Here is a 576,716-nt window from a genome sequence, read left to right as displayed (position 1 = left end):
ACACACACACACTTGCCTTGAAATTTCTATACTTAGAAAATTTTCATCAAAAAAAAAAAGAGTTGCAAGAGAGTAAAACTCTCTGCCTTTTGTATGGGAGAGGCAATCAAATAGTTTTGTGCAACATAGAATATTCTCTATGATTCCTTGTTTTTGTTTTTAAATTTGAAATTAATAATCAATAAAAAATATTATGCATAACTAAATAAACACTATACAATATCCTAAAATATCTATTGCTACCTATAAAACTTTAATACATCAATGCTTTTCCTTCTTTGGTGGACGTCAGTTTGGAGAGAGGATTAAAAAAATGTTTTAAATCTTTGCAAAGTCTTTGGTCATCACATGGATGACGCCACCCTCTGTCCTCTCCATCAATGTTGACTAACCATGAAAAGATTAAAGTTTGTTTAAAACCTTTGCATGATGGTCACCCTCCGTTTCAATTGTTGGCCTGCGCATGTATTAAGGCCCTAGGTTTGCGCTTGACCCCGCCCTTGGGCAGAGCACTGTACTTGTTGCAGTGCTTGGTATTGCACAGGGGTTTGGGGGTTTGGGAGACCGATGTGACCGGTGGGAGGGGGGGGAGATGGAGTGGGAGTTTGGGGTTAGAGTAGGGTTTAGATGTTAGTGTAGGTTAGTTTAGTTGTTATTTATTGTTTTATTAATGTTTTTATTTAGTTAGAATGTTAAGGGGTTAATATAGGTTAGTTAGATTAGTTTAGTTTAAGTAAAGTTTAGTATATGTTAGTTAGTTTATGGTTACTTTTAGTTAATTGTAGTTAGTATGTTTTTTAATAAGTTAATGATAGATGTTAGTTTAGATTAAGTTAGGTAGTTTGTTTTATTTTATGTATTTAAATTTGTGTCATATTAAATGATTTAGTATAGTTTTATTTATTTATTTTGTCAATGCAATTTGGTTAGTTTAATATTAATGGTCAATTTAGATGTTCATTTGTTTCTTTTTAAAATATATACATATATAGTTGGGTTAAAGCTTTTAATTCAGTTAAATCTTAAAGATTTGTTTTGTTAATTATTAAATAAATTTAACTATATTTTTGTTAATTCATTTTTGAATAATATTTAATTAATTTAAAGATTAGATTACGTTAGATGTAGTTAGTTTAGTTTTACAATTAATTTAGTCGTTAATCAACTTAGAAAGCCATAACATAATGATTAGTTAAAAGATTAGTTAATTTTAAGATTAATATTAAATTAGTCTTCGAATATATATATTTTGAATATAGTTTAGTTGCTATTATAGTTTTAATTTTGTGACAATTGAATTTGGTATTTGATTTACGATTGTATTAAAATTAGAATGATAAGTGTAGTTTGGTTATGACTTAGTATCATGTTAAATTAATATTAATTTATAGGATCTACCATGATTTAAATTAGTGTAATGTTAGTGCTATACTAATATGATTTTAACTAGTTTAAATGTATTTTTTATTTATATTTAGTTAGTTTTTATATCATTAAATTTAAATTTAGTAAGATTTTGACGGTTTATTAATATGTTAAAAATAGTTGAAATGTTTAAAGTTAATAAATTTGATATACATATATTCAGTTTTAATTCTAGTTAAATTGTTTTTCCTTAAAGTGACTTTTTAATATCGATTAATTTGTAAATTGATAATTGTCTAAGAGTTTTATAGTTGATTTTGATTATATACTTTCAATGAATCTAAACTCGAATACATTTACATTGTCATTTAAATAATTGTTTCTTATTGTTGAAAGTTAATGTAAGAACATAAGTTTATCGATATCAATCTTATAACAAAAGTTTCAAATCTTAATAATGTATCGTCCTCATGCTTTTAATCTTAAGACGTAATATAGAGAACCTGTACTAAAACTATTATCAATCATTTCAACTTGAGCATGTTTAATTATTAATTATTATTCAAAAAAAAAAATTGTGTCTTTTTGCCCTCGTAGTTTGGGCATGACAGTAATAGAGACACTATAAAAAATATTGGATGGAAGGCATGATTGAGAAAAAAATTGTGAACATTTGTAATAACATTCATGAATCCAATCATGCACTAAAAGATTTAATTGAATCAAATAACAATGAAGACTACATGAATACGAGTGCCCTTCCTTTGTTATTAACAGAGAAACAAAGTAATGCATTAAAAGAAGTCATAAAAATAAAAATAAAAATTTCTATAAGATTTGCTACAAATATAAGAAGTCATGTATCAAAGAAAAGTGATTTTGGGCTAGGGTTGAAAATGCATGATTAGCATACCTTCGTTAAGGTAAGTCATGTTCTCTATTTATAATATATTTGTAAAATTGCATGTATTACCTATTGTATTATTTCAAAATATATTGAAATGATCCTTTTTTAATGATTGCAGTACATCCTACCTCTATCCCTCCCACACCAATTTGACAACAATATTAAACAAGTTATATATGATCTTGGAAAATACATGAGGTTAGAAGTGTTATTTCTTAGATTTGTTGCACATATATTATATTTATGACTTTCTTTACTTTTTATGTAATCTATTGTATATTTTTATTTGAAATCTCATTTATATATTCTTGCATGTTGAATCTCTTTTAGGTGGTTATCATCTAAATGAATTGATAAAAAAGATATAAAATATTGGAAGAGAAAAATTCTATAGTTTATGTGTGAAATGTAAAAGTGTCTAACTTCAACTTTTTTCAATGCTCAAGAACACTACCTCATACATCAAGTTGAGAAGATTTAATTGTGTAGACCTGTATAAACTAGGTCAATGTGGATGGTTGAGAGCCATTTGAAATTGATGAAGGGCTTGGTTCGACAAAGAGCACATCTTGAGGGTTCTATGGTAAAGGGATATCTGGTATACTAGACCATGGTGTACATTAGTGAATTTTTTCCCAAATTTGCATCAAAGCTCCATGTAGATCACATTTGAGATCCCAACCCTATTAATAGATTTGAAGGGGAGTACTTGATGGGGAAAGGTAGACTAAAGAAAGTGAGAGATAATTATAAGATGTTATTGTAGTTAATTAATTCTTATCCATCATCAATATAAGTTTTTTATAACTGGTCTAGTTATTTTCTTATTAGTTGGTAGTGAGTGGGATGCACTACATTTGTATATTGCAAATAACCTTGTTAGATGACAATATGTATTCAACAGTCTTAAGAAAATGGTCACTCATTAACATGGGATGGTGTTGCATCATTGGTCGAAGAAGCTCATAGTTGTAGACACCTAAATCTGATTACATCAATATGTAGTCATATTTAGTCTTCTTCTAGGACATTATTGATTAAATATTTTCTATTTAATTAATTAATCATCATCCCCTAGTTTATTTATTTAATTAATTAACTATAGTCCAATTGATAAAATCAAATGATCAACTAAAATCAATTTATCAATTAAATCCTTATTCCTCTATTAAATTGAATAAATCCTCAAAATCTATTCAATTTAATTTCATACTCCCATTTTATTGAATAAATCATTTAATAAAATATCTAAAAATCTCAAAAACCATTCTAAACCCTATCCTAACCCCTAATCCAACCCATTCACCCATACTAACCTCACTTAGCCACCTCACTAACCCATCTCATCAAAGCTAAACCACTTACCCTCTTAACCCCCTTTCTAAGCTGATCCTAATCCCCCTCCTAAGCATATGCACAACTTTAAGCAAGGGTTAAGACTTGCTAACCCAAGCCAAAGTCAACAAACTCAACCACACCTCTTACATCCTCAAAATATCTCTTACACCTCCCTTAATGACTCTTGCATCCCTCTTACATACTCAACCTCCCTCATTACTCCTTTGACCAACCCATATCCTATCCTCTCACACTCATCCTTCTTGTGACAAGTGTCACCTCCCTATTGGTGCTAAACAAGCACAATCCATGTGCTCTCTTCTTCTTGCATCCTAGCCCTCCTTCACCTTTTTTCCATCCTTGCATCCTAGCCATCCATCTCTCTACCCATTGGCCTATAAATGAAACCCTCTCCCTTCCCAAAGATCATCCACCTTTCATGCAATGTTATAATGCTATTTTGAGAGCTTTAAAACTACCAAAATAACATTATAATACTGAAATACCTCCATGACTCCATTATTAAAACCACCCTTCATGCACACCATCCATCCACTTGAAGCTTGAGCATAATTGTAAGCACACATATCTACCTATCAGGGACAAATCCATTTCATTATGTGTTATACCATTAGGAGCCTACCATTCTTGATTTTTTTTCTTTTGTGGTGATAACAATCGGTCCTATCATAACCATTTTCCATTTTTAGTAGTAAGCATTCTTTTAATAGATTAGTTTTCAATTTGCAATACTAGAAAATAGCTGATACAATAGTAATGAAGATCCCAATGTTATGCCAATGGTACTTGATCTAGTATATGGGTTAAGAGATAAAATGGTATGTAGAAGATTACTACTCATGACCCATAAGTTTAATATCAACTCACAAATTGATAAAAATAATATTGACATGTTTGAATAATTACATATCAAATACCACAAAGCTATGTAATACCATGGCCATAAATTTTGCATAAAGTTAGACAAAACGAAGAAAACTTGTGATTATGGGATAAGTGTAGTCTTTGAGTTCACCAAAATTTCATGTAGAAATGAATTGCATCCTCAACAATCTAAAAATTGATACTATGGAATTTTGGATGATATACTTAAGTGTAAGTTTAAGTCATTCAAATTAGTTGTATTTTTTGTCAAATGGTATAGGCTATGACTGAATTGAAATAATCCTGATAAGATTGTTATTGAACATGATAGTGGATTTACAATGATTAATACAAGGTTATTTGAGTTAGTTGGAGATGAGCCCTATGTTCTTCTAAGCCAATGTGGACAAGTGTTTTACTTTGGCATTCGACAAAAACTAGGTTGGTCATTTGTTGTTAGACATGATCCAAGAGGAAGGCCAATAAAGTATAATGTGATCGAAGAAGAAGATGCTAAAGAATCATAAGATGAAGTAATAATGATCACAAATGACTATTAGACAATCATGAAGAAGAAGAAGATGATGATTCTAGTGATGCTAAGGATGATGGTGGTGATGATCATGATGATCATGATCATGCTGATGAAGACAGTGATGATCAAGGTGATGATGGTCATGATAATGGTAATGAAGATGATGATGATGGCAATGAAGATGGTGGTGATGATGATGATGATCAAAGTGACAAGTATGATGATGATGACATGGATGAAGATGATGATCAATAAAATGTATGTCAACATATGATCAATGTCAAGTATGATGGGGTCATGATTTATTTATAGAAATTTGTTTGACTTGTATATTTTTTATATGTGTTGAACTCTACTATCATGGAGCATATACAATGATATTACATAGCTACCACAGATAAAGTAGAGGTAAGGAATTGAAAAATATATAATGATTTTGATGAATGCATCATATAATTTTTGTCTTCTACATAATTTGTAGTATATAGAGCATTGTAAGAGGACAACTTTTCATTGATTATAATATGGGTGAATTTGATGAGCAAGGTGACCACATTTTTATTTCAAAACCATATGTGCATATATAAACATAAGTACATGTCCAATATTTTTTTAGATATACACATTAATTAGACCAAATTTTTGGTTAACTTAAGATAAATGATTTACATATGTAGGATATTCAATGCCTTTGACTAGGATCTTACACAGTCACATAGATTGATAAGTATAATTCAAAAGACCCTATAGATGCAATTTTTTATTTGTATATATTCTCTTTACCATTAACATCATTTTTAGTCCTAGTATGTCTCTCATTTTATGGATTGTAGGTATAACCAAATAGGCATTTGTCTGATCTGTCTTCCTCGAGTGAGGAAAATGTGGGAATAGAAGACAAAAGTGATAATGATAATAAGAGCGAAGGTGATAGGAAGGTTCCCTTAAGGTACACACATCTTCAAAAGGAATGGGTACCCAAGGAACTACCTCTAGTTAACACTGATTTTTCTTTTAACAGAAGGATATATCACATAGCTCCATCTTCACTACATGGTTTGGGCTAGTTTTCCATGGATGGCATAAAGGTCAATTACAATAATTACAATTACAACAACTGGATGCACATTGTGCAATATAAAATAAGTATGCATAGGTATGAATTGTCACCAAATTATATGCAATACAAATAAAATGATTAAGTAAAAGACTCGCTATATATATTGATGGAAAGCCAAAAGCCACAGGGAATATTGCAAGATTTATAAATAGTTTTTTATCTGTGTCAACTAATAAGTGGTTGAATTGTATATTTGAGGCATGCAAGGGAAATCATGTTTTTGTATGTGCGATAAAATCAATAAGTGTAGGGGAAGAGCTTATAATAGATTACAATTTGAATCATGTAGATACAAAAAAATTCCCTATCATGGGACTAGTAAGTATAACATTTAAACCAAGTGCCTCCAATTAATATTGACCCCAATATACAATCTATTATTCTATTAATAATTTTTTGGGTAAGTCTATTACTTTTATTTAATTGCTGACTGCTAAGAATTACTAATCTTTTTTATAGGATGACATGGATACACCACAACTCACGGGTCAGGATGTACCACCTCACACACCTTCTTCAGTGAAGGTAAACCTTAATTATTGTAATTGTAAAAATTATATAGAAACAAATGTCATATTATTATGTTTTTTTAATTATGGATTTGAAGTTATTTTGATGGGATTTTACTGATATTGATATCACAACTTGATACTTATTGATAGGGACAAGAGAAAATGACAAAAGATCAAATGTGATCTGAAACACATGCATCATTTATAGATGACATCACCTATAGTGCTAACCCTATATTCATGGTCCACTAACTCATACAAAGATATAGTGATGAAATTATTAACATTATCCCCAAGAGAAACATAACTAAGGAGATAAAGGCATTGAAAGAAGAATTGATACTTAGAGTCAATTCTTTGAAGGTAAGAAGTATTTAATCTTAAGAAATAATAGAAGTTCAATAGATGTTTATATTTTATTGTATCTTATGGATCATGATCTAAAATACTATGTGTTCTTCTAAAAGATTTTGTGATGCCTATGAGACCATGTAGTCAACATGGTGAGGGTTGTAGTGTACAACCTTCTTGTAAGTAACACTTTCTCTTTACAACATTACTGAAAATTAAAATATTATTACACCATTGAGTTTATTTAAGGAAGATTTAGTTATGACTAAGTGCTATTCCATACTTGGGTCTCTATTTGAACTAGTTTAGGTTGTGTTTGATGATGAAAGGTGAGAGTGTCATGACGACCAAATTCAACTAAAAACTTATTTACTATTAACAGATCCATTTTTAAGTTGTAGATCATATCTTGCTAATAAGAATTTGCAAAACAAATATAATATAATATACTGGTTGGAAGATAAGTAGGATGTTTTAGAACCATAAATATTTTCCAAAATTTAAATAGTATATACTTTAATTAGTAGTCAGGGCTCTGTCAAGAATTATTTCCTAAAAGCGTGTTAATGCAAGATTCTATGAATGCACAATATAGGAGCATGTATGCATGGTATGATATTCCCTGTATGTGTCAATATGCATGGAACATTGTATCATGTATGAAAGTATTCAGAGAACAAGGATATGAATGATCTGGTAATGTATGTGACAAACTATGAAGCATGTATGCATCTATGTGAATATATAGAATATGATGGTGATATACTAGTTTATTTGAAATGAATCTAACTATTATGCAATTGTAGGGAATGTGTGTAGTAGTAAAGGTATATTTACTTTTCCTAGCCACTATTTACATGTTTGTTATTTTGATTAAAATAATAGGTTATCACATTATACTAGGTATATAATATAATACAAATCAAATAAAAAGTATCATAATGTACAATGGAAAAATAATGGCATACAAAAGGAGCTAAACAAAAATAAAGCTTGTAAATAAAGAATTTTGGTGCAATGATAAATAGAAGTAAAAATGAAAGATTAAAATGACTATAGAACTTGATCATTTTTAATGTCAACTATCACTAACATAACCTACATAAAAAGGAGTTAATATTGAATAACAAAAATGTAACTATATATGTCTTGGTATTTTTAAACATATTCCATATTTTGATGCAAAGAGATATCTAATAATAACAAATTATAAGAAAAACTCGTACCCTTGTCAAATAACACAAGCACTAGATCTGAAAAGTTGAACTCGGGTTTTTCAATCTCAACTTTGGATAGAAAAAGAGTTGTCTGAGGTTGAGCAACCTATCATTCAAGTTACAAAAATATTATGCTCACAAACATAAATGCTTATTAAAATATTTAAAATATCCAACTTCTATACATAACTATGGATAATGATACATATTATAATTAAAAAGATATTCCAAGAAAATGACAATAATGATGATAAAAAGCTTCAACTTGATTGACAATATTTAAGATCACCAAGTCCAATTCAAAAAACTTAAAACTCAATGTAGTAAAGTGATTTTGAAAATATTTAATGAAGGTTAACATACTCACATTTATAGAAATTTTTTTATGGTAATATCTTACAATGCAAGTGATTGCATATCCCAAATTACACTACCTTTGACATTGGATAAATAACCAAATCAAATCTTGGAGGCCTCCTTGCATTAGATGATGTAGAATGCAAGATCACTGCCCAACTGCAAGATCAAAATATGGTTCAAAGTTATACTAAAGAAACATATAATGTAGTAGTCAAGTGAAAAATAATATAGCTTACTAAAAAGTACATCAAAATCCAATTTCTATAGTAAAAACATTAAAGAAAATCTTATGGTCAATAAAACATCTTTATCTTTATGCATGCATGTTGTCTCCAGATCCATGTTTGAAATAGAGAGCATTACACATTAAAAAATGTATATATTTTGATTTCCAAAAGAGCTGTAAAAAAAATTGTTAAGAAAGACAAGGTGTCTAATGTTATTTTTCCTATTAGTAAGACCCTTCACTTTTACTTACACTTTCCTTGACACCTACTGATGAGCTATTGTTTTCGAGAAGCCTCGTACAGGTAATTTTTGAATCATACTAGAAAAGAGAGAAATCCTTCCCTATTATTAATTTACAAATCTAAGAACATTTACTAAATATATAAAAATCAAATGATACAAATTTAATTCATGACAAAATATTTCTACAAAAAAATTTTAAATAGATCAAAGGAAAACATTAACAACAAAATTACACTGCAGGTTGAGCTACAATGTATTGCTTATTTGTGTTAACCTATTTTCCATTCTCCATCCTATTTAAATAAATGATTAATTCTATGCCTACTATATTTAAATGAAATATGATTGTTAAATGTGAATCTTATAATATTGGGTAATTACTAATTTATCATTCGCTTAAGCATTTGTTATGTACTAAGAAAATACAAGAAATATTTAAATTGAACGTGTAAGAAATTTACAACCATTTCACAAATGAAAGGTATGTAGAGAAGAATGACATGGATTTCACTTGGCCATCTTACCTAACTTGGTCCTTGTGTTTGTGGTAGTAACCTTATGACTATTATGGGTATATTTGTTTGTGTTGAAACATGACATTTGATGTTGAAAGTGAAATTGGTGAAACCAATATATATATGAGTCACAACAACTAAAGGAGAAAGGAAATTGATTGGCAGAAAGAATATAGAAGTTGTACACATTGTGAAACAATATGAGAAATAATAGAAGATTGTGGCCCTACTAATGCAACATTGTTTGTTTTTATCAACATTATAACACTTAATTTTCATTTTTGAATGCTTCTAGCTAGTATCCCATTTGATCTTTATCCATTGAAAATTTCCTTGCTAACAATATATTCTTCAGCTCATAATGAAGTGCAAACGCCTCCTTTGGTCATCATTCCAATATTGTCGACTGCATTGTCAGCAACAAAGAGCTTGCAAACATCTTTAACTATGCCAAGTACAACTGGTAAAACCTTGTTTTGCTATATTTTGTAATGTGCTAATCATGCATTAAATTTTTTGTTGGGTGGATTTTATACTCATAGACCTATTTTTTGCACTAACAGATAGACCTTTAGTTGATAGAGAAATAGAGACCCGTACTACTAAAGCTGAACCATTTCCTAGAGTAGCCTGTGTGACTAGTACTAGTTCATTTGTGGGGACATTGTTACTGAACAAGAAAACTATATTTCTATTAAAAATATAAATGCTTCTAGGTGCTTTAAAATTGTTATTATGTACAATGTAATTTTAGTTTACTTATACATAACTCTTTTTGGACTGATAATCCCATGATGTTTCTGTAGGAAATAATGTTTTCTTTGATCATCTTTTGAAATGACATTGAAGCTATTTTGACCCACCATACGTAAAAGGTATGTAGTTTCATATCATTGCTACAATATTTTTCTTTTCTTCCATTATTGTACTATATTAAAGTTATTGATTGAGCTATTTTATTTTTAAAAAGGTGGAATGAACAGGGCCCTAAATTTAAAAATCAGCCCATTACATCTTTTGAGGACCTTTTTGGAAATAAACATTTTTGACATTGCCCTACTTCTCAAAAGAGCATCCAAACATATAAAGACTGTAAGGGACCAGTATAGAAGGGATCAAAAGGATAACCCAAAGTATGATTGTCCTCCTATAATTCCACCCATGGAGTGGAATGAAATAATAGAAGATGCAAAAGAGAAAAGGCTATGTGGCTCTGCAAATGAACTAGAAAAGAGTAAAAGAAGGTATGTCATGATAGTATTAAGTAGAATGTAATCATGCACTAATTAAGGATCTTTGTAAATATATAATCTAACATGTTTCAAACTATTCATAGACTGTAAGACACTTTAATGGCTACAAAAGTGAGACTAGAAAAGGTTGGCCAACACAAACTTGGTGCTAGTGGCTATATGAATCTTCAGTCTCTACTTGTAAGTAGAAACAATGGAATATCATATTAAAAAAATTATATAATGTTGCAAAAAAATTTTTTTAATCAAATTGTAAATGAAAAATTGGTGACATTAAGCAAAAAATATAGGGTTCAGAATTCAATGTAGAGCCCATAGATGAAGATAAAAAAATTGCCTCGAAGGAAGGCTATAAAGTTGTGGTTGCATGCCTACGCCAAGAATCTAAAAGACATACCCAAGAATCTAGTGCACCAATTGAGACATAGGTAAATTAGTCAAATGAAAAGTAAATCAAATTGAATAAGTGAGAAATTTCTTTTTTGGTATTAGTTTCCAACATAAATTGACTACATAACAATGCGCATAACATTTCAATGTAGCCTAAAAATCCTATCATAGAACCTACGCGTGATGAAGGCCATGATGTGCATCATAGTGGTGGAGGTATTAATTTTCTATTGGAAATTAATTATGAAATTATGAATACAATTTAACATCTTCAATTGCAATTTGACATGTAACCTTTTTTGAATATTTTAGAGCGTGTTAAACATCATGGTGAAGGAATGGAGCATGTTCTAGGTGTTCAACATGTTGAGGTGATGACAGATCAAAATTTTATTGTATATGATTTGGCATTGTTAGGTAAGAAAAATGCATGTTATGTTCTACTAGTTAATTAAATACTTGTAATAGTTAGAAAAAGAAAAAGAGTGTGCCAATTTAACCCATTTACTTATTATTGCAAAAGAGACCCCTTTAGTGCAACAACCTTGTGCTCCTCAAAATAGGAGAAGGAATCATAATTTGACATTACATGTGCCACAAGAGGAGGAGAATGAGGAAGATAGCTCCTATCAACATTTACCTTAAGAAAGCTAAGAAAAACAAAAAGAAGAAATAATTTTTTAAAAATGCTCTTTGATAAACCTAGTTTGATCAACTTTGTTGGATAATAAAAGAATATTGTTTTAAGTAATTATCTATGAATGTTGCATATTAATATTTATTTTTATGTCATGTTAATTAATATTTGTATATGTTAATGAAGTCTTGATTAGTATTGCGTATTAATGAATTTTATATCATATTAATAATTGTTATGTGATTGTATTGATTAAATGTTATAGTTCATAAATGGATGAATGAATGAAGTATGCAATTAGATGATAATGGGGAATTTATATTTATGTTAGGAGGAGGGGGTTGAGGCTAGATGAGCTTCCACCTTCATGTGGTTGGCCTTGTTAAGTAGAGAATATTAAAGTATTCTTGAAACCAAGTGAAACTCAAACTAACATACCTTCATTAATTAATCAATTTCTTGCATATTGTTGTTGTTAACCTAATCATTAAAATCAATTGTTATTGAAATTCTTTGGTCATTCTCCACTATTTTCTATAGGTTTCATTATAGTATTGAATTCACCACCTATAATACAAATCTAATCTAGTATACTTTGTAGACACTACTTTATTACTTTCCACATGGATCTGTTGTCTTTGTTTTGTATGGCCCATATAAGCATCAATATAAATTGCATATTAATCCTTGTACTTATGAACAATCCAAATATCCAATCTCTATGGCCAATTTCTCTAGTGAAAGTAACTAATTTGGAGTCCTAGATTATTGTTAGGTCACTAGAGGCTCCAATAGTCAGAGTGCCATCCATCTCCATAATCCCTAAATTCTTTCTCATAACTATGATATCCTCCTGGTTTGGTTTCTTGTATGTTTTTTATATAAAATTTTGTGGTTGAGATGCAATGTTTAGGGATCTGCTACTTTTTAGGGACATTCAAGCTCCTACCATTCCATGTAGTGATTTTTATTGTTAAGGGGGAATGACCTTTGCCTTCCCAACCCCAGAAAAAGTTGTAATCTTGATCTGATCTTTTGCAAACCTATCCTTTAACCTAAGTTTTGAAAGGGACTTCCTTACCCTTTTCTTGCTACTCTTTGCACAATCAAGAGTTGCCTTTCTTAATTCAGTTTGGTTTCTCTATACCCAAGATTCTCCAATTCAACAATTGTCTCTTCATCCCTTACTTGAGTCATTTCTTCCTCTTCAAGTTATATAATTTGTGCAATGAGAAATTTTTTATCTAAAGCCACCTATTCCTCACTCAACAACCCTTTTTCAAACCTTTCAAGTAGATCACTCAACACTTCATTGCAAAGACATCCAATAGATGGATTAATATTTTTATTTGTAGCTCCCTCAATATTGGTTTTTATCTTTTCCTCCTCAGCTATCCCCATGTCTTTACAATTAGTAACTTCTAGATTAGATTGTGTGCTTATTTTAACATCAATGTTTTGAATCACACCCAGTGATCCATCATTAGGATGCATGTAAGCAAGGCTGATTAGATTATGTGTGGATCTCCATGTCATTAGGGATTACTTCTAGCTCAACAAAATTTGTCTTAATCCCATTTTCTACAATCTCTCCATCATCTACTTCCATGATTCTTGGTTCCTCTGTGTTCTAATGAGCCTTAGATGGATTCCTAAAAATATTACTATTCATTTTTCCAAGATCATCCACTTGATCCTAAAGGAAAATATTTTTAGTTAGAGATTGCAACACAATTTTTTTCACTTTTGCTAATGCTTATTGGACTACAGATGTCATTTCTTGTTCTTAGATGAGTATGATCACTTAGAGTTCTTGATTTATTAGGAGATTAATAGGTAATTTATCTAATCTCTTATTACTAATAATATCATATTTATCTATTTCACCATGCTAAAATGAGGGTTTAATAGTCTAGGTTCTCCTACCACTACAATTTGTAATGGTTCTAAGCTTCTATTTTATGGTCAATGTGAAGGCATACATCTACTTTTTTGAGATGTCATTATGCAAAATCCCTTTGCAATTTAATAAGGCTCCCCAATTTGACCCAATCTCATTGTTGTATTGAACTAATAGCCAATCTAGAGTTACCCATCTAGAAAAAACATTTGGTTTATATGTGAAAGGGTTAAAGTATGTTGACCAATTGATAAAATGAAAATGATAGCCTCTAAGGAATCTAATACCACCATATATAATATCTTGTTTGATTTCCTTATTTTTCATAGAATAACCAAAAAAATTGTTGCCCAAGAGAGAGATACTTACTTGATTAAGAAATTTCTTTTCATACCACTTTTTCATATATGAGAATTCAGATTTTTGCCACTCTAAATTGGTTCTAGTAACAAATGTAGAAGTTGATGAAAGCCAACTTCACAGCTCACCAAGATCACCTGCATGCAAATAACCTATTGAAGGGAAATCAAAGAAGGAAGAGGTGGAGCTTGGAAAAACTAAACGAACTAAGAGAGAAGATATTGCAAAAAAAGAAAAATGTATTGCTATACAATATGCCTTGAAAAATGAGTTGAGAAATACAATGAGAGAGCCAAAATATAAAGGCCTCAAGGAGACTTCTAGAACAAGCTAGAAGATGCTAGGAGATAAGAATGAAAACTAAGCATACGCCCACAAAAGGTGGAATGTCCTCAATCAAGGTGAGGAGATAAGTATGACTTAGATAAGAACAAACTCCAATGTTGTCAACAACTCCTAAACTACAAATATTAAATAAATGCATTTAACCTAAGTAAACTTAAGTAAAAGCATAAATAATAATTATTTACTCTAACACCCCCCCTTAAGTGCAACTTAGGGGAATGCATTTAAGCTCAAAATAGCTAAGATGAAATGCAGAATGGGTCCTGGCAACTAGGCCATGTTAGGTATGCATGTATAATGAAAAGAAATGCAACCTCTAAAAATGGGGAAAGAGGGAAAACCTCATGGGAAAAACCCTCCCCCAAAAAGAGGTAAGAAAACCTAGTGAAAGATTGAAGAAGCCTCCAACTAGAGGAATGTCTTAGAAAGTAGGAACAAGAGAAGATTGTGAAGAGAATCATTGAAGCATGAAGAAGCCACAAAATTTTTTAGAAAGAAACTATTGATCTAAAGAACCTCCACAAAAATAGAAGGCATGAACCAAGAGTGTCTATATGGTAGATGATCCATCTCACTAAAATGCATAGGTAGCCAGCCACTGCAATCGCCTAGTATATAGGATCAAATACTAAATACATAGCTCACACTATCAAACCATCAAACTAAGGAAGCATTAGAACAATAGAATAACCCCCCCTTAATGCAGATGAGGTGAGGTGATTGTCAACTCAAAAAGTGGGCCAAAATCCTCTGCAAAAAGAACCAAGAATAGTGAGAGAGAGGTACAAACACTTATAAAGGCATGTGTCACCAACACACTCATGAGGCTAATGTCATGGAAGGGACACTCACTTTACAAAGGAAGAGGGCACAAAAATGGCAATAGCTAACCCTCCCCATGGTGCTTTATAACATAGTGTTAGTACAACTATCTCAAAACAATGTTCATGAACCCAAAATGCAAGAGTGGCACTTTATCAAGTAGTGTGTTTGCATAAATATTCTTACAAATGATATCAATAATGATCAAAAAGGGAAAAAAAAGATGACACAAAAGATAGTACAGCCCAAAACAGAAGATCCCATGCCATGAAAATGATCCTCGGACCTGGAACACCCAAGATATCCACCATAGAGAAAAAATGCCAAAAACATTATAGAAAGAGCATGGGGTAGAATCTAAAGGAAATGATAGAATTTTTGAAAAGATGACAAAACCAACTTTCCAAAAATATAACATTTTCAAAAAATAGAGATAGGACGCAAAAGATATGCTTGCCAGAGTGAAAAAAAGAATTTTGGACTTTGATTACAAAAATGAGCCAAAAAATTGAATCAAAACCACAAAACACCTGCACCAATTCTTCATCTTGGAACCAACTTTCTAGCACTTCTTTTGGATTGGAAAAATACCTATGTATGCTCATGTTATGGCCAAAAGACCATGAGTAGGTCAAAAAGGGACCTGGAGTGCTTGTAGGAAGGTTGATGATGTAGTGATGATGTCATGATGATGTCAAAAAATCACCTAACTATAATTAATGTCTAGGGGACCATCACAACAAAAAAAAGTGCCATGTGGTAGTGCCACGTGGCAGTACGACTCAGAGTCAGCTGATGTGGCAGGGGCCATATGGAAGATACCAATATGGCACCTATGCCACATGGTAGCTATAGAATCTACCAACTATCCACTACTAGTGAGTGGTGTAGGGGCCACAGGTGGGTAATGGCGAAGGAAGAACCACCACTTGGAGGGTGGAGGGCTAGCAGTGCAGCGGTGGCCGTGGAGCAGCGACTGCAAATGGGTGGCGTTGTGGTGGCTTTGTGATGCTACTACTAGTGAAGGTAGTGCCTAGGAAGTGCATGGGTGGGGCCATGGTGGTGTAGTAGTAGCTATCGAGTGGCTCTGCAAAAAATGATTTTAAAAAAAAAAATCATCTGCACAGTCCGTATCGTTGCCTAGACAAAAAAATTTGCCTCCCGGATCAACTGTGTCCAAAATGGACAAATTTTATATGGATCCTAACTATAACGGGCCTTCTGAACTCAATGGAAACATTTGTTTAGGCCCAAAGTACTCCAAAAAAATGCTCTTTCCCTAGATTAAAGAAAAAAATTGTAAACAAACTAGGGTTTGTGTCTTCGAATCGCAGCTTCAAAAATCCTTCAGCCAAGAAGTAGCAGGGAGGCTCTAAAACTATGTAGTAGTTGATGAAAGACAACTTTATAGCTCACCAATATCACTTACATGTAAATAGCCTTTTGAAGGGAAACCAAAGAAGGAAGAGGTGGAGCTTGGAAAAACTAAACAGATTGAGAGAGAAGATATTGCAAACAAAGAAAAATGTATTACTATACAATATGCCTTGAAAAATGAGTTGAGAAATAAAATGAGAGTGCCCAAATATAAAGGCTTCAAGGAGACTTCTAGAACAAGCTAGAAGATGCTAGGAGATAAGACTGACAACTAAGCATACATCCACAAAAGGTGGAATGTCCTTGATCAAGGTGAGGAGATAAGTATGACTTAGATAGGAATAAACTCATGTGTTGTCAACAACTCCTAGACTAAAACTATTAAATAAATGCATTCAACCTAAGTAAACTTAATTAAAAGCATAAATAATAATTATTTACTCTAACAACAAAGTCAACATGATTCATCTTTTTAAGCCCATCAATATGACTCTCTAAGCCCCAACTGCCCCATCTAGCTATTTTTATCTTTGGCTCAAGGATATTATACTCATTAAGACATGTGGGATACTAATACCTTATTGAAAAAAGTTGATATATTACATGTTTGTACCTTATCTTCTTTTTTTTAAATAGTCACATTATTGATATTATTTGTCTTTGCAGGTTCTAAGGCATCAAAAGAACAAGCTTATGGTGTTGCTAATTGATGCCTTGAACTAGCATCATCAAGTTGCTTAGTGCAATATCCAAATTGGTTAAAAGAAGTAACATCTATGATTTTTCCTTATATTCTTATTCTTCCAAAGGTTTCTAAGATTAACTTGTTCTAAATACACAACTATATGATATCATCACGTGGCCTACATTGTGATATTTCCTTGTTGTCTATGAAAATGGTATTAGATTAATATGTTCATTTTATCTTTTTTTAGCTTTTGAAGATCTCTTTACTATTGCTTCTTTTTATTAATTAAATATTGTAGACATGGAAACTAAACCAAAAGGCTCTACAAATTACTACTAGAATATCATGGCCATTTTTCAATCATCTTTCCATTACTTTGGATCTAACCAAAGGTGCTAATAGTAAGGTGTGCATTATATCTCAGGTGTACATCAAAATTGTCTTAATGTTTTGAGCTTTGAATTTGTATAGAAAATTATCAAATGTAATTCCAAATCTATTTTGGTGTTATTACTGACAATTATCTTGGTATCTACTTATAATTAAAAGTTTGTACATTAATAAAAATATCCAAATGAATGCATATTTCTTATTAGACTTAATTGGAATGAATGCCAACACTTGTATCTTTTGGGCCAATGTAACATAGAAAATTTCCCAAAAATGTCCTTTGACGTTGATGGCTTCATGAATTGATGGCTCGTTAAGGGATTCCCTACCACCACCATTGTGAAGGAAAATAAAGTAATGCCATCCCTATCTTTGAAGATTCTTACAATACTACATGGGCATAGAAATTCTAAAAAATAACATCCTCACACTTAAGGATGAGTGAAGATGATGATTTTGACCCTAACGACAACAATCAACCAAGGTAGATGCAAGCTGTAACTAAAGTAAGCCATAGAATCTTTTTCACCTTTTGTATTTCTCCTAATAATATGGCTAAATATCCTTCTCTTTCAAAACATTGAAGTTAGCAACAAATTTTCACTTTGCAACATGTAGGGAATCAAGTAAGGGTGGTATGATGGTGGAAGTATAGCTTTTGTTATTCTTGTAATTTTTATCACAGGTAAGATTTCATTCTACATATTCTACCTTTTTCTTTTGTCAAAAATATTTGGAATGCTCTCTATTCATCTATGTGCTTGCTACTTTGTCCACCTACAATGGGGTGATGGAGTGAAAAGATCACAACCTATACTTTGAATTCATGCAAGTATTTACATATTTACCAAAGAAAAAGACTAATTACATCTTCATGTTTTGTACATTCAAGAATAGAGGGTGATAAATATTTATAATTATTGTAGAAAACTAATAGAGGTGAAGATAATGCTTCTTTCATTACTATTTTTAGTTGTTCTTAACCCCAAAATTCTCATTGTCTCTGTAAATCTCAGATTTTTAATCATTTCAACAATAAATTGGGATCTTCCACTTTGGATTAAATTTTCACAATAGTTATTCCAAATCTTTTGAACATTTCTCCTACAATTTCTTTCTGACATTTTATCATGCATTGGCTTCAAAATACTTCCATCAATGTCAATTAGAAACTTTTGTTTTCTACAAATTATTCTAGGATATGTTGATGTGCGTGCATGCTCTATATTTTTATTACTTAAATTATGTGTATTCATCATTTCAACTTGAGATGTTGCATTAGGGGCATTAGGTGACATAAGTGTATTTGTCATAATCATTTCAATTGGGTTATATTGAACATTTTCTTCTATCAAATTAGGTGTTTTTGTGACATCAATATCAATAGGTAGATTTTCATCACTTACATTGGAGGCATTTGATGACGTACCTTCACATAATCCCCTCATACACTCCCTTATTTTTGCCTTTGTTACCTCTCATTTTTTCAACCATTTCTCTTGTTCTTTTCCATGATTGTAATGCAAATTACCCAACAAACAATAACATGAATAAAATACATGATAAAATACAAAAATAAAGAAATTCTCATGATTATTTTATGCTCAATCACAAGATACTAACATAAAATAAGAGATTGGCACATTAAAAATATCAAATTTAGCATTTCCAAGCACACAAAACCTTATACTTGCATACTTGGTATAGAAATACATGTGAAATAGGAGTGGAATCTAGTGGACCACACTAAAACAACATAAGAACTATTGACATTTTGTTTTATTTATAGTTTTCAATAACCCAATCAGGTTATTGAGTTCTAACTTCATTATCCATATGGACTAATTACCCAATAACCCAATCAAAAATTTAAAAACTCGATTGGGTTATGTATTACTATTACACAAAGGTAGATTGAAGGAGGGAGGGAGTGATGGAGAGAATGAGAGAGAGGGAGAGAGAGAGGGTGGGAATAGGATAAAGAGATAGAAGGGGATACAAAGAGGGAGAGGGAATGAGAGAGAGAGAGAGAGAGAGAGAGAGAGAGAGAGAGGATAGGATAAAGAGGGAGAGGGGATATAATAAAGAGAGAATGATAGAGAGAGAGAGAGAGAGAGAGAGAGAGAGAGGATGGGATAGAGAGAAGGATTAGAGGATATAATAAAAAGAGTGAGAGAGAAGGAGATAGGAGAAAGAGAGAGGGAGAAAGGATAAAGAGAGAGAATGTGTATGTGTGTGTGTGTGTGTGAGAGAGAGAGAGAGAGAGATTTAGGGGATATAATGTAAAGAGTGTGAGAGAGAGGGGGGGATAGGATAAAGAGAGAGAGAATGAGAAAGAGAAATTAGGAGATATGATAAAGAGTGAGAATGAGAGAGAGGGAGTGATGGAGAGAGAGAGGATGGGAGAGCAAGAATGATTAAGGGATATGATAGACACTTGTGTAGTATAATACATAGCCCACTCTCTCTCTCTCTCTCAATCTACCCTTATGTAGTAGTTATACTACAAAATCTGATTGAGTTCTACAAAACCTAATTAGGTTATTTGAATCCAAAAAAACTCGATCAAGTTGTGGCTTGGTGATAGCCTAGGGAAATGACCCAAAGGCTTGGGAGACTATTTTCCTTTAGATGTTTTTTCATCTTCTAAGATGAGTTCTCATCTTTGTCTTCATCAGGCATGTTAATGATGGAGCAGATATCTCTAAAATCACCATCATAATCTTACACGTCTTCTTAGCTTTCTAACCATATAATTTTTTCTATTTTTGGACAAAATTAACATTGTAAACTTTAATTACTTTTACCAATGCCTTGACATTCCTCACAAACATATGTCTACCATTTTTTTAATAACTTTTGATATACTTAACCAAATTCAAAACAAATTACATATTATTGTTTTACATTTGATTATATATACTTCTTTTTTTAAGTTTCCATTTTCAATTTATTTTGATGCAAGTTATGCTCAGCACACAAATAGGTACTAAAATTTCAGGATATAGTCTATTAATAATTCATAGCAAAAAAATTACTCATCATAAAATTACAAAAAAATACACAACTTCTAGATATGACTTTAACTATCATCCTATCAAAGGGATATGCAAAATACTAAATATTACTATCTTTTCTGATGCACACAAAAACAACTAAATTATGTTTTCTAAAAAAATTAGGAACTATTTTTTGTGTGTGCAAGGTTTGACCCACCTAATTTTATCCATTTTGTAAAAACTCTAGTAGTTTAGAAAGTATATTTAGAGTAATACAATTTATATGTTTTACACATCTTGTCATTTTTAGTGGATGACCCTCAAATGTCTCGTCCAAGTTCAGGTTTACCTGATTTCATATAAAAGGTGTCCACTTATACCCCCTTTTTATACACCATCTTGGTGCAGTCATCCATCAGTTTGGTTGGTCTTGTTTGACTTTTCTTCTTCCTTACTATCATATTCTCTTGATTCTTCCTTGTTAAAATTGTATTTCTCCCCCTCATGTATCATTTCTCTATAACTACTCCCTCTATAGTCCATATTGTTCATCAATCGATATTATAATTAGTCATGTGTGGATTATTAATTGATAATCTCCCTAGTTTATTTATTTTAGGCTTGATAAGGGTAAAATTCCTAGCTTTCCTCTTAGATACTCAAGTGTATCCTTCTAAAGAGGTTTTATGAATATATGAACTAATTTCTCTTTGATAGGTACATATTCTAACCTTGCCTCTTTCTTTTGCACTTTCTCTTTGAGGAAATGGTACTTTATGGATATGTGCTTGGTCTTGGGGTGGATGATTGGGTTCTTTGATATGTTTATGGTGCTTTTGTTATCACAGTTGCTAACTAGTTGTTCCTCCATCTTTTCTTGAATACCTTCAAGTACTTGTTTGATCCAAACATATGAGTGTAGTTCACTACTACAACTATGTACTCAACTAATGTTGTTGATTGAGATATGTAGTTTTTATTCTTATGAGACCATGTGAGTAGTCTTCCTCCAAGAAAGAATGCACCATTAGTCGTGCTCTCTCTATCATCTATGTCCCCTACCCATTCATCACTAGTGAAGATACTAAGCTCAAATTTTCCTTTCTAAGGATACCATAATTTTTTGCTCACCCATTAGTTTGATTAGTCTTGTTTGACTTTTTTTCTTGCTTACTATCGTCTTCTCTTGATTCTTCCTTGTTAAACTTGTATTTCTCTCCCTCATGTATCATTTCTCTATAACTACTCCCCCTATAGTCCATGTTGTTCATCAATTGATATTATAATTAGTCATTTGTGGATTATTAATTGATAATTTCCGTAGTTTATTTATTTTAGGCTTGACAAAGGTAACATTCTTAGCTTTCCTCTTAGATACTCAAATGTATCCTTCTAAAGAGGTTTTATGAATATATCAACTATTTTCTCTTTGATAGGTACATATTCTAACCTTGCCTCTTTCTCTTGCACTTTCCCTTTGAGAAAATGGTACTTTATGGATATGTGCTTGGTCTTGGAGTGGATGATTGGGTTCTTTGATATGTTTATGGTGCTTGTGTTATCACAGTTGATAACTAATTGTTCCTCCATATTTTCCTAAAATACCTTCAAGTACTTGTTTGATCCAAAAATGAGTGTATTTCATTGCTACAAATATGTACTCAACTTATGTTGTTGATTGAGATATGTAGTTCTTATTCTTACAAGACCATGTGAGTAGTCTTCCTCCAAGAAAGAATGCATCATTAGTCATTCTCTTTCTATCATCTATGTCCCCTACCCATTCATCACTAGTGAAGATACTAAGCTCAAAGTTTCCTTTCTGAGGATACCATAATTTTTATTTTTCAATAACCTTTAGATATATGAATATCTTCTTCATAGTAACCATGTTTGATTTATTTGGATTGGCTAAGAATCTAGCCACTATCCCAACAAATTGTGTAATGTCCAATCTACTTTGCACTATATATTACAATTTACCAATCATAGATTGATAAAGTGTTTCATTCACTTTAGGGCTCTCATGCTCCTAAATGACAATGTACAACTCGTCACCATTTGACTTAACCCCTTCCATATTGAATGTCTTCAAAATATCCCTCACATAATCTTTTTCCTTATAAATACTCCTCCCTTTATCTAAGACACTTAAAGTCCAATGAAAAACTCGATATATATGCTAGAGCCTCATAGAACTCTCATATACTCTTAGGAAGCATCATTGTTGATGAGGTCACCATGGATATTTTATGTATGAAAATCATAACATGTATCATAGCTATAGGGTCCAGGATTTCTAAGAAATTTTAAGTTAGTAAGATTTATGTTTATTTCTTAAAATACATGTAATGTATACTGATGAATTCACCTATCTTAATTGTTTTGTATATAGAAATAATTTAGTTTTACAAAATTGATGAATGCAGTGAATTATTTGATGTTTAGGAGTGAGAATAGGTAACACTTTCATACTCACTTTTGATTACATTATTGTTTGTTTAAAAACTCTTAGAAATCCTGGACTATAAGACTATGATACATTTTAGGATTTTCATAGATGAAATATTCATAGCAACCTCATTAAACACACATATACATACACACACACATACATACATACATACTACATGCATGCATGCATACATACATACATACATACATAGACATATACATACATGCATACATACATACATAGATGTGTGTGTACGCACGTGCACTAGAGCCTCAGATAACTCTCATGTACTCTTAGGAGGTATCATTGTTGATGAGGTTGCAATGAACATTTCATGTATGAAAATTATAACATGTATCATAGTTATAGAGTCCAAGATTTCTAAGAGATTTTGCACAAACAATAATGCAATCAAAACTAAATACAAAAGTCTTACGTATTCCCACTCCTAAACATTGACTTCAGTGCATTCATTAATTATGTGTGTTTGTATAACTCTCATGCACTCTTAGGAGGCATCATCATTCATGAGGTCACTATGAAAATTTCATGCATGAAGATCATAACATGTATCGCAGTTATAGAGTCTAAGAATTTTGAACAGGCAATAATGCAATCAAAAGTGAATGCAAAAGTATTACCTCTTTCCACTCCTAAAAATCAATGAGTTTGGTGCATTCATTAATTTTGTAAAACTAAAATGTTTCTATATATAGAAAAAATATGGTAAGTGCATTCATCTGCATAGATGTACATATATTTTAAGAAATAAACTTAATTTTCACTTAATTACCTTTTATAATGTGGATGTTGTCAAGAACATTTTTTTCACCCCTATGTGTTGGAGCCATGTAGGGAACCCTAGTGAAAAAAAATTGAACATAAGAGAAATAAATATGATTACATGTGGGTTTAATTAAAATTATAAATAAGAGGTGTGAAAAATACGATACTGCAAATATTTGTAGGCCAAATTCAATGACAAAAAGTGCTACATCATTAACTTCAGACATTTGAACCCTTGACAAGCCCTATAAACACCAAATAGATATACATATTAAGGAAAAAATCTTGACATGAATAAATTATTCTATTTTTATGAATATTTAAAAATTGTACCTTAGGTGTCCAAGCTACCTATACACCTCTAGTCAAACAAACACTCTATGGTGCGCATGTAGTTACTTGTTACAACCTACAATGCATATCATTCATATGTCAATTTAATGAGTAATATAAATAAAATTTTATTTACTTTTATAAGATTTAGGTGATTAATTATTAACAAGTCAAAACACAAATAAACATACTCACATCTACCTCCTAGAGAACACCATCATCAATAAGATATCTATGAGAGTCGCATCCTTAGAAGTGAATGCCTATAACCTACTCCCACAATGTGTATACAGATGGAATGTTAAACCATCCTCATCAATGTTGGAATCTACCCTAAAACATATACCCTAATAGATGGGGCACATATGCTTAATGGATTGGATTGAGCCAAATGGAGCATCCAATGATGATGGAGGTGGTGGAGGTGCTAATCCACACTTGATCTTGACTTACTATGTGTCATGTTCAATAATGACATTAGTCAATGATGTAGCTTCTTGAAGGGACTATAAAGCCATATAATCCTTCACTACTACCAAGACCATATAATAAACTCTCTTTTTTTAGCTATATGCCTCATTGTTGCAACTCTATAACCATATGGCCCCAACTCTATCCTGTATAGAGTCTCTCTCTCTACCCTAGAACTATTAGATGTCAAAGTAATTTGGCTTTTCACCGATGATAAATTTGCAATATAGCTTTCTCAAAAATTATAAAGGAACCTCCCAATTATTACATGGTATTTGGTCAAAGACCATATGCCACCTATCCAAAAATCCATCTCTCACCCTATTATGAATACACCAATGTATGGAAAACTAATTTGTAGTTACTTCTAGGAGTTAATACTAACATAATCAGTGAAAAGAGCATATATGTCATCTTTATGTACCCTATTTTTTTCACTTGATCATATGATAGCCCATTGAATAGAATACACAACATCTATCCCTCCATGAACCCCATGTCATAACCTCCCTAGACACATCATTTGCAGTATTGATCATTTTTTCTACTGTAGTGGTGAGATATGACTGTTTCCCAAGACTAGAGGACCTCAACCTATAAACCAATATGGAAATTTGAATAGTTTTTTGTTCAAAGTGGTTCATAATCTCCTCTTTTTTGGCATCAATACAAGCTACTAGAGGACATAGATGGTTTGGATCTAGGTTTCACAATGGACTTGGGTTTTATTGTGGATTTTCTTGTTGTGGGGATACATTTTGAGGGTTCTCTTATTTCTTATTACACCTTTATCAATATTTTCCTGTGTTGGAAGAGGTATTTTCTATCTCTTTTTTGGTTAGGAATTATTTTAAAATTTGACATCAAATTAATTGTAAAAAATTTAAAACTCTTCAACAAACCCTACTCAATTGAAATTCAAACAAAAGATAATAATAAAAGAAAATTCTTCCTTGGTCAATGGTGTGGCATGCTTGCACATTAATGAAATGACTATAAAATCCAAAAATAAAAATAATATCATAGGTTTAGGGTTTTCTCTTCCTCCTCTCTCCCTCAAACCTTTTTTTTGGCATGGAAAATGACATGATCAAGATGTAGGTTTGTAAAAAATGTTGTGACAGTCAAACATGATCAAATTTTCCAAAACTTAAGTACCTTTTAGTATGTTTTGTGGCTTGGTAAAGGCTTGACTTTTTCCATCCTAGTTTCTTCAATTTTTGAATAATGCAAGCACGTTATGAAAAGTTTTTTAGGAGGCAGTCACTTTTTTGCACACCATCTTGGTGCATTTACCCAAATAAAATCTACAATAATCTTATATTCCACAAGTAGAGTCATATAAAATAGTAGTATCAATAATCATTTTGTGACAATATGAAATGCATATTCTAAAGCATTAATTTATATTTATAACCCAACAAAAAATTAGATAGAGAAAATAAGGAAATGCAAGAAATGAGATCATATAAAAGATCACCATCTACATAAACCACCCCATGATGAATGTCTATCATACTTTCCACTTAAAGAAAATGGGTTGTAGTTTAGTATTCTCTTTAGATTAGATAGAAGGATTTTATTTACACCTATTTTGATTTCCTTTTCAATGTCTATAATGATTGATTGATGGACAAATCATAGTCATGAGAGGATGGATAAGGAGACATGAATTAGGAGCATAGTGATGAGAATCTCACTAGGTAGGCCATCCCATTATGTATGTAAAAAATGCTCAACACTCGAAGCTAAAGGGTAATAAAGTTGTCTCTTAGGTTTAGATAGGAGGCTACATCCATCCTTTACTATTATATGGGCATAGGGTGTATAACCGTGTACTGTGGTTTTGGCTAACTATTAGAGGGTTGGACATGAGAGAGTCTCAAGAAGGTATCATTGGTATCCTCTATTTTTCATTTATTGGCATACTTATATGGAAGAAAACAAATGTATGAGGTATATGCTTGAAAGGATCAAGTGGCATAAAAGTTATTATTGATGTAGGATGAACTAGGATTTACAATGTGAACTTAGTTGTGTTTCTGTTCTTTGAAATGATGTTGCATAATTTACATGAGAATAAAGGTAATTAATAAAATTAAATCATTGATATGAAATGTTATGTGGCTTCATTCATGGGTGACATATTAGACCATATGGATTTCATGATCTTCCCTAGGGTGATAAGTTAGGTTGGTGCTGATATAAATGAATCTATAGACCCTCCCACCCATTCTTGACTCTACATTATGTTTCCCTTTACAACCTCTCAAATGGTTAATTATTGGAGAAATCATAGTCATAAGAGGGTGAATGAGGAGACATGAAAATGGACACAAAATATTATCATCACACTAAGTAGATCACAACATGATGGATGTCTAATATCCATGCCAAAAGAGGCCAATAAGGTAATCCACTCTTAATCTTAGTACAACATGAGGATTTCTTTGGGTTGTCATATAATTTTCCTATAGTTATATAGAGCCCAACCAAAATTGAAGGTTAAATTTTTTTCGAACTGTTATCGATATTTTCTTGCTAAATTATTGAAAAGTGGTTTGAGGACAACACCCCAAAGATAGGTTCAAGGGTTAACACCCCTTGTGAGGCCCTAAAATGGCTAAGGTTTAGGGTTCTCACATGAGAAATTAGTAGCATTTTGTAGAGGTATTGGGTTAGGGATTGCAAATGATAATCAATTCAATTTATGAGATAATAATATTGGACTTTCCATTTTGTGGATATAACTCTAGATTGGGTGAACCATGTTGAATGTTTGTGCCTTCTTGTTTCATTTTTGTGAATGTTTTTTTTAATTTCTTTATTTTATTAGTCAAATATACATTTAAATGTTGGATATTTATTCTATCATTAGCATCTTCCTTATTCAAAACCTATTATGAATTAATACTAAAAATGAATGTAGATGTCCCATGATTTGTTTAATTAATTAAGTATTGTACCCATATGTGTGACAAGAGATTGTGAATTGTAATAAATTTGATTTAGTAGATAATAATATTGTAGTCTCTCTATGGTGGATGTAGCCTAACTCAAGTGAACTACATTAAATATTTATGTCTTCTTGTTCCATTAGTAAAACCTAGGTTTAAATGATATTTTTTTTCTTCTATCTCACTCATTCAAAACCTATTATGAATGAAAACTAAAAATGATAATAGATGTCATGTAACCTATTTGATTATTAAAATGATTATACACATTTTCACTCATATGTATGATTACTAACCCTAATAGGAATATTAAATTTATTAAAAGTGTTTCATGTATGAAATACACCCCTTTATTTCTATGATAAATGGCTCAACTAGACAGAAGGGTTGCAAGATGATCAAATTAATCATGATCATATATTTTGGTTACCAAAATAATTTACTATGAATGTGTTATTTTGTGGTCATTTTCTTGCTACATAGTGTACATTGAGTACAAAATATAACTAGCACTTGCATGCTTTTGTGCTTGCAATGATTAGCCGATAGGTGCTCGATAATAAAATTATTTTTAAAAATATAATATTATGTAAATAAATTAGATTATTAATAATTTTCAATTTGAATAATATAATATTTACTAGAATCTTTAAACAGATTAATAAATATTATTTATTTAAATTTAATTTATCAAATATGGAAAAAATATATATTTTAAAAAGCCCCATCAAAAAATCTATTACGAAAAATTAATAAGATAAATACAAAAAAAAAAAATGAAAAATTAGCAACCTCTCTAACAAATATTCTATTGACTAAATAAATTATAGAAACTAAAAAGTAACATTTAAAGAAAAAATAAACTAATATACCAAAAAAATTAAAATAATTGAAAAACTAAAGTCTAAATCAATTTTAAAAATCAAAAGTTAAATAAATAGAGATCACAACATGAGCTAATGTGGAGATCAAAGTGAGGTAACAACTAATAAATATTGAAACAAGAGTTAAAAGTGGAGTGAGATAAAAACTGGTTGGTAAATAATTAACTAGAAGGATTTACAAAGACAACTTTTTAGTTTAAAAAATAATTTTTGAAAACAAAGTTCCCACAAATAGCGTATTGGTTAAATATACCTCCTTTGACTGAGTTCTATGGCATTTTACATGTTGATTAAGTGCATGCTCAAGTTCTTTCTAAGATCTTGACGATGAATTCATATGTACACAATACCTAAAGCGCTATAGCCTAAATTGACATATGATGATTTGCTAAAGGGGATAAGTCTCCCATTCTTTCATCTCATCTAGTCTCTACCTTCCTCACTAGATAAATATAAAGTAAAAAATTATATTATCTCATGGGACTCAAACTAGGAATGGCTCTATTATTGAATCAATTGTTTATGTGACATCCCAATGATCTGAACATGTTGTGAGAACATGAACATAATTATTCATTTTTTTAATTGATCTCATGTATGTATAGATGACAACATTATGTGTTCTTATTCAATGTTTTTAGGGGAAGTATACTTTAAGGTTTGTTTTTGTTATTGTTTGATTTGTTATAACAACTCAACAACATCCTCTAGAGAATGCAAGGTGATGTGGACAATTAAAGAGGAACTAGATCAAACAACTATGTTAAAGGAGTAGATTTCAATGTTCGTAAATGATGCATAGAAGGTAGAAGGTCAACTTAAAACAAGAATTAACAATATTAGATTTCTACAATCTATTCAATTTTTTAGTATGTGATTAGTTTTTAGATTCAATTGTGTCTATTTTTTTAGCATCAACATTTCAAATCACACCTTGTGATCTATCATCACAATGAAAGAGAAGGATATAAATGAAAGAAATATGACAAAGTGTGATCAGAAATGTTGATGTTGAAATATAGACACAATCAAATCCAGAAACTAATCACATACAAAACACAGATGCCAAGTGGCATTAGATATTTATGGATATACTCTTTTTGGTAACTCCGCATCATCTTTTCTTTTTTCTTTTTTCTTTTTCATATAGTAGGTTTTCTATATAGTACTTGGTTCCTTCTATCATTTCTAGATCATGTAATTTAATCATTCTAGATAGATGAATTTCTAGGGATATAATGTACGCATATTATTACTTTCTTATAGATTGATTCAATTCATTAATACTAAACTAGTTTACAAATGATGATTAAAAAGACAAACTCTCAAAGTAATGGAATGAATGAAGCCTTAGTGAGAGCGCTCCCTAATGTAACACACCTTTTAGATATTGGAAAAAATAGAACAACCTTTACAATTTTGATATTTAGTGTCTATTTAACACTTTTAGCCTAGGAGTCTATCCTTGGTGTGTGATATTTAAGCCAAGGTTGCACGTTCCTTAAATTTCTTTTAAATTCAATACCTTATGCTCCTCTTCCACATATCTTTGGCATACCCATTGCACAAAACAAACATATTATTGTTCAGTATGATTGAAAGACTTAAATCAAAATTTATAAGTGTTAAGAGACATATAATTGGTTAAGTTACATCTTTATCTAACTTAAATTTCTTATTTTAATAAAAAATTAGGTGAGACTTAAGGCAATGCCAAAACATTATATTATTTTTTCATAACACCAAAAAATCTCATTTTATAGATTTTTCTCTCAAATAAAAAATTTAGAAATATCAAACAACATAAACGAAATAACAAATTATTAAATAAATCGTACATGATGCATTTAATTATACTTATATGTGCACTCTTAAATAAAATATAACAAATTATAAAATTATAAAACATTTATGGACTAATATTTATAACAATCTAAATTTTCAATACAATCGTCTATAAATTTAAAATTTAAAAAAATTTAACAGTTAAATCATAAAATTATATGAATTTTGACTTTAATCTTAGTGTTGGGTTAAAAAGCACAACCTGATATGAACACTATGAGAAAAAACTTAAAAAACCCACCATTGAGAAAAAAAAAAACTTGAAACGAAATAACCCTACCGTTGATTAAAAAAACTTCTCCTACCATTGAGAAAAGATGAAGGCCACTCTAGAAATATGATCATAGATGGAAGAATGGGAATTGTATTCAGATCAATCATAATTGTATAGTAAAGAGCCCTCGAGCATTTTCTAATATTATGGGAATTGCTTTTGGAGAGGGCATGAAGGGTTTCAACGAAGCTTCCTCAGCGCTTCAAGGCATATTCTGGGAAAGAGTGCTGAAATTGATTTCATTGTTTTTTTGGGGGCTTCCACAGCATTTTGAAATTGGTTGTGAAGAGGCCATGAAGGGTTTCATTGCAGCACTGGATTGTGTATGGGTTTCATTGCAGGTATTTATTGTTTTTTTATGGGGTTGCAATGTGCTTGGATTTATGATAAATTGGATTTTTTTTGTGGGAATTGTATGGTAAAAGAGCCCCATCAACAAAGCCTCTTCAATGTTTTGTAATAGATAGAATTGATTCTGAAGAGGGTTTCAATGAAGCCTCTTCAAAAATTTTACATTAGAGTGTTGAAATTGATTGTGAATTGAGCGAGATAAGATGGCTATATTTGTTTCTGTTGGTGGTCATGTCGCCATTGTGCTTCTGGAGAGGATGATTCTTTTGACTGAATTAAGGGTGGGGTTTGTAATGTTCTTGGGTTTCTGACAAACTAGGTTGCTTTTGGATTAAATTCTATGAACTACATTTTCTTTATGATTAAATTAAAGATTAAGTTTACAATGTGATTGGATTGGGTATATGATCTTTGATTTTTGAATTCATGCTTTAGATTACATTCTGTCAATCGGTAAGAGGGGAGTGAAAAACTTAATATCAAAAGCAATTTAGATATTAGTTGGTGATTTTATTACTAGTATTGGTTTATAGATCTGTTCAAATGGTGCTCAATTTTTGTTGTTTTATTAGGTATAGAGATTTTTTAATCATTTTTCTTGTAAGAAATGTTTTTGAACAAATGCCTTTTGTTTGGAGTTCAATTTTAGACGAGATTTATAGTTTGAGGTGGGTATCTAATTATTGGGTGTATGATTGTTTATGATTTGAAGTTTTTTGTGGTCAAATTGGGATTATATTTATAGTTTGCGGTGGATATCTTGTGGTGGGGTGTTTGATTATTTTTTGTTTGAATTGTATAGAAGGCATGAAGGGTGTCAGTGCAACACCATGGAGAGTGGAGGGGATGGAAACAACACTGGAAAACTTATATCTCATGTATGGAGAGACATACAGGTGTGCATCTAAGTCTAACAATAAGTTCATTAATTCACACTTCATGTATTTTGTCAATACTTTTTAATAAGCATAGTATATGATACATATTTTCTTTTGCAACTTACATGATATTTTATAAGTTAGTTTCACATTTGAATTTTAATGTCTTGATTTGTTTAATTTTGTTTGATTAATTTAGAGCATTATTCCCCCATTCTTTGTTACTTGTATTTCAACTATTGTATATCCTCTCCTTTTTTGGTAAGGTTTTGGAGTGAGGCAATTGTCTAACATAGTCACTTTCGATATTAGCCTCAGGCTTTTTCTACTTTTTGCTACTTTTTTTTTTCATTTTTTTACTATTGTAGTATTGATGTGTTTAGCTGAAATTTCAAATAAATAGTAATTACTCTTTTCTTTTTTCTAAAGAACTTGATAAGTTTCTTATTAATCACATGTTAAGACAACACTTTCAAATTACTGCAGGGGTGCGCTTATAGTTTCTTTAGGCAAATGTTGTAGGAATCTAGGAAGAAAATTTGAAGAAATATATTAAAAATTATATAAGAATACATAGCATAAAAGTAGAAAGTAAATAATCCTAATATTTTATCTACTTAGGATAACATAAAAATACTATAGTGTATTCCCTAGTTGCTAATGTTTAGATGCTAATAGTATTTTATATTCCTAGTGCACTGCCTTACCTAGGCATCCATGAGAAGTGACATGGAGATAATTGAATCCTCTAAAAGGTGTAAGAGATTTCATAATACTAGTTGCTTCCACTTGTTTGATTAGATACATATTTCTCCCATGTTTTCAATATATCCTATTCATCTGATTCTTGATTATTTCTATGTGAAGTTCAATGTATTATTAGGTGTGTTTGTTATATCTATCTTGTAAACATTAACAATTCTCGGTGAGAAGTTCAGTTGTTATTGTAGCTCCTCACTATTATATAGTGCATGCTCTTTTTATATTCACGATGTGATGGTTATGCCTCTATGATACATTTTTTTCATTTATCTCCTAATATTTTGGGCTTATATCAGTGTTTGGTCTTTAATATATTATCATACTCTATCTATACCATAAAAAAATTAGTGTTATCCACTCTTGCCAACAATCCATAGAACTTAAAGATAGAACTCAAAGAAGACATTGTTGTGCTACTTTATCTGCGAAGAGTATTTGTCTTTATGATGATTAGGTCTCTAAACTAACACTATATTTCTAAGGTTGAACATAAATTAAATTAAATATACAAATAACTTAATTTGGAAGAACAAAAAACAAATAATACTAAAAATGCATAGAAACTTCTAACATCCCAATAGATTTTCATAATTTAGTAGAAAATCAATTAATTTATACTTAATCATTTGAATGGATTCTCATAACACAGCTATATCTACATCAAGTTTTTTCCCAATGAACTTTAGTAGGATTTCCCTATCCAACCACAAAAAGTAAAAGGAAAAAGAACATCCCTACATCATCTGGTGTTCTTTTTGTAGGTGTCACAGACTTCATTTGACAATTTTACTTTCATTCTACTATTTGGAAATTTTACTATATATTCTTTAATTATTTTTCATGTAAGTAAAGATATGCTTACTCTATATCTGGTATGCATTTTCATCTCTATTATCATTTATTGTATTCATTTCATGAGATAGAGAATCCATTCACTTTGAAATAGTAATTGTGATGATCCCATTTGAAAGGGTTGTCATACCACATGGCATTCTAACACGGATATAACACCTTGTAGTTGTTCTTTACTTTTCTTTGCTTTTATAAAGAGCATGAAGTAGTTTCCTTTATTATGTCACAAGCATTCAAAGTGGATATTGGGTTGGAAGAAATTAAGTTCGATGCTGGTTGTATTATCAACTTCATAGGTTCAATTAATATAAATCATCATTGTAATGTTAAGATCCAGTGTGTTTTCTAAATAAATATGCTTCACTTTTTCTAAAATATTTCAAATATCTATAAGGTTTATATTGCACATCTATTAAAAATAATCTCATGTTTCAAACATTCATAACATCATCCTTATTGAAGATTATGGACAAAGATAATGTCTATCAATTAAATTATTGAACATATTCCTGTTTCTATGACAGATCTTGTTGTAGTTGTAGTGGCATGTGAATTTTCTTCAATGGAAATGATTTTTCCTAATATGGGGCTTATACAAACAGGTATTGTTTTTCTTCTTCTTGATATTACATGTTGTTATTCTTACAATTAGACCATTATACAGATAAGCAGAGTGATCTTTGTTACCATTGTAAAGTTGGGCCTTACTAAAAATCTAATATGCAGGGTAGATGTTGCTTTTTTTTGTTTAAAATGTTTCATGTCCTTTTTTCAACATTCTAAATAAAGATATATGAAGCTATATTGATAAAGGTATGTCATTTTTCATTTCACATATTTTCTTAAAGCTAATATGAGGTTGTATTCTTAAATCTAATATTATAATATAAACAAATCTAGATATTATTTTTCCTTCTTTAATTATGTTTTATATTCTTGAAGAATATTATTTTGATTTCCTGCAAAATTATTGGGGGCAGTATATTTTATTCCATGTTTCTATTAAATTTCATATAACAATTTTGAGATATGTTTGTATTTATTTCATATATTAGATGTCAAATGGAATGAAGTACTTTTGATTAGTAAAGTACCATTTGATTATTTTGAGGTTAATAATGCTCATCACTGTTGGTGTGATAAGGTTCATTTGGTTTATAAAAAATGGTACTAAAATAAATGTCATGAGCACTATCATTTAAAAGATATTTGTATCTTCTTGTAAATAGATTTGTGTTTGAAATGATTGGACTATCGTGAGCATTGTCATAAGCACTGTCATGAACACTATCATGAGCACTATCATAAAGTGGGAGCACATATGTTGGAAATGATTGTACCAGGTATTTTTTTCATTTAATAGTCATCCAAATTAATTTATAAACACCACATCAAAATGTCCATAATAATTATGTTTTGTTTATATCCATTCAACTAGGTAAGTACCAAGTGAAAGATATGAATATCTATATTGATCCCCTTATTGATGGGTAGTTGGAGTTATGGAATGGGGTCACTATGTATGAGATTTCTAGAACAATAGGAAAAATACAATTTCAATTCCATGCAATGCTTCTATGGAAAATATATGATGCCTTTGGGATAATACATATTTGTGGTATGTAGAATTGCTAACCCATATTTTTGGTATATAATAGTGCTAATGCATTTTCATTGTATGTTTAAGTCGCTCATGGTAATTATCAATATTAACATATGTCATTCAATTATACACGATCTTGTAGGTCTTCAGACAAAGGAAAACTTTGCATGTCCAACTTGTGGTCCAAAGATGAAATCTCGTCATTCAAAAGGTTTAGGAAAGTAAGTGTTCGATGAGCATAGACATTTTCTTCACAAAAATCATAAGTATCAAATTAACAAAAAAGATGTTTTCAATGGGAAAGGAGAGACAACATCAAATCCACCAATAATGATACCTTGACTATAGAAGTTGGAATACCATAGAATGAATCATCGAGGTAATGTCATTCCATCTAATGGTTTTTGTAATATATTTGGATATTGTCTTTTGTTTAGTAATGATGTAATTGATGTTCATGAAAGTCATCAAAGCATTGATGAGAAACTTCCAAAATGACTAAAAACCTATCCTCGACAATTTAGTAGGTTGTCGTACTACAAGCACCTCCCAATTGTGCATTTGTTTGATGTTATACACATTGGAAAGAATGTAATAGAGATAATAAAGAAATTATTGTATAGAAGGCATGACAAAGAAAAATGGTCAAAGTTTGTAATGACATTCCTGAACCCAATCATGCATTAAAATTTTTCATTAAGTCAAATAACAATGGAAACCAAATTAATACGAGTACCCTTCCTTGGTTATTAATGCAGTAGAAAACTGATGCCATAAACTAAAAAGGCTTTGGAGTCTCTCAAGAAAATGAAGCTAGTTGGTGTGAATTCAAATTTCATTCCACTAGTCTTCTTCCAGCCATAATAGAAATGGAGGCTTAGAAATAGGGTGTAAAAATTCCCAAATCACATATTCAATGTTCATCTCTCTTTCCAAACACAAATCTTGATGTAATGATCTTCATATCTTCTACTATTTTCTTCAAAAAAAATTGAGCATTCATAGTCATTTTGGAACTTTACTCTTGGAAGAGAACAACCAACAAGACCTCCCATTGATGTGATTCTCGGTGACCCTCCTGATGATCAGAATGTTTCGTGAAAGGCTGGCATCCAAGAGTAATTTTGGAACCTAATATATTTAATGTTTCAGTATTCATGTTTTTCAACCTAATATATTTAATGTTTCCATTTGAATTTCATTTGGTCTAGCGGTAAAAGACAATATGCAAAAGTATTCAATTCAAATTCCTTAGTATTCATTTTGTTGAACCTAAAACATTTAATGTTATGGTTGGAATTTCACTCGGTTCAATGATAAAAGAGATTATACAAAGGGATTCAATTTAATTATTCCAAAAATTTGAATTAGTTCTACTCATGTTATACTTTAAATTTTAGTTCACTGATAAAGATGGTAATTATTGTGTATACAACTTCAAAGGTTGTAGATCTTGTAATGAGCAAGGTCACACACCCATTGAGGAGTTTCTCAATAAATCTATGTTTTACTAAACAAACATTTTTCTAGCCCATTCTACATGGGATGAGATGAATTAAACTTGAAATTGCATCTAGAATATCAAAAGTATAACACACCAAGAATTACTTATCTTGAAATCCCTTAACTGGCATGCTTTCTTTCTTCAATAATTAATATAGGTTATGGTTGTTTATAGTCAAGATTTGTGATTAATAATAGTGCATCATCTTTTTTAATGTTTGATTTAGGAATGCTTTCAAAGTACTCAAGGAATGAAGTCATAATTGCTTTGGAGCATAGGTTCAATTCAAAGGAGATCTCTAAGTTTGTTAAAGTACCATCCATGACCCAATGTTCCAATACTTATGGAAACAAGGTGGACATGTTTTGGAAACTAGGAGATGAATAAGTTATGATGTTTTTGTATCATCTCCTTAGCCCTCCAAGTACACACATGTAAACTAAAAACCTTGTTCTATTTTGGAAATTCAATGTATTGGTAATTTCTTAGAAAAAAAAAATTAATAACTCTCACACTTTATATTATAGGATTTTGGGTATAGAGAATAAGATAAATCTTGCTAAATTGCAAGGATTGGATAATGCTAAATACAAAAGACTTGTATGGAATCATGAATAGGATGTGACTGGGCTTCAATGGTCTTTCAAAAACTATATATCTAGTAAGGATATAATAATAACAGTATGTGTGTTGTGTGCTTACAGTTTAGTGGGACAAAATCTTGTAACTAACACTTATATCTAGGAGAACTTATTTGCATTATTGGTTTGGTATTATTTGCACATTTGGTTGGAAATATGTACATAAAACTTCTTTAAATATTTGTACAAGTTTACATGTTTGAACATATAAAGAGGTTCTTAGAAAATATGATTCTCAAGGAAGAATTTATTTTATGTGTAAATACATTATTCATGATCACCATTGACTCTATAAATCATGTTTAACTATGCTTTTGTTATATGTTATTGCTAAACATTTACCATAAAATTATCTTTAACATTAAATTTTCTACAATATTGATCCAACACAAGTTTTGGAATATGAAATATTTCTAAGTGATAGAAGGTAGTATCTTGATCAGATTGAGCATACACATGTGATACATGTTGTTACCGTACCAAAATTGGATATTCTTCTAAGCCCAAGAATTAATGATGTTCAATATAACACTTTTTAGTGTTAAGAAGGGAGTTTATATTATCTGTGATAAAACTGAATTGAGAATTATTTCATATAAATGTATTTTCACTTTCTTAATTGTATGCCAAGAAATGTGGTTTTACTATAGGCTTATTATGATGGAGGGAAGTGGAAAAAAATCGTAGGTTAGAATAGTTATAGTCTTTCTTTATTTTTCCTTAAATATAATACAATTTTCTTTAAAGATGGAACCATAATGGTCTTTGGATATTTTCTATTGTCTAATTTATGTTCTTTTACTAGTTGCTTCAGATCCTGCCATATCATCTTCTCTTTGTTAGAAGTTTATGATTTTAATTTTGATATGGAAACGTGATTTTTATTATGATACATCTAATTGACTTATGTTACTCATTTAAATGCCCCACTATGCTTCTTCCTATAGAGCTTCTTACAATCTCTAATAGTTAGGCTTGAAGAGCATAGAGTCAAAAGAAGGGATCCAAAGGAATGGATGAGGCATCGTAAACTACCTTAAGATATCTGTGAGTGTGTTCGTTACTATATTGAGTAAAAATGGGTTGCTACTCGAGAGGTTGATGAAGAGGTACTTTTACATTGCTTACCCATAGACCTTCGTTGTGATATACAATGTCACTTGCATTTGAACCTCATATAATGGGTATGTTATGAGAAGTGGATTACTTTTGTACTATCTAATTTTATTCTTACACGAGTTCAAATTACGTGTATGAAATTAACAATAGGATAATAAGCTTATAAAAATATTTCATTTATAAAAAACCTAAACTCTAGATAGATGTCATGTTAGAATATGCAACAATTGCAAGAATATAGGGAAATTAAGAATTATCTAAAAAATAATACTTTCACAAGTGAAGCCAAAATACTATAGCCTTTCTAGATAGACTTTCTACCTTTGCCAAAATTATAGTTTTGGAACTTAAACTAGAATAGGTGCAGAAGTTTGGTGGATTCTTATCCATTTTTCTACCACATGTAAGAATGAAATAATATTTCATGGAAAAAGAATCTTTTAGCATATAAAAAGTTAATGAACAACTCCCCAAATCAATCATTTCATAGAATTAACAACATATCAGTGGCTTTGCATAGGTTAATTATTACCAATTTAGCATCATGTGTGTGGGAAACTTTCTTTAGTCCAACTCATTTGGATATCTACAAATTCCATCAGAATTCTTAGATTGTTTCTCCATCTATAAGATGTTAGAAATGTTTAGAATAACTGAGAGGGAGGTGAATCAATTAGTTAGGGTCTATATGTACCACTTGAAAAATTAAACATTAAACACTTCCCTATTGTTGCTCGATCTCTACTGTAAAATTGTAAATAAGATTTTGATGAAGGGTCCTCCCCTTAATACCACAAACACATGATAGAAACAAATAAATAACAAAAATTTGTGAGAAAAAAATATGGGCATCTTATTAATGCAGCAAATGCAAAATTACAGAATTTTGAAGTACAATATGCAAACCCACATGGGTGCCTTCCTTATAATAATTTTCAACATAGAGTTGTGAACTATCACCTAGAGTTGTCCTAGACAATGTATGGGCAATCCTTAAATAGGCATTTTTACACTACCAAGGAATTTTCTAGACATCAAACCCTAGCCCTTGAGACTGACTAACTCTAAAATTACATATAGAGTTATCTTGATACAGCTTTGACTCTTATTTTGTAAATTTTGGTCAGCCCAACTTCAAAAGGCCATAACTTTCGAACCATTTCTCTAATTGGCTATTATCACCACTTTCAAAATCCTTAGCTTTTGATTTACAAGGCTTAACTGGAGTAAGCTTCAATCGACCCCATTTTGGGGCCCATCTAGGACCTCTAAGGTCTCCTTCAGTGAGCCTGGAGTTTTTATACCAAAATTGCATACCAAAAATCTACAATAAATCCATGAATACTCATGATATGACACTGAGCCTTACCTAGAAGGCTGATATATCTAAGATCAACATCCACATTTGAAATTAGGACATTCTAAGCTAATATGACTAACTTACTAAGTAGCAATCCTCTAGAAACAACATTTATGCACTAAGACAACCCTTATTCAAGAAACAAAAAGGAAATATTTTTGGGTGATGAACGATTGTTCTTATAGCCAAGATGCTCTTGCATCAAATTCTCATTGATCCTAAACAAATTATCTTATTGAAGAGTTTCTATGGTGGATGAAGATAGGATCCAAAAAAGATTCATCCCTCTCTCCTTCAAACATTAAGAAATATTGAAGCAAGAGATGGAGGAGAGAACTAATTCTTTTTTTATGGCCATTTGACTAAATCAACAATCACCAACAATGATGATGTCACTTCTACTACAACTTCTCTTCAAGAAAATAAAGATCTAGATGATCCAAGAAAGTTAAATTTTGAAAATCTTTTATGGTAATGGGAGACTTGATCCTACAAAATTACACTTGTGATTCCGTCAAAAATTGCAAAAGATTGAACAAGAAGATGGAATGGAAATCATTTTATTGCTTATGGAACATCTTGTGAGCTATTCCTATAATCATTCATAAAAAGGTGAATTTATAAAAGAAAATGAATTCATATCTTCTCATAAGAGTGTATGGGAAGAAGAAGATCAAGAATAAGTGAGTGAAATTGAAAAAAGAATTTGTATTGTGCCTTGTCACAAGCATTACAAAGATCTCAAAAAAGGATTCATGCATCAATCTAAAAAGGAGTTTGATGAAGAGACACCAAAGTCTTTCCATACATTATTTCAGCCAAAATTTTAAGAGAATGGTGAAGAAAGGGTATTAGAAGATGAACCTTATTTGGTTTTTATTCCAACTTGGTGTTTGGATTCTTTAGATGATGACTTTATTTGTTGAGAAGATCTTCCTATAAATTCTTCATCCATAACTAAAGAGGGAAGTTTTAATGATGATACAAAAGCTTCAGTGGCTATTAGACAAGAATTTTCTACTATGACACATAGTGGTGGAGATACAATTATGTTGGAAACCTTGTAGATACAAACAACTTTGTCAAAGGTTTGAACCTTTAGTTGTGAAAATGTTAGTGAAGCTCTCATGAATGATGCAATTGATTTTGATAAAATCCTTAAGGATCAACTCTAAGAGGAAGCAGGTCGATTGTGTGATAATATTTTTCAATCTACCATAAGACCAGAATACAAAACTATAAAATACTACGAATTCAATTAAGGGAGAAATAAAGAAATATGCAATCCAATGAATTGGATTGGTATAATTACTAATCATTCATTGTCTCATATTCTTATAGTTGAGGTCGTTATTTGAAAATTTTAAAAAATGAATTCTACTATGCTCAAGGTGTCTACATTGATTATTTAGTTGGAGACAAGCGCATCCTTACAGACCATTCCCAAGTTGATATTAAAGATCATGATTAAACATTTTTCCAAATTCAAGTTTCTTTGTGTCATTATTTATATAAAGGTTTTCCAATTTTTTGGTCGATGTCCGTCACTCCAAACTAAAAGAAATATCTTCAAAAAATAGAGTTCTAAATGCTTGAAGAGTTGCCAAATGTTTTAACCAATATTATGCAAGATGACACCAATGTTATTGAAGAGAATTTATAAATCTATGATGAGATATGATTGTTTGGTACAATGATTAAAAAAAATACATATCTCATATGTGACTATCTAGTAAACCTCTTAAGTGTATATGTGTTGGACAATCATTCACTTCTTTTTTGCAAAGGTACCTACTTCTGCCAACTAGTAAATGGATTTGTATGATCATTGTAAAGTCTCATGCCTTGTACATAATGTGAATACTTGTTTTTTATTTTTGTGACCCTTTTTTGGTGTGTGTCAATTTTTCTCCAGTTAGTCTCTTTTGTTGACTCCTATTTGTGTCACTCTATTGCTCATGTTGGATAATGCACTGATCCTTGATCCCATGAAAGACATCTTTCAGCAAGTCATTGTAGAGTTTTAACTATACTTACTAAATTTACTTGTAGGATTTTTCTCACAAAATGGGTTTCCAACATAAACATAATGTTAAGGTGATGTTCTTGAAATAGTTTCTTTCCATTTAATTTTCTAAGTTATCATCTCATGATATACCTCTATTCCATTTCGAACACTATGTCAAGTAAAGAAATGTATAAAGATGATTTTATAATAACAACAATATTTTATAAGACTTACAAATAAATATGCAATCTTATTTTAAAAATTACAATATCATTGGTTGAATATTTGAGTAACTAGATTTCTCATTTCACAGTATAAGAGAATGACATAATCAAAAGAAATTATTGTGGAAAATGTTAATTTGTAGTGTTTGAAAATTATATTTTCAAGTGATAAAGTTACATACCTTTTATTTTGGGTACTCAAACAATGGATGCAAACAATTGATTGACTAGGATAGTGCAAATGTTGAAGCCAAAAAGATTGCAACTTTTCCATCCATACAAAAGATCAATTTTGTTAAAAGATAAACCAAGAAAGTACATAATGCATAATAAAGAGATGTAAAAAATATTAGTAATGAGGAGAGAAAAATACATTAAATTCATAAGGTTCCATGTCAAATGATCTATCAAAATGAAGAGCGGGTAAGAAGATATACAAAATCAAGTTTGGACTAATTTTCCACCCTATCAATCAAGATTACATAATCATTTTTAAATGGAACATTCTCAACCTAACATCTAACATTAATTCATTCTTTAACATTCATTAATAGTAGCACACAAACACATAACATTCAATAACATGTGTAATAAGCTATTTAAACATACCTCATGTAATTATAATCTATTTTGGATCAGCTACCTTATTAGTTTGGAATTTTGTTCTTGCCAGAAATCATAAAATGTAATAACAATTAAGCCAAAGAGAACACAAAAAGATGGTGATCGTGTACCAATGATACTAATGTTGAAAATAATTATTCAATTGTATATTGTCATTGATGTTACACAAATGTTATACTCTAACCAATCGCTACTAGTTGGAACCAAGTTCAAAAGACTCGAGTATTCAATGAGCAAAATTTGAGAAGAAGAGAAGTTCAGGAATTCCTGTATAAATCGAGTCAGGTCAGTTACCAAAGGAGTTTAGTTTAAACCAAGTTAGGTTAGTTATCAAAGAACTCAGTGGTAACAGAGTGACCCAGTTTTAGCCAACCTCTAGCATATTAGTTTTATCCATTTGTAGGTTTATGCAAGCCAACTTAGTGGATGTTATTTTTTTATTTGAAAGGGTATTCAAGCTGACTTGATATTGGGTTTCATATATATTAAAGGTCAAAATTTGGTTTGATGTATGAGAAAGTGGAGAATAAGATAAGATGCAAATAAAGAAGGATATCATATTTAGAGCAGAGTATCTAAGGAGCTACGAAGAATATTCTAATCAAGGAGGATCTAAAGGATAAGCCAAAATAGTGATCTGAATCTACAATTTAGTTCCTTCATCAATCAGGTTAATCATTGTTACTCTCTAACAATTGTAGTAGTGAAGAAATCACTTAATAGAGTTGACTTAACAGTCATTTTGTAATTCCATTAACTTGTTGGCATTTCTAGATTGAAGTGTCTTAAGACCTCAAACAAGGCCACTCCTAATAGGGTGATTTAAGTCCTTTAATAGGGTCACACCTAATAGTCTATTTTGTAATCTTTAACAGGGTTGGCTCCTAACAGGGCTCACTTCAGAAGAGTGAAAAGTTGTGATGCAAGGAGGGTAAGAAGAACTAGGGCCAAAGGTACACCCAACAATCCAAACCACCTTGCAAAAGTGAACACAACGGAAGCAAAAAACAAAGAGAATAACACCATAGAGAGAGAGACAGAGAGAGAGAGAGAGAGAGAGAGACACACACACTTTTAATGATTCATCAAGTAATCAGCATACATGTGCAGCTGTAAGGCCTTCTAGGTTATGACTAGAAATAAAATACATTCAAGATCCAAGATCCAGCTTCAAATTCACACTTTCGGACACATATGCTTCAAACTTTCTAAGTTCTCCCAAATATACCCTAACTCTAAGCCTAAACACCCTATTTATACTTACCAAAATGGCTTACAAAAGATTCTAGAGCATTACATAAAAAAAAAGGCTAACCTAAAAATAGTCTGGACAGATTCCAAGACAAGATCATATCATTAAAGTGGTGATCAGAATTGAATATGCAAGTCGGCTCCCAAAATAAAGACAACTTGGCAAAAGAAGGAACAAAATGCTAGTGCTCAGCATCAACAAGACCACTTGGTACATGAAGGATCACTCAGCATGCACTAGAGAGTCAAAGGGGATAACACACTAACTGAAGGTTAACATGACATGGGATAACTACAACTCAGTGGATACTACAAAATTACTGGCACTCAGAAATTGTTGCAACTCAATAATGACTACAACTCGTCAACAACTGCTAGAATGAACACAAATGAGCAAGATAACATGTAAAACCAGGATGCTCCTACATCAAGTTGTAACTAGTTGTATTGGCGGTTTTCCCAAATTGGGTTTCCATGTTAAATCTTGGTTTCTCATGTGTTCATGTTATTTTCTTATTTCATTATCTTTCTGCAACTAAGTTACTAAAGGTTAATACACATTAATATATCAGATTGTTTTGTTAACCGAGTTGTAGTGCATATCTAGTTCTAACCAAGCTGTGAGTTTAAAAGAAGTTCGTATTGACATCTAAGGGATTTGAAATTATTTTAGTGGTAACTGATTCACCCCTCCCCTCTCAGTTAATCCTCTTATATTTCTAACAATTGGTATTAGAGTTATTGATGCTTGCAGAAAAGGTTTCATGGACCTAAGCTAAAGATCAAGATGTCTTATAGAAGAGAGATTCCTAACTTGAACAAAGATAACTTCAAAGCATGGAAAGATCTCGTGAAGCTACATTTGGAACTATTGGAGATACAGGCCTAAAATTCCTAGACAAAAAGTATGTGTCACCTCCCAATCCTTTGACTTTGAATCAGATGGTACAAAAGAAGAATCACAACACAATGATGATTGACATTGCTTCTACTTTCAATTATGTTGAATTTGATAAAGTCAAAGATTATCCTATTACACATGAAATGTGGAACAAGTTGTAAAAGATCTATGGAGGAGATTAAAATGTGAGGAGAGCCAAAGTAGAAAGTTTAAGAGTTCAATTTGATCAGATGAAGATGAGAGAAGATGAAAACATTATGAAATATAGTGAGAGAATCAAAGCAAGTATGAGTGTAATAAGAGCCTTGGGAGAAAAAATTGAAGATGCAACAATAGTTAGAAAGGTATTAAAAAATCTTCATCCTATTTATGTAATTAGATTTTTAGCTATTCAAGAGATGAGATGTGATCCAAAAAATAATACAACTTTGGATGCACTAGTGGGAAGGTTAACAGCTTTTGAGTTGGATAAATTTGATAACTATCTTCTTAGATCTTGCAACATAGAATCGACATTCAAAGAAAAACTAACCCTTGGTAGAAAGGGGGGAAACTCAAAAGGCAATCATTCTAATAGTGAAGAAGATGAAGAATCTGATGATGATCTTGAAGACAGTGAAGCCCTACTTGCAAGGAGGTTACCAAAAGGAAAAGATAAATATGAAGGCAAAATCCTATTGATTTTTTTTCGTTGTGAAGAAGTTGGTCACATTGCTGCAAGGTGTCCAAACAAGGAAAGTAAAGATGACAGAAAATCCAACAAGTTTAAAGGCAAGAAAGATTTGAAAAGCTACAAGGACAAAGGTAAGAAATCTTTTTATATTGCTAAAGATCTAACATTGATAATGAAGATGAAATTGTATATATCACTATTAAAGATTAATTAGAAGATTGCACTTATGTCTCATGTAAGAATGACCCATGGATAATAGATAGTGGCTATTCTCATCACATGACTGGTGATAAAACTAAATTTGAACACTTGGAGCACTACGATGGTGTAAGTGTAAAATTTAGAAATAATGAACCATGTTATGTGAAGGGAAAAGGTTGCATTGCATTGACTAATAGAATCGGATGTGATAATGCCTATTGGGTTGAAGGACTAAGACATAATCTTCTAAATGTGGCACAACTAAATAACATTGGATTTTGTTGGATACAATTGTTAATTGTGTATTATCTTTGATGCTACACAAATGTCATATCAGCCATCAGACAAAGTCTACCGAGCTCAGATGGTTAGCAAAGCAATTTATAGTGACTACCGAGCATTCCTGAACACTACACAGTAAGTCAGCCCTTACCGAGCTCACTCGGGCATCAAAGGATTTTGTAGCAAAAATTTAATGTTAACCGAGCTCCCAAGGTTAACAAAGGGAAAGTCAATGTCTACCAAGTTCACTCGGTCATCGAAGAGAAAGTTAGCTTTTACTGAGCTCACTTGGTAAGTGAAGGAAGGTCAGTGTTTATCGAGTTAACTCGGTCTCCGAAGGAAGTTGCAAGGTTTGCAATGTTTACCGAGCTTCACTTGATTAACACTGGGGAAACCATTCTATAGCACTGGTCACCGAGCTGGGTCAGGCAGCGAAGAATTTTATTATTCTAAAGAATTAAGTTTAATTGTTTTTTGCAATGTTTGCAGCCGACTGATTTAATATTTTTCAGTTGTTGTAACTTGTAATTGAGCCAACTTGATAATCTGTAAGGTATATGTGAAAGGTCAAGCTGTGAATTCATGAATATGTAAGAGTGTGGATGCATAAGAGTGTGAATGTATGGATGTAAATGGAATGAGGAAATATTGAATATATGAGTGAATGTTGTGGAAGGATTAGATATCCTTATGGAGTTGCAAAGTTGTATTCGATCAGTGAGGATCTAGTGAAGCGGAATAGAGATATGTATTCAGCAAAGATAAGTTGCATATATTTTAGATCACTTCATTGTTGCTTTCTAATCATTTTAACAGTGATTCAAAATCTCTTAACAGATTTGGTTTAATAGCCATTTTGTAAATCCTCTAACAAGGTGACAATTCAGTTGAATTGTTCTTAAGACCTCCAACCAGGCCACTCCTTACAGGGTGATTAAATCCTCTAACAGGGTCACACCTAACAATGTGTTTTGTAACCTTTAACAGGGTTGGCTCCTAACAGGGCTCACTTCAGAAGAGTGAAAATTAGTGACTAGTTACTTGGTGGTTTTTTCCATATTGGCTTTCCACATTAAATCTGGTGTCTCTTGTGTTCATATTATTTCCTTTATGCATGCATGTTAATCACTTTAAATGCTTAATAAGTTAATAGAACATCTATCAAGTTTCAGCATTTATTTGTGTGGTTATCGAGTGTCAACAGCAACTATATTTTAAAGACATATAAGGATCTGTGGATTTATTTTTGTGGTAACTGATTCACCCCTCCCCTCTTAGTTACTCCATCTCTATTTCCAACAATTAGTATCAGAGCTTTTGGTTCTTGTAGGATAAGATTTCAAGGATCTAAACCAAAGATCAGGATGTCTTATAAAAGGGAAACTCCAAGACTTAACAGGAACAACTTCTCAGCATGGCAAGGATTGATGAGACTTCATCTAGCTTCTGTTGGAGACACAGGACTAAAATACCTCGATAAAAAATATGCAGAACTAGCTGGTACACTATCTGTCAATGATATTGCTGAAAAGAAGACCCACAACATTATGATGATAGATATAGCATCTGCTCTGAGTTATGAAGAATTTGATGATATCAAGGACTGCAAATCTGCTTTTGAAATGTGGGAAAAGCTGAAAGAGATCTATGGAGGAGATGATAATGTTAGAAGATCCAAAGCAAAAAGTCTGAGAGGACAATTTGATCAAATGAGAATGAGAGAGGATGAAAACATTGCAAAATATGTTGAAAGAGTCAAAACATGTGTCAATGCAATCACAACATCTAGAGGAGATATCAAGGAAGAGATAGTTATAAGTAAAGTTCTCATAACTCTACTTCCCATTTATGCAATTAGAGTTTCTGCAATTCAAGAAAGAAGATGTGAAGCAAATCATAAGATAAACCTAGAGGCCATAGTTGGAAGATTAACTGCATTTGAACTAGACAACTTTGACAACTATGTTCCAGCTTTTAGGAACATTGAATCAGCATTTGAAGCCAAGCTTTCACTCAAGGAGAAAGGAAAAAAGAAAAAGGAATCTTAGTCAGAAAGTTAAGATGAATCAGACCAAAGTTCAGACAGTGATCTTGAAGTAATAGAAGCCCTTCTAGCAAGGAAATATTCTAAAGGCAGAGGAAAATTCAAAGGTAAAGTACCTCTAATCTATTTTTTATGTGAAGAAGTTGGTCATATTGCTACTAGGTGTCCAAAAAAGCAGAATAAAGATGAGAAGAAAGGATACAAGTTCAATGGCAAGAAAGACTTTAGATCATTCAAGGATAAAGGTAAGAAAACATGTTTTATGGCTAAAGATTCTAATGATGAAGAAGAAGATGAAATTGTCTACATTGCTGTGAAAGATGAGTTTGATAATGATGAGGAAATGGCACTCATTTCTCATATGAGAAAAAATGATACATGGATCATAGATAGTGGTTGTTCTCATCACATGACTGGCGACAAAACTAAGTTTGAATACTTTGAAGACTACGATGGTGGCAGTGTAAGATTTGGTAACAATGAACCTTGTTGTATAAAAGGAAGAGGGAGAATCTCTCTAACCAAAGAACTTATATGTGATAATGCCTATTGGGTAGAAAGACTAAAGCATAATTTGTTAAGTGTAGCACAGCTACTCAATAATGGATTCAAAGTAGAATTCATGCATGGTAAAGCAAGACTGCTGGATGGCAAAGGAAAGCTGATTGGATCAGGTACTCAAACTAAAGGTAACTTGTTCTATCATGAACTAGGTGAATGTTCATGTTTCATTGCTCAAGTTGAAGAAAGTTGGTTATGGCATAAAAGGTTGTGTCATGTAAATTTTGATAATTTGGTAAAGATAAGAAAATTCAAGAAAGTAAGAGGCATTCCTAACATAAAGAAACTTGAGGTCAGTCTATGCAAAAATTGTCAGATTGGTAAAATGGGAAAGACTAGTTTTAAAAGTAAAAACTATCAGTCTGAAGATATATTAGAAATTGTGCATACTGATTTATGTGGACCCATTGGAATTGAAAGCTATACTGGAGAAAAGTTCTTCATTCTTTTTGTTGATGATTACTCAAGAATGATGATAGTCATGTATCTAAGAAACAAATCAGAAGCATTTGAAAAGTTCAAATGGTATTTGGCCAGAGTAGAAAAGGAAACAGGGAAAAGATTAAAATGCTTGAGGTCAGACAAAGGTGGAGAATTCATTTCACATGAGTTTAATAACTTTTGCATTGAAAGAGGAATCAAAAGATAGGTATCAGCCCCTGGAACACCCCAGCAAAATGGAATAGCTGAAAGAAGGAATAGATCCGTCATGGATTGTGCAAGAACTTTAATGATTGAAAATAGCATTGCTATCAAATACTAGAAGGAAGCTATCAACATTGCAGTTCATACCCTGAACTGAGTACAGCTAAAGAAAGACTCATTCAAAACCCCCTATGAGTTATGGTATGGCTATAAACCTAATGTAAGTTACCTTAAAGTATTTGGAAGTAAATGTTACATTTTGAAAGAATCTAGAAAAGGAAAATTTGATGTGAAAGGTGATGAAGGTATATTCTTTGGATACTCATGCAAAAGTAAGGCATATAGATGTTTGAACTTGTCTACTCACAAAGTCATAGAAAGTGCACATGTGAAAGTTGATGAGTTTGCAGAAAGGATTGAAGAAGAAAGCAAAAGGGAACCAGAAGATTATAAAAGGTTTGTCTTCATTGAACCTAATATAGTACCAGTTACATCAGAGAATCAGGAATCTTCTACTCCTGAGTCATCTGTAACTGAGTTACAGGAAGTTCAAACCGAGCCAAAACAAACTGAGTCTGAAGGACCCGAGCCAACATCTACCGAGCAAATATCTACCGAGCCAGAACAGACAGAACCTAAAGTTGAAATGCAAGAAGATAATAATGAAACTCATTCAAAAGGCAAGGAACCTATATTAGCTAAGTATATCAGGAGACATCATTCAGTAGATCAGATCATTAGAGATAAATCTAAAGGAACCATGACAAGAAATAAGTTGAAAGGTACTTGTTTACTAGCTGATTTTGAACCTAGAAATATCAAAGATGCATTGGGAAATGATAGTTGGATTGAAGCTATGAATGAAGAGATAGAAAAGATAGAAGAAAAAAAGGACATGGACTTTTGTACCTAGACCTAAAGACAAAAATGTGATTGGAACTAAGTGGGTATTCAAAAACAAGTTGGATGAAGATGGTAAGGTATCAAGAAACAAAGCTAGACTAGTATGCAAAGGATATGCTCAAGAAGAAGGAATAGACTATGGAGAAAATTTTGCTCCTATTGCAAGATTGGAAGGAGTCAAAACCCTACTAGCATATGTTGCTCACAAAGGATTCAAAGTTTATCAGATGGATGTCAAGTCAGCATTCCTCGATGGTATACTGGATGAAGAAGTTTACATTGAACAACCTAAAGGTTTTGTTGATCTAGATAAGAAGAACATGGTCTACAAATTACACAAGGCATTGTATGGTCTGAAACAAGCCCCTAGAGCATGGTATGAAAGATTGCATAACTATCTTATTCATATTGGTTTTCAAAGAACTAATGATAACAGTAGCTTGTATATAAAGGAAGGATCAGATGATAAGATTGTTTTAGCAGAGATATTTGTAGATGACATTGTGTTCACAGGAAATGATGATCTTTGCAAAGAATTCTAAAAAAAAATGAACAAGGAATTTGAAATGTCTATGTTTGGTGAAATCAAATTCTTTGTTGGTCTTCAAATTCAACAAAATAAAAATGGTATCTACATCACTCAATCAAAATACATCAAACAGATATTGAAAAAGTTTGGAATGGAAGATTGTAAACCAGTTGGGACTCCTATGTGTACTGGATTAAAACTTACCAAGGAAGATGAATCAAAAGAAGTAGATCAAACATTGTATAGATCTATGATTGGAAAGTTGCAGTATGTAGTTCATACTAGGCCAGATATTGCCCTTGCAGTTGGTATTGTAGCAAGATTTTCAGCAAAACCAAGAGAAAATCACATAATGGCAATCAAAAGAATAATGAGATATTTGAAAGGAACTGAGGATTATGGTTTATGGTACAAATTTGGAGGTAATCTGGATTTGAAAGTATTTACTGATGCTAATTGGGCAGGAAACCTTGATGACAGAAAAATTACAAGTGGAGGTGCATTCTTTCTTGGAAAGAGGTTGGTTTCTTGGACAAGCAAAAAGCAGAATCGTACATCCCAATCTACAGCAGAGGTAGAGTATGTTGTTGCAGCAGTAAATTGTTTTAATATTGTTTGGTTTAAATAGTTGTTGGAAGGCATGAAGGTGGAAATCAAAGAACCAGTTGTTATGTTCTGTGATAATACAAGTGCAATCAACATATCTAAGAATCCAATGATGCACTCCAAAACCAAGCACATTGCAATAAAATATCATTTTGTCAGAGAATTGGTGCAAGATAAGGAGATCAAATTGGAATATGTTCATACAAAGGAACAAATTGCTGACATATTCACAAAACTATTACCTAAGGATGCATTCTTGTATCTAAGAGGTAAGTTAGGGGTCACTCCCCTATCTAAAGTTCACTAAAATGAAGTTTTAGTGATGCATCGACCCATACCAGGTTGAAGATCTATCAGTTGATGCAGCATAATCAGGAAATATTGCATATGAATTAGTACTAAAGGTACACTGAAATTCATTTGAGTTGAGTTGTCTTTGGCATGTGTTGTCAAAGAGGGAGAGTTTTACTGTCATATCTATCTAAAATTTGTTTAAGATAAAGAGTTTGCTATGTAATTCCTTCACAGAGGGAGATTACTATAAGAGGGAGAGTTTTCTATCTTAGAGGGAGAATTGTTATGTTGACATGTTGTGTTGCCATATAAGAGAAAAGACTTGTTTTCAAATTTCATTCTGCTATGACATGTTGTGTTGCCATCAATGCCAAAGAGGGAGATTGTTGGATACAATTGTTAATTGTATATTGTCTTTGATGCTACACAAATGTCATATCAGCCATCAGACAGAGTCTACCGAGCTCAGATGGTTAGCAAAGAAATTTATAGTGACTACCAAGAATTCCTGAACATTACACAGTAAGTTAGCTTTTACCAAGCTCACTCGGGCATAAAAGGATTTTGTAGCAAAAAGTTAATGTTAATCGAGCTCCCAAGGTTAACAAAGGGAAAGTCAATGTCTACCAAGTTCACTCAGTCATCGAAGAGAAAGTTAGCTTTTACCGAGCTCACTCAGTAAGTGAAGGAAGTTCAGTGTTTACTGAGTTAACTCGATCTCTGAAGGAAGTTGCAAGGTTTGCAGTATTTACCGAGCTTCACTTGGTTAACACTAGGGAAACCATTCTGGAGCAGTGGTCACCGAGCTGGGTCAGGCAGTGAAGAATTTTATTATTCTAAAGAATTAAGTTTAATTTTTTTGTGCAATGTTTGCAGCCGACTGATTTAATGTTTTTCAGTTGTTGTAACTTTTAATTGAGCCAACTTGACAATTTGTAAGGTATATATGAAAGGTCAAGTTGTGAATTCATGAATATGTAAGAGTGTGGATGCATAAGGGTGCGAATGTATGGATGTAAATGGAATGAGCGAATATTGAATATATGAGTGAATGTTGTGGAAGGATTAGATATCCTTATGGAGCTACAAAGTTGTATTCAATCAGTGAGGATCTAGTGAAGCAGAAAAGAGATCTGTATTCAACAAAGATAAGTTGCATATATTTCAGATCACTTCATTGTTGCTTTCTAATCATTGTAACAGTGATTCAAAATCTCTTTAAAAAGTTGGTTTAACAGCCATTTTGTAAATCCTCTAACAAGGTGACAATTGAGTTGAATTGTTCTTAAGACCTCTAGCCAGGCCACTCCTTACAGGGTGATTAAATCCTCTAATAGGGTCACACCTAACAGCGTGTTTTGTAACCTTTAACAGGGTTGGCTCCTAACAGGGATCACTTCAGAAGAGTGAAAATTGGTGACTAGTTACTTCATGGTTTTTCCCATATTGGGTTTCCACGTTAAATCTGGTGTCTCTTTTGTTCATATTATTTCCTTTATGCATGCATGTTAATCACTTTAAATGCTTAATAATTTAACAAAACATCCATCAAGTTTTAGCATTTATTTGTGCGATTACCGAGTTTTAGCAACAACTATATTTTAAAGACATCTAAGGATCTGTGGATTTATTTTTGTGGTAACTGATTCACCCCTCCCCTCTTAGTTACTCCATCTCTATTTCCAACAGGATTTAAGGTAGAATTTGTGAATGGGAAGGCCAAGCTTCTAGATGGTAAATGAAAGCCAGTTGGAATTGGCAATCAGATAATAGGTGATTTATTTTACCTAGACTTCACTAGCACTACATGTTTGCTAGCTCAAATAGAGGAACCCGAGCTATAGCCAGTTCAACCCTAGTTGCAGCCAATGCAACTCGAGTTGGAAATAGTTCAAATCGAGTCTCACATGGAGGAACACAAGTCATAGACTATGGGAATTGAGTCTCAAAAAAAGGAAGCAGAGTTGCAGATAGAGGAGCTATTAAAGACCTTTGGAATGGAAGATTCCAAGCTAGTTGGAACACCTATGTCTACTAGACATAAGCTATCCAAGAATGATGATTCAAAAGAAGTAAATCAAACTACCTATAGATCTATGATTTAAAAAATTTAGTATGTTGTTCATACAAGACTTGATTACATTAGTAGTTGATATAGTTGTAAGATTCTCTGCAAATCCTAGAGAAAATCATATGATGACAATCAAAAGAATAATGAGATATCTAAAAGGTAATCAAGACTATGGTCTATGGTACAAGAAAGGAGGGAACTTCGAGCTGAAATCATTTACTGATGTTGATTGGGATGGAAATATTGATGAGAGGAAGAGCACAAGTGGAGGAGAATTATTTCTTGGAAAGAGGTTAGTATCTTGGACAAGTAAGAAGCAAAATTGCATCTCTTAGTCTATAATAGAAGCAGAATATGTTGCTGCAGTAGTTAATTGCTCCAACGTAATGTGGCTCAAGCAACTATTATCACAAATGAAGGAAGAAATCAAGGATCTAATGGTTATCTATTGTGATAACACAAGTGCAATCAATATATCTAAAAATATAGTGATGCACACCAAGACAAAACACATTACAATCAAGTATAATTTTCTGAGAGAATTAGTTCAAGATAAAGAGGTTAAATTGGAATATATTAATACAAAGAAGCAAGTTACTGACATATTTATCAAACCATTACCTAAGGATGAATTTTTGTATCTAAGAGGAAAGTTAGGGGTAATTCCCCTATCTGATGCTCACAAGAGTACAGATTAGTGATGCATCAACCAAACTACTTTGAAGATCTATCAAGTTGATGCAAAGAAGTCAAAGCTTATTACATATGAATTAGTACATCAGGTACAATGTAAAATCACTATGTCAAGTCTTTGGAATTTAATGTCAATGAGGGAGAGAATAATGTCATTAAGAGAAATTAGTGTAATTAGAGAAGAATAATAGGTAGTAATCTGCAAGAGGGAGAACTTGATCTGATGGAGTCTGAAGATAAGATGGCAGAGGGAAAACCTCAGAGGGAGTTATCATGGATGGATAGAGAATTAGAATGAAACCAAGGATATTATAAAATCTTATAAATCATTTGATTGCTCTAAGTTTTCTTTACTTAATGACATGTTGTGTTGCCATCAATGCCAAAGAGGGTTATTTTTTATAGCAATTATTCAATTGTATATTTTCATTGATGTTACACAAATGTTACACTCTAACAAAGTACTGCTAGTTAGAACTAAGTTTAGAAGACTCCAGTATTCACCAAGAAAAAGTTCAAAAGAAGATAAGTTCAAGAATTCCTATGTAAACTAAGTTAAATTGGTTACCAAAGGAGTTCAATGTAAACCAAGTTAGGTTGGTTACCAAGGAACTGAGTGGTGACCGAATGCCCTAGTTTTAGCCAACCTCCAGCTAATTAGTTTTATCCATTTTTTGGTTTATGAAAGCTGACTCAATGGATTTTATTTATTTATTTGAAAGGGTATTCAAGCTGACTCAACATTAGGTTTCATATATATGAAAGTTCAAAATGTGATTTGATTTATGAGAAAGTGGAGAAGAAGGTAAGATGTGAATAAAGAAGGGTATCTGATTTAGAGAAAAGTATCCAATGAGTTGCAAAGAATATTATGATCAAGGAGGATCTAGAGGATAAGCAAGACTAGTGATTTAAATCTACAATTTAGTTTCTTCATCAATCAGGTCAAACATTGTTAATCTCTAATAATTGTAGCACTAAATAAATCTCTTAACAGAGTTGACCTAACAATCATTTTGTAAATCATTTAACCAGGTGGAATTTCTAGATTGAAGTGTCTTAAGATCTCTAACAAAGTCACTCCTAATAGGGTGATTTAAATCCTTTAATAGGGTCACACCTAATATAGTGTTTTGTAACCTTTAACAGGGTTGGCTCCTAACAGGGCTTACTGTAGAAGAGTGAAAAGTTGTAACTAGTTGCATTGGTGGTTTTCGAGTTTCCATGTTAAATCTTGGTGTCTCATGTGTTCATGTTATTTTCTTATTTCTTTATCTTTCTGCAACTAATTTACTAAAGGTTAATACACACTAATATATAAGATTTATTTGTTAACCAAGTTATGGTGCATATCTAGTTCTAACCGAGTTGTGAGTATAAAGGAAGTTTTTATTGACATGTAAGGGATTTGGAATTGTTTTAGTGGTAACTAATTTACCCCTCCCCTCTTAATTAATCCTCTTATATTCCAACAACTATTATATTCCAACAACTAACTAATGTTTTTTATGCTCTTTTGGCACAATTATTCCTACAATTTTTTGGTTTGATACCAACTGGTTAGCGTTTGTTTTGAAAAATTATTGGTGGACTATGAGCGAGACAAAAGATAAATATCAAACTTGAAAAATATGTACATAAATGAAATTAATTTTTGAAATTCAATTTCTAACTTACAAAGGGAACCACAAAATCAAAATAAATTATTATGGCCCTTAAACACATTGTTAATACCTTCAAATCGATTTAGATCAATTGGGGAAGTTGGCTAACATGATTTTGAAGGAAGAATAGGAAAATAAATTCTTATTTGGTTGAAGAATCCTATAATTGGAGACATTTTAACACTTTTTCCAAAGTGGAAAGGTTTGGGGAGAACAATCGATAGGGGCTTCTTTGTAAATGCACCCTATTTTGGGCTTTAAAACTAGTACAGTAGCCTAGTTAAGGGGTTTTGTCCAAAAAATTAAGGGGAGATCTTTTAGTATGTCATAGAGAAGCCAAATGAGTATTTGGATCTACAATTTATTTTGAGATTCCTTTGGAAGAAAGTTGAGAAAATAATTAATTACACTTGTTGGAGGCCCAATGAGGGCTTTTAGATCTAATAGGCAGGGTTATTTAGTTTTTCCTTGGGAATAGGAACTGGAGACTTGGTTGATTGACTATTTGTATTGATTTGGTGGATTCAAGACCCTTGAAGTCATAATAGGTTGCTAGAAAGATTAGGCACTTGATTTTGGTCACTTAAACCTTGAGTTTGTATAGGAAAACTTGTAGGAAAGTGCATCATTTTGAGAATTTTGACATTAAAACTTGGGAAGCCCTATATTGCTCTACATAAAGTGATATCAAATCATAGGAGAAGACTTTGGGAGAAGGAGAGGTTATATATTTCAAAAGTTGAAAAGCTGATCAAATTCATTAAATCAAAGGATTACAAAGGGAAGATTGAAGGTAAGTGATATGTGGAGAGTATTGGATCCTAAAGTGGAGTTTAACCATTGATAGGGCTATTGAATATGAAGGATTTTTTTGGTACAATCATATGATATGTTTATTGTGTATCAATATTCTCTTTGTTTAAAGAATAGTTATTATTCTCTACTTAACAAGGCCCATTATGTAGAGGTGATAGCTCAATCGCCCCCTTCCCCCCCACCCCCTCAAAAACATAACTCTAAATTCCTTGTTAACATGTAACATTCAATCCTATATATTCAATGGAAAAAAAAGTGGGGAACTGAACATGGGCATCAATTAGACCACTTGAAATACCCTGATCAAGGTGGCAAGGCTTGTGATTATGCAAAAACAATTGTAAAAATAACACATCCATATTTTAGTTAATGACATAAAAGAGTAAAATATATATATTGTTGAAATTTTTAATAATTAAATATTTTATTACTATGTACAGGTTCAATAGATTTTGTGATAACAGCATCATAATCCTCCTCATCAAATCTCTGCTCAAGGAGTGGCACAAATTTCTTTCCTTTTTCCTGACCATCTATCTGTAACAAACATATTATTAACACTATTAAACTTAGTCCAATAAATTGGAGAATAGAAATTAATAAAATAACATTTTTGTTCTATCTAATTTGAAAAATTAAAGTGAGGTATAGCTTCTAGGAAGAAGATCCACAAGTATAAATTAAGGATTTAAATTTGTAGAAGAAACCAAAAAGTGAAGAAGATACCTGCATAATAGAAGATCTTCAAAGATCATCAAGGTTTTGTAGTTCAATTCTAAGACAAATAATCTTAGTTGTATTAGGCTAACAATTAGAATAGTTCATAACAATATTGCAATGTATGAACTGAAGTATGATTAGAACAATTCATAATAAAGATCAGCCCAATTACATTAGGTCTATAAAAGTTCATAAAAAAGTTTTCCTATGAACTATTAGTTCATAATTGGAATAGTTAAAGGTTTGCAATCATACTTCAGTTCATATATTAAAAAAAATTTATGAACTATTAGTTCATAATTAGAATATTTTAAGGCTAAAAATCATACGTAGAATATTTCAATTATTATGAGTTATTGTAATCATACAAGTCCAGCTCAAGTTTGTTACGAACTAATAAAAGTTCAAACTAATGTATAATTTAGATGATATGGTAGTTCAAACCACATAAACTTCAAGGAATACACTTCCTTACCGAAGTAGTGTTGATGATATGTGGGCTTGTAGCTTAGTGACTCACAAGGAAATTTGGTTCTCAAACCTCACGGTGGTCGAAGTGTGCCTTCTGCTCATGGTCAACTATGAAAATAATTGTTTCTTTGCCTTTTTTATAGTTCAACCATTATGAACTATTCTAATTATACAAGTTCAGCCCAATTTTGTTATGAACTGATAAAAAATCAACCTAATGTATAATTTATATTATTGTGAACTATTCTCTAGTTCAATGTATTAACTAAAGTATGATTCCAATCTTCCACCATTTGATAGGAAAAAAATGTAATATAATTTATTAATGTCCACCCTTATGTTCAAACTTGTAAACAAATGGAATTGGTGATGATAGTTGTCAGGAATGATAGGATTCTACTGGTTAGAGAGGAAGACTTCCACCATTAACCACTATTCTTTGCTTGATGTCCATACCATGTTCCCAAGCTCCCATTTTAGCACAGGGAAGAAGCATGCTAAAAAAGTTGTGAAATGTTTCCTAACATCTACCATCAACAATTCCTTTTGTTTACAACTTTGAACAACCTATACCATTTACTGCATACCTCACAATTATGGATTTACATGAGATGAAATCTCTTTAAATAATTCTATGAAAGAATAGTTGAGCACCAATTTGGATCATCAAATGATTTATTGATATCCAATATTGCAGCATGCTTTTAGAGTTATCTTTAAGAAGTTATATTATATTTGTTTCCTATCAAATAGTGGAAGTCTTCCTCTCTAGCACTAAGTTTTAGTACAAACGCAACCCCCTGGCCCATCTATATAACATGTCCATTCCATGGAAGGGATGGTATGTCTTTAGGATATGTAGTAAATGGATATATTAAATATAGGTTGTTCAAACTTGTAAACAAATTCAACTATCCATTTCTTTACAAGTTCGAACAACCTATATTTAATATATCAATTTATTGCATATACCAAAATTATGGATTCCCGTGAGATGAAATATCTTTAAAGCATTATCTAAAAGAGTAATGTGCCTTTTCTTAAATATAATAGAGTTCTACACTTAAATACATATAATAGATCTACTTAAATATAATAGAGTTTCAATGATTAAATACATACACTCGACTCAAGGTTTTAATTAAATCAATTAAAGGCTCAATTAATGTTGCTTCCAGATTAGATCATGTCTTAGTTTCTTCATTAATAATTCTAATCACTTTCCATGATCTAACATTAGAGTTTAGAAATCTATCTTAGTTTTTAATCAATGTTTCATCTATTATTTTGATAATTGATCACATTTAGTTTGATTTGAAACTTGGATTAATATATTAAGATGCAATCTAATATAGAAATAACATGAAATTTATTTATATTTTGAATTAAGAAATCTCATATCATTAAACTTAGATAAACTATGTTATAGACAAAAATCTATAACCAAGCAAACATATATGTGAATGGCATTATTATATTTCTAGAAACATGATTAGCACCAAACAAGTCGTTTAATGTGTTTATGATTATCATGTTATTTGATGTATTTTTCTTTGGACTCAATAAGGTCAGGTGGACTAAGAGTCAAGTCAATGAGTCAATTTTGGTCAAAGGCCCTAAGATCCTTAATAACTTCCATCAACATTTGGAACTACTCCTTTACTAATCATCATTTAGCATTTCAACTTAATAGGTCCAAATAATTATCATTCTTAACATTTGGAATGACTCCTGTACAATAATCATCATTTAACAATTATGAGATGATCAAACTATTGGAAATATAGGATAGGATAATTTACTAAGAGGGGAGGGGTGAATCAGAAACCAATAAAACTTATTCTTATTTCACCAATTAATCCTCCATATATATTTTGATCTAATTACATGCATGAAAAAACTCAAAGTATTAAAACATTCATAACTCTTTGACATAAGATATGGTGACCTAGATACATTCCAAATAGAAAGTAAAACTAGGGTGGGGATGATACCCACAAGCTTTAGTACTGCAGTATAAAGTTGGTTGGTTAAGGCTTACAATTGATCATTTCTGATGATCTGCCCTATTAGGAGCAATAAGGACTGCTAGGTCCACCTTACTAAAGGATTTACAAATATACAATGAAGTGTGCACTCAGTAAAGAGATTTGAAAAAGACTATTAAGTCTACCTTGTGAAAGGATTTAATTGTTCCGCCTGTTAGGATGAACCATGGCTAATCCTTGATCTACAATTCTAATTTATTGGTTGAGATTCCTTTGAAGTGTAATGATCACCTTATTATGATAGATAAATCTGTTTTGCTCCTTATACTGCTTGCAACCTTCTTGATTCATGCTTATGCTCTTATTATTTCTCACACGTATATTTCTTATTTTGGATGTGATATAACACATTTCATATATACCAATTCAAATTACAATTCATCAAAGTTGGCTACAATACAAGTATCACCAAAATACACAAATTTGGCTCAACTATTGGTACTCGAGTTTTGAAGACAATCTTGGTGAGGTTATGATACTCAACAACCATTATCAACACGCAGCATTGTCATGCTCTCAATAGATGTAGAAGCTCAGTTTATACTAATCACTTCCAAGTAGTTTGTACTCGGTTAGCACTGGTGACTTGATGAATACTATGAAACTTGGCATATAAACTGAATCACTTAGTTGACACTGCACAGCTCGGTCAGCACTAACACTATGAGCTTGGTCTAAACTAAATCACTTGGTTGACACTCCCTGACTCAATCAACTTTGGATTCACATCACTGATATTGCAAACTTGGTAAACATTGGAAACCATGATGACATTGTGCAACTCGGTTAATACTATGAAGCTCAGTTTGCACTGTTACTTATCAACTTGGTAGATACTGCTCGGTATGAACTCAATACTGATTCTAGAACTCGATAGCAACTGTAGAGCTCAGTAGAACTTGGATTACCAGGTTAACACTATAAACTACAAGATAAGCTCAGTAGTTGCTAACCATTTGACTAAGTGTGAGTCACTAATAAACAAACTTAACCATAATGTCAACACAAACAAGAGGAAATGGTTGAGATGTTAGATTGACATAATTTTTAGATGATCATACATTGTGTACAAATGAATGTATGAATGGATAATTTTGGAGTACTTGGTATAGACACTTAGCATTTGTTATGTACATATCATCATTTGAGATCAAATGGGTGTGTGGGATTATATACATAGTGAACCATAAAGGAGGGAATTTAACATAGTAGGAAGGTCCCAAGGACCACACTTGTTGAGGTCCACTTCAGCAATGGATTTTCTAGTGAAACTACTATCTAAAACCTTTCTCATTAGATAATGTGTAATGAGCTCTTCATCAATGGGATGGAACCTAAATCAAGAAGGTAATTATCCAACACCCTTATCATGGCTATTGTTTTGATTTCTTATATGGTTGTTAGGAAAAATGGGAGAAAATAGGATGGGAATATGGGATGTGTGGAGAGTCACAGATCAAAAATGAATGTGGATGAATCCTATTGCTAGTCTAAAATGGAAACCATCAGCCTTGACATGTGTAAGAAAAGCATTACCATAGATAGGTTTTCTTGGTGTTGAAATATTATGTGTATATATTATGATTATTAAAGGAGTTCGAGTGGGATGTGTTGATAGAATAAACAATTCATACAACATCAAACAAGAGTTGAAGTATGTTATATACACATAATATATGTGACAATATAAAATGAAATGGGTTGGTTGAGGTTATGTACACAATTTGTATATCAAATTAGGGTTATACTATAGTATATAATATAAATATATAGACACAATTCATATGATAGTATAAGAAGAATGTGTGGGTAAGACTGTAGATACAATTTGTTCATCCAACAAGGGTTCTATTATATGTCTCTCTGTGTGTGTGTGTGTGTGTGATAAGAAATGGGTGTCTAAGATTACACTAACACAATTTGTGTATCAAATAATGGTAGAAGGTATTGTATACACATAATATATATAATATTGTGAGAAGAAATGGGTGTTTAGGATTATCCAGGCATAATTTTTCCATAAGGATATGTGGGTATGAGCCATCATAGACAAGTTTTGAGATGATCAAATAAGAGAACATAGTTGAGACCTTAGATTGACATAATTTTTAGAGATCGTGTGAAATGAAATGGGATTATAAGTAGAAAGAAATGTTGAAGGTATGAAATGGAAGGAGTTGTAGTACTCAATACAAACACTTGGTATTTAGTATATTTCACATACCATCATTTGGGATCAAATGGGTGTGTGGGATTATACACACAAGGAAGATCAAACGATGGAATTGAAAATACTAGGGAGGTCCCAAGGATCACAATTGTTGAGGTCACCTTCAGTAATGGCCCTTCCTATGAAACTATTGTCCAAACCCTATCTCATGAGATAATGTGTAATGAGCACTTCATCAATTGATGGAACTTGAATCCAAGAGGTAGTTGTACATCACCTTTATCATGATTATAAAAAAAATTTAATCATCTTTATTATATCCTAGCATCTATACATTTTGTAAATTTGTTCAAAGATGAGCATGTCTCTTAACTAATTGAGTGATCCTTGTCTAAGATATTCATGTTTGAAATAGGAGAATATACATAACAAAATAGATCCATATTTGAAAGGATGTACCTCATAATTTACTTAGATCTTCATTACATTAATCATCAGTTGTTCATACTATAATCACCAAAAAATGGTCATCTAGACTATGAGCCCCCTTTCTAGCACTTTTGCATAATTTATTAATCACTCATCTTTGATCAAATCCTCAAAAAAAAATTTATTTGATTATAAGCTATGGTTTGACCACCTTATCCTAAGTCTTTTATTTAATTGGTAGAACTTTCTCCCTTTTAATTAAATAAAGTTCCAAAAATTCTTTTATCCTGAGTATGCACATAAAAAGCATTATTACTATTTTAAAAATCAAATAAAAATGTATTTTTGTCTACACATGAATGCATAACTTTCTATGTGAGAGGAAACTTTATTTTCAAAATAGCTTTAATTTTCCTCCACACATCTTTTTCCTCTTAAAGTCAACCATTGATCTTTCTTAGGTGAGATTCTTGTGCACATGGATCCCTGAAGGTGCATTCTCCACCCTTGATTATGTCTCTTTTTCCTTTTGATCTCAACTATCCATTCTTATTTTAAAAGAATGGTTCTCTCCTCATTCTATAATCTTATGTTTTCATACAAACATTGTGCTTCAATATTTCTAGGTGACTTTGGGGCTTTTTAAGACTTGGACCATTCTTTCATTCTAGTTTAGCTTTCATTTTACTTGCATCATAGTTTCATGGCATCCTTAGTTTAGCTTTCCTTTATTCTCTATATTAGCTCACATAGTTTAAGTAGGAAGGCTTTGTAATACTCTCATTTTACTAGCTTATCTTGCATTACATTTGCATATTTATTCTTAGATACTAGCATTCATTCTCCTATCTTTAAATCTCTCGATCTATTGTGCACCTTGCAAGGGTTGCATAGCTTGGATCATTTCAGAGCACCACATTAGTAGTGTGCACTTTTGTATGTCATAGATACAGAGCTATAAGTCATCTCTCAATTCTCCCTCTTCATGGGATTATTTGGGGATAAGTTTTTATAGAAGTATGTCCACATTTCTTACATACATTTTTTGGTGCCCACCATGGGGCTTGAACAAAGTTTCTAGCTCCATTTTCTTGGATTCTTTTGGGTTTAGAAGTTAAATTTGTTTGTATTTTTTGTTGCACTTCTCATTTCTAGTTTTTATAGCAACTTATTAGATCTAATAAGTGGTTTTGCATGGTTCTCACTTTGGGTTTTAAGGCTAACCCTTGTGCTGGTTGAGTTGAAGGTCAAAACCCTACATTTTGAAAGATTTGATCATATCTTCCAAATGACTTGTTATTTGGATCTAAAACCTTTTTTTCAAGTTGGTGATAGATAAGAGATGACTCATTCCAAAATTCAAATTTGGTTCGTTTTCTGAGTTATATATTTTTTTCTTTTTTGGCTCATTTTGGGTCACAAATTAGCATATTTTTTGGAAACCTTTATATTTTTGGAAAGGTCTCAAAATTCTATAGTGGGTTAGTTTTATGTGTTTTCAAATTAGATGTCATATTAGGGATCAATAACTCAATTTGAAAAAACTAGTCTATTTTTGGGAAATGGTGTTGGAAATACAATAGGAAAAGTAAACTTTGAGAGGGGGGGTGGTGAATCAGCACTTCAAAACTTCAACCATAAAATCACTCACCACACATCCATCTCATAATTTACATGTAAACTAAAATACCAAATTAAGCATATACATCCATAGCATGAAAACACCCAAAAATCCTCCAATGAGAAGGTAAAACTGGGGTGAGGATAATGCCCACAAATCTTCACTACTACAGTTGTAAAGTATATCCAATGAAGGTTACAATGTTTGATCATGAAACATGATTTACCTTGTGAAAGGTCTACCATGTTGAAGGGTTACAAGATTGTTCGATCTTATGCTGTTAAAGGATTTCAACACCCTATTAGAAGTGTGTCTGATTAAAGGACTTCAACTTACAATAAAGTAAGCACCCTATTAAAGGATTTTTATCAAACTGTTAAGACTACTCTATTAAGAGATTTAACTGATTCACCTATTAGAATGTTTCAGCAATGCTCCTTCAATTAACACTCTATTGCTAGATAATAGATCACCTCTTTATTGATGTGTACTTGATTCTCTCTGATCAAATGTATCACTTCTATCCTCTAACTCCTTTTCTCTGTTCTCCTCTAACTAATATTCTGCAATGTATCTTAGTTCACAACTCCTTAGCCACCATGAATGCTCTATTTGTGCATGCAAACTTCTCTATTCTTACATTCCACATTCATACAATGTTTAGGGTTTACCTTCCTTAAAATGATCTAGTGACTAGGGTTAGGTATGAATCAACAATTCTAATTCATCCATCTAGCTGCTCAATTCATCCCTTTAACTAATTGGATGCATTAACTCCATAGGGATTCTCAATTAAGATTTGTTCTTATCATCTAGGATCACAAAACAATCCTTTAAGTCAGCTCCAAAATAGTGTACATAATAGTTTGTGCCATTACAAAAAACTATATCAAAACTATTTTACTCAACATCTAAAGTCCCTGATTCTTGGCATCAACTACAACTTCAATGTTGTCACTCAACATCTTAATGACTCAACTCATACTAACTGCTTGGAACTTGAGTGACTCAGCACTGACTGTTTACTCAACACTTACTGTTTACTTGGTACTCACTATCTGACATGTTATGCTCGACATGCTTTACTTGTTCAACATGAACTAAGTTCTAACTTGTAAATGACTTAAGTGTATAAAATCTCATATGTCAAAACCAATCCAAGATCAACAATCTCCCCCTTTGACATAAGTGGCAAAAACACTTTTTCATGCATGAATGATTCTTAACTTATGAGCATAACTTAGATACTCACTATCTCTATTCGACATATGGACAAAATTTTACAAAACTTGACTTAACAGTCATACCTCAATATCTTATAACTCCCCCTGAGTTGATTGTATTAGTCTGAATCTGAGCCAATACTCCTACTTAGTAAATATGCATATGTTGATGTTATACTCTTTTTCTATCTGTGACTCCCCCTTTGTTTGGTCTCCCCCAAAACTGTATTCATTATGTCCTTGGAGTCATTGTCTCTCTCAAAAAAACTTATTTCCCCCCCTTACTTATTTCTTCCCCTTTTTTACATTGATGTCAAAGGGTTATACACATATAGCGTGTTTTTCCAAGAAATTTTTATGGACCTCAAGTGTTATCTTTAGTGTTGCATCCCAATTATCACATGCTATCTCCAATTATTTGATTTGGATAGTTAAATCAACAACAAGGTGAACTAAGCCTTCATGTGTAGAAAGATCTAGATCTTTCTTCATCACTGTTTCTATAAAGGCTAGTTCCTTATGAAGTATCTCCATGTGTGGGGTCAACATGGATGAGTTATTGGTCAGTGTAGCCCAAATGTTTGCATCTTGAGCATGCAGGGCTACTAATTGACCTTGGGAGTTCATCAAATTCCTGAAGTGCTTTTGACCTTGAGCTGGAGAATTGGGTAGAGTAGTACTTGTTATCTTCATATCTCCTTCCAAATTATCAATATGTCACTATACTTCTTGTGTGAATAGAGTTGCATCACACAACTTGTTGTAAAGAGAGAAAATATTCTCTAATACGTTCTTTACACTTTCAATCTTGGTTGCTAATTCAACCTGACTAAGTGCAATAGCACTTGATATCATTTCATTGACTTTGGTTTCAAATTTCCTTTCTAACCATTCAAGTAGTTTAACATTTGAATCCAAGTTTGTATCATTTATCTTCTCCACTATATTTTCCAACTGCTCCATGATAGGCTTGTCTTCTTCAAGTGCAGGTAGGCTGAATGCATCAAGAAAGGTGTCCTTGATATCTTGCAATGCTTGCTTCTACCTATGCTCCCTTTTGAGTAGTTCTTGGTGCTTTTTCCATGCAAGAGCATCTTGAAGTATGCTCATTTTTTCAATAGTGATTGTTGCAAGATCAAAATTTGGCAATGTAATCACTTCATCTAAGTTAACATCACCAAATGATGTAACTTCATCTACCTTGGATGTGCTAGGACTAGGCCTTGATGACTGTAATGGTGTAGCTTCTAAACTTGACCTATGAAGATCTTGACTTGGAGGAGTAGTAATTTCTAGAAAAGTAACCAGTGCTTGTATTGCTAATTGCTCCTCAGGCTTAGTAGTCAATATTGACTCTTTAGTCCTATCTTGTTCTTTCTTTTTAATCTTAGTTGCACCTTGAGTTTGTATTGTAGGTACGGGATTATCTTCTTGACCTATTTGGACTTGTGTCCCTTCTTGTGCTTCTATAGAAACTTCTTGTACTGACACATTTTGCACCATTGTGCTAATATTTGTCTCCTTCCTTTGGTACACTACAATGGGTAATGTAGGTTTTACCACTATGAATTGAGGGGTTTGAGTTATATCTTGTTTTTCCTCATCTTATAGGATGACTGCATAGTTGTGCCTTGGTGGTGGTGTCTAGTAATATCTTCTTCATATCTTCCTCTGTTAGGGGATTGATGTTTTGAGCTACAGTATCAGAAACATCCTTGAAGTTTATTGTATCTGTGGCTATATTTTTCACATGTTGTGGATTGACACTTAGCATTTGTATATCTGGTATACTTTGTTCTATTTTTTGCTCAACTTTAGTTGTTGCTTATGTATCTATATTCTTCTCAATGCCTTCCACATGTGCATCTTTTTCAATTTCATCTTTAGTAACCTTAGTTACTTCTTTTTTCACCTTTGTCTTCACCTACCTCAAAAAGTGTCTACTCAATTTCCTTAGGTGTTGTCAATCTATATATTACTTTCCATATCTAAGGGGACTTCTGAATAGCATCCTCAATGTTATTTTGTGAAATGTTGAATGCTCTATATTTAGGAGAAAATCTCCCTGTGTAATTCTTAATGGCCTTTGTCATTGTGGCCTTATCCAATTTTGGCATCACACTTGCTAGTTTAGTCTCTCTGATTTTCCTTTCTATATTGAGAATAAATTGCCATTTTTTTCTTAACTTTTTCATATAGACTCTTGGGTATAGACTTGGCAAGCCCAATTGGAGTCTTCTTGAATGTTTTCATCATTGCATATATAGACTCTTCTACTTGGTTCATCTCAATCTTTCCAAGTTTATCAAACTTAACATGTGTGAATCCAGATAAGTCAGCATTATTCTTTATATTCTCATACAAGTTGTCCAAATTAGAAGAAAGAGTGTGACTTACCACTTTGAATTGGTTGTTGTCATCAGATTCTATCCTTTCCTCATCTAATTTGGTTGGAGCAATGTACTTTCTCCTTTGTCTCTTCTTAGACACATCTTCTTGTGTAGTTGTCCTGGTTCTCTTTCCTTTTGGCTTTTCCACTTCTTGAGCCTTCTTAGTAGTAGCTCTTGTGTTGGCCCTGGTAGTAGGAACTACAGGCTTACATTGTGCAGGTTTTACAACCTTCTTTGGTTTGCTTATTGCTAGAGTTTTAGCTTTCCTCTTCTTCTTCTCTGTGGCTACTAGTGCTTCATTGGCTTCTCCCTTGGCACCTTCTTCAATTTCTACTTCCTCTCCAAATTAGTCTTCTCCTTGAACTTGAATTATGGCCAGTGGTGCTTGGGTAGGTACACCTTCACCTTCTTCATCGTCATCTTCATTGTCTTCTTCTTCTTCATCTTCATCTGCTCCTACACCAAATTTTTCTTTGAGCTTCTTACTAATTTTGTTCTTCTTCCTTATTACAGAGGTTTTCTTCAAGTCCATGGTTATCTTATACTTGGCTACATCATAATTACCAAAGTTTGTAGCCTTCTTATCTACTTCTTTTGTCAACAAAGTAGTAATTGTTGCAGATTCCTCATCCACATTTGTCTCATAATCTAGAGGCCTTAGCCATCTCACCCTTGGAAAAATAGACTAAACATATGTGAAGTCAGTATCAACTAGAAAGAAAACATCATTAAAATGCTTCTCAATTAGTGACACTAGTATCCTCATTCTTTGTTTCACTAACTTCTTGAAGTCTTCAAAGTATCTAGTCATTGTAGACTCAAAATTTTCTCCAAGTTACTCAATGTATTCAACTTTTTACACTGTAATAGATCTATTTGTCTTCCATGAAAATTTACCAAAAGAATGAAATGTGTTCTGTACATAGAAAAATATACAAATGAGTATTGAACCAAACTTGCATTGTGCACTCTTGGTTTTCCTTATGGCTCCCAATTTTATTGATAACTATTGTAACTATAACTCGGCAAGGTCATAAGAATGATCCTTCTTGACTATCTTGTAGCCTACATCAACAACAATGCAAGGTACATTATTCAATCTACTGGATTGAAAGAATTTGTGAGCAATTATCCTTATTGCAAAAGCAATTAGGGGATATGTGATGTTTTCAATTGTCATTCCTCTCTTATTCCATGTTGCACCTTTATTTTTCTCAATAACCTCTTTTGCATCACTTCTTATGGTCTTAGGTCTATCTATAGTTGGATACCTTATTACCCTCTGCACAATCCTCTTGGTAATATGGATAGGTCCATCCTCCAACCACACATGGTTGTCATGAATCCTGCTCAAAAAAATCTTTATCCACTCTATTTTGAAAACATTGGGGAAATCTAGAGCACAAGTTAATCCTTTTCTTTCTACAATCTTGTATTCCTCCTTCAATATTTCATTTTCACATAATTTTCCATATAGGTCTCTAATCTCCATGTCACTTATGCTACCCACCTTACATCTTGAATCATTAAAACTTGTGGTGGTATCATCGATAGCACAACAAACAAGTCTTTCTTATATGTAATGTTAGGAATTGCTCTAAAGTTTGGTTGTTTGATGTCATTATTGATTAATTGAACATTTAAAATTTCCTTTCCCTCTTTAACCTTGGTAGCAAAAGAACTAGATGTCATCTTAACTACCTAGAGTTCGCAAAAATTTTAACAGTGTGGCTCGACACATGATAAATGTCTTTACAAATATGTTGAATGGTTTTGAACAATGGTTGAATCCAGTCTACAAATTCTTGGAATAATCTCTTCAATTCACCTTAATCTCTATGTGTTCTCTCCAAATTTGAATATTGTCAAATGAGTCAAAATTTGATCATATACCCCTTAAAACTTCATAATTAATGCTCAGTGCTTACACAGTTGTAAGCTCGACTTCAATAGTAATTCCAACTCACTCAACTTCCATTTCATTCTCTTTACACTCGGTAACCACTATGAGCTCGGCCAACACTATCACCTACGATAGCTTGGCATCAACTATATTTCACTTAGCAACTTAAGTGAAACTTTTCGTGCTCAACAGCAACATGAAAACTGACAAAACTTAAAGATTTCTTCCAAATTTTAAACAACACTTTTCATCTTTCTTCATGCATATATAATCTTTTCAGAACTAAATCCTTGGAATTGATGTATGGTATATCATTTAAATATCAATCTCATCCATACCTCTTGATTGTTTAATTGAGGGTGATGTGATCACCTAACCCATTAGGTGAAGTGATCCCATTTGAACTTGATGTGTTGCAATCTTCCTTCTTCTTCTATGTTTTGTTCATCTGCACTTTTACTTCTTCAGCATCTACCTTTCCTTTGCTTTTGTTGAACTCACTACGAGGTTCTCTTGACCTTGTTGGACAATTTTTGCTTATGTGACTAGTCTTCAAATGACTAAAGCATGTAGTTTGACTCAACCATCTACTATAGTCTCTTTTGAAATATGTTCTAATGCAATTTTTAGCAACAAGTTCATACTCTTGACAATAGTGACAACTATACCTTGTATTTTAATTCCAATTGTAGGATCTATTAGTATGGTTTACCTTGGCTTGTTTGTTTAATGACCAGTTAGGCTTGGATCTGCACTCATATGCTCTATGTCCATACTTCTTATAGTTGTAGTAGTATCCTTCAAATATTTGTGTGCTCATGGTCTTGGTTATGCATTCATGTGCTTGATGTCCTTGCTTGTTGCACTTGTGGCAGTGACCCATGAACTTCTACTTAGGATTCTAATTTGCAGTCTTGCTCCTGCAAAAATTAGTAATATGTCCTAATTTTCCATAATTATGACAAGTAGTTTTGGAGTTCTTACCTTTTTTATTCCTTTGTTCACCACTTTTGGATGATTCTCCTTCTTCAGTACTGGTGTAACCCAATCTAGTAGTATCATTGTTAGATCTAGGAGATCTCATCAATTACTCAAAATACTTGATGACTTCACTAGGTCTATTGAAACTTTCAACAAACTCCTTTTCCCTTCTTATATCATTACTCAATTGTTCATTTTGTAATTTCAACGTTGTGATCACAATGTCTTTACTATTCAATTCATGATTAGCAATTATCATTTGATTTGATGTCTCTAATTACATGCTAGCAATCCTTTGCACTTCTAATGCCTTTTCTTCCAATCTGTTGGTCAGTATCCTTTTGTCATCTTCAATCATGACTTTTTCTTCTATAGCTTTATTTTTTTGTTCTATCACCTCACACAATAATACTTATTGGACTTCTTGTTCTATCTTTAGATTTCTAACCTCTTCAGCTAGGGTTCCATTCTTTTCCATCAGATCTACAACTGTTGTATCAAATTCACTTGTGTTTCTATCTACAAATAATTCAGTAGTGTCAATTTCTTTGTATTGTGTGTCATTCTCTTCAATAGTTATCTCTTTCATTCTCTTCAATGAGCACTTCAACTCATCTCTTTCTTCATTCAACTAATGTAGGGCAAGATGGATTTCAATCTTCTAATTCTCAATATTCTTTCCTAACTTGTAGACTTCCATCTTCAAGATCTTTCCTCAAAGTTGCAAAGCTTTCCTTTCTAGAGAACCAATGCTCTAATACCAATTTTTGGAAATACAGTAGGAAAAGTAAACTCTGAAAGGGGGGGTGGTGAATTAGCACTTCAAAACTTCAACCATAAAATCATTCACCACACATCCATATCACAATTTCCATGTAAACTGAAATACCAAATTAAGAAAATATGTCCATAACATGAAAACAAATAAACTTTCACACATATGACACAATGACACCCACAAATCTTCACTACTATAGTTGTAAAGTGTATCCAATAAAGGTTACAATGTTTGATCATGAAACATGATCTGCCTAGTAAAAGGTCTACCCTGTTAAAGGCTTACAAAATTGTTAGATCTTACCATGTTAAAAGATTTCAACACCCTGTTAGAAGTGTGCTTGATTAAAGGACTTTAACTTACAATGAATTAAGCACCCTATTAAAGGATTTATAATAGCCTGTTAAGACTACTAGGTTAAGAGATTTAACTGATTCACTTGTTAGAATGTTTCAGCAATGATCCTTCAGTTAGCACTACGTTGCTAGATAACATATCACCTCTTTATTGATGTGTACTTAATCCTCTCTGATCAGATGTATCACTTCTATCCTCTAACTCCTTCTATGTTCTCCTCTAACTAACATTCTACAGTGTATCTCAATTCACAACTCCTTAGCCACCATGAATGCTCTATTTGTGTATGCAAACTTCTCTATTCTCACATTCTACATTCATAAAAATTTTAGGGTTTACCTTCCTTAAAAATATCTCAGTGACTAGGGTTAGACCTATGAATCAATGATTTTAATTCATCCATCTAGTCACTCAATTCATCCCTTTAACCGATTGGTTGTATATACTGCATAGGGATTCTCAATTAAGATTCATTCTTATCATCTAGGATTGCAAAACAAGCTTAAGTCAGCTCCAAAATAGTTTGCATAGAATTTTGTGTCATTACAAACAACTATGTCAAAGCAGTTTTACTTAGCATCTGAAGTCCCTAATGCTTGACATCAACTGCAACTTCAATGTTGTCACTCGACATCTAAATGACTCAGCTCATACTAACTACTCAGCACTTGAGTGACTCACCAATAACTATTTACTCAGTACTCACTATTTGACATCTTATACTTTGCATGTTTTACTTGTTCAAGATGAACTAAGTTCTAACTTGTAAATGACTTAAGTGTATAAACACTCATATGTCAAAACCAATCGGAGATCAACAAATGGTTCCCTAGGGCACAAATTAAAATATTTTCCTAAAATTCCCTCATTTTTTTAAAGATCTCTAGTTTTTTGTATGGGTCTCTTCTTTATATTTTCATTTTTTGGGGACTAACTCATAGCATATAAATCTAATCTTGTTGACTAGGTCAAAAAGCAAAAAAAAAATTTTAAGTATTTTGGTGATTGGCTTCCACTTTATTTGCACAAATTTCAATGCATTATATGAGTTGTGACTTGATTTGGAATCAACTAGTTCAATGTATTATAGTTAAATTTTCCTATTTCTTCATTATGTCATGCACTTGATTGAAGTTTGTGAAGGCAACTTGGAGGTCTAAAGAGCAAAAAAATGAAAAAAAAATTAGAAAGCGTAAAATCAAGCTACATATGTTCCAAACATTCTTATTTTCATTTTAAATATTGATCATTGTCTTCTTTTTCATTGTAAAATAATTTCTTTCTTTTGGTCAACTTGTTTGGTGTGTCTTCCTAACATTGAAGAAAGGGCTTAAAATAAATCATTCACATTTAGATTTGAGCTTAAGATAAACCTCCTTGTCTTTTAATCCCCAAGATTTTATTATTTATGTTTTTTTCTTACATCCTTTTTAAGGATTTTGAAGGGAACATAAATAAGGGATCTTGCATTTTTATTTTAGGGTGCCTTCCTATAGAAATGATCACTCTAGGGGATGACCTCAACTCTTGTGTTCCAATGGAGTATGAATAGTGGGGCTTGAATCTAAAGATAGACCTCTTAGAAGTAGAAATATTTTCAATCTTGGCTAAGCCCCAAAGAACTTTATACCTTTTGGAAGTGAAGGTGGATATTGGGTAATTATTTCCTCTCGATTGTTTGGTAGTATTCTCTTTCATCCACCAATTTGGGCATCACGTACCTTACATATATTGAGGACATCCCCTAGTTGATCTTGTGCATCCTTGTAGAAATCTAAATAAGGTGTTGGTCTGTTTTATGTGCTTGAATGCTTAAAACCTTCCCTACTTAGAACAAAAAGGGGATACATCCATCAAATTTTTCCTTGGGAATTTTTACTTTTGCATGCTTTCATTATGTATTTTTATTTTGAAAAATCCAAAACATTGTCCTCCAAGTGAAAACATCAACTCTAAACATTTTTCTTGTGTTTCTTGCTAGAGGGAGTTTCATCATTTGAATTTTCTTTTTTATGTATCTAGTGTTTGAACTTGCTTAAAATAGCTCTTTGGTCATACCACTCTTGGTCTTTTCTACCTTCTTGGTCTATGTCAGCATACTAGGACCCTCTTTTGCTAAAAGTTTACCTTTATCTCTTGGCTACAGTCTTTGATTGGGAAGGTTATTCACTTGTCATGTTAGTTTCTCTATCTACTTGTCTATTTGGCTTCTTGCCTAGCTCTCGACTCTAGTCGTTGGTGTCATAAATTACTTGGACATTTTTCTTGACAAGTCACTTTAATCTCTCTCTACTATCACAAAAAGTGAACATGTTACCTCTCTAGTTTGGACATCAAGTTATCTTTTGTCACCTTACTATCTTCCTCTAGTCTCCTTCATGCTTGAATTTCTATCTACCACTATTGGTTTTGAGTCTTTTTTCTTCTAAACCTCAACTAAGTCTAGATGATCATGATCTTCTCCATACCACCAAAGAGTTTCAATAGCTATATTCTAAATACAAAGAGCTAGAAAAGACAGATGATCTTTCTTACCTTCATCTCAGTAGGCACATAATAGAAATGAAGTCTAAACCTTAGAGAAGGTTAGATGAAAGAACCACATCCTCACATGAATCTCCCTTAATGCATTTATATGAACATGGGTCATGCTCTTCTCTTATGTCTACATATTATACTCCAAGATATCAATTATCTTCATCTTCTAGATCTAAAGACCTCTTTAGAGAGCAAGCTAGTAATATCTCCTTTGAGCCTATGCCAAGATTTCATGATGGACCTATCTTTGAACAAGATGAGGATGAATAAATTGATCCTAGACATAGTTTTAAGAGAAATTTTACTCCTTTGAGAGATTCATATGATATGGTGCTTAAGATATTAGTTGCAAACAAGATCATCACTTTGCCAAACCCTAGACTTTATGAACCCAAGATCAAACCTTGATGGTGGAGAGATGATAACTATTGTGGATACCATAGAAATGAAGGTCATAAAGCTAAAGATTTAATTGAGTTGAAATATAAAATTCAAGATCTTATTGATGATGGGACTGTTAAGGTTGGAACCCTTGATGACTCCTGTGATGGGGATATTTCTCTCGAGAAAGATCATGTTGATGAACCTATGTCTAGTAGTGGTTCCCTTGACACCTCCACTTCTTCTAACTTGCATGAATTTCCTAAAAATTAAAATCTTTCCAAAATTCCTTGATCAAAAAATGAACCTAATTCCTTCCACACTAGCTATGCGTACCCTCAAGGTCTACCTTTAAAATAAACTCAAGCTAATCTTCACTTGCCCACAAATATTTCTATGCTACTAAGCATAAAGATCCTCAAATTTCATGTGATGATATGCTTTCTATTCCTACTCCAACTACTCATTTGGTACCTCTTCAAGATCTTATAATGCAAACCTCACATTCTCCCTTGTCTTTAGAAGTGGCTCGATGTCAAGAGGACTCTCAAAAAGCTAAAGATATACATGTCAAGAAAGATCAATATCAAGCACCCATTCATCTCCTTCAAGATGTCACCTTTCCCAATTCTATGTCTTATCCATCTCCCAAATATGATGATAATACCACTTCCACTACTTCCATTGAGCTTACTATATATTTTGAGAAAATCATTATGTATATGCTATTTAAAGAAACTTATCAAGATCAAAGTATCCCCTCTTATTCTACTTCTCCATATCCATTTCAAAACTATGCTCAAGCTTCAAATTATCTTATCAAATATAATCATTAGTTTATTGATGGCCTTGGTCATGTTGCTCACTCTAAAGACTTTGATATCCCTATCCACTATCCATTTGCATCTCCTAAGTCTATCCTTGGTTCTTGTCCATCAAAGCTAAAACCTTCAAACCTTCCTTCCATATTGGGACCTTATGTTCCTTCATCTCCTACTTCTACTCCTATCTCTCTTATCATAACTCAAGATTGATAAAAGCACTCACCCCTGATGAATATTTATACAATTTTCCATCTAAACTAGTCATATCATCATTATTCATCCATACATCCCAAGTCTTTTGGAATAAATTTGGATGTTCAACATAAGAAAAAAAAAATCTATTGAAAAATGAAGATTAGTATGTCTCATCTAATCAACATGTGAATATGTGTGTGTGTGTGTGTGTGTGTGTGTGTGTGTGTGTGTGTGTGTGTGTGTATATATGTATATGTATATATATATGTGTGCATGTATATGTATATATGTATATATATATATATATATATATATATATGTATATATATGTATATGTATATATATGTATATATATGTATATATATGTATATATATGTACATATATATACATATATATACATATACATATATATACGTATGTATATGTATATATATGTATATATATATACATATGTATACATATGTATATATATATACATATATATATATATATATGTATATATATATATATATGTATATATATATATATGTATATATATGTATATATATATATGTATATATATATGTATATATATATATGTATATATATATGTATATATATATATATATATGTATATGTATATATATATGTATATATGTATATATATATGTATATATATATGTATATACATGTATATATATATGTATATATATATGTATATATATATGTATATACATATATATATATATGTATATACATATATATATACATATGTATATACATATATATATACATATACATATATATATACATGTATATACATATATATATACATATATATATATATATATAAATGTATATACATATATATATACATATATATATATATATATATGTATATATATGTATATATATATATATATATATATATATATATATATATATGTATGTATGTATATCAACAAAGACCACAAAGGTCTACAAAAGTGAAATCAAAGAAAATATAGGTAACTAAATCCATTATTGAATAAATGTGTTCTAAAGCTTCCAAAGGAAAAGAAATATCAAAAGCTATATGTATTCCCAAGTCTCTTTTGAAAGACTTGAATATTGAAAACAAATCAAGGTTTACATTCAAGCTTCCAAAGGATTCCACTCCATCTTCTTCTAGAAATCTTCCTCAAAATCTTTTGAAGCCTTCATCTTCCTCCAAAATTATTCTACCACCTCATACACCTAAACCTTAAGCTATTTTCTCCATGATTTTTTCATCATTCCACCACCCTTCAAGGTGTGTTGCAATTTTTTTCTTTCTCACTTTATCACCTATACTTATGCAATTCTTTCAAGCCTACACTTAGCTACTATCCATACTCCTTCTAGCCTTCCAAGGAATGAACTGTTATCCTCCATATACCTTTTCTACAATCTCCTTTCCAACACCATATCAACATCTTTGAGCATATCTTTCTATGGCTTTGGGTTATCATGCCTTATCCTTCACATAGGAGAACTATCTAACTTGAAAAATATTGACCTATTTCTAAAATTCAAAAAATAAAACTTAAAAGAAAAAGAACAAAAAAAGGAAAAAAGGTTCCTTGGTGAAGACCTAGTAAACAAGTGCCTTGATAGAAAAACTAAAGAGAAATAAACTTGTCCTATTGTCTTGCATAAGTACCATGATGAAAACCTAGAAAATCGATGTCATGTGTAATTCTTCCATAATCCATACATTCCATATCCCTTCTTTGATCTTAACAAATTTGATCTATCCTTGAGATTGGTTATCTTATCATTTTCTACCCTATCATGATCTTGCTTATCCTAAATCATTCACTTATATCCTCTATAATGAACTTTATCTTTGCTTTTATATCCTATAATTGTCCTACTTAGCCTCATATTTGACCCCTTGGTCTGGATCATACAAAAAATAACATGGTTCTCATAGGCCTCTTGACATGTCTACTCTTTTAGATTATATTCTTTCATGTTATCTCTCTTATTGGCTTCCACTACTTATCCTATATCTTATTTCACTTATTAGATTCCATTGCTTATCCTATATGATGCCTTTCTTATTGGCTTCCACTGCTTATCCTATATGCTATCTCACTTATTAGCTTCCACTACTTATCCCATATGTTATCTCACTAATAGGCTTCCACTACTTATCATATATGCTATCTTGCATAATGGCTTCCACTACTCATCTTATATTATATCTTGCTTATTGGCTTCCATTATTTATCCTATATTCTATCTCACTTATTGGCTTTAACTACTTATCCTACATTTTATAGGTTTTATTTGTTTTCTTGTCTTGTCTAAAACCTGCTTTGTATGGATACTTTTCCCTAGGTTGGGTGCTCTTTGTTGGAATTCTTTTAGAATAACTGAGATGGGGGGGGGAATTAGTTATTCAAGGTCCAAATGTACAAAATAAAACTCTTCACAATTTAGTGAGCCCATATATCATTCTTAACCATGCATGCATTCATTGTGTGTTAAACAAAACTGATATGTTATTGTAACATTAACATGTAGAAGTATAAAGCATAAAACAAAACATATCCATTGGCACACTTGACACAATGATTTAACATGGAAACCCAATTTGGGAAAAACCACTAGTAACATGCTACTCCTTTTTCACTCTTCTGGAGTGATGCCCTGTTAAAGGTCAACCCTGTTAAAGGTTACAACACACACTGTTAAATGTGACCCAATTAAGGGATTTCAATCACCCTGTTAAAAGTGAGCCATGTTAGAGGACTTTAGGCCATTCACTCGGAATGCCACCCTGTTAAAGGATTTTCCAATGATTGTTAAGTCAAACTTTCTCCAAAGGATTTACCCTAATCTAATACAATTGTTAGAAAGTAATAATAGAGCTTTGATCTAATACAACGTATAAACTTACTTGCAGATTATAGGTCACTATTCAAACCTCAACTTTTCTTGGCTTCCAATCTTTGTAGCTTTGACAACTTGTTCACCCTTCAATCATTCAGCCTCTTTAAGCATTCTTACTTAGTTTGCCATTGCAGACTTCTTCTCTTGGGTCACTTGATGAATCAAACCCTCTTCCTTCACCTTGTTATATTTTCACATCCAAAACTCTCTAACCTCTTTGCTTCATGACCAAACATCCCTACATATAGGAAATTAGAACTCTTTTTCCCACTCATTATCCATCACAAAAATTAGGATTTTCAATGGATTAGGTAGGATAAAATGTATCTACCATGTATATCTTGTCTTCTCTAGAAGCTTATCCTAAAATCCATTTGAATTTGCCTCCAAAATAGTTTACATAAGATTTTGTTCCTCCATCTCATCAATCTTATCTTTCTCCTGATTCACAAGTTCCAATTTTATTTGGTGAATCTTTGATCTTTTTCGTAATGCAATAGCTCGGCATTATCAATTTACTAATGTAAAATCACTCGGCATCAACTATATTTTATTGGTGCTCAGCATCTACTAACTTGCTTGGCACCTATTAGTATACTTGACATCCACTAGAAATTGCTTTCACTTGGCTCCAACTGACTTTTTGCTCGGCTTGCACTAATTTTTCTTGGCTCCTTCTATAAACTTGGTCAAGCTTAGCAAATGAACTTTGTCCAACCTTATTCTTCTAAACTCTCTAAGTGTAGCCAATAATTTTGTAACCTCAAGTAGATCATCATCAATACATTATGTTATCACTATCTTAACTGATTCTTACACTTCAATACATAATCATAACTCAACCTTTCCTCTAGGTACTTTTGTTACATCTTTTTGATCAAATTTTCCTCATTAATCAACTAAGTTGTAATGCTTGAAACATATAAGCAAATGTCTTACCAACATGTAGTAGGTTTGACATCAGTGAAAAAATAATGATTGAAAACACATAGTCTTCTTTCAATAATCTTTCTACTCAAATGATCTTTTCAATCATATATCAACACTCTTGAGGAATTAGCCCTTGAGGATCAAATTAATCCAACACCAACATTCTTGCCTATCCATCTTATTCACCAGCTTGCTACTCCATCATCCCTACATCTTGCTTGATATTGGGACTAAATGATGCGATATTTCTTAAGAGCTAGTAAATACTACTAAGTAGTGAAAACTTGGAAATGGGGACTACTTGAGACCTGTGCACTTATGTCTATCAATAATTCTCTTTGTGCTCACCACCCATACATCTTCTTTTTCTTTTTCTTGCCTATCTTGGAGTTAACTCTCATCTAGGTCTAGGGGGCATGACCTATGTAGCTTATTAGGGTCTCCTTGTTGTGTTGGTGTTTCCTTGATAGCTCTTAAATAGTTCTTTTCAACACTCTCCCCTGACATTGAGTGATTCTCAACACTTATCGGATACTTTAATTACATTCTAGGATGTTGTGATACTTATCATTGATAGACTTGAGTCCTAACCACACAACCATGTGACATAAATGAACACACTTAAACACTAAAACTAGTTGAGATTTATTGGCTTTATTTTTATTTATAGTTTTCTATGATAATTTTGTTGTTAAGTATTCTCTCCCCAATAGTCTCTTGAGGATGTCATTGACTAGAGGACTGGGGGCATAGGGCATGCTTTCCTTTAATTTATGTCTGCTTGTGTGGTTTGTTAGATCTTAGGTGTCTTGAGTGTCTTTCTTGTCCCACTTAACACTTCGGATCTTCAATGTATCATCCTTCTCTATTTTTCTACAAGACCATACTTATGGCCATCTTGACATTTTGTGTCTTGATGCAAGCATAATCTTGTTATACTAAACCTAGGGAATCTAAATGCACTATCATCGTGACCTTTATGTCTTTGATGCATAGGTTGGGTTCCTACATTCTAATCTAATATAGATCATATTCATATCCTCATAGTTTATGCTAATGACCATTGTATGATCTTCTGATGTCCCTAAATAAGGCTCAGTGATTTTTTTTTAAAAAGGATCTACTTATATAACCCTTGCAATTGCACCTTTTCATACCAGCTTAAATTTTAGGGTTCATTATAGCTTAGTATTGCATTTGAACCTTGAGAGAGTCTTCTTTATCTTTCATGGACGTGTCAGCTAAATACATTCATCTTCTCTCATCTCTTCTTGATCATATCTTTTCATCTCCTTTTTGGCTTTCTCTTACCTCTTCTCTATCATGTCATCTCCTTTTTGGCTTTCTCTCACCTCTTTTCTATCATGCCATCACAAGGGGTTAATCTCACATTCAAATCTGATATATTCAAGTGCTAAGTTTTCAAATCATGAGTATATCTCATCATATAGAGCTAAACATATGAGAGAGAGAGAGAGAAAGAGACAACATCAATATATCTATGAGAATATCAACATAAGATGAGCATGCATATCAACATAACATGGAAACATAAACATAAGTATTGAAACGTAGAGATGCATCCATCACATAAGCATATAAATGAGACAAGTACATAATGCTAATTCAAAATCTCATATATATAAATGGTGGAATATCAAGTATACATCCAACATGAGTACAAAATCTAGATAACTGTATCTCAAAATGATACATCAAAATTGTCATAATGACCTGAAGCCTATGCTATAATCCTAAGATTGCCTCCCTCCCTCCCTCCTGAGTTGGAGGTGGCTAGGGAGGTGGTGCTTGTATCCAATATGGTGCTTGTATCGCTCCCTCTGATCTCGCTTCTCTCTCCAAGTAGAGAGGCACCCAGTGATCTAAAAACTACTAGTATATAAAACCCATGGTAGTATGTTTTCCTTGTCCCATACAACCCTACCTCTCATCAAATCTCCACTATGTCCTCTTGTAGAACTCGCTCTCATAATTGTTCCTCTACTCTAGCATCAATCAGTTGTTGATCCCTCACAGCTATCATGGTATGTGTAAAAGCCACCTACAAGAACTATAGGTGGCTTATGCCTTTGCTCCTATATTTTTTGTCTCTTCACTTGAGACCATCTAATCAACCTCTCATCCTCTACTGGGTCTTCCTCCTCCTCATCCTCTTCCTGAGCTTTGCTCCCTGACCTCATGTGACTACTAGATGGACCTCTAGAGCCATTGGTCTATCTCTCCCTCTCCCACCTCTCCCCTCATCTCTTTTGGCCCCTCCATCCTTGTCATCCCTTCCCCTACCATCATCTCCTGAAAGAGAATCAAGGACCTTAAACTTTGGGAATGATCATCTCCTCATCTCTATAGAATAATATAGGGGGATGCATACATCTATCACCACTAGGAGATAATCCCACACTTCATGTTGTAACCCCTATATCTCATACACATTCATTATGTGGCTCAATATTGATAGCTGACCCATGTCCTCCTCTCACTACTTCACATATTTATTTATCCTTGTCAAGACCTATTCCCTCCACCCAAACAATTTCCATACCTAGCTAATAACAAATTTCTCCACTATCTATGTGAGCCTCCCTAACAAAGGCCTACTACAAAACATATATCCTAGATCATTCGATGTCTCCTTGTTAGGATCAACTATAGACAAAAATAGCAATAACATGTAAAGATAGCCAATATCAAAAATAACAAATCACACTAAAGAGAACACAAAACACAAGGATTTAGTGTGGTTCACTCAATCCCTAGGCTACGTCCACCAACAACAAGTCCAATATTATTATTATCCATTGATAACAATCCATAATCCCTTATAGCTCAATATGACCACAAGAAGCTATAATCTCATCATACCTTATGAAATCCCTAACCCTAAGCCATTTTATACAAGCTTTTACCACTTAAAAAATTTGGGCTAGAATAAGTCATCCAATAGAAAATAGCAGTTGACGCATATTACAACAGTGAGTCAATTTTTTTCTTCGAGGGAATTTCCCATAAAAAACCCCGTAGGGGTGTTTCCCCTTGACCCCACCTTATACTGTGATAGGGATCACCCCTAGGGCACTACTCTAGGACCTCACAAGGGGCACTATCCCTTGACCCTATCTTGGGGGTGTTGCCACCAAACCCCCATAGAAATAATCTTAGGGGAAATCACGTCGAAGAAACCTCTGAGTCTAATTAGGCTCCGTGTCACAACACTCCTTCCAACCCTCACAACCAACATATGACCTCCATTCAAAGGAGGATATCTCATCCAAAATCCACCTATAGCAGGTGACATCCCTTTTGTGCAAATATGCTATAAACCCTGAGCATCTATAGATAAAGAGATATCCCCACTCTCATGACTATACCTTGGGCTATATCACTACAATGTGGTCTCATGCCCACGTCTATTCCAAAATGGCTCCATATCCTTAGCTTCTCTCCTCCTTATACATGATCTTGTGGAGCTCCTAGTACATATCCACTAATATGGAAGGACCCCATGTCATTTGTTTGGGCTTCCCCATCAAGTCCATCACCAGTCTCCCCCATCCACATGGGAACCCTCTATAGCTCATATCTATGATCAACACATGTGTAATGAAGGAGAATACAATGCATGCCACTAGAAACCAGTCTCCATATTGTTCTATCATTAGATCCTTGCCTTTGTATATGTCTAGGATGGTGACATCTTTGAACAACTCTCATAATGTTTCTCTCCCATCCACTAGGGATTGATCAAAGTACACCTATGACGCACATGATTTACACTAAGCATAGATATCAATATGAAAAAGTAAACATGACAAAAATGAATTCTCAACAAAGTCACCAAGTCTCTATGATATGGAACTCATAGGATGCAATACACATCCTCCAATGTAATGGTGGCCTCTCCTATGGGAAGATGAAAGATGATATGCTCGCTATGCTATCTCTTGGCCAATTTTGTCAATAGTCCATGATTCGCCCACATATGGGACAAATACAATAAACCTCCAAAACCCATGAATGTCAATATGGCTCTCTTGGCATTATCTAGATGGAGCACAAGCTTTAATCCCACCACCCTAGGTGCCCTAATCAATAGAGATGGAAACACCTCCTACATAGAAAAATACAAAAACATGTCACTATCTATTAGATGAGAATCAAAATGAAACTAGAAATGTCACAACTTAGCTACACAAGCAAGCAACTTAATCCTAAACTCAACCAATGATGCAAATTTTACAAAAAATTCATTAAGTGGTTTAACAAGTATCCTATGATACTTTATTTTATACCCATATGATATGTTCTTCTGATATGATACTTAATCGAATATTGTATGATAAATGGGTAGGTCCAATATGATAATGTTGATAGCTACAATACAATACAATTTAGGTGCCATAAATATCATAAAATGGTTTTCCTAATGGTGATATGATACTTTCTAAAGTATCATCTAATATTTTTTGGAAACCTATTAAAACCCTGGAAAAACATTATAAACTACACAAAATCACTCAAAAAATGCTCAGAAGTCGAATACGTACTACTGGACCATACTCTCATTTTTCTAGTTTAGCTTGCATTTGCATCTTTCATTTATCTTGCATTGCATTTGCATATTGATTCTTGGATACTAGAATTCTTGCTCTTATCTTTGAATCTCTCATTTTATGGTGCACATTGCAAGGGTTGCATAGCTTGGTTTATTTGAGAGCTATCACATTACTATTTTGCACATTTGCACATCATAGATGGAGAGTTATAAGCCACCTCTCAAGTCTCCCGCTTAACAAGATTCTTTGGGAATACAGATTTATAAAAGTGTCTTAAGATTTTTGACGTACTCATACAACCATCCTCTCAGGTCAAGTGAGGAATTGTTGTGGATAATTTTTTATGCTCTATATGCTACTTTATTGGGTACATTGTTCTTCTTTCTAGAATAATATATTTAGTATGCAATTACCATGGAAGCAAACCTCATCTCTGGGTCTAGTATATCATTGGTGGCAATTGGTTGTCCTTCCTTCCTTTCTCCAATAACTTTGGAAATTTCATTAAGTGTGACCTTTCTAGTATTCAATTTCATTCCAATGCCATTAAACCTTATTACCCTTTAGATGACTTGATTTTTTATTCTATAAGGCCTTTCTAGCCACATGTATTCATCGTGTACTCTTCTTAGTAAAAGTCTTACCCATTCCTCCTAAAAGAAATTAGGGATGTATATTGCATGATGCAATTTTGTATTCAATAGATCGGTATTTTTTTCTTGATGAATATAAAAAATACTTCATATATCTTGTATCCTCCTAGATCAATATTTTTTCTTTAAATATGTATTCGCATCTTTAGTGAGTAGTACATCTGTAAGCAATGAGTATAGTGTTGATGTCTAGTTCCCTATGTCTCTTCTTAGTGAGGTAATGATATTGTCAACTTCATCAGATTCCTTGTTGCTAACCAAATCAATCTTGTGCATACTTTAGGCCATGATGCCTTTTGTTATTTTTGAAACTAATTGCCTCTTCTCACTTTCATCTTTGCACCCTTAGGATAGAAATTTCTTCATGGATAGCATGGAGTACAATAACTCAAATAGGTTTTTTGTAAATTTTGCATAGCTCAAGAATTCAAGTTTGAAAAGTTAATATGTAATGGTAAAGAAAATGCTTACCTATTGATCATTTCACAATTAATGCTAATGGCCCATATAGCAAGGGTCATAATCCTTACACACTCATGTTTTTTCATAGGTTCTTTGTCCTTCAACAATTTATTATTTATGTCACCGCTATATCCTTTTTATAGATTTTGAATAGGGGATCAATGTATGATTATTTTCTTTTGCATACAACCCCTTCTAAGCTTGTATTAGCTTATTTTAGAAGTCTTGCCCTCAACCAGTGAGCTTCTAGCTTCTTCAAACTTGGCCACTTCACTCTCATCGACCTTGTTTTCCCATATTTTGTTGAAGTTTTTTATAACTTCTTCTTTATCCACAATCTTTCCCTTTCCTCTATTATCCAAGTTTTGCACTTGGACTCCTCTTATTGATTGACAGTCTTTAGCAAGATGACTTATCTTATCGAAGTAGATGCATGTCATGCATGTTCTTCTCCATGTTCCTAAATAGTTCATTTGACTAGTTCTTAGTTTGTAGTATTATGTCATATGTCATATATTCTCATAGGTTAAACATATTAGTGCAATGAACTTTTTCTTCTAGTTAGGACTAGAAATTCTCTAAGACTATTGGATTGACCTTTCTCTTGATCTATAGACCTCAACTTTGTATCTATACTTGTTACTTAAATAATAGTACTCATCAAATATTCTCTCATTTGAATGCAATCTACACTCTTGAGAAGACCATACTAATGACATGTATTGCAATACCCATAGAAGGTATTTTTTGTTATGGGTGCAACCTTTCTATGCCAACATACATTCAAAGTGTGACCAATTTTACCTCAATAATGAAGGTTAGTTTCTTAGGCTTCTTTTCTTTAGATCGTGTTTTCCCTTGTCCTTATTGGTTCTAGATCTTTCTCCTAGATGGCCCACCTATTTTAGTCATATTGTCACCTTCATAGCCAAGACCACTTGTACGCTTGATCTTCCTTTGAGCCTTGAGTTGCTTGTCTATTTTCTTAGGTCTATTAGTGAACTTTTTTAGCTTGTCATTTCTTTTATTGGTGATCCTTAATTCCTCAGTCAACTTTTGAATTTGTTCATCCTTTTTTCTGGCATTGTCAATAGTTCTCTTGGCTTCTAATTCTTCCCTTATAGTGAATTTTAAGATTTTTTCTCTAGTTCCTACATCATGTTATCTTCTCTTTTTGTGCTTGAATTAGCATTTTTTTTGTTGAAAAAATATTGATATAAGTATGATAAATGTGTTTCAAACATTGTTTTGTCACTGATGTCAAACCTACTACTTGCTGGTAAGACAATTGCTTATATGATTTAAGTACTATCATTTATTTGATTGATGAAGAGGATTTGATCAAATGAAGTAGCAATAGCACCTTGAGGAAAAGTTGAGTTATGATATGAAAAGGAGTACAAGAATAGTGATATTATAGTGCATTGATAATCTACTTAAGGTTGAAAAGGTGTCAAAAGACAAACATTTTCTCCTAGAACCCCTCCATAAAATGGAATTGTTGAAAGGAGGAAGAAATCTGTAATTGATAGTGCTAGGACACTCATGATGGAGAAAAATGTTGCTTTGAAATATTGGAGAGAAGTTGTAAGTACAACTGTCTATACCTTGAATAGTGTACAAGTCAAGAAAGGTTCTTATTCAACACCTTTTGAACTATGGTATAGATACTCACCCAATGTAAAATATTTTTAAGGTATTTGGAAGCAAATGCTATATTCTCAAAGATTTCAGGAATGGTAAACTAGATGCAAAAATTGAAGAAGGTATATTTATTGGTTATTCCACAAGAAGTAAAGCTTATAAGTGTTTAAATACTAACACTAACAAAGTTGTGGAAAGTGAAAATGTGAAATTTGATGAATATACAGAAGTATATGAGGCTGAACCTTTAAAGGAACCAAAAGAATACAAGTCATTTGTATACTTTTATGAAAGTATACCTACTGAAGAAGATAATGTAAATCATGTTGCTAACCAACAGCAAGTTTCGATGACTATTGAGTCACATACTATGAATGTCGAGTTGCATTCAGGAACTGAGCTACATTCAAGTGTTGAGTTACAGAATGAAGTTGAGGTACATATTCTGAGGCTAATGCACATGAAAGAGATGTTGAACTACCTGATAAAGAGGCACATAGTGATTTAGAAGTTGAGAGACCAAATGTAGAAGCTAGAGCCAAACTAATAAGATTGTTGAAGTATGTGAAAAGACATCATCCTGCTACACAAATCATTGGAGATAAAGATGCTAGACCAATGACAAAGAAAAAGTTGAGAAATGATACATGTTTTTTTAGCATGCAAGAATAAAAAATAGTGAAAGATGCCTCAGAAGATGTGGACTAGAGTAAAGCCATGGAAGAAGAGATTGAACAAATTGAGAAAAATAAGACATGGACTCTAGTTCCTAGACCAAAAGACAAAAATGTGATTGGTACCAAGTGGGTACATAGAAACAAGTTAGATGAAAATGGTGAAGTCACAAGGAACAAGGCAAGATTTGTTTGTAAAGGATATGGACAAGAAGAAGGGATAGACTATAGAGAGACCTTCACTCCTATTGCAAGATTGGAAGGAGTAAGAACTATGTTTGCTTACTCTATATACAAAGGTTTCAAAGTTTATCAAATGCATGTTAAGTGTGCATTTCTGAATGGTATATTGGAGGAAGAGGTTTATATAGAACAACTAGAAGGATTTTTTGATGCTAACAACAAAAACATGGTATGTAGACTACATAAAGCTTTATATGGTTTAAAGCAAGCACCAAGAGCATGGTATGAGAGACTACATAATTATCTAGTGAAGATTGGATTTGAGAGGACTGATGATAACAACAATCTGTACTTGAAAACAAAGAAAAGCAAATGTATTTTGTTATCCTTTTTTTTTTTTAATGATATTATATTTGGAGGTCAAGATACTTTATGTAAGGCTTTTGCAAATGAAATGAAGTAAGAATTTGAGATGTCTATGTTTGGAGAGATCAAGTTATTTATGGGTTTGCAAGTACATCAGATGAAATATGGTATATACATCACTTAGTCAAAGTATATAAAGGAGATACTAAAAACTTTGAATTGGAAGATTCCAAGATAGTAAGTACACCTGTGGTGACAGGACATAAATTGTCAAAGAATGATAATTCAACTGAGGTGAATCAAATATTATACAAGTCTATGATTGGAAAATTATAGTATGTAGTACACAACAAACCTGATATTGCATTATCAGTAGGGATAATTGTGACATTATTTGCTAATCCCAAGGAGAATCACTTGATGATAGTAAAGAGAATAATGAGATATCTGAAAGGAACAAAGGACTATGGTCTATACTACAAGAAAAATGAGAAATTTGAATTGAGAGCCTATACTAATGTTGACTGGGCTGGAAATATTGATGACAAAAAGAGCACCAGTGGAGGAGCATTTTTCTTAGGCAAAAGGATGGTTACATGGACTAGCAAGAAACAAAACTGCATTTCTCAATCTATTGCTAAAACTGAATATGTTGTTGCTGCAGTAAATTGTACAAACATTGTATGGATCAAATAGCTACTCAAAGGTATGAAGTAGGAAATCACTAAACCTATGATACTTTATTGTGATAATACAAGTTCTATAAATATATCAAAGAACCCTATGATGCATAAAAAGACTAAGCACATTGCAATCAACTATCATTACTTGAGAGAATTAGTTCAAGATAAAGAGGTGAAGGTGGAATATGTTAACACAAAAGAGCAAATAGTTGATATCTTCACAAAAGAATTACCTCAAGATGCTCATGACTATCTAAGAGGTAAACTATGGGTGATACCCCTATCAAAGGCGATCTAAAAAATCATGGGGAGTGCCCTGCATCAAACAAGTTGATTGACATATGTTACACATTGATGTAGTGGATCTTACTTTAGGAGTTGCTTGAAGTAATCAAAGAGTTGGAGCTATAAATCAATCACAAGCAAGGTGACAAAGGGAGAAACTAAAAAACATTCATATTTGCATATGAAGATGACATGTCTTTGGTATTATTGTCAAAGAGGGAGAAAATTTTGTCAAGAAATGTGTATTGAGTTTAGGAAATCACAGCGAGAGAAATTTAGATATAGAAGATACATAACTATGTAATATCTACTTAGAGGGACAAAGTGTAAAAGTGTACCTCTTGAATACATTTACCTAGTAAGATGGAGATAATGTTAAGAGAGATATAAAAAGTGATCAAGAGGGAGTCATAAGTATACAATAAAAAGAGTGTGCTTCCCTAAACCCTTCTATCCAAGGTTTTCCATTGATTGGAAAGCTTGAATGTCGGCTTAGAGCTCCCTAGTCATGGAGTGCAAGAGGCATACAAATGAGCATAAGGAAAGCTCTCAACTGAGCCTTAGAAACATAGCCCTTGTTAGTAAACCATGAGATGGGAGCTTCTTTGAGCAAGAGCAAGAATGCTACTGTCAAAGAACTCTTGAGCAGGCAATGCAAGAATGAAACTATGCTAAGATGAGATACACAATGCAAGCTATGCTAAACAAGATTAGAATGTTACAATCCAACTATTAGACTATGTGACTTAAACTATTGCAAGAATGAAAGCTAAGCTACATGCAACATGATTTAATCTACATGTAAAAATGAAAGCTAAGCTAAGCTAGAATGCCATGGATGAGAGAATTTAGACAAGAAAGAGAAGTTCTCCTCAAAGCTCCAAGATACCTGTCAGAAAAATTACAACATAAGAATACTCAAAAGATGTATATCTTTTGAGGGGGAAATCTCTTTCCCTTTTAAAGTCATACAGATGGTAGAGATCAAAATTAAGATAGTGGATGATCAATGGTTGAATTCAAAAATGGGAGGGATCTGTGTGCACACACAAGTCAACCAATAGAAAATGAGTTGACTTGTCATATAAGACAAAAGTCTCACAAGCTTTTTCTTTTAATTACAAAATAGAAAAAGAACTTTATGTGTGCACTTTAAGTGGGTTAGAAGAATGGGGTCTTTTATTTAATTAAAAGGGGACATGTTCTTTTAATCAAATAATGAACTTAGGATAGCATAGTCAAACCATAGGTTATAATCAAATTAATTGATTATTAGCAATTTTGTCTAGGCAAATGTTTAATTAAATTAGCCAAAATGCTGAGAAGAGGGCTAATTGTCTAGATCACCAGTTTTAGGTGATTACATTTTCCCCTCTTTGACTAATATGTGATCAATTTGAGAACACATTATGTCAAAGAAAATAGAAGCTGAGTAGGCAGCAATAGATATAGATATATGATTCCAAAGAACAAAATGCAGAAAGGGATAACGGATCCTAAATGTATAGCCTGATAGCGGTAGTACTAAACACTAGGAAAAGAAAGAGGATGTTAGAATCCAAGAAGGATGCTAACACCTAGCAAAGTAGATAGACCAAGAGCAAGTGAAAAGATCAATCATATGCTCCTAAGAAATAGACAGCTGAGCAAGCGATGATAGAGTATGTTTGCCCCCTCGGGATCGAAATCAAAATGAGGTAAGGGGGATGCAAAAATGAGCTAGATATGAATAAATCAAGATATGGCAATGTCCAAGATGATAGATAAATGATTAGAACCAAAAGGTGACTATTAAGAAGTGATAGAATGCCCCAGTTTGACTAGAGTTGACCACAAAGGATAAAACATAAAAATTAGGTCAAATCGAGTAGAAAAGTGATTTTAAGCATAAAAAGTTGAATAGAAGGAGATATGAAGTGTAGAAAGGTGAAGACATGAAGAAATGAAGATGCCTCAATGATGATTCAAAGATTAGACCTCAGAAGGTCAGCTAACTACTTAGAAGAAGGTAGAATTTTAAAATATGATTTTGACTATCAAGATGAACTCGGATTTTGATTTTGATCCCAAAAAGTGGATCCAGGATGTCAAAATTATGCAAGAGGTCAAAAGGTTATATATGTGACGATAGGATAGCAAAGAATAGAGATGTAGCAAAAGATCAAGAAGGTGAAAAGACATGATAAAGAAGAAAGCAAAGAAAGATATGAAAGTAGTTAGCCGATATGTCCAAAAAAAAGATGAAGAGAGAGCTCTCCCTATATGCAAGAATGTAAGACTAAAATAAAAAAAGAACCTATAATGCAAGCTAATATGAAAAGTGGTTTACCGACAAGGGACACATAACATTTAGACTCTAATTTCATCATTGAGCACTTATTAGCGACATCATGAGATCATACAACCATCACTAGTATAACTATGAGGATATGAAAATGATCGATATTAGATAGGTATGTGGAAATCCAATCTAAGTATCAAAGACATATAAGTCAAGATAACTATGTGATTAGATTCCCTAAGTTTAGTATAGCAAGTTTACACCTATATCAAGGCATAAGTGTCGGGATAACCCCCAAGTGTTGTCTTGCAAAAAATAGTCAAGGATGATACGTTTATAAGTCAAAGTGTCAAATAGGACAAGCATGAATGCTTAAAAGACTATAGATAGATAAAGTATACCCACAAGCAAAAATTAAGAAAATGTGTGCCATGCCTCCAATTTTCTAGTCAATGACATCCTCGAAAGACTATTAGGGAGGGAACACATAGCAAAGAAATCATCATAGATAGCACACAAAGTAGATAAAGATCATCATAGCTCAATCATTTTAAGTGTTTAAGTGTATGTGTGTAAGTCACTTGGCCATTTCTTTAAGACTTGGATCTGATAGTGAGAAATATCACAACATTAGAGACTGTAGGTAAACTATGTGAAAAGTGTTGAGAAACACTTGATGTCAAATTGGGGGTAGTGTTGAGAAACACTATTTTGCGAGTTGCCACACAAACCCTAATGCACATGGAGACCTTAAATAGGCTAAGCAGTTGTGCCCCCCCAAGACGAGGACAAGAAACAATTCCAAGCTAGGAAATGTGTTGCAGAGTGTGTGATTAAGACTGATAGACATAGGTGCAAGGGTCTTAAGTAGCACCTATTTCCAGGTTTTCACCACTTGGAAAATTTTGTCAGGACTTTTTTCATTTATTTTTTGTTTTTTGATTTTTTTGATTTTTTTGGTTATACAACAAAGTGCCTATTGTTAGGTTTTTACTAAGATGATCATTTTTTCAGGACATTTTCTGATTTTTAAGATTTTTTCAGCATCATATATGATTTTTTTTAGTATTTTTAGAATGACTTGGAGATTACTAGTTCTCAAGCAAGATCACATCATTTTCTCCCAATGTCTAGCAACGTGTAGAATATGATGGAGTAGAAAGTTGGTGGATAAGCATAGATGGATACAAAAGGAATATGAAATGAGTGAAAGTGATCCTCAAGAGCGCACTCCTCAAGTGTACCCAAGCTAGGGAAAGATAGCCATATGAAGCAGGCTTTGGATAAGCCAAGAAACCCATGAAATGAGATAGCATGTAGGATAAGCAGTGGAAGCCAATATGTGAGATAGCATATAGGATAAGCGATGGAAGCCAACGAGAAAGATAGCATGAAAGCATGCAATCCAAGAGAGTAGACATGTCGAGAGGCCTATGAAAACCATGTTTTATTTATTGTGATCAAGACCAAGGGATCAACTAGATAGGATAGTGATGGGATAGAGCAATAAGAATAAAGCTCAAGATGGAGGCTATGAGTGAATGAGAGAGCACAATAGAAAATCTCGTGGACAAGATAGCCAATATGCAAAGATAGCTCAACATTGTCAAGATCAAAGAGAGAAGAGGCGATAGATGGATGATGGAAGAATTACACATGATGCCTTTTTACCAAGTTTTCATCATGGTACTTAACCAAGGTGCCACAAGAAGTAGTTTTCACCATAGGATGAATTTTATTTCTCTTTTCTTTTGCTACCAAGGTGCCACAAGAAGTGGTTTTCACTAGGCACATTTTCATTTATATATTTTTTTGCTTTTTTTTTTCTATTTTTTTTGGAATTTTTAGAAATAGGTCAAGCTCTTTTTTTTTCAATTTAGATAATGCTCTTATAGGAAGGATAAGTCATGATAAGATAAGACCATAGATAAGTATGCTCAAAGATGTTGATAGGGTGATGGAAGGGCGATGATAATAGGAGTACATGAAGGATAAGGGTTCATGTCTTGGAAGAATTGAATGAACATGGATAGCAAGTAAGTGTAATTTTTACAGGATTTCATGAGGGTAGGTGAAAAAGTGGGCAAGATCAACATTGACACACACCTTGAAGGGTGATGTAATAATGGAGGATTTATGGATGAAATAGATTGAGGTTTAGATGTATGAGGTGGTAGAAGAATTTTAGAAGAAGATGGAGTGGAAATTTTTGAAAGCATTTGAGGAAGACATTTAGAAGAAGATGGAGTGGAAGCCTTTGGAAGCTTGAATGTCAACTTTGATTTATTTTCAATATTCGGGTCCTTCAAAAGAGACTTGGGAATCCATATAGCTTTAGATTTTCCTTTGGATACCTTAGAGCATATTTCTTCAATAATGGGATTAGGAACCCATATTTTCTTTGATTTAGCTCTCTTAATAGTGTACCTTTGCAGTCTCTTTTGTGCATTTTCCTTCTTAGCCTTCACATGTCGTTTAGATGGGACATAGTGATCTTCATTTTTCAAAGGATTCTTATGTTTATTCTCACTTCCAAAGGACTTGGGATTTTTGGATGAATAAGGCTAATATAACTGGTTTAGATGGATAGATGGGTGAAATTCATAAAGGATGAGTGTCTTTGTTGACCTTGAGGTATGATGGGAGAGCTAGGAGTGTAAAATGTAGGAGATGAAGGAACATAAGGTCCCAATATAGATGGAAGGTTTGAAGACTTTAACTTTGATGGATGAGGACCAAGGATAGACTGAGGAGATGCAAATGGATAGTGAAAAGGGATATCAACATCTTTAGAGTGAGCAACATAGTCAAAGCCATCAATAGACTCATGAGTAGCTTTGATAGGAACAAAATTTTTAATAGGAGCAATTGAACCTTGAGCACACTTTTGAAGTGGATATGGAGAAGTAGAACATGAGGAGACACTTTGATCTTGACAAGTAGCTTTGGATAGCATAGGAAGAGAACTGTTCTCATAATTTTCAATAAGCTCAAGGGAGATAATAGAAGTGGTGTTTTCATCATATTTAGGAGGTGGATAAGATATAGGATATGGAGGGGAAAAATCTTGAAAGAGATGAAAGTGTACTTGATCTTGATCTTTCTTGACATTTATAGCTTTTTCTTTTTGAGAGTCCTCTTGACATGGAGCCACTTCTAAGGACAAGGGAGAATAAAGAGTGAATGGAGTAGTGTTTGGAGTAGGCATAGTAGTATGGAAAAGGTTTGCATCCATGTGAAGGTTAGCTTGAGTTTCTTTTAGAGGTAGCCCTTGAGGATAGGCATAGTGTACATGAAAAGCATTAGGTTCTTTATTTGATAGAGGCATAATGGAAAAATTTGAAGTATTGGGAGGTGTATGAGTGTTGGAAGAAGTGGAGGTATCAAGGAATCCATCACTAGACATAGGTTCATCAATATATCTTTCTCAAGAAAAGTATCCTCATCAAATGAGTCATTAGAGGTATCAATAATCCCATTATCAATAAGATCTTGGATTTTATGTTTCAGCTCAATGCAATCTGAAGTACTATGCTCATTATGTTGATGATAAGCACAATAGATATCCAAGAATGGGTTTTTGTATGAGCTAGACTTAGGTAACATGATGAGCTTGGTGCCAAGAAGTGTTTGCAAAGTGTCATCATAATAATCTTCCAAGGGAGAAAAAGTTCTATCAAAAGTATGTCTAGAGTCCTTTTGTTGTTTCTTAAGTGAATGGTATGCATTCATGTCTTCATCATTGTTTTGGTCAAAGGTAGGTCCATCATGATATCTTGGAATAGGCTCAAAGAAGGTATCACTTTCTTTCTCTCTAAGGAGGTCTTTAGATCTAGAAGATGAAGACATTTGATGTCTTGAAGTAGAGCATGTAGACCTAGAAGAAGAGGATGACCTCAAAGAAGGTGACTCACATGCATGTAAAGACCTTAAGGAAGATTCATGTAATGATGCAATCTTCTCCTCTAACCTTTTCTCAAGTTTAAACTTCATTTCTATCATGCACTTAGAGAGATGAAGGTAATAAAGATCATTTGTCTCTTCTAATTCATTGTATTGAGCATATAGATCTTGAAACTCTTTAATGGCATGGAGGATATCATGATCATCTAGATTTGGTTGAGGTTTGATAGCACAAGCTTTGAATTCCATAGTGGTAGATAGATAATCAAGCATGAAGGAGACTAGAGGAAGCTAAAAAGGTGACACAAGATAACTTGATGTCCAAACTAGAGAGGTAGAGCATTCACTTGCCAAAATAGTAAAGATAGAGTAAAGTGACTTTTCAAGAAAGTGTCCAAGAAACTTACAATGCTAGTGACTAAAGTCAAGATCTAGGCAAGAAGCCAAATAGCCAAGTAGATAGAGCAAGCAGGGTGACAAGTGAACAACTTTCCCAACATAAGATTGTAGTCAAGAAATTAAGTTAACCATTTCAGCAATAAGGTAACTAGCAAGCGGACATAGACCATGAAGATAGAAAGACCAAGAGCACTAAGACCAAAGAGTCACTTTAAGCATGTTCAAGCACTAGAGACATAGAAAAGAAAAATCAAATGATGAGACTCCCCTTAGCAAGCAACACAAGAAAATGTGTGAACTTGATGTTTTGACTTGGTTGACAAAGTTTGACAATAGTTGATAGCGTAGCAAGTTTGATGTTCAAAAGCAATTTCTTTCCAAGCAAGATAGTGACACATGGAGTAATCTTCAAACAATCAAGCAAGGGACAAAGCATCCTTGCATAATACAAGCATATGTGAAGTCTTAAAAGAAAGCCCTAGAACTATTCATCATGTGTATGTTCAAAAGATTTCTACAGGTCTAGCACATTTGAGAACAAATCAAGCAATATCTACCTAAAAGTCACAGTTCATTACTCAACAACTTGGTCCACACTTGATGCTCCTTCACCTCACACTAAGTGGTTGCCCATAAGAGATATTGGCTTTGTCATGGAAGTGTCATAAGCACAACCAAGGGAACACATATAGTGAGTGTAAATCTTGGGGTGATCTGGGTAGTCCACTAGGATCAATCCTTGCACCAAGAAGTTGAGTGGAAAAATAGGGTAGATGCTAACCTAGGGTGTCTAGAAAGTGTTTTCGTTCATAGCACTCCTCTTTCTCTTGATTTAGGACACCTCACCTTGCGATGAGTAACCAGTCTTGCAACCATAAGAGTACCTGAAGCATTCCTCCCTAGTGATCTCCTCATGGTCGTGATCCCACAAGCAATCACACTAGGTAAGACAAGTGCTATGTCTACCAAGGTTTTGTGTCCTTGATAGCCTTGAGATTATAGTGGGTTGGAATAGCCAGGTAATTTTCTTGTCCCCACTTGGGTCATTCCTCTTAGGTTATCCAAGAACAAGCCCTCTAAAGGATCCTAAGTACCACAAAATGGATCCACTCTCAAGAGTCAAGATTTCTGATTCACCTTAAGGGTGAAGAGCATACTCTCCTATCTTGATTGCTTCCCCCAAACATGCAAAGAAGCTTCAATTATCCACTTGCTTTCGAAATCCAAAGGTGGGTCAAGATTTGTGATTCACCGCAAGGGTGAAGAACATACTCTCCTATCACCAAGGAATCCCAATTGCAAGTTTAATGTGCCTAGGAAATGAAACAACTAGTAGATGTTGCATATGGAATAAAAGAAAAAAGCAAGAAATTTTTGTTTTTATGCATTGGGTAGCCCTGCAACAAAGCATTAGTAGCCCTTGTGCATTTGAAGCTTTAACATGCATTCTTTTTTGCTAGGTTTTTTTTTTTGCCTTTGACATGCATTCCCTACAAAAATCACAAGTTAGAGTGCATGAAAATAAATAACAAACATGAGAGCTTGACTATGGGGAAAAAAAATTAACTTTTTCTATCATTTTTTATACATGTAAAACAACTTAGAAAAGGCCAAATCCTATAGAACCATCAAAAGTCAAATTTCGTTTAATACTTTAAAAAATAAAAATTGAGTATACCACAAGTTAGTCCCAAAATAGCAGCAAATTTTTTTTTTAAAGAAACCTCTATCAGATATTCACAGACCTGTAAAAACCAATAAGCAGTAAGTAGCAAATAAAAAATTGAAAGAATCACCCAAATAACTAGCAAATTCAAGCTAGGCAATAGTTTATGTTGGAAGATTGTTGTATGATACTTCTCAGTATACTTGTGCGACAATTTTTCTTTGTGTGATATTTTTGCCTAAGCTAGGTGACAGAATTTACTATACCAAGGCAAATTTTTTTAGTATATTCATGTGACACTATTTCCAAAAAAAGTATCACCCAATAGTTATAAGAACTATTGTACGAAACTAGAAAAATGTTGCCTAAAAATTGCGACTAAAAAAAGAAACTTGCAAACAAAATGCAAAAAAAGCAAAAAAATGCAGCTAAAAGTAGAGCAAAACTAATATGATCTACCCCATGGTGGGTGCCAAAAATGTACACTAAAAAGAGTGCACTTCCCTAAACCCTTCTATCCAAGGTTTTCCATTGATTGGAAAGCTTGAATGTCAGGTTAGAGCTCCCTAGTCATGGAGTACAAGAGGCATACAAACGAGCATAAGGAAAGCTCCCAGCTAAGCCTTAGAAACACAGTCCTTGCTAGTAAACCATGAGATGGGAGATTCTTTGAGCAAGAGCAAGAATTCTAGTGTCACAGAACTCTTGAGCATGCAATGCAAGAATGAAACTATGCTAAGATGAGAATGTTACAATCCAACTATTAGACTATGTAACTTAAACCATTGCAAGAATGAAAGCTAAGCTACATGCAACATGATTTAATCTACATGTAAAAATGAAAGCTAAGCTAAGCTAGAATGCCATGGATGAGAGAATGTAGACAAGAAAGAGAAGTTCTCCTCAAAGCTCCAAGAAACTTGTTAGAAAACTTGCAACATAACAATACTAAAAAGATGTATATCCTTTGAGGGAAAAGCTCTCTCCATTTTAAAGTCGTATGGATGATAGAGATCAAGATTAAGATAGTGGATGATCAACGATTGAATTCAAAAATGGGAGGGATCTATGTGCACACACAAGTCAGCCAATAGAAAATGAGTTGACTTGTCATATAAGACAAAAGTCTCACAAGCCTTTTCTTTTAATTACAAAATAGAAAAAGAACTTTATGTGTGCACTTTAAGTGGGTTAGAAGAATGGGGTCTTCTATTTAATTAAAAGGAGACATGTTCTTTTAATCAAATAATGAACTTAGGATAGCATAGTCAAACCATAGGTTATAATCAAATAAATTGATTATTAGCAATTTGGTCTGGGTGAATGATTAATTAAATTAGCCAAAATGTTGAGAAGGGGGCTAATAGTCTAGATGACCATTTTTAGGTAATTACAATAAGGATGAGTTGATTGTTTGTTGATCAGGATAGAACTTTTGTAACCTATTCAGATGATGAAAGTTGTTGATAAAGAGAGAGATTTCAATACAAGGAATTATTTTTGTTTCGGTATTTTGTTGGTCTTACTGATTAAGTCTGGCCAATTTGGTTTGACGTCAATGCCAAAGAGGGAGATTTTTGAAAACAGATTAATATAATTATGATAAATGTGTTTTAATCATTGTTTTGTCACTGATGTCAAACATGTTACTTGTTGGTAAGACAATTGCTTATATGACTTAAGTACTATCATTTATTTGATTGATGAAGAAGATTTGATCAAATGAGGTAACAATAACACCTAGAGGAAAGGTTAAGTTATGATATGAGGAGTACAAGAATCAGTTAAGATAGTGATATTATAGTGCATTGATAATCTACTTAAGGTTGCAAAGGTTGGGTACACTAAGTAAGTTTAGAAGAACAAGTTAAATGAAGTTTGTCTACCAAGCTTGACCGAGTGGACAGTAGGTGCTAAGAAAAGTCAGTGCAAGCCAAGCAGAAAATCAGTTGGAGCCAAGAAAAGTCAATTTTAGTATAAGCTGAGTGAAATAATGTAAGCTAAGTAAAGTTTAGTTGATGTTGAGCACAAGTAAATTTTAGTTTGTGTCAAGTGTTTTGACAATGGATGTTGAGCAATGCAGTATGTGTTGAGCATCAGAAGCTAGTTAATTTTGAGTGTCATCATTATAAGAAAAATCAAGAATTCAATTAATCTAAGCTGACAAGTTTGATTTCTTGGATTATGTGAATCGTGTAGAAGATAAGGATGATGAGCTAGTGGCACATAATTTATAATGAATCGTTTTAAGGTTGAATTCAAAGAGAATTGAAGGAGAAGTTTCTAGAAGGGAATGAAATGAAATGATGGGTAGATTCATTGAATCCTATATAATCTGACCTAACCTAAAATTGGAAGATGGAGGATGAATGGAAAAAGATCTTAATTCTCTATTTATAGAGATGGCTGGTCAGAAGAAAGGGTTGTTATGTATGAGAACCTAAAGAAGACAAGGATTCTAGGATATTTCTTCATTCAGTAACCTAAGAGAAGAAACTGCATTGGCAAACAAAGCAAGAAGGCTTAAGGGTATGGACGCTTGAAGGGTGAACAAGCTATTAGAGCTGAAGAGTGTGAAAGCCAAGAAGAATGGATGACTAAAACAAAGATCTGTAATCTACAAATGGAGTTGTAAGTTGTTATCAAATCAAGCCTTACTGTTACTCTCTAATCATTGTATCAATCTAGGCTAAATCCTTTGGATTAAGATTAACCTAACAGTCATTTGTAAATTCTTTAACCAAGTGACATTCCAAGTGAATGATCTAAAGTTCTCTAACAAGGCTCACTCATAACAAGGTGATTGAAATCCTTTAACTAGGTCACATTTAATAGTGTGTATTTTAACCTTTAACAAGGTTAGCATTTCATGGGGCATCACTTCAGAAGAGTGAGAATGAGTAACATGTTACTGTTGGTTTTTCCCAAATTGGGTTTCCACGTTAAATCATTGTGTCAAATATGTTTTTGAATCTGTTATGTTTTATGTTTACATTTCTGCAAATTTATTTGATAGTAACCTACAAGTTTGAGTGATTGCATAATCTAATGGATGCATGCATGATGAAAATGTTTTATGGATATGGGTTCACTAAGCTATGAAAAGTATTATTTGTACATCTTTACCTTGGATAATTGATTCACCCCCCTCTTAGTTATTCTAAAGAATTTAAACATTATTTATGTCTCTTATGATTCTTTTTGTACTTGTGTGACATAATTTCTCAACTTCTTGTTGTCAATCATGAGGTTAGAGATTGTCTCCTTAGATCCATCTATATCATTGTTCTCTTCTATTTTCTCAATGATCTCATGGCTCTCACAAAGTTTCTTCATGAGTTTCTTTCTCTTTTCTAGTGATTCTCTCAACCTCTCTTTTAGATCATCAATAGTATCTAGATATTCCTCATATTAGTTCTTATACTTCATAGATACTACCTTATCTTCCCTCAAGTTGTTAGGCTTGTTGTTGATAGGATTTGAACTCTAATTCCAATTATTGGTCCCAACTGGTACTAAGAGGAGGGTGAATTAGTACTAACTCTAAATTTAGTTATTCTTTTAACCATTCCATATATACCAAACAATGGCTACTTAACTAACAAAACAATGATAAATATAGTGAAATAGAAGTATGTAATCTCACACATGAAAGAATGAATCAATGGACACATTAATTTGTACATAGAATTCCTTGATGACAAGATCAAAATGACAGTGGGTATAATATATCCAATAGCCATTTACTACAAATAAAGGGTTGCCCAAATAACAACATTATAAAAATGAATTAAAGACTTCAAGAGGTCACCCTCTTTATGTTAAAAGTAATGCACAACTTAATGACTACTCTCTAATTTCTACAAGAAAAAGTGAACAAAGGAAGAGTCAACAATGAGGACAACATCAAAGATTTCTTAAAGTTCTTAACTTAAGATTGGGTTCAAATTCTTCTATCCAAGCCTAGAAACCAAAAGAAGAATTGAAATGTTAGTATTTGGATACCAAAAGAAGAATTGAAATGCTAGTATTTTGTTTTTGATTTTTTTATAATTGGTGGCCTCAATGGCCTATGTTTGATGAAGACTATTGAGAATTTTAAGTTTTTTTAAAGATTTTTTTTGGTATATCATGTATGGGTTACTTTAAATACATTAATTTATGTCTATGATGGTATAGTTAGAATAGTTTATATTGTTTCTTATACTATTATAGTTAGAATTTGGTTAGTTTATTAGAGTGGGAAGACATGGTGAATGTTCTTTATTTTTTTGCTAATATGGAAATAATGGTTATCTATTGGCATTACCCTCTAGGCTATCTATCATGAGACATCACCCTTGTTTATGCTACTTCTAATGTCAAAAACATATAATTGACACATCTTTAGAATAAGTATATTTTGATAATCAATTTATTTTAATTCATAGGTTGCATATGTCATTTAAACCTTAAACAAATAAACCATTCCTTTGTCATGAGACTTAGAGAGTTTTCCACATGAGGATGTTTTTAATTTGTAGATATTATTATTTGTGAAGTATTATATTTATTAATATAATATAATTAAAATATCATGTTGTACTATTTTACTATCATAATTTATATGTTAAATTAATTTTCTTACTATTAAGTATATGACATGACATGCATTTCATATCTCATCCATGGACAGGGTTTTCTAACACTACAATTAGGCTTAGAGGTAAAGTGTGATGAGGATTTATGTTGATCCTAACTATGTGCTTTATTATAATGAGTCATAAGGTACACAAGCTTTACCACTTACCATTTTATGTTATGTCAACAAGTTTTGAAGGAAACACACTAAAGAAAAGCTCGGTGAGGAAGGAAGTGATGCCTATTATGTTGTGCCCAGGGGTGGTCATCACACATATCATACTACATATTTAAAGATCTTGGATGTGGCTCCTAATATTTTCCTTGCAAGGATTTTCTATGTTTGAGGATGCATATAGGGGATTACAAAGGAATTAAAAAGGGTGTGTTGATTTCTAATTTGACATATTTGAAAATACCAAAATCAAAAAATAAAAGATGCCTAGGGGTGAGCTACTTCCCATGTTGAGTGCATTCTATTTGAGCTTGGACCAACTAACAAAGAAAATATGCATCCTACACTTTAGGCTCTACTATGCCAAGGCAGGTTAACCTAAGGACTTGACAAATTATATAGGCAATTCTCTATAGTACAAATCCTCCTATAGCATATTTGTCCTTGAAAGTTGTTGAAGGTGCAAAATAACGACAAATTAATTACATCCAATAATATGCTTGACAAATTTACACAACAAGTGATGATCAACTTTACATTCTATCATGACAATAATTTTTGAATGATTTTGACTATAAAATATGGTCATGCTAAGACAAGATTGATATTGCTTGATTTTTTCAACCTAAAGACCAGTGCTTTAATCCATTATCAAAATAGAGTCATCTCAATTATCACCTAGATCTATTTAATTGACTTAAAATTAAATAGATCAATTGTTAATCTTCAAATCCTATACTTATCATATCCCTTTCATACCCTAAATGATCATATCATTCCATGGAAGCATTTACTTAATTCTTTGAATCAAAAGAAACTCTGAAATGATATAAAACTCATTAAATTGCATTTGAATAAAATGAAGCTTGTCCATTCATTCTCAAAATCACAAAATCATGAAAATGGAGATAGAATTGTGAGACACAGATACCCTGCAATGTTGTATATGACTAAAACCAACTTTTATTAATGTCAAACTTCTACAAAAAAAAATCTAGATACATCAAAACTTAGCAAAATTTTAGACCAACTCAAAATGATATGTATTATCACAAAATAATAATTCAGACCCTTTTTCCTAGCCTTGGGAATCCTTTTATAGCAGAAGGATTAAAGCAAGCTTTAGGCTAGAAAGGGTTTACACATGTCAAAATACAACTTATGACAATGTTGTTTCATATCAAACACAATAGTAGAAAGAGAGAAATCTAGAGATACTCAAAATTTGGATAGTTGTCATTGTAGTTGTTCAAGATCAACTTCTTTGTTTGCAACGTGAGAATACCCACAACAGGTGAACCACAAAGATAAGACATATCATTGAAGTAGCTGTTCGTCCTCTATTTGCTAGTGAAACTTCATTCAATCATTCAATCACTATCTCAAGATGGCAACGCCTTGATATCAACTATAACTTCCCATATAGTAATGTCGGTCTCTATATCTGGCTAGGTGGCTCCTATAATAGTGTTCATCTCACTCAAACATTTGTTCCATTTTGAATTTGTTATAGCTCTAACCTCTACAACTATTTTATTCATGTCCATTTCAATTTTGTACAGGATGTTAACCATGTCATATATTGTTTCCATGTTAGTTTCATAACTACAGTAAGCACAAAACCTCTCATGCTTCAAAATACCCTCAAAAGAGGTGGACCACTCGTACCATTCTTTCAAGTTGCATTCATCATCATCAATTTTTGGCACAAAGCCAAGTGTGCCTTCAACAATGGATTTCATCTTATTTTGGATTATTTGCACTTTTTCCAAGAAGAAACCATCTAACTCCTTAACCTTATTTAGAAAATTTCTAGTTGGAATAATAACTTCTTTCAGCAATTCTTTCTTCTGTGTGAACACTGGAACAAGTTTATCAAAGAATGGCATATAGGGGCCCCATTTAGTAAACAGAGGGGAAAGCAAAGGTAGGGCCTCTAAACACTAGTATTTAGCACCTTGCAGTGAGATGTAACTATTATGGATATTATGTGAGATTTGTTTAAGGACACTTATCATCTACGCAAGCATATTTTCTATTGTTCTTATCTCTATTTTCTTATATGTTTCTTCTTCATCTATATCCACATCCATTGGTTGATTTTCCATTACACCATGTCTGAAATATCTCTTTTTGTTTGGGTCTCTTTATCATTTACCTTTGTAATGTGTCTGGTAATAGCTTTCAGTGTTTTTACCCCATTTTCTAGAGTGACATTTCTCTATTCCAACACATATGTCTTCTTCATTTCCTCTTCATATTATTTTCTACTTTCCATGTATCTTCCATCGGCCTAATATAATTGTTCTTCCAAAAAATCCATTTTACTCTTCCCCATAAGTGATATTGTATTCATCATATTAAAAATCTTATCTCCAAAAGTGGAACTAACATTCTAGAAAGTAACATTCTCTTGTGGAGAATTTCTAACTTCCATCAATGTTGGTTTGTCATATTTTGAAGCAATACTCCATATTGTCATTGCTTGGGCATCAATGTTAAAACCAGATCCCTTTAACTTTCTAGTTATATGTCTAACATCTTCAAAAGACATAGATCTTTCTTGTCTCCTTATCTGGTCAAGCATGAAAGATGAAATCATTTCCCAGCCAGGGAACAATATCATTCCACTTCTTCTTACTAGCTCCCTGGCTTCTTCTATAGTGAGAGTTTCACTGTTAGGATCATATTCTTGTAGCTTTCCTACTAGTTCAACCACCTTTTCATCTAAATCTCATGGCTATAATTGTAAATTCAATTCATTTTTCTTTAATTAAAAAATAAAGCTTTTGAATTCTTCAGTTGTGATGAAATCGTCATCATTCATAAGTTCTTGAACTTATATGATTCTATCATCAATCATCTTAGCCTCAAGCTCAATCTTGTTAGGGATTTTCTCATTTTTAGTGTCTTGCCTCATCAAAAATCTATGTCTTAAATCATCAAAGTAGTGGCTCATTCTTGGAATGATTTGGAGAGCCTTTTACCTAACCTTATTTGGTGTCTCAATCAATTTTTGCTTCTTCTTGCCTCCTCAAGCCCAGATTAAGCTTTCTGGTTGCTCCTCTTCCTCATCAACTTTTAACACAATGTCATGTTCAAGAGACTCAAGCTCCAATCTATACCTCACTTCTAAATACACTTGGGATATTATTTCTTGGAAATTATGAATGCATTTATTATATTTATCCAAATATCTTTCCTCATGATAAAATCCCTTAAATGAAGGATCAATCCTCTTCATCTCTTCTTTGATGGCCATTATTTAACTCCATCTTATAGTGTTGTCTCTACAAACTTCTATTTCCAAACAATCAGTGATTACATCCTCCCACCATATCTATTTTCTTAGAGGTGAGTTGAATCACCTCATTTGTCTCAAGGTAGTCCTGACAACATCATTGGGATCATATATTCTTGTAGGCCTAGATGGCAACTTGAACTCCCTAATGAATGCATCAAGCTCTTCTATTGAATCTTTGCCTATCTTAAAATCTCCTACCTTGAAATTTATACAAACAAAGGTCCCCTTTCAGATAGTGGGCCCTAAATATTCCTTATTCATCAAAATTAGTTGCTAGAAAAAGTCAATAATCCCCAATATTTCAAGGATATATTTGGGCAGAAGATGAGATGGCTATGGGAATCCATAAACCCTTATTATAGAATAATTTTCAAATAAAAAAATACTTCCCCAATAATGTCCTAGTTTCCTATCCTCTTCATAACACCTAGATGGTTTAAGCAATTTCCTTACAGCCCTTGGGACCATCTTAGTTACATCACCTAGTGTGTTCAAAATAGGATACATGAAATCATTGTAAAAATCAAGATAATTTGCACAAGGGTAAAAAAATTTCCATACCCTTGTCCAACGTTGCATAGATATATTTTTTCCCATCTCCTTTGTTTCTTTAATAAAACTTGGGTTTATATACCCCACATTCTTGTACAAGATTATATGCATCAACAATGAATACTGGTGAAACTTTAAATTCTTCAAGTCTGCCTTATGTGCAACAACAATCTCATTGTGGATGACATTTATTATATGGGTGACAAATTCATATCCAACATTTTTATGTTGGTCCTTTATATCCAATGTCATTATTGTTAAGTTGTCATTTTGCACTACACTTAATGGCATGAATCCTTTCAAACTCCTCTCTTGAAAAGTTGATCTGGGATCAACTCCAAGGTTTCGAGTGATCTTGCGACCTACTTGAATCCGCTTAGTTGAAGATAAATGTATTTGTTCACAGGGAGGCCTTTTCTAGTTTGAATCAATTTCGAATAAGATGATCAATCTGCTTGTTGTTTCAAAATTAACCATAAAAAGAGATATGTTTTTGGTATTTTCTATTTTTAAATGAATGCAATCTAACAACAAAACTATATGAATTCCTAATTTACCAAGGGTTAGGAAAGAAAATAACGAAGATAAGGTAACGAGAGATGAAAGAAAATATCATGAAAGGGAAATTTCTAATGGATATAAACCATGGTAACAACATGTCTGTGAGTTAAATCATTGAAAAGATCAGGTAGGAAACCAATGAAAGTAGGAGTAGTGCTTCCTCAAATTCGTTGATGAAATCAATGGAGACTCAGTAAAATTGAAAGATGTTTCACTCCTTATCAAATTGCAAGGCCACAAAAAGTACACTCATGCAAGACAAGAAGCTATGTAGGAACAATAGAGTGATCTCTTCTCCAACTCAATACGTTAATGGAATTCATCAACACACTGCAAACACCAAAACTAAAATATTGCACAATCAAATTTTAAAAAAAAAAACTATTGGCTCCATTATTATCATGAAAAATAATCCACAAAAATAACACACTCTAGCAAGAATAACTACATTCAAAATGAGAGCACCAAAAGAATATATTATTGCATCAAAATAACAGCCTAGAATACATGTTACATTCCTGAATTTATAAGAAATCATCTCCTCAATTTGTGTTGAAAGTGAGAGATCTCTTAGTGCAAACATATGCTTCTAAACTAATAAAACAAATCTAATTATATACAAACAGACTCTCTAAATGGTGCTAAGTAGGACTTCGCCCTTGTTTATATCAATTAATGGGTGCACAAGCCTTTACATGACTTAAAAACAAAGAAAGAATACGAAGATAAGAAGTAGGAAGTTGTAAGAGGATCTAAGAGTCACTAGAAGCTCTAACTCTAAGCATTTGTAGGAGTTAAATTGCCATCAGAATGTATTTTCGGTGCATGGAAAACTCTAAATCAACAACTGGTAGTTAACTGTCAACGCAATGTCACTTCTTCAAAATTGTCGGCACACCTTTGTGAAAAGTGCACCTACACACCTTGATGTAATTTGTGCAACATGCTTAATTCACCAAAAAAATTAAATCAAAGTTCTCAGTTTTGAAAATGGTTTCTGGGTTTTTCTCAAACAAGGTCTGGGAGCACTCTAGTGTACATATTTTTCCCTTTTTGATGATTTCTACCCTCTTTATAGCCAAACATTTTCATAAATTTAAACTCCTTCTATCTAAAATCCCAAGGCACCTATGTTGAATCTTGTCATTAATAGTTGCATAAGATGAGGAACATGTTCTGGTTCATGTGTCCAACCTCTATATCTCTGATCTTTAGTGAAAATTCATGAATCAAAACTTACACGTGACTCCTTTGAAGGTGAAGGTTACCAACTTAGGTGAGATCTCTATTGTTGTTGATAATGAAGATGCTATGATAATCTATGCACATGTGCATTATGCACCACACCTTTGTGTTTATGCACATCTTCATGCACTGTGAAGTCTATTCCTTGATTTTTTCTTCTCTCTGACTGCCTGATCCATCCCGGTCAGAGACAAGGTGATCTAGATTATCCAAAATGATCAAATGTTTGAAACTTTTTCATATCTTTTTTAACAAGCTTTTTTAGGCATTTTAATTGGCTTTTTTGGAGGTCTTTTGCTCAAAATTTCAAGTTGAAACTTTCATCAATCTCTAAAATTGGGAAGCCAAAGGCTCGCTATTTTAGAGACTAAAATTAGATTTTTAGTTCTACTTTCCAACAGTGTAAATGGTTTTGAATTTCAAGCTCCAGGTCAAAATTTATGACCTCGACAAGTTAATGATGTCTTTTTATCTGTACAAAGAAGCAAACATTTGTTATCTTATGTTGGAAAACCCTAAAACAAACCCAAACTGACAAAAAACCTAGCCCAAAATACTCAAAAACAATCAAAATAGTCAATCCCCCCCACAAAGCCTTGGAATGCGTAATAGTGCATCTAGCACACCTTGACATGTGTGCTAAGTGCATTGAATGGTCATTTTAAGGCCATTTTAGCACAGTTGTGCATGTGCACACATCCGCACCTAGGTGAGGTGCACACGTGCATGTGGAAAGTGCAAATGGGGAGGGGACTTAAGTCCATGCTTTGTTTAAAAAGGGTGTGCACATGCATACCTTGATGGAGTGCACATGTGCACACCCTTAACATTACCTTAAGGTTTTTGAAAGGTGCATGTGCCCACCTTGAGGAGGTGTGTGCATGTGCACCTTTCCTTAGGTATTTTAGTTTTGGACCTAGTGCACACCCTTTGGAGGTGCGCACCTATGCATGTACACAGATGCGCATCTCCAAAGGGAGATAAGTGCACACTTGTGCATTTAACATACCTGCACACCTTGGATAGGTGCACATGTGTGCTAGTCTACAAGTGCACATTTATGCACTAAAACACTTAAAATATTCCAATAGACTACAAATTTATTGTGAAACCAAAATAATTATATACAGTGAATCGGGTGCAATCATGGTCCCATCCAATCCCATTACTTTGTCCAAACCAAAGACAGTGTACTGGAAATATCTTTTGAAGTATTCAAGGGGCATGATATCTCCTACCTTCTTTGGAATCTCACCATTCTCCTTCTTGGACATAAGGATATGTTTCCTCATGACCCTTCTAGTGAGAAAACTCTTCTGATTCTTGAAAGTTGCTTCGAGTTTCTCCAACTCAATAATACAAGTCATAGGTCCTCCTAAATCAAAAACCTCTATGAAAGTCTCCCTGTCCAATGTACACAATATACTTCTATCTTTCTTATGAAATGTGTGGCTAACTGGATTATATGCTTTAATTAACGCCTTTAGCGTGTCTACATCAACAAAAACCTCAGGCACAATTAGCTTAGCCAAATTCCTATTCTAAGGATTTGAAATTGGAGGTTTGCACATACTATTATTGTAGAAGAACTAGAATAATTCATTCCCATTCATTTCTGGCACTGTTGCATCTCTGTAAAAATTGTATGGATCCTTCAAGACATGAGAATTTGTAGACTAGGAATACGAGGAACCCAACAAGAAATACACCCATTAATCCACAAATAGACTAGGGCCTTTTGTTTTTCCTTGCACGTCACTGGCCAGGATTTCTTCAAAGTCTACTTAAGAAATCATATTTCCCTCTTCTTGTGCCATTTTTTTACAATTCAAATATTTTGTCAAACTTTCTGCAACTCAAACACTCTAACAAGCTCTTTGCACAATTCTCTCTTCTACAATATCAACTTCATTAAGATTGGTGACAAGAACATTGTTACATCAACTCTTTAATGGTTGTTGTGAGCTAAGAGTGGCATTAATGGATTTTAAGATGACATGCATGAAATATTTCAAATTTTTATAGAAGAACTTGCATTTATACTTTATGACACTCGTACTACCAGACATCATATTGTCATCACCTAAAAAACTACCCTTTTTCATAAAGTATCGACGCTTTTAAGAGTAGCGATGTAGCAGCAGCTAATTTTCCTCCCTATCTCTACTTCTTGTTAGTTATCAGCAACTTAACAACTCAAGTCGTGATGGTGTGAAGAATTAGCAACCTTAGTGTTTTGCAACATTGTGAGCCTTTTATGCCAACATATTTTTCTCGTTGCGATATTGCGTGAATACCTTATCTCTACCTTGTGACTCATATTTTCCATCCAACCTTTGGCCCCACAAAAAATCGATAGTCATGTTATATCTTCATCGCTAAGTTGCAACAATTATACAAGATGGAAATCATTTAAGCAAAGATCTAGGGGCAATGTCCATCTTTACAATTGATTGCCACATTGCAACTCTATTTCTTTATGCCTTTAGAACAATTGGCAAAGTGGCGAACATTGTTATATTACCCTTTTTGCTACCTCGCAACCCTTTGGTTACTTTATGCCCTTGACCATGAGATTGAGCATGAATAAGAGTCTTTGCATGATATAACCTCCTTGCTACATCATATCTATCAACTCAAATCACGTTCTCAACCCCACAAAGTCACAAAACTAATTAATCTCCCCATCTCTACTCAAACTTAACTCGTGAAGGAGCATTGCAGTTAAATTTTCCATTAATCGTTGCTTCTCCACCTTGAAACTTGTTATGTCTCAATGCTTTTCCAAATCATTCCATATGGCATTTTTTTGAGCTTTCATAACTATGGAGTCTCACATCAAGAAGTCTTTCATAGCATCGTTGGCCAAGCTGATCGAGCCTTACTAACCACAAAGACTTTTCAAAAACCCTCTAGTAGACCATGCCACACCATTGTGAGTTTAAAATAGCTAAGTATCATATGACGAGAGACATAGCGCCTAAGAAGGAATCACGACATTGCTACTTGTAAATAACATTAACCTTCTTCAAACATGAAAAAGTGCAAATAAAAGATTGACCTAAGGGTTTAAACCACATAATGAAAAAGATAAAAAGAAAAAGCATTACAAGGGAAAACCTAAGGTTTCTTTAGAAAAAAACTCTACAACTAAGACATGTACCTTAATTTCACATATTTAACCTGAATTTTCATAGTATACTTTCTAAATTTTAGAATAGTGAGAATATAGGCCATTAGGATGAAGAACCATCTTCATTTGGGAGTAGTCTCAATCCATGTATTGAAGTTAATTGAACAAAATTAAATCTTTTGGGACCTAAAATAGGGCTAATGATAGTTTAAGGAATGAAAAGATGTCTTGTATAAGAGGGGTAGGGCTAATGATATTTTAAGGAATGAAAAGATGTCTTGTATAAGAGGGGATGTGCTAAAAAGGAAAGAGGTAGTATTCAAAGATGATAAAACAAGAATTTTTTTTACTATGGGATAGGCACTAAATGTTTTGAGTCCCTTGAATAAAGACTAATGGTATTTTTGGATGAAGATGTTGGAGACAAATTAGCAAAGAGTTCAAAGTCCCTTTTCTTTACCAATTGGCATTTGTCCAATTCACCACAATAAGCTAAGTCGATCAGCAAATAAACTTATCGACCTTTTCTTAATCTATGCTTCAAACAGCTTGCAGAGCATTCTCTCCCTTTGGCTCTGATACAAGTTAAAAAACCCACTTATGAGCTTTGTTGAGGACAGGCCTTTACCATTCAATTTATAGAATATTGTACTTAAATTCTACATAAGTCACAGACTACAGTTTCTTGCTACATTAATGAAGAATAGATGAAATAGTGCATATGAAAAGCATGATCAAACTGGTAGTTGGGTCAGTGATGGATAATTAATTTACCTATAGAACACTTTTAACACCATAATTATTTGCATATGCATATCACTTAAAACAATAACTAATGACTCGTTATTATTAAATTCGGGAGATTTATGGTAGAATGTATTTATAATCCCCTTCGATCACGCTTCCATCCATAGTTTGAGTGATTGTGATCTCAGACTTCTTCTTGCAAATACTAAAAGTCATCGCAGGTAACAGAGCCATTCATACAATAGTGAGCTCGGGTTGGACCATCAATCAAATATTTAATACTTCGTTGGTTAATATTTTCAACATCGTGTCCTAACATTGCATTAAGCAACATTGGCGTGATATATGCTTGCAAGCTGGAGATAAAGGATCGATACCCATTGGAAACTTCAAACCTTCGAGTACCTTGAACCTTATTTCTTGGGCGAGGTGCGATGAGCAAGTGTATTGGTCTTCCTTGAACAATGTCGAATTGGTCTTCCTTGAACAATGTCTTGGCTTTTCACCTTCAAACCATCTATCCCATCCTTTCATGTCTGATATGCATTTTTCCATCTTGCACTCGCCTTTGATATGATCCAGCTTTCAATTCTTATCCTTTACCAAGCAGACAAAGGGGTTGATAGTCCTATCCAAAACACCTATTTGGAACTTTTTTAAATTTTGGATAGAAAACATTTTTGGAGAGTTGTATAATAGGGGATATTTAAGGGTTCTTTGAACATTCTTGGAGAGTTGTATAAATAGATTTTAGGAGTGTGGGATGCCTATTTTGGATGGAAATGTTTGGATGTCTATAGTGAATCCTTTGACATGATTTCAATATGGGAAAGGCCTTAAAATATATCACTTTATTTTTTTCTAGTTCTTGTTTTGATACCTTTAGTGGACACATTATTCCACCTTATCTAGGTGATATGTTATATCTTGATTATTATGTAATGAGACAAAAAGACTTGGAATTGTCTCATTCACTCCTTTTTACTCACATTAGTTATATAACCAAGGAGTCTTCTATATAATATTCATGTCATATATTTTAACGTACTCTTGATAGAGATAAAAAAAATTATTATCATGTTATTTAGATCTCTTGTTATCATTCTTGTTATTGCCTCTACATCTTGGGTGGCTACCTTCTTAGCTAAATATTGCACCTATTAATAGGTCTTATTTTGTATTTTGGAATGTTGACCTTTATGTGTAACCATCCCTAGTTTTGGTTAGGCTCAAACTTAATTTAAGAATTAATAAAATATATTGCACCCTACACTGATTAAAAAATAAATCTTGCTATTGACATGGATATTCAAATAAAAATTATATTAAAAATTATTATTTTTAGGCTCTACATTTTTCACAACTTTTAGGGTTTCACAAGCTTAATCAAAATTTATTGTAATTTTCATTGCTATCTTATTCCTAACTATATTTGGTTATGGATAAGGCAACGATTTCCCAAAGATGGTGTATATTTACACATGGGTGGTATAGGTGATTGAGTCCAATAATGTGAGTGTCTATATTTTATAAAGATTATCTCTACAACTCAAGAAAGTGTAAAAATTCCATGAGCACATAAAATGTCTCAATTATGCAACATTTCATGATATATAAAAATCTAAACATAAAGTAGGATCATACAACTATAGAATCAAGCATATTTGAATAAATTGACATGTGCACGAAAATTATCCTAAAATTGTTTGACAATATGAATTCAAAAGAAAAATACATGTGATTAATACACCTCTTCTTCTAGAATAAGAAGATGTACAAGAGTTGCTTCTTTTTCTAAACCTAGAAGAAAAAGGAGTGGAGTAGAATTATTAGGTACAACTGTAAAGAAGTCTAAATATGTAAGTATTGATGATAATTGAGTAGAGGAGGTAAAAGAGAAGGTTTCCAGAACATGTTTGAAATGGAAAGGGAAATCAAATTCGTGTCTAAAAAAACAAATAATATTTCCTTTGAGTGTGAAGATGATGAAATCTCTTGTAAAATTAAATAATATCTTCAATACCATAATTAAATAGGTTAATCTACATAGATTTGTTAAGGCATGCCCAAATTTTCCCTCATATGAACAAGAATCATTGAACAATAAATAATAATGTTACACATCGAGGCATAACTTCTCTCTTGATCAATTCATGGGAGATAATGCAAAAAACTTGCAGAAGTAATGAGTAATAAAAAAGTTGAAATTGTTGTGCTTGAAGAAATTTTTAAGACAAAATTTATTAATGAATATGAAATCTTATTATCCAAAGAATAAGATGCTAAAATTATCTTAGAAATTAAAAATTAATCACAAAATAAATACTCTCAAATAGGAAACTAGAGAAGAAAGAGAGTAGTGATCAATAAGAATGAATAATCTACTACACAAACCCTTAAGGAAAACAAGGAAGGATCTATTAATGTTTCTTCTCCTCTAGATAAGTTTGGAAAAACCAATATTATATATCTGACATATGTTAACAAAGAAAATATCATAAAAGAAAAATAAATACATGACATGTATGAATAGAAATAGGAAGCTTCTCCTAGTGGATTAGATTATCTAAAGGACTTATCAAGCTCTTAAATGTAGTTCATGACTATTGTTACTTTCTCCATTATTGGAAGATAATTGAGGAAATTTGATATAAATGATGATGTAGTGAATTTCTAAAACATGATATTTTACTAGAGGTCCACAAAGATGCGCCCCTTACCTTTACAATAGTACAATGTATTGATTGAATCTTTCAAAGATCAATTTGAGTACTCAAAGGAGAATTAAAAACAAGAGGACAAACAAAAGATGAATGATAAGAGGAAATGTGATATTATTATAATGTACATTAATTCCTATGTAAGACTACAAGAAAGTTAAAAGAAAGTGTTTTTTTTGTGTAAATAATGCTACTAGTCTAATTAAGTACAATCTAAAATGGTTAGAGTCAACCAAATGGATCAAAACCTAAATGGATTTAATGGAGTCTTAGATTCACCATGTAAATAAAATCTATGATTTGGATGAAAATATCAATGGCTCTATTTGATTACAAATCAATCAAATTCACTCTCATTTCGTTTTATTATAGGAAAAAATGAATCACATAAAAGAAGAAAAAGAATAATGTTGAGCCTACATAAGATGTCTTTGTGTTGGTTGAATGTTAAAACATGACTTTGTCTGCAACCATTTCCTCTTGGGAATCTAATTCCACTCTTGTCAAGAAACAATTAAAAGGCATATTACCCAAGGTGTAGACTCCCCTATCTAGTGCAAAGATATTTTTTACTTTTATAGACATTCATGCCAATAGTTAGATATTGTAGTCTTTAGTTTTTAATAATATTTTCTTTTGATCCATTCTCTAAGGAGAGTCATTAGAGTTAGGGGGAGTTGCTATTTTTGTGCATAAAAGAGATGTGTTTTGTGGAGATAGATATATGTGTAGCACCTCTCCCATTTGATCCCTATAAGTCATCTTGATAAATGCAACCTTGTCATTACTTATGTCTGAGTGATCTTGTTATGACCTATGAGTGCTCTACACCCTTGGGGTGATGTGATTATGTTATTGTATTAGTAGGATTAATTATGCTTATATCTGGTTTATGAGATTATGATGTATTTGATGGTTTTACTAAGGTTTGTGCCAGTGGTTACCTGGATCAATATGGTATAATGATATTGTTCTTTGATTATCCTAAGATTTGAATAGTGGTTACATTGTGTATTATTTGTCTTGTTACACTTGACTAGGTTCCTGCAACAATGTTTACTTGTGTATTTTACCATGTTGACTTTTATGTTTACAGTGTCATTTACAATGTTGAGTGATTATTATTATTTTCATTAGTAAATGTTTAAATAATTAAAAAATGAGTTATCCATGTGGATTCATTGATTTACGTGCTATGACTATTTATCTTCTCTCTTTCAGTAAATTTATACAAATGAATTAATTAATGATTATTTAGATGCTTCAATTACACGATTTCACATAATTATTTATTTGGCTATTATATATTGTGCATCTACACTTGATTGCATTTTTTTATGTTGACCTTATGGTCAAATCATTTGTTAATTAGTGCCAAAATACTTGATCATTTGGTTGGTCACATTGCTACCAAACTTCATAGTGTTAATCGAGCTATTGCAGTGTTAACCAAGCCACACAGTGTAAACTGAGTTGTTGTGGTATCAACCAAGCATGAAGTAAGTGTTAACCGAGTAGAACAAAAAGAAAATGTCAACTAAGCTCTACACTGTCAATCAAATTCTACAGTGTTTGCCAAATCATTAGTATTAACTGAGTTCATGTCTACTCTGAGTGATCAATGTGGATTGAGCACCAGTGTCAAGTGAGTGCTAGAGTTTGCCAAGTTTACTATGTTTTTGAGTGTTAAAATTTCACCTAAGTGGTCTTCAAAACCCAAGTATCAACAGTGAGCCGACTTGGTGAAGATTGTTGAAATTGGTATTGTAGCTGACTTCTGAATGTAATTATTTGGATTGGTATATATGAGAGGTATCTTGTCATATCCAAATAAGAGTATGTAACATGTATGAATGTGAATTGAAGAGTAAAGGCTACAAGAAGTATAAGGAAAATCAGAGTCTCATCTATCACAACAAGGTGATCATTTTACATCAAAGGAGTCTCTTTCAACAAACCGAGTTCTAGAGTAGAGATTAGCTACTGGTTCATCCTAACAGGTGCATTAGTCAAATCCTCTAACAAGGTGAACTGAACAGTCTTATGCAAAATCTCCTAACCGAGTGCATACTTCATGTATTATATAAATCCTTTCACAAGGTGGACCTAATAGTCTTTATTGCTCCTAATAGGATAGATCACAAGAAGTGATCAATTGTAAGCCTTAATAAGAAAACTTTATACTGTAGTACTAAAGCTTATGGGTATCATCCCCACCCTAGTTTTACTTTCTATTTTGGAAGGTTTCTGAGTTACCAAATATTGTGCCAACTATTATGAATGTTTTGTTGCTTTCAATATTTCATGCATGCAATTAGATCATATTAGTTTATAAAGAGTTAATTGGTGAATTCTGTAAGATTTGAGCAAATATACAAATCAAATCCACGAAGCCCAAGAATACTTGCATGTAGAAAACCTATCACAAAGAAGAAAAAGACAAGAAGAGGCAAGGGTTTGATTTGAAAACACAAAAAATTGTATATTCAAAAGAAGAATAGATTGAAGAGATTATTATTACAAAGAGACCAATCCTTATAAAAGGAGATTGAAGCTTGAAAAGGGTAACCCAAAGGTGAAAGCTATTTATAAAATAATTATTAAATAGAGAAAGCTAAAAAATGCATAAAGTGAAATCTTAAGAAGGGAGAAAAGGTAATTTAATAAATGAAATTAAATTGTCCTTTTTCTCTAACACCCCCATTAAGATGAGGTACAATGCAGCTACAAACAAGGCTAAAAGAAAACTTGGGTCCCAGAAACAAGGCTTGATGAGGTACCCAATCACAACAAAATCTCTATAAAATGAAGAAATAGAGAAAACCTAGTGGGAAAAACTCTACTCCAAAAAGAGATAGTAGAAAATCTAATGAAGAACTGCAGAAGCCTCCAACTAAAGGAATGTTCCAAAAAATAGGAACAAAGAGTGATCATGAAGAAAACCACTAAAGCATGAAGAAGCCACAAACTCTATCAAAAAGAAATTGTTGATCTGTAGAACCTCCTCTGAAAACAAAAAGAAGAGTGTTTATATGGTAGATGATCCATCTCACCAAAATGCATAGGTATCTAGCCACTACAATCGCCTAGTACATAGGATCAAGTATTGAATACATAGCTCACTCCAACGAATCAAGGAAGCATTAGGAACAATAGAAGAACCCCCCCTTAATACATACCAGGGTGAGGTGATAGGTAACTGAGAAAGTGGGCCAAAAATCTCCTGCAAAACAGAAAGAACCAAGAACATCGAGAGTGAGAAAGAGGTACAGACACCTATAAAGGCATGTGTCACTAACACATCATGGGGCTAATGTCATGGAAGGGACACTCACTTGACAAAGGAAGAGGGCCTAAACAACAACAACTATCCCTCTCCCTTGCCCCCCTCCCCCCCCCCCCCCCCCCCATGGAACTTTATAATATAGTGTGAGTAAAATAAATCACAATGATGAAAAAGATCCTAAAAAGCAAGGAGTGGCACTTTATCTCCGTACGTTTGGATAAAAATGCTTACAAATGATATTAACAATGACCAGAAAAGGAAAAATACTAATACAACAGATAATACAACCCAAAAGAAAAGATCACATGCCATGAAAATGATCCCTAGACCTGAAACAACCAAGATATCTAGCATAGAGCAAAAAATCCAAAAACATGATAGAAAGAGCATGGAGAAAAATATAGAAGAAATTACATCATTTTTGAAAAGTAGACAGAACCAACTTTCCCAAAAATATAATGTTTTCAAAAAACAGAGATGGGACACTCAAGATATGTCCTCCAGAGTGAAAAATTGAACATCTAGCTTTGACTGCCAAAATAGGCAACAAACTACATCAAAACCAAAAAAACCTGCACCAATGTCTATATCTCAAAACCAGCTTTCTGGCGCATTTTTCGGATTGAAAAAATACATATGTATGCTCAAGTTACAAAGAAAAAACCAATAGAGCCCCTAGATATGCGTAAAACAAAATAATAATAATAATAAACCACCGCCACTGCCAGAGCAGTGTCCAAGTGGCAGCTAGGTGGAGGGAGGTAGGCTGGTGGTCCACTTGGGTGGAGCCGTCATGGAGCCGCTAGCGGAGTTGTTGAGCGGGCTGCCAGTGGCGACCACTACGGCAACTGTTGTAGAGCTGCTAGTGGTTTTCTAATTGTGGCAACATAAAACTGCTGAATTTTTAATTTTTTTCCTTTTTTTTTGCAAAAATCTGCCTCCTAACGCATATCAGAGGCTGTGCGACCCTGTCGAGCAAAAAAAATTTGCCTCCTCGATCAACGTTGTCCAAAACGCACAAACTTTATATGGAAATGGGGGTTTTGATGCCTTCTAGATCCATTCGTGAAGTTAGTTTGGCTCAAACTACTCTAAAAATTGGTGACCCCCTTATTTTCTTAGGAAATACTCGAAAAACACCATATCTGATCCGCCAAACCCATGTTCTCCCTTTTTCTCCAAATACTGAACAAGCTACAACAGATTTGGCTCTGATACCATCTAGGATTTGAGAAAATATGCAAATCAAATCCACGAAGCCCAAGAATACCTACATGCAGAAAACTTGTCATGGAGACGAAAAAGACAAGAAGAGGCAAGAGTTTGATCTGAAAATACAAAATAATGTATATTAAGAAGAATAATAGATTGAACAGATTATTATTACAAAGAGATCAATCCTTATAAAAGGAGATCGAAACCTGAAAAAGGTAACCTAATAAGTTACGAACGGTAACCTAAAGGTGAAAGCTATTTAATAATTATAAAACAACTATTAAATAGAGAAAGCTAAAAAATGCATAAAGCGAAATCTTAAGAAGGGAGAAAAGGTAATTTAATAAATTAAATTAAATTATCCTTTTTCTCTAACAAATTGAAGTTAAAGTTTTATTGGTTCATGATTCACTCCCCCGCCTCCCCCCTCCCCCCCGCCCCCTCAGTCACCTAGCCCACCATACATTTCCAACAGTTTATTTTATATGACATATATCCTGGATATTGGCACATGGAATGGGTTATCAAGCCTTTCATGTTGAGCCAATATCATCCCTGTATGGGCAATGTATCTTTATATTGTTATATTAACCATGTGATAACTAGTAAATCTGGACTCATTATGCATATGCGTCTAGACCCATGAGTGTGTCTATGCATTTAGGAATCCACAATGATCATTAAAAATATTAATTAAATGTTAATTTGATGGGTTATAGGGATTTTAAAATTTTGATTAAATTTGTTTTATTTTTTGACTAATGTGTTGTAGTTGAATTCCAATTTAATTAGAATTACCTAATTTAATTTTGAAAAGGGGTCGATTGGCTATTAAGTTATCTTAATAACCTAATTCATAAGTCTCTTTGGAAAAGAGCTTATATTGACAAAAATAAACTTTATTATTCACTTTTCATTTTGTTAATTCACGTTTTGGAGAGAAAATTGCCAAACCCTCTTCTTGGCATTTTCTTGATTTGTCCATTGGGTGAGATTAGCTAACCAGATCATTGCAAGGTTGGTCTTGTTAGATTTGTAAAGGGAAAATATTATTATGTCAAGTATTTCATTGAATTTTGTGACCTCATTATTTTGTAGTTGTAATTCTCATTTTGCTCTTTTGGTTGTGAGGTAGAGCTTTCTTTCTTTTTATAATTTTTATTCATTTAAGCTCTAGTTTTTTATGGTTAAATGTTATGGAGTGGAGAACTAATATTCCCCTCTATTTTTACGCAATTCTATCACCTCTTTGGATGGGTGTGATCTTTAAACTGTTTAAGCATGTGAGTTTATGAGGTTTCCCATTGTTATTGTTGGAAACTATAATTGGAACAATTGTTATGTTGTCATTGATGTCAAACATATTGGTGAGATAGTTTTCTATCTAATCTGAGTGTCACAACTATTTTATTGATGAAAATGATTTGAGAATTTGTTCATAACAAAAGTATCTAGAAGAAAGGTTGAGTTATGAAGAGGAAACTATAAATAAACACTGGATTAGTTGGACTGCGACAAGATAAAGTGATTGTTTAAATCATGTTGCAAGTGGAAAAGATAGTAATGTTAAATCCTTGAAGATGTGATGAAAGATAGATCAAATGCATAGGCTTGATCGATCAATAGAGAAAAAGATTAAGGAATGTGAACTATATGTTGAGTGATGATAGTGTCAATCGAGGGCCAGAGCAAGCCAAGAAGAATTAGAGTTGATCAAGCATCACTATCAACCAAGTGATAGTTTATGTGCTGAGAAATAAATTTAGTAGCAATCAAGTAACCCAGTGATGCCAAGTGTCAGAACATAGTGTTGGTTGAGGAACAATATTTTAATAGTTTATGAGAAATCGTAATTTTCAGTAGACTAAGTTGATTTCTTGAAATATAGAAAGCGTGTTGAAGATAAGGATCAATGAGTTAGATCATTTAATGGGAAGAGAGGATTAGGTAAATGGCCTAAGTTATCAATTCCAAGAGAATTTTCTAGAAAAGAAGAGGATAAACATGATGGCGATTAGATTCACTGTATGTGGTGGATCTAATCATAATCCCTAAGATCTACAATGATGTTTAAGTGGAAAAAGATCAGGATTACCTATTTAAGGGGGTACAACGGCCTAACTTACAGATTGTTTATGAGAAATTTCCAGAGTGTTGTTAGAGTAGTTGTTGATGTTGTCAACTAATGAATCTAAGAAGAAGGCTTAGAAGAGTTGAAGAAGAGATTGATTTCTTGAAGGGTTGCTAAGCGAATCAAAGACTGAGATGACAATGGAGGCCAGCCAGTGATTCAACTTATGATCTAAATTGAGATTTGTACATGCAAAGTGAGTTGTACTTGACAAATCAAAACCTAATGTTACTTTTTAACCATTGTAAATAGTATTTGAAATCATTTAATCAAGGTTGACCTAATAGTCATATGTAAATCCTTTAATAGGGTGACATTATGAGAGAATGTTCTAAAGTCCTCTAAAAAGGCCACTCATAAGAGGGTGATTGAATCCTTTGACAAGGTCACATTTAGTAGTGTTTTTTGTAATCTTTAATAGGGTTGGCTCCTAATAGAGCTCACTTCAGAAGAGTGAAAAAATGGTGACATGTTGCTAGTGGTTTTTCCCAAATTAGGTTTCCACATTAAATCCTAGTGTCAAACTTGTGTGAATTTTATTTATGTTTTTTACTTATTAATGTTTACATTTTGCAAGTTTTTTATATTAAGGAAAATGGAGAGTTAGTTGATGTTACTAAAAGTTGATTGTAGAGATTGAGCTATGGAATGATAAGATCTAAAGTTGTGATACTGCTATCAAGATTTAACTATGTGATTTTGAGTCAAACTCATTGACCCATGTTTCATGAGTAGTGATTCAACATGAATCCATCTCTCATGAGAATACATGGAACACTTAGCATGCATTGGATCTAGGTGATGCTCATAGGGGTGAAGCACCAGGACTTCCCAGGAGGTCAACCGTCCTAGTACTACTCCAACCTAAGCGCGCTTAACTATGGAGTTTCCTCCATGGCTAAACCCAAAGCTTGTAACCCCATATGCAAAACCTTCACCAAGTGTTGTGCCTTATGAACAATTCATTAGAAAGCCCCTTAAGCTCATCAATTGTTAAGTAGGAGATAATTTCCATGGCAAGTCAAATTGTGATATTGCTATCAAAATTTAGCTGTGTGATTTTGACTTAAACTCATTGACCCATGTTGCATGAGTAGAGAAAAAGATTAAGGAATGTGAATTATATGTCGAGTGATGATAGTGTCAACCGAGTGCTAGAGCAAGCCAAGAAGAATTAGTCTTGACCGGGTGTCACTATCAACCGAGTGATAGTTTATGTGCTGAGAAATAAATTTAGTAGCAATCAAGTAACCCAGTGATGCCAAGTGTCAAAACATAGTGTTGGTTGAGGAACAATATTTAATAGTTTATGAGAAATCATAATTTCTAGCTGATTAAGTTGATTTCTTGAAATATAGAAAGGGTGTTGAAGATAAGGATCAATGAGTTGGATCATTTAATGCGAAGAGAGGATTAGGTAAATGGCTTAAGTTATCGATTCCAAGAGAATTTTCTAGAAAAGAAGAGGATAAACAAGATGGCGATCAGATTCATTGTATGTGGTGGATCTAATTGTAAACCCTAAGATCTACGGTGATGTTTAAGTGGAAAAAGATTAGAATTACCTATTTAAGGGGGTACAAGGGCCTAGCCTACAGATTGTTTATGAGAAATTTCCAGAGTGGTGTTAGAGTAGTTGTTGATGTTGTTGACTGATGAATCGAAGAAGAAGGCTGAGAAGAGTTGAAGAAGAGATTGATTTCTTGAAGGGTTGCTAAGCAAATCAAAGACTGAGATGACAATGGAGGCTAGCCAGTGATTCAACTTATGATATGAACTAAGATTTGTACATGCAAAGTGAGTTGTACTTGACATATCAAAACCTAATGTTACTTTTTAACCATTGTAAACAATATTTGAAATCCTTTGATCAAGGTTGACCTAATAATCATATGTAAATCCTTTAACAGGGTGGCATTCTAAGGGAATGTTCTAAAGTCCTCTAATAAGGCCACTCATAAGAGGGTGATTGAATCCTTTGACAAGGTCACATTTAACAATGTTTTTTGTAATCTTTAACAGGGTTGGCTCCTAACAGAGCTCACTTCAGAAGAGTGAAAAATTGGTGACATGTTGCTGGTGGTTTTTCCATTTTTTGCTTATTAATGTTTACATTCTGCAAGTTTTTTATATTAAGGACAATGGAATAGTTAGTTGATGTTACTAAAAGTTGATTGTAGAGATTGAGCTATGGAATGATAAGATCTAAAGTTGTGATACTACTATCAGGATTTAACTATGTGATTTTGAGTCAAACTCATTGACCCATGTTTCATGTGTAGTGATTCAACATGAATCAATCTCTCATGAGAATAAATGGAACACTTAGCACTCATTGGATCTAGGTGATGCTCAAAGGGGTGAAGCATTAGGACTTCCCAAGAGGTCACCCATCCCAGTACTACTCTAGCCTGAGCACACTTAACTACAAAGTTTCCTCTATGGTTAAATCCAAAGCTTGAAACCCCATTTGCCAAACCTTCTCCAAGTGTTGTGCCTTCTGAACCATTCATTAGATTTAATTTAATTTATTTTTAACTATTTTTTCATAGTTGACTTCTGATTTAACTATCTTTTTCACTGTAACAATTCTTGTTTCCTTATCATGGTATTATAATTTTGTGATTACATTTAAGGTTGACTTGGATTAACCTTGCTAGTAGGGGTTTATATATGTCATTCAGTTTAGTTTGCATTTTTTTTAATCTCATCATTTCGTTAATTTGTTGACATATAATTAACATTTTCATTAAAATAATTCCACTCTTATGATAACATTACTCTTTATATTATTCTTTTCTTATAAACATTTATCTCTCTCATTTTTTTTTAGCCTCCTATCCCACCATTCTATTTATTTAATAGGAAATAATTGTAATATATCTCATGTCTCTTCCTTCTCCTCCTCCTCCTCCTTTTCCTTTTCCTTCTCCTTCTTCTCATTCTTCTTCTCCCCCTATTTCTCCTTCTGACTCTTCTCCATCACCTTATTCTCCTCCTCATTCTTCTTCTCCTTATCCTCCTACTACTCTTCCTCCTCCTCCTCCTCCTCATTCTTCGTAGGGTCCCCACTTCCTGGATTGGAAAATAAACTCACAACCTTTAACAATTTGTTTGTACATAATGCAATATATACAAAGGCATAAAATTAATTATATATAACCTACAACAAGTGTTAAATGATCTTAAATTAAATAACTATCAAATTAATTATTTACAAACCCAATTTTAACCCGTCTTAGTCCTTAGAGAATACTTTTCTCAAACTTACCTAATCCTTTAGTGAGAATTATTCTCGATTAGGCAACCATCGTATTGGGAGTGTTCTTCTAAGGCCTCTGGGATCTCTATTAATGAAAATAGTCATTAACAATAATTACTTGGTAGAGATCCCACCTTTGACCAAGCCTCTAATCTCTAACGTATGCATATGATTAACCACTACACTATATATTATCTCTAGAGATTCATAAAAAATATCTCCTTGGATTCCAATTTCAAACCTTGACATCCATATAGAATGCCCTCTAATATCTAAATTCTCCTTTAGATAAACTCAGCATATAAAATTCAATGTTCCCTACCTAGCCAAGATAAAGTTGGTCTTTGTAATAATTATAAGTTTCTCATTCTCCTAAATAATAAATAATATAATTGAGAATTTGTCAATGTTAGTACTCAATGGAGTCTATGATAACTTATCTCTATTTTGGCTCTTGTCTTCTCTTGGCAGAGGTTACTTTAATTAAATGACCATTTCACTATTCTATTAGGGCTTGTTCAGTTGTAGGCATATGAATTGAGAATAGGAATGCATATTAAGAATAGGAATGGCTATTCCAATAACAACTATTTTTTGGAATGGACATAAGCTCATTTTAGGGGCAAAACGAGAATATGCATTCCTATTCCCTATTCCAATTGGCTCATCAAACAGAAAATAGAAAATATATTCCTAATTTCCTATTCCTATTCCTATTCCAACAACCAAACGTGCCCTTATATCTCTACTATCAACCACACATGTAGTTTTGTCTCGATGTATCATTTTTTAACCAAATTAGACTATTCTTATTGTACTCTTTACCATGGGATTCTTGGAAGATGTTTAGTTTACTTTTAAATCTTTAATAAATATTTGAAATCTTTATTTACCATTAGATGTTAGTACCACCGCTAGTCACTTATGGTCTACAAGTTTGAGTCTTGTTATGGTGTCATGCAATTGGTTTTAATGTTTTCTTCTAATCATCTTAGCTTCTTCCATAGCCAACTCTCTCAATATTCTTGTTGTTTCCTGTGGTAGTTATTTGAGTATCTTTGTTTATATTTTCTACTTTATTGAATGCTTAAAGTGGCAATATTGTTCCTGGCTTATTCGATCCTCCACTATCTTTATCTAATATTAAATCCTTATTTGTTTCTATTATCCACACTACTATTTCCCCAACATGTTGTAGTTTCCTTTGTTGTCTATTCTTCCATGGTATTGGTTGTTCTCTATCAACTTGGGAATGATGTCATGTTTCAAGATTTTTGATGAATAGTCCCTTCTCTATTAATTAAATATTAAAGTTACCTATTCACAAAAAAGGTTGCGGAATCACCCTACGAGAGTTTACATGACAAAATTGGAAATCAAACAACTATTTATAAAAAATAGATTTTTATTTCCTTTGCTTTTATTTTTTTGGTCTTTCCTTACTAGTGGTCACCCTTCTTTTCATTCTTTCACCTATATCCCCTCCTATTTTGATCTTTGACTTATTTATATCTTTTATGTATGAGATTCTTACAAAAGGCCACTCTTTTGAAATCATACCTCTTGATTTAAGTATGCAAATAAAATATTTAATTAATGCTATTTATAAATGAATTCAATATTATTAATCTAAGGTGAATGACATAATTTGTACATAACCTGATCGTTATTAGTTCTATATCATTTTGAAGAATATGGAGAGTTTATTGCCAATGATTATAATAAGTATAATGAGAATTGTCTTTGATTAATATCAAATAATTTTGTACTCTAAATATTTCTTGCTAAAAAATTCAATATGAATTTGATTGAGATTAGTTTCTTTTTCTAAATATGACATCTAATTTATGTATGAATCGATTATCTTTTAATTGGTCTATGACCATACTGATATATATATTTCCCTTTGATATAAGAACTGTATCAAGTATGTTTTCTTGTTCCCTTCAATTAATAAGTGATCTCTCCATAATGCAATTCATCCTTAATTATTATTATTTTTGTGTTTCGTATAGTTCATGAGTGATACTACTAACTTTTTGTTTAACTGAAATTATATTTTATTATCACTTATTTATATTTAGAAACAATAACATAGTACTATCTCTAATTAGCAATAATTAAAACATATTATTGATTACGTTTTATTATTTATCTACTTGTGTTAATATGTATTAGCATTATTAGTTAATACCAATATCTTGTACTCATTAAATAATTGACTATTGTTTAAGGAATTAATTATATATTTATATTTAAGGAAAATATATGTACCTTAAAAAATATATTTTATATCATTCATATGATATTTTTGGGTTATGACATTCTTCTTCTTCTTCTCTTTCTTCTTCACCTCCATCTCCTTCTCCTTCTCATCCTTATGCTCATCCTCATCCTCATAATCCTTGTCCTCCTCCTCATCCTCATAATCCTTGTCCTCTTCCTCATCCTCCTTCTTCTTCTCATTCTTCTTTTTATCATCCTCTTTCTCCTTTTCCTTTTCCTTCTCCCTCTATTCCTCGTTCTTCATCTTTTCCTTAATCTTCTCATTCTTTTCCTTCTTATTATTCTTATCCTATTCCTTCTTCTTCTCATTATCTCTCATCTCCTCCTTCTCCTTTCCCTCCTTGTCCTCATCCTCTCCCCCTCCCCGCCCCCCTCTCCCTCATCCTTGTCCTCATCCTCACCCTCCTTATTTTGCCCCATCTTTTGCCCCTCCATTTTCTCCTCTTTTTCTTCCTTCTACTTATTCTCCTCCTCCTCCTCCTCCCCCTCTTCTCCTTCTCCTCCTCCCCCACCCTTCTCCTTCTCCTTTTTATCCTCCTCCTCCATCTTCATCATTGTTATCGTCATCCTCCTTCTCGACGATGTTGAATTACATCAAGTAACTTGAAACATTGATAGTAAAAGTTATTATAGAGTTACACTAAGAAACACTCAATCTTTAACATAGACATTGCGAATGTTATAACTCTTATTAATAATATAAGTTGGTTGAATGGAGATATATAAAAGCAATAATGGATGCAACATGGATCCTTAGTCTAATCCTCAATAGTAAGAATATTAATAATCCTATGGCAATGATATGTATAATAGAAAATTTGGTCTTGACTTGCTACAATTTGAGGCTAAAAAGATTCTATAGTAAAAGAGTGGTTGAGGCACTATTAACTTTGACATGTCTTATTGCATGCAAAAAATTTTCTAGTGTTGTCGTTGGCAACAATGGAACAACTCAAATTGAGGTGCAATTTTTTTTTTTCTTTTAACTTCAGAGATAACAAATAAATAATTTCTAAGTTAGCTTAAACTAGTGCCCATAACTCCATTAGATAAAACTATTTATTGGAACACTATTTATACTAACAATAGATACTTTTGAAAATTTATCTCAATTAAATCTTACGATTAATTGATTTCTTTAGTAGATGTTTAGTAATAGTATTTTTGTAAGAAAAAAAGACAAAAAGATTAACACATATAAGAAAAATATTTGAATATAATAAGATATCTTATAATACACTATAAAAAATACAATACATTTACAATCTTACCAATTAAAAAATCCATCCTGAAAATATATAAAAAAAAAAAAAAAAAAAAAATTCCTTCTCCACATGTAAAATGATAAGAACAAATTCTTAATAGCGTTCTATTTAAAATATGAATCTAGAATTTCGAATTTTTTTCTTTTCTCTCTCTCAATCTAAAAGGTACTAATTAAAAAATCACCACCACTTTCTGAATTTAAAACACTCGAAAATGTTTCAATTGCTAAAAAGTGCACTCAATCGAAAAAGCAGCACTATTTTTAAACCAAGAAAGACGTTTGAGGTCAGCAATCCGTTGTAAGTTACACCCAGTGCAGAGTATTTATCCTCCAAACGAAACATTTCACAATTTGAAAATCGTCTCTTGGGGGTTTTCTCTCTTCACGAGACTGAAGTTAATTGGGATACAGGGGACAAGGGCAATACGAGGATCTTCATGGAGCCCAGGAACTTAATTGCAGGGTTATTTGCGTGTCTGGCAGTCGTGATTACATTCTTTGTTGCACCACGCTTGCCTTATGGAAATTGTAATGCAACCCAATTCTCTACTTTCTTTCGCTGCTTTATTTGCTTTTAGTTATTGTTTTGTATGAAATGCCACTGGAATTTACTCTTAACTATGCTGTTGACATGTTAGGGAGAGGGATACAGAGTGCAGAATTAGTTATAAAAAATGCTGTCATTTATACCTGTGATCCATTGTTTCCGTGGGCAGAATGTATTGCTGTTCGCAATGGCCGTATTTTCGCGGTTGGAGACCTGCCTTCTATTGAGGTGGCTACCTAACTGTTTGACAGATTTATTCATTCGTTTTTGTTTTATTTTCCGAGGTTTTCTTTCCTTTCGTTCTTGGCTTAACTATGTGATTGCTTCTGGGTTTTATGCTAGTTTGTTGTTTATTTCTTTTTCGATATTCAGTAAATTCCTTTTTGGGTAACGGTATGCTTAGATGCCATGATAGATTGACATGTCTTTTTAACATTTACATGAAACTTGCTCCTGGTCTCATCCACTGGACACGTCACACCTAGTGAGTTGGATGTGTTATTTTAGCTTCCATCTTTTATGTGATTTTAACCCTGGGCCCTGCCTTGGAAGTCCCCATGCTTTTAACAATTGGACTCATTCCATTCCATTATTCTTGTGCTGTGCGAGATGTGTCATTTAGCTTCTAATTGTTCAACTATGTCAGCACAATGCTATCTGTGTGGACCTGAACGGAAGCTTTGTGTTAGGTTAATGAAAAATATAATCTCACATATTGGAAAAGGCCTTAGATTAATATATGCGATCACGCACTAAATATAGTGCATGAATTTTTGTGCGTGCAGGGGCTAATTGGACGACAGACTCGCATTCTAGATCTTAAAGGGAAAGTTGTGGTTCCCGGTTTCATTGATTCCCACGTGCATTTTATATCTGGTGGTCTCCAGGTACTTATCAACTTTTAATTTGTATGCTAGGTCTTAAAACATAAACTTATAACAGCGATTAGATGTTTTAGGACCTCTACACAAAGCCATAAATATTCAAACACTTTTAAGTTAACACAGGAACTGATAATAAGATTTTCAGCTCTCATTTAATAGCTGCAAGCCATGTTATGGACCAGAGTTCGTAATTTCTATACATTCTTCATGCTTGGATGCATCTTTTGTGAAAATCTCTATTAATCATTCCCTTTATAGGAGGACTTGCATGTAATCAGTTCCTCTAGGGAGAAACATGGTTCATGGAAATACCAATAGATGGATGAGAGCCAAATACCTTACAGTTAAATGTATTGAGGAGGAAGATGTAGCTGTTTCTGGAGAAAATCATTTTTACAGGAACTAATCTTGATTAAGACCTCATGATTAGAAGACGAGGTTAGGTTTCTTCAGCAAAGAGCCTTAAGGTGTTGATAAAGTTAATCTGATAGATGCACTGCTGAAATTTTATACCGTGTTTTAGTTGGACTGTATTATTACAAAATAAATGAATTCTAATTGTGTGCCTGAACCAAGCAAAGAAAGTAGACATTAACCTTTGTTGAAATTTTGATTAGCTTTATTCAACATAACAAACTGCATATGATTAATCTCACAAAAGAAGGCATAATGTCATGTTTTATTGCATATAAAGGATTCTTCAGTGCTCTAAATAATTGTAGAATTTCATAGGAAGTCTATTGGCAATCAATTTTCTGTTGTACTAATTAATTGAATTAAGATAGGATAACAATCTGTGCCCCTTCCCATTTCTCTATCATATCTTTTAACAAAGTCTAATACAGATAGCCATTACCATTCAAGATATGTTTTTTAGTGGAAATGTCGATACATGTTTTAGGTTCACTTAGTTTTACCTTTGACCCATAGGAGAGACTGATGTATTAATGTGACAGATGGCACGAGTGGATCTTCATGCAGTGACAAGCAAATCTGAATTTATAAGTAAAGTTGAGCATGCTGTGCACGGTATGGATTGAATATAAAGTGATTCATTTCATTGACATGTTCATTCATGAATTTTTTTACTTGCTTCCAAATTTGTCAACTTTATATTCACGCTCTAAATAAAAGCAATATCCTTGAGGAAATATTATGACTTTTTAAAATTTAGTGCTAAAAACTAGAGACAGCCTATCTATTTTGATTCTTTGCATAATTTTATGGTTGTTTTGCAGCTGCTCATATTCTTGTCTTCTACTGTATGAAATAGAGATTTTACTTCATTGTTTTGAGTGGCTTTAGTTATGTGCTGTGAATTTTGAATCATTTGTTTGATCAATTAACAAAATAGTAATATTTTAAGCTTACCAAGTTTTCTTTGCCATGTAGGATAACAGTCTTCCTTATAGAAGGGAATTGCATTTCCTAATTAGATTATGTATTAACTTTGTGGTGTTTAAGAAAAGGTCATTTCAAATAATTTTCTTAGAAATTTTGAATTCCGTCTTGGTTATTTTCATTCACACTTTTTAAATTGGTGCACGCTTTTAATTTTAGTACTGTTTTTGCCCTGTCACCAATATTTTGGGCAGACAGAAAGTACTCGACCTTGACCAATTGATTTGGGTGTAAAAAACGTAACACCATGAAGGGAATACCCACTAGAGCTCCCTTCTAGTAAAGAGAAGGGCAGGTATGTATTGAAGAAGTGCATTTTCTTAATATTATTAAATTTTATCAAACAAACAAATTAAATCAAAACTAAACATTGGGAATGCAGAGAAGAATATGCAATTGCCATAGGATAGTGCTGTAATTTGAATTTAAGTACAAAATGTCCGTTCTTTTCTAGAAATTACAGGAGTGTTTGAAACATCCAGGTTCATCAACATATGGGGCTCTGTTCAAATGACAGTTATCAAAGACCCCACTACTGACTTGGGAATGAGAGTAGGAAAAGAAAGTGTCATAGTGTGCCTATTAAACACCGACAATATCATCTTCACTTACTCTAAATGCTTACCATTCGGCTAGAAACTTTCAGACAATAATGATCATATTAGAACATTCGAATAATATAATAAATAAAGCAATTTGTTGGTACGACTGAAGTTTCTATGGCAGCAATAATTTCTATTAATGGTGTTTACACTTCAAAAATGTTATTCCACTAAGGAAGTTACTTTGGTAATAATCAATTTGTAGTGTTACTAAGGCAAGTTCATTGTAGGTCAGGGATAAGTTATTCAAATAAAGTAATGAGGAATAAGTCGATAAAGAGAAAAAATACGATGATTGGGAGTTTGAAAATTAAGTACCATTGTTTATTTTAATTGATATTGACCTGTCAATAAAATTCAAAGAAATAACAACAATTGACTATAAGGTAGTAGTTCTGAGTTATTCATTAAAGAATAACATGCAGAGATAACATATGTGAGGGAAATAATTAAAGACAACTATTAATTAAGATTTAATATAAATCCTTAGTCTTGAAGAAGACTCAACCAATGTATTATGAAGAGGTGCAAATGGAAAGAAGAGACATGTCTCTCAAATTGTACAAGATATAAGATGGAGATCAATCACTCATAATTCTGAGAAAAATAGATAGAAACCATCTCTTTTTGGTATCCATATTTGGTTCTTCTTAGTCGAGCAGTTGCCTTTATCATTGGAAAGGAAATAGATAGGAAGAATAGTGATCAGAATTAGGATATCTGATTGAGAGTAACAAAGGATAATAATAGCAGTAGCAGATAGAATACAGCAAAAATATATTATTAAACAAAAGTCCTCATTGTGGAATGAAAATTAATCATAAAGGATAAGTTTAATACATAAAAAGGCGTGATTAGCAGAGAGTATAATCTGAACCCTATTGAGAGAGGTTGTGACTACCATCATTAAGGAGATATAAAGACTGAATGGAAGAAAATGAATAGAATAGAAAGAGCACCTGACTACATGAAGGACGTGATATCTTTCAGCAGATCAATTCCTTAATATCAAGAAGAGGATTATTCAGCCCTGAACCTAAATTATCAATATAATTCTTGGTAATGCAGAAATGGCAATTAATATACTTATGTGATTTTATAATGCAAGCTTTGTTTTTTAATGAATATTAAAGATATTAATTAAACTTGTTAATATATTATCACTGCAAATGTAATAGCACTGCCTGTGATTTTTGTGTGTTCCAAAGGCAGTGATTTCTCTTGAATTTATATTGTGGACAAGACAAGGAGAGACATGTCCCTTCATGAGACATGTCTATTTATTAACACATACTGTTTCATTGTTTATGATTAGTATATATATATATATGTATGTATGTATGTATACATACATATGTACATCTGTATGTATGTATGTATATAAGATATATGTATGCATGTATGTATACATACATATATGTATGTATGTATATATTAATTATCTAATGATTACTAATTAGACTGATTAACCGGTAATCATAATAATGTATCTCATGCTTAAATCAATCTGATTGAAGCTACAATATTAACATTCCCTCTTAGCTAGGGAGGATTGTTATATAATTAACACACCTTGCCCTCAAGCAATGTAGAGAGATATCATCTTAATATGGTATTCTTAGAAATGGCATATTTAAGGATATCAATATATACCTACCAAATTAGATGTTATCTTTCGATATCAACAAAAGTATGATTCAACAAGGAATATCAACCATATGATATTCATCATACTTATATTTTCTTGTTATGCACACTGACATCAGGTCCCATGATGCCTACCAAGAGAATATTTGCACATGGTGTCTCCAATATTATGTCTCATAGTATACACCATGCCATATACTAGTACGACAACTTAAAAAGTTATTTGTGAGATATGCACTATCAGATTATATGGTATTTCCATGGATATATTGATTTGGAGATATCCACCATAATGACATCATCTTATAATATTAGGAGTAATGGCCTACAAATAATAAGTCTCATGATATTTACCAAGTACTTAGAGTAATGGCCTACAAATATCGAGTCTCATGATATTCACCAAGTACTCAATATGTCCATAAGGTATGTGCACTGGCATCACCCATGTGACACTTACCATAGGGGCATCAGAATCATGGCTTGTCCACAGATATTAAATCCTCCATGATATCTATACAATATAGCTCATAGATATCTATGTGGCGACATGTATCTCTCAGTTGATATTTATTTACAAGGTATAATCTATCATGATTACTTAGATATCAATCATATGACATCCATCATAACAAAACGTTAGACTTGTAAGATCGTCACCTTCCATGATGCTTCCACAAAGTCATGTAATAACTCACATGACATCCACCATGAACATTTCTAGAGGGTGGAACAAAGGCTTTCACCTCAAACTCCCCTCTCACAAAGAAGGATGCATTATAGTACATCTCAGGTAATCACTGATGTTGAGGTTCCCTCTCTCTAAAGGCTTCGATCCATTGCTTCAAGCTTGTCTTCAATGATATACAAACTTTAGTTTGGTAGAAGGCTTCGAGAAAATATTGGTTGTCAGATCTTCAGTGATACTGTACTCTGAATGAATATTATTCTTAGTATCCATCTATGGTTTAGGCATTCACATAAAGACCTTTTAATCTAGACATATGGAACTTCATCTCATGAATTGTATTCCTTTGACTGCTACAGTTTCTTGGTCACAGGAGAATCCATCTCGACATGGTCTACTCCCTCTCAATAAATATGATCAAGATCCTCAAAAGTCAACTAAAACATATCTTTTGCTCTCTTTGTCACAAAAGCATACTTTGATTCATGGTAACATGAGTGAATGTACTAAACTGTTGGTTTATCCTAAGTTTGGTTGCATTAGATATTCATGCTAATGTGGCCCTCTTCTGAAGCTCCAAGTTCATGCACCAACCTACTAACTTCCAAGTTTACCTTTGACGGATGTGTCAACTCCCTCTTGTTATAGAAGGATATTCATAACTCTGATCATAGAAGATATCTTGATCCAATAGGTCACTTTATCTAGCATGAACATCAAATGACTAATGGATCCTAGATCAAAACTTCTTTGGACCTATTGTCGTAAGATTGAGTCTTGCACAATATTTGGTAGCATGCCTAATGTATCATTCTTCTTTTCCTGCAAGAACATCCTTAGAGACAAAGGAGAAGATCAAGGCAAATAGCTCTTATAGTACGTATAGAAATACAAATAAGAGAGAGACTATAGTGAGTAGATAAAAGGATAATAAATACTTAAATATGTACATCAGCATCCTTGATACAAGTTGCTCCAATGAAAGTCCATATGCTTCAAGTATGAAAATGCCTCCATATAAGCATTTGTTAAATAATAGGAATGGAACATTGGTTATTATTTTCCCCCACAATGTAAAATTCCCACTCATTCCATTTTATAGAGTTTTTAGTTATTATCACGTCCAATAAGAGACAATTATGCATGAATGATATCAACCTCTAACTCTGTTAGTCATATATCCTTTCAATTGTAGTTTCCTTAATAGGTGATAGCAATAGAAACCTCCAAAGTCAATCGACTTGACTCCATGCTTTCCTCCTTATATTAGTATAATCAAATCCTATTTGTATATAAGTGATCTACATGGAGAACAGTCTCTCCCCCATAGCTTGTAAACTGCAGTTTTGATCTCCAACGCGTGTGGTTTTGATCAATGATCAAGCTCTAAAACATCTTACTACCCACATATCTTTATCTTGAATCCTACCTTGACCTTGGAATTTTGCACGTTTATCGATGAACTTTTTTACTACAGTACTATGCGATAATCATATTTTCATTTCCATCTGCTTTAATATTTAATTTCCTCAATTCATTGGCATAAACTCCCATACCAATGTGTTAGTATTTTTAATAAGGCTAAATCTCTTCGTTATGTTATTAACACTAATTGAAGCATTTATGTTTCTTGATTTTCAACAACAATGCATTGAGAACTACAACATTGCCAACCTTAGCCGCCGATACTTGGAGATTAACCTCACCGAAAGCTTCAAGAGTGATTGGATTAGTGATTTGAAGAGGACGACATTTTGGTTGAAGACAATTTCTATCCAGTCTGTTGCAATGATCTTCGATATATTATAAGAAATTGTCCTATGAAAATAGTGTTATTAACAATAAACAACACTTCTTATTGAAGAACAATTCGTATTATATCATCAACCTGGAAACAATGATATCCGCTTTTTGAGATCCTTATTATCGTTCATGAGGGAACCCCATAAAATGTCTTGTTCACATAGAAGTGTACCATTGTGGTGAATGCAGACCATCAATTATATGTTGTAGCCATCAATTTCTACTTAATTCGATAACTACTCGAATCTTAGCTTATTTTTCTAGGTGATAATAAGGGTTGCAAGACTTATGCATTCTTCTCCTCTATATACGGATAATCCTCACTACTTAATTGCAGCCTTTCCTCTATACCCCCAATGACTTCCATCAAGCAAGTTGAGTGAACTACAATTTTGTCTTCTTTAGTCGATCACATATATTAACAATTTCATCATACTCTGTAATGCGAACAAGGTGACATGTTTTCTTTATTTCAGAAGAGTTTCAATATGTATCTCACATTTACACTATGGTAGTTTATACCCGATCATAGGCAATTTCTATATTGCTATGTGACTTGGAGGACTCTTTGTGAATAGTTGGTTGGTCGTAATGATGCTCATTTTCATTTGTTGGCAGTCCAAAGTATAATTTTCTTGAAACATACCTCCTTTATGCTATCGACTCTTTCGCTAGACGTAAGTGGCAACATTCTCTTACATCAATGGTGGCATTGTTAATGTGACTTCATGTGGTGTTTGTTGTCTATGTGATCCTTGGTAGTGTTAATCTCAATGATCACCATTCGTGCAATGACCAAACAATTTCTTGGGCAAGAGATTTTGTTAATTGATTTCGTTGATATCATTGTGGATGTTTTTATGATCTCTGTGTGAAGTAACTATTTTGGATGATTTCCTGCTAACTATAGTCGCACAGTTTTTTTTTCTTTTGAGGAGTTTGCACATTTCTCATTGAATAATAACTCTTATGCGACTCTTACTTGCAATCACCATAATTTTCAAATTGACGTCGTTCGAAAATGATTTCTTCCTCCCTTCCACGATCCCTGTACATTGAGGACAAGCCGAGTCTAGCGAATCATTCACAGTGCATCAACTTCTTCTTCAATGACTTGAGTTGAAAGATTGACCTTGCAAGAGCAACAAGATTTGTGAGAACAGTCAACTCAATTAATATTGTTACTTGAGTAGGTTAATTTGAGTTTGAGTTTAATCATCACTTCACAATTGTGACTATTGTGGAGTGCGAGCAGAGTGAGGGCTTCTCCTTCCTTGCTTACCAATTGCCTTGTCTCCTTATCCTCATTAGTATTATTTTTTTAATGAAAAATACATAGAAGATTGCTCAAAACTTTGCTAGTGCTTTCGATGCTTTCTCTACCTTCTTCCAAGGCTAGGCTGGTGAGCATCTCTATTGCAAGTGTTTGGAGCTGCAAATGATTAGAGCTTTGATTGGTGTGCACAATAAACTTAAGGGGAAAGATGTCTAACTCAAATTGCGAGCCGTCATATAATTGCAAATGGATTTTCCTTTCAATTCTTTATTTGTATATTTAACATTGTCAATATTTCAATTCTCTACATCCATCTATAATCAACCTAAACAATAGAGCCCCCAGGCCTTTGACCAAGACGAATGCTTCAACTTCTGAATTGTTATTTGTAGAAAACATCCAATTTTCTCAGTAACTCATGTTTGATACATAATATTTGTCTGTAGCATAGCTAGGTTAAACATCACTATCACCCCGCTGTGCTTTTCAGTCAAACAACATTGACATTTTTCTAGGGCTGGAAATTCTTCTTCATCTACCCATTTATAGGGAATGAGAAATCTCCTTGTAGGCTTTGCTTTGATACTATGTTAAGATATTATTGCTACAAATGTTATAGCATTGCTTGTGTGTTCCAAAGGCAACGATCTCTCTTGAATTTATATTGTGGATGAAACAAGGAGAGACATGTCCCTTCAGGAGACATGTCTATTCATTAACACATTATATTTCATTATTTATGATTAGTAATTATTAGACAATTATTAATTATATATGATTATATATATAAAATGTATGTATATATTAATTGTCTAATGATTATTAATCAAAATGATTAACTAGTAATCATAACAATGTATCTTATGGTTAAATCAATCCGATAGAAGCTACAACATTAACATAACTGACAATAATTTGTCACAAGAAATGGGAGGAAGTCTGTGGCTGAGGGAGAACTGGTAGAGGCACCCAATTGTTGTAGTAATTGAGAGAGAATTGCTAAGGCTTCCCTATTGCAGTGGCAGTTAAGGGAGAACAACATTGAAGGCACCCTGCTACACTATAATTGAGGGAGAACTGCTAAGGGCACCCCACTGAAGTGGCAGTTAAGGGAAAACAACTATACAGGTTCCTTGTTACACTATAATTGAGAGAGAAATGCTAAGGGCACCGCATTGGATTGGTAATTAAGGGAGAATGACTAGGAGGGCACCCTACCACGTTGTGATTAAGGGAGAATTGCTAAGGGCATTGTATTGCAAGTACCTTCCCAACTTACTCGTTGAGAGGCTAGCGGCGAATCGTAGTTAAATCCAACCTTGGAAGAATGGAGGAGGACGTATGGAGGGACAATCATCGACTTAAGGCACCCTAACATGCCTCCTTACTTTGTATCGTCTAAAATTGGAATTCACATACAACTAAGTACTACATAATGATATAGCTTATTTGATTTTTATATTATGATCTAATGCTAATATTTATATACATATATGTATCTATTCATATGTTGGCATTTGCGTTCGTGTGATGAATGTGATAATCAAGTTATGGATTTCATACTTAAAGAAACCTTATATTATTTAATGTTTACATTATGATTTGATCTAATCCTAATATTAATTAAAGAAACCTTATGTTAGTTAATGTTTATATTATGATCTAATCCTAATATTAATATACATATGGGTATCTATTTATATGTTGGCATTTGTTTTCAAGTGGCGATTGTAGGAATCAAGTTATGGACTATATAATTAAAGAAACCTTATATGCGGTAAGCCCTAATCCTGATTTGTGGCAATTGTTTTTATTAAAGCAAATTCTAGGGAAAATTGGAAAGGGGACATTACAATACCATATTGGGAGGTAAAAATAACTCAAATGTGACATCCAGGTGTCTAGGTGTGCTCTAAGAAGGTCTAATGTAATGTTTTGTCTTAGAAGATAAAGTGCTTGTACTTTTCAATGTCAACAACAAATTGGATATCTTAACTCGCACAAAAGGGAATTGTTCACTTGAGGGCAAGTGTCAATGAAGAAATAAAATGAATTGGTGATTTTTTTGACACTTTAGTGGCTAGGTGTAGCCAAGATCAATTTAGTGTCAATGGTTGATTCAAAATTTTGGAGGGAAAATTGATATTACACCATTTGTTTTCATTCCGAGGCACTTATGTATCAAAACAAGAATGCAAAAGCATGAAGAAGCACTCAAGTAAAATATGATGCCCTAAATCACCAAAGGGTAAAAGGATAGTTAAAGTAGATCAAAATGTGCTCTCATGCTTTCTAGAATGAATTTACCTCAAATTGTCACTTGTGAAGTAGAAGGAAAAACATTTTTAGTTGTCTTGGTGCACCCAAGAAGGTCTGCATGTCAAGACGTCAACTTGCTGATAGGAGAAAAATGCATCCCATTTTTCTATTGTGCCCTTGGATACTTTGGTGGTCAATTTGAAAGAAAAGGTAAAATGGCTCGAACTCTCTTAGCTGTGTCCTCAAAGAGTCCGAGTTTAAAAATCAACTTAAAGAAAACATAAGGGTGGAAGAAAAATAAATTATGCCCTAGTCGGGAGGAGGTAAAAGAGGATTCAAAAATAGAAAAGAACCCCTCAAAACTTATTAAGTATTTCTTTCCTCTTACTCAAATTGTCAAGGTGCATAGTCAAGAGGAGTACACGTTTGGAGAGCATAAGGAGTAGATTGGAGCACTAAAACTGATAGTTTCTTCAAGTTTTCCCCCACCACAATGGAGCACTTATCTGTCCTTAAATCTTTGTTGACAGGCTCTCTCCTTGTTCTCTCTGGTTCTGAATGTTTGATTGCAGTTTTTGTAATGACCCTTACCAAGATGTCCCAAAGACATCTTGCAAACTAGGAAACTTTCAGCTCACAGGTATTTTATCAGACTCTTGGTAGCTTTCTTCAATTCTATTTCTGTATTGTGCAAAAATTTAAACTGAATTCTAGAAATAGGTTATGAATGAAATGCCCAAGAGTACTTTTGGATTCTCTGACTGCAATAAACTGTTAGGAAATGTGCTAATGCAAATGAATATTCAAAACTTTATTTCTGCTGTCTTATCAAGCAACGCATTCAATAGTTTGTACAAATGTAATAAATTCCACTCCTACTTTGAATATTACAACAGAAAAATGATCTGATGGTACTATTAAATGTTGCTAAGCTCTATTGTTTAGTATATATGTACGTATATACACTGTACACATGCACACACACACACATACATATATACATTCACACACACACACACACATATGTATGTGTAGACACACATACACATACATATCTGGTGCAATAGAGGAAGAATTGTATATGCTATTCCAGATTCCTGAGACCTAAATATTGTTGTTTTCTGAAGCGTGTAAGAGTCGGGTTACATAACCCTAGTAAGTGCAGAAACTCCTAAATAGAGGCTACTAATATTCAACAACCAAAGAATGGCGTGGTGATTACTAGTGTTGATTGTCAGGTTAATAGCCTCCAAAGGCTTTGAATTCATGAATTGACCCCTTTAGTATTTCTATGCCCCTTCCTCCACATTATATGAGAGGAATGAACATTAAATCAGCACCTTGAAAGTTGTGCTACTCTTCATAGAGGTTGCGTCAGATTTAGTTGGACCCCCTAAAGGCTATGTAGGGGACTGAATGTTGGCAATTTGGCTAAGGGTAGTTGATAGGGCTGTCATTTATGGCAATATGTCACTCCTTTTGATATGGCAGAAGTTTTGATTAAGTCTGAAGAAAGAACACTTAGAAAAATGAAAGTATAAAGTAGGAATACAGGCTACAAGCAACTTAGCTTGTTCAGTGAGCTTCACTGGAAGCACATGAGGTTATGCACTTATAGGAAGGTAGTATGAACACCTAAGAACACGTGTGCGAGACCACTAAAAGAGATGTTAAATTTTGGATGAGTTATGTGCAGTTTGCCAGAGACATGTTTTGTGAAGAGGAACTACAAGGACTGCTCAGATATTGAAGATATCTGCAAGCAGTCAAAAGTTTTTGTATCTATCTCTATAGATAGCTTTGTACAGTTGTATATGCATGTTTGGGCAGTAGGCTCATCATGCACTTTGTAATGTAATCACAAGTGCTAACAGGGTTGAGGCTTCTAACAAGGCCTCCTTTAACAAGGATGGATATACTATGTAGATGTAATAGACTCCTCACAGGGTCATTATCTTTCACAAATAATGGTGTTGAGTTTCATTGTGTTATGCTTATGTTCACTTTTCAGCTTGATTATCTATGCAACTTTAAAGATTGTTAATGTTATTTATAGTTGGACAAAAGTTTGTAGAACATTGATTAACACCCTCCCTCAATATTCCCTATTTCTAACAATGGTATCAGGGCAGAATTACTTAGGGAAGGCCAAACAACTTGAGTAAGAACACTATGGATTTGGAACAATTGCAGAAGAATGTTGAAGAAGCATTTGAGGAACTTATACAATCACAAATGAAAGAAAAACTGAAGATCAAGCTTATAGATGCACAAGATTTCATTTTGAAACTGAAAGAACAGATTGAAAGCACTAAAGTGAAAAAGGAGTCACATGATCAGATCAAGGATTGTGAATCAGCTTCAAGGCTTAAGAGGGAGAATGAGATTCTGAAACATGAGCTTGGAATTACAAATTTGAAGATGATTATGATGGTAGATAAGAAGAGAAGTCAATTATATTCGAGATCCGAGAATGCAGATCTAAAATCTCAACTTACTAAGGTACATCTGAACTCGAGACTACAAAGTTATGGTTTGCAGAACATGAGAAGTACAATATTATTGTTCAAGGAGAACTTACACAAATCAAGCAACAACTTGAGTAGTTATATTCTAGCAATGTAAAACTTGATGAGAAAATTATGGCATAAAGACCTGTTGGAGACATGGCAGGGATTGGATATGTTGAAGGAGAATCATCTAAAGGATTTGAAGTTACTGAAGAACAAGATCTTGTTAACCAACAACTTGATCATCAAGAAAATCTTAACAAAGAAGTTCCTAACCAACCAGAACAACCTAAAGATACAAGGAGACAATTCAATGGAAGATGTTTTGCATGTAATGAACTTAGACACACGAAGGAGTGCATAGGTAAGTATTCTAAATTCTTTTTTGATTATTGTTATAAATGCTTTATTTATGGTCATAGATCTATTGAATGTTGGAAACCTAGATTTGATAATGGTATGCATGAAAGGACTAACCCTACAGCTAGTAAACCACTGGGAGCAACAAATATTATCAGAAATGGAGTTATGTGTTATAAGTGCAACAACTTTGGACATATTGCTAGAGATTGCAGATTACAGACTAATCAATTTCGGCCTCGATATGGAAATAGAGTTATAGCATGTTAGATTTGCAACAACTTAGGACATACACCAAGATTTTGTAGATTGAATAGTTTCAACAACATGAGAACACCTAACATGAGATCACAAAACATGAGAACTCCTAACATGAGAACACCTAACATGAGATCACAGAATATGAGAACACCTTATCTTAGAAGAAACATAAACAACAATGCAAGAAGGAACGAAAATGTGAAAGGAAAGCAAGTAGAAAGTCTTGATAAAACATTTGTTAAAGAAGGAACATCTACAAATGCTAAAGTATGGGTTGAAAAGAGAAAAGATATATCTGAGAATAAAACGTGAACAATACCAAGTACTTTACCCCTACTTCAACTTGAACAATCACTTTACAAGCTTAAAACAAGGGATACTGCACCAGATAATCATTAGACTTATGAGATCTGTATATCATCTTTTTTGAGTATACGTCTTTGTTCCCCGGGGATGTGTCCACCCCAAAAAAGCCAACATTTCGAGGATGGGGATGTCCTCATTCCGGGGACTTCATTGGGGACTTGCATCCGTCCCCAATTTTTTTACACAAAAAATTAAAAAACTCAAAAAAAATGTAACTTTTGCCACCCCCCCATCCCCCAAATTGGCAAAAATTTTTGCCATCCCGGAAACTTGTCTTGCTGTCCCCTACTGTCCCTACCCTAGAAACTCGGGGGAACATAGGTATACGTACTTGCGCAATTAATGAAGATCCAATTTTGTGAGGATTTAAGGGTTGAAATTGAGTCATTTGATCACCATATGATCGACAAAAGAGTGCATAGACTTAGTAGAGCGAATTCAAAGGAGATTTGAAGTGATTTTTCGTAGAAGCCCTAAATTGCAAATTAAGAGGTATTTAATTGTTTCGCAAGGTTATTATTTGCTTTGAATTTGAAATTGAATTGTAGCAATGACATCTCCAGTTGTGTGTGATGTCAGAGAAAGACCTAGGTATACCTTCAAAAAGCATCCTTTCGTGTCTTTGGGAGATGATTCGATAGGAGCATTCTCTTAAATCTCGGATAGGGTTTTGCATGTAGAAGATGCCTGTGTATATATTCACTGTAAGTTTGAATCAATTGGGGATGATGAAATACATGAGGACATGAGCAAGGTTTACAACAATGATCTGTCATTCAAATTGGGGTATGAACATTTGAGTCAGTTGAACATAACAAAGTACATGTTTTATGAGGAATTTGAACAACCTGATTGGACTAGGGTTACTCTTAGTAGCATTCATGACCACATGTTTTGGGTAGGAGATATGCTAGTAATGATCATTGATAACCTAATGCATAAGGTGATTGTCTTGAGCAATGAGGGCAGTATACCTATCAATGAAAAGAAAGCTGAGAACTTGGTTGTAATGAATACTAAAGCAACTTGGGATGGTAGAGGAATGAGGTTAGACCAGATTAAATAGGCAGATGTGAGATTGATTAGCAAAATCACTGGGTATAAGATGAACTATAGTTCTAGGCATAATTTTGTATCAGTTGGATTTATCCATGCTACTTATAAGATGACTGTTGAGAAAGAGAGTTAATATATGTGAAATTATGAGACAACAACTAATTGATACTCTCGAGAGGATAAAGAAGAGCACATATACACCTTTTAGGTTTGTGTCATTGATAATTCATCTATTCTTTCAGGTCATAGGAAGATTCCTAGGTATGCCAAACTTTGAGTGGAATTATGATAAATGCACAATGGAATTAATTACACATTATTTCATAATGCAACCCACTGAGAGAATAATAGACGACATTACCAAAATGATGAAATTTTTTCAGTCAAAGATAAAGAAGAGAGTAAGAATACCTGCATCAGTTGTAGAAAAATATAAGGATGAAATTTGTCTCATGGTTGAGACAAACTTTACATGTATGGAGGCAATAGAATCTATAGTACAGTACATTGATCCTATTGGCTATGAGGTTACAAAACAGATGGTTGAAGGATATGCAAAATTAATTCTTGAATTGGTTAGAGATGAAGAGTGCCCTAGATGGGGAACTTATGAAGAGAAATAAATGAGGGAAGAGATCAGTTATATAGCAATGAAGTCAAGAAGAGAGTGGACAAAAAAATAGATCAGATGCTTAAAGACTCTAGAATGACTAGAGAAGAATTTGATGAAGCTAAGAAGACAACATTTTAGATGAGAGCCAATGGTCAATCAAAGATTCTTTTTGTTAAACCATCCTAGCATCCCTGCAATACCAATAACACCCACAGTAATAGTAGAGCAATCACCACCTGAGAACAAAGTAAAAATAACACATATACAGTCAACACTATCAACACCTACAAGGTGGTCTATAAGGACTTCTTGTGCAGAGAAGCCACCGGTGGTATTGAGAACAAAGATAAAGAAAGAGATAGAAGAACCTAAAAGATCTAAGAGGGTGAAAGAAATGACAGCTGGACCAGGGCCTAAGAAGAAACCAAAGATTGAAGTTGTCTATAAAGGAAGGAAGAGTCAGAGTGAGGAAAATGATGCTTTAGCAGGGATACCAAAGATGAGAGGGCAAATATCCATGCCCCAAGATCAACCAAAACAAAACTAGCCTGAGTGAAGCAGTAGTGGAAAGAAGAATAGGAATTGAAAGACTGAGGTTAGAAAGATTAATGATATGATCATGAGAGATAGTAATCTAGAAAAATTGAAGAAAATTTATGACAACTATGATCCTAATCAAAAGAGGAATCTAGATATACCTGTTATAAAATATATGATAAAGTTTAGGACTCGTATTAGTCTTCATGGCACTTCACCAGAAGAAATGTATGAAAGATTAAATAACTCAAGATGTAGAGGAGTGGAAGATGAAAAGAAACTTAGAGAGTCATCCGTAAATGTTGTATCATGAGAAGTGATGAACAATTAGAGAGAATTAAGCAGAAATTGTACCCACTCCTGAGAGATAAATTGAGAGCTACCAGATTAATGGGAGGGCTTTATGAAGAAGTCAAAATTGAGACAAAAGAGCCAGTTTACCAAGTACCGAGTGAACCTAGTATCTTGCAAACCACAAAAAAAAAAGGACAAATAGATGATGATACTACTGTGTTGTCTACAGAGGTTAACACTATTCCCCCAGATCAAATGGATAATACTTCTATGCTTATAGACGTATTTCAAAATACGATTGATGCCGCTGAAGATCCATTCAAAGATCAATCAGAATTTTTTGTTGGCAATTTGGTTAGTGGAAATGTAAAAGATTATTCTAGTGATTAGGAAAAAGAAAACGATAATAAAGGATACAAAAAGGAGAAGGATAGAGTAGGTCATCAGGACCTAAGCATTCAATAAAGTGAGGAGACTCCTAAGGGACTATTTTTTACTTTGTCCCATCCAAGTTTGTCAATATTAGCACATAGTATTGAGAGCACAAACATTAGTTTGCAAAGACAAGAACAAGAGGTAACTGATTAATCAGTGCAACCAGAGGCATAGGTAGAGTAGAAGTCAGAAAAGGAAGAAGAGAAGAAAGAAGAGAGAGAAAAATAAAAGGAACAGGAAGAGAACGATAAGATGGATGAGCAACCATCTCAAACCATGGCTGAGCAAAGTCAGAGGACAGAGTATTCAGATCAGAGAACGGTGGAAACCAACAAAGATACATAGATCACATCATTGGAGACACCTTCCAAGAAAACTGGTAAGAATTGAGGCAGTACATCAAAATCATCATTTGAAGCACTAATTTCATACTTGCCAGAAGAAATTTCCAATATGTTTACTGGAAACATGGACATTCAAAAGTACATTCAATTATTAGCTTTTTCTATTGGGAAAATAGTAGAGGAATAAGGTAAAATGTACAAGAATGCACAACGATTGCTAGAATTGAATATTGAGAAATTACAAAGCACTTTACCTTTTTTTGTACAATTGGCTGAGCAAAATATTGAGAAGAGGGAAGAGAAGATAATAGAAGAATTTGAAAACTATTATTCTATGCTTGAAGAGGTAGTGAAGATCAAAGTGCAAATAGATCACAATTCCAAACTTTTTACTACAACGTGTGACAACATTAAGGGTGATATGATAGTATTGGACACCTGTATTAAAGAGATGACAAGATATATTTCAGAAGGAAAGAACTTGTATGTTGGTTGTGCCTTAGCACATAAGCACACATTGTCACCACCAATACCATCAAAGATAAAGAACAAGAAATTGAAAAGATGATTGAAGAAGTAAAGAGTAATGATACGAGGCTCACTGAGTTGGGTCAGAAGATTGACAAAGCAAGTGATGAACTCAAAATGTTGGAGCATGATAAGGAAAGAGTACTGAAAAGATTCAATCTACTCAGAGATTACTTGACACCTAAGCTAGATTTGGTACAAAGGCAGTTGGATACACTTTTTGAAGCTAAATCTTCTTATAAGAAGTTTGCTTATACTAATCTTGAAGCAGCTGAATTTGCAGCCTATGGATTACGCAGAGCCATCAACATTGCAAAGGTAGTTAAGACTTCATGGGAAGAGGAATTCAAGCAATTGAAGGCAAACTTTTTTGACTGCATGAGTCTTTTGGGAAATCAATCAGCTTGAGAACAAAAGAAGAAGGTTCCAGCATTTTGTCATGTACATTATCTTTCTAACTCACCTTTGTCATTGATGTCAAAGGGGGAGTGATGGGTAAAGAAAATTTTGTAAGTATACTATATATATGCATAATATTGTAAGGGGGAGCCATAAGTTAGATAGAGTATAATCTAAGGGGAGCTTAGATATGAAAGCATGTATATATAGGGAGCACAGTATATGTATAAATGATGGTATAAATTCTTGAATGATTCACAAGTTTTGAAAATTTGGTAAAAGCCACAAGGTTTTAAAAATTTAGAAGACTTTAGCCAAATTTTCCCACCTAATGTCATCAATGTCAAAGGGGGAGATTGTTGACAATTTGGCTAAGAGTAGTTGATAGGGTTGTCATTTATGGGAACATATCGCTCATTTCGATATGACAGAAATTTTGGTTAAGTCTAAAGAAAGAATACTTAGAAGATTGACTAAGCATAAAGCAGGAATACATGCTACAAGTAAATTATTTTGTTTGGCAAGCTTCACTGGAAGTGCTTGAGGTTACACAGACGTAGAGGAAGGTAGTACAAACACCTAAGAGCACGTGGGCAAGACCGCTAAAAGAAATGTAAAATTTTGGATGAGTTATGGGCAGTTTACTAGAGACAGATTTGACGAGACAAAATAGGGTAAACAACAGAGTAATGGTATTTTAGTTAAGAAATTATTTTTGTCTAGCAAACTAATTACTTAATAAGGTTGGGATGACATCCTAGATGTTACCCACTCATGGAAAATCCTAAATAGAAGATTTGGTAGTTTACAAGACAGCACAAGGCCGACTAGATTAAAGATTTTGGTATAAAGCGGTTATCTTTTGTTAGCGAAGTGAGGCATTGTATTGTAATGATATAATGTTTATATGCTTACATTATGTGACTAGTATAGATGTGAATTCGATGGTCAGATCAAGTAGAGCAGTTGTATGTTTCTTTTGTGAAGAGGGACTCCAAGGACTGATCAAATATTGAAGATATCAGCAAGCAATCAAGGGTGTTTGTATCCATCTCTATAGATAGCTACGTACAGTTGTATATGCATGTTTGGTTAGTCAACTCATCTTGCACTTTGTATTGTAATCACAACTCCTAACAAGGTTGAGGCTTCGAACAAGGCCTGGTCCACTAACAAGTACAAATACACTGTATAGATGTATAGACTCCTCATAGGGTCAATATCTTTCACAAAATACTTTTAATTGGTGGCTCATTTTGTGGGTACCATCCCTATTGGGGTTTTACCATGGCTTGGGTTTTCCTAATTAACAAATAACGGTGTTGTGAGTTTCATTGTGTTATGCTTATGTTTACTTTTCAGTTTGATCATCTATGCAAGATTAAAGATTGTTAACGATATCCATAGTTGGGCAAAAGTTTGTGGAATATTGATTCAGCCTCCCTTAGTGTTCCCTATTTCTAACACTGAAAAGTCTTCATACCTCAAGAGAAACACAATCATCCTTTCCAAAGAAGCTTCAATATGGAACAAGTCATAGACATTGATGAATTTGGTATTTCCCACTAGCACCAACAACAATATTTTTGATATTCACCTTTGCACACACCACAATTTTTTTAATTATTGTTCACAAATCTCAAAATGAATTTAAGTATGCAACTTGGAAAGATAAATTGATTCTCTCCCAAAATGCTTATCATGAAGATTCAACACAAAGTACTCCCGTATGAAATTGCTTAATTAAATTTTGGTATTTTCGTCCTCAAATCCCAATTTTTTCAGCTCACTGTTGATTCTCTAGATGGAACTACACTACCTCGTGGGCTTTCATTTGTTAGGAAAATTGTTGTACTTTTGTCTCCTTGGTCAAAGTTTGGCCACAAGTACAAATCTCGCAAAGAGAAATGTCAGCGTTTAGAATGAATCCTTCCTTCACCTTAGCTTCCTTTTACAACACTAATCAAACTTTTAAGATTTTAATTGAAAATATTATTTCTTTTTTTCTCATAAAGTGACTTTATAGTTTATACTATTGTATTTTGGCACTAGGCTAAGTCAATTAAATTAAAATATTAAACCTATAAATATAGTTGATTATATACAAGATTCCTAAAAACATTAATTTAGAAACACTCACCAAAAATTGCCAAATTTGTGAGTACTCTATAGTCAAAATGTTGTCTAACAAATTGGATAGTTAGACGGTTATCGATGTGGACACGGTTGTGTCATTCCATTGGCATCGTATCGAATATTATAGATGTGGTGAACATTTGATAAATGAATAGTATTTTGCATTGTTAAGATATATGTTTCTTTCCTATTCATCCACGGGCTGAACATTTGGCGCCATTGCCAGTTTGAATTCGGAAGTAGCAAATGGAAGGCCGAGGATAGATAGGAATACTCGTAGCAGACAACTGGAAAACAAATGAGGACAACGAAACAAAACTCCTCGAAGGTGAACACGAGGCAACCCAGAAATTCCACATCCTCTACTGTGTAAGCCTTGAAACTTTCGTACAGAGAGAAGCCGTGGAGAATGACATTTCACAGAACATGGTGTGGAATGCCATGCACGCGAGTCCAACAACAAATAGATTCCTAGATCAACTCCCTTGTCTAATTGCACAATCATACCTGTCACAAAAGAGAAGCAAGGAAGAAGTGGAACAAGAGGAATGTCGGCAAAACACCCTCAAGAATTTCTATGAGGCGAGAGATGCAAGGCGTCGCAAAACAGAACCATGAGCTTTTGAGCAATGGTACCAAGAGCACTCAAGAATCTGTAATTGTCACAGGAGTCAACAACCTAATGTATACAGATTAAATAAATAAAAGAGTGTTTTGTTTTGTTTTCTAAATAATGGTATATGTCAAATGCCGAATCTTTTAAATAAAAATAGGAATTTAAGGGAAGAAATTGATGAATTACAATTTGTGCGTGGGGAAGCCAAACAAAGGCAGAGACTAAGACAACTTGCCGAAGAATGGACTATGGGGCAGTTAGAGGAATCACCTAGTGTGGTGGTAGTAGGCAACTGGGTGGGGGGCACAAAAACCATCGAAGGGTGCCATAGTTCGCCAGAACAGTGAGGATAGAGCAACAAGAAGTTGCTCAAGGAAACACAATATAGATTAACTGTTCTTGAGGAGACAAGGGAACAATTTCTACATTCATCCTGTACACCACTACGAGAGGAAACCCCATAAACAAGTAGGAAAGGAGGCGAGGCCAACAGAAGACACCGGGGCACAAGAAGGTGTCCGAGGGACATTGCACAGTGGTTAGAGTAACCTGCTAGAACCAATTCCTAATAGTTCTGGGACACAATTGAGTGGTCATTAAAGGATGAGAAACACAATGTCTCAAAAACAAAAATTCGCAAAGGTCATAGGCGATAGGAAGGAAGACCCCGTACAACATTGCCGTACATGTGAAACCATATGGACCGCCAACTCGGTCATTAACATGGACAAGTGGTTAAACCGGTTTCTAGCCAACCTACGAGGAGTGGCGGTGGATTGGTTCTCTAATATGGACAAAGCAAAGATCACCACATGCAATGATCTAAAGAAAGAATTTCAAGCAAAATTTTGACTACTTCGGGATGACAAAGAGGTCGTCACCAAGATCTACAATTGCAAACAAGAGAAAAAGGAAACTGTACGAGCCTACACTCGAAGGCTCAAGGATCTTCTCAGTAGGATGGGTACTCAACCTGCAGATGTATTAAAGAAATGGTTGTTTGTGGAAGTACTATGTGGGCCACTAAGAAGAAAGATAAAGATAGTCCCTCCCACATCCTATACAGATGCCTATGACTATGCCATGAAATTGGAAAGTGAGGGCAAGACGACAAAGAAAAAGAAGAAGAGTAAATCCTCATCCTCGTTTGAGAGTCATGGGTCCTCTGAAGAGGAAAGTAGTGCCGACAGCAACAAAGAACCCAAGAAAAAGGTACAGACCCTCCAAAAGGACATGGAGTAGATGAGGAAGGAGTTCAAATCCATGAAGGGAACCACTAGCCATATAGAGGAGGGAGAAATATGGTGTACCGATTGTAAAGTGAAAGGACACACAAAAGGAGCATGTCCTAAGAAGGCGATGTGTGATATTTGTCAAGTTTTGGGCCATTCTACAAAGGAGTGCCCCTACAACATGAAGACACGAAGCCAACAAATACTCTTGACTCAGGAACAACCATCCACCTCTGGCATTAATAACAAGACACAGGGAAACAACAATGCCACATCCGATGCCTACAAAAACAACCGTCGAGGGGGACAGGGTGGAAATGACAAAAAGAATCAGATACAATATGATTCCAAGGGAAGGCTTATAATCCAATGTCGGGCATGTAGCCAATGGGGCCACTTTGTGAGAGATTGCCTGAAGGGTGACACTCCCCAAAAATTGTGTTGATGGTGTGGTCTAGGGGACTACGAAGACACAACCGCCCAAAACAAGTGAACCTCCTTAACATTGACAAGGAGAAAGTTCTTGTTCTCACTTGCAATCAGGCCAAGAAGGCAATGTATCCAGAGCCTTGCATCGAGAAATAGAGATTGTAGGAGGCACGGGAAGAAGTAGAAAGGGCAATGAAGGATGCAAAAGATATCAAAGGTACTACTCCTGGATGAATGGAGGGGGAGAACAACCTGGTGAACCAAATGTTGCAAATGGAGGTGCCCATCAAGCGTTAAGACTTACTACAAATAGTACCGGAATTAAGGATGACATTATTAAACACTTACACAAGCCCGTCAACGAGATGTGAGACGCATGAACAACCTACGTAACTAGGAGGATCGGCCATAGACCCCATGTTGTTGATAGTAGGCAATGGCCGTCACCTGACGGTGGTCGAGATGGGAATCCTCAGAACCATCCTGATAGACACCATTGTGGATGGTGGGTCTAGGGTGAACGTCCTTCTGGAGGAGACATGGAAGAAACTCGACAAGCTTATCTTATGGCCGAATGCATTCAACCTGCTCGGTGCAAACCAACAGGGAATAAAGTCGTTGGGGACCTTGATGGCTCAGCAGGTAACCATTGGGACACAACCCTTTATGCTTGATTTCATTGTGCTTCCCTTGAAGAAAAAGAGATACAACGCCATTCTTGGAAGAGGATGTTTGATGGTAGCCAAGGTGAATCACAATTGGAAAAAGAATATTTTGTCGATGGAAAGCGGAGGGCGGAACTTCTCCATTGATCTTCAAACACAGATAGTAAGTGAAGAAATGGCGTCGTCGTCGAAGTCTGAGTGAAAGGGGGAACATTGGATGGATGAGGGAAGACCTCGCATGGATCTGAACGACAAAGGAGTTTTGGAATTGGAGGAGTGTTTAGGAGATGAGACTAGTTCAATGAATGGTCTTTTCCATTGGCAGATGGAAGACTATGAGCTTTTCCATTCTTACATGCTTGGCATCAAGGAACCTGAAGATGAGAAGGAGGTATTCCCACTAGAGTTTGTGGAATACAAAGAAGGCAACATGGAGATCAATGAGAGTCCCACCCATCACTTTGAAGGGAAAGCCATTAGATACGAAGAGCTACGAGTGGAGGCTACCAATCTTGGCGATGCGGAAAACCCGAGGAACATAGTTGTCGGAGTCAACTGGAACTCTGTACAAAAGGCTGCAACATTTAAAATCTTTATGGAGTATAAAGATATATTTTCCTAGACTTATAAGGATTTAAAAGGGGTCACCAATCATGATATCCATGAAGAAAGACAAGATCCAAATCCGGATATGTGTGGACTTCCGATGCTTGAACTCAGTTATGATAAAAGATACCTTCCCCATCCCGTTCACGGACACAATTCTAGAAGAAGTGGCAGGACACGAGATGTACTCCTTCATGGATGGATTCTTTGGCTATAACCAGATCTCCATTGCTGAAGAAGATAAACTGAAAACTACCTTTGTGGTGGAGGATGGAGTATATGGTTATAATCGGATGCCCTTTGGATTGTGTAACGCACCTGTTACATTTCAGAAAATCATTTCACATATTTGACAAAATGTCAGAAGGCAACTTTCGAGCATTTTTGGATGATTGGTCCTTCTTTAGTGGACAAGACAACCACTTGAAGGCACTCTAGGAATGTATGGAGATGTGTCGGCAGGCAAGGTTGGCACTGTACTCTAAAAAGTGTCGGTTCATCGTTCCTTAATGCAAATTACTTGGGCACATTGTATGCAAGTCAGGGTTGAAGACCGACCTAGACAAAGTGCGAGTGATTGCTGAAATGGAAGCCCCGACAGAGGTAATCGGAGTGAAATCTCTTCTCGGGAACATTGGATACTACAGACGGTTCATAAAGAACTACGCTCAAATTGCTCTTCCCCTTGACAAGTTGACACGGAAGGGAGAACTGTACGTTTGGAGCTTTGAGTAGGAGAGTGCCTTCATAGAGTTGAAGAATAGATTGCTGGGGGCACCCATCTTGGCATACCCAAACTGGGACAAGGAGTTCCATGTCCATATGGATGCTTCCAACTCCACCATAGGTGCAATGTTGGCACAAACTAGCGACCATGGCCTTGATCACCTTGTATATTTCGCAAGTTGGCTACTTTCAAAAGTCGAGAAGAATTATAACACCATTGAAAGGGTGGCCCTTGGGATGGTGTATGCGGTACAAAAATTTCATCATTACCTTTTGGCTACACCATTCACCTTTTACATAGACTACTAAGCGCTGATGTACTTGGTGAATAACCCAATCATCCAAGGAAGGATTAGTAGATGGTTGCTACTGCTGTAGGAGTTCACCTTCACCATTATTGTGTGATTTGAGAAAAGTCTTGTTATCACTGACCAACTCTCCCGAATCAAGTCAGGAGAGCCACCAGAAGGGGTCAATGATGATTTTCTGGATGTACACTTATTCAGAATCGCCATTCTTCCAAGAGGGTACAAGTCAATTGGGGAATATCTATCCACATGCCAATTTCTGAGGGAGATGCTACCAGGCGAACAACGGAAGCTAGTGTTAAGGAGCCAGACTTTCCAACTGATAAATGGTCTCCTATATAAGATGGGCCCAAACCAAGTACTAAGGCAATGCGTAATGGAAGAGGAAATACAAAGTGTTTTGAGGGAGGCACATGAGGGTTTGGCAGGCGGCCACATTGGACGTGACACAACAGCAGGAAAGGTCTTGCTTGTTGGATTATGGTGGCCCACACTTTACAACGACGCACGAGAGTGGGTGTTAAGTTGTGATAAATGCGTTGACAAACCAATCAAGAGGGATTTCATGCCATTAAACCCGTCTCACGCCCGGGAGGGGTTTGAACGTTGGGGACTGGATTTCGTAGGTTTGCTGAAGGCATGTAGGGCTCGACGTTGCTGATACATGGTGGTTGCCATTGAGTATTTAACAAAATGGGTAGAGGCACAGGCACTACCCGACAACTCTACAATAAGTACCGCAAAGTTTTTGTATGAGCAGATAATCACAGGGTACAACATACCCATCCAGTTGACAAGTGACAGAGGAGGTCACTTTGTGAATCATGTGATCAAATTGTTGACAACTGAATTAAAGATTTTCATTTGTTGTCAAGTTCGTATTACCCACGAGCTAATGGCTAGGCAGAATCAACAAACAAAATCCTTGTGGCTATCATATATAAATCATGCAGAGTAGAACATACAGATTGGGAGGAGAAATTGCCCTTGGTGCTGAGGGCCTACTGTACAATGTTCAAAGTCACAACTAGACAAACACCATTCCAGTTAATGTTTGGGAAAGAAGCCGTGATACTAGCTGAATTCATGGTACTAAGCCTCCGAATTGCAATTGAGAATAGACTCGGAGATATGGAAAGTTTATGAGAGCGCCTATATCAACTCAACAAATTGGATGAACGAAGATTAACGACGCAATGGGCGACGGGGGTGGCGCAAACCCATCGAAAGGCATGGCACGATAAACATTTGAACAGGACAAGATTCTAGCTAGGCTTATTGGTGCTTTGATACAATGGTTGCAACGAGATAAAATTAGGAACTTCAAGGTCAAATGGCTTGGACCATATAAAATCATAGAAGTTGGCGACAACGGTTCTATAAAATTATGGACCTTGGATAGGCGAGAAATTCCTGTTGCCATTAATGGATCAAAGCTGAAAATTTATCATGAATGACAAGAAGGCGAGGCTAGGGGTGATAGTAGCTAAAATTTAGACTTTGAAAAACAAAATAAAGGTTAGAAAAAAAATCAAACAAGCCACACAAAAATGCCTTGCGGACACTAACTCTCATGGACACTAAGTCCCACGGATGTAGTGTGGCCACTGACACCATGCATCCCGCGGACATATTGGGTCCCGTAGTTCGTTTTGGCCACGAACAACTTGTACCCTATGCACATAATATATCGGTGAACTCCGCTGAGACATATAGTGGAAACATGAACCCTCGTGGAGACTTGTTGTAAGGAGAGTTTGTGGAGTGGGAAAAGGTTCGCGTGAAGGGAAAAGGAAGGAAGATAGCTATGAGCATTCAGTGTAAAGGGGTAAACGTAAGAAGAATATTCACAGGGAAGTAAAAGACACAACAAAAGCATTCAACATGGGAGTAATAGAAAATAATTCGAGGGTGGAAAAGTAGAGTCAAAGGGGACCATTGCCATCTAGACAAGCTGAGGAATAATAGAAGGAAGCATTCCGCAAGAGCTGGAAATAACACGAGGGGCTAAAGCAAGCCACAAAGAAGTGAAAAGGAGAAGCAAATCCTAACCATTCTTATTTTGTTACAATAAAAGACAAAACAAGAGAACGTTAGTATGTAGTTTGTAGGGAAAAGAAGATAGTGGAAGGATCAGTTGAAGGGAAATAGTGCCGAGATGGACAAGAATGTGCTTGTTGGCCTCAGGAGTCCGGGTAGCAAGGCCGGGAGCATCCAATAGCAAGAAGTAGAAGGTGAAGACTGACCTTTCTCATCTCATAGATCAGTTTGAAGGGCTGAATGGCAATGTGTGTCAAAGATGGTGGCAAGAAACGACTGACATACACCTAATCAAGCAAATTTTGATCGTGCCCAAGTACATTGGGCAATACAACTCCTGGTGTTCTCCATTCAACAGTTTGAGACTATCTTAAGAACTATGATAGAAACTTACAACAGGCACATCAAAATAAGTACGTTTATGTACAAGAAGTATTGTATGACAGTTTCCTTCAAAGCTTGAGATTTTAGTAGGGTTCTTGGCATTCTTGGCCTAGGAGGTCGCAAAGTGGTGACCACAAACCACAAACCACTGCAAGAACGCAAGGAGTACTAGGTAAAGTTGGTGGGGCACGATCTCACACCAGAGGAATTTGAGTTCGTGGTAAGCTGTACGAAGAGTCGAGGACTGCGATAGGACTTCATTTGGCAAGGCCATTGGAGATGTATAATGGATGTGATAAAGAACAGGTTAATCGGAGCGAGTAGGGCCTCAAATATTGCTCTGCCTCATATTACCTTCATGAATGACATCATTAATGGTATGGTGTATGATTGGGCTACCATCCTTGCGGATAGGATGGAGGAATTCATGACATTGTAGCACTGGACATTTCATATGCTGCATCATGCTATCAATTTGTTTTTGGAAGCAACCCTCCATTAGGTTCCAGTGGACGATTTTGAAGTCCCACCAAGAGGAAAATTGGCACCAAGAGAACCCACAGTATTATACTGGAGGCATTTGGACATGGGTGGCACAGTGGCCGGTTAGAAGAGGGTATTGCAGGGCTTAGATGCGTACGGTGACACTGACAACAGATGGGAGGATACCATGGAGAGTAGTGCGACCGATTAAGAGGAAGATAGTAACTCAGCTAGGAACGAGGCAGTTGGCGGGTCCACACTTTTTACTCCTTAGTTGCCCACTTTGGCACACTGGACAGCTACTCCCATGCCCCTTATTCCTCCTTTTGGCTAGAGGCATGCGACTGTTGTCATGACTCCACCTACAGCCATGACGGAAACCACAGATGTTATGACTCTAGTCGGAAATGTTCTAGCAGATCCAGTTGCACTAGATCCAGTAGCAGCAACGGCAGGATTACTGGAGATGCAGGTACCAGAGCCCGAGCCTCAAGTTCGACTAGACATGATTGGCTCAGAAGCTATTGTCACCATAGCTTCATCCATATTGGCCGAACCCATGAGTATGGCTAAACTAGTACAACCAACACAACTAGAGGAAGAAGATGTTGAGGTGATGGACTGAGTGAGTGTGTTCTTGAGAAAGCAGTTCGGCAAATGTTAGTTCAGCAGATGTTAGTTCCTCCATTTAGTCCCCAAGGCGAGGAGAGGTATTAGTTCCTCCATTTATTCCCCAAGGCGAGGAGAGGTATTCATAGGAATAGCTACCATTCTAGAGCCACAGGAGTTGAGAGTATCACAGTCCGAGAATGCACCCAGAGTTGAGGAGGCCGCACCAGAGGAGGAAGTGGTTGCTACGGAAGGGGCAGAGATGGATACAAAGATGGAGCAGGATGTTGATACTGAGGACAGATTGGATTATGGTCGGATGAGGAGAGATCCACGACATACATTCAAGCCATGGAGGTTGTGTTGGAGAGAGGCCGAATTATTGGGCAGCATGCTTTGACCCATAAAAGGGAGTTGCAGTTGGTATGAGCCTATATCTAGAGGGTTTACTCGAAGCATTTTCGTTCGTGCTTTGAGGCTAGAGGATGGCCAGTTGTGGAAACACTAGAGATGATGGTTGATTGGACTACAAAGCCCAAATTCAGACCGTGCAATACTGCTACGGAAAAGCTTGCACATGAGATAGCAGGGGTGTATAAAGGCATCTACTATGCTCATTGGCGTGTAGAGACAGATAGGGAAGTATAGAGGGTTGCAGTCGAGAGGTCCAGGGTAGTCGAGGTAGAAGCTTGAGAGAAGCTAGCGGTTGAATTGGTTGGTCAGTAGGCATCATGGGCAGCTGAGCGAGCAACGCTCTTGCAAGCTAAGGACAAGGCTGAAAAAGGATTACAGGTAGCCCAAACATAGGCCATGGAGGCGACACTTCTCTTGAAGGAGGCGGTGGAAGTAAACACACGGACGCAGAAGGACTTACGCATCCGCACTGATCAGGTCTACGAGTTGCGCTAGCAGCTAAACACTTTAGGGATGCAACCTCCTCCCTAGTCTATGTTGTATGTTGTCTCCTAATTTTGTCAGTTTTTGAGTCGCCAGGAGATGACTTTTTCTTTTTTGGGGGGATGATGTTGTCCGACAAACTGGGTAGTTAGACGGTTATTAGTGCGGACACAGTTGTGTCATTTCATTGGCACTGTATTGGATATTATAAATGTGGTGAACACTTATGTATTTGACATCATTGTATGGAACATTATTGTTGTGTATGTAGAGCATTTGATAAATGAATAGTATTTTGCATTATTAAGTTATATGTTTCTTTCTTGTTCACCCATGGGCTGAACACAAAATGCCTTGCAAGTTACTTGCCCAAAAAGTCCCTAATGTGTTTTTGAAAAACTCATGATGATTTTTTCATATAAAACTCACGAGTAAATGCAAAAATGCAAGTTTTGTATAATTTTTTTCCCAGATTCATATAGTTTAGTTTTTCTTGCTTGTGGTTAAAAATGATGCGATTTTTGTTAGTGGTGAAGGTTTCAAAGGCCTAAGAGGGTTTATCATCTCTTCACATATAGTTTTTCATTGTCACTATCATTGTCTCGTATCACACTATAATAATTGTGAGAATCCTTTTAGTTTTATAATGGCTTCGTCTAGTCTCAGTCCTATAGTTCGTGCTAGCTTTGGTTGCTGGCAATAATGGCTACTCCAAACAAAGGGCCCAAAAAATTTGTGCTCAAGGTTTTCCACAAGGTATTCCTACTGATAAACTTGTGGATGTAGTTCTATACATTCAAGATTTTGATAAAGCATGTCAATGATAAGAGCAACATGTCCCTATAGGATATTTTATTGGGAGGGTTCTGTTGGTTAAATATTTTGCAACTTAACAACTTGTAAAATTTTGGTTTTGGACAACGTGTACTTGAGAAAATCTCTCGGCTCAACAATAGGGGAGTCACCTTCTTATCAGTTCCTCTTTTTTCAGCATTGATACACAACTTTAATAAATTCCTTATACAAAACTTTTCACTAAAAGGCACCTACTGCAGTGATAATGCCAATAGTCTGTTGATAGATGTAAGAACAATCAGAAGCATAGTAGTACTTCTATTCTAAAAAGAGAGTTAGAGAAACCCAAAATCTTCTGCACTTTTCCAAACTGATTAAATGATAACATGTAACCTAAAACAACTCAAAGATTTTTGAAGTGACACTCTCTTGAACTAGTTCAAATTTTTGGAATCAAAGCACACAGTCTCTCAATTTCTTCCTATTTTATTGATTAACTCTATTTGAATCCACAAAGCCATAACACTAAGTTTATTAACAAAATGAGATTGAATGCCTTCTACAATAATGCAAATAGGATATGCACCTTCTCAGTATATTCAAGATCATATCACATATGTGACATGAGAACACAAATTTGATATCCCTCCTTCAACACAAAGTTTGAAAATACTATTTCTACTATTCACCTTGAAAGCATTTTGCACAATAAAACTCATTGTTTCTATTCATACAATTTTTTTAGCATAGTCTACTTGCATAAAATAAATATGATAACTAAGATGAAGCACCCCCCTATATATAGGTGAGGGGCTGGGAGCAAAAAGTGGGAGAAGTCCCAACTAACTAAGATCTTTTCCACAATGAACTATGACTGATTCCGGATTACAGTCCCAATATAAATTGAATTGTAATTTGTTAACATATAATAATAAGTTACAACTTTGCATGTAATATGTTCACATGCAATTACAACCTCTTTCTTGACATGTAAGTTACATCCTACAACTAAAAAGTGGGGAAAAAATGGGTTAAGTGTTCGGAAACACTTCTTGATCTTCTTCATTCCTGTTCATGAATGCTTGATACTTGCAGTTTGAATTGCACAGTTCTGAATTTGATACACCTGTGTTTTTTGCAACATCAGTCATTTTGATAATTGCATCAGAACATCTTGAAATTATTGTCCCATTTTCCTCAAGAATAGTTTCAAGATGATCAAGTAAAAATTGATAACCTCTGAGCTTGTGAAGGGAACTCAATGTGAAATGATCCACCTCACTCTTGATCAGTTTGTTACCTAATTTTCGCCTACCAGCTCAATCAAATAAAGTCTTGTGTTTCAAGTGAAAGAGCTACATATTTTATCAATTCTATATCATGTGCCATCCGATATTTGAACCATTATTTACATAATTAACTATTGCATTTGATGAAGGAAAGAATACAATTAAAAAGAACATACTTTATATTCTTTTCTGAAAATGTATACATTTTATATTTATCAAATATTGTTCATGCTTCACACAAGCCATGAGTTAGCTAAAAATAAAACAGAGCTTGAGTTTTAACATAAATAAATATATGAAAGAAAAGAAAAGGCATGAAAGATCATAGGGGCGAGTCATTGCCTAAATGATTGGCTGCATTGCTGATTGCTGTGGCCGGTTGTGCTCATGATAATCCCACTGTCTCGCTTTCCTGCGTTCCCATACCAGATTTTGAAAGTAGAAAACAAAAGCGGAGTTAGATCAAATGGATCTAAGCAATAACGAACCTATCTCAATATCATACCCCACATGCATCTACATTACCAAAACCCAAACCCTGTTTTGTTTCTAACTAGTTTGTTTCATGTGCAATAACAAGAGTCTCTGATTAGCAAGTGGATGTAAATGTGGCTCCCACAAGGGTTCGAGCCCAGCTTGCTAATAAGAGATAAAGTAATCAGCAATCAAAGTGAAATGCATGTAGGTGCCATTGATAATCAGCAGATAAACAGTGTATAATAATCTGAGCATGTGGTGTACCATCAATCAAAGCTACCAGCAGCAGGATGTACATTAATGTTTTCAAACAAATTGGCAGCAACGAAGGACCACAAGGTGCACAAGAGCAGTCACATAATTATAACAGCAAGTCTTCTCATAAAAATATCCAAATCCAATGATGGTAGTAGTACCATAAATTCCAAACGACATTCTTGTTCCATGAGCAAGTCAGGACTGTCATGTGAGAAATGAAAAGTTTTATGGCTGCTACAAATCACAAAGGTGTACATCACAATGATAATAACAAAGAAATATAATTTTCTGTTATAAAATCAATGGACACAGAAGTAGATGTGCATAGCAAGGAGCACTCAAAGGAAATAATGGTCTCTTTGAATCTATGGCTATACAAATACCAAAGTTGAGGTATTAATGCTGAATTCAGTTAGATGATTTAGACAATGACACATGGGTCAAGTATAGTGCAGGAAAAGACTGGAAGTTGTGGCAGCTAACAGTAAGAGAGCAAAGAAACACATGTAGCCATCATTTAACAAATACGCTACAGGAGGTATGTTAGTACAGCCCCATTCAAGAGCAATCATGAACATAATGAGATTAAACATTTTTGTTTTAAAGGACAACAAAAATATACATGTTGCATTGTGTTATATGCTGCAGTCAAGGAAAGATATTTAGTAATCTCAAAGAAAAAAAATAAAACACTGCCGTAGACTTAATGAAGGAGCAGCTAACAATTATAGGCTGCAATAATGCTGATCCAAAAATGTAAAGATATACGACAGTCATATACATATTTGAAGGGTGTTAACAGAATAAATCAGATATGTTTCAATGCTGTATGATTCAATACAGTTTCAGATTTCAATAGTGGGTATTCAGTAATCAAGGGGCCAAGATACATGAATGTTGGGTAATATCAAATTTGATTTTGATGCTTCTCACAAGATTTTGATGCTAATAATTATAAACTAAAGCTGGATTTATGCATGCATAGCAGCAGTTACAAGGTTATATTTATGTTTGAGGGCATAGAGTTTGTGAGGCTGAATGCCATGGGGAAAGAGTTCCTCCTTAAAACAAAAGCCCAAATAAATTCTTTGAAAATGTTATTGCATTATACAAGAACAATACAATAACAAACACCAAATATCCAATCTTTAAAAGAGTTTCACAGTCAGATTGGGAAACTCAAAAAGAACCTATAAGCACAACGGTGAATTTCGTCTTGAATCCACTCTAAGCTAAACAGGGTTGGCATATGATCAACTAAGAAGAGCCTGAAGGTTTCTGTCTTCAGGTTTGGGAAAACTGAAAAGCCAAGGCTTCCCCTTTTCTCAAAGAGAAATCTGAAACAAGCTAAAAAGTCGAAGCATAATACAATGAATGAAGCTTCTCCTCATTTGATGCTCAAGCTGTAACATTTCAACTCCTGGTTCCTGTCTTTTTCGTCTTCTTCCCCTTTTGTTCCCCCACAATCTTATCCTTGTGTGACTGATTTCTTTTCAGCAGCAAAAGATTATTAAGATAATATCTTATACTTTCTATAATAGTCAACTACTTGTCTGTAGTCCGTCTTTCAGTCTAGATAGGAATGTTTCCTATCCTGTCTCTAGTTTTGTTTCTAATTCCGTCTTCAGTCTACGTTGTTTCTTTTAGAAACAACGTCCCTGTAATTCTTTATAAGGAACACATTTGTTCCTCTGTTAATAAATCAATCATCTGGAAATCCGTTAATCTGCCAACTCTTCTTAAATCTTGTAACATGGTATCAGAGCTATTACTTAAATTTTTTCGAAAAAAATTTATAATTTCTTCGTGAAATTATTTGTTTAAATTTTTTCAAAATTTTTTCTGTTGAATTTCTCTAAAACCCGCTTAGGGTTTTCGGCCTAGAGAAATTCCTGAACTCAGGTCTGCCTGTGTTTGTTCAGCACACTCTAGCCCCATTCGTCCATGCACATCGATCCTTGAAGAAAAATCTGCCATTTTTTATCAAGAAATCTGAAGTTTTTTCAAGCCTTTTTCAGCCAGGGCCTTTTTTTCGAAACCCTAATTTTTGGGGTCGAAAAAATATTTTGTTTGCAAATTCTTGGTGGGTTTTTGGAGAGCTCAATTGGGTTGTCGTCCGTTTTTTCTGGGTGCCTTGATTTTTGTGCCTCAATTTTCGAGCCAGCGGATCCAAAAAACGACAATAGATTCCTTTTGGGTTTTTCGAGCTCTCTTCTGGGTCATTCTCTGATTCTTCTGGTTCTTTCGTATTTTTGCCTCGAAGAACGTGCCTTCACAGATTTTTACAGTTTTTCATTGAAAAACGTGCCATGGCATCTCTGACAAATATTTTGCTCGAGCATAATTCCAAATTCAATGGTTGCAATCATGGAACCTGGAAGCAGCGCATCATCGCAATCTTCGAATATCGAAACACTGATCAACTTGTTCTGGGTGTTACGCAGCGTCCGACTTCTCTGGGTCCTGATCAAGGCGAAGCTGCATTTTTTGCCTTCTGAATTTGTTTCTGAGATTTTTGGTTTGTTGATTTTCTCCTCAAAAATCATTTCAAGTTGTCTGTAATACGCAAGGTTGTGTGAGATTCTGGGTTTGTTGATTTTCTCCTCAAAAATCATTTCAAGTTGTCTGTAATATGCAAGGTTGTGTGAGATTCTGGGTTTGTTGATTTTCTCCTCAAAAATCATTTCAAGTTGTCTGTAATACGCAAGGTTGCGTGAGGTTCTGGGTTTTACCATTTTTTCCACAAAAATGAAGTTTTGTAATTGCAACTTATTTTGAGTCATAGCACTCTTCTGGCAAAGCTTCTTGGTTTCAGCATTCTGTAGATCCAGGGAGGGTCTCACTTATCACAGAATGTTTCGACATCTGTACGTTGACCATTAAGGGAGGGTATTAAGATAATATCTTATACTTTCTATAATAGTCAACTACTTGTCTGTAGTCCGTCTTTCAGTCTAGATAGGAATGTTTCCTATCCCATCTCTTTTTTCTTCAATCCAGATAGGAATGTTTCCTATCTTGTCTCTAGTTTTGTTTCTAATTCCGTCTTCAGTCTACGTTGTCCTTGTAATTCTTTATAAGGAACACATTTGTTCCTCTGTTAATAAATCAATCATCCGGAAATCCGTTAATCTGCCAACTCTTCTTGAATCTTGTAACAAAGATTCCTTGTCTTTGCCTTGACTTTTTGGCGCTTTTCTTCTCTTCTCTTCTTCTCTTTTCTTTTCTCTTCTTGCTCTTGTTGCTTGTTTTTCTCGGACACCGTTTGGTGTTCCAGCTGTTGTCCGATGTCCTATTGTAAACTCTCAGTCCAATAGACCTTTTGTGGTCTTTTGTTGGACATTAATACTATTATCTTATCTATCTAATGACCTCCTTTTTAATAATTAAATGATGTAAAATAATCTACCTTGATCTCCGTTTAATTCACTTCAAAATATGTAATGCATCTGACTTAATTTTATCTAATTTTCCAAAATGAGGATATTACGCAACCGTCCTTGACTGATCTAATTTACTGAATGTAATATGTCTTTCTGTACCTCCATTTCACACCTACTTGAAACTCTATTCATTCGATGCTCTTTATTTTGTGTTTCACCTTTATTCTTCATGATGGCAGGATCATGCTTGATACCACTGTAATGTCCCTTGCTAGAATAGCTTAGGAATCTGGATTAATTATTCTAAACTCTGTAAAAATCCCTGCTGTCTCACATCAAATTTCTCAAACTTGGGCTATGAAATTTTGTCAAACAGTTTGTTTGTAATCCCAGTATTACACTATGATTCCATTGAAATATCTTTTAACTCCAATAATGCAGCAAGGATGACTAAGGAGTTCATATAATGTGAAAGGAAACACTCAGAATAATAGTGCTTAAAACAATGACATTAGATTTAATTTCATGACTAGACCCTGTTTGAATGCAAAGTAAAGAAAGTTGAACACATTCATATAGTCTTATACATGATTTGGAACATTTAATGATAGTTTTTCAAATCGCAAACAAGGAGATGATGAAACCTGGAACCATGCGGATGTCTGTATGTCAGCCTGATCTCTTGGGCCACACCAAATGTATTGCTTTTACATATACCAACTCGTCTCACTGTTATGACCTGACTGGTGATGTATTGGGCTTAGCTATGTCTAATGCCTGCAGGTGTGAAACCATCTACACTGCTGTTATGGTTAACGCTGTATTGAGATGACTGGTAATGGCGTTAACTACACCCCGCTTATAGCCTGTGTTCTTCTTGTCTAGATGCCCAACTGATAGCCGTCAAACCAAAGCTCAATCCAACAATCTGAACGTGGCTGTAGGTGCTGATAGGACACCTGATAGAACAATGGACGTGATTGGTCGAGTGCCAATACCTATTTGATAATGTCTACTCCCAAAATCCTGTCGTTTCCTTCAAAGTGATCTGATTATTGCTGTAGGTTATTGCTGCTACTCTACACATTCATTCATAAATCTTCGAATTTAAAGGACATCTGACCACACGTTTTCTCCAACTGGTATAACCAAAGATTCAAACATTCATTACGTTGCCATATGCTAAAAAGTAGCTCTACTGAGTTCATGTGCTAATCTGCAGTCTTCTTACTTGAAACTGTTGAAATCTCCAAGAGGGGTTGGGGCTATGTCGAGCTTTTCAAAATTTTCTTAAGGGTTTTCATCCCTAGGAAGGCATAGTCACATTTAAGCAACCATTTAGGATTTGAATTATAACATACATTCATGGTGACAATCCCAATGCAACTGCTTTCTTATATAACCTGGAAGTGAGGGGAGATGCGTACAACTTAGCAATGTGGGATCAAAGCCTATTTTGTCTTTAAGTCACTGAAGTCATTTTGTCATAAAGTGACTTTAAACAATAAGGTACTTTATAAATCAACTTAATGAAACAATGTGACTATAACCTTAGAATTTCCCACTTAAATATCTCCTCTATTGAAACCAAAAGACTCTTGTGACTGGCTGGCATACTAAAACAAATGTTGTTAGCCTATCCAGATGGAAATATAGACCAACTAGGTGTCATTAGGTCTAGCGCGGAGAAGGGGACATTACAAACTCTCTATCTTTACTGCTTACAATGTTAATGTGGTTGATAGATTGTGTGCAATGATAATAGTTTCGCTATGTATATGTAGATTCTTTTGTAGGATAGATGTCCTTACACTATAATTAGTCGTATAATCACCGCTTTCTCTAATTGACTGTTGGATATAAGCAAATTGATTTGATCTTCTATCAGTATGTAGTGCAATAAGATCTCTGTTGAATCTAATAAGACTGACATGAAAAGAATTTAATTCTTATTTGACTTTCTTTGGTTTGAACAAATCCAATAGTGAACAAATGATAAAGTTCTCAAATGTTAATGATCAAGCTCTCCTCCTTTCTTTCTAATCTGTCGAGTTCTAAATATCTTTCAGTTATTACTTTGTGCTGTATCTGGTGGACACTGAAGTCCCCCATGGATTCGTAACTCCTTTTTCCTCGTTCTTGCTTTGTACATCTTATATCCTATCATCCTCTTGAGAGGAGGCTACTATTGAGAAGAGACATGCTTCTTTCCATTAATTAATTTTCCTAATCATTGATTGCATCTCTTAATTAAATTGCTGTTTCGTGTATTTTTTAAATCTGATTACTGGGTGTGTAAAGGGATTACTGATCAGGATCACTAACTAATTAGCTCGTCCCTTGACTGGGTATCCATGAGATCACCATCAGACATTTTCCTGTCACCTTGTTCAGTGTACTAGACGTGATCAAGATAGTTCACTTTGAGGATGGAGCTTCCTGTGATGACTATTGAAACCAAATACAACTGTTTATTCCAGTGACCTTTCTGTGGTTACTTATACTCTTGCAATCAACACACGGAGGTGAATATGATGGGTCTAGAAATGGCTGGCAGAATAGGATTATTATTTTTGCGGTTAATTCAGATATATTGTGGGAGGTATAATAAAAATAATTTAGTTTTAAGATTTTCAATTATAAGAGATTATTTTTTAAGGTAAGGATTGTAGTAAGTAGACATGGTATATTTAAGGGATGAGCATACAAATAATATTGATAAAGAAGTAAAGTCTCTCAGGCAGCGATTCTAATTCCTGCCTTATCACTATTATTAATATTTTGTATAAATTATATTTCATATGGTTATTGATGTTTTAAAATATATTTCAATTTTATAATAATATATATTCAGTGTATTTTCAGATGTATATTTGATAATATTGGATATATTTGTTTATTATATATTTAATAATATGATAAATATTTCAGGTATATATATTCTAGATTATATATAAATGATAATGTTTGATTTATTAGAATCTAATATATTATATTATATAATAATATATATACATATATATTATAAATATATGTATTATAAATAATACTATAATAATATTATATTATCACCAATCATATTATATTTATATTATTTATTATTTATCTATTTTATATTATTATTGTTATTATTTATTAGGAATTGTCAAATCTTTTATGGTAAAGCTTAAATCGATATATTCTCCGTTTTCTTGTCACATTGCAATAGGTTTGGAAAGATGAGGATATCACCAATAGGGCTCCAAACGGAGGTTGGGGGGGACATCTCATATCACTAGTAAGATCAATTCATTGTATGAAGGTATTGACTTTACCCTACAATCGAAAGACCTAGGGTTGAGCAGCTTAATATGGATACACAAGAATGTACAAAGCCTATTGCTATTCGAGGGATGGTAAGCTAGACAAGATCTCTATTGATGATATTTGTTGAAGGTTCCACTTGAATTCTAGAAACACAATTATTCATATAATAATTCACGAATGGGAAGGAATTATGTAAAAAGAATCAACATTGATGAAGTTGTTTCTTACAGTGTTATTGTTTAGGGTGCAATTTTTAAGTGAAGGAATTAGGAAATACAAGAATTGTTATTGATTGATGTTAAAAATGCTCTCTATAGAATTCGAGATAACTACTGGGGTAATAAGTATCTTGATTCCTCGAAACATAATTATTCTCATCAAGAAAATATTTCTTTTCTACATATTCTGACAATCAGCTTTGACCATTGATCCAATGATGTGAAGGTGAAAGGGCAAAGACTAAGAATAATTGTGTTGCTTTTGTGGATCTTATTATGTCCCAATTATATATCTTTGTGCATCCTGGATGCTTATTAAGTTGCAACCAATTGTACATTTGCAATCACTTTTGTTTACTTGGCGGCCCTTGTACCATATTTTTAGTTGGCATTAAGTTTCTAAGTTGTGACAATGATTTTTTTTTATATTATGTCAAAAACCTTGTTTTGTTCATTCAAATTGACATGTTTCTTTTTGTGTCTTGTTGGCGTATGCCATGTTTTGGTTTTCGTCTTTGTACTTTGGAGATTAGTAGATATGATGTCTAAGCAATTTGTACTTTGGAGATTAGTAGATGACATCCAAGCAAATTTAAACTCTCTTAACAGAGGCCCAATTAGACTCCAAGAGAGAGGGCCCCCAAATAGCAGGGCCGTAAAGAACTATTGGCTTAACCAAGGAGTCCAGAAGGGACATCTTGGTTGTGGTGTCTAAAAAACTGTCGCTCAAGCATAGCAAGTGAACCCAGGCTCTTATTAACTTAAGGTTGTATGACAAGTCTCAAGTTGAAATGGGGCCTCAAAAACTTGTCCCTTAATTAAGTATAAGAAAAGGTGATCTCAATCTCTTGCTATTAAAAATAAAAGTGGAGGTGGGAAGTCTTTAAACAATTGAAGACCATCACACGGGTCTTACCCAAGTTCACAACTAACTGTCTTGAGTCACAAAAAGAGACCAAACCATCAAGAGTTCGTTGGAGCCAAAAGAACCATGTCATTGGCAAAAAGTAAAATGGATATCAAAACTTGATGTAAGTTGTAGCCATTGCCCAACGATAAGATATCATGAAGGAACGATTCCACCTCATCAATGTAGATACCCAAGAGAGTGGGAGAGAGAGGGCAGCCCTGCTTCACCTCGATGGTGCTATGAATAGGATTCGAGAAGCCCTACTAAGTCCCTTTATCTACCAACCAAACATTCGTAAAGCCTCATGATAGCCGTTTGAATAGTCTCCAAAAGCCTAATGTCTTTGAGTCTCTAGAAGAGAGCGCTTCGGGGAACAGAGTCGAAGGCTTTGCAAAAGTCAACAAAGCAACAAAATACCTTCCCCAAGTGATGTTGAGCCTCCTCAATGGTAGCCTAAAAAGTCAAAATGTGTTATGTGGTCTAGAAGTTAGTATGGAAACCACCCTGCCTCTTGGCCCGAGAGTGTCTACAATCAATCTCCTTGGAAACAATAGTGTTCAACATTGTAGCATAGAGTTTGGCAAAAGTGTATCCAATCATGATAGTCTTATAGTTGTCGGGGTCCAGGACCGACCCAATCTTATTAGTTAGATGGATGATGTGCCACGAGCAAGAGTCTGGAAAGCCATTGCAAACAACCTTGATAAAGAGCACCGTGAGAAAGTAGCCTAAAACAGTTAAGTCAAGTTTGAAGAGCTCAACCTGGAACCCTTCCTTGTTAGCACACCTGCTACTACTCATATATCTAACAACCCCACTCACGTTGGAGAAGGTGAAGAGGTGGCAACTGGGAGGGGGGTAAGGTGGAGCGAGGGCTAGCTAGGGATCTCATAAAGAGTGGATGTGTGGGAGGTTAGAGTGTTATAATCAAGAGTGGAAAGGGGAGGTAGGCAACGAGGAAAAAGGGTAGGTATGCTAGAAGATGAAAAAACAAATTAAATTAGCCAAAGCTACAAGAAAACAATAAATAAAAATAATTAATAATTAATAATTAATAATTCAATAATATGATGATGATATTTCTCACAAGAAAAAGATTGAAGTTCTGATGGAGCGAGCAAAATTTCGGCATGCTAAGGCACATCAAGGATTTGCCGATGGATCCTTTTAGGCATGCCAGTTTGCAAAGAAATTTGTCACTAGAGGCACATCATCTTCACAAGTTAGGGGATTTGTAGGTGACCAACAGTGATTGAGAAGCATCTTTTGCAGCAAGGCCATTGTGCAACCAGCCAAACTGGTTTACATCAGTCCTTGCTTTCTCAAAACCCTAGATCACGAGTGCCTCATTCAACATTGACTTAGACTGTGATTGACCCTTCCAAGGATTACCAAGGTATCAGATTGTTTGAGATTTGGGAGTCTTCTAAATCACATTCATAGCCACGGAAAAGTTGCATGACAGTCAAAAAACTTAGAGGGATCGACAAGGGTTCAAAGAGGCAGGGATACAAGGATCTCGCGTGCAACCAGCCAAACTGGTTTACATCAGTCCTTGCTTTCTCAAAACCCTAGATCGCGAGTGCCTCATTCAACATTGACTTAGACTGTGATTGACCCTTCCAAGGATTACCAAGGTATTAGATTGTTTGAGATTTGGGAGTCTTCTAAATCACATTCATCGCCACAGAAAAGTTGCATGACAGTCAAAAAACTTAGAGGGATCGACAAGGGTTCAAAGAGGCAGGGATACAAGGATCTCGCCCTCCGTGGGGGGATGTTGCCATGAATTAGATTTTACAGCCCATGCAATCTATTCCTTATTTCAAATTCTACGGGTTAGATATATGCCCTCAACCATTCATTCAAGCTTCTTCTTGATTTGGAAAGAAATTTGTTCGTTTTGGTCAGCGAAGGGCATGGACTTCACAAAAATCATCCAATGCCAATAATCACAACCTATATTTGATTTTGTTATGGAACTCCTCTGCAAACCCTGTTTGGAAAAAAAAAAGAGTTTTCTCAGAGGATTAGTCAAGATGATTATTCGTGCTTTTTGACTTGTGTCATGGCCAAACAATGTTAGGACACAAAAGCCTAAATTCTTGAGCCATCCAAATTACATTTAAATCACCCAAAAGAGTTTTTAGGAAGCATGAAAGGTTGATCATAGAGCCTCCTTTGATAAAAAACGAACAACTACAATTTGGAGGAAGAAAGAATCTGATAATGTTTTTAGTGCACCGCAAGTGAACTTTGTTAATGTTCACCATCAATCACCTCCTGTAGCCAATATTGTTTCCAAAGATGGATCGTGTGCTAGAGATGCACCATTAATCACATTGCCTGATGATCACTTGATATCACAAATAACTTTTCTGTGTGCCACAACACTTGTTGGTAAGTTCTAGGACCCTTCACTACAACTTCAGGATATTTGTCAGTGGATAAATGAGAATTGGGAGCGTGTTTAAGACATTCTCAACATTGACCCAAAATCACAATTCTTTATGGTCCTTTTGAATATAAAATGTTTAGACTTGGTGCACAAACATAGAGGGTTGTTTTGCAAGGGATCTAGCCTCCTGACCTTAGCATGGATCCCAAATTTTAAGCTACATCCAAAACTCTACATGTATATGCCCTTTTGGATAGTGTTTCCGTCATTGCCTTTAGGGTATCGAGATCCGAAAATCATTGAAAAATTTGTTACTATTTTGGGTGTTTTTGTGAAACATGGTCTTATTCCATATGAGCACACAAATTTGCTCGTTTGGGTTTGCCTCCTTCTAAATCTTACTAAGACAATGCTTGGTCATTTTCTGATCAAGTCAAAATGGGGTGCTTGGGAGCAATCAATATCCATTCAAGATCCTCAAATAGTTAAGCAACATGAAGAATATTTAGGGCATTATAATACACAATACGAAGGGACAATATTAGACCCAGTTATAGTGTGTATGGACCATACCTCTTTCCTACATAAATGCTCTCTTTTCCATCCAGTTAGAAAATCTCCAGCAACCTTAGACAAATGTGTCAACAAACTATGGGTCGGCTCCATTGGGAATGCAGCAAGGGGCCTGCCAACCTTATCAAGTCCCTTGTCTAACTCGTAATAAGTCCTTTGCATTTGATAATTCGTATTCTGCTTGTAACTCCAACTTTCAGGATAAGGGATTGCAAAATACATGTGGGCATATTGGTTTTGCAGATTCATTATAAGCCATCTTCACTTATGTTATCAATGGGTGCAAAATGCATTCGATAGTCAATCTAGTGTGATTTTACTAACCATAACATAATTAATGCATATAATGGAGATGCCATTGTATCTCTTGATTTCGTTGCAATGGATAACCTTAGGGTTTGGGCTGGAATCTCACTAAGATGCATCAACTGTGGTATTCTACATTCAAGTGCTCAAACGGGTAATTGGCTGGTTTATTTCCAAAATAATCAATCATTGAATAAAATATTCCTTAAGTTTGAACTGGATTGTTTGGAGAAACCATTTGCTAACCTTTTTAAGCATGATAATAGTTTGTTTACACTATCAAATAATTTACAGAAATAGACGGATTGCTGTGTTGTTCCTTCCATGTCTTTATCAGTTATTACTTCAAATGATCAAATTAATGTTGGGATAGATAGGGTAGCTTCTAGATATAGGATGTAGGCCATTAATGGAGTCAAGATATCTGAAGATCAGCTACACTGAATGGCAGATCAGATTGCAGTAGAGGCTGCTACACAATGGATAAATGAGATTGTAGAGGAAGAGTTTTTTGGGAAATTCACAAACTGCTCTACTTCTGTTTGTGAGAAGAATGATCAATCAAATCGTATGGTGGAAGGGATGCTTGGCATAGGTGGCGATTTTGAATGTATTATGTGTGAGGATCTCAAAGGAGGTTCAAGGAGTTAGTAAATCTCAAATTGGATTGGATAAGGAAGATATCTCAATGTTTGGCTTAAGGGAGAAGTTTGATTTCTCACCACCATTGTCTATTTCACATACACCCTCATCTAAGGTGGTATTCGTTGAGAAAAAAAAACCCCTAAAACTAGAGGGAGGAAGTCTTAAATCACTAAAATTAAAGAGGAGATAGGAGCTGGAATGCAGTCTGCTAGTGAAGAAAAGTATGTTACTTTGAGGTGCTTTGCAAGGAGAACCTAGTATTCTCCTTGAGAACAATGAGGTTAATCACGTAGAATGTCAAAGGCATTAATGCCTTTGACGAAAAGGGGCTAGTCAAACAACAACTCGACTGCTCTTAAGTAGATTTTCTTTTTGGTGCAAGAAACAAAATTATCAGATGAAAACTATTCCAAAACAGTCCATAAATGTCTAATTGGCATTCAATGCAAAGCAACAATGCTTCTGGGGGATTGGCAACTTTATGGAATCCAAAAGCTGTAGTTTTCTAGTTGGCCAAGTATTGGCACAAGAGGCTAGTTGGAAAATCTTATCTTTTCAGCATTATGATTCGTCCTTTGTTCTGTTTAAAATCTATGCTCCCTTGGCTACTACGGATAACAACAAAATGTGGCATCAACTATCTGATTTAATGCAGGGATTTGGAGATCAAAGCATTATTTTGGGAGGTGATTTTAATGCAATTACATCATATTTTTCCTCCATCGAAAACAATTGAAGGCATGAGCTAATAGACATTACTTGCTCTAATGGTACTTTTACATGGAAAATAAGAGAGTGTAATGTCCCCTTCTCCACGCTAGACCTATTGGTGCCTAGTTGGTCTATCTTTCCATCTGGATAGGCTAACAACATTTGTTATAGGATGCTAGCCATTTACAAAAGTCTTTTGGTTTTAGTAGAGGAAAGGTTATTGTCTTAGCATCTTTGAAGTACCTTCTTCAAATTAGCTAGTGCTTCCTCATATGAATTACTATATGTTTTAAACTCATCAATGTAGATATCCATGGTGTCATGTGCATAATCAGAAATATGCTAAGAATAACTCTTTGAAGTGTAGTTGGAGCATTAAATAGGGCAAACAGTAACACTAAATAGGCGAATGTCTCCCATGGGTAGGTGAAGTTAGTTTTATATTGATATTTGGGAGCTATTTTAATTTGATTGTAACAACCAAGTCTATCTAGAAATAAGTCCTTTTTTCGTGAGAGTGAATCTAGTACTTAATAGATGAGAAGGCAATGGGAAATGATCCTTCCTAGCAGCCACATTTAGTTATCTGTAATCAACACAAAGTTTCCACTTACTTTCTCCCTATGTCCAAAACCTTCCTTCTGCAATTCAGTCGTTACTATGTCCCTTAGTGCTGGATTCATTTGCCTTTAGAGATGTCTTACTAGTTTGCATCCTTAATTTCTGTAAATTTGATGCATGCATAGACTTGGGTGTATCCCTTTCATGTCACTATAATCCTATGCAAAACTAAAAGTATGATTTTGCAACATCTTGAGAAGATTTGAGCACTGTGTGGCATTCAACTCTTTACTAATATTAGTATCTTCCCTAGAATAACTTCCACAAAAATGGAGGCATCAATAAGAAAAAAACATCCAATCTAGTAGATTGAGGCTCCAATTGTTGGGCAACAGATAAAAAATCATAGTTACTTTAGATGCATAATTATTAGACAGTAAACCACAAAGTTTGCAAGTTGAGCAACTAAAAACCTCCCTTGGATCTAATCCATAGGAATTTTGGACATTGTGAGCAAGAATATCGTGTTCATCTTGATTATCAAGCATTGCCTCATCAATGTTTGCAGGGAGTATTGTTCCTATTCCTCCATTAGAAGCCAATTAAGCTGGTGGATAGAGGATTAACTTTTTGGTTGCTTTCCTCTTAGATATTGTCATGTTATCAAATTGGAAACTAATGAAGACATCTGCTTCTGCAAACCACGACATTCTTAGAATCAAGAGATATCCTCTTAAAATAGCTTTAGGCTTTAAAACAATGAAGTCCCCAGGGTATTCTCATGAATCTACATTGATAACCGAGTTAGTGAATCATTCTAGTTTAATAGTAGACCTATCAACCAAATTGTAAGATAGTTGTGGTCGGCCTTGTATTCAATAGCTGAAGAGTGTTCACGGTCTACATAGTCTTGACATTGATGGTTACCCTTAAATCAATCAGGTTGCTTTGAGGAGAATACCATTCATGTGCATATTCACAACTAGGTTACTAAGTTTTGTGTATTTAGGAACAACTAGGTCACCAAGCATGATATCATCTAATTGCCCTATGACATAAATGGTCTACAAATCTTGCTGTCTCCTTTGTGGCTTTTTAAGACACATTCTACAATAGCCTTGGTATAAATGGGAACATCCTCGATAGATTGAACGAGTGGTATTTTAATTGATATTTCTTTTAGCTTTCCTTTCAAGTCAAATGTTGGTTTTGGATTATACTTTGCAATGCTCAACCATCTTGGAAATGAAGGATTCTTGAGTGAATTATCATGGACAAGGGTTGACTATGATTGAACTTTGTTAGTGACGCCCATTGTTAGCTCATCGTCAAATTTTTTAGTAATTTGAATAGTGTGTCCAACAAGAGATTTTCCTGAATGAAGGTGAACATTGCTAATCTCCACTACATAGGATGAGTAACATCATTAGAATAAGGTTCTTGAGCAAGCTTATTGTTAGGATAGTGTGTAGATGGAGTAGACAAATGTGGTCCTCTTTGCTGCATGGAGGCAGGTGGGTTTTGGCTTAGTATTATGTCATATTGTTCAGGGACTGTTTTAGGCATTAGAGCATGCTGTGAATTTATATTGTGTTGTAGTTGTGGATTAGTCATATTGGTTGGTGTCCATTGCTGTCATGCCCAAAAACACGAGGGCAAAAACACACAAATGTTTTTTTTTTTTTAATTAATAATTAAAATGCTCTAAGTTCGATATGGTTGCGATCACAGTTAAAGTAAAGGTTCTCTACATTTCACCTTAAGTTTATAAACTCTTGTGGACGAATACATCGTTAAGATTTTGAAACTTTCGTTATTAGATTGATATTGATCATTAGATTCGTTATTACATTAACTTCACAGCAATATACTAAAATTATTTAAATAACAAATTAAATGAATTCGGGTTTAAAATTAATTTAAATATCTAATCAAATAAAATCTACATTTAAACTTATTTTAAATAGCCAATTAACCTTTAAAATTAAAACCAATTAATACTCAAAAATTAAACTAACTTTAATACTAAAAGTTAAAACTAACTAAACTTTAACTAATCATTAAATTATAACTTTCTAAGTTAATTAAACAACTAAAATTAATCTAAAACTAAACTAACTAAATCTAATATAATCTAACCTAACATCCTACTAACATCATACTAATAAACTAATACTATTACAAAACAAACTAAACTAACCTAAAATCTTAATATTAAACTAATAAAAAATCTAAACTTAATTACATTTTAAACTAACTTTAATGTAAAACTCTATAACATTTAACAAGAAAATAACATACTAAAACTTTAATCTAAAAATATTACTAAACTAAACTAGCATCATTACTAAACTATACTAACCTATACTAACCCCAAACCTACACCACCCACCCCCTAAACTCTCTTCCCAAACGAGCCTAGGCGGATTCCTAAACTCCCCCACATGTCAAATCGACCCCCACTTGGCCACTTGCCAAGTTGACCTCCTACCCCTTTGGGCGCTCCCCAAGGTTGGGCGCTCTGGTCAAGGGATCTGAGCGCTTCCCCAAACAAGGAATCATGACAAGGCTGTTGTAATGGAAGATTCCTAGGGATGTTGCGTCAGATCCAAGGGTCTTTTCAAGCAAGTCTTGTTCCCCCCTAAGCATGTGATCCAAGACTTCCATGTGAGCGCTTAGGAAGAATTAAGTGGATAGTGTGTGTAAATACATTTGCCTCCATTGTTGACCTAGGGAGATGGGGATTCATACCCACTTAAAGCATTTAACTTAAACAACCTGCCCACCTGCCACCTTTCCACGCGCTTCCTTAGGGGTGACATCATCACCCAATTTTAGATATTACAAGGAAGTTATGACATAAAGATAGTTTGTTGGGGTTGGGATAAAGTAGGATGACAATTTCCTTTTTTTTGATGTTTCCTTAATTTTATTTTATTTTTCTTTTTAAATATAATATTCAATAAGGCTAAAAAGGATATAAGGGAATCTTTTAGATTCTCTGTCACCAAAGGGAGAATAAATTTATCTCTCATACAAAAACTAGACAGTTTTTTTACTCTCTTGGAACCTTTGTTTTTTTTTTGGCTTTATTTTTCTAAGTATACATTTTGAAGTGGATATATTAACCAAGAGGGGATTAATTTTTTTTAAAAAGGTAAATCTAATAGGACTTCTTGCAAACTAAATAAACCAAGAGATTTAGTTATCCATTTAAGCCACAATGCAAGAATTGATTCAATTCCAATAATCACGAAACTGAATTTTCATTCATAATATGATTTTTGTTTTGTTTTCAACATATAAAGAAACTTGAAATTTTTGCCTAATTGAATCAACACAATTTCCATCCTATTTTTGATGTGCATCCATATAACTGAAAATTACGATTAAATCTCAAGATAAGCAATATTACTCAATCACCATTTTATTGGCAACCCTGATTCAAAGGCTCAGCCGGGAAAGAACCAGGAAGAAAACCCGGCATCGTTGCCATTACAACAAAGTTTTGAAATACAATTACATAGGATTTTAATCCCAAAATTTCAACAATTTATTTGAATTTCCTTCATGACCCTCATCAAGGGTTCCATATCAATTTCTGCAACACTTTACTAAGAACCGTGGAGAGAACAAAATCTGATCAGGTGTCAAACAAGCATGACCAAGAGACAAAATCAAACTTGCATATTCATACTAGGTTTTCACAATAGGATTCACAATGAATCAAAACTAGGGAAAGGTTGATTTTTCCAACAGGAGATGTCAGACACAACACCAAACTAGGTGCCCAATCGGGGCTATAAATCAAGAACTTCCGTTTTTCCATTCTTACATGCCAAAACTCATACGTGGTTTGTGCTGACAGGTAGGGGCCCATAACACCCTACCCTCTCTCCCTCTTCTCGTCCTGAGAAGAGACTCTACACTGTTGGAGTCCAACTAAAAGGACCTTTCTCAAAATTGGTCACTTCTGCCCTATCCAAGGGTGAGTAATACCAAAACACCCATACAAGAAAACTTCAAAATTCAAACATAAACAAGAAAGAAAAGCATTCAAGAAAATGGTTTTCAATCCTTCCCAACATACCCAACATACATACAAGCATCCAAACAACAACAAGTAGCATAAGCATGAAATAAGCATGAAAATCTGAACAAGGGAGATGAAAAACTCCTACCTTCACAAAGAGGTTATGGCAAATGAACAATTTGAGTAGAGCTTTTCCCTTTCTTTCTTCAATCTTCCACGACTCCTCTCTAAAAGTAGAGATTGGGTAACAACCAAAACTACTCCTAGAAGGACCTCTAAATAAGACTCAAACTCAACCACCAAAAAGGCAATAACTTTTCCCACCCACCTACAAATCTAGAATTTTCTAACTCAACCCATACTAAGGTCAACCACTAAGTGGAGGTGAGGTGATGCAACTCATGGCAGCCATATTCAATTTTCGCACAAAGGCAAAAATAGACTTTTTGAGTGACCTCAAAAGTCAAAAAAGAGGGCTTAGGGGTTGGAAAATGCCCCCAACCCATACCCATACCCCTTGGGTATAAATATTTCATGTTTTGAAGCCTTAGGAATAGGTTTGGAACCAAACAAAAGCTAGGAAATATTTAGGACCATCTAACAACTCTAAAAATGCAGATTAAGCACTAATCCAGATTAAGGGTGACTAAACTCGATTAAGAACCAAATTAGCAAAAAAGACACTAACTTAATCCGACTTAGGTCCAAAGGTTACACAGCTAACCCTAGCTAGCATGCTGGAATGCATATGCAATTCACGAGTGTCAAGTGACACTATAAGAACACAATTACGAAGCATTAACATTTACTAATCACGAAAAGATACATACATACATCTCACAATTAATTTAGTTACGAACAACAAGGTTTCCACAATTAGCACATAGGGATCAATTCTGTTCCTCCATCGGGTTTCTCGGCTAAATATCCTGCACACTCATTGCACACATCAGTAGTCCCATAAAATCACATGCACATATGTATATACGTATCAGGAACTCACATAAATTAAAACATACATCTATAAAACAATCAGGGTTTGTCTCATCCTATTCAATTCTTAACCATTCAAATCTCTTAAATCAAAGTGTTAATCCTACATTTACTTATTTCATCAACATATATGTTCATAAAGCATTAAACATCACACAACATGAAATAATATAATATGATATGTTTAGTGTATCTGATAGTGTCTCGATGTATCGAGTCATACGTATCAAAATAATAATGCAACAACTAAGGCTACGAAGGGTCGGGGTGAGGCCTCACAATTGCTGATTTCACCTCCACGGTTGTGACAATGGATTCTAGGCTCCTTGTCATTGATATAATTGGGTGTATGAAACTAAGATGCCTAAAGTCACCACCCTTGCTATTGTGCCTATTATGCATTAAATGCATCTACCCTCGACTGTGCCGCTTGAAAGTATGGGATCGATCCAATATTGTCTAACTCCTTTGTATTGATACTTGGTGCTGATTCCTGCTTGAATTCCAAATTGCACTGCCCTTTCAACCTTTCCTAAACTTTCCTCCCAATTTGGTAACATCTCTTGAGTGGTATGCATGGTGTTAGAGAAAATGGAGAACTTCTCAAAATCATCTCTTTTGAAAGTATTCAACTAAAAGAAATCTTCCAACTTGCCTCTCAAGTTGCCCATCGTTATTTCAGTTTCTATAAATCTTTGTGACAACAAGGATGCAACTATGTTGGATATTGTTGCCTAATGTTATCTTCTACCTTTTTCTATTGAGTAGATTCCTTGTTGAAGTTCTCAAATGATACCTTAGCTGTAATCACTGCATTGTACCATTGAAAGAACTCATAGACATCTCTTTACTAATAATTCCACCATCGATCAATGGCTTCTTAGGAGTCCCCATTAAATTCTGTATATCTGAAATCATCTCATCTTGATAAATGTGCTCATTGTCCTATGACTCATCCATGCATTGGATCTTTGAAGAATACAATTGATGCTCAACTGTGGACTTGCATCAATTCGTCTGCATGTTTGAATGCCTTCTTTTGAATTCCTTTCACCCAAATTGCACGTTGAACAATTTGTTTTATCTTATCCATATCATCCATTGCTTTAGCTGAAATACTTGAAGGAGGAACAAAAGACATGCCTTATTCTTTCATTGGGAAAAGCAAGTAGTTTATGTGTGCGCAAAAGGCCTTGATTTCCATCTTTTGCTTTTGACTCTTTTCTTCCAACTTATTTAACTTATCCTTCACAATTTATGTGGAATCATCAAAGTCCTCCATGACTTGTTCACGAGATTCATGACCTAGATCAACCTCGGTAACATGGTACTCGTATGGAGTTATTTGATCCTTGGTTTCATAGACTGTAGGAGTTGTAATTTACAGAATCCTGGATCTATATTCTCTTCTTACGATCTTCATGAATCTCTTAGCTTTTACTTTCTCTTCAGATTGGTTAACTCGTTTAGAATTTCTTTCAATTCAATTGCCAGGTCAACTTCTTTCGCTTGACTCTTCTAAACCCATAGCCTTACCCACTCTGGAATAGGGGCATTTTTGTCACCTTGTACTATCAGTTGATCTCTCCCATTGACTGCTATGATGTTGATTTCTACCTCACATCTAAGACTCTTTGTTGTTACTTTAGGATCTACAACCTTCACAATTGGAACCTCAGTCACTTCTACAAGAACTTCTTCCTCTTCTAGATTATCTTCAGCTTTTATCATTTCTCACTCCAAGACTGTAGAAGAACTTTCCTTGGTAGCAACATCTTCATCTTTACTTCTCCCTTGTGCAGATTTCTAGTATGCATTAATACTCAATTTATCATGTACTAGCCTAGCCATGTTATCCTCTTGGTCCATTCTTCTTTTGCTTGTCTGCACTTTTTGTCTATCAAAAAACTCGAGTGCAACTTGATGAGGAGGAAACATTCTTGATCCTTTGCCTCTTTTGCTGAGGTTCCTTAATGTGAATGTTTGACATACTTCTTGCTTGCATTTCTCGAGCTAAACCTTTTCCTTTTGTGTTCTGCACTCCTAGATGGAGTTTGTCCTTCTATTTGGTGTAGGGGCACCCATGGAAGGCAAAGAGAAAGCATGAAGTCATAAGTTTGTTTAGCAATAAGTCCCATTTTGTTTGGCATTGCATGTTTGGCATGACTATAAGACAACATGTGCAAATGACCGAGGATGGACATTAGGTGTCATTTTGGATTGTTTTAGATGTTTTTGAGTGTTTTGGAGGGTCTTAAGCATGTTGGAATTTGGTCTTTTGTAGTGATCTCATAATGTTGTCATTTTGACAACTTTTTTTGCAAAATTGAAAAAATTGCATTTTGCAACTTTGGAACTCTTTTTGCAAACTTGTTGCAAAATGGGAGCCCAAGAGTCATTCCACTTTGACAACCATGAGAAGTTATGAGACCGGTATATATAAGGTCTTGAAGGTCGATTGAAGTTAGATAGATGTTAGTATGTATGAATAGTTGAAGTATGGAAAAGATTGGATGAATAAAAACACACAATTTGCAGTCAAATTTTTTGTTACATTGACTTCTACGGACATGTATGGATTTGTTAGAGCCCAAGTCCAATTCTAACAGGTAGAGGATTGAATTAGCTTCCTCGTGCATCAAGTTTGAAGTTTCTATGTGCTAGGGATTAAGAGAAAATTGAAGTTTTGCATCATTAGGCTTGGTTTTGCATACTTCACTAGGATTTCATAAAGAATTTTGAATAATTCAGAATATCACCGTTGGTTTTTAACGACCTCTTGGGGAATTCAAGCTAAGGTACTGTACTTTTAGATTTGGAAAGCCATTTTTGGATACTTGCAAGGAGATAGTAGAAATTTGATACCCTAGGGGGTATTAGTAGTATGGTTTCAACGTGCACAGAGCTGGGAATACTTATAACTTGTAGAGCAAGATGAGTGGGGAGCTAAAATCATGGATTTAGGGTGTTGTTGGAATCCTCTACATGGTTTGAGTGTTAACTTTGTTAAGCATGGTCTATATTTAGGAGTCACTTCACAAATTAGTACTAATTAGGCCTATTAAGCCTTTGCTATTTTTCAATGTTTGGGTACTTGTATTGAGAGTCAAGATTTGGCATTTGGGGGTTAGTGTGAAGTCCAAAAAAGGTATGTGGAATGCCCATTTATTTTGCAAATCCTGTGGAAAAGTTAGGAGTTAAGTGGTAAAAATAGTGTTGACAAGGCTACTAAGAATTAGGACACCTAAAGAAGAAAGTATGGTTTGTTGAGTTGGGGAATCAAATCTAATGATGAGAAAAGGTCGAGTTAGAGGATTTAACATCATTTCCAAGCTTTCAAGGTCCTAAGTGAAGTTGAGTGTGTCTTGGATGGTTGAACCCAAATAGCCTAGTTAAAGGCACTTAAGGAGCAAGGTGTAAGCTGATGTTTCAAACTTTATTTGGGAATGGATTGAAGTCTTTTGTGACTATAGTTAAGGCCTATGAGAAGAAGGAAGTGAGCTTGTTCAAGCCTTTTGTCAATATAGTTAAGCTTGAGTGTGTTAAAATTCCTCGAGTTGAAGAATCCCTAAAGGAAGGTACCATCGGAGCGTCTCTGCATCACTATTCTTCCCCACGATAGTTGCCTTGGTCTTTCATCCTTGAGTGGCTAATGACCCATTAGTTGATATGTAAAGCCATCTCTCGAGATAACTAGCTTGTGAAGTTGATGGTCAACCCACCACTTTGTGGAGTCCAAGATTGGTTTAGACAACACGTTAATATCTGTGATCTCCTTCCTTCACCAGTCATATGGATGGACATCCATTTACTTTTCTAGATTGAGTTGTTTGTAGACTACATTTGGATCTTGCATTTGATCAGGTACCTGAAATATGCCACATGTTCTAACCATATTCAAGGCAATCTTGAGTACATTCTTTTTCTAATTTCATTCTCATTTGTCATATTTGCCCAAAAATCCTCAAGGTGATTTTTATGTTGGTATATTGACTAGGCTACTGATTTAAGTTTGTTGTAGGGATCAAAATTAGGGCTTTCCAGACAAAGTAACAGATGGTAGAAGTGCAATTCATCTAATGATCTCTTTGCTGCCTTCAAACATGTGCATATCTCAATTTTGCCTTCTACTATGGAAATTGTGAAATCCAATCCCAATTTCTTGTTCTCTTTCCAAATCTTGTCATAAACAATAAGCTCTGAGTAAGTTCCAACAAGACTATCTTATATGTTGGGTACCTCGGAAGCTTGTATGAAAAAGTACGCAATTGAATGAACCAGGCTCCATACTCCACCAACTTCATCGCTCCAATTGACAATCTCATATGCAACTTGTTCTGTAGGGTCTTGACAATAATCATAGCAAATGCATCATTAAATCTAATATAATCATCTTTTGCATGAGAATGCGATTGCTGGTACCATTCATAAACTTCTAACTATAGAGTTCCGCTCCCAATTGGCCTTCACATCTCAACCCATCATGCTTCATCTCTTGAGCTAGCATATAGATGACATAGGAGCTCATTCATGTTGTCGTTGATAAGTCCAATCCAATCAATCTTGTTAAGTTCTCCAACCACTTCCTCATTGAAGTACGACATCCATGCTTCAAATCGATAGGACCGAGCTATCCCAAAAATTTGGTTGAGCACCATGATGATGTCGCTATAGCCTATCTGCAAGTCAAGCCATACCAATTCCTTTGGCATTTTGGAATTTTGGGACTTGTTCTTCTTCAACCATTTACTGTAAATGACCTCTTCACAAAATCAAGTCATAACAATGTAGACCCCAAATTCTCGCTCCTTTGTTTTTGTCACCATTCTTGGGGGTGAGGGTATTCCAAATGCTTTAGATATGGAAGATGGGGAAAAGTCTGCAAGGGTGTTTACATATGAATCCTTAAACATCCTATCTTTAGTACTGTAATGCTTTGCAAACTCCATAACCAATTCAAGATGTTGAAAGGCTGGAGGGACACCAACTGCAATAACATTCCTGTTGTTCACAATTTAAGTGGCCAAATGTTTTGGCTGATGGGCTCTGTATCCAAACACCTTTTGGTGTTTTGGTTGAACTCACTCATCTCAAAGTCACCAAGATTAGTGCCTCCAATTTCTGCCCATTTTGAAATAATCTTCAATTTGGGGTAGAAGCCTCCTTTCTCATTCTTTATCAGTTGCCCTTTGGTTTCTTTTGTTCCCTTGGGTTCTGCAATTACTCTTTCCTACAAAACAAAAAGTAAATAATGCATAAAAGCATGCAAGAAAGAAGTAAATTCTCCAAAATGAGAAAAAATTCCAAGAACTTCTCCACATTTCTCTAGAATGCACTTTTTATGCTTTTCTCAAGAAACCACGCCTTTTCACAAATCCCTCCAACTCACTGAAAAAAATTACTCTCCACGATGCAATTTGACTATCTTTCATAACCTTTCAAGAAAATTCCCTTTTTAGAAGTCTTTTCAGAATCAAACCTTTTGGAATTTCAACTTTTCCTTCTCAATTCACTCTTCTTCAAATCTGTGTGTGTGTGTGAATGAAATAGGAGAGGGTTTCTTATATAGACTTCTCCTAAAAAGCTGCAATCATGGTTGTAGGCTAAGGTTAGGTAGTTTCTTTACTTGGCCTTTTAGAATCTATCGCAACTTTTGAGAGAATTCCTTTTTCATAAGTCTTTTTAGAATCAAGCCTTTCAGAATTTTCAATGTAATATCCCGTCTCCCAACATAATTATATATCAAAATTTAATTTAAATATATAAAATAATTGATTGATTAATTAGATACCAACAAATCATAATAATATAAATTGTTATTAAATATATTTATAAATAATATAGAATGAAACATTAACAATTATAAATGAGTCAATATTATTATCATCTCATTCAACATTAATAAAATTCTATAAGCAAAAAAATTATATTATATTAAAATATAATATTTTGTTAGCGATGAACCTGAACTGATATGACCATTAGAGAGGTATCACATAATATATAATAGAGTTATACAAAGGGGAGAGAGAAAAAAAAAAAAAAAAATAGAATTATGATTATTATAATTATATTGATCAAATTAAATAAATAATTTAATCAATATATAATTATCTAAGTAATTATAATAATGAAAGAAGTTATTAATATTATAAGATATTAAAGGAGTAGTAATATTAGAATAAATAAATAATAGATTCATGATATTGGCTTATAATATAGGTAGGAATGAACAATAAAATTTATAAAATAAATTTAATTCATATTATAATCATTAGTTATGTTGCTCACTGTGAAAAGTCATGACCTTTGTAAGAGGAGATTTAAATCCAATGAAGAGTGAATATAAGAAGGGAATAATACGGGAAAGGGAGGGGACAGAAGAAAAAACAAAGAGAGATTTGGGGAAGCATCAAATGGAAACGAGAAACACCATTGCATCATATAACTATCGGGATATGTCCCATTAAAAGGCAAAAAAATGATTACTAGTAAGGATGACTATCAAAGCATTCTATCCTTTGCATGGGCGACAGGCATTAGAACAAGCATTGCATCAATAGAAAAGCTTAGATCGGATAAAAAAATTTAAATACGAAATAACCATTGTGTGGAGCAGAACAAAGCTCGAAGTAAACAAGAGAAGTGTCACACAAGCCAAGAAGTCACAGGAGAATGAGACTCAACACACAACATTGCCAACTGGACTACGAATAATAATCACATTTGCCAATTACAAAGTGGAAAGAAGGACATTCTGGATGGAACAAGAAAATTACATTGAACAAGGACTAGTCGAAGTCTAAACCTAAATTGAAGACTCTAGCCGATGTTATTTTCTGACAAGCCAAACTGCGAGAAGACATTGACAAGCATGAATGAAAAAACCAGTTATTGCACCACAACACCGGTCAAGGAGAATCAATTAACATTGAAGGGAGAATCAATTAACATTGAAGGGAGAATCAGAAGTCACCAAAAATAATAGATAGAGAATGTAGTTGGCCAGTCAATAAAATTGATTGACAACAATAGTAAGGAAGATAACTCATCCATGTAGCCACCTTAAACAATAATAGATGGCAAATAATGTTGCCAATTTAATATGCACAATCTCATCCGAGTACATAGATAAAAATAGTTTAAGTGTTAATAAGAGCATTAAGTAGAGAGTTGAAGAACTCATCAATATATATACTTCAAGGCACATAATCCCGTCTACATAGATAAGGTATCTAATTAGCCCATTCATAGAGATGGAAGTGGGACAACTCTCATAATAACAAATTCTTATGAAGGGAACCTAAAGAATTAGAGGGCATTCGGTAAGAATGTCGTGATTCTCTTAAGAGAATCCACAAAGATTAGAGGGCATTTCTTGTGCATGGCGAGATTCCTAATTGGAATTTAGAGAGAGATTTTAGAGAATCTCTTAGAGGCAATATATATTGTACTGGTCAAACATATGCATATGTCAGAGATAAGAGATTTGGTAGAGGTGGGATCTCTACCAAGTAGTGTTACCAGAGATCCCAAAGAGGCATAAAGGGGAAGCTCTCTCTATGACAATTACCTAATCGAGATGTAGTTCTCACCAGAGGGTTAGGTGATTGGAGAAAGGATTTCTCTTGAAGGATTAGGATGGGTAGCTTGGGTAGTATCTAGATTAGTATTTACTTAAATTCAACATTGATAATATGTTATACATACAATTTATGGTATTGTACTGAGAAATGGTTGCAGGTTACATCATTCAAACCTAAGCGGAAACTAGGGACATTACAGTGGTATCAAAGAATCTTGCCATCTTGTACGGTTAAGGAGTCAATCTTTGTAATTAACATTTTCCCATCAAGTTTAATTGTACAGTTACACATGGTTGTGTTGTTAAGTACAAACTTGGAAATGGAACAAGAATTAGGGTTTGGTTGAGATTTGATGAATTGCTTGAGGACAAGCAATCTTGGGAGGGTAGGACTATAATATCCCGTCTCCCAAGATAATTATATATCAAAATTTAATTTAAATATATAAAATAATTGATTGATTAATTAAATACCAATAAATCATAATAATATAAATTGTTCTTAAATATATTATATATAATAAAGAATGAAATATTAACAATTTATAAATGAGTGAATATTATTATCATCTCATGCAAGATTAGTAACGTTCTATAACTAAAAAAATTATATTATATTAAATTATAATATTTTGTTAGTGATGAACCTGAATTGATATGACCATTAGAGAGACATCAAATAATATATAATAGAGTTATACAAAGGGGAGAGAGAAAATAAATAAATAAAATAGAATTATGATTATTATAATTATATTGATCAAATTTAATGAATAATTTAACCAATATATAATTATCTAAGTCATTATAATAATGAAAGAATTTATTAATATCATAAGATATTAAAGGAGTAGTAATATTAGAATAAATAAATAATAGGTTCATGATATTGGCTTATAATATATCTAGGAATGAACAATAAAATTTATAAAATAAATTTAATTCATATTATAATCATTAGTTATGTTGCCTGCTGTGAAAAGTCATGACCTTTGTAAGAGGAGATTTAAATCCAATGAAGAGTGAATATAAGAAGGGAAGAAGACAGGAAAGGGAGGGGACAAAAGAAAAGACAAAGAGAGATATGGGGAAGCATCAAATGGAAAGGAGAAACACCATTGCATCATATAACCATCAGGATATCTCCCATTAAAAGGCTGAAAAATGATTACTAGTAAGGACGACTATCAAATCATTCTATCCTCCACATGGGCGATAGGCACTAGAAAAAGCATTGCATCGTTAGAAAAACTTAGATTGGATAAAAAAATTCAAATGCAAAATAGCCGTTGTGCGAAGCAGAGCAGAGCTCGAAGTAAACAAGAGAAGTTCACACAAGCCAAGAAGTCACTGCAGTATGAGACTCGACACACAACACTACCAACTGGACTACGAATAATAATCACATCCGCTAATTACAAAGCAGAAAGGACATTCAGGATGGATCAAGAAAATGACATTGAACAAGGAACAATCGAAGTCTAAACCTAAATTGAAGACTCTAGCCAATGTTATTTTCTGACAAGCCAGAATGCGGGAAGACATTGAGAAGAATGAATGAAAAAAACCAGTTATTGCACCACAACATTGGTCAAGGAGAATCAAATCACCATTGAAGGGAGAATAAGAAGTTGCCAGAAATAATAGATAGAGAATGTAGCTGGCCAGTCAATAAAATTGATTGACAACAATAGTAAGGAAGATAACTCATCCATGTAGCCCCCTTAAACAATAATAGATAAGAAATAACGTTGCCAATTGAATTTGCACAATCTCATCCGAGTACATAGATAATAATAGTTTAAGTGTTAATAAGAGCATTAAGTAGAGAGTTGAAGAACTCATCAATATATATACTTCAAGGCACATAATTCTGTCTACACAAGTAAGGTATCTAATTAGCCCATTCATAGAGATGGATTTGGGACAACCCTCATAATAGATCTATTAGAAAATAGAGGATATTCATATAAGGGATAACAAATTCTTATGAAGGGAACCTAGAGAATTAGAGGGTATTCGGTAAGAATGTCGAACTCACAAAGATTAGAGGGCATTCTTTGTGAATGTTGAGATTCCTGATTGGAATTCAGAGAGAGATTTTAGAGAATCTCAGAAGCAATATATATTGTAGTGGTCAAACATATGCATATGTCAGAGATAAGAGACTTGGTAGAGGTGGGATCTCTACCAAGTAGTGTTACCAGAGATCCCAAAGAGGCCTAAAGGGGAAGCTCTTTCTATGACAATTACCAGATCGAGACGTAGTTCTTACCAGAGGGTTAGGTGAGTGGAGAAAGGATCTTTCCTGAAGGATTAGGATTGGTAGCTTGGGTAGAACTTAGATTAGTATTTATTTAAATTCAACATTGATAATATGTTATACATACAATTTATGGTATTGTACTGAGAAATGGTTGCAAGTTACAACTGTCAAACCTAAGCGGAAAATGGGGACATTACATTCAATTCTTCCTTCTCAATTCGTTCTTCTTCAAATCTATGCATGTGAATGAGACAAGAGAGGGTTTCTTATATAGTCTTCTCTTGAAAAAGCTGCTATTGTGATTGTAGGCTAAAAGTTTAGGCAGCTGCCTTGCTTGGCCTCCAAGATTCCCTTTTTGGAATAGCTTTCGCCACTTATCACTTATCTTTTCCAATTTTGGATTTTTTGAAAATTAATCAAGTAAATATTAATAAAATTAATATTTAATTAATTTTGAATTCAACTCAAAAAAAACTTTTCACCATTGCATGCATTTCTAGAAAGCTATTTTTTTGAACTTCAAATATTTTCAACTTTTCTCGCAGATTTCCTTTCTTTCTGAAATTTCCAAACTTTCAAGATTTTGAAGTTTTTTTTCACTTTTTAAACTTTTGGCAACTTCAAAATTTTTTAATTTTTCAGAAAGCTTTCAAACCTTTTCCAAAATTTTGAAAATATTAATTTTTCCAACTGTTTTGAATATCCATCACTTCCAACTTTTTTCAAAGTTTTTAAAATATTATAAGATATTCAAATTTTTCAAATTTTTAAGATTTCCCATTGTTCAATTTTTGGAATTGTGAGGATCTTTTTGAAATCTTCCAAAATTTTAATTTTTTCTGAGTTTTAAAAATTGAATCTTTCCAAAATTTTCAGAATTTTCCAGTTTTGGAAATTTTTAAAAGTTAGATATTATTAAACTTGTCTCAATTTTTTTCACTTGTTTTCACACATTTGTCTTGCGCATAGTTTGGGACTATATCTTGATTAAAAAAAAAGAATGGTAATTCCCTAACTCCATGCACTTTGCACTTGGACTTAGTCATGGATTTTTTCTTATTGCATATTTTGTGACTCTAGATATTATGCTTAGCAAGAAGGCTTGTGTGGAATTTTGGACAAGTAAAGGATTTTGCTCTCTTGGAATTTTCTACGACTATAGTCAACTTGCACTCCCAAAATATTGTGGGCGTGGATTTGGAGAGGTTATGGATTTTTATCCAAAATAAAGAAAATCTGCAACTATATAAATTTTGCAATTGAGCATTTGAGGTAGTTGTGGATAAAGTTTACTCTTGAATTCTCAGTTCATTAGGCTGACTTGCGCCCAAGTGTGGTTTTATTTCTGATGTGGATTCTTTCTTTTGCAAACTAGTTCTTCTATCTTGTGTGAACTTGCAAAGCACCACTTAGAAGAGACAGCTCACGGGCATCCACACATAATAGATGTCATACTCTTTGACAATCCTAGGTCATCAACATGATGTTTGTGCATGCATTGAATGAAAACTTGGAGAGGTGCGAGCTCATTTGGTACCTCTTTGTGCCTCCTTTTTAAAGCCTTTGCTTTCTATTCTGTGTCGTGAATGCATTAGGGAGATCTGTGGATCCTTATTATATTTACACTAATCTGTGCTCAAGAGACAAACTTGGCAAATTCACACCTCCCTTTAGCTGCAATTTTTTTTCAACACTATGCTCTAATTGGGTTTTGAAGTTTGTGATCGGATTCATCATTTATGGAGTTATTTTTCAAAATTTCCTTCACATTGTGGAGATTGCGATGGCCCTTGGGTGGGCATTTGAAGATTTCTCCTTTACATTTTTTAGTACCTCACACATTTGAAAGTGCACTGGATATGGGCCTGTGTTTGAGGTGGATTTTGGTACTTCAACAAGCATCCTTCTTTTTTGTCGATTATTCATTATCATCATGTTGTAGAGAGAATTTTTTGTTTTAATAAAAAATTTATTCCTTGGTCAAGTGTTGTCGTATTTTGAGCACATTTTGCCATTTGTGGAGGACTTATATAATTTTAGTGTAATATTTTTTCATTGTTCTTGATTTGCATTAGCCATGATCTTTGTCCTCTATTTTGAGGTATCTATTGCCATTATTCCCTATGTTTTATTATTCCCTGTGTTTAGTGTGCTCATCTATTATTATGCATGTCAACCATTGTGACAACATCCACATCATCTAACAATTTGTTTTTCTTTTCACTTTTCAAGATGTTTATTTGGTGCTTGGGGATCACATATTTTGGAATTTGGTGTTTTAACCACAAGTTGTAAACTTTTTTTCTAAATATCTTCTAATCATTACATTTCCCAATTGACAACTTTTGAAGAATTTCATTAAAACAATCGGTGAGTTGCTTCTTCAACTTGGCTGTAAAAGGGCATTGCAGGAACTTGAGTAGCATTCAGATTCACAACCGGATTCATAGGTAAGGATATTCTTCATATTCTAGACCTAATTTGTCACTTTTTATTGAAACAGGAGGCACCTCAAGAGACTTAAACTAGAGCTTCTGAGATAAAGCCCAACAGGACAAGAAGACGAAAAAGACAAGAGGTCTAATCCCATTTAGAATGGTTGATGTGTGATAAAGGTGATGACACATCCTCAATTGTGTGAAATTCTAGGCATGACAATTCTTTAGATATAGTAGCTACTTGCATTTGCAAACTGATTTCTTTTGTTGACAATGTGGGCAATATTCACTAAGTGCAACACAAGCCTTCTCTTTCTTCTTTTTGATATACAATATATTTGGTTGTGGAACTAAGTGACTAATTATATCCTCCTTCATGCGTGACAATAGATTACCAAGTTCCAAATGAGAGAGAGACCGTTTGATGATCTAGAAGTAGTAAGTAAACGAGTGCGCCTATTTTTTTCAGCATTGATCTTGAATAGTTCTTGGCCAATTTGTGTATATCTTGAAAGGTTGCTTGAGTAATATCTCCACCTCCCTTTAGGTTTAATGCATCAATACGATAATCATTGATCTCCATCAACAAAGCCTTCTTAAGAGATTTAGGAGAAGGTCTATTTTGTGGAGATTTTTTAAGGTAAACTAAAATCTCTTTATATAGTCTTCCAAAGACTCTTCTGGCTTCCAAGTCATCTAGATGATGTCTTCATTCCTTGAATCCCTACCTCTATAGTAGACCTGATCATAGTTGAAAAACTTGAACTTGACAATAATTCAACGACCTAATTCTTTTGAAAATTAGACTCAAAAAAAATTCTTTAGTAATGTGACACTTCAATCAGACATAAAAAATATATAAATCTTAATATATCTTAAAAAACATAGACATATGCACCAAAATTGTAGAACATATACTGATTTGAGATTTTCATCATATATCAATCAAGGTTTTGAGTTAAATACATAGCAGTTAGAACTTAGCAAATTAACGTAGAAACATATGCCAAATAACAAATGCATCTAAATAAAATTGAGATCAATACATACCAAAGTCAAATTGCATGAAACTTCAACTTCTAATTACACATTAAATTCAAGTTATAGTTGTTACCAATTTAATATACCTCCTAAATTGCTATGTTATATGCTGAAGTAAGTGTGTTTAGTTTGCTGACTAAGTGTGTTTAGTGGCTGAGAATACATATTACAGAATGAAAAGAATGCATAAAGTACAGGAATCAGTAAACAGGAAAATTGATCACTTTATTTAGAATACAAGTACCAAAATAGTACATTTTTATTGAAATATCCAAAACTGTTTTGATGAGGTACAAAGTGTTCTCAGCTAGTTTTACACAGTACTTAGATACAATGCATTCAGATATCACAAACATTCTCAGCTCCTAACATAATATCTGAATTAAACACATTGTATAAACAGAAAAGTACTGAAAAGAGATAAGAGAAAAGACATCCATTGCTTGAACGAAAGGTTTGTTGTGCTGAATGTTGAAGGGTTGAGTCCGTATCTCCGTCTGGAAATAAACCTGCAAAAAAATGAAAGAAGAGATGGGTCAATTCATATGAACTGAGCAATGGAAAACTTTCCAGTCATCTATACTCTACTGTTCCTACAACATGTTTTATTTAGATAACTATGTTAAAAGACAAGAAGGCAAGAGAAATCTGAAAAATAAAACATGTTTATACTAATGAGTTTGTTCCATGTGCAGATACAGGCATGAAGACTTGAGGCTATTGAAGGATCATGCGTAAGTTACATGCATGAAGCCTTCTAGCTGAGTTTGTTCGGGCAAAGACAGAAGACATTGGGGAGACTGTTGAGGGGGCATACATAAGTTTCAGGTATGGGACCTTCCGGTTGAACCAATGTAGCTAATTGAAGACATTGAGAAGATTATTGAAGGGACATGCATAAGTTACAAGCATGAAACTTTTTGGTCAAATTATGTAGAGCATATAGAATTTTGAATCTACAAGCTGTAGGAATTAGATCTTTACAAGTATACATTAAAGACAGATTTCCAGGCATGAACAAAAGAGAATTTAATAGCAAAGGGTGTTGTTGTAGCTGTAATATGTATGCAAAAATGGCAAACTGATAAGCGTAATACAAGTTACAGCATAAATGGTAAGATGTTTATTTGCTGTTATTAAAAAATCAGATAAACATAGCATAAATATGCATTTGGAAAAGCAAGATTCAGAGGAAAAAGTTGCAGATTTTATGTTACAACAGCAATAATATTTTCAACATAATATCCAGTAGCAAAATGGTCAAAGCACAACCAGAAATCTCATGATTTCACCTGCATAATGTGTGACCTCGTATATAACAGCAACAAAATGTAGAAACAACAGCTTTATACCAAGGAAAAAAACCATGAGATATGGCAACCATAGTTAACAAAATCAGCATGAGGTTAAGAAGTGAAAACAATCTCTCCAAATCATCAGTCATGGTCACACAAGGTGCAAACTAGGCCTTTGTGAACCTTGTCTTAACACATTGCGATCCAGGCAATTCAGTGGTTATGTTAATGGATAATACTTACAAGTAAGTCCAGCATATTATCATACAGTTGTATTGAATACATAATTCAAATTTGGCTTACATTAAATAATGCTGTTAATCATTACTTGTGTGAACGAGAAGTTGCCACATTGCTGATTGTTACAAGTACAACATTAACTGGAAAATAGAAATATTCTTCTGCATGCCTACTGTTTTGCTTGGGCCATCACATGGTTCAATCAAGGTCATTTCGGTGTTGAATATTGGGATATAGGTTTTCAAGTCAAAATATGTTGATAAAAGTGTTCTACACTTGGTAAATGGTATGACATGCTCAATGTGTCCAAATGAACGTGCAGGTATTTCATGTATGATGGGCTGAAGCATACATGTGTAGAGGGTTCTCATGTTATGTTATCAATGTGTTCTCATTTTTTTTAAAGCCTATGGAAGGCCTTGAAGCTCAGCTACTCAAAGTGCAAGATAATATCCAAATATGTGAGTTGAGAGTATTTTAAGAGAGAAAGAAGATTGTGTAAGGAAAGTCTCATCATACAAGTCTGAGAGTGCAGTATTCAGGTGAAACTTCATATATGATATATGTATGCTTGCTGAAGTCAGAAGATTGACACAGTCCTAAGGAAGAAATCTAGTTTATTTTAAGATCTCAAGGTTACATTTGCAGATTCATATGAATTAGCTCTTCAGTTTATAAAGGGATTCTATTAAAGATGTCAAGCAGGAACTGAATAGAAATAGAAAAGATTCTATACATGTTTATCTAAAGGATAGTATAAAGGAATCAGGATTTATGCCTATGCTATACAGCAAAGAATTCATAACCATAATATAGAAACAGCAAGAAACATTCTATGCATCCAAAGCAAGCTCCAGCTCAAGAAAAAAAGGAAGTCCATACAAGATATGGCGTGCAACTTACATGCCCAGTTCAGATCCAGAGAAAACGTCACAACAATGTTATATAATCCAGCAAATATGGCATCTAGAGCCAAGAAATGGCAACAGCCATATGTAACCGGCTAAAATCAGCAGTTGGCCATACAAAAATGGCTAACAACAGCAAAAATCGTGCCCAACAAAAGAAGATATGGTGTCACAAGTATACAGTTCACAGCAAAGAGAAACCATGGAATGGTGTCCAAAACCCAACAAAAACTCACACCCAAATCTGCAAGTAAAAAACGGTGTCCACGTCTAGTATGGCCATGAAAGAAGCCGTCCAGGGCCAGAATAAAACCCATGAAAGAAACAAGAAGCCGTCCACAGCACTGAGAAATAAAGCTCACAGCACATGTCTAAACCTCAGTGAATTGCCATGAAGAGAAATGTCATGAATAACAACAAATAACGCCCAGAATCTGAAAATACATGGCGTCCAAGGCTAGAGAAAAAAGCTTAACCTGTGAGCTTTAAAGGAAATCCGCTGCCAGAGACCAAAAATATGGCGTCTAAGAGACAATTAAAAATCACAGCAAGAAGATAAACAGGGCTGCGGCTAGGGTTTGGAGACCATTCTTCCATGTGTGAGTGAAAATGAACCAAAAAAGAGTTGACTTCACCTTTTGTTGCCTTTGGTTATGTTTTTAAGCCCTTTGCTATATTGCATAGAGATTTCGGGTCCGTATTTAGACTTAGGTATTTTTTGAAACCTCTTAATTCATAGTTTCATATGCATGTTTTATATAATGCCAAATATCATTAAAAATGCATATAAAACTTACATTTTTTAAGTCCATCCTTTAATTTAAGCCTTATATGCATTAAAAAATTTAAAAAAATTATTATAAATGCACATAAAACTTAAATTAATAAATATATTTTATAAATATTATATATGTTAAATGAGTTAAATATTATAATCATTTAATATATACAATACTTGTAAAATATATTTTATAAATTCCCTTTATTATATCTAATACTAATGTGTTTATTTTAAAAAAAAATTTGATAAAAAAAACAAAAAAAAAAATGTTAATATTAAATATAATAAAAAGAACTTTTGATTGTAAAATTAATAAATCAAGTGGTTGTAATTATGAGACCATTGATTTTATTAATTAATTAAAGGGGATTAAGAGGAGTTTCAAATATTTTTAATGCCTAAAAGCAAGGAGGGGAAGTTGTGAACTCCTAAAGGAACATTCAGTTAATGCTTGCATGAAGACTTGAGTATGGAGCTATTTTAGGAGGCTAAAGGCAGTTCGAGATTCTCATGCGATGATGGAGCAAAGTATTGCTATTTTTGGTGAGTTATGGATCAGTTAAGGGCAGTTATGCATGCAGTTCATATTGAGAGCCTATTTTATGCATATATTGCATAATTATGAGGAGTTTTACATGCTATATTTGTGGGTTGTTTGAGAGATCCGAGTTTAGGTTTTTGTACATGATTTTGAGGAGCTAGAGATAGTTTTCGAGTTATCTATCAGTTGGGTAGGTGGTTGAGAGTAGTTTTCAGAGGCTTTTTCATAGTTCTCATCATTTTTGGATTATTTTTCCTAGGCATGATCTTGGAATCCGAGTTAGGGTTATGATTTCTATATATTGTACATTCACCTCATTATGAGGGATCTTCTTTCGGATTCAGATTTTTTCACATTGCAAATTTTGAGTTGATTGTAAGAGCAAATTTGTAGCAGAGATTTTTCTTAGCATTGGTTATAGAGATCTAGCGGTTCCTTCTCATTGATTCTTGTGCAATTTTGTGAATTCTTTACTTTAATGTTGTGTTTGCCTTCATTTAAGTTATGTTCCTTATTATAGATTTGAATCTCGATACTTGTGATTACAGGTCTTTGTTTGTGATCATTGTTCTTTTTGCAAAAAATTGGTGAAACCTAGGTATCCCTTTCAAAGTAGAAGATCCCGGTCCTTGCATAGAAACATTTTTGTGGTTGCATGTTTGTCTGAGTATTGTGAATCAATTGTTTTTTCGTAATCCATGTTGATTTGATTAAAGTTGCATTCAAAACCATCGGTGTATCACCTCATTTAGGTTAGTTTTCATTATTCATTATTCACTTCTTACACTTATTTTGTGTATAATTTAGGATTAGGTGATCACAATTTAGGAACCGGCCTAGCTTCTAGAGATTCATCTCTCGTTTTAGGACAATGCACCACTTGAGAGATTTTTCATGTTTTAGCAGGATGGCTAGATTTTACATCTCGCTATAGGCGCAATCCTGATTGACAACAATAGTATCAATGAAAAATAGAAGTAGAAATCATCAATTGCATCTACTACTAAAGCTCTAAAGAGATTGATGACTCTAGGTGGTGGTGCTAAAGTAGTTGCAACATCCTCAACAGGTACCTCAAGAGAAGCCTTTGATGGATGACTAAGTTCACATTCGTCCTCCTCATGTATTGCCGGTTGTGCATCCCAATCATCTTTCTCCATCTTCAACTTAGCTGGGTGATCATCAATCAAGGAAGGATCCATATCATCACCATTAGGAGTAACAACCCAATCGGCTAAATATGAATCAATCTCATCCAAATCAAGTGCTTCATGTGAAGCCTACCCTGGCACCTTCTTTTCCTGCAATCAAAGGTTGTACCTTTCATAAACCAAGTCATTCAAGTGCTTTTGAGTCACCCTATTGCACTTCTTTATATATATGACTTGAAAAACACTCCAATTTTGCTCGCAACCAGAAGCACTAAAAGGATGCAATAATATTCAAATGGCAAGCTGTAAAGATTAAGAGTTGTGGCACCATAGTTTTTCACCATAGAGTTGCAAGGATAAAAAAATGCCATTCATAATTTGGCAAAGATTTCAATAAACTTAATGGACAAAATAAATGGTGTAATAAATCTAAATACATGGTCTTTTTTACTTGCTTGCTGGGTGTCTCTCCTACATTTGCAATTAGGTGAAGAAAATAATGGCCCATTGACCCTCTTATTGCTTTGTTACTCTTCATGTATGAGGTTTTAAAGGTTTTCATGATCAACTAATCTCTGAATACATGTATCCAAGTCAATTTGAACCTCTACATCTACTCTTAAAGTGTTGAAGTAAAATTTGGGGTTTAAGTAGTAGGTAGTAGCACGAATATGTTGGAGTTGTCGGTTCCACCTCTTATCAATTATGCAACTTATGGGTTCATATTTGATCTTGTTTCACCCATATGAGTATTGAATGGCCTCTTTGGTCCTATCCATAATCTCATATAGATGCCCTATGGCGTTTTTATCCTCACCTACCATTTGCAGAACCTTCACCAACGGTTTTGGCACTTGGATGTAAAGAATTTAACAACAATCAGCTAAATTGCAATATTTGAAAATTAAATAATAAATCATCAATCAAGGTTTGAAAACTTACATTGATGATCTCCTCCATCATCTTGGCAAATCTAACATGAAAAAAAAAAAGCTTCACAACCTTCTCTGCTTCAAGCTTCTTGGCAGAAGGACTCTCCAACCATTTCTTACACACAAACATCGCTTCAGGTTGGCAATGTCGCTAATATGTTGTGCAAGGTGAGAAAGTAGCAAAGTGTGTAACTTCTGATCGCATGAGATCCTTACCATCTATTTGCTCTTCATAAAACTTAGGACCCATCTATGGTTGTAGATGTGCTTTATGAGATTCCTTCCATTTTCCAACACCTTTTCCTTTGAACTCAATTTCCCCAGGCCCTCAAGGAGCAAATCAAGATAATGGGAAACACAAGGGCTTTAAAATAATGTGGAATGGCCCATCAAGAATTTGCCGACTGCCACATATGCAGTTGTATTATATGTCATAATTTGGACAAGATTACTGAGTCACCACATCATTGAACATGTTGCACAAGGTTTCTGTTTTTTTCACTTCATCGGAGGCATCAACTGATTTTTGAAATTTAATTGTTACTCTAAAGAAGCTATAAAGTTTATAAGTGTCCTATCTTGCCATATGTTCACCCATTGGATATAATAGTGCAGCCTTTCTATTTCCAAACTTTTCTTTGCTCTTGCACAAGTTGATGAGTGTTTTGGTCCTCATCCTACAACAATGACCCACTCACCTCATAACAACTTGGGGCATTGAACCCCTTACTAGACATGATCATTGCATTGACCAATTGATCCTAATATGTACTACATAAAGCTTTAAAGGGAATATCATTGTATTACCTAAATCATGCAACTGCTATTTTTGTCTACTAGTGCATCTCTTTGTTCCATGTTGTGCTTTGGAGATGGCAAGCACCGGGAGTGCTATGTGAATCCCAAGTTTTTGATAAATGTTCTCACACATTTCTCGATCCTTGTGTTTGCAGCCCAATGGAATAAGTCCTTGCATGTGTTTGTGACCCTCTATAACTAAAATGTCCCATTGAGGCTGCCATGGCCTCTCCTGTCCTTTTTATTCCTGCCTTATTTTGTGCATGTGCTTTAATGCTTATCTTCGGGACAACCATCACACAGTGTAATATCATTACATGGAATCTTGGCAAGGTGATATTTGAGCCAACTTATGTTCCCAATCATCCATTTAGTGCAATGGTCACAAAGTCACATCTCGATTCTTTGTGTCCCATGTTTCCATAACTTGGTTTACCACCATCTTCACACAATTATTGGCACTGCATGTCTGCAAGCCCAAGGATAAAGAATCAGAAATGCCGAACAAAAAATCACAAATAAAGAGGACAACTATGAAGTAACTAAGATAAAAATTTATCAAACAATGATCTATGATAATCGAGATTCCAAAGAGATATGGTGAAAGTAAATATGCAACTTTGAATGGTTAAAGATGCAAATGCTTCCATCAGCTATGAACAACTATGTCATGAGTCCAATCACTTGAAATTTGAAAATATATCCTGTTATTAATAGTGGGAAATCCTTAATTGTTTATGCTCTTGTAAAATAAGTCAGAAGTCAGCTATTAAGGTTACCTATTTTTCTTTTTCCTAGATTCAATGTGTGGCACATGAAAATAAGAAAATAAAAACCTGAAGGTCAAAGTTTAGTTTTTGTGCAATGTCTACAACAGCAGACACAAGATTTGAAGGACAGTTACCAAATAGTTGTGTAAGTCTGAGATCAAATTTTAGCCAAGTCTATGAAGTAATTAAGATCAAAAGCTATCAAACTTTTAAAGAGGGCAGTCACCAAATAGTTGTCCAAGTCTGAGATCAAATATTAGCTAAGTGTGTGAAGCGACAAAGATCAAAATGTAGCAGACATTTGAGATCAAATTTTTCGTTGTCTAAATCTGAGATCTAATCTTGCTGAGTCTAGTAACTGAGATCAAAAGTTATCTTTTGAAGAGGGTAGTCACCAAATAGTTGTCCAAGTCTGTGAAGTAGCATAGATCAGAAAATTTGGGAACAAATCTATTTTAGTTTTTACATAAATCTATTGGGAACAAATATACATGTTTTTAGATTTGAAATACAATGTATTTTATATTCAGTAAATATTTTAAATGTAGTCTAAATATATTTTATAAATGCAATGTATTTTACATTTTAAATACAATGTAAGTAATAAATATATTTTATAAATAGTAAATACAGTGTAAATATATGTTCTAAATTCAAAAGATAAATATTTAATTCCTATCCATAAAGTGCGAATAGGATTTTGTAAGTATAGTTATCATAAATGCAGTTTGAATCTATTAAAAAAAAAAAAACTAAAAAACTAAGTTACTAGATTCGCTTTTAGAAAGTTGAATTTGAGATTCAGTTCGCTGCAAAGTCAGATTCGGTTCAAATTCACTCAAAATTCTCTTAGGACCTTGTAAGAATTTTGGACGAATTTGAAACTTTTGATTTCGACAGACGAATCCAAAACAAATTTGGGGCAGATTTCACCGAAAACATCATTTTCATTGACTTTTCCATGAAGTTTTTTTGCCAACTTAGTTCTATTTGATCCTCCAACCCTAAAAATGACCGCTAAAAAGACCAAAAGGGTTGTTTTATATGCCATTTGTGCATTTGTGAATGAAAAGAAAAACTTCTTACCTACATTTTGTGTATGAACTTATTTGCTGCTGCATATATACATATGCTTACGTGTGTGCGCACACACACATAAATATATGTAAAGATGTTGTACAAATGAAACCAAAATGAGTCCAAACCCAACCCAAAAAACATTGGACAAATTTTGAACCTGCATCGGTACCAGAATCTGAACCGGCAACTTAGATAAATACAAATTTAAAGATATATATATATATATATTTGAAGTCGAATTGCAAATAAATGAAAAATAAAATGAAAAACCTGAGGCTGAAACGTATGCTGTTGACATAGGAAGATTAGTTTCTTGCTATAATGAACTTCTTGTTTTTCCTAGATTACCTTCCGTCATTTTTTCCAAATCAGTTGTTGAGTTTCTTCGGCCTTCAATTGCAATTTGGATAAGGAATTTCTTTCAGTCTTGATGCAATTATGCCTATGAAATAAAAACAAAAAACGTTATAAAGTGCCACAAATAAAACATCCCAAAAAACGCTATTTTCATTATTATTATTTAACTTATATTTTTTCAACTGTTCTGCCCTTATTTTCTCATTTTAGTAATGCAATTTTGTGAGTTTTTCCATTAAAATTCACCGCATGGAAACCATATTCTCAGAGATGATTTTATTGGAAATTAAATCACCAAGCGTGGAGACGTGTGATATATCACTAGTTTTACAATATATCACAATTTTTTTCAACTATGGTCTTGATACTTTTGTAAAAATTTCTCCTTTATTTCTGCCCAAGTTTAATGACATTTCTGCCAAACTCCATAATCCATCTCAGTGCTACATTCTTCAAGATAGCTGGAAAGAGTGTAATCAATGGGCGTTAATGATATAGTCATAAGTCCTGTAGAGAACATCAAGTTCAAAGAAGAAAGTATCAGGTTCTTCTGTAATTGAAGTTTGAACCATAGAAGTTAGGCAAAGTGGATAGGGGTAATATTATTGAGGGCAACGACTTTTTCCTGATCTGATATAGGAAACTCAAATGTGATAGTGTCCTGTGGATTCTCTATTTCTTCATTAGCCATCTTGACTTTCTTCTCTATGTTCAGAGCTGTGTAAAGGATATTCTTCATTAGGGTACCCTTCTCTTGTTGCTGTGTTTCCCCCCTCCAGTTCTCTTATGAGGCTGAAAGGATCTGCTTGGTCAGTAACTGATATAGGAAACTCAAGGTGACAGTGTCCTGTGGATTCTCTACCTCTTCATTAGCCATCTTGACTTTCTTCTCTGTGTTCAGAGCTGTGTAAAGGATCTTCTTGATTAGGGTCCCTAAAAGGCTTGCCTTATCTTGTTTGTCTTGTTGCAGTGTCTCCTCCCTCTAGTTCTCTTACGAGGCTGAAAGGATATGCTGGGTCAGTAAGTGTAGCTGGTATTTCTTTTGTTTTAGTAGAGGGAAGAAATCTTCCTAAACATCTCTCTGCCACCACATGCCATATGCATTGTGAGATTATAAACTATCTTCCTATACTTCTCAGTATAAAGTTTTTAAACATAGATTATGTAATGGATGGCCTTTTTTGTTATTCTGATTTACTTCACTCTAGTTTCTCTCTCTTTTTTCTTGAATTTTCAGTTTTTGAAATGGATATTGAAGAGGCAATAATGCAGAAATGTCTATAATGCGAGTAGCAACAGCAGAATTGAAAATCAAAGTTGACTACGTATCTAAACCAATAGTACTGTACTAGATTAACCGCAGATCAATACAATGATTTATCAATTAATATCAACAATTCAATCCATTGTGCATAGCAAAATGCTGCTCCAGTCTTGGTAACATTGACAAATTACATTGACAGCATGTAGTAATCCCTTGTTGACACTCTCTATATGGATACAACCTTGTACAATACTTTTTCTGGTGAGTGCAGCTATCTTCAGATGTTTGCAGACTGGTATAACCCTCTTGCTGTTAGCTTCAGACATCTATATCACTCTTACAGCTTGTACAATATAGTCTAAATGATTCCAGACCCGTACGTTCCTGCTCTAAGTGTTTTCTAGCAAGTATGGCTTCTGCAGATTTTTTTCAATCTTGTACACCTCTGTCCTGGACATTTCCAGACTTGAACAATGCCCATAAGCTCTCCCAGAATGATAAATAAGTGTTACCAGAAAATTATAGTTCATCTCACAGCAGTATGGCCACAAACACAAACACCAATGTTTCCTGTCGAGCCCCTTGACCACTGAAGCTAATTAGGAGTAGACAGCTATATTGATCAATCGGATTTTACCTTAATGCAAGCACCAAATTGAACCTCCAGACTGAATCTTTCAACAATGTAGAGATTGTTGCTTATGAGGGATTTCATCCTCACAAACCCTAGAGAAAGACTCTCAACTACTTCATCTATTTTATATAATTTCCAGCATGTTGAAAGAGAGCTCTTCAATCTATTTTAGAATGCTTCAAGAAGAGCTCATTCACTCACCTTGCCAATGTTGGGATAAACAAAATCACTTTTTGCCTTTTCCTATTTGTTGCAATTTTGTATTTTCCCCCTATTTTCTCAGGATTGCTTCCCTCATTCCCTCCCACTTTATTGTAATTGCTTTTTTGAAAAAAATAGTTTCCATGCCATTTAAAATAATTTCCCTTTGTCCCCAAACATTTTTTGTCTTCAATGTATTGTTAAATGAAGGGGCTTAAATATTTCCCTTTTAACTATAGACCAAGTTAGATATCAATATCTAACTTTATAAACTAATTTTATTGATTCATAATAAGTCATACTTATGGTATTTTGATTCTTCTGTTGATGTTAAGCATTTGCCATTGACATGTCATCATCTTTGAAGGTCTTTACCATGTCCAAACTACTTACTGTAAATAGAAAGTATGCCCAAAACTGTTACTCTGACACCTCAAAATGATCTGTGACTGAAACTACATTGGCCAAATGGCGACAAGGTCTCTTAAATGTTGTAATGTCCCCACTATTAGGACTATCTTGGAACAAATAATATATGCAAAATAGATGTCAGATTTAAAGAGTAACAAGACTAAATATATTATTCTACCCTCTACTCTAACCCCAACCTTAAAGATGTTTTTGGATCAGGTTTCCTAACCCTTAGTTATTTGACTGTCTTATCTAGATTGCACCCCATAAGGTTCACATATGCATATGTTGACTCATCAAAATATTCTAGCCATTATCCGATTCTCATCTAGCCCTTCATACATGGTTTCATTAATCTCTTGCACTGGTGTGATAGCCATTCATACAAGGATCTAACCTCCTGCATTGGCATTATGACATTCTATTATTTCTCATCTAGCCATTCATACAAGGTTGCACTAATCTCTCACACTGGCATGATAGCCATTCATACGAGAATTACACTAACCTCTCACATGAGCACTATGAGATTCCATCTAGACATTCATATGTAGATGTCCTCAAACTCTTCATTTAGCACATAGCCATTTATATAGAGATGAGCGTGGTCCCTACTTTAACACTATGGAAGTTGCGATTAATTAATTAGACTTGCAAGAATTTAAATTATTATATTTCTGCACATCCATTAATCCTTTATGATTAATAGTACCAGAGTATCAAATATCATTATTGAATTAAAATGTTATCTTTACAAAGTATCAATTTTACACAATCACATACCACTATTGAAAAAATATCATCCTTCATGTATATACATGTTTCCATGTTTATTTAAATACTTATTGTGTAACCTAAATAATATTCTCATAGTAATATAACAACTTAATAATAAATTACCCACACAAATAATATAAAAAACTTATAATAAGTCATCGATACTTACCTTAAACTGATCGGTGATTTCAAATTCTTAACACTTCTGATATGTCTCCGGGATGCCATCCTTAGTGTATGATCTCTTTTGTCGGGTGTTCCTTAACATAGTCTTGTATTCTTTCCAACCACATTACAGTTTAGCCAACTTCCGCGCTGTGTCGATAGGGAGTAAAGGCAATAAAACAATCTCTATCCTCTTTAATTTCTTCTTCTCCGCTTGGCAGAATGCTGTGTTTTTCTCTTCCACCCTACATGTTCCGTACTATATTTTATACTGCTCCCTTTTCATCTCTTTTGCGATCCATTTAAAATATGGTTGATTGCCCATTGTGACCCTTAGAAGGGTCTTTCCCTTGGTCCCGCAAGTGATTAAATTTATTTTGTTTATTTAGTTAACAACTTAATTATTAAGTGATTAATTTATACTGTTATATTAATAATATTATTTCAGATTTAGTTGTCTAATTAGTTGATGTTCATTAATATTATATCTAATTATTATATATGTATGTTATTAGTAATTATCTAATGACTCATTAGCCTTTCCCTTTAAATATTTTAATCAATTTTTCAATTAGTTTCAAATGCTTATTACAACGAGGGCTTTTCACAATCTCTTTATTAAGTTAGTTATATGCGTTGTTTCTTACGACTTCTATATGATGAATCTATAAATAATTGACAAGGCATTTATTTATTTATATAAATAACTAGTAAGATCTAATATTAAATTTCATTATTTGGGGGGATATTACAAATGTCTTGCTTAGCCTTCAGCTATGGGGAAATACGCGAATGACAACATCATAATATAAATGCTAGAAATGGGGCATTACAATTTATATTAACCAAAATCTAATGCTTGAAAAACAAAACAACTTCCCTATGAAAGAAAATAACAAGAAAGCAAATCTATGCTAGAAATCCTAAGCCGTAGCACTATCCTTGATAATGGCGAAAAAATTACCGGTCTTGATTATGGATGAATGATTAGCTGGTGTAGACAATTCAATGCCCAATCTTAACAAGGCTACTAATCCTCAATTAAATAAATCTTTGTTCAAAAGGAGGCTCATTTAATTATCGACTATGGACATATACACTTGGATGGCATGGACACTATATGTGCAACAAAGTATTCCTAGCTCCTACTTCATGGAAATAACAAATAACTCGAAAGTAGGAAATAACAAAATAAAGAAATCTAGCACTAATCTAATTGACATAGCAGTGGTTGCGGGTATAACCAAATAGTAGTGGCCGTTGGTAATCAACCTAGTGAATACAACCTACTCATTAGAAAAACACGTCATGAAATGTAACAAAAAAATTAATCAGTAAATGGTTATTAGAAATTAATAGATATAATTGATGAATTATCAATTAACTAAGCATAAATGATTATAATGCAATAGTATTAATCAAAATACTATCTACTTTAAATAGAGGATTATGTCACCTGAAGTTGCCCTTGCTTGAGGGGTCGTGACCTTAAATAGCACAAAAATTGACTAATAATGACCATCCACTTGTACTAAAACAATGCCAAAAATTACAATAAAAGAGGTCTATATTGACGAATGCAATCTTGAGAAAATCTTATAACAATTTGAACCATCAATCCTAAGACCAACCAGGATTTTGTAGAAAATCTTAGAAGTGTGTTATTAATGCTATTAGATCCCACTTACACGCCATTCTTTTAGAAATATATAACTTATAGATACAACTAAACAACTACTAATTGAACTTTTAATTGAACAAGGCAAGTAGAGATACATTACATTTAATGGAAAACATCATATAATTGAAATTAATCAGCACATCACACAAAATCTATATATCATATACAGTTGTATTTTGTGTCAAGTATCATTGTAAGTCTATCAACATATGTTTGATCATGAAAGATCTTGATAAAGTTTATTAACATCATGAAAACTAACCCAAGATCATAAAAAATTCATATTTGCTAAGCCCATCAGAGGAGACACACTTTATTGAGAGAAAGGTCATTTTTGTTAGAAAATTGCTAAGGCAAGGGTTTAGGGGTGCAACTCCACAAAGGAGATGGAGTTTCAAACAGTGTTGAAATCTCTTTGTTAGGAGCATCACTTTGTGAAGAGAATACAACTTTAAACCTCTAAATTCAAAATTGCACTATCAAGTGCACTCATATGTGAAGAAGAATCATGTTTTTGGGTTTAAGTAGAATATCCATATTGTGCGTACTCTTAGATAAAGGAATTTATATTTTCAATTTGAAAGAAAGTATTGCATAGCTAGGGAAACACTTCAAAAGGTAAAATGAACAGTCAGGGATGGAATTGAAATTTGCACCCAGATTATAATCTTCGTGCAAACATAAGCCCCTAAGTAATCCTAAATGTCTTTGCATGCTGTAGTTGCTTAGGAAATGAATAATGCTAAGAACATTCTTTTCGATCCCAGTCAAACAGGTATCAAGCCAGTTCATGAGCCAAAAACAAAGCGGTCAAAGAAGAAACATAGTTATAGCCATAAGTAATAGTATTTAGGGAGGAAGTTAATAAATTGAATAGAACTTGGCTATTATTATATTGTTTCAAAAACATACAATCCTTCTTGTTTCGTATCTCCAACATTAAAAGAAAACCAAATTCTCCTACATGAGTGTCTAGCCAAGTTGAGTGCATATCCTTTTATGCAAACAGTGTGGGTTTTCAAAGAAGAATAAAGGCAATTTGTCAAACTTCAATTAACACGACAAGGCCTATTGAAGTGAAGTATTGCAACATGCAACAATAAGTGTCGAAGATATGCCACACCCCCTCAATAAAGCCATGTTGAAGCAGAAACTACAGTAGACAACAGTCTTCTAGAAACCCCAACGTCAACCTGCAATTTTCCAGCAAAGTCTCAAAAATTTGGAATGAGAATTGGTAGGGGCCCACATCATTGTTCTTGTTGGTGATGTTTTTACCCACTAAATAACCAGATTTCTAGAAACTAGAAAGCATCTAGCAACTCCACATCTTTGGAGGACCTTGCACTAGACCTACCTGTATGCCAATTTTAGTCACCTAGTCCCAAGTGACGACCACCTTACCTAATGAGCTGCCTTCAATATAAATTGAAATATCTTTCTTTTTGTCCTTGGATTATAAGTACTCTAATGTTTTTGGGTACTACTGAGCTATAAGAACTCTTGTAACTTGTTTTTTCTTTCCCATTTTACTGGTTCGTTTCACCCATTTTAATATTAATTTGCATGTTGTACTCTTCATTAATATACTTTATCTTTGATTAAAAAATAGAGATCCTAATACATAGTCTAATATTTTGTTAATATTGATGTACTAGATATGGAAGATGAGCAATGGGTGCTTGGTGGTGGTTGGAACAATGACAATTGGGGTGGAGAATTACCAGAAGCTTCTTGGATTGACAATATTACCCACAATCATCATGTAAGGGTTTATAATATTTAATTTTATTAATCAATATATCGCATGCTTTATTGTATTGTTGGCAATTTAGTTGATTTATACTTGTATTTATAGGTATGGTTGTCTCGTATGGATGGTCATATGGGGTTGGCAAATTCGGTTGCACTAAATAAAATAGGAATACATAATTTAATAGATGCCCCTATTGGTGGTACCATTATCAGAAACATGAATGGAGGTAAGATATTGTTAAACTAGAGATTTGGTTCTTATTCTAAGTTTATATTATAAAGAGTTTTTTGGTATTATTTTGTTATTTTTATAGTTTATTTATATTTGGAATTTTCATTTTTTAAAATCTTGTTTGCATTCATATCTCGTTCCATTAAAGAGTCCCATTTATCCACTTTCTGCAAATCTTGTGTGTAATTTGATTCTCAATTTTCTTCTAGTTAATCCCTTCTTGTTTTCTTCGTTTTGTCTTCATTCTTGTAATGTCCCCACTATTGAGGTTAGTTTGGGACAAGTGATAGATGCAAAATAAATGTTAGAATTTAAATAATAATAAAACTAACTATACCATTATACCCTATATCTTAACCCCAACCTTAAAGACGTCTCCACATCGGGACCAATAACCCTCCCAAGGATCTCCTGGTCTTGAATTCTAGTAGCATTGTCAGTTACTTCTCCATTTTCTATGAAGTGCTCCCTCTAAGGTCCTTCTTGGACGAGATATCCTCTATCTAGGGCTCTTATCACATATGCACATGTTACCTTCAATAGAATATTCCGGCCTTAAAGAACCATGTTAAGATCACTCACTTGCCTAAAAAGGGACTCTCTCGATCTTAAACCATTAACCTTATTAAGATCACTCTCTTCCCCTGAAAGGGACTCTCTTGATCTTAAACCATTAACCTTATTAAGATCACTCTCTTCCCCTGAAAGGGACTCTCTTGATCTTAAACCTTTAATTATTAAGCCATATAGGCTATACCTTTAGAATTCCACTTTTTACATACGTACTTGTGTATATGTATATAATAAAATAAATAAACTCATAATTACAAATATAATTCATAAGTTCACAACATAGCTTCCTTACCTTCCTTAATGTTTGATCTAGACAACTTTATCCTAGTTGATCCCACAAAGAATTACTTTTAAATACATTCACACTCAACTATAATTCCCCACCAGGAAACTTAACAAGACTAAGTTTAAATCAACTAAGTAGGGTAAGTTCTTTTTAAAAACAAAAAGATAATGTCGAATAGGTTCCCTAACAAGCTTATCCTTAGAATAATTTCCTTAAAGCAACTTAGCATATCGATCTCAAGATGTACTTATAACAATACATTGCCCAAACATCATACACATGATGTTGATGTTTGGTAGCTTTAGTCGGATAAACCTATATATATATATATATATATATAAAAGTATATATACTTACACACACGCGCACACACACACACACACACACAAGTAAGTTTATTGTTATATGAGAGAAAATTAATATTATATATATATATATATATATATATATATATATATATATATATATATATATATATATATATATATATATATGTATACATGTATATATACACACACACACATATATATATATATTATATATATGCCATTTGGAAAACACATACTAGGTACAATGGTAGTGCTTAGTACATTTGCAATGATCCTCAAGAAACAACATGGTATCATAGTCGCCGGCAAATGTAAGAAGAAGTTTATAACATTGTGACAAATGAAACTTGCAGATCGATTGATGAATGAAAAGTGTGAGAAGATAGTATTAAATAATACGCATCCCTTACGAATACTTGCTAGGTGGAACACACGAGAGACTTAGCAATCTGCCAAACTTGCAGAGGTGTTTTTTTGATAATAAGACCAGATTCAACTAGATGGGCAAACAAAGTAATTAATTGTTTCAGACATTCAATAATTAATAGAGTAAAAAAAAAAGAACGGGAGGAAGATTAGAAGACAATGATCTCGACATGACGATCTTTGGAGGATTCTAATTAGAAGCTAATATGATGCAATCAGCATTGAGTTTGAAACATATTTTAACCCACTCAGTGATAAATGGAGAAAATATAATCACTTTGGATAGAGTATTGGTAGATAGATACTGAGCAATAATAAGTGCATACATAGGCAGAGACAACCACTGAAATCTATGGAATATAGAGGAAAAACAAATCAAAAAGCACGAACAAAAGAGGGTGGTTAATACAAAGGACACATAGTATTGTTTCAGACTACAATACATTCGCCATACATAGAATCATTCTTCTTTGATATAGAATGCATATTCTATATACAACCATCACATAACTCTTACATTCCGCAAAGTATCACATGATCAAAAGAACTATAAATCTTATGAAGGGTACACGCTACTCAATATCCATTGTTCGGTGGATCACAAGCACATAGAAAACTATATGTTCCACCATATCTCGACAATAAGCGTTTCATATATCACCAAAGATATTAACAAATAGTATCCAAGGAGTGATATGAATGCATCGTAAACTTTGAGTATCTAAATATATCTTGCAAACTGTAAAGAGAATGAAAACGTTCAATCAAGGATGTATATCAGAGGAGAAATAAGCTTGCAATGAATGTGAAATGGAGGCTTTACAAAGATAAATGCTGAAGAAGCGTTTAGACTCATATTATCAAATCCGCATCCTATGCATAAGACAACACGCAATTTTGGTATTTCTTATTAATTTCTTGTTTTGGCACAAAAAAAATATCGTGGCACGTCCATTGGCATTCGTTACCAATGAATGACGATATTGAAGACCCATCAAAACTATTAATGTCGTTACAAGATACAGTTCATGCATCAGGTGCGCAAAAGTGGACCCATTGCTAATGCGAATTGAATAGGAATGGGAGTGTCGACATTATTACCCTATGACAAGTAATGTAAAGGGGTTATCCTGTCAGCGATGAGTATGAGAGACAAAATAATATTAAAATGACAAGGACCCATCATTAAAGGTAAGTATACATATTTCAGTCTTATGATCTCATTTGAATATGTTGAATATGAAATATTTTGAGGTGAATATATATTAAAGTTCCTTCTCTTTCTCTCTCTATATATATATGATATTAAATATATGGTGATTATACATGAAGTCAAATATTTTTTTTGTAAAGAATATTAAGTGAAATTGTTCACTATAGATTATTATATGTGGCATTAATAAGAAAACAATATGTTGAAAATATAGATTTAAGTGAGATCTATATTATTGAAATGATCTTATTATGCAAAATTATTATCCTTGGGTATTATAGTAGTATCTTTCTTATTTCTATATGAGCTATATACCTTGATCTTTTCCTCTAAGAATGTTCTTGCAGAAAATAAAGGGAGATTGAGATTCAGAGGGAGGTTGACATTTCAAGCAACCTTGAAAGAGACGGAGGAGATAGAGGGTATGATTCAGTCAACCTTCGATAATCTCAATCATATTGATTCAGAGGGAGTAAACCATGTTGAGATGTATTCTTTGATAAACAATAAATTGTAGCAGACAAGAGGACTGTGATTTATGAATACACCTCATGACTATGTGATTTTAATGGGCCTCGCCCCTGTGTACGTCATGAGGAAGTGACAACTTCCAAATGATGTCACTTGTATTTGCAGAAGTTATTGGAAGTTGACAATCTTACAATAACTTGATTTTCTATTATGATGGATATCTTATGATGTCTATGCAGATCATAATAGATTATACTTTGAATGGTGAATGTTTATATGTTAAGCATTATGAGAATGCATGTGCACATACCTTATAAACATTTTTTGAGTACATGGTGAATGTTATGCATATTGATATTCTAGAAGGCCATTACACAGAGTACTTGGTAAATATTATGGGTCTTAATGTTCTTTATTCACAAAGTACTTGGTGAATATCACGCGACTTGATGTTCTGGAAGGCCATTACTCAAAGAGTATTTGTTGAATATCATTGATATTCTGGGAGGCCAATACTCATGATATCGGATGTCATATCAAACATTTTAAAGTAATTTGTGAATACCATGTGTTCTGGGAGACCAATACTCAGGATATAAGATTTGATATCAAACCTTATTGAGTATTTAGTGAACATCATATGTTGATATTCTAGGAGACCAATACTCTTGATAACAAAATGATGGATATCATTTCATCAAAGATATCCTTAATCTTGCTTACGTGATATTACTTTGAGGTAATATGTGTGTTTATCCTCCGTAGGTAAGAGGGAGTGTTGATGTTTGGTAGCTTGTGTCAGATAACCCTAAATATAATTATATATGACATATAATTCATATATATAAGTTTATTGTTATATGAGAAATATGTATAAAACAATGAATAAATGTTTATTATATTAATTGTGTAATTAATGAATAGACATGTCCATGAATGGGACATGTCTTTTCATGGCTTATTCTCAATTTAAATAAGAGGTCGCTGTAATTTGGAAAACACATACCAAATACAATGACAGTGGTTAGCACATTATGTGTCCTAAATATTTGACTTTTGTTTGGAAGAATTCACACTTATTCAAATTTGCATATAGTTGATTTACTCTAAGACACTGGAGGATTTGACTTAAATGTTGATCATGCTCTTTAATGGTTTTGGAATACACTAGTATATTGTCCAAAAATACTATGCGAAGTTTGTCCAAATATGTCTTGAAGACTCCATTCATCAAACTCATTAATACTGAAGGTGCATTTGTTAATTCGAATGGGACCACTGTAGCAACCTAGGGCTGTGATACCAAATGTAATGCCCTGCCAAGAAACTTGACAAGACTAAGCCTAAATCAGTTAAGTAGTGTAAGTTTAAAAATAAATAAATTGCCCAACAGGTTCCCTAACAAGCTAATCCTTAGAATAATTTCATTAAAGCAACTTAGTACATTTACTCTTTTAACGTGATCTATCTTAAGATGTACTCATAACAATAAATTACCCAAACGTGATACACATAATAAGCAAAGATCATACATGAAACACGATTCTTCTTAAACAAATGAAGCATAACATTATCTCATATTTTCAAGGAATCTTCACAGTGGGTATACCAAGATTGAATTTACAAGAAAGAGATACCAATCCTACCCTTCGAATTTCATAGATTTGAATATACATTTTCATTCCTATCTATCTATTCCCTTTACATTGATTTCTTCAAATATATCAACAAATTTCTTTTACAATATGCATCTTTTCAATTTGCATTGAATACAACATATCATGAACATCTTCAAATATCATCTTAAGCATCTTCAAAGCATCTTAAAAAAGAACTCCATTTCCAAGCCACAAGCAAGCCTCAAGTTTTTCCATCCAACCATGTGGACCGTACGGAAACACCTCCTAAGTTAGGAGACAAAACTATGATCCAACAAGGCCTAAACTTATAAGGCTCAATTCCCAAAAGAGAAACAACAAAAGGGCTCAAGAATAAAATCCAAAGATCACAAAGGACCACCTAGTGCTAGTGCTTGAGTAAAGGATTTGTAACCTCTTCTAGGTGAGTGCCATTGTACCTTCCCAAGATGTTAGGATCAATCTCTCAGGCTTAAGACCATCTTGCTGTACATAACGCCTTCTCCCTGAGTACTCCAATGAGGATAGATATGACCGAGTAATGCTAGGATCAATCTCCTAGGTTAGGGACCTATAAGTTATGCAGGATATCCCTTCCCTGAGTTCTCCAACAATGCTACCATATTTATCTTCTTTAGTGTGTGAAAACCCCAAACCCATCCCATAAGTTATTTATTAACCAACTCACAATGGAGCCAGGCTGTGTAGGGATCTTGTCTCCAAACTTAGGATTCCCTGGCCGCCACTTCTAGGCCCCAACACCTATGGTGAGCCAATCACCTAGGGTTTTTGCCCTACTCAAAGCAAAACACAACAAGCCTTATATCCAAAACATTGTATAATCATAAGGAACATCATGCCCTTGGTCTTAGAAATCAACATTAAGCATGGACTGTAAACAACACAAGGAAGTGACTAAAGCATCCAAACCAATCAAGAAAATGCAAAACTGTGCATTTGTTAGCTATTCCTGCCCTTTTACACTCTATTGTTGCGCTTCTGTTAAAATGACACATTTATCAACTAGAAAGGCACATTGGTTTAGTAAAGCCGCACATTTGTTATTTTCAAGCAGCCCTACACATACATTTAACATAACTGTGCATTTGTCAGGAGAAGTCGCACATTTATTATTTTGGTGCATTTTCTTAGCAATGTTACACATATGATAAGAAGATCGATGCATAGGTTTAGCAGAGCTGCGCATTTTTCAAGTAGGCTGATAGACGCTTGGCATGCTAGGGTTCGCAATGTTATACATTTGCATGGTAACTACGCATATGTGCAGTATACTTACGCATTTGTTCTAGAGAGTTCAAAAAAAACTAATGGATGCTATGAATTGAATTATTGCCATCAAATTAGAATTTCTTATGCCTCTTGGGCTTAATCACCAATTTGGAAACCCCTCTACCATTCCTCTTCTAGGGATTCAACTCCTAGCATCAATTTCACATACAAAAGGGAAAAATAACATATGAAAGCAAGATAACACAGCCATTCAACTTAGAAGTATAATGCCACAATTAGAGATTTAAAAAGGTACTCCAAAGATAAAAGCAAGCAATCGTACACATTGAAGATTGTTTCCGCATATTCTATTAGCGTGATATCTATGAAACCTATGATGAGTAACAAAGCCTACTTGGTTTTCCTGAGCAAAGGTGTTGAAGTTGTGCTTGGTGTGTGGCCTTAAGTCTCTCCAATCCTCTTGTTGGTTTGGTTTCGTCTCATTCCCAGTTCTTGATAGTCTTTGTGTAGGTTTGCTCAATAATTTTACACTATAGTTTCAACATTCATTTTTTGTATATTTTCTTTGTTGGGAACAACTTATTTTATAGTGAAATATTATTGTTGCAAATAGTTGCGTCCATTGCAACCGCCAATTTACTAAGGTTTAATTTAATAAATACAATTCATTTGTTTAAGTTTTAGAAAACATTCAATTTGTTTCTAATAGCTACAAGTTATTATGTATGTAAGAGGTTGAAGTTCCAAGAATGTCTTGTGGTGTAGGGGTTGAGTTATGCAATATTTTCCCCAAGGTCATAGGTTCAAATCTCGTGAGTATTTTGCCACTCTTAAGTCTTTTACATTCTTTGCTAAATTATGAGTTTAAAATCTCATTCTACTCTTGAAGAGTTATGTAGGTGAGTTGGTTGAAGGTGAGATAGAGAAGTGGAAGGTTCAAGGTTCGAATCTCTTAAATATTTCTTTTACCTCTCTAATTCATGTACTTTTATTAGTCACATTGTAACCTTTAATTTAGGAAAGAAATGACACCCATTATAAGCATGCAAACAAATAGACACACAGACACATATATTTACTCATGCACATATGTGTCCACATGTATATACTCAGGTAAACATATATATTTAGATGTACAACTGAAATTCCATAAAGAGAAGACTAAAGCATCCTTAAACAGACAAAACTCAATATAGGAACCCCCAAGATCCCAATTGGGGTAATTGACTTCTCTATATGAAATTCGAGGCCCAAGTTGCCTATGTAGATCATGATTCCATCTGCGGAGCAATAATATTATAGAGGCTTTTATATTTGTTCATGTACATGCTTGCATCACCAACAAGTACAGATGCATGCCTACACATAATATCATGATATCTCATACCATAATGCAAGCACTAAGTGGGTTAGTAGGGTTAGAAATCCATAAAATCCATAAAATTAAAACACTTGAAGTACATCATAAGAAATGTATCTCTAACTACCCAATGTAAAGTAACATATCTCTTATAACTAACATAAAGCATGAATCTAGTATCTCATAATAAATGTCAATCATGTCGGTAGGGTGGCATTATATTAACTATATTTCAAATTCTCTCTTTAAAATTCTGATCTGCTATTATAAGGAAGAGAAAAACACATATTTTTACATATTAGCTTAACTCTATGTTTTAATTCTCCCTGAAACATTTTTGCTGCTTTATCACCCAATGTCTTTATCCTTTATAGGGCTGCTTTGATATTCATCTTAGTTGGTCAAATGTAATTAAATTCCTCCTTAACTAGGATAATTTCCTTGTTGTCCTATTCATATCATTCCTCTTTTTGAATGATGACCATCTTTTGCCTCATTATATATTATAAATCAAACAATAGATTGGTCCCCAGAAGGTATATCTAACTTCTATTAATTATAGCCACCATTCTTCATCGAAACTTTTCAGGGAAACCAGTAATTAGAGGATTAATGTACATGTTAGACATTGTTTTTATGTTATTCCCCACTATGATTATAGGTCGGTTTAAACTGATAATGGGGTATTTATTATTATTATTACTGAATATTGGTTCCATAAATACTAAGAATTATATAAATTATTTGAATATTGATTATTATTAAATGTTTTTGATATAAAAGAAGCCAAAACTATGGGGCTGGCCCTTTACAACAGTGGTGGAACAACCAACAAAAAACAAATAAACAACTAGAAGATAACCACATAGACCCCCTAACGGTTTACATCAAAAACATAAGTAACAATATAACAATAATTAGAAGTACTAGAAATCCTACTCTTAAGATCAACAAAGTTTAACAAGATAACAAAAGGCATGTAGGTGGTCATCGCATCATACCACCTATAGCCCAGAACCAAGTTCAACATAAAAATCAAAACCATCACCAAAGGATGGGTAGTAATAACTAGGAGAGTACCAAAAGATCACCAAGCACCAGGAGGCCACTAACTTGCATCCTTTTTCTTTCCTTTCCCAGCAAGGAGAACCTTGGCCCAGTCTTCAACAAGGAAGCTATAAAGAAGCTTCGTGTCCTCCTTCCCAATGCTCTCCTCCTCTGACAAATTAGCCAACAGTTGGAGAGTGGTGGCAGCCGCATGAGTCACCTCAAGAGTGAACTTCGAGAAGAGGGTGAAGTCCTCCTCCACTGCATTGTTCTTGTCCTTCAGCTCCTGATGTTCCTTGCGAGTAACATGCCCATTCTCCTTAGTTCCCAGCTATAGGGCCTTGCTGTAAATCGCTAGAGAATTCCGATTGTCCTGCACATCAAGATTGTTGGTGGGGGCTTTTAGGTTTTCTAGACCATCTTTCCTTTTCAAGGAGGATATAGTGTCAGGGGAGTCATTAATAGTTTTGGGGTTCTCATTGTCAGCCAAAGGCAGGGTGATGGTGGCAGAGACATGGGTGAGATTCGGGGAGGGGTCCTTGGAAGGAGTATCCGCCTCAAAATCCCAAGTGCCATCAAGGGTGTCATCCCATTTCTCCACATCTTTGTTTGTCTCTTCTTTCCCCTTCTCCAGATCGACCTCGAAGATCTTATCACTCTCCTCAGAGCTAGTATCTTCCTCCTTGTGAGAGCGACTTGCCATTTGTTTGCATCTACCACAGGTCTTAGCAATTCTTCCCGACCTTCCGTTCCCACATATTTCCTCATCTGAATCCCCAATTTCCACCTCCACCCTCTTATCCGTTTTAATATTTTTATTGGCCACTCTAAGGTTAGAGTTTTGTTCTTCCTACCTTAACAGTGGTTTGGCTAGGTGAGGGCTAAGGAGTATGGGCATAGCTGCCACCCGCAAACTCCAAACTCAGCCCCCCCCAGAGGGGAGGATATTATTAGTGGCTATCACACGGGGAGGGCAAAGGGCCAGGTGAAACTGAAAGAGATGAAACGTGAGCCCTTAGTGTAGGATGGTGAAATTAGCCCCTTTCTTCTTTCTCTCTCTAACATCCATCACAGTCTCTTCAAGGGCATGCATTAGAAAGAAGGGAATGTAGACTAACTCCCTATTACGAGAGTGGTTAAGCAAAGGGAAATGGTAAAAGTAATACACACTGTGTCTACTTTCCAGTGTTAGATACTTCATAAGCACAGACACACATCATCCCAGGGCTCCAGAAGCTTATCTCTCCTAAAACCTTTGCGGTACCGGTTCAGAGCCTCATTGCCTCTAAAGAAACTAGATAGACTCGCTTCATCCACCACCTTTGTTATCTTCTGCCATTTCCTGCCCTTAATGTCCAGCCTTGTCGCCATGGCAATGTACTCCTCATTCACCTGAAACCTAAGGCCATTGATAGTCACCCGCCTATCTTTCTAGCTAGCGACGATTGTTGCGAACAATTCTCATCATATCTAGCCATGGCCTGTAGTAGGGGACAAACCTCCCTTCCTTTAACATTATCCAAGTGGCCTGCGTTTTGTAGAAATCCTCCATCTTTGTGGGCTTCAATTTGTTAAGCTCCCCACCCATGGAAACTTTCTTCTCAACAATATCTTGTTCCTCAATCTCAGTAATTCTCATTTGCACTCAGAAAATACTAAGGTAGGGCAAAAAATCAAGTAATTAGCAGTTAAGAAGCTTTCTTTCTTATGGTTTATGAGATTGTGAATTCCAGTGTGAATTCCAGAATGTACAAGCCAGTTTAAGATATCATTACAAGGAGTGCAAAAAATCGGCACGTAATACCTTAATGATCTGGCCTTAGTAATAATGTGAACTTTTTTCATGATCATGCCATAACACCAAACAATGATGGCGCTATTTTTGAAGCCGGTATTATTTATTGCATCTCCTTTTCCGTGCCCTTTCATAATGCTATCCACATATTTGATCCTTGCAAAATGTCTTGTCAAAATCAAGGCAATCTTAACTATCATAAGAATAGCAAGGCCACCAAATTCGTCCATTCTCCAAAATTGGAAGGTCATCAAACCTGATTTAGAGGAGTTTTTTCCTTGTTAATGAGGGAATTTATATAGTTAGGTAACATTTCAGCACTTTTCCAGCTTTTTATGTTCTTGAAATCAAAACCCCATCCTACCAAGGCATTTGCCACCGCATTGCCTTCCTTGTAAGTGTGCTATAAGTCGTAATGATCAAGGGCCATGAGATAATGCCATATGTCACCCAAGTGTGACGCAGGGCCCATCTTGGTTGAGCAGGACCTTGAACAGAGTCGATGATGAGTTTAGAGTCCCCTTCTATGGTTAGTCTTATAACCTTCATCTCCACAACAAATTCTAGCCCCCAAATAAGGTACTTCAGCCGCGTAATTGGTTCCCTGGCCCAAATTTCCCGAGTAAGCAACCAACACATCACCCTTTTCATTTCACAACACACCTCCAATTGCCGCTTGCCCCTTGCGCGCAACACCATCAAAGTTGAGTTTGATAGTGGACCTAGTAGGAGGGATCCAACCAGTATTTTTTCTAGCTACCACTTTTGAGTTGTCAAATTTCTAGAAGTCGGGGAGAATATTCCATCTCCTAGCAATATCCTTCTTCCTGCTCGAGGGTTGCTGTGGCACTTTGAACCTAGCCACTATAACATTCTCCGTGATGAGCTTTCCCAAAATCTCTGCCACAACCTTCTCACCCCCTTGCTCCTCTGAAAGACCTGGTTATTTCTCTCCTTCCAAACACCCCAGCAAACATATGGGGGGAGGAGATTCCAGAGGCTTCTGAGGCGGGGGTGGTAGAAGGGGCAGCTCCAATTCTCGATGAATTGCTCCATACTTCTGTTCATGACCCAATCCAATGGAAATTTATTCCAGATGTAGGACCAAACCTTTAAGGTATAGGGGCATTCCAAAAAGAGGTGGACAATACTTTCCTCTAGAATTATTCTTAAATGTTATTTGATTAGTATGATTATTTAAAAGTGAGTAGTATATTTGTCTAATACATTTATTAGGATGTAGTTAATTATTTATAAATTAATAACAATTAGCTATCTAGTTTATATCTATTCATCTAATTAATTGATATTAGTTATTTACTTTAATCGATGTTTGATATGAACATTGATTTAATTTTATCAGTTTGGTATGGTGTAATTTGTCCTAGACAAATACCTATCAAAAATTTGTCTCAAGACAAATATTTATTTTATTATTATTATTCAATTATATCATTTTAATGATCTATTAGGTCTTACATATATATTGGATTTCATTATTAGGGAGGATATTACAATTCCGCATGTCTTCTTTTGTTTCAACTGTGAACATATGATATGGTATCAAAGCCATATACAATCTGGTGAGTTTGTGCGAGGAAAATGACTTTTAAAGGCATGTTTATGGAAAATTATCAAATTTACCCACACCAGAAGCAATTGAGAAAATTGAAAGCCAGTTTGAGGGAATTGATGTAATATACATAGTTCCTTATGTCCAGATCTACGACACAAAGCCTAATATGCTATGAAGCAATTGGAATAATTGAGTAGAAATATAAAGAAAACTGACTATACTAGACAGATCACAATTTATTAAATTGTGGTGTTGTGATTGACCACAAGAATGAGTTTCTCCAGGAAAAGAACAAAACAAGATGTGGTCGAATATTTTTTAGTAAGAACACATGCTAGAAAACAAAAACCTTTTCAACCTGGATATGCTTACTGCAGTGGCACATAAAGTTACCCAAAAGTTTGACCATGTGAGAGCTAGAGGAGAATTGGTGAGTCTCTTTTTAAAGAGAGACAAAGCAAATATTATTATATTCTTAGAAAAGCATATCTAGTTGTATATGCAACTTCAAAAATTAGATATGATAGCTTTTTTAATGGCTTTTCCAGACATCCTTGTTGACGAATAATTTTTAACTTCTTCCTGTGAATAATAACATTGTTAAAAACTCATTTGTATATGAAATTCTTTCCTTGTTTGTGAGAAAAGACTTCACAATGTGGACAACCAAATTATTTGTAGTTAGTATTTTAAGCGAAGAGAAAAAGTATTGTAATTTTTCTAATTGTTTTTGGCCTTATCAAGCTCCCACTGGATTGCTGGTGGATGCTGCTATGCAGTTGCTTCTGCCTCACATTCCTAAAGTTACAATTCAAGAAAGGCGAGATGCTCTGATAAGGGCTAGCAAGCTTGGATTGTCAAGAGGGGTGACTGCAGTGGTTGACTTTGGAAGATATTTCCCTGGAACATCAACTAGTGACGTCTGGCAAGATTTCTTTGGTTTGTCACATTTTTTGTTTGTTCAATGTTTAGATTTTCTTTTGTGAAATTATCTTATTTCTTGAAAAGCTTTTATGATTGTTATTATTTAAAATGTCTTAAAGCTAATTTATGTTTGATTCATGATCTACATGTATGTCTTTCATATGTTGTTTTTGGTGATTGAACAGAGGTGTATAAATGGGCGGATGAAACTAGTCATATGCTCCTTAGAGTCTGTCTGTTTTTTCCTTTGGAAGCTTGGTCCCTTGTAGTGGTATGTAGAATGGTTTTCTTATTATTCTTTGCTTGGCTAAAAAATGTTGTGCTTTCGTTGTAGAAAGAAGAGAATTTTTTTAATTATTCAAAATGTTCTGGTTTTGTTTTAGAAAGAAGAGAATTTTTTAATTATTCACACTAATTTTCAACAATCTATTGTTTACAAATCTAGGAAGTGGTGGTTGTCATTGTTTTAAGGTTTCTCTATGCTTTTATTTGTTTCACAGATTGGTAGCCTAATCTTATTGATAGATACTCATGAAGTGGCCAGAAACTGTTTGTAGATGTGTTTTTTCTTGTACAAGATAATATTCAAATAATATAATTCTATATGCATAGATAAATCTATCCAAAATTGTAGAATCTGGAATGCAGTATGAAGTAGTCTTCAATGAACTTTTATAGATTCTAATTCAAGGTTACCCCAAATTTCTGGGACTGGGATGGTTTTTTTTTGCCAAGTTTGGGCATGACAAGGGGATGGCTATATAAAACATAGAGAAAATTTTTAATTTAGAGGGAAATTTGCATATATACAATACATTCATATAAATACATGGATGGAGCAGGGAAATTGTAAATAGCAAACTAAACTGTATTGCTTATAAAGGGGACACTTAGAAATTTTTCCGTCACTGTCTTTATAAAACCTATGTTTTAGTTTGCTATTTAGACTGGTGATGACACATGCCATTTAAACATCATAGAACCTCAACATACTACATTTCAATAGTCAATAGTCAATATGTGTCATAATTCAGAATTCATTGTTATTATGCATGCAATATTAAAATAATAACATACAAAATTGACAGCCCGAGTAAATTGGCGACAAGAAAAACAACACACCTTCCAAAAATGAAAAACACTACCATCTTTAAGTATAAATTATAGGGTACACCTTATAGCATTACTATTACTTTGGGAGATAGTCATTCACATAATAGTGCCAGTACATGAAATATCATTCCTATGAAATTCCAACATGAAATACCTTGGAAACTGTGTTGGAGTTGACTGTTGCAGTTTTGATATTGACTACAGAAATGACTGCTACAGACAGAAGATCAAGTATATGTCTCCTGATGCTCTTTTAACTCTAGATGACATTCACCAATGATCTGAATTGCGGTTGCAGCTCCGAAACTTCACCTCTAACTCATTGTCGGTGGACATATATTAATACAAATAGATCTGTTATACGGTTCCAATAATGATGTAGGTCTGTTACCGCATGATGGCACCTTGATGCAGCCTCCAATATTCACCAAATCTTCCAGAAATGACCCAAATCAACCTAGATCCAACTCAATACTGACATATTGCCACAAAATGACATAAAGATGCAAGTTATATTATGGTAAAATAATGAATGTGTTATTAAATAGAGACAAAAAATGATCTATATATACAAGTACACATAAGAATGTTTCTATAACAAACAAAGACTGGAGAAACATAAACATTCTAAAGAGAGAAAGAGAAAGTTTCCATATTAAATAGAGAGAATATGGAGACATGGAGACATAGAAGCTATGCAAGTCTTGCATTCTTGGATCATATAACTAAATTTGTGGCAATAGTTGCACAGGATTTGCTTCTTCTTGGAGCTAGTTTTGAGATTGAGTAGATGACTGAGATGGGCCTTTATCCTTGTGAAAGGATTGGGCTTAAAATGCTTGTTTAGAGGGATGAAGGAGCATTGCTGCCAAACTGTTGTTTCCAACAGTTGTGCTGTAGAAGTTTGGTGCACAAATCTGGAAATTTGAGGTCAACAATAGTTGCTGTAATGTTGAGCATCTCAATAAAGTGCTCATAGGATGGTGGTAGACCTTTTAGAGTATGACCAACATATCCTCTTCCTCTATTGTGTGGCTAGTGGCCTCACGCTGATCTCTAACGTTCTTAATCTTTAGATGTTCTAGTAAGGACATGTGCTCATCCATAATAATAGAGAATAGCTCATTCTTTAGAAAGAAGGCTCTACTTTTATTTGATGTCTTGTACAGATCCTTCTGTGTTCTCCAAATCTCTGCAACTGTCTTGTTGGACAACACTTGAAGAAGCTAATCATCAGTTATTTTAAGCTTAATAAGCATAACTGCTTCACGATTTACGCTCATCAAACTTCTCTTGAGTAGGATCGATTGTGGTAGGACGAGTCTCAATACCTAGAACAAGCTCCTCAAGGGAACAGTACTCAAAGATTGTCATCATTCTTTGCTTCTAGGTGCTATAGTTCTTTTCGTGAATCACTAACTGCCTTCTTAGAGAAGATTGGTGAGAGATGCCATGAGACGTTTTTAAAATAATGTGAATATTTGAAAAAGGTACGAAATTCGAGGCAGATTGACAAAAGATCCAGAAAAAATGAAAGGACACCCAGAAGAGAGCACAAAAAAATTGAGAAAGATTTTGAAATTAGATTTTGTATCTATTGATTCGGAAATTGAGACATGCAAAACAATGCACCTAGAGAAAACAAAGACTGACCTAGTTGAGATTTGGAAGAACCTAGTTGGAATCTACAATGAAAATAAAATTTCAGCTTGATTAGAAAGGTAGAAACCCTAGCTGAAAGTGTAGCAACCATAGGCAATCATGAAGCTTAGATATTTGCAGAAAAAACAAGCGCACAAAAAGAAACTGTCAAATGCAAGCCCAAAAGTGGCAAAAAGCTAGTCGTCTTTCAGAGGAAGTGGGTTGCACGGGCAAGGGAAAGGTAGATGGTACATGAGTTATAGGAGAAAAGTCACCCAAAGATTTTTTTTAGAAACCCTAGATGAATTTTAGAAATATTCCTGCGAACGGATTTTTGAACACACCTAGGCAAAGCATGTTGAAAATCTTGAGTCTAAAATTTCATGAAGAAATTAAAGATTTTCAAAACCTATTTCAAAAAATAACTTAGAATATTTCAATAATGAAATAATAATTTTTTGAAAAACATAGCTCTGATACTATATTATGGTAAAATAATGAATGTGTTATTAAACAGAGATCATAAATGATCTATATATACAAGTATACACGAGTGTTTATATCATGAACAAATGAGAAATAGAAACATTCTGAAGAGAGAGAAAGTTTCCATATTGATCAGAAAGTGAATATGGAAACATAGAAGAGGAGTGACCACTAGAAATAGAAGTAAATCTACAAAAGAGAGAAACAAAATTAGAGAGATTTTACTCTGTTCTAGGTCTGTAGTGTACTTCTAAATTTTGAGACTATCCCAACACCTTGGAAACAGTCTGCTATATGATTTTTCGTGTCTAGCATGACTATCTTTAAGATGGGTTGACTAGCATAATGCAGTTTGCTATACCTCTGTTTCTATCTTTGCAAGGATCCTCTTTGTCTTGGGATGAGTTGAACTAGCTTAACACAACTTGCTAGACTTTTTCCTACTCTTCCTCCTCTTTACTTTACATATAACACAACACAACTTGTTGTCCAATGAAATTTGTGCTTTTTCACGAGTACCTACAATAATACACTTTGCTAGTTTGTGTAATTTATTATTTCCTTTCTCTATTTTCTCCATGATTCCATAAGCATAACACACCTTGCTGGTTGTCAGATCATGAAGTCTTGCTTCATCTTCTATATGTGTTGTTGTCCTTCTTCTGGGATCACTTGTGCTCTTGCAAAAGCATTTTGAATGTGATACTTGGTCTCTGCAAATAGTTGGTTTGGAGCCTTCTTTTTTAGTATTAAGCCCTATGTTGTGTGTGTCTTTGTTTGCCTTTTTATTTTTATGTTTATTTTTATTGCTGTTTGTGTGCCCTTGCACATGGTTGTGTGAGTTAAGATCTTTGGTTTGGTGGTTTGTTCTCTTGAACATAGTGATGTCTTTTTCTTTGCAGTCTTGTCAGTGATCATCTCTCTTCTATCTCTCTTCATATCTCCTATACCATGAGTATGTGTGTAGATTCATACTTTCACTAAAGTGGGGGCTCATGTATTGCCATTGAAGAAGATACAGTTTCGTATGGCTAGATGTAACTGGAAGATAGACAATCTCTTGGATTTCATTGAGTCCGCCACAATGGAGATGCAGTTATAAAAGAGAGGTTGTTGCTTTTATATTAAGTGTTGTGTACTGGAGATTTTGTAGATGTAAGTTATTGGTGTGGGTTTGTTGGATAGAGGTGTATTGAACAAATAAGGCTTTGCGTGCTGAACAAGTAACAAAGCCTTGTGCAGATTTATATTTTGGAGATGAAAATTGATTGACAGTGGTGATAGAAGGCAATGTTTATTTCCAGGCAACTCTCACAAATTCAACATGAATAATGATGAAGATATGCAGGAGATTATATGCATGACAGTAGAATGGGACTTATCTTTGATGATTTCAATACGACTTTACATAAATAGTCTTATTTGGAATTGTCTGGGTATTCGAACTCATAAAGTAGAACCTTTCAAACTTGGTTACAAATTATTTCCAGAATTGAAGACATAGAACTCCAAACAGGGTTCTCAAATATTTAATGATCAGGAGACCTTAAGAAAAACATCATCCGAAACCTTGACATATACAGAGACTCAGACAACTATTCGACAAAATAACTTAGAGTGGGGAGTTTGAAAATAAGGCAAGATACTATGAGGTAAGTTCATTCATTAGTATAGGGATTGTTTGGATAAGCATCTTCTCTGTGCACAAAAGACTTGTGTTCCTGAGTTGGAATCATCAACAAGGCAGAAATGTATGCTGGTGTCTGATATATCAACCTCAAAAATTTTTTTTGGTAGTAATTTCTATTCTAACAGTGGTCACTCTTCATGTTTTGTATTGCTGTGGTATTTTCCTTCATTTGAGGTTCCTTCACATTTTTTTTGGTTATTAGCACACTTATTTCAGAATAGCATACACATTGCAGAGGACATTGTGTAATATCTAGAGGCATTAACTTCTTCTAGAATACCATGTCTTGTGCTCTTGGAGAAATGTGACTTCAACTTTAGGCTGAGAGTTGTTAGCAAAAATTGCAACTGTCTCAGGCTGGACCAACATCATGGTCTAGGCTGCATTTTTTCATGGTTAGGAAAGTTTGGAACTGATAGGATTGGAAGGAGAAATTGTGAGGTTAGAAAAAAGTTAAAACACTTTTAAATATCTGTGGCCTGATCAGGGAAATTAGATAAATGTCAAGAAAATTGCTCTTATCTCACTGTATACGGAAGCTTATTACAAAAGAGAAAGTAATTGAGCCTTTATATTATCATGGCAATTTTTTTGAGTTTCTAGATTGTGTGTTGAACTGGGGTTCGACAAACAACAACAGCAAATCAAATGCAATCGGAAAATAAATGGTATACTATTCATGTGATTACCTTCACGGAAGACATTTGATTGATCAAATTACCGTGTATTAAAGTAGAAGCAAATAATTCAAGTGACTAACCAATGACAAACAAAGGTAGCATCTCAGAGGGCAACAGTTTTGAGGAAATTCAGATAAGGAAAAAAAGAAGCCAAAGATGAACGGACCAACAATGAAGAAAAGAATAGTGTCACGACTTTGTTCCAACAAAATTTCACAAATGCTTCAGAGGAGATGAATTTGGCTATTATTATTATTAAGTGATATGTAAATCTCTATATTGGTGATTAAGAGGTTGTTATTGATCAACATTTTGATGAGGATGGTCATATTGAAGGAGAGAGTGTGTTGGAGTCTTCACATGATGAGAATTTGCTTGAAAATGATGACATAACAGGAGCCTTGATTTTGCATGCAAATTAGTCAAACTGTTATGGAGCCTATGAGGACATTGATAACACCTGTGGGCAGTATGATAAATAATTTGTTCTTTATAGCAACAGCTAACTTATGCATGATAGTGATTCAGAGGACCAGTCAAAGAAATAGTTTCAGTAGATATGGTGTTTTGGATGGCCAATCAGAAAATACATTTCAAAATGACAATGATTCTTTGAAGAATCAGCTGAAAGTTATTGATGATACAGTTGTTGTAGCTTTAGTATATCTTTATGACACCTACGAGATCGTTGCAGATCTCTATGTGAAGGCTCATATGGGAAAAAGACAAAGTGGGTTGGAAAATGATTCTTATGTTGTTGATTGGCAGGTGATCAATGTATTATTTGAATTTTTGAAGTCATATTATTTATGTCTTCTCTCAGTCAGGGATTACATTTTAAAGATTGCTGCAATATAGGCTGAAAATTTGAGGAAAAAGGAGGATGAGGTCAATAAGATCATTAGGAAGCTAAATGTTACTCATGAGACATTGGAGAGTACACAGATTGCTCTTCAAGAAGCCACAAATCAGATTTTGATTGTTAATCGGTTTAGGGAACAAAAGAACAGAGAAAACAAAGAGTTTTTAAGGAAGTAATTAAGGGACTTGAATATAACAAACTTATGGCGTGGATGTTGTCCTAGAAGGTCAAGTAAGAGAATTTTGGACCAGCCAGAACTCCAGTATAAGTTGGAAGTAAAGGATAATATTGAGGTTGTTGATGATCCTTTCTTAGAGTTTTATGTTGATTGTACAATTGATAATCCACTCTTCTAGTTAGATGAGGGGGTTCTTTCTAACCCTAGTGATGAGAATGAAATTGATTGTAGGATTTGGTGCCTAGGTGGAGTTTCCAGTGATGAGTTTTGGTCACAGAATCAGAGTAGTTGATCGATTTCTAGAGTTACTGCTGTTGTCTGTTCTCTGAACAACTTACACATGGGTTCAACTTTTGGCTTACATATAAGTTGGATGGATCCTATGCTTCAATAGCTGAATAGTTCTTTGTTGAAGGTGTTTGGTGGTTATGGTTTGATCATAGGAGATGGGTTTGAAGCCACATCTTGATTCATGAATCATGTTACCTATTTATTTTGTAGCTTTTCAGATTGATGATTGTGGTATTAACCCCTCTGCATGATTGGTTATGACCTCAACTATTGAACAACTTGACTTTTACATAAGTAGTTTAGGATGGGCGGATATGTTTTATTTTGTGCCTATGATTGTTATTATGTGTTTCCATGGGAGATCATTCACATTTGGAGAGTTATTCAGTGTTGATAGCACCTTGGGACACTACTATTTCCTCATATTTGACGGTCGTGATGACATGATAAATTGGGATCTTGGTATTGACATGTTGGGTGCATTACTTTAGTGGGATTTTGACTAGTGGCTTCTCAAATTCGAGCCATGTTGTTTGTACCAGAGTAGCACAACGGATTGGTGAAACAACATTCTTGAGGTTGATATGGGATCCAAACTATGGTATTTGCATGTAGGTTCAGATTGCTTGAGTGCAAGAAATTTTTGGGAATGGAGGACTATAATATCCCCTTTTCTAGCCCGTTTGTTTTTGATGTTGCATCAGCCCCTTTTGCCTTGGTCTTGTAGGTTAACAAGGGCTTTACAGGGATAAGGGAGAGATATGCCTTAGGCATTTCTAGTATTAGGCCGATCGAAGTTGATATAATAGGTTTTCCAAATATTGTTTTATAGTAATCAATAGGGTTCAATTCTTTTGGCATTTTAATATTATACTTGGAGTGTCTCATTGAGACCTTTCTAACGAGCTATCACCCATGGTTTTTTGAGTTAGATTGGTTATTTATTTTAATTCCAGAAGATTAAATAGTTTACTAGTAAAGTGACTATTAAAACTAAGTACATATTAATTGCACTTTATTATTACACCATTTTTATTTAAAGATGGTTAATAGAAGACCTAGAAAAAAAGATGAAGAGACGAGCTAGGGGAAAATGAAGAGTCATAGGGATGTGTTGTTCACGAGTGTTTAGAGGTTCATTTGTGGATGCTTGGTTTATTTTTTGATTATTTCTCTCTTGGAAAATTTGGAAGCTTTAGCTTTCAACAGGTTTGAGGATGGAAACCCTTGAGCTTAGATGTAGTGGGCGAGAACCCATTATTGGTTTGAGATATCATGTAGGTGTCTCACTTTGTGCTTCAGATTCATATTTCTGGTATTGAATCTTGTTGTATGATTTGAAACTACAATTAGAAATTTTGTTGTAGTTCTTCTAAAGATTTAAATGTACTATACATTTTGGAAAATCTATATTGTATTATATCCAATTTAGTTTGTTGGATGAATCGAAAATTGGTTGCTTGCAAAGGTTTGTTTAAACTTACGTGAATTCTTTGGGAAAATCTAGAAAATAATATCCTAGGGTGATATTACAACCTTTCTATATTCATCATCCTTTGGTATGATATAAAGGAGAACCCCAAACATTGATTGGTAAATAGTAAAACATGACTAAGTAGTCATGCTGTTCCTTTTTTTTGTTTTGTGGTTTAAGGTATGACTTTTCTGTTGTCATGTTGTAGAAGTGAACTTCAACATTTGACGGGTTGAGCTAACAGTTTAAGTTAATAGTTTCTAAAGCAAAAGTTGAATAATGTGCTTGGGTGGCTTGGGAATAGTTATGTTTTTGAAAAGGGTGGCTGACATATGAACTTATTTGCATTGAATTGTGGCACCCAAGGTGTGTATATGAAGCATTTTTTCAGGTTAGTGGGTGTGGTATGTGCGCAAGCATAATGCTTTATCATTTGAACAGAGATAAGATTAGATGTATTAGAGAGTAAATCGAATGTATCTAGGCCCCTTCATTGAATAAAACAAATAATAATATTTGTGATTTTCAAGGTCCCGATTGACTTATGTATATCTTGGGCTTATATTTGATTTTTGGTTGTAGGTATTTGTTGTCATGTCGACACTTATTGTGCACTTTAGGAATTTTCCTCTGATGGGTTATTTATGACAGGTATGTAATATGTTTTTGGTATGTGTTTGAATTATTTAATTATAATGCAAATACTAGTTTGGAGACTTTCTCTATTTCACTATTTTAGAAGTAAAAGACCTTTCCTATTTGGCTAGCACAGTTCATGATGGATTAATGCCTCGCCCTATTCTACTATGCTTATTTGATTTTGGATCTTGCAAATTTGGAATAACATCATTGTTGACTTCGGAATTCTCTTTGGCGTAATACTTATAGCATTACTTGTGGCATCCAATCTCTATTACATGCTCGCATATTAAAATATATAACCTAGGCCCGCTAGCTGAAATAACAATGTGCATCAACAAATCTAAGGCCATGCTTCTGTATGACACTCTAGAGATTAAGACCATACAAACTGAGGGAACTGGGATCAAAGTATGGTGTTGCCTATCCGTACAATGCCTAAACTATACCGTATACAAGGAGCAGTGGGGATGTTCATATTGGAACTGTACAACACTGTCTTATGAGACAATATGCTATGTTGCAATACCATATGGAAAACATGTCTATTCTCTATGCGTTGTTTGCAGTGTATGGTACTAAAAGTACCCATCTACCATATACCTTGACTATATTAATGTGTAAATCAGTTTGACGGTACCAATAGTGAAAGGCAACGTACCAAATGCAGGGTCCTTGGAGTGATCTATAATATGACTACAATAGTCCATAGGGGTTGTTGAGTTGGAAATTAGCACAAAAGGATCAAACTATCGCATAGATACAAAATTTGACATTCCTTCGATGTGATTACTTTAAAGTGACTTTAGAGCTAGTGATTCTGCCAGCCTATGGGTCGTGAATGCGAGTTTATACTAGAAAAAAGAAGGCGGTATGACTCTGTTGGTAGAATGGGGGAACCACAAGACCTTGTTGCAAAAGTCCTGACTCTGCCAAGAGAGCTCACCGTAAATCAAGCTCAGATTAGTGACACTTGGTGAATTGTGGAGCAAACATTATTGAAAATGGTTGAAGTCAAAATATCTAGAGAATAAAATGGTCAAAGCGACAATTTGTTTATGGGAATGACAAATCCTCAACCCTTATGTTCTCGATCCTTATTGCCAATTTTCCCTCCAAGGACTAAAACACTGCAAAGAGAACACAAACCTACTTTGTAAGAAATGCAAGAACAACTACGAGAAGTTTGGAGGAATGCAAATATGGAACGAGATATATTTTACAAACATTAGGCTGATCTGAGAATGAGGTACTTTGACAATGGCAACCACAGCTACTTTAATGATGACTTTAAAAGGAAGATAGACAAGGTAAATCTGTCTTTGTTTGATGGATGTGGATCGAGCACAACCAATGGTGCTCAAGGTGGACACATTTCTAGCTCAATCTAATGCCCAAAGAAGAAGCAACCAAATTTGCCACACTCCACTTGGAAGGAATTGTTGACGAGTGGTACATTACGGTTTGGTTATTCTCATCCATGATTAAGTAACCTCATTTGTTGAGCTTATGAAAAGGCTTATAGACCGCTTCATAGAAAGGGAGGCACAATTGAGGCAAATGATGTTGGTCGATAGTTGCATTACTGAACTTTAGAGACTAATATTTTTAGCGACGAACATTTCAGAGAGGTAGCAAATTACACTGGTCATGGTTGGTTTAATGGAGCCATTGCACAGATAGGTGAAAGGTTTCAACCCTAACACTCTCTTTGAGGCAATCAAGAAGGCAGACGGAATGGAAAAATCATCATCTCAAATTTTTTCACACTCCAAACCACCCCTTTTTAGAGAGAGACCACAAATTTTCTCTTAAGAAATTGTCATTGGATGAGGCCACAAGGCAAGGACTTAGGAGGGAGCTCCGCTATATGTGCAAAGAGCCATGGGAATCCAGACACCAATGTCTTGGAAAGGGAAAGATACATACATTGAGTCATACATGACAACGAAGAAACATGAAGGCACAAAGCTTGAAGGACAACATATTTCATCAAGTGACATCCAACCCTGGACAGAGAGGATTGCCATATTGGTACAACAAGATGCAATCGTGAGGCACATTTCAAGGACGACTGGTTGTCATGCTTGACAATGGGGCCACAATTTCATCAATTCGGCCCTTGTAAATTGAAGGAGTTTGCGTACAGGGACACATAAAGGGTTTCAAGTCAAGGTGGCAGGTGGAAACTTAATGCAACACCCATCTAATTCCCTTCCTGAGCATCACCAAGGGAAATCATACAGTGGCAAACGAATTCTTTGTGGTGGATTTGGATGACATGGTAGCAATATTGGGAATTTAATGGATGGAAACTCTCAATTAGTACACATAGAGTTGAAAAAGGATGGAATTCTTTTTTGAAGTTGATGGCAAAAAGGTTGTCCTATGGGGAATGTCAAACAATAGACCAATAGAGATCTCAACATGATGAATGGAAGCAACTTTCAGACATGATGATGTGAGCTGTGCCGCACACTGCTTTATATTAGCAAAACCTATGCACGGGCAACAATCTTCTAGCTAGGATGAAGAGCTTCAAGTAGTTCTAGATAAGCACTACCTAGTCTTTGCAGACATACCCTCTTGCATACCCTTACACTGTGGGTCTGTCATCACCACACCATACCACCATCCTAAGAATTTTAAGGATGAGATTAAAGTGACAATCTAGGTGCTTCTCAACAAGAGAAGGACCAGGGCCATTTCTAGCCCCTTTACGTCATTAGTAGTGTTGGTAGAGAAAAAGGATTGAACCCTACGGATGTGTGTGGACTACCATGCCTTGAATAATAAGACTATCAAGAATAGAGATCCGATTCCCAGGGTTGACAAGTTGTTCAATGAGATACACGACGCAGTCTATTTTTCCAAGATAGACCCTTGTTTTGGATATCACCAAATTTGCAAGAGCGAGAATGTAACATGTTTTCCGAAGCCTTTTAAAACTATAATTCAAGATACATTTATATTCATAAGAAAATGATAGTTATAACAACTACTTCATATGAAAGATAACAAACTTATTTAGATATTGCAATTCATAATAAAAGACTCTAATAACGAACTAATCTAATTCACATGAAATATAATTATAACCTTTTTTATCTATTTCTATTCCATTCCTATTACAAAATTTCAAATGATAACATAAAGAATAACAAACTAAAGTATCATGATTACATAATAATGTGTCAAATGATAAACGAAAAATACAAAAGAATCGAGTACCAAATATAAAGCAGATGATGGTTACTATGTTGAGAAAACCTCAACATCTCATGGAGAGGAGAAGCATTGCCATGGGCTTAACCTCCCAACCACAAACCTTTATTTATCCCCACACAATCTCATCCGAGAAAGGCCCTCCCTACCCTCGGATTAGGCTTGGGGTACCATGGTCTTGCCACCTTAGCATCTCGATGTGCACTTTGACCTCTAGTGATCGCAGTGACAAGCATGCCACTAACCTACCTCGACCAAGGATTTCAGTGGGCTATTAGTTATGCTTGATCACCCACCACTCAACTTAAGAATAAGAGTTATATATTGGGCAGCCATGAGCTGACTCAGTTATTTAATGCTGTTATATAAATATATATGTTGGTAAAGAGATTGTCCTTTTGATTTAACTCTTAAGCGCCCAAATTTAGGAACAACATCTGGTTACAGCAGTTGGAAAGTTGTTTTGAAATGACTAACTTCCCTCTGAATTCCTAGGTGCAGCTCCCTATTGTATTGTGATTTGCAATGAATTATGTTTGCTTCTAAATCTAAAATGGGGTGTGTTCTTAACCTGAGAACAAGAGAGGTAAACCAAGCTAGGCCTAAATAGGAACTAACTTAGGCAAAAGTTGGTATTCTCAGATTAGTTAAGTCTATGAATTCACACATCCTATGAATCCACAAGGATGAACGATTCAATAATGACTAAACTGATATCAGCAGGAAACTAATTACAGAGACAGAAAGACTATCTTGGAGGAAAACACAAAAGGGATTTTTCTCAAACCTATGATAACAAAACTATTATCTTCAGTTTACTGTTTCAAAACAAGGGAGTAAATTGCTGTTCATTCCTTGATTAAATTCAAACAAAAGAGAAAACATGAAACTAACATAAAACAGAATGGAACAAAAAATAATTGACATAAAATACTATTCAATTGTCTCTGCTATTACAAGGTAATTGGTAAATACTTGCTTATTAATAACAGAGACCGAAAGGTCAATTTATACAAAAGGAAGAGACGATGTTTCCTTAGGAAACGATCGTAAAGAATAGAAACATTCTATTCCAGAGAAAGCAAAACACGAAAGCAAACTAAAGCTAAAAATATTTACAAGATAACCATTAACTAATAATAGACGTCTTATCTATTATTGTAATACCCTCCCTTAATGGTTAATCTATCTAACACACCAAGCTGTCCTTTGAATTTGACAAACTTATCAGGACCAAGAGGCTTGGTGAGAATGTTTGCAGTCTGATCTGAGGTAGGAACATACTGCAGATCTATAGTCCCGTCTTCAACCAGCTGTCGTATGTAATGACAATGAACATCAACATGCTTGGTTCGTTCATGGAAGACTGGATTCCGTGCTAACTTGATAACGCCTTCGTTATCAACAAACAGAGTAGTCGGTCCTGCTAGTGACATCTGCATATCCCCAAGCATCCGACGAAGCCAGACAGCTTCACATCCTGCCTTAACAGTCCCTCTATATTCAGCCTCTGTAGAAGAGAGAGAAACTGCCTGCTGCTTCTTGCTGGTCCATGTGACTGCACCGGATCCCAAACTGAACACATATCCAGATGTTGACTTTTTATCATCAATAGAGCCTGCCCAATCTGAATCTGTGAACCCACTGAGTTTAGGATTAGAACTTCGAGAATACAGAAGTCCATAATCAGAAGTGCCCTTCACATAACGAAGCACACGCTTTGCTGCCATCCAATGATCAGCCTTAGGAGCTGTCATAAAGCGTGAAATATAGCTGACTGCGAAGCTGATATCAGGCCTAGTAGCAGATAGGTAGATGAGGCTGCCTACTAGTTGCCTATACGTAGTATCATCAATGGAAGGAGAATCAGACTTGGCTGATAACTTGAGACCTTTCTCCATAGGTGTAGATGCAGGTTGGCAATCCTGCATTCGGAATTTGTCTAACAAGGCTCTGGCATATTTGGACTGAGAGATGAATATACCAGAAGACTGTTGCCAAACTTCAACACCTAAGCAATAATGCATGAGCCCAAGGTCAGTCATATCAAAAGACTGGCATAAGTGTTGTTTGATTCCCTAAATCAAAGATGCCGAACTGCCAGTGATGATCAGATCATCCACATAGATAACCAGAAGGATGATGTCACTGTCTGTAGTCTTGATGTACAGATTTGAGTCTGAAGAACTCCTCTTGAAGCCTTGATCACTGAGGTACGTATCAATCTTGATGTACCATGCCCGAGGGACCTGCTTCAAACCATAGAGAGCTTTTACCAATCTGAGAACCTAATGGTCTTTACCAGCAACCTTGAAACCTGGATGCTGCGTCATGTAGACCTCTTCATGGAGATCACCATTCAGGAAAGCACTCTTTACGTCCATCTGATGGACCTTCCAGCCAAACTGTGCTGCCATGGCTAAGACTAATTTGATGGTGCTCATCTTTGCAGTAGGAGCAAAGGTCTCCTCATAATCAATGCCCTGACGCTGAGAAAAGCCCTTTGCCACTAAACGAGCTTTGTACTTATCCAAAGTACCATCTGATTTGTAGTTGATTTTGTAGACCCATTTGCAGCTAATGGGAATGCAGCTAATGGGTTTCTTCCCTGGGGGAAGATCAGAAAGGACCCAAGTGTTGTTCTTCAGCAGGCTCTGGTGTTCAGATTGCATGGCCTGTTCCCACTTTGGAATTCCTTTAGCCTCGGAATATGTTTGAGGTTCAAACACACTGTGAATGTTGGCCATAAGAGCAAAGTTAACAGAATCTATAGTTTTGCTCTTTTTCCGAGTAGTTCTCCCGTCAATGAGGTCATCATCATGAAGATCAGCAAGTGTCTTAGCCCACCACTTAGGCCGGAGAGGAGAATGACCAACAGTAGTACTAGGAGATGCTTGATCAGCAGGATCCTGATTAGAAGAATCTGGATCAAACTCAGGTGAAGCATCTTCAAAACGAGGTGATCCTGCAGGAGAAGCCGGAGGTGGCTGTACAGGTATCACTGGCAGGACTGGAGCTGTAGGAGCTACTGGAGCCCTCCCAACAGGTGGACCTAATGGAAGCCGAACTCCCAAATCATGAACCTGCATAGGCTGGACTGCTGGATCAGGAACAGGAGAAACAGGCATGAATGGTCCTCGTTGCTCATCAAAGACTACATCGCGGCTGTATATGAGACGAGATGTCTCAACATCAATAAGGCGGTAGGCTTTGTGAAGACTGCTATATCCAGCAAGCATCAGTTTCTGACTCTTGGCATCCAACTTGGTGCGTGAAGCATCAAGGGTCCAAACAAAAGCAAGAGAGCCAAAAACCTTCCAGTGACTGATTCTGGGCTTGCGACCTGATTAGGCCTCTTCCAGAGTTTTACCTTTGACTGCCACTGTGGGTGACCGGTTCAACAGATAAACTACAGTGTTAACTGTTTCTACCCAAAAACGCTTCGGAACATGTCTGTGTTCGAGCATGGAACGAGCCATCTCGGTGATTGTCCTGTTCCGACGTTCAACTACACTGTTCTGTTGTGGCGTGTGGGGTGTGGTGAACTGGCGTTGGATGCCATGTGTATCCAAGAAGCTGGAGAAAACATTAGAACAAAATTCCCCCCCATTGTCTGATCTAAGAGTAATAATAGATTTCCCAGACTCTTTTTCAACTAAGGGTTTAAACTTCTGAAATACAATAAATGCATCGTATTTCTTTTTAAGGAAATACACCCACATTTTTCTACTGAAATCATCTACAAACAACAGAAAATACCTGTATCCAAGAACAGAAGGAGTGGCCATAGGGCCGCAGATATCAGCATGAACAAGCTGAAGTACTTGAGAAGCTCGCCAAGAATCACCACTGGGGAAAGGTGTGCGATGTTGCTTCCCAGCCTGACATGCGTCACAAACTCCAAGGTGTTGGGTTTGAATCTCTGGCAAACCAAGAACAAGCTCATCCCAAGCAAGTTGTGAGAGATAATGCACATTTAAGTGCCCATATCGCTGATGCCAAAGTGTGCTGATGGAAGATCGCCGAGCAGCCATAGCTAAGTCCTGAGAATCACAAGAATCAGTAAGTCTGAAAAGACCATGATCCTCAAGACCAACTGCAACAATAGACTTAGTCGCCCGATCAGTCATGGTGCACTGATGTGAATTGAAGGTGACTGCCAAGTGTGGAGAATGTCGCAGCAACTGACTGACCGAGAGTAGATTTAGTTCCATCCCTGGAACGTAGTACACATCAAGGAATATGAGCTTCCTCCCAACAGACTGAATTTGAATGTTGCCTTTACCAACAACCGTGTACTCTTCTCCACCACCAAAGATAACAGAATCTGAATAAGGCTGGTAGTCAGTAAACCAGTCTTTGCGGTGAGTGAAATGTCGAGAGGCACCTAAATCAATGTACCAAGCAGATGACTGTACATGATCTGCGGGTCTTTTAGCCATGAAGGCATAAGAGGCAGATTCCACCTGCTCAGTGTGCTCTGCACTGTTCGCTTTGGGTTGCGAACCTGATTGCTTAGACTGGGCAGCTAAGCGTTTCCGACATGCAACCTTCATGTGACCATACTTGTGGCAATAGTTGCATTGAATGTTCTTCTTTTTGGTACCATCGGATGCTGGAGTAGAAGACTTCTACTGAGATGGTTGCTGAAACTTGCCCTTATCCTTCTGAAAGGATTTCGCAGCAAAGGCTTGCTCAGTGGAGGTGGAACTGGAGCTGCTACCGAACTGTTGTTTCCACCGATCTTGCTGAAGTAGCAGGGTGCAGAGATCAGTGAACTTTAGATCAACACCAGTAGATGTGATGTTGAGAGTCTTGATAAAATGCTCATAGGAATTTGGTAAACTCCGAAGAGTGATTACCACAATATCCTCTTCCTCCATCTTGCGACTGATGGCAAGTATCTGATCACGGATTTCCTGAATCCAATTCAGGTGTGCCTGGAGCGAGGTGCGCTCATCCATGACAATAGAAAACAGAGTGTTTTTCAGAAAGAAGGCTCTGCTCCTGTCGGAAGTCTCATGAAGACCTTTTAGATGTGTCCAGATTTCGGCTGCTGTCTTGCCGGATGGAATCTGAGAAAACTGGTCATCAGCTACGGAGAGTTTGAGAAGCATTACTGCCTCTTGATTGTTCAAATCCCATGTATCTTGATCAGAACCCGGAGAAGTTGGACGTTGCTTAACACCCAGAACAAGTTGATCGGTGTTTCGATATTCAAAAATTGCGATGATGCGCTGCTTCCAGGTTCCATAATTGCGACCATTGAATTTGGAATTATGCTCGAGCAGAATATTTGTCAGAGATGCCATGGCACGTTTTTCAATGAAAAATTGTGAAAATCTGTGAAGGCACGTTCTTCGAGGCAAAAATATGGAAGACCCAGAAGAATCAGAGAATGACCCAAAAGAGAGCTCGAAAAACCCAAAAGGAATCTGCTGTCGTTTTCCTAATCCGCTGGCTCGAAAATCGAGGCACAAAAATCGAGGCACCCAGAAAAAACGGACGACAACCTAGTTGAGCTCTCGAAAAACCCACCAAGAATCTGCAAACAAAAATTTTTTTCGACCCCAAGAATTAGGGTTTCGAAAAAAAACGGCCCTAGCTGAAAAAAGCTTGAAAAAACTTCAGATTTCTTGATGAAAAATGGTCGAATCTGCTTCCCAGAGCACGATGATAGACTGAGACGACTAAGAGCATGAAGATTTGATATAGAAACATGCAGATTTTCACCCCAAAAACGTGAGTCTCCAAAAAATGGCCACGATTTCCATGCGATTTGCAGACCCGTAATTCGAGAATTTCTCCAAGTAGAAAAACCCTAGGTGGGTTTTGGAGAAATTAGCTGAAATAATTTTGGAAAAATTTAAACAAATAGTTTCAAGAAGAAATTATAAATTTTTCCGAAAAAATTTAAGTATTTAGCTCTGATACCATATTACAAGGTAATTGGTAAATACTTGCTTATTAATAACAGAGACCGAAAGGTCAATTTATACAAAAGGAAGAGACGATGTTTCCTTAGGAAACGATCGTAAAGAATAGAAACATTCTATTCCAGAGAAAGCAAAAAACGAAAGCAAACTAAAGCTAAAGATATTTACAAGATAACCATTAACTAATAATAGATGTCTTATCTATTATTGTAATATCTGCAACATCAAGTATTTCACACCAAAAATTAGCCGACCCTTTATTGATCTTTCAATTTAGTACATATGGGATTCTGAGATTACTGTCACAAAAGAATTTAAATCAGTTCATCTCCTTAGAAATGACAAATGGAAAGGAGCCAATTTGTCCATTGCAATCATTACATGAAAAATAAAATGAAAGGGGCGGAATATGAATCACTTCGCCTTCTTTCCCTTTTCTAACTTTGCCTTATAGGCCTTGGTGGTGACAATGGTTGGAATCAATTCCTCACGCCTGTGAACATGTACATTAGTTGCTGGCTAATTCTTTGACAACATTTAACCGATCTTGTATCTCCTCCATGACCGCGTGTACACACCCACCAAGTTTTTAGAGCTTGGAAACTCTGTTCTGATGACTAGAAGATATTCCCGTCAAACCATCTATGTAATTGGAGAAATTTGTTTGCATGACGGTTACTTGAATGATTCCCTCCGCTTGTCCACAAGTTTGGCAATCCGTATGTAGACCTCTTAGGAGTTCATAGTCTTTGTCTTGATCCTTTCTCACTTTAGCCTTTGTTTCCTTAAGTCCTTCCTTTGCTGCCATAATAATCTCAGACTTGAATTGCATACTCTAGAGCCACTCAACTAAAGGTTCATCTCCTTTAGGAAAGATCTTTGCTTCAACAGTCTCCTTAAATTTCATAAGGATAATCATTTTCAGTAAAGAGACACAATCTTCACTCTTAACTTTCTTTGCCAGGGTAGCTCTATTTTCTGAAATGTTATCCTTCTCTGTTTCGAGCCGTAGTATCACATTGCCAATTTGTTCTATAATGGCAAGTCCCTCTAACTTGATTTTCTCGATCCACTCTCTACCGATTTGCCCGAAATGTTTATCTTCTTGGAGTTGAGAGATGGGTGCTTGGACATCGGTAGCATTATGATCACTAATGATTGACATTCCAGAGATGCTTGCCAAAGGGGTGACTAGTTGCTCGATGAAGCCATTAAGTTTGTCTGCCTTCATTCTGACTTTTAATAACTTAAGAATTTCAAGCTGTCCGTCTATTACCTCATTTATTGACTTCCATAAGCCAACCTTGGTTTCATGTTTGACCTCACTGAGATCCAAAAAGTGTAGGGTAAAATCATCTACAGACATATCTTCGACTCTTTCTTCTTTAGTGGGCTTTGAAATTTCCATTGTCATGTGCCTTGTTTTAGGATCTTGTCCGAGAATAGACAAGGTCTTATACTTTTTAACTTTGCTCAGTGCTGATCCAGATCGGATAGCTAGAGATAAGGTATCTTTGTTAGTAGCTCCTTCATCTCTCCTCTTCCTTTTTCTGTCCAAGGTGTCCTCCAGCCACGAATTTGTGCTGATCACCTTGGAAGCAGTCCCAAGAGCATCTATACTAAACATCTTTCTCTTGATTGGAGTGAATGTTTTTGTGGCCGAAGAGAAAGGATTCTTAGGGTCCTATGAGATGAGCTTTGAAGAATCTGGGCCTTTCTCTGCCTCTGAAGTCTTCTTTGTTGCCTCCTCAGATTCAGTCGACTCACTCTCACTGCTTCCACCATCTCCCAGATCTACTACTTGCACTTGGGGACTAGTTGGAAGGAGAAGTGCAACACTTACAGATGGTATTGGACTGCTATGAGGCAAGAGGGCAAGAGTGAGTGCACCATCCTTTAATTCCTCCACCTTCTTCTCAGCCTCGGTTGGAGTTCTTATCACTAGAAGGTAGCTGCCTTGACAAATTTTAGCTAGGGGAACGCTTTTGTTGGGAGGTTGATCACCTCTGTCTGATGGTTGAGTTGGACCTTGGGTAATGGCCAAGGTTGCACCTAATGTGCCACCTTGAGAGGAAGAAGTTGTTGCAACCTTTGGGGAGGCCCGAGCAGATGTGCTTTTGCTCCGACTCTTTCTAGCTATGGTCCATTCGACCCATTTTCCAGTCCTTTTGTAGATTCGGGCCATCATTATATCTAGCTCTTCCCTAGAATCTTCATAAGGTTTCATGCTTATTGGAGTGCCTCTTAGCTTAGTCAGATATGTATTGCTATACATGTTCTAACCATCATCCTCCAGTCCTTCCACATCAATATTGACTTTGTACATTTTCACCTGATCAACTGTTAGTCTGGCGAAAACAAAATCATGACTCTCGAACTCGTCTTTGCAATTGGCCCAGTAGTCCTCAATGGTTGTAATGTGCTTCATTACACTTCTGATTTGCAAAACATCCCTTGCATACCCATTCGGGTCAAACATGGGCCTCAAGACTTCGTACATCTCCAATTTATACTTCATTTCAAACACCCTCAATATGTTCTTGGCATTCGAATAGGTGTCACAACTGAAAGCTCCCACCTTTGTGGGAAATTCATGCCCTTTCTTCTTCAGACTGCCACTCAACACGTTCACTTGAATAGCTTGCCGCACAATCTCAATCAACACGATCATACCACTTGGATATCTTGGTAGCTTCAAGGGGAAACCATCAAAAGCTACAAGATGCAAATAAGAAAAGGATGAGAATTGGATGAAATAACTCCCAAATTGGCTGATGGCTGCCATGGCTTTAGGACTAAATCTCCTTTTTGGACATCCTTGTAGCTCCTTGCAAATCCTCATAGTGAATGCATCATTAACTTTTACATATTCTGCATAGCTATTTACCAATTATAAGCATGGATAAAACTCATAAGATATCACATTGTCAGGAAAAATTTTCACTCTTGGGAGGCCTGGCCATAGTTGTAATGAGGCCAACATATAGATGAGGAAAGAGGACATATATAATGTATCGTAAAATTTTGCGGCAGTGAGAGCATTGGACAAAATTTTGCTTACCTCATGAGCCCAATCAATATATTGGGTGTCAGAGTAGATGACTTGCACTAAAAAGAAATATTGCTCAACGAAATTCAAAGCTTATAGGTTACCTTTAAATCTATGTAGGAGGATTAGGATATCAATGATCTCTGGTTTGAGGTTGGTCCCAAGCAAGGTCCTAGGAAGCTTACTTTTGGCACTCCGTGGTTTTTGGAACCATGTTTGCATGATTTCTTTTCTCCAGATCATCTTCTTTGCGGAGAACTCATAAATAGCTCCTTCGAAGGTCAAGTCTGAGAATTCCTCTCGTTTCGGTACTCGCAAGCAATTCACCACAGTTTGCCTATCGATTGAAAGCAATACTATGTTATCTAGTAGTACAATTTGCCTTGTCTCTGGGTTGTAATGGTGTATGCATTCATAGATCAACTTAAGGGCCTGGAATGCAATCAAAAAACCAGGTGCCTCGGAGCCTTTCAGTGGTGGGATGAATCCGTTTAGACTTCACTCTCTTTTGAAAATCCTCCATGTCATAGAAAAGAAGAGAGGTATCTGTGAAATTCTACAATTGGGATCTGATTCCATTCAACCCGTCGAAACCCGCGAATCTGGTTGTCATTGTTTTGAGAACAAGATTTGAATGAAGAAAGTGAAAGGAATGGCTAATGCAACAGATATTGGCCTTTTGAAAAAGTTATGCACATTAACAGAAAAACAGTTCAAAGAAAGAGTGGTAGTTATTCAATTGTTTATGTTCCTGCATATATAGGAGCCTTGATTCATTCGCTGATCTTCAGAATTCATGCCACACGAATGAATTGAAGGAGAGATTTGTTGAAATAGTAAATGCAAGGGTTTAATGGATATCTTCTTTCTCAATGGTAACTTTCCTTCCCCCCATAACCTACTTTCCCGTTTTCCTTTAAGTTTTAGAAAGTTATCAATAGAGTACTCCATGGGAAAGTATCCGCTAGGTTGAATTTTGATCATTAACTCTTTTCCATAATGGTTAGATTCTTTCTATTATCATATTGAGACATTTTATGCACAAATTGTGGATCCAACTTGATTATTGGCTTGATTTTCTTTGGAATTTGGGAAATTGTCTTCATGGGTTGAAAACCCGCTAAGGAGAGGACAATTTCCATTTCTCCACCAACGCCACCTTTCTTAATTGAACTTTAGACCATTGCCCTTTTTGGTATTAGAAATGTCTAATCAAGGCGCGAAGATGTTGCAAGAGTCCACTTAAAGTTTCTTTTCACTTTAAATTGCTTTTTCGGAAAACCGACTTCACGGGTTGAAAACCTGTTGAGAAGTTCGTTCTGAGTTTTCCACCGTAGACGATTATGAGAGCCATGATGAATCTTAACATTTTTTGAAGTCATAATCGCAAAGTAAGCATTGATTTGCCACAGGATATCTTGTTATTTTCGTGTTTTCGATCCATGTGTGCCATTTAGGGCCTTTTGCGAGAAATCATCTTCATGGGTTGGAAACTTGCGGAGGAGTTTTGCGAGAAATCATCTTCATGGGTTGGAAACCTACAGAGGAGAAGACAATCTTCGAATTTCCGCAAGCTTCTATTTCTTTTGAAAAAACGATAGGCTGAAAGAAGATATAACTTGTCATTGATCACTGCATGAGTAACACGAATCTCCATTGGACTAGGTACTAACCTACCCATAAGATCACTTAGACAAAATGATAAGGGGAGAAGGGGAAAAGGAGAAAGCTGATGGAGATTCGTTCCACCTAAGAGGGATTAGACTTAGATTCAATTACAACTAAAAACTCACTTATCTCACTATAACACAAATATCCACTTTTGCTAATCAGTTAGAGGATGAAAAGTGGGGCAACAATATACATTCATTACTGATTTCATCTTGTTTTGCAGGGATGTTCTCTCTTCCCGGCATTATATTGACCATTTTGGTCCTTATGGGTTCTTCCTAGGATATCCCTAAGTCAATGTATTTTATCAATATGGACAATAAGTACTTTGGTGCTTTGAAACATCATATCATAAACAAAATTTTGTAAGTAACATATGCCTGCCAGATTACTTCCAGTAATACATTGACAACATAAGAACTTCACATCTATGATATCATCATTCGATACTTCTGCTATCATATAAATGAAGGAATAATATAATGGATAACCTACTTGAATGATGAGCGCTGCCTTGTCTCGGTTAAGATTGCTATCCTCGTTTGGTAGATAGAAAATAAAGTCTGCTAAACATGGATGCTAGGAAGGACTCGACGAGTCTAATACCATAATGTTTGGCTCTTAAAGAATATGGAGCTTGCACACAATGCTAACTGTTGCACTTGCCGTATACGGCTTATGTCTAGTGCCATAAGAATGAAATAAATAATAGAGCTCAAAAATTGGAAGAAGTAAAATGCTCGCAGGTTATGGCGAGAGATATATATAAAAGAGTTTGCATATGCATTCTTGGTTACAAGAAAGACTGAGGTGGCAGACACATAGCCAGGCATCAGTTCCATAAATTATTGCATTTCCATCCACTCATCAACAATACATAAACTCCATCGGTTATAATATATGAAAAGAACATTTGAAAAATAAAAAGCCAAATGGAAAGTTAGGCAATCGCTCAAATCCATTGGAAACAATAATAATGATAATTATAAAGGTTCACCCTCCAAATGAATTTTAAATATATCAGCATCATGGTTTCTTTACCACCTCTATTTGTTCTTACACATATACATACATGTGCATAAATTTAATAATTTATTTCTTTTGTATCATTATATTGATTTACACACACACATATATACATGTATGTGCAAGCATAGATGTCATGATATCATAGTGCCAATATATGAGGTATAGCAAGAGGCTTCACGATGATCTCAGATAGAAGAGTTAAGAATTTATATTACTATTTAAATGCTTAATATTTTTCTTGATAAGTGTTATGAACTGACTAGTTAGCTTATGGTCGTCCAAGGTACACTTTTGTTTTCCTAGTGGTTAAATCCTTAGTCAAGATGGTTAGAATCCATACGTGATGGCTTGTCAATGGACATTTGGTGCCCCAGCCCTAGCCCCCATTTTGGCAATACTTCCCCCCCTTTGTTGTGTTTTGCAACCAAGAGGAATTTCCACGATAATAACATATTCCTTAACATAAATCAAGTTAACTTAAATCAAGTTAACTATAATCAAAAATCATTTTTATAATGATCATAATGGATAACCACCATTTCAAATAAGCAACTAACTTTTTCAAAAGTAACAAATAATTCATTTTCTGTTAAAATTGTAAGGAACAACTAACATGTCATCTTGACATGAATTAAAACGAACAACCATATTTCCATTTCCAATGATCATAGTATCTAGTTAAACATAATAATATAAAGTTCTATGTTACATTCCATCAGAGTTTATTCACAAGTCAAGATCTTGAGAAAAGATAAGGAAATTTATGGAAGATCTCATCATAGTTTTCCTAAGTAGCATTTTCCATGGTAATTGCATGTAAGAACGCTTTGCAGTAAGGGAGGTGAAAAGAAAAATAATAAAATCTAAACTGTAATCTTTGTCTTCTACAAATTACAGTTGGTTTTAATGCTCTGCATTATGATTTTGTTGGTATAGATATTGTGTTTACTCATTTTGAATTTTCTTTGTTCAAGATCTTAGATTATTTAAAATGTAAGCTTTTGTAGGAAAGGAATAGTGGATTGTTTGGAGTTAATATAGATGTCTGGGAGTAATTTGAGTTGTAGTCATACTTCTTTTATTTTGTTGGACAGAATACTTTCAAAGGCACTGGCCAAACTCTGAGTCAATGGCTTCACATTGGAGGTGTAAAAGCATTTACTGATGGATCATTGGGATCAAATAGTGCACTATTTTATGAGGTGACAATATCTTGCTCATGACATTGATTTTAATAAGATTTTTTAACGATAATGCGCTAATGTCATCAATATCAACATTGGCAAAGTTTTGTTAATTTTCCTTTCATTCTTTATTTGAAATTTCTTTTTATCAAATCAATCATCTTATATTACATGATATATAACAGGAAAGTTTCATAAGATTATTTTGTTAAAAATCCTCTCCAACAGTTGCTAGGAGAGCTATCTTTTATGCAAACAGCTCACTTCATTCTAATTCTGGTTATAGTGTGAGCCGCTAAATCTGATCTAGACAGCTTAAGGTCTCCTACACAAAGGGGACAGGATCTTTCTGAAGGAAATTTTTGATCTATTTTTTACAAGAGGCTCCTACAAGTCTTACAGTCTAATTTCGTTTTGATATGTTTCTTGATCTCCCATGCATTTGTAATAAACAATGTTTCCTTCCCAAAGAAGCAACCAAGAGCAATCTGTATTTTATTTAGATCTGTATTGTTGATATTGTATTTAAGTGGTTAAATATTCTCCTTCTGGCTTTTTCATATTGATAGAGTAATGCTAAATTGACGAAGTTGTACTCAGTCATATGCAGATGATGAAAAAAATCACGGGCTACATGTGGTGAACCCAGATTGGCTTTTAGACACAGTTCTTGAAGCTGACAAGTTTGGGATTCAGGTTTGTTTGCATTTTTTACTATGTATTGAAATTGTGCTCATTGGAAGTTGTCTTTGGATTTATAAAAATTGTATGAACATTAATTATACTAATGAACATTGGTGTTTACAGGTGGCTGTACATGCAATCGGTGATAAAGCAAATGACATTGCACTTTCAATAAGTGAAGCCTTGATTTCTAAAAATGGGATAAAAGATAGAAGATTTAGGGTATATTTTCTCTAACCAACAACCTGCCTAATGATCTGTTGGTGTTTGTTTCAGTTAAAGTTTTAGTTTATAGATAAACTTGAATAAAAATAAAAAACATTTAAAAGATGTTCCCTTTTAGAAGATGTAACTGATTTTTTTGATAATCATCATTTGTCCATTTTATAAACACTCCATACAGATAATATTTATGTTTTCAATGGTTGGATATGCAAAACAGATTGAACATGCTCAACATTTGTCGCCTGGAGCAGCAGATCGTTTTGGGGCAAATCATGTGATTGCTTCGGCACAGGTTTGCAAATTTTTTACTAGTGTAAAAATATTTTGTATCAAAATGGTGCACCGCATGATGTACTAGTTGCATCTAACACCATCCATTTTAGATTGAATTAAGAATATATGGCAGGTAATAAATTACGGTTTGTTTTGTTAAAGTTGTAGCTTCAGTCAGTACATTTGCAGAAAACTATCCATGCCACTCAACATGGTATCAGAGCAGGCTTCTCCTAGGCTTTATAGTAATAAGGTCAATAAATTACTTAGCAGATGTACGGTAGCTGCAGGTGGTAATGGGAGAAAGTCTGAGATGTATTCCATTAATTTTACAAGTGCAACAAATGTAATAGATCCTATAAAATAGGGCAAGAAGAAGAAAAATTTTCACGGCTGTAGAAAACCAAAAGCTGGTTCCAATGCTTTGTCAAGCAAAAAGAATGGACGGCCACCATGTTTGAAAGACCGATCAATACGAAGGCAGTTAATAGTCTTTAAGGCCTGTAACCATCATCGCTTCACAACAAATATCTGTTAAACTGCCAAGGAAACCGCTTATGTTTTCAATCTGACCAACTGCAAAATTTGTTATTAAAATCATATATAAGATCAACAAAATGAAGACATTTCTTTTGTCAGATCCCCTCAAAATTTGCTAGACATGACTCTGTACATGAGATTTTCTTATGAGCTTCGGCAACCTATGATGATGTCAATAGAAGCTAAACATCAACTCTCCTAAGCCATATGGAATGGAGAGTCATATTGAACATATCGTAGCATTTGGGAGGCCAATTCAGTGTAAAATGTCTTCGGAGTTGAATGATTCTTTTCTGCATCTGGTTATATTTTTTTTGCGGAAATTGATTGAAGTATTATCTTAAGATTTGGGATTTTAGAGAGTGGAACTTGAACAGAAAAGGAAAGCCAATTGAGGACATATCGCATTTAATATTTCTTTGAAGCTGACGATGTTGCCTGCCTAAAGAAGCTAGTGTAAAATGAGAAGAGGTTAAAGATGCCTTGTGGAGCTTTGTGTCCGATGGTTTTGTTAACTATGTTGTACATTTGTTTGCAGATGAAAACCTTATAATATGAAGAACATACATCTTTGAGGCGATCTACCACATCTTTGGAGGCTGCAAATATACCATTGATTCTTGAAGAATGAATCATCAGTTATAAAACTCAGAAGTTATGGATGACACATTCCATGTTTTCATTCATTCACATAGTGATGAACTGAACTGCACATGAAATGTGTATGCACCTCTCTATGTTGAAAAGAACGAAAATAAAAATAAAGGGCAATAAGAAAAGTACAAGGAACCTTGGAGATAACACAAAGTATGGAATCTGTACAACACGTGAAAGCAAGCAACTTGAAATAAGTGATTCATACCACCTGAAGCCACAACAGATTGAGGTAAAGGAAGGTAAGGTACACTAAATGTTTATGATTCAATAAAAATATAATATAAAGGTGTAAGGGACCGTGTAAGGGGATAGTGAGAAAGTGTGGACCCCACACCATATAAAAGCGGTATGCTACAATTATATTGAAAGAAATTAAATAATAAAAATATGACATGTTTAATATTAATGTGTTATTGTGAAAGGAATTATATTTATATAAAAATAAGGAAATAATATGTTGAAACATAGATTATATATTTTAGGATTATGGGGATCATTCCATAAATTGAGTATTATAAAAATGATTTACATTTTTATCAAGATTTTACATTGAGTATTATATCAATCAGTCTTTAATTTTTATTCTCTATATAATTATAAGAGCTATTTGCTTTGACTTTTTTCTCTAAGAATGTTCCTGCAGGAAAAAGAGGGAGACATGTCCCAAGAAGGGACATGTCCCTTCACAGCTTATCAACTCACTTTACACTTGACCATTGATGAGATTGCAGAAACGAAAATTCCTTTTTTCTTTACCAAGAATAATAATAAATGGAAGGAGTGGGCAATATCCGCTGTTATAGGATGCGGGAAGACAAAAAATAAGCGATCCTAAGAAAACAACATGGTGATGAATTAGAACATGATGACATGACAAAATTGAGCATCAGGTAATGTGACTTACAACAAGCTTGGAATCCAGCCTTTTGTATGGGAGTGCAACATAAACATAATACCAAGAATATTTAGATGATGTTATTAGAAGTTTCATTATAACATTGTGGAGATTCAGCTTGAAGTATAGTCAAACACCCTCTTAGCTAATGTAGATAAGATGTTTTGAGAGCGAGATTGTATTACTTCATATGTTGGAAACAAAGGAGTGAAGTTGGTGAATGGACACATTGAGCGAGCTTATACTTTTCATATATCGTAACGAAATGATATAGATTTTGTGAGTTGTAAAGTCACTGTTCATACCCAAATGCTAATGTGGGTGTTGACCATCTGGAGACTCAACTTCTTATTAGCTAATGAAATTATATATAAATCACAAGCCCTTTCTGCAAAATATAATATGACAAACCAAGAAGTATAAGGGATTGCATTCAAGGAAGAAAGAATTTGATGTGCGTATTCATGGGACTAAAGAGTGATTGAAAACCCTATAAAATTGGGTAAGTGGGAATTTTACATTGTGGGGGGAACGATAACCAATGCCTCATTCCCATTGTTTGAAATACGCTTATATGGAGATGATTTTTTGATTTGTTGGATATGGACCCTCACTAGAGCAACTTGTATCAATGATGTTTATGTGCAGATCAGTGTTATGGGACTTGGATTCGCCTCTGACTTGGAAAGTCAAAATTGGGCCCAAACTCAGATGCGGTGACCGGACTCGGCAAGGACAAAAAATCGGAAGACCCATGAAATTCAACGTTTTTTAAGGATTTAAATATTTTTTCATGCATCTTTTAGTCAATTAACATCAAATACACAATAATTGAGGTAAATAGAAGCTACTTAACACACATACACAATTTTGCATAGATCACATAAGTATATAAGCAAATTTCTGAAGGAAAAAAACTAAATATACCATAAAGTCAAACGTAGTGCCACTGTCAAATGTCTACAATATTCATGGATTATGAAATCCATAAAATTAAAAGTACAAAACATATATGAAGATAATAACTAGAGTGTAGAAAACTAAGACTCATAGTAGCCTATGTCCTCCTATGAATACGCCTAAAATAAGTCATGCAAGACTCTAGAGCCACCTCTCTCCCTGTGTCTGAGGCTAAACCTTAGGGGCATCCTTATCCTCATCCTTACCCACATAATCCTCATCATCAGACTCATATCCATCATTCCTAGCCTTAGGGTCTTGCACTTAGTCTCCTAGCACAATAGCCTCCTCGACTACCATTGCTACTACCTTTGCCTCCCAATCCACATAATCAACCCACTCCACATCTTCATCGCTGAAGATAGGATCAATAATCTCTTTGTTCACTTTGCATGTGGATCAACAATCTCTAAGACAATCGGTGCCTTGGATTTGTCTATGCCGAAGGCAAATGTTGTAGTGAACAAAGACAAGATCATTCAATTTTTGCATAATGAAAGTGTAAGTAAGTTTGTACTTTGTAGAAGTCTCCTCCAAATGCTTCCTTTAACTCCTCTCAATGCTTAAGTGCAAGCTACGAAGTTGCACAAACAATCAACAATCGATATGAGCGAGCCAACCGGTATGCTCTTTTCTATCAGAAAACTCCAATACTCTTTTCTAACTCTTCTCTCTCTATCACAAGCATTAGAAAAGGATGGAATAACCCTTTTTGGTCAAATAGATGTTATACAAAGCACAAACAATTCACTTAACCCTTTTATTTTATAATTTTTAGCACTTTATGAATGTTGCTTTTAGGAGAGTCTAGAGCTCGGGACTCTGCGAGTCAAGAGAGTCCTTGGACTTGATGAGTCCATGGTGACTCTGCCAGGACTTTGTCGAGTCCAAAGCCAAAGGCAATTTGCCTCGTTTTAATGGACTCTGGCTTAGACTCGGCGAGTCCTGCTTGACTCGTAGAGTCTCGGAACTATGGTGCAGATAAGTATTTTTGAGTATTACATTTATCTACTCACTATATTCTCTCTATTTGTAGTTCTATACATGCTATAAGAGTTATTTGCCTTGATCTTTATCTTTATGTCTAAGGATGTTTTTTTACAAGAAAAGAAGGTTGATACCTTACACAAGCTACCAAATATTGTAGCTCCGAAGAAGCTGTGATCTAGAATTCATTAGTCATCTGATGATCAGGTTGGATAAAGTGAGACTCTTGAAGCAAATATCTGTGATGACTTAGATTACGAGTATCCTTCTATTTTAAGAGGGAGTTTGACTACATGATTTTGATGGGCCTACCTCTATGTACATTACGAGGATGTAATGACTAATCACCATGAAAATTAGGAAGATCGATATTAGATTCAGAGGGAGTTCGATAGGCATCCTTAGGCAAAGAGATCTCTAAGAGAGTAACTAGAGGACTTGACTTATGAGGATTGTTGTTCAGGGGGAGAAATTTGAAGTGTGATCTCTTCTCTATAAGGAAAAAGTTAGAATTGAAATTCCTTGTAATGCATTCTTTTCTGTGAGAGAGAATTTGAGGTGAAAGTCCTTGTACCACTGCACCCTTTGACTTGGTTCATGGTGGTTACTGTTTTGCATATGATATGTAATGAAAGGTGACGATCTTTGATTGACATATAAACAAGAAGTAACAATTGTAAGGTGACGATCTTATAAATGGTACACTTGTTATCCTGACAAACTTCATTAAGTTGTTGTCCCTTAGTGCTAGATATCATGGTACTTGTCATGATAGAGTTCATGACTCAGTGATTTCTTGTTATTTGATCGACTTCAATAAGTTATTGTGCCGAAGTGCTAGAAATCAGATAACTCATCCTACTAGGATATAACATATTCTTTTGGTAGGCATCAAGGATTTTTTTGATTCATGTGAACATACCAAAAGAATATAAGTATGATGAATATCATATGATTGATATTTCTTGTTGAATCATGCTTTGTATGATATTGAAAGATATCATCTAAGTTGATGGATATATTTTGATATCCTTAAATGCTTGAGAGCATAATGTGTTCTATAAATCCTCCCTAGCTAAGAGGGAGTGTTAAAGTTGTAGCTTCGGTCGGATTAATTCAGTCTGAGATACGTTGTTGTTATTGGTAAATCATTATTTCCTATATATACATATTCATGTTATATAAATATATATTATTATAAATATCTGATAGTATATAATATATATACATATTATATAAATTATTATTTTCAATATATTAATTAAATGATGATTAAACCATAGAGACATGTCTCATGAAGAGAGATGTCTCTTCATGAGTCATGTCTTCTCATATTTATATGAGATTCAAATCTGCATTTGGAACACATCAATTACGATGTCCATGTTAGTACATTTGCAGAAAACTATCCATGTTACTCAACATGTTTGATCATTAGAATGAAATACAAAAAACATATAATGTGCTTGAGGAACCAATAATATAGGGCATTAGATGTGGGAGTAATCTGGAATATCCTAATATTCACTTGTTACTAGAAATTTATAGGTTAAAATGCCATCCTACTGGAATTAACATAAAATTAACAAAGAACCGGATGTTTGAAGTGATGGATTCAGACTTCAGTAGTTTCTAAAAGTAGAAGTGTTATAGTTCTCTGAAACAAGAAGAAACAATATCTACAACATGATTAATGTGATGTCTTTAAAATGGAGCCCTTGATGTGGGTAAGCTAGCTAGAAATTGTAATAACTTAAGTCTCTTCTCTTACCCTTGACCAAAATAGTTACAAAAAGCTTAGATAAAGCGTACTACAATTATGTCCATCTTGACATACTTTGCTTCTATTCTAGTTATTTGTTAATTTGCACCTTTTGGTATAGAGCAAAATGGAGCAGCATTCTAGTAGAAACCTTTTTCCAAATTAAAGAAAAACCTCCCATCCAACTCAAAGAAAAACTAATCCTATCAGCTAAGGGTACAACCTCTAGCTTTTTACAACCTATACAACTTAGATGTTGAGGTTTGAACACTCATTGTAAGAAAACAAAAAGCATCACCCTTGTCTTTGTGCTTTGGTGAGGGTACTGTTGCCCTCAATTTTGAATTCACAAAATTGGACAACTCTACACAATTTTTTCATGAGTTCATAGGCATTTTCTCTAAGATTTGGTGTTCTAAATGTTGTGCATTGATGGCAATCAGTTATACCTTGAATTGTCTTGACTCCTGATTGTCACATCTTTTTAATGCCCTTTTTGAATTTTCTGTAGCATTTCTCTTGATCTTTCTTGCTATGATGGGTTTTGCTTCCCTAACTGCAAGTGATTGAGTTTTGGTAACATTCGAGTTTGTGTTTGATCTTTCTTGTTTATTTGGTTTGTTTTATTTTTTTTGCCTTAGGTTTGTTGCACTTTGGATTTCACTCATTTCGGGCTATCTTGGACCCGAATTAGAGCTATGTTTCAAGAGATGATGAGAAATTAAGTACATTGTAGGTTGCCTTTTTAAGCCTGACTGCAAGTCTTCATTTCTTGTCTAAATCTTGCGATATGGAAACAAAATTCCACTGAGGCCTCTTAAGTCATCTATAGTGGGCTTTTTGTCAGTCATTACATATTTTCTTGGATATCATTTACTTGCAATCCGGAATTAAAACTTCACCATTACATATTTGTAAAGGAAATATGTGGACTTCAATTAGATTTTAATGTAGTGCTGGGCCTTTTAGGTTTCTTTACATTCTTTCTTCTCACAGTTGATATGCTTGTAAAGATGCATGAGAGACATGATTAAAATAATGGATGTTTTTAAACTTAAGTGGGCTTTTTAAGTTCGCTTGCAAGGTATTAGTTTTTGTTTTAACATAAAACATGTTTTGACTTTGAAATGCAATCTGAAAGCCCATCATTAAGCATAGACCGGTTTTTATTGCTAAATCATTTTAAAATCCCATCATTGCTATTAGAATTTCGTCTTTGACTTGTGCATGGCAAGTAAAAGCCTCTCGCATTTTTTTTATTGCATTTGATGGTCATTGCATTTGTGCTTTGATCTTAAAAGCCCATCATTGGTTGCATGGGGGCATTTGGTTATTATTCTATGTGCAAACAAATGTAAAAAGTGTGTTTTAAAGGCAAGGCAAGCCATTTTCAACTTGGAATTTCACTATATAAGCCTATTGCTACATTATTAAGCATCCTTCAGCATGAAAAGCAATTCTAAAAGTTTGTCTAGGCATATGTAGTTGATTTTTATAAAAATAAGAGAGTTTTAAGAGTTGTGATGCCATCTAAAAAGCTAGTCTAAGGCATTTGTAACATATTTTGCAAAGTAGAAGACATCGTTAACTTGCAGTGACTTGTCTAAAGCTAGTCTAGGGCATAAAATACAATTTTCAGAGGAGGGGTTTGATTTAAAACTTGCATCTTTAATGCAAAAGGCTGTCCAAAGGAATACATAGAATTTGCAACTTGTTTCCTTCTACAAAAAAATGCGATGTTCTTTTGTAGGGCGATGTTTTTCTCCTCCATTGTAAATTGATCTGCAGTAGCTTGAAGAAGTCACGCCTTTGGAGATTCAAAGAATTTTTAGCTTCCTATCTTCAAGAAAATCCAGGTTACGGTCTTCAATTTTTTGAAGACCTTGCATCTCCATTTTCAGTTCCAAGGTAGTGAGATCGAGATCACATCTTCATATACTTATCTGGGGGTCAAGTTCTCTAGGCCTTGCTTTAGTTTGAGACCTTCTATGCAGCCTCGGGTTAGTAAAGGGCTTAACTCCCTTGCTATGCTTGAGTGGCAGTGTTTTCGACACCATTTCCTAGACACCATGACCAAGATGTCCCTTTTGGAATCTTTGGTTAGAGCGGCTCTCCTCTATGACTCTCTTGTGTGGGGTCCCTCCCTTTTGGAGTTTGACTTGGGCATCTATTGAGAGGATTTAGACTCTCTTTCTTCGACGAATTCTTCATTATCATTAGTCCACACCCCATTGCATCGTTTTGGCAGAGTTCGACTCTCACCGTTTCAGACTGCGGACTATTTTTGATTTGGTTTGGTTTCTTCACCGCCTATAGAGCTTTCCTAACCCAGCTGAGGGTTGCCAATGATATCCCTACTTAGCTTACTGCTCGTTAGAGGGGATTTTAGGGTTTGATTTTGGCATCAAGTCTCATTGCTAGTTTGCTCAGGTCTCAGCCCTCCTTGGCTCAATTGATATCATGATGGACCGCCTCCCCCCTTCCAGTTGCCATTGGACACCCCTGCTCACCTACTTCCATCTCAACAAGAGCTGAACGGGCATGTTAGACTCGATATTTACTGACAGTATATTTTAATGACTTGGAGTAACCCTCTGGGGGGGGGCTCCTCCTGAGGATGGCCATCTATGTCGAGTACTTTCTTGATATTCGGGATGGGATCATTAGATGTGCTTGGTATCTTACCCGTCTATGGAATCATGCCCTTCGCATTTCCTTGGGATGTTTTAGAATGGGCTCTCATTGGCTATGTATACAGATAGACCACCAGATCAACAGAGATAATAAGATCTATTGTGTTTGCTCACTTAGCTAGGTGGAGATTGAGACACATTTTATTTCTCGCTGCCCCATCTATTGTGAGGTTTTACTACTTGTTCAGTGAATATAGTTTTGTTTCCTCATTCTTCAGTTACACCGACCAATAGTGTCTAGCATTTTATCTTTAGGAGACCTTGTGGCTTCGAGACTCTACTCTTCAGCTTTAGTTCCCATCAAGACAGACTTCTGAGAAACTTATCACTTCATTCTTTACTTCGGTCACCCCTACTCAAGGGATGAAGCAGTCTCTCTGTACTACTTCGAGTCACACCAGATTTGTGAGACCTCATAGAGGTCACATTTAGTAGCGACATCCTCCCTCTAGTAGTCTTCATGGACGACGACCTAGGGCACCTCTTCAATCTAGATTGTACCCTTTAGTTTTGAATTACTTCTCGTTAGTGAGGAGTACGTAGCATTTTTCTTTTATGTTCTTTTGCTTTCTTTCTTTTCTTGCTGACACCTTTTGGTGCTTCCCCCTTGCTGGCACTTTGCCCCTATGTTCTGTTTCCAGTCCCTTAGACTGTTTCTAGTTAGTTAGACATTAATAGACTTATCTTATCTTATCTTCTCATGCTCAGCTATTTGTCAATAATCTATGGAGACTGAGAATTTCAGAAGATTTAATCCAACTCTTTGTCTCTATAGCTACAAATTTGGAGAGTTTTTCTAGATTTAAAATTATTAGGAATTTGAGAGGATCAACAATTATATTAATAATATATTATAAAATATGTTATTAATCTATCATCTATTGATATAGTAATGATTAATATATTAAAATATTATAAAATTAATAATAATGAGATTCTTAGTGTAAATAAGAAGACAATGATTCATCACCCAATGGTGATAGTAATGTTGAGAGAAGCACATTATTTAAGAAAAGATAAAAAATAATCATCTCTCAATCATCCATATTTAGAGCTGCACATGCTATTCTACAGTCAGTGTTTAATATCATGGAGTCCAGGAAGATTACCTAATCAACATTGTCTTTGAAGAAACGAAGAGGAGATAAACTATAAAACCCAATGAGGATAATGTTGTCCAGTAATTCAAATATAAACAATCTAATTCCTCGGTTGTATTAGTAAGGTATGAGAATTGGATTTCATAAGATTGCTGAAGCTAGTGATAATATTTATTAGTGGCCTTTTTGCACATTAGAAACATTAATAGCTAGATTAGCTAATCATTGGCATAGAATATCTATATTGAGTATTGTGAAGAAAAATTAATCTCAGATATTAGTTACCAATTGCATTAAAACATGAAAAACCCTCGCTGCAAATAGACACATCCTTTGATATAGTTGACCCCTAAATATAAATTTAAATAATGTTTGGAACGATGGTGAGGAGGGAAATGGATAGGAAGTAATTACTAATTATTTTTATTAGATCATAGCAGTTGATAGACGAGAAGTCGTTGATATAAAGAAGGGCAACTCATTTTCAACAAAATTTAATATATATAGAGACAATGGGAATGTGTTATATAAAAAGAAAAGAAGAGAATCTAGAGTAATGCTTACTAAAGTGAACAAGCGCTTTGGCAGAGTAATGATTACTAAAGTGAACAAGCGCTTTGCATCATTCAACCAACAATTGAAAGTGTTGGACAAGTATTTGAGTGTCTAGAGCAAGATGCCAAATGTTGATCTTGAAGTGTTGTGTGAATACAGAGGTATATCCTCTGTAGACGTGTACTTTGAGTATCTAGATTTAATGGTCAACAAGCGACGAGTTACGAAGGAATTGCTGATAGAGATGCAAGTGGTTGTGGATATGTGCAAAGGACAAAAGTGCATGATCAAGAAGGGTTTTGAAGAGTTGACATGCAAAGTGGTAGCTGAGGATGGTGAATTGATTGTGAAGGGAATTTTTATGACATAGTTTATTAAAGTAATTTTCTTAGAGCTTGGGGTGGATAACTTTGATTTCAGCTCAATTGATAAACTAGCAAGCTACAAGGTTCTACTAAATCATCTTCAGGGCAACATTGACTAGTATAACAAATTTGTTTCCAAGTGTGGAAGTATAGCTCTTAAAAGAACTATCAGTGTACAACACACTGATGCACTAGACCTTGCAATAGTACACAAGTCTTGTTATGTGCCAGATATAGAAGTGATCATATGTCAAATATGGAAGTGTTCATATGCCAGAATATAAGTGTTCATATGTTAGAAATTGAATTGCTTTTATGGCAGATAAATAAGTGTTTATATGCCCCATGTGAAAGTGTTGATATGCCATAAATGGAAGTGGTATAGTTACATGCCAAATATTGAAGTAATATTATAGCTGTAACTATGTAGTAATGTTATGCAACAAGTTCAGTTAATAACAGAGAACCAATATGGAGAACAATACTGTAGCAAACACACAAGACATTCAAATGACAAAATGTTACTTTATTGATTGCACCAAAGTCTTACATTAACATCCATATCCACATTCACCACCCTTTCACTTGTTATTGGCTCCATAGAAATAGACTCAACACTATTGGTTAACTCTCCAATCGTCACCAATTGATGTCAAAACACCTCTTTAGAACGATTTTTTGTTGCATTAACTAACAAAGTCTTATTTAACTATTCGTGACATAATTGTCACCTACATCATCCCCCCCGTACCCCTCGCCCCCCAAAAAGAAAAAATCATCTTCCAGATGACAACTATGCATCAAGTAATATCAGTGAAAACTAATGACAAGAACGTAAATAATCATTTGTGCTGCACAAGCTCAAATTTGTAGTGTAGTTCAAAAATAAAAGGGGGGATTGGGGGGAACGCCTCCAATGGGGTCAAGGCTCAACACCCCTTGTAGGGGCCTAGGTCTAGTGCCCTGAGTGGGTTTTGGGGGCTGATTTCAAATTTGCACCTTCAATACCACTCAAAGCTCCGTGGTGCACATAATTTTCTTCATTTTTTCCCGATGCCATCTATCCTTTGCCTACTTCCATTCTACAACCAACTGCCATCTCCCTTGGCTTCCTTCTAAGTCTGCCAGCCTTTTCCGTTAATTGTCAAACTTCCCTCTTGAATGTATGGGCTTCAGATGTACAAGCCTCCCCTTGCATTGTACGAATTGTGCTTATTGGGCAGACTTCTGTCGCATGTAATTTTCCAATTGTATGGGTTCCTTGTACTAATGTTGTTCATACAAGTTGTGTCTATACGTGTGTGCCTGCTAATGGACGGTTTCCTATGGTGTGTGCCTGACTTCTTCGGTAGCATCACAACCAACATCTTGAGGGATGCTCCCTCAATCTCCTTAATTTTTATTTCTCTAATGTATATATGGTCAAACATTGTCTTTATTTTGTTGTCAATCAATAGAGACAACTTTTTTTCTTTTGGGGGGGGGGGGGGGGGGGGGGGGTTGGGGGGCGGATTATGTTGTAGGCATAGTTGCACTTGTTGGGAATGGTTAGGTAAGTTGTTAGGGAGTCATTAGAGACCGAAGAGTAAGCCATTATGTCACGACAATTGGATAGTAGTATTATGTCATATATGAATTATATAATTGAAGAAAGGAAATGAAATACATGTTGGTTTTCTAATATTCATTTGTATTTACTTTCTCTGTTGTACTTGCATAATACAATAGTGTGAATCAAACCAGTTTACTGTAGGTGGCCAAAAAAGGTTGTTTCATTTGTGGATTTGGCATTGGGAGATAGTTGAGCATTGAGGGCCGAGTGGTTGTAGGAGAGTTTGGATATTCTTCGGTCTCTCTAGCATAATCTACAATCAGCCCATAATGAGTAAAAGATGTTTTCCTATTACCATAGGATTGAGAAGAGCTTCGTGGTCGAAGATATATTCTATCTCTAATTGTAGCCATATAGACAATCCTTGTTGAAGAGCAGTGGAAACAAGAATCTCAAAGCTTGCTTCTATGAACCATATGAGGTGATATGAAGAATAGGAAATGTTGCCTATGAGTTTGAGATTTCAAAGGGTAGTTGGATTCACAATGTTTTCATGTTTCATGCCCTCAAGAAGGTGGTTGGGCAGCATGTTTTCGTTTCTGAGGTGCTTCCACCTATAGACAAAGATGGTAGATTTACATTGGAAATCGTGAAGATTGTTGATGTCAAGGAGAGGAAGACAATGTCATAACAATGAAGGAGAACCTTGTTCGTTGGAAATATTTGTTGGTTGTGGAAACCACATGGGCTAGCAATCAAATTTTTTTAGCATTTGAGTTTGCAATTGCTTGAGGGCAAGCGATTTGGGAAGGGGAGACTATCATGTCCTCTATTTAGGCCGACCTATTTTACTTATGCAATTAACTCTTATGGTCTCCCAAGAGTTAGGTGTCACACAAGATGACCTAATTTGAAATTAACACTTATGGTCCTCTAGGAGTTATTTGTCTCAACAAGGGGGGACCAATTAAAGGGGTGTACTAGTGCACTACTTTAAGTAGGAGTTAATTTTATAATTTCAGTTTGGACGACCACTTTTGGGACCACCTCATTGACATTTGGGACCTAGCATTTCTTATTTAAGAGAGTGATGGGGACACAACCCAAGACAACAATGAATGCAACAGGAAAAGAGGAATATTATTATTAGAAGTGATATGCTATTACATCCAGTACAACAAAAATAGACTCCACAATAGGCCCTATGGGATTATAATTTTATCAGATTCTTGAGAAACCCTTCTTACAGTACCTTCTCCCAATCTCCAGAAAAAACTGCCTTTACAATGCCAGAAATGTCCTTAAGTAAACCAAATTAGGTTTAGGGTTGGGAATACATTTTAGAATATGCCATTTGGCATCCACTGCCAAAACAAAAGGTTCTAGAAAACATGTCAGAAGTTGGTGTAAAATTAGAAGAATCTAGAAATGGTAGTTCAACTTCTGGGAGGCATAACTTTTGATCCAGGACCGATTGACGAATCGTTTACATTTCTAGAATGCGGTCCAAGCGCTCTATAGCCCTTTGGACCAGCTCTGCTCGTCCCCCATTTTTTGGGCCTGTACGAGGCCGTTTAGTGCCTCAAATCTGACTTTGAAGTGTTCTTAGGTCTCCAAGAAACTTAAAACTGCAATACCTTTCAAACTGTAAAGCCTTTTGACCTGATTCTTTTTGTGGAGTGCTTTAAATTACGAGTATAATCATCCCTACAACTTGTACCCTCTAACTCATAATTATGGCTCAATTACAAAATAACTTATTTTCTGCATTGGCATGTATCTCAAGGTGCTCAAAAACTCTAACCGAGAAAACCAATAGTGGAACTATGAGAGTTGATATCTTTATTTGACCCAAATGGGTATCCAGAAATGAAAACACATTAAACATAAACTAACACTAAGCATATTTTCGGGTGATACATTGTTGTCCTTACACCATTGGATGCTCCTGCATCAGACACCCAGGGTAGATTGAAAAGTAACCCTGTCACTTTATAGCTGGTAGAGGAAAACCCAAATGGGCAACCTCCATTGCGGATATCCAAGTTGAGTCTTCTATTGGTTGTCCTTTCCACTTCACCAGATATTCTTCATACTGCCTATTTCTAGTACTCCGGCCCACACGACTATCTAGAATTTCTTCAATCTCTTCCTTTGCAGAAGTAGGAATTGGACATGGCTCCAACATCAACTCCTCATCTGCACCATCATCATGATATTCTGTCAAGTCTGCAATATTGAAAATAGGAGAAGTGTGAATCCCTTTTGGCAACTCCACCTCATATGCATTCCCTGAATCATGTTTCTTCAAAATTTTGCAAGGGCCAAATTTCTTCATCTTCAGCTTGTTGTAGGTACCTATTGGAAATCGTTCTTTCCTCCCTCAAATATACTATAACCTCATCTCCAACTTGGAACTCTTTATGTCTCCTCTTTTGATCTGCCCTAGCCTTATACTGTAGGTTCATCTTGGTAAATATGTGCTCACACCTCCTCATGTAGGTTCTTTACATGTTTAGCAAAGCTTTTTGCCTCAACACTTGTCCTCTCTCCTTGCTCCATCTTCCTCAGCTCTGGTGTAGTCCTTTGACTACTCCCATACACAATTTCGAATGGTGATCTACCAATACTCCTATTTACAAAATTATTGTCAGCAAATTCTGCTAGTGGTAGAATCAAATCCCATCCCTTCGGTTTATCTCCTACTCAACACCTCAACAAATTGCCCAGACTTCTATTCACTACTTTTGTTTGTCCATTAGTCTGTGGATGATGTGTAGAACTAAACTTCAATTCTGTTTTCAACTTCTTCTACAAAGTCCTCCAAAAGTACCCAACAAATTTATTATCTTTGTTAGAAACAATACTTTTTGGGAGACCATGTAGCCTTGCCACCTCTCTGAAAAACAAATCTGCAATATGCACTGCGTCATGAGTTTTGTGGCATGGAATGAAATGTGCCATCTTGCAGAACCTATCAACCACCACAAATACTTAGTCATTACCCCTTTGTGTCCTTGGCAATCCAAGAACAAAATCCATACTTATGTTCTCCCAAGGCTTCGTTGGAACAGGCAATGGCTGATAGAGTCTAGTAATATGACTAAATCCTTTGGCTGTTTGACATACTTGACAACTCTGCACAAACTCATTCACATCCTGTGACAATTGAGGCCAAAAATAATGCTCTCTAATAATAGGAATGGTCTTATCTCAACCAAAGTGTCCTACCATCCCTCCACTGTGCTTCTACTTGATTAACTTCTCCCTCATGGAACTCCTTGGAATACACAATTGACTTCCCTTAAACAACATACCATCCTGAATCATGTAATCTAGCCACCTGGTCCTGTCTAGAGTAATAGGTTCTTTACAAGCCTTCCAAGCCTCTACAAAGTCAAGATCCTTAGGGTATAGATTCTTGAGTTCATCAAACCCAACCACTTCAATTTGCATTACTGTCAGCAACAACTGTCTCCTACTTAATGCATCTGTAACCCTATTAGACCTTCCACTTCTATGTTTGAATATAAATGTATAGCTTTGCATGAACTCTACCCATTTTAAATGTCTCTGATTCAATTTACCTTGGCTATTTAGCTATTGCAATGCCTGGTGATCAGTATACAAGATAAATTCTTTTGGCAACAAATAATGCCTCTATTTCTTTAAGGCTTGAACTATTGCATAGAATCTTGATCATAAAAAGAATACTTCTTCTTTGCATCATTCAATTTTCCACTAAAATAGGCAATAGGCTTACCTTCTTGGCTCAACACAGCCCCAATAGCACTGCTACTAGCATCACAATCCACTTGGAACACTTTATTGAAATTAGGAAGTGCCAACACAGGTTGCTCTGTCACCTTCTTCTTCAACAATTCAAAACTCCTTGCAGCTCCTGCCATCCACTTGAACTCTTTTCTATCTCCTCTCATTGTTTCAGTTAGGGGTGCACATATATTACTGAAATTCCTAATGAACTTCTTGTAAAAACCACCCAGACCATGGAATTACCTCACCTCAGTGGCAAACCTTGGAGTAGACCATTCCAAGATGACCTTCACCTTCTCTGGGTCTATTTTGAGACCCTCAGCTGATACAACAAACCCAAGTAGACTAACTCCCTTTTGAGAAAGCTACACTTCAATTTAATCAATAATTTCTCTTCCCTTAACCTTTCAAGGACACTACGAATGTGCAATAAATGTTCATCCAAAGACTTATTGGAAATCAAAATATCATCCAGATAGACAATAACAAATTTTTCCAAAAATTTCTTTAGTACCTCATTCATAAGCCGCATGAAGGTGCTTGGCACATTGGTCAGTCCAAAGGGCATGACTAACCACTCATATAGATCCTCCTTGGTCTTGAATGCAGTCTTCCACTCATCTCCCTCTCGTAATTATATCTGGTGATAACCACTCTTGAGATCTGTCTTTGTGAAATACTGAGCTCCACTCAAACAGTCCATAAGATCATCCATTCTTGGCAAAGGAAAACGGTACTTGATGATTATTCTATTTATAGCCTGAGAGTCTGTACTCATTGTCCACTCTCCATCCTTCTTTAGTGCTAGCACTGCAGGTACTACACATGGACTTGGGCTCTCTCGAATCAAACCTTTCCTCAATAGCTCCTGAACTTGTCTGTTTAACTCCTTAGTCTCATTAGGAGTCATCCTATAAGCAACCTTTTTAGGAAAACTAGCTCTAGGAACTAAATCTATTTGATGATTGATTTGCGTTACTAGCGATAACCCTTTTGGAACATTATCAAAGGTGACATCTCCATACTCACTTAATAGACCTGAAACTTCAAGTGGAATTTCACTACTACCTTCCTTATCTTTCCTAGGAATCAAAGCATAACACATATGCTGATGTTTCATGCCATCCAGAAGTTTTGTTCCATCAACCCTAGCACTACTGCATACCTTTTCACCCTCCTTTATCAAGGGCTTCAATTTGTGGTGAACTCCATCCTTTGTCAGAGAGTATGTATTTGCATGACCATCATGTATAGAATGCCTATCAAACTGCCAGGGCCTTCCCAACATTGCTCACTAACTTTACCAAACATTACTCACTAACTAGGACCTTATGATCATCCTGCACGCAAGCAATCCGATAGGGTTTGGGGTGTTTCTCCCTCTTGAGCTTTAGCTTTGAGATCATCTCCTCTGACACCAAGTTGTCAGTGCTTCTAGCATCAACAATCACATCACAACATTTACCCTTGCACTTGCATTTGGTATGAAACAAACTCCTTTGTCTAGGTTCAGTCTCACCGTTCAGTAAGACCCTTTCATTAACTAGAACCTCTCCTCTTTCTGCATCCTCTGAATGTGTGATTGTGCATCTTCATCCACGTGAGCAACCCTTGCTTGACCATCAGCTCTCCTATTTGTCCTTGGCGTTGACGACATTCGAAGGCACAATGACCTTCTTCATTGCAACGAAAATAGGTACCATGGAAGCCTCCTATTCCTGAACCTTGTGCATGTCCTCTACCTCTTCCTCTCTGATCTCCATAGTTTTGATCAAGGGAATGGTTGAAACCCTCGTTCCTTTGGTTTCCGCTAGTACCCACATCTTCATTTTTCTTTTGGTTCTCATTTCGGCCTCCAAATGATCTGCCACTGCCCCTTCCTCCTTGACTGTGCCATCTTTGCCTTCCATCAAACTTTTTGTTTAGTTTCTCCTCAACTCACAAGTCAAACTAGTATGCCTCTTCAATGCTAGTCATTCTAACCAAACTTAACTCCTCCTAAATGCTTGGCCTTAACCTAGTAAGGTAACGAGCAACCTTCTCCTTGTTTGCTTTTGCATGCCCCACCTTAATAAGGACTTGGTAAAATTCCTCTGTGTATTCTTGGACAGATTTTCCTACTTGCTTTAACCCTTGCATCTTTTTGAACAAATCAAGCTCATAATCAACAGGAATGAACTACTACTCTAGTTTGTCCACCATGCGATCCCATCTTGTGATTTTCTCTTTTCCTCTTCTATTTCTTTCAAATTAAATCTATTGCCACTAGATTTTGGCATGGCCTTTCATATTGGCCTTCGAAAACTTAACCCTATCAAGGTCCCCGATATCCTCATACTCAAAATATTCCTCTAGCTCATTGATCCAGTTGATCAACTCATTCGGGTTTAGATTTCCCGAAAACATGCCGATGTCATTTTATGTTTTTTTCCAAGCTTGGCAAACGGCCCTAAAAAGCCTCTCCTCTGCCTGGTTTAGGACTTCTCCGTCTCCTTCCCCTTCCTGCTGAAAATTTCCTTCTTCATTTTCTTCCTCACTTTTGTCACCTACAACAACATTCATCCCTCTACAACTCTGACCCTTCCACCATACTTCATTCGTGGAGGCATCTTCTTGTATCAAAACCCACAATCACACAGTCCTAGTGCGAACTGCTTCATAGTGGGTGCTTTGTCTACACACTCAGGAAAACTTGCTCTAATACCACTTGATATTCTATTACATCTAATACAACAAAAATAGACTCTACGGCAGGCCCTATGGGCTTATAATGTTATCAGATTCTGGAGAAACCCTTCTCACAGTACCTTCTCCCAAACTCTACCAAAAATTGCCTTTACAATGCCAGAAATGTCCTTAAGTAAATCAAATTAGGTTTAGGATTAGGAATACATTTTAGAATATGCAATTTGGCATCCACCGCCAAAACAAAAGGTTCTAGAAAACACACTAAAAGTTGGTGTAAAATTAGAAGAATCTAGAAATGGCAATCCAACTTCCGAGAGGCATAACTTTTGATCTGGGACTCCAATTGATGAACCATTTACATTTCCGGAAAGCTCTTTAAGCGCTCTATAGCCCTATTGACAAGCTCTGCTCCTCCCCCATTTTTTGGGCCCATCTGAGGCCTTTTAGTGTCTTAAATCTGACTTTGAAGTGCTCTTAGGAGGTCTCCAGGACACTTAAAATTGCAATAACTTTCAAACCGTAAAGCCTTTTGACCTGATTCTTTTTTGAAGTGCTTTAAATTACAAGTATAATCATCCCTCCATCTTACACCCTCTAACTTATTATAATTATAGCTCAATTACAAAATAACTTATTTTCTACATTGGCACATATCCCAAGATGCTCGAAAACTCTAAGCCAGAAAACAATAGTGGAACTATGAGAGTTGGAATCTTTATTTGACCCAAATGGATATCCAGAAATGAAAACACATTAAACAAAAATTAACACTAAGCATATTTTTGGATGATACAGGATTGCCCTTACACCACTAGATGCTCTTGCATCAGAAAGCTATTTTGTTGTTCATCATCATCAATTTGGACTTAACTGATTCTTGTGTTTCAATTCCAACTAAGGAATTAAGCTTTGGAGAGAAGTTTTGAAGGTGAGATATCCTCCCTAATTTGTTGGTTTCTCTAATAAGGAGAAGTCTATTTGTGATTTTATTGGACCAACCAAACTTACCATATTGTGTATATTCTTGGCATTCAACATTTGGCTAGCATCATTCCTTGTCTTGATTGAAGGCTACATGCACTGAGTATATTGCATATCCATATTGGGCCAGAGTTTGCAACAAACCACATATATGTAGAAGTCTATAATGTCGCCATCTTTTTAGCCTCTCAATAGAGTTCTTAGCCTTTCATTCTTTGAAGGCTAAGTGGAGAAATAAGGTGAAATAATTAAATTAATTTCTTATAAAGACATTAAATAATTTAAAAATTAAAAGGTGACTCTATATTTAATTAATTTAATTAAAAAGTGACTAAAATAAATATTAAATCATAAGTCACTAAAATAATATTATATTATATGGAAAAGGGAATCTTCTAGAAGCACAACTAATTATTGTTGGAAAGGAGGAAGCTTTTAGAAAAGTGCAATAAAATAATATTTTATGCTTTTCTAGAAGGGGTGAAGGAATAGAATAAATAGAGGAGAGAGCCTCATTGTAGGGCATCCAGATTTGATATTGACATTTGCTTGTGCACTTGTGGAGCCAAGGGTTTCTACAGGACATTTTAGTCATTGAGAACGATAATTCTCTTTGATTGGCAACTTTGAGGCTATGAAACTATCAGTTGATAGTGTTGCATTTGTTGGAGGTGTTATTTTAGTCATCTCATTGAAGCTTATTGAGATTTTGTAGCAATTCAAGAAGAAGATACACTTCAGATTTAAGGGTCATTCGATGCCCTCATTTTATTTGCACTTTGGAAGGAGTTAAGCAGCTAATGTAGAGGCATATTAGGAAGTTTATACCCATTTGCTACAGTGCCATCGCTACAGGAATCGTGAATAGTGTTACCGCTACAGTGCATGACAAATTTTAATTTGTTTAAAAATTGCCTACCGATCTCAGGTTCCCTTCATTTTATCTTCATGTTTATGCATTATTTGAAAATACATCTACATGGTTTTGTATGGACAGTCTAGTTAGATTGTTGAAGGCATTGTAACCTGATTTTATATCAGAATTTTTATATCAGCAAAATATCAATTTTGAAGTTTGAATTATAATGTTAGTTGCATGCCAACTATTTGACATAATGTCACTTGGTTGTAAGTGTTAATTTGCATTGAATAGATGTCATATATTGTATCAAGAAAAAACAAAAAAAGGGTTGCATTTCAGGCTAGGTGTAGAATAAGTGGAAGAAAAGTTATTTTTAGTCATCCTATGATATTAGAAGTCTTCTTTCTTATTCTGGAAACAAACTGAAAATAGAATCAGTCATATATCCCTCTGCTATACAAGTGTTTAACAAAATTTCTAAAAGCAAATATAGCAAGTTTTCAATCAGATTTGGACAGGGATATTACAGTGGTATCAGAGCTTTCATCCTACCATCTTGTGATCAGTCAAACAGCAGATGAGTGAGAGAGAAATCAGATGTTATAATAGAGAACAACAGAGACAACAATATCAAAATTCTCAGGTTGAAGGGGATACATTCTCAAAAACCATGCTTGATATGATGTCACACTTATTAGCAAAAATGGATCAACAAGCCAGTCAAGATCAAAACACAGCTGAACATAGTGGAGTTAATGAGGAAAGGTCCATAAATTGCGCTGAAGATACTTGAGGATTAGCCCATAGGCCTCTTTTTCCTACCTTTACAGCAAGAGGAGAACAACCGCATGCTGCTCCAACTGTTTCTTTTGGAGACAAAGCTAGATTGGCCTACTTGGAGTATACTACTCTCCCTCCTGATATGAGAGAAATATGGACATTTGATCAATTCATGAAGCAAAGAAATAGGAGAGGAGGAAGGAATGGTCACTATGCTCCACAAAATAACTATCAACAAACACTTGGTAAGATTTCCGTGGCGTACTATGATGGAAGTAACAAATGCATAGCTAGGTCTTGGGTTCAAAAGCTTGATAATTATCTTTCTTTGAGACCAGTGCCTGAAGAGGATGCCATAAGATTTGCCACACTACATCTTGAAGGAGCTACTCACGAGTGTTGGTATCATGGGTTAGAACCTTAATACTACATATGAGGAGTTTACCAATAGGCTGATTGAAAGGTTTGAACTCAAAGATCCTGAGGTGAGTTTCCTTGAACTGGCACAACTAAAACAACATGGTTCCCTTGATGCTTATGTGAATGACTTCCAACAGTTATCAATGATGGTTTCTAACATCAATGAAAGGAGATTGGTGGTCTTATTCATGGAAGGATTGATGGAGCCATTGAAGGGTTGGTTGAGAGCTTTTGATCCTCCATCACTACAAGAAGCAATGAAGAAGGCACGAAGCATGGAGTTCATTGCCCCTACTAGCAAGTTTACATCAAAGGGAACATTTCCAATCGTGACAATAAGAAGTTTCCTAAGAAGGAGAACAGAGCTAAAGGTAAGTCTACTTTTCCGTTTGATTGTGAGACTCTTAATGATTTAAGGAGGAGGAAATTATACTTCTATCTTAAGGGACCATATGATATTAACCATGACTGCCCTATGAAACCTAAGGGGAAGTCAAATCGTGCAATGTGGGCACTAATTGAAGATTCTGATTTAGACTAGCAATCTGAAATTAATGATTTAGAATCAGAAAAATCAGAACATGATGAAGAATTAGAGGAAGAAGTGAAGCTTAAAGAGGTTCGTCTCACAAGTATTCAGCTAGAAGGGTCTTTTAGGATGCAAAGGGTTCTTGCTGGTCAAAAGATTATTATCCTTCTTGATATAGGTGCAACACACAATTTCATTGACGCTAGGCTTGTTGAGAGGCGTGGTATACACATTGAGGAGTTTGAGGGAATTCGAGTTAAGGTTGCTTACACTCTTAGGTGTGACAATATGATTTCAAATTTGCCCATGCGCTTGACTACTTGTGAGTTCAAGGCAGATTTTAATGTGGTGAATATGGGAGACACAGATATGGTTTTGGGAATGACATGGTTACATGACATAGGAATATTCACCCTCAACCTTCGTGAGATGGATGGAAAAACTCATGTGTTGAAAGCACTCAGAGACACCAATTGCAAGACTATTTCTTTCAGAAAAATGGAACGTCTCTTGCGCCATGACATGGTTGAGTGGGCAACAAGTTGTGTTTTGAAGCCAACACTGGAAAAGCAACAAAAACTTGTTTATCCTCTTGATATACAAGAGTTGAGGATCAAGCATGATAAGGTCTTTAGCGAGATTCCACTCGGTAGACCTCCAGATAGAGGGATAGAGCAGATCATCGAATTGGAGGAGGGTGCTAAGCCCATGATAGTCACTCCCTACAGGCACCCTAAGCGGCTCAAAGATGAGATAGAAAAAACTATCAAAGATTTGCTAGCTATGGGGCATATTAGACCAAATAAGTCACCTTTTGCTTTATCAATGGTATTGGTTAAAAAGAAGGATGGTACTCTAAGGATGTGTATTGATTATAGAATACTTAACAAGAGAACAATCAAGAACAGATATCCCATTCCAAGAATTGATGAGTTGATCGATGAATTGCATGGTGCCAAGTACTTCTCCAAAATTGATCTGAGATCGAGTTACCACCAAATTTGTGAGGGAAGAAGATATTGAGAAGACAACTTTTTGTTGCCATTGTGGACATTTCGAGTTTGTGGTTATGCCGTTTGGACTATATTCCAGTCTACTATGAATAGGGTATTTCATTCACAGTTGAGGCAATTTGTGTTAGTCTTCTTTGATGATATCTTGGTTTATAGTAGGACATGGGAAGAGCATCTTGCACATCTTGACATAGTTTTGGGTATTCTTGGTAATGAATCTTTATATGCCAAGGAATCTAAATGTGACTTGGGCATGACAAAATTATTATATTTGGGTCACATCATTAGTGTAGAAGGAGTTCAGATGGATCCGGATAAGGTCAAGGCAATTGTTGAGTGGCCCTACTCCGACGAATTTGACACAACTTAGAGGATTCTTGGGCTTCAAGTATTATTGATGGGTCACTGCAGGATGATAGGTACATGGTGGTGAATGATCTTATCATTTACAAGGGGAGGATCTTCTTGACTCCAAGATCAAAAGTAAAGAACATAGTATTGAGGTCCTTTCATGATTCACCATTGGCAGCCCATCCCGGGTACTTCAAAACCTATCGACAGGTTCGGGAGAGGTTCACTTGGAAGGGACTAAAATCCGATGTTCTACGATATGTTAGGGAGTGTGTTGTTTGTCAACAGAACAAACATGATCATGCATATCTTGCTAGTTTATTACAACCACTTTCAATTCTAGACAGGAAGTGCGAATGTATATCCATCGACTTGATCACAGGGTTGCCAAAAGTGCAAGGTAAGGATTGCATATATGTGGTGCTTGATTGCTTGACCAAGTTTGCACATTTCTTTCCAATCACTACTTCATATTCAGCTAGACAGGTTGTCGAACTATTTTTTCGTAAGGTGTTTAGATTGCATGGATTACCACAAAACATTGTTAGTGACCGAGATGGTTTATGAGCAATTTCTGGCAGGAGCTTTTTAGATTGTGTGGGACTGAGCTTTCTCTAAGTACTAGTTACAACCCTTAGACAGATGGACAGACGGAGATAGTTAACAAATGGGTGGAAGGGTACCACAAAAATTATATTCTTGGGCAGAAAAAAGGGTGGGTTAAGTGGATATATCTTTGTGAGTACTGCTATAATACCACTTACCATCTTTCTATTTAGATGACACCATTCATGGCCTTGTATGGTTATGAGGCTCCTAGCTTTCTTGATTTGTTGATGAGTGATAGTAGAGTGCCTAGTGCTGGAGACATGTTATAGGAAAATCAGTATATCATGAGGGCTCTTAGTGAAAACATCCGGAAGGCACAAAACCAACAAAAACAATATGTAGATTAGAAGAGAGTGGAACGCTCTTTTAAGGTTGGGGACATGGTGTATTTGATGTTGCAACCCTACAGACAGTCTACTCTCAAGAAGAGTGGTGCATAAAAGCTCAAGCCGTGATACTATGGACCCTTCCAGGTCATTAGGTGTGTGGGTGAGGTGGCTTACGAGCAAGAGTTGCCGGTGGACAACAAAGTGCACAATATTTTCCATGTATCACGCCTCAAGAAGGCATTGGGACATCATGTGGTTCCTTCTACAGTTCTATCACCCTTAGATGATAAGGGTAAGTTGATTGATACCAGAGGCTATATTAGATTTTAGAGAGAAGCAATTGAGAAGTCGTGTCATTAGAGAATATTTGATTAAATGGAAGAACCTACCTATTGAGGATGCTACATGGGAGAGTGAAGAGATTTTGCAACATCCAGAGTTGAGATTGCTTGGAGACAAACAATTTCTAGAGGGGCTAAGTGGAGAAATAAAGTGTCCCCATCTTTTTAGCCTCTCAATGGAGTTCTTAATGTTTCATTCTTTGAAGGCTAAGTGGAGAAATAAAGTGAAATAATTAAATTAATTTCTTATAAAGTCATTAAATAATTTAAAAATTAAAAGGTGACTTTATATTTAATTAATTTAATTAAAAAGTGACTAAAATAAATATTAAATCATGTCACTAAAATAATATTATATTATATGGAAAAGGGAATCTTCTAAAAGCACAACTAATTATTGTTGGAAAGGAGAAAGCTTCTAGAAAAGTGCAATAAAATAATATTTTATGTTCTTCTAGAAGAGGTGAAGGAATAGAATAAATAGAGGAGAGAGCCTCATTGTAAGGCATCCAGATTTGATATTGACATTTGCTTGTGCACTTGTGGAGCCAAGGGTTTCTATAGAACATTTTAGTCATTGAGAATGATTATTCTCTTTGATTGGCAACTTTGAGGTTGTGAAACTAGCCGTTGATATTGTTGCATTTGCTGGAGGTGTTATTTCAGTCATCTCATTGAAGCTTATTGAGTTTTTGCAGCAATTCATGAAGAAGATACACTTCAGATTTAAGGGTCATTCGATGCCCTCATTTTATCTGCACTTTGGAAGGAGTTAAGCAGCTAATTTAGAGGCATATTAGGAAGTTTATATCCATCTGCTATAGTGCCATTGCTACATGAATTGTGAATAGTGTTACCGCTATAGTGCATGACAGATTCTGATCAGTTTAAAAGCTGCCTACCAATCTCAGGTTCCCTTCATTTTATCTTCATGTTTATGTATTATCTGAAAATACATCTACATGGTTTTGTATGGACAATCTAGTTAGATTATTGAAGGCATTGTAACCTGATTTTATATCAGAATTTTTATATCAGCAAAATATCAATTTTGAAGTTTGAATTATAATTTTCAGTTGCATGCCAACTGTTTGACATAATGTCACTTGGCTGTAAGTGTTAATTTGCATTGAATATATGTCATATATTGCATCAAGAAAAAACAAAAAAAAGAGTTGCATTTCATGTTAGGTGTAGAATAAGCAGAAGAGAAGTCATTTTCAGTCATCCTATGATATTAGAAGTCTTCTTTCTTATTCTGGAAACAAACTGAAAATAAAATCAGTCATATATCCCTTATCCCTCTTCTTTACAAGTGTTTGACAAAATTTCTAAAAGCAAATATAGCAAGTTTTCAATCAGATTTGGACAGGGATATTACAAAGTCGAGACCATTCAATCAGTCTAACATTTGCCACTTCTTTAATTCAGTTGATGCATATGCAAAGTGGCGCGAACAACACTAAATAGATCACGTTCAACATTCATTATTAAAATATATCAGGATCAGGTTGAAACTATATTGTACCATGATCTTAAAATCATCATTGGCAACATCTTGAGAATTACATATTGGCACACGATTTCTATGCTTGTTTAGAGATAAGTGTATCTATCACTGCTGAGCTTATTGACATTTCCTTGAAATGATTATTGGAGGAGTGATACTAATCATTTTGCACATCTGCTAATATCACAGTTGTGATATGCATAGGACAGGGACGGCACAGGTGGGTATCAATCACAGAGTAATTGTGATCAGTTGGTCAGAATACTTTGCAAAACAGTGGACTTGCACCCAACTCATACTTGGGACCGATAGTATTGGGTGACGATTCCTTGTGTAAATAGAAGAAGTAATACACTGCCTATTGCATATATTCACTAAACTTGGTCTGCAATTGATACATCTCCATTACCCATAGCTTAATCCAATCACGGGATTGATATCCAGATTGCAGGCATACTGGAGGAATACACTTCAAGTCTCAGGCCCAATATCAAATTCAGTGTGATCAAGGAGCTGCTATATACACTATTTTGATTGGCATGAGGTGCAAGTATTGATGCACTCAGAATATATTGTTTTTTACCAGAACAATCTATTTTGTTTTGAGATATTGTCAGAGATTGTTGTCATACAGTCCCATCTTATATATTGACTTCCCAATGCTGATATCTATCATTAGTTGATTCATTGCATAACATCATTGTATCTGATTTCTACTTGATTTTAATAATGGATCTTGATATCTGATTTTTGCCTATATGCTATTTTATTATTGTGTTTTTGTGTTAAAATGCCTTGGCACATTACATGCAATAACTTGTCTAACACATCCAGAAATGACAAGGGTGGTGGGAAACCAGCGAATTTGGATTTATCAAGTCATCATATATTTGTTTGTTTATCACCCAAAAACCTGGAATTGAAAAATATACACTTGGCACCTCCAGCCAGCATCAGGAAAAACATTCCAAAGTGCATTGGAATAACCCTGGGAGTTTTGTGCCATACATCATAAGGTATCCTACAAAGGGTATTGTTTCATGGAATAAACTAAATAACCAAAAATCAGCCTCAAAATTCCTAAAATTGAGTAGCCTAGTTCCAAATCTCACTTGCACATGGTTTCAAATGCTTCTAATCCTGTGACTCTCTTCCTAATGCAATATATAGATGGTATGAAGTAGCTCTGGCATCACAAACTATACGGCTTGCTTAAAACATCCTAAGAAATGCAATTTTCTCTCAGCAAATCCTTTAAAATAGACATCAATTATAACCCCAAAATCTGCAGGAGAAATACCTTGAATTTTTTTTTTTTTGAAAACCCTGAATCTGCATATATGTCAATAATATGCCGATTCTTTACAAGTACCACCATAATTGGCTTGGAATTGTCTTCTAGTTGTGGAACCTGTAATCATACAAGGGTGTTCATCCTCAACCAATCATTGGAGGAACTTGCAGGTTCAATTTGATAGCAGGATGTTTTGTGTCCTCTTTTTGCGTATTGAAAATGAAATTGCAAACCACCTTTTATAGGTTTGGAGGGAAAATAGACCAATTTGAAATTCATTTCCCACCAAAAACACTTTTGAAATAATTAAATATTTCAACTGTCAGCTCCCATCCCCTAGGCATCCAATCTAGGGGGACATACGTGACTATGCAACTGAGCATAACAAGATGAAACTAAGGTAGTGTGATGAAGCCTGGTGCTAATTTGGGATTTTGCTAATTATTAGAACTCTCTACAAGAATTTTGAAAAATTCTTTGGGAATCATAAAATGCTTGGAAAAGCATCACTGCAATCCACAACTCCAACTGGGCATGAATCATTTAATAGAAACCAAGAAAAATTGAACCAGGCACTCCAAGATTTGTGAAGCTCCCTTACCAACACCAACTTGCACATGGGAATCCAAAAGAAGGACAACAGTTACCCCTGCTTATTAGGCTTGAGAAGGGGAAAATATGACTTTCCTGGAGACACACTAGTAAGATCAATTACCATAGACTTGGCTATAGTGATATCCACTTGACTTACCAGCAATTGACCAATGAATGAGTAGGATTAGAAATACCATGAATGGGGATAATTCATAGAAACTTTGATTGTGTATTTTTAATGAATTTGATGCCTTCATTTTCTGTTTTCATAATTTTAGACAATATCCAGATTCACCATTGGCACCATATTCTAAAACTGCTGTCTTTCTTCAAGTTGGGCACATTTATTCTGAAGAATCGAGCTGTAGATAAAATTCTTCTGGAAAACAACTATGTAAATGTATTTACAGTCAACACTTTGAATCACTCTCTATGATTCATCATTAGTGAAAGGATTGTGTGGAAAATGATATGTAGTTTAGCTTTATACAAGTTGCAGGATAAGAAAAAGAACCCAGGTGTGAATTTTAGTTTGAGTTCATTTCTGCTGGAATTTTTGTTCTCTTTAAAATTGGGCTGCATATGTACTTTATATGGGTTTTCATTGGGGAGCTTAGAAAGAGATTGATATGGTTACATGTTTCTGTATTGTGCCGTGATTCAACAATCTTTTCTATTCTACTGAATGATGCTTTTACCATCAGCCAGAGCACCTCTTGGGTGATGCAGCCTCTGCTATAAAGAAACTTGGAGAAGTACGAGCTGTGCAAGAGTCCTATCTGTTCAATTCACTCCTGTCAAGCAATGCTCGATTGGCATTTGGTTCTGATTGGCCGGTAAAGATTTCAAATCACATCTCTATGTAACTTACATTCTTTATTGTGGAACTTAATGCTTTTTATACAACTTTCATTAATGTGAGAAAAGAGACATCTATAGTGTACATTACTTCCATCAATATATTGAGAGGATTCTGTGTTGAAGTTTGCAAATTTCATCCAACTTAGGCATGACTGATGTTAGCTGTTGAAATTTTATGTTGCAATCAGTATCTTTGTTAACATCATTCAAGTTCATATAAAAATTTAGAATCTTTTTTTCCTAGCAAATGTGGAAATCTGGAACATATTTTTCTCCAAGCATCATTGCTGATCATGCTTATAAATATCTGAAGAAATGCCATGTTTGTGAATACCGAACTTACATTGTTCATTATTTGTTTAGGTTGCAGAACTAAACCCTTTAGGAGGAATAAAAGCAGCCATTAAAAGAACACCTCTCAATTGGCAGTCACCTTGGAATCCATCTGAAAGCATCACAGTAGATGCTGCATTAGATGGGTAAGATCATTTTCCTTCATTCATAATACTCTTCTTATTTACTAAGCATTTTTTATAGAATTTCAAATACATATATGGTTCATAATTTTATATTGTTTCATACGATCCCTAAATAGCCAATAGAGAATGGTGAGACATGCATTTGCATTGAGTTTTGATATTCTTAACTTACTATTTTTTAATAGAAACTTGAGTTAAGCTTTCAAGACAAGAAATAATTAGTAGTAGTTATCAACTTTCCTACAACAATTAAACAGATGAAAAGGCCTGTATTTAAGGATTGATGAGAACTTAAGCACAGACTTTTAAGCATATACCTCAATCTTTTCCAGATTTTCTTATTCTAACAGAGGGCATTTCTAACTGGTCTCATTTTCAATATCCATTGCATATCGTGTGAAATATCGCCAACTGGTCTCTTGTGCACAATCCGTTATGTTTTGATTTTTTTAATGACAATGGTCAGCGATTTGAAAGGTAGTCTAATTGTCATTATGTTTTTGCCGTATATGAGTTTTTTCGGCAATGTTTTTCCCAATTTTTAATCAGTATAAGATGCTGAAAACCAAACTAAGGTAATACTAATTAACTTCAACCAAATTAATCAATCGGCAGTTGTTCTGAATTTTATTTAACTCCAATCAATGCTCAAAAAGGACTGTACCAGGCTTGCCAACACATGAAATGGAGTACTGAAGAATCTTCTACACTCCACAGCCTAGAATGCACATGGAAATAGAATGAAACACCCCTCTAAATTGGATTGCTGGTTCTACCTGTATATGTATGGTAGTGCTGAAATGTCGAAGGGTACTCAGAAAAAGCCTTCACTATGTTTGATCTTTAAATTATGTCCTTGTTCACAAATAACCAGAAGAATTATAAATGAAATTAATGCCCAATTCCTGTAATCAGCTGGAAAGGCCCCTAACATTCAATTTTTTCAGCCATGGAGGAACGTCCAGGCCAATTCGTCCAAGAGTTTCTGTTCTTCTACATCAAATTGCGGAAAACTGCATCTGAAGCACTTTTATAACATGTAAGTATTGATGCTCAACCCAAGACGTGCAAAATGACCTCGCAAACACCTTTTACTTTCAGCTCTAGCCCTAATTTTGAATTATGTTTTCATTTGACCCTTTTTAATAATAAACTAACTTTGTTACTTTATTAAAAAGTGATAATAATACTAAGAAGATCAATATACTGACCTTTTAAGGAAGAAATAAAATCTGCAATTCCAAGGAAGAAGCAAAATACATGCAGCCATTACAGAGCGATTAGCATGAAGACAAAGAAACTGGTCAGCAACAAAGTTATTTTAGATAAGGGGATTCAATACCATTACAAATTTAAGGGTGCATTTAGGGACTCAATGAAAAGAATACAGAAAAAACAAAATATTATCTCCTGTTAAAGTGTAACTTCAGTAGAAGCGAAATACACATTATCATAACACTATGAATTCATGATCTTCACACACACACACATATTCACATTAACATTATTACTATTATGCAATTTGTAATTCATATACTCATGTTAATACTTGTTCTTTTATATATCGGGCTGTGTTAATACCAAAGTAACGAGACTCGGACCCGGCTTGGACTCGGCAAGGTAACTCGACTCGTGACCCAGCTTGGACTCACCAGTGACTCGACAGTGACTAGACAAAGTGATAAAACCCTTGAAATTTAAAGATTTATGTACCCATGATTGAATAAAGATTAAAGACACAATAACATCATAAAATAGAAGGTAATTTGATCGCATACATAACATAGATTGATTATGTAACTACAAAGGCAAAAAAATAAAAAATCAGCCGAGTCACCTAGGCGAGTTAGGAGAGTTGGGCTAGTCAGCTTAGTTGACCCATCGAGCCAGGTTCACAGGTCATTTTGACCCGGCTGAGGTAACTTGACTCGCTGACTTAGATGACTTGCCCGACTCGCGGCAAGTCTCGTTACTATGGTTAATACTGATCAGGCTGTGTTGATATTAAATCAGGTTGTGTTGTGTTAGCAGCCTCTTAACTAATACAATTTGTGGCACAGTAGAGCCATGACTCTACGTGGCACTTGGGCCACATAGGAGTCATGTCCCTACGGGGTCATGAAGCCCGTTCACCCTAATATATATTGATGTCCGATGGTGAGATAGGGACATCAATTACATTGGTAATGCTCCCTCACATCTGCGATCTGGTCTAAATTAAAGTGCTAGTAATTATCAAGAACGAGTTATATTGTATACTTCAGATCCATATAAGAATACTGTGAGTATTATTATAAATATTATATAAGAGTCCAAATTCAAATCAGACTATTATATTTCAGACTAAAAGAATATTTTTTTCCTATTAGAGATCCTATTTACATTTACATGGTATCAAAGCCATCCTGATAGAGAAATTCAATATCAGAATTGTTAAATATCGAACTCTAAATATCTTCAACTCAAAATGGTGAATCACATAAGATTAGAGGATAGAGTTGAAGGGGCTACAAACTTTGCCTCATTGAAGATTCATGTAATGATTATTTTATGAGAGATGGAATTAGAAGAATATATAGAGTCAAATAAACCGATACCAGAAAATGATCCAGATAAGACAACATGGAAAAGACACAACAATAAAGCCATGAAGATTATCACAGGTTTTGTAAAGGATCACATTCTTCCTTCTATATAAAGTCTTAAGACAACCTTTGAGATGTTTTCAAGAATTCAAAATACTTTTTGATATTAATAACACAAGTAGATTGCTAACATTAAAACAAAATCTACTGTACATCAAAATGAACAATGGAGAATCAATAACATCTTATTTCTTAAGAATTTTAGAGTTGAAAGATCAACTTGCGACTATTGGAAGTCAAGTAGATGATAAAGAACTTAGCATTATAGCTCTAAAAGGATTATCTCTATCTTGGGAAACATTTATTCATGGTCTAAGTTCTTGACCTGATCTTCCTAAGTTTGAACTACTTAAGAACGAATGTACTTAAGAAGAATCAAGGTTAGTTTCCAAAGGTATCAGTTTAAATCAAGAGGGAGACATTCAAGCTCTTCATGCCAATACCAACAATAAAGAAAAGAAAGAAAAATTTAAATGAAATAGAAAGGAATTCAACAAATTATACAAGAAACAAGATTGTTCTAAAGTACAATGCTTCAAATTCGGTCACACTCATAACTTTTGCCCTGAACTAAAGAAAATTCAAGCAACCCTAGCAGAAATCAGAGATGAAAACTTTGATTCTATCTAGCACTCTCAAGTAAATTAAACTCCAACAAAAACACTTGGATTAAAGACAGTGGAGCATCTCATCATATCATGGGCTTTAGAGATAAATTTTAAAGCTTTGAAGAATTCTCCTTTGAAGAAGTAATCATTGGAGACAACTCTACTCACCCAGTAAAAGGCATTGGATCATGTTCAATTCAACTAAATTCAGTTATTACTTCGACTTTAAAATGTTTTGTTTGTACCTGGCATAAAAGGAAATTTGGTATAAAAAGAAATTTGGTATATCAAGAAAGCTATATCCATTGGACTTAGAGATGGAAGTTTATATAAACTTTGTAACCATCAAAATTGAGCCCTAAATAATGAAGCATCAAACTGAAATGAAATATGGCATAGAAGACTAGGTCACCTTCATTTCCATGCCTTATCTACTATAGGAAAAGTTGTAACAAGGTTACCTAGTCTTAAACCTAATCATCTAGGCATTTGCAAAGGATGTCCCCTAGGTATAAACACAAAAGGATCTTTTCCCAAAAGTGAACACAAATCAAAATTTGGACTTGAACTTATTCATATTGATCTTTGTGGTCCTATGTCTGTAACTTCCCTAAATGGATGTCTGTACTATGTGATCTTTATAGATGACTATTCTAGGAGAACTTGGATCTACCTAAACAAAAGGAATTGGTTGAAGTACTATCCAAATTCAAAGAATTCAAAGCCCTAATTGAAAACCAGCCTAGACAATCAAAACCCTGAAATCAGATATGGAGGTGAATACATCTTAGAAATCTTTAAAGACTTTTGCATTTATGTTGGGATTAAGAGGGAGTTTTTTGTACCATATAATCCTCAACAGAATGGAGTCGCAGAACAAAAAAAATATCCATTATTGAATTAGCCATAGCTATGATGCATAATCTTCATACCTCTTTTTGGGCTGAAGCTTCTAATATTGCAGTTTATATTCAAAATAGATGTCCTCACTCAATATTGGAAAATATAACTCTCGAAGAAGTATTTACAGGCATAAAATAGGACTTAAGCCACCTAAGAATATTTGGGTGTCCTGTTTACATTCATATTCCTAAAGAAAAGAGAAGGGTATACTCATCGAATAGAGTGAATCAACCAAAGGTTACAGGATTTATGCCCCTAGACAAAGAAGCATTGAAATCAGTAGAGATGTAAAATTTGAAGAAGAAATTGCCTTTAGTCTTTCCAAGAACATTGATGAATCATACTCAGAGCCTACTATTGAATTAGATGAGAATCCTTCAGTAGAGAATGAGAGGGAGAATGATATTGAAAATATTACATCTCTTATTCCAAATTTAAAGAATATTGAAAATCCTAGCAATAAAATGAGACAACTTTGGGCTAGAAAAATGATAGAAAAAAATCATATAGACCATGATGTAGTCAGAGAAAACAAGAGGACAAGAAATCAATCATGCTATGTAGCACTACAAATTGAACTCATCAAAATAGAGCCTACAAATGTCAAAGAACCTTTATCAAGCAAATCATGGAAAGATGCAATGATTGAAGAATATCAATCAATACTAAAAAATGATGTGTGGGATGTTGTACCCAAAGCAAAGAATAAATCAGTTGTCTTTTATAAATGGTTATACAAAATCAAGCATGCACCTGAAGGCAACATTGAAAGATACAAAGCCAGATTTGTAGCTCACAGATTCTCGCAAAAGGAAGGAATTGATTATGAAGAAACATTTTCTCTAGTCGCCCAATACACATCTGTTAGGACTATCATAGCAATTGCATCATCCAAAGGGTGGAAGATACATCAAATGAATGTCAAAACAACATTCTTAAATGGTGAAATTGAAGAAGAGGTATATATTAAGCAACTAGAAGGATTCATCACTCGTGACAAAAATTCTCACATATGTAAATTAAAGAAAGCACTATATGGCCTCAAACAAGCACCTAGGGCATGGTACGAAACGATAGACAACTATCTCACAAAATTGGGGTATTCCAAGAATGAAGCAGATCTTAACATATACTTCAAAATTAGATAAAGATGATATGATTATTCTTGTATTATATATTGATGATTTACTAATAATAGGTGAAGAACATCTTATAGCTAAATGCAAATAGGAACTAACAACGGAGTTTGACAAGAAAGACCTGGGACTTCTTCATTACTTCCTCGGTCTAGAAGTCTGGCAAAAGGAGAACTACATTTTCTTAAATCAAGAAAAATCCACTGTTGATATTTTGACTAAGTTTGGAATGATGGATTGTAAACCATTAACAACTCCTATGAAAGCTAACTTACATAAACTGAAGAATGACAAATTTGAATATGAACTTGCTACTCCTACTTATTACAGGCAGATTTTCGGTTCACTAATGTACTTGGTGAACACTCTACCTAATATTTGTTATGCAACTAATACAATAAGTTAGTTCATGTGTGAACCAAACAAGATACATCTTGTGGAAACTAAGCACATCATACGATATCTAAGAGGTTTAGTTGGTATGGGACTCAAATATGAACAAGTTGAGATCAATCTTCGTGGATATTTAGATTCTGATTAGGCAGGCAACTCTACTAAACATAAGAGTACCACATGATGTTTTTTCTGTCTTGGGTTTGCAATCATTTCTTGGTTCAGCAAAAAGCAATCTTCAGTTGTGTTAAGCTCCATTGAAGCAGACTATATAGCCTCGTCCATGGGAGCCAGAGAAGCAGTAGTATGGTTGCGAGGTTGCTAGCTGGGTTGTTTAAGAAACCCTTGAAGCCAACTATCATTCACTGTGATAATCAAAGTTGTATCAAGCTTTCAACAAATCCAGTTTTCCACAATCGATCTAAGCATATTGGGATACCTTATCATTATATTAGTGATATGGTAGATCGAGATATTATAAAACTAGGGTACATAAGTACAAATGAGCAAACAATGGATGCTCTTACCAAACCTCTTGCCAAGGTTAAATTGGAATATTTCAGAGGAAAATTTGGTATGATCAAATTGTAATTTTTTGAATATTGAACTTGAGTTTCAATTTGTATATGCGTGTTTATAATTCTAATGGAATAGTTGCATCAAATATGTAATGAAAGATGTCGATCTTTCATAGACATACATATTTAGAAGGTAATCATTGTAAGGTGACGATCTTACAAATGATATGTCTCTTATCATGACAGATTATGTTATTGTTCGTGATACACCAGAAGTCATTAATAGCAAATGTGTTATGATCAATCTAATTGTTGATCCAGAGTGCCGGAGATAATAATGCATGTTATGATTCTGCTCATAGCATTTAGATTATAGTTATTTGATAAGTCACTATTCCAAAGTGTTAAAGTCAAATAATCAATTATTTGTATGGATATCATTAATATAGATATCATGTTAAGGTTCATGAGATATGTTTGATATTTCACTTCTCCCTTGGTGAGAGGGAGTGTTAAAGTGTAGCTTCAGTAGAAGTGAAATAGACATTATCTTAAGTATATGAATTTGTGACCTTCACACACACACACACACACACACACACACACACATATATATATTCACTTTAACATTATTACTAATGTAATTTGTAATTCATATACTCATGTTAATATACTTGTCCTTTTATGTATCGGGCTGTGTTAATACTAATTGGGTTGTGTTAATATTGATCGGGTTGTGTTGATATTAATTGGGTTGTGTTATGTTATCAACCTCCTTAACTAATGTGATTCATGGCACCGTAGAGCCATGACTCTACATGGCCCTTGGGACACGTAGGAGTCATGAAGCCTGTTGACAATAATATATGTTGATGACCGATGGTAAAGATAAGGACATCGAGCACATTGGTAATGCTCCCTCACATCTGCAATCTGGTCTTAAGTAAAGTGCTAGTAATTATCAAGAACAAGTTATATTGTATACTTCAGATCCATATAAAGAATACTGCAAGTATTATTATAAATATTATATAAGAGTCTGAATTCAGTTCAGACTTATAGTTTAGACTAAAAGAATATTTATTTCCTATTAGAGATCCTATTTACATTTACATCTCCCATGCCATTTACAAACAACAACAAGGCGATCAATCTCCAATTAGAAGTGAAACACCCCTATTTGGCTCCAAAATACCCAAAAGTTGTCTCTTTAAAAGGGTGACAGATTGAAAGCAACAAACTGCCAATATTGTAGCAGAAGTTTGTAAAAAGTTAGGAGCAATATCAGTATAAAGAAATCATTTTGTATTTTTCATTTCAGATCAATGGTATGAAGCAAATCCACAAGACTTTATTAACATAATAATACGGAAGAAATCAACGTTCTGCATATTGCAAGGAAATAACTTAGTCAAGGTTGCAAATTTTGCAAATCTGTGATCATCAAATTCTACCTTCAAGAATGCGAATTGATTAGTGCGGCTAACCAAAATAAAGATAAGGGTTAGAAGACAAAAATTTGCACGAATCTCCTGTGAAAGATCAAATTCACATATTGGACTGATGATCTGGAATGCCAAATTGATATAATGAAAGGATCTATATCTGCAAGGAGTTAAATAAATTTAATTAGCGACAGTTCATATTCATGGATTGGAACAACTTGTTTTGGTGGCAACTTCGGCCATATTTGTACTAGATAAGCCAGATGGATCAACTATCCCTTCCGAAGTCGAAACATGGTCAAACTAAAGAATACCCTATAAAGAGGACAAGTGCACGAAATTGCTCGGTAGCCTGGAAAAATTGTTTCAATGCCCTAGCAGATGTGAGCAGTGGTGGAAAATGTTACTTAGGAAACAATGCGATGAAGGAAAAGACCAAAATATGTGTAAATAAATCTTCAATCAAGCAAATTGAGCAAGTGACCAATGTGAATCGCCAAGTGAACATTGAAGAACAAAAGTGTCGATTTAGAAAAACAAAATATTATAAGAGCAACCCTTCTTAAAATGCAATAATGTTAAGATGCTCATAAATATGGAGATAGGACTTCAAGAATTGAAACCTTTAAAAATCATTACTAATAGATCAATTTATAAATTGGAATATATAAGATTTGAGAGACACATCAAAGAAACTATCAAAGTCGAATCAGACCGAACTATTAAACTTAAACATATTGAATTTAACCAAGCATTAAGAGATATCTTTCCGCTAATATCAATAAGAAAGAAAAACTCAAAAAAGAACAAGTCAGAAAATATTGATCAAGTAAACCAAGAGTGGAAGATGGGAGGATTTATCAACAGCAAAATCATCTACAATAAGGTAAATGAGGATTGTGATTCGAAGGAAGAAATAGAGAAAGGGGAAATTATTGCAACAAATCCTAAAGATCTAAGTCAATATAATGACCAAGAAGAGAATATGGAACTGAAAGATCCTTGATGGATGCCCTTGCTAATTTGCTGTAGTTTTCAAATTAATAAACTATATTTTCCTGTGATTTCTTTGATGCTCTTTGAGAATAGACAGAAGTTGCAGAAGGTTTTGTTTTTGTTTTGTGTTTTTTTATAGTTTTCACAATAGTAATGAATAATGAACAATAAACATGAGAGGAGACTGAAAATAAATAAGAGCATAGAGCCAATTCAGAATTGCTATAAATCGTACCAGGCAGATTTCTGATTTATAAAGCCAAATAATAAATCCAATGCGGTTCCAAGGAGCTTACATCCAACAATGATGCCAAACTGCTGCAAATGGCGGCCCTAAGACTGCAAGGAATCACGTCCCAGCTGAAAGAATCAATTTGCAACGCTGAAACTATAAATTTGCAACCTGAATCCACAATAAAGAATGGCGTACTCTATCCCTGATAACAACGCACACTATTTGAAGAATCCAATGCCAATAACTGCTGAGGGCTATGTCCCAGCCAATCCAGAACCTGGGGTTTGCGTCCCAGATGAAGAATTGCTCTCTCAAAGCCAATTCACAAAAACAAGTTTTTCAATATGCAAAAGATAATAAGAAATTAGGTCTCCATCTCCTTATATCCCTTTCCAACTGTAAATCGAACGCTAAAGGGAAATTACACTTTGCTCTTTAAATAATATATAATAAAATAACATTTTCCCAACTAAAGTCGTCCATGCTATAGGAAAAACATTACTTTATTAAAATTCCATAGCTGAAGGCACCAAAAAGTCTACAAATAGTAAAAATCATGTATAATAATTCGAGACCTTTCCAACGAGCTATAACACATAGGTGTCCCTGATCAACTGAAGCCAAAATCCCCTTATTACTCCAAAATGGTTATATTATTAACCTTATTTTAATTTATTTAATCACCAACTTAGGAAAATTAAAATATATTAAAATATTTCCCAAATGGTCCCAAAAGGCCCAAAATGACCAATCAAACATGAATTTGACCTTGTCATCTGTCTGTGACTAATGCCGGACAAGATGTGTCAACTGGTAGTCCATCCCTAAAATCTAGGGATGCTCCTAAAAAGTAGGAGACAACCCCAATCAACCAAAATTGAGTCCCAATGACTCCCCTGCTGTGTGCACCTCTGAGAGAACTATCACTGAATTGGGAGTTCCTCTTAAAAAATAGGAATGCCTCCTAAAAAATAGGAGATGCACTCTAAGTCTCCAAAACGTTCGCCAAGGTCTCAAAATGCCTCCTAGACCACTCCTAGTCAATCCCTACAAATTAGGAATCCCTCCTAAATTTTAGGAAACAGTTGTCTACTGCTCCAAACTACTTGGGAAGCTCATGCATGACTCTCAAAGTCCCTGGGTTGGTTCCCTGTACGCTCTGTTGGCCTATGGGAACCAGATAATAGACCAACCCTGCTAGAAATGTTCTCACTAAGGAAGGGCAGAAATTGGGGACATGACAGGAACAAATAGGAGAAAGAAGAGATTTCCAAGAGGGCTTTGAAGCTCACATGAAGAAGAATTGCGGCAAAGAAGAAACTATGCAAAGAATGCAACAATGTGAACAATGTATACAACAAAATCTGTTCATTGAGGATATAAAAAGCAATTTGAACACGTACTACAAATTGACTCAAGACATAATGTTAATTCAAAATGAAATTAGTGATCAACTCCTACTTCGGGAAAAAGCCAACAAGGGACATTACCAACCAATCAATGAAACAAATCTAGTAACAGTCAAAGATGAATAAATTATAAGGATTGGCTTAATAGAAATAACTAGTAAAGAAATAGAAGTCAGATAAAGTGACAATACGGGGAAAATTAAATCTAAGGATGGAATTTTTTCAAGAATTTATTTTAAACTCAAAGCAGGAAGGATAATTGGTGCCTAAACATCAAGAAATGGCAACTGTTTGGAAATCAATATAAGAGACACTAAGCTTAAGATCTTGGAAAATGAGGTATTAGTTCAAACTGAAAGTCAAGTTATAAATGAGGAAGAAGACATAAATTTACAATCTAAGACAGTACTTAAGAGTAAGCAGACAAAAATATTTGGGAAGTCAGCAAGAGAGACAAGGGATATCTCAGGGAAAAGCTTTCCCTCACCCCAAAATATAAATAACAGAATGTTGTCAAATTCAACTCCTTTACTTAAATGAAAAGGTTGAGCTAAATCACCTAAGAATATAGGGTCTAGTATAATTAAGCATATGTTGGAAAACAACTCCTCTACCTCAGATTCATTAGTTGAATCAAGACACATGACTTGCAGCAAAAGGAAAAAACAGGTTAAAAAGTCATAAATTTTGGTTAATGCCACAAAATGGAAAAGATCCATTTGAGTATAGTAGTCTTCCAAACAATCATAACAACCAGGAAGTAATTCTTCATAGACTAATTCCAAAAACGAATAGTGAGAATTTATCAACTAAATTAACAATAGAACAAGTCATTCACTTAGAAAGAACCAATCTAATAATAGAAAGGATGACACAATATCAAATAATAAGGATGAAAATGATATAACAAGGAGGGTAACTCCAAATACAACCCCTAAATATATCCTAGATAGAGTTGGCTTAGATAAAGAAGACAATTTTGAGGAAATTGAGTTTGATTCAGAAAATAAGGAAAGTGAAGAAGCATTAAAGGAAAAAGGTTGGTTAGTTGTATGAATTATGGAAAAGGATAAGGAAGAGTTTGCAGCCGAGAATGCAGAGATTAATACAAAAACTATCAATCCTATTAATATTGAGGGTACTAGTGAGTCAAAGTCCGACTTAATTGTAAGGATAGGAAAATATATAATCTAATTTCAATACCCTTACAAGAACAATATAAACTCAAGCAAAAGGTTTCAAATTCTATTTCAGGACATAGAGGAAATACAAAATTAGGAACTAATACTTGGAATTTTATTCCTATAGAGGTTGAGATGTTTTTAAAAGAATCCGAATAATTAAATCAAGAAGGAAACTTAGATAATGAAAGTTTGGGTAAATTAGAAAAGGGTAAATTTATTAGTCAAAATTGGGAAGAGTTTGGCATTATGGATTTGGAATTATTTCAACAAGAGAAGGATAGTCTAAACAAAGTAAATTGTCAAACTTTGAAATCAATAATCAAAGAAGTGGTAGAAGAAGGTAAAGAAATAAGTAACAAAATTATGAAAGAATTAGAAAAAAGATTATTTAGATAAAGATGAAGATTTTTTATTGCTAAAAGTGTGCAGAATTCAAGTAATAATCTAGACAACCTAGGTATTAAGGCTAATATACAAGGATTAGTTCTATCAAAATGTGGTAAGGAAAAAAGTAAAAGTGGTAGAAAATCCTTAGTTGAACTTAGAGCAGCTACAAGTCTGCTGGCAATCTGCTGAATGTAGGGAAGGGGAAGCTCCCTTGTACTTAATCATGAAGTTAACAACTTGGAACATAAGGAATCTTAATGCCTCTAATAAAAAGCATTTACTAAAGCTTAACTTGCCATTATTTGAATCTGATATAATTTCAATTCAAGAAACAAAACTTAATGAAGGAGAGAAACTCAAAAAAAATTTGGGGTTTTGGAAAATAAAATCGGTTGAATCAGCTGGGACCTAGGGGGATAGGTATTAGATGGGATTTTAGGAGGATAGAATTTAATCCACTCATTTTAATAAGTAATTGGATGGGGGGCAAAGTTAAAAGCTTTACAAGTGAAACTCAATTTATTCTAATAAATGATATGGACCAACTCTAACATCAAATAAGAAAGAGTTATGAAATGAAATAAGTAATTATCTAGAAACAAATCCTTTAGAACATATTTTTATTGCAAGAGATTTTAATGCTATCGTAGACTTTGGAGAAAAAGAAGGTGGAACCTCGATCACTTTCCAGGTTATGCTAGACTTCAAAGATTGGTCTCCAAAAGAAATTTTTATAGATTTCGCAACTAATGGAACTTTCACTTGGAACAATAGATGAGCGGGTTTTTGTAATATAGCAGAAAGATTGGATAGATTTATTCAAAGGAAACTTAATTTCTTTTAATGACCCTTATGGTACAAGCATTCTTCCTTATGCAGGATCTGATCATTACCCGGTTGGGCTAGAAATAGGTGAATGACATAAACCATTAAGAAATCCTTTTAAATGTGAAAAAATATGATTTATAGACAAATATTTTCTAAATAATATTAGGCAATGGTGGAATGAAGAGGATTTTGAACGATCACAAATGTTCTATTTTATATCAAAACTCAAATCTTTAAAAGAAAAAATTAAAAAATGGAATAAAGAACATTTTAATGACATTTTAAAAAATTAATTAGAGAATGAAGAGGAATTGAGAAATCTAAATGAAGAAGTTATCAAAGGAGGAATGGAACATGATAAATTTATCAAAGAAAAAATACTTTTGGCTAAACAAGAAATTATTCTAACAAAAGAAGAAATATTTTGGAAACAAAAACCAAGGGAAAGGTTGTTAGGAGATAGGAATACTAATTTTTTTGAAAATAGTACTATCATGTTGGTAGGGTAACAAAATACCCTAATGAGATAGAAGAAACTTTTGTTAAACATTATATTGATATTCTTAATAATATGAATCCTCAAATTTTAAAGCTCAAAAAAAGATGTTAGGATCGATTCCAAAAATTATAACTTCAGAAGATAATAAGACCCTAAATACGAAATTTACTAAAGAAGAAATTAAAGAGACTCTTTCTCTACTTAATTTAGATAAATCTCTGGGACCAGATGGTTTTCAAGCCTTTTTCTTTCAAAAGTGTTGGGATATCTTAGGAGATGATCTCTAGAAAGCAATTGAAGTAACTAGGAATTCTTTTTCTCTTTTGATGCTTTTAGATGGGCTGGTTAATGGGTAGTTATTAGAAATCTCAAAGCAGTTATTCGGGATCCCCCCCAATGGATGGGAAGTGAGGCAGGCCCCCAAGACCAAATGACGATCTCGCCAGATATCGGATAGAGAGGGAGACCCCCACTTACTCCCTTCTTGTTAACTATTGGAATGGTAATGGTTTTTTATGGTCATTACCTGGTGTTTTGCACAATGTTGTGGGGTCCCGTGATATACTTTTCATCATTGAAACCCATGAGAGTCTTGTGCCTCCTCTTCTGAGGTTTACAGGTTATCAGTGGTTATCCGTTTATAAAGAGGAGGTTCTTGCTTCCGGTGGGGTCCATGGGTCTGGTGGCGTGGCCTGTTTGATTAGAGATGGTATTTTTAGCCGTACTTCTATTGTCCACTCTGATATGTTTGCCAGGTTCTTGTGGGTCTATATTGACCATAAGAATCGTTATTAGAGAGATTTCTTTATTGCTATTTGTTATTTCTCGCCAGCTTCCTCACATTACGCTATCCATGGTACTGAGGACGAAGACCCTTTTGTTGACCTTAGCGAGAGTGTCTCTTAGTTTGCTACTTTGGGAGACATCATAATTCTCGATAATTTCAATGCGAGGACCAGAGAGCTCCAAACTCCGCTTCATGACCGAAGCTCTGATTCCATTTGCTCCACTGAGATTGATCCGACTGCTTTGGGACTTAAGCATATTTTTGATGATGCTCTTGGACCGATTTCTTGTATGGACACCATCTTTTGCAGCTTTGTGAGTCCCCTGAACTTGTGATCTTGAACAATCTTTCCTACTTTCCTAGATCTGAGCTCTTCACTTGCTAGCCTCATTGTGGGGGTGCTAGTGTTTGACTATACCCTCACCTCTCCCTCTATCATCCCCTTCATCCATAGCTTCACCATTTTATGCCTACCTCTTGCGGACCATGCTCTCCTTAGTATTCTTATTCATACTCTCATTTCTCCTCTTTCATCGACTCCTCTTCAGTCGCCTCATCTCTTTCCTACCGCTGCTCCTTCCCCCACTTGCTTCCGCTTCCTCAACGGTGACAGTGAGCTCTTTTCCTCTTATCTTTTGAGATTCCTTAATGCTGCGTGTTTTACTAATTGTTGTGAGGCCTCCTCCATGTTTGATTTGCTTGCAATGACCATTTGGAGGTCTATCATCCATTCCATACCTCACCGTCCTTTTGTTTACTTTCATAGCAAACATCGTAATACATGCTCTATGAACCTATGCTTCGATGTGGATTGCAAAGCTTTTCATCGCTCGGTGCGCTCTGCTTTTGAGGCCCACAACCTCGACTTTGCTCACCTTTGGTTGTCTTACCTTTGTTTTCTTCGTTGTAAGAAACGATCCTTTACCACTTCCTAGTGCAAATCCCTTTGCTCCACATTGATCTGCAATCCACAACTTTTTTGATGCACCCTTTTTCCCTACTATAGCCCTCCATCCTCCATCCTTGACTTTCGCTCCCTAATCTCTCACACCACGACTCTTTATGGCATTTCCTGGGCAGCCTTTTATCCATCCCATCCCACCTCCTTTCCGTCACTTGTTTACCCCCTCTTAAATTTACGAGGCCATTAGATCGATGACAAGTAGCAGAGTGATCGATGAGGAGGGGTTCCAGGATGAACTCTTCAAGTTTGGTGCCTTGATTTTGGTCCCCTATCTCTCTATACTCTTTAATAGAGTGGTTTGTATTGGGTTTTCGATTTCTTGGTCCAGACATCTGATTTATCCAGTTCACAAGATTGGTGTTGTCTCTGACCCTGGGAATTACATAACCATTATGATTGGGCATACGTTTGCCAAACTTTATGCTACAACCCTCAATGCTATGTTATCCAAAGAGCTTGACATGAAAGGTTGTAGAGCTAGAGGATAGACTAGTTTCTGGGCTGACTATTAGACCATGGATCACATTTTCACTTTATGGGCTATTATTGAGGAGGCTAGACGTAGGTTGGTGAAAGTTTACTACTCCTTTGTTGATTTTCGCAAGGCTTTTGATTCTTTTCCTAGAATTTCTCTATTTCAAAGGCTTCGAGCAATTTGGATTTCAAAGATGTTGCTTATTGCTATCATGAGATTGTATGCAACTGTGATGGGTAGATTCAGGACTTTGAGGGATTCTTAGTTCCAATCCATAGCACCATTTGGGTCAAACAAGGCTGTCCTCTGCCCCCTACTTTATTTGGTTTTTCTATTGATGAGCTTGAGGACTTCCTTTTGAAGTCCTTGCTCCCAAGTGACGATTGTTGCTTACACTAGGTTTTGATCTACATTCTTCTTTTTTGAGGGATAGGAGATTGAGATCACTTCTCATATGTATATGGGTGTGAAGTTTTCTGGACCTCGCTTCAGTATGCAACTGACAATTCAGTCCAGAATTAGTAAGGGTATGGGTTCTCTTACTATACTTGAGAAACAGTGTTTTAAACACCACTTTCAAGATACCTCGTCTAAGTTATCCATCCCTCTTGGACTCCCTTGTTCGGCTGACGGTTCTTTATGGCTTTGTGGTTTGGGGACCTTTTCTCCTTGGTTTTGATTGGACCTCGATTGAATGGGTTCAAACATTGCTTTTACAACACATCATTGGATGTCATAGGTTCACTCCTCATAGTATCATTCTTGATGAGTTTGGTGCTCATCCTTTTAGTCTTGCGGCCATATTTGATTTGATTTGGTTCCTTCATCACCTGCGTGGTTTTGTGGATTTAGTTGGTGAACGTAATAGATACTCCTAATTGGCGGATTGTTCTTCTGTTGCTACTACGAATTCTGATACTAGTTCTAGAGCTTGTTGCTAGTATGCATAGGCATCTTCTCTACTGAACTCGATTACGATTGATATTGATCATCTCCCTCCTTAGCAGTTCTTGTTGAATGCCCCTGCTCATCTCCTTCCCTCACGTTAGGAGTTAAATGGGCGTGTCAAACTAGATATATATAGATAGTACATTATCACTACTTGAACTAACCCTCCTGGTGGCTTACGTCCGAGGATGGTCTTCTATGTGGAGCACTTTCTAGAGATTTGTGATGGGATTATTGTTCGCTTTAGTTACCTATCTCGATGGTGGTCTCATGCCCTGCATATCTCTCTGGTGAGAGTTGGTTCTAATCGTCTTCGAGCTCAGACCGACCATCATATTGACAATAGAGAGCAGATCTTTAAGCTGTGTACGTCAGCTGAGGTCGAGACAGAGATACTTCATTTTCCATTGCCCTATCTTTTATGAGATCGAAGGAAGATTTTACTATTTGTTTTGGGATTGTTTTTCTCTTTCAACTTTCTTTAGTCATAGTGACTAGTGGTGTCTCGCACTATCTTCAAGAGGCCATCCTGCTCTGTGATACTTTGCAATCACTACTTCCTCACTGACATACCTCTCTTCAACTCATTACTGCTTTTTTTTCACCCTTATCTCCTTTGCGTGGTGTGAAAAGGCCGTCTAGTTCTACTGGCGGCTTCTTACGTCAACAACACTCCTCCACAAGCTCATAGAGATAGATCAAAGCTTCTATCCACTCACAATCGTATCCTTCTATAACTGATTTCTTTTTGCCAAGAAAGGACTCCTAGTCTTTGTGTTGGCCTCTCCCTTCTTCTTGGTTATTGTTCGCTTTTCCTAGACATTGTTTGGTGCTCCTGCTGTTATCAGTTGTCTTATTGTAATCTATCAGTCCCATAGACCTTTTGATGGTCTTTCATTGAACATTAATATTATTATCTTATCTTATCTTTGATAGAAATTAACAATACCTTCTTATGTTTAATTCCTAAGCAGTTAGAATATGAGGATCCATGAGATTTTAGGCTCATAGTTTTATGTAATTCAATTTGCAAGATTCTCTAAAAAGGGTTAGCCAATAGACTTAAAACAGTTCTCCCAAAACTCATTTTTGACAAATAGACAAGTTTTGTTCCAAATAAGTCAATCTTCGATGTTATTGTTATTATTCAAGAATTAATTCTCTATATAGTGAAATAAGGAATCTTGTAGCTAATGAAATTAGATATTCAAAAAGCTTATGATAAAGTAGATTGGAGATTCCTCTGTAAAACTCTTGAAGCTTTTGGATTCTCTTGTCAATGGATCAACTTAATATACAATTGTATTTTGACTACTAAAAAATCCCTGCTTATAAACGATACAGCTGAAAGTTTTTTTAGTATTTCTAGAGGGATCAGACAAGGGGCCCTATTTACCCTTTCCTCTTTATAATTATGGCAGAAACTTTTGGCAGAGCAATGAATAATAAAGGCTCAAGCTGAAAGAAAGATAAGAGGTATTACAGTTATAGAAGAAGTTCTTAAATTAACCCACCAACAATAATCAAATGATATTATTTTTCCAGGAGAGTACCATGGAAGAAGCTCAAAATTGAAGGCAAATAATTAAAAACTATATGGAAGCTTCAAGACAAAAAGTAATGACAATAAGCCATAAATTTTCTTCATTAATACAAAAGAGGAAGTGGAAAGAGACATTTGTGGAATAAATGGGATATAAAAAAGGAACCTTCCCTCATAAATATCTTGGGATTGAACTTGAAAAGGGTATTAGAGAAGGTAAAGCTTGGCACACAATTAAAGAAAAATTAGATTAAAAAAATGGGAAGTTGGAAAAGAAAATGTTTAACTAAAGTTGGAAGGATGACTATGATGAAAGCAGTTCTTTCAGCTATTCTTATATTTCAGATGTCATGTCTACCACTACCTAAAGGTGTTAAAAAAAATTAGACTCGAAACTTAAAATTTTCTTCTGGTAAGGAACTGAAGAAAAGAACAAACAATCTTTGATAAAATGGGATAAATTTGTAGACCTGAAGAGTATGGAGGCTTAAGAATTAAAAACTTTAGTTGGTAAAACGAAGCACTAGGGGATAAACTTGTTTGGAGAATGTTGAAAGAAAATAATAGTAAATGGGCCAAAATTATATATCATAAATATTTACATAGCAATAAATCTTTATCTTTGTTTAGAACAATAAATCCGCCAAAAGGATCAAGAATTTGGAACTTAGTATTAAGTTGTCCTCCATTAATAGCTAAAAATCTAACTTGGGATATTGGTTTAGGGCAGGAAGCTTTATTTTGGGAGAACTCATGGGATGGGATTCCTTCTCTAGATAGTGCGAATCTACCATTGAACATAAGACATATTCTGACAAATCTATGGGGTAAGTATGTGAGAGATTACAAAATAAAAATAAAAAATAATCAATTGAAGGATAGCAGTGGAAATCTTTAGATGAAACCCTTTCATCAAATCATGAGAAACACATTTAGTCAATTTTTAAATAAAGTCAAACAAATCATAAAGAAAGGGAAGATAAAATTATTTGGGGAGCATTGAAAGATTTTAAGTATAAAGCTAAATTAGGGTATGAAAAGACAATAAACTCAATACATTGGAATAAAATCGATATTCCTCTAAACGTATGTTGGGATCCAATGTGTCTTCCAAAAGCAAGCATCTTTCTTTGGGCAGCTCTTCAAAGGAGAATTCTAACAGCAAATAAGTTTAATAAAATGGGTTTTGAAGGACTGTCAAGATGTTCTCTCTGCGAAAAAGAATCTGAAATTGTTGAAAACTTATTTTTTAAATGTTCATTTGCTAAAGAATGTTGGTACTCGTTATGTAAGAGATTGAACTGGAATTTTACATTTCCTGAAAATCTTTTAAATTTCTTAAACAGCTAGCCGAAATATGATAGTTCTAATGTTTATAATAATTTGTGGAAAATATCCCCATCTTTTCTTCTATAGAAAAAATGGAAAACATCAATTCTTTTTGTAATACAAAGATGGATCTTACATCCTTCTTTAATAACTTAGAGGTTTATTGTTCTCCTCAATTTTGACATCCCAAAATTGTGGCAACCCTACAGAATTTCTCATGGATTTTGTAGGTGCACCCTCTTTGCTTCAATGATTAATGAGACATGAAAAAGATTCATTATCCCTAGGTTTTTCTTTTTGTAGTCTTATTTATGCATTTTTTTGAGATTTTTTTGTCGAGATCATCCTCAATTGTTTGTAGGTAAGAGTTTTCTTTCTTGCACTTCAAACAGTCGATTTTTGGTGAACTTTCACATCTTTACTTTGTTTTTCTTTGTCTTGTAAATCGTTTTTGCTTTTGTTTTTGCCTTAGGTCAATAGCCCTTGGAATTCCACTTGATTTGAGCTAACTTAGGTTGAAATCAAAGTTATCTAGCTCAATTTAAAAGGGAAAAAATGAGGTTTTTTAGATCTGCATATTTTTATTAAAAACCTCATAAAAAATTGTTTTTTATTGACAATTGCACGATATAAAATTATATTTGATATTTAAAGTGTATTTTGTGGTCATTTTAAAATTTCAGCTCAATCTGAGTTGATTTGATCATAGTATTTTATGTTTTATGTAGATAGCCTTTTAGAAATGTGTTTAAGACTCTAGTGGTGTTTTCTAAACCATTTTACTTGTTTTAAACCCCATGCGCTTGCCTTTAAAAGGTTTGTTTTGGTCTTCAAGCGAAAAGTGACAATTTTTAAAGGATGTGCATATATATTAAACACATGTTAAAGAACCTCAAATGTGCGTTTTTCTCTAGAAAGGCAGAAGTGGCAATTATTGGTGCCATTACATGCATGTTTTTTATTTCTGAAAGTGTGTTTAAGGCAGGCCTTTAAGTGGTGGCGATTTTAGGTGAGTTTACATGTTTTTAACACATTTATTTCTCTTTCAAAAATGCGTTTTGCCCTATCCAAGACAAGTGATGATTTTTGCCCAAATTGCATGAGTTTCATTGATGCTATGACCTTCAAAAAATGAGTCTTGTCTTACAAACCCCATATCTTCCCATAGGCGGCAATTTTGGAAGCTTTTGCATATATTGTTTCCATGTGCATTTGGGCAAAAACAACTCGTTTTGGTTCTGATTTCTATCAAAATACCTTGTAATTTCAAGGCATTTTTGCATCAAATCTCTTCAAGAAGCTATCCAAGGTAAGGGTTTTTAAATCCAAGCTTGCTTTTCATCATTTTACAAGCTCAATCTTTGCCTTAGACGTCATTTTTATATACCTTTGCATTTGAAGTTGCTAGGTCAAAAGTTGTTCCACATTTTGGGCATTGTATTTTTCTAACTATATCCACATGTCCAAATTTGAACCATGTAACGAGGATTTCAAAATCTATTGAAGTCTTCTTTTGGGCAACTCTAAAATTCGAACATCTCTTGGATTTTTTCAGATTTGCATAAAGGTTGGACAAGGTTTTTGTTTTTCTCATTTTTGGTGAAGTGGAGGTAATTTTTCTTGCTTATTTTCTCTAAGGCATTTGTGTATTTTTGTTTGAATAGTCATACAAGTCACTGACATTTCCGTTCTCAGATTTGTATGATTTCCATTCTTGAAGTTGTTCCTTCTATCTTCCGTCTTCTTCTCCAAGTTGCATATGCAATATCTCATCTTACTTGCATATGTAGTCGAGTGTAAGATCCCATTCTAAAAAGATACATTTGGTTCTTCCCTTATATGCAAATGCAAGTTAAAACCCCACCATTACGCATTTCATGCATCTCCATATGGCTTCCCTATGGATAAAGTCTTTTCTACATGCTTTTCGGATATAATCTCACATTTTGCATTTATTTAAACATGAGGTGTTCAATGTGTTATTCATTTTTCTCCTAGTTCATTCAAATCCAAGATTGCTGGTTGCATATGCAATTTATCCTAAAAAACCCGTTTTGGGCAAATTTACTCACAATTCATTCATTCTGAGTTTGACCCATTTGTTCATTATTTATTCCCGTTGATTTCATACTTTTTTCCATTTAGACTTTGTTCAAAATCCATCAAAATCTTGCTATGGATCCTTCACATGTTGATGTTCTTATTCTATGGGATTTTCATGTAACAGTTTCACAGGCGTACGATTTTGCAATGTGAATAGAATCTACTCTGGCAAAGGGAAAAGACAAAAAGAAGATGAGATACTAGTATGATCAGTATCATAACTTCATTCCTTCATCACAAGTAACCTCATATTGTGATGAAGTACAGGATACTGATATTTCTCATTTGAACATTGAAGACTTTCTTGCAAGAGTTGAGGCTTTAGTTAACGAGGAGATGGGCTAGATCAAACAGAATCATATTCATCATTTGTCTACCTTCCTCTTGGTGGCTCATGAATTGGAATTCATCCTTGCTTGCGCAAGACATTTTAATGCTAGTTCACGAACCATCAAAGATCAATCTAATGTCCCCATTTTGGCTAGTCTGTGCGGTTGATAGAGTTATCTCATCATAGCGACCCTTGTCAGTTGACAGGGCATTTTGGGGGTCTCATATATGGATTTATTCTTTTTAGTAAGTCTATTTTTAGTAGTTGCCATTCTTGGCAGTATAGTGGGTGACTTAGCAGTTGGTCGTCACTTGTAGTTAATTTGCTAATAATTGCATCAGCTCTTATTTATTTATTATTCATTGAGTTGCATTATTATAATTATGTTTATATTATTATAATAATGACTTTTTGAGATATTTCTAAAAAGCAAATTGGAAAGTTTCTAGTGTTGAATTCTTTTGGGAAACTTCCATGTTCTCTGAAGTGGAGTTTTATGGAAACTTTTGCCAACGAAAGCTTATAAATGAGAGCTCATTTCATTGGGGAAGACAGGCTTGATTGTATACTTGATTATTGTGCCTTTGTGGCTTTCTCCGAAGTTCTGAAGTTTATGTCCTTGCTATTGTATAAGGGCTTCAGAGTTCTGAAGAATGTTTGAAGTCACTATTGGTGTATAGTGATTTCAATATATTCTAGCTATTCATTTATTTTCCCTTACTGTAATAGTCTGTGGCTGGGAGTTGTTGTGTGGCAGAGAAGTATTACTGGCTGAATTGTAGAGAAAATTAAAGGAGTTCTTCCTTCATACCAAGTGACAACAATTGTGAATTCGAATTGTTTGAGGGACTATTGTTTTGCTTTCATTAGAGGCATTGAATATTCAAATTGCATTTCCAATCAATACTAGGCTGGGTGGATATACCTGTGACATCTGCGATCTCAATCTCTGAAAACACAAGGACATTTGAGGCAATGTTTGGAATTTCTAAGGGTCACAACTTAAATGCTGGTTGTTGTAGCATCAAATCAAGACATTTAGATTGTAGGTCGATTAGTCTGAGATAGGATGTTTGTGTGTAAGCTAGTGTGACACTAGACTGGATTGCAGTTTCAAGATTGGATGTGTGGGAGATCAAACGATGTCGTGAGAGGTAATTGGACTCATATATAATAGATGACAGCTGCTGGGAGTTGTGTTGAAGCCGAATTCATTACGGCAGAAGTAAATTATGTATTCCTACGGTTTGCAAATGGTGGAGGCAGTTGGAAATGGTCATTAGAGTGGACGGCTACATCATTATCTTCATTATAGGTTCCAATTACTGTTTAGAGTTGTATTCAGATTATTGGCAAGGTTGTTCATCATCTCAAAATTAATAAATTGACAAAACTAGTTACTTGTTCCATTAGTGAGTAAAATTCTGGAAATTCAATGAGCTGTAATATTTAATGAATTTCCTTTGGAATGAGTTGCTTGTTATTTCAAAACTATATTTTGTCACAAATCTTAAAGTTTGGATTATTCTGAAATCTTATAAATGATATAATTGTTTGGGAAAAGTTCAATTACATTATGTTGGACTCTTGACATTGTATACAAGTTTTACTTGCCAAGAGTTTAACTAAATGCCCAACACCCGGGTAGTGTGAAGAATGGGTTTGATTTTGCTATAACCAGGTTGGGGATTTTATAATCTAGACGGTAATACTATCATTAGTCTTGACCCAAGACTATTGATCATATATTTCATGTTACTCACACTCCAGTTGTTAGAAACATCACAAGACAGAAGGCTATGGAGCGATGGAATGAAGATACCTCATCTTGCACCAAGTCTGTGAATGATAACTGGTTGATTACTAAGAGACTGAATCTTGTCAGATGGCCAATCAAGGGAGATCGTAGATGTGATTTTAAAGAGGAAATAAATGACCTCTTTACACTTCTCAGCCGCTTGGCAAGGCTCAAGGATTCAAACACCTTTGAATCCTGGATGTACAAGTACATCTCACTCATAATATGGTAAAAAAAAGCTTGTTTTGGGCTGAATTGGTGAGTGATTCCATATGTGAACAATTGTAGAATGTTCTATCAATTGGTGTTTTCAACATGAACTCCTACATGGTATACATTGCTGCTGCTCTAGGTACCTTTTATGGGTTATCAACTAAGCATGGCAGATCTATAGTTCATGTGTAGGAATATTATGAACAGTTGCCTTTGAAACAAAGTCGGATACACTTTAGAAGAGTTTAGGATGCCTTCTTTGGGCATTTTATGTGCTTGTTTGATAAAGAGCTCTCTAACAAACGAGTATTTGATGAGGCATGGAATAAGGTCAATGAGTATGGTTGCATGTTTTTACAATTTCCCAACTTTACATATTTGCGAGTTGGATGTTTCAAAGGAGAACCGTACACATTACCAATGTATCCTATGGATAGAATTATATTGATGGAGTTGGTGAGACAACTTATGGAAGTCCAGGCTTATCAGTCTAGTTTGCACCAGCCCGGAGTGGGAATTTCATCTCGAAATCCATTAAAGATTGGAGGATATTCAATTGACAGTGTTCCTAAGGCCAAGAATATGGAGTTTGAACTTCCGAGGATCATGCTGAAAAAGTTTGCAGCTAGGAGTTGTTTTGATTAGAGGGAATTGCCTCACAAGATGAGGAAGCAATTCTTACACATACTTTGTCTAGAAGATCTCTGGATTGATGTTGTGTACTAAGGTGGAAATACGTCGTATGGATTATACTCGGTTAATTGCAAAGAAAATTGTAGATTTCCATTTGACACTAATTCCCTCGGGTTTTGAAGATGATGATCAAGTTCTGGATCTTGAATATTTTCAACATGATGTGAAGAAGTTGTCCATTCTTCCTCCTACATGGTCATGCAAAGAAAATACATCCATTTGGGAAGAGAAGGGGTCTTAAATGCATAAAGATAAAAACTAGCATAAACTTTGATCCTGTTGGTCCGATTGGTTTGAGATCAAAGATAAAGGGTAAAGGAAAAAATGGTACATCTTGTTCTACATTTGAATCCCTTGTTCAAAGTTTGCTTAAGTTGTCTATTGAAGGCGAAAAAGATTCAAGAGTACTCGAAGTGAAAGAGATTGGATCTCAATCAATTCAAATGGACTCCAGTGATGATGAAGCAAGGAAATCAAAAGAATCATCCACTTTTGCTTCATATCCTTTAGAAGTTCTTGCTAAAACCTCTCTTCCAGATTCAACTCCAGCGTCAAATGAATCTCATGATTCGCCTTTAGGCGTTACTATGGGCGCAATCTCTTTTAAGCATTCATCCTCGAGGATTCTATGACTATTATGCCAGCTTTGCTTATATCATTAGCTGCTCCTGCATTAGAGGCACAAGGAGATTAGTATAATTGTGAAAGTGTATTTGATACATATTCTTTCTCTATTCCTTCTGTCACTGTTTAGTCTACAACATTGTTGGATGTAACTTTAGCTCAATTGGAACAATTTATGACTGAAGTCACACATAACATTCCTCCTCTTGTGGCCATTCAGACTGAGACACCAGCTTTAGTTACTACTGTAATGCAAAGTGGTCCTAAATTAACAATTGTAACTACTGTTTCAGCTAGTGCATCTTTTTTCAGTCTTCCTCCATGGTTGAATCACGTTACATAGAAAAGAAAGAAAGAAGAAATTCCTCTCGAAGAAGATGACAGACAAATAAGCAAGCCAAGGGTTTCAAAGAACAATAAGGCTAAAACTATTTTCCGAGTCATATTTGATGATAACCGTATCAAGTATGCTGAAGTAGTTGAACCGCTTGTGGAGATATCTACTAATGATATATAACTTACAAGGGTAAGTTATCAACAAGATGCACATGAGGTGGTAAACTTTGTTTCTCAAAAGAATGATAAATTGTGGGAAAAGAAAGTAAAACTCAAAGAAGAAAATGCTTGTTTGTTAAGGATCCTTGAAGAGATGAAGAGGTCTTTTGTTGCTAGTGAACTTGTTTTAGTTGAATGCACAGAGAAGGAGAAGCAGAAAGCACATACGGTTGATGAATGGGGCAGCAATATTGAAAAAGAGGGAATCCAAGTGTTTCTCAAAGTGTACCAAGAGTTAACGAAAGAGGGTGAAATCTCAGCTAAACTCAATGACATGTTGAATTCACTTAATCATCAATTTGAGTTGATAGATGGTGATTTTGTTGCAAATTTCTAAAGTGAATAAAGAAGCAAGTTTTTCCCAAACTTTGTGTTGAGATACTTGGAATTGATCATTGTTTCTTATGTTACATTAATTCATTCGTCTTCATTACTTCTCTCTTTGAAAGCATTTGAGAATTTTGGTGTTGTTTTTGAAAGATTCAAGCTTTCATTAACAAGATTGATTTAGTTAAATATTGGTTGCAAGTGCTAAGAATTTCTAACTTTGAGCTTAACTTCTTAGTATATTATTTCATATTTGGATAGTTGAACAAAGACTTTGAGCTTTGTTTAGTTGTTCACTCTTTTACTTCAAGAAGATTGTTCATAAGAGACTTTGAGTTCTTGCTATCAATCACCCAAGTCAAGATATAACTGTTCTCTTAAGGTTGTTCTTATGTCAACACTTAAACCACCAGTATTACCATAACAATAAATTCCTTTTATTTAATTGCAAGTAGTAGTTGGTAATATAAGGTCATTCTCGACGAAAGAGGAATCGATTAAATGAACCACCTTACTGTTAATTCTAGTTAGGTCTTTGTTGTAGCCACCTATGGTAAGAAGGGAGCCTCCCCTATTGCTAAGAGGAGAGATTTATCTCACTACATCGTTGCCTAAAAATCCCGTTTTGTAAGCTCTAGTCACAATGGCTTACAAAATATTTAGCCAACATGTGCATAAGTGAGGTAGCCAATAATAATCTCATAAATTCATATAAGGAGGAGGGATCCTATTCAAATTGGGATGAAAAAATGCAGAAAATTTGGTTTAATCTAATAAATCCTCCAATGGTTAATTCTTAAAATAAATAAGGTGGCTAGGAAAGACTGTAAATGGGAACCACCTCCAGTAGGTTTGCCGAAATTAAATTTTGATGGGGCTTCTAGAGGTAATCCAAGATCAATAGGCTTAAGATGTTCAATTTATTCAGATAAGGGATTATGTCTAGGATTAATGTCTAGCTATTAAGAAGAATTAGAAGCCTTGATAAAAGGCTTAAGACTTAGTCAAGATATCAGAATTATGAAATTAATTATAGAGGGACATTTACAAATTATTTCAAATGCGTTAAAGAAAAGGGAAACCCCCAATTGTATCCTAAATTCTAAACTTAAGTATGCCTTAGTTAAAGTCAATAATTTCAAAGAAATAATCATCAAACATATTTATAGAGAAGTAATAAAGAAGCAAATAATCATCTTAACAGAATAAAATGTTATGTTCAATTCCTAAGGATGAAGAAATTCTCAAAGCTGTTAGCTCTCTGGGAGGAGATAAAGCCCTTGGTCCTGATGGATTCCCCATGTTTTTCTTCCAAAAGCTTTAGCAAGTTGTTGGTAAAGATGTTTGTGATGCTGTTAAGGAATTCTATGGGGCTAAACAGATGCTTAAAGAAATCAATTCCACCTTTCTGTGCCTTATTCCTAAGAAAGTTGGGGCTGATTCTCCAGATCAGTTTTGGCCGATCAGCCTATGTGATTCTTTCTATAAAATTATTTCCAAAGTTCTCACCTCCAGACTTGTTCAGGTGATCCCGTTGATTATTGCAGAACAACAGAATGGTTTTGTCTCTGGTAGACAAATCCTTAACTCTATCATCTTTGCTCATGAGAATATTCATTCCTTGTCTTGTTCTAACAATCAGGGCTTCATTATGAAAGTGGACATTGCTAAGGCCTATGATAGAGTGGATTGGTCTTTCCTTTGTAATATTTTGCTTGCTTTTGGCTTTGATCATAAGGTTGTGGGTTTGATTCATCAATTGGTTTCTACTGTCTCTATTGCGGTCTTGGTCAATGGTAGCCCCTCTCCTTTCTTTTTTCCTTCTCGAGGGCTGAGACAAGGTGATTTTTTATCCCCCATCCTTTTTGTTATTATGGCTGATTGCTTGGGGAGATTTATTGGGGACTTGGTCCAAAGAGGTTTGCTCAAGGGCTTACAACCATCTTCCCATCCGTTAATTTGTTCTCATGGACAATTTGTTGATGATACCATCTTCATGGGTAAGGCTGAAGTGAAGGAAGCCAGGATTTTAAAGCAAGCTATTAACTTATATTCTGCTGCTTCAGGACAAGGGGTTAATTGGAGTAAAAGTGTTGTGTTCTTCATTAACACCCCTATCCACAGACAATTTAAAATTGCTAAAATCCTGGGATGTTCGATAGGATCTCTCCCATCCTCTTACTTGGGGCTCCCCCTATGCTTGAAGGTCCTTGATGCTTTCTAGGAAGATCTTATTAACAAATTCAGCAAAAAGTTGGCGGGATGGAAAGGAATTCTTTTAAGCCATGCTGGTAAGTTAACTCTTCTCAAAGCTTGTCTCGAAAGCATTCCTACTTATGCTCTAAGTCTTTTCAGAATTCCTTTTAAATTTGCTGAGTCAATTGATAAAATTCAAAGAAACTTGCTATGGACTGGGTCTGAGGAAAAAAGGAGAATGCCTTTAATTGCTTGGGATCAAGTATGTAAACCTCGCAGTGAAGGGGGATTGGGAATTCGGAAAATCAGAAGTTTGAATAAAGCCCTTTTAGCCAAACGGGGTTGGAGAGTGTACCATGACAACAAAGAGTGGAGTACCATTTGGAAACATAAGTATCTCTTCAATGCTTATTCCTTTCCAGATTACCTCGACTCTCTTGATGTTATTCACTCTTCCTCCATATGGGGAGTTGTTCAGGGGACCAAGAAAACTTTAGAAAAAGGTTGTTCTTGGAAAGTTGGTAATGGACTTAAAGTGAAATTTTGGGAGGATACTTGGCTTATGGACCATCCTTTGATTGAAGATTTTCATGACAAGGCCTTAATTGATCGATGCAAGCAGAGATTTGGCCTTCTTGTTAGTCATTATTGGTAGAATGATTCATGGGTGAATTTAACTGATGTTGATCAAGGCTTCAGTAATATCCAATTATCCCTTAATGCTGTCTCTCTTTACCCTTATCTAGAGGATGAGATTATCTGGTATGCTGATCCTAGTGGGAAATTTAAAGTCTCTTCTATCTTTGTTTCTAAGGATAAGAGTAATCAACCTCTCTGGTCTCAAGCTTGGATTAAGGGTCTCATACCCAAAATTAACATTTTCTTTTGGACTCTTCTCCAAAACAAAATTCTGACCCTTGACAACTTGCAAAAAAGAGGTATAAATTTGGTAAATAGGTGTTCTTTATACAGACAGGGACTTGAAAATAGAGATCATATGTTTTTAAGATGCTCTTATACCCAAGAAGTCTGGACTGAGATTTTGAATTTTGGGGGTATGAGATAGGTCCACCAAAACAATGTGGATCTTTCTTTCAGGTGTTGGAGGTGCCCCTCCAAGGATCCTGATGCTCAATTTCTTTGGAAACTAACCTTCCCCCACCTTTGGTGGGGCATATGGAAAGAAAGAAATAACAGGATATTCAGAAATAAAGATCTTCCAGGATGGGTGCTTGGTCAGAATATCATAAAAGCCTTCAAGGAGAATTTTATGTCCCAGAGAGAGCCTGCTCAAACCTTCCAACTTGATTACGCTCAAGGATCTAAGTTGAAAATTGATAATCCTAGATCGATTATAAAGTGGCTTGTTCTTCCTAATGGATGGATCAAAGGGAATTTTGATGGAGCAGCTAAGGGTAACCCGAGAAGAGCAGGATGTGGAGGTGTTCATAGAGATCATATGAGAAATGTTATTGATGCTATTGCTATCCCTATTGGTCACTCGAATAGCCATATTGCTGAAGCTACTGCTGCCCTTTATACCACTATTTTAGATGTTGAATTGGGGTACTCCAAATTATGGTTGGAAGGTGATTCTCTGAATATTATAAATATCCTCAATAATAAAAATTCTATCTCTTGGTCTATAGAGGCAACGGTTATGACAATCAAAACCTTATTTCAAAATTTTGAAAAGGTGGTCATTTCCCATACTTATAGAGAAGCCAACGGGGTCGTTGATTGGATAGCAAATCATGCAGTTCAAATGGGGCATAAGATGAGGTGGCTCGATGAATTAAACAAACATATGGATCTTAAAGTGATTATTAATTATGATGTTATTCATTTCAAAGTGGGAAAGATTTGTTTGGATTAGAAATTTAATGATTTGCGGGGGTGGCCTTACGACTGTCAGATTACCATCCCCGAGGAGGTACATTCATGTGAAGGTTATGTGTTCTTTGCATGTATCATCAAAAAGGCATCCTCGATATCGTGTCACAAATAACTGGTCTCACTTCAACCTCTCTGTTATCGGTATCTGGGTGTCTCTGGTTTTTTGTTCGCTCTGTAAAATGGGGGGTGAACCGAGGAAGCAGGAATCCAAAAAATGTGAGGATTGGAAGGCTAGGCAGGACATTTGGAAGATTCTCCATAAAGGGAAGGTGGTTAGCTATCTGGAGTGGTTGCATGGATTCAAACCCCATGTCACCACTGCCTTCTTCATAAACTCAGTGGACGACAAAGTTACTTTACATGGAGTCTCTGTAAAGCTTACCGAGGAATTCATTGCCGAGGTCATTGGTCTCCCCATGAAAGGTATCAAATTTTCGAAGCAGACTAGTATTTCCAATACGGCCTACAAAAAATTCCCAAAGACGGATGAAGAGGAGATGCAATTGGAGAAGAATGGAGACTTCTTTGGTGTGCAACAAATTAAAGGTATTTGGCGTGATGTGCTTGTTTGTATTTGTATGTATTTCATCCTTGATGGAAGGAATAAAAGGGTGCACAAATTCCACTTTATCTTTCTTAACCATTTCAGTTACAAGGACAGAATCTCCTTCCCTTTCTAATTGCAGTTTTCTTTGCTCCAAAGTTTGAATGCCCATAGAAAGAAACAATCTCGACCCATCTTACATGAAGATCTGATTTTTCTCATTGAGGGTTTTTGTAAAAATAATTCCATTGCTTTGTCTCCGTCCACTGGCAAGCATAAGAATCCTAAACCCTTAAAAGGTAAAACTGATGAGAATGTTAAAGAGAAAGTTAAGGCTAAACTGAAACCCTCCAGCTCTCGAAGACAAATTGAGGAAGAGGATACGGAGGTGGAGAGCACTGAAGGCTCAGATAAGGATGATCCTAAGGATGAGGAAGGGATGGATGCTGGGGAGTTTAGCTCTAACCTGGATGGTTATCCGGATACGAAAGACAAAAATGAAGAAGGGAGAGAGGAGGATACTACTGAGGATAACTCGGAACAGAGCAAGTCTGATAATGAAGATACTCATATTGTGTCTGGGGGAGGTGATAAAGAGAAAGAAAATTTAATTGATGATCCAGCCATTTTGAGTGAGGAGGAAAACATGGGGATAGCTTCCACTCCTGTAAAGGAGACTGAGGGACAAGATAAGGAGGGCCCGAGCCATCATATTCCTGCGGAGCTTGGTGAGGAGGAGCCGTTGGATGGGGAGGTTCAAATTGATAAAGTTGGCCCCTTACCACACACCACTACTAATGACGCGGGTGACTCCCCGGCGAGGGAAAACAAACTTTCCTTCCTTCACTCTGCCAAACAAAAAGCTGACTCTTTCCTTCAGGTTGACTCCTGGATTTATAATGAAATAATGGGGCTGAAGAAGAAAGTTGATACCTTGCAACATAACCAGGAGGCTAATCGGGCTATTATTCAACACATGGAGGTGCAAATGGGAGATATCCCAAAAAAACTAAAGGATTATGAGCAAAATCTTAGAATGCTCATCAAGGAAAGTGGAACAAAAATGGAGCAGGTAACCTCAAGCATTTGTGCAGTTGCGGCGACATTGGGCAAAAGAGCTAATGAAGGAACCATTTCTTCGAAGGGCCCTAGCAAGAGGACAAGACAGAGTTCGAGGAAGAAAGCTTTGATTGTTGCTGCTTCTTCGGCTGCTAACACAATCCAGGACATGGCTAAGATTGGTAAGGAGGCAGTTAAGATGATTACGGAACTGCAATAGTTTCCTGGGTCTTCTTTTCTGGTCGGGTTCCTGTTCAGGTCCTGTTTGCTAGTTTACTTTTGGTTCCTGTGTTTGGTCCTGTTTTCTGGCTTTTAGTTTTTAAACTCTACTGATGGTTCCAGGTCCTTGTAAAACCTAGGTACTTTATTTGGACTTTGTTAGTGGTTTTAGGTCCCTGTAAAACCTGATTTTGGTACTGCTTCTAGTAGGTATAAGGACACTTTCCTGATGGATGGCTTGTTTTTCCTTTTTTGAGGATGTGAAAGGGTTTCGGGGTCCCTTCAAAACCTGTTTTTACCGTAATCTAAAAATAAAGGAGCAAACAACCTTGCTAATAAAGGTGCGGATGGAGAAGAGATATTAATAAGATAAAATTGATATGTTAACTATTAGACAAACAATTGTGGTTAGATTAATAATTGTAGAAGGATAAAAATTTATTTGGGATATAATAAACATTAAATATAGATGTTCTAATATAATCAAAAGAAAAATAAAATAAAATATAAATGTGGAATCAAAATAAATTTATAAACCATTTTTTTAGACGAGTAGTCCCTTATATTAAAAAAAAAAACAATAAAGTTACATATTCACAAAAAAAGGGGCTGTGGGAAACAAGATCACCCCGCAAGTTCATACGGCCATAGGCCGGAAATCAGCTATTCATCAAAAAAAACTTTCAAAAAACAAAGAAATCCTCATACCGCCAGTGCCAGCTGAGGGAGGAGGACCCTTATCATCAGAGCTCCACCCAAGGGTGGGGTGAGTAGATGGCTCAAGGGGAGCCCATCCATCATCAGCAACAACAACATTATCTTCATCTTTCTCTACCTCAGGCTTGGGAGGAGAAATGGCTAAGTCCAGCCGGGGAAACACCCACTTAGGTTTTGAGTGAGTAGAGGGCCAACCGGTAGCAGGAGGAGCCATTGGCGATCATCGCGAACCATACCTCCGGGGAGGCGAGGCAGAGCAGTGCCGAGCACCAAAACCTCCAAAAGAGCGGTGCTGACCAAAAGCACCACCATTGGGAGAGCGATGCGGCTGAGAGCGAGGTGTGTGCGAGTGGGATAATACAATAAATTAGAAAATTCTGACTTGTATTTCATAATGTATTAACCACATTTCTAACAGCTTGATCTTAGCTATTTTATTTTGACGGGTATGTCAATAAGGATATAAAACAGTAGTACTACAATAATGGAAGTTAAAAAGTTAGCATCAAATGATTAAAGCAATTAAGCTTTAATAAAAGATAATTATCCATCCCTAATCTTGGATACCTTACAAAAATGGAAATCAAATTTATTTCTAACTTTGGCCCTTATAGTCTTTTAACTATAAAACAAAAGTGATAATAATATCACCTTTATATTCGTTTACTATTTTAGTTCAACCTCCTTTTTATTAAAACAACATATAAGTTGTTGGTCTAGAAAAACAGGCCCATTGTTATAGTTTATTCTATTATAAAATAATTATTTACTTTATAATTACAATTTAATTAATTCCTTAACATAGGAAATTTTAAATATTTTCCTTAATAATCCATAAATTGTGAATCTAGCTTAGATTTGAATGTTGTCTAGAGTGCCATGATCATTGATGAAAATTGAACCCTGTAGGCTACTTGGTAGTTTTCCCCTAAAATCTAAGAATGATCTTAAAAAGTAGGAAATTGGGCTTGTCAATCTCTAACAGAGACCTTATGAATCTCTTCTACTATATGTGTTGGAGATTGTAGTTGTAAGAGAGATCTTTATTTCTGGGCGTTAATACCATTATAGTCACCTTTAGTTGAAAATGACATTTATAATAATTATAATATTAAATATTAAGACATGTGCCATTCAACATGCGTTGAGAAATGGCAATACGAATAGTTGTATTTGAAAATAAAGAGTCGTATTTTGAGAAACTCAAGAGACATTTGGTTGTAATATGAAGAGTCTTTCCTCTTGTTGTATATATTGCATCTAGTGAAGGGCATTATACACTTGAATTTTACCATCCATAAAGTGATTTTTTTGTGGGGCTAGAATTTTCCCTTCACTCTAGAAGGGTTTTCCAAGGATATTTCTATGTAACTCTTTCATCTATTTTCGCTCATCCTTATTGTCGTTTCAATTAATTTTTGGGCTAAATCTAACATGGTATTAGAGCTAGGTTTCAGTAATAAAGAAGTCCCTTTCACATGTGTTGAAAATCATGTTTGCATATGTTGAAGTTTATGTTGTGGAAATGTTTCTGAAGATGTGAAAGGTAGTTTGTCATTTCTTCATCTCTTTTCTTCTCTAATTGCTGATTGCTATAGGCATGCAACGACAATAGTGCATGAGAGGGAAGGAAATTTTAGATCTCTTAAGGAGTGGCTGAGAATGTTCTTCATGCTCGATTGGATTTTGCCAAATGAAATCTCCTTCTCTAATGCAGGAGCATCCCAGGGTATTCAGCAATCCTATATGCAAGGGCATTGAGCTCAGATTTGTGGACTTATGGTTCGCATAGTTGGCGATATGTTTGAGGTATTTTGGGGAACCTTGTCCTAAGTGCGCATAAAGATTGGAGTTATTGTGTTGGAGTTAAAGCTTTTTTGGTGGCTGCTGGTAAGGTGTTCCTGATTTACTGGTAGACCTTGGAGACTATTTTCACGAACTTTGATCTATGGGAGTTATCTTATGCGCTCTTGGATTTGGATCGTGGAATGGTATGTCGATCTATGCCTAAGAGTGCATACTTTGATGTTGTCATATGATTTGCTTATGCATTGTAAACTTGGGGCTTGTCTAAAGTGTTATTTAATTTAGTTTGTGAGGCCGACTTGTGGCTTGAATGAGTATTTAATGTGAGCGTTTATTTAATGTAACTTGCTAGGCTGACCTATCGCTCGATTTAGTATAAGTAGAGGGTCTTGTGATGTCTAGAGTCATTATTCATTGAGGATTCAGTTCAACATGGAGTAGTTGAGAGGAGCGAAGATTAGCAGATCTAGTAGCTAAGTGTGGCTTGGGAAACAAGAAGGTTGCTTGGTGGTTTGCGAGCACAAGTTTAGATTCTTCTTGGAGTTTCTACTAGATTGTAGGTCTAGGCTAGTTGGTGTTTGGATCTTGCAAGGTTTTGTAGAATTGTTACTGTAATTGCTTTGTACTTGGCCATAACTCAAAAGGCCTTACAATGAGGCATTTTGGATGAAAATCTTATGATTCTATTATGTGAATTGGTGTTGTTTGGATCTAAATCTTTGTGTTATTGTTTATATTTTGTTGTGTGGTTACTTGCTAGGGGCTAGGACATCTCCTTTGGGAATTGTCATGCCTTCTACTGCATCACTCTTTCCCTTCTGCAAATGAATTCGTTGTTGTTGACCAAATTACATCTTCATTTTGGATCTTATTGGTTTAGCCCATCTCTGGAAACTTGTTCTCACAATAGTTTATGCCACAAAACTGTGGATTCCATATCTAAGATTTGTAAATTTTTGCATGGACCCTAAGGACCAGTTACTTGTGTAGGCTCATGTAGATGTGCATTCATCTTCGCCATTCTTTACGGTGAATTTTTTTGTTACGCTACTCTATCTTTGTGCATTATTGGCATTTGTTCTCACCGATATTAGCCTTAATTTTTAAAAATAAATTTTCATTTTAATTTGGTTTTTATATTCATTCTGCACTCTCTGATAACCGGAAATTGTATGTTCTATACTCTAAGAAAATTCTTCTCGGTAATATACTGTGATAGGTGTATAAATGGTTTCCAATGAATCTAATAATAGAAAGAGACAAGATGAATCACTTGGGAATATCATAAGTCGTTTGTCAAAGCTTGCTATGACAGTAGTCTTATTTATAAGTGCTAGTTTTCTTCAAAAACTTCAATTCGTTCTAGTTCTACTTTTCTTAGCACAAGAAAAATGTTTATTCGAAGTGGCTAAAAGCACTAGTTTTGATTTTACCTCCTGTCATGGTCTAGTGTCAATTTACTGTCGACTTTCACATTCATATTTAATTATTGTGAAAGCATTGTGCAATTATTTGTTTCCAGCTCACCTTTATTATGCTCCATGTAACTTTTGTTTATCTTTTTGTAACAATTCATTCGTAATTGAGTTGGCATAAAGATCGAGTTGTTTCCCACTTGCCTTTATTATTACTCCTATCATTTGTATTTTTTTGGGTGTCAAATTATGTATCTCATCCTTAATAGAGTTGAGAGATTCTCATATAGTTTGAATCTCATGTTGAGAGATTCCATGACAACATCATGTTGAGTGAGTTCGTGATGAAAGGTTATTGTGATTTTTGAAGGTTTTCCATGTTGAGTGATTCCATGCTTATGAGTAATTGTTATGGGTCTATCATGTTGAGAGATTCCATGATCATTGACAATGAGTGAATTGTTCTCTTAGTGTCATGTTGACAAATTCCATGACAACATCACATTTACAGCGTGTGATAAAAGTTGGTTGTGTTTCTTGTAGGGTTTTCATGTTGAGTAATTCCATGAATTTTATAGGATCTATGTGATTAGATTTTATCACTGACATTTTGGTTCCATCTATCTATGACTGTTCAGTTAAAGATCTCTCATTTGCTAAGAGTGTTGGAGATTATAACTGAGATAGAGTTATTTATCTCTAGGCATTAATACCATTATAGTTAAGACATGTGTTATTCAACATGCGTTGAGGTATTGAAATATGAATATTTGATTTTGAAAATAAAGTCATATATTGAGAATCTCAAGAGATCTTTGGTTGTAATGTGAGGAGTCTCTCCTCTTATTTTATACATCGCATCTAGTCAAGGGCATTGTACACTTGAATTCTATCATCAATAAAGTGATTTTTTTGTGGGATTGGATTTTTCCCTTCATTCTAGAGGGGTTTTCCCAAGATATTTCCATGTGTCTTGCATCTATTTTGATCTTCCTTATTGTTGGTTACATTAATTTTTTGGCTGAATCCAACATCGTATCAGAGCTAGGTTTCAGTAATAAAGAAATCCCTTTCGCATGTGTTGAAAATCATGTTTGCACATGCTGAAGTTTATGCTGTGCAAATGTTTATGAAGATGTGGAAGGTAGTTTGACATTTCTTCATCTCTTTTCTTGTCTGATCACTTATTATTGTAGGCATGTTGCGACAATAGTGCAACAGAGGGAAGGAAATTTAAGATCTCTTAAGGAGTAGCTGAGAATGTTGTTCATGCTCAATTGGATTTTGCCGAATGAAATCTCCCTCTCTCCCTTCTGCAAATGAATTCGTTGTTGTTGACCAAATTATGTCTTCATCTTGGATCTTGCTAGTTCAGCCAGTTTCTAGAAACTTGTTCTCACAATAATTAATGCCACAAAACTGTGGATTTCATATCCAGATCTGTAAATTTTTGCATGGACCGTAAGGAGCGTTTACTTGTGTAGGCTCACGTGGATCTACAGTCATCTTTGTCATTCTTTACGGGCATTTTTTTTTCATTTCACTTCTATATCTTCATGCTTTATTGGCATTTGTTCGTGTCAATATTAGCCTAATTTTGTAATGACAAATTTTCATTTTAATTCAGTTTTGTTATGCACTTAGCACTGTCTAATAACCAAAAATTTTATGTTCTATACTCTGAGAAAATTCTTCCTGCTAATATACCGCGATAGGTATATAAATGCATTCCAATGAATCTGATAATAGAAATGGTCAAGATGAATCTCTTAGCAATATCATAAGTCGTCTGTCAAAGCTTGGTATAAAGGAAGTCTTATTTATAAGCGTCAGTTTTCTTTAGAAGCTTCAATTCATTCTAGTTCTACTTTTCTTAGCATAAGAAAAATGTTGGTTCGAAGTGGCTACAAACGCTAGTTTTGATTTTGCCTCCTTTCATGGTTTGGTGTTGATTTATCCTCGACTTTCATATTCATATTTAGTCATCGTGATATCATCATGCGATTATTTGTTTCCATCTTGCCTTTATTACGGTTCATGTAACTTTTGTTTATCTTATTGTAACGGTTCATTCGTAATTGAGTTGGCATAAAGATTGAGTTGTTTCAAACTTGCCTTTATTATCGCTCTTATCATTTGTATTTATTTGGGCGTCAAACTATGTATCTCATCCCTAATAGAGTTAATCAGGCTCAGCTTGGCCTATGGAGTTTATTAAGACAATTCCCTGTCAGAGATACTCTCGATTGAGAGTGAGGTTGGGAGGTATACCATGCTACAGTATGTGAACAAGAAGAGACCAAACAATAGAAGTATGAAAATATAAAACCATTATATACTCATTTTGGTCAAAGATCTATTTGGCCTCAAAGGTTGCCTTAAGGATGTTGGTGACATTAATCCTAAGGATTACTATGGACAGGTTAACAATACAAAGTAATTTATTCAATAGAGAATTGTCAACGAGCTTCTCGATTTGGTGTTCTACCATTCTAGAAAGTTTGGAATTAAGGCATTTGATATTAGCACTATGGTGTTTTTTGATGCTTATCATTCATGGTGTATTGTAACAATAATCTTTTATGGTTTGAACTTTTTCCCTTTTTTTCATGAGCAAAAACAGACTCCAACTCAAGTTCTTAAAAGTTTAGTGAAGTAATCACGCTAGCAAAGGCACTCATGTGCACGCTAGCAAATTTGACTATGGCACTCATCGTTCATGCTGGCATATTTGAATCAGGTGCTCACAACTCACCCTGTCATATCATTCTGGCTTCTATTCACTTTCTTGGTACTGTGAAGTTCTTATAACATTCGATAGTTGGTGTCCGACAATGATTAAGTAAAATCCACTTGGTGTGGATGTTATTTTTTATGAGTCACCGGGTGTTCTTTTATTTAATTGAAATCTATTGCTGCAAATTTTGTTTGGGGAGACGGGCAAGCAGGTGGGGGGGTGGGGGTATGTCGAGCTTCAAATATAAAGAAATTTTAAGAGGGCTTGAGCTGTGTATTTCCTCATATATTTTGTGCACGATTTTGCACATTTCGTCTTCTTATTGCCAAAACTTGAAGATAAGTATCTGTCATGTCCCCATATTTATTACATTTCATAATAAACAAATTAACAATAGAACAAATAATTTTTATAAAGAAATTATAATATGATATACATATATTATTTCATAGAATCTGATTAATACAATTCATTAGTAAAGAAATTAATTAAATGATATCATATAATCATTGATAAAATATGATCTAGAACAAGTATTTAAGTAAATTGTTAATACATATACTTATTAATAGTAATAATATTATTTTATTACAATATCATATTCATAAGATAATATTAGGAATGTATATAGGCAAGAGCCTACAACACAACGGTAAATTGTGAGCCTCTTAATTGAGAGGTCTTGGGTTCGAATCTACTCAAGCTTAACTAATAGTTGAAATAATTAATCACAACAAATAATAATAATTAACCTTGACTTCGGTCTCTTACTGATCAAAAAATAATAATAATATTAGGAATATATATATATATATATATATATATATATTAATATGGGGATAGTTAAATATTCAGACCATCGAAGAACATATAAGGCTATCCATAACCAAATGCAGCAACCAAGGAAATGATATATCAATATGTTTATAGAGCAAGTAGAATTTGCTAACAACCGGTGGGAATCAATTGATTCGTACGCAACCATTCAGTCTTGGAAATATAAGTATAAGATCACTTCTGCTGGATTAGGGGGGGAAGAAGGATATATCCCAAGACAAATACAGAAAAAGTAGAAGATATCATAGGCAGACAAGGGAGACACCATTTAAACATAGCCAATACATAGAGAAGAAAATATACAAGATTTTCAGAGGTTGAAATGGGGGAGATTAGATAATCGAAGAGGAACAAAGTCTCTTGGACTAAAGACTTGTAGCAATCGTAGCAGACCATATCTCTAATAAAGATGATAATCTGATTATCAGAGCATTGAATACCAATAAAAAACAATGAACCAAAACATTCTGAAGAGAAGTAATAGGAAATGAATATAAATCAATGAATGAAGATATTCTTTTTAATACTCAACAACATCATATGAAGGAGATATATTAGATAAACTAGACGTCAGCAATAAGGAAAATCCAGCGTCAGAAAAGTTAAGATGTCAAAGTGTGAAAGACAAAAAGTAGGAGAAAATATATAGACATACAATGAAGATAGAATGCAATCGGCACAAATAGTAAGAAAGAGACAACACCAAGAGACATCCACATATGTTAATGGAGAGATGAGGTGAAAATATAAAACCAAATCGTGTATAAGAAGTGTCGAGGATGTATATGTATTAGGAAATAGATTATTGCAGAAACTGAAATAGGATCAGCTATGCTTGGAGTCATCATTGTTAGAAATAGGATACGATACCGATATAACATACACAATAATAAAATACATATGTAGAAACAGAATATAGTGAGCACTTGGAAAAGGACATTGTGGGATACACGTCAATCGATCAATATCTGATTTGCCTAACATTATGGGATACTCTTAAGACATTAATCACAAATATATTGAATACCCATTCACCGACTTGTATATGTATCGAGTCAGTAATGAATAGAAAACAACTACTATGTCATCGCTTTTCTTATATACCACTAGAATTGGCAACTGGTGATATCTAGGAATGGTCGGAAGCCATATAAAAACGAAGAAGGATTATGGAATCTGTATTTAGATGTCTACTTTGTTAATTTTAAGGATCTATGATAGATAAAAATATTATATCAGAATTGAACAATAATAGATATTCTTACTTGTTATCACAGATTGTAGAAACAAAGATGCAAATCTTTGTCTTTGAATGGCAGCGATGTATATTGATCTTTTATTTATTGCTTCAATGAAGGATCACCAAAACCTAATGTATTTAACCTACAGAGAATATAAAGCAGATCGTTGGGACTTGTATGCCGTAGATTGATGTTAGTTTGAACGATTTACTTATGACATATATATAAGTGCAAAGAGTCATGTCTCTGTAGAGACATGACTCTACGTGACCAAAGGTCACATAGTGTCAGGCCTTTACGTAGCCATGACCTAACTAACAACTACTAAACATAACCAATTATTAACCAATGCATATCGGCGGTGTACATTAGAAGTTGTGATCGGTAGCAAATATAAAGCCCCAATAATCTTCAGGACAAAAGCCCGATACACATTAAGTTTGTTTTGTGATTTGTTTTGAATACACACACACACATATATAAATATATATGTATATATCTAGGTATATATATATGTGTATATATATTTTCCACTAGTCATATATATATCAACAGATTTCAGTATACAACATTACTTTAACTGCTGCTATACATCAACACTCCCTCTTAGCAAGGGAGAAGCAACAAAACTCTGATAGATACTAGAGTACAAAAATGTGTAGATAACACATTATCTGACGTTAACACTCTGAAATAGTGACTTCTCAAATAATTTAAATCACCATGCTACGAACACTATCATAACATATATTATGATCTTTAATTGTCCGAAACAATATCTAGAGTAATCATATGCATTCGTTATCAATGACTTCCAGCATAACTGGAACAAACATTATAATAACAGGCCTATCATTTGCAAGATCGTCACCTTACAAAGGACCTTTTGAATATATATGTCCATGAAAGATCGTCACCTTTCATTACATATTTGATGCAACTAAACAACCATATAAGCATAAATACGCATAAATTGAAAATTTAAATTAAACATCCAATATTACAATTTAATCATACCAAGTTTTTCCTTAAAGTATTCCAACTTCACTTTAGCAAGAGGCTTAGTAAAGATATCTGTTGTTTGTTCATTAGCACTGATGTACTTCAATTGGATAATACCTCAGTCCACCATATCTCTAATGTAGTGATAAGGAATTTCAATATGCTTGATACATTTCCGATTGTTGCAATGAATCACAGTGGGTTTCAAAGGCCTTTTGAACAAATCAATTAGCAACTTCCGTAACCATACAGCTTCTCTAGCTCCCAAAGAAGAGGCAATGTATTCTGAACTTACTGCAGCAAAGGATTGTTTTCTCTAAACCAAGAGACCATTCTAGATCCAAGAGTGAAGCAATATCCAGAAGTACTCTTACGTTCAATAGAGCTGCTTGCTTACTCAAAATCTGAATATCCATGAAGATTGATGTCTATTTGATGATATCTAATTCCCATGCGAACAGTGCCTTTCAGACATCTCAAAATGTATTTAGCTGCATGTAAATGTATTTTCTTTGGTGCACACACAAATTGACTTAAGGTATTAGTAGCATAACATATGTCAGGACGAGTATTCACTAAATGCATTAAGGATCCAATAATCTGTGTATAGTAAGTAGGATCCAAAGATTCAGATTTGATCATATCATTCTTCAACTTGTGTAAATTGACTCCCATAGGAGGAGTAGCTGGTTTACATTTCATCATTCCAAATTTTATCAAAATATCGATAGTATATTTTCTCTGATTTAGAAAAATTTAATTACCCTTTTGCCAAACTTCCAGTCCTAGAAAGTAGTGAAGAAGACCAAGATCTTTCATATGAAATTCAGCTATTAGTTCTTGTTTGCATTTCTTTATAAGATGTTCTTCATTGCTTATCAACAAATCATCAACATATAATACAAGAATAATTATATCATCACCATCTATCTTGAAGTATAGGTTAGGATCAGCTTCATTTTTAGAGTATCCTAACTTTGTTAGATAGTTGTCTATTCTTTCATATCATGCTCTGGGAGCCTATTTGAGGCCATATAGTGCTTTTTTTAACTTCATACATGAGATTTTTTGTCATGAGTGTAAAACCCTTTTAGTTGCTCGATATAAACTTCCTCTTCAATTTTACCATTTAGGAATGTTGTTTTAACATCTATTTGATGAACTTTCCATCCTTTGGAAGCTGTGATAGTCAAGATAGTTCTATCTAAAGTGTATCTAGCAACTAGAGCAAATGATTTTTATAATCAATACCTTCTTTCTGAGAGAAATTCTGTGCTACAAATCTGGCTTTGTACTTTTCAATGCTGTTGTTAGGTGTATGCTTGATTTTGAACAACCACTTAGAAGAAACAACTGATTTGCTTTTAGGTCTGGGTACAATATCCCAGAGATCATTTTTTAATATAGAATTATATTCTTCAATCATTGCTTCTTTCCAAAGTTGGCTTGATAAGGCTTCTTCAACATTTGAAGGTTCTATTTTTATAAGTTTAGTTAATAATGCAACATAACATGACTAGTTTCTTGTTCTTTTACTTTCTCAAATTAATTCATTAGGTTCAACATTATTCTCTTCTATCATTTTCTTAGCCCAAAGTGCTCTCTTTTTATTGTTGACATTTTCAAAATCCTCAAGATTTGATGTAGTGGTAGACAAGGGTTCATTATCACTCTCCCTCTCAATTTCTATTGTGCAATTTTCATCTCTTTCAAAGACAAGTTATTTAGGTGATTCAACACTATTTTTAGAAAGATTGAATGCAAAATCTTAAAATTTCACATCTCTACTAATTTCATTTGTTCTTTGACCCAGAATAAAAGTCCTGTAACCTTTGATTGTTTCACTGCATCCAACGAGTATCCCCTTCTTTCTAGATGTTTCTAGTTTTCTTCTTTTCTCTTTAGGAATGTGAATATAAAAAGCACGCACCTAAATATTCTTAGATGACTTAAATCCGGTTTAATACTTATAAATACTTTTTCAAGACTGGTGTTCTCTAATATTGAGTGTGGATATCTGTTTCGAGTGTAAACTGTAGTGTTAGATGCTTCAACCCAGAAAGAAGTATGAATGTTTTGATCGTGCATCATTGCTTTGGCTGATTCAATAATTGATCTATTTTTACATTCTACAACTCCATTCTGTTGAGGATTATATGGTACAAACACTCCCTCTTAATCCCAATAGCAATGCAAAAATCTTTAAAAATTTCAGATATGTATTCACCTCCATTATCTGATCTTAGTATTTTAATTTTCTTTCACGTCTGGTTTTCAACTAGAGCCTTGAATCATTTGAATTTTGATAATACTGTAATTGATTCCTTCTATTTTAGGAAATAGATCGAAGTTCTTCTAGAATAGTCATCAATAAAAATTATATAGAAGAGACACCCATTTAAAGAAGATACAGACATAGGACCACAAAGGTTAGTGTGGATAAGTTCAAGAATAGATTTTGATTTGTGAACACTTTTTGGAAAATGATTGCTTAACATGTTTTCCTAGGGCACATCCTTTGTAGATACTTAAGTGATCAGTTTTGAGACTAGGTAATCCTTTTACAATTTTTCCTATAGATGATTAATGCATGATAGTGAAGATGACCTAGCCTCCTATGCCAAATTTTGGTAGAATTTGAAGTTTCATGACTTAGGGCTAAATTATGATTATTACAAAGTTTATATAGAATTCCATCTCTGAATCCAATAGAAATAGCTTTCTTCATCTTAGAGTTCTTTGGCCAAGATAGAACTTTGTCCTCTTGAAAGGTGACTCTGAATCCTTGATCAGCAAGACTAGAAATAGAGACCAAATTCCTTTTTATAGCAAGTACATATAAAATATTTTTTAGTTGGAGAGTAATTCCTAAATTTAGGTGAATTGAGCACGAGTCAATACCTTTGATCGGATGAGTAGAATTATCCCCAATGGTGACTTCTTTTGAGGAGTATTCTGGAAAACTATCAAATTTGTCTTTAAAACTTGTTATATGCCGAGATGCTCCACTATCTATAATCCAAGTGTTTCTGTTTGAGTTTAGTTCACTTGAAAGAGCTAAATAAAATGCATAGTTTTCTTTTTCTTCTTTCTCTACTTTGTCTTCTTTGATTTCTGCTAGGGCTGCTTGAATTCTCTTTTGTTAAGGGCAGAAGTTGTGTGAGTGATCAATTTTGTCACATTTGAAACATTTTACTTTAGACCAATCTCATTTCTTATATAGTTTCTCAAATTCCTTCTTATGATGTTTGAATTTTCTTTCTTGTTAAAATTTGCATGAAGAGCTTGAATGTCTCCCTCTTGATTTATACTTAGTCCTCTTGAGACTAATCTTGATTCTTCCTGTGTGCATTCATCTTTTAATAATTCAAATTTAGGAAGCTCAAGTTGGGAGCTTAGACCTCGAATAAATGTTTTCCAAGATAGAGGAAGGCCTCTTAATTCTGTCATGCTAAGTCCTTTGTGACCAACTTGATTTTCAATTGCTGCAAGTTGATCTTTTAATTTAGAAATTCTTAGAAAATAGGACTTAATTGATTCCCCATTATTCATCTTTATGTATAGTAGATCTTGTTTTAGAGTTAACAGTCTACTAGTATTGTTGATTTCAAACGTGTCTTTAATAGTAGAGAACATCTCAAATGCAGTCTTAAGACTGGATATAGAAGGAAGAATGCAATCTTTCATAGAGTCTATAATAATTTTCATAGCTTTGTTGTTGTGTCTTTTCCATGGCGTTTTGTTTGGATCATTTTTAGGCATGGATTTATTTGATTTTATGTATTCTTCTAATTCCATTTCTCTTAATATTATCATGACTCGAATTTTCCATGATGAAAAGTTTGATGCTCCCTCAAGTCTATCCTCTAATCTTACATGATTAACCATTTTGATTTTTGAGTATAAAAAAAATTTAAAATTCTGAGATTTTAGATTTAATTTTGAATAACAGAGTGTCTTATCAGAATGGCTTTGATACCATGTTAATTTTGAGGATCTCTAATAGATATTCTTACTTGTTATCATAGACTATAGAAATAGAGATACAGATCTTTGTCTTTGAATGGCAGTCGATGTATATTGATCTTTTATTTATTGCTTCAATGATCACCAAAACTGAATATATTTAACCTGGAGAGAATAGAAAGCAGATCGCTTGGACTTGTATGTCGTAGATTAATGTTAGTCTCAATGATTTACTTGCCACATATATATATATATAAATGCAGTCATGTCTCCGTAGAGATATGAATCTACATGACCAAAGGTCACGTAGGGTCATGTCTCTACGTAGGCATGACTTAACAACTACTAAACATAACTGATTATTAACTGGTGCATGTTGGCGGTGTACATAACAAGTTGTGATTGATGGCAGATACAAAGCCCCGATAATCTTCAGGACAAAAGCCCGATACACATTAAGTTTGTTTTGTGATTTGTTTTGAATACACACACACATATAAATGTATATGTATATATATGTAGGTATATATATGTGTGTGTGTATATATTTTCCACTAGTCATATATATATATATATCAACAAATTTCAATATACAACATTACTTCAATTGCTGCTATACATCAACATACTTTCCTTATACAGATATATATTCTATAAACACTAAATATGCTAGAAATGGCCCGACTTTCTATGATTTTCATCTTAGACAAGAAGATGCAAATCCTCTTCAATAAATAGGAAGGAGACATCAATTGCAAGGAGAATAACTGAGCAGACAATAATTTATTAGCATCAAAAAATCAACATAAGACAATGACTAAATCTGCTAAAATGCGATAATGGTTTTATATATATATATATATATATCAACATACTTTCCTCATACAGATATATATTCTATAAACACTAAATATGCTAGAAATGGCCGGACTTTCTATGATTTTCATCTTAGACAAGAGGATGCAAATCCTTTTCAATAAATGGGAAGGAGACATCAATTGCAAGGAGAATAACTGAGCAGACAATAATTTATTAGCATCAGAAAATAAACATAAGACAATGACTAAATCTGCTAAAATGTGATAATGGATATATATATATATATATATATATATATATCCTGAGTCAGAAACTCAAGAACCAAAGATGATTATCAAATGTATATAGATGGAGTTGTTAAGCGAGCTTTTCTACCTAAGATGACCTTTGAACAATCATAGATAGCATGGCATTACCTAAGTCACGTGACGATGGTATTTATGGTGCGTAAAGCAAAGATTATTTAAGAATAAGTCTTCGGCGATGATCAAAAATATGTGATTATTATCAGCAGAAAAAAAAAAACATGTATGAAGAGGCCATTGGACCCGGGACATTACAGTATCATTGTTTTCTTTTATGGTGTTTGTATCAGATTTTTATAGTATAATGTATATTGATGCCATGAGCATTACATTGGTTGCAGAGGCTCAAATTAGAATTTCTTTTGCGTGTATATCTGTTTGCATGGTGAGATAAGTTATATATATCTCTTGAATATTGATATGTTTTGGCTTTGATATTTATGAGTTATTATCTCTCATGATTGCAAGAAATTATGGGAACATTGCTTAGGATCGATTTGATGATCCATGATAAAGTATATTCAGCTTCAGGGGGAGGATACTATCTCAATCCTATTGTCGTAGTTCTTGATTGATCTATATGATAGCTTGATGTTTATTGGTTGTAGGGTGCAACATCAATGAGCTTTTTTGGTTGCAGGATAAAAAATTTATTTCTGTTAAGAGGAATTCTTTGGGTATTTCCATCATTGTATGCACAATGTTAATAAGTTTCCTTATCTATGATAAGTTATTGACATCCTAGGATTTTAAGACTCTTGATGGAAATGAGTCTTAGCTGTAATTTTTCTTTCTTAATAACCATGGATTCTTATTTATGTGAAATAATTTAAGTTATAAGGTCAACTTGATAGTTCTTTCACTTATGAGAGATTCATAGTGAGCATCATGTAGAGAGAGTCCATGATGTAATCATGTTGAGAGATTTTGTGATGGCAATTGATGTCATGTTGAAATAGTGAATGACTATATCACATTGAGAGAGTCTATGGTAAAATGTTGGTTGTAAACCTTACTAACTTGTCATGTTTAGAGATTCCATGACAACATCACTTTGAGTGAGTTTGTGATGAAAGGTGATTGTGATTTTTGCAGGTTTTCCATATCATGTGATTCCATGAATATATATTTCCATCTATCATGGGGAGTGATTCCATGATTATGAGTAATTGTTATAGGCCTATCATGTTGAGAGATTCCATGATTATTAGCAATGAGTAAATTGTTCTCTTAGTGTCATGTTGAGAGATTCCATAACACCATGTTCAAAGAGTTTCTGATGAAAGTTGGTCGTGTTTCTTGCAGAGTTTTCATATTGAGTAATTCCATGAATTTTATAGAATCTATGTGATTAGATTTTATTATTGATATTTTGGTTGCATTTTTGTATGATTGTTCAGCTAAAGATCTCTCTCCTTCTAAGAGTGTTGGAGATTGTAGCTGAATATGACATTTATAATAATTGTAATATTAAATATTAAGATGTGTCATTCAATATGTGTTGAGGCATTGAAATACGAATAGTTGTATCTGAAAATAGTCATATTTTGAGAAACTCAAGAGAACTTGAGTTCTAATGTGAAGGCTGCCTCCTCTTGTTATATATATTGCATCTAGATAAGGGCATTGTACACTTAAATTTTATCATCACTAAAGTGATTTTTTGTGTGGCTGGGTTTTCCCTTCATTCTAGAGGGGTTTTCCTAGGATAGTTTTGTGTCTCTTGCATCTATTTTTGCTCTTCTGTATTACTGTTTACATTAATTTCTGGGCTAAATCTAACAATATGCACCTCTGAATTGATTGCCCTTGAGCTTGGAGTGTCTCCTAAAAAAGGAAAGGAAGTCAAAGTCACCAAAACAATCATAAAGACTCCAAAATGCCTCTTAGACCATTCCTTGTCAATCCCTTAAAAGTAGAGATCTCCTAAATTTTAGGAGATTATCGACAATTGCTCAAAACTGCCTAAAAACTCCTGCATAGCTCTCTAAACTCTTGTATCGGTAACCTTAACACTTTGTCAGTCTATGGGAAGCATGTGATAGGCCAACTATGATCATCTGTATGTCTCCTAGGAAGGGCGCATTACATCATGCGTTGTAATGATCCCTTTTTAGAATAAGATTTAATAATAAATAATAACTAAATAAGAATAATTTATAAATATAATATATTAATTGAATTAGTGTAATATAATATTAAATATTAATGAATGAACATAGCATTATCAATATATTAATATAATGACATAACATATTATTAATAATATAAGTGTAGTAATACCATAATTAAATAAAAATAACAATAGCTATATTCTATCCTTCTAACTTTGACATAGTATTATTGACTATGGACTAATTGTATCCTTTAAGGTCAGCGACTTAATTACTGATATAGATCGATAAATAGAGAGTAAGCACTGAACACAGTAGACACGTTTCTTCATAGGAGCTTTGTCATCCTCTCATAATACAAAAGCACTTTGATTGCATCCCTAAAAGAGGACATGAGCTACAAAGAGAAATTATCTACCATCAACAAATGAAGTCTATGAACTATATATGATCTATTGGGGACAAACATCGACGCGAAACTTCCATTGGCAGCGATTTTCACAAATTTATCAAAGACCAATTATTTCAGTGGGTTAAAACTTAGTGTTTATGTCTCCCGTGCAACTTATTGACACGAGTAACATGTTTGTTGCCCCACTTTTCACCTTGTGACCATTTTGCAAAAGTGGAAATTTTGGTGTCTTAGTTAAGTCTAGGTATGTCTGGGTCTAGTTTTAATTTCCCTTAAGGGAAAATAGTCTCCATTGGATTTTCCATCTTTCCCTTCTCCCACATTTTATGGCCAAGTGGTTTCCCTTAATGTTGTGAGTTTATGGGTAGCTTAGTACCTAATTTGATGGAAGTTCTCATAACATGCAAAAGTTATTCACAAAGCTGGGCTTGTTCATGACTTATCATGTTTTTCAATGAAAGAAGGAAGCTTGCAGAAAATCGAGCATCGCATTCTCCTCGATGGGTTTTCAACCCATGAAGGCAATTTTCTACGAAGACCAATAGATGATGCTTACGGGCCTATATAAGAAGATAATGAACTATTTAATGGAAAATCCTTATTTTCATTACAATATTCTATCTTGGGAAGCATTCCAAATTTATCACAACACTTAGGATCATCTTAAGCGGAAAACTCAAAAATGATTTATCCTCGGTGGGCTTTTGACACATGAAGTCCATTTTCCGCCAAAGGCAATTGTAAAGGAAAGAAACAAGGAATTGGGCCCCTTTTCGACTTTCATGGATATTTCACTTCGTTTTTATGACATGCAAGATTTCCGGAGAAGGCTGAAGTTGGAGCCGATTCATCCCATAATTGAGAAGCTCTGAGGAAGTGGACTAGTGGAGGTAGTTGGTTTCCCAATGGCAGTCCAAGCGCCAGAATTGATTTATGAATGCATAAATCACTACAATCCATATACCAGATAGATTGTGTTACCTGATCATACAGTATTAATCTCCATTGATAGACAAACTGTGGTGAATTGCTTACAGGTTCCAGAACGAGAGGAGTTTTCAGACTTAACAATAGGAGGAGCAGTCTCTGAGTTCTCTGCGAAAAAATTGGTGTGGAGGAAGGAAATTATGCAATCTTGGTTTCAAAAGCTACGAAGCGCCAAGAGTAAGGTCCCCAAAACTCTATTTGGTACTAACCTCAAACCTAAGATTGTAGACATTCTAGTTCTCCTACACAGATTGAAAGGTAAGGTAGAAGCTCTAAATTTCATTGAACAGTATTTCTTTTTGGTACAAGTTATTTGTTCAAGTATATAATATATTGATTGGGCCCAGAGGTAAGTGAAAATCTTTCCAGAGCTCTCAACGCCATGAAGTTCTACAACACCTATATATCTTCCTTTCTAATTTACATGCTAGCATCTCTACATTTATGGCCAGGCCTTCCAAGAATAGAAAACTTTCCTAATGATGTGAAGTGCTATGAGTTCTATCCATGTTTGCAATTGCAAAATAGTTATGCGGAGTATGTCAAAGTTAATGACGCATTTACAATGAGAATTTGCAAGGAACTCCAAGGATGCTCGGAGAGGAGATTCAGTCCGGAGGCAATGGTGGCTATTAGTCAATTCGAAAGCTATTTTATCCGTTTCTCATCTTTCTGATATTTACGTCTTGCAGCTTTCGATGGATTCCCCCTGAAGCTGCCCAGGTATCCGAGCGACATGATCATGCTGATAGAAATCTTGAGGGAGGCGATCCAGGTGACTGTGCTAAGCGGAAGCTTGAAGAAGAAGGGATATGAGTTCCCTATGAAAGTAGGAGCTTATCGTTGCGAGTCCCACTCTGATGCAAAGAATATGCTCAAAATGTTTGAGATGAAATACAAATTGGAGATGTATGAGGTCTTGAGACCTATGTTTGATCCAAATGGATATGCTAGGGAGGTGTTGCAGATTGGAAGTGTGATCAAACATATTACCACTGTTGAAGACTATTGGGCAGATTGTAAAGATGAGTTTAAAGCCGAGATCATGCTTTCGCCAGGCTCACAGTAGAGCAAACAAAAACATATAATATCAATCTTGATGTTGAAGGATTGGAGGATGATGGGCAAAATATGTATAGTAATACATATTTGACTAAGTTGAGGAACACTCCTATCAATTCTGGGCCCTATGAGGATGTTGAGGAAGATTTAGACATTATGATTGCCCAAATCATCAAAAGAACTAGGAAGTGGGCTGAATGGACAACCAAAAGAAGCTGGAGTAAAGGTACAGCCACTCAAGCCTCTCCGGCAGCTGCAACGCCTTCTTCGTGCCAGAGTGCCACACCAAGCGTTACAATAGCTACCACTCAAGGACCAGCTCAACCTTCGGGAGGAGGTGATCAACCTCCAAAAAAGAGCATTCCCATAGCTAAGACTTGTCATGATGGCTCTCTCCCAGTCATTGGAACCCAAACTGGTATTGAAGAGAAGAAGATAGAGGAGCCAAAGGATAGTGTTGTTACACCAGTTTTCTTTCCTCATGTTATAGCAGTTCCCTCTTCTCATGTTACACTAGTTCCCTCTCCTCATGTTAGCCCAATTTCCTCTCCCCATCATAGCCCTGTTCTGCCAGCAAGTGCTACTCTTTTGCAACCAAATGGCTCCCCAATACAGATAGTAGACTTGGGAGATGTAAAGAGCAGTAGTAGTGAATCTACTAAGTCTGATGAGGCAATGAAGAAGACCTCAAAGGTGGAAAAAGGCTAGAGCTCTTTCAAGCTCATTTCCTAGGCCCTGAAGAATCCCTTTTCTTCAACTGCGATGACCATCACTCCAGTTAAGAAGATGTTTAGCATAGAATCACTTGGGACGGCCTCCAAAGTGATAGGTACTAATTCTTGGTTAGTGGATACCTTGGAGAGGAAGAGAAAAAGGAAAGATGAAAGCGCCCCCACCAAGGATACCATATCCCTTGCAATTCGTTCTGTGTCTGCATTAACCAAGGTAAAGAAGCAGAAAACTTTGTCTATACTTGGACAAGATCTAGAAACAGGGCACCTAACAATGGAGATAGCCAAGCCCAATAAAGAAGGAAGAATTGAAGATATGACTCCTAATTATTTTACTATGCGTTCGGTGGACCTTGGAGAAGCCAGACATGACACTAAGGTTAGCTTGTGGAAGTCAAGCAACGAAGTAATTGAGGGGCAATTGGAAAGCCTGAAATTGTCAAAAGTTAGGTTGAAGGCTGAGATAGAAGAGTTGAACAGATTCATTAGACAATTGGTTACTCCATTGGCAACTATCTCCGAATTGTTAGTAACAAGAAATTCTACTGCTGCTGAAGTTCAAGCTCTTATTTCTCAACTTCAAGAAGATAGGCACTTTGGCCAAATTGGTAAAGACTAGATTGGAAAGCTCAAAGTAGAGGGAGTCGCCATTATGGAACAAATTAGCAATGTTATCTTAAGATTAGAGACAGAGAAGGATAACATTTTAGCAAATAGCAATTCTCTGGCTGGAGAAAGAACGAAGTGCGATGATTGTATCTCTCTTCTGAAGATGATCAATCAAATGAAGGTAAAGGAAGTCATTGAAGCAAAAATCTTGCCAAAAGGAGATGAACCTCTATTCAAATGGCTTTAGAGCATGTAGTTCAAGACAGAAATGATCCTATTAGCAAAAAAAGGACTTAAGGAAACAGAGGATAAAGTGAAGAAGACCCAAGACAGGATTCAAACTCATGAAGGGGCTACATACAAATTCACAGACAAGTGGCCAAGGGAAAGCACTCATTGGGATAAATGTCATGAAGGAGAATTTCTCCAAATTCTTAGATAGTTTGACTGATGTGTCTTTCAATGATCAAAACAGAGTTGTGGAGCTCTAGAAACTCAGCGGATGCATACACGTGGCCACTGAGGAATTGCCAAATCAATTGAATGTTGTGAAGGAGTTGGCTAGGGAGCATTCCAAGTGGCTCTTGAGATATACCAATAAACACGTGCCTAAGCATCAAGAGCTAATCCCAATCATAGTTGCTGCTAAGGCCTATAGGACAAAAGCAGAAAAGGGGAAGAAGACGAAGTGATTCACATTCCGCCCCCTTTTCACTTTCTTATGTAATTATTGTAATATGACAAAGTGGTTTCTTGCCATTTGTCAATTTTTTTGAGAAGATGAATCGATTGAATTTCTGTTGTAACGGTCATCTCAAAATCCTATATGTATGAAATTGAAAGATTAATAAAAAGTCAGCAAATTTTTGGTGTGAAGTACTTAATGTTGTGGAGTCAATTGAATGGTATTTTGTATCAACTATTTTCTGTTCCATTTCTATTAGTTGTAGCTATATGTTTCCTCTTTAATTTGGCTTGAAGCAAGGAAAAAACAGAGTTTCATTCCCCTGTTTCAAGGTAGCGAACGGATGTGATAAGTAGTGTCATTGCATGTTCAAAGAGGAATCCCTTAAATGTTTTCCCCTTTAGCTAACTTCTTCTCTGTAGTTTAGATTCTAATTGATTCAGTTCAGTATTAGTTGTTATGTTATTAAGCTTTGTGAGTTCATAAGATGTGTGGATTCATAAACTTAATCAATTCTTCATAAGTCTTTTTCTACTTGAGTTAGATCCTATTTAGGTCTGGCTTGGTTTACCTCTTCTGTTCTCGGGTCAAGAACACACCCCATATTAGTTTAGAAATAAAACATAATTCACTGCAAATCTACCATAGGGAGTTGTACCTACCAATTCAGAGAGAGGCCAGTCTATCCATAAGTGGCTTTTCAACTGTTTGTAATTAGATATTGTTTATAATTTGGGCATTCAAGAGTCATAATAAAAAAAGAACAAATCTATTTACCAACAAAGTTCATGGTGCGTTTGAGGTCCAAGTCACAACTCATGGATATATGATTGACATGATTCAATGGAGTATGGCAATAATACCTATGTTTCACAAAAACACATTTCTTCTACCTATGGGAATTGTTTCCATCCCAATAACATTTCAAGGACAATGGGATAAAAAGGCAATGTCCCCTAGCCATCCCCAAATTCATAAAATAGTAAAAAGCCTTAGGAAATGCCCCTTGGCATTTGGGGATGACAATTTGTCCCCAAAATGCGTAGTAGACACTTGAAACATACCTGATCCATCCCCAAAACAAAAAAAGTGTCCTTGAAATATGAAGATGATGTTGGCATCAAAATTAAACAAAAGAACTTTTATTTTAAATTATTTTTGCCAAATCAAGAATATAGGGGCTTGGGTATGTTTTTGGTACGTTTATATATATGCAGCCTAAAACTAGAGGTAAGATTAGATTGTCATATACTTATACATATGTTAAACAAAACCATTACAAATTTCAAAATTTGAAACATTTCATTTTAATTTTAATTCAAGTTTCTGTATCAAAAAGAGCAAGTCAAAGTCTCATGATAGATGAGTTCAAAGTTTTCTAATAGCAGTCTAGGTCTTTAAAATATTTAAAAGATCAAACTTGAATCACTAAACATTATGACATATATAAACAAAAAATCCCAGATGTGTACCCACAAGAGATTCATTTTATAATCAGATTCAACTATGTTTCATAGCTGGAAATGCCCAGAAAAGTCCCTCAATTCCGCAACATTGTGTTGTATCTATCATTGAAGCTTTCATGATACAAGACAATATTAGCTCTTCTTCCGAAGTTGAGACCATATCTTTTTAAGTAATATATCATTTGATATTATCGGCAATCTTGATGTTGATCTATCAAACCTTGATGTAGCCATTTTGTGTAATAGAAAAGTTGGACGTTAAGTATTTAAATCAGATTAAGAATCAATTTAGTGACACTTAATAAAAAGGATAGTAACAATTTAAAGAATCGGGTGGAAAGAAGTCCCTTGCAATTCAAGAAATTAGACCAAATGCTAGGAAGTTTGAACGGGGACATGCCATGTGTTCATCAAATATTATGTAGAGAAAGCTTAAAATGTGAAATGGAGCACCATTTTCATAGAATGAAATTTTCTAAAAAACATGTTTCTCTTTGCTAATTTAAGTATCTATCCTAAATTTTGCATTTCTAAGTGGCACACTCAAACCACACTAAAAAATGAGAAAATGACTGGGGCTAATTAGAATTCCTAATAGTAGTAAACCTTGAACATAAAATTCAGTAATTTACCAATAGTGGATTTGTTAAATGCAAACATTTGAAATGGTTGTTTTTGCTGTCGCTTGAAAAATGAAATACAAAACATCATATCTTACTTAGCACGTCTAATTTTATATGTCGTCAAGCTCAAAACTAAACAGATGGTTAGGATTACAAATAGTAATTTGTCTCTTGAAGGAGGCAAATAAGTTGATTAAAGAGCATGGATTGAGGTATCTAACAAATAGGATAGTTATCATGGAGGTGGCTAGGCAACTTCTCTCCTATGATAGAATTCTAAAAACTAAAGACAAGCCACGAGTCAAATTCCCGTTGTGGTGTGTCCTTCCCTTAGCAGTAGCCGATTCAATAGATGCAAAACTAGAGTATTATGGGCTAGAATTCTATGAGTCAAGGCAAAATGTCAATCCCATGGGAAAGATCAAGATAGCATTCGGGAATCAACACATTCACATCTTGCACTTGGAGGACTATCGGGCCAATGCAAAAAATGATTTTGAAGTAAGGAAGATAACATTTTTGAGATTGATAGCAGATGAGATCAGAAGCTATAAGTGGATAGAGATTTTTCATCAACTAGAAGATGATGGCAGTGTGGTTAGAAGTGATTACAAAATTGCCACAAACCACAAGCTAGAATCAATTAATTGTGAGAATGAGATGGAGATTAGCCTAGTTGTGCTCCATAATTAAGAATGGTTCGATAGGAAATTGTGGAATTGCAAAAGGAAGGTTGTACCTAACATGTGCTAAAATGTAAGAAGTTGAGAAGATTACAGTGGGGATTCATTAGACCAACCTCAAGCATCCAGTGGGCAGCAAGGGGAACCCAACAAAAAGACGACTCCTCGTAGGAAAACTACTGAAATATCTCATTCTTTCGCTCAAAATCTCCAAGTTCACGCTTTCTCTATTGAACTCCTCGAAATTGAATGCAACTACAATGACAACTGAATTATTGGTAATTATATAGTGGACTAAATTACCAAGATGAGTAGTATCATCCCTTTACCTTTTTAAAACGTCGAGTTGAAAATCAAAAGACAATATTTTCATTGCACATTGTTGCGCCAAGTTTTTAGAAGTGCTTTGTCAAACCTTGAGAAACGGTGTAAGTCCCTAAGTGTTTTACAAAAGAACACAACATTTCACCAAGCAAATACCCTCAAATTGAAGGGAACCTTGAACTCATTTCGTGATCTTAAATTGCAAGCTTAGCATGAGTAATGACTTTATATCGAAAAAGGATTCAATAATTGGTGTTTCACTTTCGAACATTAAGCATTTGATTTTGCATGTTGTAGTGGTCGAATTGGCAAATTTAAAATACCCTTGAAGTTTAGAGATTTTAACAATTTAAAACTTATTAAATGCACCCTTTATTGAATATAACTTAACCACACTATAACATCATCATATAGAAGCTAACATACATAAACAAGGAACATACATGATAAAACCATCACATACGTTACATGTGAAATGTAAATTGTAGCTGAAGTAAATAGAAATCATAGGATTATGATGAGTCCAATCATAGAATGTTTGTAAGATTATGATCCATAAGACATCGAATCATAAATGTATGAAAGATAAAGATCCATGGAAATTAAGGCTGCTGCAATAAGAAAATTCAAGCAAAACCTCCAACTTTCAAATTAATAAACAAAACAACAAAGCCTACTTTGCAATTTAGTAAAACTAAAAAACATTCAAGATTTGCAAATGAAAACTAAAAAAATTTAACAAAAAATGAATAATACGCTAATATACAAAATAAATATCAACACTTACCACTTGCAAATGAGTTGAGTGTTGCTATTGACTCCTTAATGCTCTCAATGCAATCTTATGGCCTCCCTAAATGGATTTATGATCTCTTTGGTGCTCTTTCTTCTTGCTGGTTGCAAACTTGTGGTTTTTCTTTTCTCTTCTTCTCTCTCACATTTCCTCTCTTCTACTCATGCTAAAAAATTGGAAGACCCTTTAGGGTTAAAACAAAGAGGAAAGACAAATAAAACACTAAAAAAAGATTTTTTTTTTTTCAAAAATTGGCTTGACTTTTTTTCAAGCCGTGCAGGGCGATTTTTCACGATTCATAGAAGTGATTTTGGCAATTTTTTTGGATGAATCACTGAATTGGTGATTCTTGCGATTCATGGCGATGAAATTGCCGATCTGGTTCAATGATTCAGAAAAATTGGGAAGCATGAATCAAATCGCCAAACTGGCAATTTAAGCTATTTCTAAGTGATTCTCGTTACTATGCTATAAACACATGTTTTAAACACTTGTGTTGTCCACTCACTCAACCTAAGGCTGCAAAAAATTAGCAAGAAAATTGAGCAGATCAAACAAATGTAGATACCCAAGAGATCTAATGTTCATCATAAACCACCATATGTCGCACGGTGATATTCATTACATTCCATATGGTAAAAATTGAGCAGATCAAACAAATGTAGATACCCAAGAGATCTAATGTTCATCATAAACCACCATATGTCGCACGGTGATCCTCATTACATTCCTTGAGGTAAAAATGTTACTATTTGATTTGTAATGCTTATGGGGGGCTAAAATTTCCTTTGGATTGTTGATCTCAATAGAAATCGATCATCTTTAAGAATTTTTTGGTCCCTTTAGAATTTAAATATATTATTTATCCCACAAAATACAATGAGGTTTATTAGATTATATTTTAATAATTGGTAGCAGCTAAATTTTGTTGTCTCTCTTAAACCCATCAAAGATTTCCACATTTAGCCCAATGAGTATTTATAAGAATTTTATTTTATTTTAAAATAAATTTATTTGCTATGGCGATTAATGATTTTTTTTTAATTGTTTGAGATTCACCAATATTTTCCTCAAAGCAATTGCGATTCAAAAATAATCCCTAGTTATAACTTTCTTCTTCAAAAAATTGAGAGGTTCACTAATAGAAATAAATTGTTTTTTCAAAAAAATGAAAGATATGGCAAGGTTTTATATCTTCTTTTGGATGGTGAATTCTCTTAGTATTATCCTTGTGACAAGCCATATTTAGACAATTTTCAAGATTGAAGCTCATGAAGGTAAGTTAGTTATTTCAGATTTAAATATGTTTTAGACTTAAATTTAGTAAACTTTCTATATTTTGTACTCTAATTATGGTTTTAATTTATCATTGTTTGATTTTGAAATACCTTATTGAGACTTGTTTTGCCTCTAAAACTATTATTTTGAAATGACTTGTGAAGGTTATAGAGGCATTGCCTAGAATGGTAATCGGTGCTAATTGGAGCATTTGGAGGAAATCTAGTACCACAAGGGCTGTTGTTATTAAGGAAATAATTCTAGATGACTCTCAATGGGATCTTGCTTAGTACCTCTTGATATTCACTGAGCCTATATTGAGCATGATCCAATACGCTAATAGAGATAGGCCTTGGTTGGGTGAGGTATATGATGGCATTGACTCCATGATTGAGGATATATTAAAAATCATAAATGAGAGAGCAAGATCCTAAAAAAACATTTTTTTAAAACTGTAGAAAATCATGGTGGAGAGATGGAACAAAATGACTATCCCTTTGCATCTCTTTGCCTTGGCATTGTGCTCCAAGTACCATAGTGAGGTGGTATTTAGTGAGAATAGAACTAGACTTTTCCCATATAGAGATCTTGAAGTTGCTCACATGTACAAGGCAATCCTTTGTAGGCTCATTTCCAATCCCATGCAACCTATAGTGAGATCTAAATTTATGAGTTTTGCAAGCACCAATGATTGTGGTCTTGGCGCTCTGGAAGATTGTTGGTGCTGATGCTAGTGGCACTACTTGTGCCTCTAAATAGCCACAATAGGAAGATGATAATATGTTTGATATCTTTTGATGATATTTGAATAGTGATGGCTGAATGATAATGTTGATTATATTATTTTTGATCCTATTTTCTGCTGCACACACATATTTTAAGAAAACATATGTTTTCAAATGGAGAAACCCAAAACGAACCCAAACCCAAACTAGATATTTTTTGAACAAAACTAAAACTAAATTTTCAAACCTGAACCAAGACCTACAACTTAAAGATATTAATACAATTATAGACATTATGGAGCAAGTTGGGGATAATGGAGCAATAAAATTATGGACGCTTGATAGGAAGGAAATGCCTAATGCAGTGAATGGATTGAAGTTAAAAGTCTATCATGAAAGAAACAATGCCCCTCTACCGACAAACAACTGAGAGAGAATAACAATAATAAATAATGTATATATGTAAAATAAATAAGTGTAAATAATGTATAAGTAAATCACATCAAAGTTTTCATAGTACCACCATAGACAAATAAGTATAAAAGAGAAGATTATATGAGCGACGACAAAATAAAGGTAAATTGAATGATATATAATCATCGTACGACCAACAATGGGAAGAAGAGGATATCGTACGGCTATTAGTTGAAGGAAACAAGGTATCATATGGTAAGCAATAGAAAGGGAAAAGATATCGTACAATCAGTAATTAAAAGAAAAGAGAACGCACGGTAACAAGGGGCTAAAAGACCACCATACGGCCGTATGGCTAAATGCAGAGAAGAGAACAAGAACAAAGTTATCAACACTGTACACCGCACAAACTTCTTTAAGGGAGGCATTCCGTACGGCAAAATAGGAAGAGCAATATACTGTGAGGAGGAAGGACAGACTGTACAATCAAGCATGAATTAAACACTGTACGGACTTTAGGGCAATTAGATCAAGCAAGGGCACACCGTACGATCAACAAGTGGAAGAAAGAGCACCGTACGACCTGTACAAACATTAATTGTGCATCATATGGTAAGTTGGAAGTGAGAACATGTGCAGTGAAGTGGGGAAATAGATGAACCACGGTCGAAAAGATTGATTGGAGAAGGTGACCGTACGGTCGTATGACAACAAGGCAAAGAGAGGAGTCATTAACACTATATGGGTACTCCATCGTACGACCATGAGGAGTTTATAGACACAAGGTACAGACGTACAGTCAAGGGAATAGAGATCTCATTAGCACAAGTTACTGAGCATTACCTGTACAAAACATGCGAGAAGGCCCAGGGGAGACCAAAGGTACCATCATACGGCCGTTTAGGAGCCAAATAAGAGCACAAGGATAATTGATCATCATCACAAACAAAGCAGAAGACAGCATAGTACGGTACTTGTAGACTATACGAACTAAGGGAAAGATAGGAAAAAGTTTATAGCTCCATAGGCAATGATTTCGATAGAAGGGAAGAACAACTATACAACCTATTGAAGAGAGAAGCATTGGATCCGTATAGCCACAACAAAGAAAGGAGTGAATGTGATAGCTACCGTACCATCATTCAGAGAAAATTGAAACTAACCTAACCGTCTTTGCTCTCTTTTCAAAAGGACAAAAAAAGTGACAAGTTATGCATTCAGCTAGAAAGAGAGCTTGGAAAAAGAAGCTGGAGGAAGAGACAACAATGGCTACAACCATGAATAGGAACGTGGAAACCTTATCGTCTAGAGTACGTGTTGTAGGAGGCACAAGTGCAGGAGCAAGCAAAAAGAAAGGGAAGCAAACAACACAGTCGGTTGCAATTGATAATCTCAAACCACAGAATGTCTTTTTTGAAGATTTGAATGGAGGAGAATGCAAGAAATGGTGGTAGGAGACACTTGATAACCATTCGGTGAAGGCTAGCATTCAAAAGGCACAAGTTGAATGGGTAATATAGATGCCTGTATTTTGCATTCGAGACTATGAAGGGTTCCTACACACAATGATAGAGACGTATGATAGGTTCTCTCAAACCAGTTCATTCACCTATCTTGGATGCAACTTGGTAATATCATTCAGATTTACAGACTTCACACGGGTATTCGGAATAACTGGTCATGCAGAAGGGGGAAGGAAAATTGATTACAAATTGAAAAAGTTGAGTCAAGAGGTAAAGGCACAACTGATACAATTGGTATGTGGGGATGTCACATAGATAGAGAAAGAAGCCCTCACAAACACGTCAAAGGGTAGAGGACTGAAGAAGTCCAATGCTCAAGAAGGGCACTAGCATTGTCTTATGGACGTAGTAAAAAGTCGCCTCATAGGATCCAACTGCGTTTCAGACATTTTATTCCTACAGGTGGCGATGATGAACAAGATCCTACATAGAAGAGTGTACGATTGGGTTGCACTGTGTATAGAAAGGATGTACAAATTTATGACACTGTAGCATAAGACGTTCGACATGTTGCACTATGCAATTGGGCTATTCTTGGAGGCAACAACATGCATAATTCCCCATGATGCATTTGAGACCAAGCCGGGACCACTCGCACTAGGCGAACCCCCTATCATGCAGTGGAGGCACCTCGACACACTTGGCAGCAAGACCATAGTTGGATAGAAACAACCGAGACCAGATGGTGGAGATACTAATAGTGGTCACCAAAAGACTTCTTCCTAGGAGAGTGAGACTGATGGGGAGGACGAAGAAGATGAGGATGAGGAGATGGAAGTGATTACAGCGATACCATTAAGATTTCCACAGCCTATACTCTCGACAACTGCACACTTGGTTCCAGTGGGTACAAACGGCATTCCAGCGTCTGGTCAGTTCGGATAGCGAGTGACGATGACTTCGGCTACGGTTGTGATTCAGCCAGCTATAGAGAATATCCATTCCAGAGGTCATAGCCATAGAGTCACATTCGTCACCGATGGTGACAGTCGCTCCAAAGGTAACGATGGAGCTTTCTCATGAGGTTTGCCAGCCGTACCAAAGGCAAGGACCAAGGTACTAGTACCCGATGAGATGGACACTCAGGAAGGAGTGATGGAGATATTGACAGGCGAGGGTTTGAGGATGTCAGGTGTTCATTTGGACGTAGTGGGGTAGGATGCAGTAGTTACAGTAGATGCAACATTGCTAGCACCACCTAGGGAGCCACACAAAGAGAGTAGAGTTTAGAGGTTGAGAACATACTTGAGTATGAGGTTTAACCATATGCTAGCACCACAAGTGATAGGCATCCTCACCTAGTGGTTCCAGTGGGTACAAACGGCATTCCAGCGTCTGGTCAGTTCGGATAGCTAGTGACGATGACTTCGGCTACGGTTGTGATTCAGCCAGCTATAGAGAATATCCATTCCAGAGGTCATAGCCATAGAGTCACATTCGTCACCGATGGTGACAGTCGCTCCAAAGGTAACGATGGAGCTTTCTCATGAGGTTTGCCAGTCGTATCAAAGGCAAGGACCAAGGTACTAGTACCCGATGAGATGGACACTCAGGAAGGAGTGATGGAGATATTGACAGGCGAGGGTTTGAGGATGTCAGGTGTTCATTTGGATGTAGTGGGGTAGGATGCAGTAGTTACAGTAGATGCAACATTGCTAGCACCACCTAGGGAGCCACACAAAGAGAGTAGAGTTTAGAGGTTGAGAACATACTTGAGTATGAGGTTTAACCATATGCCAGCACCACAAGTGATAGGCATCCTCACCTACGCGAGAAATAGCTCCGAAAGGAGATCCTCTAGAAACACAGGTGGAGGAGAGTCACACGACACAAACTGATGGGATACCATATAGCGTTGTTGAGTAGATAGCGGAAGCAATAGAGATGGCCATGTGTGCCCAGCAATAGACCTTAGTGGTGCCAGAAACGACTCGCCAAGTGGTGACTTCTACATAGATTCATGCCTTGGATTCAATGGTAACAGAGTTGGAGAGTGTGATATCCTTCATAAGAGTAGGATGTCCAGCAGCCTTTTCAGCTTGTTTTGAGGAATGCGGATGGCCGAGTGTAGAGACTATGGAGATGTGCCAAGATTGGGCTACCATGAGAGAGCTGGGTATGGAGAGCGGCATAGAGGCTCTCACTCAGGAGATAGTCCAGAAACACAGGGATGCTTATTATACCCTTAGGAGGAGCCAGGTAGATCAGGTAGCAGCGGAGAGGGCTCAAGAGAAGTCAGCTACCAAAGTACCAGTAATGAAGGCGGAACTAGTTGCATAGAAAGCAACTTGGGAGTCGAAGAGAGTAGCTTGGGAATCCAAAAGAACATTATTTTTGGCCCAATAGAGTTAGCTTCAGCAGATGGCAGCAGAGGAGCAAGTGGCAGCAAAGGAGAGGGAGCTTGGAGAGATTATTGAAATGATGCAAACAACCTTGGAGCTTCATATGGAGGCTGAATCAGATTTGAAAGTACAGACAGGGCAAGTGCATCAGCATCGAGCAGAGTTGGACGAGCTTAGAGCACAAACGTCTACTACACCAGGGGTGTATCCCTCTTCTTAGTGTCTAAATCTTGATGTAATTAGTTGTTTTGGTTATAGTTTGAGTTTTGTTGTAAAGGTTGTCTTTATTTTGTCATCCGAAGACGTCTTTACTTTTTGGGGGGATGATGTTGTCAATAAAAAGTATTATAGCCGACAAGTAGAGTTGTATCCGAAAGGGTGCATAACAGTTGAGTCACCCCTTCGGGAAAGCATATGTACACTGTCTGAAGGGACTATTGGATCATCATAATCATTATCATTGTACACATTGTACTTGGAGTGCATATTGCATATATGAATAAAGTCTCTATTTTGTGTTACATCTTATTGTACATGTGATAAGTATCCATTTACCCTATATGGTAAACAATCGTTCTTCTTTATCCAAGCTTGTTCAAATTGATTGTTTCTCTTGTTGATCAGCGATGGTTTAATATAAGTTTGTGGCTGATGTTATTGCATACTAGTCAAATATCATGCTTTTTAATCGGATATCTCTTCCTTTAGGATATCTTCCTTAGTAAAGTACCAATATTGAAGTTGTTGTCTTTACCCTCCTAAAATGTGTCTTCTTATAATAGAATGGCATTCAAAGCCTTTACACCAATTCATTGCACCCCATCCCTTCCTGGGCCTTATGGATACCCTATGCTTTTATTATATCCATCCTTAAAATCCTTGGGCGTGGGAGAGACTTGTTGTTTCTCAAGCCTTATGGGTCTCACTTGCCATTGGAAGTGCTTATTACATTATTAGTGGTGAACTTTTGAATAGGATAAATGATCTTTTGATTGATGAAATAAGGAATCAAATCTTGATGGGGGAAAGGTGTCACCCTTATGCCCTAAATTGATTTGGGATTTCGGTATTATTTGATAAATGTGATTGCTCAAGGGAAAGCAATCTTTGAGAAGGGAGGTGTTGGCAATTATTTTGTGCATAGGCTAATTGAGGTTTAGATGTGCCACTGTGTGTGCCTTGCAACTCCACTTGAAAGAGGAAAGAGAATTACGGTGCTTATCCTCCCAAGCATTAGGGTGTTAGGTCACGATGATGGTGGACTAAATCAGTTTGACACGTGACTATTTGTTCAAGTTGCTGGTTATTATGAAGATTTTGTGATTGAGGTCCTTAAAAAAGAACCTTGGCGCAAATAAAGATAAACACCAAAAGATACGACATGGTTAGGCATGTAATCTACCTATAATCATGGTTCATTTTAATCTACCTATAATCTACCTATAATCATGGTGAGCCTTAATGATGACACCTGGATGATTAAAAAAATAAAGAATGCTAGGGCACCATACTCCATGGGGATCTAGAATTCCAATGTCGTGCATGATTGAAATATTGAAGAATGGCCGAACCAAGGGTCTTGGGGGCCACTCGCCCCAAAGCAACTACTTTGAACACTCTGAACCTCTCATTGCATTGAATTTTATGTTCTCATCGAATTTCTCTACCTACTGGACCCAAAGCTTGACCTTCTTCAAAGCTACGTCCTCTTGGTTTGAGTGTATGTAATGTCCCTTCCCAAAAATAAGATTTAATTATAAATAATAATTAGATAATAGAATAGAAATAATTAAATAATATGATTACGAATAAATAAATAATAAAACAACAGATTTACAATCTAAATAATACTATTTAGAATATTAAGTTTCAAATAATTTTAAAATAAATAATATATAATAATGCTATTAATGATATATATATATATATATATATATATATATTAGAAAGACATCTTCTTTAGAATACTTTATGATTTTCTTCATTCCACCAAGTGATCATTAGAAAAAGTAATAATAATAATTAGAAGATAGAATTTTCAATTTGAAATATAAATCCACTGAAATAGTCAATAGTATTAGGGTTCAAACAATCTGTGACGCTATTCTTCATGAATGAATGAAATTGGAAGATAATAGATTATCATCATTGGTGCAACATTGGCTATGGGGATATATATAGTGTCACAATAATTGTCAAAAGTTGTGTTGATTGCAAATTGAATGAAATAAACATGTTGAATTAATCCAACAATATACATTAGGTCAAAGATTATGCAGGAAAATAATATCGGTTCCTATGTTGTATTTTGAGGATTCAATGAGAATTAGTAATATTGGTCAATTAGCCATATCCACCATAATTATTTTATACACTTCATTACATTTCACAAACACAACATTGCATCTTTGTTTAATGCCTTGATTAAATATCATGGATCGATTCTTATATTTATCGGCCCTTATTGCATTGATTATTATAAAAACCAATTAGTTGGATCTATGATTATATTAATGGATTAGGATCATTATGTATGATTAAAACAAAGATCATGCCAATTATCATGAATAGGTTGGAAAGGGTGACTATTCGAATGCACTTCTTCATCTTTGATCGCATGCATATTAATATGCTCGACTCATGCTCGCAAGAGAAGGAAAATTATGAGAGAATGGAGTTGGTTACCTATTGTTCAATCCATTTGGATTTTGTGTTATGGAACTCCTACCCTATTAGACACAAATTGGTTACAAGAAAAAATTGCAAATATATTAGATATAGAGTGAGACATCTCCCTATCATCTTGCTTTACTTTTCCCGAGTTGCTTGAAATTTACACTTAATAATTGTTGCAAGTCATATGTCTATTATTGTATTCTTGATTAATATAGTGTTAATCAATTAAATATATTGATTGAATTCAAGAAGATTCCATTGTTGTGTCTCCAATACATACAAGACACAATTGTCTCGTTATACAACAAGAAATTCATTGGACTTTTCAATTAAAATGCAAGTTCACAAATATAATCATTAAATTATGAAGATAGAAGAAATCTTGAAAGAGATATTGGAAAGGGACACTATAGTGTATCCACATTTTTAAAGGTTACCTTGAGCCTCATGTGTTGCTTTGATTAACTATGTACACTCATCCATGACCTACTTCTTAAAATTGTAGGAATGAACATATTTTTCCTCTATCCACTCCTCTGAATGGGTCATCAAAGAATAAAAAATGGTGAATCCTCCTATGCTATCTAGGTTGGAACTCGTGGTTTCCTATACACATTGTGCAAATTGGGCAGCATACTTCTCTCTGAATGATGCAAAATGGGTGACTAATCTTTTTGTTGCACCTAAAATATTTGCTTGAAAAATCGACTTTCAGAGACAACATCTACAAAACTTATTTACTCATTTCTGAGGATGCCTGATCCTACTAACTCATCTTCATGTAGGGCAAGGATATTCTTATGGTTCCTCATTTATTGCTCATGTTGACTGATGCTAATATCCTAGGTATGTACTTGTCATATTTGTTGCCAAGTTCATATCACTTCAAAATAATTATTAGTAGACTCAAAATGGAAGCCGCAGATCTTCTCCACTTGATCAAAGTTCCATTAGTCTATGATTTGGGCTTTTCTCTTCATTGTTTGTAATGAATCCATTGCTTCCAATGGGATGGATGCTTGAGTATATGTTTTGGCACTACAAAGGAAATGGGAGATACTAAATCCCAAAAAGATTCCTCCCACTAGGCGTTTGGGTTAGTCGCCCCATAGTGTCTTCTTTGTATCCAATTTTTCCCGCTCTTTCTTTATACAAAGCTCTTCTCTGAGAAGTTCATCTTGCCTTGTTTTCTCCTCGACCTCGACAACTTTCTTTCAAGCATCCTCCTACTATTTCTTTTCCTCTTCCTATTTTAGGAGGACTTTGTCCTGCTCAACCTTTTTCCTTTCCTCTTCTTTGAGGCGCAACTTTTCGGCCTCTATTCTCTTTAGTTTCTTGGCCCTTCCCTCTCTCCAACCTGTTGGATCTTTTCCACTAAGGCTTCCTGTTCTTTTTTGGTACACTCCTCTTCTTTCCTTTCTTATTTTGCTTCTTTGAAGAGGGTAACATGTTCTTCCAAGAGTTGTATCATGCTCACATCTTTGGACTTCGGAGGCTCGAGAGTTGTGCACCCTTGGGCCTATTGTGTCAAAGGAGTCAGGGTTTCTAGAGAAGGGACCTTAGGTGGGGAGTTCAGAATAATTGTTCTCTTTTTGGAGGTGGGCAAGCACGTGAGATTTTTATTTGGGAAAAACTGAGAGAGAGGTTGTCATCAACAAGATATCCTCACTAATCTTATCAATGTTCAATTGAATTGAGGTTTGAGAAGATGAACCTTTACTAGCTAGGGTGGTCATCATGGGGAACAAACCACTTAGGACTTTTTCTTCTCAAGCACACGTGTCGATTGCTATTCTTGGAGGGGCAGCATATGCCAAGGGTCCAGCTAAAAGGTTGGTAGTTACTAATTTCTCTATGGTAGAGATGAGCTTTTTTTATTGATGTCTTGTCCTCCCTAGCTCTTGCATGACATTTTCTTTGGAGACATCTGCTAAGGAGTTCGCCTTCTTGGACGATTTGCCTCCTTTATTAGTTGGTTTAATCCTCCTTTCAATTTTATTTGCATTTTTGACTTGGAGCCTCTAGAGAGGTGGAGGTCAAAGACCTTGTAGCTACAAGTAATGATATCTATGGTGAGAGCATGTATGTCCAATTCCTCTAGCTTGTCCCATTTGATTAAGGGGAGCTATTGCTTGTCTATCTCCTGGGGCTCATAGGTCGGATCTACGATGTAACAAACGGTTTTTCATAACAAAACAAAGGCGATTTATAAAGAGTTTTTCCCATCAAATTATTGAACAAATAATTGAATTCCTTTTCATAGGACATTAACTGTTTTAACTACCAATGATTAATTGAAATAATCGTGTTCAACTAAGATAACTATATCAATGATCAACTGAAACAATAATCAACTGTAATAACCATATTAATGATTAACTGAAATAACTGTATCAACGATCAATTTAACTGAATTTAACTTTAACTATAACTATAATAACAATTAACTGAAATAATTGTATCAATGATCATCTGTAATAACTGTAATAACGATTAACTATCTTTTTCTAGATACAAGGAAAGTAAATGCTTAACATGAAAAGAAGAAAAGAAAACATACAAGTATTATCCGGTAAGTCTTTAGTTGGTTGTGCAAGTCTCGGCTTTCGGTAAGAGGAGAAGCATTAACTTAAGCTTAACCTCCCAACCTCGGACTATACTTATCCCCACACAATCTATTGAATTATAAAGGCCCTCCATACTTTGGGATCGGGCTTGGGATACTTTTAGTCCAGCCACCTAAGCATTCTGGTATTTAGAATGTCCACATAGTTATGGACAGACATCTCTGAATAACTGGCACCACTGACATCAAGTAATCTTAGATGGAAAACATGCCTTTAAATGACCTTGGACAATTTTTTTTTGATGGGTTCAATGACCCGATCACCACCACTCGACTTGACAACAGGGGAACAACAATAGGGACAAGCATGAGCTATTAAGTAAAAATTATTATAGATTTATTGTATTATATCTGATTTCACTTCCATGTCATTGCAAATTCCATCTCACCTCTTCACCCTTTCCATGGCTATACAGCTGGTGAGTCTTAGGTGCTCGAAATCTCAAAGTACTTAGGCTCTGTTCGTTGATTTTAAACTAATTTATGATAATATATATTCCAGCGTATCACAATTTGGTGATTTGAAGAATGTGTTCCTGAGATTGCAAAAAATATCGTTTGAATTGCAATTGCATATTAAATCATGATTTCATAACAACTCCTATTAAGCAAGATAATTTACAACATGACATAAGCTGTAGCTTACTGCTATTTAAATCGGAATGCTATAGCAAATTGGTAAGAAATTATATTGCAATTTTTGGTTTTAGGTTAAACAAACAACCTAATATAATCTCGATGCAGGAGCATCCTAGGTTGCCTTGTTATCTTGCTCATTTTGTTTATTCTGCATGTTGATGCCGAGTTACTGTAGCTTCAGTGTACGCCAAGTGACTCTTCCTTCACCGAGTTACCCAATGTACGCCAAGTGACTCTTCATTAACCGAGTTACCCAATGTACACTAAGTGACTCTTCATTAACCAAGTTACCCAGTGTATCCCAAGTGACTCTTCATTCGCCGAGTTACTCATTGTACGTCAAGTGACTCTTCATTCACCAAGTTACCCAGTGTACACCAAGTGACTCTTCATTTGCCAAGTTACCCAGTGTATGCCAAGTAACTCTTCATTCACCGAGTTACCCTGTGCATGCTAAGTGTCAGCATTTGGACGTGATTTCTGCAGGCCGACTTGCGGGATTTATTTTGTTCGCGACATTTATGTTAAGATATTTTCTTGGGATGCGTCTAGACCGTTGTTGGGTTGGCCTTCCTCTTATGTAATGTTCTAAAATAATCTGTAAGCCATTTTGGCAAGTATATATAAAGTGTCTAGGCTTAGAGTTAGGAAAGTTTAAGCGAAGAAGATTAGAGAGCAGAACTGAAAGTGCGAATTTGCAGTCGAATCTTTGAATGTGAATATATTTGTAATTGGCCGTAACTCAAAAGGCCTTACAATTGGGCATGTATGAAGATATTTTGATGAATCAATGAAAGTATTTCACTCTTCTTCCTCCTTTGGTTGTTGTTTTTTGTTAGAGTTTCCTTTGTGTTAACTCTTGCAAGGTGGTTTGGATAGCTGGGTGAGCCTTTGGCCCTAGTTATTCACCCCTTGCCTGCATCAATTGGTATCAGAGCTTGAGGTTCGTCCTTGTGGAGATTGGATCGTGTAGAACCCTAATTTATATTTGTTTGTAGGGTGGAAGATTTGCAAATTTGACCTATAACTTGCAGAGGGTTACGATCTTGCAGGAACCTAATTTGTAAAGATGGGTCGTGGTAGAGGAAATAATGTTGATAATGCTATATTGGATTAGTTGAAACAAATTGCAGCCAGATTAGATGCTGCGGAGACAGCCCAGAGGAGAGGAGTGCATCTTGAGGATATAAGTGATGATGAAGCAACAACACCAAACCATAATCCAGAATTTGAAGAAGATCAAGATGAGGAAAGATTGTTGCAAATATTGTCTAGGGAAAATTCAAAGTCTGTTGTAGAAGTTGTTCCTTATGATGGAAAATTGGATACCAATGCTGTGTTGGATTGGATCTCTGATATGGAGAAGTTCTTTGAGTATGAAAACACTCCTGATAATAGAAAGGTGAAGATTGCAGTCACTAGGTTGAAAGGTCATGTATCACTATGGTGGGAGCACTTGCAAACTGATAGACAAAGGAGAGGAAAGGAGAAAATTAGACCGTGGCCAAAGATGGTGAACAAGGTAAAGAACAAATTCCTTCCTGCTGATTACCAAGTTAGCTTGTTGAGAAAGATGCAAAATTTGAAACAAAAGGACATCACTGTGAAAGAATATACTGAAGAATTCTATAGATTGGACATCAGATTTGGACATGTGGATGATGATGTTAAGAAAATTGCAAAGTACATTAATGGATTGAGATCTGGAATTCAGGATGAAAGAAGTTTTGTGAAGTTGGAAAGTGTAGAAGAAGCATATCAATATGCCTTGAAAGCTGAGGAGATCTTGACAAAGAAGTATTCACAAAGACAAAGAGGTAGAGGTGGTAGATTGCAGAGGGGCAGAGATAGATCTTATGGAGAAAGTGGCAAATCTGACAGTTCTATGCAGGATAAAGGCAAATCTGAATGGAACAATGAAGACAAAGGCAAGACCGAATGGAAAAGTGGTAATTTTTACTGAGGAGACACTAATTCTTACCAAGAAAGAGGTAATTCCTATTTTAGAGGTGGATTTCATGGTAATTGTTTTAGATGTGGTAAAGAGGGACATAGATCTTTTGAATGTAGATCCTTTGAAAGTAGGCAAGGTAATAGAAATGTTGTGATTTAAGAAGATGATGAGGGTTCACCAAGTGGACCTGATGCTGGAGAAAATCTAATGGTGAGAAGAACCTTATGTAATAAGGGAAGTGATGAGGGACCTATTTTAAGGAGAAGTCTTTTCAAGACCAAATGTAAGATGGTTGGAAAATGCTGCAAGATGATTATTGACAATGGAAGTTCTACAAATTTGGCATCAGAAGAGCTGCTTACCAAGTTGCAGCTACAGAGGTTGAAACATCCCAAACCTTATCATGTTTCATGGATCAAGGATGAGCATAAGATATTGGTAAGTGAGCAATGCTTTGTGAAGTTCAAAATTGGACATTACTTTGATAAAGTTTTGTGTGATATTATGCCCATGGATTATTGTCATATTTTGTTGGGTAGACCTTGGCAATATGATAGATATGTTGTACATGATGGAAGATTGAATCAATATACTCTTTGGGTAAATGAGAAGAAACAAACATTGCTGCCTTTGATTGAAAGTTCAGATGAAGTTAATTGTACAGCTGTAAAAAATTTGCATGGTTAATGGGAAACAATTTGAAAAGGAAATGAAAAAGAATCAAGTTATTTTGCCATAGTTCCTAGAGGACCGAGTGTTGGTAGTAATGACCGAGTAGCAGAAGCTAGTAATGATCGAGTGACAGCAGATAGTGATAGCTGAGTGCCAGTAGAAATTACCGAATTGCTGAATGAGTATAAAGAAATTATTGTTGATGATATTCCTGATGGTTTACCTCCAGTAAGAAGTATAAGTCATTGTATGGATCTGATCCCTGGAGCTAATTTGCCAAACAAAGCACCATATAGATTGACACCTACAGATAATGAAGAATTTAACAGACAAGTGCATGAGTTGTTGCAGAAAGGTTTGATTAAAGAAAGCTTGAGTCCATGTGTTGTACCTACTGTATTAACACTTAAAAAGAATGGAGAATGGAGAATGCGTATTGATTCCAGAGCTATTAACAAAATCACAGTGAAATATGGGTTTCCTATACTAAGGATGGATGATATAATGGATTGTTTGAGTGGAGCAAAGTATTTTACCAAGATTGATTTGAAGAGTGGCTATCATCAAATCAGAATCAGAGAAGGTGATGAATGGAAGACTGCTCTCAAGACAAAAGATGGTTTGTATGAATGGTTGGTTATCCATTTTGGTTTGACTAATGCATCTAGTACTTTCATGAGGTTGATGAATGAAGTTCTGAAAAGATTCTTGGGTAAGTTTGTAATTGTTTATTTGGATGATATTTTGATATTCAGCAAGACTAAGGAAGAACATCTTGAGCATATTAGACAAGTATTGCAGAGGTTGAAAGAGAAAAAGTTGTTGGTTAATCTGAAAAAGTGTTCTTTTATGCAAAAGGTGATTGTGTATTTGGGATTTGTGATTTCAGCTGATGGATTGAAGATGGATCCTGAGAAGGTTAAAGCAATTTTGGAATGGTCTACACCTGAGAATGTGGGTGAAGTAAGATCATTTCATGGTTTGGCTAGTTTTTACAGAAAGTTTATAAAGAATTTCAGTGTTGTTTGTAATGCTGTGACTGAAACAATGAGGGGAGATAAAAAGGAATTCAAGTGGACACATGGAGCTAATAAGTGTTTTGAGACTTTGAAATAAAAGGTTGCCGAATTACATGTATTGGCTTTGTCTGATTTCAACAAAGTATTTCAAGTTGAATGTGACGCAAGTGGTAATGCAATAGGAGCTGTATTAAGTCAAGAAGGTAAACCCATTGCTTTCTTTAGTGAAAAGTTGAATGATGCTAAAAGGAAATATTTTGTGCATGACCAAGAGTTTTATGCTATTGTTCAAGCCTTGAAGTAGTGGAGACATTATTTGATTCCTAAAGAGTTTGTGTTGTATACTGATCATAAAGCTTTACAATACTTGGGAAGTCAACATAAATTGAATCAAAGACATATGAAGTGGGTTGAGTACTTGCAGAGTCTTACATTTGTGATCAAGCATAAGAGTGGAGTTACTAACAGAGTTGCTCATGCATTGAGTAGAAGACGTTCTTTGTTGACTAAAATGAAGGTTGAAGTTCTTGGTTTTGATGAAATGAAAGAATTGTATGATGTTGATCCTGATTTTTCTAAAGCGTGAAGAGAGTGCAGAGCACCAAATCTGACAGACCACATAAATAAGTATGATGAATATTTCATTCAAGAAGGTATGTTGTTCAAAGGTATTCAGTTGTGTATTCCTAGAAGTCCTATGAGGTTGAATATAATTAACTAAAAGCATAGTGGTGGATTAGCTGGACATTTTGGAATTGATAAGACATTGAGTTTGCTGAAAGAGAAGTATTATTGGCCACAAATGTATAAGGATATTCAGAAATTTTTAAAGAATTGTGGAGTTTGTCAAGTTGCAAAGTGAGTGAGTCAAAATACTGGTTTGTATACACCTATTACTGTTCCTGAGAAACTTTGGACTGACATCAATATGGATTTTTTTCTTGGATTGCCTAAGACAGTGAAGGGGTATGATTTCACATTTGTTTTAGTAGACAAATTTTCTAAAATGGCTCATTTCATACCATGTAAGAAGACATCAAATGCCAAGCATGTTGCTGAACTTTTCTTTAAAGAGATTGTGAGATTGCATGGATTACCAAGAAGTATTATTTTAGACAGAGATAGTAAGTTTGTTGGCTATTTTTGGAAGACTTTGTGGAAGAAGATGGATACTGAGCTGAAGTTTAGTTCTACATTCCATCCACAAACTGATGGACAGACAAAGGTTGTGAATAGAAGCTTGGGAAATTTGCTAAGATGTTTACTTGGGAATAAGCCAACTAATTGGTAGATGGTATTGGCACAAGCTGAATTTGCATATAATGATTCTGTGAATAGGAGTACAGGGAAGACATCTTTTGAGATTGTTACCGGAATACATCCTAGAGGTATATCAGATTTGAGAGATATTGCTGGTGAAAAAAAGAAAAGCACTGCAGGAGAAGAATTTGCTGATTTTATGGAGTCTTTGCATAAGGAACTGAAGTTGAAGTTGGAACAAAGTAATTAGAAGTATAAGGAGAATGCTGATCAATCTAGAAGACACCATGATTTTCAAGTTGGTGATGAGGTGATGGTTCATCTAAAGAAAGGAAGATTCCCAGTTGGAACATACAATAAATTGAAGATGAAAAAATTTGGACCTTGTAAGATCTTGAAGAACTTTGACAGTGGTAACGCTTATGAAGTTGAGTTACCTGATGACATGGATATATCTCCTATATTAAATATTGCTGATTTGTATTAAGTATCATGAGTCAGATGATGAAGTTGTTGTATTAGAAGATTATCCTAAGAAGCAGATTGAAGAAGTTGAACAGATATTGGATCAGAGAGTTGGCAGGAGCATTGGATCAGAGAGTTGGCAGGAGCACAAAAGGAAAAGATTATTATGAATATTTGGTAAAGTGGAAGAACAGGCCTATTGAAGATGCTTCATGGATTTCTCAATCTGAGTTGGATTCCACTCAGATTGTGACATCTCAATGATTCAAGAGAATCATTCCTTTCAACCCCGTTTGTCTAATGCAGTAGCATCCTGGGTTGCCTTGTTATCCTAATTATTTTGTTCATTTTACATGTTGATGCCGAGTTACTGTAGCTCCAATGTATGCCAAGTGACTCTTCATTCACTAAGTTACTCAGTGTACGCCAAGTGACTCTTCATTAACCGAGTTATCCAATGTATGCTAAGTGACTCTTCATTCGCTGAGTTACCCAGTGTATGCCAAGTGACTCTTCATTCGCCGAGTTACTCAGTGTACGCCAAGTGACTCTTCATTCGCCGAGTTACCCAGTGTACGCCAGGTGACTCTTCATTCACCGAGTTACCCAGTGTACGCCAAGTGACTATTCACTTGCCGAGTTACCCAGTGTATGCCAAGTGACTCTTCATTTGCTAAGTTACCCAATGTATGTCGAGTGTCAGCATTTGGACGTGATTTCTGCGGGCCGACTTGCGGGATTTATTTTGTTCGTGACATTTATGTTAAAATATTTTCTTAGGATGTGTCCAAACCATTGTTGGGTCAGCCTTCCTCTTATGTAATGTTCTAGAATAATCTGTAAGCCATTTTGGCAAGTATATATAGAGTGTTTAGGCTTAGAGTTAGGAAAGTTTAAGAGAAGAAGATTAGAGAGCAAAACTGAACATGTGAATTTGCAGTTGGATCTTTGAATGTGAATGTATTTGTAATTGGCCGTAACCCAGAAGGCCTTATAGCTGAGCATGTATGAAGATATTTTGATGAATCAATAAAAGTATTTCAATCTTCTTCCTCCTTTGGTTGTTGTTTTTTGTGTTTGCTTCCATTGTGTTAACTCTTGCAGGGTGGTTTGGTTAGCTGGGTGAGCCTTTGGACCTAGTTATTCACCCCTTGCCTGCATCAAATCTGATAGAAGATTGGAGTCTTGCTGAATGTTCAACAACCCACCTTGAACACCTGTTTCCAGTATGAATGTTGCTCACAACTTCTGCAGAACTTCTGAATTGACAAAGCTATCAGGTGCCATGATAGACGTGGTTGGTAATATGGAAAAGTCGGGTGAAGTGTCTATCTTCCGCCTTTCTCAACTTCTAAAATAGAGGAGATAATATGTGTCTTTGGCTTTCAAGAAGCTGTAACATAAAAGAAATGTCTTAGCTCTTGGGCGCCAAACAAATGTGCCAATTGTACAATCGGTTTTAAACCAGAAAAAGAATAAAAGGATGAAAGAAGATTTGAAGGTTATAAATCAAAATATATTATGGTTTATATCTATCTACATACACATAGATATATTGGTGAGGTGGCATCATTTTATTATAAAGAAAATAATATTATGGTGTCACTTTATTTTATATTTGTGTACGAACATAAGTATATATGATAATAATAAGGTGAAAGTTCATTCAAAATCCTAAGGTACGTATTATATTTTAATTAAATTATTTTTTGTCTTAAAGTGTTTATTAATAGCTCATGCGGGTCCTTCAGTTGTATCCTGAAGTTCAAGTCGCTAGGTCTTTACCAAGGCAATTTATGGTCATACCTGTCAATCTTGAGGAATAGACTAAGCTAGTATCGCATTCTGTTGATCCCGTTTAGCAATGCTTCCCCTCTTCATCTTCTTCTGCAATCACTCGTGCAATACTTCCATGATAATAACAAGTTCCATAATGATTTTTAACCATAATTCCAAAATCAAGCAACTGCTAATCATCACATGATAAATAATGGATAATGATCATCTTCATTAATAGTTAATACAATGGATACAAATAACTACCTACTTCACGTGATTATGAAAAAAAAATCCGTTCAATCTAATGACTATGAACAAATTTAAAATTAGGTCAAAAATTGAGATGTAACATACAATCTCTTCTTTGTCCTTAAAAACCTTCAAAATTTCCTAGAGTCCAAAAACTCTCATTTGTTCAGTTGTTATCCTGTTAAATTAATGTCAGCACTCTTCAAAATTGTCTTGGAAATCTAGCCTAAAAATCTTTGATGTGTGGCTATGCAAGGGACACATCAAGAATCTTCTTTGTTTTCTTCTTGGGAGCGTAGGGGTCCTGTTGAAAATCAAACTCCTAGAGGCTCAAGCTTTTCAAATCCAAAACTGCCTTTTTTGTTGTAGTGGCAGAGTACTCATAGTTACTAAGGATAAAGGGAAATTTGACGCCAGGTTTATGCTCTGTTAACATTAGTAGTTGTGCTTCCAATATCTATCCACAAAACTCTAATAGTGCAAGTCTATCTATACAATGTTGGGGGACTAGGAAGGGCTTCCCTTTAAAACCTACTATCCTCAAGTATGTACATATGAGGAACTCTGCAAACTAATATCCCCATTTATTTACAAGCCCGATTTCCTCTCTAGAGCTGAAATCAAATGTTACAAGTCAACTTGTGGATCTTGTTAAAAATAAATGGATCATTGATGTGGGCAAAATTTGTTGCATACTGATCAAAATGCAGCAACGGGTGGAGCTTCTACAAGGACTTGTTATCTAAGTCCCCCTAGGTTATGTGGCTCTTTAAGCCTTCCTTTTTATCCTTACATCTAGAAATCAGCTAGACTACAAATGATGTCATATAAAAATCTTGTTTGCCCCCACAAATGATGATGAGTTGCTTATAAAGCTTGTTTGAAACAATTTGTGCCTAATTAATGTGCACAATCTCGTTGCATATGCTATCAATGAAAAAGAAGATCCAAGCTTGATAATATATCACATCCAGTTTTGCAAAGATGTTACAAAGCATTGGAATAATGGTTTGGATGGGTTCGGAGGGCTAGAAAAATTGTGAGAAGAAAGCTGCGTGCAAGATCCTGAAGTTTCGTAACTACAAGTAGAGTGTGGATTTGTCGGGAGGATCCTCTGAGTTGGCTCTGATGGTTCCCGACTTGGAGACCTCGTGCTTATCGACAAACTTCATAGCTTTCAAATCGACATCCTTGATGTTATTGTCGATAATGTTTTGAAGTTTGTTCTCAGCCTTGGAAACCTTTAGTTGTTTGTGATACATGTATCTCATTGTGGTCAGAGTCTTATCAATTTGTTATCTTGTCATAGTGCTTATGCCAAGGGAAATAGGAGTTCTAGGTTTGGGTTTGAATCATGTGCTTGGGATGAGGATGCAATTTTATTAACTTGTATCTTGCAAGAAGCAATGAAAGCCATATTCAGCACCTAACAAAGATATTTTATTATTACACATATTAATACTTCAAACACCAGGGTCTAAGCATCCTAGCATTGGTTGCCCTTAAGCATTAGGGATGGTCGAGAAGGGATCCTTGAAACACGAAGTCCAAAGACACTTCTCGGTTAAAACTTTGGATTAAGGGAAGGAAGGACCAAAAAAAAAGGATCAAGAATCCACGAAAGTACCTTCATGGTTGGGATAAGGTAGGTCGGAAGCAAGAGACATGGACCCAAAACACCAATGCTCATTCAACTTTGGGTACTTCTACTTAAAGCATGATATCAACCAAGGGCTGGTTCACACTATGGGCGCTTAAAAGGGAAGGCTTGGGAATCTAAGCTCAGGCATGTAAAAACTTCAATGCTCAACTTGGGGATGAGCTTGACAAGACTATAGCTCCAAAACATGAATGGCAACTTGCTGAAAGCTAGACCTCTCGATGGACATCTGAGGCACACCAAAAAGGTGGCCAAACTCATGAGGTACACCTTCAAAGGGCAAAATAATTTAGGGCACTCAGAAAACCCTAACAATTATTTCATTTCATTGCACCCTTTGAAAGTATGCCTAAACTTGGTCAATGCATGAAATAGGGCAAATTGTGACAAGCCAAAAAAAGCTCTAAATCAATGAACTCTACAAATTTCTTTGCCAAAACATGCTGCATTCTAAGCCCAAGGTTCGAGAAAGCACAAAATTGCAAAATTAAGGAAGCCTACCTAACAAGATTATGCCATGAATTTTACTCAAGAATCACTTGTTCGAAACTTTGAAATGGGAAACCTAACCAGTAGAATAAAACAAAAGGAGAACAAAACAAAGAACACAAAAAGACAAATGTAACAATTTCAAGAAAGCAACTAGATAACATGACCTACTTGTACAAACACACATAATTATATGAAATGGACTAATAATTCTTGTAGGTTTTCAAATCAAGGAATTAAACTACAACCAACCTAGGAGATGGGGACATTACAACTTGCTAACCATATTGGTTTCTCTAGCCACTAGATTTGGGTTCGCCTTACCTAGATTGTGGATTAAATCACTTCTACAACAATGTTTAGTATGATCAATAGTTCTTTTTACTATAGCTAAGATTGGTTTGAGGCTCCATCTATTGATCATACTAAACAGTGTTGTGGAAATCATTTAATCTACAATCTAGTTAAAGTTGTGATCCTCATACCATTGGGCAGAGAGCTCAATATGGTTAGCAAGTTGTAATGTCTCCATCTCCTAGGTTGGTTGTAGTCTAATTTCTTGATGTGGAAACCTGCAACAATGGGTAGTTCATTCCATACAATTTTGTGTCTGTGCACGCACATATATCCAGTAGCCAGAGAACCCAATATGGTTAGCAAGTTATGATCTCCTCCTCTCTTATGTTGGTCTGTAGCCTAATTCCATGATCTGAAAACTTGCAACAAATGTTATCTCATTCCGTACAGTTATATGTGCATGTGAATATACATATATACATATGTATGTATGTATGTATATGTGTGTGTGTCGCTATAGATATATGTATATGTGTACATGTACACATAAATATACATATGTTATTGAAAGAAATATACATATCAACTAGTTCCTACATAAATTCTTAATGAGAGCCGAAAATCAGGTTCCCAGTTCTCAGGTGAGTTCTTTTAGGGGCTCTAATAGCCTTATGGCCAAGACTTGTAGGATACCTCATTATTCACCATCTGATTTTAGTCTAACCCCACCAAGCCCTCCAACATAACCGACATTGGTTCATCTATCGTTATAAGTCTTGGGAAGGTATTGTATCTCTTCCTCAGCCTTATTAATAGAATGGCTGGGATCTTTTTTGTTATTCACTAAGAGTGCCCTCCACAAAGTAGAGCTTAGATTTTTTTCATAATGAATAATCATAAATATAATTGATAATAGCTTTACTTAATTGTCAACTAAGTTTACTAAGTTTGATTTGTTGCCTCTATTGTCTTTGGGATTATCCTCTTATAGAAAGAAGCATAAAATCAGAAAGTTCTTCACAAAGGAATGAATTCCAGCAATTTCCTTTTTCTAAGAGGTGGTAGTTATAATATATTGTTGAATCTATTCTGTTGCTGCAATAAGAAATTATCTCCATTCTATAATTCTAATTGTTGTTTGCAATATTTCTTATGAACGTTCTATCCAAATTCTGTTGCAATTGATTTGGATATGGTTTTAATTTTGATTGCAGATTTGATGTGTTTACCTCTGTGTATGATGTGGTGCAAGGCAGGAGAATCCCCAAAGGAGATGTCCTAGCCCTAGCAATATAACCACACAGCGGAAACACAACAGCAAGAAGTAGCAATGCAAGATAAAACCAATCTCAGCTAGTCCAGATACACAACTGGATAAGAACACCAAGAAGAATCCACACTTGTACCCTCAGGTCCACCAAAAGATCCCCTAGTTTCTAAGTCGTAGCTCTAGCTCTTCAAATTCACATCTATCCTTCCTTCCATCCCAACTGAATGAGTAAAAGACTCCACAAGACCCCTACTTATACCAATTTAAGCCACAAGTCGGCCTAGAATGCCAAAAACTAACATTAAATACTTGAAGAGCCACAAGTCGGCCTCCAACAGAAATTAAATGTCCAAAAATCAATACTTGGGTAAAATCGCGATATCTCCTAGCTCCGATTGAATTAGAATTTGTGCTTTGAACTAAAGGTGGAACTTTAGGTCCTCTACAACCCTTGAAATGCGCAAAGAATATCTGTGCATCCATCCCGAAAGTCAACCCTTGAAATGCGCAAAGGCTGATTCATTAAGAATATCTGTGCATCCATCCCGAAAGTCATGCATAGAACCCTGTCGTGCAAACTGCTAGAAATCGATACTCCAGGAGAATTGCCATATCTCCCAACTTATAATGAATTAGAACTTGTGCCTTTGACAAAAGGAAGTACTCTAAGCCCTCTTCAACCCTTTAAATGCGCATCCTTTCTTCATTGCGCAAAATTAGTTACACAGCCTGCAATAGGCACCTAGAAACCAGAAAACGCAGCTCTAGCAGCAAGGTAAAAATGGTTAAAACTTCAACTCAATCCATTCAATCTCTATGCAATCATGAGAAAAGGTTCCCCAATGGGCCTCCAACACATCCCTAACCATTAAAAGCATAACTTCATCAAAATCCAAGCTCAATGCTCCTCAATACTTAACCAAAATCCCTCCAAACATGCAGGATTGCAAGCAAGTCTAGGATGCTCCTACATTAGACATCCTAGGTTTGAAAAGATGTTCTAGTAACTGGAAGAACATCTTTTGGGATTCAACACATAAATCCCAAACTAGTTCTTTACATACATGTCCTCCAACTCTTCAACTCGTTAACTCTTTCTCTTGTTTTTCCTTCTTCTTCTTCACATCCACCACAGGTGTTCCATAGGTCTGCTTTCCATGCTGATCTCCAACCTTCTCAGAATTTGCCAAATCAACTCAGCTACCAATACTCAGGTTCCTCCTACCGAGCTCTTCATTCTGCAAAGGAATCAGAGGAAACTTCCTACCACCTTTCTCAATAGTAAACACATTCCTAACACAATCATGCATAGCCCTGCAATCATATTGCTAAAGTCTACCAAGTATCACATGACAACTGTTCATATCCACAATATCACACAACACTTGATCCTTATACCGCCCAATCTGTAAATCAACAAAGCATTGCTTCCTCACTTCCAAAGTATGCTCACCTTGCAACCAGCCAATCCGATAAGGATAAGGATGTGTCACTCTCTTCAAACCAAGTTTTTGAACCATCTCTTTAGCAACAAGGTTATCAGAACTATGACCATCCAAAATCATCTTGCAGATTTTGCCACTAGACTTGCAACAAGTCCTGAACAAACTAGTCCTCTGACAAGAATCCAATGTCCTCTCACCAATCAGTACTCACCAAGCCAGCAAACTCTCTCCTTGCTCAGGCTGAGTATCCTAGACTGCAACCTCATTCACAACAATAGTTGTCCTCCAAACCGGACATTCAAAAGATCTATGCCCTTCTTGACCACACTTGAAACAATTATCTCTAAACCCACCTTCACCTGTCCTTCATTTTTGTTCAACAAATTTTGGTTCACCTTCTACTTTCGGTTTAGCTTGTGCTAAACTATCCTGCTTCTCCTTCCCTTGGGAACTACCTTGATTCTTCCTCTTTAGCTTCTCCTCTGCTCTCAAAGCATACTAATAAGCATCCTCAACTAAAGAAATATTCAACATACCAACCTCATCCTAGATATTGAATCTCAAACCATTAATATACCGAGCTACCTTCTCTTTTGACAATTCTCTATGCCCAAACCAAATAGTCAACTTGTAGAACTCCTCAGTATAATCCTTCATAGTCATATCTTTTTGTTTCAGATTCTGTAACTTCTTAAACAACTCATGCTCATAGTCAGCAAGAATGAACTTAGCTATCAACTTAGTCACCATCAATCTCCATCTAGTGATCTTTATTTCACCTTCTTCTTCTCTGTCTCTTTGTAGTTCTTTCCACCAAAGGGCAGCATGTCCCTTCAGCTTAGTTTGTGCCAACCTTACTTTGAGTGGATCCTCATATCCTCAAGCTCAAAATAATCTTCCAATTCACCAATCCAATCAATCAAGTCTTCAGGATTCAAAGTACCCGAGAAATTAGAAACCTCCATCTTATGCTTCAGCTTCAATTGAGATCTAGGTTGACTAAACTGACCAGCCCTAATTCCAATAGGTCTCTCCACACGATCAGTTTTGTCCTCACTACTCGATCTAGCAACTTCAAAGTCTTAAGCAATTTTTTCATAACTACCTTTAGTACCCACATGCCTAGGTACACCACCTAAAGCACTTACAATTTCAGCAATTATGTCGCTCTTCATCAATGCTATCTGAGATCTGAAACTGGCTTTAACCTCCTCCATCTCAAATCTAAAATCTGCTTTAACCTTCTCTAAGATCCATTCTTCTACAGCATCACTAAGATCATCAATTGCCCTAGGGTCCAATCTTCTTGGAGGCTGTGATGTCCCCACTCTGATATATAATTTAAATAAAAAATAAGTATTATATATGAAGTAATATTAATAATAATATTAAAATGATAATATTTTATAAAGTAATATTATACTATATATCATATTATAGTAATACTAATCTAATATAATACATAATACTATTATGATTAAAATATATTTTAATATGAAAATGCTAAATGTATTATAATATAATAATATATACTTGATATATTAATAATATAATTATTAATATACTTTATGACATTAATATAATTATATTATTATTAAAATAATATAACAAACCTTATTAATATAACAATATTATTAATATAATAATTATTATTGGAAGGACGCGACTCTTTGGAAAACACATATAAATATTGAATATCAAAGAGTGAAAAAGGATATCGGAGAAAATAATAAAAAGATCTATATAGTCAGGGTTTTAAACCTAATGTTCAAAGAGGGGACATTACAAGTGGTATCAGAGCATGTTTCTGCCATCCTGTGAATGATAATACAAACGGATCAGTGATGAAGAAACTAAGAATCAAATTTATTGATTGTGCAGATTGTTAAACAAGATTGGAGCTACCACGTGAAAATGATTGAAAAGCCATTACAAATCCCAATTGAAGACCTTGAAAGCGAGTGGGAGTAGAGTAAGAGAAACTTCTCTCGGCAATTTGAATCGCAATCCTGCATTCATCCCTTTCATATCCATGCCAAGATATGGTGTTTGCATTCAACAAATTTGGGAGATCATCTATAATATTGAGGGATCATGAGCACAAGAATCGAGTGAGAGGGCACAATGTAGAGGGTGCATCCTTCCACTAGGAATTGAAGAACCCGATTTAGCATCTCCAAAGGCAAACGCTCATTTAATTTCTTGATGTACTTGGCAAGGTCACACATGTATTTGAGGAGTTTTTTACATTCTTCTGTGTTGGAAGAGACTTGTTCGATTTGTTCCAACACATTAGCGACAACTGACAGAGCTACCCCCAACCACTTTATCTATGCAGCTTGATTTACTACATCAATCATTAACTTGCTTAAACTCTCTCTGCACACAAAAACAATGAAAGATATTTTAGAATTGTCATTGCTATTTTGAATGACTATAATTTTTGGATCAACTAGAAGTTCATCAATAATACTTAAAATGAATTGGATCAAGAAGTTCATCAAAAAAGTAAACGTGTTGCGTCAATTAAATAAAATGAAAAATGAAAATCGGTTGTGTATCTTGCATATATGTCTCCTGGATCGCTTCAAGACCTTGTTTAGTAAAGCACCAGCAGATTTGATAGAAGAGTCCACTTCAACCTCCTTGCTAATGTTTCTTTCCTGCTTTCAACAATTTTCTATTAATGTAAATCTGAAAGAGAATGCTGAATTAAATTAGAGGCGATTTAACTCATGCTTACCTCATTTAAGAGCCGCTCAATGTAAGAAATCAGATCATCAACATGGCTGATCCCTTCCACGGAAATCATATCACTAATGATCTTTTGATAATCTTCCTGTGAAGATGACGAAGATGAGCAACAACAAGAAGAAGTGGTGGCCATTCTTTCAATTTCTTTTATTAGATTCATAAAATTAAATGATAAGACAAGGATGTGAATTCTAACAATTGTAAAGATGGAGAAGTGTGTCGATGCCTTGATAATGGGTGTGCCAAATTGATTAAGGGAGTTGCACGGTGTAGTATCTGTCACAGTGCAATTATTGAGATGGGTGAATACGCTAAGGATAGAAGGTGATAAGTCATAACAAATACCTATATTGGACAATGAACCACGTGTGTATTGCACAAGCATTTGAAAAGAGAGAATGTCAGCACTGATATTTAGGGATATCGAAATAAAATTAAAAATGATCTTATATAGTGCAAGGGAAAATGGAGAGCGCTAATAAGTATATACAAAGTTATAACAAAATCACTATACAATGTTCTTATCAAGCTTCGAGGAGGACGATAAGTAATAAAATAGTAAAATCTACAATGACCATAATTTCAAGCACATTTCTCTAAATAAAGATAAGTTCTATTTCCTTAAGTTATTTTATATTGAATATAAATATCTTTACTTAATTAGAAGATATTGTAATCTTAAGTAAGAGTTACTATTAAATTTTCAATCTTATTTAACAACATTAAATAACCAAATCACTTATACAACTTTTGCAAATTGTGTTATTAAGCAAATCTTGGTTGAAAAGAGTAATCTTGCCATCAAAATTGAAGGACAACAAGTGTAATGTTCCCGAATAGAAATAAATGTATTTAATTATTTTTGTGTAATGGGTCAATTGTTTAATTTAACTCAGACCCAAATTTTATTTTTGTCATAGTAGTTTGTGTCGCTGTCGGCTAATTTTTGTACACCCTCGGAAAGCTTTTCCCGATGGGTATTTAAGCACGGCTCATCGTAGTCGATAGGTATGCTTTTGGAATTATATTTTCTGTATTGTGGATTCCTGCTGGAGTTCGGCATTGCTCGCCATTTCGGAAGTGAAAGACCTTCCCTATTTGGCTCGCTCGGTTTCAGTGGGAATAAACCCTCACCCTATTCCGTCGATGTTCATCTATTTGTATCTGGCAATTTGGGGCGCTCTCATTGATTGCAATTCGTATCGATCTGGTAGATGGTCATTCATATTGGTATGGTCATTACATTATTGTTCTTCATTGATTAATAGCTGATGGTGCACTTTTCCCTCCCTCCACCTGCAAATTACATTATAGTTTATGCCTCACCTCTGAACGTACGGCTCCATATTTCCATCTCTTCCATCCCGTACGGACTTCACACCTTCCTGACGAACATCTTCTATACTGTACCGACATCACCGTACGGGTGTCTTAGTGTACGGACAATTTTCCCCCTTCATCGTACTCACAACCTATTCACCGTACAGTCACCCAAGACACCGTACGGTGTTCCAAATTCACCATACGGAGAACTTCCCTGCACTACCGTACATTGACCCCACCCCCACTTTCTGTACGGCCTCACACTCCTCTTCACCGTATGGTGACTTCAATACCCGTATAGCCATCCTTCTAATCCTTACACCCAACGTCCGTACGGTCATAGCGCAGGATCATTACCATGGTATCAGAGCAATCGATCCTACCAACTTGTGATCGGCGAATGCGAGTTTATAGCTGGAAGAGGACACATTCTGTTGATCGAATGGTTGAAGAACAGGAACGGGAGCAAGAACCTGACAGGTGCCGAACTCATTGCACTTTTGAGGGATCTTGTGCGGAACCAGGCACAGATCACTGATACTCAACGGCTTATGGAAGAAACTCTCAAAAAGTTGGCGGAAAACAAAATTTCTGGAGAATGGACATAGCGCAGATTCGGTGGTAGGCAGATCACACTATCACATTGCACACTCTCGACCATCCATGCCGATTTTCCCACCATGGACTGAGACACATCACAGAGAGACTTCCAAGCTTCGAGGAAATACAAGAGGATTGGTGGAATGCAAATCTTGAAGAAGACATCTCCTACAAGGATTACGCAGATCTAAGAATGAGATACGCAGGAGGTGGAAACAGAGGAGGATATTTTAACGATGACCTAAGGAGAAAATTGAGTAAGGTGAACCTGTCTCCATTTGATGGTTCAGGCTCCATTTCAGCGCGGGCATGGGTAATGAAAGCCAACACCTACTTCCAGCTAAATCCTATGCCTGAAGAAGAAGCGATTAAATTTGCCGCGTTACACTTGGAGGGCATTGCGTACGAATGGTGGCACCACGGCACTATCACTCTTGGGCATGATCAAATAAAGACATGCCGAGTTCACGGAGAGACTAATTGAACGATTTGATGGAAAAGACCCCGAGCTCAATTTCAAAGATCTGGCAAAACTGAGGCAAACGGGATCAGTAGATCAGTTCATCGCGGAGTTTCAGAGACTTTCTGTGTTGGTGACAAACATCTCTGAACGAAGGCAGGTTGTTCTCTTTATGGATGGACTGGCAGAACCACTGAAAGGTTGGGTGAAAGGATTCAACCCATTAACCTTGACAGAAGCAATCAGTAAGGCACAAAGCATGGCGTCGTCATCAGCATCATCCTCATCCTCTCGGATTCATTCACATCTGAAACCACCAACATTCTCGAGGGACAAACCTCTGCCCAAGAAGCCATCACTGGATGAAGCATCCCGACAAGAACTCCGAAAAAAGAAGTTATGTTTTAATTGCAAGGGGCCTTGGGAACCTGGCCACCGATGTCTCGGGAAAGGGAAAATTCATTACATCGAAGTGATGTCCGATGAAGAAGATGAGCAAGATCGAGAGGAAACGCCAATGGAAGACATCCAACCTAGCGGTGACATTGACATGGCCAACTTCAACCATACGGAGAGGATTGCCACTTTAATAAAACGTGGAGGATCCATTGCCTTGGCTGGCAGTCCGAGGTGCACAGTTTTTCGTGTGCGAGGTACCCTTCAGGGACAAAGGATCACAGTGATGTTGGATAGCAGAGCTACATTGAATTTCATAAATTCATCTTTAGTACAGCGAAGAAAGCTTCCGATGGAAGCACACGTGGGCTTTCAGGTCAAAGTTGCCGGAGGGACTTTCTTGCCCTACATGCACCTAGTTCCTCAGCTGAGCATCACGATGGCAAATCACACGGTGACAGAGGACTTTTTCATAGTGGATTTGGCCGACATGGAGGTCATCGGATGGAGATGCTTGATGAATACACTCAGAGTTTCAAGCAAATGGACTTCACTTTCGTAGCTGATGGGAAGAAGGTGGTCCTCTGAGGGATGGCAAATGAAGGATCGAAGGAAGTGTCTGTGCGTCGGATGGAGGCAATCCTACGGCATGATGATGTTGCGTGGGTTGCACAATGTTTCATCTCGGCGGAACCTATTAAGGGGCACCGAACACCTCCACAAGATAAAGAGCTTCAGGATGTTTTAAGTAAGCATGAAAAGGTTTTCATGGATATTCCTCCTGGCATACCGCTGCATCGAGGATTTGAACATACAATAGAGTTGGAACCAAGAGTGAAACCTGTTATAACCACACCGTACCGCCACCCGAAGTTCAAAGATGAAATCGAACGGACGATCCAGGAGTTACTTGATAAGGGATGGATCTGTCCCAGTTCTAGCCCGTTTGCATCATTAGTGGTGTTGGTCAAGAAGAAGGACGAAATGTTGCGTATGTGTGTGGACTATCGCACACTGAACAAGAGGACAATAAAGAACAGGTACCCCATTTTGAGGATAGATGAGCTGCTGGATGAACTATATGGTGCGGTCTATTTCTCAAAAATAGATCTTTGTTCTGGATAGCATCAGATCCGAATGAGGAAAGAGGATGTGGAGAAAACGGCCTTCCGTTGCCATTACGGACACTATGAGTTCCTGGTCATGCCGTTCGGTCTAACCAACGCACCTGCTACATTCTAGTCATGCATGAACCGCATCTTTAACAAGCAGTTGCATAAGTATTTGTTGGTGTTCTTTGATGATCTTCTCATTTATAGCAGGACGTGGGAGGAGCACTTGAAACATTTGAACGAGATTCTAAGTATCATGGAAGAACAGTCCCTATTCTCCAAACAATCCAAATGTGAGTTCAGAATGACTGAGATATTGTACTTGGGGCATGTTGTCAGTCAATATGGGGTTCAAGCGAATCAGGAGAAGATCCAGGCTATCCTCGATTGGCCTCCCCCAAAATCACTCACGGATCTGCGAGGGTTCTTCGGATTGTGCAGCTACTACAGGAGATTTGTCAAGGGTTTTTCTTAGCTCAACACGCCTTTAACAGATCTGACGAAGAAAGGGCTTTCCAATGGAATGAAGAAGCGCAACTCACATTTGATAGGTTAAAAGAGGCCATGAGCACTTGTCCGGTGTTGGCATTGCCCGACTTCAATTGACCATTCATTTTGGAATGCGATGCGTCAGGGGAAGGCATTGGCGCAGTTTTGATGCAGGATAGACACCCCATCGCCTATGAGAGCAGGAAGCTTACACCAGCCGAGCGCTGGTATTCCATCTATGATAAGGAAATGTTGGCCATTGTTCACGCACTGACCAAGTTTCGGCAGTACTTGGTTGGTGCCAAGTTTGTTGTCTGTACGGATCACAACAGTTTGAAATATTTCTTGGAGCAACGGGATCTGAACGAACGGCAACAAAAATGGGTAAGGAAGGTTCAATCTTTTGATTTTGATATTGAATATGTAAAGGGGAAAAAAAATGTTGTTGTAGATGCCTTGTCTCGAAGACCCACCATCTGCTCACTAGAGCAGATCTCAGCCGACTGGAAGGCACAATTGTTGGTGGAATATTCCAAGAATACTTTCGCCTGTGAGATAATGGATGGTCACATCCACGATGATCATTATAAGGTGGTGAATGATATCATTTATTATAAGGATCGAATCTACCTAGTGCTTGAATCAAAGTTGAAGAAAAAGATCCTGAAGCACGTGCACGACTCCCGTCTGGCTGGTCATCCCGGCTTCCTAAAAACTTACAGAAGTATGCGGGAGAGGTTCTCATGAAAGGGATTGAAAGGGGATGTATTGCAGCATGTCAGAGCATGTACTATTTGCCAACAGAACAAATCTGAACACACTCTTCCTGCTGGACTGCTACAGCCTCTGCCAATTCCCGAACATAAGTGGAAAAGTATATCAATGGATTCCATAACAGGTCTTCCCAAGGTGAACGGAAGGGATTGCATCTTCGTGGTAGTTGACTAATTGACAAAGTACGCTCACTTCTTCGTCATCCCTTCGGACCTTTAGGCTGCACAAATCGCCGATCTGTTTTTCAGAGAAGTCTTCCGCCTACACGGGTTACCCCGAAACATCGTCAGCGACCAGGATAGACACTTCATCAATATCTTCTGGACAGAACTATTTCAAATGGCAGGAACTGAACTATCACCGAGCACAAGTTACCACCCACAGACAAATTGCCAAACTGAAATTGTGAACAAATGGCTCGAAGGTTATCTACGAAACTACGTCTCGGCACAATAACGCACGTGGGTGAAATGGATCCACCTCGGAGAATACTGCTACAATACCACTTATCACATGTTGATCGGAATGACGTCATTCAAGGCTCTGTACGGGCACGAACCACTCTCCTTCCTCGATACAGTGTTGAGCGACAGTCGCGCTCCAAAGGCAAAGGATTGGCTTCAGGAAGGACAGGACATTCTAAAGAGTTTGAAAGAAAACCTGCAGCAGGCACAAAACCGACAAAAGGTATATGCTGACAGACATCGATTAGAGAGGAGTTTTGAAGTGGGAAATTTGGTCTATCTTCGACTACAGCCTTATCGACAGTCCTTACTAAAGGGAACAAGGAAGGAGAAAATAAAGCCTCGGTTTATGGTCCCTACCGCGTGATCCGTCGCATTGGTGAGGTAGCGTACGAACTGGAGCTTCTCGAAGGTAGTCACATTCATAATATCTTCCACATTTCTTGTCTGAAGAAGGCTATTGGGCAAAACATCTCCGTCACTACAGATCTTCCACCACTCAATGAGGAGGGGAAACTCATCTTGGAACCTGCTGAGATTCTCGAAGTATGCAAAAAAGTCTTGCATAACCAAACAGTGAGAGAATACCTAGTACGTTGGCGACATCTATCGTTCGACGATGCAACGTGGGAAGGCGAACACATCCTTAAGCATATGGCACTGCATTTGCTTGAGGACAAGCAAATTTCGCGATGGGAGGACTGTAATGTTCCCGAACAGAAATAAATGTATTTAATTATTTTTGTGTAATGGGTCAATTGTTTAATTTAACTCGGACCCAAATTTTATTTTTGTCATAGTAGTTTGTGTCGCTATCGGCTAATTTTTGTACACCCTCGGAAAGCTTTTCCCGATGGGTATTTAAGCACGGCTCGTAGTAGTCGATAGGTATGCTTTTGGAATTATATTTTCTATACTGTGGATTCCTGCTGGAGTTCGGCATTGCTCGCCATTTCGGAAGTGAAAGACCTTACCTATTTGGCTTGCTCGGTTTCGGTGGGAATAAACCCTCACCCTATTCCGTCGATGTTCATCTATTTGTGTCTAGCAATTCGGGGTGCTCTCATTGATTGCAATTCGTATTGATCTAGTAGATGTTCATTCATATTGGTATGGTCATTACATTATTATTCTTCATTGATTAATAGCTGATGGTGCACTTTTCCCTCCCTCCACTTGCAAATTACATTATAGTTTATGCCTCACCTTTGAACGTACAGCTCCATATTTCCATCTCTTCCATCCCATACGGACTCCACACCTTCCTGACGAACATCTTCTATACTGTACAGACATCACCGTACGGGTGTTACTGTATGGACAATTTCCCCCCTTCACCGTACTCACAACCTGTTCACCGTACGGTCTTCCAAATTCACCATACGGCAAACTTCCTTGCACTACCGTACATTGACCCCACCCCCACTTTCCGTACAGCCTCACACTCCTCTTCACCGTATGGTGACTTCAATACCCGTACAACCATCCTTCTAACCCTTACACCCAACGTTCGTACAGTCATAGCGCGGGATCATTACAACAAAATCCAATCTTAAGTCAAAGAGGACGAATAAAATATAGAAATAGAAAGGATATAAAGCGGTGAATCCAATTACCTCCTAAGTAGACCACCTTGATGGATGTCACTAGCTGCCATCAAGGCCAGGAGGGCCAAAGTTCCGCTCTTGGGCTTAGATTGATTAAGAGTTGACATCATGTCAACTCTATTCAATTGAGAATCTTCCAAGTAGACCACCTTGATGGATGTCAATGGCTGCCATCAAGGCCAAGAGGGCCAAAGTTCCGCTCTTGGGCTTGGTAGGATATTGGTTTAGAACTAATTTATCATGACTGAACTTTTCTTTGGAGCTATTATATACATGTACATGCTAATAATTGTTTGTGTTGTAGGATCTATGATCAAAAAGCACACTGGGAATTATATTTTATAAATTATTCTCTTTGCTCTACTTCATTGTGAAAAATAATGTATGATGTGTTTGCATCGTGTTTGCTCCATGTCTTCATCTGTCTACATCGTGTATGCTCTGTGTTTTCATTCATATTTCATAAATATATCTTGTCTTTTGAATGCACATATGTTTTGTTTGTGTTTGAAAGATTTTTCTTGAAGGCAAGCAAATTCGAGAGGGGAGGACTATGATGTCCCCACTCTGATATATAAATTAAATAATAAATAAGTATTATATATAAAGTAATATTAATAATAATATTAGAAGTATAATATTTTATAAAGTAATATTATACTATATATCATATTATGATTAAAATATATTTTAATATGAAAATGCTAAATGTATTATAATATAATAATATATACTTGATATATTAATAATATAATTATTAATATACTTTATGACATTAATATAACTAACCTTATTAATTAATATAATTATATCATTATTAATATAATTATATTATTATTAAAATAATATAACAAACCTTATTAATATAACAATATTATTAATATAATAATCATTATTGGAAGGACGCGACTCTTTGGAAAACACATAAATATTGAATATCAAAGAGTGAAAAAGGATATCGGAGAAAATAATAAAAAGATCTATACAGTCAAGGTTTTAAATCTAATGTCCAAAGAGGGGACATTACAGAGGCATCTTCCAAAATTTTAGCAAATTCTAAGCAACAAATCCACCAATCTAGAAGATCAATCAGCCACAAGATCAACTTTCTTTGTAAATCTTGGTGTAAACTGCCTCAGCTTCAGCGATTTGTCAACACACTCAGGAACAACCTTCTCTCTAATACCATCTAATGCATTGCAAGGTAGGAGAATCCCCAAAGGAGATGTCTTAGCCCCCAGCAATATAACCACACAACAGAAACACAACAGCAAGAAGTAACAATGCAAGATAAAACTAATCTTAGCTAGTCCAGATACACAACTAGATAAGAACACCAAGAAGAATCCACACTTGTACCCTCAGGTCCACCAAGAGATCCTCTAGTTCCTAAGCCACAGCTCTAGCTCTTCAAATTCACATCTATCCTTCCTTCCATCCCAACAGAATGACTTAAAAGACTCCACAAGACCCCTACTTACACCAATCTAAGCCACAAGTTGGCCCAGGATGCCAAAAACTAACATTAAATACTTGAAGAGTCACAAGTTGGCCTCCAATAGAAATTAAATGTCCAAAAATCGATACCCTAGTAAAATTGCGCTATCTCCTAGCTCCAATTGAATTAGAACTTGTGCTTCGAACTGAAGATGGAACTTTAAGTCCTCTACAACCCCTAAAATGCTCAAAGGCTAATTCATTAAGAATATCTGCACATCCATCTCGAAAGTCATGCACAAAAACCTCTCGCGCAAACTATAAGAAATCAATACTCCAGGAGAATTTTCATGAAGTACTCTAGGCTCTTTTCAATCCCTGAAATGCGCATCCTCTCATTCATTGTGCAAAATTAGTTACACGGCCTGTAACAGGCACCCAAAAACCAAAAAACGCTGCTCCAACAGCAAGGTAAAAATGGTTCAAACTTCAACTCAATCCATCCAATCTCTATGCAATCATGAGGAAAGGTTCCCCAATGGGTCTCCAACACATCCCTATCCATTAAAAGCATAACTCCATCAAAATCCATGCTCGATGCTCCTCAATACTTAACCAAAATCCCTCCAAACATGCAGGATTGCAAGCAAGCCCAGGATGCTCCTGCATCAATGTATCCCTTGCTGAATGCATTCATTGTCTTTGCTGACTATAATAATTGACTGTGTTGAATGTACCCGATTGGTTGTTTCAATTTCAGGTCTCTTTTTATTCGATGAGCAATCTGTTTTTCTTTTCTTTCTTTATCATTTCCTTTCCTAGTGGGGACAGGAAAGGTAGACCTTTTGCTTGGTCGCGGCTTTCCTTTTAGTTTCTAACTAATAATTTGTTATTCAATATATGTTATGTTTATATGTATACATTTGGTATTATTTAATATAATTAGTATGGATTGTTACTTATATTATTATACTCGATAAATGGTTGTTGTGTAATGTATTTATATTATATTTCAAATATATATGTTTTTGAATATATATGGTATTTACACTATGATAATATTCAATATATTATAATAAATTGTGAATAATATTTGTTAGTCATATTTATTAGATTTTAAGTTGTGGGAAGCTTGGAATCATATGATTAGAATGTTAATCATGTAATCATTTGTTCTACCAGTATCAAAATAACATGTTTAACTTTAGGTGAATATAGAATATGTGGATCAGATGAGTAAAATAATAAAAGGACATCATTTTATAAATTTTTTTGAAATAAAAAGTGACCAAAACTAGGGGGTCGGCCCTTACAACAAAAAAGCTGGTTACCAACACATTACCAGCAATGTCCAACAACAAGCAAAAAACCAACTAAAACTTCAAAAAACCAAATAGCCTTCAACTAGAAACTAAATAGCATAATACTAGGAACAACTAAACTAAAAAGTCCAAAAGATCTAATACTATGAAAGTTCATCTAGATAACTGTTGGCATAACAGGCCAACACCAAGTCATAATTACAGCTGGATACCAGTTTAACCAAAAATAGCAAATAAACATAAAAGTCTTGGATCCGAGGATCCCATTAAACTAAAAAACTCAAATTTCTTTTTTCTCCTTCCCCTTCGCAGCCAGTAGAATCTAAGACCAGTCATCAACAAGGAATTTGAAGAGCATCTTATGGTCCTCCATATCCATTCCAGTATCCTCCTTTTCCTGTGCCAACAGCTGGAGGGTGGTGGCCGCAACATGGGTGACTTTGAGGTTAAATTTAGAGAAGGTAAAGAAGCCTTCCTCTAAAACTTTAACCCTCTTTTCCAGCTTGGCATACTGCTCCTCGTTCCATTTCCATCTTCCTTGTTTCCTCCTTGGTTTTTTGGACCTGGATTTTATCTTGCAAAACCTTTGGATTAGTAAAAACCTTTGAATTTTCTTTGGCCGGGGATGAAATGGTTATGGGGGAGGTATCCATTTTACTGCTTTCTTCACAGAAGGTTATGGGCTAGAGGGAAAAGCTTGCAGACACGTGTAACCTTTGTGGCATCAGCATTACCAGCAGAAACCTAAGTCTGTGCATTATCAACAGAATTATCTTCTAAGTTTATACTTTTTTCCACCTCCTCCTTACCTTCTTCTTCCTCCTCCCTTTCTTCTTCCTTATTTTCTGAGTTTTCCTCCTCAACCTCCTCCACCCTGAATCTGTTGGACTTTTGTTTATGCCTTGCCTGGAATTGGGCAAGTCTTCCAGATCTCCTCCTTGCCTTACCTCCGGCCTCCTCCAAATCCTCTTCATCCACCTCTACGGGTTTTTCAACTTTTGTCTTCTTATTACCCTTTTGCTCCACAGTCGTATCAGTTTTTTTCTTTTTCTTGTTTTCCTGACAAGGGGAGGGGCAAGGGGTGTGAATTTTAGTACCAGTACTAGTGCTAGGGGGTGAATTCTGGCGGTGGCGCTGGTTGTCAACCACCACCACCCTCGGGGGACACAGGGCAAGGTGAAACTTGTAGAGGCGGAAAATTAGGCCTTGATGGATTATGGTATAGTTTTGCCCTTTATTTCTCTTTTCCGTAATATCCGCTACCATATCCTCAAGAGAATGCAGAAGATAAAACAGAATAGAAATGAAATCCCTATTTCTAAAAGGATTTAACAAAGGGAAATGGTAATAGTAACAGACACCAAACCTGCCCTCCAATGTCAAATATCTCATGAGAACCAAGCACACATCGTCCCATGGGGCTGGCAACTTGTCCCTTTTAAACCCTCCTCTATATCGAACTGGCTCCTCATTTTTCCCAAAGAAATTATTCATATTGGCCTCGTCTGTGGTTTTAGTGACCTTTCTCCATTTTTTCCCCCTCATTGAAAGGCCAGTTGCCATGGCAATCACTTCCTCAATCACTTGGAAGGTGATTCCATTGGTGGTGACTTGCGGTTGTTCCACCCATTAACAAATTGGAGGGCGCAATTCTCATCGTACCCCGCCATCGACTACGTGTAGGGCAAGAAACCCCCTTCTTTCAGCAGAAACCAGGTGGCGATCCTATCTTTGGAGTTCTCTATCTTCGTGGGCTCTAGCCTATTCAAGTCCCCACCCATATCAATTCCGCCAATTTCTGCCTCCCCTTCTTCAGTAATGAACATTTGAACTTCCTTTTCTCCGATATCTCGGCAACTACTATTTGCCTTAAGCCCTTTAACAATAAGCCAAAAAAAATTCTAGACCCGTGCTTGATAAGTTTCTAAATCCCATGCGAAATTATTGTGGGATTCGTGATTGCATAGCATCATAATTTTCACACCCTGAAAATCTCTAACAGTCCGATAAATGATATCCTTTGTACTTTTAAATGGGGTGTAATTTGAAATCCGCGATGTGTTTCCATAGTTATGAAATGACATCCCTCTTAATTTGCACTCACTCCTTTTTTCGTTTCTAAGGCCACATCTCATTTCCAATAGACCTTTGTTAAATTTAGTGGACATCATCACATAATTGCCTAAATTGGTCCCAACTCTAAATTTATTAATCATAATTGAATAATATTCCCGCCTCTTTCCTTGGTTATCAATGACTTAATATCGTCATTGAGCTCTACCATATTCCTCCAGCACGTGATTGCTGTAGTTTTAAACCCCTCAGCAGCCGCTATATCTACCACCTTATTTCCCTCCCTGTAAATGTGCTGCAGGTGGACACTTTCCATCCCTTCTAACATTTGCTTAATATCCATTATGATATTTCGAATATTCCATCCTGGTTGGGAGGCTTCCTTGACCATATCAATGATTAATTTGGAGTCCCTCTCAACTGTTATTTCCTTAATTTGCATTTCCCTAATCAGCTAAAGGCCCCAAAACAATGCCATTGCCTCGGCTAGATTATTGCTTTCATTTTCCACTTTCCCAGCATAGACCAACAGCGCATCACTATTCCTGTCCCGCAACACTCCTCCCACCGCTCCTATACCTCCTCTGGCAGCACCATTGAAATTCAATTTATAATGTGAAAGAGTAGGTGGTCTCCATCTCTTTTGCTGTCTCTTCATCATTTTTTAGTTATCAAAGAGGAAAAAATCCTCATAACAGCCCCATTTTTCAGCCATTAGTCCTTCTTGTCTACTTGGTTCCTCCTTTGGCATCTTACATTTAGCCACTCTTAAATTCTCCTTCAACAATTTCTCCATTATTCCAAAGACCACCTCCACCGGTTTATTCTCCTCCCTAAATATTTTGTTATTTCTTTCTTTCCATATATGTCAGCAAACATATGGTGGAACCATTTTCCATAGCAAATTCAATCTAGGGTGAGCAAAGGGACAGCTCCAATTCTCCACAAATTGTCCCAGATTGTCTTTCACAACCCAGTTTAATCCAAATCTCTCCTAGACCCTATTCCAAATCTCTAAAGCAAACTGGCATTCCAGAAATAGTTGAGTTATGGTTTCCTCCTTTTCCTTGCAGAGACAAAAACGGTTTGTAATATAAAAGCCTCTTTTTTTCAAATTGTCCAATGTTAAAATTTTGCCATGCTGAGTTGTCCACCAAAAGAAATTAATTTTAGGAATAAGATTACTAATCCAAACCTTACTCCACAATTGCGGGTAGGGATCCTTGCTAAATAGGTGTATGTAAGCCGATTTAACAGTGAAACTACCACTTCGAATTAAATCCCAAGCCGTGGTATCCTCCTGGAAAAGTATAGGGATTCTCTGTTCCCCAATCAACTCTTCTAATTCCTTGAGCAATTGAATGTCCTCCTGAGAGTAAGTTTCCTTAATAAGCTTCCTCGACTTCCTCCCCTGATCAATATAATCTCCAACTTTACTTCCCACATCCTCTTTAAGCAACTCCATTAACCTTCTAAATTGGCTAAAGACCAGCGGTTTCCCTCCCATCCACTTGTTATTCTAAGAATACACACCTTATATAATGTCCCCCTTTTTAGAATATAATTTAATAATAACTGTAAATTAGTAAAATGTTAAAAATAACAAGGATAATCAAATTAACTATATTATTAATATAGTAGTGAAAATATTATATAAAATGATAATAAAAGAAATTGATAGATCAATTGATATAATGATATATATCATAAATAAATATAGTAAACCAATAACTTAATAATAAATAAACAATTTCAGTTAAGTTAAATAAATAAATATAGCTATAATCAGATATTAAATCTAACGTAGCTAATAATAGACTTCATTAAAGAAAATTTAATTTAACATAAACAATTAAGAATATGCACAAACAGTAATTAATCAAACAACCAAATAATATTAATTAATGAACATCAGATATTACAACAAAACAAAACATTATAGTATATCATCACATCATACCAAAATCAAAGTAAGTAAAAAGCACTAATCTTCCCATCATAGTCATTATACAAGAGGAACAAAAACATTATACTCATTAGTGATTGCCAGAATAGCGAGTGTCAATTATCATTTTCTCATTTTATCATGTATCACAATTATACTTAGAAGTAGCGATAATCAATATTGCATTAGATCAACATTAATACCAGTAAAATAGGTGGAAGGATGAACAGTTTCAGATCATAAACTGCAATAATCTTAGTTACCGGATTCGCCTGGAAAAGGCCGGATCCAGGCTCGGGTCCGATTCGGATCCGGATCCACGTATGGATCCGTGAGGATCCGGGCAGGATTCGTAATCCTGCCTGTGGATCCGTAAGGATCCGCGGGCCGCGGATCCTTACGGATCCACAGGCAGGATTACGAATCCTGCCCGGATCCTCGAGGATCCACGCGCGGATCCGCGTGAATCCGCAGCAATGAAGGAGGAGAATGCAAAAACGTGGGCCCATTATCATTTTTTAATGTTTTTTTTTTGCCCTAAAGGCCCTAAACCCTAAAAACGACCCTCTAAATCACAATGCAAGTTCATTTGCTCTCTATTTTGCTCTCTATTTTGCTCTCTCATACTTGCTAGTTTGAAGTGAAGTGCTTGGATTCGAAGGAGATCGGTTGTGGAGCTTCAAATACCTTGCAAGAAGTGTTTAAGGTATGCATTTCAACCATATTCTTGAATTCTTTCATAGATTATTGATTTATTTTTAGTTTTCCAAATTTTCAAGTTTTTGTGCAAGTGTGAAGTATGGTTTTCTTTCACTTTTTCTAGATTGCAAGAATAGAACAATGAGTAGTCAAGGCTCAGTGGGTGGGGGTGGGGCTGCATCACCAAGCTTCAAAATTGATAAGGGGTCTCCTTTATGGAGACACACAACAAGAGTTGCACAATGTCCTGGGGGTGGGGCATACATATGGAAATGTAATTTTTGCAACATACAACATAGAAGCTCCTATTCCCGAGTGAAACTACATTTTTTGGGCCCTGCGGGTGAAGGAATTCACATGTGTCAAGGTAGTGATAAGAAGGGATTACCAGTTGCACAAATAGCAGCATTAGCAAAAGAGCAAGATGATGCTGATAGAGCAGTTGCAAAAGCAAAACGTGGTGCTTCCCAAAAAACAAATATACCAACACCATCATTTGATCAAACAAACACAAGAACACATCCTTTTTTGCCTATGCCAACTACAAATGATGAAGATGAAGACCCATCTCCACTCACCCGCAAGAGAGGCCCACTAGATAGGGCATTCCAAATTGAAAAGAGAGACATTGCTGATCACAAAATTGGACGTTGTTTAATTGCAAATGGTGTTTCATTTAATTTTGCTAGATCACCTTATTTTAGGGAGATGGTGGAAGCAATAAATGATGCACCCCATGGTTACAAACCGCCTGGTTATGAGAAGTTGCGCACTACCATATTACATGATGAGAGGAAAAATGTAGAGGCTCAACTTCAACCAATAAGAGATTTTTGGGTTCAATCGGGTGTGTCTATTATTTCGGATGGTTGGAAAGATTGTAGAAACCGTCCATTGATCAATGTTATTGCTGTATGCCCTAAGGGGGCAATGTTCTTGAAGGCAGTTGATTGTGAAGGGCAAGTGAAAGATGCAGAATTTATTTCACGCATTCTCATTGATGCCATAGAGTCAGTGGGTCCTGATAATGTTGTTCAAGTGGTCACGGACAATGCAAAAGTTTGCAGGGCTGCAGGGATAATTGTAGAGTCTAGATATGATCATATCTTTTGGACACCATGCACCGTCCACTCTCTCAATTTAGTGATGAAAGCAATTGGCACCGAAATAGATTGGGTGAAAAGGATATATGAGGAAGCTGAAGAGATTCAAATGTTTGTGACAAATCACCACATGTCACAAGCAATTTTTAGGAGTTTCTCGGACTTGGAGTTATTGAAGGTAAATTTTTATATTTAATATATAATTGAATATTATTGGATTCCACAATTATTAATTTTTGTTGTTGTTTACATTAACATGTTTTAATTTTTAAATGTTTTACTAACTTGAGTTTAACATGTTCTTAGGTTGCTGAAACCCGCTTTGCCTCTCACACAATCGTCTTGAGACGACTTGTGAAGGTAAAAGAAGCATTGAAGCATATGGTCATTAGCCCCCAATGGGGCATTTGGAAGAATTCCAATACAGCAAGGGCTTTAAATGTGAGAAGAATGATACTAGATGAGGATTGGTGGGGTCTTGTGAGTTATGTGTTGGAAATCACCGATCCAATAATGGCAATGCTTCACTTCGCAGATAGTGATGAGCCATGCCTTGGGGATATTTATGATTCCATGGATAGTATGCTGGAAAAAATTAAAATGGTAAGTTTTACGCTCTTTTACAACAATTTTTTATTTGAGAGATATCTAGATTCTAAAGTTTAAATTGACATATTCACTAATTATAATTATTATTCATATTTCATATCTTAGGCCATACAAAGGAGGGAGAATGATCCTGAGGACACCCTTTACAAGAAGGTGGAAAAAATTGTTCATCATCGATGGAACAAGATGACCACACCTTTGCACCTCCTTGCATATGCTCTATCCCCGAGGTACTGTAGTTCTTATCAAATGTTTGTGCTTATTTTATCCAATGTTTGTGCTATTGATATTTGATAGTGTTCAATTGTCTTTTGTTATCCCCAGGTACTATAGTGCAGATGTACTTCGCCTTCCAGGTAGAGTGCCACCATTTAGAGATGCAGAGGTTGCAGATGGGTATAAGAGGGCACTAGCTAAGATATTCCAAGATCCAGAGATTGGGGCAATTGTGAGGAGTGAATTTGCTGCTTTCAACTCAGGTGAGGATTTCGACCCTATTGCCATAGCAGACCAAAGCAGGATGGGTGCCATCAAATGGTGGTACCTTCACGGGCAAGCCTTCACGTATCTCCAACCTCTTGCCATAAAGGTCCTATCCCAAGTAAGTTTGTAAAATTAAGCTTAAGGTTAACATTCTCAATTCCTTGAATTTATTATTTAATTTATTTATCTTGATTGTTGTATTGATAATTTTTAATTTCTCTTTAGGTTGCCAGCTCTTCTGCCGCTGAGCGGAATTGGAGTACTTACTCCTTTATCCACTCAATCAAACGCAACCGGTTGGCTCCAAAAAAATCAGAAGACCTTGTGTTCATTCACAACAATTTGCGCTTGTTGTCACGGAAGGATCCTAAGTACAAGAAGGGGCCCGAAAAGCTTTGGGATGTAGCACCCGAGACTCCTGATTTAGATATGACCGTCCGAGATCTTGCTAGATCCACTTTGATTGATGTGGATGATGAGGAGGAGGATTATGAGTTAACAATCCCCTCTACTACTAGTGGTTTGGGTTCCTCTACTAATACAGATGCAGCACTTGCAGCTCACCAGTACCCCTCTGATGCGGATTTTCTTGAAAATCCATTTGATGATTAAATAAAAAACTTTAGTGTTGACTCTTGACTCTTTTATGAGTAAATCATGTTATAAACTTTAAGTTTAATGATCTATATTTTGAATGTTACAAGCTTTCACTTTCAGTAATTCAATGTGAATGTGTTGATTTCCTTTATAATCGTGAAAATAGATTAATTATCAATGTCATTGATCAAGTATACTAGATTCATACTATGAAATGATTTAGTTTTAGAATTATGTATATTTCTCTTTTTTTTAGTATATATAATGCATATATATATATATATATATATATATATATATATATATATATATATATATATATGCACGAATCCTCCACGAATCATAATTGGGAAAAAAAAAAAATCCCGAATCCACGGATCCGATTCACGTGCCCGAATCGGATTCGTGTCACGAATCGGCAACTAAGGCAATAATACCAGTAAATAGGTGGAAGGAGGATCACATAGATATAAGTTTCAGATCGTAAACTGCAAAAACATCATTGTGAATAAAATTGAATATATTGCATCCTCGTGAAGACAAATTTAGGACAGATATGTCATTGCCATAAAACACACCATTCTATCTCACTGCATATTTGGTGGAATAACCGTATAAAGTTTTCATTCTAACTATTTGACAAAATAAGAAGTTGGAAGAAGGTACTCTACCAGAAAGGGGGCCATTACTCCTCAACACTATGCAGGCTACATGAAAGGAAACTACATCCCCATTGATTCAAGGCTTGGAACGTAAGGTGATTTATCGCAATGATGCAGCGTGATAGTCATATTCAACGATACAGTTTTACTACAGACGGAGTGATCAGGACAGTGGCATGTAAGAAGCTCTTGTCCTGCTATTTGTAGGGATTACCGAACATGGAATGCTAATTCATTTTAATGATTCTTAGTACTTATCATGCTATAAATCGATGTTAACAATTACAGAACAATTCACTAAACAATTTCACCAATGGAATGAAGCATTAGATTCACAGTGGAAGCTTAAGATGTTTAAAAAAATGTCAATTTCTTGTGGCAGGTTACTTGACGTGGGAACTACAAGTCAAAATCTTTTGACATTTCATGCTAACTTAGAATGATTGTTGTTGCCGAATAACATTTTGCACGAGTTCCCAAAGACCTCAGATGGAATGATTGATATTACAATTTTTGCTGCTGTTATTCATGTACCCTTTATTCCTCTATGTTCTGTTCCTAGCTGATTCTATGGATTAATTCATTGAAAATAACCATTTAATCTAGTCAGAGTATAATTGTTGTTGCCTTGTTCTAGGTTATATTAGATTTTGAGTGTGAGCTCTATTCTATACTCTCATTATGAAATTCTTTTACCAATTTTTTTTTGGTACATGTACTCACGTTATTATAGATTTTTGAGATTGCAGGTATACAATTTCAGCTGCCTTTGCTGCTTTCATGGAACATGAAATTGGGTCACTTTCTATTGGAAAATGGGCAGATTTTGTTATTCTATCTGAGAATCCATGGAATGTCACAGCCTTAGAAGGCTTCCCTTCTGTTCAAGCAACCTATGTCGGAGGTATCCAAGCTTATCCTTGAAAAATTGAGTGAGAACATAACATGAAAGCTCATGTAATGTGATGAAAGGATTACTATTTGCATAGAAAATGATTGAGAGTCATTTTTCTCTTTTTTAAAATATTATCGTTGGGCAAATGGTGCACATACCACTAATACACTGACTGATCCCAACAATTGCTGACTCTCATTTTTGCACATTCTAATGGTTATTGTACAGAAGGTTGTTATACAATAAACTTTGTGATGGCTATCTTAATGTGCAACCACATGTTAGTTTGAATTTTGCAGCATTTAAATACACTTTTCTTAAGGTTTAACAATGGCTGGGTAACACTGGGACACTCTTACCTTAAAATGTATTAATATTTATTTGTTGAGTAATGTTATGTCATGTATATGACTAATTTTATGGATATGGAAGTTTGATGTATCACATCCTCTAATGTCACAGGATTTTTAAGGTATTTGATCGTGTGCTTGATATTCTAGTTTATACTTAGTATTAAATGTCATGATTTAATAATTATAGAAACAATTTCAGTGTAAGGTGAGGTTAGATTATTAGTTAACTAGATGAATAACACTCGATGAATCTAATTCACTTAGAGCTTCATCTAGAGTTTTATCTACATGTTCTTATAAGCATTCACTTTAGTTGTAATCTATCTAGGTTTATTCAATCAATCAGTATACGTGCTTGAATTAATCTTTCAAACTTAAATAACACTCAATCATGTTGAATCCTTTTATAAAGATGTAATAGGCATTTTGTTTGTAGGGGAGTTTTGAGAGTCGTGAAACTAGCTATTGATTCTCGCATGGTATCAACATGCTAAATCTATAGCTTCCTACTTTAATTTTACGAAATGTGAAAAGATTTTAGATAATAACATTTGTTCAATATATTTCGGAAATTTTTTTTAGATGTTCACAACCATGAAAATTATTTTGCATGTCTTAGAGTTTGTAGATAGTGAGAAAATATTGTAAAAAGTGTTATTAAAATAGGATGTTGTAATCCTTGTAGGTTGAAGTGTATTTTTTTTAATCAAATTGCATGTTTTGTTTATTGGAATAAGTAATTATTTTTTAATTTTTTAATGGTAGCATCAAAAATATTTGTGGGCATTAGGTTTTACTGAAAATGAGTAAAATTTGAAGAAATTAAATCAAAAGGGTCACATTTGTTGGCTATTAATTTATTATATTTATCCTATTGTAAAACAATCATAACTTGGAAATACAGTGTCATAATTAGATAAACAAGGTATCATTAGCAAGTTGGTTTTGGTAACTTTATATGCCTAGAAGTCTCATTTTCAAATTACATTGCTTGTTTATTTTATTTTCAGTCAAAGCCAAATCATTTTTTTGGCCTTTGAACTTATAATTTGAGTCATGATCTTCAATTTTTGCAACTCTTGTTTTGTTGGAAAGATAATTCAAAGCTCTTCAAATCCATGCACTTTTATCTAAATTATTTAGTACATTTTATTCAATTTCTTGTGATTTAGCATTTGGATCAACTAGTTGGATGCTTTGGCACCTAGAAAGAGTTTGTTTTCATGAGATAATGTCATTTGATTTTCTTTGCATGCATTGAGGTTATACTAGCTTTGGTTTATCCTTTTAAAGATGTATCATGTATTTTTTGTGTTTGTATTGTCATTTTAGAAAAGAATAATAATGATTCTTGACAAAACAACATCCCAACATGTCTATCATTAGTTACTGCTCCCAATGGCTCCCGCTCATGCATTTCAAACTTCTGCTCCCAACCATGTGTTTCAATCTTCAGCTCTAGACTACGTTGGTGTGGAGGATGCTCGTGGTGTAGTGGTTGCCTCTGTTGTGCTCATGTGTCTTCCGTCTGAGTGAATCTTGTGCCCCCTCCTATTGTGGCTAGGATTGTTGCCACAGGATCTAAAACTGATGCTCTAGTTGTGGACACCTATCCTAGTTGTTGTGGGCCGATCTAATATCTCTTATGCATATGTGGTTGCTTTTGAAGCAAGTATTAATGCTCCGATTCTGAGGAAGGGGTCTTGTTTGGCTATGGTTAGTCGTGTAGTTGTGCCTGTCCCTGTAAGTAATCCGTTGGTGCTTAATTTTGAATCTGACATTGTTGATTAGATCAATGCATATGTGGATGCTTTCTCTACTACTGTTGTTATTTTTCGTTTTAGGGGTCTTTGGCCCTCTCTCTCAGATTTGCATGCTTGGATCTCCAAATTTTGGAAACCAATCATTTCATATTTAGTTCAGATCTACCTTGTGGCAAGGGGTTTTTTATTGTGAAATTTGCTAATGTTGATGACAGGAATGTCATCCTGTGTCATGGTTTCTCTTGGGAGAAAAGGTTCCCCCTGATGGCCAAACCTTGGTATCCAGCATTTATTCTGACTACTGAGTCCTTTAATAAGATTCCTCTGTGGGCTGCGTTGTTGAATCTTCCCCTTCACTTGTGGAAGGACTCAGTCTTGGAGGCTATAGGGGAGAAGCCCTTGGGGATTTCTTATTGGTTAATTTGGTCTCCTCTAATATCTATAGGACAACATATGCTTGTATCCTTGTGGAGATGGATATCTCTAAGGGGCTCCTTGCTATGTTGAAGTTGGCTTCTTCAAGTGGTTCTTAGATTCAGCTTCTTGACTATGAAGGTATTCCCTTCAGATGTAGGAAATGTCATAAAATTGGCCATTTCGCTACTTAATGCTCCTCTGATAAGGTTGGATTGAAGAAATCACCTTCATGGTGGTTGGGGGTTTCAAATGATCACTATACGGTTCATAAAGTTGATTTAGATGTGGATGGGTTGGATAGCTCCTCTCATATTAATCTCACTTTGGATGAGGATTTTGTTGATGTCTCTAATGAGTCACATGTTGTCCCTATGACAGTTTTGACACAAAAGGTTATTGTTGATTTGCTTCCTAATGTTGACTCTATTGTTCCTTTGATAGCTTTGAGTCAGAATTTTGTTGTTGACTCCATCCAGAACATTGTTGTTGGTTCTCTTGTTGTGGGGGTTTTCGAGGTTAGTGGGGATTGGTAGAAAGCTGTGACGAAGGTGGAGGATTGTTGGACTTCAGTTAAAGGGAAAAAAAGGCAAATCCTCCAAACCTTCACTTGATATGTCTTTACATTCTCAAAAGAATGGACCAAAATGTTAATCTTGATGGTATGTGGTCTCTTGGGTTGTTTGCCCTCTTGTTGGGAACCTTAGTATGTCCCTTTAGTTTGTCGGGTGGTTTTCCATAGTTGTTTTAAGATTCTCATTATTATATCTTTCATGTCCCTTTGTACAAGGTTTCGGGTCCTTTCAAAGCTTGGTTTTACTTAATCAAAACATCCTAACATGTCTCAAAAAGATTTAGCTCTCATCTTCTATATATGGACTTGTACCTAAACTAGTTAAAATAAATATGGAGTATCATCATATAGCATGTTGCAGAGTTATTTATCCTAGTGTTGACCTTGACAATATGTGTGTTGTATTATATATTGATTTTTCCAAGACTTTGGACTTGGCTTTGTGAAACCTGTGGAGATCATCATATCTCTCCATTCCTAGATGATTTTATTGTGAATTGTCTTATTCCCCTTGCACATCTTGAATGTATAGCTTTTGATGATGATACTTTAGAGGAGCTTGAGTATATTATAAATCTTCCATGTTTTGATTGATCAAAGGTTTATCTCATAATTCGTACTCCTCACATTAAGACTCTATCTCTATGTTTTATTTGTTCTTGATCAACATGGCATTGCAACATCAATGAAACACATCATTCCAATGTAATAAGACATTCTACTAGAGCTTAATTTAAGAAATAATCTCTATCAATACACCACTATTTTTGATGAGGGATCTAAATGCCCATAAATGATAACAAATCCCATGGAACAAATTCACAAATGTAAATTACCGAAAGAAAACACAGAACAATTCATATAGTAATTACAACAATGCTTATAAGCAAAATGGCTTTGTCGATAATGGCTTTTCCTACTCAAGTTGCAATTAAACTCTACAACAATGTTTTCTACTTGGGATGCAACAACACTTTCTACCCATGGGTGCTTGTAGGGTGCGAATGTATTCACTAGGTTGGGGGCTTTTATGATGGCTACTTTGGCGACAAAGCCAACTATTGTTGTTGGTGAAATTTTGATTGAAGCTTTTGCATCAATGTTCACTAAGAGTTTGTGCTAGGTGTTACTTTATTGCTTGATTCCTTTGCTCCAACTCAAATTAGGGTTGTTTCAGTTGCTTTCTTTGGTTTTGGTACCAGTTGTGAGGGGGTTTATGTTCAAGCGGAGCAATCTATTAATAGACAATGTTCTTACATTTGCTAAGGCTATGAATGAGAGCCCCCCTTCCAAACCCTATTTCTATTGCTAGTAGATGAAACTTTTCTCATGTTGCCAAATTTGTTGTTGCTCTTCCTCGAAAGGAAAAATCCTAGCCTCTTGTTTGTGCCAAGACCTTCCATGTAGTTTATTTTGCCCTTGGTGTGGAGGATAATGTGGACTTGTTGGTTGGTTTGTAGATTTGCAAATCTCTAGCCTCCTCTCCTAAACTTTCATCATTTGGTACCTGACTCCTTGGGAGCCCTATTGAGCTCTTCCCTTCTATTAAGGGGTTTTTTAAATTATTGTTTCTTCTATAAATGATTGAGATTTGATGTTGAGCAAGTTATAGACTTGGAGGACTCTCTCTCTCTCTCTCTCTCTCTCTCTCTCTCTCTCTCTCTCTCACTCACACACACACACACACACACATAATCTTCCCAGTATTAGGGTTAGTTTGGGACAGTTAATACCTACAAAATAATGGTTAGAATCAGAACAATAACAAAGCTAACTATATTATTCTACCCTCTATTTTAACCCAAATTTTAAGGATGTCTCCGTATCAGGCTTCCTAGTTCATAGCTACCTTGTCATCTTCTCGAGAGCACACCCTTTAAGATTCTTCTTGGATAGGTGACCTCTATCCAAGGCCAATCACATATGCATATGTTGACATCATCAGAATATTCTAGCACATTGATTCTCGACCATGGCGAACAATGGAGATTTTAATATCTCACATGCTCCATGCATCGAGTCTCATTAATATCCACGGTGTTAACCCCATGAGCTAACACAATATTATCCACAAGTATGATTCATTAATATAAATAAATTCATAAACATACATTTCTTATCTTCTTCTTTTCCAAGAGTCACAACCTTTCATAATACAAAGTCTTTGAAAAGCCACAACACTTCATAGTTATAATCCTTTCAAAAAGTCACAACACGTATAACTAAAATCCTTTGGAAAAGTCTCAATACTTTATAATCACAATATTTTTTAAGAGGCGCAAGTATTCATAATTATGATCCTTCGAAGATTCACATTCTTTGAATATCATTGGTACGTTTTTAAAAAGTCACTTCCTTATTTTCTTCATATTACTTTTCTCTTCTATTTTTCCTTTGTGGCAGAGGGTATCAAACCATAGCCACTAAAGGGATCAATCAAAGCATTTCAAAGCTCAAGATATCTAATTTACTCTCAAATTTCAAGCAGAACATCATAAATGATGTCGCTACACATCTCAACACCATAACTGCAAAGAAGAAGCATGTCGAAGCTGAATCATGATTGGTGGAGTACTATCATCATTGCCACAAACAAAAGTAAGACTGCACATGTAAGTTGGTAGCCAATTTGGAGAATCAACAATTGCCAACTACGTACATGAAGATAGACAGGGACAACGATCAAGTGTTTTTCATTGTTCAATGTTGACCATGGGCTTCAAGACAAGGTATGCCTCAAGATCCTCTACAATTTTCAAATCCTAATCCTTTTTAGTACTCCCAACCTCCTTGGAAAAACCAACAAAATAACCAGTGGCCCAATCAACAAAATAACCAGTGGCAAAATCAACATAAACAATGGCAACTACTGCAAGGAAATTGGTAGAAAAATAACCAATGGAGGGGGCCTCTACAATGGCCTAAACAAAATCTTGGTAACCCACAAGTACTGCCACCAGTGCAACAACCTACAATAATGCCATTTCCTATAGCAAATAATGCTAATCCTAAGCCAACCCAATTGCCTGCTCAATCTCAACCAAATCCAAACAACAAGAAACAATAGTAGCAAATGTACATTATTGATACTCAGCAGTGCCCTACATATTCACTAGAGATATTCGATATCCATTTGAGATCTAGTACAACTCTGCCTAGACTAGAATACCCTATTATAACAAAAGTTGCACTCCTGCAGCACCACTTCCAAAAGCTACATTGTCAAATACCAACTTGCCAACTGATGTACCCAGCAAGACTGCTAACCACACCTCAATGAATCCTTTCTTTCCACATAGGCTAAATAAAGAGAAATCTATATCCAAAGAGGAAGAGACATTTGATATTGTTGAGCAACTAAACAACATGCACATCCAAATTCCTCTATTCCAAGCTATCAAGGATGTCCCTCTTTATGGAAAGGCTATTAAGGAAGCATGCCTTAAGAAGCTAGGGCGGAAGAAGAAAGATCCTCAAATAGTCCATGTTATCAGGCAACTAGCAGATATCATGTTAGGGAAGGTAGTGATACCAAAGTATTCAGATCTTGGTAGTCTACTAGTTAATCTGATCATAAATGGATAGGCCATGAAAAATGCTTTAATTGATTTGGGAGCAACAATAAATGTGATGAGTAAAGATACAATGCATAGGTTATGTATAGAAGGCTTAAGGACAACTCCCACAGTGTTACAACTTGTTGATAGTTCAACTGTCACTCCAGATGGTCTCATAAAAGATGTGATAGTGACTTTAGATTCATGGGAATACCATGTTGATTTTATTATCCTATCACCTAATGTAAAACTTGCTAGCTATCCTGTCATATTAGGGAGACCCTAGCTAGCTACCACTGATGCTAAAATTAGTTGTAGTTTAGGTAGTATGACAATTTCAAATGGTCACACCATAAGGAAGCTAGCACTATATCCACCTACCCAACCCCAACCAAACTTAGGAGAACCTATTTGGCCAGATTTAGGGGATGAAGAGAAAGAGTTGAATTATGTAGCCAAACTCATGATGTTGCATAGGCACTCTTTTCTAAAAATGCAGGAGGAAGATGATGTAATACAAAGCATTTTTACCAATGAGTGTATAATGGCCAGAGATATTGCTGAAAGCTCTATCTTAAAGCTATGTACCTATGAAGACCGTGTCTACCTAGAAAGCCCTAAGATAATTGATCAACTACTGCCAAGTGAAGTAACTAAACGTCTAGTAGTAGAAGTGTCAATAGTAGAATTAACAACTACTATGGAACTTTCTCCTGGTCATAATCTCCATGTAAACAAGTTGTCCCAATTACAATTGGAATTGTTAACCAAGCTCCTTAATCCACATGAAAGAGCCTTTTCTTGGTATTATAAGGATATGGTAGGATTGAGCCCTAAACTCTACACCCATAGGATCTACATCAATGATGGAAGCTTGCCACCTTGTCAACCTCAAAGGAGAATAAATCTAGCATTGCACGAAATAGTTAAGATTGAGTTACAGAAGTTCTTGGATGTTGGATTCATCTATCCAATCTCTGATAGAAAATGGGTATCACCATTAGTTATTGTACCTAAGAAAGGAGGTAAGTGGTGGATATGTGTAGATTATAGATAATTAAATAATGCCACAAAGAGGGATCACTTTCCTTTGCCCTTTATTGATCAAGTTTTGGATACTTTGGCTGGAAAGAAATACTTCTCATTTCTGGATGGATACAGTGGATACAATTAGATAAGTATTGCTCTAGAAGATCAAGAGAAGACAACATTTACATGTCCTTAGGGTACCTATTCCTATTCTATATTGTCATTTGGCTTATGCAATGCACTTGCTACTTTTCAGAGAGCTGTAATCAGCATCTTTGCTGACATATCACCTGATTGCATGGAGATATACATGAACAACTTCACTACATTTGGTGTCACATTTGAGGAAGCCCTAAAGAACTTGCAAAAAGTACTAATCCAATGTGAAGAACACAACCTGTCTCTCAATAGTGAGAAATGCTTTCTGATGATGCAGGAAGTCGTGATCTTGGGACATTTTATCTCTGAAGTTGGAATCCAGGTAGACCCTATGAAAGTAGAGATAATTCTCACACTCCCTACTCCCACAAAGCAAAATGAAAGTCAAATCTTTCTTAGGACATGCTAGCTATTATAGGAGGTTTATCAAAAAATTAGTTAGATAGCTAGTCTTCTATATACTTTGCTTACCAAAGACACTTAATTTGTCTGGACAAAGGAATGTGATGACTCCTTCCGACAGCTCAAGTCACTATTGACAACTGCACCAATACTTAGGGGTCCTGATTGGACTTTTCCTTTTCAAATACATACAGATGCTTTTGACTATGCCATAACTGCAGTCCTACGACAAAAATCTCAACACCTTGAAAATGCAATCTACTATACCAGTAAGAGCATTCATGGACCAGAGTTAAACTATATAGTGATTGAAAAGGAACTGTTAGCAGTAGTTTATGCTCTAAAAAAAATTTGGCATTATGTAACTGGTTATCCCATATTTGTTCATACTAACCATGCAACAATTAAGTATCTCATGAACAAACCTGCCATTGCAGGCAGGTTAGCAAGATGGCTACTTCTTTTGCAAGAATTTGATATCACAATCATTGATAAACCTAGGAAAGAAAATGTGGTAGCTGATTATCTATCCAAAATCCATCATGATGAAAAAGATACTAGTTTGATAGATGATACATTTTTAGATGAGCATTTATTTCATATTGCTATCCAAACCCCATGGTATGTAGACATAGCTAATTACATTGTAGCTAAAAAAATGCCAACACATTTCTCTTACATGAATAAGAGGCTACTTGTAAAAAAAAGTTTTCATTTCTCTTGAATTAATAACACACTATTTTAGCCTAGACCTGATCAAGTTATGAGGAGATGCGTATGAGAAGATGAGACATATGGAATTCTACATACATGTCATAATTAACTATGGGGGGGGGAGGGGGGGGGAGGGGGCGTACTTTGTAGCAAAAAGAACAGCATTGAAGATTTTAACAATTGGTTATTATTGGCCTACACTTCATAAAGATGCAGCTAGTTATATAAATGTCAAAGGATGGGCCGACCAACAAGATCAGATGAAATGCCTCTCAATCCACAGGTGGTGGTAACACCATTCAAAAAATGGGGCGTGGACTTCATTGGTCCAATATATCCTCCATCCAAGGGGAAATCATACATCCTTGTATGCACTAACTACCTAACAATATGGGTCAAAGTCAAAGCCATGAAGCATGCCTGCGACCATAAAGTTGTTGCATTTCTGTATAAAGAAATCTTTACTAGATATGGTGTACCTAGAGAACTTGTTACTGACCAAGACGCTCAATTCATTTCCAATCTAATCATAGAACTCATGAAGCAATATAATATCAAACATCGAAAATCAAGCCCCTATCATCCTCAAACTAATGGACAAGAAGAAGTTACAAATTAGGAGATAGAATCCATCTTGACAAAGATAGTTCATTTACACGATAGAGGTTGGAGTAGCAGACTACCAGAAGTTATCTAGGCATATCTAACAACATGGAAGACCACCACAAGGTTCACACCATTCAAACTGTTGTATGGAAAAGAAGCAATGCTACCCATTGAATTTGAGCACAAAACTTTAAGAACAGCACTGGATTTAAATATTGATCTTCCTACAACATAGAGAGAGCACTTATTGTATCTTAATTCTTTGGATGAAATGTGCAAGTCTACCCTGGAATGCACAAAAGAAAAGGAAACAATGGCATGACTCCCACATTAAGAGTATGAAATTTCAAATTAGAGATTGGGCATTACTTTATGATTCTAGATTTAAAGACATACTAGGAAAGTTGTAGACATGATGGTTGGGTCCCTATAAAATAAGCCATGTATTTGCAAATGGAGTAGTCCAATTAACCACAATTTATCTAGTACACTTCAAGTTATTAGTCAATGGACATCAGCTAAAGTTGTATCACCAACCCCAAATGAAAGAAGAATTCCTGCAGCAATTTCAACAGCCAGTTTCCAATGAACAACACGTAACACTTCTTGTAGCAAAAGGTGCCAACCTTCTTCCTACAACTCTTCAATAAGAATTCCTCCAAGCATGCCCATAATAAAAATTTTATATTTACATAAAGTTCAATTCTCCGTTCACTTACTAAATTCTTCTTTTTCAACTCATCTCATTTCTTTCTCTACCACCCACCCACCTTCCATGTCATCATTTTTCTATGCTTTCAATAATATGGCAAGTTCACTAACATATGTTGTCATTGTCGTTCTTCTACTCTTTCCACCATTATCTAGCATGTGCAATGATCAAATCGATAGTTATAAGCTTTTCAAATTTTATTCATTTTTAATGCATAGATTTTGTTGGTTATATATTCTACTACATTAAATATATCATTGCAGCATTATGCCAGTTTTGTACATTGTGCCAAGTATGACAAGTGAGGACACTTGTCCATGTTTCATAAAGGGAAGGGAAGGTTACATATCCCCAATGACATTTCTATTATTTATTAAAGATCCTCAAATTTGTACTCTCTCTTTATTTGATTAAAATCCAGTTGGCATAGTGCACAAGTGTCAAGTGTCATACCTTTATTCTCGAATAATCCCTCATTATCAAACTAAGATGTGACTCAAATTAAATTTTGAAGCAATTCTCACATATCTATGATTTATTCTCACTAAAACCACATTATTGTTGTTCATGACTTATTTTTCATAATGGAAATTCACAGGAAAGAATGTGAAAAGGGTCTGTAGTTTTATAAAGAAAAAGCCTGAAATTCACAAAAGGGAAGAAGGCAACTATTACAAACAAAGTAGAGGTTGAGATTAGTAAGCCCAAATGGGAGGTCAATTGCGATGTGAACTAGTAGAACATAATGTTTTACTTTCTGATGTAGAAGCAGTAAGGAGATTTAATGCATGTGGCTAGCTAGGATATTTCTTGAAATTAATGGAGTTTGATGAAGAAGTAGCTACTAAATTTACAAATACATTTGAGGAAGCTGAAGCAACAGTGTGGGGATTGATAGTTGTTGCCATAAAGGAATGGATAGCAGAAGTAACCGGGCTGGTAGCAGCAAGGGAACACTACCCCATTGCGCACAATAGAAAATTAGCTAGGGCCCAGTTTTCCCTACCAAGTGACCCTCTATTGGAGATTAGGAAATAGGGGTGCAAAATAATGTATAGTCCTCTTCCATACAATGAGTTGGCCATGCATATTATCAAGTATTTTACCTATAAAGGAAGATTTTCTAATTTACGCACACATCATTTTAAGTTGCTTAGTTATGTAAGGCATAATTTTCTAGTAAATGTCTCCAATTTCTTGTTCAATATGTTATGCATTATGCTGAGGAAACCCATAAAGGAAATGCAAATTTTGTTACTCACCATGCCCTAATTAAATTTCTCATAAAACGATCTCTTAGGGACATCTCTCCTATGGCATGGGTAGAATTTATCCAACATAAAACCTTGTAGCCTCATATTGCCCCTAATGTGCAGCCTAGCCAAGATAATGTAGTCCCCATTACCATAGTTGTTGAGCAAGGTACCCAAGGCACAGAAACCAAAAATGTGCAAGAAAATGTACCTTTACCTACTCAAATGAGCAATGTACCTACTTCTGCCCAAGCAAAAAGAAAATGGAAGTTACAAGAAGAAACTTTGATTCCTGCAATAGAAAAATGAAACCCTATAGTCTCAAAATAGAAGAAAATAAAGTCAATTCCTGCAATAGCTACTCCTATAGCAGAGACACCTAAGAGGGTTAGCAAGAAAAAGGTTGCAGTGCTTAAAGAAACCCCTATGCAAAGAAGCCCTAGAATGAGAGGAAAAAATCCTAAAGTGCCCATAGAAACCCAGTCCACTTCACTTGAACAATCTGATGAAGAATCTCCAATACAAGTTATCCTAGATGATTCCCCCAATCAACCTAAAATTCCAAACATTCCTCAGAATCCTAATGAGAAATGTAAGGTTGAGATGAATGAATGCCAAAATCATTCCCAAGCAAGCCAATGAGATACCCCAAGCCATGAAAAAGAAGAAGACCTAATAACGCACTAGGTAGCTTGTTCAGACACTACCCTAGTTTCTTATAAGAAAACATGGTTTACAAGCTTCTTGGAACGGTTATGGAGGGAACAAAGGAAGAAAAATAACCAGGATGAGGGAAGTGGTTTGATTACCTTACAAATGCTTCTTTTTCAGTTATATAATAAACATTTTTTAACAACAACCCTATGGGAAGAAGAGAAAAAAAAATGAAGTTAAAAATAGACTAAGGTGAAGAAATTACAGAATTAAAAGAGCAATTTGCAAAATAGAAGAAAAAGATGGATTATGCCCTTAAGTTGGCTAACCAAATAATTACTTGTAGGCTGCCACCTAGGATCTATGCCATCTATTTGAAAGAACAATTCCTCTTATTCCAATTAATGATGACCCTTAAAGATATATATACAAAATTTAGGTCAGCTCAGGAATTCTATGATTTGTACTAAACCCTTCCATCATGGTAGAAAAATTTACTCTGTGAATTGCATGTGCATAAATTTATTATCCCTACAGAAACTCAATGAAATCGTCTACTTTATATAGGGATTATACACCTTAGGGCCCTAATGTCTTTGATACACAATGAGGCCAACTATAAGAGACAATTGAATAATTACATAGACCAAGAGAGAACAGAACCCCTACCATTAAGAGTAGAAAGTAATAAACCACAGGAAATCCTTAGGGATTGGTTCAAGTTGACCTATAGAGACATTCACAAGGAAATAAGAAAACAAATCTTTGAGGCCAAAACAAAAGTGTATGCAGAGTATGACAACCTGACTTACTTTTTCTTTCAAAGAGCCATGGCTGGTGTCAAAAAAAAATTGTGTAGACTACTCGAGGGAGTTAGAAGGTCAAAACCACATAGCCCTATCAACCTAGAGGCATCCCTTCATCAAGCGCCAAAATACATGCAACTAGGAAGGCAAGTTAGACAAAAACTTTGGTGTCCCTTAATGATGCAACCACCCAGGCTCTTTTGGCCCCTGTATGACATCAACACTGAATGACTTGATAGGTTGTAGGAGGATCACAGGAGGGAAGTCTAGAAAAGAACAAGAGGATTCTACTATACGTTCAAGAGTAATAGGCAAGAGAGGACTGAGGTTGGAGACTTTCGATTAATGGCTAGAACATGCAATGCTTGAGGACAAGCATTAAACTTACCAGGGGGTAGATGATGAGGCCAATTATTGCCTCTATTTTATATCAATTTTAATAATGCCAAGATAGTTGTGAACTTATAACTAATTGAACATATGATAAAGTCTAGATAGAACTATTAAAACAAGGGTAGATAATTATGTCATATTTTACCAATATTATACATATAATGCAGTATTTTATATAACCATCAAAATGTGTGTTCTAATATTTTTCTTTAATTTGATTATGCTTGTTTGCATAAATATTCCTACATCACAAGTAACTTGTTAGGAAAGGAAGAAGCTAGAAAATGGTTGACAATGTTCAAGGAGGAGCATCAAGGCCCAGCTATGGTGGAGGAATCATGACGGTACTAGAAGACATGACTACTACAATGGAGGAGCTATTATTCCAAGAATGCAAGGATGAAGTGTTGTTATATTCCCTTTGTGTTTACTATTGTGTAGAATTGGTTACCCAAACTTTATTGCTTATACCGTGAGTTGTTATATTTCCTCCTCTGGTAGATTTTTACTCAATTTTTTTTCTTTCCTATTTTAGAATAAGTTTTGATCCTTTATTTATATGGATTGGATCGATATTCTTTGGAGGTTGAAAAAGTTTATGGAAAAACATTGTTGACTCTTGTAGCGAGTTATTTGTAGTTTTATGTATTGCTCTTATGTAAGGAGTCTTGAAATATAATGAAGTAATTCTTGGTTTACATTTTGTGTTAGTATATTAGCAAAATCCAACCAAGGGGGGCCACTTGGGAGGTGGATTAGATTAGAGTAGTGTAGATTTACTTCTAGCATTTCCAGTATTTTAGATAGAAGTAATAAGTTTCTTCCTATAGCATTGTACTTTGTGAATGTTCCTACAACATCTACAAGAGCAATTATAGTTGATGGTCTAGGTTGAAATATAGGTTAGCATAGAGTTGTATGCCTAGCATTCATTTTAGTAAGGAGTTAAGTGTGTTACTTTCCTACAGCACTAGTGTAGGTTCTTTGTATGCATTTTACTTTCATGCAACATAAGCATAATAACTCTTTAAGAAACTTACTACACATACCATGCCAACCATTTCAAGTATACGTCCCTGGGTTGACAAATTAAATGCACCTCATGGTGGGAGAAGTAATCCTTAGATTGAATAAACTATTCCTAAGTAAGGCCTTAGGGACCAAAGTATATAGAAAAGATGGGTGAAAATTTTGAAAGTATCATGGATAACTACTTTGAAACATTCAAGGAGAAGATGAATAATAGATATAGGATGCCCAACCCAAGAAACTTGTTGAAGATTACAAGGATGATATATGTTTCATGGTGGACTATGACAAAGTATACATTGAAACAGTCAAACCTAGAGTGGCATCGATTAAGCCTCTAGAGTATGAGATTAACATTGATGACACAAAGGATATCATAGAGGCTCTGGTGAATGAGCTTGTGGATCCCAAAGCTACATACTTCATCACATATGATGAAGCTAAAGAAAGAATAGAGATTGAGATTAAGTTACCTCAAGTAGTCAATAAAGGAAGAAAAATAGTATAAAAGATACTGAAAGACACTAAGAAAGCAAGTTCTCCTCTAATGATTATCAAGGGAAAAAGTGATGGCATTGAAGAAGATGATGGAAAGGATGAAGAAGAAGAAGAAAAATCTATGGAAGAAGAACCTCTTAGGAAGAAAGGAAAGGTTATCATAAGTAGACCTACCAAGTCATCCCCTATTGTATTCACAAGAAGGGTAGTCAAGTCAAGAAAGAAATTGAAGTTAGGTGAAGATGAAGCTAAGCAAATAATCTTCAAAAGATATGTACCTACACTTTGGGAAAGATTAAAGAAAATGAAGGAAGGAGCTGGTATGTAAATTTTTTAATTCCTCAAGTATGAGACAAGGAATAAGGATCAAAAAAGGTAGATTAAGGATGTTCTTATGACCAAGTTAGGAAAATGGAAGTACTCTCCAAATGATCTTTTATAACATATACCTAATGAACTTATGCAGTTAATAAAGCCAAGATGGGTAAATGCACAAAATATTGTCAAGGATATCTATGAACATACCTTGAGGAAATTGATGCCAAATCTCAGTAATAAGGAGATGAAAGAATCATTGAAGAAAAATGTGAAAATTTTCACTCTCAAAATGTACACATGCATGATCCTACTCAAAAACATTGAATATGTGGTAAAGGTAGCTACAAAAACATGGAAAAATATCTATTAGTTACTTCAACCTAGTAATTTTATTGTTCATGTTGAAGACAAAGAGGAAGAAGATGAGGAAGAGGACATAGAAATAAAAGATGATGAACTTGATGATGTCAATTTGGATGATGAGGAGGAAGAATAGGAAGCTACTAGATGAAGTCTTCCATAGATACAAGGAATTGAGGAGATTGATGCAAAGAAAATCGCAGTAGTAGTCATGGCCTCATTTCCTCACTCTTCGAGTATAGCCTTATGTAATCTGGCTTAGAGATAGCCTTTATCGAGTTGGTTGTGGATAAAACTAGTACACAAAGTGCCCAACCAAGATCTAAATCTGTTTAGTTGAATGTTACAATGACATAAGTGCCCAGCACTTCATCTGCCAAGCAACAAGGTCCTCCATCGTCAAGCTTGACCGAGCAGCAACAAGGTATTCATGTTGTTAGTGTCATTTAAAATTTTATTGTGAACCCATCATTTTCAACTATAACTTCTATTCAAAATGTATCTATAGCAAGTACAATGACAATTGGGAAAGAGACTCAACCAAGTACTGAAGTCCTAGACAAGGGAAAATTGTTGATCTCAATGAGGATAGAATTATTCCAAATTGGGATATCTCTACCCTCACTCTTGATCAAATGAACACCATGGGTGAATTATTGAAGAAAAGAGCTAAGAAAAAAAAGCTTAGAGAAGAAAAGAAGAAATAAAACCAAGTCTTTGAAGACATAAAGAGCATATTTTTTGATGCTCCAATTATTGAGGTTGACAGAACACAATCTATTTTGGATCAATTGGTAGATATTGTCACAAATTCAATAAAGAAATGAATGGATAGGAGAAGCTACTTCAAAGAGCATAAATGAAGTTTGAGAATAGAGTGTTGGAACAAGTTTCACAAAGAATTGCAATAGATCAAGTAGAGTTAGCTACTATTCTTGATTCATTAGAAACCTCTATCAATAATGTTGTATCACTATCTATCAAATTAAATGGCACATCTATCTTCATCAAGGATATGAAGGAGAAATTATCCAAGATAGATGAAGACATGAAGGCAAGTGCACATCAGTTGTCACTTGACCCAAGCCATAGCTCTGAACATTATACAAAGATCAAATATCTAACCAATGTGTGGGTAGAACTATTGAAGGAAGAAGCCAGGATTAGGGCCAGACTTGTAGAAATCCAAGGGATGATTCTTCCAAACATGGATGCATTGCAAAAACATATTGCACATACAAAGGCACTCATCCATGATAAAAACTTCTCCATAGCTGATCACATGATGGAATTATCAGCAGAAGTTCAGATTGCATTTCATGTAAGCAAGGTACTACACTAAAATTGGGACAAGAAAATAGTACTTATTTTGAAGGTACATTTTGAATTCTTGTCACATTTTGGTATTAACATATAGTTATTATACACCTTTGGCATTTATGTCACAAATGGGGAGTAGTGTATGTAGTATGTAAAGGAGGAGAAGTATATTATACTACATATGTATAGAAGGGAGATATATGTATAGAGTAGTATAGTGTAGTATGAATAAGCAAGGAATACTATTAAAAAGGCAATTTTGAAAAATCAAAAAAATAGAGTATGTTACCGAGCTATAGCAGATGGAAGTCAAAATTGAGCTAAAGACATAGAATGATGGAAAAGGAAGTTTTGACTTACAGTTTTGAATGATTAGATTTTTGGTTTGATAAGTATTTTAGTCACTAATGCCAAAGAGAGAGATTATTGACATAAAGGTCAATTTGTTTATCAGTGACTCAACACTTAGTCAATTAGTTACATTGCCACTGAGCTTTTCAGTTACAATCAAGCTTATCATTTAGTTTGTAGTGTTCACCAAGAAATTCAGTTGTTCCCAAGCTAATTATTTAGAATACAATATCTATTGAGCACTTGAGCCAGTTTGCAATGTTTGTCGAGCTATAGAGTATTTAATGATCTTCAAAGAGTTCAGTGCAAAATGAGCATAGTAGAGGCTACCGAGCTAGTTAGTGGAAGTGAAAAAGATCATAGTGTTAACCAAGTCCAACAGTTTCTACCAATCTCATGGGGTTAACAAAGTGGATCTAGTGTTGGCCGAGTGATCCAGTTGCTACTAACTTTCTTGGAGTTCATCAAGTCACACAGTGTTGACCGAGTTCAAGATAATTGGAAGTGATTAGTATGGACTAAGATTCAAGCTCAACCGAGTGCCAAATATTACCAAGCATTGACAATATTTTTAGTGTATCAGAACATCACCAAGTTTTAGTTCAAAACCTGAGTTATAGTAGTTGGGCCAACTTTGTGTATTGTGATGAAATTGGTATTGTAGCCAACTCTAGTAAGTTGTAATTTGGATTGGTATATATGTAATACATTGTACCATATCCAAACAAGATATGTGAGGAGTGTATGATGAGAAGAAGTGTGAATTGAAGAAGGCTACAAGAAGTATAAGGGACATCAAAGATTTATCTATCATAGTTAGGTGATCATTGTAATTCAAGGAATCTCAACCAAAAAATTAGAGTTGTAGATCAAAGATCAACCACTGGTTCATCTTGATAGGTGCATTAGCCAAATCCTTTAATAGGGTAGACTTAATAGTCGTTGCTAAATCTCCTAACCAAGTGCATACTTCATTGTATGTTCATAAATCCTTTGACAAGGTGGACCTCATAATCCTTATTACTCCTAATCGGGTAGATCACCAGAAGTGGTCAGTTGTAAGCCTTAATAGGTTAACTTTAAACTGCAATACTAAAGCTTGTGGGTATCATCCCCAACCCAGTTTTACTTTCTAATCAGAAGGTCTTTGGATCACCATATCTTTTGTAAAAGTGTTATGAATGTTTATTTGCTTTCGTTCTTTCATGCATGAAATTAGATTAGAATATTATATGAAGGACTAATTGATGAATTAAGATAAAGTTTTATTAATTCTTGATTCACCCCTCCCCTCTCAATAACTTTGCATACCTTTTATTTCCAACATTTCTATCCCCTCTCATTATTTCAGTCAAGGGCCCACAAATACTACTAAAACCTCTGATAAACTGTCTATAAAAAAATAGTCAGTCCATAAAAAGGTCTTATCTCTGCTGCACACCTTGGAGTAGGTCATTCAAGGATGGCCTTCACTTTCTTAGGATCTATTTTCAGACCTTCTATTGAAACTAAAAATCCCATGTATACCAACTCCTTTAGAAAATTAAATTTCTTCATATTTATCAGTCAATTTTTGTCTCTCAACTTCTCAAACACCTTACGAATATGTTATCATCTTGAAATGCATATATCCAATTCTATAATATTACTCTTCTTGTATATTTATCTCCTTCAAAAAAAATATTCTAATGTTCTTCAAATTTTATGAGATGTTTCAAGTGACTTTACCTAACTGTATTCATTCTATGGAAGAGTTGATAGTAAAGCATCTCTAGCTCTCATGTTGTGCATGAATAGATCTTACTCTACTTCACTACATTCTTCAATCTTCTCTTCTTTGACAATTATCTTTTCACTCTTTATCTAGAGCTAGTACCCTAGACCCATGCACACTAGATGAGTCATCATCTTCTCCTCCAACTATCATAGTTGGCCCCATCAACTATAGGATTATCCTTTTTGAAAATATTCTCCATCGATCTCCCAAAATTGTTAAGCTTATCCTTCAAGGACCTAGTGCTCTGTATTACTAGACTGATGCACTTACTTCATCATCTACTCAGAACTAGGCAGGGGCATAATCATAACAATACCTCTCAAGTACTCAAATGTATATTTAGGTAAAGGCTTCGTAAAGATATATGTAATCTGATCTCTAGTACTCACATATTCTAATCTAATCTCTTTTTATGTTGCCTTCTCACTCAAGACATTATAGTTAATAGATATGTTCTTAGTCTTAGAATGCAACATAGGATTCTTAGACATACTTATTGTACTTATTTTATCATAGTATATGATAATAGGTTCTATAAACTCAATTCTAATATCCTTCAGCATATATTTCATCCACATCACTTTATTACAATTATTAGCTGCTACAACATACTCTACCTCAGTTGTACTCTGTGAAACAAAATCTTGTTTTTTGCTTAGTCAAGAAATCAGTCTTCCTCCAAGAAAAAATACTCCACCACTGGTGCTCTTTTTGTCATCCATACTGCCTGCCCAATCTGCATCAGTATATGCACATAGAGTGAAATCACTCAATCTATCACACCAAATTTCATAGTTAGATGTTCCTTTCAGGTATCTAAATATCCTCTTTATTGTTGCATTGATTTCTGTATATGAGCAATGTTAGTATGCTAATAGAAACCAAATTTAAATAAAGCTTCTACAAACTAAACAAAATTTATAAACTTCAAGATAGACTAAGATGATCTCTCAATTGAGAATGTGAGCCATTAATGGACTCTCTCAATAAGAAACCCTCTTGTTGAGTGGCTTTGTCTAAATAGATAGGATGTATGCTCAAGCTTATGCTTCAAAAATGGCTTCAAATGGAGTTGGAATTTGGGTGTGAGTGTATGGTTTTGATGTAAAATGGCTTCTTAAAATGACATTATGACTTTACTTCATGGATTGTGTTAAAATGGCTTGCGAGAGGATTCCTTAAATAGGCAAAGGGCTTGAGGGATTGAGGGCTAAGATGCAAGGATGGGAAAAAGCTCATGGAGGGCTCAGATTACATGAGAGGAGAGCACATGGATTGTGCTTCCTTACAGCCAATCAGGGAGTGACACATGTCATAGGGTGAGAGGATGGAGGAAAGGGGAAGGATGAGTCAACAAAGGAGGTTCAAGGGATAAAATCTTCATAAAGACCCTCATAATGGCTTGTAAGAGCAATAAAAGGGCTTGGAAGAGTCATTTATGGCCTAGTGGGCTTCATAAAGTTTTATGGTTGAGATATTTTGAGGGAGATGAGAGCAATTTCGACTTGGGCTTGATTAGGAGGGTTTTAAGCTTGCTTAGGCTTGTGCAAATGATTAGAGGATGGATTAGGATGGTTTAGGATTAGCTTAGGGATAGGCAAGTGGATGACATTTGATGAGGGTGGGTGAAGGAGGAGATATTTGTTAACTTTGGCTTGGGTTAGTAAGTCTTAACCCATGTTTAGAGAATGTGACAAGGTTAGGAGGGGATTAGGATTAGGTTTAAAGACATCTTCTAGAAGAGTCTAGACTTTGGATGAGGGTAAAGACTTTCTAGAATAGTCTAGAATTTCCTAGGATGAGGATGAAGACTTTCTAGAAGAGTCTAGAACTTCTTAGGATGAGGATAAATTAGATTTTTAGGAAATAAATAAAGTTTTATTTATTTCAAGGGTTTGGGTTGAGGAGATATTTATTAAAACTTTTTTAATAAACATTAGGATTAATATTTAATCTTAATTAAATATTTTGAGTTGGGATTAGGGGTAGGAAATGATGGGATTAGCCTTTAATCAAAATTAAAGAAGGATTAGAAGATTTTGGAAGAGGTTAGTGGTCTTAAGGAAATTGGCCAAGTTTTGGGCAAAAAATAATTTTCTTATTTATTTTGGATTTTTTGGTCAATTTATTAATTAAATAATTAATAAATAAGGAAATAATGTTTAAATAAGATTTAAACATTTTTGGGAGGAATTCTTTAATTAAATATTTTTAATTAAGATAAAGGATTTTAATGGCATAAAAATAAATTAATTAATTAATGATGATGTCATCAGGAATTTTTCAGAAAATAAAAATACTTTATTTTCTAAAGGTTTTTAGGTGTCTACAATTTCTTCTCTCCAAAATCTCTTGGATACATCATTCTTATAAACCATTTCTCTTGACTTCTCTGCTATTGATATGTTTCTTCTTTCTACAATCCCATTATGTTCTAATGTCCTAGGTGAGGATAGCTACCTTTCGATTCCATTCTCTTCACAAAACATACTAAACTCTCTAGAGGTGAATTCTCCTCCTCTATCTAATCTCAAACATCTTATCTTAACACCAGATTCATTCTCAATTGTACTCTTAAATATCTTAAACTTCTCAAAAGCTTCAGACTTCTCTTTAAGAAAAGCTACCCACATCATTCTAGTGAAATCATAAACAAAAATCATGAAATACCTTTCATCATAGAATCCTCTTGTTTTAGAGGGAGCACTTAGATCTGTGTGAACAATCTCTAGCTTCTTTATGGTTGTGAACTTCTTTCTGAGAAAAGATACCTTCTTCTGCTTAGCCAAAATACATTATTTGCAAACCACATTAGTAGGCTTTATTATTTTAGGCAAATCTCTGACTGCAAACATGCTACTAACTTTTACAATAATATCAAAGTGTAAATGATAGAATCCCTATACCATAACCAACTACTATCCACTTTAGCAACCAAACAAGTCATTTCAGTGGGATTCAACTGAAATACATTACCTTTGGACCTAGTTCCAGTTCCAATCATCTTACCATCCTTATCCTTGACAGTGCAAGTCTTTTATGTGAATTGTAATTGATACCCTTTGTCCACCAACTATCCAACTCTCAAAAAATTATGCTTCAATCCATCAACAAAATAAACATCATTAGTGTTAGTTCTTTCATCTAAAGTAATGGATCCAATCCCTATAATATGAAAAGTTGCATTGTTACCAATTCTAACAATACCACCATCATAGTTTTTGAATTTAACAAACTTATTCATATCACCAGTCATGTGGTATGAACAACCACTATCTATTATCCAATCAAATTTATTTTCAACTTGGGAAACTAAAGCCTTTTCTTTTCTAATTTCTCTGTCAAGATCATCTTCCTTAATAGCTACAAATCCTAGTTCATCATCACTTTCACTTTGAGCTCTTTCATCGAATTACTCATCTTCATTAGCATACAAACAATTTCTATCTCTTTTAAGCTTATGCTCTCCTTTTTACTTTTTCTCACTTTTAGGACATTTAGAGGCATAATGACCAAACTCATTACATGACCACCATTTAATGATATTCTTATCATCTTTTTCTCTTCTCACAAGAAGTTCTATAGACCTTCCTCAATCTTCTTGTCTTCATCAAATCTAGTTCTACTACTACTAGAAAAAATTTCATGTGTGCTTGTGCTTCTAGTCAAATTTTGCCAAACATTCAAGGCACTGAAATCTATCTCTACTCTTTTCAATTCTCCTGACTGTCTCAAACCTACTACTGCTTCCAATCTTCCAAGAAATATTTCCCTAGTAAACTTTGTAGTACAAGGTATAAGTAGTTGAATCATCTGAGCCACTTGTCCAAATGGAGGTGTCAAGGTTTTCAAGATCTTCCATACAACCTCATCTTCTTCTTCTTTTCATCATATGTCTTGATTCCTACAATAGTCTCTGATATCCTACTAACATAACTACTTATAGATTCATCTTGAGGGGGGGTGAATCAGTTATCTAACTATTATTTCAATTATCAACCTTAAACAAACTTAACCATATGAGAATTATAATCAGAAACCACTACAAGATACTCATGCACAATAACATTGACTATGTTAACTAGGGAAACCCTTGATCAAAGGGAAAACCCCAGTGGGGATGGTACCCACACGATGATTTACTAATTTAAATATTCCTTGTTAGAGGATGGACCCTGTTAGGATTCAATAACAACATTTAGTGCATATCAGTCCTTGTTAGGAGACTTTGAATCCCTATTAGGAGATTCTAACCCTATTAGAAGTTGTGCCAACTCTATTAGGATTTGTGGAAGACAGTTGGGCCCACTATCCAAATAGCTTCAAGGGCAAGATCGATGAACCCACTATCCAAATGATCTTTGCATTATTCCTTGCAGAATAATAGAAATAAATTGTACTTCCTTCCTCTTTCCTTTGCTCCTTCTAATATTTTAACTAGATCACAAAACTTGCATCTTGATGGGACTCAAAATTGCATCCCCATTTTGAGTACCATTTCAAGTTTTTGAGTCATTTTGAGCCCATACGAGCACATTTAATGCATGTGTACCTGGTTGTCCTTTTGAGGCCTATGAGGTGTTTTATGTTGCTAACACCTTGCATTTAGTATATTCATGAATTCCCTAATAATAAATTTACATTTTGAGTCATTCAATGAAGTTTTGTTTTGAGCAATGTTCAAATTTGTATTTTTGTCGAAGTATCAAACAGCGACAAGAAGCCTAGTTTGCATTTGAATATCTTTCCCATAGTGTTTCATGACTGACCACTTTGGGAGTTTTTATTACGCATATCTAAGAGCCTATGTTTCAATTTTTTATTCATTTCAGCTTGTTTTAACTAGGTTTTGAATCCCTCAAAGTTGGTTGTTTAATATTGTCATGCTGATGTAAATTATTTAGAATTCTGGGAGGCTCCATTTGACCAGTTGTAACTTTGACCCAATTGACTGAAATGAAGAAATTCCTTTTGGATTGTATTCTAGAGGTTAGAGACTTGTTATATTTCAGATTTGAACTTATGACGAATCTATTTGATTAGTTTTCAAATGTGATTCCAAATGCAATTTATGATGTTTTACTGGTGTCAAGAAATGCAGATTGATCAGTACCCCTGTTCGGGATGTCATAACTTTGAATATGTGATATTTTGAACCAAATGTGCCAATTTTCAAGCCTTAACGAATTCGTCTACACACTTTTCCAAGTCCATTTTGTGTGCAAAATTTGTTGTTCTCCTAGTATTCCCAATTTTGCAAATTTGAGAAGCTAACTTTGACCGTTCGCCAAATGTGCCCTATTATCCATCATGATCCCTAATCATAGATTCATACTCTCCTCACAAAAATGAACGAATGCCCCATTTTTCATGCGTCCAAGTGTCAATAACCGATTTTCAAAGCCAAAACTGAATGTGATTTATTGTTTTCTAACATGTTTGCTTGTAGGCAGTTTTACAAAGGCAACTTTGATGGTCAATATCTTTTGTCCCCAAAGTCATCATCAGACAAAATCTAACAGGTTGCAAGGGTACAAAACAAAGAATGGGTATGTCTAATCTCAATGCTCAATCAGGTGTTTTAGTCAGTTTTTTAAGGCTAGTCAAAGGACCCCTTGGCACAAAAATATAGTTTACAAAACAAAGTGAAAATGAGTTGTAAAAGTTAAATCAACGATCCAAATTGATTTCATTCAGTGTATGATGATTTTTTGAGCGTCGGACCCACCTTGGGGCCCAGCTAATTCCATCAAGCAGATAGGGTTTGGAAGGTGGAAATGAAAGATGGGATTGAACAAGTAAACCAGTATGCTATCTACTAGGAAATAACAAGAAGACAAAATATACAATACTAGCATCTAGGGAAATAATATGGTTTCAAGTAACGGTAAAAATGCTAGATTAACAAGGTCAAAGGATATAATTGACATGAAGTCCTATGCAGCTATGGACTTTGAAGGGTGGTAAGACCAGACAATCCACACAGGAGAACATACACTTATTTTCCAATAATGTAAGGTTTTCCAAAGATTTAAGGGGGTGGGGGTCTTACTAGACCATTGGAAGAAGATGTAGTGGTATTCGGTCTTGGTTTTTATGCCTTTCTTCATTATCTTTTCAATGCAAATTTGAAATTGATCATAAAGGTTGAAGAAGCATTTCTCATTTATCTTTATGGAGATCTAATTAATGATACCATTGATAGGATTGAATGACATCCTAAATGGGCCAGTCATGCAACTTGAGTGAAATAGTGATGTTGGATTTTTATAAAGGATTGCAAATAGGAGAATCCAATACCCCTATTTTCATAGCTTCACATGAAGGTACCATTGATCTGCACACTGCATCCCATCAAATAATACTTTGACATCCCTGTTATTTACCATATTGTAAGTAAAAAGATAAATCTTTGAACTTGAAGTAAATGTTATGAAATTCATAGCCCTAATCGTATTAAGATGCATAAAAACCAAACCCAAAAAAATAGGATCCTTATCCTATTGAGGAAGAATAGAAAAATTGGTGGGATGTGAAATGAAGAACAATGTTTTCAATTCTTTTAGGTGCTTCACAATGGTGGCAACTCCTCCATTGTCTTCCAAGGTTAAGGGAAAATATAAGATTAAAAACACATTCGATTCAAGCATAGCACTTAAAATGAAAAGAAACTCGATTTTAGAGTTGAATTCAAATGATCTCCCTTAGAGCACCACTCCAAACACGTGGTCTATTTCGACCCCTGGTATGGCAGCACCATCATCATCACCAAGTAATGGGAATGAGCAATTGGTGTCCATGGACAATGAGTTCAAAATCACACATAGCTCAATGCCAGTACAGGAAAATGTGAAGAACAATGAGAAGTAATAATCCACATCTCTTATGTGTGGGGCCTTTACTATTTTTAAATATCCAAACACTCAATACTTGACTTGTCTTAAAAGACAAGTGCTTTTGTGAGCACAAGCCTCATGTGTGAGGACCCCACCATAGCAGACAACTAGAGGAGACAGCTAGCATAATTTTGACAGGTTGTATAGGCTCCCAAACTAGAGATAAAATGGTGATATCATCAGTTACACATGGCACAAAATCACAGTGTCATAGTGGAAACTGCACGGTTAGGCCTTAATCGCATGATGGTGTGGAACCATCAACTGTAAGTCGCAACATCAAGGTAGAAAGTGTTAAGGTTAAATCTAAGGTCCCAACAATGCAAAAATGGCTAAATTAACCATGACACAAGGTCACAAGAATCAAGAGTTAGTCCAAAAAAGTGATGCGACCATGCAAAATGAACTATTTTGCATGGTCACCTAGCTTAACCATAGTTAAGGGCTTGAGGTTTTGGAGTTGTGAAAATGAGTGTTTCACCCAATCGCAAGGGTTAGGTATAGTTTGGGTTAAGAACTACAAGCTTGCAAAATTGTGACATGTGACAGGGCGCCCCAGGGTAGTGGTGAGGTGGCAGTGATGATTGTATAGAATTTAGCAAATGAGGAGTTGCCACATGGCGATCAATAGGAGGTTGACTCAAATTCCAAAAAGGACTAGAATATGAAATTGAGAAAAGTGATTTTTATTGTTTTTTCTATCAATTTTTCATGTGCAAAGCCTCTGATATGAAAAATTTAAAGATTTTAATGTTTTTCTATAGTTTTGACTATAGAATATTTTAAATTCTTCAATTAAAATGTTTTGAACATGAACTGGGGACTAGATTTTTAAATACATGCCAAAGGGGTGGTTTTCATCAGAACTTTTTAGTGTAATATACCATTGGAACTGGGAGAAGATAAGAATTCTAAATATGCAGTCATAAAATGCACGGGTATTCATTGGTACAAGTTATTAGTAGTTTTTTTATTTCTAGGGCATTCTCAACAAAATGAGCAAAATTCATGATTAAGCATCCAATTTAGTTAGAAGAGAAAACTTGAAGTTTTCTGACTCTGAATTTGGAGAAAAATGATTTTGAAAGCTTTATTTGCCTCTAGAAGTCATTTACTAAGTGTTTTTGCCCTTGTAAAATCAGATCTAGCATCTTAGTCGGTTACATCTTATCATTCATTCTAAAGATATTTTCATGCATTCTTCAGCAATAGGGATCAAATATGATTTTTAATTACAGAGAGAGAGTAGAGAGATGTTCCTCATCAATAGATGAAGGTTTTCCAAGTGGAAAAATGGTAGCATCTGATCTAATTCGAGAATTCTCATGTCTTTATATTATTTTCTCTTCTCTTTCTCTAGGGGTGGTTCTCAATTTCTCTGAGCAAGCTCAGTTGGTTTTCTGCCATTTTCTTCAACATTTCTCTTGTAATGAATAGCAAGTAATAAGAATACAGATAGTTTGGTTCTATTAGGTAGTTTTATATTTCATTTTCATGCATCTTATTATATTTGTTTCAAGGAAATGAATAAAAGTGCAACAGCAAGTTAATCTTCAATCTGAATACTGTCTCTTGTTCATACTGCATGTGATCTTTTGTTTTTTGTGAACAAAGAGCATAAAAGTCAGTTGCAATATGTTCTAAGTTGTATTTGTTGATTTTTTTTCTTGTAATTCAAGGAGTCATGTAAATTTTTAGTTTATCATCACACGATTGCAGATTTCATGAAGGGATAGGTCAAGTATATGAGTCAAAAATGATGTAGATGTTTGATTCACAAGGTGAATGGATAGATCAGGAAATCCTGATACATGAAATGTCTCAATGATTTTCAGAGATGTATGTCAGTGATTTGTGAGATTTCCCAATAGATAAGGCACTAATCAGCTACAAGATCAAAGTGTTGTGATTTTCATGCCTTGGTTTTTCATCATTTTCCCTTTCTGTTGAAGAGATTAAAAGTGTTACTCTCACTTAGCTTATCTAGTTCATATTTCATGATTCTAGCTATTTCATGTATATGTTATCTGCATAAGTGTTAGAATATTAAGGGTATTATCTACTTTGTTAGACTCAAGTGTATGCTTTAATACTGGTACCATATAAGAGAATCTGAGGTACACCTGCCCAGGTTTTTCAAAGCCTGAAGTAGAAGAAGAGTACAACCTTATAGTTGGCCCTAATGTCTAAATGGGTATGTTGTAGATGGGAAATAGGTACCCCTAGATGTATTATGTTCTCATTGAGAATTTTGAAATTTGATATTTTAAAACACCAACACATCCAATAATCCCTTAGATCTCTTAGTTGTATTCGCCAAACACTTTGCTCTTTATCACACTTTGCACTGAATACAATACTTGGTACACTACTTAATACACTTTACAAACAAGGAAACCATCTTTCCTTTATACCATATCTTCAAATTAATTCCTTGAGTCATCCTTGAGGCTTTCTCAATTAATGATAATAAGATAATTAATTAATTATAATTATAATAGCATTATCAGCTCACAGTCTATACAAAACTTCACACGTGAGATACTAGGGCTTGCACATCTACTGACATAATTGTTTAACTGCCCTCTATCACTGATTGACCATGCATCTTCTTATTATATCTTAGATGAAAGATATAATAAAAACATTAGAAACTTGTTCCCAAGCACTCTGTCTCTGTACTGCTCTCAATAAATCAAGTACAACTTTCATACATCTTTGACTTACATGTTCCATATTGAACCACACTAAATATGTCCATGATTGTGCATCACCCAACAAGAAAAACCTTGTCTGTATAGCTAAGATCTCTCTCTTCTATTCTACTATTCTTCAAAAACTTACTGCTATGTATCAATGACAAACATAGTGATGTTGGAGCATTCTAGATGTAAGAGCAATCTTGCATCACCAAAAAATATTTTTCATTTCAATCTTTTCCATTTTAATAAGGAATAGTAGAGAAGGTGGTTACAATTAATGGGAACTTGCTATTTTTATTAATTTTGTCCTACGAGCTTGGAATGTTTTCATTTTCTACATGAAGGTTCATTTTAGAGTTGTAAGCCTACCATTAAAAATCTCATTGCTCCAGCTCAAGTATCAAAGAAGTTATTGTGGATTTTTGGTGGAAAAATTTGCAGAAAAATCTTTAGGCTCACCATTGGAGGCCTTAGAGTGCCCGGATGAGGTCCAAAAACTCGATGGAAGGGTGCTTGCACTATTATTTTGAGGTTATAGATCAGGAGCTGGTGTTTCTAAAAAGTGATTATAATAGCCAATCGGAGCAACAATCTGAGTTATGGCCTTTCAAAGTTGGGCTACCCAAGATATCTAAAATAATTGTCAAAGATGTATTTCACCGACTCTATATTATTGTTAGGGTCTGTCAGCCCTGGGTATTAAGTTTCAATGTCTAGAACCTTCTCAGGTGGAATAAAATTGCCTATTTAAGAAAGGCTTGAACATTGTCTAGGGGAGCTCTAGGTGATAGTTTGTATCTTGTCTTACAAATTATTGTAATTAAGGTGCCTATGTGGGGTAGCATATTGTACTTGTGAATTCTGTAATTCCACATTTGTGATGCAAATAAGAAGTCCATATTTTGTTCTTGCATTTGTTGTTGTTTCTTTGATTCTATTATGTGTTTATGGTATTAAGGGGAGCACCCTTCAACAAGTGGTATTAGAGCTAGAGTTCTTGAGTGTGTGAATAGATCGCTGACTATGAGGCAATTTGCACTAGGATAATGGTTTGGACTAAGCATGTAGACAGATCACCGATTGTGAGATAGTTTGCACTAGGGTTTCATTGGAAGCATAAAAATGCCTCCACAAAGAGAGTGTGGCAGAAGAGTTGTAGGTGTTACGCCTAAGGGTTTTTGAGCCCTCCAAAGAAAAATGCAAACATTGGAAGAACAAATGTGCAAAGGAATAAATCTTCTTGTAAGAGATGAAAGTGAGGATGAGGATGAAGTAGAAAAAAATGTCGAAGTAGAGCAGTTCTAAACCCAGAAGAAGAGAGGCCTTTTAGGGTCATCTCCAGGATTGGAAAAAGACCTAAGTTTGAAGTTCCCACATTTTTGAAAAATCTTAACTCAAAGGAGCTAATCGATTGGATCAATGAACTACAGGAGTACTTTGAGTATGAAGATATTGAGGATCCTGAAAGGGTCAAGTTTGCTAAGCTGAAACTAAAGGGACATGTGAAGATCTACTAGCAGAAGATTGAGTTGGAGCAAAATAGAATGGGAAAGCAAAAAATAACCAGATGGGATTGGATGATAGCTAAACTAAAGTGATAATTCATTCCTGTGGGTTATGAGTTTGATCTATTGAAAATGATGCAAGGGTTGAAGCAAGCAGGAAAATCTGTTCAAGAGTATACCGAAGAGTTCAACCGAGTTCTCATTAGAATCAACCATGCAAAAATTGATAAGGAGAATGTGGCTCATTATCTTCATGGGTGAAGGCCAAGTATTTAGGACGAGTTGAGCCTGGTTTGAATGAAAAGTATTGAGGAGGCATACCAATTTTCCCTAAAAGTTAAGGAGAAACTAAGCAAGAAATTTGACAACAAGAATAGAAAAAAGGTCGCAGGGGAAGATTCGGTGGATGATCTTATGGAGGCCATAATGATGATCGAAAGAAAAATGATGAGGCTAGAAGTAGCTATCAGAACCAAAGGGGAAACAATTCCTATTGTTGCCATGATCAAAACAATACAAATTAGAGAGAAAGAGGTAGGGGACAAGGATCTGGAAGAGGAGGATTCCGTGGGAAATTTTTTCACTACAGAGAAGAAGGGCATAGAGAATTTGAATGTACCCAGTGCCAAGGAAGGAAAGATTGAAGAATAGAAGGCTAGGCTAGAGTTGCACATGTTGATGAAGATGCCAAATCATCACATTTTGAAGATGTTGAAAGAGAAGTCCTAGTTAACAGAAAAGTCCTACTAAGTGGTGAGAATGAACCTGATCAAAGAAGGAGCTTGTTTCACACAAGGTACAGATATGAAGATAAGTTTTGTGATGTGATCATTGATGGTGGAGGTACTGACAATCTGGTGTCAGAAATGATGTTCACCAAGTTAAAGTTGAAGAGGAAAAAACACCTGCATCCATACTATATTACTTGGGTGCAAGATGACCACGAGGTCATGGTCAATGAGCAGTGCTCTATGAAGTTCAAGATTGGAAGCTACTAGGATGAGGTACTATGTGATATCATACCTATAGACATATGTCATATTTTTTTGGGTGGGCCATGGTAGTTTGATAGGCATGTTGTACATGATGGGCAAGAAAATACCTACACTCTAACCAAGGGTGGAGTGAAATATGATTTGAAGCCATTAAATGAGAAAGAAGAAAAGGTATGTAGTGCTGCAAGAAGATGTTTTGTTGATGGAAAAGAGTTTCTCAAAGATATGAAGCGTGATCATATGTGTTATGCTATAATTCCAAAAGATAGTAAAGAAGAAGTAGAGGAGGTACTTGCAGAAGTTGTAGATTGTTGGGAGAGTTTTCTAATATTGTATCAAATAATGTACCTGATGGATTGCCCCCAATGAGGAAGATCAGTCACCAGATGGGTTTCGTTCTAGGAGCCAATTTTCCAAATAAGGCAGTGCACAGAATGACACCAGTAGAAAGTGAAGAGTTGAATAGAAGAGTTCATGAGTTGTTGCAGAAGGGGTTGATTTGAGAGAGTTTGAATCCATGTGTTGTACCAACTATATTAGCTCCAAAGAAGAATGGAGAATGAAGGATGTGCACAGATTCTCATGCTATCAACAAGATCATGATCGAGTACAAATTTTCATTGCCAAGGATGGATGATATTATGGACTGATTGAGTGGAGCTAATTATTTCACAAAGATATATCTGAAAAGTGGGTACCATCAAATTCGTATTAGAGAAGGTGATAAATGGAAGATTGCTTTCAAGACCAAAGAAGGATTGTACGAGTGGTTAGTCGTGCCTTTCAGGCTAACCAATGCACTGAGCACTTTCATGAGGCTCATGAATGAGGTACTAAAGGAGTTTCTAGGTAAGTTTGCCATTGTTTACCTAGATGATAGTTTGATCTTAGTAAGACATTAGAGGAGCATTTGATCCATATTTGCAAGGTTTTTGATAAGTTGAGGGAAGAAAAGTTATTGATAAACCTAAAGAAGTGTATTTTTGTAAAGGAGTTGGTGTACCTGAGATTTGTAGTCTTAGCAGAAGGTCTAAAAATGGACCTAGAGAAAGTGAAGGTGATCCTTGAATGGCCTACTCCAAGAAGTTTGACAAAGGTGAGATATTTTCATGGACTGGCTAGTTTTTACAAAAAGTTCATAAGAGCTTTTAGTAGTATTTGTGGACCCTTGACTGAAACAATGAGTGGGGATAGAAAAGAGTTTAACTAGATTGTAGGAGTATATAAGAGTTTTAATCTATTAAAACATAGAGTTACTGAGGAGCCTTTTTTAGCACTTCCTAATTTTAACAAGGTGTTTCAAGTAGACTATGATGCTAGTGGTACTGTAATAGGAGTTGTTATGAGCCAAGAAGGTAGGCATGTTGCTTATTTTAGTGAGAAATTGAGTGATGCAAAAAGAAAATATTTTGTTTATGATTAGGAATTTTATGCTATAGTTAAAGCATTGAAGAAATGGAGACACTATCTTCTTCCTAAGGAGTTTGTTTTGTATACTGATCATCAAGCCTTGCAATATTTGAATAGTCAAGGAAAATTGAACCAAAGGCATTTGAAGTGGGTTGATTTTTTGTAGAGTTATACATTTGTTTTGAAACACAAGAGTGGGAATTCTAACAAAGTTGCAGATGCTCTTAGTAGAAGACAACTTTTGTTGACATAAATGCAGATAGAGATGGTTAGGTTCAAGGAACTCAGTACTTTGTATCTAGATGATCCTGATTTTGGTGTAGCATGGAAGGCTTGTACAAGACCTATTACACTTGACAAGAAAAATTAGTTGGATTTCATCATCCAAGATAGTATGTTTTTCAAAGGAAGCCAGTTGTGCATTCCCATAAGTTCAGTGAGAGTGAATCTCATCAAGGAGAAGCATACTGAAAGATAGGCTAGACATTTCAGCAAAGATAAAACCATAGCTTTGGCTGCTGAGAATTATTATTGGCCACAGTTGCAGCAAGATGTGAAGAAGTTTGTACAAAGTTGTAGAGTATGTCAAATGGTGAAAGGAGTGCAACAGAATACAAGGTTATATCATCCATTACCTGTACCAGAGAAGCCATGGGAGGATGTCAGTATGGATTTTTTTCTTGGATTACTGAGGACTCAGCATGGGCATGATTTTTATTTTCATGGTGGTTGACAGGTTTTCAAAGATGGCACATTTTATTCCTTGCAAGAAGACTAGTCATGTTGTTCATGTAGCAGAGTTATTTTTCAGAGAAGTGGTAAGACTACATGATCTGCCAAAGAGTATAGTTTCAGATCGAGATTCCAAATTTGTTGAGTAATTCTGGCATTCAATATGGAAGAAGTTGTAGATAGATTTGAAGTTTAGTTCATCACATCATCCATAGACTAATGGACAGACAAAAGTTGTGAATTTTAGTTTAAGAAACCTGTTGAGATGCTTGGTTGGAGATAAACTAAAAGGATGGGATATGATTTTACCACAGGTAGAATTTGCATATAATAATTTTTTCAATAGGAGTACTAGTAAATCACCATTCTAGATCATATATGTGAATAGTCCCAGAAATGCTTCTAAATTGAGGCAGTTGGATAAAGGAGATATAAGTAGTGCTGAAGCAAAAGATTTTGTTGAACATTTGAAGAACATCCATAAGGAGGTGAAGAAGCACATCATAAAGATGAATACATAGTATAAGGCTAATGTAGATGTGAAAAGGAGGTATAAGGAATTTCAAATTGGAGACGAAGTCATGTTTCATTTGAGAAAGAAGCATTTTCCAGTGGGTACATATAATAAGTTGAAGATGAAGTTTGGACCATGAAAGATAGTGAAAAGAAATGGTTCTAGAAATGTGTATGAAGTGGAGTTTCCTACTGAATTGAATATTTCTCCAATATTTAATATTTTGGATTTGATAGAGTATTCTGAAGGAGGTAATGGAGATGAAGTTGTAGAAGCACAGTGGATTATTTCAACAGCTAGTTCAGCTACAAAGGAGATTGAAGAGTTACTAGACAGTCATGTTGAAAAAAGTACTAGTAATAGAACTTATGCGGAATATCTGGTCAAATGGAAAGGTAGGCTAGTTGAGGATTCATTGTAGCTAGCAAAGGAGGAGGTTAATCATCTTGGTTTCCCTCTGAACACCTAAGATGTGACAGGGTCACTTCTCAAATTACCTTGTGTGTCTAAAGTAGGAGCATCCTGGGTGTAAGAGCAATCTTACATCACCCAAAAATATCTTTCATTTTAGTCTTTTCTATTTTAATAAGGACTAGTAGATAGGGTGGTTACTATTTATGGGAACTTGCTATTTTTAGTAAGTTTTTCATACAAGCTCAAAATGTTCTCATTTTCTATATGAAGGTTCATTTTAGAGTTGTAAGCCTACCATAAAAATCTCATTTCTCCACCTTAAGTATCGAAAAAGTTATTGCCAATTTTTGGTGGAAAAATTTGTAGAAAAATCTTCAGCTCACTGTTGGAGGCCTTAGAGTGCCTAAATGAGGTCCAAAAACTCAATGGAAGGGAACTTGCACCATTCCAAGCTTGTGGATCAGGAGCTGGCATTTTCAAAAAGTGATTATAATATCCAATCGGAGAAACAGTTCGTGAGTTATGGTCTTTCAAATTTGGGCTACCTGAAATATCTAAAATAATTGTCAAAGATGCATTTGGCCAACTCTATATGTATTTTTGTTAGGGTCTATCAGCCCTAGGTATTAAGTTTCAATGTGTAGAACCTTCTCAGGTGGTATAAAATTGCCTATTTAAGAAAGGCTTGAACATTGTCTTGGGGAGCTCTGGGTGATAGTTCATAGCTTGTCTTGTAGATTACTGTAATGAAGGCACTCATGTGAGTTAGCATATTGTACTTGTGAATTATGTAATTGTGCATTTCCAGCGTAAATAAGAAGTCCATATTTTGTTCTCACATTTGTTATTGTTTCTTTGTTTTTGTTATGTGTTTATGGTATTAAGGGGAGCACCCTTCATTACATAGTCATGAATACAACATGTCAATACTCTCTAATTCTTAGGATAGTCCCCTAAATTTAGTATCATTGGCATTTATGCTAACAATCTCCCCCTTTGGCATTGATTGCAACATAGATGAAAACCATCCAAGTTCCAAGAATACCAAATATTACTCTATTGATGTTGTTGTTGTTCTCATCTTTTCAAATCCTCTTCATTAATCAAATCTAAAATCCACTAGAACACTACTTTGTTCTTCTTTTTCTTTAGGATTGGCAACATTTTTTCACACTAAAAAACTCAAAATACATCAGAATTCCTCATGTTTCATATCTCCCCCATAGATATATTCCTCCTCCTTCTTTACATGAATCTTTTTGAATCTCCCTGCTAAAGTAGAGATTTACATGCACTCTTCTCCCCATACATACTTAGGAGATGTTTTTTATGCATATTCTCCCCCATTGACATCAATGACAAACACAGTCATGAATCCAACATGTCAATACTCTTCAATACTTAGGAAACTCCCCCAAATGTAGTATCATTAGCATTCATGCTAATAGAATATGCCTTATATTCTCCTCCAATGTCTTACTAAAGATCAAAATATCATCTAGGTAAACAATAACAAACTTACCTTTAAATTCATTCTATACCTCATTCATAATTTGTATGAAACCAATCATTGTATTGGTTAACCCAAAAGAAATGACTAACCACTAATAAAATACATCCCTTGTCTTTAAGGAAGTCTTCCATTCATCTTCTTCTCTGATTTGGTTCTAATGGTATCCATTCTTCGGGTATATCTTTGTGAAATACATAGCTTTGCTTAAATAGTACATGGTATCATCCATTTGTGGTAATGGAAATCTATACATTATTGTGATCTTTTTGATAGATTGAGATTTTGTACACATCCTCCATTCTCCATTATTCTTTACTACTAATATTGTTGGTACAACATCTAGACTTAGACTCTCTTAAATCAACCCCTTATGACATAACTCATGTAGTTATCTATTCAACTTGCCACTTTTTGTAGGTTTCATTATATGTGCTACCTTGTTTGGAAAACTAGCTTTTAGAATTAATTCCATCTTATGACTAATATTTTAACTGGTGATAATCATTAGGCACATTATTGGATACAATATTTGGATACTTGTCGAACAAATTTTCAACTTCTATGGGTAGCTTTTCTACTTTTTCTTTATGATCTTTTGAAATTGTATCAAAATACATATTCACATGCCTCATATCCTCTAGGAACTTATTTTCATCAATAAAACGTACTCTATTGGCACTACATACGTTTTCTTCTTTGTCCTTCAATGGCTTCAAACTATGTTTTATTTCATCTTTTGTCAAAGTCTAGGTATTTGCATGACCATTATGCACAACAAGTTGTAAACTATCATAGCCTACCCAACAACATATGACATATGTCTAAAGTTATTATATCATAAAGAACCTTATCCTAGTAGCTTTTATTCTTGAATTTTATGAGGTTGTGTTCATTGACCATGACCTTGTGGTCATCCTACACCCAGGCAATATGGTATGGACACAGGTGTTTCTACCTCTTTAATTTAAACTTCACCACCACATTTTTCAATTCTAGATTGTTAGTTCTTCTACTATCAATGATCACATTAGAAAACTTATCTTCACACTTCAACCTTTTGCAAAAAAAAAACTCCTCTAATTAGGTTCATTTTCACCACTCAATAGAGCTCTTTTGTTAACTAGTACTTCTCCTTTTTTAGCATCTTTAGAATGTGATGATTTAGAATCTTTATCAACATATGCAGCTCTATCCTAGCCTTCAATTCTCCTATATTTCCTTCCTTTATTTTGGGGATATTCAAATTCCCTATCCCCTTCTTCTCCATAGTAAAAACATGTTCCACAGAAACCTCCTCTACTAGATCCTTGTCATCTTCCTCTTCCTCTCTGATCTTTGAGCTCTATTGTTATGATCATGCAAATGATTAGAATTATTTTTGCTTTGGTTCTAACTACTACTATTTTCCTCTTCCTTCTTCTTTTGATCATCATTTTGGGCTCCATAAGACCATCCACTATATCTTCCATCATGGCCCCTTTTGCTTTTCCATCTCTCAAACTTCTTCTTCAACTTTATTTCTAGTTTTAGGGGAAATGGGTATGCCTACTCAATTTTATGCATTTGAATTAGACTTATCTCCTCATAAATGATTGGCCTCAACTTAATGAGAAAATTTCTCCTTGTCAGCTTTTGCATGGTTAGTTCTAATGAGATATTGGTAGAATTTTTTTATAAACTCCTTAACATATCTTCTCCCTTGCTTTAATGATTTCATTTTCTTCAAAAGATCAATCTCATAAATCAATGGGAATGAACTATCACTTCAATTTACCTATCATTTGGTCCTATCTTTAAATTTTATTCTTTCCTCTTTTATTTTTCTCTAATTGAATCTTCTACCACCAAATCTTCACATGAACATTCAGTTTGGCCTTTGTAAACTTGACCCTATTAAGATCCTTAATATCTTCATACTCAAACTATTCTTCTAGTAATTGATACAATTGATCAATTCCTTTAGGTTAAGATTTCTCAAAAATGTGAGAACCTCAAACTTAGGTCTTTTCCCAATCTTGGAAATGGCCCTAAAAAGCATTTCTTCTTTCAGCTTAAAAATTGTCTCTTCTTCAGTATTTTCTTCTTCTTCTCCTTCATCCTCACTTTCATCTCTTCTAGAAACATTTATTCCTCTATGCATTTTTTCTTCCAATGCTTGAATTTGCTTCTAGAGGGATCTAAAACCCTTAGGTATAACACCCTATCTGCTTTACCATGCTCTCTTTGTGGAGACATTTTTGCACATTCACTAAAACCCTAGTGCAAACTACCTCACAATTGGTGATCTATCTATTCACTCAGCCAAAACCATGGTCCTAGTATAAATTGCCTCACAATTTATGATATGTTTACATATTAGGGAACTCCTACTTTGATACCACTTGATGAAGGGTTCTCCTCTTAATACCACATACTCATAATAAATACAAAGAAATAACAATAATTTGTAAGATCAAAATATGGGCTTCTTTGTTAGAATGTTTAGAATAACTGAGAGGTAGGGGTGAATCAGTTATCCAAGGTCTAGATGTACCAATTGAACAAAAAAACACTTTAACTAATTCATAATTTAACATCCATTAGCTCATTCTCTATAGAATAATATCAATAACATCAACTAGCATTCCATAGTCCTAAATATGACAGACTTGCATAATGTAAAACATTATCACAAATAGCATCCACACAAGTTTAACACTAGGATTTAACGTGGAAACCCAATTTGGGAAAAACCACTACTAACATGTCACCAATCTTTTCACTCTTCTAAAGTGAACTATGTTAGGAGCCACTGCTATTAAAGGTTACAAAATGCACTCTTTTAGATTAAGGTAAAAATAGGTTTTGAGGGGACCCGAAACCCCTTACAGTAATCAGAAAGATATATGAATAAAGTACCCTAGGTTTTACAAGGACATAGAACATACAAATAAATGATCAATCTTCAAAATCAGGTTTTACAAGGACCTGGAACCTAACAAAGAAATGGTGAAACAAAAGTTATATGTGAAACAAAAGTAGGTAAATTAGCACCAACGACCTATTTAGAGACCAAAGCCCACAATTAAACTAACTCTTTGATAAACTTGGCTAATTCCTTACTAGCCACCACAGTACCTTAAAGGATATATTCTACTATAGTAACCAGAGCAGCAACCTTATATCTTGTTACTTCTTTTACCCATACTTGTAGAAAAACACACAAAATCAAAGTAACCATGTCCATCTCTTTCCTACTATCCTTAACCAGTTGGCATAATTCCATTTTGTAGGCCTTCAACCTCTCTAGGATGTTTCCCACCTTCTCTAGTTGGATTCTCCCTATTTTTTCTTCACCCAATTCTCTTTGGAGCTCTCCCATTTTTTTCTTGAGTACAATGATTTCATTATAAAGCCAAGAATCGACCTAAAGAGAGGCATCATCTTTGAATTAGCCTTATGGAGGAAAGACAACTTCACCATTTTATTTTCATCTTTGACCTCATCATTGGACATTTTCTCTAAATTTGTAGTCACATTCTAGATACCATCTCGATTTAACTAATTTTCTTTGTTTAAATTCTCTTAAGTCATATCATCATTTTGGTTATGCTTGTTCAAATTCTACTCTTTTATCACAAGGGCATTATCCTCAACATTCTTTTCTTTTTCTGAGTCCACCAAGATCTTAACATCATTAATACCTGTCTAGGTAGGTATAGGCCTTTCACTTTGATTCATATTTTCCTCATTCTGGCCCAAGTGTTCAGAATTCAACTTAGTCTCCATTTTCTCCTCTTTACTACCTTCCCCATCATCTTTACCCAAAGAGATCCCCCGACTACCAAAATATCCATCCAAGTTAGAGCTGAGATCACCAATTTCCATTTCATCCTCTTCATCTTTTCTTTTCTTAGATTCCATAGCTTCCTCATTAACCTTACTAGTTTTATCAACCTGAATCTTCTGTCAAATATGACCTTGTTAAAAGATTTACATATGACTGTTAGTTCAACCTTGATTAAATGATTTCAATAGTTATATAATTGTTAGAAAGTAACTGCACGTTTTGATCTGACAAATACAACTCACTTTGGAAAAAAAAATCATAGTTTTGTTCATATTTTGATCCACTAATTGGCCTTCATTGTCATGTGAGTTTCTGATTCACTTGGAAATCCTTCAAGTAATCACTCTTCACCTCTTCATAACTCTTCTTCAACATTATGCTTAAGTTTTCCAATCAATGCCATCAACAACTACTCCAACCTTTACTAGGTATTCACACCTCTACTCTCTTGAGATTAGCCCTTATATCTCCTTAAATAGGTAATTCTAATCTTTTTTTGCTTAAACACCACTGTAGATATTAGGGTTAGGTCAAATTCATTGAATCCTTATAACATTTCATCTCTTAAACACCGCCATAGATATTAGGGTTAGGTCAAATTCATCGAACCCTTCTAACATGGGTCAATGAGTTTGACTCAAAATCACACAGTTAAATCCTAATAGCAATATCATAATTTGACTTGCTGTGGAAGTTATCTCCTACTTATCAATTGATGAGCATAAGGGGCTTTCTAATGAATGGTTCATAAGGCACAACACTTGGTGAAGGTTTTGTAAATGGGGTTGCAAGCTTTGGGCTTAACCATGGAGGAAACTCCATAGTTAAGTGTGCTTAGGCTGGAGTAGTACTGGGATGGGTGACCTCTCGGGAAGTCCCGGTGCTTCACCCCTATGAGCATCACCTAGATCCAATGAGTGTTAAGTGTTCCATTTATTCTCATGAGAGATGGATTCATGTTGAATCACTACTCATGAAACATGGGTCAATGAGTTTGACTCAAAATCACACAGTTAAATCCTGATTGCAATATCACAATTTGACTTGCTATGGAAATTATCTCCTACTTATCAATTGATGAGCTTAAGGGGCTTTCTAATGAATGGTTCATAAGGCACAAAACTTGTTGAAGGTTTTTCAAATGGGGTTGCAAGCTTTGGGCTTAACCATGGAGGAAACTCCATAGTTAAGTGCGCTCAGGCTGAAGTAGTACTGGGATGGGTGACCTCCTAGGAAGTCCTAGTGCTTCACCTTTGTGAGCATCACCTAGATCCAATGAGTGCTAAGTGTTCAATTTATTCTCATGAGAGATGGATTCATGTTGAATCACTACTCATGAAACATGGTTCAATGAGTTTGACTCAAAATCACACAGTTAAATCCTAATAGCAATATCACAATTTGACTTGATGTGGAAATTATCTCCTACTTATCAATTTCATCTCTTCTTTTCTCTTCTAAAAACTTCTCCAAACTTCTCCCTCAATCCTTACATGGAAATGTGAAAACATTGTTTCTCTTGAATTAAATTTTCTAGGTCATCCATCCTTATCTTCAACACACTTTACATATTCCAAGAAATTAACTCTAATGGTTGAAAATCATGATTTTCTCATAAACCATCAAAATGATGTCCCTCGACCAAAACGATGTTATGATGCTCAATCATCACTAGATTACTCAATCGCTACTAACATTCATGTTTGGCACATATACTAACAGTCAATATTGATGCTCAGTCGATACTATTTTTTCTCGACACATATTGTGGCTCGGTCGACACTAGCATCACTCAGAACAAACTTCAAGTTCTTTAATCTTCTTCTTTGTTTCTCAGTCAAGCCTATGCATTCATTAAATATTTAATCACCACAAAGCTTTAGTGCAATTGTCTTCTCCACCTATAGTATGATTTAAACAATCACTTTATCTTGTCAAAGTCTAACTAATCAAGTACCTATTTTAGTTTCCTTTCATAACTCAAAGTTTCCTCTAGGTCCTATTGTAATGTCCAACTCCTCAAATTCTCTTCATTAATCATATATATATGGAACTCAAATCAGATAGAAAACTATCTTACCAATAAGATTTGACATCAATGACAACATAACAATTGTTCCAATTGTAGTTTCTAACATTCTTATTATCTCCACAAATGTGAGATTACAGAATTTTGAAATATGATATGAAATCAACATGGGTGTCTTCCTTACAATAATTTGCAAGACAGAGTTATGAACCATTACCCTGATCTCTCCTAGACAATCTACAAGCCTTCCTTATATAGGCAATTTTAAACCACCCAAAAAATTTCTAGACATCAGACCCTGACCCTTGAGGTCGACTAACCCTAGAATTACATATAGATTTGGTGCAAACTAATTACGACATTTATTTTGGAATTTTTGGGTGGCCCAACTTTGGAAGACCATAACTTACAAACCATTGACTCGATTGACTATTATAACCCCAATTCAAAAATCCTTAGCTTTTGATCTATAGGGCTTAACTGGCACAAGCTCTCGTTGACCTTATTTTGGAGACCAATTGGAGCCTCTAAGGCCTTCAAAATTGAGCCTAAGTTTTTATACCAAATTTTCACACCAAAAATCTATAACTTTATGAATGCTCATGATATGGTAGTGAACCTCAATTGGAAGGCTAATATATTCAAGATGAACCTCCACCTCTAAAATTAGGACATTTTGAGCCCATATGACTGAATTACTCCTCCACAAACAAAAACTATGCACTGAGAGAACACTTATTCAAGAGATAAAAATGAAATATTTTTAGTTGATATAAGATTTATAGTACACTCAGGATGCTCCTACATCAAGTATATATGATTCATCTCAAAAAGGTAAGTTTGTTCATCATTGGGATTTGATATCATTGCTCCAATTATTCATGTTTCATCTATATAAAATTATCTATGAACATGTCAAGTACTATAAGTTGCTTAGAAAGGGTAACTATTTTGTTGAACTTGTAAATACTTTCATCTAAAAGATGCATTGTTAGGTAGTTTTTATTAGGTGTTTTTTTCTTTTTTTAATACATGTACTTGCACAAGTTTATTTTATTTTAACTAGGTTTGCTTTGCATTAGTCATGTCATCCATTTTTGTTCTTTTAATTTTTAGTCGCCTAACTCCATAACCCAATGGAGCTTATATAGGCACTTAGAGGTCTAGATACCACATCCTTCATTATTTCTATGAAAAAATGAGGTATGTTCTCTAGTTAGAGTTGATAATTGTCCTCAATTTTGAATTCAAAAAAATGTGACAACCTTACATAATTTAATCATGGATTTGTAGGTGCAACCTCTTTATTTTAATGTATTAGTAAAGTGGCATGAAGGTGACTCATCATCCCTAAATTATGTAAAGTATCATAAAGTTAATTCATCATCCCTGAATTATATTTTATGTAAGTTTATTTTTGCATTTCCTTTGAAGGTTTCTATCAAGTTAAATCGCCAAATACTTGTAAGAAATAGCTTTTCTTGTTAGACTATAGACACTTTATTTTTGGTAAACTTTCACATCTTTTGTATGTTTCTTATTTTTTTGTTAAATATTTTTGAGCCTTTTTTTCCTTATGATATCAAACCTTGCACTCTCGGTCATTTTGAGCTAACTTAAGCATCAAATGGAGTTGTTTAGCTCAAGTCATAAACGAAATGGTGGGGGTTTTCAGGATGACGACATATCATGATTAAAAAACCTCCAAAAGTGGACTTTTTATTGGTGATTGCTTGAAATAAAATTACATTCAATATTTAAAGTTGATTTGACATCCATTTTAAAAATTTAGCTCATTTTGAGTTTATTTCACAATAGTTTTATTTTTTTATGAAAAATAACCTTTTAAGTTTATTTTCATGCTGCTTTATTGAAAACTATACTAAATTAGATGAGATATTTAAAATGTATAAAGATAGGGATTTTACCACTCATCGCATATATAAGAACATCCAAAACACCTATCAAAACCTTGTTGTCAACAAATATAAGTCCTTAATATATATAGGTGAACTTTTTATGGGTAATAAAATGTTATTTTATCACTTCAGTGCTTATAAGTGGGAGATTTTAACCCAAAAGAACATGTTATCAAGCTTTAGAAGTTTATTAATATGTTTATTTACTTGAGTTCAAATTAAAATGCATATAGGTAGGAAATTTGAACCCAAAAGCATATCCATTTTGAATAACATGTACTTTTCCTCACTAAAAACACGTCATTACTTCTTTAATAGATGGTTTTTTATATGTCAGTGCATATAGTGGGCTTTTTAAAATTCAAAAAATGTGCTTTTTTATTCAAAAAGTATGTCATCACTTGTGTTTACATGAAAATGCATATACGTGGCAATTTTCAAGACAAAAGCATTTGCTTTTGTATCAAAAAGTGTGTCTTTACTCATCTTGAAGGCATTTTAGAAGAAATCTCTTATGGGTGGAAAATTATGAGCCAAAAGTGTTGAAAACAATTATTCAATTGTATGTTGTCTTTGATGTTACACAAAATTTCAAGCCTTACAGAGTAAGTTAGTGATTATTGAGCTCACTTGGGCATTGAAGATAGTTTCTTGTGTTCTAGTTATAACCAAGTTTAGGGTTAGTTCTTGTCGAGCTCACTTTGGCATCGAAGGTAGATCTTGTGGTAATTGAGATTACTTGGTTACCAAAGGAAAGTTTGCATGGATCATGTGTTGATTGAGTTGGGTCAGTTAACAAAGAGTTTCTCTGAGTTGACTAAGTACTCAATTCTACATTAGCTGACTAACAACATGTTGAGTCTGATAGATTTATTGGTTAACGATGTCCAACTTAAGGGATGAAAATTATTTGATTTAAATTATATTCAAGCTAACTTGACAAGATTATTCATATAATTATAAGGTCAAGTTAAGGATTGAAGAGAGAAAGTATGGGATGGAAGAAGATGAATTAAGGAAGCGAATTGGAAGGATATTTGCAAGAAGACAGAGTATTTGAGTTGATTGAGCTATAAAGAACATTCTAATCAAAGAGGATCAATTAATCAAGCCAGAACAAAGATCTAAAATCAGCAAAGGTAGTTACACCAACAATCAGGTCAATTCATTGTTACTCTAATAATTTTAGCAGTGATTCAAATCTCTTAATAGAATTAGCCTAACAACTATTCAACAAATCCTCTAACAAGGTGGCATTTCTAGATTGAAGTGTCTAAAGACCTCTAACAAGGCCACTCCTAACATGGTGAGTTAAATCCTTTAATAGGGTCACACCTAATAGTGTGTTTTGTAACCTTTAACAGGGTTGGCTCCTAACAAGGCTTACTTCAAAAGGGTGAAAAATAGTAACTAGTTGCAATTGGTGGTTTTCACAAATTAGGTTCCATGTTGAATCTTGGTGTCTCATGTGTTCTTGTTATTTGCTTTATGTTTTTGCAACTAAGTTAATTAAGGTTAATCACATTAATATATTAAGATCTTTGTGCTAACCGAGTGACAGTAATATATTCAGTGTTAACCAAGTTACAACAGAATATTTAGTGTTAATTGGGTTACAATAGGATTTGGTTTTATATTGTGTTGACATCTTAAAGGGATGTCTAGATTTGTTTCTATAGTAACTGATTCACCCCTCCCCTCTCAATTACTCTTTTTCATTTTCAACAAAAAGAACATATTTTGAGAACCAAAAAGTGGTTCCTTCCTTATTTTATAACCCTTTAGGGTATGGGTGGTAATTTTTGCTTGAAAAGTGCATACTTTTTACTTCTAAAACCACACCTTTAGTCTATATGCATGTATTTTTCATTGAGTGACAATTTTGGGCAAGAAATCATGTATTTTAGAGACCAAAACGTGTATCTTTACTCATTCTTAAGGCATTTTTGGTCAATCAAGAAAGAGTGACAATTTTTCAAAAGAAAACATGTATTTTTTTAATTGCAAAAACTATGTTAATTTGGGCATATTTTGAGAAAAATGTGATTCCCAATAGAGAATCACTCATTTTATGGTCAATACTCAATGGATTTTTCTCTCCATAGGGTTTTTTTTATGAAATCACCCAATGATTGTTCTTGCATATTCAAATGTGCATATTTAAGAGGTTTTTACTCATATTACAACCCATTTAGGGGACATTTTTGACCAAAAATGTCCTCGAGCTTTTTTCTTTATCAAATCTTCAACTATTTGGCTCAAGGTAATATTTAAAGAATTGTTTATGATATCTAGCTTACCTACAATCCTTTTCAAGTTACACATAATGCTTTGTGCATCATTTTTAATATGCATTGCAAATTCAATAATGTTTGGTTAATATAGTTACTAAAATGATGCATTTTCAATCTTCAACTTCCTACACTTAGAAAGATATAAGTTTTTACTCAAGAAATGCATTTGTTTTGCAAAGATTGAGTCAAGATTTTAAGTATACTTAACTCTCATTCATTGAATTGTTCTAAATATAAAAATTGCAATGGATTCATTTTCAGATTTTGCATAAGAGATTAAAGAGACTTCTTCCTTTTCTTCTTGCAGAAAACAAGTAAAATTACTTGTGAAATTCATAAGGAAAATTTGTATATATCTTTTCTTTCATTTTTGTTTGCAAATCCCTTCACTTTATTTTTATATTTTTCTTTTTTTTTCCATATATGATGTGTTCCTTCTATCTTCTATCTAAATTCTCTCAATTGCATGTGCAAGTACTTTACCCTACTTGTATGTCATGTCGGGATTAAAAACCATGTTCTTGAAAGAAACTATCATAAAAAGTGAGATCATTTATTACATATTTTTCTATCCAAAAGCCCCACTTCCATGCTTATGTCCTCCATTCATACTTTACATATGGTTTCCATGTGACTTAAAAACTCGTGATGGTGGTTTCTTATATGTGTTTGGACATTTACTTATAATCAAAATACAAAATCTCATTAGAAGTAGATGTATTTCCATTCATTTCCATGTACTTTCCACATGAAATCATAGTTTTACGCAATTTTTTTTACACTCTAAAAAATCTATTTTGGGGTTTTTCACCATAAGAATGCATTCTTTTGAGCTCAAACATTTGCATCTATTCGTTGTCCTTACATTTTTATCTATATGCATATGCCAAAATTCCAAAATCCATACTTATACATCAAGAAGCATGCAATGGTCTCATACATGCTTAAATTTTTTTACCAATTTACTTGTCCATTCATATGCAATGTTCCCAAAAAACCTCATTTTAAATATTTTCTCCTATTCAAAGCGTTGGTTTTACCTTGATTCCTTCATCCTCCATTTTTTAAAATTTCTTCAATCATGCATGAAAGGAAGAAAGAGGGACATGAGGCAAGAAATATCATGTAATGGAGCCTTCAGGGATTTGAAAGAATGATTACAAGCATATAATTCTTTCACAAAAAATAATCATGGATGCATATTCATATTTTGATTCAAGATGCTTCCACCAAACCTAAGTACATCATTCATAAAGAATTTTTTTCAAAGTATGAAGACCAGAAAGGATGATGTGATAGAAAATCATGTCTCTTCGGGCACTTCAAATACTTTCATCATGAATTTGTTATTTTTAATTGACATATTACATGTAATGGAAAATCAAGATGTAAGTGCATGTGATAGTATCATGTGAAAAATTGTAACATTTAATTAGGTTGCAAATGCATTAGGCATGCAACTTTGAATAAATAAAATTTTGTTAGAAGTTTGTTAGAGAATGAGTCAAGGTGGTTAAGGTTTTCCCCCTTCTTTTTCCACGTTTCTCTCCACTATTTTCCTATATATCAGAGGGAGCTCATTGCAAATAGAGATCTTCTAGGAAATGTGAAATATTCTGCTAGTTTTTATGTGCACTCTAAGACTTTTTGCTTGGATATAAATCATTTCCTTGTAAAAGGGGAAGATATAGATATATGAAAACATGAAGTTAAGGGAGAAATCTATGGAGAGATTTCAAGGCGATGGATTGCTAGAGAAAATATGAAAGCTATATCCTACATGGTTGATGAGTTTGATCTTTATGCATTGACTTGGTTTATTACATCATATGTTGTCATAAATACCAAAGGGGAATATCGTTGGGCTATTTTGGGGATTGTTGCAAGAGATTACATTATATGTGCTAGCATTAATAATTTTTCATTGGCATCAACATATTTATATTTCCTAAAAGTGTCTTAGTTTTTTCAATGGAGTCATTGGATCTGTATATTTTATATATTTTATATAAGACCATGTGTAGTTATAGATGGTTGCATGGATGTTTTAAGATAATCATTGTTGGATTGCATAAGTTGATATCATTATTTGAGCAAGCTACAATGTGTTGAATTAAAACTAGTAACTAGATTTTGTGGTTATTTTGAAGATGATAATTTTGTAATTTTTGGATTGGTATGGATCATAGTATAATATTTTATGTTGTTAACCTAATGGTGTGTTTAGAACTTAGATATGTGCTCTTGTCTAGAGTGGCTCATTATTTAAACATTGAAAATTTATTTTTCTATGTTTATAATTAATAGTACAGAGTTGTTCATGGATTATAAGTTATGAGTGTTATTATTATTGATGTACTATTTCAATAAACTTCTTGTTGTTTCATAATGATGTCTTGTTCTTATTGTTGGATTGTATTGAAATATGTAATTAGATTTAGAATACTTCTTGAAGTGTTATTGACTGGCTTGGTGATGTAGCATGTTCCATTAGATCTTAAGTGTGATTTATGGATTGTGGCATGTTGGAACTTATTTATTTGGGTCCTAGCTATGTCTTAATTGCCATTTCTTAGATCGTATTTGTTGTCCTACATTTTGTCATCACAAAATGTTGGTAACAGCATGAAACTTTTTCAAGCTAGTTTTAGCATTTCACTAAGCTTGAATTTGATATTTAATTATTTAATGTGGATTGATTGATTCATTTCAATTCAAATATCAAATTATTTTATTGAAGGTCTTCGTCAAGTCTTTTTCATTTTGCTTTTTGTCGAGCCTTTGCTTGATTTTTGAAGCCTTCATAGTTCGTTCTTTGCTTTTGAGTTTGTGTTTTCTTGTTTTTAGTCCTTTAGATTTGCTCATGTCATGTCTTTCGATTTCTCCTTTAATTCAGTTTGACCTAGAGCTCATCGGAGTTGCAAATCAAGAGTTATGCCTATTTTAGTGCCTCAAAAGTGGACATTTTAGGTGCAATAGCACGAATTAAAAATATGATGTTATATTTTCAATTTGACATTCACTTTTTCAAAAATATAACATTTTACTCACTTTTTTGTTATGTTTTTAAGTTACTTTTACATTAAACTTATAACTTAAAGTGACTATAGTGCACTTTATGTTATAATTTTAAGTTGAGTTACTTTTTAATTTTTCACTTAAAGTAACTATATAACTATATAGTTACATTTTAAATTTTTTGTTTTAAAATCAAATACTTATTTAAATGTCACTTTTAAATAATGTTTGCATGTTATATTGAATAATATGATAAATGAATATTATTTTTGACCCATATTGATGACTTTTTTATAGGCCTCAAAAGTGGACTTTTTATGTGTAATTGCATGTAAAAACTATGAAAAGTGGAAACTTTTCATGTTATTACATATAAAACTCACTTTTGAGGATACTTTTCATGTCATTACATCAAAAGCTTTTGAAAGTGGACCTTTTTGATGCAATAACATGAAAAGTAGAGTTTTTGTGCTTAAGCATAAAAAATGTGAGACACATTTTAAAACATGCATATGGCCTCAAAAGGTCTGATTTTGCCCATGAGCATGTTTTAAAACATGTAATGCACTCCAAAAAGTGTGATTTTGCATAGAGGCATATTTTAAAACATGTAAATAACCTCAAAAGGTCCAATTTTACATGAAGACATGCTTTAAAATATGTAATGGCCATTAAAATGTCTAATTTTGAGAAGGAAATGTGTTCTTGCTCCCCAAGAATCCAATTTTGGCCATAACTCAAGATTTTCTCCATGGATTTGAACGAAATCTTTTGCATTCAAGGCGTTTTTGCTTGGTGATCATTTTGCTTCTATCAAGAATGAGTTTAATGGGCTGAAAAACATTTTTGGGAGTCCAAATCTAGGGCACATTTTTGTAAAAAAAGTCCAAAAATTTTCATTTTTCCCCAATGTTTTTGCATGGAGATGAATTGCGTTGCCCTTGTTGGTTGATTACATTGCATTTTGATTCATATTTTGGTGTTTAAACACCCAAACTTTTTACTTGCAATCCATGGAGAAACACGTTTCTCTAAAAATGTCTCAAGAGCATGAACTTTCAAAAACCTTGGAAGTCGGAGAGGTTTTAGGGCACATTTTGGCATCTTGCAACTTATTCTCCTTGTTTGCTTCCCTCTATCATTCGAATTTGTAAGATTGGAAAAGGCCTCACTATTTTTGAAGAATTTTTCAAACAAAGAGCATCTTTTTCCTTCATATTTGGCATGTAAGTGGACTTCTTCCTTCTTGTAATTTAATTCATGGTTATCTTTGTTGATTTTATGCATGAAATTATTAGATGATTGGCATTTGTGAAGATCTTTTCCGTGGGAAGTGCATTTTCTCTTTAAATATGAAGTTTTCTTTCATTTTCATGTTTTTGGTTCTTCCCCAAGTCCCAATTTCGAATTTGAGCTTTGAAGTGCATTGCATCTTGGCATGTTTTGAGTTATTTTCAAAGGTATGTTGTTTCTTTTGCATTTTGCATTTTGTGCTTGTTTGCCAGTTTTTCTCCATTTGGAGAAGTTACAAGGTTTTCCCAAAAAAAAAATTTTGCTTCATTTCATGTGAAAGCATCATCATCCTTCACGTTCCATTTCCATGTCATTACATTTCACATCTCATCTAACAAATGCGATTACATATTTTCCATCTCATTTGCGATCTGCACATGCATGTAATCCTATTTTCCATTTCCATTTTCACCCATCTCACTTTTCACTTCCATTTGCACGACATGATTACACAAAATGTCTTACGTGTAATTGTATCCAAAAGGCCCAATTTTGATCAAAAGTCACATTTTAAAAAGACAAAAAGATGTCATTTTCGCTTCCCATGTACTTTAACTTCTCCTTTTCTCCAAAAGTGACTATAAAACTCATTATCTCACCTTCATTTTTTATTTCCATCTCCTCATACGCATTCATGCTTACATGAGTAAATACATGTTTTTGCCTCATTCCATGCTTTACATCTTAGCCTTCATTAGCATATACACGTAAAGTGTACCTTTCACTCACACTTGCATCTCATTTCACCTTCCACCTTCCATTACATGTTTCATTTACATGTACTCATTTTTATACAATAAAGCCTTGAAAATGTTAAGTCACTTTTGAAATTAGCAACTTTCACTTTGCATGTATTCCCATGCATTTTACCTTCACACATTTTCATTCCATTTTCCATTTTCACACTTTCATATCATTTCATTCCACATTTTCTTCATTTCATTTCACTTTCCATTCCATTGCATATGCATATGCCTTCTCTTTGAAAGTCATTCCTTTTTTGAATCTTCATTGCTGATCCAAAATTCACTTGCATAGAGATTTCTTTTGATGATGTATTTATGTTTTGGGATTTTTGTGTTGTCGTACAAGCACAAGATATGTACTCGCCATCCAAATCCAAAGGCAAAATGGAATATCAATATGATAAGGAATTAGCTCATGTATCTCCTTCTTCAATCACATCTATTTTAGATAACGTACTGGACACAAAGATTGGTCATGTAGACGTGGCTGATTTTCTACAAAGAATTGAATCTTCGGCTACTCATGAAATGAAGTGCATTAGGAGAAGAAACATTCACATGGTGTCTACATTTTCTATGGCAACTATAGAAGCTGATTTTGTTTATGGATGTGCATAGCGATTTACTCCTAAGATAAAGACTATCAAAGATGCTGACAGCAAGGTTATCATTAGCCTTGATCCTAAATTTATTGAACAAATCTTCAAAGTTTTACATAAATTAGAATGTGCTAATTTGACTAAAGAATCATCATTGGCTTGTTGGAATGAGCAAAAGTGCAATTATCAGATGTCAACCTTTACTGGTTAGACAATAAAAGAAGCAATTTTTCCAAATGGCCAAAGACTCTTTGTTAGTCAAATTTCAAACAGGAGTACAAGGATCTCATCATCCTTCTTAGTAGGATTTGTGGTCGTAAAGATTCTTTGATTTTGAGCCATGGATGTACAAGTCTATGTTTCAAATTATGGAAAATAAAGAACACATCTTTTGGGGGGAACTTATTAGTACTGCACTCTGCCAACAAATATGCAATGTAGGAACATCAGTGCCTTTCTACATGAATTCTTATCTAGTCTACATCGTTTTTGCTATGGGATCTTTTTTGGGTCTTACTACCAAAGGAGATCATCTTCAAGTACCTATTTGGGATTACTATGACCAAATCACTTTGGCTAATAGTAAATTTCATTATAGAAGAGTTCAAGATGTCTTCTTTGGACATTATAGGTGTTTGTTCGACAAGCAGTTGTCTATCAAAAGAGTATATGATGCAGCATGGGAGAAGGTGAACCAGTACAGCTACATTTTTCTTTAGTTTCCCACTTTCACATACTTGAGAGTTGGATATTTCAAAGGAGAGTCATATACCTTACCTAGGTATGCTACAGATCAAATTATTTTGATGGAATTAGCAAGACAACTCATGAACGTGCAGAGTGATCAGCATGCTTCACAAAGGCCTGAATTTGGCATTACCTCAGCTAAGCCTTTGTCTATTGACAACTATTCAATTGTTTTTGTGCCTAAAGAAAAGAATATGGAAGAAGAATTGCAGTTGATTACATTGAAGAAGTTCAAGGCTAGATTTGATTTTGATTATCGAGAGATGAACTCTCAGATAAAAAGAGCCTACACTCATGTTCATCGCATTGAGGATATTCAGGTTGATATGAGAATAGAAATTGACATCATGAAGGTGGATTACTGCAAGTTAACGTTGCAGCAAATAATTAATCTTAGCATGTTAGAAATCCCTCCAGATCTTCAAGTTGTAGATGATGGTGACATCCTTGATCCAGAATTTCATCAAGTCAATTTTGATAAGATGTGCCCTTTCCCTATTCAATGGCAACAAAAGGAAGGTACATCTATCATGGACGGGTTTCAATCTATCTTAGTAAACACTAACAAATGGTTGAAAAATAAAGGCCTTAAAAGAGTAAATCCTAAGATGGGTCTAGATTGTGAAATTTTTGGTCCTCCTAGCAGAAAATCATAACTAGAAATTATAGGGAAAGATGGTGCCTCATCTTCAAATGCCAAGAGCGCATTCAAATTTAAATTGAAGGGCAGATTGGAACTAAATCATCTCAAGTTCCTGAGCCAATTCAAGAATTAGTGGCATAATTAGAAGAAGAATTAGAAATAGAATATACTAAAGAAGATTCAAATGAAGAAGAAGAAATTGTGATCATTTCTCCTCCAAATCCTACACAAACCTACACGTCTTCTCTACATGAAGAACCCTTTTTGCATGAGGTTGATGATGATGTAGATTCATTTTCTACTATTTTCACTCATTCCATTCCAGTCTTAGAGGTTAACACCATGGCTCTTCCTATTTCATCTACTACTCCTTGTGTTCCTACACATGAACCATATGATCACTTAGCAAATGTGTTTGAAGATTTTTTGATTCTTACCAATTGTCAAGTTTCCCAACTTGATACATCTTTGATAGGATTTGAACTCTTCATGACGGAGTCTTCTCAACATGTTCTTATTCTTTTAGCAGTACATACTAAATTATGCTCAATCACTATAGATATACAATATAGATCAATGCCAATGGTCTCCACTATAACTACTTCTGTAGATGAAAGTTTCAACCTTCATGCATGGTTGAGTAGAATAACAACAAAGAGAAGAGAAGCGGTTGTTCCTCCTAACAATCTTCTTATAAAGAAGACTAAATCCAAATCTTTGAAAGATAAGATTGTTTCTAGAATTTTAGTTGATTTTGATAAAACCAAATTTGTTGAGATAGTTGAGCCTTTGGTGGATAAACCTGTTGAAGAACTTACTCATTCTGACTACAAGTTTACTAAAGTTGAAGTTGGAAAGAAATATCATTTGGGTTATTTGCAAGATGCTCAAGATGCATTGACAAATGTATCAAAAAGAAATCATGAACTTTGGGAAAAAAAAGAATCAGTTAAAATAGGAGATTTCTCATTTAAATGAGGTTATCTAGAAACAATCTTCTCAGAGTGTTGTAATATCTCAAACATCTAAAGAGAAAAGGTTCATTGAAGATGCCAAGTCTTGGATACAAGAAATCATTTCTAAAGGAGCTCAACCCATCATAGAGACATTTGTAGTTCTTAGAAGTGTCAAAGAGATGAATGAAATGCAATGAAACTTGATTTCTTCTTTGACTTTAGAAGCAGATAACTTGAAAGAAATCCTTGATGATTAGGATGAAATGATAAAATTTGGTCTAGATGTTATGGTCTCATGTGATATTCTTCCATCATGTGAGATGTTCTTCAGATTTCAAGGGCTCATTGGTTATAAGGAAGAGACGTTAAGGAAGCTTATTAAAAAGTCGCAGGTGGCCCTGAGAGATTGTCAAGTAGTTGAGACAAGTTTTACTTGTGATTTGGAACAAAAAGAATGTCATGTTATTGATGATTTTGGTAATCTTTTGGCAACAAAGAGAGTGACTTCCGAATATACAATCATAATCAATGCTGATACAGATTCTAAAGATTTTGGTTTGCACATAATGAACAAGTTTGTTTTGTACAAATCCTTGACAAAACACTTGTTAGATACTATAGCAACAAATTCCAAAGTTGTGCAATAAACATATGAGAATGTAGTAAGAATTGAAGCCATATCAAAAACTATGGAGATTGCTAATCTTCCCACAGTGCATGACATCATTGTCAAATTCAAGGCACTAAGAAATAATCTCTAAGATTTTTGTTTGGTTTTTATGTTAATAGTTGTTTAGAATGCATTACATGAAAAAGTGTAATTACATGTAATGTGATTTACATGTATGTAAAGGATGTAATGCGAGTTGCATGTGCAATTTCATGTGACCCTTTATTTTCTATAGTTAGACTTGGTCAAAGTTGGTTGAGTTGCTCCCACTTTTTCCTCCACCTTTTTCTCAACTTCTTTGCCTATATAAAGGAGTGCCCCCTCATTTTAAAATCATCATTATCTTTTGTGCAAGAAAACTCTAGAGAAATTGTGCCACCATAACTTTGTTTTTGTAAGCACTATTTTGAGAGAAAGTGAATACAAAGGAGCCTTTGAGACTTAACTTTGATTAAGTGAGATTGTTATTTGTGTGAATTATTAGTTTTGTCTATAATCCATCCAAGTTTTCTTTGATTCATATTATCTTGTGTTATTGGTAATTGTTCTAGTGAATTGAATAAAAAAGAGTTAAGAAATAATTGAAGTCAGAGCTTTGATGAGGAGCAGTTGTGAGGGTGTATAGCTAGAAGCTTTTTCTGTAGCTTATATTTTCTTCTTAATTCACAAAATGGCTAAATATTCTTACTTTTAGGAGTCTTTGTGCCCTAATTGTAAAGCTTTTCATATAGAAAACAACTGGACTTAGAGCCAAACTAGTATATTTTTAACTAGCCTTTGAGTTAGTGAAGGTTTATCAGTATTACTATTTCCAGCTCTTGATAGAAGTGTAGTTAGAGATTCACCATGCCCATTACTCGCTCTATGAGTAAGTGGATTTTTTCTTGAAAGTTAAGAAGAAAGGATTTTGGTCATGCCAATTTTATAAAATCTCTCGACTTCTTTCTTACCTTGAGTTGATCTAAGAAATAGTGAGAAGGGGGAGCCTTCCCTTTAAGGTAGGAGAGACTATGTCTCACATGTTGTGGCTGGTCATCCTATTTTGCAACTAGATTTTTACCCAAAACTGTCGGTTGCAAAATATCCACCCAACAGTATTGATTATAATTTAACCTCAGAATTGAATCTATGGTTAAAGATGACCTTATTTATGTTGATAATATGTATATTTATTAAAAAACTCATGTAAATATAAGAAATGAGAGAGTGTGATGTGAAGAAGGAAAAAGTATGCAAACATATTACATTAGAGATCAAGAAAAGAGGAATGAGTGGAATCTATTGTGATAGAAAGTTTATGTACTTCTTTAGAGATGTGTTATCATATCAAAGATGCTACCGATTTGTTCATAATTTTATATTTTTTTCCATGATATATTTTAGTCCATCCCAAGATTGTTTCCCTAATTGTAATCTCAGGGCTTTTTCCCCTTAGTTTGTTTCCCTTTGTATCTTTGAGCAGTGTTCTCTATACAATGTTCCTGAATTCTTGTGAATTTCCCTTTAACCTATAATAGGGTATATGTGGCAGTACATTAGCTAGTGGGTATGATCCCCAGCATGGTATTTCTCCTAATAGATTCCCCCTACCCCTTCCAATTGTAAGGGTTTCCTTGTTATTCCTAACATGTTATAGTTGGAATATCATTAGTTTGCTTCTATGTGCTTCAATTATTTTTCTATCTATTTTTCTTATTGTAAACTTGTATTGAAGCAATTTGTAGCATGTTCTTTGTCTTTATCTCTCATGGGATGGATCATGCCTTTAGGTTTAGGTCTACGTGCTAAAATCATTTATTATTGAAATATCAAATTTAAATATGGTTCTTATACTTCATGCTTATATCTTATTTGAATGAGTTATTTTTATATGGGACCTATGTATTTAATTTTTATCTCTTAGTCTGATTCCTCGATTTGAATGCATTCTGATATTGGTCTTATTTGTATTTTTTTGTTTCCTTGGTTGTCATGGATCCCATTTGTAATATTTTTTGGTTTTTTTGAAATTGTTGCAATCTCAAATTATTTATATTTTATAGAAGGGTTGTTGGTGCTTTGGAAATATGTTGGAGTGGGGTATAAGCAAGTGTGTGAACCAATTCAACAATTAACAAAGAAAAGTTCAATGGCGATTGAAGGGAAGAAAATATAGTAGTAATTTGTTTCTAGTATGGAAAGTGCTATGAAAATTAGTTGCATTACTAAGAGAATATATTTTTATCTACTTTACAAAATTGTAAGTAGTATAAGATAATGACTCTTGGGTACTTGAATTTGTTTTTGTATCTTTATACTTTGGCAATGAGACTTTGTATGCAAGTTTGGATAAATGAGCTCTTGATTGTGTTGTAAGGTAGTGAGCCTTATTCTTTATCCACATTCATTTTTATATTATTTTTAAGCCTTTAATTAATATTTCATAGTAGTAGCCTCTTAATCTTTTGTAATCAGATTGTATACTTTAGTGAATTATCTTTATGGGAAAGTGTTGATTGTGATTTTTCCCAATTTGAGTTTTTGATAAATATACAGAGTTAGGAATCCTTTAGTCAATAACTCTCACAACTATGAGGGTTTCCCTCTCTCTCCCATCTTCCTCAATGCATTTTATGTTTATGGAGGCCCTTTTGGCATTGGTTTTTGGGGCATAGCCCTTCTATGGCTAGGTGTGCTACCTTTACAGCAATAGTCATTTGTACATCCCAATCCCTCATTTTCTCTCTACCAATGCAATCTTCTTCTTTGATTTCTCAATATTTTCAGGCTTCTTTAGAGATGATTGGCCCTTGTTATGCATCTTCCTCTCTATCTCCTCTTGCCATATCTAGTTAGGTTTTATTTGTGACAATTGGGTTCTTTCCTCTATCAAAGGTGGGTTATATTGCGACTAGATAGGTTATTGAGATATGTGTGATTGACCCTAGTCTGACTTATTTTACTGCTTAGGGTGGATCTAATGCTCATCCAATTATTTATATTGTGATGATTGGAAAGGATTCTTTTCTAAATATGACTTTAGTTTATCATATTTTCTCTCCTACTACTACTTTAGGTGAGATAAAATCAACTAGGAATTTGTAAGGGGTGGTGTTGTTATACCTTGTAACATTGTTTCTTAGGATCTACATAGGGTGGCTCTATTAATGTTGGGATTATGTCAATTTTGAAGGGTACTTCCATTAATATAAATACAAAAATAGACATGGAAATAGACCATAATGTTTATGTTTTATCCTCTCATCATTTAAATTTTTTAATTTAGGGGTTTCTAGTCTAGCCTCCCTCAACTACATCCTTGGATTACGAAACATCGAGAGCCTCTTATCTATGACATGGCACATCTTTTCCCTATGGAAAAGGATTTTCCTTATTGGAAAGTTTGGTGTTGCTTAGGATAGAAATAAGATTTTGTGTGATCATTTATTTAACTTAGAGGACAAATTTATGTTAATGATAAAACCATAGCATGTTTATTTCAATCCATCTTCTAGGATGTCTAATAAAAATTTGATATGCCCCCTCCATCTCAACGTGGACTCTCTTTTAGAGGAATTGGGAGAAGCTCTTGGAGATCTCCTAATGGTTGATAATGATTCTTTTGATGTATATCATTCTAGCTTCGCTTGTGTCCTGGTGGATATGAATGTGTCTAAGGGTTTATTTGCTAAAATTTTACTCAAGTCATCAAAGGATAGTTGGGCTCAATTGCTAGACTATGAAGAGACTCCCTTCAATTGTAGAAGATGATTTGAAACAAGATATGTGGTTTATAGAAAAAGAAGAGTACTTCTTGGTGGAATAGAACTTTTGTTGAGCATTATCTGGTGGTGAATAAATTTTAAATTTGAATGGGTTTCTTATAGATGGTTGTGATGGAATGTCTAGGCCTTGTGGCTTCTCCTCAGATTGGTTTGATGAGGGATATTTTTTAGGTCATCTCTCTATGTCTTGTGGTTTCTCCCCATGTTTTCTTAGGGGGGTTGCCAAGGAAAACTCCATGTATCCTATTGCTTCTTCTTAGACTAATCTAGATTGTGTAGAGATATTGTTGAAGACAAACATATTTTGTGCCTCATATTGTGTCCCAGAAAAATATTGCCAAAGATAGGGCTTTTCTTGATGGTGGTTCTTTGACGATTGATCACTCTATTGACTCTATCATTTGATTGGATGTTACTACTAATCTTAAATAGAGATAAATTAATGTGAAAGAAAAGAAATATAAGACATCAATGCAATATTTTGACATGAAACTACATTCCCACAACATTCCCACAAGGGAGGTGCTTAATGTAAATCTTAATTGTTGTAGAAATGTTTAGAATAACTAAGAGGGGGGGTGAATTAATTACTCAAGGTCCTTAAGTATCGTTTGAACAATTAAACAATAAAACTCTTACTATTCTGTTTATCTTGTTGTTGCTCAATCTATACAGTTACTCAGTCTCTCTCAATCTATACAGTTACTCAGTCTCTACTATAAACAAAATTTATTGTTCCAAATATAAAATAATTTTCTGAATATAAAATGTAAAACATATAAAGCATTCAACATAGTTTGACACTAGGATTTTTACATGGAAACTAAATTTGGGAAAAACCACCAGCAACATGTCACCAATTTTCACTCTTTCAAAGTGAGCTCTGTTACGAGCCAATCTTGTTATAAATTACAATACACATTGTTAAATGTGACCTTGTTAGAGGATTTAATCACCATGTTAGGAGTGGCCTTGTCAAAGGACTTTTATCATTCCATTTAGAATGTCACCTTGTGAAAGGATTTACACAAACTATTAATTCTTCCAAAATGGCTATTAGTTCAACCTTTGTTAAAAGGATTTCAATACAAATTATCTACAATGATTAGAAAGAAAACATTAGGGTTTCGATCTGTGTGATTACAACTCACTTTGCAAGTTCATATCTATGTTTGGTTCAAGTGTTGATTCACTAATAAGCTCTCCATTGTCATCTTTTTTCTTGATTCACTTGCTAGCCCTTCAAGAAATCAATCTTCCCCCTTCAACAACACTTAAGCCTTCTTGCTCAGATTTAACTTATCACTATCAACAACATCTCTACAAGCTTTCTCCTTTAGCTTCACATTCATTCACAAACTTGTGTGTTTCTATTACACCTTTGTCTGTATGTGCCTCTTGCATATACTTGCACTCCTTGATTTTTTTTTGGCTATATACCTCTTTAAATAGATAATTCTTGCTTTACCATTTTCCATAATCACCATAGATCTTAGGGTTTATGATCAGGTTCAACATACTGTACTATATATGTCCATCTTCTTGATCTTCTTCTAGAAACTTCTCTAGAATTTTTCTATTAGGTCCTTACATAATCATCACCTTGAATTTAATTATCCAACTCATCAATCTTATCTTTGAGATGGTTTACATCTTCCAAGAAATCAACTAAGTCGATTAGGGATCACAATTTCCTCGAATTCATCTTCAATGGTATTACTCAGAAATCACTAAGTTCTGACACTTGGTCATCACTTAATAGTCAGGTATTGTAAAACTTCTTGACTTGGCATCAACTAATTTGCTCAGTCAATACTAATGCTCAGTCAACACTAGATTTCCTCGGCACTAATTGTGGCTCAGTTGATACTAGAATCACTTGGTATAATGCCTTTTACTCTATTTTTGAGCTTGGCTTAACTTCCTTGACACACACAATCACTTTTCTTTATCAAAGTATATCTACTAAAATGTCCATTGTAGCTTTCTTTTCATAAATCAACCTTTCCCCTATGTGCTATTGTTATGAGCAATTTCTCAAATCCTCTTCATCAATCAAATTGATATGACATTTAGATTAGGTACTAATATGTCTCATTTATAGATTTGACATCAATGACAAAACAACAATCGTTCCAATTGTAAGTTTCCAAGAAATTGTTCCTTATTATGGGTGATTGGCTCTAAGTTTCTCAAGTCAAGTCTTTGGTTGTTTTGATGCATGTCTTTTATGTGCAACTATTATTTCAAGTTGTGGCGTCTTATTGTTAAAACATGTATTGTGGTACTACTGTCATTCTTTCTTGCTTGTATGGGCTCTCATGGTATATCTTTAGTATTTATTTTGCATAGGGTTTTGGTCCCTTCAAAACCTTTTTTTTAATAAAAAATTAGTTTCCAATACTCCAAACAAATATCACAATTTTTCCTGTTAAAAAAAAAGACTCAGTTTATTAAAATAATCATAGTACTCTAAGACCAACTCATGATAGCTCCAGAAAATAAATCTCAGAAACTCACAATGCAAAAATAAAGATAATGATAGGAAGTTTAAGAGTTTAATAAGGGTTTTGTTCACAAATTCTTACACATTAAAAACAAAATGTCACAAAAATAGTGTATACAATTAACAAAAATAGAAAAATTATTTCAATGACCACTCATTTCCATAGGCTTCATGTGATGTTGGTAATAGGACTATGGCCATAACATTAAAAAATATATAATAGCCCATCCTCTTATACTAAACAGTATGATAAGAAATAGTTTTGTGTGTCTACTTATGTTTGATAGCAAACAAACATAATGTCATGTTAATATACTATTGTTACGCCACACATATTCATTTATATTCAACATCAATTATAGTCTTAGGATAATATTTTTTAGTGCTGGTCTATGGCTTTCCTATGTGCCCAATATTTCTATGGAACTCCAATTCAACTCAATCTTTTTCCCTCACTTTGATTCATCTCATTGGTACTCTTGTGTTCCCCCATTCCCATCTTGATGATTCTCTGTGTAACATTTTGTACTTTGCACACCATCCTTGACTCAATCCTCTTTACAATATTTTTTATTACATTCCTCCTTCCCTTTAACATATTCAATCAATTAATTCACCTCAATACTTTTATCCGGTCTCCCAACCAATTGTTCACAAAAACTTTTCTCCTTTCAACCATGGTTTTGGCCTCCTCCCATCTCAAAAAGCTCACACTATTGCTTCCTCTTGTGCAATGGTATTTAAAAACATATTTTGTTTGTTTAATCATTAAAATAGCTTCACAACTAAATGTGAGATGTCTCCTACAAACAGTTTTGTCTCTACCCATGGTTTATCATCGATCATCAGTCTCCTATCAATCTTCTTATTTCATAATACCAAAGTTGATAGAAATAGTTATTTTTACTTCCTATTGGTATTGACTCAAGAATGCAAGAATGAGACGTGATCCCATGTGATTTCCTTGTGTCAGTTTTCTACTTATAAATTCTAGTGTTCTTGTGTTGCTTGTTCTTTTATTTACTTGCATATTGTTACTTGTGGTGATTACTTTAGTTAGTTGTTAAAGTTTTGTTTTATATTGATTATTGTAGTTAAAATAACTTTTTGTCTACTATAATTTCTTCTCATGATGATCAAGATTCTATTGGGGGATAGATAGTTGTCAAGGATAACTCTCTACCTCATATTGCTCCTTAGGCTAGTCTAGATACTATAGGGGATCGTTTAAGACAAACATGTTTGTTTGCCTCTTGATATGCACCTATTGTGCCTTAATAATTGTGGCTAAAGAAAAGGCTTCTTCTAATGGTTGTAATTTGAGGATTGATCACTCTATTGACTCTATGATTTGGAAAGATGATATTGATAAGCATCGAGAGGATTGGACTATTGTGACTGGAAAGAAATATGACGTCCGATTCATCTTTTGATATGACAATACATTCCCACAAGGGAGGTACTAAACTCAAATCTTAATGGTTTCTTGTTGTGGGCAATTGGGCTCAAGTTTCTCTAGTCTTATATTTGGTTTTTTGGCTACATGTTGGATTTTCTATACATCTATTATTTTAGATTTTAGGAGTTTGTTGTGAAAACCCATATGATAGTCTTGGTGGTCTTTCTTATTTGGATGGGCTCTCATGGTATATCTTTACTATTATATTTGTGCAGTGTTTTAGTCCCTTCAAAACCTATTTTTGCTTAAATAAAAAAATGAGTTTCTAATACCCCAGAAAAATATCAATTTTTGTTTCATTAAGGCAGTATAGACTCAATAAATTAAATCAATTCATAATATGTCCATAAAAACAAAGCTTGCAAACCCACAATACAAAAATAAAGATAATGATAGGAAGTTCAATACAGGTTCCATTTAAAAATTCTTACAAATTAAATGCCAAAAACACAACCAAAACATCATTGGAATAGTGCACACAATCAACAGAAATAGTATAATGATTTCAATGACCACTCATTTCTACAAGTTTCACATCATATGCATATTAGGACTCTAAACATGGAACAAAAAAAAATCTATAATAGCTCATCCTCTAATACTAAACAGTATGATAAAAAATCACTCCTTGTGTCAACTTATCTTTGATAATCAATAAACAAGGTGTCATGTTGACACAATACCATAACACCACACATGTTCATCTATTCCTTAAGGTTTAACATTGATTGCTATCTCACGATAATGACTTTCAATGTTGATCTTTGTCTTTCCTATGTGCCCACCATTTATATGGAACTCTAACTATTCAATTCAATCATTCCTCCTCACTTTGATTCAACACATTGGTACCCCTAGACTTTTTTATTCTTATGTTCCCCACTTTCTATCTTGTTGATTTGCCATGCAACCTTTGATACTCTACACACCATCCTTGACTTGGTCAACTTTACAATACTTTTGATTTTTTTCCCCTTTTCCTTCAACCTCTTCAATCATTTGATAGGAATCAATACTTTTATTTGACCTCCCAACCAATTGTTCCCAAAATCCTTTCACCTCTATCATCTCTCCTTTCAACCCTTGCTTCCACCTCATTTCATCTTGAAAAGGTAACACTCTTGCTTCGTCTTGTTCATTAGTGATTAAAAACATATTTTCTTGTTTGATTGTTAAAAAAACCTTTACAGTTGAATGTGTATTGTCTCTTGCAAATGGTTTTGACTCTACCCAAGGTTTACCATTGATCACCAATCTTCCCTCTATACACTTATTCCATAATACAAAATTTGACAAAATAGTTGCTCTTACTTCCTATCAGTGTTCCATTATGAACCCAAGAATGACAAATTTGATCCCGTGTGATGCCCTCCATCAATTTTCCACTTATAAATCCTAGTGTACTTGTGTTGTTAGTTCTTTTCTTTACTTGCATATTGTTACTTGTGGTCATTACTATAGTTAGTTATTGAAGTTTTTTTTATGTTGATCCACCCCCAACCACCACCAACCCCCTCTCAGCATCCAGCGTTTATCATAAAGTCTTTTTGGCTGGTGTAAGATTTGTTATATCTCTTAAGGTAGTCAATATACTCATCGAAGGTGACTTACAAAAATATTATTTCAGCTTTGAAGAGATTTGAATCCCCCAATTGGGGAATAAATCACATCCTCCAAGGAGTTTGGGGGCTCCTAGAATTTTTTTTACCAATTTCATATCCTTTATAACTTGTTAGTTTGTGTTTTTCAAAGTCACCATTTTTATTTTTTATCTTTGGTTTACTCTTGTTTTCAAGCATTTTTCATTTGAACCATTGGTTCTATCAAGAGTCAAATGTATTTTGAAGTATGATAACATTTCCATCTTTTTCCAACCTCATTCTTTTGATTCATCCTTCCCTCAAGCTAATTGTTGACCAAGTCTTCCCCTTAGAAAATTTGGTTAGGAATGATTTACCCTAAAACCATCTTACAAAAAGTTTGAAAGTTTCTTGGTATCAAATGTAGATTTCTTTGTACCTCTTGAACCTTTTGTACTCCTTGTACCAAGTTTGGATAGCAAAAATCCGCCTTCAACCCTTTGTACCAATTGAACCAATTCACAAGTTCAATGCTTCATTTGGTTCTCAAAGACCATGTTCCTTGGTGGGACCAATTCACATGTCGTTTATAAGCATGCATGGAGGACACGCGATAGCTAGGTGCCTCATCATCTATGATGTGATGGTGATGTCATGATTTAAAGGTAAGTACAAGAAATTAATGATTGAAGTGAGGTCATCATAAATTATCGCATGGAAATAAATATTTGGCACATGTAAAGGGCAGTAATCAATTAAAGTACTTGTCACTCAGTTTAATGTCAGTCGTTAATCTATCCAATCACCTTACCTTAGCGGCATGCCAAAATTATTTCTGTCCTCCACATAATTAATGATCATTCCCTATTTTCGAGGATTATAAGGAGGGTTTCACCTTTAAAAAGAGGACATTAAACTTCTTTTCTTGTCCAAAATAATTAGTCCCAAGAAAATCACAGAGAGCAAGCCTTCTTCCATATCTGTAATAGTCATCAATCTTCAGGTAAACCTTCTTCTTTCTAGTTATTTTTCTCCCACTTGTTGAGCGAAGCATATTTGTGGTTGTTTCTTTGCTTTCAAATAAAAGTAAAGCTCCTAAATCATGAAGTCTACACTGCGCCTATTTGGGAATACTCATAGTTTACAATGTAAATCCCTTATAATAGTTGACACAGACCTATTAGGGGTTGATTTGGGAGGTATTGTAGATAGATTGTGTGAAAGTCTTGTCAAACCTTTTTCTACTAAAGTGTTGGATACTAACCTCCTCATGGCCTCCACTTTCCCTCCAGCTTACCCTTTCCCAGAACTGATTCAAGAGTGCATTCATATGTATAATGTATCTAGAGAGAATATATTGAAGAAACATGGAAGTGTTTTGCTAAGTGTTGGTAGAGAAACTATATCCAAATTATTCCACCTGGAAGAGCAACAATTCGCTGACCTAACTTCTACCTTGTCCATGGCTAGATTTTTAGAAGCCAATGTCTATAGCAACACCATAGCAAAGAGTTGGACTGGATCTTTCTACACAGGTGTTTCTAGGTTACCCAAAACCTTGAGGAAAAGCCAAATGACCACTCAGGTCTAGGAAATAATGGTTCTACTGCATAGAATTTGTGGATCTTCTTATGTCTCTATTTTTTAAGAATGGGTGTACTTTTATATTTAAATTGTGTTAAAGGGCTCACAATTTCTAGATTGGGCAAAATTAATAGCTAGCTCTCTCAAAGATTAGTTGAAGAGGGCTCTAAATTTGAGAAAGAACTTTTCCATGTCATCTTATTTGATGTACATGCTAGCTACCACTCAAGATTTATAGCATTTGCCACATGAACCCTAGATTGAGAATATTACTATATATAACTATTGTCCCTTGTTGCACAAGATAAAGTTTTGGGAGATTTTAGAAGGGTCCATGATATCTTCTCTCGAAAGTTGTGTCTTGATATGAAAAGCCCCTTACACCATAGATTGTCCCCTGAGTCTCAAAAGCTCATTTGATCTTTCAGTAGCCTATATATCCAATTCCTAAGATTTACTTATCTAAGAGATGAAGAACCTATATGCCTTCCCAAGTTTTCCCTTGATTGCTTTGTCCTGGCAGAGGTAGCTCAACAATTAGTTGATGTAATAAACAAATTCTTAGTTGAAGAAGCTTGTGATATTATTTTCCCACTTACACTTGGAAAATTGACATGTGGAAGCATGGGAGATGCAACATGCATAAGCTTTGACTTGGTTATATTTGGTTTTGGCTTCTATCAGGCTAGACCATATTTTGGCAACAAAATAATTATCCATAGCCTATTTGACACTCATGAAAGGATTGTACATATCCCTAATGTGGAAGATTTTTGGGAGGATTGTGCAAATGAGTTGGAGGTGAAAAGAAGGGGGTTATCTAGGTTCACTATTACATAACTCTATCTTTTTCAATTGAAACTGGGTGTAGATATCACAAACATAGAGGAAGATAGAACAAATATCCCAGCTCCCCAAGAAATTGAACCTACAAATTATAACACAATTGCTATAGATTGGAACTCTAAAGAAGAGGATAACATCCTTGAAAGAACAGCAAATGTGATTGAAAAGATAAAGTCTTGGTTGAGAATGAAAAAGGACACATGTATTAGTGATCAGATTGACCCTGCTTCTAAAATTCGTCTTACAATTACAGGTCACAGAAGGTCATCAAGGATCTCTGAGAAGAAGATCCATAATACCCCTCTTGTACAAAAGGCTCATTCTAGCAAGAAAAATAAAATTTCAATATTGGTAAAGCTCCACCAAGTGATCCAAGTCGATGGTGAGTCAAATAAAGATTTAGCTAGTGAGCTTATTGATAATAGCCAGAGAGTTCAGATGATTGTGAGTTCATCTCCCCTGAGGATGCAAGTTGTGAACACTCCTGAAAAAGGTATTGGGTCACAACAAGTTGTTACCACTACTAACTAGCTTGTAGCTTCAGTAAATAGGAAGAGGAGTTTGGTTTTGGTTTATTTTCCTGTCGATGACATTGTGAGCAAATATGCCAACAAGGCCCCCAAACTCAAAAGGACTAAAAGCACAGTTAGGAGAACCTTTGATAGTGCAATGGGGAGGAGTATAGCTAAGGTAGCCACCTACAATCAAAAAGAAGGAACTGATAAGTTGGACCTAAGCAACTTTGAAATCACATGCATAGATTTGGGGGTAATGAACCATGAAACAAAAGAACACTAGATAGAGACATCTACCAAGAAAATTATGTTGTAATCATAGAAAGACGAGATTGAAAAGAAGAAATTGAAGGCTAAGAATAATGCAATTGTTGAATATATAAATTCATTGAAAGATCAGAGTTCAGTTCCTGGTAATCAATCACAGCTTACCTTTGACTCCAGTGCTCCTAAAAATCAACAATTGTTATAGGATTTAAGGAAAGGGAAAATGATGATGTCTAACGTGTTCAGTTGGATCAACTTAACAAAAAATCAAGTTGCTAAACTCATGCAAAATCTGCATGAGATTATTTCTGTAGTCAAGATTGCACTTAATGAATCTCATATTCAGTCAGGAGTTTGGAAAGGTGAAGTCGAGAAATTCTTAGCCATGGTGACCTAGTTGGTGGAAGTAGAAGATTTTGGGACAAAAAAGTTCCTAAAAGAGAACTCGCTGCAACATGTGGACATAGGATTGATTCAAGTTTTGAGAAAGAATATAGCTTGGAGGGTATCCAATTACATTTCTTCTATTTTCAGGATGCATTCATGTGAAAAAGAATTCAAAACATTGCTTGAACAAGTAAGCAAGGACTTTAAATCCATCGGCTCATCTTTTTCCAGCCCTCTTAAGGAAGAAGGTTTTGATGTGGAGACCGTGATCAAACAACATGAAGAATGCATGAAATTTGTGAAAGATAAAATTGATCTCACATCATTCAATTTCTCCAAGGTAGCCAAAAGTGAGGTACTATCAGGCATGTGCACTCTCTGACTCCCCGGTTACTTGGATACCATGAATAAGATGAGTTTGGATAAAGAAATCTAGAAAAACTGACTGTAAAGCATCAAGAGCCCAAATACAAATACCATGACTGAATTCATGAACGCATTCAGGATGTGGAAGCTGGCACATGGATAGGGTGATGTTGAAGATGAGGAAGAAGAAGAACCACTTGACCAATCAGCGGATGATTAGTGTTACCTTTTGAATGCTTTCAAGACTTTTAGTTTCTATTTTTAAAAGTTAAACTTTGGGTGTGTATACCATTATGTTGGTTTTTATAACTACTTTTAATTATCCAAAATCGGGGTTTCAGGAAGATTCTTGGATAGTTCTCTATTTAAGTCTGAAACTCAGTAGCATTAAGGGTTGGCATTTTTTTATGGTTATCATACTGTGACCATTTCTATCTAAGTTTTATAGCTATGGAAATGTTTTAAGTTTCCAGTATTGTATCTGAACAATATTGTTCTTTTGGAAAGGAAATGCTTGAATGTTTGAAGATGTTATGCTTTGAATTTACTCGTCGTTTATTTAGTATTGAATCAATATTGAATCATTGAAATTTCTTTGATGTTGGATAATTCTTTTCATATTAGATGAGTATTAGTTTTGAACATTTTTTAAGAGGTGATTGATAGAGAAACTGCATGTTCTCTCTGTTGTATGTATTTTTTGTTTATGTAATTCGTATTTATCAGATTATTCCCCTATTTAAGAATAGACAGGAAGCCTTAATACTTTCTAGCTAAAAGTAGTTCTTATTTAAAAGGGTAGTTTTGATTGAAGGTCTAATAAGGAAGTTGAACCTTACCAAAATTCAAAGAGGAATTGAAGAAGTTGAAATTCCTCAACTATTGGAGAATTGCATTTGTCTTGTGAATTTGAGCATAGATGCTTTCTTTCATTTGTTTTTATTAAGAGACAAATTTGTTCACCAACATAACTATAGGGAAGTGAACAAAGCAATAGATAATCTTGCTAATAAAGGTTGCCTACTAGGATTAAATGGTACAAGTTCTTTCCGTAGGGAAATTATGGATGACTCAAGTCCTTTGACCTTTACTCTAAATGATCTGCCCAATTAACTTTTGGTTTACAACTATTTTTCTCTAAATCTTCTTTTTTTTGCTATCTATCTATCCTAGTTTCAAGGGTAGACAGTTTTAATGGATTTGGTGGTTGGTAGAGTTTGGTTATTGGAGGGAAAAGTTTAGTTTTGGTGGTAATTTGTGTCATGTTTTATGATTGGCCTATAGTTGGAATAGTGATAGACCTTTATCTGTTGGACATTGAACATGAGATTCAAACTTAGTGGTGAGTTGTATTATCATGTACTTCAATCAACCATTGCCATGATGTTCCTTTAGATATGCCTACAAGGTTTTGATGGACAAGTACAATGTATTTATGATGTGGTATAGCATCACATGGCACATTAATTTCTTTGTTTATTTTCTTCTCTCATACAGTCACATGCATCCATCTTTGGACACACCAGACTGGTCAGACATTGGCGTGGTTTCCTTAATTGGCAACACCCTATCCCCACTACTCCGTAGAGATAGAATCAACAATGGAGTTGGGCCATAACCCTTGCTCATCTTAGGCCTTATCCCTCTGTGTGGGATTTCTTTGCACCAAGGAAGGATTTTTGTCCTGTTGTTTCCCCCTTCTCTTGTTTCTTGTTTGGTGTTTTCTTTTCTTTTCCCAGATTCCTTTTGGTGCTTCCGTTATTATAGTCTTCTATTGTTGTACCTTTTAGTCCCATAAACCCTTGTTGGTCTCTTTTTGGACATTAATATCATTATCTTATCTTATCTCAAAATATTTCTAATATCCTAAAAGAGTATATCTTGGAAGAATTTGTTAGATCTTTTTTGTAGATACTTGTGGTAATGGATTTTATATCTTTAGTCTCACTCTTTGAATGGCATATATAGTAGGTGTGATGTATAAGTCTTCATTTCAAGTTGAGATTTGATTTATAAGCCAACAAGGATGCAAGTTTATAGTTGGTTTATTCTTGGAGCAATTAAGATTGTGCCAAGCATAATAACAATATGCTTTTCCATGTGATGTCAAAGAGGTTGGTGTCATGATTATCCCATCAATTATAACTAATAAGCTAAGGCCTCCAATTCAACTAAAAAGTAATTATCCTAATTATGTATGGTTACCAAGATTCTCAACCAAAAATCCATCCTAATGATCATCAAATATCAATCGATTGAGTGTTTTCTTTGTGATAAGACCTAGTCAATTTATTCAAATTTCCAATAGATGTTTAAAGAGTTCTTTAATGTCCTTGTTTCAGTTTCATTATAGGTTTCTTTTCAATGATTTATTGGGATTCATAAGGCACATTTCATGTTGTTGTTATTTATTTGTTGCAAGTTTTGACAAGTTCTTTCAGTGGCTTTTTTGGGTGCTATCAAAAATTTTTTTAAGTCCACATGTCAAATATTGGATGATTTTTTTTTTCCTTGTACTGCCTCAAATTGGAGGTTGAGTTGGCTATACCTTCAACTCTCTTTTTTTTCTCCTTAGTGTTGTTCCATTCTTACCTTTGATCCATTTTCTTTGCTCATTATTCTTCTGAGCCTAAGAGATGTTGTGATTCACATTTCCTCTATTGCTTGGTTTTCTCTCTTTTCAAGACCTTGTTTTTATTTTGGGGTGGCCTACTCTTAATTGTGTGGTAAAATGGATTCTACTAATGAATTTTTTTTAGTTTTTTACAGGTGCCTTAATCAATCATTGGAGGAACAATGCCTATGACTATTCGCAATAGAAGATGAAGGGATCAGGCAAGAAGCTATATAAATTATTTAGCATAATGTAGTTGAGCCACATTTGCATAATGGTGTTGTTTATAAGCTCCTATTCTTCACACAGTTGGAATTCAAAATTGGGTGTTTGTAGTACAAAACCAAATTGTGGTGCCTCAAAATTGGGGGAAAGTATCTCAAGTGATTGAAAGTGTAGATCCAAAAGAAATAGCCAGCAAACTTGGAAGCATCTAATCTAAACAAGCAAGGGTGTGAAGAAAAGATGGCTCTGGCCTCGGATGTATTCATGTCTTTTTTCTTGTGATGATTTTGTAGCCACGAAATATTTCATGGAAATAACAAAAAATTATTTACAAATAATGAGTTAGAGCTATCAGATTTCCACAATCCGTCAAGAATCAAAATTGATTTCTAGGCATGATTGTGTGAATATTTTTTTCATCAACATTTCGAATCATACTACATGATCCATCATCAGGATCCAAGAGAGTCAAGGAAAACAAACAAAGTGAGTTTGTTACCAAAATAATCTTTTTGGAACTTCTTTGGCCTTGTGACGTTTTTTACCAAAATAGAAGTTCTAAAATTTGTGTGTGGTATTAGTTTGTCATTGTTTGTATGCCATGCTCTCTTGTCTACTCTTCTTAGTGCTCCATCTTTGTCATGTCCCCTTTTCAAATAATTAAAAAATAATAATCTTTGCTAAGGCAGGCAGGCCCAAGAAAGTGAAGTTTCGAAAAAAGGGGGTTAATCTTTGGAAACCGTTGGACTAATAAATGAAAATTATTATTAAAATATGTTTCATTAACCTCTCTTGGACGTGAGTTACGATTATGCCCTCTTTTAAGGGGTTTGGAGGCATTTTGGGCGAACTCCAGAACTTGATTTTGCTCATTTCTTTGTTATTCTTCAGAGGCTACCAAACCTGTGGAGAAGGAGACCCAAGAACGGGAGTTTACAGGGTTTCAGGGAGACCCAAGAATGGGAGTTTGCAAGTTTCCAGGAAGGCTAAGGATGGGAGTTTGAAGCCATTCCATGTGCATGCTCATACAGAGTTTGCCTTTGTGCTGAACAGTGCAGATTTGTGGGTTTTCGGGTGTGTTTTTTGTATGAGTTTGGTGTTTTCAGTTGAGTATTTTATATCAGTTTGGGTTGTTGTTGTATTTTAGACTTTAAGGTGTTAAAATAGAGCTGAATATATGTATTGGGACGTGATTAAACTTCTGAGATAGATTATTAGTGTTTTGTGGTGTTTCTAGGCATTTTTGTGTTAATTTCAGGAGCTCGATGAGCATAGTTTTTGTCCTACATTTGAGAATTGTTGTGTAAAGGTTATACGGATCTGAAAATGTCATTTTGTAGGCTGTTATGCTATTGAAATTTTTGTAAAAATGTCCACTTTCAGATTTATTAATAATAGGTGAAGCTGTGAAGCTTTTGGCACAATTTCTGGCATACCCGATTCAGGGTTTCTTGGTGAATTTGGTGGATCTTTGTGATATTAGTTGTTTGATCTTAAAAATCTGATTAGAGGTTGGAAATATCATACAAAATCAGAAAAGGGACATTTTAGTGGTATTAGAGCCATGATCTTGCCAGCCTGAGGGTTTGTAGAAGCTTGCATGTCAGTTTTGACAACTACCCAAATCTTGCATGTCATAATTTATGATTGCATGTTGCTTCTAATCAGCTGCATGTCAAAATTTATGGTTTCCTGCTACTTCTAATCATTTTCATGTTAGTTCTTAGTGAATTTGGTGGTTGTAGAAGTTTGCATGACAGTTTTGACAACAACCCAAATCTTGCATGTCAGTTTTGACAACTACCCAGATCTTGCATGTCATAATTTATGATTGCATGTTGCTTCTAATCAGCTGCATGTCAAAATTTATGGTTGCATGCTACTTCTAATCATTTGCATGTTAGTTCTTGGTGAACTTGGTGGTTGCATGTTGCTTCTAATCAGTTGCATGTCAAAATCTATGGTTGCATGCTACTTCTAATCATTTGCATGTTAGTTCTTGGTGTTTGAAGAGGTTATATCCTATTGGGGTTACGCTCTACTTTATCCAGAATAGATAGGTATAGTACAGAGTCTCAGAGGACACGATCTTGGACAATTGATATCCAGAGTCAAAACAGTAGAAAGGATGGTTATTTAGACATTTGAGATAAACTTATGAAAATAAGCCATGACATGTCTGAACAGTTGATTGAGCACCACCGTATAATGAATGACATGTTGTCCGACCCAGCTAAGGTGGACATGTTGTCAAAAGAAGCACCTCAGCTAGAGTTAACAAGGTTTTATATGACATAGATTATGCCCTTAGGTACCCAAAAGAGATTAAAATTACTTTGTCATTCATAAAATTGACACTTGATCAATTCATTAAAAGGTCATTTGATAGCTAATGATCTCCTCAATCAAGTATTGAACCCTTTTCAACAATAAAAACCAAGATTTCAATCACATCAAATATAACCTATGAACCTTTGCCTCGCACGCACACACACACACACACACACAGATATATATATATATATATATATATATATATATATATATATATATATATATATATATATATATATATATATATATATATATATATATATATATATATATATATATATATATATATATATATAGAGAGAGAGAGAGAGAGAGAGAGAGAGAGAGGGGGGGGGGGGGAGATGTAAAGCAAGGTACAATAGGGTTTTATAGCATATTTTAATAAAAAATTATAGAGAGTTTTTTTGTAATGATAGACTTCGTAGCTTTATGTGAATACTTTGTTGTGTCTTAGTTCAAAGTTTGAACCCCTATTTTCAGCCTTGTCAACGGTTTATGAGTTTGGCTCTCCATTTTAATATTTCAATGTCACCAAGTCAAATTAGTAAATTTTACCATACAATTATAGTTGAGCTTTTCTAGTACTTCAAAAGGAATCTAACAATTTTTTGTGTGAATAGTGTTCTAAAGTCTCAAAGGTCTCTCACATACAAATTACTATTTTAAGCAAGAGTAATTTGTCAATAGAGGTTGTTATGAGAGCCTATCATTCGGTCATTTTAGTAGGATGCATTTGTTTTTAAGTTCCCCTATTTCTAAGTACGTTTATTTTTCTTTCTACAACCTTAGGAGAGGTCAATTTAAAAATTCATTATGAAGATATTGTGTTATTATTGTGAAAAAATTCTATTGCAGTCATATGCTATAAAGCCTTCTAGTTGTTGTATGCATACCTCCTCCTTCAATTCATCATTAAGGAATGTTGTCTTGACATTCATTTGATGGATCTACCATCACATATGTGTTGCAAATGAGAGCACAAGTCATAAAGAAGTATACCTAGCCACTGGAGAAAATGTCTCACCATAATCTATTCCCTCCTTTTGAAAGAATCCCTTTGCCATGGACCTCGCCTTGTATTTCTCAATGCTACCATATGTACCATGCTTTATCTTATGGATCCAACGTGATCCAACTACTGCCCTATCTATTGGTCTAGGCACTACCTCCTCCACATCATTATGTATTATTGAGGTAAATTTCTCAACCATAGCATCTTGCCATACCTGATGTTGTGCAGACTCTTGATAGCTAGAAGGTTCACTATCTACCAACTTACTGACTAATTCTACATAATCATTGAACTTGGTTGGTTGTCTATGTTGTCTCATACTCTTCCTAAGAGCTCTCACAAACTCTTGAGTATCCATCTATACCTCTTGAACCTCACTATTCTTGTTGTCAACTGTAGATGATGAAATATCAAACTCTATGTCTTCCTAATGCATTTCCTGTTGGACTTCTACTTTCATGTTGTATGAATCTTCACCACCTAAGCCTATGCTTTTACTAGTGACTATACTTGAATTTTGTTGCCCTTGACTTGGTTGAGTTATCTTTGGAGCTTTTGTTAGTTGCTCACTCTGATGAGTTGTTGGCAAATCTTTGGACCTTCTAAATGCCTTCTCCTCCCATGAACTTGGCATCGCGTCTAACTATGATTCTTTTGGTCCTTGGAATAAAAATCCTATGTGCCTTTGAGGTTTCACTATATCCAACAAAATACCCTCTCTCCGCAATCTAGTCTAACTTGGTATGTGACCAATGTCTGGCTTCTTCCCTATGAAAGCTTGACATGGTGTCATCTTCCCTAGTACCTTGTGTGGAACCCTATTTTAAATGTATATTATTGCACTACACAAATATGCTCATAAGTAGTAGGGCATATCCTTGTCATATAATATAGCCCTTGTTGCCTTCGATATTGAACAATTCTTCCTCTCAACAACTCCATTCTACTATGGATTGTAAGGAGCAATCCACTCTCTCTTGATTCCTTCCCTAGTACAAAACTCCAAGAAGTCATTTCCTTTGTACTAGCCTTCATTATCTAACTAGAGAACCTTTATCTTCTTTCATGTTGAGTTCTCCATAGGAGCATTGAACTCTTGGAATTGGCTAACAACCTCATCTTGGGTCTTCAAGAAGAATATTCAGTTGTTCCTAGAGAAATCATCAATAAAAGTAACATAGTACACATATCCTCTAACAGACTTTGTCGACATTGGTCCACATACATCTGAATGCACTAGATCAAGAACACCCTCAGATCTAGTGTCACTCCTTAGAAAAGATGTTTTTGCAAACTTGCCCAACACACATCCCTTGCATACATCATGTTATGTGCTCACCTCTAGAACACTTGTCATTGTCTCATAAAGCAATTTAAGTGCTCCATGATGAATATGATTCATCCTCCTTTGCCATAACTCTCCAAGACCTGTAGGATTATTGTTGCTCATGAGCGTCTTAGGAGTATCAAACAACAACCTACAAAGGCAACCACTGCCTACTCCAATTGGGTGATTTCCAATCCTTATGCTTGATCAACACACATGCCCCTCTAAAGAGTACATTATACCCTTTATTCTAAAGTATAGATACAGAAATCATATTCATCACTAAGCCTGGCACATGCAGCATGTCATGAAGTGAAATTATATGTCCATTCTCACTTCAAAATTGAATCGTCTTGTTCCCAACTGGGTCGAGTTTGGACAAGTTTACCATAGAAATTTGGATATTGGTAACCTCCTTATAGCTAGAGAAGTACTCTCTAACTCTTGTCATATGAAATGGCGCCTCACTATCTATATATCGAACACACTGTGAGGTTAAGCTAACCATACAATCGATAGTGGTCATACTCATGACAACCAAAGCACTTTATCTTAAACGGGTCATTCTTCTTCTCACTTTATGAATTTGATCATTCACTAGGCCCCTTCTTTGCTTTCCTTTTTCTCACTAGGGCAACATTTTCTTGTTCCACTTCACTTTTTTGACTTTTGTTGGCCCTAATGACAAAACTTAGTCTAAACTCCTCTTGAGTGAAATTGTTCCATAGTTGATCCTAACTTTGTAAGAAGTCTCGTCCACTAACAATTTGAACAAAAATATCTCACTGCTTAATAAGCCCATTTAGGTTTATTAGTACTAGCTCATAATCCCTAGGACTATCTCCAACAATTGCTAACTCATCCTTGAGAAGTCTAAGCCTAGTGAAGTAACTCGTGATGTCTTCTCCCTAGTTTATTTGGGTATTCTTCAACTTTCCTTTGAGAATCAACTTATTGTTAGTGTTAGCATTCTGGTACAAATTCATAATGGTGTTCCACATTTTCTTCGTTGTATCTAGCTCAAAGATATGTTGAACAATATGGTCCTTCACACCATCAAGGATTATCCTCCTCGTCTTCACATCATCCTTCTTGTATGCTCCAAATTGTGTTGCATATGTAGTTATGGCTACAAAACTATTAACATAATCCTTAATATCATTCTATTCCAACAATAAAAGAAAGTTTAGCCTTCCAGACACTAAAATTCAAGGCACCATCCAATCTGTCATGATCTCTCAAACTCGTTGAATCCATCTCAAGGGATAAAAGCAATAATAATTCTAAAGAGGTCAACTAGGTTGTATAAGCCCTCAATTTTCTTTCCTAAGGCAAACCTTTTCTACCCTCAATACTACTCTGATAGTATGTGAAAAAATCCTATATTGCAATCATTGATTATTAATCTCCTATCTTTTAAAGATTATTTAACTACCAAAAAATAGTTCACAACTAATAATACAAAATAACATAATCGCAATCTCACCAATAAAAATACAAAAAAAAATTAAAAATTTAAAAATAAATAAATAATTGCAACACAATGACACATTATTTTTAGACAAATTGTCCCTTAAAAAACCCCCAAGGGAAAATTTGTTCTACAAATTTAAAACATATTAAAATTTAAAAAATTAAGAATTCCAAAGTTCCTTGCCTCTTACCAGTAGAACTCTGACAATCTCCCAATTTCTGCTAGTGATATTTTCCCACAGCTATCTCCAACACTATTACTATGTCCTTGCTAACACTGCAAGACTATTTGATATAACTGCAAATCATTTGTTAATAGTGCAAATGCTTCTATAAATTGTGTTCTCCAAGTGCCCTTCACCCCCTTTTATACTACCCTCAATGGAAAACCAACAATTGAGATTAATTTGTAGTCCATGGTTGAGGTTAAAAACAACCCAACAACCAATAACAAAATTGGCTTCTAGTTGCTTTCAAAAGTGGTCAATTAATTAACAAATAATTGTCCCTACTCTAACCAAATTTTTAATAAAACAATTATTTGCCAAATAATTACATATGGATGAACAGTTGTCCAAACTAACCAATAGTAACAATTATTTTCAAATTTCTAAAATCTATTTATTTAAAACTATTAAAAGAAGCTCTTCAAACACAAGACATTCTTCGTGAAGCAAAGTTAGATGATATGACAAAAAAAAAATGCTTTATTGTTAAACTTGCATTATTAGTTTCAATGATCAAATTGAATGTATATTCTAGCATGGAACCTTCTATTAGCAATATCATCTAGTTTATGCCTTTGTACAAATCTAAATTATTCTAATCATATCTTGTCAATTTAAACTATGTTATTACTAGTTCAGTAATCTCATCTCATCCTTAACCTCTAAAAATCTTATCACAAGATAGGACCATCACCAATCCAATGGATGTATGTATAGAAATAATAAAAGCACACAATCATTTTCATTTCCACAAAACCCTTAGGAAATCTTCTATAGACTAAATATTTGTCTTTTTGTTATTCCTACCATGGCAGATTATTAGCTTTAAAATGACCAATCCACTGAATTAATTTTTAAGTGAGCAAATTTACTCTATAGTTTGACAATTTTGATGGATTTATAATTTTGCAATTATATAATTTATCATTGTTTTCATTGGCCGACATGAATAAAGGCAATCAAAAGTTCAATTTTCAATATCTTTAATTTGCTACAATTAAATTAATTATAGATTGAAGTAAAGTAGGTCTATTAAATAAAAGTACTATAATAGGTGTATTAAATGCAATTGTACTATCATACATCTCTTTCAATTTATAAATAGACAAATATCTAACTTAAAAGTCATCATTCTCCATCAAAAAAAAATTAACATATTTAACTTAATTATAATAGAATGATAAAGTTATTTAAATTAGTCAAAAACTTTTCAAACTTTTACAAATTCTTAATTTTTATTCTAAAATAAAAGTCAAGAGCTCTTATATTTATTCAAAGTCAAAGCCAAAAGTTCATAGTTAGCATGATGTTATATCAAAGTCAAAGCCAAAAGTTCATAGTTAGCATCATGTTATATTATATAGTATAAATATTGAGTATTTTAAATTTGAGATGGTATTTATATATTTATTATTGAATTTTTAACACCTTGTCAAATTATAATTATATTTATCATAGATTAGATATATTACAAATTATTCAATATAAATATTATATAGTATTATTTAAACTAATGTAAAACAAATTAATATTCGAAAAAGATATGACATTATAGTTGACTGAAGTGCAAAATTAACAAAATAACATATGCAAAAAAAAATGTTCCCTACAAGATTGCCACTACCAAAGCATCACATATGCAAAAAAAAAAAAAATCTTCTACAAGATTGCCACTACCAAAGCATCACATGCCCTGTTCCAATTACTAGTTCAATTTCAAGATAAAGATACTCATTGGTTTATCCATAAAAGAAGATTGCCACTACCAAAGCATCACATGTCCTCTTCCAATTACTAGTTCAATTTCAAGATAAAGATACTAATTGGTTTATCCACACATGGTTTTAAGGCATCCTTGGGGAAAATGAAACCATGAAAAACATGATTCTTTTACTATACAATTATGTCAAACACAAGCTGCCTAAACACAAAATATTTGGTCTCATGCCTTTGTATGTTTTTTCTTTCTTAATTAATATACAAATATGCCCATCTCATATTAATATTGTTCCAATGTATTAGTTCAACTACCGCTACAAACACATTTTGCTCCAAACCAACCCTCCCTCCAAATTCACACTACACTGCTCAACTACCCATTTCGTCTCAAAACTCCACACAAAAACACCCGCCACACGTATGGCGGGAACTATGACGCTTTACATCTCTTGTTAAGAATGTAAATAAGCTCTAACTTAAGACAGATCTCATAGAGCATCAACTCCTAATTCAAGGAGAGTTAAAGATCTCATAGAGCTTCATCTCCTAATTCAAAGAGAGAATTTTTCTGAATTGCATTGGGAAAATTAGAATTTGGTCACAATTCAAAAGCAAACATAGCTCTGTCACGAGTCACAAATTCCAAACCCAATTTCGCAGCCTAACAAAAACACTCACACATCAAATCAAAGAAACTAATAAAAATATATCCCTTGCTACTTCAAAACTCAAGTTGGTTGATATATTTTTAATATTATTTTTTGATATGTTCTATCCCATTTTCCATCTATTAAACTCCACCCAGTGAGCATGTTTCCAAATGATTGCAACTCGACTTAGTTGAAATCTTATATTGTTTTTATGAAAGTAAGCTTAGTTTATTATGCAAGGCATTATTTTGGATTATATGACCCCTTTATGCAAGCATTCTACAAAGGCCTCATGTACATGTGAAATTGAACATGTTCCATCAATCATTGAGTACATATGCCTTCGTCATTAAGCCTAAATATAATATAATTTTACTGACTTTTATACAGATATAAAATAATGATAACCAAACATATTTTAGTAAAACTATGATTGTTTGTAATTATTATTTTTATTTTTATTAGTAAATGTTGTCGTTCCAATCATCGAAAGCAACCAATTTCCTTGAAGTAAAAGTTATGATATATATTAAGAAAAAAATACACTAGTTTTTTTTTTTTTTTTTTTTTTTAAGTCTAACTCGTAATTGAGATTTACCATCTATATCAAGAGCATAAGTTCGTGATCCATGCACATCTTGTCATCCTGATGACAAGACCTAGTGTGGGATCCATTTTTGACACTATAGTACAGAAGATTTTTGCCACGAATTTTTATCAACTGAAAAATGATTATTCGAAGAGCAAGCACATACACGAAAGCATCAAAAGAAAGCACAAGCAAAATGAAAAACATTATCAGGATACAAATCATATTCTCAGCTGCATTTAACCATTAAAACACTGTCAAACTCTATGTACATTACTGAAGTTTCTATACTAAAAGGTATAGAAACATGGGCGATATATAACATAGATGTTCTATGGCAAATGAAAACTATGAACCACTAGAAATTTATGGACATAGTCTGACCAGGATGTTGTGGTAGCAAAAAGAAGCAAGCAAAACATTCAAAATGGAGCTCAGACACAGAAACGGCTGTATTTACATCTGTGCCATAACTTCAAATGTCGCAACCTATCCAAGTCTACCAGACAATTCGGTACGTAACATAGTGTCCTGTTATATTACCATTGTATATGAGCTTGATTATTTTGCCACGCTTGAGTCCGTAGTACCGGGCAAGAGGATCAGTCTCTAGCATCCGAGGGAGCTGAAAATTTTGCAGGTCAGATACTTATATTAAATAAAGAATTGCTGAAATCAGAACAAAATTTAAAAGTTACTTCGAAAAAATCTCTAGAACTATTGTTGATCTAATTTGTATCCATTCTATCCTAAATGCATATTACAAGATTCTGTCCAGTTGCTGGCAATGTCAACCATACTAGATTCCTACTTCCCACATTGTGTAGTAACATTCTATAAATTCTTTCTTTGGTAATATAGGACTACCCAATTGATACTCCAAAAGGATTAGCCTCATCTGAAAATTCATTCTTGGTAATAAAGGAAAACATAGAAAGTAGCAGTTTCCTTGATGTAATCGAGGAAATAGGAAAATGAAGTGAATGAGATGTAGAATTTCCTTGTAATCACCCAGGAGGTTAATAAAAGGATGCTTGAAGTAGCATAATTGAGACGACAATGCAATTATAACTCTTAAACATAAAAGGGTATTGACATAAATCAGAAAATTGATATACTCTGAGACTATATAAAACCATATAATTGCTGTAGGCAAGAATTCCCACAAGTAATCACAAGATCACACAATAATCATATAAACATAATATTTTTAATCCAGCTCAACACATACCTGATTTTCTTGAACAGAATACTGTTTTAACAAAGCATTCTTTTCTTCGACAGTGAGTATTTGATGTTCAGGTACAAGAACATGCTCCTTTATGTTGGTCAACAACTCTGTCTCCTTCAGTCATAGTATAGATAAATTGTTAGAGAGATTTAAAAATATTTTCGTTTTGTATTCAACATAAGCCTTAGGTAAGTGATCTTTTATTAAGCGGACATCTCCATTTAAAAGGTAAATACAATAGGCACTTCGCACATTTTTAGAGTGCACTATTAAAATGCTATATCCATCAAGTGTGTTTGAAACAAAAAATGCAAGCAGATGAAGGCCACAAGTGTGGACTCATTTAGGATAAGTCATGGATGCAAGTTTCAAGGCTCAATATCCGTGTATAATTTTACATCCAGAAAATCCAATATCCGTGTATAATTTTACATCCAGAAAACCGTACAAATAAAGTTGTTCAGAAAATTTGCATTAGCTTTCCATATGCATGGAATAACACTGTTGCAGTTTAAGCTCTGATGTTAAAACCAAAAGTTATCCAGAAAGAATCAAAGAAGTTGTAAGGTGGGATTGTGACCACTCTAATGTGCAGAACTAAATATCAAGTATCCTATCCTCTATTGAAAAGGAAATTGCATATGCTAAACAATATGCCACTGTGTGATCAAAGAAGGCAACCCCAAGGTTTATACTCCAAACTACCGACATTGTGTTAGATATAACTCAATGTAATGATGTGATATGTTGGTAATCACACAGGGACTTATGCTAATCATTGTGGATTTGTATCATTTAGAGAGTTTTGCGAAGATAAGAGACGAGAGGCACCCAGAAGGCACAAAAATGAAGAACTTAAGCACAAAGTGAACAGAGTAACACTTAAAAAATTTGATGGATTAGGAAAAATCAGAGCACAGTCGTGGATGCAGAAATTAAATACGTTCTTCACTTTTCCCATGAGAGAGGAAGAGGCCCTCCAGTTCGCATTACTCCATTTAGAAGGTGCAGCACATGAATGGTGGCATCATGGGCTTATTTCCCTGGGCCACAAAAATATAAACTCCTATGGAGAATTTTCCCAAAATCTTATTAATACATTTGATTTAAAAAGACCCCAAATGGTATTTCCAAGAACTCACCTAGCTTAAGCAAACAAGAACTGTGGAGGAATTTACCTGCAAATTCCAAGATCTGTCCGTTATGGTCCCAGATCTTTTGAAAAGAGGCTCACTTATATGTTTGTAAGACTTAAAGAATCCATCTAAATCTTGGTTAAGCCATTTGAACCCCAAAACTTGGAAGAAGCCATCAAAAAGGCAAGGAAGGTTGAATCAACTCCCTTCAAAAGAAAGACCTAAGAATTTTTCAACCAAGACAGAGAACAGACATAAAGATTCAAAGAAGGAAAATAGTGGGAAAAAATGTTATGTAATGAAAAATGGAGTACAGAATATCAATGCCATGAAAGAGATGAATTAATGAAGTATAATTTATGTTTCGAATGTAAAGAACCATGGAAACATAATCATCAGAGAAAAAGAGAACAAGTAAATAAGATAGAAGAATTGGATGATAAGGAACACCTAGAAAGAGATCAAGGCGCCCGTAGTGAGTACCGCGATCCAAGACATTATTAGTGAGTGTCATCAAACCAGATCAAGACGTTCTTAGTTAATGTCGAGAACAAGGGCATTTTTAGTGAGTGCCATGCATATTCTTAGTGAGTGTCAAACCAGATCAAAACGTTCTTAGTGAGTGTCAAACCAGATCAAAACATTCTTAGTGAGTCAAGATCAACAGTGTTCTTAGTGAGTGTCAAGACCAACGGTGTTCTTAGTGAGTGCAAGGGCATTCTTAGTGAGTGTTAGAGACTTGAGGCATTCTTGGTGACTGCCATGAATCAGATGCATGCTTAGTGAGCATCATACTGGATCAATACGTTCTTAGTGCGTGTCAAGATCAGGGACATTCTTAGTGAGTGTTGAGAATCAAGGACATTCTTAGTCAGTGTCAAGACTCGATCAAGAGCATCATTAGTAAGGACTAAAACAAAGAGGACATTCTTAGTGAATGTTGTAATTCCTATAAAGGAACTGAGACAGATTCTACATGTCTGGAGGCTCAATTATCCAAGAACAAAGCTACACTCAACAAAGGAGATCACAAGTACTACCATAAGTCACCATAAGTTTTAATTTTTGGATTTTTCTTACGATTGAATTTTGTAATGAAATATTCTTAGATTTGATTAGTTTATGGTACAAATGTATGATCGTGCTAATTTCAGGTTGTAGTTGCTGTTTCAGGACTAAGGATCATCCATTAAATACAATTGTAAACAAGATGCCCGTCGAATTCATATTGCTTGATGGCAAACAATTTGGGAAAGGGCGGACTGCCATATCCCCTTTTCTCAAATAAGATCTAATAAAAACAAAAATTTATAATAATTAATAATACTTGATATAAAATTGTAATATAATTGATTAGTAAGTCAAATATATTGTTATTGTTGATGTTTTTGTAGCTTCTGTCAGATAAATCCTACGAGACTAAAACTTTGAAGATATATCTCTCTTATGTGAGATATTTATAAATAGATATATGTCTAAAATACTATTAGAAGAAATTTATTTTTATATATATGTGATTACAAAATCAATTATTATCATATTAATCTCACCATAATGAATAGACATGTCCCATGAAGGGACATTTCTCTCTCCTTGCCTTATTCCCAATATAAATACAAGGGAGATTGCTGCATTTAAAACAAATACTTTACAGGCAGTGCTATTACATTTGCAGTAATCCTAAGCTTAACATAGTATTAGAGCAGATATAAATTTCTGGGAATTTAAATTTTTACAAACTTCTAAATGAATTCTGATCTGAGAACAATCTGAGATGTAAGAAGGTCAAAGGCACATCAACAGATAGAGACCAGAGCAGATATATCACATGACAAACAATAGCAGTGGATAATATTATCAAGCCAGTCTTTGTTTGTGCAAATCACTGGGAAATTGTATAGTCAAGACAATTGCCAGCTGGACTTCATTAAAGTTAGATTGACAGATAAATATTTCATGACCCTCCATGCAAGTCTATTCTAGAGATTTCTGCCACGAATAATTAAGCGAGGGGCCATCTTTAAGTTTGGAAGAAAATATTATTAGGGAGCCTCACATTTGAAGCGAGGGACCATCTTTAATTTTGGAAGAAAATGTTATTTGGGAGCTTCATATTTAAACACCTTAGCAAACTTGGAAAATATTAGATGCCATTTGTTTGTTAAGATTGAGAGAATATCTCCAATGTTGAACAATCATACAGTTTGCCAAAGTGGTGAATGTTAAGTGATTTAAGTAAATGAAATTTTAATTTATGGGGACCGTCAGTATTATTTCTAGAGATTGATATTATGTTACTACAGACAACATACATATTGAAGATTGTCGTAGGAATGCTTTTTACTATGTAATCGGCATCAAAAGATAATTAGCCAGGGATCTTTTATAACTGCAACTATATAGATTGCTGGTAAGAAGCTGGTGTTGCCAGATCTGGCCTGCGTGATAGAGAGTAATCAACAACAATTTTGGCTATTTTTCCACCATTCTCAAACTGCACACATCAAACTTGTAGTATTTTAGAAGAAATTGGATATCGCCATCCTATAAATGAAATCATTTTTTAAGAAGCGGATGGGACACCGTAGCATGCCATGAATACTGCATTGATGTAATGTCCCCATCTTTTTAGCCTCTCAATGGAGTTCTTAGCCTTTCATTCTTTGAAGGCTAAGTGGAGAAATAAGGTGAAATAATTAAATTAATTTCTTATAAAGTCATTAAATAATTAAAAAATTAAAAGGTGACTTTATATTTAATTAATTTAATTAAAAAGTGACTAAAATAAATATTAAATAAATATTAAATCATAACTCACTAAAATAATATTATATTATACGGAAAAGGGAATGTTCTAGAAGCACAACTAATTATTGTTGGAAAGGAGGAAGCTTCTAGAAAAGTGCAATAAAATAATATTTTATGTTCTTCTAGAAGGGGTGAAGGAATAGAATAAATAGAGGAGAGAGTATCATTTTAAGGCATCTGATTTGATATTGACATTTGCTTGTGCACTTGTGGAGCCAAGGGTTTCTGCAAGACATTTCAATCATTGAGAACACTAATTTTCTTCGATTGGCAACTTTGAGGCTATGAAACTATCAGCTGATATTGTTGCATTTTTTGGAGGTGATATTCAATCATCTCATTGAAGCTTATTGGGTTTTTGCAGCAATTCATGAAGAAGATACACTTCAGATTTAAGGGTCATTCGATGCTCTCATTTTATCTACACTTTGGAAGGAGTTAAGCAGCTAATTCGGAGGCATATTAGGAAGTTTATACCCATCTGCTATAGTGTCATCGCTACAAGAATCGTGAACAGTGTCATCGCTACAGGAATCATGAATAGTGTCATCGCTACAGAAATCGTGAATAGTGTTATCGCTACAGTGGTCATGAATAGTGTTGCTACAATGCTGTGAACAATACCGCTACAGTGCATGATAGAGTCTGATCAGTTTTAAAGCTGCCTACCAATCTCAGGTTCCCTTTATTTTATCTTCATGTTTATGCATTATTTGAAACTACATCTACATGGTTCCGTATGGACAGTGTAGTTAGATTGTTGAAGGCATTGTAACCTGATTTTATATCAGAATTTTTATATCAGCAAAATATAAATTTTGAAGTTTGAAATATAATGTTAGTTTGCATGCCAACTGTCTGACATAATGTCACTTGGCTGTAAGTGTTACTTTGCATTGAATAGATGTCATATATTGCATCAAAAAAAAACAAAAAAAAGAGTGGCATTTCACGTTAGGTGTAGACTAAGCGGAAGAGAAGTCATTTTTCAGTCATCTTATGATATTAGAAGTCATCTTTTTTATTCTGAAAACAAATTGAAAATAAAATCAGTCATATATCCCTCTGCTGTACAAGTGTTTGAAAAAATTTCTAAAAGCAAATTTAGCAAGTTTCAATCAGATTGGACAGGGATATTACAATTGATTCAGCAAGGCAAAGGAGGTCTAAAAATGGATGGGTTCAGACAAATGTCAAGACATGTTTTTTTACTATTGAATTGTACAAAATGGAAATTTTACATTGTGGGGGTGGTGGAGCCATAATTGTTCAAAATGGGAATTTTACATTGCAGGGGGTGATGGAGCCCCATTTTTTTGCAAATTAGGGCCCTCATTTGAGAAATAATGTTGGAGATTGATTAAAGTATTGTCATTAATGTGAAAGAAATTGGACAAAAATTAAAGATAAATTATTTGATAAAAATGAGTCATTACCATTAATATCATAGCAGAGATATAAATTATGAAGAACCAGTGAGAAGTTCAGCATGGAATGACATTGACATGGAATAAATCATACAATTTGAAGAAGTGATATGGACCTAAAGCATCTGAATCAATGTTATTCAAGAAAGGAACTGTCAGGAAGCCATGTGATATGGTAATATTAAAGATAACTTTGACAACAGTTCACAATGCACAACAGAAGGTATAAGATGTACCGCTCAAATTTCATAGAGCAGATTCTATTCATACTGATGGGAGTAACCTGGTTCAAAGGATTAACCAAAAATATGAAATGGCAATTATAGAAGGAAACAAGACTACAGCCAATACATTCCAATGAAAAGACAACGGTGTGTAGTCGATATATATTATACATAGTGATTATTAAGAGAATCTGATAAATGGAGCCCATATACATTGAGTACCAGAAAACATCAATATTCGATGGAATACTGAGTTTAATGATTTTGTATAAACTATCAAATGGAGCAGCTATAATATGAAAAGTTCATATCGTATGAAGAGTAACTGTCTGCGTAAGATAGAATAACACAAAGAAAAAGATGGCTCCGGTGTGAACACGATGGGATTTGGAACAAGAATATGTGCGGGGATGAAGGATAAAATTGCCCAAATCACAATTCAGAATGGACTTATATACTGAGTTCAAATACATCATCAAATTCGATAATACCCAGATGATTTTTTGCAGTAATCCATGACAAAGGATAGAGAAGAGCAACAAAGAGTTACTGAGGCTCACAAATAAAATGATTGAAAGTCACTACACTGCACTTGATTGCAGAAATTTAAATCATTGTTCAGAGGACTCCATATGGTGTGTCAGGAGACAATCCTGTATGGCACTTTCCAGAGAAATTGTGTGCTTAAGAAGAAACATTGCACAAAGTGTGCGGAGAATGCCTTGCAATCTATGATTAGAGATCTCTGGAATGTCTACCTGGTTGGCAATTCTCCTTGTGGCCATTGTGCTGTATAATTTACGCTATATGGGCATGAAGATCCATCAAACTTCAAATGCTTCTTTTCCAAAGCACAAGTAATTGACTACTAAAAGAGCTATGATATTAGCAGCACACATGGGAGTTCAAACAAAAAAGAAAAACAGAAATACGGCATGCATCAATCAATGGTGTCCTAAGGAATACGCAAATGGGGACAGTGGTCCAAATAAGCATGTCAATGGGGTCAATGATTTCAAGTCAAACATTTCATGAGATAATCAAATCATATAAGTAGCGACTTCTGATTCCAGCGATAAGAAGCAAAGACGACAAACTTCCAGGCTATTGTCTAATTTGAGAAGACCCCTAATATCATGTGTGAGAGAAATCTGCCATGTCAGCCACTGTGGATGTTTAAAAAACAAAGAGAAGTTGAGTATCGAATGGCCAAAGCAGCAACAGCAATATATGTGAAACGGTGATTTTGATAGGTTTTCAATAGCAACAAAAAATAGAGGTCATGATACAATATGAATTAACAGCAAAAAGAAACACCATAGACAGCGGCAAGAATATCAGACGAATACATAGCCTTATGAGCACAATGATATGTACGCAGCGATTGAGGAGAAGTGGGAGCCTGCTTGCTAAATGCCAATGATGCCGCTAGTTTTCTTATACAAACCTATTACAAAAACAAATTATATTGCACATATGAATCCCCCAGCAATGGTTAGCAATGAGTTAATAATGAAGTTCCCCAACGATTCTCTGAATATTATTTATTATAATATTTATTGTATATCAGTGATTTGTTATTAAGGATGCGTTGAACAAATCATTTCTCAATAATTATATATGATATTGAGATATGACCATTCATTTCTAAACGTCACATACCTTTATATTTAAGATATAAATAAGGGATGAATTATCTGAAATAAAATGAAGTCAGTGGTGGATGATAATAAGAAAAATGAAGAAAAAGTATAAAAGGAGAAATAAGAAGAAAGAGGAATAGAATGTTTAGTACAGTTTTGATATATTCAATATTGTGAATGAAGCACAAACTATTTGTACTCATTTTCCAAATTTAATGCAAGAGCCCTGTTTTTATTTTTTCATCTTGAAAATCATAGTTCAAAGTATTTTGTTCAGATTTATCCCGTGATTATTAATTTTTAAATCAATTACTACTACTAGTGAAGAAGTTGATTTCAATACAAAACTTGATTATCAGAATTTACATATGAAATGTTCTCTATGTGAATTTTGTCTGATTGATTTTCTCAAAGAAATCCAATTCAATTAGACTAGGGGTTGTGTTGCCAATCGAAGCTTCAGTTTATAAAGTAGTGGTTGGTATAGCAATGTCTCTCAGGGTTGTACATTAGGGTCTGGAGAAAGTTTGACTCTATTTGCTTAAGGCTGGATAAGGAATTGGTCTGCAGTTTATTTTGTGAAAGTGGCTTGATGTATGAGGTCTTGAAGTTCAATATTCTGCCATATCCATAACTCGTAAACACTATTCCTTTCATTTAAATAACATTCATTTTCATAAATAAATATCTGAAAGCATTCATATACATTTATTTGATCGAGTTCAAGTATTTTGCCAACTTAAGAACTCACAAAGCTTAAATTCACTATAGAAAAGTTTTGAAGCAAGTGATCAGGGTTCAAGGTGAAGGTTTAGTATTTACCTGCTAGCTTTAGCGAAGCCTAGAGTACAGGGAAATTGAATGGGGAGATTATTCTCATTCGTTGGTCAAAAATGATTGAGTAATCCTATTAGACAATTGGCAAAACTCTTAGATTTCCAATCTGTGGTTTTCGGAACCAACAAATTGGCAACTCTATTGAGGAGAGTTGCTCACAATAAGTATTGTGAAGTTACCCAGAGGTCCTTGTTTCGCAAACTAGAATCAAAAGATATTTTCAAAGTGCACTTCATTGGAAGGAAGATCCCAGAAGACCCAACAAACAACATTTTCCTCGAAAGAGGTGGTGACTCTATTAAATAAAATTTCAATTGGTAGCTTTGTTGAGGGAAAGACTCGAAAGGAGATGGTAGATACTTTTATTTCAAATGTATTAGTCATTTCAAAGAAAACTTGTTATTCCAAATAACATCAAGCTGTTGGATCTCAGAGATTTGATTGTAAAATCTAACAAGTTGTTCCCAATGCTTTCACAACTTGTACCAAAGTTCCATGAAGAATGGGATGAATCAGCACTTCAACAATTGTATGTGTTTTATACATTTGTAAAAGATAATGAGATTCATGCAGAAGATCAAGTAATGCAGCTATTTGTCATGACATTAAAAGACAATGCAAGACAAGCATATGAATCATTACCTACACAAAGTATCTCATCTTGAAAAGACTTTGAACAATGGTTCTTATAAGAATTTCATGATGTAAGTGAGGAAGATAACATGTGTCATGAACAAGATGAAAGTCAAAATTGCAGCATGGAAGATCCGAACATCACTCTACTTGATACCCTTTTAAATTTGGAGAGATTTGAAGAGGAGACTTCAGCACAATTATTCATGAGGATGGTAAATACGTATCAAAGGATACCTTTAGACATTGTGACCTCACAAAAAGAATTCATAAGAAAGGTCAGAGATTTGGGGATCTTAGATGAGCTTAGCTTGGATATGTTGCTCAAGATTATGGAGCAAGACTGTTGTAAATCAAATCATGTTGCAGAATTTGATTACAGAACTCTAGATCATAATGAAGTAGAATATAAATCTAATGATCTTTATGCAGAAGACAATGAATTCAAGATTGAAGATGCATATGAGTTAAGTGATGTCTCAGATTCAAATATAGAAGAAATTTTGAACCGAATTGAAGATGAATCCACCCATGATGATACTCGTATGACAGCAAATATCAGTGAATGTAGTAATGAGGAAGAATATCTTCTCAGTTCAAAGGAAATCTCAGCCTTATTAGACATAGAGTATCAGAAACATGTTGACAAAAATATTCCAATTCTTTTCTCAATCCACCGGAATAAACATCTTAATGAAAGCACATATTCAAGGGGCACTAGATGAAACAGATGATGGTTCTCAGAAGGATCAATTTAGTAAGGGTATACAATTTGCTAATATCTTGTGTAATGTAACACCTGATGATCCATATAAAAGTTCTCATGAAAGTATGCCTGAATTATCTATGTTCTTGAATCCATTATTTCAAGAAGCAGAAACAAATATGTCCAAGTTCTTTATGTTCCTGAATCCATTATTTGAAGAGGATTTTCTATGCAATCAAGTCCATCAGCATCATGACGCAAATAGCAGGCCTATGATAATTTTGAAGATGATGAAACTCAAGATATGAGTGAAGAAGTGTATTCAGAAAGTGAAACATTCTACATTTCATCTTATGAGCAAGAATTATATCAAACACGTGAAGATGAGATGAGATCAGACAAGCACAATGAGGAGAATGTGTTGAAGAATAGTTTTGAAAATTTTCCAAATGTCCTATCTTATCAGATTCTTGATAAAAGAGAAGAAATATTTCCTGAATATAAGCTATCTTCAAAACCTTTTTGTAAGGAGAAACAATATTGGTAGTATGGAGATGGAGCAAATTGTGTGCAATAAGACATCAAAGTAGAGAAAATTTATCAAGATGCTGGTATGACTGATCAAATGCATAGGGATCCTCCCATTCAGCAAAGACCACAATACACCTGATGACTTCTCAAAGGCAAAACAAAAGTCAAACACAAAAGACTGTGTTGACGAAGTGGACCAATAAATATTGTCCATAAGGATTATGCATGTAGTACAGCAAAAGATCCAATGTTGGGGCTAGAGGATCATGAAAGTTGTTTCTTTTCAAATACTCTTGTTGATAAGGAAAAGGCAAATTTTGATCATGAGCAGTTGATGAAGGGAAAGCATACCATTATCAAAAGAGAGGAGTTATTGCATGATCAAAATCAGGTGTTTGATAGAGGAAAATATCAATGTTCACTTTTACAGGGCCTGTGGCCAACCAATTTCACTTTGCATCAAGTTAAAGTATGGATCCCTAGTCTCCTCCTCCAGAGATAGATGGAATCTCATTATGCCCGCAAGGGGCATATGTCCCCAACAAGAGCCACTGATGGAGCCCTAATTTTTTCAAATTAGGCCCTCCATTTGAGAAATAACGTTGGAAATTGATGAAAGTATTGTCATTAATGACAAAGAAATTGGACTAAAAGTAAGAGAAATTATTTGATAAAAATGAGGCATTACCAATAATATCAAAGCACAAATATAAATTATGAAGAGCCAATGAGAAGCATGTTGAGCATCAATTAAATCACACAATTTGAAGAAGTGATATGGATCTAAAGCATCTAAATCAATGTTAATCAAGAAAGGAGCCATAAGGAATCTCACGTCATATAGTAATATTAAAGATAAACTTTGAGAATAGTTCACAATGCACAACATAAGGTATAAGATGTACCACTCAAATTTCCATAGAGCAAATTCTATTCATACTAACAGGAATAGGCTGGTTCAAAGGATTAACCAATTATATGAAATGGCAATTATAGACGGAAACAAGATGATAGCCAATACATTCCAACGAAAAGACAACAGTGTATAGTCAATATATATTATACAAAGTGATTATTAAGAGAATCTGATAGGAGTCCATATCCTTTGTGTACCACCAAACATCAATATTCGATGGAATACTAAGTTTAATGATGTATATAAACTATCAAATGGAGCAGCTCTAATATGAAAAGTTTCTATTGTATGAAGAGTAACTGCCTGTAGTTGATAGAATAGCACAAAGAAAACGATGGCTCTGTGGTGAACACGAAGGGATTTGGAACAAAAATATGTGTAGATGAAGGATAAAACAACTTGCCCAAATCACAATTCAAAATGAACATTTATACTAAGGTCCAATGGCAGCATCAATATCGATAATACCTAAATGAATTTTTATGAAAACCCACGACCAAAGATAGAGAAGAGCGACGAAGAGTTGCAGAGGCTAACAAATCAAACAATAGAAAGTAATGCAGAGAGCACAACTAAGAAGCTTCAAATGGGCTTCCCACTCTTGAAATCAACCAATTGGCTATCAAATCTTTAACCTTATTATAAGGTTTCAGCACACTCCAATCCTCCAATGGATCAAAGAAACACACTCTCCAACTTCACCAAGAATCCAAGGACAAAGAACCAAACTTGCCTGCTTTATGGGGTTTGCACCAATCTCCCACAACTAGGTCAATAGTAGGAAAACACCCTAGAAGTTTGTCCCAAGGGTTCTAATAGGTTAAATAATCTTAGGGCACCTATTTACCAAAGACTACACCACTAGTTTGAATCATACGCTTGCACAAAGCGTCAACCCCCAATTTGGCCTAGTAGCCCTGTGAGCCCCTTTTAGCCCTCCTAAAATGGTTTTTTGGATCTAACTTCACAAAGTTCCAAACAAGACCCAAAAAAAATTAGTTTTTTGAATACCCTTTTCAAAGTTACTTCAAACCCCAAAGCATCAAGTTCTAGCCCCACACCAACATTCCCTTTCCTTCACAAAGCAACACAAACCTAAGTGATCAAGTTAGGCTTGGTTTACAAAGCAACTAGTAGGAAACGGAGTCATGGAAATGAACTCAATACTCAGGAATGTTCGGCAACACTAAAATACCTTATTTCCAAATGCTCAACCCTTCACCAAGTCCCAAACTCCTGCCATTCACAAATCAACAGGCTACAATAGGTCAAATCCTTCATGGTACTTGACCTAGGGTTTGATTGGAAAAATCACAAAACACATCGTCCACTCTTGAAATTGTGGAATCTTCAAAAGGACCCTACAAACTACCATTTCCCAAGTCGCCATGAAATTTCAACCAAGGAAATTGCAGTTAGAGGCCCATTTTTGCTGTGTGCACCAAAATGCTGTCCTAAAAACCTAGTTTCACTAAAAATGCAATAACTTGAGTTGGAAAACACGTAGAACAATGAGACCAGAAGCAAAAGAAATTTGATTCAAAGCTCTATCTCAAAATTTCATCAGATCTGGTCTGACAGTCAATACAGTTCGTGCAGCATACAAACAACAGTAAAAATCACTCGAAAACTGAATTTTCTTCTTTGCAACTTCTTCCAATCCGTACATTTATGCCCTCCAGACCTCACAAAATGAGGTATATATATCTCCTATGTCTACATTAATGCCCTCTAGACCTCACAAAATGAGGTATATATATCTCCCATGTCTATTTTAATGGTTACAACCAATATTTTAATAGTTATAACTCTTTTCCCACTAAGTTGCAAATTTGAGCAACTTTTAGAACTTTCAACAATACAACTTTGCACAAAAAGTGCAATTTTTACATTTTTCACTTGATTCCACTTCTAGAACTTGGAAAAGGTTGCAACATACCTAAAACCAACTAAAAAATCTAATCCTAGGCTTTCTTGACCAAAAACATTAAAAATTCCGAATTTTCCTAACGGGCAACTTTTGCTTAAAATTTGCATAAAGTGCCTTAAGCATACAAAATGGTGTCTTTCTTTGACAACCATGGACTTCTCATCCAAGGTATGTTTATTCTAGCCTAAGTAGGTGAAAACAAACTTGAAAACCAAAATATAAACCAAGTGCCTTTGTGCTTTGCACTAGAAAGCCATGGCACTTGATTGCAGAATTCATCTCATTGTTCAGGGGACTCCATATGTTGTGTCAAGAGATAATCATATATGGAACTTTCCAAAGAAATTGTATGCCAAAGAAGAAACATTGTGTCAAGTGTGCAGAGGATGCCTTGCAATCTATGATTAGAGATCTTTGGAATTTTTACTTGGTTGGCAATTCTTCTTGTGGCCATTCCGTTGTATAATCTACACTATCTGGGCATGAACATCCACCAAACTTCAAACACTTCTTTTCCAAAGCACAAGCAATTGACTACTAAAAAAGCTACGATGTTAGAAGCAAATGGGAGTTGGAACCAAAAAACAAAATAGAAATACAGCATGCATCAATCAACGGTGTCCAAAGGAATACGCAAATTGGGAGAGGTTGAAAAACGCATGTCAATGTCAACAATTTCAACTCAAACATTTCATGAGATAATCAAATCCTATAAGTAACGACTTCTAATTCCGACGATAAGAAGCAAAGACAAAAAAACTTCCGGTTAGAAATAGATAATACTGGAGGATTGAATCAATATTCTACGAACTTTTACCCACAACTGAATATTGTTAATTACTTTATAACATGCATATGAAAGTAAACCAACAATGTTGATTAGTAAATAAATCCATACACAAAGAACTCATAACACTATATTTTGTTAACTAGGGAAACCTTGGCCAAAGGCAAACCTCGATGGGGATGGTACCCACTAAATGATACAGTAAACAAAAGAATCATGTTAAGGATATTGACCCTGTTAGCAGTCTATGAAAAACATAGTGCCTCGGTCCTTGTTAGAGGACTAGGCCCTATTAAAAGCCTCAACCTTGTTAGGAGTTGGTATTACAAAAAGTATGCAAGAAGAGCCCACTAGCCAAACATACAATTATACAATGTAGTGCCTTTATACAAAAGAGATAGATACAAAAACCTTTTTACTACTAATTGTTGTACTTTGCATATTCCTGATCTTACATCATAATTCGCATCACATAGCCTTCACCTAAGTTTGCATATTGCATACATAGTTCGCATTACCATACATAACTTCACAAGTTATGATTTCTTACTTATACCCTTCCCTTTTACAAAACTTTGTCCAGTCGGCCTTAATGCATTCACATGCTTGGCATATTACAAAATTAACTCTTGCTAACATAGGGTTAACATCTAGGATGTCGTCCCTAAATAATTAAGTAATTATTTTGTAACCAAAATAATTCCTTGACCTATTATTCACCTTTTACTGTTGTGTTTTGTTCTTCTGTGTTCACTTGCTTTATTGATAAAATAAATATATATGATGTCATACTGTCCATATTGTATTGCACACTTAGCCACGTCATTAGGGCACTCTTTACTACCTGTCCTTAACTATGCACGTGCCATTTATCTTTGAAGACTGCGCATTACCAAAAACTATCTCTGTACTGCCAGTGAAACTATCTAACACTTGGACAATTTTCTATCATAGATTGTGAGATCTTTAACTATACATTATGCCATCTCATCCTAAAATATATGTTGCCATAAATGACAACCCTAACTCATCCTGCTTAGCCATATTGCCAACAATCTTCCCCTTTGGCATTAATGACAACATATGGGAAAATTGGTCAAATCCCAAAATGTTGTACAAAAAATTCTTCAAAATTTGCCTTCAAAACCATACAATATTTTAAAATTCAAAATTTGTGGATCATACAATTATAACCATCTTTCCTTGTACCGCCTAATACAATATAATGCTACTCCCCCTTAGTATATTACTGTTATATTATGTACAATTTTCTTGTATTGTTCTCTTTCTCTTACTCTTCTCCCGGTTTGAGGTTTCTTCGCAGGGGTGATTGCAGTGTGTTTGCGAATGTGTCTGCAGGGCTTTGGCAGTTGTGGGTCTTGGTGTTCCTCTGCTGCAAATTTTTGTGAACTCTCTCTCCTTCTTGTTGGTCTACTACCTTGTTTTCTCTCTACCTAGGTTGTGTTCCTTCACCTGCTTTTTCGTAGGTCATCATTATCTACTAGTTCTCTGCTCCTTTCCGGCTATGGCAGATAGTGGCGATTCTTGCTCAACCCAAGGCCAACAACTACTCACCTATCAAAGGTTGTGTGACAGGATTTCCAAGCTGGAAATGGACAATCTACAATTGAGGGAGCAAGTAATCTCCTTGACTGATACCATTTTCGAACTTAAAGAGTGCCACAACCTCTAATTAGACTTTGTTCCAAAGTAACTAGTATCCACTCCATTATCGCACAACTTGAGGGACTTGATGCCATCAAAGAACAACAATCTGTTATTGCAACTAAGCACTCTTCTCTTGTTTAAAAAACCGAACTAAAAGTTAAGTCATGGGCCTCCCTTTGTAGTAGCATGGATACTACACCTCTTGCTAATATTGACAATATGGTACAAGGTAAGATCGAGGATGCGAGGGTGAGACGGGTTCATGAGCTCAACCTGCAGGTTCGTGGACTCCCTCCTACTCTTGATCCTATCGCAGTTGGATGCTCTTTCCTCTATGATCAACTTGGTCTTACTGATATCACGTTGGACAAGTGTTGGGTTGGACATGGTGACATCCTATTTATTAGATTTTTTTCACTTGCAGATAGGCTTCGGGCTCTCCAAGCTAAGAGGAAGTTATTTTCTCTCCCTTCCAAGATTTTCTTGGATGAAGATCTCACGAAGGCTCAAGTTACAGAGCTGAAACATGCTCATGGGATAATAGCGAAGGCGAGGCAAGCTAGCAAAAGGGCAATTATCAGGAATCTGAAAGTAGTTATTAGAGATTCTCCCCCCCCCCCCCGTTGGTTGGGAAGAGAGGCAGGCCCCCAAGGCCAAATGACGGTCCCACCACCAGTCAGACAAAAGGGAGACCCCCACTTGCTCCCTTCTTGTTAACTGTTGGAATGGTAATGGGTCTTTATGGTCATTAACTGGTCTTCTATGCGATATCGTGGGATCCACAATTATTCTTGTCATTACTAAGACTCATGAGAGCCCTGTAGGTCCTCTTCAAAGTGTCGTCGGTTATCAATGGTTATCTATATGTAGAGAGGAGGTTCATGCTTCTAGTGGGGTACATGGCTCAGGTGACATGGGTTGTTTGATTAAGGAGGATATTTTCAGCGGCACCTCTATTATACACTCAGATACGTTTGTCAAATTTATGTGGGTCCACATTGACCATAAGTGTCACCGTCAGAGAGATCTCTATTTGGCTGCTTGCTATTTTCCACCAACTTCCTCCCATTATGCTATTCATGGTACCGATGGCAAAGACCCTTTTGTTGACCTTTGCGAGACTATTTCATAGTTTGTTGCTCTTGGCGACATTATTATTCTCGAGGATATTAATGCGAAAACTAGATAACTCCAAACTCCGCTTTATCATCGTAGTTCGGATTCCATTTGCTCCACTGTGATTGATCCAACTTCTTTAGGGCTTCAACGGTTTTCTGAGTATGCTCTTGGGTCGTTATCCATGTATGGTAGACATCTATTGCGGCTTTCTGAGTCTTCTAGTTTTATGATTTTGAACGACCTTTCCTGCTTTCCTAGATCTGAGTTCTTCACTTGTTGGCCTCATTGTGGTGGTGCTAGTGTAGTTAATTATGTCCTCACCTATCCCTCCTTCATCTCTTGCATTCGTAGTTTCACCATCATGTGCCTTCCTCTTGTGGACCATGCTCTCCTCAATATTCATTTTCGCCTCTCCCCTCTTCTTTCACCCCCTCTCTTGTCACCTCATCTTTCATCTGTCACTACTTGCTCACCCATTCGCTTTTGTTTTCTCAACGGTGATTGTGAGCTCTTTTCCACTCATCTTTCAAGACTCCTCAACCCTTCGTGCTTCTCTGACTCATGCCTCCATGTTTGACTTTCTTGCAACAGCTATCTAAGAGTCTGCCATCCTTTCCATTCCTCATCGTCCTCCTCTGCCCCTTTGCAGCAAACGTCATAATACTTGTCCTATGAACCAATGGTTTGATACGGACTGCAAATCTTTCCATCGTTTTATGTGTTCCGCTTTTGAAGCTCACTCCGCTGACTTTGTCCACCTTTGCTCGTCTTATCTTCGTTTTCTTCGTAGTAAGAAATGTCCCTTTGCCACTTCCAAGTGCAAATCCCTTTGCTCCATGCTGATCCGCAATCCCCAGCTTTTATGGCGCACTCTTTTCCCCTATAGTTCTCCACCCTCCAACCTCGACATTCACTCCCATACCTTGCACACCATAGCTCTTTATGGCATTCCAGGGCAGCCTTCTATCTACCACATTTCGCCTCCTTTCGACCGCTTGTTCACCCCTTCCCACATTTTTTAGGCCATCATATCCATGAAGTGTAGTAGAGTTGCTAATGAGTAGGGATTCTAGGCTGAGCTTTTTAAGTTCGGTGCCTCGGTTCTAGGCCCCTATCTCTCTATTCTTTTTAATAGAGTGATTCACACTGAGTTTCCGACTTCTTGGTCCAGGCATCTAATTTATCCTATTCATAAGACCAGCCCTGTCTCCAATCTGGGGAACTACAGAACCATCATGATTGGGCACACGTTTTCCAAACTGTATGCAACAACCCCTTTACGTACCGCTATTATGAGACTATGAGACTATGGTTGGCAGTTTCATGACTCCTGAGGGCTTCTCAGATCCAATCCATAGCACCATTGGGGTTAAGCAGGGATGTCCTCTCTCCCCTACTTTGTTCAGATTATATATTGATGAGCTTGAGGACTTCCTCCTAAAGTCTTTGCTCCCTAAGGATAGCTGTTATCTTCACCAAGTTTTGATCTCCATCCTTCTTTTTGCGGATGATGTGGTTCTCCTTGCTTCCTCTCCAAACAGGTTACAGAGGCTTCTTGATGGCTTGGCTTCCTTTTGTGATAAACGACAGCTTGTGGTTAACTTAGGTAAGACTCGGGTCATGATCTTCAATTGTTGAAAGACTTTTCATCTGCACTTCTTTTTTTCAGGGTCAAGAGATTGAAATCACTTCATCCTATACATATTTGGGGGTTAAGTTTTCAGGACCACGGTTCAGTATGAGACAAGCTATTCAACCCAGAATTAATAAGGGTATGGGTTCTCTTGCTTTGCTTGAGAAACAGTGTTTTAAACATCACTTCCAGGATACCTTGTCCAAGTTATCTCTCTTGGACTCTCTTGTGCGGCCGACTGTTCTTTATGGGTCTGTGGTTTGGGGCACATCTCTTCTTAGTTCTGATTGGGCCTCAATCGAGTGGCTTTAGGTTTTGTTTTTGAGGCGCATCATTAGATGTTATAGGTTCAATCCTCATAGTGTCATTCTTGTTGAGTTCGGTGCTCATCCTTTTAGTCTCGTGGCCATTTTTTATTTGATTTGGTTCCTCCATTGCCCACATGGTTTTGTGGATCGTGTTGGTGATTGTGATCAGTACTCCTATTTGGCTTATTGTTCATCTGTTTCTACTGCGAGTGCAGAGTCTGGTTCTCGAGTACGCTGCTAGTACGCACAGGCCTCTTCTTTGCTAGGTTCGATTGAGATTGATATTGACTGCCTCCCCCCTTTTCAATTCTCGTTGGATGCCCTGGCTCATCTTCTCCCCTCTCAACAAGAATTGAATGAGCATGTCAAACTTGACATTTATAGATAGTACATTGTCATTACCTAGGTTAACCCTTCTAGTGGGTTACGCCCACGAATGTCCTTTTATGCGGAGCACTTATTGGAGATTTCTAATGGGATTATTGTTCCTCCTAGCTACCTTTCCTGACGGTGGTCTCATGCCCTACATATCTCTTTGGGATCTTTCAAAGTTGGTTTTCACCATCTTCGAGTTTAGACTAACCATCATATTGACAATGGAGAGCAGATCTGTAAGCTCTGTACTTTAGGTGAGGTGGAGACTAAGGCTCACTTCATTTTCCATTGCCCTATATATTATGAGATTAGAGGGAGATTTTTCTGTCTGTTCCAAGAATGCTTCTCTCTATGATTTTTTCAAATACTATGATCAGCGATGTCTTGCACTTTATCTTCGATAGGCCACTATGCTCTGTGATAGCACGATCAAATCATTGCTTCCACACCAGCACTCATCTACTCAGCTCATTACTACCTTCTTCACACCATTATCTCCTTTGTGTGGTGTGAAAAGGCCTTCTAGCTCCACTAGATCTACCAGACATTTATTACGAGGTAATTGGTAAATACTTGCTTGTTATTAACAGAGACCGAAAGGTCAATTTATACAGAAGAATGAGACGATGTTTCCTTAGGAAACGATCGTAAAGAATAGGAACATTCTAGTCCAGAGAGAGCAAAAAAAACGAAAGCAAACTAAAGCTAAAGATATTTACAAGATAACCATTAACTAATAATAGACGTCTTATCTATTATTGTAATACCCTCCCTTAATGGTTAATCTATCTAACACACCAAGCTGTCCTCTAAATTTGACAAACTTATCAGGACCAAGAGGCTTGGTGAGAATGTCTGCAGTCTGATCTGTGGTAGGAACATACTGCAGATCTATAGTCCCGTCTTCAACCAGCTGTCGTATGTAATGACAATGAACATCCACATGCTTGGTTAATTCATGGAAGACTGGATTCCGTGCTAACTTGATAACGCCTTCGTTATCAACAAACAGAGTAGTCGGTCCTGCTGGTGACATCTGAATATCCCTAAGCATCCAACGAAGCCAGACAGCTTCACATCCTGCCTTAACATTCCCTCTATATTCAGCCTCTGTAGAAGAGAGAGAAACTGCCTGCTACTTCTTGCTGGTCCATGTGACTGCACCGGATCCCAAACTGAACACATATCCAGATGTTGACTTTTTATCATCAATAGAGCCTGCCCAGTCTGAATCTGTGAACCCACTGAGTTTAGGATTAGAACTCCAAGAATACAGAAGTCCATAATCAAAAGTGCCCTTCACATAACAAAGCAGACGCTTTGCTGCCATCCAATGATCAGCCTTAAAAGCTATCATAAAGCGTGAAATATAGCTAACTGCGAAGCTGATATCAAGCCTAGTAGCAGATAGGTAGATGAGGCTGCCTACTAGTTGCCTATACGTAGTATCATCAATGGAAGGAGAATCAGACTTGGCTGATAACTTGAGACCTTTCTCCATAGGTGTAGATGCAGGTTTGCAATCCTGCATTCGGAATTTGTCTAACAAGGCCCTGGCATATTTGGACTGAGAGATGAATATACCAGAAGACTGTTGCCAAACTTCAACACCTAAGCTATAATGCATGAGCCCAAGGTCAGTCATATCAAAAGACTGGCATAAGTGTTGTTTGATTCCCTGAATCAAAGATGCCGAACTGCCAATGATGATCAGATCATCCACATAGATAACCAGAAGGATGATGTCACTGTCAGTAGTCTTGATGTACAGGTTGGAGTCTGAAGAACTCCTCTTGAAGCCTTGATCACTGAGGTACGTATCAATCTTGATGTGCCATGCTCGAGGGGCCTGCTTCAAACCATAGAGAGCTTTTACCAATCTGAGAACCTGATGATCTTTACCAGCAACCTTGAAACTAGGAGGCTGCGTCATGTAGACCTCTTCATGGAGATCACCATTCAGGAAAGCACTCTTTACGTCCATCTGATGGACCTTCCAGCCAAACTATGCTGCCATGGCTAGGACTAATCTGATGGTGCTCATCTTTGCAGTAGGAGCAAAGGTCTCCTCATAATCAATGCCCTGACGCTGAGAAAAGCCCTTTGCCACTAAACGAGCTTTGTACTTATCCAAAGTACCATCTGATTTGTATTTGATTTTGTAGACCCATTTGCAGCTAATGGGTTTCTTCCCTGGGGGAAGATCAGAAAGGACCCAAGTGTTGTTCTTCAGCAGGCTCTGGTGTTCAGATTGCATGGCCTGTTCCCACTCTGGAATTCCTTTAGCCTCGGAATATGTTTGAGGTTCAAACACACTGTGAATGTTGGCCATAAGAGCAAAGTTAACAGAATCTGTAGTTTTGCTCTTTTTCCAAGCAGTTCTCCCATCAATGAGCTCATCATCATGAAGATCAGCAAGTGTCTTAGCCCACCACTTAGGCCGGAGAGGAGAATGACCAACAGTAGTACTAAAAGATGCTTGATCAGCAAGATCCTCATCAGAAGAATCTGGATCAAACTCAGGTGAAGCATCTTCAAAACGAGGTGATCTTGCAGGAGAAGCTAGAGGTGTCTGTACAAGTATCACTGGCAGGACTGGAGCTGTAGGAGCTACTGGAGCCCTCCCATCAGGTGGACCTAATGGAAGCCGAACTCCCAAATCATGAACCTGCATAGGCTGGTATGTTGGATCAGGAACAGGAGAAACAGGCATGAATGGTCCTCGCTAATCATCAAAGACTACATCGCGGCTGTATATGAGACGAGATGTCTCAACATCAATAAGGCGGTAGGCTTTGTGAAGACTACTATATCCAGCAAGCATCAGTTTCTGACTCTTGGCATCCAACTTGGTGCGTGAAGCATCAGGGATCCAAACAAAAGCAAGAGAGCCAAAAACCTTCAGGTGATTGATTCTGGGCTTGCGACCTGACCAGGCCTCTTCCGGAGTTTTACCTTTGACCGCCACTGTGGGTGACCGATTCAACAGATAAACTGCAGTGTTAACTGCTTCTGCCCAAAAACGCTTCGGAACATGTCTATGTTCAAGCATGGAACGAGCCATCTCGGTGATTGTCCTATTCTGACGTTCCACTACACTATTCTGTTGTGGCGTGTGGGGTGTGGTGAAATGGCGTTGGATGCCATGTGCATCCAAGAAGCTGGAGAAAACATTAGAACAAAATTTCCCCCCATTGTCTAATCTAAGAGTAATAATAGATTTCCCAGACTCTTTTTCAACTAAGGGTTTAAACTTCTGAAATACAGTATATGCATCGGATTTCTTTTTAACGAAATACACCCACATTTTTCTACTGAAATCATCTACAAACAACAGAAAATACCTGTACCCAAGAACAGAAGGAGTGGCCATAGGGCCGCAAATATCAGCATGAACAAGCTGAAGTACTTGAGAAGCTCGCCAAGAATCGCCACTGGGGAAAGGTGTGCGATGTTGCTTCCCAGCCTGACATGCGTCACAAACTCCAAGGTGTTGGGTTTGAATCTCCGGCAAACCAAGAACAAGCTCATCCCGAGCAAGTTGTGAGAGATAATGCACATTTAAGTGCCCATATCGTTGATGCCAAAGTGTGCTGATGGAAGATCGCCGAGCAGCCATAGCTAAGTCCTGACAATCACCAGAATCAGTAAATTTGAAAAGACCATGATCCTCAAGACCAACTGCAACAGTAGACTTAATCGCTCAATCAGTGATGGTGCACTGATGTGAACTGAAGGTGACTGCCAAGTGTGGAGAATGTCGCAGCAACTGACTGACCTAGAGTAGATTTAGTTCCATCCCTGGAACGTACTAGACATCAAGGAATATGAGCTTCCAACAGACTGAATTTGAATGTTGCCTTTACCAACAACTGTGTACTCTTCTCCACCACCAAAGATAACAGAATCTTAATAAGGTTGGTAGTCAGTAAACTAGTCTCTACGGTGAGTGAAATGTCGAGAGGCACCTGAATCAATGTACCAGGCAGATGACTGCACATGATCTGCGGGTCTTTTAGCCATGAAGGCGTAAAAGGTAGATTCCGCCTGCTCAGTGTGCTCTGCACTGTTCGCTTTGGGTTGCGAACCTGATTGCTTAGACTGGGCAGCTAAGCGTTTCCGATATGCAACCTTCATGTGACCATACTTGTGGCAATAGTTGCATTGAATGTTCTTCTTTTTGGTACCATCGGATGCTGGAGCAGAAGACTTCTACTGAGATGGTTGCTGAAACTTGCCCTTATCCTTCTGAAAGGATTTCGCAGCAAAGGCTTGCTCAGTGGAGGTGGAACTGGAGCTGCTACCGAACTGTTGTTTCCACCAATCTTGCTGAAGTAGCAGGGTGCAGAGATGAGTGAACTTTAGATCAACACCAGTAGATGTGATGTTGAGAGTCTCGATAAAATGCTCATAGGAATTTGGTAAACTCCGAAGAGTGATTACCACAATATCCTCTTCCTCCATCTTGTGACCGATGGCAAGTAACTGATCACGGATTTCCTGAATCCGATTCAGCTGTGCCTGGAGTGAGGTGCGCTCATCCATGACAATAGAAAACAGAGTGTTTTTCAAAAAGAAGGCTCTGCTCTTGTCCGAAGTCTCATGAAGACCTTTTAGATGTGTCCAGATTTCGGCCGCTGTCTTGCCGGATGGAATCTGAGAAAGCTGGTCATCAACTACGAATAGTTTGAGAAGCATTACTGCCTCTCGATTGTTCAGATCCCATGTATCTTGATGAGGACCCGGAGAAGTCGGACGCTGCTTAACACCCAGAACAAGTTGATCGATGTTTCGATATTCGAAGATTGCAATGATGCGCTGCTTCCAGGAGTTTTTCTGCTGCCGCACCGGTCAAGCACCTGGGGGGGACGCAGTGCTTGGGTGCTTCCAGGGTGCTTGGGTGCTTGGGTGCTTCCTGGGTGCTCACGAGGTGCTTCCTGGGTGCTTCTTGGGTGCTTGCAGGGTGCTTCCTGGGTGCTCGTGAGGTGCTTCCTGGGTGCTTCCCAAGTGCTTGCAGGGTGCTTCATGGGTACTCACTTTGATATGGCTATGATACATTATTATTATTTCATTATTTCATGCTATTCGACTCATTGTCATCATGAGCATCTTTATGATATATGATATTCATAGAATCATATTTGAAGAATGAATTTTGAATCTTGCATCTTGAACTAAGTTGATTTGTTAAATGGTCATTAGTAATGGTTATGAAGTTTCAAGTTTCAAGTTTGAACTTATGGTTTGTGAATCACATTTCAATTTTCTCTTTTCATTGTATTCAACTATATTTGGTATGTTAATGTTATATAATATATTGAAGTATCATTTCATAATTAGCATTTTCAGTCATATATATTATATATATACTATGCAACCCCCTCCCTCCACTCCCCCTCCTCCCCTACCCCCCCACCCCCCCTCCGCTCCCCCACCGCCGCACCCCCGCCATCCCCCCGCCGTCCCCAAATTGAGGCTTTTTTTTTCCCGCACCCAAAACTCGTCCCGACGTCCCCCAACACCGCCACACCCCCGCGCTGGGGTAACACTGAAAAACTGTGAAAATCTGTGAAGGCACTTTCTTCGAGGCAAAAATACAGAGGACCCAAAAGAATCAGAGAATGACCCAAAAGAGAGCTCGAAAAACCCAGAAGGAATCTGCTATTGTTTTTTGAATCCACTGGCTCGAAAATCAAGGCACCACAATCGAGGCACCCAGAGAAAATGGATAACAACCCAGTTGAGCTCTCGAAAAACCCACCAAGAATCTACAAACAAAAAAAAAATTCGACCCCAAAAATTAGGGTTTCGAAAAAAAAGGCCCTGGCTGAAAAAAGTTTGAAAAAACTTCAGATTTCTTGATAAAAATGGTGGTTTTCAGTCGACTAAAGCTGGTCACAGCAGTATGGAGGTCAGAAAACTGACGCCTTGAGGTCAGGCACAGGAAAAAACGACCATAAAAAACGCAGATGATTGATTTCCAAAATCTGAGTCGTCTAAAGAAAAACGCAGAGCCATTTTTGGTGTAAAATCACTGATGATTTTCCAAAAAAACTGCACTTTTCCCTACGAAAATTACTATGTGAAGATCCAAACAAATGCAAATTGCGCGGGATGCAGAATTTTTTTTTTCTTCAAACCTGGCCGAAAACTATTACAGTTGCGATTTTTGAAAAACTCAACAAAAAACCTTAGTCGAAAATCTGAGGTTTTTTAGAAAGCAAGAATCACAGAATAATTCTGAAAATTGGCTCTGATAATTTCGGAAAAGAAATTATAATTTTCGAAAAAATTAAGAACTATGCTCTGATACCATATTACGAGTTAATTGGTAAATACTTGCTTGTTATTAACAGAGACCGAAAGGTCAATTTATACAAAAGAATGAGACGATGTTTCCTTAGGAAACGATCGTAAAGAATAGAAACATTCTATTCCAGAGAAAGCAAAAAAAACAAAAGCAAACTAAAGCTAAAGATATTTACAAGATAACCATTAACTAATAATAGACGTCTTATCTATTATTGTAATACCAAATGTGTCAAATCCCTTACCAGCTATTTGCACCGGCGACACTCCTCTGCGAGTGGCTATAGACAAAGCAAGGCCTCTACACATCGGCAAGCATATCATTCAATGCCTGATTTCTTTTCGCCTAGAAAGGACTCCTAGTCTCTCTCTTGGCCTTCTCTCTGTCTCTTTGTTTGCTATTTCTGGTTGTTTGTATTTATTTTCGAACACCTTTGTGTGCTCCTACTGCTATCAACCTCATTGTTGTAATCTTCTAGTCCCATAGACCTTTTGTTGGTCTTTTGCTGGACATTAATATCATTATCTTATCTTATCTCCCCTTTTGACATCAATGACAAAGGTGTCAAAATTTATATATATGTCAAAATTTTGGTTCATTACCTCTTCTCTAGGCTGATAGACCAGAGATATAGTCTGCAAAACTTACTGTTAGACTCTTCAAGTTCTTCTCCCTTGTGTCTTCTACTCCCTCTGATATGCTGAGGAGAGCGCATAACCCATAAGATGCAATCTCCACTGCATTCAAGTCTGAGAAAATGAACTTATTAAAGGATTTCTTTGTTGCAAGACAATCCTCTACATGTTGCTCAAGTGTGCTTACCTTGACTGATAGGTGTTCTCTCAAAAGTAAGAACCTTTTGGTGATCCTTTCCTTGCTGACTTCTAACAGACTTATTTCATCACAAGTCTTGCTGACCTGTGTTTCAATTCGTCCAATCTTTAACACCAGGTTGGTTGAGCTGATCTGCCAATGCCTTGACTACATCATGCTTTTTCTTCAACTCCTCATCAATGTCCTTGGTGAAATTAAAGGATATGGCACATTTGGCATATAATGCCTTGCCTTCAAGTTCACATCTTCTCAATTCCTTGATGCAAGCATCAAGAGCTCCCAAGTCATTTCTAATGTTCTGACATACAATGTCAAACATTTGGGCATCATGCTTCGCTTGGGCCTAAGTTGGTGCTACCTCTGACAAGTTTGTGAATTCAGCATCAAATGCATGAATCATTGCCTTAGCTCTATCCTCTGGATTAGGATCTAATGATTTCATTGTCAGTGTTCCTTGTAACTTTTCAGTTACATCCATAAGAGCTTTATGTGAGCTCTTTACTTGTTTGTTCTTGCTGATAATCTTGTCGAGAGATGATATCAACTCTAATGATCATCATCTAATCCTGTTAGTGCAAATAGGGTGAGAGTTGTACTGGGTGCACTTGCCCTATCATCTTCCTCTTATTTCTTCTTCCTTTGTTCTTCTTCTTCCCTTTTCTTTTCCTCATCCTCTTTCTTCTTCTCATCTTCCTTCCTTTTGGTTTCTTCTTCCTCTTTCCTCTTATTCTTCCTTCTTTTTCTTCTCTTCTTATTCCTCCTCTTCTTCTCTTCTTCTTCTTTCCTCTTCTTCTCTACTTCCTCCTTTTTCTTTTCTTCCTCCTTTTTCCTTCTTCTCCTCTTCTTCCAATTTTTTCTTTGTTTGTTCTTCCTCTTTCTTTTTCTCATTCTCTTCCTTCCTTTTCTTATCTTCTTCTTGCTTTTTCTTTCTTTCTTCTTCTTCCCTCTTTCTTTTCTCTTCTTCTTAATCTGAACTAGAGTATCCAATTATATTGCCAACAATGTTTGGCCCAAGATCCTTAAAAGGATCTTCTGCAATGTTAATTGTAACCTTTGTGGCACCAACTTACATGGTATCAGTCCCAATTGAGATCTACGAAGATAAGTCTATCATCTTGGTGCCCTTAACTTCATTGTTGCTGGTGCTGGTGTACTCTACTCAACAGACATAGGGATTGCTCCCCCTAACTTTGCGCTCTTCTCTGCAATTCTGGGTACAGAGGTCATGTATTCAACAATGGCTTCCTCTGTATCTTTATTCACTTCTTCATAGTTTCCTTTCATTAATAGAATGGCTCTTCTTTTATTTCTCAACAAGGGCTCAATGCCCTTTGATATTCCACTCGTGTCTTCATCATCATTTACTTCGCAAAGTTTCTTTATTAGATTTTCTCTTTATTAGGTTTTCTTCATCTTCTATTGATCAATCTGTTATACAAATCTTGTGGCATAGTCCTTTGTGTGTCTTCAAATATTTTGTTCCTCAGAACCATATTCCTAACTACAGCATTTTTTAATTGTTGTCTATCCATGTTGCTATATAGACTATAGTACTTACTTAATTGAACAAAATTGTCATCGTTAATAATTTTAAAACATTTGGCTTCCAAGGATTCTTCCTAATGGATGTCCTTGCTTCTCCAACTACCTTTTTTGTTGGTTTGTCCTCTGTTTCTTCTTCATCCTCTAATTCATCAAACTCGTCTGATTCAACCATCTGCGGAGTCTTTCTTCTCTTTCCAAGTCCACTTGACATTTGCTTGGTCCTCTTCTTGCTAGGTGACTCAATCTCTTGTTTTACCTTGGTGAGTCTCTCTAATTTCCTTGTAGCTGGAGGAATGACTAATTTGACATCAGTAATAGTAACCTCTTCTTCATCAATCTTCTTGCTTGGTTGTACAATAGTGGGTTGTACTTGGGCTACTATAGCTTGAGGAATAGTAGGTATATGTGAAGTAGATCCTACTACTGTTACTCATTCTGCATATCTTGCCACTACCAAGGGTGTGGCTGCTAATACCTTTGTTTGTCCACTTGCCTTCATTTCTAAGGCAATCCCTTTAACTTCATTGAATTCCTCTCTAGTCATACCAAATTCCTTCAAGATAGCTTCTATCTTTTTGTCTACCTTTTTCTTAATGTCTTTGCTATAAAGTTCACTGTGAACTTTCATCTTCTCATCATAAGTACCCCATCTAGGGCATTCCTTATCCCTATAAGACTCCAAGATGATCTTCGCATAGCTTTCTACAAATCTTCACTCATTTCATAGCCCATAGGGTCTATGAAATTAACTTTGGGTTCATCTGCTTCCATACATGTGACATCAATTTCAACCATGAAACATATGTCATCCTTGTACTTCTCTACTAGTGATGGAGGGATTTTGAATCTCTTTTTCATTTCAGATTGGAAACTCTTCATCATCTTGGTTATATCTTCAGTGATTCTTTCCTCTGATTGTCTCCTATAATGATATGTGATCAAATTCATTATGCACTTGTTTCCATTCTATTCATGGTCTGGCATACCTAAAAACTTTCTGATAATTTGAAAGAATAGGTGAGTTAACAATGATTCAAATCTGAAAACTGTACTCTGTCCTTTTCAATTTCTCAATGTTGTCAAGCAACTATTGCTTCACAATTTCACACATATTGATCTTTTCACTTTTCACTGTCATCAAATATGTTGCAAGGATAAATCCAGCAGGTACAAAGTTCAATCTTGAACTATGGTACATCTTATAAGCTATAATTTTGCTAATGATTCTTACATCATCTTCCTTAATCAAATCAATTCTCATGTTTCTTCCATCTAACTTGGTGTTCAAATTGGTTTCAACCAACTTCTTAACATTCTTCTCATTCATTGGATTGCTCCCTTCATTGCTTAACCTAGTAAGCATGTGGATTGTGTCATTGTCTATCATGACAAGGATGTCTCCTACCCAAAACATTCCTTCATGGATTCTACTCAAGATTATTTTGCTCCATTGATTGTTATCAAACTCCATATAGAACATCTGCCTTTTAATATTCAGTTCTTCCAAATGCTGAAAACCTTGCTTCAAGGATAAGTCATTGTTACATACCACATCCAAATCCTTGTGAATATCACTATCACCAATTGTATCAAACTTGCAATGAAATCATGCCCTTACATCCTGTAATGTCCCCATTATAAAATAAATGTATTTAATTAAACCTTGTTAAAGGGACGATTGATTTAATATATCTCAGACCCATTTTTATTTAATTGTTTCCGTAGGTAGGTGTGGTCGCGGGCTATCTTTGTTCACCCTCGGAAGGTTTACCCAACGGGTATTTAAGCACGGCATGTAGGTAGTTGTTAGGTATGCGATTTGGATTATTTCTTTGTTTTGCGAATTCCTATTGGAGTTCTAGATTGTTCGCCATTTCGAAAGTGAAACATCTTCCCTATTTGGCTATTCCGATTTCGGTGAGATTCAACCCTCACCCTATTCCGTTGTGTACTGCTTAGCTCAGCTCTAGCAAATCGAGGCATTATTTGTATGTGGAAATATCATTACTATTCGGTAACAAATGTGTATCTATTGGGGGACTTTGGCTTCGACAAGTTATTTGTGTTTAACATATTGCATCTACATTCTAAGTGGCATTGCTGAATTCCTTGCATCACCTCAACCTTTCCACACACCATTTGTTACACACAACATTACCCATTCGTACAGCTATCAAATCGTCCTCGTGCTTCACTCTTCCATACCATATGGCCACGCTGGTAATCACATTCACCACAAGTTGTCTCTCCTTCCTACCATAAAGCCTTGTACTATATGTCCAGTTACATACCCCCTCCACCATACGACCCACACACGCCTTGGCACACCCCGTACGGCTATCATCAAATTGTCATATGGCCTTCAAGCCCACCGTACAACCTCATTCATGTTTGCTACCTGTACGGAGTTGCCCATCCCAAACACCATATAGATGTACTTCTTGTTGTACGGCTTCCTTACAACCCCTTCCGTATGGACCATCAAGCACTGAAGGGATCGGAACATCACAGTGGTATCAGAGCTTTTGATCCTGCCCGCCTATGGAAGTGAATGCAAGCTTATACTAGAAGGAGAAGGTGAAATAACCCTATTGATAGAATGGCAGATCATTAGGATCCTATGGCAAAACTCATGAATCTTTTAAGAGAGCTCAACAAAAACCAAATGTAAATCAACGAAACCCAAAGGCTAATGCAAGAAACACTACAGAAATTATCTGAGGGAAAGACAATAGGAGAACAAAATGGGCATAGTGAGGACTCAGTTTCAAGAAGGGCAAACTTTCAACCCTCTCGCTCTCGACCCTCGATACCCATCTTCCTTCCAAGGATGGAAGCACCGCACAAAGAAAGAGAGCCCACTTTTCAAGGAATGCAAGAAAAACTTCTGGAAGATTGGCAGAACGCGAATATGGAAGGTCATATATCTTACAAAGACTGTTGATCTAAGAATGAGATATTCTAGCAAGGGAAATCACAGTTATTTTAATAATGATCTCAAGAGAAAGATCGAAAAAGTAAACTTATTACCATTTGATGGATTTGGAGCCATTACCGCATAGTCATGGGTTCTGAAGGCAGATACCTATTTCCAACTCAATTTGATGCTCGAAGAGGAAGCACTCAAGTTCGCAGCAATTCATCTTAAAGAAGTGGCGAATGAGTGGTGGCACCATGGTCACTCTCAGTTACAACCAAGTAACCTCTTATGTAGAGTTCACTGAGAGACTCATTGACTGTTTCGATGGTAAGGATCTTGAGCTAAACTTCAAAGATCTAGCTCAACTAAAGCAAACAGGCACGGTAGACAACTATATCATTGAGTTCCAATGGCTGTCAGTATTAGTCACAGACATCTTTGAAAGACGTTGAATTGTGTTGTTCATGGATGGGCTAAGAGAGCCTTTGAGAGGCTAGATCAAAGGATTCAACCTATGTGCACTCAACGAAGCTATTAAGAAAGTGACTGACATGGCCGCATCTTCCTCCAAAACTCATGCAACTACACCAACACCATCCCCACAAGAAAACAAAGACAAGCAACCAATCCAAAAAAAACCTCAGTTTGATGAAGATTCTCAGCAAGAGCTCCGAAAGAAAAAGCTATGTTTCACGTGCAAAGAACCATGGGGACTTGGTCATCGCTGCCTTGGGAAGGGAAAGATTCATTGAATTGAGGTGATGCTTGATGACGATGAAAAACAAATACCTACAGCGACTGATGAAGAAATTACCCAACAGGAGAGAACAAATACCCTAATACAAAAAGGGGGTTCCATTGCTACCCTTACTGTAGCGACTGGAAGTGGTATCTTCAAGGTTCGCGGCACACTTCACGGAAAACGAGTCCCAATAATGATTGATAGTGGTGCCACACTCAATTTCATCAATTCATCTTTGGTCACTAGTAAAGGCTTGCACACAATTGAGCATGGAGGATTTGAGGTTAAGATTGCAAGAGGAACCTTGTTACCTTGCACTCATGTGATCCCACAGCTACAAGTTTCCATGAGAAACTATACCATGACAGATGATTTCTTTGTCATAGATTTGGTTGATACTAATAGCATATTGGGCATCTAGTGGTTGGAAACTCTTGACCAGTACACACAAAGTTTCAAAAGGATGGACTTTTCATTCGAGACGGATGGCAAGAAGCTGTTGCTAAGAGGAATGTCAAATAAAGGATCGAGGGAAGTCACAATCAAGAAGATGGAGGTCATTTTAAAACATGGTTTGATCCCAAACGTTGCAAGTAAAAACATGACAGTCAACACCTTACCCTATTCCTTGGATAATTGGTGGGCCCATCTATAGGTTGAGTACTCCAAGAACACTTTTGCAAGTCAGTTGATGGATGGCTATGTACGCGATGAAAGATACAGAGTTCTTGATGACATCATTTACTTCAGTGGTAAGATCTAATTAGTACCTGACTCAGAACTGAAGAAGCTGATTATGGAAGTTTTCCTACAACCGGATTTGCATTTGCTTGAGGGCAAGCAAATTTTGGGACAGGAGGATTATAGTCCCCGTCATAAAATAAATGTATTTAATTAAACCTTGTTAATGAGCTAATTGATTTAATATATCTCAGACCCATTTTTATTTTAATTGTTTCCGTAGGTAGGTGTGGTCATCAGCTATCTTTGTTCACCCTTTAAAAGGTTTACCCAATGGGTATTTAAGCACAGCATGTTAGAGTTTATTATGCAATTTGGATTATTTATTTGTTTTGCGAATTCTTGTTAGAGTTCTGGGGTTTGCTATTTCGGAAGTGAAAGGTCTTCCCTATTTGGCTATTACAGTTTCGGTGGGATTCAACCCTCACCCTATTCTGTTGTGTACTACTTAGCTTAGATCTAGCAAATCAGAGCATTATTTGTATGTGGAAATATCATTACTATTAGATAACAAGTGTGTATCTATTAGGACTTTGGCTTCTACAAGTTATATTTGTTTAATATATTGCATTTGCATTCTAAGTGGCATTGTTGAATTCCTTGCATCACCTCAACCTTTCCACACACCATTTGTTACACTCAACGAACAACTTTACCCATTCGTACAGCTATCAAATCGTCCTCCTACTTCACTCTTCCATACCGTACGGCCAAGCTGGTAATCACATTCACCACACACTGTCTCTCCTTCCTACCGTACAGCCTTGTACTGTACAGCCACTCACATAACCCCCCCATTGTACAGCCCACACACCCCTTGGCACGCCCCGTATAACTATCACCAAACTGTCGTATGACCTTCGAGCCCATCGTGCGGCCTCATTCATGTTTTCTACCCATACCTAGTTGCCCATCCCAAACATCGTACAAACATACTTCTTGCTATATTGCTTCCTTGCAACCCCTTCCGTATGGCCATCAGCAACTCGAGCGATCAGAACATCACACATCCTCTACATGCAATACATTCGATGGAACTTGCGAAAATGCTCCCAAAACATCATCTTCCAGTGACACAAACAGGTGTTTCTTGACTTGTACCTTGGCCTCTCATTAACATCACATATAGTGGGACTTGCCATCTTTAACAAATTCAAGGATTTCGAAAACACAACTGTAAAACTCCAGAAATACCTGAAATTCGCTAAGGCTCTCTTACTTCGCACTTGCCAATGCTTCAAATTCGCCTTAACTTCACTGTCAAAAAGCTCTTAATTCTTCACACGATCAAATGGTACTCACAATCTTGCTTGCATCCTTTAGATCTTTTCAAATCGAACTTCGCATTGATTATGCAACTACTTAATCCATAAAGGTTGTTATCTGTTATCCTCTAAACTTGTTTGTGGCCTCATACGATCTACAAATGAATTGCGCTCTTAACCAGAGCTTCCTTACGATCTGCTTTTCCTTTCGTTAACTTCACAACTTCTAACTCGATCTCCAACCTCTGTTCTACCTTTTTGATACTCTGTCTTCGATAGAAAAGTGTCTAATTCAAATAAGATGAAACACACACAATGGCTGACTTCAATCTCTCGAAATATTATTCTTCTAAAACCACATGTGAACTTGATGGATCATTTGCCTTCACAAATACTTCCTTGAGTTCTTCAACATGCTCTTTGAGTGCTTCTTTGTGATTGCTATTGCTACTGTCATTTATGTTGTTGGTTCTTCTGGAATTTGGGTTCCTGTTGATGTTCCGCATATCCATTCTACAAAATCTTGCAATGTGACCAAAGTTGTTGCATAACTAACATATTGGTGTACTACTTCTCTTATTAGGTCCATTCTGATTGATTGGTGCTCTGCAATTCCTCGCAATGTGTCCAAAGTTATTACACTCTAAACCCTTGTCACATTAGCTCTTTCCCCATCATTAGATCTACTTGAGGATCTCCTTCTTCCATTACCTGTAGGATTAGTATCCTTGAACATTCCACTATTGTCATTATTACTATCAAACTTAGGTTTCCTACAATCTATTGCTTTATGTCCAAAACCATGACAGTTATAACAATAGAAATTAGAATTAGGTTTGAAAGACTTACCTGTACAATCCCTCTTCATATGACCAACTTCATTACATATAAAGCATCTACCTTTGAATTCATATCTTACTTCTTTATGTGGTTAAACTTTCTCTATTTGTTTGGGTTCATCCCATTTCTCAGGTTGACCTGCTCAACTTCTTTAGGTACTTTTGTAGACTTGCTTGGTTCAATCTTATTTTGATCATTCTCCTTAGGTTCAGGGGTTTCAACAAATGGATCTGGGTCCTTTTTCTAGCTTCAGCTTTCTTTGCTGATTTTTCTCCCAATAAGATATCCAAGACCTGTCTTATCATAAGAAGCTCTGATAAAATAGTTGTTTATTAATTTTCTCACTACTAGAATATAACTTTTGTTGCTTAGCCCGAGTCAATTCTCCTTTCACAATACTATTGTACTTCTCTAATTCTGCATGCTCTATTTTGATAGAATCTAATTCAGATGTCACTTGAGTCAAATGGGATCTTAGATCTACATTCTCAGATTTCAGATCTAATTCAATCTTGCTATAATCCTTCTTTAAGCTCAACTTTAGTTCAACAATCTTCAACTCATGTTTCAAAATCCCATTTTCTTTCTTTATAGTTGCTACCTCATCACTATCATTAGTCTATTCTCTAGGTTCTTTTCTAGATTTGAGATGATCAATCTTATCTTTCAGTTTTCCAAAGTAATCTTTTGCATCTTCATACCTTTCTTTCAGGTTATCTCTTTCTTCAATAAGGTCAATATGTTCAAGGGCTTCTTCCACATTCCTCTTTAACTGTTTCATATCCATAGGGATCTTACTCAAATTGTTAAGCCTCTTCTGAGTAACTGAACTCTAATACCAATTGTTAGAAATAGATAATACTGAGAGGTGGGTGGGGCGGTCAATCAATACTCTACAAACTTTTGCCCACAACTAAATATTGTTAATTACTTTATTACATGCATATGAAAGTAAACCAACAATGCTGAACAGTAAATAAATCCATACACAAAGAGAACTCATCACACCATATTTTGTTAACTAGGGAAACCAGGTGGGGATGGTACCGACAAAATGATACACTAAACAAGTATGCAAGAAGAACCCACTACCCAAACATGCAATTTTACAAGGTAGTGCCTTTATACAAAAGAGATAGATACAAAAACCTTTTTACTGTTGACTATTGTACTTCGCATATTTTTGATCTTACATCAAAATTTGCATCACATAGCCTTCACATAAGTTCGCATATCGCATACATAGTTCGCATTACCATACATAACTTCGCAAGTTATGATTTCTTATACCTTTCATTTTTACAAAACTCTATCTAGTCGGCCTTAATGCTTTCATATGCTTGGCATATTACATCATTTTTACAAAACTCTATCTAGTCGGCCTTAATGCTTTCATATGCTTGGCATATTACAAAATTAACTCTTGCTAACATAGGGTTAACATATAGGATGTCGTCCCTAGATAATTAAATAATTATGTCGTAACCAAAATAATTCCTTAACCTGTTATTCACCTTTTACTCTTGTGCTCTGTTCTACTCTATTCACTGCCTTTGCTGATAAAATAAATATATCTGATGTTGTACTATCCATACTGTACTACACACTTAGCCACGTCATCAGGACACTTTGTACTACCTATCCTTAACTGCACACGTGCCAAATATTTCTGTAGATTGTGCATTACCAAAAAATATCTATGTACTGCTAGTGAAACTGTCTAGCACTTAGACAACTTTCTGTCGAGCACTTAGACAACTTTCTGTCATAGACTGTGACATCTTTACTCTAAAATATATGTTGCCATAAATGACAACCCTAACTCATCCTACTTAGCCATATTGCCAACACTTTCAGGCCATAGTTGAATTTGAGAAGACCCCTAATATCGACTGTGAGAGAAATCCTGCCATGTCAGCCACTGTGGATGTCTAAAAAACAAAGTGAAGTTGAGTATCAAATGGCCAAAGCAGCAACAGCAATATACGTGAAACACTGATTTTGATGGGTTTTCTATATCAAGAAAAAATAGAGCTCATGGTACAATATGAATAGACAGCAAGAATATCAGACGAATACGTAACCTTACGAGCACAATGATGTGTAAAAAGCAATTGAGGAGAAGTGTGAGCCTGATTGCTAAATGCCAATGATGTCGCTAGTTTTCTTATACGAAATTATTACAAAAACTAATTATATCATGCGTATGAATCCCACAGTAATGGTTAGCGATGAGTTATTAATGATGTTCCAAAACAATTCTCTGAATATTATTTATTATAATATTTATTGTAGACCAGTGATTTGTAACTAAGGGATATGAGTTTAACAAATCATTTGTTAATAAAAGTATATGATATTGAGATATGACCTTTCATATCTAAAGATCACATCCCCTGATATTTAAGATATAAATAAGGGATGAATTATTTGAAATAAAATGAAGTCAGCGGTGGATGATAATAAGAAAAATGAAGAAAAAGTACATAAGGAGAAATAAGAAGAAAGAGGAATACAATGTTTATTGCAGTTTTGATCTATTGAATATTGTAAATGAAGCACAAACTATTTGTACTCATTTTTCAAATTTAATGCAAGACCCCTGTTTTTTTTTTTTCAGCTTGAAAATCGAAATTCAAAGTATTTTGTTCAGCTTTATCCCCTGTGATTATTAATTTTTAAATCGATTGCTAGTAGTAGTGATGAAGTTGATTTCAATACAAATCTTGAATATCAGAATTTGCATATGAAATGTTGTCTATGTGATTTCTGTCTGATTGGTTTTCCCAAAAAAATTAAATAAGGGATGAATTATTCGAAATAAAACGAAGTCTGCAGTGGATGATAATAAAAAAAATGAAGAATAAGTATAAAAGGATAAATAAGAAGAAAGAGGAATAGAATGTTTGTTACAGTTTTGATATATTGAATATTGTAAATGAAGCACAAACTATTTGTACTCATTTTTCAAATTTAATGCAAAGCCTTGTTTTTCTTTATTCATCTTGAAAATCGAAGTTCAAAGTATTTTGTTCAGATTTATCCCATGTGACTATTGATTTTTAAATCAATTGCTACTAGTAGTGAAGAAATTGATTTCAACAGAAGTCTTTGATTATCAGAATTTGCATTTGAATTGTTGTCTATGTAAATTTTGTCTAATTGCTTTTCCGAAAGAAATTCAATTCAATTAGACTAGGCATTGTGTTGCCAATTGAAGCTTCAGCCTATAAAGTAGTGGATAGTATAGCAATGTCTCTCAAGGTTGTATATAAGGACCTGGAGAAAGTTTGACTCTATTTGCCCAAGGCTGGATAAGGGATTGGTCTGCAGTTTATTTTGTGAAAGTGGGTTGATGTCTGAGGTCTTGAAGTTAAATATTTTGCCATATCGATAACTCATAAACACTATCCCTTTCATTTAAATAACATTCATTTTCAAAAGAATATATCTAAAAGAATTCATATACTTTTATTTTAATGAGTTTAAGTATCCTGCCAACTTAAAAACTCACAAAGTCCAAATTCACTATAGAAAAGCTTTGAACTAAGTGATCTAGGTTTAAGGTGAAGGTTTACCTGCCTAGGTTTAGCAAAGCCCAAAGTGCAGGCGAATTGAATCTAGAGGTTATTCCCGATCCTTGGCCAAAACTGATTGAGTAATCCTATTAGAGAATTGGTAAAACTCTTCAATTTTCAATCTATGGTTTTGGAAACCAAGAGGGGGAAACACTAACCAATGCTCCATTCCCATTTGAACCATCTTCAAAGGGGAGATGTCAAAAAAGGGAAACCATCAAGGTTCAAATTTGAAACATAACTGAATGAATGCATATGGGCCTTCTATACATACCATAAGAGCTATACATACCATCATTGCAGTCCCTCTCTTATTTGTATTTCTATACATACCATAAGAGCTATTTGCCTTGATTTTTTCCTTTCTCTCTGCATGTGTTCTTGCAAGAAAAGGAAGGCCGACATCAGATTCAACGGAAGTCTGACACTTCATAAGAGGCGTCCTTGTTAAGAGAGGGAGCAGATTGAAGATCTGGTTTAGTTGACTTCCGAGAATCTTGGTCATATTTATTTAGGAGTAGACTATGCTAAGATAGTTTCTCTATTGATCAAAAAACTATAGCCGTTCAAGGACTACATGATTGATGGGATGAAGTTCCATGTATGTAGGCTGGAAGGCCTTATGTGGATATCTAGACTATAACATTTCTAGATAGATGGATACTTGTTGAACCAAACAGCATGACATGACTAGCTGCTAGGAGATTATAAGGATGATATCAGATTCAAAAGGAGTCTGATACTTCATCAGAGACTACCATGTACTGAGAGGTCAGGAAAGTTGATATCAGATTCAGAGGGAGTTTGAGTTTATGTAAACCTTTGATGTTGTGTGTGTGACTGCATGATTTTAATGGGCCGCTGCCTCTCTACATGAGGAAGTGACGAATTTCAAATGATCATAACTTGTATTTACAGAAGTTATTGAAATGTGACAATCTTACAATAGCTTAAATCTTTCTATCATGATAAACATTTTATCTAATGTTTAAGCAAATCATGATAGATTATATCTTGTAAATCAACAACTAAGTGTTAGAGGTAATTCAATTGACTGTCTATGAGTTGTTTATATAGATATATCATAGGGACTTGGTGAATATCATGTGACATGATATTCAGTAGGCCATTACCTTATTATTGATTGTTTGGTGATTATCATGTGTTGATATTCAAAAGGACAATACTCATGATATAAAAATTGAAATCAAAATGGTGGAGATCTTCTGATCAAAGATATCCTTAAATTTGTCATTCCTAATATTACCAATGCTGTAATATCTATCATGTGTTTATCCTCCCTACCAAAGAGGGAGTGTTGATGTTTTGTAGCTTCTGTAGAATATATCCTATGAGACTAAAATAAATAAATAAATATATATATATATATATATATATATATATATATATATATATATATATATATATATATATATATATATATATATATATATATATATATATATATATATCTTATGTGAGATATAATATATATAGATATATCTCTAAAATACTATTAAGAGAAATTAATATAATATATAACTATATGATTACATTATCAATTATTATTATATTATATTAATCTCACCATAATGAATAGACATGTCCCATGATGGGAAATGTCTCTCTCCTTGCCACATTCCCAATATAAATGCAAGGGAGAGATTACTGCAGTTGAAACACACATACTTTACAGGCAGTGCTATTACATTTGCAGCGATTCTAACTTAACAATTATAATATATATATATACACTATTAGGAGAAATTAATATAATATATAATTATATGATTACATAATCAATTATTATTATATTATATTAATCTCACCATAATGAATAGACATGTCCCATGATGGGACATGTCTCTCTCCTTGCTGGACTTGAAACACACATACTTTACATGCAGTGCTATTACATTTGCAGCGATCCTACCTTAATAATTATCATTAATAATAATAAGAACATAATATATATTTGATCAATAATTATAATATAAATCTTATAAATGATATATATTACATTAACAATAAATAAAAGACAATGATATTATTATGATTAGATTCAATGTTAGTATATAATGATGATAATATCATCGACTAGAAGTTGTGACTAATAATAAAAATAAAGATTATTATTGACGAGTTGAAAGCTACGCATCAAGAATAATATACTAATGGATATATCAATTAGATAAACAAAGAATAAGTGTGTCAGCATAGTTAGTGATTCATACATGTAAAGCTGTCAGTATTGATATCATTGTGTTAGTGTCAACCAAAAAGGATGAAAATGGATATGCCAAAGATGCCACATCGACAAGGAATGATAGCAGAGGTGATTTGAAGATTCATATTCCCAATCATGGATGGAAGACTATGAAATGATCACCGCCAATCTTCACACACTAGATTAAATGGAAGACAATGAAATGATCACCAGCAATCTTCACAAACTAGATGTCATCTATAGACTTGGGCAGTGACATATTCAATATGTAACATTTCGTTGTTCGGCTACCCATCTGGAACAGATTCGTACAAGTATAAACCTGATGAATGTCAGGATCAACTTGCCCTATTACACACAAAAGGAGGCTTGAAAGAGGCTATACAAAATGAGGTCATACAGTAGCTGCTAGGAGGCTATCAAATCCATGGTCGTACGGTAGGGAGAACGGACAGCCAGTTAGTTCGTACGGTAGTCCGTACAGAAAGTAGCAGAGTGGTAAGACCGGGGGGGTGTCAGGAGGCTATACGGTTGATCTTAATGGTCGTACGGTAGTCTTGGGACATAGTGGATGAGGTCGTACGGGATATGTGGAGGTCGTACGATTAATTTAGAGGTAGTACGACTTAGTTTGGAGGCCATACGAGTGTGTAATGGTAGTTGCACTAAGTGTTGTGAGCAGTGAATGGGGTACAAAAGAAAGAATGACTATAGATATGCACTTTAAAGTTTTGATCCTGAATTCATCAAGCAATGCCAAACAAGAATGGAGATTTGAACACAAACAACCTTTAATTAATATATGCCACAAGAGGGTGCTCTGATTTGCTTGATCCAAGCGAAGTATTACAGGCGACGGAATAGGGTGAGGGTTGAATCCCACCAAAACCCGAACAAGCCAAGTAGGGAAGATCTTTCACTTCCAAAATGGCGAACAACAGAGAATCCCAACAAGAATTCGCAATACAAAGAAATAATCCAAATTGCATACCTACGACTATCTACAAGCTGTGCTTAAATACCCCTTGAGAAAACTTTCTGAGGATTTACAAAAATAACCAACGACTACACTTACCTACAGAAACAAAACTAAAATGGGTCCCAAGATATTTTAAATTAATCGGCCCATTAACAAAGATTTGATTAATAATCTATTTTATGACGAGAATAGTATAGTCCTTCCATCCCAAATTTTGCTTGTCCTCAAGCAAACACAATGCTACTGTAGAATGTGCTCACCTTCCCAAGTTGTGTCATCCAGCGGCAAGTGTTTCCAGCATACAAATATTCCTTCATAGCTCAATTCCATAGGGTCTTCTCACATACTTCAATAATCTCAGCTGGTTTCAATATGAGCTTTCCTTCTTCATTGAGTGATGGAAGGTTTGAAGCTATCGTGACGTTCTGTCCCACAGCTTTCTTGAGACAAGAAACATGAAAAACATTATGAATACGGCTCCCCTCTGGAAGTCTAACTCATAGGCAACTTCACCGACATGACAAACTATGTAATAAGGGCCATAAAATTGTGGCTTCACTTTTTCTTTTCCCTTTTCCTTCAATGAAGATTGTCAGTATGGTTGGAGCCGGAGGTAGACCAAGTATTCTACTTCGAAACTCCTCTCTAATCGGTGTTTATCGGCGTACATCTTTTGTTGATTATGTGACTATTGTAAGTTTTCCTTCAAGTATCATAAGATGTTTTGCCCCTCTTGAAGCTAGTCCCTCGCCCTTGGTGCGTGACTATCTCCCAGAACTGTGTCGATGAAGGAAAGGGGTTCATACCTGTATAGAGCTTTGAATGGTGTCATTCCGATGGACATGTGGTACGTGGTATTGTAACAATATTCCCCTAGGTGTATCCATTTGACCCACGCTTGTTGTTGTGCCAAAATGTAGTTCCGAAGGTAACCTTCGAGCCACTTGTTCACAATCTCCATTTGTCCGTCTGTCTTAGGGTGGTAACTAGTTCTTGGAAACAATTTGGTCCCTACCAACTGAAACAGTTATGTCCAGAAGATACTGATAAATTGCCCATCTCAATCACTAACAATGTTTCGGGGTAACCCATGCAAACAAAAGACTTCTCTAAAGAACAAATCAGCAACTTGTGCAGCCTAAAAACTTGAGGGAATGGCGAAGAAATGTGCGTACATTGTCATTCTGTCAATCACCACAAAGATACAATCATTTTCATTCACCTTGGGAAGTCCAATTATGAAATCCATCAAGATACTTTCCCACACTTCTATTCTGGAATTGGCAGAGGTTGCAGTAACTCGACAGGTAGAGTATGTGGCAAATTGCACAATCTCCTACATACTACAATATGTCTCCTTTAAGACCTTTCCATGAGAAGCTGTCCCTGAGACGTCTGTAAGTTTTGAGGAAGCCCAGGTGTCCAGCCAAGGGTGAGTCATGTACTTCCTTCAAGAGTTTCTGCTTCAATTTGGATTCCGGTACTAAATATATTTGATTCTTATAGTAAATGATGTCATCCACCACTTTGTACCGATCATCCTGGGTGTTGCTATCCATTAGCTCACAGGGGAATGTGTTTTTGGAATATTCTACCAACAAATGTGCTTTCCAGTCAGCTAAAATCTAGGTCAATAAGCAGATGGCAGGTTTCCTAGACAAAGCATTTGCAACCACATTGTTTTTTCCTTTCACATATTCAATGTCAAAATCAAAAGCCTGAACCTTGCTTACCCATTTTTGTTGCCTCTTGTTCAAGTCTCGTTGCTCCAGACAATATCTCAAACTATTGTGATCTATCCGAACAACAAACTTGGCACCCACCAGCTATTGCTGGAACTTGGTTAGTGCATGTAAGATGGCCAACATCTCTTTGTCATAAATGGAATATAAGTATTCTGATTCTGTAAGCTTCCTGCTCTCATAGGCTATGGGGTGTCTATCTTGCATTAGTACCGCACCAATGCCTTCTCCGGATGTGTCACACTCCAGAATGAATGGTCGAGTGAAATCAAGTAATGCAAGTACGAGACAAGTGCTCATTGCCTCTTTCTACTTATCAAAAGTGAGTTGCGCCTTTTCATTCTACTAGAAAGAACCCTTCCTAGTCAAATCCGTTAAGGGTGCGTTGAGCTGAGAGAATCCTTTAATGAACCTCCGGTAATAACTGCACAGTCTGAAAAATCCTCGCAATTCCGTGAGTGATTTTGGAGGAGGCTAATCAAAGATATCTTGAATCTTCTCCTGATGAACTTGGACTCCATATTTACTGACAAAATGCCCCAAGTACAATATTTTTGTCATACCGAATTCACACTTGGATTGCTTGGTGAACAAGGACTAATCCTTCATGATCCTTAGGACTTCATCCAAATGCTTCAGGTGCTCTTCCCATGAACTGCTATAAATAAGAATATCATCAAAAAATACCAGTAACTACTTACGAATTGTTTGTTGAAGATGTGAATCATGCATGATTGGAATGTAATACGTGCATTTGTTAATTCGAATGACGTGACCAAGAACTCATAATGCCTGTAGTGACAATGAAAGGTCGTCTTTTCCATGTCTTCCTCATGCAGATCTGATGGTATCCGAAATGGAGATCTATTTTCAAAAAATAGAATGCGCCATGTAATTCATCCAGCAACTCATCTATTCTTGGAATGGGATATCTGTTCTTTTTTTTTTTTTGTTCAACGCACGGTAATCCACACACATGCACATCGTCCAATCCTTCTTTTTGACCAATACCACTAATGACGCGAAGGGGCTACAACTGGACGGAAACATCCTTTCTCCAACAGTTCTCGAATTGTCTTTTCGATCTCATCTTGAGTTTCTTGGGATGGCAGTAGGGTGTGGTTATGACCGGCTTAGCTCCTACTTCCAACTCGATAGTATGTTCAAACCCTTGATGAGGTGATATGCCAGGAGGAATGTCTATAAAACTTTATCATGTTCACTCAAAATATTCTGAAGATCATCATCCTGGGGAGGTGTATGTTGTCCTTTAATAGGTTCTGTCGAGACAAAACAATGTGTACCCCAAGCAACGTCATCACGCCAAAAAATTGCATCCATCTAATGTGCAGAAACTTCCTTCGGACCCTCATTTGCCATTATGCAAAGAACAACCTTCTTTCCATTGACAAGAAAAGTGAAGTCCATTTGTTTGAAGCCTTGAGTGTATTCATCAAGTGTCTTCATCCACTGTATGCCCAGAATGACCTCCATATCATCAAAGTTCACTATGAAGAAATCCTCGATCACAGTGTGATTCGCCATTGTGATACTTAGCTAAGGAACAAGGTGTGTGCAGAGCAAAAGAGTCCCTTTGACAACCTTGACCTGGAATCCTGTGTGTGTCTCCGTAGGTAGACCTCTTTACTTTACCAAAGATGAGTTTATGAAGTTTAGAGTGGCTTCGCTATTGAGCATCACCATAACCCTTTGTCCATGGAGGGTTCCCCGTACACGAAATATTGTGCACCTTGGGCTACCGGCCACGGCGATAGTTCCTCCGCGTCGTACCAATGTTGCAATTCTTTTCGTACAATTCAAACTAACCATTTTGGTGTCCTCATGGGGTTGGTTGTCTTCGGAGGGTATATCTTCCTATCCGTCCTCATCATCGAACACGACCTGAATGTAGTGGATTTTTCCTTTCTTGAGGCATCCATGGTCCTTTGTAATTGAAACATAGTTTCTTCCTTTGGAGCTCCTATTTGGTAGCTTCATCCAATGACAGCTTCCTTGGTGGAGGTTTGTTATCTTTGTCCCTTGGAAATACCGGTAGTTTGGAATGTGAGTAACTTCGTGAGGATGACGCCGTTAATGATGCCATACTCGGCTTCTTAATGACCTTCGGCAGGGTGGCAGGATTGAACCCTTTTACCCAACCCTTCGACAGTTCTATCAATCCGTCCATGAAGAGCACTATCCGTCTTCTTTCAGAAATGTCCGTGACCAAAACAAAGTTTCTGAAATTCCACAATGTACTCGTCAACTCATCCAATTTGCCTCAGTTGTGCCAAATTTTTGAAATTGAGTTCTAGATCTCTACCATCAAATCTTTGTATGCAATTATTTTGTGATTGGGGCTGCAACTTTTGGTATATGCAAATACTAATTTCTCATTTTGTGTTGATTGCATAATTATATGATTTTGCGTTATCATTATTGGCAAGTACTTATTGTTGATTCATTCTTCATCTCTCTCGTCACGCTCTTCACCTACCAAGGCCACCCTACAACCACTCCTATCTATTCCATCCCTGCCCTACACCTCACCAATCCAATACCGTACGGCCCCCTGTAACTATTGTTCGGCATCCTTCCATACACTTCCACACCCCCAACAGCTCATTATACATTCTCTTGTTCGCCCGTACGGCCTACTGTTACGACCGTATGGCATTCTGGCCTGGCACACCTAATTGTACGGTATTCTACTATGACCATACAATTCCCATTCATTACGTACAACCTCCTCAATCATTCCACCATCTAGCTTCCCAAGAGGCATAAGGGAACAAGACCACCATATACAACAGATATAGAGAGAGAAGAATAGAAACACTAGTCAAAATTCAGCCAAAGAATAATCATGGGAAGGACTGCAATGCTTCTGATCTTGTCAATTTTTTTCTTTTGGGTAACCGGCATGGCCTTATGCACTTTTAATGCATCGAGCACCATTCTTAGCTCCTTGACACCTGGGATGTCTATGTTGTCAACCCTGACTACCCAGTAGTCCTGGTCTTCTGTCAATTCTTCCACCGTGGCGATCTTGGATTGAAGCTTGTTTGATGCCTTCTTCAGAACATCATCTATAGCAATCAGCTTCAAGATCTTTGAATCCTAATAATTGGTGAGAATAGTTGTTTCCTCAATAAAGCTCAAAAATTGTCTCCATGTGCTCTATGTCCACAAACTGCTTATTTGGCGCCACATGTGGTTCAATGTGCAGATCCTTCAGGTTCACGTAGGTTATTTCAATCACCTTCTTCACTGCTTCATACACACTCCTCAATTCTTGCTCAGACCTCACCAAGCTTTCCTTCTTAAACTCCATTGGTTGCTTCCAATGAAGCAATGATTGTTTACCTATTCTAAGGATCCCAAGACTGATGGTAACATCAATCTTCATATCAATCACCTCTTGGAGCAGTGCTAATTATTTTGTTAACTTCTTAGACTCCGTTTGCATTGAGACTTGATGGGTACATACAATCTCTCTTAAATTTGATGCATCAAGAATCAAATTGCCAAGACTGATGGCAACATCAGACTTCATATCAATCACTTCTTGGAGCAGTGTCAATTCTTTTGTTAACTTCTCAGACTTTGTTTGCATTGAGACTTGATGGGTAGATACAATCTCTCTCAAATTTACCGCATGAAGAATCAAATTGCTAGGGTTCTCAATTAGGGAAGGACCTCGAGCCCTCATATCTTCAATCCAGGCACGACCTATCTCTCTGAAATGCCTTTCCTATTGCAACTTTAGCAACTTCTTATTCTCCTCTACAGTGAGACCAAAGATGCTCGGGGTGGCACTGCCTACTAGGATAACTACAAGGGGCCTGAGCATAGCCCTTATATAATCAGTCAATTCTTTGTTTGAGGCCTTCAGTGTCACCTTAGCCAACTTGAGCTCCTGCAATTTGTCTTCAATTCTCACATTGGAGTACTTCCACACATTGACCATGGTGTTGTGCATTGGAGGGCCCGTGTCATATGGTCTCAATTGGAAATTGCTTAGGGCTAGATCTTCAATTCGCCCTTCCTTCTGCGGCTCAACAATCTCCATGACCATATGTCCTGTATTGACATCAGCAAAAAGAGTTGCTAAAGTCTTTGGCTTTTTAGCTTTCTGGGATGAGGGTTGTGGCTGCATAGCTTGGGCAATTAGGTCCTTTGAGGTGCACTCTCCTCCGTTCTTCACCTCTTCCTCTCGATGGTATCCTCCAACCAAGACTCGGTTGTGAGGATGTTAAACGCTGATTGTAGTGCAAAAGCATCAAACAACTTCCTCACAACTAGAGGAGTCTTGCTAGAAAAAGGAAAAGTTGCAGTTTTAGTTACAGAGTGAGTAGGGGAATTACCTTGATCACTTCCTCCTTGTTGTAGCTATGGAGTTCTTGGGCTAGCTCATCTTCATAGGGGTTGCCATCTGGTGGGTTGTCCTCCTGTTGATTGCTATCTCCATCAAGGTTGGTTACCGGAATCATAGAGGAGTCCTTCCCAACCGATTGCTCTTTCTCCTTTTCTTTTTGCTTTTAACTCTCTACCTTTGTGTCTCCACCATTTCTAGTGTCTCACAGAGAACCTACTCCACGTGTAGAAGTTTTTTGCACATTTTTGTCTTTTGGTGGCTGGTCCTCCTCCTCCACCCACTGATTGAGAGGGACCCATAGAAGTAGTTGTAGTTGCTACAATGGTTGAAGTGACCGTGGACAAGGCTTGAGCTCCTCTAGAAGCTTCTCTTGCAAAAGAACCAATAGCATCAGTTCATTTTCTCCTCACTCTGGTCCACTCCACGCACTTGTCATTCCTCTTTCTAATGGTATCCATGAGGGCCTCCATCTTGTCAACTATGGGGCCTTCTCGTAGAGTAGATACAATAGGTGTGTCTTTGATCTCCTTTTCATAAGTGGATGACCTCATATAAGAGCCATCATCTTCAACATCATCAACATTAATATTTACCTTGTACAACTTGACACGCTCAACAATGAGCTTGGACTAGAATTTCTCCTTAGTTTGTTTCTTCGTGTAGCAGTCCGCCCAGTAGTCCTCAATATCTGGCACATACTTGTGACTGGAGCCAAGCTATAGATTATCTTTTACGTAGCCCACTGGATCAAATTGATGAGTTATCACTTCGTAATCCTTCATCTTATATTTGCTTTCAAAGGCCTTGAACAAGTTCTTTGCATCTAATCTAGATGCACATGAGTATGATCCCACAATGACCAAAAAAGGAATTCCCACTTACTTGACAATTGTACACAAGGTATTCAATTCTAGAATTTGTCTACACAATCAATAAACACAATTTTATCTTCTAGATACCTTGGCAATCTCCATGGGAAGCCATCAAATCCACCGATTCTGATGTAGAAGGCCGAGAATTGGATGAAACAACACCCGAATCAAGTGACCACAAAGATGGCCTCTGGTGAAAATCTTCTCTCCGAGCAACCTTGTAGTTGTCTGCATAGCCTCATGGTAAAGGCATCATTTACCTTTACGAACTCCTCTTAGCTCTTTTCAAGTTGCAAACAGGGGTAAATATCATAGACCTTTGTATTCTCATCAAAGTCGTCGATACATGGCAAGATTGGCCACAAGTATGGGTCGCCAAACTATATATCGTATATGAAGACATGTGGAATAGTTTAAAAGCTTTGGTTGAGTTCATCCAGCTAGTGAGCTCATCACAGATGATCTAGGCCCAATCAATGTATTGTCCCTCTGCACAAACTGCTTGCACCAGAAAGAAATGGTGCTTAATGAAGTTCAAGACTTCTTCATATCCTTTTAGTCTCAGCAGTAGGGCCATGATATCGACAATCTCTCTTTTCAAGCAAGTTCCAAACAAAGTCTTAGGAACTTTGCTCTTCTTGCATCTAGGCGGATGGAACCAGGTCGCCATTATATTTGCTCGCCTCGAGATCTTCTTCTCATTGAACATTGAGGCAAACAATCCAAAATCCATGCCACAATATTCATCCCTAGTCGAGATTCCAAATGCACTTTGCATGAAACCACAGTCAAAAGTGAGGACAAAGTCATCTGGCATTTTGCTTTGCTTCAACTTTGCATCATATCTGGCTATGCATGCTTGGACAAGGTCTGGTGCTTGAATGACCATTGGGAATCCTACAACTTCTACTAGCCCACTCTCCTTAAGCTTTTGTGTGATGGGATGGATGGGTTACAATTTCAATCTCCTGTGCAAATCGTGGATGTCATAGAAACGAAAAGATGTGTCTGTATAATCCTACAATTTATTCTCCAAACCAGGCAGACAGTGTTGCATACCAATTCTCATAGCCATGAATCTATATATAAGCTCAGAGCAAGCAGCTATCCACACTTGGGATGAAATAGTGTCGTTTCATAATGGAGAAGGAAATAACCTACTTTCCAATCTTATTGAATTTGTATCTGATTGCTAGGCTTCAAAATTCCCGCGTCACACGAGTGAGGAGCGTCCCATTAACTCTAAAATGTACTTTAATGGTGTAACAATCAGATTTACCATTAATATGGTAGGTTAACAGCTCCAAATGATGTCATCTACAAATTCAAGAAGTTTTATAAGATTTTAGCTCTTAAGCTCTAGAGTAGTGAAGAACTCACTTTTGTGATTCCCTTTGTATTTTAACCTTCTAAGGAGAACCTCTTGATGGGAGAATCTGACTGATTCATGGAGAGATCCGCTTTATTTAAGTTAAGTCCTAGGACAAGCACAACCTCTACTTTTTCAACGAGCTTAAAGACTTAACAATTTATCTTTATCGAAATCGTAGCCATTGGGCTTTTTTTCCAAAATCCCTTTATACTTAGCCTTTTTCTCTCTTTCGGGGACTTGGGATGCATGAAAAAGGCATCTCCGAAAGAATATTTTGTTTCATAATCAATCGCAACCCAAATGTATGCTTTAACTTTGCTTTTTGGAAAAGTTGGACTCGAGGTGCGCTTCCAAAAGAGGAGCAGTTGAAAAGGTGAAACTCCGACCAAGCACATACTAAATGGAACTTTGCTCATTTAAATGAATTTTTGGCTCCAAACTTCTTAAAGTGTCTCAAGGAAGTGAACACTTACAGATGTATCCTTTAAAACTTGATCAAATCCACTCCTTCGGAAAATCAGTCACAGATACTCTGGAAGTCGAGGTGCACTTGAAATGACTACTTTCCTGAAACGCCAACTCCATAATGATTCTTGCTCATAATTCCTCCAAGCATCCCTGGAATGTAAGATTTCATATGTACAGTTCATAAGACAAGCCATATTTGCACTTTCCGAAAAGTGCCACTTGAGGTGCTCCATTAGTCGAAGTCACAGCTGCAAAGGTGATTTTCCGACAAGGAGAAAACTCATTCGCTTTTACCATCGAGACAACTTCCAAGTTGTTTCTTTTTGGGTCCAAGATCCCTTCAAGCATCTTTAGAATGTATACTCCAACCATGTGCTTTGTAAAATAGTCCAGATTTGTGCTTTCGGAAAATTGCAAAATCGGCTTCTCTGAAGCCAGAGCGCGCTTGAAATTGCTTCTTTTCGATGACGTCCACAACTTAGTATTTTATTCACTTCACAACGCTTTAGGCACTTGACCCTCTTTGACTAACATAATTTGGAATCCCTTAATACACATTCATTCATTCTACCACCAAAAATGTACTTCGCAAAATTGATTCACGGGCTACTCTTGCGAGGAAGTCATCACAGAGGTGCAATTCCGACTTAGTGCTAACACTAAGTCCCTCTTTATTTCTGGGCAATCTTAGGGACTCATTTGCTTCATAATTATGTTCTTTTAACCTTTCCATTCATGTTCCTTTGAAGCTTAGCTTCTGGGGAAAACCTTCCTTTGAGTTTTAGACACTCCTTGAATGAGCTTCGCTTCAAGCGAAGGAGTAGCCGAACATGTGATTTTCCGATAGGAGCACACTTAGGTACAATGTTGATTTACCAATTGAAGTTTTGACTTTCTTCTCATCAAGGAAGCCGCTCTACAATGACCTCTTCCAACCTAAAACACTAGGAGACCCTAACGCACTTGATTCACATGAATCCCGCATGAAGGGTCGAGGGAGAAGGTGGAGCAATGAATTCCCAAAATCTCGCATAGTGAGGGCAAATGAGATAAAGGACGAGAAGAAAGCCTCCTAAGAAGCAACCTAGACTTGGACGCTTAGAAACATTTGCAATGACTACACTCCAAGCTAGAAGCTTAAAAAGGGGGACTGAAAGTCTGGCAACATGTAGTATAGTCGTAAACGAACAGACATATAAAGAAACGTTGTCATGTCCCCATTTTAAGGAATACTTGAACTTGTCTTGGCTGCTAATATGAGCAGATTAGCTAGCATATGAAGGATATTAATTTTTATTTCCATTAGACAGATGCCAATATGTAGGGTACACACCAACACTTAACCGATAAGTGGCCTTTGGCCATTAGATAATTTTGTGAATCTTCCTTAACATCTTCAAGTTCCTTTCACATCAATGACAATAATCTTGCCACCATTGACATTGATTATCGCAACTCATTATTCTCACACCAATGTCATAGAGCTCATTAACATGCCATCCACTCAACTTAGCTCACTAAGAATTACATCCTAAAATTGTTGCAATCTTACAATTAATGCTCTTCTATCAAAAAAGTAGCAGGTTCAACAATAGCTTCCTCAAAATGAAAAGCATCACCTTTTCCCAAGTGAGCCAACGCTACTATTGGCTGGTCACTAAAAGGGCAATTTGAGTTAAGGAGCATCCCTTTGCTAAATTTTTTAGAACTAGTGGACAATTCTTTTTCAAACAATCATCCTTTTTCAAAAGAAAACTATCAAAAGGTCACCTAGTTATCTTTAAGGCAAAATTACAAGGTTTGGACAGACCTTTGATATCTTGAGGAAAATTAAAACGCTATCATTCATGTGTGGTAGCAAACCATAGCCTCCTCAAGTTTCAAAACTTAGCCAGTAGAATTAAAGAATGTAATGTCCCTAAAGTAATTATATAACTCAATTATATTAATTGTTTGTAGCCCTGAAATCAACTATATTTTACACACCCTTTTTATTAATGAGTTAGTTATAAATTATTAGGTCGTGTAAGTCGTTTGTAGCACTTCACGAAACTTCTCATAGCCCTTTATAAGGTTAAGTTTGGCATTCTTTTAGGCATTGAGAATTCTATATTTTCTTTGTATGTGTGATTCCAATTGGAATTCTGCATTGTTTGCCATTTCAGAGATGAGAGATCCTCCCTATTCTAGCATTCGCATTTTCGGTGGGAATCACTCCTTACCCTATTCTGCTTGTTGGTGCAAATTTGAGAAGTCTTCATTTGAAGACAAGTCTGAAATAGGATATTCATATCATATGAAAATATCATTACTCTATTGGAGACAATTCATCACAATAATATTCATGTGTTCACTCATTGTGCTATGCAATATTATGGGTAATACTAATTGAGAGTTACAATAAATAGATAGAGTGTCACAGACTAGATCGACTATTGAGCCCTACAAGTATCTACCACACAGGTGGAGTTGTGGTGTAGCTCATACCACACAAGAGGAAATCATTGTACGAATAAGGACATCCAAGTGAGACCCATACAAAGGTGTAGCTGAAGTGACTGTATAAGTGAAATAATATTATGGTTCAAGAGTTCTCATTATCATACAAGTGTAGAGAAAGTGTCATACGAACAAAGTGTATGTTGTACGTCTAAGGGTCATTGTACGTGGGAGGTGAAAGTGTCATACGCTTGAGGTGACTATACGTGGTATTGTGTGCAGAGGCTAATAATGATACGAGACATCCCAAAGGTATCAAAGTTGGTGATCTTGCCAACTTGTTGGGTAATGTTTGGATGCGGACAAGATCCCAATCAATAGATAGGATGGGAGAATCAAGCACTGAGATGATGACATTGCTATGACAAGAGCTAACAAGAGGACAACAATTCAATGACACTGTGGTGAATGGAAAACAAATTGACAAGATCTTGGCAAGGGGAAACAAAATCCTTTAACTTTTGGCAGAAGGAAGGACAAATAGAGGTCACAGTGGGCACGATAATAATATTGTCAATGAGAGGCCTCACACAAGGCACTCCCACACACAACTAATGATGTCAACATTTCCCCAAAGGCCTGAACAATGCGGAGACCAAGAGCCTACCTTTTGGAGACGCAAAATCAGCTTAGGCAAGATTGGTTTGATACCGGATTTGGATCAAAACTACCCTTCAAGGATTATGTGGAATTACAGATGCGATATTAGAAGAGACATGGCCATTACAACGATAACATCAAACACAAAAATGGAAAGATTAATTTTGATGGGTTTGAGAAAACATCATCGCAAGCGTGGATACAAAAAGAAGATACCTATTTGCGGCTCAACCTAATGCTTGAAGAAGAAGCAATCAAGTTTGCGATACTTCGTCTAGAAGGAGCTAGTCATGAATGGGATGGTCACCCTTGGTCATAATCGAGACACTTCATACGTCAACTTCATAGAGACTTATAGAACGCTTTAACAAAAAGGATCAAGTGCTCAATTTCAAGGAATTGGCTCACTGAAGTAGATTGAGTTGGTGGGCAGTTACATCATAGAATACAAAGATTGCCAGTGTTGGTGACAGATAGACTAGTGATGTTGTTCATGGATGTGTTAAGCTTGATCAGATTTATGACTTAAATTGAAATCCAAAGTAATTCTATAATATATAAAAAATTCCATGATTTAGAACCCTTCCTTTTAATGGCACTTAATCCCTTTGTGTTTTAAATTTAACTCATCAAAAATACTTCTTTATCATAGCATTTTAATAATAATAAATGTATCTAGAGGAGAAGATTCTTCCCTTATTATATATCTCGAAATATGTAGGGGTATGTCCCTATACATACCCCTTTACCTTTACACAAATCATCATGCGCTTTGCATTAAATTAGGGTGAATGTACAATAAACAAAGCTCATAACAAAGTTGTCATGATTTAATCTAACATACCGCCCACATAATAGCAAGTTTAATGTGATGTAGCATCGAACGCTAGACATGATGGAAAGCACATGCGAGTATGTGACTGATGGTCTGGTCAAAGGACCCACCAAGGTAAGGATGACGAAGACTTACATTAATGCATGCAAGATTGGACTAACATGTCCGAGAAAGTTAGAATCCACATGGATACTCATTTAAGATATGAAAAAGTTTAATTTATAAGAGTAAGATTAAAGACTGATATATATATATATGAGATCGTATTTATTAGAATATATAATTAAATATATATCTATAGTAATATATGTAAATATTAATGTATAATAGTATATATATAAAATATCTATACAGATATATATATATCTATCTATAATAACATTTAATCAAAGAGTTTTTTTTTTTAGGTTTACACTTAATGTTTTATCCGACTGAATCTATAAAACATTAACACTCCCTCTTAGGCAAGGAGGATAAACACAAGCGTAAGTATTACCTCATCGTAATAATACAAATAGCAATTTCAAGGATATAGCAGATATTCATCATAAACTATCGTGATCTATCTCAAATATCATAAGAAATCCATCATAAGAAGCCATGGTCAATTTAAGGAACTTTATTCACCATGCAAGATATCTTCTATTGTGTTATGCATGAGCATCATGAGATGTTCATCACAATAGAAGGCCATGGTCTATTTAAGTAACTTAATCCACCGTGCAAGATATCTTCTATTATGATCCACATGAACATCATGAGATGTTCATCACAATAGAAGGCCGTGGTCTATTTAAGGAACTTCATCCACCATGCAAGATATACTCTTATCATGATCTGCTCAGGTATAACATATCCATCATAATAGAATTTAAGTTATTGTTAGATTGTCACCTTTCAATAACTTCTGCAAATACAAGTGATTATCATTTGGAAGTCATCACTTCTTCATGATGTACACAGGTTTCATAAGAAATAACATTTATTAATAAATAATTCATTTGTACAATAATCAAATATTATGAGACTCTTCTCAATAATTTCAACATACCAAATTTTACCTCAACAGTGTTCCACTTTCAAAGGTTTGGTGAGGATAGTGGATGATTGTAAACTCCTTAATCCAATCTTACATTAATTTTAAAATATTTCTTTAGAATAGAGAATTCTCCAAGTCCAAGTTTGGAATACTAACTTCACCAAGGGAAGCTTGATGTTTAAGTCTGTCAGGACGATTATTGCAGTGTGCCCATAGTTGTCACATCTATAAAATTGTACTTTGGAGTACTCTCTTTGTCTCGTGTGTGAATGTTTACTATTAGAGTACTTGCCCTTTTTCTTTTTTAATTCAGCAGTGAGAATCTGAATGTCTTCATTTTTGGATCCACTATTGATTCCTCTGTATATTAGATTACATTTTTCTTGAATGCAGTCAGCCTTTAGTCAGTCAAATTTAGTGAGTATGGAACGAGCACATACTGCTTGTCTAAAAATTTCTCATGTAGTAGGGAGTCCATTTAATGCTACCATAGTTAACTCCTTACTATCATAGAGTTGGTTTCTTAATTCTGCTATCCTCATAAAATATGAGGTGATCTTTATTCATTTTAATAGTAGCAAGTTGATTCTTTAGAGTAAGATGCCTACTAGTGTTGTTAATTTCAAATAGGTCTTTCTAGTGCTTTTAGCATATCATATGCAGAGTCCAACTTGGTGATAATTGGTAGTAAATGCTTTTTCACTCCATCCACCAATAACTCCATTGCTCTAATGTTGTCCTTTTCCCATTGATTATTTTTGTTGGCTTTCTCAGGTTTAGGAGAACTCACTATAGTTATTAGATCATGTTTTTTCAGAACTAGCATCATTCATAATTTCCCAGCTTCAAAACCAAAAGTGCCTTCAAGTCTGTGTCTGAGTCTCATGCCGTTTACCATTCTGAAATAGTGTAATTATTTTAGTAATAATTATGATAATCCTCAATAATCTGATCTGATATTTTCTACAAACCTGCTCTGGTACCATGTTAAGCTTGATCAGATTTATGAATTAAATTGAAATTCAAAGTAATTCTATAATATATATAAATTTCCTAAATTTCAGAACCCTTCCTTGTAATGGCACTTATCTCTTTATGTGTTTTATATTTAACTCATCTAAAATATTTATCCTTTATCGTAGCATTCTAATAAGTAAAAAAAATCTAGAGGAGAGGATTCTTTCCTTAATATATATCTCAAAATATGTAGGGGTGTGTCCCTATACATACCTCTTTACCTTTACATGAACCATCATGCATGTTGCATCAAATTAGGGCGAATGTACAATAAAACAAAGCTCATAATAAAATTGCAATTATTTAATTTAACATATCACCCGTGTAATAGCAAGTTTAATGTGATGTCGCATCGAATACTAGACATAGTGGAAAGCACATGCGAGTATGTGACCGGTGGTCTAGTCAAAGGGCCCACCAAGGTAAGGATGATGGAGACTTAGATTAATGCATGCCCAATTGGACTGACAACATGTCCGAGAGAGTTAGAATCCACGTGGGTTTCCATACCCATTTAAGATATGAAAAACTTAAATTTATAAGAGTAACATTAAAGACTTATGTATATATATATATGAAATCATATTTATTAGTATATATAATTATATTGAAATCGTTTACAAATCTTGTTCTTATTCAAGCAACAACATAAGAATTACAAACTTATTCCAGCTCATTTCAAGCAACAACATTTGGAAGCCCAAGAGTCACAACTTAGAATCCACCTTTTACAATGAGACAGATACAACCAAGAGAAGACCAAGAGTCAAACTTAGAATTCCACAAAGATGTCCCTCTTGGGATTTGAACCAAGGTCTCCACAATAAGAACTCGTTGCTTCAACCATTAAGCTAAACCCCTTGGACTTAGTATATATAATTAAATATTTATCTATAGTAAAATATATAAATATTAATGTATGCATCTAAAATATCTATATAGGTATATATCTATCTATAATAACATTTAACCAAAGAGATGCTTTTTTTAGGTTTACACTATATGTTTTATCGAACTGAAGCTATAAAACATTAACAAATAGATTAATGGAACCCATAAAAGTTTTAGTCAAGGGTTTCAACCCCAACACACTCATAGTGGCGATCCAAGAATTGCATGCATACTTAACCACCTCCCGAGAAGAGGATAAGGACAAAGAGCCATTTCAAAAGAATCCTCTATAGGATGATGTCATGCGTCAATCGCTCCAAAGGAGAGAGCTTTCTTTCATCTACAAGGAGCCTTGGAAGCGGGTCATTGTTGTCTTAGGAAGGGAAGATCCACTACATCATGAAGTACCCAAAGTGCAAGAGGAAGAGACTAATTATGCAGAGAGGATTGCCACATTTATGTAAAAAGAAATTTTTCATTGCTTCACTTTCTGCAACTTCCAAATGTAGTGTATTTCAAGTCTGTGGCACACTTTAGGGGAGCAAGGCACAATCATGCTTACTAGTAGTGCCACACTCAATTTCAACAGTTCATCACTTGCCACTAAGAGGGCTTTGCACATGATGAAGCATGAGGGATTTGAGATCAAGGTAGCAGGAGGAACTTTACTACCCTACACTCATGTGATTTCATAGCTGAGCATTACTACGGAGAACTACACAGTGATGATCACTTCTTTGTGATAGATATGGATGATAAAAATCTTATATTGAGCATTGAAGTGATGAAGACCCTTTACCAATACACACAATGTGTAAAGAAGATAGTGTTTTCATTTGAAGTGGGCAGCAAGAAAGTGGTACCAAGAGTGACAAAGATAGAGGCAATTTTCAAACAAGATAAGATCCAAGCATATAACTTTGACATTGAAGATACAAAAGGGAAGAAGAATGTGGCAGCCAATGTTTTACTCTAGATACCTGTCATATGCTCCTTGTTTCAAAAGGATTTAAGCGCTCATTTGTTGGTTAAGTATTCCAAGAACACCTTTACCTACCATTTGATGGATGGTCAAATACAGGATGAGAGGTACAAGGTGGTTAATGATGTCATCCACTACAATCATATAATATATTTGGTACCTAACTCAAAAACAAGGGAAATTCATTATCCACCCTTAGCAAGATTCCCAAGATCAAATTTGCAATTGTTATCAAGTAACATTAAGTGTTGTTAGTAGTAGTTAGTTTGGTCAAAGGGAATGCAGTTGGGAATGGTCGCAACAGTTGGTGCTTGCTTCCTTTCAACACATATATGTCATGTACTTAAATCCATGAGGTGTCATTATTATGTTGGCATTGTGGTGATTATTGTCAATGTGTTGTGGTTGTTGAAGCTTGTAACTATGATAGAGATCTTTATCTCTGATGTTATGAAAAATAAATTTCTTTGCTATGACCATTATGGTCATCTTCAACTGAAAGAGATATTTGTGATTATGTTTAAGTTAATATTATGCAAAAAGACATGTGTCATACGTCATGCGAAGAGGCATGTGCATCATCATGTTAAGTGTTGAATCTCTAGAAATATGAAGGGTCTTATTTTTTGGGACTCAAAGAGACCTTCGTGCATAAGATGAAGAGTCTTATGCAATCTATTTATGTGATAGCATGGATTATGGTAATTAAGGGAAAGCTTTGTACTGAACGTTTCTTGATCAATAAAAGAGATATTTTGCTAGTGTAGCTAGGTTTTACCCTTCATGTGGAAGGGTTTTCCCAAGATAAATGCTTTTTGTCTTTTGTGTATTATTTTTGCTCTTGTATTGTTATTTATCTCTATTTTTGGGCCAAAACATTAACATGGTATCAAAGTCGAGTTGATATCAGTAATGAAGGGTTGCATGAACGATGTGAAGACTCAAGAGTATATACAATCACTTGACTTTATAGGTTGGAGCTCCAAAAGATTCTTTGTACAGAAAGAGGGGAGGAAAGATAACATTGGGCATTTCAACTTGATATCAATATTGGAGACGATGAGATTCAATCAGTGGTTGTAATTGATGTTTGTTTTCGGATCATTGATTGGTCGAAACAATTTTGGTGAGTTGTTTTCTTTCTTAAAGAATTATTGGGTAAGAGCAACAAAAGGAGGCCTTTGCGCAATTTCATTCATCTATCACGTGTACGAACATTTTACACACTTCCACATCAATTACATGGGTTTTCAAGATTTTGTAGATGATGGTTGGCAATTCCTTCATATAATAAGCAAGGAGCATTATATATCCTCGTAAGGAGCATCATATATCGTCGTGAGCTAAGCACCATGGTTGCATGATTGATTTTTGGTTGATGTTGGATTGCGCTCAATAAATGAAAAATTATATTGATTCTCGAGTAAAAAATTGAACAAGCTTTTGAAAGTATATATAAGTTGATTCTTTGTCGTATAGTCAATATAATCAGGCAAAGCAGAATTATGTGCATGTAACTACTCATGCTCAAGATGTATTTCCCTTGTGTTCAGATGTTTTTTCATTTTCCAGCCGAAGTCTCTTCTTTATCACACCATGTTGGTAGTTTTTTATTGTGTTGTCTCTTTCTTGCAATATTTAAAGACTATAACGTCAGATTATTTAAAGACCATTACGATATTAATATATCAGAGAGCTTTCAAGCGTGTTCGGATGTTTTTTCATTTTTCAGCCGAAGTCTCTTCTTTATCATACCGTGTTGGTATTTTTTTATTGTGTTGTCTCTTTCTTGCAATATTTAAAGAATATAACATCAAATTATTTAAAGACCGTAACGATATTAACATATCAGAGAGCTTTTAAGATTATTTTTGAATAAGTTTGGGTGTTCATTCGCTCCAACAACTACTAAGAAGATTTGTATTCAGTTTTGTTTTTTCTTCAGAATGATATCTATATGAAATTGATTTTATTAGCTATTAATTGATCCCTCTTGCATTTGGTGTTTCATTTGAACTTTAGTGAAGTTAGAGAGTTTTTTCAGCGTCATTGCTTTTTTATTTTCTATCAACACTCCTGCTTTGGTAACAGCAATCGCAATAAGTTGGAGACATTATGTAGAATGGCATTGTTTCAACCGAATAGTGATCTATACGAATATTTGGTGAATGTCTATACTGTGTGTCTATCTCCAAAACAACAAAGCCTTGATCATCTCCCAAACAATGAAGTTATGATCATCTCTTGAATGGCAAAGTCATGATAGAACCTGAACAGAAAAGCAATCAATGCACTTAAACAAAAAGTTTGTTATTAAAATTTTGAATGGCAAGTTCTTTATCGGGTCTAATGGCAAGTCTATTATGGAATTGAGTTTCTCTGAAGTGGTGCTTCGTGCTTGTTTAGAAAAGTCGTTTGAGCCATTAATATTGAGTAGAGTTGCTAGGGAATATTTGAGAGGTCCAGTAAAAACCTCACCATCAGGTAATGGTTTTCAAATCATTATTTCTAAATGTGCATGACAGACGGTAAAATACAAGCCTATTGCATCTGGACGAAATAGATAAACAAGTTGCAGGTAAATGATATATTGTCTAGGAGTTGTGTAAAGGATTCAATCCAAGAGGTTGTTGTGGAGAAAATTGTGAAAGGGATGAGTATTATGTGATCATTTTACTAGAAATAGTGCATCCCTATTAGAGTTGATACTAGAAGTCATTTCTAATGAATTGATTAAAAATCTTTGGTGGTTGCAAGGTGCATTCTGATTGACGAGCATGAGAATGCTGATTCCAATCACGAGGAGATATTTTTGGCATTAAGAGGGAGTTTTTGAAGAAGATGGTCAGTCTCAGAGGGAGGTTACATCAATAGCTTTTGTGATGATCAATTTTTTTTTGATTAAGAGTGAGTCTTTTAAAAAATCTCGGATTTTGTTTTGAGTATCATATTACTTGTGATCATGGATCATGGATTAAGAGGGAGTCTTTAAATAAATCTCTAATTTTGTTTTGAGTATCATATTACTTGTGATCATGGATTCTATTACAAAGTAAATGGAAAATATTTGCTTGTTATTAGCAGAGACCGAAAGGTCAATTTATACAAAAGAATGAAACGATGTTTACTTAGGAAACGATCGTAAAGAATAGAAACATTCTATTCTAGAGAAAGCAAAAAACGAAAGCAAACTAAAGCTAATTAAATATTTATAATAGATAACCATTAACTAATAATAGACAACTTATCTATTATTGTAATACCCTCCCTTAATGGCTAATCTATCTAGAACACCAAGTTGTCCTCTGAATTTGACAAACTTATCAGGACCAAGAGGCTTGGCAAGGATGTCTGCAGTCTAATCTATGGTAGGAACATACTGCAAATCTATAGTTCCATCTTCAACCAGCTATCATATGTAATGACAGTGAACATACACATGCTTGGTTCGTTCATGGAAGACTGGATTTCGTGCTAACTTGATGACACCTTTGTTATCAACAAACAGAGTAGTCGGTCCTGCTGGTGACATCTGCATATCCCCAAGCATCCGACAAAGTCAAACAGCTTCACATCTTGCCTTAATAGTCCCTATGTATTCAGCCTCTGTAGAGGAGAGAGAAGCTACCTGTTGCTTCTTATTGGTCCATGTGACTACACTGGATCCCAAACTGAACACATATCCAAACATTGACTTTTTATCATCAACAGAGCCTACCCAATCTGAATCTATGAACCAAGTTTAGGATTAGAACTTCAAGAGTGCAGAAGTCCATAATCTGAAGTGCCCTTCACATAACGAAGCACACGCTTTGCTGCCATCCAATGATCAGCCTTGGGAGCTTTCATAAAGCATGAAATATAGCTGACTACGAAGCTAATATCAAGCCTAGTAGCAGAGAGATAGATGAGGTTGCTTGCTAGTTGCTTATATGTAGTATCATCAATGGAAGGAGAATCAAACTTTGCTAATAACTTGAGACCTTTCTCCATAGGTGTAGATGTAGGTTTGCAATCCTGCATACGGAATTTGTCTAACAGGGCCCTAGCATATTTGGACTACGAGATGAATATACCGGAAGATTGTTGCCAAACTTCAACACCTAGGCAGTAATGCATGAGCCCAAGGTCAGTCATATCAAAAGACTAGCATAAATTCTGTTTGATTCCCTGAATCAAAGATGCCGAACTACCAGTGATGATCAGATCATCCACATAAATAACCAAAAGGATGATGTTGTTGTCAGTAGTCTTGATGTACAGATTTGAGTCTAAAGAACACCTTTTGAAGCCTTGATCACTGAGGTACTTATCAATTTTATGTACCATGCCTTAGGGGCCTACTTCAAGCCATAGAGAGCTTTTACCAATCTGAGAGCCTAATGGTCTTTACCAGCAACCTTGAACCAGGGGGTTGCATCATGTAGACCACTTCATGGAGATCACCATTGAGGAAAGCACACTTGAGCTTTTACCAATCTGAGAACCTAATGGTCTTTACCAGCAACCTTGAACCAGGGGGTTGCATCATGTAGACCACTTCATGGAGATCACCATTGAGGAAAGCACACTTGACGTCTATCTGATGGACCTTCTAGCCAACTGTACTGCCATGGCTAGGACTAATCTGATAGTGCTCATCTTTGCAATAGGAGCAAAGGTCTCCTCATAATCGATGCCCTAACAATGAGTAAAGCCCTTCGCCACTAAACAAGCTTCGTACTTATCCAAAGTGCCATCCGATTTGTATTTGATTTTGTAGACCCATTTGCAACCAATGGGTTTCTTCACTGGTGGAAGATCGGAAAGGACCCAAGTGTTGTTCTTCAGCAGGCTCTGGAGTTCAGATGTCATGGCCTGTTCCCACTCTGGAATTCCTTAAGCCTCGAAATATGTTTGAGGTTCAACACACTGTGAATGTTGGCCATGAGAGAAAAGTTAACAAAATCTATAGTTTTGCTCTTTTTTCAAGCAGTTCTCCCATCAATGAGCTTATCGTCACAAAGATCAGCAAGTGTCTTAGCCCACCACTTAGGCTAGATAGGAGAATGACCAACATTAGTACCAGGAGATGCTTGATCAGCAAGATCCTTATCAGAAAAATCTGGATCAAACTCAAGTGAAGCATCTACAAAGCGAGGTGATCCTGCAAGAGAAGCCAGAGGTGTCTGTACAAGTATCACTAGTATAACTGGAGCTACAGGAGCTATTGGAGCCCTCCCATCAGGTGGACCTAATAAAAGCCGAACTCCAAATCATGAGCCTGCATAGGTTGGTCTTCTGGATCAGGAAGAGGAGAAATAGGCATGAAAGGTCGTCATTGCTCATCAAAGACTACATCACGACTATAGATGAGACGAGATGTCTCAACATCAATCAGGCAGTAGGCTTTGTAAAGACTACTATATCCAACAAGCATGAATTTTTGATTCTTGGCATCCAACTTGGTGTGTGAAGCATCAGGGATCCAAACAAAAGCAAGGGAGCCAAAAACCTTCAGGTGACTGATTCTGGGCTTGCGACCTAGCTAGGCTTCTTCCGCAGTTTTACCTTTGACCACCACTGTGGGTGACCGGTTCAACAGATTAACTGCAGTGTTAAGTGCTTCTGCCCAAAATTGCTTCCGAACATGTCTGTGTTCGAGCATGGATTGAGCCATCTCGGTGATTGTCCTGTTCCGACATTCAACTACACTATTCTGTTGTGGCGTGTGGGGTGTGGTTAACTGGCATTTGATGCCATGTGTATCCAAGAAGCTGGAGAAAACATTAGAACAAAATTCCCCCACATTGTCTGATCTGAGTAATAATAGACCCACATTTTTAACTCTTTTCCAACTAAAGGTTTAAACTTCTGAAATACAAGAAATGCATTTGATTTCTTTTTAAGGAAATACACCCACATTTTTCAACTAAAATTATCAACAAACAACAGAAAATACCTGGACCCGAGAACAAGAGGAGTGGCCACAGGGCCGCAAATATCGGCATGTACAAGCTGAAGTACCTGAGAAGCTTGCCATGAGTCGCTAATGGTAAAAGGTGTGCAATGTTGCTTCTCAGCTTGGCATGCATCACAAACTCCAAGTTGTTGAGTTTGAATCTCTGGCAATCCAAGAACAAGCTCATCCCAAGTAAGCTGTGAGAGATAATGCACATTTAAGTGCCCATATTGTTGATGCCAAAGTGTGCTAACAGAAGGCCACTGAGCAGCCATAGCTAAGTCCTGAGAATCACCAAAATAGTAAGTCTGAAAAGAACATGATCCGCAAGACCCACTGCAATAGTAGATTTAGTCGCCCGATCGATGACGGTGCAGTGATGTGAACTAAAGGTCACTGCCAAGTGTGGAGAATGTCTCAACAACTAACTAACTGAGAATAGATTTAGTTCCATCCCTGGAACGTAGTACACATCAAGGAATATGAGATTCCTCCCAACAGACTGAATCTGAATGTTGCCTTTGCCAACAACTGTGTACTCTTCTCCGCCACCAAAAATAACAGTCTGAATAAAGCTGGTAGTCAGTAAACCAATCTCTGCGGTGAATAAAATGACGAGAGGCACTCGAATCAATGTACCAAGCAAACGACTTCACATGATCTGCAGGTCTTTTAGCCATGAAGGCGTAAAAGGCAGTTTCTGCCTACTCAGTGTGCCCTACATTGTTCGCTTTGGGCTGCAAACCTGATTGCTTAAACTATGTAGCTAAGTGTTTCCGACATTCAACCTTCATGTATCCAAACTTGTGGCAATAGTTGCATTGAATGTTCTTCTTTCAAGAACCATCTGATGCTGGAGCAAATGACTTCTGCTGAGATGGCTGCTGAAACTTGCTTTTATCCTTCTGAAAGGATTTCACAACAAAGGTTTGCTTTGTGGAGGTGGAACTGGAGCTACTACCGAAACTATTGTTTCCACCAATCTTGATGAAGTAGCAGTGTGCAAAGATCAGTGAACTTTAAATCAACACCAGAAGATGTGATATTGAGAATCTCGATAAAATGCTCATAGGATTTTGGTAAACTCCAAAGAGTCATAACCACAATATCCTCTTCCTCCATCTTGCGACCGATGGCAAGTAACTGATCACGGATTTCCTGAATCTAATTCAGGTGTGCCTGGAGCGAGGTGCGCTCATCCATGACAATAGAAAACATAGTGTTTTTCAAAAAGAAGGCTCTGCTTTTGTCAAAAGTCTCATGAAGACCTTTGAGATGTGTCCAGATCTCGGCAACTGTCTTGCCCGATGGAATCTGAGAAAGTTGATCATCAAACATGGATAATTTGAGAAGCATCACTGCCTCTCAATTATTCAGATCCCATGTATCTTGATCAGGACTCGGAGAAGTCGGACGCTTCATAACACCCAAACAAGTTGATCGGTGTTCTGATATTCAAAAATTGTGATGATCCGTTGCTTCCAGGTGCCATAATTTCGACCATTAAATTTGGAGTTATGCTCGAGCAGAATGTTTGTTAGAGATGCCATGGCACGTTTTTCAATGAAAATCTGTGAAGGCACGTTCTTCGAGGCAAAAAATAGAGGACCCAAAAAAATTGAAGGACCCAAAAGAGAGCTTGAAAAACCCAAAAAGAATATGCTATCGTTTTTTGGATCCCGTTGACTCAAAAATCGAGGCACCTAGAAAAATCTAACGACAATCCAGTTGAGCTCTTGAAAAACCCACCAAGAATCTCTGCTCAAAAAAAAAATTTGGGGTCAAAAACTAGGGTTTTGAAGAAAACCCTAGTCGACAACTATGGAGGTTGATAGTTGCAAAAAAATGGCAGATTGCTGATAAAGAAACACCCGAGAAAGGAAGATTTGATTGCAAAGAGGGGCGGCTAGGTTGTATGAAGCAAAAAACGACACCATTCATAGTAGGAAAAGACAAGTTTCATTAGACATTGCAGGCTGAAATCGTGTTTTTTTCAAATGCCCATGATTTGCAAAGAAAGCACGACGCCACTTCAGCAATGTGGAACAGAGGTCCGTGGTGTGCAAAGAACGTTGAACTGAAAGTCGAGAGTGTTGAAATCAGACACGATTTTGAAGCTCACAATTTGCAGATACGTTTGAGGGTGCGATTTGCAGAAAAAACCACCTGATCTACGATTTTCAGCAGACGGCTTCTTAAAAAACCCTAGGAAAGGATAGGAAACACATGAATCCTTCACAAAAACGGAAAACCCTAGTCGGGTTTTGGAGAAATTGCAAAAATAATTCTTATTAACAGAGACCGAAAGGTCAATTTATACAAAAGAATGAAATGATGTTTCCTTAAGAAACGATGGTAAAGAATAGAAACATTCTATTCTAGAGAAAGCAAAAAACAAAAGCAAACTAAAGCTAATTAGATATTTAAAATAGATAACCATTAACTAATAATAGACGACTTATCTATTATTATAATAAATTCTGATTCTCAGAATCATATATTTTGTATTATGTGCATATTGACTTAACTTTGTGCAAAAGCCTGTAATGAGACTAACAGGCTATTTTGGAAAATGTTGCTTCTCATTTTCCCATATGGTTGTAATGGGATGGTCAACGTTGTTTGCAGTCTTGATACTAAATTGGTGGCACATTATTAAAAGGGGAAGATCATGTTTTTAAAAAAGAAAACACTATTCAGCTTCAGAGGAAGATTACGTGACAGAGGGAGATATTCAACCCTTCGCAAGTTTATAAACTTCACCCAGTTGAGAGGGAGTCTCTATTAAGAGAAAACCTTTGTTATTAATGAATCCTTCTCTGAGAGAAGTTTGAGGTGAAAGCATTCTTCACCCTTTGCAATTAGGTCCGGTGGACCACCCTCTGCGAGTAGTCATGGTGGAAATGCATTCTTCTCAAGGAGAAGTTTGAGGTGAAAGCCCTCATTCCACCCTCTGCGAGTAGGTACAATGGACCAACCTCTACGAGGCATGGTGGAAATGTAACTTTCTCTGGGAGAAGTTTTAAGCTAAAATATACGTTCTACCCTTTTCAGGCAGGCATGATCAAAGTCATGTGTGTGACTCCATTCTATGTGCTTATGAAGTAACTATGGTGGATTATGTTATGTTAAGATAACATAGGTTATGTGAACTTATCATCTTTGCTTGCAGCTAAGTGTGCACACCTAACTAAAGATGTCTCTCTTGCTAAGAGGGAGTGTTGAAGTTTGTAGCTACAATAGAGATCTCTATCTCTAATTTTATGAAAGAGAAATTTGTTTTTTATGACTGTTATGGTCATCTTCAACTAAAAGAGATATTTGTGATTATATTTAAGTTAATATTATGCAAAAAGACGTGTCATACGTCATGTGAAGAAGCATGTGTATAGTCATGTGAAGTGTTGAATGTGTGGATATATGAAGGGTCTTATTTTTGGGACTCAAAGACCTTCGTGTGTAAGATAAGGAGTCTTATGCAATCTATTTATGTGATTGCATGGTTTATTGTAATTAAGGGAAAGCTTTGTACTAAATGTTTCTTGATAAATAAAAGAGATATTTTGTTGATGTGGCTGGGTTTTTCCCTTTATGTGGAAGGGTTTCCTAGGATAAATGCTTTGTGTCTTTTATGTTTTATTTCTGCTCTTCTATTGCAGTTTATCTCTATTTCTGGGCCACAGCATTAACAATGGTGTCATACATTGTAAAAATTGATGATATAACTGAAGGAACATTTGAGAGTTCTCTGGTATTACTATGTTGTGTTACATTTTTTGCATATTCGCATATGCATTAAAGTTTACCTTATGGGAACAATTGCTTGAAGGCAAGCAATCTCTAAAGATGTCTCTCTTGCTAAGAGGGAGTGTTGAAGTTTGTAGCTACAATAGAGATCTCTATCTCTAATTTTATGAAAGAGAAATTTGTTTTTTATGACTGTTATGGTCATCTTCAACTAAAAGAGATATTTGTGATTATATTTAAGTTAATATTATGCAAAAAGACGTGTCATACGTCATGTGAAGAAGCATGTGTATAGTCATGTGAAGTGTTGAATGTGTGGATATATGAAGGGTCTTATTTTTGGGACTCAAAGACCTTCGTGTGTAAGATAAGGAGTCTTATGCAATCTATTTATGTGATTGCATGGTTTATTGTAATTAAGGGAAAGCTTTGTACTAAACGTTTCTTGATAAATAAAAGAGATATTTTGTTGATGTGGCTGGGTTTTTCCCTTTATGTGGAAGGGTTTCCTAGGATAAATGCTTTGTGTCTTTTATGTTTTATTTCTGCTCTTCTATTGCAGTTTATCTCTATTTCTGGGCCACAGCATTAACAATGGTGTCATACATTGTAAAAATTGATGATATAACTGAAGGAACATTTGAGAGTTCTCTGGTATTACTATGTTGTGTTACATTTTTTGCATATTCGCATATGCATTAAAGTTTACCTTATGGGAACAATTGCTTGAAGGCAAGCAATCTCTGAGTGGGGAGACTGTAATATCGCCAAAATAATTAAATAACTCAATTAAATTAATTGTCTATATGTCCCGCCAATAGTGGCATGTTGTGATGGTTAAGTTGTTGAGTTTTTATCCTTGCCATCAAGGTTCAAATCTAATGGGGACGAGGTCCCACATTTGTGGCCTCACTGGTTCATAGCTTCAAGTCAAAGCATTTACCCCTTTAAAAAAAATATATTGTTTATATGTCCCCAAAATTGATAATGATATCTTATGGGTCGTCTTTATTTATTACTTAGTTATAAATTAGTAGGTTGTGTCAGTCGTTCGTAACCCTACGGGAAACCTCCTAAAGCCCTTTATAAGGCTGAATTTAGCATTATTATAGGCATCGTGAGTTTTATATTTCCTTTACATTTGAAATTCCAATTGGAATTTTGCGTTGTCCATTTGTTTCAAAGGTGAGATATCCTCCCTATTTTGGCATTCGCAATTTCTACTCAGTGGTCCAAATCTAAGAAGTCTCCCTTGAGGACAAGTCTGTAATAGTTAAGGATATTCATATCATTTGAAAATAGCATTATTATGTTGGCGACAATTCATCACTACTATATTCTTTTGTTGACACATTGTGCTATACGATATTATATATAAGCAATACTAATGTACAATTCCATATAAGCAATACTAATGTACAATTCCAATACCCTAAGGGCCCGTTTGGCCACGGGCATAGGAATGGAGAATAGGCATGTAATATTGGGAATAGGAATGGCTATTCCAATAACAGCTATTTTTTGGAATGGGTATAAGCTCATTTTAGAGGCAAAATGGGAATATAAAAATCATATTCCAAATTTTTCTATTCCTATTCCATCAACCAAACAGAAAATGAAAATTGTATTCCAATTTTTCTACTCCTATTCCATCAACCAAACGGGCCCTAATTGATTCAGGACTGATTGATCGAGAGCATCACAGACTAAATTGAGTGTTGAGTTGTATAGGTATCTACCGTACGATGGAATTGCAGTGTTGGTCGTATTGATATATACCATACAAGAGAAAATTACTTTACAACTAAAGACATCTAAGTGGGACCGTACAAAAGAGCAGATGGAGTGATCGTATGGGCGAAATAATATTATCATAAAAGAGTTCTCATTACCAGAGTGTGGAGATATTGTCGTACCAAAAGAGGAAGTGTATATCCTAGGGCCAGAGTGTCACCATATAAAGGTGAAAGGGTTGTAGGTTGAGGTGACCGTACATGGCATTGCATACGGAGGTTAATACTAGTATTGGTCATCGTAGACTTGCATGACAATGGACTAGATTTAAGCAAGGGCGTCAATCATCGCAAGATTCAACCCATCAGTGCATTAATAATTAGAGACATTTTTATATTCCAGGTCAAGGTCCCATGAAATAGCACAAAAAATGAGCTTCCAATGTTCAAAAACATTATCCACTCCTTTTTAGCCATACTACTAATTTCAAAGGAAAAAAAAAACACTTATTGAGACATTCTTGAGAAATGAGCCAAAATCTCCAATATTTTACCCCAAATATTAAGCACCCATTCGTCCAAAAATTGCCTTGACAAAAGCTCTGCAGAATTCAAACAGCCAAAAAAACAAGCCACTCTACTTTAAGCTACCCTATTAGAGCTCTATTAATTTCACCATTTTCTCTGGTTCCCTTCCCACTATGCACCCCATCTGCCTGGACCTCAACTTCATGCCCCTCGACCCTTGCAACAAACACGGCTCTGTACCCAACAAACCATTGTCTCCTTGCATTCTCAGCTGAATGTTTCCAAGTTTCTTGACTTTCAGCACACATATTGATGTAGCAATTGCATCGATATTTGACTTTCAGCACACAGATACTTTCCAGGACATAAAAACAAGATAATATCCTCAAGCACTCAGCTTCAATAACCATCCCTTCCCAACACCAAACAACCACACACGCAGAAAAAAAAACTTCAGTGTAAATATGAATACACCCCAACAACAGAAAAAATATACAACAAAAAAATCCAAATCTAACTTGGAGAAGCTCAATCGGAGGAAAAACTCTTTATATTCCCTCATTTCCAATGTTCCTCAATTCTCTACACATAATCATTTGTATTGGTATCTGATCAGCATCGGAAACATTAAAATTGAAGTTTTGACCAGAGTCACCTAAACTGGAAAGACAGGAAACAAGACAAGAATACCATTATTTCAAACTTCAAAAAATATGGTATATAGATACTCTGATACTGCAATAAAAAAAAATGTAATTTATAATATGATATAACTAAGAAAATTTATAGTAAATTTCCCAATTGGCAAAGAACATTTCCAGAAGATGAAGGAAGATGCTAGGAAAATTCAACTATAGCATCCTAATGTCGAGAGACATCCCCCTATTTGTGTCTGCAAAGAAGACAGTGAAAGTACGGTCCAGACAACCATAAGTTTGCATGAGTTCTTACTTCTTAGTTTGTGTTCTATAATCTATTAGTTCTATCATGGAAATTTTGGAAGAAATCAATTTACCATCTACTATATAGGCTTTAAATGTTTAATGGTGTTGATTCCTGCCACCCTCAAAACTAATTCCTGACATCCTCAAAAAAGTTCCCTTGTTTCCTGCCCTACTATTCCAGAATCTAAGTATAACAGAGAATTAAACAAAATATATTTCCAATGGAGGCAAAGCATTACTAGTTAAATGAAAATGCATCATAATCCTCCCTACCATCAAACTTAGAACAAACACACATAGTTATGCAGCATTTCAAAAAAGAATGTTGTCAGATGGCTGGTGTGGGTTAGATGGCTACAAATCCTTAATCATTTCAGGGAAAGCTTAATCCTGTATGAAAATTTAATAAATAAAGCATGTTATGTTTTGATGAATACTTAGAACTTTTAATAAACATTGGTGAAATCAGTAAAGACGCCGATAGGCTTCAGAATCTTAGATTATGAATCAATCAGGATTCTAATGTAAACATGTTATTGTATCCTAGGAATAATGTAACACGGTTTCTAAATTTAGATGGTTACCGCAGAATAGTCAATTGTTAATTTATGGGGAATTTTAATGCTGTATGCTCTAGCTTCGGAAAATATAATAAGCAAAGCTCATTATACTATGATGAATACGTAAACTTTTTAACCAAAATTTGTGAAGTCTTAGATTATGTACCAATTAGGAGTCTGACATATACGTGTCTGATGTAAACATGTTAACATAGATGTTTAGCATCCAGGAAATAATGAAACGTAATTTCTAAATTCATCAAAAAATAGACAGGCTTTAAGTTATTTAGAGCATTTTGGAAAAGATGTATTTACTTTTGTAGATAAAGACACCATCCAAATTATTAGATCTATGTTTGGAAACCCTGATAAACATGTACATTTCCTAATCCTCCATATGGACAAAATACATATTTATTACAGAAAAGGACAGTAATGATACCCTACCAGCAAGGCAATGTCCAAATTAGGAAAATAAATATGCGAAAAATATCCTATATTTTGCATTATCTTTAAATTTAAAACACTCTTGAGGAATCTACTAACACAAGAATTCAAAGTTTTTCTGAAGTCATATTAATCATCAAAAACTGAAACAGAGCAAAGGGAAAAGCAATTAATACATAATGCCACAGCAAAGCATAGTAATATACAAATTAAGAATGCTTACTTCAAATATTTCCAACAAGTAACGAGTTGATATCTCTTTAATGCCAGTTTTTGCTACTGATGTTATTTTTCCTTGGACAATAATAATTGCCTGATGCACGTTGTCATCTTTCATGCGCTTTGCATACATTTGAAGTTCTTTTATTGCCAGTTTCTCGTTAACATTAAAGAATACGCATATCTGGAAGTCACAATTTTAATTATAGCAAAATTCTTGATATGTAGAAAGCAGAGATGAAGTAAAGAAAGAGAGTACTATAACATAGAAAAAAATAATAATAATAACAAAATAGGGTATATACTCAACCAGTTTGGTGTTAAAGTTAGCCTATTCCATGTGTTTTCAAGTTTTTAAACCAGTTGGGCAGGTTTACAACATGCATTGACCATGTATGACCAAACTAACAACCAAAAGTTTAACATATCTAAACTTTTCTTGTCAATTTTACCAAACCTGATAAGACAAATTAGACAAGTAAGAAAAACAGACAGGGAACTGCAAAGGATTCACATCTTAAAACAAATAAATCCATGCAGCAGAGGGCAAAAATGTGCTAGAAACAGCAAACTATGAACATAAAAAGCTACGATAAGCTAAATGAATGTACTCACCTATAAAAAAGAATGTTTGCTAAGTATCAACTTTTACAGTTGACTCAAAATTTTCATTATGGTCATCCACTACATAACGTTTCACACATGCCAACACATCACACAAATTTGACGAGTTCCCAAATGCTATTACTTTTTCATGATTTCCATTTATAAAGAAATATAAACTTAAATGCACGCCTAGGACACCAAAACATAGAAATGTTCAAGGCTACCCAAAAAAAGAAAGTTTTGGGAATGCAAACTTTATACTTCTCAGAAATCAAGGACTGCAGAGGCACATAGGTAAATGTGTGAAACATGTACATGTAATAAATGTCAATTGATTTGATATCATCATAAGCTTCACACTATATAGTTACTAGCATAACTATCCTTAGAAAAGTCTATGTAAAAGATGCTGAGATGTATCATTCTCCAAAATCCTATTCCACTTCATTTGCAAATCCAATCAAAGTAGGCACAGTATTATTCTATAATTATTTTATGCACTAGTATAGTTATCTTATTTTATTTTAGCACCAGTATGACTCATTTTGTTGTTCATTTTGTATGTTTTCTTGGTAAAGTTAACTTCCTCTTTTGTCTCTTGTAGGAAATCCTAAGGAATCCCTACAAATCTTTTGTCCTTTTTGAGTTCTCACAACTCATTTTCTTTATGCCAAATATTTGGAATACTAATTTTCCTTCTTATAAATACGAGATTTCCTCCTTATGAAGGTGTGACACATAGCACACACATCTCTTTCTTCATAGACACTAATTGATCATGCACATCCTTAAAATGCATGATATGGTCTGAAACTGAACCTCCTCCCTGCAACTGATGAGTGTATAGCTGATCTTCCAAAACTATGATCTGCTTGCTTCCGAAGCTTGTAGTAATTGTGCAACTTGGTCCACAAATCTGCAACAGATTATTCAATGTCAACTTCATGAATAAAGTCATCTCCAACTTCAGTATTAACAAGGCATCATTCAATGCCTATCATAATCTTCAGCATTGGTCTTTGGTGTCTCCTCCTTTCTGAGTAGAATCATTGTGAGGTTCTTGTTACTCACAAATCATCAAAATCTTACAACTCCAAAAATTGTAGATTATCTGATTCAATTTTTGTGACTTTGGTTGCAGCAGAACCTAGATTCTCCCCACAATTGACAACTTCAACTCTGGATCAGGCTATCATCATGGAATTCTCACCACTAAACTACAGCCACTTATTAGTTACTCATCACATGGACTAAAATAAGACTGTGAATAAAATAAATTAGATATAATCATAATACCACAGGTATTGAAAAAATATAGAGTCCCCAACCAAGCATCAACTCTCCCCCTATCCTCTCATAAATCCCTAAGTCATGAAAAATGTAAAAAGATCAAGCTTACTGTCATATACTTAAACTTTTCATCGACCAAACTTTGGCTTCAAGCTCTAATAATTCAAGCTTAGTGGGTGGGAATAAGACTTATGTTTTACATTTTAATTAAGAATGGCAATGTAATGATAGTTGGTTCTCGCGTAGTTGTAAGAGGTTGGCGATGGTTGGTATACTCAACCAACTGTTGAGCACTTTATATATATAGCCAGATGGCACTGGGAGTGGACCACTATTGTTATGACTTTTCATGGAAATTAAGTTTATTATTTTGCCACTATTATGTGTATGACTTCTATTTTAAGAATTATGTTTCTTATGCTAATGTGTGAATATTTCTGATCTCTCTATGCAAATAAATAGACATATCTCATAGGGAATAAACATTTTGGCATTGTCAACTGTTCGAGCTTGGAGATCAAATAAACAGAGGCCGTGATGGCAGAGAAATGGGTCTATTGTTCGAACAACAAGTGCTTATAATTGATACCGATGTAGAAGAAGAGGAAGTAACAAGGGAAGATCAAATCAACCCAAGACCTGGGGTGTACATGGGAAGTGTCAGACAACCAATACATGCAGAGGAAAGCCCATTAGAGAGTGTTCCTTGAAGACAATATATGCGACAAATTCTCTATATGCCCAACGGTCTATGATCTTCTTAGAAGCATCCCAAGATTTTGGCACGAAACTTGGTTGAAATAGAAGAACAATGTACAGCGAGGCAAGGGGAAAGTCGCCAACAAATAATGCAACGATATGAAGAAAGGAACCAAAGGGAGGAGGAACAACACAATGCAAGTAGGCATCACACCTCCAACAACTCAAATAATTAATGCCGCTTTTGTCGAACAAAGATAGAAGGCAACATACTAGGAGAGAGAGCAACATACTAGGAGAGAGAGACAATAGAAAGGGAAGTGAAAACCTCGATAAACAGATCTTGTGAATTCAAGAGCAAATTGAGAGGCAACAACAACTACAAAGAATAGTTGAAGAATCCCTAAGCCCTCCATGAAGTAAGAGTTGGAGTGTCAATCGATGCCAAAGTGGCGGACAACAAAGGCTTTGGTTAAAGTAGAATACAACCTACAAGGCAAGGTGCAGCACAATTATTTGGAAATACTCTGTGGGGCATTGAAGAATTGGTTGTATTGAAGAAGCAAAAAATGAGGGGACTAGAACCAACTTCTCCAAGGAGAAGGGAGCATCAGTACAAGGGAGGTGTTAAGGCATCAACAACATAAGTAAAGGGGTTGAGAGCTCGGGCATGGCCAATGGTGCAAGTGAAGCACAAGAACGCAAAGAAGGAATAGACCCACTTGAGATCAACAACATACATGTTATCAACCGAACGAAAAAAAAATGGTCAACTCGTTGAACAAGCAAAAAATTGCAAAATTCGATGGGGATGGATCAAAGTACTCTTCTCGCCATTGTAAAACATGTTTAACTATATGGGAGGCTAATGGCCAAGACAATGTTTACCACATAGGTTAATCAAGAATTGCACACAAATAATGAACACGAATAGCAGAACTCCTTAGATTATTCGCATACGCCAGAACATTACATTATGCTTGATAAGATGAATGATGAATGATTAATGATGAATGATGAATGATGAATTACAATGATCCCAGATGGGATATAAATACTATCCGCCGAACCTTCCCGAGGGAGTCTGTCGGCCACAAACATTATGTCCGCTACAAACTGTGTAGTAAATAAATGAACGCATACAAACAACAGAACATGAACAGCAAAATTCCTTAGATTATTCGCATATGCCAGAACATTACATTATGCTTCATAAGATGAATGATGAATGATGAATGATGAATTACAATGATCCCAGAAGGGATATAAATACTATCCGCCGAACCTTCCCGAAGGAGTCCGTCGGCCACAAACATTATGTCCGCTACAAACTGTTTACCCGTCGGCTACAAAATACAAAACACCGACGACAATCACCCCGTCGGCTACAGAAACACCGACGACAATCCAGACGGCTGACACCATCCCCCCCAAAAAGAAAAGTCGTCTCCTGACAATAATTACAAAATATCTGAGACAAATTAACAACCAAAATACATTAATAGAGTGTATACAAAAAAAAATCTGCTTCTGTCGCATCACTTCCACATTCATCCAGTTACATCTGTAGCCTCTGCTAACACAATACTGTCTCCTCAAGCTGACTTTGATAGCCACCCATGCTGCTTTCTCTGCTTCCAACACTGGGTCCACTGAGCTAAGTGTCGCTGTACTGCCTTCTGGATGACCCACTCCTCCCGAGCGCTCTATGCATCCACCAAGACAGCCTCTCAACCAACACCTACTCCCAATGCCTCTGGTACACAGGCACTCCATGGCTGCAGCAGCTCCAAGTCTTCATCAACTGGTCATAAGTCCCATGAATGATATCCGCAACGACAAGGGCTCCAAAGGGCAACGCCCCCGGCGAGGTCGAGGGTCCTGGGGCAGCGCCCCAGGTGCGTAAACGCCTTGCACAGATGTCCACAAGGACTCAAAGACGAAGAGATAGCGACAGATAGAGGGCACGGGAGATCAGAAGTAATGGCCGCAAAAGAGCCAATTTCAAAAGCCGCCGTCCACAATCTCTCACTACCGTGAGCAGGTTATTTCTCTGGAGTTCAGGATAAATGGTAATCCCTTTCCTTCCCACGGAAGACAATCACGCGAAAATAAACAGGCCGCAATTTTCCAAACATCCGCTGCCTCTTTATGCAACGCTGATAAGGGTTCGATCCTCGCCAATCTCCTACACAACCCTTCTATTCCTCTGAAAGTTAAGAACCCCTCGTATTTTGACCGCGATCCTGAATTCTTCACTGTTTTGCTTTTGATCCTCAAGACCTTCAAAAAAAACCTACGTCCGTGGGCGACCTTTCTTTCTGTCAACAACCTAATTGCAGAGGCCGAGTACTATGGCATTTCAGGTGCGTTGAAGTCACAAACTCCACGGAAGTACAAGGAATACTGCTTGCTGAAAAATCCTTTCACAAAGTCTGCACAAGCTGAGGAGAAAAAAGAAAGCCCGCGGGCCACAGGAATGCTTTCTCGCGGACAGCTGCCCGCGGACCAATTCGTGGAAGGAGAGCCTTTGCTCTTGTGGCTCGGCGTTGGCGTCTACTATTTGTTCTTTCAAGCAGACGAACTTTTCTGCCTCGCGCGCCGCGGAAAAATGGTATGAAAACCCTAGACAAAAAGTGGTATCACCCACGGGAAGAGAAAATAAAACAATCCGCGAAAGAAATTTCAAAACAAAACTCCGCGGCCAAAAACCCTGCGGGAGAGTCTTTTTTTTTTTTTATGAAAACATACAGCACCTCAATTTTGTCTCCAGGCGTCGCCATTCTACAACGACGACGACGACGAGGAAGTCATCTGATCCTTCTACAACGGCGACGAAGACTTTTGGGCACGATATATTTTCAAATTGGATCCGTTCACTGCGTGAGGTACCTCTTGCCCGTCCAACGTCCCCAACTTTATCACTTGATTGTCGCCGACCTCTCGGATCTGATATGGTCCAACCCATCTTGCCTTAAACCTTTCCTGTTTGATTTTATTCCGACCGTCATATTTGAGTACCAACTTCCCCGACTAAAACCTGTTGAGTTTGTCATGCCACGCCTTATGTCTATTCTGTGTCACCTTCGTCGCCCACTGTGCCTGCGGTCATCACGCATCTAGCTTATTTCCTTGTTGTCGGCACCATTCAAGTAATTTTATGGTGCGATGCATTCTTTTCTTCCTGTGCAATCCGTTCACCGTGTCCTGGACGGTGGAATTTTTCTTTTTTCTAGGTTTGTATTGTATGTCCTTCCCTTCTTTAGCCGTAACCTCCTTTGCGTCATCTGCTTCTCTGTATTCCTTCAGACATTCATTTTCCTTTGTTTTCTCACCTTCATCGACCCTTAACATGTTACAACTCGGAAAGAGTTCGTAGTCTTCTATTTGCCAGTGGTAAAGGCCATTCACCGAGTCTAGGTCGTCGTCATTCAATCCTCCTTCTAGTGTCAATACTCCTTTGTCCAGTTCCATTCTCCTCTTCCCTTCGTCGGCACTTTCGCCTTCACCTTCTGAATCTGACGATGCTACTTCCTCACTTACCATTTGTGTGTGCAGGTCAATTATGAATCTTTTGCCTCCGAGCTCCATTGATAGGGTATTTCGTTTCCAATCATGTTTTACTTTTGCTTGCACCAACCAATTCCGTCCCAGAATAGCATCATATCCTTTTCTTTTCAATGGAATGACTACGAAACCCAATAAAAATGGTTGCGTTCCAATAGTTACCGATTGTGCTTTCAAGATTCCCAATAGTTTGATTCCATGTTGGTCTGTCGTGAGCAACTGAAATGTAGGTGGCCACAACGTCAACTTTCCCAACTTCTTCCAGGTATCCTCCGATAAGACATTCACACCGGACCCTCCATCGACAATTGTGTCTGTCAAAACATTTCCCAAAATCCCCATCTCGACGACCGTCGGATGCCTTCCCGTCGTGAGCCCCAAAAGCATTGGGTCTGTTGCCGTTGTTGGACTACTGTCCCTTCCTGTGTCCTCCGTTGCTTTCGGAAATGGTGTATGATTCAGAATGGCCGTCCGTAACTGGGGCATTGTGAGAAGGTCACTTATCTTGACCGGTATCTCCGTTTGTAAGATCTGTCGTACAATGTTTTGTTCTGCGAAGTTCCTTGCCAAGGTGTTGGTGATGTCTTTCAACTAAGATGTCCTTGCCGACGATGCCTTTCCAATTTTTGCCTATGCTTCCTGCAATTGTCTTTTTTCCTCCGCTGGCAGTTTTGCTTGCCTCCGCGTAATTGCCAAAACCTCCTCTTCATCTGTGCCAACAGTGATCAAGTTTACTCCAGACTTTGGGCACTTGGCATCTTCATGATCACCGGGTCCACACCATCTGCATAATAATTTCGGTGTGTTTGTCATTGTACAATCCCGCCCAAAATGACCCCACAAATTACATGCTTGGCATTGAACAATCGGCCGTCCGTTTGCATCATACTGGATTCGACTTCAGCTCCCATTATTATTGTTATTGTTCGCATTGTTGTTATTTTGCCCTCTGTTATTATTCCTGTACCCTCCGGATGTGTCACCTGCACTATTCGTATTTCTGCTATTGCCCGACAAGGAAGCCTCTGTGTAAAAAGCACCTGCGAAGATCCTCTTGTCTTTATGTTAAAGGGGCACTCTTTTGTTGAATGGCCCATGATCTGACAAATGTCACAAAATTGGTTCGTTGGACACGATCCTTTAGTATGACCGTCGGTCTTACACTCCGTGCACCACAGCTCACTGCCTTTTGGCTCCTTCTACATGTTTTTAAACTCCTTCATCATGCGGATGATGTCCTTCTGTAGGGCACGAACCTTCTTACTGTTGCCTTCATCGTCGCTGCTATCACCTCCGGCAAGCTTGTCGTCATCCGAATCAGATGAGCTAGTCTTCGTCTTCTTCTTTGTCTTCAGCTCACTTTCGAGGTCCAATGCTCTGTTATAAGCTTCCGTATATGACGACGATGGCACAATTTTCAGTTTCCTCCACAACTTCGAGCGTAGGCCTTCCACGAACCATCTTTTCTGAAGTTCGTCCGCCGGCTTACTTTCCATTTTGTTTATCAAGTCTTTTAATTTCCTGGCGTAAATGCAGACGGTTTCGTTCTTCCCCTGCTTAGCATTGAAGATCTCTGCTACAATTTCATTATCATCCCGCAACAGTTTAAATTCTGCCAAAAACTCCTTTTTAATGTTATCCCAACTGTTTAGCTTTTGTGGATCCGTATCAGTGAACCAATCAATTTCTACACCTCGTAGGGTGGCTGGAAATTGCCTCATCCAGTCGTCTTCATCAGTTATCCCATTTGTCTTCCCGATCGTTTCACATTTTTTGCAATGTCGAATGGGATCGACTGTACCATCGCCATTTAACTTCAGCAGTTTCTCTTTTGGTCCCACCATCATAATTGGTTTCTGTAAACAAGCGTTGCTCAGTCCTGCAACACTGGCGCTCTTCACTCCCACACCGACAGTCTGCACTCCCACACCAACGGACTGCACTCCCACACCGGCGATCTGCTCTTTCACACCGGCAGTCTGCACTCCAACATCGGCGGTCTCAACAACTGCAAACCTTGGTGAAGAAAAAGGATCTTCTAAAGTTGTCTCCCACGAAAGTGTATCCCGGACGAAGAGTTCACTCCACACTCTTGCTCCGTCGGCACTCCGAGCCGTGCGAGTCGATGCTCTTCCGTCTGGATTCTCTTCCCTCGGCGAACACAAATTCAAAAACTCCTCCCGTGCTTCCTCCACCAATTCCACCCGTTGTCAAGTCTCCTCCAACAATGCCTCCGCACTCCTGTTTCCGTTGGCAATCTTCTGGAATCTCCTTCGGCAGTTTGCCTGCTGTGCCAGAATTAAATGTTCTTGTGCAGTATGGATTCCATCTTTTCCCTTGGCCTTATTTCGATACTTGTTAAGCTGATTTGGCATTAATCTTCATTCCTCCCACCTTCCAAGTTCATAAGGCAACGGCGCCAAATGTTCACCGCATAGGTTAATCAAGAATTGCACACAGATAATGAACACGAACAGCAGAACTTCTTAGATTATTCGCATACGCCAGAACATTACATTATGCTTGATAAGATGAATGATTAATGATTAATGATGAATGATGAATTACAATGATCCCAGACGGGATATAAATACTATTGTTGAACCTTCCCGAAGGAGTCCGTCGGCCACAAACATTATGTCCGCTACAAACTGTTTAGTAAATAAATGAACGCATACAAACAACGGAACATGAACAGCAGAATTCCTTAGATTATTCGCATATGCCAGAACATTACATTATGCTTCATAAGATGAATGATCAATGATCAATGATCAATGATCAATTACAATGATCCCAGACGGGATATAAATACTATCCGCCGAACCTTCCTAAAGGAGTCCGTCGGCCACAAACATTATGTCCGCTACAAACTGTTTACCCATCGGCTACAAAATACAAAACACTGACGACAATCACCCCGTCGGCTATAGAAACACTGATGACAATCCAGTCGACTGACAGACGACCATGACTATTGGTTAAAGGCCTTCCCTGCCAACATACGAAGAGTTGCCACCGATTGGGAATAGGCCTACCAAGACTATACAAAACAACTTGGGATGACTTGAGAAGGGCATTTCAAGAAGAATTTGAATTGCTTCACAACGACAATGAAGTGCTAGCAAAGATCTATAATGCAAGACAAGGGGAAAATGAGATCATATGTGCCTACCATCATAAACCGAAAGAACCCATTGGTAAATTGGAAAACCCACTAGCAAATGGCCTAGAACAAATGCAGTTCGTTAAAGGACTGAATCCAACCTTACAGAAAAAGAAGTGGTACCTCCATCTTCCTACAATGACACCTATAACCTTACTCTAGACACTAAAAGGGAATATAAGACATCCCAAGGGAAGAAAAAATAAATGATGGTGACACCATGAATAACGAGAGTAAAGGATAATCCAAGAACATACAAGATCTCTAGAAGGATATGATGTAAATGATGAAGGATATGAGAGTCGAGAAAGAAGTTACAAATAATGGCAAAGATTATGGTGTACAAACTGTAAAGTTGAAGGCCAAACAAAGGCTAACTACCCAAATAAGTCATCCTATAACATCTGCCAAGTACTAAGGCACTCCATTAAAATGACTTATAAAATCTAATGGCGATAAGCAATCAAGTGCTCTTCACCCAAGGAGAACAGGCAACTCCAACTACCATACCACCCAGACCTACAAACTCCAATGCCTCATTGGGTGGGTACCGCAACAATCATGAGGAAGCAACAATAATAGTGATAATACACCAAGAAGTCTCATCCAGTATGACACGAAGTGGCAAACTATGATACAATGTTGTCGATGCAATGAGTGGGGTCACTTTGCGAAGAATTGCTAGAGCGGGCATGGAGGCGAAAGCATGTTGTGCAAGTGGTGTGGGGTCTAGGTAATCATGACCACACTGATGGTTCCAAACAAAGGGAGTGAACACGATAGATATCACACCCCTAGAGGAGTAAGTATTGGCAATCAAAAGGTTAAAAGAGAAAAAAGCCATGTATCATGATCCTTGTATAGAGAAAGAAAGATTAAAGGAAGCTAGAACCAATATTGAATTGGAAATGGAGGAATGAAAAAATGTCACAAGGCACTACTAACACTCTCCTACAACCAATGTCAAAGACAAACATTATACAGCAAGTGTTGTGCAACATTGTAGTCATACGCTGGCAATAACCAAATTGGGTTGTAACAACAATAGCAACCAGCATAATGGTCAGTCAATTGACAATGGCCAGATGACTAAAGCACAAAAGGATAATTTCATCAATACCACCACAAAGTCTAATGTTATTGGCAGTTGGCATTGGAAGGATCTTGACGGTGATTAAGACGAAAAATTATGCAACAGAAACCGACAATACCATTGAGAACAATGAATCTAACATAAATGTACTACCGGAGGAAACATGGAAAGCCCTTAGCAAGCCCACAATCTAGCCACCAACCTTTCATTTGGTGGGTGCTGACCAACACGACACCAAACGAATTGGAACACTTAACGACATCAAACCAATTGGAGCACTTATGGCCCAAAAGGTAGTCATTGGGACCCACTAGTTCTTGGACTTTATAATCTCAGTGGAAAAGAAAGAGTATGATGCTTTCCTTAGAAGGGGTTAGTTGAGCACAGTAAGGGCCAACCACAATTGGAAGAACACACTCCCCATTGAGAGTGATGGTAAAAAGTACGTCATTGACTTACAAAGCTAAACAATAAGTCAAGAGGTGGCATCAAACTCCGAGTCTGAACAAAGAAAATTTGACATGTAAGGAGGGATGCAACCACATGAGGAAAGCATACTGAAGCTGGGGAACTATTCAGACGATGAAACTAGTTCTCTCAATGGATTGTTCTACTGGCAAATGAAAGACTATGAAGTTTTCCATCCAAATTGCAACATGTTGGAGATTGAAGAAGAAAACAATGCCTACCCTCCTAAGTATGGTGAATACAAGGCATGGCGAGGGTAGACCAGCCCACCGATTTGAAAAAGACAAAGTTATAAGATACGAGGAACCAAGCATAGAGAAGGTGAACCTAGGGAACAAAGATTACCTCAAGGTGATCCTCATTTGGGATTACTAGGACCTCGTCTTGAAAATAGTAGCATTCAAGATATTTATGTAATTCAGGAACATATATGCCATACCAAGACCTAAAGGTTGTACCATAAGAGTTGTACCTCCACCGAATTTTGCTTGTACCAAGTGCAAGCCCCATATGAAAGAGGTTGTACAACATGAATAGAAAATATGTTGCAAAAGACAATAAGAAATACAAAAGATGTTGGATGCTGAAGTCATTTTCAAAGTACAACCAGGGAATGGGCATTGCCCATTGTCAGTTTCTTAAATAAAGAAGTGAACCAGATTTGAATTTGTGTGGACTTCAAATGTCTCAACACCATCACAATTAAGGACTCCTTCCCCATCTTGTCCATTGGCAACATTTAGAAGTGGTAGAACACAAGATCTACTTGCTTATGGACGAGTTCTCAATTACAACCAAATCAGTATTATCAAGGAAGATAACTTGAGGACCACGTCTGTGTTTGAGGATAGGTTGTATGCACTATGCATACAACAGGATTCCCTTTGATCTTTGCTTGGTCATATAGTTTGCAAAGAAGGGTCGAAGAAACACCCCAACAATATAAGCGTTATCATCTAGTGGAAAGTCTAGAGGAGGTGAATGGAGTAATAATGTTGGCTACTATTGACAATTCATCAAAGAACTTGTGCAGATATCATTTCCACTCGACAAACTCACAACAAAGGCTGAACAGTTTATGTGAGGCACAGAACAAGAAGAGGCATTAGAAGAACAGAAATCTATGCTAATAAGTGCACATATTTGGACGTACCCAAGGTAGGACAAGGAATTCTACAAACATGTGGATTGTCAAAAGCCCATATTGACATATGACTAATATAAGTATATTCAAAATATTTATTATTTTAAATATAAATATATGTATCAATTCATTACTCTTGTTTGTCAATGTTTTGAACAAACCATATTGCCTAATAGTAATACTAAATACATTATTAGTAATATTATCCGAATAATAGTATTCTCAATTAATTTATAAAAATTAATATACATAGGTCTAAATATCAATAAGATAAATTAAAATGTCAATCACTAATTAATGCTACTTAACATAGTTAAGGGTGTCAGTCAATAGAGAAGTCACACCCTTCATGCTACGAACCACATATTAGTAAGGGCATAGAAAGTCAAAGGAGGGCGAGCATAAGGTAGACCAAGTGGTCCCAAGGTGGTACGGACAATTATTTTCAGCCAATGAAAAAATTATTTTAATAAGCACTTGAAGATATTACACATAACATTGATATGAATCACACGAGAACTAAATCTCCATTCAAAACAACTAAAGGTAGAAGCATATAGTTTTGAAGATCCAACGAGAAAGCATTAGAGTTGAATAAATGTGAAATACCACCACCAATGATAAGGGATCATAATTTTGTAGCATGTGATATATAGAACATGGGAACAAAAGCATAATACTCTAGCAAGGTAAATGCATTGGTCACAAACCCAATAAAGGTATGTATAAAGTAATTATTTTTTTAAAGGTTCTTCCTTCACATTAATATATAATATGTTAGTAAACATAATGGCTATATTTAATGCACATGTATATGGAAGTTTATAAAGAATGATATTTAACATTTTGATATTATCAATATTGGGAATTCAAATTTATTCAAGAATGGAATTTGATATTTTGTTTACGCGGGTGTGTCGTGGAGGAAGAAATTTCAAGTGTGTTGAAGATATCACACAATGGATCGGCAAGAGGGCACATGGGGGGCCTGATGTCATGGCACACAAGGTACTACTTGGGCTTTGGTGGTCAACCTTGCTTACAGATGCCTGCAAGTGGGTATTGAGTTGTGATACTTGCTAAAGGGAGAGAAAACGATTGAAGCGAGCTTTAATGCCATTTTTCTCATCTTAACCTCAAGAATTGTTTAAAAGGTGGAGCCTTGATTTTGTGGGACCATTGAAGGTAAGTAGCATTCAAAGTGTTGGTGTATAGTGGTGGCCACAAAGTACCTCACAAAATGGGTAAAGGCAAGGGCCCTACCTGATAACACCACAATCAACACAGCAAGGTTTTTGTACGAACAAATTATGATATACCAAACCATATCACAAGTGACTGAGGAGTACACTTCGTAAATCAAGTGATTGTACAATGACAACTGACTTCAAAATATTCCACAACTTGTCGAGTCCATATTGTCCCTGAGCAAATGGCCAAGCAGAGTCAACAAACAAAGTTCTTGGATCCATTCTATACAAGACATACTATGCAGAGCAAGACGATGGGGAACAGAAGCTCCCTATCACACTCTAGGCATACCATACCACCTATATGGTTACTAAAGGGTACATACCCTTCCAAGTCATGTACGGGCAAGAGGCCATGGTACCAAAAAAATACACCATACCAAGCTTGAGAGTTGCAGTAGAGCACTGGCTTGGAGATGAGGAAAGTTTGAAGGAACAATTGTCCACCCTCTTACAATTGGATGTGCAGTACATGACAACACAATGGGCGATTAAAGTGGCCTAATGAAGAAGAAAATTTTGGCATGACATACACCTCTAGCAAATAAATTTCCGGCCTGAGCAATTAGTATTCAGATAGAATAATTGCAACAAACTTCAATTGGGGAAGTTCTAAATTCATTGGCTAGGACCTAAAAAGTGAGAGGAGCAGGATTTAATGGTGTGGTTTACTTGTCAACATTGGATGACAATCCTTTCAGAGATCCAGTAAGCAAGTCAAAACTTAAGATTTATAAAGAAAGAAAAAGGTTACAAATAGCAATCGATATGTTGGGATATACAACAAAGGGAGATTGGACAAATGGTCGTAGTAAGGAGATTAGAGAAGATTTTCTCATCACAAAAGAACTCAGCCGAAGCTAGATTGAGCCATACTCATTATGGCCTCGAAAGAACAGATGGGAAGGAAGCATGTGGAAGGAATTGCAATTACCCAAGTGCATAAACAATTCACAAATGAATAGTTTGAACCCCTTGCACTATGGTTAAGGGTTCCCACTATGGGTAAGGATAAAAGGGTACATGAGGTGGAAGACACCCTATGAAGGAAGAAGAGAATGAGTCATAGCCTATGATACTAATGAAGAGTCTAAAGAGAAACTCAAAATGTAACATGCAGCCAAGGAGGTTAGCAAAGAAGACTAACATGAAGAAATTGATCTCGAAGAGTATGGTACCATTTTGCGAAGATGGTGATAAAAACAAATGACCTATTCATTAAGGTAGGAGACAAATGCATTGACCAACTCATCAAGAAATGTACAGCTAAAAGGAAAGAAGCCCCTTATCAACCCACATCAAATGCATTGTGGAAGGTAGAACCTAATCATGAAGGGCTGCCGACTATAAAGGCAAACGAAGTTATATGGTACCAAAAATACATAGGCAAGTATGTACATAGAATTTAAAAAGGGTTGGGACCTGTACCCCTCGCGGACAAAATATTTGGTCAAAAGTACTTGGGAGCTTGTTGTGAAAATGAATGTTAGAAGACACCTCTAACACTTGTTTGTGGCAGTATGCTTCAAAGGTCAAAGTCCACAACAGTGAGGAGAGAGGGATAAAGAGGGAACGAGGTAAAGAAAATAAGGAACTCTAAAGGAGGCCAAAAGTTAAAACAAAAAGAGAAAAAAAAAGGCCATAAACTTGAAGGAAAGAGATGTCATAAAATTTAAGAGGAAGCATGCAACCCTAGGAGCATAGCATGGCCTAAGTCAATTTATAAAAAATTTGGAATCCCAAAAATGAAATGGTTAAAAGGGTACAAATGAAAAGGGAAGGCAATGCAAAATTAAAAAGAGAAAAAGCAAATTGGTAGAAGGTTAGTATTGGAAAAAAATATAAAAGACACAATAGGGAAAAAACATAGTTACACCACCCTGGGGGACGGGGGGACGGCGAAACGAGGGGACAAGTTTCCGGGACGGGGGGACAGAGGGGCCTTAATTTGGGGACGGCGGGGGGACGGTGGGGGGACGGCAGCAGGGGACAAGAGGGGTGTATATATCTATGCATATGGTATTTAAAAATGTTAGTTATGAAAATATGTATTGCAATATAGGATGTAAAGATGTAAAAGAGTGAATACTTGAAACATTGCATTGAATTGGAACATCGAACATTAAACATAAATAGTCGAATTTGCAAATAGTGAATAGCAGGATGTCCCCCATCCTCGGTGGAGGTGGTGGAATCTAGTGGCACCGCTGGGGACGGGGAGACGGAGTCCCCAAGTCTCCGGTGCGTTGAAGTCTCCGAGACGTCGGGCAAAAAGGGGGGGGACGCGTCCCCGTGTTACTATGGGAAAAAATTAAAAGGGGACTATAAAAAAATTAATTAATTCAAGTGCCTTACTAGAAACCTAACCCTAGAAAGACGCTATAAACATTTTGGGAGCCAAACCATTTCTTAGACCTATGCAAGGAAGGAACAATGCAAAAGGAAAGGATTTTCCAAAGCAATTTTTTTCATAGGCACCGAAGAAAGAATTTGGAGGAGGGGTTATATCACACAATTTGAAGCAAACTATCATCAACCATATGGACCAAACAAAGGAAGATAGGAGTTGTACGACATACAACTACGAAGAAGTTGCACAACACAAACAAAACATGATCTACACACCTACGACCAACATAGCCCCTATATAATGCACTAGGCTCACCACCCGTACAACGAAAGGATAGCTCACAACCACATACCCTATAGTTGGAAGGAGAAATTGCACTTGTACAATTGTAATCCATGCGTAGGGGAGAAAAGGCACACAGACTGTTACACAAACCGTGTGCACAATGAAGCAAGGGAGAATTGGGATACATACGGTCACCCACCATACATAGCAGGCAATCTGCATTTGTACTATTTGTACAGTCATGGGTTGTATATTACAATGCCAAAGCAGGGTATGCACAAGCAAACAAAGGGTACACATTGCATAGGAACATTAGCAAGGAAGCAGAAGGGTGGTGCAATCAAGAAGATGCTAAAAGGCAGATATGGGAACTCTAACTTAAGAAACATGGTCGACCCTGAAAATAATGCAAAATAATGATTAATCAATAAATCATAAATTAAAAAATTCAAATATTAATCTCTAAATCAAATTCAAATTGTTCAATGCATTTAGGGAATTAGAATGATCAATCACCTCTATAGGAAACAAGAATATTTAGGAATGTCCTATTCCTCCTATCAGTCCACCCATCTATCATGATGATGCAACCCGTTTTGCTCCAAAAGACTCATTCATCCTCTAATTCAACTTTTATTCCTTCAACCGTTTCTAACAAAAGGGGGCTACTCAACTCAGCATTAGTAAAGGTTTCAAACCCAACCGACAAATGGTTATAACATCTATCATGCCTTGCCAATAAGGAGACATGTCAAAAATACATTAGATAAGTACATGTTTTAAAATTATAAAATTCATTAAACAGAGCCAACTAAAAACTTCAATCTATAAATTTGAATTTAAAATAATTAACCAGCTGCAATAAATAGAATGTTGCATAAGTACCAAAACTTCCATCTATAAATTTGAATTTTAAACAATCAAATAAAAAAGAATTAACTGGCTGCAATAAATAGAATGTTGCATAAGTACCAAAAACTTGCAAATTGCTTTCTTTGCAGCATAATGGGCCTCCTTGATCCAAGGCATGCTCTCAAGAAAGGGTTGTAAACCAGGAGTAGTGAGTAGCACAAGATAATTGTCAAACCTAAACTTTTGAGCTCTAAGACCAAAGATAACAGTGCCACTAGAAGGAGCTAAAGTAGAGGCATTGGCACTAGCAGAAGAGCTCGAGCAAAACAAAGGCAAGGAAGAACCCTCTCCAACACAACCTACAAATGTGGTTGAACGGGAACCATTGCTATCTAACTCCTCCCTTTGCCTCTTCTTTGCTTCCTTTAATTCTTCAAATGTTTTTAGTTGCACATAACTCGCATAAACAATCTCAGGAGGTGCATTAAAACACAACTCAATATCATGGCAACATACACCAACAATATAGTATTTAAATTTATCAATGCCGCGTGATTTTTTTTTTAAAGCATTTACATTTCACCTGTCCTTTTGCTCTACTGGGAAATTCTTTGGTATATTTCCAAGCATCATTCCTTTGAACTGCTTTCTTATCCATAGATTTAGGTGGAGGATCGAAAGCAGACATTGGGGTAAAATATTGTTTTCAAAATGTCAAAGCTACTGCAATAAAACAATTTTTTTTAAATATCATTTGTGCATTGTGTCTTATGAAACAAATATAAAAAAGAAAAAAATTGAAACATCAAAGTTCAAACTTCATTCGGTTAGAAAAAATTGTATAAACATATTTACATTTTTTTGAATTTTTTCTTTATAAAAATAGTAGTAGAGTTAGCTATTGTTCTTTCATTGAAGTTTGAAATTTGAATTTGAAAGGAAAACATTGAAAGAAAAGTTTTGTTTTTTCAATGAAGATTGTTTACTAGAAAATACAAAAAAAAAAACATAAATTTCACATGCAAATTTGCAAATTAGAAGAGTTCTTTGCAATTGCTAGTATGGGCTCGTTGATGTTCCAAATGCAAGTATTACGCTATCCCAATGTTGAAGATTTTTAGCTCTTCCTCCCTGCTGGTTGCACTTCAATGGACTCTTATTTTCCTTCTAATCTCACGCTTCTCTTTTCTTCTCAGTAAAATGAAATAAAGTGCTGCTTTTTAGGGTAGAAATGAACAAATAGCACCAAAAAAACAACTTAAAACATTATGTAATATGTTGTGTTTTTAAATTTTTTCTCTGCCAATGTCAACCAAGTCTTGTCATCAGGACTCAACAGGTCAGCCTGTGACTTGCCAACTCGCAAGTCAAGGCAAGTCTCAGCCTGGACTCATCCGATTTCAGGCCCCCTAGGACTTGCCCAAAATCACCTAGCTTGTGACTTGTCGAGTTTAGGAAAGTCCAAGCAAGTTTGGTTACTCTGATATTTAGCATCAGTTATTCTTTCTTGGCTGCTCAAATGGTGGCGTCAATATTTATTCCAGCATCAGAACTAAATTTGGATAGATTATTATTGGAAAATTCTATGGACTATATAAAAAAAGAAGCATGGAATGCATTTTGATAAGATAGAAGATAATATAGTATAGGAGCTCATATGTAGAACTCATCTGGGTTGCAATAGGGTAAGAGAGTTACCAAATTTTGTATTTGAAGGCAAAAATAGTGAAATATATTCAGGGTAGTTAGTGACAGATAGGCTCAATATGTAACTATCCTTTTTAAAATATAATAAAACCAATACTATTTTATGCATATTGATTGCTCTTTTGCAAAAAGCATTCCTGGATAAAAAGACATGAATGAATGTGGTAATATTAAATGTAGCACTCTCAGATGGAAGTTCAGAATATAATTACCATAGGAAATTAAACACTGGTTTCAACCCAGAGTAAAGCATCTTAGTTTCAAGATTAGTGAATAATGTTAATAGAAAAGGGGTATCCAAGTAAAGTATATTAAATGAATTTGCAGTAGAGCCGATATGGAATTGAGCAGATCAAATATAATTTTCCAGTGCCTTGTTCATAAGTCAAGAAAATGTAAATAATTATTGGAATCAATATAAGAGATGTGTATTAGCTGCAAAAACCAAAACAACTACAAAATCTATACAAACTAACTCCATATGTAATTATAGAAAGCATATCATGGCATAATTTCTGATAGAAACATGGAAATAAGACTTTGCCTGGAGATAATTTTCAACCAGAAGGCTACTGTCATAAGGGTTCAGGTAACTAAGTTTCTCATTAGTCAAGGAACCAATTAATATCATTTTCAAACTAAAATTTAATGCAGGCGCAAGAAAAGTATCAAGGTATTATTCAGGTAGAATACAAATGAGTGATGAACAGGTACACTCTCTCTCTCTCCCTGAGAAATCTTTAGCTTCGGCCCTTTATCTATGCAAAAAAAAGAGGCCTGGAAAATATATAACAGAGTTAGTGAATGAAGAGAAGAAATGGACTGATTTTGATATCGGATTCATAGAATTCACAGCTTGCAAGCCCTTCTTTTGGTTTTGATGGCCTGCATGCCAAGGCTGGTTAGGTTAGAACTATCAGTAGCCTAATTGCTAGTAACCGTTATTTGTTGTTGACTCATTTGTAGCCTGTGCACCTCCTAAATAATTATGAGTTTGAAATTGAATTGTGTCTTATTTTCAGCCTACAGAAGGATGCAAATTTAATGAATAGAAATTGTGTCGGTTTGTTTGGCTGCTAGATTTTGGATATTCACTTTGAATACCAAAATCTAGGCTACATCACTTTCATTAAGAAAACTTGTAACTATTCATTTATTGAATGACACTAGTAAAGTCATTGTATGTTTCAGTAGGCATGAAATATCTGTTATTACAGTTTCTCGATCCAACTGATGTCATGTTTCTACATTTTATTTAGTTTACTCTGAGGTCAAGTTCTTTACCAAGGGAATGAGAAAATTTCTTGAATGACAATAGCACTTTCAGGATGCAGCCTTCCAATATCATTCTACCAACTTGAAAACTATTATTGATTATTTGAATTGTCTGCCCTGATCATCAGGATTTCTCTCCGTGTTGCTTTTACAAGGATGAAGAGGTTTTAAATCAAAATAATATTTTTTCTATCGTATCCTTTGCAAAGCTAATTTCTCAAGTCAGCTAATATTTCTGTCCTTTAGACATAAAATTGTCCTTATTATCTACCTTACCATAAGATGTATAGGTATAAAAGTATGCCACTTGTTGACAAAACACAAACCAATTCCAGCATCGCAGCCATCATAAGACAAAATAATAGAGTAATTAATACCCAAAGGTCCTCTCTTGAACACCACCGCTACTGGTGTCTCAATCAATGTGGACCCAAAAAAATCCCATCAACAGTATGTGTTTACTTGATTCCTAATCAAACCACTGTAATCACGAGCGGGAGTGGGGGGTCAAGGGAAAAATAAATTCTCCGACTGTCAAAAAAAATTCAAATATATACCTGCCTCCAAAATTATAATATAATCAACAATGGTATTTTTGCCTTTCCTCATTCTAATGCAATCTAGTGTCTTGTATTCCTTCGCCTAGCCTTCCTAAATCTTTCTTGGCAAGGGCCTTTCCCTTCAGCTTATATGCCACAAGTGAGGGTGACATGTCGTGTTGGATTTAGATCTGGCACTCCCATTTCGTAACCCATTTTATTTTACAACAAAATTTCATCCCATCCAAGATTTATTTGAAGTCTTTTGCTTTCCAATTATAAAGCATAACTATTTGTTGTAATCTCTTGTACTTTTGACTCCAGTTTGTGTCTTTGGTATGATCCACTTTGACAGTTTACATACTCCTGACCTGGTTTTGTGATTCCTGGGTATTTATGTTCTTTATATTTGTCTTTCTTTTAAAAGAAATAAGTATCAGAAAAGAAAAAACTAAAACAAACATAGGCCAAAAGCAGCCATGAAAAAACTAAAAACATGGGATATGAAAAAGCACTGATCAGTAAGAATGGAGTTTATAGTTGTATCTACTATCAACTATCAGTCCTAAAAACCCTACGGTTATGGTATAATGCTAAATGAACCATTCCTAAGGGTGCAACCAAGGATTCAAAACCCTTTATCATAATAACATGTTGATATTATCTCCATCAGATGTGGCAAATTTGTGGAACAAAGATTCCATGGTACAATCAGTGTTCATTAATTCTAGCGATTTAGTCCAAGCTTACATATGCTTATAAATCTAAGGCCTGAAACTTTAAAAACGTCCAATAAAAAAAAACTCACCAATTAAAAAAAATCTAAGCGTCAAAGCTCAAAGAGTTTAAATTGTAATTCTAATAAGGCATGCCAAACCTCTAACACATTTAAGGCAAGGTGGTACTGATATAATTATAACGCACATGCAAGCACAACCAACACTCAGATATCTTATGAATGAATTCCAAGATTTTCTTTGCTTATATATCTTTGAAATGTACTCCAAGTATGCCCATATTTACAAGTCTTCCTCCTAGCTGCATTGAGAGGCCACATATAACCGGATCCAGTGTTTATGACTTGTAAAAGACAAATGTCCACAACCCAAACACATCACCCATAACAACATTTTACACATTATAATATAAACCTCAGCCTTGCTTTAGATTTTATCAAATGAATTTGAGCATTCGTCTAGTGCATTTAGAAATTTCATCATGCACAAAAAAAAAAAAAAACCTAAACAAGCCCAAGTTCAATGCCTCCAAAAGCTTTAGAAAGGGTAAACACTAAACAGAAAACCAGAGTGAAAGATCACTCATAGGACAGGTTCCCAACCAGCAACTTAGCTTATTCAGCCACTGCTCAACTTGTTTAGAAATTATTTGTGGAGCTAGAGAGTCCATGGACATTTTATTTTTCTGTTTAATTTTAACTTGCAGCTTTTTAAGCAGTCATATTAAGTTTTTATTTATATTACTAAATTAAAAATAATGGTTTCTGTAGTTTGTCAGTTAATGGGAATGCATGGGTTAACCCATCCTCCTATAAGGATAAAATCATTGAATGGACAAAACCAGAGGAAGCATGGGTCAAATTAATTTAGCAGGGTCAAAAGAAAACCCCAGGCCTTTAGTGGCAGGCTGTGTAGCTGGGAATTTGAAGGGAAGCTTTCTGGCCATTGGTGCTAAGGTGGAGGATGGAACTAATAGTGAAGCAGAAATCAAAGTGGCATTGCTCGCCATAAACTTGGTAAGCAATTTATCAATATGAAATATTCATCTAGAAAGGTATTGCCAAATTATCGTTAATTCAATAGTAAATGGAGAACCTCAACTGTGGAAAATATATAAAAATATCAAGTTAATCAAAGCCAGATTTCAAACCTTTAAAAAATTCAAAATCACCCGCACAGAAGTGGAAATGGAGTGAATGTGTTGTAAAATGGACAATTGCACTAAATAATAATGATAGTGGTGAAGTTTGGGAGGACTTTCTAGAGGTTCACATTAATGATGAGTTAGTACTTCAGGCAGCTGAGAATTCATTTTTCTTGCAGAAACAAGCAGCAGGTCAGTGAGTAGCAGAGTGTTTGTTATTTTTGCAGAAACAAGCAGCAGGTCAGTGAGTAGCAGACGTAATGGAGTCAAATTTCAGCCTAAGAACAAAGAAGCAGCAAATGGCATTTTTCAGGAAAATTACTGATAGAATACAAAGCGTCTTCTACATTGGCAATCCTGTAATTCTGTAGATTGTCAAAATGCTTTTGAGAGATGAGTTTATAGCTGCAGAAGGCAAATACAAAACCAATGTTAACATTGCATCCATGATATTAGCCTAGCGTTTGGAATCAGGGAGCAAAGGCGCTGCTCTCTGGATTATGAATGAATGTGCCAAAGGTCGGTGGTCCTATGGTCTGGAGGCATTCATAGCCATAGCTAGTCTTGGAGAGGACTTCGAAGTCAGAGGGGGAGACTGGTTACATTTGCAAAATTTACCCCTCCATTGTCACCATTTTTACTTTTGCATGCATCCAGTGGCTAGGGGGATAGATAACCCCAAGCACGTGCCAGGTGGAACCACCTGAAGGAGTAACTTGCAAGAATGGAAGGTGAAGGTGTCTCCGGAAACACTGCCAGTACGGAGCAAAAGCACAAAGAAACTGAAATTCTAAAGATGACTCCTAGAAAGGACAGCAAAGGTGATAGGATTTAGCCTTTTTTCAGCTTTTGATAAATTTCAACGCATTTTTAAGAACTCTGAAATTTAGTGCTATAGTTTGTATATTTTGTATTTGATGGGTATTGGGCTTCTTGGATGAAGTTCTCTGATCAGAAATTTTAGAATTGTAATGCGTGTGTAGGGGTTTCATTCTTAACTATCTATAATTTTTTATAATTGGGAGTTGAATGGAATGGAGAAAATAGGATTATTGGTAGTAGAAAGATACGATAACAATTTTTGTATTAAATTTTTTAGAATTAATACAAAGTATGCATGTATATCCAGTCTTTACCGATTTTCAAGAAAAGGGATTTCTGCAGTTAAAATCTGGAATTAAAAAATTGGAAGTAAATGTTAAAATTGAGGGAAAGTAATTTGTGGAGCCACAAGTCATTTTTGACAATATGTAGTTGCTGCTTATTTCTGAACCAAAAGAAGAGCAAGACCTTTTATAAGAAATTAAATGGCACAGAAAAATCTAAGTTCACTCCATGTAGCAGATCATAACAAGGTTAAACGTGGAACAATATCCTTCAAACCTCAAGCTGCAAAATCTTTTTGTTTAAAAATAATAAGCATGCACCCATTCTGGTATTACGGGAAGCTAAATCCTCAATACCAGGGTAAAATGACCTCAAAACTGGAAAAAAGTTTACTGAGAGATTAATTTTAAAAATAGGAGAAACCACTGACCCGGTGACTAAATAGAACATTACTTTTTAGACCTAAAAGGTGAGATTCTCATTTTTATTTAATGAATTTCAGCATATACCTAACCTGAAACAGAAGAGTGGCAATAATAAGGATACGACAAAAATCAAAATTAAAACTTCAGTCCACCTGAATGCTCAAAATAGGGTAAGACATGTATACGAAATATGAAAGACTAAATAAATCTTAAAATGTAAAGGAAGAAAAATGAGTTAGAAAAGCTTGTAAACCCAATGAAATACCCTACAGAACTCAAATTACATCACATGTACAGCTCAAACGAGGTAAAATATTGATTTCAGGCATATGTGCAGAGACAAAGGAGAAAGCTCTAGACTGAAGGAAAACACATTAAAGAAGTTGGCTATTCGTAAACATTTTATAAATGAATACCCAAATGAAATAACTTACAAAAGTAAAGACATTCTATCACGGAGCTAAACCCAGTGTGATGGGATTCCGACATTACCTACAGAATTGAAAGAAGGCATTACAATGGGAATATGTTTGAAAGAAGAAAATGGTTAGTGCGTATTGAAAACCAGATGACAAAACCTACGAAATAAAGCACTGATTTCAAACATACGTACAGAGTCAGAAGACAACAAGACACATACGTATAACACAAAGATATCAAATGGTTATCGGCAATTTTTGCCCAAATGAAATAATCTATAACGATATGATAAGCAGATTCTAGCTCAGAGCTCAAAACAGGGTTAAAAATTGAGTTCAGGCACACGTCTATTTAGTCAAACTAAAACTCCAAAGTTATAAAGGAAAAGCTAAATTTTAATTTTTTTTAAAAAGCACATAGGTACTCAGATATATTTAACACCCAGGTGACAAAGCCTGCCAAGAAAAGTGTGCTCCACCTAAGAGCCCAAGCCAGGGTAAAACACTGAATTCAGGTGTATATACAACGACGACAGACTAAAAACAGCTGAAAGGTAAACGAAGAAAACGGGTACTGAAGAATTTTCATACCCAAATGAAATTACCTATAAAAATCTAAGTAGAATCAATCTCAAACTTCCATACAGTGAAACACATTATTTTAGGCAAAAGTATAGCATTTCTTTACTATAAATTCTTTAAAGATCAAATATAGAAAATGGGTACTGCATACTTCGAATGTATGTGTCACACCTTTTCTCTTGGGTTAGTGCGGCTTCTGGTAGAGAAGAAGAGTTCGCTCCTGTTTGGCTCCTCGCCATAGTTAATGCGAAACTGGGGCAGAGTCATATTGAGGTCTCCGTCGGTCACAATATAGCCCCTGTCATCCAACATTTGGAATATAGTCCTCCGGATTCTGAAGAGCCTATGGCTGACAGGATTGCCTTTGTCTATGAATCTGTCAATAATGCATGGCTCCCCCATTTGACTTCCTAAATTATGCTAATTCTCTTTTTTTTCTGGAGAGTTGGACAGCTTAGCTTTGCTTTGCGCTCTCTGTGGCACCACCTTTTAGCAGCGTAAGAGAAATGCGGCCATCTCTTCTGTAGGTACCATCACTGCATGGCGACACCGCATTTTCTTGTTCTTGAGAAGCGTCCTCGTCTTTATAGAGATCTTGGGAATAATGAAATTGCGTTCGTTACGCCGATCACGAATTAACTTTGATGAGGGAAATTGAGGTTCATATATAATTAGCAATTACACTTGGTGCAATGAATATCATGAAGAGGTGTGCAATGTAAACTATGAAAAAATTAGTCTTCCTTAGACACTTCTGTAGTATGATTTTTAATTTTTATTTTAAACCACTGATATGATATGATATGATATGATATGATATGATATGACATGATATGATATGATATGATGGATTTTAATGACGTCCATGAGACTAAAGTAGTCTATGGGACCCATGCAATCACCCTCTCGAGTCAGGAGCGGAACTAGTCAGTTGTAAAGTTTTGGTTAACTTTTCTCTCCTTCTCTGAAGTTTGGTAATCAAATCCGCTGCTCTCTTCACTTGATCTTCCTCGAATAAATAGTTGAAGTCCTTGTTATGCAATATTTTTGTATAACCAAATCTAATGTCATTGTAAGCCAGGCACTCCTTGACAAAGTGTTGCTCTGTCTCGACTATTCTCATATTACAAAATAAACATGTTCTGTCTGCCCACTCTTCCTTTGGAACTTGCTACTGTCCAGTTTCACATCGCAGCTGATGTGAACTAGTTCTAAGTTGTGCCATCAACATTTTTCTTTCCAGTTAATAGGTGCTCTTATATAGGCCTTTTCATCATGACTAGAAGTGGGATTAAATTCTTTAATGTAATAAGATTTTTTCTGCCCTATGTGTCTTGTCCACAGAATATTGCAAAATTTTTCGTTGACAAACTTCTTTATTTCTGTAATGTTATTCGGGCAAGTTTGGATGTTGATATCCCATTTTCGCATCCATTTGTCATTTTGCTTCATCCATGTGCTTTTCCGCCTCACAAGTTTTTTCTCTATGATCAACTTGGGCCAACGATGTGTTTCCAGACCTTGGGTTTTCTTTAAATAGCTTATCATCCGAACCAAAGCACACGACTTCTAATGGAAAGGAAACCACCTCCACCAAAAGGATCCGATACGAAACTATGGTCTTGACTTTAAGATTGCATGTGATGAAGTGTTTTTGAATTATTTCTACTTGCCACCATTTCTGTTCAGACATACTACCTCCCCACACTTCACATCCGTATAGAATAACCGGAGTGACCAGCAAACCAAAAAGAGTTTTTATGGTTGTCCAATCCCATAATTCTGCATTCCTACACTTGTTTTGTAAAGAGTATAACGTCTTCCAGCCCCCTTGGATCCTTTTTGATCTGCAAGTATCCTAGTTGAGTTTGTTATGAAAATCGATGCCCAAGTATTTGTACTCTTCCACAATCTCAAGTGGGCTATTTTCAAACAAAAACTCGTCTTGTATGCTCCTATTCTTCTTCAGCGAGAAGATCATAATTTTGGTTTTGCTAGTGTTAACTTGCATTCCTACTTCTTGACAAAAATTTTCTAGTGTTGTCAAGTGCTCTTTCAAACCTTTAACTGTTCTAGCAAGAATTATGAGATCATCCGCATATAAGAGCAATCTTATCACAAAGTGGGCCAGCTGCACCCCCTCACCATTGGTCTTGTTTATCCACTCTTCTAACTTGTCAATATAAAGCCCGAATAATGTTGGAGATAGCGGACACCCTTGCTTAACCCCGATGTTGCTATCAAAATCTTCTGATAGCCCTTCTGTCATTCTGATTTTAGCTTTGAGTTGCTTATATAATCTATAAACTGCTGACCTAAGTTCTTTATGAACTTCCAACTCTTCCATTCTATCCCATAATTTATTTTGTGGCACTGTGTCAAATGCCTTTTTTAAGTCCATGAAACAACAAAAAGCCTCGTTCCTCAAAGTGTCCCAAACTTTCTCAATCAAGTGTCTAAGAGTGATGTCATGATCTATAGTAGAGTGTTTCGGTCTAAAGGCTGCTTGCCCTTTTGCATGTTTGCCTTCTGTTTCAGCCTAGTTGCTGATTTTTTGTTCTACCAAGCTGCCAAATAACTTGCCAAATAGTGGATTGATCATGATGGTTCGATAATTAGAAGGATTGTTTATATCTCCACTTTTGTGGAGTGGGATCACCACACTTGTTGTCCATTTTATAGGGAAACCTTCTCTATTGACACTGTTGAAAATTTTAGTGATGTGTGGTGTGATGGTTTCAGCACCCCATTTTAAGTATTTAACTTGAAGCCCATCTATATCTTGCGCTTTACCAGCAGCTAACCTCAATATGCCTTGAATAATATCCTTTTCGCTGAATAACTCCCCTGTAGTCTCTGTTTCCATGGTTCTACGTTCTCCTAGATCACACTCGTAGAGAGTCTTGGCATATTCCAGCCATTTGGTTCCTATTATGTTGTTCTCTATCTGCGTTTTTCTCTGCTGAAGCTCTTTCCAAAACTTTCTGGGGCTGTTTTTACCAAGATTAATCAACTCAATTCTTCTCTTGTTTACGTACTCTTCTTTCTTCTTTTTAATCAGCTGATCATACTCCTTTCTACTTTCTCTATTTATGTTCTTTTTCCAATTTCTTTTTGCTGTTTTGCATTTCTCATCAAACCACAGATCGGTTGAAAAAGTGTTCTTGGCTTCTCTTGTGGCCCTAGATCTTTTACACTCCTTCAGTGCTTTAATGATAGTAAGAACAAGATTATCCTTGTCCATGAGATGTTGTTTATTAGACTTGGAATGGTTTCTCGGAACCCTAGACAGCCGCAAAAGAGAGTTTTGGAAAGTAGCATGATTTTCTTGTGTCATTAAAGCTTTGCCAATTAGAATCATCTTCCTCTTTTGTAAAGGTTTTGGGATAATATGTTGATCTTTAAAGTGAGTGGCCACCCTTATCAAGATAAGGTTATGATTAGATTTTAGCTCCATGGGGCAATCCTCTATCTCAAAGTTAATTATCTTTGCGACATATTCTTGCAAGCATATTACATAATCAACCACACTTTGTCCATTGTATCTTTTGCATGTGATTCCACCTAATTTAGGCCACTTTTCCAAACCATTACATATGACCATGTTATATAGGCAGCATAAGCCTAGTAATTTAGCACCAAAATGATTAATCTTTCCCATGCTATCCTGTGAAGATCTTTCCCATTTTTGTGTCCCTTCTTCTTCAAGCCAAATTGGGTCTCTGCTTTCATTGTAACTCTCCTTAAGATTGAGAGTTTGGTTGTTTGCTATTCTAGCATTGAAATCCCCTATTATCATTATTTCCCCTAAAGAGCTAAAGGTTGCTATGTCTTTTTTGAGTGCAGCGAACGGGTCTTCTCGATCCAATCTATGCTTTTTATACATTTTTGAGCCTTTTGGGGCGAAGTAATAGACAACCACCCTTGTAGAAATCTGATTCTCTGTTATTTTTATCCAAATATACTGCTTGTTTACATCTTCTTTCTCTAAGCTCACAAATCTACTCCAAGTTTCTTTTATTAGAACGGTGATGCCTCCATGCCCCTTACCATTATCTATCTTCTCGTTCCACAGTGATACGTTCTTATACCCTTCAAAATCTAGAACCCTAAATCCATCATGCTCATGAGTCTCGGTAAGCATAATGATGACATTATCTTTAGCTATCGGTCCTAACCCAGGTCCTCTTCTCCAAGGATAACCTCTACAGTTCTAGCTAACTATAGTTAAATGTTCTTGGGTGGGCCCGAGTTCCTATTTATTGTATGCGATTTTGTCGCTGATTTGGACTTTGCCATTTTGTAGCCACGCCCACTTGCCATTTTCTCTTGTTGTTTTCACTTTTTCCCATTCCTTCCTCCTTTCTTCTTGCTGAGTTACGGTGAGGTCATCATCGAGATATATGTGTGTGCCTCTAAGAAACTTCCTCTTGCTGAAAATGTTGTTTTTATCTCCTGTATTCCTCATTGTCACTCTAACACATCTGTCTTTGCCTCCTCTAGTCCATTTTCTGATTCTTTGTGCTTGTATGGTTGTTCCATGCCAGTCTAATTGGTCTTTAAAGAAGTCTTTAACTAAATCCATTGTTTTCTCCTGTTCTCCATAGTCTCGTAGCCCTTTGATGACGATATTTGTTGCTTTCTCATTTCTTTCTTTTTCCTCTCTAATCTGTCTCCGAACTTTTTTTCTATGTTGTCAATAGGAGTGTTTGCTGGTCCCTTTACTATGTTAGCCCATGATCTAACTTCTTCGATTTGTTCTCTGAGTTGATTCTCTTTTATTTCCATATTGGCCATGGCATCTTGTATATTTTTCATTTGCAGATTTTTGTCTCCTTTCGTAGCCTCTCCTCCTTCCGTAGTACTTGCTGTTGTCCTCTTTTCTCCTACTTCTTTCTTTAATAATATTAATTCATACTGTCCCTTTTCCATATTAAATTGCAATTTTTGAATTTGTTCTCTAAGTGACTTGACCTCCGCTGCCAATTTCCAGTTATCCTTAGTAACTCTTTTCATTGTGATACTTTCTATTTGCTCTCTTCAAGTGCCCACACCCTTTCCTTCATAGCTACCAAATCGTTCACAAAGATGTCTGGATACCACATCATAGGTGTCCTTGTGGGGCTGTAATTATTTGGTAGCCCATCTTCCACTGTGTCTATCACCTAAGAATTATTTGTCTTCCCTTTAGCGTTAATATCTCTGATATTATCAAACCGCTTAATTGTTTCAAAGATTTCAGTCGGCCTCAAATTTATTTCTCCCTCCCTTGCGTTGTCTGAGGTATGTGGAATCAGTTTTGGAAGTAAAGCTGCTAACTTCCCTCTTTTTGCATTTTTAAACTTTCGTATCTTTCTCTACCTAATTATTCTTTTATATTGCTTGGCATTCACATAGGTGTAGTTTCCTCCTGTGGGCGGTCCACTGGCTTGTGAGAAGCTCAAAGTGTTTGTGGGTAAATTACCATTTGTCCCTCCAAGATTGAATGAACTCGCATGTCCGACTGAAGGTCCTAGAAGAATGAGGAAGCTCCCTTGATTCCACTTGATGATGTTGTTGTGCATTAAACTATCCCTGTATGTCAGGACCAAGCCACTGTTACCAGAGATGTCATTGTGTTTCGTAGCTTCTCCCAGATTAGTTTGTTGTTCTACTGTTACAGGTGCCCTGACTATCAGATTCTCTGCCACCCTGTTACTGTCAAATCCTGTGTTTTGCAAGGTGGACCCACCCAGTTCTGGTTGTGCCTCTATTATCTCCGGTTGATCATTCAATGATACTTGTACAAGTATCTTCTATGCAGATGTTTTTGTGATTTCCTCGTTTGTTCCTTCCATGAGTACCATATCGTACCCACTGGTGCCTTGTTATAGATAGTGATCACCAATATAGAGTCGAGTAGCTCCATAGCGGTGGCGTGAATCGACGGGGGACGTTCTATCAGCCTAAGATTGTGTATAGATTAAAAACTATCTCAATTAAGCGTCAAAGATTAGAGATGGATAGGTATCTTTGGTCTAGTTCTTACATAAATATCTCATAGTAATTTAACAAATTCTAGTGTGTCTTTTTTATTTCAGAGGTTATAGCTTTGCTCTTTATAGTTCCTTGTGAATATAACCTAAATATTAAATTTGACTATGATCAAGTTGTTAGAACGAAATGAAGTATGTTTCATAATCAAAAATGAAACTTTTCTCCTTTTAACTTTAATTTTAAAACCAAATAGTATACAAGGAAAAGTTTTGAATAACCTAAAATATGTGTCTTATTAACATTAAACTTCCATGATATCAACTAAATTAGTCAACCAAACAGCTTACACATAGACATATAGAACCTATCAAAAGAAATTAACATGTTTATTTTGACAGTGAAAGTTCTAAACCAATTTCGCTCCAAGAACAAGTGTCTAGTCTTATTAGAATCTATTATCCATTTGCTCCTTTGTTAGCGAGATTACCTTCCCTATACATATGTTTTATGAGTGTTGCTTTGAATTTATCAACAATGGCTAGGGCATATTCAAGTTTAGAATTAGGGATCCAATGTGGGGTTTCTTTTTTTTATTAATGCATTTAGGATAATTTGCGAGTCTCTTTCAATAACTAATTTGTTAGTACCTATCTCTCTACTTAGAGTTAAGCCTTCTATTAGGGCATCTAATTCAGCTAAGTTATTAGTCATTACTCCTAAAGGTTTGGCGCATTTAGTTAGGCATGATCCATTATCTGAATAAAATAATACATTCTAAGCTTGTTGGTCCTCAATTACCTCTAGAGGCCTTGTCAAAATTTAACTTTGACTATCTTGCAGAAGGAGGTTCCCATTTACATTATTTCCTATCAATTTGATTGGATTTTATCTATACCATTGGTGGATTAATTAGTTTAAACCAATTTTTACGCATGTATGCATCACAGTCTGAAAAGGAGCCTTCCTCCTTATATGAGTTTATGATAATATTGTTAGCTACCTCAACAATGCAAGCCTCCAATTTATAAAAAATTGATGTTAGATCCATCTTTTCATAACAAAAAAATCTTCTATTCTTTTCTTTCCATAATTCCCATAGGAGTATGGAAGGGGAAATTTTCCATAAATTACTATAAACCTTAGAACAACCATGTTTCGACCAACTTTTTAAAAAAAATTAATAGACTATCACTTAATGTGGTTTGCCAATTTAATTTCTTACATAACCAATCCCTGCAATTCTTAGCAAAGGGACAGTCACAAGGCAAGTGTTCAAAAGTTTCTGATTCTTTTTCACAAAGTGGGCATCTAGATGGTCCTTAAAAACCCATCTTGGTGAACCTATTTGTCATTAGAATTCTCCTTTGTAGAGCAACCCAAAGGAAGATACTTGATTTCAGAAGGCATGTCAGATCCCAACTTAGATTTAGAGGGATGTCAATCTTATCCCTTTTTTTAGAACTTATTGTCTTTTCATACCCTAGTTTGACTTTATAATTTTTGTCCTTCAAGGCTCCCCAATTTAGTCTATCTTTCCTATCTTTATGATTTGCCTGTCTTTTTTTTTTTAATTGTACTTTTCTTGTGATGAAAGTGGAGTTTCATCGAGGGTTTTCCATTACCATCCTCCATCCTAATTATCATTCATTTTAATTTTATAATCACTCACATTCTTACCCCCACTGAGTTGAAAGAGTGTTTTTTATGTTGATAGGTAGATTCACACTATCGAGAGAAGGGAGACCATCTCATGAATCTTCCCAAAATAAAGCATCCTACCTTAAACTGATATCTCAAGTGAAGTTATTAGCTATCAATGGATGACAGTTCAATATAAAATTCTAAATTCTTTAGTGTTAATGAAGAAGTGATAGTTTTGTTGAAGGTTTGGTCTTATGGCTTTGTTTCTTTGGTTAAGAATCAAGAGTTAAAGGGTATCCATTTCATAAAATTTACCTAGGGAGTGATAGTTTTTAATCAATTATGTATTCATTCGTAGAAAACTAAACATGAGTGAAAGAGAACATTTAAATCAAGGAGATCCACTACCAATAAGCTAATGTTATGTTTTCAATAATGAGATAGGGAGAAAATTGGTATAAAGAGAGTAAGACATGTTGAGAGAGGGGGTAGTGGGGAAGAAAGAGAGAGGGAGATATATGGATGGATTATGAGGGGCTAGAAAGAGAGAGGGAGATATATGGATGGATTATGATAGTCCATGATATTATCTAGAGCTAGAGGGAAGAGGAAGAAAGAGATAAAGAAGAAGATAAGGTGAGAGAGGAAGTTATAGACAAATAGTGAGAGAGAGGAGGGTAGAGGTAGAGGTTGGGATAAAGACTAAGAGATTGAGAGAGGTTGAAAAGAAGAGATATAAAGAGATGTATAGGGGAGGGGGAGAGATATGCGTGGACCAATCAATAATTAACTCATATATTCAATTTTTGACATAGGTTGATACCTAATATAGTGGTTATAACTTTGGTAAATTTTTGGACCAATTTTATTTTTTTGTAACCAACATGTATAACCTCATTTTGTTTTTCCATGTATGTGTTACCCTTTGATACCTTTATCACATTATAATTTTCAAGATAAAGTACATCTAAGGGATTTTGTAGAGAGAGTGTCAAGGGGAAAAGCTACTTAAAATTTGCATATAAGAGGAGCAATTATTCATCAACTATATATGATGTTGCAAAATATTTAGTGTTTCAACATTCTTATTATTTGTAAAATATTAAAACATAGTAGATAGAATATAAATGATATTAGTTTTTTCTACTAATAATTTAAATATATTGAAATTATATATTTTTGTATATTACCCTCAAAACAACAACACTAGAAAAGGAAACATATATAAGGTTTGGTAATCAACATAAATGGGAAAGTATAAGATAGAGCATAAACTACAAGGTGCTAGGTAGCAACTCGATCAATTGACAACCAAAGCATAATTTTATCCTAGTTTTAATTGATCTCATAACACTAATTATAATTAACATATAATCTATCAAATATATAATATAGAATATTTACATTTAATTATTATGACATAAAAAAAAATATTAACATTAACTATAGAATTTTATATTCCTTTTTTTTTTTTTAAAGTATAATATAATAATAATATTTAATGAAGTAAACGTATTAAAATAAATAACTTAGCACATGCAAGAGGGAGAAGATAGGAGTAGGTTATGAATCTTACGTGACAAAGGAGCTTGCAAGGAGAAAATGGGAGAACTAGATGAGATGAAATGTCGTAAGCTAGCCAAATGGAGGAGAGAGCAATGGAGAAGGAGAAAGATATATTGCAACGAGTCTTCGAGAAATGTCAAAGGTTGTAAAAGTGCACTTTAGGAAATTGTGTGCATGAACCAACATGGCCAAACCAAAGGGGTGGATAACATTAGATCCCACAAGAGAAAGAAATAGTTCATAATTATCTAGAGGCTAATGAAAATGGGGGATATGGAGCAATTAGTTTTGGAAAAGAGAAAGAATATTCAAAATAATAACATATTTGCATAATCCTAGATTTAAAATGAATTTGTGTGGGTGGTTTCAGCAAAATTACAATCTTATTGTAGAAACATCCAATAATTACGACTCCAATAATAAAAAAAATTAAAGAGGGATAATTCAGAATAGAACAAGAAAAACTTAATAGGATAAAAAATTTAAAGGGGTAGATGATTTCTAAATCAAGGGGCCAAAAGGTATGAATTAAAACCCTAAACCATCAAAAGAAAAGTATTTTACTTGTATCCAAATTTCTCATTTAAGTAAGGAATTAGTAGATACGTTGAAGAAGATAGGGATGGTTTTCAAATGGGGTAAGGAATGGTCTACAATAAGTGAATTTAAGGAACAAGGGAATGACAAATGAGGGATATACACTAAGATTAGTGCATTAGCGAATGACTTTTTCTTGCTAGAATTCAATTCCAGTAGAGAAAATGGGAATTTTAGCCAAAGGTCCATTTTTTTAAAATGGAATGAGAATGAATCTTAGGTATTGGTGTCATAGTTTCAATTCATGGAAGTTTAAAGAAAACAAAAACCAAAACTAGATTTTCCTATACAAAATGCCAATAGAATACTAGGCAAAAGAAAGACTAGCAAAGCTCAACAATAATTTGAGCACATTTGTTACTCTAAATGGAATATTAAAGGATGGTTATCTAAAGAATTATTTTAAAATATGTATTAGTATCAAAGAAGAAAGCACAACCCCAAAGGAAATTGAAATTCACATGGAAGGAAGTAAATGGATACAAAGCATGGAAGGGACAATTCAATAACAATATGCTAGAATACAATTCAAAAAATAATGGGAGATTATAAATAAAGATTGTAATGAAAGAAAGTAGAGAAAGATAAGAAGAAATAGAACAAAATATGGCAATAATAAGGGAAGTATTGTCTATTGAAATTGAGATGTTGGTGGAAAAGCTATGAAAAATCAAGTGGGAGTGGAGCCTATTATGAATGTATGTACATACCCTAGCCTCAAAACAAAAGGAAAGACTCTATGGAGGTGTTCTTGTTGCAATGTGGAGCCTAATTAGACTTGGAGGTTTATTCAACATGGTTTCCCACTAGATTATTTCTATGGGGTCAAGGGGTAGCGCCCCTTGCAAGGTCCTAGGGCAACACCCTAGGTATGCTCCCTGTCATAGTACAGGGTGGGGCCAAGAAGCAACACCCCTGTGAAGGTTTTTGGGGGTAGCGTCCCTAAAGCCAAAAATGACTCTACTATTGAAAAAGATGTTGATTGTTATTTTTCTTTTAGATGACTTATTTTAGCCCTAATTTTGTAAGCAACAAAAGCTTGTATAAAATGGCTTAGGGTTAGGGATTTCATAATGTGTGATGATATTGTAGCTTCTTGCAACAATATTGAGTTGTAAGGGGTTGTGGATTGTAATGACTGGATAATAATAATATTGGACTTGTTGTTGGTGGATGTAGCCTAAAGATTGGGTGAACCACATTAAATCCTCATGTCTTGTGTTCTCTTTTGTGTGATTTATTATTTTCTGATATTGGTTATATTTGCATGTAATTGTCATTTATGTTTATGGTTGATCCTAATAGTTATGATTCCCTACTTCAATCAGGGAGTTTTGCAAACAATAAAAAAAGGACATGGAAAAAACATCAACTGTTATGGATGAAGAGGAATTTCATCGATGAAGATTACTCCAATGATTGCAAAGTCAAGGATCCTTCAAGAAAGTATTGATGAAAGAAAAGTTGGACAAGACGGAATTGGAAATACAAAGGAAAGTTTTATCTCGAGGTGGACACTCAAGAAAATATCATAGGCTAGATCCATGACCCAAAAAAATACTTTGCCAAGTGTATTTGTGTTTACTTAGATAAAAATTGAGTAGAGAGCTTAGCAAAATGAGGTAGGAGGTAGGACATTTTGTCAAGTGGGTGGTGGTTGGCCCATCTTTAAAATATGAGAATACGGTACAATAAAAACTAGGTATAGATTATAGATTTGTAAGCCCTAAGAAATGAAGTATTTCTTGTAGGTTTCTCATCCAACATGGATAGGTGGAGACCTAAATAATGGGTCACACTTAGTGGATGACACGAGCATTTTTATGAAGGAATTAGTCCTTAATATTGACCCCTTGGAATAGGAGATAGAGGTAAGAGTTCTTTGGATTTTCCTATACAATATCCCAATAAAGTACTAGGAAGAAGAGATTTTGTTTTTATATTAGAAAAAAACTAAGCCTTTTATGCAAGTGGAGAAGAAGATAGAAGATAGAAGCCTTAAAAGATAGAAAGGGTATTGCCTAAATATGATATCATTTCCCCATCTTCCATTTGAAATTGAAATTCATATGAACTAAAGATTGTGGAGATAGAAGATTGAAAGGTAAGACCAACTTACCCTGAGTCCTAAATGTAAATCAAAGGGATATGAGCAACTATGTTTTTTGGATCATAGTGACTGCTAATAAAGAATATTCTTGTGAACAATAAAAAGATTGTAAAACACAAAGTAATACGAAGTAATTTTCATTGAGTGAGTGTTCAAGAAGGAATGAGCTAGGATATGAAGAGAGGAATAAGAAAAATTAAACAAAATAAGAAGTAAATATAGTAGAAAACTTCCATGTCTAAGAGAACAAAGACCCTAAAAAGGGAAGTATGCGTATATCAAAGGTAGTTAATATTTACATAATTGAAGCAAAATAGGTACTAATTTATGTCTCTGAGGAAATCAAAGAGAAATATAAGGATGTAGATAACTAAGAACAACATGAGTCAGTAGAAAAGAATGCAAATAGTAACATGGTGTTTAATGGTGAAATGGAAGTAGTCAAGTAGGTTTAGAGCCTCCACTTCACACACTAAAGCATTATATATGTATGTGGGGAGAAGGAGAATTTTCAAGCACAATCCCTCTTGAATTCAAATTAGATTAGAAAAACCCAAATAGAGGAAGGAATGCTAATATTGAATTTTAATTACTAAAAGAAATACGATGAAAAAAAATACTCTTTGTCTCGTGTGTGATATGTATAAATGCAAATGCAAATTGAACTAATTGATTAAGTAAGATACAAGATATATGTAAACAACCCAATTTAGATATGCAGTTATGTTTAAACTAAAACTTGAAATCAAAGATAGAAGACTCACCTTGAAATGTGTAGGGGAAAGTGATTTTTTTCTCTAAAAAGCATGGATCTAGGCTCGGTTATGAAATTTCTACACAATTCATAAATAAAATAGAAAACCCAAAAATTGTTATTCCTATCATAGCCTTTGGAATAGGTTGACCTAGAGGAAAATTGTCCAGATGTTGTTCCATGAATTTGTCATCTTCATGAGACACCAAAACTAGATCAACCTAGATTTTTTTTAAAGCTTTCGGGAAGTAATTTCTAGATTTGCAACGAAAATTTTGCTATTATGTTACTGCATACAATAAATTTGAATTTTTGTTTTTCGGTGGACGAGTAATTTCCTTGGTCAAGCCCTAGATTAAGAAATTAACTTTGAATTGAAATTGAAATATATGCAAAGGAAACAAGATAAATGTTGAAATTTACCTTGGTTGTAAAAATCATAAGGATTTTTCCTTATTCTATATTGTAGATGTTGAATTCAACATGTAGAAATTATGATATCTCCACAATTGCAATGGATCTACCAAAACCACATCTTGGAGACATGGATGTAAATGTGTATAAATGAAGAAGATAATGAATGCCTCAATGTAGATATCCTCCCTTGATGACCAATAAATGCTAGATCTCATAGAGGAAACACTCACAAAGGATCCTTAAAATCTTGAAATCCTTGCGTTATCATCCAAAAATGGTCTAGTAAACCATAAGTCCCCTTTTCAACATTTTTAATATTTATGTTAGACTAAAATCTTATGCTTTATCAATATTGTATAATATTTAATCAATTATCCTTGATCAAATAATCTCAAAAAACATTTTATCTATTTTACCTTATATTTGACCACCTTGTCCTAAGTCTTGTTTAATTAAAAGAACTTGTCCCCTTTTAACTAAATAAAATCCCAAAATCCCACTTTATTCCTATGTGTGCACATAAATACATTTTCTATTTTAAAAATAAAAAGAACTTGGAATTTTGTCTACACATGGAGGCACACTTTCTTATGTGAGAGGAATCTTTAATTTTTAAAGTAACTTTAATCCTCCTCCACACATATTTTGCCTCTTTAACACATTCATTGATTTTGCGTCTTGGAAGTTTGTGCCCAGAGTCAACATGAGGGTTATTCTGCACCATAGATTTTTGCCTCTTAATCTCTATCGTCTAATTTTTTTTGTAAGGAGGCTCTCTCCCCACTCTCTCATACCTTAGAAACTCATGCTATTGTTAAATTGTAGATTTCATTCTAGACCACTTGGAGCACTGACCGCACTCTTAGCATTCTTGCATTGTTGAAGCATTTTACACTTATACTAGCATACATTTTTACTTTCATTATTCTTAGATTAGGTTTCCTTTCTCATAATTGCATGTCATTTAGAATAGCTTGCATCTCATTCTAGCTTGTATCATCATCTTTGAATCTCTCATTTCATGGTTCACCTTGCAAGGGTCTCCAAACTAGGTTCATTTGACAACCACCACTTCTTCATTATTTCACATTGTGAATAGAGTTGCCTCTCAAGTCTCTCTTTCCATGAATTTCTGTGAGAATAAGGGTGTTAGAAAGTAAGTTCCACCAAGATAAGTTGGGCGGGGGGGGTGGTGAATCACTTATCCAAGTAGTAAAACATTTATCAACCTTATTAATCCTTAACCATGTGAATAATATAATCAGCAACCATAAGAAGATACACATACACATAACACCAAATATGTTAACTAGGAAAACCCTTGATCAGAGGGAAAACCCCAATGGGGATGGTACCCACAAAATGATGTACTAATACAAAAGTTCCTTGTAAGAGGATGGTCCCTATTGGGAGTCTATAAAATACATTTAGTGCATGTTAATCCCTGTTGGGAGACTTTGAATCTCTGTTAGGAGATTCCAACCCTATTAGGAGTTGTAGAGGGTAGAAGGACCCATTGTCCAAACAACCTCAGTGGCAAGACAACCAAACTCATTGTCCAACTAGTCTTTGTATTATTCCTCATGAAATAATAGAAATGAAATAAATCAAACTTCTTCCCTATCCTCTTGACCAAACCAAACATCTTCTAATCTCAATACTAGATCACCAACTTTACATCCAATAATCTCTTGGATTGTTTACATGCATTTACCAACTTCACATATCACTTTCTCAATAACAATGGAATGCATACACTCCGTCACAAGGAAAAAAACCTTCTTTTACATCATATCCTCAAAATAATTCCTTGAGTTTGCCTTAAGGCTTTCCCAATTAATTATAATAGGACCTCATTAAGATATTATAAAACATCACATCTTCTCACGATTACAAATCATTGTTGACTCATTCTTTACAACTTCTTACACATGCAACCTATGACCTCACACACTTGTTAATATCATCATCAAGTTGTCTACTACCACTATCTAACTTTCCTCATCACAATTCTATCATTGTTAAGAGATATAATCCAAACATCATAAACCACTTCTCAGGTACTCTGTCTGTACATTGTCCTCTATAATTCTTGAATAACTCTTACATGTATTTGACTCTCTATGTGCACACGTATCCAGTTCATCAGGATAGAATATAGAATACATCCTCACCTACACTTGAACTTTTCTTTAATACGCAGTCCATACGACCTCCTACTATATATGTTACTCTACTAGTCTTTATATAAATAATATTATATTAACATCAATAACAAACACGACCCTAGATGCAATATGTCAATCATGCTAACCATCTCTCAAATGCTTAGGATACTCTCCCAAAGTAATACCATCAACATTCATGCTAACAATCTCCCCATTTGGAATTGATGGCAACATAGATGGAAAACATCTAAGCTCCAAGAATACCAAATCCAATTCTATTGTTGTTCTCTTGCTTTCAAATCCTCTTCATCAATCAAATCTTAAACTCATAGGAACACTTCTTTATCTATGCTTCCTTATTCTTAGGATCAACATCAATTGTTCACACTCTTACTCACAAGAACAACCCTCCATTCTTATTTTTGCATGGATGGGAATTAATCATTCATGATTCTCCCTTATTATTGTGACTCAATGTGTTTCTCCTCATTGACATCAGTCTACTCATGAACAATTCTCCTCCATTACGTCAAAAGATTTTTTTCACATGATCATCTCCCCCATTGACATCAATGATAAAGGCTTCATTATGTCAATCATCTTCTCAAAGTCTTCAACCAACTCAAGTATCCAAAGAAATTATTCTATGCCAATTACCAAAAGTCCTTGATGACTATCACAAATACTCCCCAATATAGGAAGCATCATCATTTATTCTAGATAAATAAATGTGTTCTATACCAATGGACTAGTGCACTCTCTAAATAATTTAATTAGAAGTAGGAAAAGGCATAACCCCAAGCATACCTCACAAGTACTCCAATGTATCCTTAGGCAAAGGATTCGTAAAGATATTTGCAATTTTCTCTTTTGCACTAACATATTCTAGTTTTATTTCTTTCTTAGCAACTTTATCTCTCAAAACATTATACTTATTGGATATGTGTTTAATCTTATAATGCAACACATGATTCTCAAACATACGTAATGTGCTTATGTTATCACAATGTATGATAACAGGCTCTGAAAACTTTATCCCAGTGTCCTTCAATATCTGCTTTACCCATATGATCTAATTATAATTGTTTGTTGCTACTAAATACTATGGTTCCATTGTGCTGTGTGAGATATAGTCTTGTTTCTTGCTTAGCCAAGAAATCTATCTTCCTCCAAAGAAAAATGTTCCACCACTGATGCTTTTTCTGTCATCCATATTGTCTACCCAATCTACATTAGTAAATGCAGACAAAGTAAAGTCACTTGATCTATCATACGATAGTCCAAAATCAGATGTACCCTTCAAATGTTTAAATTATCCTCTTCATTGTTGCATAATGTGCTTCTATAGGATCTTCCTAAAATCTTGCTATTATACCAACTGCATTCGCTATATTTGTTCTAGTGTGATTTAGATATTGCAAACCTCCAATCATGGATCATTACTTCTTCTACTCAACTATAAGTGTCTCATCTTTGCTAGATAACCTATGACCATTTATCATAGGTGTACCAACAACCTTACAACTTTTTAAGCAAAATATTTTCAACAAGTCTTTTAGATACTTAGTCTGTGATAGGAAGATACCATCATTGTTCTGCACAATCTATAGACCTAAGAAATATATCATCTCACAATCATACTCATCTCAAATTCATTCTTCATTTCATCAAAAAATTTATCACTTGCTTCATTATTACCTCCAAAGATTATGTCGTCTACAAATATCACAACAATCAATAATCCATTTTCAATTTATTTCAAATACAAATTACTATTTGTTGTACCTTTAGCAAATCCCAACTTTGACAAATACTTCTCCACTATCCCATACCAAGTTCTAGGTGCTTTCTGTAAACCATACAATGCTTTCTTCAATCTATATATTGTGTCCTTTTATTTTGTCAAAGGAAATCCTTCAGGCCACTCAATGTAGACTTCTTCAAGTTCTCCATTCAAAAATGTTGACTTTACATCCATCTGATACACTTTGAATTTCTTATTTCCTAAAAAAGTCAAGAACATCCTTATTGTTTCTAGTCTGGCAACAAGGGAAAATATCTCCTCGTAATCTAAACCTTCTTGCTATGAATATCCCTTGCATACCAATCTTACTATATTTCTCACAACCTCACCTTGTTCATTCATTTTGTTTCTAAAAACTCATATAGTTCCTATAACATTCTTGTCTTTAGGTATATGAACCAATTCTCATGTCTCATTCTTCACAATATGATCTAGTTCTTCCTTCATTGTTTGAATCCAATGATCATCCTTGCATGTCTCATCTACACTTTTTGGTTCAACCCGAGAAATCAAACACAATTCTTCATGTACTATATTTCTTGTCATAACTCCTTTTTCTTTGCTTCCAATAATATGATTAGCAGGGTGATTCTTTGTCAAATTCTTGTTAGGTGTAGGCATTATTGTTTTAGCTCTTACTTCTTCTCTAGGTTTGAATCTTGGTGTTTCTATTTGCTCAAAAACTTGAACATCATTATACAAAACATTATTAGTCTCAAAGAAAACTTCAACATTAACAAGTTTAGGATTAGCTTCTTCTTCATCATAATTATAATCCAACATTCTTTCTTTGACTTCAAACTTTTCATCCACATTTGCATTTGCACACTCAACTATAATCTTAGTTCTTTGATCAAAACATCTATAAACTTTGCTTTTTAATGAATAACCAAGGAATATACCTTCATCACTTCTTGCATCAAACTTACCAATATCATCATTTCTCTGTATATAACACTTACTTTCAAAAAATATGAAATACTTCACTAAGGATGCATATCCAAACCATAATTCATAAGGAGTCTTGTTTGTAGATTTTATAATATGCACTCTATTCATTATGTGTACTATTATATCGATTGCTTCTCTCCAAAATTTCTTTGATACATCATTCTCAAACATCATGGATCTCATTGCTTCTATTACATACATATTTCATCTTTTAGCAATTCCATTTTGCCCAGGAGTCTTATGTGTTGATAGTTGTCTCTTGATGTCATTCACTTCACAAAAGTTGTTAAACTCATTCGAGGTAAACTCTCCATCTCTATCTGATCTCAAATATTTTACCTTTACTCTGGATTCATTCTCAACTCTATTCTTACACTATTTAAACTTTTCAAATGCCTCAGACTTTTCTTTAAGAAATACTACCTACATCATCTTAGTGAAATCATCAACAAAAATTATGAAGTACCTTTCACCATATAATCCTCTTGTTCTAGTAGGACCACTCAATTTTTTCTCAACAAACTCTAATTTCAATGTGGTAGTGAACTTCTTGTTAGGAATGGAAACTTTCTTCTACTTAGCCATAACACATTCTTTGCACACAACATTAATAGGCTTGACAATTTTAGGTAAATCCTAACAACAAATGTACTTCTAGCCTTCACAATGTTATCAAAGTTTATACAACAAAATGATCTATGCCACAACCAACTATTATATATCTTTGCAACCAAACATTTTGTCTCTATGAATTCAATTGAAAAAATTACCTTTGGATCTTGTGCTAGTGTCGATCAACTTACCATCTTTATCCTTGATAATGCATGTCTTTTTTGTGAATTGTAACTGATATCATTTATCAACCAACTATCCAACATTCAATATATTATGATTTAATCCATCAACAAAATAGACATCATCAATGTTAGTCTTTCCATCAAGAGTAATATATCCTATTCCCTTG

At 35.3% G+C, this 576,716-nt stretch overlaps 3 protein-coding genes and 2 long non-coding RNA genes across 7 annotated transcripts; 4 read left to right on the top strand and 1 right to left on the bottom strand.

The window, feature by feature from the left end:
* Positions 1 to 30,791: 30,791 nt before the first annotated feature.
* Positions 30,792 to 31,989, top strand: LOC149535842 (uncharacterized). The gene is made up of 2 exons (XR_016357914.1): positions 30,792 to 31,065; positions 31,896 to 31,989. It is a non-coding gene; the product is annotated as an uncharacterized LOC149535842 (long non-coding RNA).
* A 96,202-nt stretch (positions 31,990 to 128,191) lies between these two features.
* Positions 128,192 to 380,905, top strand: LAF3 (Amidohydrolase family). 3 transcript variants are annotated; one of them, XM_089807847.1, is made up of 15 exons: positions 128,192 to 128,465; positions 128,576 to 128,712; positions 129,270 to 129,371; positions 130,325 to 130,397; positions 207,709 to 207,815; positions 207,909 to 208,032; positions 220,746 to 220,940; positions 221,111 to 221,196; positions 245,984 to 246,091; positions 246,674 to 246,769; positions 246,881 to 246,979; positions 247,200 to 247,274; positions 276,101 to 276,232; positions 276,621 to 276,736; positions 380,301 to 380,905. In XM_089807847.1, the coding sequence occupies exons 1-15, from the start codon at positions 128,375 to 128,377 to the stop codon at positions 380,473 to 380,475; spliced, it is 1,716 nt and encodes a 571-aa protein (XP_089663973.1). In that variant the 5' UTR covers positions 128,192 to 128,374; the 3' UTR covers positions 380,476 to 380,905. The 3 variants fall into 3 exon arrangements, with proteins under 3 accessions (XP_089663973.1, XP_089663975.1, XP_089663974.1); XM_089807849.1 differs by having other exon boundaries at positions 128,269 to 128,465; positions 128,654 to 128,712; XM_089807848.1 differs by lacking the exon at positions 128,576 to 128,712 and having other exon boundaries at positions 128,325 to 128,465.
* LOC149535841 (uncharacterized) lies at positions 376,121 to 379,012 on the top strand. The gene is made up of 5 exons (XM_089807846.1): positions 376,121 to 377,378; positions 377,507 to 377,803; positions 377,915 to 378,039; positions 378,134 to 378,410; positions 378,518 to 379,012. The coding sequence occupies exons 1-5, from the start codon at positions 376,239 to 376,241 to the stop codon at positions 378,902 to 378,904; spliced, it is 2,226 nt and encodes a 741-aa protein (XP_089663972.1). The 5' UTR covers positions 376,121 to 376,238; the 3' UTR covers positions 378,905 to 379,012.
* A 79,663-nt stretch (positions 380,906 to 460,568) lies between the features above and the next one.
* Positions 460,569 to 558,405, bottom strand: LOC149535838 (DNA-directed RNA polymerases II and IV subunit 5A-like). Its single transcript, XM_089803718.1, has 4 exons — positions 557,940 to 558,405; positions 533,068 to 533,247; positions 461,588 to 461,701; positions 460,569 to 460,981 (listed from the first exon to the last, which is right to left on the bottom strand). Exons 1-4 carry the CDS (start codon positions 558,168 to 558,170, stop codon positions 460,856 to 460,858), a joined length of 651 nt encoding a protein of 216 aa, XP_089659844.1. The 5' UTR covers positions 558,171 to 558,405; the 3' UTR covers positions 460,569 to 460,855.
* LOC149535839 (uncharacterized) lies at positions 554,871 to 555,570 on the top strand. The gene is made up of 2 exons (XR_016356792.1): positions 554,871 to 555,107; positions 555,415 to 555,570. It is a non-coding gene; the product is annotated as an uncharacterized LOC149535839 (long non-coding RNA).
* Positions 558,406 to 576,716: the final 18,311 nt, after the last annotated feature.

Source organism: Cupressus sempervirens, chromosome 10, assembly GCF_028749045.1.
Source record: "Cupressus sempervirens isolate cs-2001-9-10 chromosome 10, ASM2874904v1, whole genome shotgun sequence".
In the NCBI taxonomy this organism is placed as follows: Eukaryota; Viridiplantae; Streptophyta; class Pinopsida; order Cupressales; family Cupressaceae; genus Cupressus; species Cupressus sempervirens.
This window is presented reverse-complemented; position numbering and strand designations above follow the sequence as displayed.

What these genes read in the sequence shown, in the direction of transcription:
- LAF3 (XM_089807847.1), top strand. Translation starts at nt 128,375, where the DNA reads ATGGAGCCCAGGAACTTAATTGCAGGGTTATTTGCGTGTCTGGCAGTC. An exon ending in AAGCTTGGTCCCTTGTAGTG is followed by an intron (nt 221,197 to 245,983) that starts GTATGTAGAATG and finishes TTTGTTGGACAG; the next exon opens with AATACTTTCAAAGGCACTGG. An exon ending in CATTTGGTTCTGATTGGCCG is followed by an intron (nt 276,233 to 276,620) that starts GTAAAGATTTCA and finishes TTATTTGTTTAG; the next exon opens with GTTGCAGAACTAAACCCTTT.
- LOC149535841 (XM_089807846.1), top strand. Translation starts at nt 376,239, where the DNA reads ATGAGTAGTCAAGGCTCAGTGGGTGGGGGTGGGGCTGCATCACCAAGC. An exon ending in TGCTGGAAAAAATTAAAATG is followed by an intron (nt 377,804 to 377,914) that starts GTAAGTTTTACG and finishes TTCATATCTTAG; the next exon opens with GCCATACAAAGGAGGGAGAA. An exon ending in CCATAAAGGTCCTATCCCAA is followed by an intron (nt 378,411 to 378,517) that starts GTAAGTTTGTAA and finishes ATTTCTCTTTAG; the next exon opens with GTTGCCAGCTCTTCTGCCGC.
- LOC149535838 (XM_089803718.1), bottom strand. Translation starts at nt 558,170, where the DNA reads ATGGGGGAGCCATGCATTATTGACAGATTCATAGACAAAGGCAATCCT. An exon ending in GCACTAACCCAAGAGAAAAG is followed by an intron (nt 533,248 to 557,939) that starts GTGTGACACATA and finishes TGTGACTTCCAG; the next exon opens with ATATGCGTATTCTTTAATGT. An exon ending in ACTTGTTGGAAATATTTGAA is followed by an intron (nt 461,702 to 533,067) that starts GTAAGCATTCTT and finishes CTATGACTGAAG; the next exon opens with GAGACAGAGTTGTTGACCAA.